Source organism: Peromyscus maniculatus, chromosome 3 (assembly GCF_049852395.1).
Source record: "Peromyscus maniculatus bairdii isolate BWxNUB_F1_BW_parent chromosome 3, HU_Pman_BW_mat_3.1, whole genome shotgun sequence".
Lineage (NCBI taxonomy): Eukaryota > Metazoa > Chordata > Mammalia > Rodentia > Cricetidae > Peromyscus > Peromyscus maniculatus.
In genome coordinates, this window is record NC_134854.1 from 3137383 (window position 1) to 3714098 (window position 576716).

The window sequence follows — 576716 nt, forward strand, 5'->3', positions numbered from 1 at the left end:
TATATGCACAGATGAGAGAGAAGAATTCCACATCAATGTCATAGACCATGTCTTCAACAAGTTCATGGAAGGAAACTTCCCCAAATAAAGTAAAACAAAGCCAAACAGACACAAGAAGCTCATAGAACACCAAATGAACAAGACCAGAAAACAAATTCACCCTAGCATATTACAACTAAAACATTAAATATGAAGAACAAAGAAAGAGTATTGAAAGCTGAAAGAGAAAGTAACACTGTCACATCTAAAAAACCCAAACCTTAGACAAAGAACGACAGGCAGCTAAGGAACGCTGAGAGTGGAGAAATTGTCTTTCCCAGGGAGGAGCCTCCTGATTGGTTATTCACCACCAACTGGTCAGTACTAAAGTTATATACATACAAGTAAAATATAGATAAATCTAAATAAAAAGCTTGAATTTGCTTATCTATCTGTTTACAATAGCAATTAAATAAAGAGAGGCCTTGAATTGAAGAGGAAGCAAGGAGGGCATTGGTAGGGTCTGAGGTAGAAAAGAGAAGGGAGAAAATTATGTAATTATATTTTAATTTAATTGAACAATAAAATTAAACGTAAGTAAATAAATAACTTTCACTTCATCTCTCTCAGAAATCTCTAATGTCCTCAAACTTTTATCTGCATGCCAGACCATGCTAAACTTATTGGAGCATTTAAAACACACTTTGTTGTCATTTTCTTTTTTTTTTTTATTGAAAATAGATTTTTCTCTCATACAATGCATCCTAACCACAGTTTCCTTGCCCTCCACTCCTCCCAGCATCCCCTCCTCCCCCAGATCCACTCCCGCTCCATTTCTTTCACCTTCAAACAACAAAGTCACCTTTGGCAATACTGAATAGCAAGCTCAAGAGAAATGAATAGTCAATAAATGTGTTATGAAACAAATGAATAATCATGTGAGTGATTAAATGAAAATGGTCATTTGGGAAACACAAATTAAATTTGACAATTAGGAATGGAAAAATAATTAGCTTACAGTATAAAAGTGGTTTCTGAAAACATGTAAACATATGTAAGATTGTCATTTGTAAAGTTTATCTTACTATAAAATAAAGATATACAAACTTTATTTAAAAAGTTACAAAATTCACAGTTCTGTAATTGGGCTGACTAGCACACTTCAGAATACTTTAGCATACTTTTTTACATAAGGAGTTTTTAATACTTCCTTGATCGTTTTTTAAACTATGACAAACTACTAATAAAGGCACTCATTTACAGTAATTTGATTTTATTCATTCTTCATTCTCCTGAGACAAAAACTAATATCCAAGTATGGCTGCCTTGTTTGCTACCAGTCTTTCCTAGAAGAATAGACATTTTGCCTTTAAATATCAAAATATAATCTCAATATTAAAATAGAATTACTTTTGTAAAATAGAATCCCATTTTGCATTTGAGTTAGCACAAGACTATAACAAAAAAAAATTTTTGCATTTTGAGTTAGCACAATTTTTTTTGAGTTTTTTGAGTTTTTGCATTTGAGTTTTTTTGAGTTTTTTTGAGTTTTTGCATTTGAGTTAGCACAAGACTATAACAAAAAAAATATTGGGAGCAGATATAACTAAGATATAACTAATATAATATAATATAATATAATATAATATAATATAATATAATATAATATAATATAATATAATATAATATAATATAGCAGATATAACTAATTTCCCTAGGAAATTCAAGGGCCCCTAGAGCAGATGATAGAGTATGTGATTGATGGCTATGAAAAAGAGAAAGCTTTTTCTAGGTAGGAGACAGAACGCTTGGTCTGGTTCTACACGGGTATCTATACAAATACCGTTGGCAGTGCACACTTTAACATTTTCCACGTTTTCAATGTCAGATCTTTCTTTACAATCCATGTTGGTAAAACAGTTGCATTTAAAGTGCTCAGAAAAGTACTTCAGGTCTCCAACCGTGGGGTTGCCAACTACTTCAAAACTCCCATTTTTCAAAAGTTTAATTTCTAAGTTCTTTGGATTCAACTGAATATAGTGATCTGAATTCACATCTTTTCTTGTGCAGATGCCTCGATGACTGCAAAGTGTTTGGCTGCACATTTTGGCTGCTAGGGTGGCGTTGATTATGTACGGATTCAGGGTAGTCCTCATGTATTTATGGAGGGTTGGACAACCTGTCTGTAAAATAATAAGGCAGTCAGTGTAGCAAGGTACAAGTTCCTACGTGAACAGATGTACTATAGTAACCCTTAAAGAATAAGGAGGCATCAGACTGAATAATGATAGGAAATATTCTTTTTCACCCAACAAGCAAGGTTATTCCAACTGTATTTTGACATTTGTAAAGTTTGTAGGACATTTCATGCCGCTGAAGAATTGTTTAGTTGAGGCTTAACCTATCCTAGACTTCATCTTTCCCAGTGATTCATGGATTAATCAAAAGTATGGAATTTTACAACCGTTAGACTATGAGCTTTGAGGTTAACTTGCCTAATAGTAGTATCACCTTCGTTAATAACCATGTCTGCCAAGCTAAGATAGCTCAGATTTGTACATCTGAGTTTGCTATTGGGATCACATAAGGAAAGTTGGTTAATTTGATTATGATTCAGTTTGATCACTTGAAAATTAGGGATGATGTTGCAGTCTGCCTCATAGGCTTATTGTGAAGACAAATGAATGATAAGATGTTTATGGAACCTACCATTTCTTCAGTTAACCCTCAATAAATCATAAATAATTTTAATAAAAGTCACATTTGCCAAATGATTTCAACATAATTAAACAGATTCAAAATTGATGTCTCAAAATAATAAACTATGTTCAACTGTGTATGTTTTAGCTAAGTGATATACAGTTTAAGGTGTACACAATGACAGTTCTTTAACAAACTGTGTAGACAGAGAGAGAAAGAGCAGAAGTAGTCCATTTTAACATTATTGTGCTCTAACACTTGGTCACTGGCCATTAAAAAGCATTGTTGATCAAGATCTGTCATCATCAACAGTTCTACTGGATGAGCCAACTGTGGTAGCAAATTAGCAGGAAAAGCAAAGGACCTTGGCACCTCTGACTCGAGTCTATTTGCTGTTTTCCTTGTGGTGAGACTCTATTTTTGGTTCAATAATGGCCTGGCAAAGATATGTGCCCTTCTGTCCCCAAAGCCTGTGACTGAATGAGTTTACAATGGAGGAGACTGTAATTATGATTAGAAACATGTTCAAAGGGCCAACAAGGGAAGTAGGTAAAATTGAGCCTGGAAAGCCAGCTGCCAGGCAACCTTCCGCTATGGCTCTGTTTCAGTTCCAACTTCCAAGTTCCTGCCTTGAGTTTCTGCCCTGTAATCCCTCATCAATGGACTATGATCAGGACGTATAAGCCAAATATATGCTTTCGCCTATTAAGTTATTTTGATCAGAGTGTTTTGTTGCAATAGAAACCAAACTAAGAGCAACGAACTTAGCAGGTTCATATGAAGCTCTTCTGATATTCCATTGATGTAGAATGTTGTATATTTAGATTTTAAATGTGATTTTGTTTCTTATCATTCTGGTTGTACTTTAATTAGAAAGTAACCATCCAAGATACTTTTTTGTAGACTCATATCTCTGTGTTAGTTGCTTATAAAGTGTCTATATTTTAATTTTTATGTAGTTTTTCCTGAACACTATTATATTCTAAGTGTTTATGGATTATGTCAATATTCCTTAATATTACATTCCCAGTACTAATGATACATTAAAAATTATACCAATTTTAAGGAATATTGAAGTTGTTTGCAGAGAAAAGGATTAGACAAAAGGAAGATTACAAGAATGAGAATGATTTGAGAATCATCTTTCATCTTCTCTGTGGAAAGATTTAAATTAGAAACCTAAGAGATACTGTATAATTAAACCCACACCGGCCAACTTCAAGTTGCCCATCAATAACACTGAATGCAGAGTTGAGAACTGAGCAAGCTACTATTTCACAGTATAAGAGTATGAATAACAGCCATTCTAGAATGTTCCCCCAATGCAGACACAACAGATATACACAATCTCAGGTACTGGGGTGCACATGAAACAAAATAGCTGATGTATTCTAAGCATTAGTTATTTTTGTACTTGATGAAATTTATTTATCCTTCGATTTTTATTAATGACCATGTTTAATAACTGGCTCATGAGGATCCCAAATATTAAAAAAGCGTTTTAAAGTAGGACTGGTCAAACTGGCTTCATCACACCACTGGATCAAATAAAGTAGAGTAGAAGGAAATAGCTTACTTGACACTTTTTGTGAATCAATTTTAACAACTCGGGGAAAGGCCATGAACTGGCTGGTAGGGAAACTAAGAAGATGCTTCATGTGAAAGTATAAGGACCTGGAATTTATTTTCATAACTAACTTCCAAAAGCCAAGTAGAATGTCATTTGATTATATGCCCAGCACTAGAAAGACAGAGACAAGTCAACATTTTAGGCTTTCTGGCCAGTCAATAGAGCTGAACTGCTAAACTCTAGGTTAAGTGAGAGACCTCCCTTAAAAGATAAGGTGGAGAGCAACAGAAGAAGACTCAATATTGCCTCTGTGTCTACATACACAGACACACAGACACAGACACAGACACAGACAGACACACACACACACACACACACACACACACACACACACACACACTTGATACTTGGTATCATCATTTTCTCAGGGAATCTGAGGAAACATGAAAAGTGATTCATGAGAATCCTGAGCAGACACAAGACAAAGGAATGTGATGACGGAAGTAAAGCTCATCATAAACTGGGGAAGGTCACTGAAATATGGAGAGTCTATAGGAGACAATACTAAAACAGTACCCAAAATGGAAAATAGTGACATCGAAGTTGAAGCCTACCCTTGAATAAATCGTATGGTAGATCTTTGCAGGGAATGGTAAAACAATGGACAGCTGAGATCAAAGTGACATTAAAAACAAATGTTAACAGCTGAAGAGTGGCCCTCCCAACCTACTCACTGTGGATGCCTAATTGATTCTTCCTCAGAGGAAGGAATTCTCAATTCTTTTATTTTTAAAGGAGGTAGTATACAGAGATCATAAACAGACCCACCACCAAATTAATATCCTTCACAAAGGTATTTATAATTTTGGAAGAACAACATGTAGTTGGTAGCCATTCCACCTTTGATCTGGAAGTTCCAACCCCCATTGAGGCTTCGGTAACTGTCACACCTACAAGGCAGGGCCGAGAGAGGACCCTGAAGACCCTAGATCCAGATGCACCAGCTCTTTTGGTTCCTGGACCCTGGACACTGGAGGTAGACTGAGCAGAGTTCTCCAGAGAACACCGCCAGACTGTGCTACACCTTTCCCAAACCCTGTAACCAATCCTCTCACTAGTAAGTTACCAAATAAACCTCCCTTTTAACTACATAGAGTGGCCTTAATAATTTTACCAATAACAATAGCAACAATTTGGAATATACCTCAGAAGGTTATGATTTTAAGATAATTTTCTTCAACTCAAAAGATTTTACCAAGACATAGATCCCATTTCCTGACTTGCATTTTCTGTTACTTACATTCTATTGATGATCAAACTAAAGACAATAATATTATATGAGATGGGTTTTTGAAAAGTAAGACTTGAGAGAATCTAGCAAATGAAGCTGTTTCAGTGCTTTTCCATGATATATGGATGTTCTCTAAAAGACAAATGTTATGCTACTCAAAAGCCTGTCTTAGCCTGAGAATACAACATCTGGTCTCTACAAGAGCAGGACAGGACTCCTGGGCAATGAGCTTCTCTGAGAATCTCCATGATGTATTCATCATTTGTATACACACACACACACACACACACACACACACACACACACACACACACCTTCAGCCTCTGCTTAGCCATGTTAAACTCACATACATTGACACACATACACAGATGCACAACATATATGCACAAAACTCTTTTATACAAGAGACTAGTAAAAGTGAGGACAGGACTTGATACGGGCAAATAAATTATAGAGACCTGTTGTCTGACATTAAACACCATGCCAGAAAACTGAAATAGTAGTCCTGGTTTTGATACTTACAAACTATGGAGCCTAGAGAACTTCAGTAAATCTCATCGAACATCTGATTCCTCACTGGAAGACAGGTTCAACATTTTCTACTTCATAACAACAACAAAAAAAAATACAGCATATCTGGATTTGGCAAATACCAGGTATTTACTTATTGCCAAGCATAATGCTATTTTCTTAACACAAAGTCTTGACAAGCATTAAGGATAGAATTATTTTCTCTTTCCTACCGATACCTTACCTGTGCACGTTGTGCTATATACGTAGAATCCCATATTACAATTCCACTGGTCCCCAGTGCAACTGCTTCACCAATTGTATTCACAAGGTCATTCTGACAAAGGTGATGCAAAGAGTTAGCAGGGAGTAATCATTGGAAGCATTTACACAGGACAATGTCACCAAACTAAGCATGCTGACCTAACAATAACACTTTAAATACTTCTACGGTCCTTAAAGCTTCTCATCAGGCATTTCTTTACTATATAAGAATTTATCATTATTTTAATGACTTCTGCTAGCAAAAGACCCAGATCCCTGGAAGAAGAAGGAGGAGGAGGAGGAGGAGGAGGAGGAGGAGGAGGAGGAGGAGGAGAGGAAGAAAAAGAAGAGAAGGAGGAGGAGGAGGAGGAGGAGGAGGAGGAGAAAGAAAGAAAGAAAGAAAGAAAGAAAGAAAGAAAGAAAGAAAGAAAGAAAGAAAGAAAGAAAATATTGTCTACATTTTGCAGTTCTTTCATGGCTGCTAACAGATCATATTAAATTAAACACTAAAAATGTAGTAGTTTTGTCTCCTTTGAAGAGCATAGAACTACTGATGTGTATGTTCCTAAATGATGCATAAAATTGAATTACACTTTGAATAACATTACATTCATGTGACACTATTTCCTGCACAGTAGCACAAAACTGTAATACTTTGATTTACTCACAATAGAAAGGAATTCCCAGACTTGGTTAGTAAAAACAATGCGTGTATACAGAAAGACGGGAAGTGGATTGTTTTCCCCACGTACTTTAGAAGTCCTGATGCCCTCCAATATACGGTAGCGACTGTAGAGTTTTGCATTTGGAGATAATTTCAATTCACTCCTCAGATAGATCGATGGGTAAAGGGCAGTGCTTTCTTTCCATATCCAGCCAAGATCATTATTTCTGTCTATTTCTATACTAGGACATTTTCCATCATAGCCTGGCTCTAAATAATTATTATTATAACAATCAGGAAAAAGATAAAACCCCCATAAGTATCGAGGCTTAAGTCTTTTACCCAGTTTTAATGTCTCTTCCATGAACTTTCTTGCTGCCTTTTCAAATTCCTCTTTGGCTTTCTTGGTGGCTTGTGCAGTGTTCATACCTGGATCTTGGGTCTTTACCAACTGAATAGACTTATTCCTATAAATATCCTTGGGTGTCCAGTTTCGTGCCCAGGTAGGCCTCCATTCTTCCCAGTCAATGATAGCTAAGCCCAATTGGTCTACTGGAATATAATGCTCAATGTCAGTCTTAACTTTGTCCAAATGCTCTTGCAAATTTCCTGCCTGAGGTATTCCTCCAAACACTTCTGCTTGTTTCTTATCTATATATGGATACTTTCCAAGTCGGTTAGCATAAAATATTGTGACAGCCTGCCCTGTGGCAGTTTTTCGGGGACTTCCGATTAAAGGGAAGAGGCTTAAATCTATTGAGTGATTAAATGCTCCAATACAAGCTTCAGTTGGGACATTCCAGATCCAAAGGAAAGTCTCATTTGGCAAAATTGGTGCCGCCCTATAATCCACCACAGTCAAGGAGCATGGAATCAGAAGGAAGATTATTAACACTGACTGGAATGTTCCCCCAGACTCAACAAAGCTCCCCCAATAGAGGTGCTTAAACCTCAACCCTCCCATTGGAGAGAGCAGTTACTGTGTAAACACTTATTTCTTGTTGCACACTTAGGTTTGTCCAGTATTTGATGCAAATGATGAGGAAGAGAGTTACATGTGGTCACCCTGAGAGAAGACAGTAGGGTGGCTGCTTTCTATTGAAGATTGTTCGTCTTGTGTCACGTTTCAGGAATGTTTTACAGCAAGTTCAATCATCCAGAACTGAAAAAAAGACAAATATGGAATTCACTGTTCACTGTAGCAGAGATGAGAGCTTTACCAATTCCTCAAAGTTTTATGCAGAGAACTTAACTCAGTTTCAAAGGATAGAAGGTCTACTATCGTGTTTAAAGCAATAAGATTTTTTTTCTCTTCTGTATGATACAAAATCTGTAACAGTCAACATTAATCTTCTAAAATCACCCCTGATCTGACACAGAACTGACTGTAACTATTTTCTCTTTCATTATGTATATAAAATATTGTATCTAGCAATGCTTTAGCAAAAACCAGTTGAATAAACATAAATTCTTGCTTAAATTCTTAACAAAAAAAAACCACTGTGTAATGATCTACTAAATTTTAAAAATAACCTTTCACAGAATTAAAAAACTTTTCAGATATGAAAGGAATTATTTTTAACTTTGGAAATCATAATAATCAATGCATACACTTAGACTGAGGAAATCTCTTGAAGTCAGCCATAAAAACATATACACCCAAACAACAAAAATGGACCCAGGAAGTTGTATTTATGTGTACAGCATAATAATCAAAGAAAAAGAGGCTACCAAATTGAGAATGACGGGAGACATGGTAGTAGTCGGGTTAGAGTATTTGGGAGAGACTGGAAGGAGAAAAGTGAAGGGGGGAAGTCATGTAATCTTTTAATTAAAAATCTATAAAAATTGGAGATCATGTATTACTAGCCCAATAATGCCAAAGAAATACCTACCAGGAGTCTTGATTTAGGAAATGCAGAGGTGTTTGGGGATAATACAAATAACCAAAGTCTCCTTCAAAGACTGAGAGTCAATTTAAAAAAAATGAAAGAGCAGAAACTACTATTTTTTTCCACATGGAGAGTTATTATAATAGAAAGATGAAGAGAACGATAGGAAAGAAGGAGACAAGGATGAAAGAGCGAGGAGAAACTTCTTTAGCAGAATTTATTTCAATTTGTAGAAATTTAGGAAAACCCATACAGTTGCCCCCTGACACACATATCATTGATTTAGGTTCTCACATCTCCAGGTGGAATAATCTAGATATGTTAGTTGGGAAAATTTAAAAAAAAAAAATTAATGCACTCTGAAGTATCAGATATTTGTGGAAGACATCACCACAAAATAAGGGTGGAACATCTGTATTTACAATTAAATCACCCCTTCATAGTACTCAAGAGATTGCTATGTTACTGTTTTAACCTCAAAAGTGATCATCAGTATTTTGTCAACAGAAAAACAGGACAGTGAATTTTCCCTTTTGCAGGAAGTTTTAGTCAGGCTCTCCATAATGCGAGCATTTTTGGACAAATCTAACTAGAAAGAATACTTCAAACCACAACCTAGATGTCACTTCCGCATCCCATTCATTGTAGGTAAAATTGAGCTAACTGCAATCATGATGACCCAAGAAAGTGACAGACTACTCATAGCACTTTGTCACACCTTGTCAGGGACATACCTGCCACAAATTCAGTCTAACAGTTGTAATGGGTAGTTCAATAATAATAATAATAACTGAAGTAGATTAAGGTGGAACAAGTTAGGATGAAATGGGCTAGAGTAGGAAGCACCAGAGTAGCAGGGCAAACAATAATGGTACTATTATATGGATGCTTTTTATTAGTCATTCTGTGTTGGGAAAACAAGGCTTCTGGCTTTTCCTCTGCCCTTGCACCACATGCAAGAGATACAAGACTTCTGGTTGGTCTCCCACTCTTGCTCTGTGACCTTTAGAGACATGGAGATCTCTCTCTAGGAAGAAAGCAATGAACTCCGAAGGGAACACTAAATGAGTGTCTTCTCATCTAATGTAATGTGACACCAGCTACCTAGAGATAGAGCCCACAGGCTGGCATCTCAGTCACCAGGTGGCCTCCTCCACTTCAGATGACAGTCACAAGATACAGGCAATTTTGATCAACCGGCTATGCAGGAGACTTCTTTTTTTTAATTTTATAATTACTTTAATTTTACATATCAGCCACAGGTTCCCCTGTCCTCCCTCCTCCTGCCCCCTGAGGCAGGAGACTTCTTACAGCCCTCTCCTTGTGTTTAACTTTTAAAGCAACCAGAAATCAAGCAAACAGGTTAAAGTGTTTGTCATAACAGATGCTACAAAAGATAGATGAAGAGGTACAAATGGTCAGATTGGGAGAAGCAGGAAAGAGCTTCACGTTCTTTCCATCCAGGACTCTTGATCTGCAGTCTGGAAGTCCCCCAAACTCTAGGGGTTTTTTTTTATGTTTTTATAGAGATTTCATTGAATAGTCAGGATGCAAGCACTGGTAACTATGTCCAAATGAGATTATACAAAATAGAAATGATCAAATGCTTATAAACTGGCTTTGGGGGGGGGGTAGGAAAGGATTGTCATTCTGGTTGGCCTCTTGTAGAAACTTCTACCTTATGTAGTGTGGAACAGGACACTTATCAAAAGAAGATAGCCTTGTGATTTCTACTTAGGTAAAGGGAAGTCAGAGGACTTACTACCAGTTCAAGACAGAGCCCAAGGACAATTAGAACGCCTATGACTTAGAGCCAGAAGGAAGCTGTTAAGTGGGAGCTAAAGATGAAGTCCAAAATTTATGTTTTATAATGTCACAATTAGGTACACATTTGTATGTGTGCTGAGGTATTCATTTGTGTGTGCTGAGTAAAAGTATAAAATACATATTTATACTGTAGAATCAAACAGATTACTCTGATACACAAAAATTTGAAACATGATACATTTGAATTTGAACCCTAGAAGTCATTTTCTTATTAAGTGACCAAAGGCAAGTTACTTGTTTTCTATAATTTAATCTTTTCAACAACCAAAAGAAAAACCATTATTCAAAGAATTCCATAGTGTAAATATCTGAATCTACTGGACCAAACAAACATTTTAGATAGGACCACCAGACATACAGGGTGGTTCAGTCTCAGTGTTAGCTTACCAAAATTATTAAATTTCACTACTCTTTATGCTTACTTCCTTAATTAATTATAAAATACAGCAATAACTATTCATCTGGGACTGGTGGGATGTTTAGTAGTTAAAAGTATGTGCTACTCCCCCAGAGGACTCAAATTCAGTGTCCAGCTATTACATAAGATAGATCACAGTGGCCTATAACTTGAACTCCAGGGGATTCAATACCCTCCTTTCAGTCTACATAGGCACCCACACTCATATTTGTATATAGATCCAAAAGACGTGCATACACATAATTCAAAAATAAAAATAAATTATATAAAATAACTATTCATAGGTTCATTATGTCAATAAAATAATGTACATAAAACATTCAGCCTAATACCTATACAAGAGTTCAGAATACACTATCCTAAAATACAACGAACTAAAGAATAATAAGCAAAAGCACATGAGAGAAAACTCTCTGGTACACCCCAGAGCAAAACGTCCATCCTGTAGAAGGTAAACTCCCTATTCTAAGGCCACATTTCATAATTGGAGACGGGGAGTGGATGTTAAAATCGGTACTGACGAACTTCAGCAGAGCCCTTACTGTCAACTAATCTCTGGACGTCTCCTGGTCATGTCCCCACACGTTACTTCCTCTAGAAGTTTTCACTGGTCTCATTTGTTTCCTCATAATTATTGTTTGCTTAAAAGGCCTGCTAGGACCTTGGTCACAGGCATTTCTTTGGAGCTTCATGAAGGTTTCCATGTACATGAGAAAAACACTAAATAATGTTTTAACTTTGCTCCTCTTTACATATTTATCAGTTCAATTCATCATGCTCCCCAGACACAGAACTTCAGACACAACATAAGGCTTGTTTCTTTTGCTTTGATCCTAGCAGAATGGGTTGCCATTGTCTGAGATAGAAGACTTACTCCACAGACTGCAGCAGACATTGTGGAGACATTAGAGTCAGCCAAAGGCAAGAGGTTGTTGCTACATCAGCCTCCCAGAGCTCTGCCTGTAGAGGAAGAACAATTAAAGCAACGCTGTCACTGGGGCATGCACACTTGCTGGAGAGGAAATTCACCCATTTGCTCTATCTGGTATGTGACTTTGGAGTCTAGTAATCATATCGGGAAACCTGTGGATTTTTGAGCTCTTCTGATATTCCAATTACAAATGGACATGTAATTGCTATGTGCTTCAAATCATGTTGGGCTAAGGTATGAGAGGTAATTGATTCTGCCCTAACATTCATATTCTGACCAAATCCTTACAACACCCACTAATTGTAACATAACTACATTTCTAGAGGTTACCACCACACCTGAGGGAATCCCCCAAGTCTCAGACTGCCCTGAAGACACTCCACTTGATTTTATAAATGTGCCTTCCGTCCTGGGTAATTCCCACTCTATTCATTGTCTACATGTTTAGTGGATGGACTAAATACACATTCAGATAACCATGCTGACATTATTACAGTGAAATAATTTTAGCAACTGAGAGCATTCATCACTTTGGTATTTTTTATGGATTGAATTTGTTTAAAGGACTCATTTTTACCATGGATAAACCTCTTGCACCAAAAAAATCTGCGGTATTCATATTAATTTTATATCTTATAACAATGTGAATAATCAGGACAAGTAGGAAAGAAAATAGAAATTTTAGGTTTAAGAAACTCAAGAAATTAGACTTAAAAACTGAAATTATTACCTTAGCCCCTATAAAACTATTGACTTTAGTTATGAGGCATAATACTTCTGTGCTAGCTTTTAGCTATATTGACACTATCTGCAAACTTTTCATTCCTGGATTAAGAGGACTTTGCAGGAACTTGGGTGGATAATTTGATGCTGTGACTTATGAAGTTAGTGTGTGAGTGTGTGTGTGTGTGTGTGTGTGTGTGTGTGTGTGTGTGTGTGTGTGTATGACTTATATATAATAACTTTTTACTGGTAGACCTAGCACATATAATAGTGGAAAAAATATAGCCTTCGTTGAATGATAATTCTTTAATCACTTTCAACCAAGAGACAAGTGAATATCAAAAAGATTATGAAAAAAAAAAAAAGCATGCACTGTTACCTTGCTGGAAAGAACCTTATAAACACCTGCCCACCATCTGTATCTCCTACATAACAAAAGAAACTCTTCTTAATTTATGTAAACCATAGCTAACCTAATCTACTCCAGCACTACTAGAACAGGGCAATGGGAAGACCATACCTACAAGTGACCTCACACTTTGGAATTCACAGCAAATTCCAAGGTCCTAGAAGAGATGACATCACAAAGTAGACAGATTCTCCCAAAATCACAAACCAAGATACTTTATTTCCCCGCTATATTCAGTTCTCCCATCCTTTAGGGAAGAAAATTCTTTTTAAATAAAAATTCCCTATTTTCCACTTTTGTTGAAAGCCTGACAGACAATTACCCATCTCAGTCTACTCAGCTTTCGATGTGTTCCACTATGGGTTCACTTTTCAGACATGTGGCTTTCCTAGTAACTTCATTTTTTCCCTAAGTCAAGCATGAAATTGACAAAACTACATCAGTTTCCAAAGCCCATACCCTATTAATTTATCAATTTGATAATAATTTCAGCTACTATGAAAAATATGTGAACTAGCTTTCAGCTCTAAGAAGGGGAACACATGAAAGACTTACTGTAGAATACCAAAAAAAATGAAACAAGATGGCGTAGAGCAACATCCCTCTATTTCTTTCATGAGATCTCTTCATGCCTTGGAAAAAGTCTGTGAAAGCTCAGCGACTATTCCTTGATCAGAGACAGTGTAAACACATTTCTCTCTTTTATTAAATATAGACAATCATGATGCTAGATTTTCCTTAGTTCAATGTTACAATTAAAACCTTGTGATTGGCTTCATAGGGAACTACCCCAACTTCTTGGTAAAAATCTTAAGTACCTCTAACATTGTTAGACCAAAAATCTGGACTGGACCAGAGCAGGGAAGTAACTCAATTTCCCCAGTTTTCTTCTGTGAATCTGTCACTTGTCAGTTCAGTTTACAGAAACAGAACTTTAAAGTAGTAGAGAGAAGTATGGTTTTTTTTTTCTTATATTTGGTACCAAGAAAGCATTTAATAAATCTACATTGTTCCTAATTGTTGTTACCAGCAATATTTCCTTTGTCCCCACTCTTTTTTGCACGCATGAAAAGCAAAGTTTCCTTCAGAATGTTTTAAATTAAGCTATTTATGGTGAACCATAGAAATTTTTTTTTTGATGGGAATGAAACACTTCAAAAAAAGTCATGATGCTTACTTAGCCCAAGTGGTGGTTCTCAGGAACCTGAGAGGAACCTGCATGAAGAAATCTTCGTGTATCAGGATTCAATCAACATAGCAGACTACCTCATCCTCTAAGTGGATTGCTCCCAGTTGGCTACCTCTTAGCATCTATGAGAGAGAGCATGCTAGGACAGCATCAGATTGGAGGTTAGAATTTTGCTGCCTTTTCTCAATCCACCTGAAATGAATTTCTAGCTGGTAAAATGCAACGTATATAAAAGGTTTATATTCTTTTTTTAATAGATTATTGGAATAAGTTTCATTTTAATAAATAATATTAAAAACAAGAGCAAAATAGTACAGATGTAAAATTCATGTATTTTATAGTGGTGGGTCATTTTATATTGATCTAGCTAAACAACCTGTGAGACGATTAATATTGACTTTCGACTTTATAAGGTCTGGGACTATCTGGGAGACAACCCACTGGGAGTGACTGTGAGTGAACTTCATTGTCCCACAATAGTGCAGTTCCTTCAGGACAAAGATAGATTTGTGGATTTCCTTTCTTCCCTATCAGAATATTCATTGGTCTGCATGTATTGCCACTGGGAAAGAGTCCCAGAACATTAACTTATGAATTTTTTTAGTTATTCAAGACAGGACTTTTCTGTGTAGCCCTAGCCATCTTGGAATTCACTCTATAGACAAAGCTAGCCTTAAACTCAGAGATCCTCCTGCCTCTGTCTCCCGAGTACTGGGAATAGAATTAAAGGTATGTACCACCAGTGCCCAGGGTAGCATTAATTTCTAATTAATCTGCTTGTGCCTTTAAGGACATCTAACTACAAAAAGACACCTTTACAGCCTAGGACTGTAGTTCTCATCCTTCTAAATACTGCAACCCTTTAATCCAGTTCTTCATGTTGTAGTGGCCCCCAACCATATTTTGTTGCTACTTCATAACTGTAATTTTGCTGCCACTAAGAATTACAATGCAAATATCTGATATGCAACCCAAAGGGGTTGTGACCCATAGATTGAGAACCACTGACCTGGAGACACAGCTGTGAAATAGCTATCTCTTTGGTTACCTCATGTATAACTCACCAACTAACCTTTTAGGGTGTACCTAACTCTAAAAGGGGTAGATGTATATGCGATGCCAGCCTGATTTTGCCTGCCTGTACACCTACTCTAAGTCCTTTTCCTCAAAAAATCCAGACTCCAAAATCTTTCAGGGAAAGCATCTCATAGTGATTCTCCTGCCTCAGCTTTCTGAGGGCTGAGATTACAACTGTCAACCTTTATACCCAACCTCTTAAAGACAGCCTTTCAGTGCTATGCTTTCATGCTCTACAATGAGAGAGGAGGGTGGGAACAGAGAGGGAGAGAGAGAGACAGAGAGACAGAGAGACAGAGACAGAGAGACAGAGACAGAGAGAGACAAAGAGACAGAGAGACAGAAACAGAGAGACACAGAGAGAGAGGGAGGAGGGAGGGAGGATGGGAGGGAGGGAGGGAGGGAGGGAGGGAGGGAGGGAGGGAGGGAGGGGAGGAGGAAGGGAGGGAGAAAACACTGAAAAAATGCTGTGGGATGGTCTATATGTCAAATCTGTTGCTCTGATTGGTCAATAAATAAAACACTGATTGGCCAGTGGCCAGGCAGGAAGTAGGTGGGACAAGGAGAGAGGAGAATACTAGGAAGCAGAAGGCTGAGGCAGAGACACTGCCAGCTGCCGCCATGACCAGCAGCATGTGAAGACGCCGGTAAGCCACCAGCCACGTGGCAAGGTATAGATTTATGGAAATGGATTAATTTAAGATAAAAGAACAGTTAGCAAGAATCCTGCCACGGCCATACAGTTTGTAAGCAATATAAGTCTCTGTGTTTACTTGGTTGGGTCTGAGCGGCTGTGGGACTGGCGGGTGACAAGGATTTGTCCTGACTGTGGGCAAGGCAGGAAAACTCTAGCTACAAAAAAATGTTATGTCGGGATCTATGGTCTGTGATGATATAACTGTGTGGACTATCTATAGTCAAAATTCCAAATGTGCAACTATAGGTAGAATATTATCATTTTTGATGCCTGGGGGCACAACTGTCAAAAGAACCCCAACTGAGGATATTTACTGGGGAGGAAAGAACAGGGAAATCAATGATAAGAACACTAAGGAAAATAGTGACCACAGTGTAGGTTCCCTTCCATGAATATCAAATCTCAGACAGTACTTCCTTTCAGCCAGAAATCATCAAATCTCTGAAAGAAAATCTTTGTTGGAGGTCCCAGTAGCCAAGCCTTGTTGGGGCTACCATTGAAATCTAGCATTCCAGGAGTCCCAGGGCTTCAACATAAATGTGTATCAAAATAATAATAACACATAGAAGAATAACTAAAAATTAGAGGTGAATTATAGGCTTGCAGGATATTTGCTTATGACCTGTATACAGGAAATTGGTTGAGAGCAAGGAGTAAAGTTGTCATTTAAATTATATAGCATTCCAGTTCCCAAGCCTCATATAACATGAGAAAGATAGTTATTGAAGGGGTAGACATATTCAAAGTAATTTTTGGTCGCTTGTTTTCATTATTGCCCCACTACAAGGTATGGTTTAATCTGTACACATCAAATGATTCAGAACCATGATAAGACTCCCAAATTAAATTTATTGCCTTTACAATAGGGGGTTTGTATATTAGCAAAGTTCTATGACTCCTGGAAATGTCCTGGAACCTCCTGCTTGGGAAAAACAAAAATTAGTTTTGGCAACAATTCACCTGATTAAATGAACACATTTAGTACAGGATAGGTACCCCTATGATCTTAACTAGTGATCAGACAGTTTCAGTGTGAAAGTGCATGGGTGCCTGAAGACCTAAGCTTAGGAAGCAAAGCACTTTCCATGCAAGTGTGAGGACCTGGGTTCCAATCCCTGAACGCATGTAAAGCCAAACATGATAGCATACATTGGCAATCCCAGCATTTCTGGGATAAGTTCAGGATGGAGACAGGAGAATCCCAGAAACCTGTCAGCCAATTAACTTGGTGTACATAGCAACAAACAAGAGTCCTTTGCTACAAAACTGTGAAAAACAGGCAGTGACACCTCAGGTTGTTTTCTGATTTCTATGCACAGGAACACACACACACACACACACACACACACACACACACACACACACACACACACTATAGTTAAAGCCAGCAGAATGGTGTGCTGTAGGTCACAGGAAGATTATTAACTCTTCAAAAATTTTGTTTTGGAAGGGATAATCTCCATCAAGCCTTTAGATAGCTATTTATAAGCAAATGACTTTGCAACCAGGCTTGTCTGGAACTCAAATCAATCCTCCTGACTCTGCCTCTTAATTGCTAGAATTAGAGGCATGGCTCACCACATCTGGCCTGTATATCCATTCCTGATGCCCTATTCCTTGCCCCCCAAAACTATACTCGACTGTAAGGAAGTTGGAAAGTAAAGTGAGAATGTGGACTTCAGTGAATGGATCTCTGGATTTAGTTTATCTGTGGGTTTGTCTGCTCTCTTAAATCTCATCTTATCCCCCATAAAATTTTCTGTAATAGGCTACTGCCACCTTTTTCAGTAGGCAGACAGCCTCTGACAGGGTCAACATCCATACATAATTGGGGTATTGTGGTAGTGAAATAACCTCATTCCTTTCAAATAACAGTGTGTCTGCTATTTTACTCAAGTTCCCTGCAGTAACTGAAGAGTTAGAATGAACACATACGTTTCAAATGGGATCTGTTGAATTGGCTTACATAATATAGGCTATGTAGTTCAACCATGGTTGTGTACACTCTAGGGAAACTGAGAACCTTTAAAAGTCAAGATCCTAGAACTACAATCCTGTAGGTTCCAAGATGTTGCCCCTAGTATTCAGGCATGTCCTCCTAAGGTAACTGCTCATTGCCAATCCATGATTTCCACCCAAATAACACAGAAGAACACAAAGCCAAGTGAGACACTTGAACAGTGTACTTTTTTTTCTTTTGAGGGATGACTACTATATTTCATAGAGTTCAAGAAAACTGTGTTTTAATTGTTTTTTATATTATGTATCTTACAGTGGATGGGTTTCCATGGTTTAGTTGGAGCATTTGTTGCTGATTTCTTTGTGGTGTTTACAATGACGGTGCCTCTTAAATAATGCCAATTAGATTCATAGAAATGTAGTTGGCATTAGTTGCAAATATATGAGTTGCTTTATAGTCACAAATTCATCTTAAATCTTTAAGAAATGACAAGTGAACATGGCTTTGGTCATAAGGAAGAATCATCTGAGAACACATAAGTGCAGCCACACCTCTTCTCTGAACTACAGGGAGAATCAAAATTTCTGTTTCTCATGGAAGCTCCATAGTAACTGAGATGTTTTGGTGATAGATATTTAGACTAAAATGGCTGTAAGTATAGGATTTCCTACATTCTCTGCTCAATGTTGTCACAACAGAGAATAGATTAGATTAGCTCATTATTATATTGCTATAATAATCTGGAAATTCTCTCAATAAGAAGGAAGTCTTATTACTCCACAATGGCATTTTATTTTCCTGCTGTAGGGAAAGATTCCTATGGTAGAAGGTAAAGACAGAAATGAACTGAATAAACAGAAGTGAGATGGTGGCCCAAGTGTGCATATAGGAGCAGACTGAACTGTGAAACATAGATGTCATAGTTACTTACCCCCAAAACTTGTTGGGGGCACAGAGGTCCTTGTACTCACAGAGAAGCACTTGGAGAATCAGAAATGTTAATCATGCAGGAGTGTCTCCTCAATGGAGGAGACAAAATGCAACACCTGCATTCCAACCAGAACGCTGAGAGTGGATTTTGTTAATGATCTGGTGGCCTTTTTGCTCTCTGTGGAGACAGACATCATCCACCTTTTGCTATATAAGCAGACCTCACCCAAACTCCCCAAGATGATTATTCCAGACTCTACCTCCCTAGACCATTACCCATCCTTAGGAGAGATGTCACAAGTACTTTATGGCCTGCTGGCCTTTATACTATCAGTCAGAGACCACACTAGATTCTAGGCCTTTTAGCTTTACAACCCGCCTTCATGGTCACACTTAAAAGAGTCTCTATGTAGTCACACTTTAAGCGTTATTGTACACCTGGAATTGGACTGATGGGACTGATTGTTGCCTGGAAACCTTTTCCCAAATTGTACTGTGTTTTTAAAATGTTGACAATGAACCACCTGGTAATCGAGGTTGACGAATTCAGTCTGCACCGGGCTTTCATTCTCATCTCTTCTTTGTGTGGTTTGCTTCCCTGTCGGACACTTGCAGGAACCCCGTCAACTTGTGCCAAAAATATGGGGCACAGGAACCTTGGAGAAGGTAAGAAAAGTTGTCTTTAAATAGAAATCGGGGGCTAGGGAAACTCAGTCCTCTCACTGAAAAGGGGTCTCGACCTTAGCGTGAGAGAGGGGAACTAAATATGGGCTCTTCTCAGTCTTCTGAGACAAAGAATTGTATACAATTAGTAATGTTTGTTAAGATCTAAAGGACAAAAATATTCAGAGAAACAGCTCTGTAACTTTGTATAAGTAACTAGAAAATTTAATCTCTGGTTCTCTAAACAAAGAACCATAGATGTTGAAAATTGGAAATATGTAGGAGCCGGTGTAAAAGCAGCCTCTGAGGAAGGGGACAAAATCTTATCAATTATTTTGCGATCTGGACATGAGTAATGTACTGCTTAGATCCACTCCAGAAGGACCATAAAGAGGATGATCCTTCAGATAGGCCTTAGCAGGCATCTACTGCTCCCACATTTAAGGAGACTAGGTTAGATATGTTGTCTCCTCTTTCAAACACCCACAATTTATATCCATGTATAACGAATATTCAGTCCCATCAATCTGATTTTAAAAAAAAAATCCAGTCTATGCTGCCTCACTTCCAGAGACTCCTTATGAAACACGAGAAGAATAATGAACAGAAAATGACTGGACTAAGTCCCCTGTCATGTCAGCCTTTACAATGCCTGTGATTCCCAATCCTCAAGACCCAAATGTATGACAACATTGCCATTTACTTTGGAGTTGTTAAAGAATTTCAGGAAATCTGTTGCAGACAATGGCACGCATGCGCCATTTCCTGACATGGTGTGGGGAAATGTAAGCAGAGCTATTGCCACTCCTTGAGACTACAAGCAAATATGAAACGTTTCCTTAGCCCCAGGACAGTACTTGATGTGGAAAGCAAAATATGATGTGATGAAGAGTCGGGGATAAGCCATAGCAAGAATGCCCCTATTAATTCAGGCATGTTTCAGGGAGCAGGAGAACGTAACGACTTTCTAGTAGAAATGAATAGTTCTGCTCAGTACTTTGACCAAGCATGCCTTTGTGCACTGTGAGCCTGGAGAACTGCCAGTCCTCTGATCACTCTAAAACATAAGGTGACTGAGCTTTGGCCTGAGTTTCTTGCATGCATTAAGAAGCAGTACACTAGAAAGTAACTCATGGGAAGATATCCTGAAGCTCACATTTGATGGAATCACCAAAGAGTGTGGAGCTGCCATACCATAGCCCATAAACATGACGACTTTTTCAAATAGGTAAAAGCTACTCAGGATTTGGGCAACACCTCTCATGTTGCAGAGGTCACTGCAGCAGTCATTTTAAAACGTGTTTCAAAAAGGACCTTTGTTGTGGGATATTCTGATTGCACTCTGAGACTCCAGAGACTGACAATAAAGTTTACAACAAATCAGAGGGTGGAGCTAGCTGTTAGCTGACCAAAATTAACCATAGAGGTTTTGGAGGACTGAGGACATATAGAGAGACACAGGAAGTAGTAGGGAGGGGTTTAGAAAGGCTCAGCCCTTTTGGATCAAGGAAGGATAGAGAGAAGAGGTCATGGGTTGCTTCTCCACTACTTCTCTGATCATTCAGGTTCTTACCCCAATATCTGACTCCTGAGTTTTTATTGATTAAAAAAAATTAGATAAATTCTTCACCTGATATCCAATGCAGGGGCCCAAGATCCCAAGGCAGCTGCTTGCTGCCAACTTTGCAGCCCCCAGAGTCACTGCTGGGGTTTGCTTTCCCTCCGGCCCCCCAGGCTCTCCTCTCAAGGCTGCTAGTAAACTGACAAACACCACTGGAAGATCAGCTTTGGACTACAAACTGCTTTGGACAATTTCAAGTTGGTTAACTAAGATGGTACAGCCTCATAGACTACTCCAGCCAGAACTTTGGTTAAGTCATGTACTTTCCCATTACACAGAGACTGGACAACAAATGATATAGCTAGTTCTCCCAGGACTTGACCACTCTCTCAACTTTCTCAGGGTCCCCAAAAGATGCCATCACCCCTAGGCAACAGGAAGTAATTTTAAGGGCACAATGCCCACATTCCCAAGAGGTGGGGTGGGTGGTTTTTGGTCATTCAGTGGGTTTTGGATGTTTGTCATCATTTAGGGAGATTGGTTGCAAATTGTTACTGGTATTGGTAATGGAGGAAACTAAGCAAGGGAGGCTATGTTCAGGGCTCTCATTCTGAAAAGAAAAAGGGGGACACAGAAATGATAAGATAGAAGGGTATATTATTGATGTGTTTTAAACTGAAAAAAGCAACTACTAGTCTTAAGTATTTTACATTGGTATAGATTTTTGTATATTGAGACAAACAAGGTTATTTTTGTTATATTGTATATATGTTTCTACTCTTGTTTTAAGGTATTTTTGTATATTGATACAAATTTAAGGTTATTTTTGTTATATATATATATATAATTTCTACTTTTCTTTAAGGTATTGTACCTAAGCAGTTCATTTAACAATAAAAATATAATGTGAATTTCTAGTCCTTGAAAGTTATTATTACAAACTATTTAGGATAATTAAGAAATACAGGTTTAGTAGTTAATCATCTAACAAATTTGTGGCTATGTTAGGTATGTTTTCAAGGTCAAACAGATATATTTTAGATAGAAATTTTGTCTTCAAACACTTCAAAGATCTACAGGATATGGTATTTAAGATGTTTTAATAATATAAGGCTTATCATAAGAGTGAGACACATCTGCTCCTTGCGGCATCAATCTAAGTCAAAAAAAGATGGTTGGGCATCCAAGAACGTCCATAAGGAGTTTGCTTTCATTTGTGGAAACTTTAGCCACTGGGCAAGAAACTTCTCTTGCCTTGACTGCTGACATTTTGCTAGCCAAATTGGAAGAGTATACACAAAAGAAAGCAACCACCAAACTTTAACATGACAAGATAGGACAGTCATTCAAAATTTCTGCTTCACAGAAAAGTCTTCTAGGCCTGTAGGCCAAAGATGGATGCCCCAACATTGTAGAGGAACCATGGTTAACTGTCCAGGCAGCCAGCCACTTCTGTTATTTCTATTTTGGAAGTTGCTTGCTCTGCACTTCCTGTTTACTCAGGTAATAGTATATACTTCTCAGGTCTGTGATGGTGTTGAAGAATAGATCATTATAGTTACAGTTTTTCCTTGTTACCAAATTCAGAAAAGAAACTCACCGAACAGGTATAAAGTGTATAAGATGGAGAGACATGAAAGCTTCAATTGTTTAACTAAGAAAGTGTTGTGAGATCTAAAGAGATAGTTTTGGATTGGCAACACAAGTTATGATAGAAAGTGAATTAGGTACAAAACTTTGGACTCACCAAGATAGGATATGATAATGGAGTATTTTCTCTGAAATTGCCAAATGCAAATGGACTGGACATTGTGGATGTAATTCTTACCTGATAATTGTTCTTATTATACATAGCTTCACTGTGTTAGAGTTAAAACCCTCCTTTGTTTTGCTTAAACAAAAAGAAGAAAATATTATGGAATATTTTGATTGCGTTCTGACACTCCTGAGACTGTTGATGAAGTTTACTTTGAATCAGAGGGCAGAGCTAGCTACTAGCTGACCAAAATTAACTGTAGAGGTTTTAGAGGACTGAGGACATATAGAGAGACAGATGAAGTAGTAGGGAGGGCTTTAGAAAGAATTTGTACCCTATTGGATCAAGGATGGAGAAAAAGAGGAGATCACTGTTTGCTTCTCCACTTTTCTGCTTCTCTGATTATTCAGGTTCTTATCCCCAACATCTGACTCCTGTGTTTTTATTTATTAAAAAAAATAATTAGAATTAGATAGATGCTTCAGACCTTGCTTTGAATGTGGGAACTGAGGGCATTGGAACAATGAATATAAAATTTCTAATAATCCAGCCCTTCATCTTTGCTGATGATGTAAAAAAGGAAAAACACTGGACTAAAGAATTTAGATCCAAATTTGATAAGGATGGTAAGCCTTTAACTTCCCAAAGGGACAACTCCCAGCCACAGAACAAAATGCAAAATCAACCCAGACAACAAAAAATAAATCAGGTTCAAGAACAATATCCAGTCATTCAAGAGGAACAATAGCATCTAGTACAATGGAATTAAATTTCTTAGCTTTGTGGAAAAAACCATTTTCAGAGGACAGACATTCATTGCTGACCTTCTATGTAGAAAACTATCCCTTTAGAGACATTCTAGATACTGCAACAAATCAATGTTATTTGGCCTCCATACTAGCCAATGTCTACAAACCCACCTTTACAAGGTGTTAGAGGCTGATGGGAATCTTTAAAAAGTAATAAAGTCTTAAATTGGACTGATAAAGTGTAAAAAAAATGCAAGCATAATTGCATGTTACTTAAATCCCCTTGATGGTTAAAAAGAATTTAACCGAAAGGATAATCAATAAAAATTGGATTATTTTGAAGTTTTCACCTAAAAATATTTTTGGTACAGCTTGAAAATCTATTACATCAAACTGTCTACAGAATGTAGTAAAAACTAAGACCTTCCAGCAAGTTCTTTGTCCATGAAACTGTTATGCTTTGATATTGTTCACAGTTTTGTTTCGTGTGCAGTCTTAGCTGAAATTAATTGAGAGACGGGTGAATTAAGGATGGCTTTCCCAGCTTTCCCCTTTCCTCAGTCCTCTGTTAGCTACTTTTATAATCCTTTCATGCTTGCTTGTATCAATTATACTAGCTATAGAGGTGATGAACTCAACCTTGCCCTCTATTATAGCCATTATTTTTTCTTTAAAAATTAGAAGGGAAGAGATGTTGGGGAAACAGAGGTCCTTATACTCACAAAGAAACACCAAGAGGACCAGGAATGTTGTCTCCTGAGTGGAGGAGATACAAATCAAATATCTGAATTCCATCTGGTGGCCTTTTTTCTATCTATGGAGGCAGACATCACCCACCTTTTGCTGTATAAGCAGACCTCACCCAAATTCCCCAAAATGATTATCCCAGACTCTTCCCCCTCTAGACTATTAACCATTCTTAGGGGAGATATCACAAGTACTTAATGGCTGCTATTGGTCAGAGACCACACTAAATTCTAGGCCTTTTAGCTGTACAACCCACCCTTATGGTCACATGTACTTTGTAAAAGGGTTTCTATGTAGTCACACCTTAAGTTTTATTGTACACATGGAATTGGACTGATTAGACCACTTGTTGCCTGGAAATATTTTCTCATATTGTTCTGTGTTTTAAATATGCTGACAATGAATGACCAAGTATTAGACTCCCCAAAGTCTGATCCTAGTTGATGAAGTCAATCTGCACCAACCAGGCTTTAATTATCTTCTTGAGGTTTGCTTCCCCTGTATAACAGCTGCAGGGACCCCCTCAAAACCTCTATAAATTGCTGATCTAAAGCAATTATTTATATAAAAAGAAAATGAAGAGTTGCGAATCAATTTAGTGGGAGAGCATGAAAAAGGAGACAGTCACGGCTCCAAATCCAGTGATTCCATCACTGTTCAGCAGGTAGCCTGGCATCAACACAGAGGGAACAATTTCCTTGCACCTTGAAAGTGAAAACTTTTTAAAGAATTTATATCAATAATGCAGAAACCTTAAGTGTTTTTCTGACTCATTCCCACATGGTAAGTCTGGGTTTTTATTTTCTTTTTATAGAAGTCCAGATTTCTTTCCAGCAAAAATATATTTGACCTTGGGAAGGACATTTGACCTCAAGCATTTCCCTTTCACTCCCTGACAATTATTCAAAAAGATAAAAGTAAAACAAGAAGCAATTTAAGCTGTTTTCTTAATACCATGGCAGAAATCCAAAATCAAATCTTGTAATGGTTTTGGTTTAAGAACTTTTTAAATGTACCTTAAAAACAAATTTACACTACCAGAAAAAAAAGTCAGAGAAATCTTTCATTATAGGATTCAAATATCTGTATAAATAAATTATATATATATATATATATATATATATATATATATATATATATATATATATATGTGATGGAAATGGATCTTTTCCTCAGCTTTTACTGAATTTGCCTAGTGTTGTTATATTTAAACTTGTAACAAGCAGTAGGAAGTACAAGTTGAAAATGGAGCATTTGTGAGCAAGCACAAGGCCTGGTACTTGATTTTCACCATCAAAAAAAGAGGGAAAGATTAAATTAAAAACAGTATACCAATAAAAAGTGTTCTTTAAAAAGTAAGGTGACACTGTAGAGTAGTGGTGCTGTTAGCAGATGATGCTAGTTAAATTATATACTCAGAGAGATGCCTTACTTTTCATCTGAGGGAAATAAATTCTAGGTAGACTATAGTTCTAAACATGAGATGTAAAACAGTGAAGCTAATGAAGATAACCATGGTGTCATCTAGATCACACAAATGGCTATGGTCCAGGCAAAGATTTTTAAGTAGGACAAAACACATGAACACTACAGAGGAAAAAAAGAAAACCTCATTAATGAAACTATATTAAAATTATGAACTTCTGAGACAGGGTAAAAGTGTATACTTACCTTATTATATATGACTCCCTTTGTTCAACCCCTAGAAGCAAAAAATAAAAAAAAAAAACAGAAAGGGAAGAGTGGAAGAATGAAGGAGTTAAGAGGGTATCTGTTCTTCACACAAGACTGCTAAGAAAGAAAAAGCAAGCTTCCAGACTCAGGGGAAATTCTTGATTGGACTAGCACTGTTACAGGTGTTCTTCAACTGGTTCTCTACAAGTCTCTAAATGAACTAGGAATGACTTGTTATGTAAATCAACATTCACATACTAAGTATTATTCAATATTTAAAATGAACCAGCTATTACCAAAACAGTGTAAGTGAAATCTCACAAAAATTATACCGAGGAGAGAAAGCAGACACAAAACAGTACACACGATAATTTTATATAAACACATTTGTAGAGCAGTAAAACTCATGTAGGGAGATAGAGTCAAAGAATAACTAACTTTGATGAGAGACTAGGTCCTCATCAAAATAATCTCAATGTGAAAATGCTTTGCACTGTAGATGTGTGATCTATGTTCTCTGTACATTTATACTTTGTCAATGAGAAAGATAGATATACCCAACAGCAAAAATCATCATCACTGACTGTGATCCAACAGTGCTACATGGTGTGACGATATAAATTAATCATTAAGTTGCAGGTGAATTATTGCCTACCATAACCACACACATTTCAGAGTTCATTTGTTACTATATGTAGTAATTACTTTCCTTGTTACTACCAAAAAGTGCCTGACAAATTCTTAATGAGGGGTTTACTTTGGTTTACAGTTACAGGGAAGTCCACTAGGATGGAGAAGGCATTTGAGACAGCTGAATACACTGCAACCATACTCAAGAAGTAAAGACCGATGAATGCTGGTGCTAAGCCATCTTTCTCCTCTGTGTCTGTGTCTGTCTGTCTCACTGTCTGCCTCTCTCCCTGTGTGTGTGTGTGTGTGTGTGTGTGTGTGTGTGTGTGTGTGTGTGTGTGTGTGTGTGTGTGTCTGTGTGTGTGTGTGTTATGAGATCAGGTTTTGTAATAGTTCTGACTAGCCTGATAGTCATGAGGTAGCCAAGGCTGGCCTCAACATTATTGAAATCTCCCTACTCCAGCTCCTGAATGCTCACTTTACATCATGCCACCCCATTTGGCTACCCATCATACCTTTGATCATAAAGATACCCATGTGCTCTGATTCACCATTGCCCCAACACATCTTGCAGGCAGATCAGGTTGTGGGTCAGATTTTGTGACTGGGTTGGTGTCCAAGTCCTGCCACTGGAACCCTAGCCTGGTTACAGAAGATGGCTGGCTCAGGCTCCATAAGCTCCATTACTAAGAATCCTCACTAGGGTCAACCTCACAGATTCCACAAAGTATCTACTGCAATGTTTCCATACAGTCATCTAAAGGCCCAACTCTACCAGCCATCTTTCCCAGTACTCTCTGCTCCATCCCTACTACCCTTACCTGATACCTCTGTTCCTATCCCCAACAGCCCCCATTCCACCTTCAAACCCACAGAAGCATCTTAATTGGAAGTTTGTGATGATGCCAAAGTGATTGTGATCCCAGATCTCAAACTTGGCATCGACCAGGTTGTCTTCCTGAGCCAATCACAGTGGACCTGGTAGAACCACAGCTGGTTCTCCAGGTGGATGAGTTGGAAAGGTGGTTCTAACTGGGGTTACTTCAGTGCATGGGAGTCTTGCTCTGCTGTCTCTACTATTGGGGCTGCTCCAGTCTATGCTTGAGCTTCCTTCCTTCTTCCTTTTCATTAAACTTGTTTCAACAGAAACTAATCCTTGTGTGTGTGTGTGTGTGTGTGTGTGTGTGTGTGTAATGATACAATTTGTCTGCCTGCAAAATGTGCTGGGACAATGGTGGCACATAACTTGAGAGTAGCTCACCAATGTCTGATTTTACTTTGAGGCCCACTCCACAAGAGGGAGTCCATGCCTGCTGATGGCCATGTCACAGGAGCAGCAAGTGGAAATTGAAGTTCCGGGTGTCAGCCCACCAGGAGGAAAATCCCTGAAAGGTGAATCTCAGTTAGGCAAGGCCCCACAAACACAGACTCCAGAATGTCTTTTGCTTCTGCTGTGCCTTTACATATTTGCTATTGCTATCATTCTCTGGTATCTGGCATGGTGTGAGTGCGTGTGGGAGATCCCCACTTCCTGTAATGTAGTGTACTTATCCCATGGATACATCTTGTTCTACTGGGCATTTTTACCTGTGGATTATTATGAAGATGATTTCTTCCTAAGGTGTTTTGTCTAAGGATAATAATAATGTTATTTTAAATAGAGTTTTGATTATTAGAAATATAAATAAGGAAGTGTCACACAGCTAGACCATGTGAGTTTCTATTGAGGAGTCATATAGACTGTGGCTTAGGTTAAGTAGCCCAGCTAGCTTAAAATCTTTTAATGCTAATGTTGGGAGATGTGTTCACAGGTTTCAGAGTGCATCATAGCTTTGAAAATAAAGTTAGACTAAGATGTTTTTGTTAAGTAGCTTTGAGGGGAAAAACTCAAAAAGACAACCTAAAGTTTTAGAAAGGTACATCGTTAAATGAGGAACTCTTTAAGGTCAGGGAACAAGAACAAAGCAGCCCAATTATCATTAGCTGACCTGCCTTTCTTCCTAGGATTGGTTGATGACCAAAGGTGATGATTCATTCCTTATGCCCACTTCTACCTTCAATCTCCTGATATAAAAAAAAAACTATTGATGAGTGGGTATGCACCCCAAAGATTTAAAATAGAACTGACTGGTTGTTTTTCATGCATAAAAGTTTAGGTTTGTGATTCCTTTAAAATTAATATTTTAAGTAAATGTTTTAATATTTGTTAGGACTCCTAGCTTGGGACTCCTGTAAGTGGGAGCGGGTGGGGTGTATCTCTGACTCTTTTGCCTGCTCTTGCAACTCTTTTCTTCCTATTGAGTTGTCTTGTCAAGCCTCTATGTGAAGGCTTTGACCTTGTCTTATTGTAACTTCTTTTGTCCTGTTTGGCTGTTGTCTCTTGGGGGCCTGCTCTTTTATGGAAAATAAACAGAAGGGGGTGTGGATCTGAAGGAGAGAGGAGGTAGGGGAGAGCTAGGAGGAGAGGGAAGGAGAGGAACTGTGGATGGGATGTATTTCATGAGAGAATCTATTTCCAGTGTTGAAAAAGATTAAGAACCTAATAATTTGGATCATTTGTATTGCTTTTGCAACTCCATCTTACTTCACATTCCGGTAAACCAGTCCATATATCCTGACCATTCCAGTCATTGTCAAATTCTTTCTTTTCAATAACTAACTGATAAAGACATCGTTAAGATTGAAAATAGAATCATGATAGCAGTGGAAGCTACAGCTTCAAGTCGAGTAAATTGGTCATAACTGATCTCAAATTCAAAATCTTGCATTAAGTCCCTAATAGTTTTTATTCAGTCACTATTCAGTGGGCTAATCTGAAGTCTCAGGTACTGTTTGTCACAACATAGATGTAGTTGTAATAAGGAGATCATACCCCTGACGTTGTGGTGCTTATATTAGGAGAGCAGTGTGGAGTAAAAATAGTATGTCATGTCGTTATGTGTGAGTCAAGGAAATGGAGCACACTTAAAGAAGTAGGAGTATCTGCCATGTAAAGTCCCAAATTCACAGTGTGGGTCACGAAAGTTAGTCATTTAGTCATTGCTTTTCACAACACTTGACAGTGTATTTCATGCCTCCTCTTTCTGAAGTTCTTTCTCTTTTGTACAGTAACTACTAACCTCCTAAAGCAATTTGACATAATCTCCTTCAGGAACCTTAGACAACACCAAATTCTTCTTCGCACATCAGAGCACCTTAAATTTGTCACAACATGGAAAATGCACTCTGTTGTCTTGTCAACATGCATTTCTTTCATCTTCAAATACATAGCAAGCTCACTGATAGAAAAAATACACTACTTCATTTAGATTCAGTAAGACTGAATACAAAACACTGAATTACTATTTAAGAAAGAAATTGATAAGACATGAGACGCCATTTCCGCTATCACTTCTGCTATCAGATGAATGCGAACTGCAGAACTGCAGTTGGCAAGGCAACACTTCTCATTAACTGGAAAACAACATTTGGAAGTTAATTCACTAATATCATCCCAGCAGTTCTGAGTGATAACACTCCATAAATACTCTATAAGGTGGGTGAATGATTGGTGAAATAAGTCACCTCAGGTATGCAAATTAAACTTGACAATCAGGAATGAGAAGGAAATTAGAGTACTTTATAAAAGTAAATTCTGAAAATATACTAAATTATATACCAAAACAGAATTATCAGTTTTAAAGTTGAGCTTTCCACAAAACAGTTATAAAAACTTTTCAACATGAAGTAGCTAAAAACCATAGTTGTATAAATGGACAGACTAGCACACTTGAGGCATTCCATTTTAAACAGCAGAAGTTTTCATCTTATTACTTGCTTGATCATTTTTTAAGCAATGACAGACTACTAAGACAACATTAATTTATAGTAATTTTATTTTATTCAGTCTTCATTCTCAAAGAATTTAAATTCAAATGCAGCAGAGCCTTGCTTGTAATCAGTCTTTGGTAGAAGAATAGATACTTTGCCTTTGAAACTCAAAAATAGAATCTTGATTATTAAAATAGAATTACTTTTTCAAAATAGAATCCCATCTTACATTTTCAAATGACTGAGGCCCACTTTTAAAAAGTACAACAAATGCTGTGGGTAGAGAGAACTAAGGAGCACCAATGAGCATCTTCCCCAGAAAAAGAAAAATATCTTCTGGCAGATGAAGCAGTATGTGCATGAGTGCTATCAGAAAGAGAAGGCTTTTGCCAGGTAGGAGGTAGGATGCTAGGTCAACTACTTCGGCCTTTATACAAACATTGTCACCTGTGCACACATTAACATCTTCTATGTCTTCTATTTCAGAGTTTTCCTTACAGTTCATGTTGGTAAAGCAGCTGCATTGAAAATGTTTGTAAAAATACTCCAGGTCTCCAATTGTGGGGTTGCCACGGATTTCATACTTTGAATTGTTCGTTAATTCAATACTTAAATGACTTGGGTTCAAGTGAAGATATACATCTGAACTTTCATTTTTCCTTGAACACGCACCTTTTCCCTCACAAAGTGTTTGGCTGCACATTTTGGCTGCTAGGGTAACGTTGATTATATATGGATTCAGGGTTGTCTTGAGGTAATTATGTAGGATTGGGCAACCTGGCTGTAAAATAATAAGGCAGTCAACATGACAAGGCACAACTTCACGCATGAACAGATGACTATAGTAACTCTTAAAGAAGAAAGAAGCACCAAACCAAACAAGTGGTAAGAAATAACTCTGTTTCACTTTAACAAGCAAGGTTATTCCAACTAATTTTATAATCTGTAAGTTTATCAGGTCATTGAAGAATTGTTTAGATGGGACTTAACTATCCTAGTCTTCATCTTCCCCAATACTTCATGAATTAATCAATAGAATGGGGTATTATAGCTGTTAGATGATGGGCTTTGAAGCTATCTTGCCCGATAGGAGTACCACTTTCATTAATTACCATGTCTGCCAATCTAAGATATTGCAAGCTTTCTAAATCTTAGTTTAATATGTCTCAAGCTTTCTAAATCTTAGTTTAATATCACATCATAAAAATTAAGTATCTTGGTTATGTTTCTGTTTCATCAATTTTAAACTAGGGATGATTTTGGAGCCTTACCTCATGGGCTTATTGTGAAGATAATATGAATGATAAGATATATATGGGACCTACCATTTCTTCCATTAACACTCAAGAAATCACAGAAAAAAAATGTAACAAGAATTCCATTTGTCAGATAAGTTTAAACATCACTAAATATAGTTCCAAAACTGATGGCTCAAATGATACATAGTCGAACATGTGTATAATGACAGTCCTTAGACAAACTGTAGACAAGAATGATAAGGAGCAGAAATGATCCATCTTAACAGTATTGTGTTCTAAAACTTGGATGTTGGCCTTTAAAACATATTGAAGACAGTCTTGTTCTCTCATGATCAACAGTTCTACTGAATGGATTGACTGTGGTAGCACATTGGCAAAAATGCAGGAAATCTTCGAAGCTCTGACTTGAATCTACACTTGATATTTTCCTTGTGTTGAAATTCCTTATTGTGCCAGGAATTGCCTGGCAAAAGTATCTGCCCTCCAGTCCCCAGAGCCTGAGACTATGTAAGTTTACAATAAAGGAGACTGTAGATATGATTGGAAAATTTTGGTTGACAAGGGAAGACAATCTTGAGTTGTTTAAGAGGGCTCAATATAATAAAACAAGATCTTGTAAGTATATAAACATTTCCAACTTTGTTCATAGATAACATAGGCAGAGTCTGTGAGACAAAAGTGTAAGAAAAATTGTATCTGTACAGTAGAGTATGGTGGCACACTCTAGTAATCCCAAGAGAATCCAAAGGATTAAGAGTTCAAGGTTATACTCAGCTACATAGAAATTAATAGCTAACCAGCATATGCTACATGGGAGTCTGAAAACATCCATACAAGTAACATTATATGGCCTAAGTGGATTATATTTAGGGATATATATCTATATACATATAAGTATGTAATAACAATTAATGGAGAAGAGGTCATTAATTTGAAGAAGAGTAGGGAGGGGTATTTGGGAGCATTTGGAGGAAGGACAGGGAAGACAGAGATACAATTATATTGTAATTATAATATAAATAAATAACTAAATAAAATCAATGAGTCACTACTACTAATTCTATAGCAGAAGAAAAGATATATGACCTTGCTACAAACTGCAGAAATATGAAGTAGGAATTCAGCTGACTATGGCCAAAGCTATTACCTAAAAGAGTTGAGAACTCTTCCAGAGGATAAAGCCAAGTGTTAAGGAGTCTTGGTGATATTGGTTTTTGAATATTAGTCATTTCCTGCAATGAATTTCTCATGTGCTATTGTCACTTTCCCATTCCTACAACAGTGTGTTTGATCATTCATTGGGCACAATTTCTCCTATACAATTAAAGTATTTGGATAACATCTCCCTACTGTGCTAACAGCAGTCACACAGCCAGACCCCTAACTTCAGACCTTTCTATAATTATCATCATTAGCAACATCCAGCCAGGCCCATCTCCAGATGTAAGTATTTTATCTGAGATACTTCCTAGACTTTCTAAGTACAGACCACAGATAACATCCAGACTATCAGTTAGAGAACGCCAGGTGGATGTGCTAATTAAGCTTAACTCTCATCTCTTCCAAGGGCCATCTCCAGCTCTAGAACTCTCTTTAAAAATTAACTCAGAACTAGAACTAAAGGGCTTTTACATACCAGGTACATCAAGCTGTGATACAGATTGCCTAGCTACCAAGCAGACTTGCCCCATCCAAGCAGAAAGCAATGGAGCCAGAGAACTGCTGACTGTATGTATATTTAAACTGGACTGGGAAGAGAGGAAGGAAAGAAGAGAAAGAGAACTACAAGAATGAAATGGAAGATGGGGAAGAACAAGATGAGGAAGACCTGTATGAGGAAGAACAAGATGAGGAAGAACTAGATGGAAAAGAAGTAGATGGGAAAGAACTAGATGGGAGAATTAAGATAGAACTTAAGGATAAATGTAGAGAGAAATCAGGCAAGAAAGGAGCTAAGTATGAGAGCAGAAAAGAAGCTGTGTAGGGAGAGAACTGACTCAGAAGAATAAAGTGAATGAACTAAAGAGTTTTGTGTGCGTAGATTTATTTATTATCATCAAAGATTAGATTATCAGCTGATTGTAGATTCTTCCACGGACCCTGGGAAAAGGCTATCAAGGGGCTGGATCCCAACAGTCTTTGATACCTGTTGCCACAAACAGGTACTTGGGGGACTGATAGGAAGCGGGGTTTGGAGCATACCCAGGGAGAAAGGTATCGCTTCACAGAGAGTTGCCCAGTTAAAGGCTCAACTCTTCGGAAGGTACAATTTTTGGAGACCTCCAGAGTATCAACTACAACCAGACCTCTCTCACCAAAGGGTGCTATGGACCCCAGGGAAACTGATACCTCAGTTTGGGGTGGTGAGATAGGACCTTAAAAAGCCCCAAACTTCTAGAAGGTAGAAGTGATGACAAACATGATATGTACTCAGTCATCAATGAATATTAGACACAAAGTGAAGGATAGCCAGGCTACAACCCACAATGCTAGAGAAGCTAGGTAAAGAGGAGGACCCTAAGAGGGACAGGTATGGATCACCCCAGGAAGGGGAAAGCGTTAAGATCTCCTGGGTAAACTGGGAGGAGGAAGTAGAGGACAGGGGATGGGGGTGGGAATATAAGAGTTCAAGATGGCTGAGTTGGAGGAGGAACAGAGAGTGAGAGCAATGAGAGATATCTTGACAGAGGGAGCCATTATGAGGTTAGGGAGAAATATGGTGCTAGGGAAATCCCCAGGAACCCACAAGGATGTCCCCAACTAAGACTCATAGCAATGGTGCGGAAGGTGCTTGAACTAACCTTTCCCTGTACTTAGATTAGTGACTACCCTAATTGTCATCATAGAACCTACATCCAGTGACAGATAAAAGAAGATTCAAAGACCCACAGGCAAGCACTTGGCCAATATCCTGGAGTTCAGTTGAAGAGAGGGAGAAGGGATTATAGGAGCAAGGGGGATCAGGATCATAATAGGAATAACCACATAAACAGCTGGTCCAAGCTAGTGGGAGCTCATGGACTCTGTACTGACAGCTGGGAAGTCTACATGGGAATGCACTAGGCCCTCTGAATGAGGGTGACACTTGTATGACTTGATCTGTTTGTGGGTCCCCTGGCAAGGGGACCAGGACTCATCTGAAGTACATGAACTGCCTTTTTAGAGCCCATTCCCTATGGTGTGATGCCTTACTCAGCCTTGATGCGGTGGGGAGGGGCTTGATCCTGCCCCAACTTGGTATGCCAGACTGTGTTGAATACCCAAGGGATGCCTTACCTCCTGTGAAGAGTGGATGGGGGTGGAATGGGAAGACCAGGGTGGGGGGAGAGCAGGATAAGGAGAGGGAGGGAGAACAGTGGTTGGTATATAAAATGAAAAATAAATAATAAATAATAAAAAAGAATGCACACGTTTAAAAGGAAGGAAGGAAGGAAGGAAGGAAGGAAGGAAGGAAGGAAGGAAGGAAGGAAGGAAGGAAGGAAGGAAGGAAGGAAGGAAAGAAAGGACCCTCAATCAACAACCAGTCAGATGAAGACAGAGACAAGGGTTAGACAAAATTCAGACTAGAGAAATGAGGATGATTTGATAGTCATTTTATTTGTACACTACAGAAAGATTTGAACTGGCAATCTAAGAGATACTGTATAATTATACCTACAATGGCCAACTTCAATTACCAATCAATAAAAATAAACACAGAGTTGGGAGCTGAGCACACTATTGTATAGTATGATCATGTGAAGTGTTCCCCCCATGCAGATACTACAGATATACACAAGCTGAGGCATTAAGATGCACACGAAATGAAACAGCTGGCATATTTTGAGCATTAGTTATTTGGGATTTTAACAAAATTTATCTTATTGTCTTTCTAGTCTTTAGTTTTAATAATGACTGTGTTTTACAACTGGCTCACAAATTCCTGAATATTAAAAAAAATCAAGTTTCATAATGCAGAACTGATAGAGCTGGCTTCTTCACACTGCTGGGTGGATAAAGTGAAGTGATAGGAAATGGCTTACTTGACACTTTTTATGGAAAGTTATAGCAAGTGAAAAAAAAATATCAGGACAATGGGATAGGAGCTGACGTGGGAAATGGCTTAGTCTGTAAAATGCTTTCTGTGCAAACACAATTATCTGAATTTGATCCCCAAACCTTCTTCAAAAAGGCAGGCACAGTGTCATTTGTGTTTAAAGCCCCTCAATGGGGAGGTGGAGACAAGAGAATCCTTAGGGATGGCTGGCCAGACAGTATAGCTAAACTGCTGAATTCCAGATAAGGTAGAGAACAATTAAGGAAGATGAGATCTTGCCTCTGTTTCTATGCATGCGCGCGCACGCGCACACACACACACACACACACACACACACACACACACACACACACACACACACACACACCACTATACTTGCATTTACCATTTTGTCAGTGAACCTGAGGAAATAGAACAGGTGATCCATAACAATACTAATCACAAGTGACACAAAATATTTTTGGTTGTGACCCTAGCCTTTAACGGCTGAGCCAAGGAATAGGAGACCATGGTAAATGAAGACCACATGAGAAAAGGAAGAAACAAAGTGCTAAAGAGGCCCACAGAAATCCACAAAGATGCCCCCACAATAGACTGCTGGCAATGGTCGAGAGACAGCCAGGACTGACCTACTCTGGTGATGGGATGGCCAAACACCCTAATAGTTGTGCCAGAAACCCCATCCAAGGACTGAGAAATCTGGATGCAGACATCTACGGCTAGGTCCCGGGTGCAGCACTGTGAGTCTAATTAGCCAGAAAGAGGAGGGTTTATATGAGCGAGAATTGTTGAAACCAAGGTTGGATAAAGCATAGGGACAAATAGCCAAATGAATGGAAACACATGAACTATGAACCAAAGGCTGAGGGGCCCCCAACTGGATCAGGCCCTCTGAATAGGTGAGACAGTTGATTGGCTTGATCTGTTTGGGAAGCATCTAGGCAGTGGTACCAGGCCCTGGGCTCGTTGCATGAGCTAGCTGTTTGAAACCTGGGACTTACACAGGGACGCTTGGCTCAATATGGGAGGAGCGGACTGGACCTGCCTGGACTGAGTCTATCAGGTCGATCTCAGTCCTCGGGGGTGGCCTTGATCTGGAGGTGGTGGGAATGGGGGAAGGGGAGGGGGGCAGGAAGGGGGAGAACAAGGGAATCTGTGGCTGTTATGTAGAACTGAATAGTATTGTAAAATAAAATAAAATAAAAACAAGTGACACAAAATAAAAGAGGGGTAATAATAACACTAAAAAGACTGTGACTTGGGGGAAGAAGTGGAAATCTACAGAAAAGGGTCTATAGGGAACAATGTCAAGGCCATACCTAAAATGGAAAATAGTGACATTGAAGTCTGTCCCAGAGTGAATCATATGGCAGATCTTTAGGGGGATTGGTAAAACAATGGACAGCTAAAATTAAAATGACAATAAAAACAAATGTGACACTGAAGAGTGACCCTCCCAACCTACTCACTGTGAATGCCTGATTGATTCCTCCTCAGAGGAAAGGTGGAGCTCTCAATTCTTTTAATTTTAAGAAGGTAGTACATAGAAATCATAAATGGACTCATGACCAAATTAATATCCTTGAGAAAGGCATTTAGAATTTTGGAAGAACAACCACAAGAACTTGGAATATACCTTGGAAGATTATAATTTTAAGACAGTTTTCTGTGACTCAAAGATTTTGCAGCAATACATATACCTGTACCTGACTGCATTTTCTGTTAGTCACTTTCTATTGATCAAACTAAAAATAATAAAGTCACACAAAATGGGCAGAGAGGGTCAGAGGACTGTGAAATACATCTATTCTTAATAGTTTTAAATGAAGCATTTTGCTATTCCGTCTAAATGTTAATATCCATGGCATATGCAGCTACATGTTAACAATGTTTACATTCAGATATACATACACACACACACACACTTTTATTCAATAGTATTGGGGAAATGGGAATAAATACTTGATATGTGGAAATAAATAAATCATAGATACCTGTTGTCTGACACAGAACATCATGTCAGAAACTGAAACGGTAGTCCTAGTTTTGTTATTTACAAACCACGGAGTCTAGAGAACTTCAGTGAATTCACTGAATGTCTCATTCCTTACTGGGAGACAAGTACAACATTTTCTACTTCATAATAAAAGATGTAACACAACATGTTTCAGCCAATGCTGAGCATCTACTGCTTGCCAGGCATAGGACTAATTTCCTTAACACCAAGTCTTCAAAAACATTGAGGATAGAACGATTTTCTATTTCCTACCAATTCAACTTACCGCACGTTGTGCTAAACTCATAGCATCCCATACTATAATCCCAGCGGGACCCAGAGCAACAATTTCACCAATTGTATTCACAAGGTCCTCCTGGCAAAGGTAACAGAAAGAATTAGCAAGGAGGGAAACATAGAAGCATTTACATGGGACAACACACCAACAAACTACGCATGCTGAACCAACAATAACACTTTAAACATTTCTATACTCTTTAAATCTTTTTACTGTGGCATTCCTTTACTATTTAAAAAGAGGGTATTGTTGTAATTATTTCTGCTGAAAATATCCATAAAATAAAAATAAAATAGTTAAAATATTGTGTCTATTTTATGATTCACCGTGGCTGCTAACAGGTCGGATGATTACAATAAGCATTAAAAATGTAGTAATTGTAACTCTTTTGGAGAACATAGAATTAGCCCTGTGTATATTCCTATGTGACATATGCAGCTGAATTACATGTCCTTTAAAAACAGCACTAATTTCCAGTAAGCATTATTTGTGAATGCTAGGTCAGAGATGCTGTGCACCATTTGTTTACCTCCAGAAGGTATTCAGTAGTGTTATCAGTAAAAACAACACGAATATAGACAAAAATCGGGACAGGATCCTTTTCATTCCGAACTTTGGACACTCTGATAGATTCCACAACTCGGAAGCGGACATAGAGTGTTGCTTGTCGATTCGACTTCAAGTCTCTCTTCAAATAGACAGATGGATAAAGGCCAGTGCTTTCTCTCCACATCCAGTTAAGATCATCATTTCTTTGCTTTTCCACATCAGGGCATTTCCCATCATAATTTGGGTTTTGAAACTTATTGTTATAACAATCAGGAAACAGATAATAACCCCATAAGTTTTTTGGTCGAACCGATTTCCCCAGTTTTAAAGTCTCTTCCATGAACCTTTTTCCTGCCTCTTCAAATTCCTCTTTGGCTCTCTTGGTGGCATCTGAGATACTAATTCCTGCATTATTTGTCTGGACCAAGTCAATAGACTTATTCCTGTAGATATCCTTGGGTCTCCAGTTTCTCAACCAGGTGGGCCTCCATTCTTCCCAGTCAATGACAGCTAAGCCTAAACTGTCTGTTGGGATGTAATGCTCAATGTCAGTCCTAGCTTTGGCCAGATGATCTTGCAAATTCCCCAGCTGAGGTATTCCTCCATGATGTTCTACCATTTTTGTGTCTATGTGAGGGTAGAGGCCAAGTCGATCAACATAAAACAGTGTAACAGGCTGCCCTGTGGCAGTTTTTCGGGGACTTCCGATTAAAGGGAAGAGGCTCAAATCTATTGAGTGATTAAATGCTCCAATACAAGCTTCAGTTGGGACATTCCAGATCCAAAGGAAAGTCTCATTTGGCAAAATTGGTGCCGCCCTATAATCCACCACAGTCAAGGAGCATGGAATCAGAAGGAAGATTATTAACACTGACTGGAATGTTCCCCCAGACTCAACAAAGCTCCCCCAATAGAGGTGCTTAAACCTCAACCCTCCCATTGGAGAGAGCAGTTACTGTGTAAACACTTATTTCTTGTTGCACACTTAGGTTTGTCCAGTATTTGATGCAAACAATGAGGAAGAGAGTTACATGTGGTCACCCTGAGAGACGACAGTAGGGTGGCTGCTTTCTATTGAAGATTGTTCGTCTTGTGTCACGTTTCAGGAATGTTTTACAGCAAGTTCAATCATCCAGAACTGAAAAAAAGACAAATATGGAATTCACTGTAGCCATAATGAGAGTTTTACCAAGTCCAATTTTATGTATGGAGTTTAAATCAATTTTAAAAGATGGAAGACTTTATTTAAATTATTTAAAGCAATAAGATGTTTTTCTCTGTTTGATAACAAATTCTGTAACAGTCAGCACTTAATCTTCAAAAATCATTTCTGATCCCAAAAAGAACTGAATGCCACTATTTTTCTTATTTTATTCCCAGGTATATAAGATGTTATATCTATGAATACTTTAGAAAAATACCAGTTGCAGGTATATAAATTTGTATGTATTGGTTGTGAAAAACCACTCTGTCATGATCTGCCAAATTTTGAAAACATGTCGCAGAATTTGATTTCTTTTTCATTTTTGTGATTCTTACATGTGTGTGTGTGTATAAATGTGAGAGTGGTATTTCTAACTGAACCTAAGACCTTGCATATGCTAGGCAAACACTGAAATGAGTTATATCTTCAGTAATTCGTTTGTTTGTTGACTTATTGATTGGATCATGTACTAAGTTTCCCTGGATAGCCTGGAACTCATAATCCTTCTGCCTCAGCCTCCCAAATATGTGTGATTATTTGTGTACAACCATCCCTGCTTGCAACTTGGTCTTTCTTCCCACTTTATTTGTATTTTTCCTGTAGAGAACAGTATGAAAGAATGGAAAAGTCACTTTTTTCCACAGGTAGTAATTCAATGTAAGTTTTAGAACTCTGCTAAATCAAATTTTACAGTGATGTCCTCTAACTATTAAAATTAACAAACTATTATATATTGATTGCCTCTAGTCTTGTTAAATAAAAATAAGATAGGAATTCTGGTCTTTAAAGGTTGTTTCAAAAGCAAGACTGTGTTGTCATTCTGACCGTTGACAAACTGAAGTGTAACAGCAATAAAATGGTCTAAGGTCAGAACCAGAGATTAAAAAATGAAGAAAGTTCTGCATTAATTAAATTGTCCCTTAATCTTGTCAACAAGAGATTGCTAACAAATTTGCTGTTGTTTTACCCTCAATGAATATCATTTGTCTCATGTTGATAGACAATAGGACAGTGAAGTAACTTCTTCCACAGGAGTGTTGTTCAATCAGCCCCTGAACCTGAGAACACTTCTGGATGAATCTAACTAGAAGGCCAGTAAGAGCGCAGCTTAAATATTATGAAGGCACAATGAAGACTCATTACATACATGGTGATCTAAGAAAGTGATGGTTAGTCCTACACCTAGCACTGTTTTCAAATTTGAAAGTCACAACTATCAGTCATCCACCCAGCACAAATTCAGTTTCATAGCTGTAATGGACATGTGTAAAAGAAATAATAACTGAAGTCGATTGAAGTAGAGTAAGGATAAGCTAGGGTGGAATGGGGTAGAGTGGGAGGTACCCGAAGGGCAGGGAAAATAATAAGGGTGTAATCACATGGGCACTCTTTATGTTATCCTGTGTCAGGAAAAATATATATGTATCTGTTGCTCTCTCTTCTCATGTATCCAGCACAGAAGATTCCTGTGAGCTTAAAAAGTGTGGAGGTTTCTCTTTATCTATAAATAATGAATTTTACAAAAGACACCAATTAAGTATCCTCAAATCCAGTCTGACACTATCTTCATAGAGATATAGCTCATGGGCTGACAGCTCCTTATGGAATTCCTCTTCCCCACATCAGGAGGCCATCGCAAAGTGATGATTTTTATCAACTGGCTATACACTAAGTTTCCCATGGTCCTCTCTTTGGATTTCATTAATTTCCATAAACACAAAACTCTAGGAAACAGGTTTAGCAGACTGTCATCATAGATTCTGCAAAGGACAAGAGTGGAAAGATGCATCGGGTCAAATGTGAGAGAAGCAGGCCAAAGTTGCACCCTTCCCCAGGTGAAACTCCATCCAGGAATCCTCACGTGAGCTGTAATCTGAGAACACCCAAATTCTGTGCTTTCAGGTTTCCACAGTGACTTTATTGCATAGGCATGACAGAAGGAAGCATTGATAACTGTATAAAATAAGACAAGACAAGATAGGAAAGAGCTAATACCTGTAAACTGGTGTCAAGGCCTGCCACACCCCTTGGTCTCTTTTAGGAACCCCTCCCACCATACTCGGTATGGAACAACACCTTTGGAAAAAGGAGTCCTACATCTCGCTATGAGAGAGAGTGTATGACCCATTCAAAAGCAAAATCTAGAAAAATTAGTTCTTGTACCAGAGGGGAAAAAAAAGAACCAGGAACTAAGGCTGGAAACCACAACTTATGTACAACAATGTCGTAGTTACATCTTGATTTGTTTATGTACCAAGTACAGTGATATAAATCACCTTGATAGACGTATATCAGATTGTATGAACTAGCTTGATATGAGAAATCTTTTGAACCTGAAACATTTAAATTTGAATCTTTAGAGAGGCCACTCTTGGGCTGGAGAGATGGCTGAGAGCTGAAGAGCACTGGCTGCTCTTCCAGACTTCCTGAGTTCAACCCTAGGAACACATGGTGGCTCACAACCATCTGTAATGAGATCTGGTGTCCTCCTCTGGCCTGCAGGGATACATGGAAGCAGACCACTGTATACATAATTAATTAATAAATAAATCTTTTTGTTAAAAAAAGACCAATCTCTAATTAATTGTTATTTATTGTCTTCAGTTTAATCTCTTCAGCAACCAGAAAATAATGCTTACCTATCTGAGTTTTCCTTAACTAATGTCTATAATATCCATAATGCACTAAACAACTGAATTTTCTATACAGGACCAACAGGCATACAGTCTGACTCAGTCTCAAAGTCAGCTTGCCTAGACATATAACTTTGCCTCATTTTAGAGATTTTTCCCCTTTCATTTTTAACTACAAAATGTGGATTACAAAGAACTATATGCATAGGTCCCTTATGATATTATAAGGATGTATATAAAGCTCTTAGGATAATGACTGTGAAGAAATTAGTAATACACCACCATAAAACACAGTGATATGGCATTTTAAGTTAATAAGGATTAATCAAATATATAGGAGAGAAGAGCTTTCTGATCCATCCCAGAGCAAAATACCCATTGTATAGAGGATAGCCTCCTTGTACTAAGAACACATCTCATTACTGGACAATGAGTGGCTGTGAAAATGTCAGTGCTGACAAACTTACTGCACACCCCATACTGTCAACTGGCTTCTACAGATGTCTCCAGGTCATGTCCTCACTCATTACTTCCTCCAGAAGTTCTCACTTAGTCCACATAATTATTCTTTGCTTTAAAAGCCTATTAGGATATTGGTCATAGCTATTTCTTTAGCGCAATAATTCTGAATCCCTTTGGCAAACTTCTATCTCCAAAAGAAATATTTAGATTATGGTTCATAACATTAGCAAACTTACAGTTATGAAACAGCAACAAAAACAATTTTATGATTGGGGGTCACCACAACATAAGGAACTGTATTAAAGGATGACAGCCTTAGGAAGGCTGAGAACCACTGCTCTACGGTTTTGTGGTGGTTTGAAAGAAAAAGGCCCCCAAAACAAGTGGCACTATTAGGAGGTGTGACCTTGTTGGAAGAAGTTCTGTCACCGTGGGGCCTGACTTTGAGGTTTCTTTTCTCAAGCATCCCTCAGTGTGACAGTAAGTCAAATTCCTGTTTCCTCTGAGTCAAAATGTAGGGCTTTCAGTTCCAGCACCACATCTGCCTGCAAGCCATGGTCCTCCCCATCCTGATGATAATGGACTGGAATTCTGAAACTGTAAGAGAACCTCTCTCAAATGTTTTCTTTCTAAGCATTGCCGTGATCATGGTGTCTCTTGACAGCAATAGTAAACCATAGTACAGGTTTCATTACTTGTCCTATGATGTTTCCTGTGTATGTGAAAAAAATATTGAATAATGTTCTTTGCTCCTATTTACCTGTCAGTTCAAATCATCATGATCCCCAAATCAGAACTTCAGGAACAAAATAAGGTTTCTTTCTTTTGCTTTGGTTCTAGCAGAATGGGTTACCATTGCCTGAGATGAAAGGCTTACTCCACAGATGGCAGCAGACATTTTGGAGACATTAGAGCCAACAAAAGGCACGATGCTTTTACTACATCCGCCTCCCAGAGCTCTGCCTGTAGAGTATGGACAATTAGAGCAAAGCTGTCCCTGGAACACGCACACTTGCTGAAGAGGAAACTGCTTTTCTTGCTCTGACTCATCTGTCCTTTTAAAGTCTGACATGCTGATAATAGTATGGAAACCTGTGGATTTTTCAGCTCTTCTGATATTCCAATCACAAATGGACATATAATTGCTGTGGTGTTTCAAACCATGTTAGGCTAAGGTATGAGAGGCAACTGATTCTGCCCTCACATTCACATTCTTTCAACATCCACTAATTGTAACATAACTACATTTCTAGAGGTAACCACCACACCTGAGGGAATCCTCCAAGCCTCACCCTGCCCTGAAGATACTCCACTTGATTTTATAAATCTGCCTTCTGCCCTTGGCAAGTTCCACTCTTTGTTCATTGTCTGCGTGTTTGGTGAACAGACTAAATACAAATTCAAATAACCCTGCTAGCATTATGACAATGAGGTGATTTTAGCAACTGAGAGCATTCCTCAGCTTTGGTATTCTTTATGGATTGAATTTGTCTAAAGAACTCATTTTTTCAATGTGGATAAACCACTTGCTTCAAAAGCGTTTGTGGTATTCACATGATTTTTCTGTCCTATAACAGTATCAATAATTGGAACAAGTAGAACATAACATCTAAATATAAAAATAAGTTTAAATAAAAACTCAATCAACTAATTGGACTTAAATGTTCAAAAGTATTACATTGGTCTTTATAAAACTATACTTCAATTATGAGATGTAAATAAAAACTTTCCAAGTCAGCTTTAGGAAACCTTATAATTAACAGTGTCTCTAAATCTTGAGTTCCTAAGTTAAATGGACTGTAAAATGGATAATTTGATGCTACCAGTTGCAACTTATAATAACTAAGTAATATACTAGGAGCATATCATAAGTTTGAGAAGTATAACCTCCATTGAGTGACAATTCTTTTCATTGCTTTAACCCACACAACAAGTGAATACTGAGTTTGTATAAAAAAAAAGAAAGAAAGAAAAAGGAAAAGAAAAGCATGTACTGTTACCTTGCTGGAAAGAACCTTAGAAGCACCTATTCACCATTTGCTTCTCCATCATAATTTTAAAAACTCTTAATTCACATAAGCCATGGCCAACCAAAACTACACCAGATCTCCTACGGGCTAGCAATGGAAAGACTGTAAGTGACCTCATAGTTGGAATTTCACAGCTAATCCCAAAGTCCTAGAAGCAGATGACATCACAAAGTAGACAGATTCTCCCAAGATCACAGATCAAGATACTTATTTTCGCCCATTTCCTCCTACTTCCAATTTCCCCATTCTTTAGAGGAGGAACTTCTTTTTAAGCAAAAGTTTCTTATTTTTATCCTTTCCTTGGGAGCCTGACTGGTAACTATTTTTTCTCAGTTTTTCAGCTTTCAGACATGTGCACAAAATGGCACAACCCAAGCCCATACTATATTAACTAACCATTCTGATAGTGATTTCAACATGTAGGTAGTATGAACAATTACTTAATTAGCTTTTATCCCTGTCAATGTGAGTATTTGGTAGAACTACTGTTGAGAGGGCTGACTAAAACTGGGTAGCATTTTTGACCAGAGAGTAACTTCCCCCTACCCTTCCTCCTGGTGAAATCTTCATGCCTAGGAAAACGTATAGTAAACCTCTAGTCTGTTCCTTGATCAGAAGATGACATGGTCATTTTTCTCTTTTATTGAATATAAACTTGACTTTTCTTAGGTCATAAAGCAAGACTATATTGCAATTAAAACTTTGTAGTTGGTTTCACAGGCTGTACCTCAAATTCTTGATAAAGTTCTTCTAACACATTTATTACATTTTTTGCCAAATATGCAGATACATCGGGTGACTCATATAACATGAAATAACTTAGCTATTTCCCTGACAAGGCTATCCAATTCTAAAATATTTACATTAGAAAATCAAGACTCTGGAATTGGCCAGAGAAATAGCTCACCTTACCTGTTTTTCTTCGTTTAATCTGTCATGTGTCAATTCAGTTTCTAGATACGGAACCTAAAAAGAATATAGAAGAATATTTATTTTTCCTCTCTTATACCTGATACATAGAAAATGCTCAATAAATTTAAATTGTTTCTGTTGTGAGTAATAGTGTCTCCTGTTCCCAACCTCTTCTATGTATAAGACAGTACCATGAATGAAACTAAAACATCCTTTTCTATATGACAAAGGATATCATCCTTCTGGCAAAGTGGCAGGATACAGAGTACAAAAAGATCTTTACCAATTACACAGCTGACAGAGGATCAGCCATCATCAGAGAAGCTTCTTCTTGCAGAAGATGGGAAGGCCCACAACTGGACTGTAGAAAGTTAGAGGCTTTGGAACACCCTCTCGTAGATGGGATGTCTCCGTCAAAAATTTCTCCCCTCCAGGGTCGGGGAACTATGAGGAAGAGGAAATGGAGCCAGAAGGGATGGATGACCTCAAGAAAACAATGTCCTCCAGATACAAGACTGGTGCACGTATGAATTCACAGACACTTGCAGCATGCACAGGGCCCACACATGTTAAAGACAGACAGGGTCCAGGTACTGAGAAGGGGAAATGGAGATGGGCTTCTGCCCCTAGCTGAGAAGCGATCTCCAATTGGTACTCGAAAAGGAAAATGTAGTTTTCTTCAGTGGAATCTCACTAGGTATATTAAACATACTTCAGGGTAGACCCCATGCCCAACAGTAGATGGCCAACATAAAACAAACTCAGTAGTATTTATGTGGACTTCATTTCCTCAAATTTTTTTGTTTCGGCTTTTTTCCCCCATTTTATTGGTCTTTTGCTTGTATATTTTGGATTCTGTTTTAGCAGGTTTGTTAGTTTTGTTTTGTTTTGTTTTTCCCTTTGTGTGTGGATGTGTGGTTCTTGTTTTTTGTTGCTGTTAGTTGGGAGACTTTTTTTGATTAGGGGGTTGGTTTGGGGGGGTGGTTCTTTCTGTTTTTTAAGGAGAAAGAAAGGGGGTTCGGTGTGTAAGAAAGATCTGAGAGGAACTGGGAAGAGAGAAAAGTATGATCAGAATATATTACATAAAATTTTTTTCTATAAAAATAAATAAGTAAATAAATGAAAATAAATAACAATGAAACAAGTAAGTAAAACTAAAGCTTCCTCAGGAATGTTTTTAAAAGATAACCTTCTTTGTACTTAACCTTCTTCGTACTAGAATTTGCTGCCCGGCAGTGGTGGCACACGCCTTTAATCCCAGCACTAAGGAGGCAGAGGCAGGCGGATCTCTGTCAGTTCAAGGCCAGCCTGGTCTAGAGAGTGAAATCCAGGAAAGGCACCAAAGCTACACAGAGAAACCCTGTCTTGAAAAACCAAAAAAAAAAAAGAAAAAGAAAGAAGGAAGGGAGGGAGGGAGGGAGAGAGAGAGAGAGAGAGAGAGAGAGAGAGAGAGAGAGAGAGAGAGAGAGAGAGAGAGGAGAGAGAAATTTGCTTTGATGGCAATGAACAACTCCAGGAAAGTCACATCACAGGAGAACCAGGTTGATGAAGCTGAGCCCTAGCCATGGTTCTCAGAACCAAACTTTGTGATCTTGAGAGGCAACCTGCATGAAGAAGTCTTCATGAATCAGGACTCTCTCAACACATCGGGCTGGCTTAGCCTTTGCATGGATTACATTCATTTCACTGCTCAACAACTTTGAGAAGGAACATGCTAAGAAAGTACCCCTTCAAGGTTGGGCTTCAAGTTGCCTTGCCTCGACCCAATTGAAATGGCCTTCTGCTCCGTAAAATGTGAGTTATTGAAAAATTTTTCTATTCTTTTTAAATGGATTAGTAGAATAAGTAGATTCAAATAAATGACATTTAAGACAAATAGTAGCAAAGTATTTTTGATGTAGAATCCAGGTATTTTTATAATGTTGGGTGTTTTTTATATTAGCCTAGCCAAACAAGTAGCTTGGTAATTAATAATACTGATGGTCCACATTACAGTATCTAGAGTCACCTAGGAGAGAAATCTCTGGACATGTTTGTAATGGAGTTTCTGGAGTGGGCTAACTGAGATGGAAAGACCCCCCCCATGTGAGTGGCACTGTTGTGTGGGGCAGAGCTGGAGACAGGATGGAGAACTGCCTGAAAAGCAGCTTCAGTCACTGTCTCCTTCCGTAAATCCAGTGTCTCAGGAGCCTCGTTCCTCCTGCCATGCCTTCCCTGCCGTGATGGACTCTACCATCAAACTGCAAACCAAAATGTATCCTTCCTTAAGCTGGACATGTCAGGGGTTTGGTCATAGAAATATTAAAGTAATTAATACATAAAATTGGGCATTGTTGCTCTGATTCATGGAACTTGTTTGTGACAGGAATGTGGAAAATTTTGAGACTTTGATATATATATATATATATATATATATATATATATATATATATATATATATATATATATAAAGCCCTAGTATGTTGTAAACAGAGATTAATAGCCTGTTTCAGTCCGAGCCTGGAAGACTAGCATGGTGAGAAAAAAAATGCAGATTATGGGATTTCAGAAGATAAACAGGACTCATTCGTGGACTTGACTAGATGCCATTCTTAGTAGATCTGGTAAAGACTCTGAGAACATTCTACACATGTCCTGAGAACTTGAGTGAAGCTGAACTCAAATATAACAGATTATTTTGTTTGCCTTTGAAATCTCAAAACAGAGTAATGTTCAGCATGTGCCATAGCTACTGTTTATGTGTTTAATCCATTCTACAGAGAGAAGAGAAAAAAGCGGGCCAGGAGATATGAAAAAAAAAAAAATCTCAGTTGGATAAAAGAAGCCAAGAATTTAAAGTTGCAAACAAAATGAGTATTGAGAAAAGAGCTATAATTTTTTAGGAGATTAATACCATGAAAAGAATCATCTTGCTCTGTTGAAAAAAAAACAGAAAAGATGACCCGAAGACCTCACACTCATTAACGGGTCTATCTTGAAATAATGCGAAGCATTTGAAGAGAAACCACCTAACTTGAAAATGACGCCTAAGGGATTCACTGCTTAAAAGTAACCCACCCAGGGAAACATGTTCCCAGGATCAGTACCAGAGGCTGCTACAATTGCTCTTATCAAGCTGTTGGTAGAACTTGGTTTTACCAGCATGAAAGAGGCAGGAGTAAAGGGCTTGTACCAAAGGTTCTCAAAGACCTCTAAGAATTACAACAACGTTGACCTGAAATGCCATGTAGCTATGTACAGGAAGGCAGTGTCAGAAAGGCCGTGCTAGGTTATCAGAGATTCTAAGACCATGGGCTGTCCACAAAGGAAACATTGGATTAAGCCATGTAGTGAAAGGCTATATATAAAGCAAGAGGCAGAACCAGAGAAATGGACTGCTCAAGCCCTGTGAATCCAGATGATTCCACCATAAGCCCCAAGACAGAATTGTAAGATTTGGTGTTTTCTTACTATGTTTTGGTCCAATATTCCCTTGCCATGACCATATTCCTCCATTTTGGAATGGAAATACTTATTCTGAGTTGTATGTTATAAATATTTAACTTGTTTCTGGAAATAATTGGGCTCATGTTAAGAGATTGCTTGAACCTCAAACAAGCAAACAAACAATAACAAAGTCTTTAAAAGCCGGGCGGTGGTGGCGCACGCCTTTAATCCCAGCACTCGGGAGGCAGAGGCAGGCGGATCTCTGTGAGTTCAAGGCCAGCCTGGGCTACCAAGTGAGTTCCAGGAAAGGCGCAAAGCTACACAGAGAAACCCTGTCTCGAAAAACAAAAAAAAAAAGTCTTTAAAATGCCCAAACTTAATTGTAAATGCAGTTACAGAGTAGCCAGTATTCTGGAAGTTGCATCTAATTAACATTTTATACTTAAAAAATACTTAAGAATGGCAGAAAAAACATTGTGGTTTTTCAGTTATGAATGGCTTATTGCATGCTTTCAATTTTAGCATAAAGATACATTAAAATCCAAATTTATACCCTTACTATTTCATCAAATTATGATCTTTGTTATAATGTTAAATAGTAGATAAATATGGTTGTTCTTTTATTAAAATTTCTTTGAAACTTTGTTAACAAGAAAGCCACTTTATTAAATCTAAAAAATGACAAGCAACATCAGATTTTTAAATCATTTAAGAATTTCCAATAAAATAGGGGTAAAATTAATCATTTTAATTTTCCATATGAGGAATTAGGAACTAAAAATTTATTTGCCTGCCAACCCCAAACTAGAAAATTCAGACGTCAATAAAAATGCAAAACCAAATAATCCAATTTAAAAAAAATGGGATAAAAATGGGATACAGGTCTAAACAGAATTCTTAACAGAGAATCCCAAATGGCAGAGAAATATCTAAAGTAATGTTCAACATCCTTAGCCATCATGGTAATGCAAATCAAAACAACACTGAGATTCCATCTTACACCCGTCAGAATGGCTAAGATCAAAAACAGAAGTGACATCTCATGCTGGAGAGGATGTGGAGCAAGGGGAACACTCCTCCATTGCTGGTAGGAGTGCAAAATTGCACTGGGAAACAATATGGCAGTTTCTTCAGAAAATTGGGAATCAATCTCTCCCAGGACCCAGTTATACCACTCCTGGGCGTGTACCCAAAGGACACTCCGCTATACCACAAGGACACTTGCTCAACTATGTTCACAGCAGCTTTATTCTTAATAGCCTGAAACTGGAAACAACCTAGATGTCCTCAAATGAAGATTGAATAAAGAAAATGTGGTACATTTACACAATGGAGAACAACTCAGCTGTTAAAAACAATGACATCATGAAACTTGTAGGCAAATGGATGGAACTAGAAAAAATCATCCTGAGTGAGGTAATCCAGACCCAGAAAGACAAACATGGTATGTACTTACTAAAAAGTGGATATTTGCTGTGGCTATCACTCTGTATAAATAAAATGCTGATTGGTCAGTAGCCAGGCAGGAAGTATAGGCAGGAAAAGCAAAGAAGAGAATTCTGGGAAGTGGAAGGCTGAGGCAGAGAGACACTACCAGCCACCGTGATGAGAAGCAACATGTTAAGATACCAGTAAGCCACGAGGCAACTTATAGATTAATAGAAATGAGTTAATTTAAGATATAAGAACAGTTAGCAAGAAGCCTGCTGTGGCCATACAGTTTATAAGTAATATAAGTCTCTGTGTGTTTACTTGGTTGGGTGTGAGCAGCTGTGGGAAAAGTGGTTGAGAGAGATTTGTCCTGACAGAGATTTGGCCAGGCAGGAAACTCTAGCTACAGATATTAGCCATAAAATAAAGGATAACCATGCTGCAATCCACAGACCCAAAAAAGCTAAGTAACAAGGAGGACTCAAGGGAGGACACATGAATCTCACTTTGAAGGGGAAATGGAATAGACATGGCCATTGGATGAGCAAGGGATCTGGATGGGGAGAGAGTACTGGAAGAGACAACTGGAATTAGGGAGAGGAGCATGTCTGAGGCAAGCTAGAAACCCAGGGCAATGGAAACCCCCAGCAATCTATGAGGGTGACTCTAGCTAAGATTCCTAGCAAAGGGGGATACAGAGCCTGAACCTGCCATCTCTATAACCCAGGAAAGACTTCCAGTTGAGGGATTGGGACACTAGCCACATAATCTTCAACTTATAATTTGTCTTGCTTACAAGATGTGCTGGGGCAAAGGTAGTGCAGAAATTGTGGGAGTGACCAACCAATGACTAGTCCAGCTTGAGACTCTACCATGAGAGGGAGCTCACCCCTGAGGGCCAGGACCCAGAGGCTGAATAGCTCAGAGACCTGAGATAGAACCAAACAAGACTAGAAACACTCCCCCCAAAAGGCAATGAAATAATTCCTAATGATATTCTGCAATACTCATACATTGATACCTCGTCCAACTGTCATCAGAGAGGTTTCATTCAGCAACTGATGGAAATAGATGCAGAAACCCACAGTCAAACATTAGGCAGAGCTTGGGCAATGCTGCAGAAGAGAGGGAGGAAGAATTATAGGAGCCAGTGGGGTCAAGGACACCACAAGAAAACCCACAGAAACAACAAACCTGGGCTCATTGAGTCTCAGAGACTGAACCAACAAGCAGGGAGCCTGTGTGGAACTGACCTAGGCCCTCTGCACATAGCTTACAGTTGTGGAACTTATTCTTCCTGTGGGACTCCTAACAGTGGGAGCAGGTGGTGTCTCTGACTCTGTTGTCTGCTTTTGGGACCCCTTCCTCCCACCAGGTTGTCTTGTCCAGCCTTAAAAGAAGAGTAGAAGAGATGCCTAGTCTCACTGCAACTTGATATACCAGGGCTGGCTGATATCCATGGGAGACCTGCCCTTTTCTGAAGAGAAACAGAGGAGGAGTGGAAGGGAAGGCAAGGGGGGAAGCTGGGAAGAGAGGAGGGGGTGGGGCACAACAATGGTCCTGATGTAAAAACAAGAAAATAATAAATAAAAAAATGCAACACCAACAAAGGACATTTTATACTGACTAGTTTGTCTTATACAGTTTGTGGATGATAGAAATCTTTCTGTTTGGATGATTAACCATCATACTTTGCTCCTAAAGTTAGCATTACTTGGGGTTAAGGGAAACTAATGATGGTAGTCTAGATGAGAAATAAGAATTTTGTAAGACTCCTGTATAATGCTCTTTCTTTAAAGCATCTGATTGTTTTGAATTTCGAAAACTTCCACCAAGTTACTGACTCAATTCTTAATTTTCACTTTGCCATGTTTTGATCATGCACCTCCGAGAGTCTAGAGGTCTCAATACAAGTAAGTTATATTTCATGCTTCAACTCATCCACTTGTGATGAGCTGAATTCATAGTTGCTAATGTTTTACCTCAATGGGACTGAGGAACCAGAATGAGCCTTTAAATTCCAATGAACACTTGACCTAACTCACAGATAATTTTCATTTATTTTGGAAAGAAGGATTTTTTTCTTTTTTTTTCTTTTTTTTTTTTTTTTGGTCTTCTGATCACTGTGGCTCACAGTGATTGATTGAATATCATACTAACTGTATAATTTTCTTAGATAAATTCAATGAAAAATTAGAATGGCCAAGACATTTGAATGATGTAAAACCCACAAAAATATAGGACAAAGGGCATTAACTTAATGCTGGCCTCACAGAATAATCATGAACTTTTTGAAGTGTCTCTCACATCCTCTCCCCAGTTTTGACAAATATTCATATAATACATTCCAATGCCTCATATAGTAGACACAAGGGTTAGTCATACTCTACTGATGACATTCTGTCTCTTTGTACCTCAGGTCAAGCAAATCTATCTCATCCTTCGGCTTCAAACTTCAGAATCATATCTCCTTCACTAATGAATCCCTAAAAGACTTTGGTCAATGATTCAGGTGAGAAAAGCAATCAGATAAAGATAAAGCAATCAGAGTCAAGCCAGGTAGGTCCTCAAATTATCTGCTCCATTGTAAAGCCAGGCTTGAACCAGGCATGGTGGTACAAACCTGTAATTCCAGTACTCAGGAAGTGGGGGTGGGGTGGGAGGGTGGAGTGTGTGGCTGCAAATCAAAGGCTAGTCTGGTCTACATAGTGACTTCCAAGACAGATAGGGCCACAGGACATGACTATAAAAATTCCCAACAAATGAGCCATCTTGAATGATACATGAGCTGTTTCTGGCTAGCTTCAGGTTTTAGAACAGAAGTTTAAAACTTCAAAGGAGAAGAATCTAGAAAGCACCAAAAGAAAAGGCAGAATGTGAAGGGATGGAGAAGTGGAGAATAGAACCAGGGAACCAAACCAAAATATTTGACCAAAACCAGGCTGTGCCCAAGAAATCTTCATGTCGGATATCCTCAGTGTCTGTGATTCACTGTAACTCTGATGGCCACTGAGGCTCAACAGAATGTATTTACAGAGGGAACAGTGGCTGCTCCCTATCTCAGGTCTCCCCTTTCCATGTTCCTAGTACTAAAAATCTTAAGGAATGATAGAAAAATTGTCATGTGCCTACTTATAGCAGCCAGTAACTCAAATGCCTTACTTTCTCACATAGAAATGATGCTGTGGATTTCCCATAAATCTTTGACAACCAAACCCTATGAGCTGGTCTCTCTAGGTTCTTGGTAATCCATGGCTTCTCAACTTCTGTCTGTTCCTTCTGTGGCCTGGTTTTTACTTCTCTGCTTTAAGTATTCTGATCTACACTGTGGGTTCCCTGCTTGCTTTGATTTTGATTCTCTTATTTCCTCTATATTCTGCCTTAAAAATCACTTTCACCATAATCTGTACAATGAAATTTAGACTCCTGATATCAAAGATAAGGTCTAATATTCATCAGTTTCCAGTTCATTAAATCCTACTTTCTGATTCTGATATTTCTGACTTATTGCAATTACTTTTCAACTGCTCCAATTCCTAATCTATTCTATAGATTTTCTGGCATAAAACTTATACCTTATGTTTTTATATCTAAAATGTTCAGGTTTCTAGATTTTACTTTATATTTTAGTGGGTTTTTTTTAGTATTTGCATCCTTATGGTGACATATATTGAATGAAACCCCAAACCTAAATTTAAGTTACTTTTTTTCATATGTACCTTATAGTCATAGGCTGAAGATAATTATACACAATATTTGTTTTAACTAAATGCATAAGGTCTAGTATATAATTCTCCATTTGCAGTGTCATGCTGCCACTGGGAAAAGGTTCAAAAGAAAGGATTTAGACAAGATATAGAACATTTAGGCAGAAGTTTATTTAGCAAAGTGTCAGTGTACCCCGGAGTCTTGGAGGAGACTGATTTAGGGCAGAGAGTAGCCTCCCATTCGCATTTGTAGAGTGCTAAGAAGTCTCTTACAGTCTCCCTTGCATTAGGATGTTATCTTGAGGTTCCCCACCTTGGTATGACCATTATTTACTACTACATGTGAACCAAGATCAAGACACTTTTGTGAGTTCCCTTTGCCACTTGTCAGGATATTCATTGATAACACATGTAGAGCTGTTGGGAATGTCCTAGAGCCTAGTTTCTGATACAGTGGGAACATTCTAACTGCAGTGTCAAGGATGCCTAACTACAAAGAGGCATTTTACTCACTAGGGTACATAGTTACCTCATACGTAACTCCATAACTAACCCATCAGGATGTATATAGCCATAAAAAGAGCAGATTGACAAACTCCTGCTGGTTGCTGCCTTGCTACATACTCTAACCATTCTTTTCTGAAACTCAATACTCTGAAACAATAACAAGGCAAGATGATGATTTTGTTCAACAAACCAATACTTTCTGCTGAATGAGATGATTTTACCTCCAGAGTCTAAGGTGGGAACAAGGAAATGGGAACAAAATACCTTATACTCTCAGATCACTAATGCCCAGAGGTAAGGAGTAAAAACCTGGGAAACATTGTCTGGTTCCATATAATATTGAAAATAACAAGGTAGTATACTGGCCAAAGGAAATTGATTGATAAATCTTTAATAAGAGTAGATACTATTTGATAGGTCTTATAGTTTAAATGTGGAATGTTCCACTTAGGCTCATGTGTTTGAACACTTGGTCCCCATCAGGTGGCAGTTTGGGGAAGTTTTGTAATGTTTGAAACTGTGACTTCTGTCAAAGTCGGCCACCTAGAGCAGGGTGGGGTCTGAGCTGATACTCGCTCTCAGTTCTGGCTTAAACTCTCTGTTTCCTGACAGATCAAGATGCAAAGCTCTTCCAATTCCAGCTTTCATTGCTATGAATGAAGCTACCCAAGTCTTCCAAGCTTTCCACACAATAGTGGAATCTCTACCCCAAAACTTTACTGAAACAAACCTCCTTACCTTTAAATATATTTTGGAAATTATCTTGTCTCATCAATGAAAAAATATACCCATTTTGTAGCCTGAAAGCAAGAAGAAGCAAGTTTAGTTGAAGTTATGAACAGGGACCAAAACATGCAAAGTCAAAACAGGAGTCGTAGTACTGAGAGGAGGGTCAGCCATGGATATACTCAGTCCCAAAAAATATTTGGGAAAACTGACCCAAATATCAAATCCTTGATCCTCTTACTTTGTGGAACCATCCAGGGAAGTGATACTGGTTTTATTCTTACTCATATTTTCTCCCACCACCCCAGAGGTATTAATGAAGAAGCAGTCATTCTCAGCACTAGATAGGGACCCAGGGTGTCAAGAAATCCAGTACTTACCATGGATCTGTTGAGGCTTCATCAAACATCCAGGTGTCTGCCATCCGAGGGGAGATTGGGGTTTTTTGTTTGTTTCTTTGTTTTTAGATAGAGTCTTACTCTGTAATCTAAACTGCTTTGAAATCCACAGCTCAGGTTTGAGGTGATCCTCCTGCGCCATCCTTCTGAGCACTAGAATTATAGGTAAACACAGCCAGCACAAGGAAAAGTTTGTGATGTTGTGTTTTGGTAGTGGGATCCCTGTAAACCATGCCCCACTTCACACACAATTTTTTTTAAAAAGCTCCAGAAACCTGTGTTAAAGCTATGATCTGGGATTGGGTTGTCTATAGTCAAGATTACAAAACTAGGAACTATTAACACAATCTCTTTTTTGACGTGTAAGTGTCCAACTGAGGAAGGAATTCACATGAGGGACTCTCTGAGAAGTGACCCATTAAGTCCAAAACATAAAACTTTGGAAGGATAGCTCCCATGGTGCATTTGTCTTCCTGAGCCTTGAGGCTTAGACAGACATTTCAGCCTCCTGATAAACATCATCCAGTCCATTCTCCAATATAGACCTTTCAGTTGTAGATCTCTGTACCCTCATAGAAGTGTGGCTAGAGGGAAGACCACTAAACTTTATGAATATTGCAGAGTTCCAGACACACTAAAATTTAAAAGCAAAGGGACCAGAAAAATAATCATCAGTTCATAGATGAGTAAAATTTCTCAGAGATAAAGTCTGGGTATGGGGAAATTTGCATCTGAGACATCAGAGTGTGAACTGTGTTTGGGGAAATGGTTAAGAGAAAGGAGTAGAGATGTCGATTAATTGACATAGTACCACACTCTCCAGGCCTATTTGTTTTGAGAAAGAGAGTTATTAAGGGTGTAGGTTTTGTCACAGCAAAGTCTGGTCATCTGCTTTTTATTATTGCTCTTCCATAAGTTGTGGTTCACTCTGTTGGTGTTGAATGAGTCATAGTCATCATAAGGTTCCCATATTTGATTGGCTTTATTAGACAATGGAGTGTTCTCACATAAACAAGATGGCAGAGATCCCAAGAGTATACCAAGACCTTCTGTAGTGGAAAAAGAAAGGCTGACCTTGGCAGCAACCTACAAAGACTGAACAATACATTCAGTACTGCATAGGGACTATGACATTGACCAGCCATGGGACCTTTGTCTTTCCAAACCCCTGATTATTTAGTTTAACTATGTAAAGTGCATGAGAAGTCTGAATATCATGCATTCATTTCTGCCACGGTTTTGAGGGAAACTGGAAAACCAAAAGACAAATATCGTCTTCTAGATTTGTTTCATGGAGAGCATATTCAATACTTAGGCTGGTCTGTTAAATTTCCAGTTTCATTTATTTTGGGGGGATTAGTTTCCAGGGGACCTGTTGCAGCACAACAGATTAGTAAGCATTATGACCAGGCAGGCTCTCACTGCTGACTCATGAAGCAGACAGGTCAGAAGCACCAAAGTCACAGCAAGCAGACAAAGGCCATGAATGGAGGACACTTAGGTTGTCGTAGAAGATGCCTGGGCCAGGGAACAGAATCATTTCTCTATGGCCTAAAGAGCTGCCTTAGGTCCTCCTTAGGTTCGAAGTTTCTGGAAGACAGGATCTCCTGGAAAGTGAATCCCCCTTTTCTGGTTCCATAGGAGAGGGATAGCCTTGACTTGGGAGTGATGAATCCAGATGGAGAGCTTTGGTATGTTAGTGGCTGTGAGGGGTGAAAGCAACACAGTGAAGGAACTTTCTTTATGGGGATTAATTGTGATCTAGTGGAACTGAGTCAGTAGTATTGCCATGAGTTTGAGGCCAACCTGGGCTACAAAGTGAATTCCAGATTTGACTATACTGTGAAACCACATCTCAAATAGAAGAATTTTCTATGTTAGATACCTTTCATATGTTAGATACCTCAGCCATTTATCGTGGGTATGAAACTTAACAAAGAGAAAAAAATTAGATATGCTTAAGTGATATGCTTCTGACCAGTGGGAAATTATGAAATCTTTTGATGATTCTTGGTGCTTTGGGAGGGATAATTTCTATCAGTTCTGTTAAAAGTTGTAACAATGAAAGGACTCTACAAAACCGTAGACAGAACTCCTGAAGTGGTGGCATGTGCTTACAATCTGAATACTTAGGAGGTGGAGGTGGGAGAATCAGAAATTCACAGCTATTCTCTGTTACAAAGTGAGTTCAAGACAGCCTAGACTATAAGATACCCTCTCTCAAACAAACAAACAAAATAAGAACTCCTCACCCCCAGAAAAAAAAAAACCAACAAACCAAAAGTCATATTTCTTTCAGACAGCACCTGCAGACATCTTTAATGAGTCCGGGGATCCCAGCTCAAGTCCTCATACCTATTAGGCAAGTGTGTTACCCAGTATAGCCACCTACCTCCCAAATCCTGCAAACTTTTTTTAAAGTACAAAGGAGTGTCGAGGACTCCAGCATATGGAGGTTTAACAAAAGTTAAGGCTTTTATCTTGCTCTAAATGAGTACTTTTTCTTGTTTTCTTATTTAGTGTCTTGGTGTGGAGAAGACCTAAGCTCTGTTTTCACTCAAATACAAAATGTCCTTTGAAACTGAAACCACTGTAAAAAATAAACATCCAGATTTCACAGAGAAAACCATAAAATTAGCTAACATTTTGATTTTTACATGTGGAAAGCAAAAAAAAATCTAGTTCTGTGGGTCCTTTTGTTCTATTGTTTTTAATTACATATAAATCTGGGTTTGCTTTTTAGATCAATATCATTAACATATTATTAGATATAAAAGTGTTGCCAGGTGGTGGTGGTGCATGCCTTTAATCCCAGCACTACGGAAGGAGAGGGAGGCAGATCTTTATGAGTTCAAGGCTAGCCTGGGCTACAGAGTGAGTTTGTTCCAGGAAAGGCGCAAAGCTACACAGAGAAAACCTGTCTCAAAGAACAAACAAACAAACAAACAAAGTGTCAGCTATCATACACATGTTTACTTAGGAAAAACATGAAAGTCTTCACTGATGTCATGCCAGCAGACAACATTTAATGCTTTAAAAACCACATTGTGTTGACCAAATTGTCTATTATATAAATGGAAAAAGTAACTACTCAGGGATGGATGGACATAACAAAGGTACCCAGTTTCCCCAGCCTTTAAACACAGTTCTATACTTAATGCCAAATTTATAAATTATTTTGAAAATTAATTGATGATGTAGTCAGTGATAACTTGGATTGAGCTCCCAGAAAAAAAAAAGAAGAAGAAATGACACATTGGAAAATAATCATGCTTTTTAACAGCAGTTTCATTTCCAGCAGAGTTATCATTGTGATAACCAATTTAGGGTTATCCTCACTGAACTTACACACACACACACACACACACACACACACACACACACACACACACACATATATATATATATATATATATATATATATATATATATATATATATATATACTTCTACATAACCTGAACACAAAATTGAATTATTTCTATAAGTGTATGTAAATGAAACCTTGGGTATAACATTGGATTCTAAACTATCTAGAAATAACCAGCCCATCACACACATAATTGACATGAAAACTGCCTTAGTTCTCTTTCATACTTTTCATCTCTAAGGTAAGGAGAATTTTAGACCCTTTTCTACTGTCATACAAGTTAAACCAGTCATGAGACATGTAGGCCACATAACAGAAATGCAAGTCTTAGCTTCTATTTTCCTCCCAGAGAAAGGAATTGCCGGGGACCAGAAAGCCTTTGCAAAAACTCAATGTCTCCATTTAGTCTCGAGAACCTACTGAAAACCAAATCACAATGGTCAGAAGAATGGCCTTACTTTACCCCCTGCCTCCCAATAAAATACCACATGAGACAGAGAATGTACCAGGAACCATAGATTCAAAAGAGAGAAAAGGAAAACAGAGAAGTCAGTCAGATTTTTAGCAATCTAAAATCTTTCCCAGAATTTCCTCTTCAGTCTCATTGCATGCAGAGTTCTGAAGAAACACAGTTAGGACACCAGGGTCAGGTAGAAACAGCAGTGAGAGTATAACTTTGTAATGTCCATCCACTCTCTTCCTCTCTCCCAGTCTCTGCCCTCTATCCGGGAGGAGGCCTGCTGGTTTGCTCCAACACATGCTTTCCACCATGATGCCCTGCCTCATCACACAGGGGCCCAGGAGCAAGAGTCAAGTGATTATCCACTGAAATCTCTGAAACAGTGAGGCAAAATAAATCCTTACTTACTTACACTGCTTCTCAGGTACTTTGTGGAAGCTGTGCAAAATGATTCAAACATAAAAGAATGTGACCAGGTGTTGGTTATAGTTTCCTCTGAGACCAAAACATTCTATCCCACAGTAAATTTCCTTAAGACAGACATTAAACAACTCAAAATAGCCTCAGGAAGTCCCTGAAACTGACCAGGTTCACTAGGTTACTCCCTCCACAGAATAAACGATCAACACTGCTAAGATTCACTTTTGGAGAAGCTAAGCTAAAAAAAGAAAAGAAAGAAAGAAAAAAAAAGACTAGACAAGCAGGAAAAAAGCAGAAACCTATTGATTGTTTGGAAGGGGCTTAGGCCAATTCAACTATATAGAAAGGACACTCTTGTTGTGGAATAATTACTTTAATTAGGCAAAAATGTGTTATATTTGTTTTGCTGCATTTGTTTAACAATGTGAAGATGTGTTGCTGTTTCACCTTGCCTGCCTAAGGCACCTGATTGGTCAAATAAGAAGCTGAATGGTCTATAGCTAGGCAGTAGAGAGATGGGTAGGGCTGGCGGGCATAGAGAATAAGTCTAGGCTCAAAGAGGGAAAGAAAAGAGAGGGAAGAGAACAAGGGAGAAAGAGAAGGAGCCGCCCGGTGCCGGGTAGCCAAGCAGCTGCCAGACAGACAGACACTGAGTAGGACATACAGAATGAAAGAAAGGTTAAAAAAAAAAAAAGCCTTGAGGCAGAACATAGTTGAAGAGAAACAGGTTAATCTAAGTTATAAGAGTTAGTGGGACAAGCATATGATAAGACCAAGCATTCCTAACTAATAGTAAGTCTCTGTGTTATGATTTGGGAGCTGGTTGGTGGACCAAAAGAAAGCCTGGTAAAACTCTCCAACCTGTTGAGCTGCCTGTGGGCTGTGCAGTATGTCCAGATTTTCCAGCTTTTGGGAGCTGGCACCCATGGTAGGGTGAGCTTTGGTGATGCAACTGTCTTTGAGTCATTTCTGCTCCTATAGGTAACCCCTGACCAATATCCTGTAAGTAGTCCCAATAAAACTTATTGGTTCACCAAGATGGACTTGGGTGGTATTTGTACTTTGGTCTGTCCTGTGTTCTCTATCTAGGGTAAGAAGTATTATCTCTCCCCAGGAAAAGTCTGTCACAAAACACCTGAGCTACAGGGAGATATTGTCTCAAAACAGTCAACCAATCACCAGCCAATCAACGAACTTACCAACCAACCAACAAACCAACCTGATGATGCTCCATGTCTCTTGTAAACTTTCTTCATTCTTTTTCATTATCTTACCTTTTTGCTAATCTTCTGCTTCAGCATTCTTTGTGCTAGGATTAGAGATTCATGGTTCAAATTTTCCAATAATATAAATTTGGGAAAAGAGATAAATGAGGTTAAATACTGATTTGTTGCAATATAAAAATTTTACCAATCTGAAAAACGGATGCTTACATTTGGGTTTGGAAAGTTCAAGAGTGTCTCCAATAAAATTTAACCTACAGAAGAGTTCAACAATAATGAAACTATCAATAGCTGAAGATATAGTATTAATGTGATTGTCTTTGCTGGTAATTCTATCAGAAATAAAGGTCACTTATAATATATGTTGTTATATATTAAATAACAAAACCCAGTGATATAAGCAATACAAAGCAAAGACTATGTTAGAACTGTAATGTGTAATTTCATCTCTACAATAAAGATTAAAATGCAAAACTGTTAGTTAACACATAGGCAAAATTGTCAAGGTATAAATATAACACAATTGAGTAAATTCTCACATACACCGAAGGTAGAAAGGTGATAAGTGGAGAAGAGCAGTATGAAATGAATGTTATCACCAATTTGAATTTGTGTTTAGACATGTAAGCCTCATGATAACCACAAAGAAAACATTCTTTATTAAAAACACAAAACAAAAATAGAAATGATTCAAATCTACCAATAGAGCAAACTATCAAATCACACAGGGAGATAGCAGGAGGCAGTGAAAGAAGCGAAGTGTCTCAAACCAACCAGTAAACAGTTTCAACATGGCAACAGTCAGTCCTTACTCACCTGTCAAAACTTTACTTGACTCTAAGTAGATTAAAGTCTCTAATAAAAAAAAATATGGAGTATGTTAGTTTGATTTCTATTGCAATGGTAAAGACTGTGACCAAAAGCAATTTGTAGAGCAAAGGGTTAATTTGTCTATACTTCCATGTTACAGTCCATCATTGAGGGAAGTCAAGTAAGGAACTCAAGGCAGGCAACTAAAGGCAAGAACTAGAGGTTAAGGGGAATACTGCTTATTGGCTTTTTCTCCGTGGCTCACTTAGCTTGCTTTCTTATATAACTCAGGACCACCTGCCCAGGGATGCCGCCTCCCATTGTAGGTTGAATCTTATTATATCAATCATTAATCGAGAAAATGCCCCACTTACTTGCCTACAGGCAAATCTAATGGAGACAAATCCTCAAAAGTTTCCTTTTCCCAGATGACTGTGGCTTCTGTCAAGTTAGCAAAGAATCCTAATCAGTATATATAGAGAGTGACTGGAAGCATCCCTACAAGTTTTTGATCATAAAAACCCCAAAGGATTCCAAAATAATATAAACTCTTGCCAGGCCCTTGGTTATCCTTCACAGTTACATGGTAAGACCCTATTGCTGAAGACACCACACAATTTGGCTAAAGGACAAAGAGAAATCACTCTCAAACTGACCAGGAAATTTCTCCATACTAGCTAGCTTTCATAATGCTAGGAGGTATTATGGAGGCAATCAAATAAAATATATAAATGTCTTACCCAACACAGGCCCGTGCATACTACAGTACCAACTTGTCAGGCAAGATATAACTACTGGCGTAATAGTAGCATGACTATTAGAAGGTCACTAACATCTTTCTGGGTGGATTTAAGACCTACTCCATAAGAGAAAATTTCATGCCTGGTCAAAAGCTCATGGCTGGGGAGATCACAGACTCTAGGATAGAACCTGCTATTATTATTTGCTAATGATCAAGCTGTCAAACTGCCTTCTGAATATTTGTGTTTTTACTCATAGACCTAAGCTATGCTCAGCCTTGATCAGAGAAGCTTCTCTTTGAGGGAGACATCTGTCAATAGACAGAACATAATTGGTTAAGTAATGAGAAAAAGAAACTGAGAGCTCATTCCTAACAAAGATACTATGATGAGGCTCAGAGAACATCCCAGAAGAGGAAGCAGAAAGAATGTAAAAGCTGGAGGAGGGGAAGGAGTATTGTGGGATGCTGACTTCTGAAAATGACATGGCTATAACAAACATGAACTCACAGAAACTGTAGTTACATGCACAAGCCCTACAGGATCTAGCCAGCCAAAACCCTAGCCTAGATGGAGTAGATGATCTCCAAGCCTGACTCCTTACTGTGGAACTATTGACAGTTGACAATGATACAGAAGAGAGAATCATTCTCCTTACTTCCGGGATGTAGCTACCACTTAGAGGTTTCTCATATTCCCATGGATGACCACACACCATGCATATATGGACAGCACTAATTGAATTTGCCAGGTTATTTTATTTATTTATTTATTTATTTATTTATTTATTTATTTATTTATTTTACAAACTGGAAAACATTAAGTTGAGATGGGTGTCCATTAGGAGGGAAATAGATGGACAGGAGAAATATGGAATAGATATTTTTACTGTATACATGTATGAAAATCTCAATAATAGAGAACATTTCTAAAGCAAGAAAACGCATGCACAGAAACCCAGAAAACATGAATAGCTATGTTAGAGAAAACAGACTTTAAGAAAAAAACTATCAAAAAAGATGAAGAACATAATTAGAAATGATAGAGGGATCAATTTATTATGAAGAAATAACAATTGTAAATTTATGCAGACCCAACATCAGGCTAATAAGTATCTTAAACTAATATTAAAGGGTTTGAGAGTTAATAACAATTGTACTACAGTAATATTGCAGAAGGTCTCAGCATACTACTTTTCAAGACAGATCATACAGAAAAAATATTGAGGAAACACTGTACTTAGAACAAGTAAGATACAGTGGGAGTGCACTCCATCCAACAATACATCTAAAGGAGACAGAATACACAATCCTGTCAAGTGTACATGAAATACTTTCCATGTGCTAGGCAGTAGTGATGCAACACCTCTAATCCCAGCAACAGAGGCAGGGGCAGGCAGATCTCTGAGCTTGAGGCCAGTCTAGTCTAGAGAGTGAGTTCCTGGACAGCCAGGGCTACACAGAGAAACCCTGTCTCAACCTCCCCCCAAAAAGAAAAGTAATTCACGGAAAAGAGACGCCAAGAATTGGGGTTGTCAGGGAACACCTGACCATATGGTTAGAAGGCTTTCTGGATTTTAGGAGGAATGTGGAACACGTTGAGGCTATAGGACAGTGAAGTGCTAGAGGTCCGTATACCGTGACTAACTGGACATTGTGGTGGAAACTCAAATTCCAGAATTACAATTTAAAAAAGTGAATGATAATGGCCTAGTTCAAGAGGTTCCAGAGGAAAACAAGGATGGTATCAGGGACTGGGCTAGAGGCAATTTGTGTTATATTATGGCAAAGAATATGGTCGTATCCTGCCCACATCCTAAAAATTTGAGGGAGATTGAAATCAAAGCAATTGGCTAAATTATTTGTTAGAGAGAATTTCAAAACAGTGTAGCATTCAGGCTGTGAAATGGCTATTGTTCCCTCTTCTTAGCCGGGTTTGCAGTGAGAATTCTGAGAAATGGGTGGAACATAAAGGCATAAAAATACTCACTTAAATGGAAAGAGGAAGGTAAGGAAATTGAAAGCTCCAAATAAAGTAGCTGTAAATAGGAGTAGTAACTGTTAGAGATTTGTGTAACCAAATAGGAACATTGTGATTTCCCCTAGGATAATAGAAAAGGCACCCTGAAGGCATAACCATGAGCTACAGGACATAGCAATGAAAATTCATTTGTAAGTAGAATGTCTGAAAAGATTACCTGGGAAAATAGAGACCCCAATGTGGTGATATTTTATTTGTACTGAAATGTTATTTTAATTTTATGTTAATAAATAAAGTTGCCCTGGGGTCAGAGCTATTAGAGCCATAGTAAGAGCGTGGTGGTTAGAAGAGCTAGGTAGATTTCTGTGTGTTCAGGGATACAGCCAGTATTGGAGACATACGCCTTTAAGACTTGGAGGGCGGTACTTACAGGCAGTGATGAGGCAGTCATGTGGTTGGGTTTACAACCAATGAGAAGGCAGAACAGAAAGATTATTTAAACAGGGACACAGGAAGTACCTCCCTCTCTCGGGGAAGCTAGGAGCACTGCAGGAGGTAAGATTTTATCTCTGAGCTCTGACCTCTCGGCTTTCTCTTTTACATTGGCTCTGTGTTTCTTATTTTAATAAGACAATTGGTTACATCTACAACTGGCGCCCAACGTGACAAGAATCCATTAAAAACTGCTTGGGGCCGACTCCCTAGCCGGAACAGCCGGCTCCCTAGGCCCGGCCCAGGTCTGCTTGGGCTCAGGCTGGACTGTGAGCTGCTTGCTTAAAGCCAGTGCTACAAACAGCTCAGGCCTGCCCTGCTAAACAGGGCCCCTGCCTGTAAAGCCAAGCCTTGACTAGGCTCAAGAGGGAACAAGTGGCTGGCTTTAAGCTTTAGCCGGCTACCCCTTCGCTTTCACTTTCACTTTCACTTTCGCTTTTGCTTTCTCTCTTGCTTTCTCTCTGTCTCTCTGTTTCTGTCTCTCTCTCTCTCTCTCTCTCTCTCTCTCTCTCTCTCTCTCTCTCTGGATTCATACCTAGGACACTAGGTGGCTCTTTTGAAATTCGCTCGGATTTCTACTGTTCTACGCAGATTTGGTAAGTCATAAAGGAAACTATTTAAATGACAAATTTTTTCCACATTTAAAAAAAAATGGGTTTTCTGTGTACATTGGAAGAAAATTGGGTTTTTGAAATTTTAGGCAGTCTGACAATGGAACAACTATATGAAAAGATTAGTATTATGGGAATTATGCAGTTTATCACCATGCTTATTCTCATTTTACTATTTAAAAAGATAGTCGATTTAAGTGCCAGGATAACAGCTTTAGAAAAACCTGTTAATTTTAACAGTGAAGTTGGTTCAAGTTTGGATCATAAGGTTACAGAAAGAAAGCCTGTTTTCACACAGTCATCCTTAATTTATCCTGTAACCGTACAGCAGATGCCTGATCAAATGGCTACACAAAATATCTGGGCTCCAATTGAACTGATGGATTTTAAAAGGTTTAAGGAGGCAATAGTATCTTATGGCATGCATTCCCCATATGTAAAGCAAATGTTAAACTCTTGGTCAACATATAATAGGATTATACCACAGGACTGGCGAGACCTTGCACAAGCTGTTCTGGAACCCAGCCAGAGACTTCAATTTCTAACGTGGTTTAAGGAGGAAGCTAGAAACGTAGAAACACAATGGAGGGATAAGGGAATACAAGTTTGTCAGGATCAGCTTATTGGAGAAGGCCAATATGCTTCAATACAAACACAATGTTTATATGATGTTCAAACCGTAATTTTATGTCGAATGGCAGCCTTGAATGCATGGGAGAGAGTTGATGAACCAGGAAAAAAACCTGAGTCATTCACAAAGGTTATGCAAGGCCCAAAAGAATCTTTCACAGATTTTTTAGAAAGACTGGCTTCAGCAGTAAACAGAATGGTCTCAGGATCAGAAGCTAGTAAGGCAATAATTGAAGCTTTGGCATTTGAGAATGTGAATGCAGCATGCAAAAGAATAATCAGGCCGTTAAGGGCAAGATCTGCACCTTTGGAAGATTGGATTAGAGAAACAATTAATGTTGAGGCTGATGAGCATGATGATACGTGGGTAGGAGAAGTAATTTCAAAAGGTTTGAGGAGTGTTAGATGTTTTGGGTGTGGAAAGCAAGGACATTTTAAAAGGGACTGTAAACAGGTCATTCCTAGAAGCAATGTTTCTTCAAGGAACAATGGCAACAGAATGCCCCTTCCTTCTGGAGTATGCAGAAGGTGTGGTAAGGGAAAACACTGGACCAACGAATGTAGATCAACAAAGGACAGACAGGGTAATCCTTTGCCTCAGTTTTCGGGAAACTCCCGGAGGGGCCTCATGCAGGCCCCCATAGCAAAACCAGTTCAAACCTTTCCTGCAGCTGTAGAGGAAATCCCTGCTCTGAGCGATTAAATAACCAAATGACTATTGGAATAAATCATGCTGGTCAGGATGATGAAAAAGAGAGAATAGAAAATTCAGGAGAAAACATAAAGAAAATTTTTTGGCAAACTTCTATTAATGAACAGAGACCAAAATTAACGATAAAAATAAATGGTGTTTTGTTGTCTGGTCTGGTAGACACAGGTGCGGACATTACCATAATTGCACCAGAATTTTGGCATCCAGCTTGGCCTCTTCAAGAGGTAAACGTTCAACTGTTAGGAATTGGGACATTATCTGGAGTGAAACAGAGTGCAAGATGGCTGGAATGTATAGGTCCAGAAGGACAGAGAGGAAAATTAAAACCATATTTGGCAAACATAGCTATGAACCTGTGGGGTCGAGACTTGTTGCAACAATGGAATACTCAGATTAAAATCCCTCCAATCTCAGAAACAAATCATAAACTAGCACATGTTTCTGAGAGAAATATTAGAAGGCATTATTTTGAGTGGTCACCAGCCATCCATATTATACAAGAACAGGGCACAACAACTGATAATCCTCCAAAAATACCAACAGCTCTACCTTTAAAATGGTTAACAGACAAGCCTGTATGGGTTCAGCAATGGCCTTTAACAACAGAGAAACTCCAGGCTTTAGAAGAGCTGGTAGAAGAACAGTTAAATGCTCAGCATATTGAACAGTCAACCAGCCCTTGGAATTCTCCTGTATTTGTTATTAAAAAGAAATCTGGTAAATGGAGAATGGTAACAGACCTTAGAGCAATTAACAAAGTAATTCAGCCGATGGGCTCTCTACAATCTGGAATTCCTTTGCCTACTCTGTTACCAAAAGGATGGCCTCTCATAGTTATTGATTTAAAAGACTGTTTCTTTTCAATACCCTTACAAGAAAAAGACAAAGAAAGATTTGCTTTCACAGTGCCTACTTATAATAATTCTCAACCGGTTAAAAGATTTCAATGGAGGGTCCTCCCACAGGGAATGTTAAATAGCCCAACTCTGTGCCAATATTTTGTACAACAGCCATTGGAAGTGATACGTAAAAAATTTCCTAAATCTATAATTTATCATTATATGGATGATATTTTACTAGCTGACTCAAATGCAGAAACTTTAAAAAGAATGTTTGAAGAAGTAAAGAAAATTTTGCCTTGCTGGGGATTACAAATTGCTCCTGAAAAGATACAAAGAGGAGATTCTATTAATTATTTAGGATATAAAATAGAGCTACAAAAAATTAGACCCCAAAAGGTGCAAATTTGGAGAGATAGACTACAGACTCTTAATGACTTTCAAAGATTATTTGGAGATATTTCTCATCTACGAACTATTATTGGGGTAAAAAATGATGAACTGACTAATTTGTTCAAAACCTTAGAAGGTGACAAGGACTTAAATAGTCCAAGAGAATTATCACCTGAAGCTGAGAAAGAATTGGCCTTGGTAGAAAAGAAAGGGAACGTGGATCGTATTGATCCAAAGCTGGATTGCATTTTGGTTATTTTACCTTCTAGGCATTCCCCTACTGGTATATTAATGCAGAGGGAAGATATTATATTGGAATGGATATTTTTACCAAATAAACCAAATAAAAAATTAAAAACTTATGGGGAAAAAATCTCTGACTTGATTTGGAAAGGAAAATTGAGACTTCGTCAATTAGCAGGAATAGACCCAGCAGAAATTGTCGTACCTTTAACTAAGGAGGACATTGAAAAATTATGGACAAAAAGTGAACCTTGGCAAAGAGCTTGCAGTAATTTTTTGGGAGAAATTAACAGCAAATATCCCAAAAGCAACAGAATTGATTTTATAAAGAGAGCTGATTGGATCTTGTCTCGAATTGTACGGCAAAAACCCATATCTGGAGTTCGTACATTTTATACAGATGCCAATAAACAAGGAAAGGCAGGTTACAAATCAGAAAATTTAAGTAAAGTGGTACAAAGTCCTTATAATTCAGTGCAAAAATCAGAATTGTATGCTATTCTGTTGGTATTAATAGATTTTTCAGAACCTCTCAACATAGTAACTGACTCTCAGTATGCTGAAAGAGTGGTATTACATATTGAGACTGCAGAATTTATCCCTGATGCTTCAGAATTAACTTCACTATTTATTCAATTACAAGATACAATCAGGAAAAGGAGTCATCCTTTATATATAACTCACATCCGATCTCATACTGGTTTGCCAGGCCCTCTAGCACAAGGCAATGATGAGATTGATAAATTATTGATAGGAAATGTGCTGGAGGCCTCAGAATTTCATAAAAAAACATCATGTCAATAGTAAAGGTTTAAAAAAAGATTTTCCCATAACCTGGCAACAAGCCAAAGAAATAGTAAAGAAATGTCCTACTTGTTCCTTCTATAATCAAACACCATTACCAGCAGGATGTAACCCAAAGGGTACTCAGAGGAATGAAATCTGGCAGATGGATGTGTTTCACTTTGCAGAATTTGGAAAATTGAAATATGTACACCACACCATTGATACTTATTCAGGATTTCAATGGGCAACTGCTCTGAGTTCTGAAAAAGCTGATTCTGTAATCACTCATTTGCTAGAAGTTATGGCCATTATGGGTATACCTGCACAAATCAAAACTGACAATGCTCCATCATATGTCTCTGTTAAAATGAAACAGTTTTTTGCTTATTACAATATAAAGCATATTACAGGTATACCACATAATCCTACAGGTCAAGCAGTTATAGAAAGGTCAAACAGAACTCTAAAGGATATGCTAAATAAACAGAAAGGAGTAACAAAAACCCCCAGAAATAGACTGCATAATGCTCTATTAACTTTGAATTTTCTGAATGCCAATGAGAAAGGAACAACAGCTGCAGAGAGACATTGGGTAATAGAAAAAACTACAGAATTAAATCAGCCTATATACTTTAAGGATGTGCTGACCTCAGAATGGAAACCAGGGTATGTATTACGTTGGGGACGAGGTTTTGCTTTTGTTTCTACAGGAGAAGATAAGCTGTGGATACCATCAAAATTGATAAAGGTTCGATTTGAACAAGAAAAACCTCTTAATTAGAGGAGGTGATAGTTCATCAATCAACATGAACATCCAATTTAAACTAACTTGTACCTGTAACACATGTCTTTTCATTTAATCAGATAATAACTTGCCAAAAAGGAACATCCCCAAAATTAGTCTTGGGGGAAGGTTTTTGTTTTTGTCTTTTAGGAGAATGAAGGTTAAGGAATCTGAAGGACACAAGACAAATGAGACAACTGAAGAAAAGGGGCAAATCATCTATCCCAGGAAACAGAGTATATGGGAGTATATGGCATATGGGTATATATTATCTAAAAAATTTTATGTCTTCTTAAATGTTTGTTTCTGCTTTTCTCTAAAGATTTAACACTATTGGTTTTCTAATAGTCCCAGTTCAATTAAAATTTAAAGCTGACTTTGGAGTTGGAGAATGGCTCTCTCCTTCTTTAAACTCAAGCATGTTGTTAAAATGAAAATACAAACTCCCTGTATCATGCCAGAATAAAAGAGCCATTTTCTGCTATGGGACAGGACAAAAGCCAAATTAATTAAGGGACTATTCTATTACTAATCTCAACTCTTTGATTCTATTCTGATTCTTTAAACTTTTCTTAAAGTATAAATTTTATATCAAAATTTACAAGATTGATATATATATATATATACATTTTAAACTTTGTTAAGATATGAATGGTCATATAGAGTACTAACTAATTCTAGAAAAAAGGCTTCAATTAGCTGCATATATATGTCTTTGTGTTTGAGTCTCTTATCAGTTTTCTGCAGGAAATCATGGCCAGGCCTAACATCAACTGAAATCTCCAGGAAGAAGATGGGGCCCCACAACAACAAACACAACAACAACAATTCCACGTGGACAATAATAATATCACTGAACTGACAAACATCATCTATAGATCAGCTTTGAACTACAAGGTGCTCAGAGCAATTTTGAGATGACTAGCTGAGATGATCCAGTCTCAAAGACTACTTGAATAAGGACTTGAGATAAACCCTGAACTTTGGCTTTATACATAGACTGGATAATAAGGAAGGATATAGTTATCTTTCCTAGAATTTGACAATTAACCTAAAAAAAATTTTCTTTCAGGATAAAGATAACTTCGCCCATACCCAGCAGGAAGCAATTTTAAGAATATGACACCCACATTGCCAAAGAAGTGGTGTGGGGCGGGTGGTTTTTTGGTTCTTTTAATGGGTTTTGGGTCTGGGGTAATTTTCATTATTTAGGGGGGTAGGTTACAAGTTGTCAAGGGTTAGGAAAAAGGCTAAGCAAAGGAGATTAGATTTAAGGTTTTTGTTTAAAAAAAAAAGAAAAGAAAAGAAAAAGACAATTACTAGTTTTAAATACTTTACATTATTACCAACTATTAGTATATAAAGAAATGAAAGTTAGTAATTAGACATTACAATAGAAATTGTAGTCATATTAGATATGTTTTAAAAATTGAGCAGATATATTTTAGACAGGTCATCTTCAAACCCTTCAGAAATCTATCGAATATGGCATTTAAAATGTTTTAATAACTTAGAAATTTTTCTTTTTTGAGACATGTCGGCTCATGGCAGTACCAATCTACTTCAGAGAAAATATGGGCATTGAAGAAACTGCATATGGAGTTAATTTTCATTGTGGCAAAAGTTAGCCACTGGACAACAAAGTATCCTCAAATCAACAGGAAAAAATGGACAGACAGAACACGAAACAAAGGACTACCAATTCCTGCCAAAACAAGTGTGGTTATGGCTTTATCAAAAGGCATCTTCTGAGGCCAGGACAATATGGCACCATCCCTGAAGTCGCCTTCACAATCTGGAAAAGGTACAGTGTCCTTTTCTTCAAAGGCAGCTGAACAGGCAGTGGGCCGATGGCTTCTGTTGTGCAATGGAACAGCAACTGAAAGCTCACGCCTCTCAATAGTAGACTGGCATTTAATAGAGGGATGTGGAGAAGGGGATGCTGAGATGAAGCCATATATACACAGCCAAGAAGAATGGACAGCTGAATTCAAAAACCATCAACAATTTCCAGAATTTAAAATCCTGAATCATGACATGACACTAGTGGAATTCAGGTGTTTCTGGTACATGGACTGCTCTCACCCAGTGTGAGGTTGAACTGTTGACCTTGTGTACAACCTACTTCACAAATGAGTCTGTCAGATACGCTAAGCCTATAGGCTGAAGATGATGCCCCAACACTGCAGAGAAACCTCAGGTGACTGTCCAGGCAGCTGGCTGTTTCTGTCGACTCACAAAATTTTTGGAAGTTGCTTTTGTGCACTTCCTGTTTTTATTTTTGTTAGCTAATATTATTTCCTTCTTGGGTCTCTGAGGGAGTTGAAGATTAGTTAGTTATAGTTGAAGATTAATTAGGATAGAAAGTGAATTAGATACATTTTGGACTTACTAAAATAGGGTAGATAAGGGAATTATTTTCTCTGATTTGTCAAATACAAATGGACTAGACATCGTTTAGGTATTTGTTACTTGTATATATTGTATATAGTTATTGTACTTTTGTATATAGTTTTTCTTTTGTTAGTTATAACCTTTTGCCTTTTTTCTTTTTATTAAAATAGAAAAGGGGAAATGTGGTGATATTTTATTTGTACTGAAATGTTATTTTAATTTTATGTTAATAAATAAAGTTGCCCTGGGGTCAGAGCTATTAGAGCCATAGTAAGAGCGTGGTGGTTAGAAGAGCTAGGTAGATTTCTGTGTGTTCAGGGATACAGCCAGTATTGGAGACATACGCCTTTAAGACTTGGAGGGCGGTACTTACAGGCAGTGATGAGGCAGTCATGTGGTTGGGTTTACAACCAATGAGAAGGCAGAACAGAAAGATTATTTAAACAGGGACACAGGAAGTACCTCCCTCTCTCGGGGAAGCTAGGAGCACTGCAGGAGGTAAGATTTTATCTCTGAGCTCTGACCTCTCGGCTTTCTCTTTTACATTGGCTCTGTGTTTCTTATTTTAATAAGACAATTGGTTACATCTACACCCCAAGATGCCCTACTTAAAAATGGCTACACAAAGAAATATTCTCCCATAAGTCACAGTGACAGCACTAGAGCTGTGGTACAATGGATGGGGGATAAATCCTGAGAGGACCACAGACCCTGGCATACCCCATATAGTGCTGATATTGTAGGTGTGTACAATGCAAGGTATATGGAGTCATAGATGCTTCTACTAATATTTCAGAAAGCTTCAGAAGTCCGTGAATATGTAGTAAGGTTACATTCCTTTCATGGAGCTTTGAATGGGTTATGCATACAGCTGTGAAGCAGAGACCTAAATGTTAATGGAGACCAAAAAATAATAGAGATGCTAGGAATGTGAGATATCTACCAAGGAAAGCTGCAGGCATTGGCAGAGCCAACCCGAGAGAGCATGTATATACTGTGGGCAATGAAGATGGAGGAGAGAGGCTGCCCAAACCAGTTGAAGCCTGGATTGTGTTTCCTCAAGTCCAAGTCGGTACACAGGAAGCTACAAGGCTTCATGTTTTCTGGCTTTAGTCAAATCTCTCCTTGCTATGCCCCCCTCTCCTTCATTTGGGAACTGGAATATTTATTTGGTACCATTGGCTATTGGAAGAATATAAGTTTGGGTTTTGTTTGTTTGTTTGTTTAGAGAGGCTCAAAGTTTTTTAAAAAATTACCTTAGGGGGCTGGACAGATGGTTCAACAGTTAATTGCTCTTCCAGAGGACTTGGGTTCAATTTCTAGCACCTATATGAGGGATGACAACTCTGTAACTCCAGGTCCAGAGACTATGATTACCTCTTTTCTCTTTGGGAAGGTTAAACAATCATTTAATTAAGCTTCCTGTCCCATTCATCTTTTTTTTTCTTTTCTTTTTTGGTTTTTCAAGACAGGGTTTCTCTGTGTAGCTTTGTGCCTTTCCTAAGACTGACTCTGTAGTCCAGGCTGTCCTCGAGCTCACAGAGATCCGCCTGCCTCTGCCTCCCAAGTGCTGAGATTAAAGGTGTGCACCACCACCGCCCAGCCTCTCTTTCATCATTTTTATCCCTTTGAAAATATCATAATTTTTATTAGCTTAATAGCTTCCTTTTGTTCCTATAGATGTTCTTTATTATTTGTGTTCTTTTTTATTAACCTTCTAACAGAAAAAATAGACAAACTAGTTAACATAAAAGCAATTAACAGTATAAAAACACTGTAAAATTGAAAGTATTTTTAATTTTTATTTTTTCCTTTGAGACTTGTTTATTAATTTATTTTTATTCATTTTACATACCAACCACAGATCCCCCTCTCATCTCTCCTCCTGCTCCCCCCTTTCCCGCCTTCCCCCTTCTTCATCCCTCCATGCAGCAGGGTAAGTTCTCCCATGGGGGAAAGCTAAGCCTGGTACATTCAGTTGAGGCAGGACCAAGCCCCTTCCCACTTTATCAGAGGTGAACTAGGTGTCAGACCACAGGTAATGGGATCCAGAAAGAAAGCTCATGCACCAGGAATAGATCCTGATCCCACTGCCAGGAGCCCCTTAAATAGACCAAGCTACACAGCTGTCTCCCTTATGCAGAGGACCTAGTCCAGTCCCATGCAAGTTCCACAGCTATTGGTCTAAAGATCCTGAGTTCATTTGAACTTGGTTAAGTTGTCTCTGTAGATTTCCCCAGCATGGTCTTGACCCCCCACCTTGCTCATATAATCCCTCTTCCCTCTCCTCAACTGGACTCCCAGAGCTCAGCCTCTTGCTTGGCTATAAATCTCTGCATCTGCTCCATCAGTTACTGGATAAAGGCTCTATGATGACAGGGTATTCACCAATCTGATTACCAGGGCAGGCCACTTCAGGCACTGTCTTCACTATTGCTAGGAGTCTAATCTGGGTTATCCTTGTGGATTCCTGAGAATTTCCCTACCACCAGGTTTGTCCCTTACCCCATAATGTCTCCCTCTATCAAGATCTTTCACTGCTCTCCCACTCTTCCCTCCCCCAGCTCGGCCATCCTGTTCCCTCTTGTTCTCATCCCCCATGCCCTCCCGTCTAATGCTCCTGCCCCCAGTTTACTCATCAGGATCTCCTTTGTTTCCCCTTCCCAAGATGATCCACACATCCCTCTTAGGGTCCTCCTTGTTTCGTATCTTCTCTGATACTCTGGGTTGTAGTCTAATTATTCTTTGCTTTACATCTAGTATCAACTTATCAGTGAGTAAACACCATATTTGTCTTTCTGAGTCTGGGTTACCTCACTCAGGATGATATGTTCTACTTCCATCCATTTGCCTGCAAATTTCATGATGTCATTGTTTTTCTCTGCTGAGTAGTACTCCATTGTGTATATGTACCACATTTCCTTCACCCATTCTTCAGTTGAGGGGCATCTAGGTTGCTTCCAGGTTCTGGCTATTATAAATAATGCTACTATGAGCATAGTTGAGCAAGTGTCTTTGTGGTATGATTGAGCATTCCTTGGGTATATGCCTAAGGGGTCTTGAGGTAGATTGATTTCCTAATTTCTGAGAAACCACCATACTGATTTCCAAAGTGGCTGTACAAGTTTGTACTCCCACAAACAGTGGAGTGCTGTGAGATGTCTTTCTGTATGCTGTGAATATGTGTTGCTATGATTGGTTAATAAAGAAGCTGCTCTGGCCTATGGTGAGTCAGGTTATAGCCAGGCAGGAAATCCAAAAATAAGACAGGAAGAAGAAAGGCAAATGCAGAAGAGACGCCATCTCACTATCCAGGGAGCAGCATGTAATAGCACACAGGTAAAGTCACAGAACATATGGCAATATGTAGATTAATAGAAATGGGCTGAGCTTAGTTATAAGACCTAGCTTTCAAGAAGCTTGAGCCATAGGCCATGACCATATGGTTTGTAACTAATGTAAGCCTCTGTGTGATTACTTTATAAATGGCTGCATGACCAGGTGGGACTGCAGGGCCAGGCAGGACTGGAGAACCTTTCGACCACAATGGAGGAATATTCTGCTTGTTCCACATCCTCACCAACATAAGCTGTCATCAGTACTTTTTATCTTAGCCATTCTGACAGGTGTAAGATAGTATCTCAGAGTTGTTTTGATTTGCATTTCCTTGATGACTAAAAATGTTGAGCAATTCCTTAAATGTCTTTCAGCCATTTGAGACTCTTCTGTTGAGACTTCTCTGGTTAGATCTGTAGCCCATTTTTTAATTGGATTGTTTAGAATTTTGCTGTCTAGTTTTTTGAGTTCTTTATATATTTTGGAGATCAGCCTTCTGTCAGATGTGGGGTTAGTGAAGGTATTTTCCTATTTTGTAGGCTGTCATTTTGTCTTATTTACTGTATCCTTTGCCTTACAGAAGCTTCTTAGTTTCAGGAGGTACCATTTATTAATTGTTGACCTCAGTGTCTGTGCTACTGGTGTTATATTTAGGAAGTGGTCTCCTGTGCCAAACCTTTCTCAACTACTTCCTACTTTCTCCTCTATCAGGTTCAGAGTAGCTGAATTTTTGTTGAGGTCTTTGATCCACTTGGATTTGTGTTTTGTGCATGGTGATAGATATGGATCTATTTGCAATCTTCTACATGTTGAAATCCAGTTATGCCAGCACCATTTTTTGAAGATGCTTTCTTTTTTCCATTGTACAGTTTTGGCTTCATTGTCAAAAATCAGGTGTTCATAGGTGTGTGGATTAATGTCAGGATCTTCAGTTTGATTCCATTGGTCCCCATGTCAGTTTATATGCCAATACCAAGCTGTTTTTATTACTATAGCTCTATAGTAGAATGTGAAGTCAGGGATGGTCCTGCCTCCAGAAGTTGCTTTATTGAAAAGGATTGTTTTAGATATCCTAGGTTTTCTGTTTTTCCATGTAAAGTTGAGTACTATTCTTTTGAGGTCTGTGAAGAATTTTGTTGGGATTTTGATGGGGATTTCATTGAATCTGTAGATTGCTTTTAATAAGACCACCATTTTTATTATATTGGTTCTACCTATCCATGAACATGAGAGATCTTTCCATTGTCTGATATCTTCTTCAATTTCTTTCTTCAGAGACTTAAAGTTCTTGTCACACAGGTCTTTCACTTGTTCAGTTAGTTACCCCAAGGTATTTTATATTATTTGTGGCTATTGTAAAGGGTGATGTTTCTCTGATTTATTTCTTGGCCTGTTTATCATTTGTGTATGCTGCAAGCCACAGAAAAATGTGATGGAGTTCAGCTACTATCACAAAAGCTAGTACTTGGAAAGGTCAAGGACTTTTCCAAAGGTCAGTTCATGCTTAAGAAGTCTTGGTAATATTTTAGCTTTTGTATATATATTAGCCAACTCCTGGAATGATTTCCTTGTATGTTATATATGCTTCCAAGAACTACCAACAGTGTATTTTATCTGAAATACCTATCAAGCATCCAAGGCCAAATGATCTTCTGAATTAAAGTGTATTAAACTTAGACCCTCCTTTCTTATACAGCCTTAATGGCATTTATACTAACATTATAGACTCCTAACATTTACCTAACCACCTCTAGGAATGTAGTTTGAGCACACAAATTCCCTTTTTCTAATATAACTGATTATAGTTCTTAGTTGACCTCCTCCTTTACAGCTGTCCTTTTGGGTTATAAAAGAAAGCCTGACATCACTGCCTGAGGAAAACTCTTGTCTGCCTTTATGACCCAGTAAGAATTCAAGCCTGGTGACCTTGCTTTAGCTAAAGAAAGCACTGTTATTGCATGGATATATAACTGTAAACCTCAGAGACTTAGGAGGATTTTGACCGGAAAAACTAGAAGAATGAGATGGAAAATGAGGAAGAGCCAGGTGGTGAAGAACAAGATGAGAAAGACCAAGATAGGGCAGAACTAAGATGAGAGAATTAAGATAGAACTTAGGACAGAAGATAAATGTAAAAAGAAATCAAGCAAGAAAGGAGCTAGGCATGAGAACAGAACTGTAGCTGTGTAGATAGAATTTTATCCCAGGGGAATAAAGTAGACGGACTAAGAGCTCGGTGTACTTGGATTCTTTTCCCGAAAATAATTTGTGCCATTTGTAGCTTCTCTTCTCGTCCCCTGGGAAGAGTATTAAGGCTGGACCATAACAATATTCGAGATGTGTATAGGAAGGCAACTGATTGTTTTATTTTTAGTTAATCTTGGATCCTGCCACATTACTGAAGGTGTTTATCAGCTGTAGGCGTTCCCTGATAGAATGTTTGGGGTCACTTATGTAGACTACCATATCATTTCCAAATAGCAAAAGTTTGACTTCTTCCTTTCCAATTTATATCCCCTTAATCTCCTTTTGTTGTCTTATTGCTATAGCTAGAAATTCAAGTACTGTATTGAAAAGATATGGGGAAAGTGGACAGACCTGTCTTGTTCCTGATTTTAGTGGAATTGCTTTGAATTTCTCTCCATTTAATTTGATGTTGCCTATCAGCTTGCTGTAAATTGCCTTTATTATGTTTAGGTATGTTCCTTGTATTCCTGATCTCTCCAGGACTTTTATCAAGAAGCAATGTTAGATTTTGTTAAAGGTTTTTTTCAGCATCTAATGAGATGATCATGTGGGTTTTTTTTTTCTTTCAGTTCGTTTATATAATGGATAACATTGATAAACTTTTGTATGTTGAACCATCCCTGCATCTCTTGGATAAAGCCTACTTGATCATGATGGATGATTTTTTTGATGTGTTCTTGGATTCAGTTTGCCAGTATTTTATTGAGTATTGTGCATCAATATTCATGAGGGAGCTCGGTCTGTAGTTCTCTTTCTTTGTTGCATCCTTGTGTGGTTTGGGTATCACGGTGACTGTAGCCTCATAAAAAGAGTTTGGAAATGTTCCTTCTCTTTCTATTGTGTGAAACAATCTAAGGAGTATTGGTATTAGCTCTTCTTTGAAATTATGGTAGAGTTCTGCACTGAAATCATCTTGCCCTGGGCTTTTTTTGGTTGGGGGCCTTTTAATGAATGCTTCTATTTCCATAGGTGTTATAGATCTATTTAAATTGTTTATCTGGTCTTGATTTAATTTGGGTACATGGTACCTATCCACAAAATTGTCCATTTCTTTTAGATTTTTCAATTTTGTGAAGTACGGGTTTTTGAAGTATGACCTCTGAATTTCCTCTTTGTCAGTTGTTATGTCTCCCATTTTTCATTTCTGATTTTGTTTATTTGGTTATTCTCTGCCTTTTAGTTAGTTTAGATAAGGGTTTGTCTATGTTGTTGATTTTCTCAAAGAACCAGTTCTTTGTTTCGTTGATTCTTTGTACTGTTCTCTTTGTTTCTATTTTATTTATTTCAGCCCTCAATTTGATTATTTCCTGGTGTCTATTCTTCCTGGATGAGTTTGTTTCTTTTTCTTCTATAGCTTTCAGGTGTGCTGCTAAGTCACTAGTGTGAGATTTCTCCAACTTTTTTATGAGGGCATTTTGCACTTTCCTCTTAGCACTGGTTTCATAGTGTCCCATAAGTTTGGGTATGTTGTACACTCATTTTCATTGAATTCTAGGAAGTCTTTAACTTCTTTATTTCTTCCTTGACTGAGTGTTGATTCGGTTGAGCATTGTTCAGTTTCCATGAGTTTATAGGCTTTCTGTAATTTGTGTTGTTGTTGAATTCTAACTTTAAGGCATGGTGGTCCGATAAAATACAGGAGGTTATTCCATTTTTTTTTATCTGTTGAGATTTGCTTTGTGATGGAGTATATGGCCAATTTTACAGAAGGTTCCATGGGGTGATGAGAAGATACATTCTCTTGTGTTTGGATGGAATGTTCTGTAGATGTCTATTAAGTCCATTTGAGTCATAACATCTGTTAGTTCCCTTATTTGTCTGTTAAGTTTCTGTCTGGCAGACCTATCCTTTGGTAAGAGTGGGAAGTTGAAGTCTCCCACTATTAGTATGTGGGGTTTGATGTGCGATTTGAGCCTTAATAATGTTTCTTTGACATATGTGAATGCCCTTATATTTGGGGCATAAATGTTCGGAATTGAGACTTCATCTTGATGGATTTTTCCAGTGAAGAATATTTAATGTACTTCTTGATCTCTTTTGATTAATTTTAGTGTGAAGTCTATTTTGTTAGATATGAGAATAGCTACACCAGCTTGCTTCTTAAGTCTATTTGATTGGAACGACGTTTCCCAGCCCTTTACTCTGAGGTAGTGTCTGTCTTTGAACTTGAGGTGTGTTTCCTGTATGCAGCAGAAGGATAGATTCTGTTTTCATATCCATTCTATTAGCCTTTGTCTTTTTATAGATGAATTGAGTCCATTGGCATTAAGGGATATTAATGACCAGTAATTGCTAATTCCTGTTGTTTTTTGGTGGTTGTGTTGTGTGTTTCCATTCTTTAGGATTACTTGGTGTATAATCATCTATTGCCTATGTTTCATGGGTGCATCTAACTTCATTGGGTTGAATTTTTCCTTTTAGTGCTTTCTGTAGGGCTGGACTTATGGATAGGTATTGTTTAAACCTGGTTTTATCATGGAATATTTTGTTTATTCTGTCTATGGCAATTGAGAGATTTGCTGGGTATAATAGTCTGGGCTGGCATCCATGGTATCTTAGTGCCTGCATAACATCTCTCCAGGACCTTTTGGCTTTCAGAGTCTCCATTGAGAAGTCAGGTGTTATTCTGATGGGTCTACCTTTACATGTTACTTGGTCTTTTTCCTTTGCAGCTCTTAATATTTTTTCTTTATTCTGTATGTTTAGTGGTTTGATGATTATGTAGTGAGGGGACTTCTTTTAGAGGCCCACTCTATTTGGTGTTCTGTAACCTTCTTGTATCTTCATAGGCATTTCCTTCTTTAGGTTGGGAAAGTTTTCTTCTATGATTTTGTTGAATATACTTTCTGTGGCTTTGAATTGGTATTCTTCTTCTTCTATCCTTAATATTCTTAGGTTTGGCTTTTTCATGGCGTCCCAGATTTCCTGGACATTTTGTGTTATGACTTTTTTGGCTTTAGTATTTTCTTTGACTGATGAATCTATTTCCTCTATTGTATCCTCCATGCCAGTGGTTAAGCTTACATCTGTAGTTCCTGTTCATTTACTCAGATTTTCTATTTCTAACATTCTCTTGGTTTGTGTCTTCTTTATTGTTTCTATTTTGCTTTTCAGGTATTGAACTTTTTCCTTCACCTGTTTAATTGCTTTTTCTTGGTTTTCTTGGCTTTCTTTAAGGGATTTACTGATTTCTTCTAATTTTTTGTTTGTCTTTCCCTCTATTTCATTAAGGGAATTTTTCATTTCTTCTTTAGAGGCCTCCATCATCTTCTTAAAGTCATTTTAATGTCATTTTTTCTGCTTCTTCTATGTTATGATGTAGAACCACTAGCTTCTATATCAGATGCCATATTGTTCTTTATGTTGTTGAATGTATTCTTGCACTGGCATCTACCCATCTCTTCCTCCAATTGATGCAAATGGTGTCTGTGTCTCAGGGAGCCACTCTTGGTCCAATCAGAGCTCTTGGTCCAATCAGAGCTGGCAGAATCTGTGACGCAGGAAGCAGCTGTGGTTTTGGAGTATGGGTGGGTTTGAGGGGTAGGTTGGGGCTTGTAGGTCACAGGGTCCATGGGTTGGGGGCGGGCATTGTCAAGCCTGCCTGCAGGTGTCCTATGTGCTGGCCTGCCACTGGGGCTGCAAACTATTTTTTTATTTTTTGAGATTACAATAAAATTATACAATTTCCCCATTCCCCTTTTCTTCATCAAAACTTTCCCAAATATCCCTCCTTGCTCTTTCAAATTCATGGCTTATTTTTTTCATTAATTGTTGTTACATATATAGATACATACAGACATACATACTTCTAGAGACATAATTATAATGTGAAGGGCTAATATATAGAATATGTAAAGAGCTGAAATAACACAGTAACAAGTAAACAACTGGCAAGCAGCAAACTGGCAAGAGGCTTGCACAGATATTTCTAAAGAAAAAATGAAAATCACAGTGCAACATCATTTATTACCTATCATAGAGGGTATTATTAAAGACAAAAGACAAGTATTTGACAAGGATATGGAGAAAACGGAAAACACACTTTTGAAGAGAATGTATATTATTGATTCATTGAAGAAAACTCTATGGTAGTTCCTAAGACACTTAAAATGTGATTGGCATATGATTTAGCAATCCCACTTTCGTTTGCCTAAAGATTAGAAACCTGTTTGTTAAATAGGTATCTGCACTCCTGCTGTACTCATCGAAGCCCCGTTCACAATAGACAAGACATAAAGTCAATCACAATGTCTATCAACAGATATGCATAGAGGGAAAATATGGTGTATATACATAACAGTCTTAAGGAATGCTGTCATTTGTGTTAACATGGGTAGAATTGAAGAAGAGTATGCTAAACAGAATGAGCAAAGACTAAATACCCATGTTCTTAGCTCTACTGGGGACACAAAACAATTTAGTCCATAGAAGCAGGGAGTAGAAACTTGGTTAAAGGCTATGAGAAAGTATTGAAATAGAAAAATATTATATAACAGATACAAAGTCTTAGAACAAATGAGTTTTTATTTTGAAATTAATTTTATAGCGTGGTGAATATGATAGACAAGTGTGTTTTACATTTCAAAATTTTTACATGTAAATTTCAAATGTTCTTATATTATGGAAGTATTTTAGATGATAGATATGTTGATTTAATTGTCTCAGGTTGTCTCATGAATCATAATAATATTCCATAAATATTGATAACTATAAGTTGTTAATTTGTGATATTTTAAGAAGATATAAATTTTTTCTCTCTTAAATATTTTATTAGATTTATTTACTTGTTAATTTCATGTAGGTATGTGTGCTTGACCATTACACAAAGCATATGTGTGAAGATCAGAGGACATCTCATGAGGGTCAGTTTTCTCCTTCTACCATGCGGATTCCTGAAATAGAATTCAGGCTATCATGTATGGTGGCAATCACTTATCCCATGAGTCATCACTTCAACCCCAATCTATCTTGTCTACATTTTACTTTTACACAACATTATGATTATTTTCCCAGAGATTATTACTGTAAATTCATTCTACCCAATTTCATTTAGTTTATTTTTTCATTTGTGTACTTCTTGCCTGTTTTTGCAAACTTACATATATTGAGGAAAGGCACAGGAACAATATTTTGTGGCTTAAATTAGAATCTTAGATCACTAAGTCACTGTCTTTGTAGACTTGACATAATAAATGTCTTAATTCTTTTTTATTTTATTTATTATCTCTTGAAAAATATTTCTAAGGAATTTATATTGATTAAATGATTAATATTTTATGTTTTTGTATTACTACTGTAGACATAAGACTCAAAGAATCACTCTAATATTAAAACCAGAAGACATAATGCCAATAAGTGAAGAAATTTATGGAAGTAAACCATGTAGGCTTTCAGAAAACTAGAAATCCCAATAAGCTTACATGACTTGGAGTTCTCAGAAATTATTTGATTTAAGCAACATTTACTACGTATCTAATATTTCACACTTATCTTCTCTAGGCATATCACATAAAAGATGAGGTGACTAAGACATAACATGTACTGTGGGTACAATATATGAAAACAAAGTAACTGTGATACACTGAAATATGCACATTTGCATATTAAACACAAAACCAATTCAATAAGCCCAAATACACAGGTCTCATGAAAACACAAACAATATGAAAAGTCAAGACAGTATATCTACCCCCAAATGTATCAGTCCTATAGAAATGTTCTCCAATGAGAATTTTCTAGGTAAACCCAGGACACAGATTGTAAAAGAACAAACACAAACTTCATGAAAGAATCCAAGGAGTTTAAAGATGAAGTGTCAATCAGTTAGTGAACTTTATTAGAATTGCAATAAACATTTGCATAATGACCAAATAGACACATGCATACAGCAGAATAAAATGATGAAGACAATCCAGCATTAGAGGATGAACTCAGTTAACAGAAAGAAACATTGAAGAAAACTTAAGCTGAAACAAAGTTGCAAGTGAAAATTCAATAACCCAACCAGAAAATTCAGGAGAAAGCTGCACAAGTAGAATCTATCAAGTAGAAGAAAAAGGAAGTTGGAAGATAAAATAAAGGAATTAGACCACACAAGCAAAGAATATGAAATGTTTTTAAAACAGGCAAAAAGAACACACAGAAACTGTGGAACACAATGTAAAGATCAAATAATTGAATCACAGGCACAGAAAAAGGACATAAATCGGGCCAGGCGGTGGTGGTGCATGCCTTTAATCCCAGCACTCGGAGGGCAGAGGCAGACAGCTCTCTGTGAGTTCGAGGCCAGCCTGGTCTACAGAGCAAGATCCAGGAAAGGTGCAAAGCTACACAGAGAAACCCTGTCTCAAAAAACCAAAAAAAAAAAAAAAAAAAAGGACATAAATCTCAGGCCAATAGCATAGACCAGATCTTTAGCAAAAGCATAGAAGAAAAATTGCCTACATTAAGGAAAGATAAACTAATATACATTCAAGAAACACAAAGCACCAAATAGACAGAACCAGAAAAAAAATGTTCCCCATGGCATATTATAGTCAAAACATGAAATATACATAACAAAAAATGAGTATTGAAAGAAGAAAGAAAAAATACAAGTCACATATAAAAGAAAGTCCATCAGAATAACAGCTGGTTTCCAAGTGGAAATTTTAAAAGCCAGAAGAACCTGGAGCAGTATACTCTAAGTTCTAAAAAGACTATAGATGCTAACCTAGACTATATTGCCTTCAAAAATATCTGCCATAGTTGAAAAAGAAAAAGGAAAAAAAAATTCGATGATACAAATATCTAAAAGGATTCATTTTTACTAAGCCACCCCTGCATGTAGAGAATACTGGAAGCAATGCTTTGTAATGAATAGAGCAATAAGCATAACAAAGAGACTGTAGAAAGAAAATGAATTAAATGTATATACTGAAACACAAAGTATAAGTAAGAAAACAAACACCGTAATTTTTTAAAATGACTGAAATAAATCCATACTTTCCAATAATAACTTCAAATATCAATAGCCTCAATACTCCAGTCCAAAGACACAGACTGTCTCAATGGATTAGAAAACAAAATCTGTCTTTCTGTTATCTACAGGAAACTCATATCCAAAGATAGAAACCATCTTACAATGGAGAGATGGAAAATGCACTCTAATCAAATGAAATCAGGAAGCAAGCAGACATGGCTACCCTAATATCTGAATTAAATAGACTTCAAGAAATTCAGCAGATTACATTAATATTCATGTGTATGTCTACTTGTCATGACAATAATTAAAGAAATTTGTAAAGAAATAGAAAGAGGGCTTGCAGGTGGAGTAAGGGGAATGAACAGTGGAAGTGGGGAGGACACAAAAGGAATTGCTGAGGATCACCATGTACTCTATAATGTATGAAATTCTTTTTTCTTTCATTTTTCTTTATTAAGAAATTTTCTACTCACTCCACATACTATCCACAGATTCCCCCCACCTCCCTCCTTCCAACCCCCAGCCCTCTTTCCCAAGCCACCCCACATCCCCACATCCCCACATTCCCCCAAATCGAGGTCTCCCACGGGGAGTCAGCAGAGCCCAGCACACTGAACCTAGGCAGATCCAAGCCCCTTCCCACTGCACCAAGGCTGTGCAAGGTGTCACACCACAGGCACCAGATTCCCAGAAGCCTACCCATGCACCAGGGACAGATCCAGATCCCCCTGCCTGGGTGCCCCCAAGCAGTTCAAGCCAAACAACCGTCTTCTGTATCCAGAGGGCCTAGTCCAGTCCCATGGGGGCTCCACAGCCACCAGTCCACAGTTCATGGGCTTCCACTAGTGTGGACGGTCATCTCTGCACATCCTCCCATCATGATCTCAATGTCCCTCGCCTGCAGTATCTCTCCTCTCTCTCATCAGTTGGATTCCCAGAGCTCGGCCTGGTGCCTGGCCATGGATCTCAGTATCTGCCTCCATCAGTCACTGGATAAAGGCTCTATGATCACAGTCAGGGTATTCACTAGACTGGTCACCAGAGTAGACTAGACCAGGCACCCTCTGGACTGCTGCCAGCAGACCAAGGTGGGGTCAACCTTGTGGATTCCTGAGAGCCTCCCAGCACCCTGCCTCTTCCTATTCCCATGATGTCCTCATCTATCATGGTATCTTCCTCCCTGCCGTCCCACTCTGCCCCTGTTCCAGCTTGACCCTCCCATTTCCCTATGTTCTCATCCCCCACTCCTCGCCCTCTGCCAACCCCACACACACACACACCCAGTCCACTCATATAGATCTCATCCACTTCTCCTTTGCAGAGTCATCCATGTGTCCTGGATAAAGAAAATATGGCACATATACACAATGGAGTACTACTCAGCAGTAAAAAAAAAAATGATATCATGAAATTTGCAGGCAAATGGATGAAACTAGAAAATATCATCTTGAGTGAGGTAACCCAGACTCAGAAGGACAAAGATAGTATGTACTCACTCATAAGTGGATACTAAATGTGAGGGAAGGGATGGCGAGACTGCAACCCACAACTCCAGAGAGGCTAGCTAACAGGGAAAGACCCTAATTATAAAATTCTTAACGAAACAAATTGTTTTGTACAATTAATGCTAATAAATTTTTAAACAATTTATGTTTCAGTCAACTGGAGAACCATTTATAAACAAACATCTACTTGAGACTTCTGTTTGGATCACAGTTGGGAGGCCCAGATATGTTTTCACTGAGGTGACTCTCCAAGTGATTCCTCTCTATCTCTTAGCAGGAATAATTCAATATTACCCTGTTTTATTCAACAAGGGTTTTTAGAAAATTCAACTGTGAGTATAGTGCGATTCCCAGTGTTGAAGCTCCAGGGTGGAGACAGTATCCACTGTTCAGGAAGTTTCAATGAATAGAGAAATGAAAATATGCCCACAAGGATACAGGGGGAAGGAGCTGATCATGACTCACCACTATCTCGTTCCCTTCCCATGTAGTAAATCACTAATGACAGGTTTGTGTAGCATTTGCTGTGAGAATACACATGAATTATAATCGGAAACTATTTCTATCAGAAAGGACATAGCAGCCAATTGTGCCTGTTGCATAAATGCCATGCCATAAACAGTACATTATAAATTCAGTATTTTGTGGGAGCTGGAGAGATATCAGAGCCATGGTTGTTAAGAGCACTTGTTGCTCTTACAAATGACCTAAGTTTGAGTTCTATCATCTGTATGGTGGACCACAAGCATCTATAACTCCAGTTAATGGGATCTGATGCCATGTTTGGACCCCTGTGGGCACATACATACATGCAAGCAAAACACACATTAAAAAATAAAATCAACAAATCTAACATTTTTTCCCTTTTTCTACAAAGGACAAGGAAGTGATACCTATTAAGTCTTACCAATGATTTAGCATGATCTGAACAAAGATGACACCAGCAGACATGCTGACATGGAAGAGGGAAACTCACTAGGCCTCAGCCCTACACAAAGAACTACAGACAACTTAGGAATGATGAGAACAGGGAAAAATAGTCTTTCTTGGGAAACTGCACACCAACTAGTTATCCAATTCCAATACCAAGTGGTCATCTCTGAAAAAAATACAAGTAACATTATGTAGACTGAGCAGGTTATGTTTATATATTTAGGAATGTGTACGTGTGTGTGCATGCATGTGTGTGTGCGCACATGCGTGCATGCATGTGTGCACGTGTGTGTGTGTGTGTGTGTGTGTAACAATAGTTAAAGAAAAAAAGGTCATGGATTTGAAGAATGGAAAATAACCAATAGCTACTCATACATGCATGTATACATAGACTCACACATATATGTATAGTCATGGTGGAGACAGAAAAACTCAGATTCACTTATTATAATGAATTGGTTCCATTCAGAGGTTGAAACACCCCAAGAGATAGTAAGCAGACTAGACTAGATAGTAAGTAGACCCAGGAGAGCTGATGGTATGATTCCAGTCTGAGTCCAAATCTGAAGGCGGGAGTGCATCAGTGTTCCAGATGTAAGATAGTGCAGAGTCTCCCTTCCTCTACCTTTTGGTTCTAATATTTTAGACTTTCATACACTGGTCCTTTTCAGACCATGGAAGGAGGCCCATCTACATTGCTCTAAGCAATATATTTTCATCTGCTCATTGAACTGTCATTCTCATATAGAAAAACTTTCAAAGACACAATCACAATGTGTAGCCAAATATCTGGGTACTGAATGTCTTGATTAGGCTGTTACAGCAAGGTAATCATGACACTAGGCAGCTTAATGTAGCAGAATAAGTCCTGATGACAAGCTACAGGCTTTTACATTCTTGCCTCAGAATGTAAGAAAAAAAAAATGCCTTAATTCAGACTCTTAAAATTTTATACTAGAAGCAAGCAAGAAATGTTCCTGGAGACTCAAAGAGAATGAAATATCCACTTTAGCTATTTGGTAACATTCTAATTTGTTCACGTTCTTGGTACCAGCGAAGACAAAGGCAGCTATACCATTATGTATTTAATTCGCTGGCACATAAACCATGTAATACTAATATCCACCAATATTCAAATATGTTTTTCTAATTATTAAACCCTTATGCTACACATTTATAATTTTGATACTATAACAGAGCTTCTATTCAAGGCTTAGGATAGTTTTTAATATTCAGGAATTGATGAAATTATACATTATGTATTGTATACATTGTTCCACAGTGGCTTCCCTGACTCTTTTTCCTTGATAGAACTGTCGTTCCAGTGAGGTAAGTGTTTAGGCACTAGTTTCTCAGCTAGGTTTTGAAGCCTGATAAAAGATTTGAGAAGGATTGTTCTCTGTTGATGTTCCCCACTTTGACTAAATGATGTAAAATGTTTTGGTGAACTTCCTTTTTGGACACTAGCAGCCACTGGCTATCAATGTTTTCACGCACTAAACAACAAAGATGAGAAGAGTAACAATAATGACTTCAAAATGTTTATATTCTAATTTATCATGCCTTCTTCACTTATTGTCTTGAAAAAAATAAATTTCCCTCCACAATTTGGTTGCCCTCAATTATAATTGTGTAGGAAATGCAGGGTAAGTGGCTGATTCTTTCTCTTTTTTACCGGGTTTCAGAGTAATAAGTTGGTCCCCTCACATTCTTCAAACGTAGCCAAGAAAGGGGTTTTTGTTTTAATGGTGCTGTGGAATAATCTTTTTTTTTTTTTTTTTTTTTGGTTTTTTAGAGACAGGGTTTCTCTGTGTAGCTTTGTGCCTTTCCTGGGACTCACTTGGTAGTCCAGGCTGGCCTCGAACTCACAGAGATCCACCTGGCTCTGCCTCCCGAGTGCTGGGATTAAAGGCGTGTGCCACCACTGCCCGGCTGGAATAATCTTTTTGTACACTCTGAAGATGTGTCTTTGCCAAGTCGCCTTCTGATTGGTTTGACAAAAAGCTAAATGCCCACTCTCCAGGCAGGAGGTATAGGCAGGAGAGCCAGCCAGCCAGAACTCTGGGAAGAAGGGCGGAGTCGCCAGCAGACAAGAGGGAACACACATGCAAGAAAAGAGGTAAAAGGCCTGAGTCACACGGCAGCGTGTTGATGAATAGAAATGGGTTATTTAAGTTATAAGAGCTGGTTATAAACAAGCCTAAGCTTTTGGCCAAGCTTTCATCATTAATAAGAAATCTCCATGCATTTATTAGGGAACAGGCTGGTGGGACAAAGTAATGCCTACATAATGGCATTATTTTGACTACATGGATGTAAACATGCTCCATTTATTTCAACACATAACTGCTGTTTCTTTAGTGACTAACGTTTTCCATTGTTGGCAGCAGGAGATTCCTTTTTCTTTGCTTTGTGTGTGTGTGTGTGTGTGTGTGTTGTCGTTTATTTTGATTGGTAATGAATTTTAATGGGTGAACCTTTTTTAAGGAATTATTATTAAGAAACTTTGTATTATTTTACAAACCAACCACCGGTCCCCCTCCCCTCCCTCCTCCCACCCCCAGCCTTCCCCCTATCCACCCCACCCACCCCCTGTGCGCCATTCCCACCTCCTCCAAAGTGGTAAGGCCTCCCATGAGAGTCAGCAGAACCTGGTACACTCAGTTGAGGCAGGTCCAAGCCTCTCCCCCTGCACCAAGGCTGTGTAAGGTATCCCATCATAGGCACTGGGCTCCAAAAAGCCCACTCATGCACCAAGAATGGATCCTGATCCCACTGCCAGGGGGCCCCTTAAGCAGATCAAGCCACATAACTGTCTCTTCTATGCAGAGGGCCCAGTCCAGTTAATGGATGGATCTTTAAATTGGTTCCTGACTGCTTCTAATGCTCTTCTGGTGATCATGGATTGTATCCTTGCTTTGTGTTATCAGCCATTTCAGAGTCACATTGTACAGGCCCTATCTTAGATATAGAAACTGATGTTTCTCTAAGATGCCCAAATGGAAGCACTGCTAGTTGATCATTCAGTTGACTTAACAGTTCCTTTTCAATTAAGTTGAAAATGATAATTTCGGGGTGCATGATGACAGAATAGTATTGTAACTGACATTTCTGTAGAAGTTGGCAAAATGATAATAAGTAAATGAACCAATGTCAATATGTCTTGGTATTTTCTGTTGAGATCAGATGAAAAGATAGCTCATTTGAGCTTCAGAAGAAAAGGCTCAAGGCCTCAACACTTCTCTGTCTTAAGTACATTGTGTCACTATTCTGCATCATACATACTTTCCAAAAATATTTATCTTATAGTCACAAGCACTTAGATAGTCAATGAATGGCTCTAAGGGTGCTAAAAATAGCCCAATATATTTTAGTTTCCGGCCTGCCACACTCCAGCTCCTCACAATCTCAGAAGTTCTAATTAGTCAGTGAACCTTGTAAGAATCTTTGACATAGGTATATCTTCTTCCAGACACTTCAGTTCACAGACACATAACAAGTTCCAGGCCAGCCTAACTAACCTAGATGCTAACTCAAAATAAAAGTAAGTGTTAAATCACTTGCTTACTTTCAATCCCTCCCCTGGAAGAGAAAACGATTTTTAAATAATTTGCATAAAGATTATGAAATGATTATGAAAACCACTCACATCATTAATTGAAACACACAGTTTATAAAATATATATATTATGATTACAACAATATAAAAGTCATTTTACAAGATGTATTAGGCAAGACTACACCAAAAGTTACCAATGTGTAGTATAGTGTTTATTGGTGATTTCTTTGGTTATTCTTTTAATTTGGTGAATGTTCTATAATGCTAATCACATTGTCTTTGATGTAAAAGATTAATTTAATTTTTGAATAATCTACTATATAATCATACCTCTCATTCGCGGTATTATGAAAGCTTTGTTTGTTTATATGGTACATTTCAGAATTAAACTTTCACAATGTAATGACCTCTAACAATCAGGGACCCTCAACTGTACTGTTTGTTTGTTTGTTTGTTTGTTTGTTTGTTTTTGCTTTTTGTGAGACTGGGTTTCCCTGTATAGCCCTGGCTGTTCTGGAACTAGCTCTGTAAGACTACACTGGCCTTAAACTCACAAAGATCCTCTGGATTCTGCCTCCCCAGTATTGGGATGAAAGACAAGCACCACCATCAGACAGCTATGAAGTGAAAAGAGTTAAAAGAGGATAAGGCATCAACTTTCATTCCTTCTTTATCAGCATCATATCTTTCTTGAGTCATTATTCCTATTAAATTATCATTATGATAAGAAAATCCTATCCCCTGAGAGCGGCTCTCAAGGTCACACCACAATGCATAAGTAATTATAAGTGGTCCCTGGCTACAGAAGGAAATAGCTTGACTCTTTTATCTTTACCTTTCCTGTTGTTTTAGTCATCACAAGATTATCCTGGACAGCTAAGTGTACTAAGAACCCAAGAGTGCAAAACAGGTTGCTGTATTTAATCCCCAGAATAATTTGCTGAGGTAAAAATTATATTACCAAAATTCAGACCATAAAGGGGAATTTTAAGATTTATAGCACCACATTGGTAGTAAAAATATAATTCAAATCAGGTTCAAAGTGATTCTAAATCCAAATCTACTACTCAAAAGTCATATGGGGAGCAAGGGGATACAAAAATAGCTAATTTTTCTCATGGATTTTTTTTTTTCAACAGCACCTCTTAAGTGTCATTTATGAAATCTCTTTCATTAAAAATTTCATTTTCAAAAGTCACCAGCTGCATTTTATTAACATGGCTTGAGCTTTTGAATCTACTGCACTCTCGGCCTGGACAATCATTTTTCGGTATGAAGACTGGTAGGGTCTGTGAAGGAAGAGGTTGATGATTGAGAGAGACCTTTGTAAAGAGTTGGAAGCGGCTCCCTGAACTCTTCTAAGAAGACACACCAGTCTTCCTTGAGTTCAGCAGGGAAGCAGACACAGCTGAGACTGAGTTGGCACTGCCCTCTGTGAGTTCAGCAGGGAAGCAGACACAGCTGAGGCTGGCTTGGCACTGCCTCTGTGAGTTCAGCAGAGAAGCAGATACAGGTGAGGCTGGGTTGGCACTGCCCTCTGTGAGTTCAACAGGGAAGCAGATACAGGTGAGGCTGGCTTGGCACTGCCTCTGTGAGTTCAGCAGGGAAGCAGACACAGGTGAGGCTGGGGTTGGCACTGCCCTCTGTGAGTTCAGCAGGGAAGCAGACACAGGTGAGGCTGGCTTGGCACTGCCTCTGTGAGTTCAGCAGAGAAGCAGATACAGGTGAGGCTGGGTTGGCACTGCCCTCTGTGAGGTCAGTGGGGAAGCAGATACAGGTGAGGCTGAGTTGGCACAAAAACCCTGAATTTCATCTTCTATGATGACCTACTTGACCAGGTCATGACTGAGGTGACCCTATCTGTTGAACCACGTGACTACTTGTAGTCCATCCTTAAATAAATTTCTATCTAGAAAATGTCATTGAAAATCATAACCTTAATATTCTTTTGTATTCATTATACAATTAGAAAAAGAATAAAATTTGATTTAAATACATTTTAAATATTCAAGTAAGAAAACAGTATACATTATTATTTTCTCCTCCATCTGGTTTTTAACCAAAGTGTAGCAAATAAAGTAATAGGTTCCTATTTATGTTGTGACACATATGTTGACTTATAGTACCTCTCAGAGGAACCCATAAGAGAAAAAAAATATGAAATCCATCTGTTCCCTAACACTCTACTTAAGAGGACACAATTCCCTTTAAACTCAATCATGTCACAGCTGAATGCATTGATAACTGGCTAGAACTAGCAGACACAATGTTATTACTGAGCTAGAGAAAAGGGAAACCCCAGAGCAGCTATCGGCTTCCTTTGTTTCTCTACAATCAGCCCCTTCATAGCCCTGGTAACAGTGACATTGAAAATTCTCTTCCATCACAGCTAGGTCTGCTTCTGATGCTCTTCCCTTCACTATGAATTCCCCATCCTCAGAGGCCTCGATGTGGTAACTTGCAGGGTTCAGATGGAGGTAATGGGGTGCTTCCCATGTCTTCCGTATGCACCTCCCATTATTCTTGCAAAGGTGGTGACTGCACATCTCAGCTGCTCTGGTCACATTGATTATGTAGCTCCCAAAATCAGAATTCACAAAGTGGTTCACTTTTGAACAGTTCTCCTGAAAAGGTATTTAAAAACAAAAACAAAAACAAAGAACCCTGAATCAGATATCTTAGACCCAAAAGACAGTTGTTGAGACTGGGCTAAAACTGGATGGCTTTGTCCTAGTGGGTAAACTCTTGGACTCTACTATAACCCAAAGGTCTCAGATCGGAAATGAGAAAGGCCAGGAGATGTTTCAATAAGGCAAAGTAACTGAACTAACAAGCTGGCCTGAGTCAACATGTAGATTCTTGCCTTTCTTCAATCCATGCATTGTTTTCTTTTCCTCCTGGCTCTCAAGGTAATGAGTAGTGTGAGAAAGAATGACCAAACACAAAGTAGAATCTACGCCAGAGCTGCTGCTATAGGCTGTCTTTTAGGGTGAGTTGTTCTTTCCGGTTGTGTTAAGAAAATCTGAGTCATCAAGTTCAGATTTATTGTAGAGCCTCCCACCTATGGCATTCTGGACTTCTTGGTGACTTATACTTAAACATGACCTGTTGTGGGTTCTATATTCCTACACAGCTAGATACAGGAAAGCTGGTAACACTAGGTCATTTGTGTGTATTTTCTAGAACATGTTCTACATAAATGACACCTCCATTGTGTATACTATTTCCTGATGAATCTCTTCCTCAACAGCCATGAGACAGCAGCTGAAGCTCTGGCTCTCTGAGTAATGCTCATAGATATATGTGATGGCTATTCTTCATTATCAATTTGACTATGTCTGGAATTAACTAAAACTCAAATGACTGGGCACACACCTGTGAGGGATTTTTTTTCTCCATTAAATCATTTGAAGTGGGAAGAACCACTTCTAATCTGGATCCTTGAGGTGGACCACAGTTTCTGCTGGCAGCCTACACGAAGGACATGGAAGAAGGAAGCAAGCTCTCTTTTTGCCTGGATGTGTTATAGTAATACTTTGGGTAGATAAACAAAGGACAACTGGAGATAAATAGTAGATTGCAATTAATGTGGCTTAAGGAAAGCCAGAAGATTTCTTGAAGTGAATGCTATTTCAGCTGGGAGAAATTTTAAAAGATACCTCAATCTTGTTTTAAAGGCTATCAATTTCTAGCTGGCTTCTCTTTAGGGAAAAAAATACTTCCACTAGGGAGATTTAAAAGTTAGCATCTTTTTCTACTTCTCCAGATAGGATACAATATTTCATGTAGTGATTCAATGCAAGGAATCCAACCTCAAAAATCTATAGTGGATAATAACAGTTCTACTACTAACTAGCCTGACTAGCTACTGAGCTGTTTGATTTCCCCTCTTGTCTCTTTGTCTATGAATAGTCATCAGCTGACATGACCAGTAAGTGAGCAGATCCAAAACAAACACACACACAAAAAACCATACCTCTTAGCACATGATACATATCAAACAAATATCGGTGTGATGATTACTGTCTTTTTACAGTGAATATTTTAGGCCTATGTAAGTCCTAAGTACTGATTTTGACTTTTGCCCTAACTCTGGCTTGCTAGGGGAATACTGAGATCTTTGATTAGAGTGATCTCTACAGGAAAGCAGAACAATAGACTGCTGTGGATATCGCTCTATATAAATAAAACACTGATGGCCAGTGACCAGACAGGAAGTACAGGCGGTACAAGGAAAGAGGAGAATTGGGGAAACAGGAAGGAGGAAGAGACACTGCAGCCACCGCCAGGACAAGCAGCATGTAAAGACACCAGTGAGCCACCAGCCACGTGGCAAGGTATAGATTTATAGAAATGGGTTAATTTAAGATAAAAGAACAGTTAGCAAGAAGCCTGCCATGGCCATACAGTTTATAAGTAATATGAGCGTCTGAGTGATTATTTTATACATGGATTGTGGGACTGCAGGGCTTGGTGGAATCTGGAGAGAAGCCCTCCAGCAACAAATGGCATCCAATGGCTCAAGTTTCCACCTTAAACCTGAGAATATTTAATAACCAATTGTCTCATACAGGCAGTTAGACACCACAAAACGCGGGTTTGAACACTGGCGGGTTCCTGGCGTTTGCGTTTGACCAGCAGTATGGTGGAAATGAGGTGTCTGCCAGCAGCCACAGCGCTGTTTCAGTCTTAGAACACTGCAGTTTAAAGCAATAGATTCACAATAAGACTGATTCAGATAAAATCGTTTACAATGTGTGTAAAATATACATAGGCTTGAAAGAGAGAAAAAAAAAGAAAAATTAATATAAAAAAGCCACGTACAGATGAATATTACACAGAGAATCTGGATTGTGTTGTCTTTGGGATTTTTTTTTTTTTTTAAAGATTTATTTATTGATTGATTTTATGTGTATGAGTGCTCTATTGACTTTATTGCCAGAAGAGGGCACCAGATCTCATTGCAGATGGCTGTGAGCCACCATGTGGTTGCTGGGAATTGAACTCAGGACCCCTGGAAGAGCAGCCAGTGCTCTTAACCACTGAGCCATCTCTCCAGGCCCCGTCTTTGGGATTTTTAACTGCAAAAAAACATTTGATAGAAGCCGGGCGGCGGCGGCGGCGGCGGCGGCGGCGGCGGCGGCGGCGGCGGCGCACGCCTTTAATCCCAGCACTTGGGAGGCAGAGGCAGGTGGATCTCTGTGAGTTCAAGGCCAGCCTGGACTACCAAGAGAGTCCCAGGAAAGGTACAAAGCTACACAGAGACACCCTGTTTCGAAAAAAAAAAAAAAAAAAAAAAAAAAAAAAAAAAACATTTGATTGAAAAAGATGTTGAATTAAACCAATATGTATATTTTAAAGGTACCTTGACTTCAAAATTTGGATTTAAGGATATGTTGCTTTGGAAAAGAGGTTCTGCTTTTGTTTCCACAGAAAGCCAGAGGCTATGGATTTGTTCCAGATTAAGATACATCAAGTTTGACCAGCCAAGACCCCCTGAAAGATCTCCGATGACACCATGGCCCAGATGATCCAACATCTAGAACGGTTTCAAGGCAACTGGCTCCCACAATACAGCCTCAAGGACTACCCCATAGGCCTAAAATTTTCTTTGCGTCCCCATAAAATACAGCGCCCCCCTCCAGCAGGAAGTAGTAAGAGATGCTACACCCAAATTCCCAAATATACCAAGCTGGCTTTAGAGGTGGAATTGGCTCACTCCCCATCTAAACCCAGACATATTGCTTAAAAAAAAAAAATGGTTAAGAGATTCTTGTGAACCAATCAGAAGAGCCCTCTGGTGTGAGACAGAAAAAAAACCAATATTTTTATTTAAAACAGGTTGGTTATAAATGCAATCTCTTTCTAAAAAAGAAAAGGGGATATGATATAGATATATAGGATATAGAGATGATAAGAAAAAGGGTAGATTAATGAACCTACTTTTAAAGAACAACTGGTTTAAAATGTTTTACATTGGTATAGATTTTAGTTTATGTTTAAAATGTTTTTTTTGTTTGTTTGTTTTTTGTTTTTTGTTTTTTGTTTTTTTTTTTGGTTTTTTGAGACAGGGTTTCTCTGTGTAGCTTTGCTCCTCTCCTGGAACTCACTTGGTAGTCCAGGCTGGCCTCGAACTCACAGAGATCTGCCTGCCTCTGCCTCCCAAGTGCTGGGATTAAAGGCGTGCGCCACCACTGCCTGGCTTAAAATGTTTTACATTGGTAAAAATTTTAGTTTATTGATACAAACTTAAAAGTTAATTTTGTTATCCTGTATATATATTTCTATTCTTGCTTGAGGTATTATGTTTATGTAACTCATTTAAAATTGTAATGGATAATTAAGAAATAGATTAATAATTAATCATCTATGATAATCATATTTATAGCCATGTTAGGTAAGTCTTCTTGGTATACATAGATATATTTCAGATAGATAGGTAGTCTTCAAACACTTCTAAGACCTACAGAATATGGCATTTAAAATGTTTTAAAAATTTAGACGTTCTGGACAATGAGACATGTCTGCTCCTGGTAGCACTGGATTTACTTCGGAGAGGAGGATGGGCATCAAAGACACTCCATATGGAGTTTATCTTCACCTTGGCAAAGATAGCCATTTAGGCAAGAAACTGTTCTTGCCTGGACTGCTTGATCAACTGGACATGCAAGACCCATGGAAGGATGACCACTAAACTTTGCTTGACAAATGGTCCTTCAGGTTCCTGCTTCAGAGAGAAAACTGCCAGATATTCTACAGGACACTGAAAAAAATGACGGAGAGACTCTAGCCCTGTGAGCTAAAGACAGATGCCCCAACTTTACAAAGGAACATTAGATGACTGTCCAGGCTGTCAGCTGTCTCTGTCTACCCTGCAAGACTCCCAAAAGTTGCTTACATCCTTCTCCCATTTCTCAAGTAATATTATATCCTTCTGAGGTCTTTGATGTGTTTGAAGACTAGATAGTTGTAATTTCCTCAGTTATGATAAAAGATAAGTTAGATATAAAACCTTAAACTCACAAATATAAGATAGATAGGACATCTTCTTTAATATTGTAACTGCAATTCTTGCTCAATAATTGTTTTGTTATATGTAATTTTACCATGTTAAAGTTAAAACCTTCCTTTTTAAAAAAATAAGAAAAGGGGAAGTGCTGTGGATATCGTTCTATATAAATATAACACTCATGGCCAGTGACCAGACAGGAAGTATAGGCAGGACAAGGAAAGAGGAGAATTAGGGAAACAGAAAAAAGGAGGAGAGACACTGCAGCCACCGCCAGGACAAGCAACATGTAAAGACACCAGTAAGCCACCAGCCATGTGGCAAGGCATAGATTTATAGAAATGGGTTAATTTAAGATATAAGAACAGTTAGCAAGAAGCCTGCCACGGCCATACAGTTTATAAGTAATATAAGCATCTGAGTGATTATTTTATACGTGGATTGTGGGACTGTGGGGCTTGGTGGAACCTGGAGAGAAGCCCTCCAGCAACAATAGACCCTGGAGGTACCGACCTACCTCAGATGAAGTTAAATTCATGTCTCCCCAAATGACAATGCCTGCAGCTCCCAATGCAGCACTTTCTCCTATGATACTAATTAGGTCTTGCTAGAGGGAAGAGAACAAAGTTAATTAGTCATTGGAAGACAAATCAGCTCACCAGGAATTAAGATTTCAGACTGAGCCCAAATACTCCCTAGATTATCACCCTCTGCTTTCCTAGAGTGACATAAATGTGAGATAGAGTGATGCTCGCAATCATATTCTCTGATCATATACAACTGTGTGTGTGTGTGTGTGTGTGTGTGTGTGTGTGTGTGTGTGTGTGTGTGTGTGTGTTTAGACAGAGTGTCACTAAGTACCCTTCACTGCTCTGGAACTCTGGAGGTGCCTAGTCTTATTGCAACTTGATCTGCCATGTTTGGTTGATATCCCTGAGAGGCCTGCCCTTTTCTGAAGGGAAACTGAGGGGGAGTGATGAGTGGATTTGCAGGAGAGGGGAGGATGTGGGGAAAGACAAGAAGGAGTGGAGAGGAGAGGAGACTACAGTAGGGATGTAATATATTAGAGAAGAATAAATAAATATATTTTTTAAAGAAAAATATTACATCTTAATAGGCCGGATTGTAGTGATATTTTGTGTATGCTCTAACAAATAAAATTTGCCTGAAGATCAGAGGGCAAAGCCAACCACTAGTTAGCCAGCCCTTGGACTCTCCTGCCTTTGCTCCCAGTACTTGGGAGGCACAAACACCTTTAATCCCAGCACTAGGGAAGTAGAGACAGGAATTAATATGGCTGGGCAGAGAAAGAAATACAAGGCAGGAGGAGAAAAGAACTCAGTCCTTTTTGGCTGAGGAGTTGGTGAGGTGAGAGGTGGCTGTGGCTTTTTCCTTAGTTACTCTAATCTTTCAGCATTTACCCCAATACCTGTCTCTGGGTTTTTATTAAGACCAATTAAAATTTGTGCTACACAGGATATTATTTTTTAAATAATTAGTATATAAATAGCCATCAACAGCTGTTTATTTAAAGTTCACTGGGGACATTTGCTCACAAGCTAGCCATATGTATAAATGCATAAACAGAATCCAAAGATTTTCCTTTTCCTGAGACTTTCAGTTTCCTTCTCTAATCTGCCACGTGCATCTGTGGAGCTTCACCAGCACAGTCTCTCAGGTGGCTTTGTGTCTCCAGGCGCTTTGTCCAGCCTTTATATTTGGCCCCTGAAATAATCTATATTTAATTTCAAAGTTCTGGGGTTTATCTATGTCTCATCTAGCAATGACAAATCCTCAAGGATTTCTCCTAATATGGTTAAAGTAAAGGAAATAGAGGTTTCAGAAGGAAGAATTTGTGTTTTATTATTTAAAGATTATCTTGGTGCCTAAAGATGATTTTGGACCAAGGGAACAGAAAGGGGAAAATAGGAGTTAGGTCTATGGTGCTGGTTTCCTAGCTTATTAAATTATAATGTATTCTTCCTCTATTCAGAACACTAAACACTTACCTTTTACTCCAAGGATAATTTTCATAAGTTAGGTGATAGTAAATGGTGAGTTGGAAGAAAATAGAAGCAAAAAAAATCAAACTTTTTAATTTGGCTCCCTTATCATAATATCAATAACTAGTGAATTACTCTTTGTCTGACACTTCCATAGTCCATCATTCAAATGAACAATTTTACAATGTCCATCTTTAAACAGATTTTATGGATATTTTTCTGGGCATTTTTGAAATGTGAAAAGAGAGTTAAGTTTGAATTGATTTATGCCTCTGGTTCATACCCATTTCTATATTGCAAGACTATAATATCAGACAGCCCACAAAACAAGGGGAGGTTCTCTGGGGTTCAAATGAGATGATGTACATAAAAGGATTTTGAAAACTGTCAACAGTCTGGTGAATGCAAGTGGAAGAGGAATCACCTATGCATGGCCCAGATTGCAAACTGCAGAATGTATAGCTGTTGACTCAAAAGCATAAGTATGAAAAACTCAGACCACTGACTTTGAAACAACCTTGAGACCAGCAAGAAGAGAGTCACACAGTGTGATCAGAAGAAAGTCTCCAAGAGCCTGCTTATGATTAAGGTGGCTTTATCAAAGGAGGAATGGGAAATGGCATTTATATCTTGTATTTATGTCATTGATTTACATTCACTAAATATGGAAGCTACAGGTTTATGTGTTGACAGCCATACTCCCAAGGTTATATTAGTTTCTTTTAAGTATGTCACTCCCTTAGTGTCCTTATGAGAGAGGGTTTATTGAAACAGATTAAAGATATAGCAAGTCTTCAAGCACATTTTGACCAAAGATAAATGGGTGGTAACATTTTTAAAAAAAAAATGTTATTTTTACAATAGTTCACTGTCATCTGGTAGAGTTCAAGGTGATAATTGAATCATAGACAAGCTATGGTCTGGGGACCAGAAAACTAAAGGCACTAAGGAAGCCATCAAGAAGGTGCCTTCAGGAATATACAGGGAGCACCTAAGAGGTGGGACTTCATAGATGGTATCACACGAACAGAGAAGTAAAGGAACAAAGTGGCTGTAGCAAAAATGAGCCTCTGCGTCCCAGTCTAGCCTCTACTTTTGCCCATGATTCTCAAATTCAATCAGTGTTTCAGAAGTTAATAAGTACTTCGGTTGCAGGACAAAGAAAAAGAAACCAATCTGAAATTAACCAGAAAACTTCCTCCATCCATGCTAGCTAGCTTTCGTATGGCACCCATCATAGTACTGAGTAATACTGCTACAATACTTACCACCCTGACCAGATGTGCCTACTGGTACAATAATGTCACAACTGTTAGAGGGGTAATCAACCACTTTGTGCTTAGATTTGTAGCCCACTCAACAAGAGGGAATTCAGGTCTAGCAATGTAAACCAGATCTAAGGCCTGTAACTGGGAAGGTCATAGGCCCTAGACCGATACCTATGACTGCAATTTTACTAAGTGGTCATATTGTCAAACTGCTTTTAATCACGTGTATTTATTATATCCATAAATATGTGCTATTCTTAACTTTGGTCATAGAAGCTTCTTTTTTCAGTGAGCAGTGATTCAAACAAACTCATAATGGTTTAAAGTGCTGAGAATAAGAGTCTATGAGTGATCAGCCTTCATTGGGACATCATATCAACCCTGCACATACTCTACCCTTCTGAGATTCAGGTAACATCAAGGAATTGGGGATAGAAAGAATGCAAGAGCTGGTAGGTGAGAAGAAATGCATTGAAATACTGCCTCCTCCTCTACATGGTGTTTCTATTGCATTCATAAACTCTCAGCAGCTGTGGTGCCTGCTTAAGATCAAGCTAATTAAAATTCTAGTCTGGTTGGGGAGCTCATGTGGTTTCCACTCCTTCCTTAGGAGCTGTTGGTGGTTTTTGGATAGACAGGAAATCATATTTCTTTGAAAGTGTGGCCACTAGTAAGTTGCTCATACTCCATTACATGGCCTCATACCCATGTACAGGCAGGTAGCACTAACTGTACTAAATGTGTTATTCTAAAAATGAGGACTTAAAATGGGAGGTATATGTATGGAAGGGATGATGGGGAGCATTGAGGGGCAAAGTGGAAGGTGGATATAATCAAATTACATTGTATATCTGTAAGGGAGATAAAAGAAGTAAAAGGTAGGATACCTAGAGGAATCTTCCTCCATACTTGATTTTTGGTCCCTAGTGCTTACCAGAATTTATGTTAGAAAGTAGTCTACTAGTGGGAGACATATGGAATAACAGTTGCTAAAGACATACTTTACATGTTGCCAGGGAAACTAATTTTACACACACACACACACACACACACGCACGCACACGCACACGCACACGCACACACACACGCACATGCACACAATTTAAATCTTCAGCCACAGGAACAGCTTTCATTGTTTTTATAGAGCACAACATCACATTATGTCTAGATTGAATTTATATGTTGGTGGTACAGGCCATCCTCCCAGTGGAATGAGATGTTACTGCTTCTGTATTATTTCCCCAAGCTATGACTGCTGCCTGGGATTCTTAGATAGTGGTTAAGGGCAAGGGTTTGATACTTGTTTTAAAATAATAGCTATTCCATGTGTATTTCTGAAGTGATTCAAATTTTCACATACCTTTTCTCATTTGATTTTTTATCATACTTCTGTTAGATCAGTGTGGTAGGTGATAGTGTCCCTGACCCTCTGTTTTTGTGTCAAGAACTGAGACACTGGGTTCTGGAAAAGGTAAGAGATTTGCTACCCATCCTAACTGTATGTGTGCATCCCCTCATAGTCGTTCAGAGTTTGGGTCAAATGAATATCACCTCTTTTTTAATTGTGAGTAGATTTTTTGGTAGATTGAGTGCAGAGGTGTATGTATGCTGATGTTTTTAAACACTCAAAAAGAAGCTGCCCTTTTAGGATGAGATAAGGCCCAAAAACTGGTGCTACCTTCCTGAGAGGAGATAGTAGCATTTCTGAGCTATTGTTATTAAAAAAAAAAGTTACCTACGCCATGTGCAGTGTGCAGAATGTACCAACACACTGAGTTGCCTTTCCAGATGAACATGGTTCCTTATTTTTAAAAATAAATTAATCACAACTGAAGAAAGGAACATTATTAAGCTAAATATACAAATATATATATGAAGTTAAAATATAATTATATATATATATTATGATTTCACTTCCAATGCCAGAGTCGAGATTATTCTGTAAAAATTTAGATAACTTTTCCAAACCTCCCAGAAATGATCTGTTGCCACTCTTGATTCAATATTCACAGCTGATTTTTCTGAGCAGTGTTGTTCTCACCCCACAGTGACGACTTTCACCTTCTGGATAGTAGTGAAGGCATAGCATTTCCCATACCTCCCTCAGATGCACTGTTTCTCCTTCACATAAACATGCAAGATAAAGCCCAGGCCAGTGCGTTTCCTAAGCATCCACCTGAGGATGTCAAGACTCAGAACATCAGAACATCTTTTGTCTTTTAGCACAGTCTAGTCAACCAAAATTTATCACTGAGGACTGAAAAGAAATGCCTCTGTTGAAATATCTCAAACCCTTCACCAAGGTAAGGAAAATGGTAAAATGCTATTGCATCATAAACAGGATGGCTGAAACAAGTTTCAAGTTTTCTTGGTGCAGAAAAATGTATACTTTGGTACCCAAATCTACTCTTTTTCCTGGAAGTTTCTGTTTAAATGACTGGAACTTCTGAAAGTTGGCCCTGTTTAAAGGTTACTCTCCTGGAACAGATGAGATCTCTGGCAACACATGTAACTTGAGTGAAAATAACCAGGTACAAAGACAGTTCTCTCGGAGCTTTAACCTGGCTTGCAAAACCACTCATGGTTACCATGGAATTTACAAGCCCGCACCACACTTCTAGCTTTCCATTAGCAGTGATCAGAGAGGCAACTGGACCTAAGATGACTCCGTTTACAGGTTTACACACTTTTAGCCAGTTTGTGATTGTTTCATACTTTTAAAACTGATTTTAGATGAACTATGATTTTAAACCATTGCAGGCAAGGGCACAGCTTCCTTAGTAAAAGCTGGTATTTTGTATTTAAAAGAAAATAGATTCTCCTCTCTTTGTATTTGAAATTGTGAAGCCAGAAGCAGGAATGTCTTTCATTCTACTTTTACACGTATGAGCGAACAATCCCATTTTGAAATGTACTCTCTAATTTCTTAACCCGCTCACCCACAACAACCAGTCATGGGGAATTCAGTAGCTGCTAGCCTCGTATGTTAGCTCTTTCCCACCTTGCTATGTCTTTTTAAAACAATGTTAACAAACAAGATAACAAAATTTAATTTCCATAAAGGAAGAGTCTAAGTAGACCAGTACTCAAGGAAGAATAAGACACTAGCTTTACACTAACCAGGTATTCTTCAAAGGGATAATTAACAAGGAAATGTTTCTTATAGTGATGTAGTGGAAATCCTCCACTATGGGACAAGTAGAGTCTTACCTTAGAAAGAAAGAGCAAAGGTTCCTCTCTGTATCCCAGCCGAGTGTAGATGAATACAGGCAGAGCATAATCATGTGATGTCATGGTAGAGATCCTCATTGATTCATGTACCCGAAATTGTGAGAAGTGCAAAGTGCGTTCGCTATCTCTTAAGGATTTCTTGATAGAAATAGCAGGATACAAAGCAGTACTACTGTTCCAGAGCCAAGAGAGCTCGTCATTCCTCAGAACTTCCTCTACTGGGCATGACCCAGTATAGTTTGTGTCATAAAAATTATAATTGTGGCAATCAGGATATAAATAATAACCCCAAAGACCCTTGGGTCGGCTCCTGATTCCCAATTTGATAGTTTCCTCCATGAAAGCTTTTGCACTTTTCTCAAAAGTTGCTTTAGCTAAATATTCAATATCAGTAGCTGATATGTTCTCTTTCATATCAGAAATAAGTCTTCTTGACTTTTGTCTGTAGATATCCTTTGAGTCCCAGTTCCGGGCCCACTGTGGGCGCCAATATTCCCAGTCTATTACAGCAAGTCCACTGAAATTTTCACCAGGGATGTAATAATTAATATCCTGGGCAGCCTTTTCCAGGTGTACTTGTAAGCTTGCATTTTGGGGAAGACCCCCATTGATGGGGACTCCTACTGATGTGTACCATGGGTAATATCCCAATTTGTTGACATAAAATATAGTAACATTTTGTTCCCCATCTTTGAGCCGGGGGCTTCCAATCATCTGAAATATTTTCAAATTCAGTGTAAAATTATATTTTATCAAACATAGATCTGTTGGAGCATTCCAAGCAACTATAAAAGGTTTTCTTTGGTAAACTGGAAGTTGGGCAGGTTTTAGAGATGAGATAGACTTCAGGATAAAAAATATGAGCAGCCCTGTTATAAGATGTACTGGCTGAACAACACAGAGTCTTAATTGTCCTTCAAATAACAGTTTCATGATAAGACAGAAACTTACACTACCTCTTCTTTAACGATATCCAAAAGGCCTGTGGAGAGATTTATTTTCCATTAGTGATTACTTCCAAAAGAAGGGATATTATTACTGTTTACTTATATTTTCAAAGCACATTTATTTTAAAGTTATAATGATTCCTGTAAATGATTGAGGTGTAAAATCAAGTGTCATGATCAGGTTTCTACTCAGGGATAAGCAAAAAGTTTCAAGAAGTGTCCAAGGACTATAAAACCTGTATATCCACAATAAAATAAGAATAAGATGTGTGGTTCATGGTGGAAAACCAGGTGTGAAGTAATACTTATAATCACTTTGGAAAGCTTGCCAACATCAAGCATTACACCGGATGCTTTGCTTTATTCTAACAATTATGAAACAGTCTAGAATTAGATTCCCATTTTACAAAAGAGGAAATGGAGACAGACATGAAATACCCTGACTGATGTCACATTACATGAAAGATAAGGCAATTCAAGCAAATACTAGACAAAATGCATGGCAAGTTGGTGGAATGATTAGCCTGGCTGTGAGGCGTATAAGAAGAGAACCGAGATCAGTGGCAAAGAATGCTGCAATGGAGGTGCTCTTGGGCTGACTTGAGAGGGCAAGAGACAGAGAATTGTCACATTGCCCTTTCATTTTCTGGGGGAAAACTACAAAAGATTTACTTTTAGATAACCACAGTGAAGACTGTAATGGTGTAAAAAGTTCTTCCATGCCAGTGAAATGGAGATGCCTTGTGCTTAAGGCATAACACCATTGTATTAAGACATGTAGTAGTCATTTGTTGATTAAGTGCCCAGGAAACAGATCCCTTTCCTCTTCCTCTGCAGTGAATTCTGCATCACATGTCTTGCTGAAATGTGGAGTCCCTGATTCACTACATAAGCCCCAAAGTCCAAATGCTTCCCCAGCTTTCAATGCAACTTTGATGCTTATTTGGACCTTGATAAAACCACTTAGGGGCACCCTACTCTAGCCTTTGAATTGAGATCTTGGGATTCAAAGAGTCTAAAAGGTAATGGTGATTAAGTTCCAGCATCCAGGAGGCAGGGGATGGCTCAGTGGGTAGAGTGTTTGTTGTAGAAGTGGGAGATCCTGAGTCTGGATTCCCAGCACCCCCACAAAAGCATGTGTAGTGGAGGTCACCTGTCACCCCAGCACTGGGGGAATGTGGGCAGGTGGATCCCTAGAGGTCATTAGCCAGCAGCCTAGCTGAATTGATGAATTTAAGGTTCAGAAAGAAACCCTTTCTTAAAAACTAAGATGGCCAGTGCTAAAGGAAGACACTGGGCATTGACCTCTGGTCATGTACAGGCAAGTGCACTGGGTTTGTGGGCCATCTAAGGTCCATGTCTCTGCCATTTTGTGCCAACATTGTTCTTGTGGTGCAGAACTTTTCTGTTCACATACGTTAGGTTTAATTCAAACCAGAAACTGTGATTGGGGCTTTTTCTGTGGAAACGCTGACTTTGGAAATTTTCCTGAAATATGTCATTGTATGTAATTATCATTTTAACCACCAGAGGTCACCAACCAAACCTCACAGTATTTCTCAGGCATAGCATATTGAAGCGAACAAAAATTCTAAGTAACTTATCAAACCATGAAAAAAACATTTAAGAAGTCCTAAGCAAACTGATACATTCAAATAAACTGATACTTTTTTAAAATTAAATATTATTCTTCATTGGATAAATACCTACTCCTCCACAGCCCAAAGATGAATAAGATTACTGCTGACATACAACTGACCTTTGCTTCAGGTTTCCTCAGGACCCCTTTCCCTCACCCCATCTATGCAACTACAGCCCCTGATTCTGGCCTCCTTCTCTTATCCTCTCCTTCTGAAGGTCTTAATCCTTTAAACACATCTCTAATTGGCAGAATTAAGGAAGATTTGACAACATATTAACAGTATGGATGAGTGAGGATTTAACCTCAGCTCATCCCTTCAAGTTTGTTATATGTATCTCTCTGCTTAGGAGCCAGGTTTATTTGGGAACAGACAGGAGAACCATCTGTGAAGACATTTTTGAGGTCTCTAAACAAAAGAAAAGGGAAGTAGTTTTCTTTTAGGATGTCTTCCCCTCATAGAGAAAAGATGTAGCCAAGAAAGTGTCTTAACTAATATACAGTGACTTTGGCTTCACAGTTCAGATCTTGCCCACTGAAAGATAAACACAACAAAGGCAACAGAAAGGTGAGATGTGGTTCCAGGAGCTCCCCAGGGTCTTACCTCTTTGGTTCACTTTTCCAGATAGTGAAGAAGGTGAGTAGATGTCCCTTGGGTGGAGACAGATCTGCCACATACAGACTGGAGTCTGTAAAAAAGCCACTCTTCTCTATTCCTCTCACCAGAACAGTTGTGATAAATTATAATAAAAAACTAAAATGAATAACCCAATACTCAGAAGCACTGAAGCTGTGGAGCTTGACATTAGATATTGGCAATTGCACAGGATAGCAAAGTAAGACAAGCTCATTGTCAAGCCACAATAAAAATGAGACAGGGTAAAGCCCCCGTCAAATCTTGTTCAAGCATGAGGTTGGGATGTGCAATGCACAAACAACAAACACACCCGTTACTAAGGAATAAATGACTACAAGAATGTTCTGTTATTGTAGTTTTTTGTTTATTTGCTTGTTTGCAGTCCCAGGATCCTGTATGTAACCACTCTTCTTTACCCAGGCACCTACTTCCTCTGCCTTCTGATAACTTCCAGCCCAGGGTGTATCACCCCATTTTTAGACTCACTCTCAAGTCACCCAAAGAAAACAGAAATCCTACAGGTTGTTCTCTCTGACATCTGTTTGCCCAGGGCCCCTGCAGGTATGAATACTCTGTCTCTTGCATAAGCAATTAGCCCCCTCATTTCAGTACAAATGTGGTCTGGTGGTCTTCGAAGGTCTTCAATGCACCTATGTTAATGCAGATACACTTAGCATTCATCCCAGAAATATTTTAGTAAGAAAAGTTGAGTGTAAATCTGTAAGCACCAGAGATTATAAAGAAGTTCCTGTGATGGCCTGCCAGAGGGTTGTTTCAAAGAGTAATGAGTAACAACCTCATGGTGTTTTTAACAATTACCACATTTAAAACAAAAAAGAAAAACAACTGAATATTTTGTTCTTTGGTTCTTATGATAAACAATCCCAGAAATTTGTGCATGAAAAACAGCATTCTACCCCTGAGCTACATCTCTCACTCTTGCTTATTTTTTCTTGGTTGGGTTTAAATTTTGTCTTACTGTTTGTTTTGGGGTCTATATGTTTCTCTGTATGCAGGGTGGCCTTCACCTTGGGATCTTCCTGTCACCTGCTCCCAAATGCTAGCATTATATTATGTTTCAATCTGGACTGCAGCTCCGAATGGTTCTTTTTTTCATTCATGCAGCAAGGATGGTGCTCAATAAGAGTAGAGCCCCCTGGAAACACTGAAAAAGAGACACTCTCGGCTCCATGTTAATGCATGACAGAAGACATCTAATGCCCTCATTTATAATCCTCCTTTTTCTTTTTCATGATATTGGGATTTTGTTTTTAAATACCTTTATAAGATATCAAGTGAAATCCACCAAGGTTTACAGAGATAGCCTAGAATTACTAGTCTCTTGGGAATCCAACAAATGTGATTTTACTTCCAAGTTATCCTAGAAAGTTCAGCTCACTGTGATGTTCTATTGAGCATTATAAAATACATAAATATTTATCAAATGAAAGGCAGAGCAGAGTCAGTGGTCCCAAAGCTGTGGACACAATTCTGCAGTAGTAACTACTAGCTTGCTCTCCAGTAACAGTTTATCAGAGCAACAGTCCATAAGAGGCATCCTTTTTCCTAATGAATTGCTTCTCTTTTAAATATGATTGCTCAATGAGCTAGGTTTATGCCTTCCAGGAAAAAAAAGAGATATAGTTAGATATATAGATATGCAGATACAGGTTTCTCAATAGATTTTCTCCCACGATTTTTTAATTAAAAATTTAGCACCAATTGTATTGTGATACAATCTATTATATTACTGTGTCTCTTGAAGGCCCATAATTTATAAGTATGTCCTGAACTTACTATCAATCTATTTCACATTGTGATCACAAAACACCAGTATATCTTCTTCTGAACAAATTTTAGAACTATTGTTCTATAAAATTATTCTTAATTTTATATTGGGTTCTATAAAACTATTTTTCTCAAAAATAAGTTTAACTTTTAAATCTATAAAAATGATTATTTTAATGTCACCTGTCACATTGCTGTTTCCTCTGGGTGGGAACCTCCCCTAACAGAGTGAGGGTAGATACTCACAAGGCTCAAATAATTCACAAGGAACTCATAAAATGTAGAGGGTCCCTCTCCCAGGCTCAGTAATTTTGGCAAGCAGCTGCTGGGGAGGAGACCTTTCCATGTGAAGACACATGAAAGTTGCAGGAAGAACTGGTTATACAGTTTTTGTGTGTAATCACCCATCATGTGAAGACTTAATCTCCACGGTGAAGCTTTCCTGTGTCATCTGAGGCTGGGGTGGGCTGCCTACCCATGTTCTCCTAAACAACCCCTGTCAATTCGTTGGCTAATCAAAGCTAGATTTGGGTGGGAACCTACCTATCTTTGATCTGTTGGTCTCTATTTGGAATCAGTGAGGCGTTGCTATAAATCTCCTCAGGAAAAGTCCATTAACACCAGTAAATGGAAATTTCATGATTTTTCAGTGTGAGAAGTCACATTTCTTTCTGAAACAGAATTGTTTTATGTTTTTCAGAAATGCAATCTAAGAGAGAATGTAATTATGTTTGTATAAAAGTATATGCTTAGTCTTTGTCAGAAAAGTGCCATTTTTCTGTTAGGACTTGAAATTTCTTGCAGCCAAGATCAACAACTTTCTTGGGAGGGCACATAAAGTCTTAAGACCACATTTTGAGTAAAATGTTCCCTCTGTCAACCTGTTTTTGACTAAACTCCTTAAAATAACACTAGGTTGATTTAAATCTTCCCCTTTCTAGTTAAAGTGTTTAAACTCAAAGATAATCTAATGGTCCATGCAATGTTATTCAAGTCTTTTCAGCATCCATAATTATATTTTAAAATACTCACCTTCCCCATAATATGGCCCAAGTTATCACTAGGAATCATGAAATATTTGGAAGGGTAACCAGAAGGAAACTAAGGTAAGGAGCAGAGACTTAAACTTTGGATCCAAGTCTAGAAAAAAATATTTAGACCATATAGTTTTATCTGTGTTGTAGATCTTCTATGTCTGAAGTCAACATACAAGGTTGAACTGGGTGACTAAGCCACATTGTCCTGTGGTAAATATGGTTTGACTACACATTCATGCCTCACAGACATGGCTGAGGACCTAAGACTTACCTGTCTAATGACATTCATCTTTGTTTTAACACACTTTAGCAAGGTAAAAGACAAACAAACAAGAGCAAAGTGAAATGTAAAAGGATTGGCTCAAGCCTGATTTCCATGAAGGAAGAGCGCAGTCCAGGGGAAACAGCCACAAATTACAAATGCACAAGTCTTCTCCTTACAAACACTTTATTCATCATACCACTGCTTGTAAATACCAAGGTTGAAAATAATATCCATCATCAAGAGGAAGACTATAAAAGCCATGTCTTCCCCTTCTACTCAATGGGTTATTAGGATCTGTTACAAAGAATACATTTGCCTCTACAAATTACTATGAACATTACACAGATATTAAAACATTCCTTAAAATATACTTTTGCACTTATTGATACTTATTTTTTAAATTTAAAAAGAAAACAAGAAATTAAGATTATTTCTATTTGTCTAAGACTAGACATGTATTACAAACACGCACATACATATACATTTACTTACATATGTATAATTTGTAGACCGAGGAATATCTCTGAAGACGTTCTTTGATAATAGCTGTATCACTCGTCTCCAGGCAGCAGCACAGTGTAGCTGAGTGAGATTAGTGGACAAGAGGAGGTGAGGTTTCTTTGTGGGGTATGTTGGGACCTTTTTTATATTGTTTTGGTTGCTTTTAAGAATGTTGTATTTAATGAAAACACCCATAAAGCTTTGTGTTTTGAAAATACAGTATGCAAACTAATTCTGATCACAAAGCTATAGTAAACAGGGCTCCTGAACAAGGTCAGACCTCAGGTTGGACATTATTAACTAGTTAACTATTAATGATCTTTTACAAAGTATTAGATTTTTGCCAACCAAACCCCCCCCCCCAAAAAAAAAACAAACCCTTTTCTGGTAATAAGAAAGACTTTTTTATTTTATTGGAGGAAATGTTTTGGACACACAAATATTAATAATAAATATAGATAGATTGGCTGCACATGGTAAAGGAAAGCCAGCAATAGGTTAATAGTAAGTACTCAGCACGTACATGAAGGACAGTGATGAAGAAATTAAATAGGATTAGTATATACCATGTAATACAGTGCATATCAATGTATTATTTATTACAACTAGTAAAGTAGTCTCCTTATAAATATATCAAAATGCTTGCTAGCAGACAGAATTATTTGAAAGAATCCAATATGAAAAGATGTTTTGGAAGTTCTTTCCCATTTTGTGGCTTCATATTAGTTTTGGTGATTTATCCTATAATTTTAAATAAATCAAAAAGTTAGGTTTTCACCTTGAAAACTTCAGATCATTTTTCTTGATTTGCATCCTTACTTCAAATATTCACATACATATTTGAGGCAGGGTCTCTCTATGTGGCCCCTGCTGGCCTGGAACTCATCATGTAGACCAAGCTGGTCTCAAACTCAACAGAGATCCACTTGCCTCTTCTTCCTAAGTACTGAGATTAAAGTCATGTGCCACAACCACCCAGCTCTGTTATAGTTCATCCAATTACCGCTTTAAATGAAGTTTGTCTTCTGACTTTCTTTGTTATTCCTCAAAGATTGTATTCTTTTCTTTTCTATTCTCACACTTTCCTTGCAAATCTTGTCTTAGATCTAAGTACTTTCTTTGAATTTTCTCCAATATCCCTGATGAGTTGATAACACAAAATGAAAACAACCTCAACCCTATTTGCAGAAGCCAGCAAAAAGATTAGAAGTTTATATTCTGAAGTGCATTACCATCATCAACACACTAGACAAAAAAAAAATTCTTATAATTTAAATTCTTTTTTTTAACTGCTTTAATCTTTGTTGGGATATCACAATTCTGTTTCTTTGGGACAGTTACAATTAAAATATTGATACCATCTATATGTCCAGATGTGGTACTGATAATCCATTTTCTCCCTCTGGACTGAAATCTGAGGTCTTAAAAATTGCATTTGTGGACTAGAATTTAAATTCAGGTTCTTTAGCATGAGGTAGTGCTGCCTCTTCTGTGCCCCCCTAAAATCCTGTGCCTCACTCTCTGGTTGACATTTCCTCAGGGACAGCTTTCTTACCCCACACAGTCATCTCACTGAATTAGACAAACTGTGGGCATTGTGCAGCTATGTTCTGACCTCCCATATTTAATTGATGCATGCCTGACCTTGCAATGCCCTTTGACTTTATAACCACCTTTTACCTGATGTATCTCTGTCAGCCTTCAGTAGAGCTGACTGTACGTTATCAGGTTCATTAAAACTACACAATTTGAGCTTTTGGCAGCTAAACAAAGAGCTAATGAAATAATACTTGCATGTGTTTTCCTTCGTTTTTAAGGTTTATACCTTGAGTGATGAGTTATATAGGTATTTCTTTTCTGTCTAAGGCCCTGGGCTTACACTTTCAGCATCTTCTCTGATGCTGCAGTTGAATGTGCCAAATTTTAGCAGCAAATATTTTATGCTATCTTATAACCAGGTGGATTAAACTCTGACAAAATAACAAATCATTAACTAAGTATTATTTTGTGTATACTTTAAAAGATCATTGGATAACTTTAGTCTCCACTTTAGTTGACACTGACACACACAAATTGGCATATGCACATCAATTTAAAAAAGTGAATTTCTGTATTAGTTACAGAAATATAAGCTAATCATAAATGCAAAGGAAATACCATTTCAAACCCATGAGTTTTAATTTTTTACAATAATTTTATTTCCCTGAGATTGTTTGTTAATTGAACTCAGGATAGTTACAAACCTTGCAACTTGAAAACATGTAAATTTAAATTATAATTTCCCCCTTTGTAATGTGAGAGGATCATCTAACACAGTAAAGAAATTGAGAAATGGGGGTTGGACAGATGGCTCAGTGGTTAAGAGCACTGACTACTCTTCCAGAGGACCCTGGTTCAATTCCCAGCACCCACATGGCAGCTCACAACTGTCTCTAACTCCAGTTCCTGGGGACCCAACATCCATGGCAAAACACTAATTAGTACATGAAATAAAAATAAATAATTTAAAAAAAAAAAGAAATTGAGAAATGTACAAATCATAAATTCTGGGTTGCACCAAGATTACAATAAGCGTTTTTGAAATACCTATGGAAAGGCAGAAGGAATTCCAGCCTGGAACAGCAGCCAGTTCTTGAAATATCCAATATATTCTACCAAAGAAATATTGCTTCTTTTGCTGCTGCTGCTGCTGCTGCTGCTGCTGCTGCTGCTGCTGCTGCTGCTGCTGTTTTCAAACACACATAAACGGTAGCTAGTACTACCATGTTTGTCAGCAGGTGTCTCAGTGACAGTTGCTCTCTTTCACGTGCAGCCCAGCTACTGGAGGAGTTAAAAACGCCACGAAACAAACAGGAAAACCTAGTTTCACCCAAAATTCGACATGGTTGGCACAAGAGAGTTCCATGCTCCAGAGAAAAGCACACACAAAAAGGAGTGTTTATGTAAACACATAAAACAGAAAATAAATATATTATCCAAGTGGACATGGGCATATATTGGTTGAAACTTTGTCTTACAAGGTTTCTGTTTTGTTTTGTTCTCTCTTAAGTGATTATTGTTTGGGAAAAAGAAACCTATAGATTACTTATTCATCTGGGAATGAAAGAGTAAGAAACAATACATTTTATTGCCTAAGCTATTCTGTTCAACTAATATTTTCTCAAATTTTCACTTCCTGTTTGAGATGTATAGCCATTATCCAGATGAATTTGGTTCCATTATAACCCAATTGATTGACTTTAGGCTTTTATTTCTCCAATAGATTTAATGAGTTAAGATTTATCTTTCTTGCACCATTTTGTACTTATCCTCTCTTTTCTAGAAAAATATATGTATGTGAGTATGTTTATGTTTACTCTCTTCCTAATTAGTAAGAGATTTTTCTTTCACAAAATGCCTGTTGGTGATCATTTCTACTATCCAGTCACTTTCTGAGTATTTGAATAGAATTATGTTTGAGAAAAACTTTTGTTTTCTTAATCCTTTCCAATGTTACACATTTCCTAAGAACTGTGACATTCGTTGTAAATATCAACCCTCCAGTATTATTGAATGAATTACAAAACATTGTTAAAGATTATAAAAAGTATTTTGTTAAATAAATATACTGTTACTGTAATGGAAATTGCTAGCATGAGGAATTCTTTCCCACTATTAATTTATAAAACCTTAAAGTGTGTAGCTCTCTCATAAAGCCATATTGCAGCTATGTACTAGGCCTGCTTTGTGAGATGCCAATCAAGACACCGAAAGTTAAGTATTAGGTCACGATACATACTACAAAAACTTGCTTTTCAGAGAAACTACTAACATAAAAGAGAGATAAATAAACCTGGACTAAACAAAAAAGTGTGAATAATATTTTCAAATGTAAATATATAATGGATAAAATTACTAAATTTAATTGACAGCTAACAGTGATAAACACAGTTTTAAGAGACTAGATTCCCTAAAGCAGCTCATATTTCAGAAGGCACTTCATTTGAACAATCAAGTTAGGCTAAAAAAGAAATTGGAATATTCAAGTAAATGAAGATTCGTTTTCTTCTTGCTGTTGTAAGAAGACATTACAAAACAATGATCTTTAAATCTTTTCAGACAGAACATAAAGTATAGTTTACCTTCGCTTTTGTTTGCCTGCTGGTCCTTCATTCACCTGCTGCAAAGCAGAGGCTGAGTGGCAAGGATGCCCCACTGGTCTGGAAGCCTGTCATTACAGGGCTGACTCAGTCCTCCAAGGTAAACAGGAGGTGTGCATTAAATCTCTTTATAATCAAAGTGAGTCTCCCTTAGTATAAATGACCATTGCTTTCTTAAAATATCCAATTTGAATTCACTGACTTAAGGAGGAGGAAAGAAAACTGATTGGGATTTCAGTGGGAAACAGCATAGAAAACTGTATAGGTAAGATTTCCAGATTGAAAGATAAAGGGGATTGAAGGTTTTGTGTACTGTGTGTTATTTTACCAAACAGACTGTAATGTACTGGCCTTAATAAAAGAACAATTGAATCTTAGTGGGACGTTAAGTATCATCCTGATAAAATTTATGAATCAACCAGAACTAATGGCTCAGGATGGTGAGCCACTCAAAGATGTGAGTTGAGCACGTCTTTATTTAATATGTCATTCTCTTCATGTGTCATTAGACAAAATAAATATAAAGCTGAAAACAAGAAAGATTGATATGACTCACACACTGAAAACAGATGAACTCAAACAAGGAAATGCAAAAAATAAAATGACAACAAAGAGTGCTATGGAGGCCTCAATTGTTCCTTTCCATAAAAAAGAATTCCATGATTGAAAACAGAAAACTAAAAAAAGTGGATGGAGGGCAATTATCAGAATGATCAGGTGAAATATTGTTTACAGAGCTCAGAACCAGTCAGACTACACTCTCATTCCCAAGGGATGTGGAATGGCAAGTAGGACAGACATCTGACTTCAGGATATTTCAACAGCTCTTCCTAGGTCTACACTTGTGTATTGGACTAAATGCAGAAGCATAGTTTAAATGCAGAAAGGTGGTCTCCATAGCGAGTGCAGAAAGCAAGAGAGACTATTCAGCTCTTGGGGAATTAGACTATTCAGCTCTTGGGGAATTTACTCTTCTCCCATGATAATTCTCTCCTTCCTTTGATAATTATGGGAGTTCCTACCAACCTCTATGTTTTTCACTCACATGTACCAGAAAGAATGCTACTTGTCTACACACCCCTGTTCCTATCACAGAGTCCTTCTTCTGTGCAGCACAAGAATCCTGTTGAGTAAATAACTCAAGCACAGGAGTGAAATTCCTATGATAGATTTTTCAACTATTCAAATCTTTCACAGGTATGATAACCAAGGACTACCAGACACACAATACTGATTAACAGTGTGAAAGAGAAGAAATTAAGGAAGGGAACAACTCATACTAGAGAATGGGAAAGAGAAGATAAAATATGCAACAGTGGCAACATTTAAAATACAGAGTAAAGTGTCAAGTCTCTACTCAGGAGGCAGAAGGATCCTGAGTTCAAGGCCAGCCTGGACATTATAAGGAGATCCTGTGTCAGAAAGCAGTCGAGCAATAACAGAAATATTATATTTTTAGAGATATATAAGGTGCTGTAAAGTCTGATACCAAAATAAGACTACTCTGAGAAAGGAGAAATGGCATGCATCCTCCCAAAGAGCTCTTTGAAATCATTGAGTAACTACTGGTATTACAGAGAAAAGACTTAAAAAAAATCTACAATAAAAAGTAAAAGTTTCATGAAAGCTTAGAACACCAGAGAAAAAGGCAACACAAGACAGCTACAGAAGAGCAGGGATTCAATCCAATAGAAATGTCATAAGTGGGCACAGACTATAAAAGACCAGAGATCACTTGAAAAAAAATCAGAAAGAAAATTCTCCTGGGCCAAAGACAGGAGTCTGTATTTGAAGAGAACTTCAAAAGACATGGTAAAGAATGCCTTTCACATAAAAATAAACACACCACAAATTTGCTAAGAGCCAAAGGGTGTAATTATAACATTCTCTTTGTGAGATGAAAATGCACATTCTTTCTGATTGGAAAGAATGAGTGGTGTGGAATAGTGATGGAGAAAAACATGTGGCTAATCGAAAGGTTTTTGCCTAAATAAAAAGTGTCTAAATAAAAGTTTTCAGTTTTTTTGGTTTTTTTAAACAATGAATGGAAAGTAAAGAATGGTATCCTCAAGTAGACTGCTGCTACTCAGGTGACCCGGGTTAAGATAATCCTCCTACCGGTTCCTAACATAATCTTTATCCTCTTAGAAGATGTAATTTGTGGTACTTTATTAGCATTGGGCTAACAGGACCCTTTTGTTCATTTCTCTTGGAATTATATCTTAAATAGATATGTAAAACATGTATGGGTATTTATGTCTTTGAGTTAAACACAATAATTTCTCATTTCCAGTAGGCAGCTGATTAAGTACATAGTCTGGGAGTACAAATGTATGCAAGCAAGAAGACACCACAAAGCCTGAAAATCCTTTGTAATCTGCATGTGACTTCAGATTTACAAACTACCATTTGAAGAATCTACCATTTTTATAATCTGCATGTGGCTTCAGATTTACACACTTCAATTTGAAGAATCTACCATTTTCATAATCTGCATTTGACTTCACATTTACAAACTACCATTTGAAGAATCTACCATTAGAAATATGATGATTGGGGCTGGTAAGATGGCTCAGCATTGAAGAGTTCTGGGTAAGGTTCCCAGAACTCACATGACACCTCATAAATGTCTGTAACTCTAGTTCTAGGGAACCTGAAACCCTCTTCTTGTCTCTGTAGACACTTCATGAACATGGTGCACATGCATACATACATACATACAAGCAAAACAACTATACACATAAAATAAACATTTTTTTAAAAAAATGAAATGTGCCGTTATTTTTATTTTATAATACTGGTGATATAATAAAATTCAATAATGTTCTTATTTAGAAAATGATAAATGACTATCTGTGGTTACTAGCATTTCTTCTACTGACTGATGATGTTTTCCCTTTTCTTCTACATATGTCAGTCCTTTCATATACCCTAATTATTTCAGGGGCATTTTAAACAGTAAATCCCACCTCTGATGTTTTCATTGGGGGCTGAACAAAATTGGGTATGCCTCTATTATTGGTTATGTGTTTTATTTCCCTTACCTTCAAGATGATGGTAATATTTAATATTTGCCTTTCCTATTTTATTGGAATGAGTTCAGTGTCTGAACCCTGATATAATAATTGTTAAATAGTTTTTTCTTCACTGGAAGACTAGGAAGAGCCATTGCTTCTTGTATGAACACCAGTTGAATACTTATGAAAAACGTTACATGCTTATGCCTTAGTCTTTCACTCCTATAAATATATATTGGTTTTGTGCTACAGAAAACCAACAGGACAGGAAAACTCATGTAATACCCTTTAATCTCACCTTTATATTTCATTGCTTCTTTACCTTTTACTTTTTCCCAGAATACATAATGGAATAACTAATTAATTAACCAAATAAAGTTAGCATGAGAATTTTTTTTATTAAGAAAGAATCTTTATTCATTTTACATACCAATCAAAGATCCCCCTCTTTCCTCCTCCTGCCCCTCCAGCCTCCCCCTCCTAACCCACCTCCCATTCCCTCCTACAAGAAGGTAAGGCCTCCCATGGGTAGGTACATTTAGTAGAGGCAGGTCCAAGCCCTTCCCCCTGCCTCAAGGCTGTGCAAGGTGCCCCATAGCATGAGAATCTTAATGTGACCTTTTATAAAGTTTTACATGTATGCAAGGATATAGTCTACCTAATACTGCAATATTTGGAGCATATCAGTAAGGAAAATACCTCTCCTAGCCTTAAAAAGTAAATAATATTTAGGATACCACAATCTCTGCTGCATTTGTGAAATAAAATTATTTGGATTACAACTAAGTCAACTCAAGTCTCCACAATGAGATTTTCAAATGAATTACTATCCAGTGAAAATTGACAAACTGGGTATAGTATATTTCAAACCAAAAAGTATCAAATGAAAGAATTTCCCTTATAATTTCTACTGTGTAGGAGGCTAATAGTGTTTCTCTTTTGGTATTGATGAGCCAAATCCAAGGTAACTCTGGATAAAGTTAATCCCTATTGCATACATTTAAAGAGTCATGTTCATTCCATAGGTTATCCTAGAGTGGTGGTGGTGGTAGTTGTTTTGTTGCACTGCTCATTATTTAATAACTCACATGCCCAGAAATACAAAAAGTTGTTTCCTCTGGACTTGCTTTTCCTTATTTCAAGAACACTTTCCTCAGACAAATTCTTTTGGATTTTTTTCCTTTTTAGTTTTATTTTCCTTTTTTGAGATAAACTCTCACTGTGTTATCTTGACTGGTTTTTAACTCACTGTGTAAACCAAGCTGGCCTTGAAGTTACAATCTGCTTCTGCCTTCCAGGTGCTCAGATTACATAAGGAAACTGTTATGTCTGGCTCCCTGATAGTATTGACCTGTCTCTTCTGCTGTCTGATCTTCTCACTAGAGAGGCACTATGTGACTATCTTACATAACATTCCTGGTGCACTCTAGTCCGTCCTCATTCCTTAAGCCTGTTTTCTCTTTATTCTGTAGAATACTATCACCATCATAGATGTGTGTCTATTGACTGCTTATTTCTAAGCTCGGCTGTGGGGTGTCTTTCTGTATACTGTGAATATGTGTTGCTCTGATTGTTAGATAAATAAAGCTGTTTGGCCAATGGTGAGGCAGAATTAGGTGAGTTGGGTGGGACATTTGAGCTGGAGAGGGAGGAGAAGAAAAGGAGAATGGGGCAGACCATGCGAGCCGCTGCTGAAGGAACAACAAGATGTCAGCAGACTGATAATGCCATGACCACATGGCAACATATAGATTATAGGAATGGGTTATGTTCAGTTGAAAAAACTAGCAAGTAAGAAGCCTGACCATAGACCATACAGTTGGTAATTAATATAATAAGCCTCTGAGTGATTATTTTATAAGCATCTGCATACCGCAAGTGGGAGAGATTCAACCCTACCCATGGGGCTGGGTGGGACCTTGAGAAACTTCCAGCTGCAAAGCTCCACGAGGACAGGTCTGTTCTTATTGCCTAGCACAAAGTGAACACCCAACAAACAGTTTGCTTGGAATTTAAAACTAAAAATTGTTTATAAATGGGTTGAAATCAGAGAAAAATGGCATTTTCTTCTCTTTAGTATTTTAAGAAAAAATTGACATGAGAGTAGGGAATAAGAAAAAAATTCATCAGAGTCACAGTTAAAGTCATAAGAAAGGCTAATGAATTAAATGCAGCTATAGAAGCCTTGTTCTTCCGACTCGAGAGATTTGGAAAGCGCAATCTGCAGGACTCTCCGTGCCAGCCATAGTAACAATGACACACAAATCCATTCTTCATATTCATTATTGTCTTCTGCTTACTCCTTGCAGAAATGACAAATTTGAAACCCTTTTTTATGACATAATTCTTGTGGCTATCTTCAGGCATATGCAGATAAAAGGAGGATTCAGCTGTCTTTCGAACACATCGTCCATGACTGTTACATAGACTTTGACTGCAGAGGTTGGCTGCAGAGGTTACATTGAGAACATAGGGGCCCAATAGCCCTTGAATAGTTTGTTGCACAGATAAGCAAGCCTCCTGTGGGGGAAAAAATGAGAGATGCTTAAAGAACAGATTGGAGTCCAGAAATAAACTCATACATGCACAATCAACTGATCTTTGACAAGGATGTCAAGAACACACACACAGAAAAGACCAACTTGTTAAAAAATAGTGTTGGGAAGAACTGTCCAAACAAAATTGAGCCACCAGCCATACAACATAGGAAACTTCACACAAAGTGGTTTAAACTTGAACATAAAAAGCCAGTAACTGATAAAACCTTAGCAGAAAACTGTTTTTTCTTCCTGCTTCCTGTCAATTGTGACAGTTCTCTTACATGAGACCAAAAGCATGGGTGACAAAAGCAGAAATAAACGAGAAGTGTCAGACTAAACACTTCTGCACACCCAGAAAAGAAAACAAAACAGTCAAGAGAATGGAAAGGCATCCTACAGAGTAGTGGAAAATACGTGCAAAATTCCTATTACCTACAGTAACTAGCAACATATCTGAAGTCTAAATAACCCAAAGTAGCACACACAGTAACTGAATGGGGAAAAAAATACACAAAGTAGCCAGGTTTGGTGGTATAGGCCTATAACCTCAGCTTCTTGGGGGACTGAGGCAAGAGAATCACAAGTCTGCAGCTTCAGGGACCTACAGAGTTGAGTTCAAGGCCATCCTAGGCAACTTTCCTAGCTCCTATCTGAAAATGCGAGGTACAATGAGAGCTGGAAACACAGCTCACTGGTACAGCCCTTAAATGTGTGAAGCCTTAGATTCCATCCCTAACATAGGAAATATAGATAAAAGAAAAGATCCAGGCATGATAGCACACATCTTTAATCCCAGCACTCTACTGGAAGGCAGAGGCAGGGGGATCTCTGTGAGTTCAATGCCAGACTAGTTATTATAGAAAGTTCTAAGCCAGTTATATAGTGACATTTTTGTCTCAAGAAAAAACAGTTGGCAAAGTCACTTTGTTGTTTGCACAAATAAGTAGAAAAGACTTGAATAAACATCTCTCATTCCCAGAAAAGTGCAAATCAGAGCTACAATGAGACATTACCACACACTTGTAAGGCTGGCAAATGCTAAAACATATGTAGAGATTGCATGTCTTAATGACATTGTTCGGAACCCTTTCACCCTGTTGGTCCAAATAAAAAAAGATACAAGACCTATGGAATACAGTACAGAATTCTTCAAAAAATTAAAAGTAGAGTTATCATATGACTCATACCTATATATGCACATACACAAATATGTGCTCATACACACAGTTATGGACATAGATACAAAAGAGTTTGAATAATGATCTGGAAGTGACATTCATACTTCTGTATTCAATACAGTACTATTCTTTGAAGTCAGGAATTGTAACTAATGCAAATGTCCATCAAGAGATAAATGAGTAATGAATATGTGTTGCATACAATGGAATATAATTAAACCTTAAAAAATAGAAGGAAATTCTGTCATTTAGGACAGTGCTAGTAAATCCAGAAGAAATTGTGCTAAGTAAAATAAGAAATTGAAGAAGAAAAAGTACTGTATGTGTCCATTTATACAGGAAATATCTAAATAGTCAAATCAACACGTTGAAAAGGACACACATGCTAGACAAATAAATACTAAAGATCTGCTGTGTAACCTCATATCTATAATTGATAATGCTGGATTATGCACTTCCAAATTTGTTATAAAATAAATGCCATGTTAGATATTCTAACTACAAAATTTTAAAAATATCAATCAACTATTGTATATGTACAATTTTCCCCCCGAGTATTATAAGCTACCATGAAAATGAAAAATAATTGTAGAGAATCCAATCTTAACAAAATTATTTTCAAATTTTCATAATAACTTGTCAGGTATATACAACAGCATTTTTGACTAAAATATCTGCATTGTGGGTTTAATTACAATACAATTTTTAAATGAAGAAGTAAGACTGAGAGCAGTTACTTAACATGCCACAAATTATGCCCATAGAATATAATAATCAGTTCCGTACTTTAGGCTGCCCAGTTGAAGATTGTGTTTGTCCCCCCTGCTGTTAACCACTGTCTGGTATAGAATTGGATGATCAGCATTGATCCCTACATACAGTCTTTGAACTTTGTTAAAGCAAAGGAAACAAATAATCAGCAGCCAACTGATGTGAGAGAACCTTTTTCAGTAAAAATCACTGTCTAGAATGTAACGGAGAAATCACTACTTACCCTTGAATCAGAATATTCGTATCCTCCCCACAGTATCATTCCTGCTGCTCCCAAGGCAGCACTTTCACCAATTGTATGCACCAAGTCCTCCTACAGAAGAGAAGGGCCAGGAGAAATGTCTATCAAGTCATTTTAGGCACTGCTTAACGACTAAGATTATATTTGTGTTCATAAAGAAAACAGTTATAGAAGAACCAGAAAGGGTGATTTGGCCATTTTAGGTTATCTGATAATAGCCCAGTATTCCAGAAAATACTCTAAACAGTGAGGCTATAAAAGCAAATAGACTCCAGTCCCTAGTCTGAAGTTCTGTAAAATGTTAAGGTAAACATAGAAACAAGTAATGACAATACAGTAAACTAATATCCATATTTATAGCCCCCACACAGTATCTCTAGATTAAAGGAATCATGGCATAGTCTGAGAAGCTTTCTTTGAACAGGTGACATTTTAGATAGGTCTTTGAGAATGAGAATGTTTTCATAAGACACAGTAGAGAGAGTAGAGTTGGTTTCCTGTTCAAAGGGAAGACAAAAGACAGAGGCTCATTCAAATAAGAATGCAGCGACCTAAAGAGCTGTTTCCTATGATAAAGCACACAGGATTTGGAAGAAAAGTAAGAACAAATGGGTCCTTGTACATAAACAGAGCCATGTGCAGAGAAAAATCACCTACTTATGAGTATTAAGATAGTGCTGTTTCTAAAAGCCGTTGGGTGTTGAACAAAAACCTCAGTGCCAGGTGTAGGATACTTTGTTATGTGTTGTCAGGAAGACCCCAGAGGCCTTGTAACATGGACTGTTGCATTTCCCTTTAGTTGCCCTACTCCTTGATGACACCTTAGTGATGAACACACCACATACCTTGATGTAAGATATAGAAAAATAAAACCGAGACAGAACTAGAAGTTCCCTCCTGACTGGCTTGATTTTCTAGTACCCGGAGGTGCTATGCAGGCTGCTAGGGGAGAAAGGGCATTAGTGGTCTCACCCAGCTGTGAATCCTGCAAACTATGGGGCCAACATACCAGAAAAGATGTGGCCACTATTTTTATGAGAATAAGCTACTGATTTGTCTGATTGGGTTTGAGGCCTGCTCCACAGGAGAGAATCCAAACATGTTACCATAAACCTAGTCAATAGCCAACATCTCTCTAATTAGAGTTAAGGTCTGCTCAACAGCTCAACAAGAGGGACACCATGCCTGGTACTGGAAACAAGCTAACTACTCGGTGCTAGTGAAGACAGAGTTAGTGGAGAAGATCACAACCACTAACTTACTAAGCCAGCATAATCTCTAGCAACATTCAATGAACACTTGTCTTTCTACTTATATATAAGTGTAGTATTAACCCCCCATCAAGGGAACTTCTTTTCTCAACAGAGACATGTAGTTGGAAGTTTTCCTGTGCCCTGCCTGGTCCATAGCCACTCAGACCCAAATAAACACACAGAGGCCTATATTAATTACAAAACTGTATGGCCACTAGTTCAGGCTTATTATTAACTAGCTCTTACACTTAGATTAACCCATAATTCTTATCTATGTTTAGCCACGTGGCTCGGTACCTTTTCTCATTTTTGCCTTATCATCTTGCTTCCTTTGTGTCTGGCTGGTGGCTCCTGACTCAGCCTTCCTCTTCCCAGAATTCTTGTCTGCTTATCCCACCTGTATGTTCTGCCTGGCTACTGGCCAATCAGCATTTTATTTATCAACCAATCAGAGCAACACACATTCACAGCATATAGAACGACATTCCACAGCAGAGACCTTTACAGCAACCACACCCAACCAAAAATTAGTTATGGAGCCCAGTCCCAATAAATACATCCACAAAACATTCCTGTACCTAAGGCTGGAAAGATTTTAAGAACCAGAGGATCAAAGAGTTTACTGTGAGCTTGCATCTCCTAGTAATATCAGAAGCTATACCTTCAAGCCTCAAGAACATGACTGTCCAAATGTGGGTTGAACAAGGATGATACCAATAAACATGCCAAACTGGCTGGAGAAAAGCCCATGAGGTCTAAACCCTACACAGAGAACTATAGGCAACTAGGGAAAGCTGGGAATGAGAGAGGTGACCTTTCCCAGGGAAGAGCACACCAATTGGCTGTCAAGTGCCAAACATCAATACTGAAAACATACATACAGGAAGCATTATACAGACTGAACAGGTTATATTTAGGAATATATATGCGTGTGTGTGTGTGTGTGTGTGTGTGTGTGTGTGTGTGTGTGTGTGTAGAGAGAGAGAGAGAGAGAAAGAGAGAGAGAGATTTACATATGTGCAATAAAAAAGGAATTTAAAGTGAATTTGAAGGAGGGTGGAGAGGGTTATATAGTATATGGGAGGGTTTAGAGGGGGAAAGGAAAAGAAAAAATGTTGCAATCAATTTATAATCTCAAAAATAACAATTTAAAAACCCATGATAAGGGAAATTGGGCTGTATGAGGGAACTGAATATTATTGTTTATAGAATGTCAAACTGCCTTCTTAATATTTATGCTTAGGCTCATAGCCAAATGCTACTTAACAGAGAAGCTTTTCTTTTCGATGAAAGTCTCAATGAACACAGAGATTCATGGCTACTCAAGGTTCCAGGAAGTGACAGTTAAGTACTCAGCCTTCAATATAACAGTGTCCTATCCCCTCTAAGGTTCTGGATAGAAATATAGATAAAGGCTGCAAACGTCTGTCTGCAAAGCATGACACAGCCATTTCAGACATGATATCAAAGCAACTGCAGTTGCCGACACTGGGCCAGCACAAGACTGGCCCTGTCGATAGTGGATCATGGATTGGAGGAGCTCCTGGGACCCTACCCTCCTTGCCATCCTATTGGCTACTGGGAGACTCTGGAAGAGTCTATCCTTGTCTTCAGTCATAGTATACACAGTAGTGAATCCACCAGGTACCAATGGATACCTCCAAACACACAGTCACATAGACAGCCATTTTAAAATCAAGATCACAAATCAAAATACAGAGGCATGAACATGGGAGGGTTGTAGAAGGGGAAGGTCTCCGGAGCCAGGAGGACATATGAGAGGGTAGAGGATGAGAGTAGTCAAAATGCATTACATAGTGTATGAAATTGTCAAAGACTAAATCTTACCAATAAAACAAAGTCTTACCCACAAGTACTTATTTCTGGAATGATACAAATTTTCAACTTTAGGAAGATACATTTTTGCAGCCATATAAAGAAAGCATAGGATAGGGATGTTAAGACATTGGAGATCAAAGATAATAACTAGGGAAGTTGGAAATTGTTTTGGGAAAAATTATAAAGACCCAAGAAATGCAATATCAGTCAAAAAAAAAAGAAGAAGAGGGAGCCTATTGGAGAGCTATTTAAATTCAGATATACAATTCCTAATTACCTGTTAGATAACAGAAAAAAGAAACAAGGCACCAAGTGACTTAGTTACCTGTTAGACAACAGGAAAAAAAAAGAAACAAGGCACCAAGTGACTTAGTTACCTGTTAGACAACAGGAAAAAAAAAGAAACAAGGCACCAAGTGACTTTCAGGCTGTGTGACTGGGTAGATTAGATATTGAGGAGGAGATTATGTTCAGGGTTTTGGACCAAAAGCAAAGAAATGAGAAGCAGAATGAGAGGAAAGGTAGGATGAACAACAGAGGAAATGGTCTACATTTTTCCTCCCCTGGGATGTATTAGAAATCCTTTGAAAGGCTGGAGCACTCAAGGACCAGATGGGCAAATTTCCAGACCACAGCCAAGCTTGTAGTGACGTTCCAATCACAAGAATTGAGTATCCCTTATTTGAAATGCTTGGAACCAGAAGTATTTCAAATTTCTGACTTTTTCAGATTTTAGACTATCTGCATATACAGAATAAAACATTGCAGTATGAAATCCAAGTCTAAATACAAAATTCATTTTCATGTTTTATAGAAATCTCATACAAAATCTCATAAAAATAATTTTACTAAAAAATGTTTTTAAGATGGGCCCGGCGGTGGAGACAAGCAGACAGCAGACGCAGGTAGGCCCGCAGCGGCCAACAGGGACATACAGGCCCTGCGGCAGCTGGCAGAGACATACAGGCCCAGTGGCGGCCCGCAGAGGTAGACGGGCCCAGCGGCAGTGACAAGCAGAGGTAGGTAGGCCTGCGGTAGCAGCTGGCAGAGATATACAGGCCCTGCGGCAGCTGGCAGAGACATACAGGCCCTGCAGCAACCCACAGAGGCAGACAGACCCAGCGGCAGCTGACAGGGACATACAGGCCTGGCGGCGGACCGCAGAGGTAGACAAGCCCGGTGACAGAGACAAGCAGACGCAGCTTGGAACAGGGACACCTCTAACCCCAACACCCAGGGAAGAAGCTATCTCCGTGGGACAGAACCAGAACGAGTTCTGAACACTCTGTCTGAGGACAACCCAGGGCCCAGCTGCTGACCCTGTGAAACCCAACAACTTGGAGGTGTTGGTGAGACTACCCTGCTCAGCTGAAACCCATCTGGGAGAGGATTCAGATGCCTACAGTTTGAAGTCTGAAGAAACAAGATCAGCTGAGGAGTTGACAGATGAACAAAACGTGGCCTGGGAACACAGAAGAAGGCGCTGCCCAGCCACCAAACCAGATCACCAGAATCATAAGTATATACTTCTCCGACTGAGATCAGCTACCCCTGAAGAAATAGCCCAATAACACCAATTTAACCAAGATATCCTACTAAACCAAGACTAAAAATTAGAACAAGAGAGGCATTCTCAGACACAGACACCACCTGCACCGCACAGAGGAAGAGATGAGTAGACGCCAGTGCAAAAATACAGGCAACAACGTAAAGACCTATATGGCAACATCAGAATGTAGTGATTCTACACCTGCAAGACCTGAACATACCAAGACAGAAGAAACAGAAGAAATCAACCCTAAAAATGACTTTAAGAAGATGATAGAGGCCCTTAAAGAAGAAATAAAACATTCCCTCAAAGAGGAAATAAAAACTTTCCTTAAAGAGGAAATGAAAAACTCCCTTAAAGAGGAAATAAAAACTTCCCTTAAAGAGGAAATAAAAAACTCCATTAAAGAGGAAATAAAAAACTCCCTTAAAGAAATGGAAGAAAAAAATGAACAAAAAATGGGAAGAAATCAAAGAAAGCCAAGAAAAAGCAATTAAACAGATGAAAGAAACATTCCAAGATCTGAAAAATGAATTTGAGGCAATAAAGAAAACACATGCTGAGGGAATGCTGGAAATAGAAATCCTGACAAAACGAACAGGAACTACAGAAACAAGTATAACCAACCAATTGCAAGAGATGGAACAGAGAATCTCTGACACTGAAGACACAATAGATAAAATAGATTCGTCAGTCAAAGAAAACACTAAAGACAAAAAAGTCATAACACAAAACGTCCAGGAAATTTGGGACACCATGAAAAGACCAAACCTAAGAATAATAGGGATAGAAGAAGGAGAAGAATACCAACTCAAAGGCACAGAAAATATATTCAACAAAATCATAGAAGAAAACTTTCCTAACCTAAAGAAAGAAATACCTATGAAGATACAAAAAGCTTACAGAACACCGAATAGGCTAGATCCAAAAAAAAAAAAAAAAGTCCCCTGGCTACATAATAATCAAACATAATAATCAAAACACTAAACACACAGAACAAAGAAAAAATATTAAGAGCTGCAAAGGAAAAAGACCAAGTAATATATAAAGGCAAACCCATCAGAATAACACCAGACTACTCAATAGAGTCTATGAAAGCTAGAAGATCATGGACAAATCTTATGCAGACACTAAGAGACCATGGATGCCAACCCAGACTATTATACCCAGCAAAACTCTCAATCACCATAGGCGGAGTAAACAAAATATTCCAGGATAAAACCAGATTTAATCAATACCTGTCCATAAACCCAGCCCTACAGAAAGCACTAGAAGGGAAAATCCAACCCAAAGAAGCTAAACACATCCATGAAAAATCAAGCAATAGATAATCCCACACCAACATACACCACAGAAGGACAACACAACATAACCACAAAAAATAACAGGAATTAACAATCACTGGTCATTAATATCCATCAATATCAACGGTCTCAACTCACCTATAAAAAGACACAGGCTAACAGAATGGATAAGAAAACAGGACTCATCCATTTGCTGCATACAAGAAACACACCTTAACTCCAAAGACAGACACTACCTCTGAGTAAAGGGCTGGGAAAAGGCTTTCCAAGCAAATGGACCTAAGAAAAAAGCTGGTGTAGCTATCCTAATATCTACTAAAATAGACTTCAAACTAAAATCAATCAAAAGAGATCAGGATGGACATTACATATTTATCACGGGAAAAATCCACCAAGATGAAGTCTCGATTCTAAACATTTATGCTCCAAATACAAAAGCACCCACATTCATAAAAGAAACACTACTAAAGTTTAAAACGCACATCAAACCCCACACATTAGTAGTGGGAGATTTCAACACACCACTCTCACCAAAAGACAGATCTACCAGACTGAAACTTAACAAAGAAATAAAGGACCTAACAGATGTTATGACTCAAATGGACCTAATAGATATATATCTACAGAACATTCCATCCTAACACAAAAGAATATACCTTCTTCTCAGCACCCCATGGAACCTTCTCACAAATTGACCACATGCTTGGACACCAAACAAATCTCAACAGATACAAAAAAAATTGGAATAACCTCCTGTATCTTATCAGACCACCATGCCTCAACAGACCACCATGCCTCAACAACAACAACAATTATAGAAAACCCACAAACTCATGGAAACTGAATAATGCCCACCTGAAACATCAATGGGTCAAGGAAGAAATAAAGAAAGAAATTAAAGATTTCCTAGAATTCAATGAAAATGAAAGCACAACATACCCAAACTTATGGGACACTATGAAAGCAGTGCTAAGAGGAAAATTCATAGCACTAAATGCACACATAAAGAAGATGGAGCAATCCCATACCAATGAATTAACAGCACAACTGAAAGCTCTAGAAGAAAAAGAAACAAACTCACCCAGGAGAAATAGACGCCAGGAAATAATCAAATTGAGGGCTGAAATCAACGAAATAGAAAACAAGAGAACAATACAAAAAAATCAATGAAACAAAGAGTTGGTTCTTTGAAAAAATCAACAAGATAGACAAACCCCTAGCCAAATTAACCAAAAGGCAAAGAGAGAGCACCCAAATTCACAAAATCAGAAATGAAAAGGGAGACATAACAACAGACAACAAGGAAATCCAGAGAATCGTCAGATCACACTTCAAAAACCTGTACTCCACAAAAATGGAAAACCAGGAAGAAATGGACAATTTTCTGGATAAATACCACATACCAAAATTAAATCAAGACCAGATAAACCATTTAAATAGACCAATAACCCCTAAAGAAATAGAAACAGTCATCAAAAGTCTCCCAACCAAAAAAAGCCCAGGACCAGATGGTTTCAGTGCAGAATTCTACCAGACTTTCAAAGAACTAATACCAATACTCTTCAAAGTGTTCCACACAATAGAAACAGAAGGAACACTACCAAACTCTTTTTATGAGGCTACAATTACCCTGATACCCAAACCACACAAAGATGCAACAAAGAAAGAGAACTACAGACCAATCTCCCTCATGAACATTGATGCAAAAATACTCAACAAAATATTGGCAAACCGAATCCAAGAATACATCAAAACAATCATCCATCACGACCAAGTAGGATTCATCGCAGGGATGCAAGGATGGTTCAACATATGAAAATCAGTCAATGTAATACACCATATAAACAAACTGAAAGAAAAAAAACACCTGATCATCTCCTTAGATGCTGAAAAAGCCTTTGACAAAATCCAACACCCCTTCATGATAAATGTCTTAGAAAGATAAGGAATACAAGGAACATTTCAAAACATAATAAAAGCAATTTATAGCAAGCCAACAGCAAACATCAAATTAAATGGAGAGAAACTCAAAGAGATACCACTAAATTCAGGAACAAGACAAGGCTGTCCACTCTCCCCATATTTATACAATATAGTACTAGAAGTTCTAGCTAGAGCAATAAGACAACAAAAGGAGATCAAAGGGATACAAATTGGCAAGGAAGAAGTCAAACCTTCACTATTTGCAGATGATATGATAGTATACATAGTGACCCCAAAAACTCTACCAGGGAACTCCTACAGCTGATAAACTCCTTCAGTAAAGTGGCAGGATACAAGATCAACTCAAAAAAATCAATAGCCCTCTTATACACAAATGATAAAAGGGCTGAGAAAGAAGTCAGAGAAACATCACCCTTTACAATAGCCACAAATAATATAAAATACCTTGGGATAACACTAACTAAACAAGTGAAGGACCTTTTTGATAAGAACTTTAAATCTCTAAAGAAAGAAATTGAAGAAGATATCAAAAAATGGAAGGATCTCCCATGCTCATGGATAGGTAGGATTAACATAGTAAAATGGCAATCTTACCAAAAGCAATCTACAGATTCAATGCAATCCCCATCAAAATCCCAACACAATTTGTCACAGACTTGGAAAGAAAAATACTCAACTTCATATGAAAAAACAAAAGACCCAGGATAGCTAAAAGAATCCTATACGATAAAGCAACCTTTGGAGATATCACCATCCCTGACCTCAAACTCTACTATAGAGCTATAGTAATAAAAATAGCTTGGTACTGGTATAAAAACCGACATATGGACCAATGGAATCGAATTGAAGACCCTGACATTAATCCATGCACATATGAACACCTGGTTTTTGACAAAGGAGCCAAAACCGTAATGGAAAAAAGAACGTATCTTCAACAAATGGATGTCAATATGTAAAAGATTACAAATAGATCCATACCTGTCACCATGCACAAAACTCAAGTCCAAGTGGATGAAAGACCTGAACATAAATCCAGTTACATTAAACTTAATAGAAAAGAAAGTAAGAAGCACTCTTGAACGCATTGGCACCGGAGACCATTTCCTAAATAAAACACCAACAGCACAACAATTAATAAATGGGACCTCTCGAAACTGAGAAGCTTTTGCAGGACAAAAGACAGAGTCAATAAGACAAAAAGACAGCCAACAAAATGGAAAAAGATCTTCTCCAACCCCACATCTGACAGAGGATTGATCTCCACAGTATATAAAGAACTCAAGAAACTAGACATCAAAATACTGAACAGTCCAATTAAAAAATGAGCTAAAGAGCTAAACAGAGAATTCACAAAACAAGAACTACAAATGGCTGAAAGACATTTAAAGAAATGCTCAACATCCTTAATCATCAGAGAAATGCAAATCAAAACAACTCTGAGATACCACCTTATACCTGTCAGAATGGCTACGATCAAAAACACCAATGACAGTCAATGCTGGAGAGGATGTGGAGCAAAGGGAACACTCCTCCACTGTTGGTGGGAATGTAAACTTGTACAACCACTGTGGAAATCAGTATGGCTGTTTCTCAGAAAATTAGGAATCGAACTACCTCAAGACCCAGCCATCCCACTCTTGGGCATACACCCAAGGAATGCTGATTCATATCATAAAGATACATGCTCAGCTATGTTCATAGCAGCACTATTTGTAATAGCCAGAACCTGGAAGCAACCTAGATGCCCGTCAACGGAAGAATGGATGAAAAAAATGTGGTACATATACACAATGGAGTACTACTCAGCAGAGAAAAACAATGAAAGCATGAAATTTGCAGGCAAATGGATGGAACTAGAAAAAATCATCCTGAGTGAGGTAACCCAAACCCAGAAAGACAGTCATGGTATGTACTCACTCATAAGTGGACTCTAGATATAAAATAAAGAACAATCAGACCACAACCCATAGAACCATGGAGGCGATATATATATATATATCATGGAGGTCCCTAGTACGACTGTGGCTTATAATAAATTTCGGTTTTACTCAACTATTGAAAAAAATAGCCAAATGAATGGAAACACATGAACTATGAACCAAAGGCTGAGGGGCCCCCAGCTGGATCAGGCCCTCTGAATAGGTGAGACAGTTGATTGGCTTGATCAGTTTGGGAGGCAACTAGGCAATGGGACCAAGTCCTGTGCTCATTGCATGAGTTGGCTGTTTGAAACCTGGAGCTTATGCAGGGACACTTGGCTCAGTCTGGGAGGAAGGGACTGGACATGCCTGGACTGAGTCTACCAGGTTGATTGCAGTCCTCGGGGGAGGATTTGCCCTGGAGGAGGTGGGAATGGGGGGTGGGCTAGGGGTAAGGGGAGGAGGTGGGAGGGGGGAGAATAGGGGAACCCGTAGCTGATATGTAGAACTGAATGGTATTGTAAAATTAAAAGAAAAATGTTTTTAATGTGTCTGTGTTTGTAATGTGTCTATGTTTTCACTGTGACCGGTCACCTGAGGTCAGGTGTAGAATGTTCCTCTTGTTGCAGCAAGTCAGTGTGCAAACAATTTCATATTTTAAAGCATTTTAGTTTCAGGAATTTCTGCTTTGGGATGCTTCTGCTAGTCCTTGTGATCTGTAATTTTCTAAGTAATATGAATAAGGCACTCATTCTTCTACTACATAAATGGCACCACATTCCTTAAGCATTAGTCAGCTTTTTGCTGAGGCACTTTTGAAAAAACCAACAAACCAATTGCTTAGAAGCAAACTTAATTTGAAAAGTTACGTTTCTAAGACAATAGGTGAAAACAATCCATATTGTTGCTTGATTTGTGATGCATACACATCAATAGGAAAGCATTAAAATGTATTAATTATTGTTTTAGGACATTGTCTATTTTTTGATGGGTAGAATATGTGGTTTATTGGCTTGTGAAGTAGAGTTCAGAGAGGATAGCCTGTAATTTATATTTAAGGACGAAGAGGAGGAAGATCTGGGGGAATGCTTCAGCACTTTAGAATACATACAGCCTTTGCAGAGGACTGGAGTTCATTTCCCAGCACCTATGCCAGGCAGCCCACAACTGCCTGTAACTTCAGCCCCACGTGCCCCAACACCCTTTTCTGGAATCCTTGAATACCTGCACTCATGTGCAAATACCCACACATACACATATAAAAAAAATTAAATGTAAAAAAAAAAAAAAAGCTTTTTTTAAAAGCAGAAGAGTAGAACACTGGCACAGCCATATCTGAGTGGAATGGCAGAATTCATAGAGCCAGCACAGTGCTTGGCAAAAATCCAGCAGAGCTGAACTGCATGATGGCTGCCATGCCATCCTTGGTTTTCATCTCCACCTGTTGCATACTCGGGGCACTTTTAATATTTGTACATGTAAGATGAATCGCTAAATGGTCTTATTAATAAAACACCCAGAGCCAGATATTGGGGTAAAAACCTGAGAGATCAGAGGAATAGGAAAAGCCACAGCCAACCTCACCTTACAGATGCCTCAGTCTCCAAAGAGACCTACTTCCTGTATACCCACACCTATATGCCTTTCTGTTCTGCCATTTTTTCCTCTCTCCGCCCAGTCACATCAATCACTTCCTGTCTGTTTGTACAGACCTCCAGACCTCTAAAGTTAGTGCTGGGATTAAAGGCATGTGTCACTATGTCTGGCTCAGTTCCCCAGTGTGGCCTTGAACTCACAGAGATCTGGGTGGATCTCTGCCTCCTGAATGCTAGGATAAAAGGCATGTGCTACCATTGCCTGACTTCTGTGTTTAATATAGTAGCTTGGCAGAAATTATGAATCATTTATAGCTTCTCCCAGGAATTCTGCTTCAAAGCTTCCCCAGGACAGTCCTGAACATACTATTCCCTTGCTTCAAGGGAGATAGTCTTATCTTCTTTACACGTTGGAGGCTATGACATGCATAAAGAAGCTAGAGTTCTCTTTATGAGACTATGCGATAGTCTTGAAACATCTGTTCCTGTACTTACTCAGGAACAAAATAATCAAAAGAAAGTAAACTTTAAAAGGTCAACAGATTCAGTGGGCTAGAGGAGCTGGCCACAGATCAGATTGCAAGCCTCTTCCCACTACACTCTCAGGCAATTACATAGCATATACAGCAACACAGTTAGATTAGCTGAAGTTACCTCTGCCCTATATAGAGACTTATACTGAAGGGCAAAGAATGATGTAGAAAGATGATAAAAGTATGAAACATCAGGACCTCCCATTCTTGAAAAGTTAGCACATGCAGAACCACTGTGGTGTCATATGACCAAAGAATAATAGAATGCCAGGATTAGACATATAGGCAAATTCTATAAAGATATAAACATTATCTTATGCCAGAATTTGAATAACAACTGCAGGAACTTCAAGCAGTCACTCATATCCAGTCAAGAGTAGAGGAAGAATGGATGCCTGCATGCTTCTTATTTCTCAGCTCACTGTCTCCTCTTTCATACGGTCCAGGGAACGAATCTAGAAAACACTGCATCCCACTTTGAAGCCTTTCCACATCAAGAAGCAAATTCAAGACATTTCCCCCACAGACATGCCTGCAGGGCAACCCAACCTGAACAAGTCATCAAGAAGCTCTTCCCAGGTGATTTTAAATTGTGTCAAGTTGATAATTGGAACTAATTATCAAAATATCTATTTATATAAACTGCTCAATCCTTTGGCGCTATTAGGCCATATTGTGGACTCTTTTTTTTTTTTTCCCCAAAAAGTTTATTTATTTATTATGTATACAGCATGTATGACTGCAGGCCAGAAGAGGGCACCAGATCTCACTACAGATGGTTGTGAGCCACCATGTGGTTGCTGGGAATGGAACCCAGGACCTCTGGAAGACCAGTCAATGCTCTCAACCTCTGAGCCATCTCTCCAGCCCTATTGTGGACTTTTAAGAAGTATTTAATGGAATCCATGCCATCTTTTCAGTAAACCTAATACAATGAACAGAAAAGTATTGTATAATGAAAAGTTCGAGTGGATAACACCTTGATCCCAAATCTCCATTTTATGTATTTCCAATCAGGAAGTTTCTGTGAGAAATTCTTCTGAGTTCTAAATGAGTTTTTTATCTTCTAAAATTCTAGGTGCATGTCTAATTACCAGTTGTTTGGAATTTCAGAGCTGAGTTATCGCTTTTAATATTAGAATAACATTTTAATGAGAAATAAATAAGGCCCCCCAAAGATTTCTTTCTAGACTACATATATTCTACTAACCTTATATTGTTTTAAATATAACTATATTTTTTTCTTACCTCTGACAGAGCTTCAAGACTCTGCAAATAAAATGGTCTGGAAAAAATAAAAACTGGCAAAACATAGTCCTTTCTAGCAATTTCAGCAATTCTCAGGGCTTCTCTCACTCGAAAATGAACAAATTTCAGTGCATTTAAGTTCGATTTTAATATTTTACTCAAATATATGGAAGGATAAAGTGCTGTGCTTTTTTCCCACAGCCACAGGAGTTGATCATTGCGGAAAATTTCATCATCTGGGCAACTACCTGTGTAGAACTCTGGATTTATCCGGTAATCATAATTGTAGCAGTCTGGGTAGAGATAGACGCCCCATAAACGTTTTGGTCTCATTTCTAAAGCCAGCGTGAGAGTAACGTTCATAAAACTCCTTCCAGCCTTTTCAAATTCCTGTTGGGCGACTGTTCTCACCTTCGCTTCTGACCAGTCAGGATGGTGGTATCGAGTGAACGCTAAGGAGCGGTTTTTATATATCACCCTGTTGGCCCAGTTCCTATCCCATTGGGGCCTCCAGCCTTCCCAGTCAATCACAGCAAGTCCTTCTGATCTCCACCAAGTGACAGCTTCTGCAATGTCACTGGCACTTTTCTTGAGGTGCTCAGAGAGGTTCACATTCTGAGGTATTCCACCATAGAAGGATTTTCCATCTTCAGAGAAATAAGGGTAATGTCCGAGCTCATTTGGATAAAGTATGGAAATCGTGGATCCGCTCTGGGTTTCTAAAGGATTTGGGATGATGTCAAATAATTGAAGTTTTATATCTAAACCAAAATGGTCCTTACAAAACAAAGTAGGAGCAGCCCAGAAAACGTTAAAAGGCTGATCCTTGATCACCGGAGGCATTGCTGGTTTGAGAGCTGCCTGGGTGATCAGAGCAAAGACCATCAGCTCGCCAAGCCGTGCCACCCAGGGACTACACATGGATTGTTGTTTTCAGCATGCTCGAAGCGTACTAAAAGCAAGAACAAATATTTACATGAAGGACTTAAATAATAAATTGAATAAATAAATAAATTGAATATTTTCAAAGATTTACAAGGTTTATGAACACACTTATTCATGGTGTCATCTGAACCAAAGAAGAAATAAGAAATATTGAGAGAAATTTAATGAATAAGGCCTAGGAATTTCATACAGATCCTCATCTACATAAACTCTGTGCTCATTTATGTAAACTTGCTATTTGTTCTGAATTTAATTTCCTATAATTCTGAGTACATGATCCAAACCATTATACACCAACAAGCCTTTTTGGTGTGAGGTCAACTACAAAAGAGCATTTCAATGAACTGTTACATTTTCCTATTAATTGTTAGAAAGGGGACTCTAAGAACATGTCCACTTGGAAACTAACAAATATTGGCAGATATTATGTAGGACAAAAACAAATAATGAACTGTATTAAAAGTACTACCCTATATGGGCTTTGAAATGTACTTACCTCAGGGCTTGTTTGATTGTTTCCAAAACACAGCCAAGTTCCCATCAGAATAGCATAATATGGCACAGAAACTAGAAGCACCAATTAGATGTTGTTGATTGTAGAGTTGACTAACATATTTTCTTAGGCACGTAGATGAACATCTAAAAAACTACTATTTCCTTAAGACCATCATTCTCCTATGAAAGAATGAAGCCATATTCTCAGTAGCTCAATTTCAGTTAAAACTTAGCTTTTTAGTCACACATAGTCAGTTAAGACAAAAACTGCCAAAGAATCTTGCCAGAACATAAAAACTAATAGATGATGCATTCCAGCCAATCAGATCTTACCCTGAAAGCAATATGGCTGAAGCTGTATAGCAAAGTTAGTTATGTAGTGAATATTTAAAAAAAAAAAAAAATAGTGTGCTGGTTAGTCTGAGCTGTCAACTTGACACAATCTAGAATCTCCTGGTAAGAGAGTCTCTAGTGGGGAATTAACTAAATGAAAGTTAGCCATTGGACATGTATATGAGGTTTTATTTTCTTGGTATGTGTGTGTGTGTGTCTAAGAGGACCCAAACCACTGTGGGCTGCATCATTTCATAGTCTGGGCCCTGATCTATCTAAGAGTAAAGAAAACTATCTGAGCATAAAAAAGCAGACATTTGTTTCTCCCTGTTCTTAACTATGGATATGATGTTACTGGCTCTTGCATTTTTGATGTGACTTCCCTGAAATGATGAACTGTAACCTAGAATTGTCTGGCAAATAAATTCTTTCTTATGTTGCATTTGGTCAAGATATTTCATCAACAGCAACATAAATTAAATCATGACATGTATGTATGGATAGATAGATAGATAGATAGATAGATGATAGATAGATAGATAGATGATAGATAGATATCATAGTTTTCTTTGAAGTGGTTAGATTTTTGTCTGTTTTTAAGAGTTTTACATTACTAAGTACATATCTCTTATTTTTGTTATTTAATCTATTGAATGCAGAAAAAAAGATACCAATCAAAATCACAGATAAATTCTGACAAAACAGCACCCAAAGTTTGTAAAGAAACTTGGAAAAAAATCAAGGGCTTTCTATATAGTCACTTCCTAAATCAGGTCAATGGTTTACTCTCAAATATTCTGGATTTTACTGAGAAAATTGACTTTATGTGGACTTTGTATTTTGGTACCAGATGAAACTCTAAGTCACCAAAGTGGTGACTACCCATCACTTTTCCACCTATGGGACCTTAATGTGAACCAGTCTACCCTATAAAGGGGGAAGGGTTTCTTTGGGTCCATCTTTATTGTTCAGGGGAATGTAAATATACACACTCTGCACAAGCAGAATTCTTCATGTTACTTACGTACTATCTGCATGTAATGGGCACATGTGTCTAATAAGCTGTGACAACCTTGAAAATAAACCTCTGTTGATTGTCACAGTGCATAAAACACTTTAGAAATAAAGCAGCAAAAATATAAAAGACATGCCTTCGTGACTGTGGCATATAATAAATTTCAGTTTTACTCAATTATTGAAAAAAAATAGCCAAATGAATGGAAACACATGAACTATGAACCAAAGGCTGAGGGGCCCCCAGCTGGATCAGGCCCTCTGAATAGGTGAGACAGTTGATTGGCTTGATCAGTTTGGGAGGCAACTAGGCAGTGGGACCAAGTCCTGTGCTCATTGCATGAGTTGGCTGTTTGAAACCTGGAACTTATGCAGGGACACTTGGCTCAGTCTGGGACGAAGGGACTTGACCTCCCTGGACTGAGTCTACCAGGTTGATTGCAGTCCTCGGGGGAGGACTTGTCCTGGAAGAGGTGGGAATGGAGGGTAGGCTGGGGGTAAGGGGAGGGGGTGGGAGGGGGAGAATAGGGGAACCCACGGCTGATATGTAGAACTGAATGGTATTGTAAAATTATATATATATATATATAAAAGTTTTACCAAAGGGGGAAAAAAAGACATGCCTTCGTAAAATTCAATTTCAAGCTTCTTTTCTAAGAGATTTTAATCTTGTTTTCTGTGTATATGATATAGTATATACTCTATCTTTGTCACTGAACTGGAGATAATTTATTATTTTAGCACTCTTTTTTCCCCCAGTACATATTTTTCTAACAAACTTCTAGTGTATTAATATACATATATTGAATTTCACAAGGTTTTTTTAATGTAATGGAATCTTTTCAATGATTTTCTTTTAAGTCATTTTTGTTATTCAAAGTATAAAACCCAGTTTGGTTTTTCCCATTTATAACACATGCATGCACTTGAATTTATTGGCATCTGATATGTTTTAGACAGTGTACTGTGTCAAAGAATGCTATGACAAAACCAATACAACCCTACATAGTGCAAAAAAAATTACAGATTCATAGATGTAAAATACAAAATTATAAAACAAAGAGAAAACTATTTATCACTTTAGGCATGGAAATGCCTCTCTATGTACAATATCAAAGACATAATCCATGAAAGAAATCATTGATGAACAGCTTCATTCAAATAATTTTAGTCTGATCTTAAAGAGTCTAAGAAGACAATGATGAGCTGACAGCTTGGTGAATAAAGTACATTTTACATTATGTGTATGAGTGCTTTGACTGTCTGTGTACCTGTGCACCACGTGCATTCCTGTGCCTTTGGAGGTCAGGAGAGGGTTTCAGATCCCCAGGGGCTGGTGTTATAGGTCTACAGGTCATTAAGCTGGAAATCAAACTAGAACCTCTAAGAGGTTTGCTCTTAACCACTGAGTAGTCTACAACACACACACACACACACACACACACACACACACACACACACACACACACAGTTAAGTGTTTATCTTACAAGCATAATAGCCTAAATTCAATCCCTCCCTGCAGAAAGCTCTATTAAGTGGTATACTCTTGTGATTCCAGCCCAAAAGAGGCAGAATCAAACAGATCCCTGAGCCTCTCTAGACAGCCTTGCCTAGTTGCTCTAGGCCAATAAAGATCCCAATTCAAAAAAAATGTGGAAGGCATTTGAGGAACGATATCTGAGGTTGTTGCTTAGCCTCCACTCATTTACAGACATGTATGCACGTGTATGACACATACTCTGGTGGAGATGAGCCATCAGTAAGTAACCTGGAAACTCAGAGTGTTTATTCTGTACAGCACAGATGAGCAGGAGGTGGGTTAGTTAAACTGCAGCCTCAGGTTGGAGTCATCCCTGAGGAGGAAATCGCCGTTAATAGTTTCTAAATACACTGGTTTCAGCTGAAGGTTAACTGTTAGTAAGCTTCTATGCCCAGACTAGGGGAAGGCTTGGCCATTCCTCTAAGCCTAACTCAGGAAAGGCTTGGCCATTCCTCTGAGCCTGAACCAGGCACGGCTTGGCCGTTTCCACTGACGTGGCCATGCTCATGTCAATAATACAAATTCACCAAGGACTTCATCTACTCCTCACACAGAGTAATTATTTTTCCCTCTTGAGCAGTCAGTCTTGTGAATGTCTTCCAGGAAGATATCTTTTATATGCCATTAAACTATAATAAATTACAATATTAGGGTTAAGTTAAAATTCACAACTTTTAACTAATAATGTTTGTGTTGATATAAATGAACACCTCATTTAGTGTATTCCATGCAAAGACAAACTTTTCTCTTGAGGCTTTGTTTTTTCAGTTTGGCTTCCTGCTTCATAACCATAGTCTACATTTCACAGATTCAATAACATTATAGTAGCATGATTCTTCTTATCCCTTTTCCTGTGAACATGTAAAATTGGAAAGGAAAAAATAAAATTATCATTTTTAGACATTATTTCTTATATTAAAAAACTCAAAGTAATCTGAATTATATGAAATAATAGGCTAGTTCAACAAGGCACTGTATGTAAAATTAATGTAGGAAAGTCAGGTGTGTTGGTGGTCACCAACATGATTAGAAAGGAAACACAATTAAACAAAACATTCAAAACGTGCAAGATCCCTATAGGCAACATTCATGAATCTTTATTAAATCTTTATGGAATTCTGACTTCTCTACCCATGTCTTCTATTCTTTTTTCACACCACCCTGCCTTCATTAATTTACAACGTTTTTGTTTTCCAGAGCAGAGAGGGAATGAATACTAGAAAACAAGAAAAGGATTTTATAGGATCCTACTTAGCTGGGTCCATCCCCACTGATGGAAATGAGGGTAGATATCATAAATAACCTGTGAAATTATTGTGCATAAGGCAAAAAAAAAACATACAAAGTCCCTCAAAAGAATTTACAGAGAAAGAGAACATAAAGTTCACTTATAGCCCAAATTTGCAGACAGTGACACTTGGAGTCAACATAATTCAATAAGCATTTGTTGGCAGACTTTGCCTCATTCATGACAGTGTTTAACATGAAAACTATGCAAAAAACATTATCTCATTGAGCTTCAAGGTCTGTCATGTGGGGGGGGGTGTGTATACACACATAGGATGTCTATGTCTGTATATAGAACAGCAACAGTGAGGCAGAGAGCTATGTGCCCTTTGGAAGATACCTGGAAAGATGGAATAAATGCTGATTCTTTTCTTTAAAAACAAAACTATCTGATACATTACAAAATTAAGTAAATAAAGAAATAGAAAAACAAAGTTAATATTAATGGCATTCTCCTCTTTTCTCAAATATATTTTATGTACATCATTATAGGCATTTCTCTATACTTCTCTCTAATCTATGGACATCTGGCTGGGTCATAGTTGAGACTCTTTTGAGGTCCAGATGGTCCGTAGTTCCTTTCTAAAGCACAAGCCCTGACCCAGATGTGTCCTGGTGATTATGGAAAGCTGTAGGCACGAGATAAAACCTCAGAGGAATGTCCTCCTGGGCAAAACAAGGCCACATAGGCAGGAACTGCGGAAGAAAGAACTCTGATAAATGGATAAAAGATGCTGATTGCAGAAATGAGTGGAAGGAAGAGCTCAGAAAAGGGTTCAACAGATACTATTTTTTCAAGTTATGACTGCAATGCTATCTCTAGTAGCTAGCTAAACAATATATAAGCAGCTGTGGGAAAAATAAAAACTCTTTATTCTTGAAATGAACCCAGAGTCTTGTGTCTCAGTCTACCATGACTCTCCTTTCTAGATCTCCATGATGCTCACAGCTGTGCTGATGGCAGCATCTGTTAGATGAAGATGTAGTCCCTGGCAGTGTGAACATCTGGAACTGAGAAATATCACATTTCACAGCTACCTGGAGAGGATTAGAGGGCAAGCATTTAGTATCTATAGTAGGTTAGGAGTCACACTAAGAAAAGCCTGTACAAAAATCTTGATCAAATTCTGATGGTAGGTCATAAAGTAAGAACAGAAGAGAGCATTTGAAAATAAGATTGAAAAGCCATGATCAGATGAAAAACTTCCCTCTCTCTTCCTTAAGATCCTCAATGTAAAACCTGAAGAGGCAACTGGGGCAAAAAGTTTGACTTCCACATCAGTGGTCTCTTAGGACTGGAGTTTGAAACCCTGCCACCAACATTTTCCCTGAATGACGGATGAGTCAGAAAATATACATGTATAACTGTACTCATCAAACACATCGTTACAAAGACAATGTTATCCTAGATGTACAATTTGCTACTCACACTGAGTAGGTAGTAGCATATATTTTGCATGGTTGGAGAAAAAATTGGACTGAGGATAGTTATAAAAATCATCTACATGTCATCTGGAGTAAAATCAGTTCCACGAGAGGTCATGTAAGTTTAAAATGTTACACCATCAAGTGTGGTTTCAAGGATCTGAATTAGCTTCAAGCTGGAAGTGATGCCTAGGGTTTAAAATAGAGCAGAATTTCCAACAGGCTAAAAATTGCAGAGGTATCTCAGATGGAGGGAATGATAAGGAAAGATACAGAGGATGAGAGAAAAGAGAGACAGAGTGTGCAGATGAAAACAGACGTTGATTGGGGGGCTTTATGGAGAGAGAGAGGGATGTAGAGCAGGAAGCCAGGAGCTGTTCTGAAGTAGAATTGAAAGTCCTCTGAGTTGAGTTGATGGTTGACACAAAGAGGGAACTATCTGCGGAGAAGAGATGAGACCAGAAGATGAGAGTGTGAGGTTCACCTAGGTTTGTTCAAAGAAGGAGAAGAAGAAAAGAAACAATGTTCTGAAACTAATTGTGAGGAGAGTGCTGTGTGCCTAAAGATAAATGACATATATTTAAGGAAGTTGTTTTAGTCTGAATAGAAAAGGAATTCCATGGGTTCATATGTTTGACTGTTGACCTCCTAATGATGGCATTATTTGTGAAGTTCTGGAAACTTCAGGAGGTAGGACTTAGCTGCAGGAAGCAGATCACAGGGGGTGGGTTACTAGGGGTGTTGTGTTTATGGCTCCTTCTTTTCCCTATTTCCTCTCCCTCCCTGCTATGGCCTGAACACAGCTCCTCTGCTGCACAATCCTGATATGATGTTACGATCAAGTGCATGGAGCCATGAAACCGCGGGCTGAAAACTCTGCGAGCCTCCTTCCCTTAGGTTGTTCTGTCAAGTTTGCTCACAGTGGTACAAAACCTAACACAGAAGAGAATTGTGTGAATCTGTCCAGGGAAGGCTTCTCTTTCCCTTACCTTCAGTCTCTGTGGTTTCTCCATTTCTCCCTACAGATTCCTTAACTAGAGCAGAGAGAGGATTCTTTTCTCAAAAAGGGATGCTTGTGTGAGGAGACATTTCAACTTCTGGGTACTCAACTGAATTCACCCCTGATGGGCTAAAACACTCCTGTGGTGCTAGATTTAAAGCTGTAGTAACTATGAGTTATATAGAGCTTGGTGTCTTTCATTCCAGAAATACCAGGCAGAACTGTCATGTTCAATTTAAGACAAACAGTAACCCTGACTAATACAGCATGTGCTTGCTTCATCATCAAGACAGATTCTTCGTATTAGGCATGTTGCTGTGCCTTCTGCAATTATTTATTAAGATCTCTTATTTTTAAGCAACTGCAAGTAGGTATTTCTTAATATTTGGTAGTGCTTTTGATATCTTTGGTTTTTTCCTTTAAAATGAAAGTTGGATGGTGTCATACATCAACACAGTGTTGGTTGTGGTTTGAATGTGAGATGCCCCCTACATGTGTTTAACACTTGATAGCCAGCTAGTAGTGTTACGGGGGAGGTTTGGGACCCTTCAAGAGTTGGAGCCTAGCTGGAAGAAGTAGACCTTGGTTTAGCTCCAGCTCTTTTCCCAGCAGGAACACTCTGCTTCCTGGTGTGAGCCAAGTAACAAGCAGCTACCTGGTGCTGCTATTGCCATTGACAGACAGAGCTCCACCCAAAATGCCTTTCTCACCATGATAGGCTTGTACCCTCTCAAACCATAAGCCGAAATAAATCTTTGATCCTTTAAGTAGTTACTGCCAGGTGTTCTTCCGAAAAGATGAGAAATGTAACTATGACAACATTCAAAACTAATACACATCTTCCAGCTACACAATTTTTTAGAGATGTCTTTAAAAGAAGAAAAAAATACAAATGTGTATTTATAATTTTACTAAATTTTTTTTTACCTTAATAAATTTAGCTCAAAATTTATAAAACAAAGTAGTTGGAAACTTGATTTCATCTAATAAAATTATAATTAATGCATGGAAAAAGTCAAGCATTCCATTTAAATTACCTTTATTTAAGGGGAAGAGACTCTGAAATTCTTTGCTATGTAAGAGTGAAGATAAAGTGCTCCTTTTAAAAGAACATTCTAGAGAATGTTGATAAAAGATTGATAGTAGTAGAGGAGGAAATAGTGATGAAATGATACATTTAACTTTAGTTTTCTGAAAGCCAATATGGACACATAAAGTTAGTGTTAGAAAGCAAAGCTATCTTTTTTTTTCTATTTAAAAGGCTTCTTTTTTTATTTTATCTACCAACCACAGTTCCCTCTTACTTACTTATGCTGAAATGTGGTGATATTTTATTTGTGTTTTGATAAATAAAGCTTGCCTGGAGATGGAAAGGGCAAGGGCCAGTAATTTTAAGTAAACAAAGTCAGGCAGCACACTCCCTTAATCTGAGCACTTAGCAGGCAGGGTCTCTGTGTGTTCAAGGTCACACTAGGGAACAGAGCCAAGCGTGGTGACACAAGCCTTTAATCCCAGTACCAATCATAGAGACCTGGAGATCTGTACAGACAGGCAGTGACAAGGAAGTGAGGTAGCTGGGCTAAGAGCCAATGAGAGAGCAGAAAAGCAAGGCATATAAAGGCGTGGGTAGACAGGAAGTGACGCACATTTGGAAAACGCAGAGCTGGTGAGGTAAGGTTGGCTGGTGGTTTTCCCTATTCCCCTGATTTCTCTAAGGCTTTTACCCCTATATTTGGCTCCATGTTTTTATTTAATAAGACCATTTAGAAAGTCTTCTACATACTTCCCTCTTTCCCCATCCCCCACCCCACCCCACTTCCCCTCCACCCCACTCTCCCATCCACATCTCAGAGAGGGTAAGGCTTCCCATGGGGAGTCAGCAAGTCTGGCACATCAAGTTGAGATAGGACCAAGGCCTTCCCCCTGTATCAAAGCTGAGCAAGGTATCCCTCCCTCCATAGGCAATGGGCTCCAAAAAGCCAGTGTTTAGATGTGGATCTCTGCCTCTGCTTCCATCAGTTACTGGATGAAGGTTCTATGATGACAATCAGGGTTGCCATCAATCTGATTACAGGGGAAGGCTAGTTCAGGGACCCTCTCCACTATTACTTGGAGTCTTAGCTGAGTTCATCCTTATGGGTTCCTGAGATTTTTCCCTAGCACCAGGTTTCTCCCTAACCCCATAATGGCTCCCTCTATCAAGGTATCTTTCCAGCCGGGCAGAGGTGGCTGACGCCTTTAGTCCCAGCACAGCACTCAGGAGGCAGAGGCGGGCGGATCTCTGTGAGTTCGAGGCCAGCATGGGCTACAGAGTGAGTTCCGGGAAAGGCTCCAAAGCTACACAAAGAAACCCTGTCTCAAAAAAAAAAAAAAAAAAGTTATCTTTTTCCTTGCTCTCCCTTTCTGTCCCTCTCCCAACTCAATCATCTCCCGAGTTCTATCATGCTCTCTTGCCACCTCCCTTTACCTCCTCCCCCTCCCTCCTCACACTCCCTATTTACTCAGGAGATCTTATCTATTTCCTCTTCCTAGGGGGATCCATGCAAGTCTCTCTTAGGGTCATCCTTGTTACCTGGCTTCTCTGTTGTGGATTGTAGCCTGTTTATCCTTTGCTTATGTATAGTATCCACTTAAGAGTTAGTACATACCATGTTTGTCTTTTTGGGTCTGGGTTGCCTCACTCGAGATGTTTTTTTTCTAGTTCCATTCATTTGCCTGCAAATTTCATGATGTCATTGTTTTTTATAGCTGAATAATATTCCATTGTGTAAATGTACCACATTTTCTTTATCCATTCTGCAGTTGAGGGGCATCTAGGTTGTTTCCAAGTTCTGGCTATTATGAATAATGCTTCTATGAACATAATTAAGCAAAATTTCCTTGTGATATGAATGTGCATTCTTTGGGTATATACCCAAGAGTGGTATGAAAGCAAAGCTATCTTTTTATAGAGTATCAACTTGTAAAAGTGGAGAAATCTTTTCAGATATGTCAAGAATTACACTGGTCACTTTGGCAACAGTTATATTTAAGGATTGTATTGGGGACTATGGGGGTCCAGCCCCTCGATAGTCCCCTCCCAGGGTCTGGGAAGAATCTACAAGCAGATAATAGTTTATCTTTGAAGAGAAGAAATGAATCTATGTACACAAAACTCCTTAGTCCATACACTTTATTATTCTGTGACAGTTCTCTCTCTACAAGCTTATACTCTGCTCTCATTTTTAGCTCCTTTCTTGCCCAATTTCTCTTTACATTTATCTGCTGTCCCCTCCAGGTTCTACCTTAATTCCTTCATCTAGTTCTGCCCCTTCTAGGTTCTCATCCATCTAGTTCTTTCCCATATCAGCTCCTCTCCCATCTCCTTCTCTCTCATCTTGTTCTTCCTCATCTTGTTCTTCCCCACCTGACTCTTCCTCATCTTCCATCTTGTTCCTCCAGTACTCTTTTCTAGCCCTTCAATCTAGTTCTTCCCCATCTCAGTTTGTTCCTCTCAAGTTCTTACCCATCTAGTTCTTCCTTTCTCTTTTCTCTTCTTTGTCCTCCCGTGCCCTGGGAGTCCCGTTATATATGCACTTACAAGCAGTAATCCCTTGGCAGTGCAAAGCCAAGCTTCAAGGGTCAAGTGGAGAGGTGATAAGAATCACATAGAGGGGCAGTAATTGTTAATTATCATTTGCAACCCAAAAGGGAAGTGACTAATGGGGAAATGAATTAACTAAAGGCTAAATTCAGGTAATATCTAAGAAGAGGGATGTTATGTGTTCCACTATAATCTTAAATGTGATTGGTAGAAAATGTTAAGCCTCTATAAGTTGCTAGGTCAATGGGAGAGAATAAAACTGCCTTCTTTTTTCCTGTGGCTCCTATCTGTCCAAGCTGTCTACCATTTTTCTGCAGGTGGGGAAAAGTGTGCTCGATCGCTGGCAACCTGTGTATAACTACATGCCTCTAGTGATAGTTAAAGGGAGATCTGGAACTAGAGGTAAGGTTTGGGAAAGGAGGAAGTTAAACTTAATTGGCACATCTGCCAGGCCTTCTCAAACAGGTAGTCTGGGTGCTTAAGTTTGTTCTTAGAGAGTACAGAGGTATCTCCGATAAGGTACTTTCTTCCATCTGGGGATGGACCTGGCCAGATGCTGCTGCCAATGATGATAATTACAGGGAGGCTTGAACTGGGGTTCGGGCGGAGCATAGCTGTTAGTGCAGAAGGTTATCTGAATATTCCTAGAAGTAAGGAGTTAGAGGTCTATAAAGTTAGTAAGGCTGTAGGAAAGGAGGGTCCGAGCTAAATTGTGTAAAGCTATTACTTAACGTCCACCTGACCTAGACCGTGTCTCCTTGTGGAATTTATCTTAAATCAGGAGAATTGCATGTGGACTGTCATTACTGTTAGTCCTTGAAAGCGGCTAAGGGAGATATCTGGTTCCAGAGGAAGCCTTTCCTGAGGCTGTTCTCCAAATACCTTGAATGTTAGCCCTTCTTAGGGAAAAGACAATTGGAAAAACTATGAAGGCGCACATGATTTTCATAACAGAATACAGCTGATATATAACAAGCCAAGTAACACCAAAAGTTCCTTGGAATTTGGCTTCCTCTAGAGGAATTCTTTGAACCCTCCAGGTAGTGACTTTTCCATAACCAGCTGAGTTCTTATGATACATTCCTGCGGCCCACAGCAGGATTGTATGCTCAGTTTCTTCTGCCAAACTCATTGATCAGTCAAGTCATTCACCTCCCATGGAAAGCAAACACACACACACACACACACACACACACACACACGTTTTTCTGTGATAATATTCTAGATATTTCTTCCTCCCTAAGGTACAAAAAGCAGGGGAGAGAGGACGCTGCCTTTCTAGCTGTGTATGGGGTGAACAGACAGTCATATTTGGTAGGGGCGGGTTCCACCCAACAGCTTAGTGTGATAATTAGCATGTAACTGTTAGTACCAAAACTAACTTAGTTTATTTTAGACAAGGAAAAAACATTGTATGGGCACAATAGTGGAAGTGGAAAGCTTTTGAAATGTTTCTTGAACTTAAAATTCTGTTTATTTCTATTTAGCACACAAAATGGCAGACTACTATGAAGGAAAAAAGATCACAAATTCAAATGTGAAATTAAAGCATTGATTCATCAAACACATGGGATACACTGACTTGTCAGGTGTACTAGTCATGTGTGCAAGTTTTTCTAAAACATTTAGAAGTGAATTATAAATTCTTATACCTTCAGATTTCAATGTAGAACCTTAGTAATCTTCATTAAGCCAAAATATACTTTTTCATCCTTTCTCTTCATAAGAATAAGAATTTCAGGGGCTCTCTGGTTACATCTAATAAATACATTAGTTCTTCTCCAAGGAACATAGAAAATAATCTAAAATGTATTTTCTATGTTAATGACTCTTTTAAAAATATTTTTACTGAAACATAATTATATGCTTTTCCCTTTCCTCCATCCAACCTCTTCTATGCATGTTCTCACTCCCCCTCAAATTGATGGCCTCTTTTTCATCAATTATCGTTGTTACATATAAATACAAATAAATATATAAATAACAAGATCATGACAAGACATGCATTAATTATTTTGTTTTGTTTTCTTTTGTTTGGGGTTTTGTTGTTTTGTTGTCACTGTTTTGAGGCAAGGTCTCTCTATGTAACACTGGCTATTCCCGAAATTCACTATGTAGATCAGACTGGCCTTGAACTTGGAGAGATACACTTGCTTTTACTTCACAAGTGCTGGGATTAAAGGTATGAGCTATGCTAGTTAGCAGCATTCGTGGTTCTTAATACCACCATCACTAGCACTTAACTCCACTTAATTTTAGAAAACAGTGATTTTAAAGTGTTTTAATAAATTTAAATAAATTTCTTCAGGTACCTTGTTAAGAAACCAGAAGTAATTGGGAAATATGAAAAGTATCTAAATGGATCATATTCTTATTGGCCAAAGAGTAACAAGGAATTACTCGTATGTAAAGGAAGATTCATGATACTAGACTTCAAGAGATTCACAATTAGTAGATGGAAGTCACAAAAGGCACTGCCATGTGTAGTGTGAATCTTAAAAGTTCTTATTAATAAAATCAAACCTGAGCCAGGTATTGGGGTGAACATTGGAAGATAAGAGAGACAGAACAAGCCACAGCTAACCTCACCTGGCCAACTTCTCAGCTAATCTTGTTTCCTCAGACAGGAAGCCTCTGTGACCTCATATCCGAATGGCTCTCAGCTGAACTGTGCTCCTCAAAACCTAAAAGCTTAACCAGCCAAATGCTTAACCAGGCCAGATGCCTCTAGTTTCTGGTCCTCATGCCTTACATACCTTTCTGCTTTCTACCATCACTCCCTGGGATTAAAAGGTCACTCCCTGGGATTAAAGGTGTGTGTCACTATGCCTGGCTCTTTCCAATGTGGCCTTGAACTCACAGAGATCCCAGATGGATTTCTGCCTCTGGAATGCTAGGATTAAAGGCGTGAGTGCCACCATTTTCTAGCCTCTGTACCTAGTGGCTGTCTGTTCTATCTATTAGGGTACACATTATTTTGGGGAACACAATACCACCACAGCCGTGTGCTACATTTTATAACAAAATAACATTAGATTTCAAAGAGGTATTTTATTAGCAGGACTTGTCAAACATGCAGAGATTAAGAACTAACTTTATTCTGTGAAGTTATAGTAGATGGCTTACTTATTTGGATTGTTAAGTACTAGAAAAAAAGAGAAACATCTATTTTTATTTGGTAGTGAATTTGTGTCCTAAGAGAACATATTCAGAAAGGAACTCATATTAGTAGTGATGTTGAAGAAAAAGCTGATTTAAAAATCAAGACATTGTTTTGCAGAAATTTATGTTTGAGAACAAAAGGTATGGTGCTAAGATGAATAAATGAAAACTATTAACTATAGTGTTTAAGGTTCTAAATAGTTTTCAAAGTATTGTATTTTTAAAAGATTTATAAAGAAAGTTCTGCTAACAAGAGAAGAGAGTTTAGTATTGGCTGTAAGAGATTTATGAAAATAATTTTTTTATATTTTTCAATTATTTTCAAGAAAAATTAAAGGTAAATGCATCTTTCAGGGAAAAATAATCTCTTTATATAAAGCTGTAAGAAAAAAATAGAAAGAATTTTTTTAAACCAGATTATATGGTGATATTTTATTTGTGCTGAAATGTGAATTTATTCGTATGTTAATAAATAAAGTTACCTGGGAGTCAGAGCTAATAGCAAGCCATAGCAGAAGTCTGGCAGTGGTAGCACATGCCCTTAATCCTGATCACATGACAGGCAGCTCTCTGTCTGTTCAAGGACACCACCAGCATGGAGACACACGCTTTTAATCTCAATACCAACCATAGAGACCTGGAGGTCTTTATAGATAGGCAGTGACAAGGAGGTCATGTGATTGGGTTTACAACCAATGAGAAGGCAGAACAGAAAGTCAATAAAATGACAGATACACAGAAAGTAGGTCTCTTTCTCAAGAGGAAGGAGGGCAGTGGCAGCGAGGGGTAAGAAGGCGGTTTTAGTCTCAGCTCTTAGCTACTGCTCTGACCTCTTGGGCTTTTAACTCTGCATCTGGCTCTGTGTTTCTTATTTAGTAAGACTATTACATCTACAAGATTAGTTACTGTGAAAAATATTATAATGGAGATAAAGATTAAATGGGATGGTCAAGAATGCTTTCCTAAGGTGAGATCTGGATTGAGATCTGAAGGAAGCAGCATTGTAATGATTAGGCGCAGAGGAAGAAAATTCCAGACACACAGAGTAAGAGCAAATGTCCTCATATGTCTGAGAAGTATCAAGAGGACCTGTGGGTGGACAGAAGAGCACTGCAGGGTGGCAGCTAGGGAAATCGTGCTTTGGTAATAAAACTAATGGATTGAAAATCTCTTTTATTCCTGTTTTAGGCATCGATCCCAGAATCCAGAGCCTGTGCTTATGAGCAAGACCTCTACCACTAGCCTATATTCCCAACCCTAGAATTTTATTTTAAGAGCATAAAAAGTCATCAATGAATTTTAAGCAGATGATATATAAGATTTCTTTCATGTTTTCATGAGTTCACATTGGCTTCTTGGTTTAAAAAAAATAGAATGCCTAAAAGACAGGAGACTAAATGAAGAAGTCAAGATGGTTTTTAATGAGTTTGAATGGCAGAGATAGAAAGATGAATACTAAAACATATTTGGTGAGAGGACCGGCAGGATTTCCTGATGCATTAGACATAGAGTTAAAAGAAAGGAGAGATTCAAAGACAGTGAGAAATGGCTACATTGTGCTACCATCTCTCCTGGTTGATGCCCAACAACTTGTAGATCAATCTAAATCACTTAGGAGCAAAACCTGCCCCGGAAAACTAAATTGCCAGGCCTCTTCCTTGCTCATGTTTGACCAGTGACTCTGTCCCAGTTGGTATATTATACCAGCAGGATTGCTTTCTTCCTTCATCTCAAATATTGAGTGAAAGAGTATGAGATTCTCTCTCACCTTTCCATGCTCTCGATTAGTTAAAGAATGTCCACTTCCAGGCAGAAGGAAAAGCCCTAAGAGAGAAAACTGTACAAAAAAAAAAGTCTCCTTTCCATTCTTCTCTTCTTCCTGTAACTCCTATGAGGTCAAAAACACTTGAGAAATTTGCATGAGTTTCACATAACGTCCATCTGAAAAAGATACCTTTATCTGCACTACATCTCGTTGGCTAGAACTTACCCTTTCATACCCCTGTAATTATAAGGGGGCCAGCAAGGTAAAAGAGTAAATGCAATGTTTGATCTGTGTCTATCACTGAACATGATTCACACACCCAGCCACCTGCTGCACCTAATTTCAGCTTTCTTTTGCAAGGTGGCTTTTAAGTTCAAGATAAATATTATCCTAGGATAAAAGCAGCTCTACTGTTTGTGGTTGTAAATGAATATTGCAATATCATTATAAATCTTTGTGAGTTTGAGATCGTTATGAGTATATCTTTAATAAAGAGTTTGTATAGGATGAGAAAACACCTAGACTTTCGCTTCTTAAGAGTAAAGTACAAATAACTAGAAAGGTGAAGTTTTTAAAAAAATCCAAAAATGACTGCAGCTAAGTTTCTCTATGTGTTGATACTGGCTGGCCAACTTCCATTGACAGGTGTCCAATTATAAAATCCCTATTGTACCACAGAGTCTTGGCTAACAGATGTCCTGCAACTTTAAATAGTATTAACAGAAGGTAATTAGAACTCACTGTAAAATGTCCTTTCAAATGTGTCACTGTCTTTGGGAAATGTAAGGAGGTAGCACCATCTGGTGGTATAATTTTAGACATTTGTTAAGATTGGTATTATCATCGATGAAATTTTTTTCCAAATAAGAACTTTCAGAGAACTTGGATTTGAGACTTGAGAGACAAAAACCCTCTTTTCAAGAAATAGGATAAATAGAAGGTTGAGAACTTTTTGACGTGTCACTTCTGAAGGATAACTACTCAAATGAAACCCGGGTTAATTAAAATAGGCTCTGGCAATGGTGTGATGTTTATTCATAATTGCTAATCATTCTCATCAAACAACCAAGTGTCCTCATTTTTAAAAAAGTTTCCTTTCAGGCCAAAGTCCTTAGGTCTTTGTGAATCCGAGTCACTGAGCATCATTAGGAAATGGCCAGCAGGGGGCCCTTCACACCTATGGGATAGTCTGCTGTTGGTTTTGTTGTCGGTTTTTTGTTGGCTTGTTTTGTTTTTATTCGTCAGCAATAGAAATGAGTGGCTGCATATTTTGACAAAGACAATGAAGACAATGTCTCAGAACCTCATTCCTTCAGCAGACATTTTTCTTGAAAGTGTAACCTTGCTTTGAGAAATTAATCTTGGGATATTAGTTGATCATTGTTGAGAAATTAACTTAGAGCAGATATGTTAATTACTTAACTATCAGCCACCCACCCCCTCAGGTGCCCTCCCTCCTTCCTGAAGCAACCATTCTTCAGCTTTCTGTCTTTGTAGATTTTCAAACATTAAAAACCTTGACTGGAAGGTGGTGGTGGTGCACGCCATTAATCCCAGCACTCGGGAGGCAGAGCCAGGCGGATCTCTGTGTGTTCGAGGCCAGGTGGATCTACAGAAAAAAACTTTGCATGAGTAGAAATCCATTTGTATGAATGGAATCACGAATAAAGGGGGTCATCTGTGACTAGAAGTTTTAATTTAACACAGTGTTTTCAGGATCATTCATATTATAGTACGAATGCAAGCTCATTCCTTTTTGTGGTTAATTACTGTTTACTTAGATGTTGTCTTGTCTTATCCCAGGCTGTCCTCATTTCTGATCTGCTTCAGACTACCATATGCCAGAGTTAATAAAGTTTAACCTCATTGTGCCCAGCTCTAAGGACTGACTTTTCACTAGTCAAGCAAGTATGGACTCGAAGTCTTGATATTTAAGACTTAACTGTATCTATGAAAACACCGTGGCAAATAAAACTTATGGCAAGATGAATTGCATATAATTAAATTCCAAAAGTAGTTTACAGAAGAAACACACAGGTACTTTACCCAAATGCACACTGATAAGAAAAGACAGACCTAATAATTAAAACTTTTATTCTGTTCCTAATAATGGTGATAAAGGGCACATAAACTGGGCAGTTGCTGTATGCTATGTGGTTTACCTGGGCAATAATGCGATTTATGTAAAAATTTTCAGCATTTTTTTTCCTGTTGTGCTTTTATCAGTTAAAGAATGAGGTCAAGGTTCCATGGTCCGTATTTCCAGAAAAAGGATTAGAAGGAGTCATTTCAAAGCCATCACCCAATTTAAAAATTAAACTGGATTATATATAAAAAGAGAATAAAAATGAAGTTTGGGGTAAGTGGCCAAACCATGGAGTTGATTCCATGGATGGGAATATAAGGAGAATGTGACTTGGTTATGTAGCAATTTCTTTGGAATTTAAACATTCAATCCTTAAGACTCAAGAAGTAAGCAAAGTTTCAGGGTCCAGGAAGAAAGCAATTTATAAGTCTCAAGAAGTTCCTAAAATTTGCCTGATTCACAGACTTTCTCCTCAAGGTTTCATGAGCAGTACAGGCTGCTTCTGAAGAGTGGAGGCTCCAATCTGTTAAAGTATCTGGAAGTCATACAGGGAGCTCTAGAAATGCAACTTTCACGAATAGTTCTCTAGCTGGTGTGAGCTTTTCAGTGCCTCTTCCTCTGAGTTACCCATGGCCCTGTAAGTAACTCCTTATCCACTCTGTAAGTGACCCCACCAAAATCATTGCTTGCCACAGTAGAATAGTTTGTTTGGTCTGTCTTTAGTTCCCTGTCTGGGGTAAGTTCATATTTTCTCACATCTCTCCCAGAAACTTACACTACACAGCAGGGTTTCTTCAGATACTTAAACTCAGCATTTTAGGGCCATTAAATTCTAGTATGGGAAGGAATGTATGAATAAGGATGAGAATTGGCCATTAATGGTTATGTCCTAAGCATCTCGCAGAAAATAATTGTGAGTAAGCAGTCAACAGAAAAAGATATTTTGAGTGGACATCATGATAACCATCCCATGGAAGCGAACTCCAATATCTAAAACAAAAGCAGAATTCAAGCAGTAATGAGCATTTAAAAGAATAAGCCACCACCCATATTTATAAAAGATGGGTACCAAGGAAGCCAAGGGAAACATCTGTGGATCAAAGTTTATACTCTCCCATTTCTTAAGATGGTATAAGCCTACAGAGTTCATAAACTTCAAAAAAGTTAGCTGCCATTAGTAACTGATGTTGGACTTACCATTGAGATTGATGCATTGTAATTGAAAATGGCTTCCTTTAGAAAATGAAGACACATAAAACCCTTTCATCTTGAATGCCAAGTCGTTCTTCATACCTTTATATACACAGTAACTCAGTCATATCACACATTATCAAAGTTCTATTATCTCCTTTTCACAGAAAATGAAATTAGCCCTTAAAGTTGAGCTACTCTGCATCTGCTTCCATCAGTCACTGGATGAGAGTTCTGTCATGACAGGGTGTTCGGCCATCCGATCACCAGAGTGGGTCAGCTCAGGCACTCTCTTGATCATTGCCAGTGGAGCTCCAGGAGTCCAATTAGCGAGAGAGAGGAGGGATTCTATGAGCAAGAGATATGGAGACCATGATTGGAAAAAGCACAGGGACAAATAGCCAAACTAGTGGAAGAACATGAACTGTGAACCAATGGCGGAGGAACCCCCATGGAACTGGACCAGGCCCTCTGGATAAGTGAGACCGTTGATTAGCTTGAACTGTTTAGGAGGGCCCCAGGCAGTGGAACCGGGACCTGTCCTTTGTGCATGAGCTGGCTTTTTGGAGACTGGGGCCTATGCTGAGACACTTTGCTTAGCCTTGGTCTAGGGAGGAGGGGCCTGGACCTGCCACAACTGAATCTACCAGGCTGGGCTGACTCCCCAGGGGAGACCTTGCCCTGGAGAAGGTGGGAATGGGGAGTGGATGGGGGGGGGGGAGAGGCTAGGGGGATGGGAGGAGGGAGAACAGGGCAATCTGTGGCTAATATGTAAAATTAAATTAATTATAAAATAAAAATATTTTTTTTTAAAGTTGAGCTACTCACTTATGTTCACCTAAGTCATAAGCCTTTCTAAATATGAACAATTTAGGACTTTCTGAGTTGTCAGTATCATGAAAAACAACACATCCACACATCTTGAAAACCAATTCAAAGCCAGGAAGCAGTGGCACACATCTTTAATCACAGTACTCAGGAGGCAGAAGCAGACAGATCTCTGTGAGTTCAAGGCCAGCCTGGTCTACAGAGCAAGTCCAGGGCATCCAGAGATACACAGAGAAATCCTGTCTCAAAAAAAAAAAAAAAACCTAATTCAAAAAGTCTGTTAGATAAGCAGATGGTGACCTAACAAAAACAGAACATATAATAGAATCTATTCTTGAAAATAAACACATTGATATTCAATTATATGTATAATACAATAATGTTTTTCATAAATAAACATCCCTTCAAATTAGTTGGATCTAGTACATGTGTAAACAAATGTATCATGAAGGACGTTACAAGAAATGATTAAATACAATAAATGCTGCGGAGATTTAGGATTCAAGAGTGAAGGTGCAACAGCAAGGTGACTGGGTGACCTATCAGAAGATACCAGTTCTGATTCTGTTTCCACCTGTGCCCCTCCAGCTCCAAACCTTCAAGATCCCCAGTTTCTCTGTGCTTCAAATTACTCACTTAAATACCATTGATAGTCATACATCCCTTTCCTTAACGTTATATATCCATAAGTGCTTATGAAACATAATGAACTGCCTAAATACTTAAAAAATGGCTATTTCCTCCTCCTCTCAGATGCCCTGTTCATAATTCATGACACTTACAAATATATTTATATGTATAAATACGTATATAGTATATATATATATATATATATATGTTTATATATGTGGTTCTGATTTCTAGAGAACTATAATACAACAGTTGTTCTAAAGAAATAATTTAGATTAATAAAAAAATATAGAAAGCTATCAAAGAGACTTCAGGATTATTCTCTATATTTTTTGTTTGTTAATTTTTGAATATTTAAAAAACAGGAAATAATAGAGTATATGTTTTGTAATGACAGCTTCCATTATCTCAGTGAAAAATGCACATTTAAAGCACCTATGTGGGCAATATGATGTTGTTTACCATCGTTGGGGTAAATGATTTTCATGTTGCAGTCTGTTTGTTTAAGGTGTTCCTTAAACCACAATACCTTCCCTCCTAGTCACCCTCTTGTCCAAATAATGCTACAGTACACTCACTGAGGCACAGTTCAATGACCCTTCAAGACTAAAATGGCCAATTCCTCGATCTGAATATTGTCCCTTCCTTTTCTGGGCTATGTTCCTGTAATACTATTCATCACTTCCTGTCTCAAATTTCAATTATAGTTATTGTGTGTTTGTGTTATTCCCATTCATAGAAATAACAATCCCCTGGAGGGTGGTGTTTACTAATAAATCATAATTTTTGCTATAACATGCTACAGCTCTTTGTTGAAGATGTCTAGATAAATATGGGATGAATAAGTAAAGTCCGGTGGTTCATTTAAGTCTCCTGCGTTTTAGCTGTGCTCTTTAGTTGGTGCCCTAACACATCCCATACATAATTTCTATCAGTGTACTGTCATCTTTTATAGATGATGGTCTGTCAGGGAAGACAGAGTAGATCCTGGCAGGAAGAACTCAGTAGCACAGTAGACTTCGTCTATCTAAAAAAATGAGCTTGACTACTGGAATAAAACGATATTTTAAATGAGGGAATTTTATGAGTAGAGGTAGTTTTTGTTGTTGTTGTTGTTGTTTTTAACTACAGGCTTTGAAATGTACACAGGTGACTCCACACTAACCAGGGTACTTCCTAGTTCTCACACAAAATGTTCTTGATATTAATCAGTGATAGAAACTGACTGCTAAAAATGTAACAAAAGCAGAATATGAGATCTGTGTACCCACCAAACATTTAACTTCAATGATATTTCTGTGCCCTGAATGAACAGTGTGTACTTTTCATCTAAATTCAGAATATTTCACAATATGTGACACAAAAAGATTGAACATCTTCTCGGGGTAAAAAGCAGAACCCAGATCTATTTTAGACCTCAGAATTTTGAAGTTGCAATTTAATGTTTGCCTTGAACATCTGGGGGGAAACACATTAAAAAGTTATAAGCGGAGAACAGATGTGTTCTTGAGCCTAGTTCAACTAATTACATATTTTAAGTAACCTAAAAATTCTTATGTTAGAGAAGAAAATAGTAATAATAACTCACTGTTCATTCAGTTCTTTGAGTCATTATGTACTGGTAAATGGGGTGTCGTGTGTTAAGTGTTGAGGACTTATTTATGAAGAAACGCACCTCCCAGCTCAAGATTGTCTGTTGGGAGTGGACACATAAGCCAATACAACTGTTAAGTCATCATCTTGCCCAGTTGCTATTTTGGTTTCTCCTGCCCTGCCGTTCTATCTCTTTTCCTACCTCTTATGTGAAAAGATGCAACCCATTGTCTTTCTGACAACTACTCTCCAGTTCAGCCTATCTGAAGTTTACATACGTCCTCATCTAGGAGTAGAAAGAAGTAATTGAATCAGGTAGGGTCTGACTTGTCCTAGAGGGGGATTTCCTGGGATTGTGAGGGGTGAGTCCTGTTCCCTCTCTGAGGTTTAAGTAGCTGGAGGCCTGGAGGTAGCAGAAAAGAGGAAGAAAGAATAAGGTCAAACAAGTCACGTATGAAAAAGCCATAAGGAAACTTGATATTGTGTAAACTAATTAAATCCAACCCATGGCAAAATGATGGAAAGAAATGTATTAGTTACTCAATCCCAGTTGTGTTGGCTTTCTGATCCCAGAAGGGCCACAGGACTGAGCTGAGTGTCGGAATAAAGTAGCCAAGCTCCAAATAGGTTACATGAGAGTGAGCAGTTGGTATGTAGTAATTAGGAAACTAGAAAAAAAACCTCAAAAGTCCTTCCTCCATGATGGTATAGAATGCGCTGTGTTTCATTAATTAATTTTAGGTAAGTAGACCAAGGGATTCAGAACAAGATGTTTTGATATTTTGAAATAAAAGGATAATAATTTCTATTTCACTATTGCCTAATGCACCAAATTCATAACCCTTATACTTAGACTAGATACAGATCTGTAAATACAGATATACTTGTAATAAATACCAAAGTAGAGGAAGTATTGTGTGATAGAGTTTCTCACAAGAAAAAGTAGCTACCACATTTCCATAGTAAGGTGTATTTAGTCATGTTAGTATTTCCTAATTGGGACATGTCTTAACTAATGCTTGTGTTTAATAATCTATTAATTTTGTTTGGCTAGTATCTTAGAATCAGATAGCTTTATAATTAATTTTATTCCACTCTAGGAGGAAAAAGTAATATCTTAATAGAGCTGTAGGATTTTTAATTATGTGAAAAGTATCATGAACATAGTAAGACACTCAATGTGTGGAGGTGGATATTCATGAAAAAATTATAATGACTACAAGCAACCCTGGACATGGTTGGTAAGCACAATCTGGTATCTCTTTGAATCTAAGTGGTTGTTGAGAATTTAGGGGATATGCAAATCATAATAAAGATTTTAGCAGTTGAGAATGTAGCTAGCTCAGTCGGTAGAATACTTGATCATATCACATTGACCAGGCATATTGGTGCATGCCTGTAACCCACCTCTTTGGAATTAGAGGCAAAAGATCAGGTGTTCAAAGAAATCCTTGGCTACATAGAGATTTCTAGACCAGCTTAGGCTCTGGGCACTATCTAATGCAAAATAAAATGTTAGTAATTAAAGTCTGGCTTAGAAAATGCTGCCTTTTCTGTCTGACTCTTCTTCGTCAAGGTATGGTCAGTTTTGGGGTTGGAGGAATAGTACCACTTAGAAGCCTATTCCAAAATTAAATCTTTAAATTCTAGTATACTTCCCTTGCCTCAGTGTATGATTCCATACCTATGTACCTGTGAGCAGCATGAACTTGACTCAATGGATCTTTTTAAAAAGGATATGAAGTTGGAAGTGAGAAATGTTGGGGTAGGCAGGAGAAGTTAAGAGGGAGAGAAGAAGTATGGGTGGATAGTATCAAGATACAATATATCCATGTGTGGAAATCAAACAAAAAAAATAAAAATTAATCTAAAAAATTTTTTAAAGATGAGTCATGTTCCTATTAAGGACTATTATGGGCCAGTATTTTGGAATCTTGAGATTTGGACTATTTTATAAGTACTTGTATACAAACAGCTCAGAAAAGGTAAGTGATTCTTGCAAAGGACAGTTTTATTTTGTCTTTTTATTTCTACACAAGAATTTGACTCTTTCGGTAACAATGGACTGAAACTCTTCACTTTCTGGAGGAGAGCAGGTCAAACGCTGCGTATATAGACAACATATTTTCAGTATGATCTGTGGTGCAGCACTTTCGTAGGTCAGCATCCAGCACTCCATGCCCTACACTTTTGTCCAGTTCAGAGGTGAAGGATCTACAAGAAGTGAACGGGAAGCAGAGGTTTGGGAAAGAAATGAGACATCAGTGGGGAGCGCTTTATTGCTTCAATGAGATACTTTGGTGCATAATCTCTTGCAGTCATCATCCCCATTTTAAAGACGGAGAAGCTGAGACTGAGGAGTTTATACTCCTCAAGAAGTTAGTGGTCAAACACTAAATAAGCAGAAACTTGAGTGTCATTTCTCCGAATTATAACTTACACATTGCCCTCTATGCCATAAAACAGGCACCATGGCCATCTAATCCCAGTGAGAGGTTTTCAGTATATTCCAAGAAAACAACTCAATTAATATTTAATAGATGGTTATGCCACAACAGCTAAAGCATAGGACAGAGTGAGAGTCAAACACCAACTGGTGTGGACTAGGGAGAACCATGGTTCCTTTCCTGAACTCAGGAAGTCTGCTATAAGTAACGGTCTTCTCATTGCCAATGGAGATCACAGCTCAGTATCTGACTTTATTCTAAAATAGTTACAGTAATAAGGGTGATGGCCACTTAACCCTGCCTTGCCACTGCCGGGTGTCCCACGTCCTGGAAGGTTTCTTGTTTTCCATCGAGTTGGCAACCATCATGAAAACTGGCAAGAGCAAATCAAAGCTCATTACAGAGTTAAGGTAAGCACATTTATTTTAGCAAAATACACCCAACAAAAGCCCTTTGGGATAAGCGTCACTAAATGAAGTTTCTGGAACTCTGTGGGGTTTTGGTTTTGGGTTTTGGTTTTTGTTTTTTTTTTTCCTTGCCACAAAGTAATTCCCCAGTAATCAGTTTTGAGTGCTGACGGGCTTCTTTTCTTGTCGGTTTCCTATTTCTGACCCCTCTCGTTCCCTTCTTTCGCAAAATAGAAATAAATATTCCAAAATAATCCTTTCCAAGGACTCTGTCAGCAGCTGTAAAACCTCTGACCTTCTGGTTTCCCCTGACCTGACCTCTGGTGAGGTCACTGTGAGGCTTGTGGCACAATTTCTAGTAGAGCAGAGCAGCTTCCCAGCTGGTGGGAAGTGTGGGGTTCTAGATGGGCCCCACAGCAAGGGTTTTAAACCCAGCTGTGATGTTGCCGCCAGCTGTGCTCGCTGCACTGGAGCCCTGACTGCCGTGAGGCTTAGGTCACTTTGAACTAGGGCATATGCTATGACAACTTATTTTCGTGAATAAAAATCTTCATAATAAAACTTTCCATAAATAAAAATAAAATTAAAAAACTGTTAAAGATAAACTAGAAAAGCCTTTAAAATACCAGGAAAATTGCTTATTCTACTGATGAAAACCTAAAGGATATTCAAAGCCCAGAATTAAACTTTCATTTAGAAAAATATCATGTTGCTATTATGTATACACACACACACACACACACACACACACACACACACACACACACACACACTCCATAAAGTGACCGAGTACTTCCTGGAGGAAGGTCTTGCTAAAATAGTTTATGAGACTCCTGCTCCTTTTATTGAAAGGGTGTGTCCCAACGCTGTTGCTCAGGGTGGTGAGTCAGCACTTTATTTCTCAGGTGCGGGTTTACCACACCTAAGGAAGTTTCTCTTAAAGGTTTCACTGTCCCTTTGTGTTGTATCACAGTGAACTGACTGGTGTCTTACAGTACGAGTAGTTAAAACCAGAGGTCAGACTTTAGTCTCCTTAAATAATAGTCTTTGTATTTTAATCCCAGTTGTGTCTTTACACTTTCATTTCCCTGACTCCTTAACCTGTTCCCAGCAGCTGAGAACACGCCTTACACACACACTTAACTAGGATTGCTGCTCTGTGTAGTTCTCTTTGCAAAAATGCACACACCCTGGCATTTTAATTTTCTTTAAAGCTTTACTTGCCTAGCATCCCTTTAGGGAAATATTTTACAATGATCCTGGAGATAATTGAGCAATCTCATCTCTGTGCCTTGTTTCTGTATCTTAGAAGGTGAAATGTTATTTTTTTGTTTTATTCTGTGTCTCATCATTGAAAATTTTTGACTTTGTGTAATCACAAAGGTCACAATGTGCTGACTCAAGAGGCAGAGTTTTATTTCTTAGTCTCTGCCTCCTTGGACAGAGCTTTGATGTTCTCCTTAGCCTGAAAGGCCTCTCTTATCATCTGGATTTGGATTACTGCTCATGTGTTTAAAGCTAGGTCAGTATCAAAATGACTAGATCATGAGAGTGCTAATGTCATCAATGGATTAGTCCATTGATTTTATTGATAAATTCATAGCTGACTGGGCTACAGTGAGAAGGTAGGGCCTAGGTGAAGTAGATCACCGAGGTATTACTTTGAGGGGTACAAATTGTTCCAAGCCCACCTCCGTCTCTCTCTCCACTATCCACCATTAGGTAAACCAGCCTTGCTCCATCCTGTGTCCCCATTACGATGTTCTCTTTTACCTTGTTCCCCAAATTAATGGATCCGGGTGACTAAGGCCTGAGACCATAGTAACTGTGAGGCAAGCTTTCCTTCCTTTAAAGCCATTTATCTCAGGTATTTAGTAGTCACCATGATGCAAAGCTGACTGACACTGGCTCTTCACCATGTTGCTGGATTGTAGTTGTCTGGAGCCTCCCCATGGCTAGCCAGGAGCTTCAACTGAAGGGTCCAGGAATATAGAGATGGAAAGTGACAGTCATAAGCTCTAAAGGTTAATTTCTAACAATGGCTGTCTGCTTTACAGCCAGCTCCTCTGTCAACAGCCAGGGGTGAACTTTTACACCACCCCCCCCACTTTGCCCCTTAGAGCCAACAACTGCCTGGACCAAAGTTAACTTTTAATAGTTGTTTCTTCGTGACTTATAGTATGCACCTCATGCCTGATGTTTCTATGTGACTCCTAGCATGCACTCCATTCCTAATGCCTTCCGAACCCTTACTATAAAAAGTGGCTTATAACCCCCCTCCAACTGCCACAGCCTCAGAATCCCGAACCCAGGCTGTGGTCGAAGCTAGCTGATAAGCTTTTGTGCTCTGTGGTGAGTTTTTTATTTTTATTTTTTCTTTGGTTTTTTTTTTTTTTTTTCTGGAATAAAGTTTGCTTCTGGTTTAATAGACTTTGGTAGTCTGTCCCCCATTATTGAGAGACCCCGAACCCAACTCAACCTTCTTGCGTACCCCCAGCCTGTGGGTGTGTTCCATACAACATTAGACTCCTCTTGTTTGTGAGCACATTCCCATTCACCTTCAGGTACAAAGTGGTGGTAAATCTTAGCCCTGTGGTATTCTCTGACTAGTCTACGTCTTCCTCCCAGGCATGTCACCTTCACCCACCTCAGGGTTCTAACTGTACCCTTTTACTTACCTAAGCCTGCATGCTTGTCTTTCCAGAAGCTCTTTCCAGGATCAATTTCTCCAGCACAGAACCCAGAAGCAGACAGTCAGAGGCTTGCACAGATTTGGCCCGTCACTGACCAGATCTGCTGATAGAAGCTGAAACTGGTGATTTCATTACCCCCCCCCCCCCCCCCCCCCCCCCGGGGATTCAAACAGATCCTTTCTTTTGCACTCCTGAGAGGAGCCTGAAGGCAAGGGTCTTCGGATGTCTGTGTTCTCATACCTGAGGGCACAGCTGGGAAAGGCTTCTGTGTCCTCCCAGCACGTGCGCTATCAGTCTGTTCTACGAGTTCGTACTCTCCCACTCTGTAATCTGACAAGATCCAGAACTCCAACCATGAAAACAATCAACCAAAAAATAGGAAAACAACATTACACAGAGTAGTCAAACCGATCCACTTATTAATTCAAAGGCTGAGGATAAAAGTCATCTTTACTTATTTATTTAGTTATTTTACATTATTTATTATAACCCTCAGCTTGGTATATGTCTTAGTTAGGGTTTCTATTTCTATGACAACAAAGCACCAAGATGACCACTGCAACTCATATAAAGGAAGGAATTTAATTGGGGCTAGCTTTCAGTTCAGAGGTTTATTTAGTTCGTTGCAACCACAGCATGAAGCATGGCAGCATGCAGGCAGACACACTGCTGGAGAGGTAGCTGGGAGCTCTACATGCAGATCACCAGGCATCAGAAGAAGAGTAACTCTGGGCTTGACTAGGGCTTCCAAAACCTCAAAGCCAACCCTCAGTGACACACTTCCTCCAACAAGGCCCTGCCTACACCAACAAGGCCACACCTCCTAATACCACCGCTCCCTATGGGTCTATGGGGGCCATTTTCATTCAAACCACATATAAGAGGCAAAATTTGAATTTTTACTGAACTTAAATTGAATCTGAATTTCAGAGATATTCTCAGAGTTTGTGATCATGAATTTAGCGGGTAACTATTTATCTCATTGCCACAGCCTACAAAACATGAGAGAGGCTAATTACAGAAAGTGCATACAAACTCTTCTACACTAGAAAGCCATTAGCTAAAGAATGTTTAAAAAAAAATCTCTGAGTATCCTGCACTGCTTTAAGTGTGTTCTGTGGGATACTAATATTTATTGCATGAAAAGAGGAATTACACCAGGAAACAAGTTTAGGAAACATAGAATTAAACTAAGTTAAGTATGCCTAACACTTCTTTGATGCCGATACTTACACATTTCTAGGATGTGATGGAAGATGATTTGTTTCCCAACATTATTTAACAGTATATTTTCATCTAGGGGCTTCTTGTGAAGGATGTTCATATAATTTATTGCCCATGCTAGCACAAGTTTAAGAGAGAGGGAAAGCTGTTATGAATTATGCTAAAGCGACCGTTTTGGACTGCAACTATGCAAGGGAAACCAGGATGTGAGATAACTTCTGCTCTGACGGGATCTGTTTACTTTGGAATACACTGAGAAAAGCTACACTAAAGTAGTCTTTACAAAACTTATGCTAATCCATATCCAATATTTGTATTTGTGCTGATAATAACAGCAACGGGAGGGTCATAAAACCATCAAACATAATGATGTAATGATGTGCTTAAAAAAAAACTCAAGTGTACTCAACATTTCTATTGCTCTTTTCCTGAAACTGTTTAATTTAAATGATAAGATTATCCTGCTGGAGAGAAGAGCACACAGTGGAAATTCTCATTTAGCAGTTAAGATGATAATTAAAGAACACTGTCTTCTTGCCTGGAAGCCATCTCACTCAGAACATGGAGACAACAAGATCAACAACAGCTTCTTTCTCTTATATTTTGAGAATGGGCCACATGGTAAATGATTCCAACCATAGGATGGTAATAGTTTTCAGGTTTCTATGTGATGTGCAAAAGCTTCAGCGCAGAATCACCACTTAAAAGTAACCCAAGTTCCAAACTAGCCAGTTCCTCGAATCTCAGTGAGAGCCACGATTCAATAGTATGTGTTCAATAGACACCTTAACTTCTTTAAATAATGAGAGTTAATTCTAACAGTAGCTAATTCAGCATCCATGGTGTTGTTATGTCAATTTGAAACAACACAAAAAATTAATGAGCTATTTGAATATTCCTGTTCAGAAATACTTGTGATTCCTGGTGTGTGTTTTACACTTATAAGCACATTGTAGTTCTGGCTGCCTGGCTCATGGCCACTGTATTGAAAGAGAGTTCTAGATTCCTTTAATACTTTCTGCTAGCCGTTCAGATGATTTCATATGTTCTTATACAATAATCCCAAGAAATTTTTCCTTGTTTCTTAAAAAACACAGGTGGAAATAGTAGTGGCTGACATTTCTTATTTTCCAAGTGACAGTCCCCTCCCCTGTTTTATAAAATAGGAATGTAAGGCTTTAAAAAAATTAAACACTTGTCCTGGGCAAGTAACTATGCAACCAGACCAAGGCTGTGCAGTGGGTAAGAGCAAGAACGATGTATCTGGGGTCTTTGCTTCAAATCCTCGGTGGAATTAATTTTTGGCAGCTTTTTTGTTGAATAAAAGCAACTGATTGCATCAATATAACAATACAGTAAACAAGCTAATGTAATGATCTGTCATAAAACTTATCACAAATGAGCTAAATCAATAACTTGCTTCATTAGTTTTGTATTTAATTTGCAAACTTCTATAAGATGTTCCCAAAGGCCAAATCAATAGATAATGAGTATTCATGCTTCAAAAAGTCAGCCAAGATAAATGAGTTTAAACTCTTTAGAAGATGATTGCATAAAATGCAAAACTCTATAATTAATACAGGCTTTAGGTGATTATGACACTTCAGGCAATTAAGATTGACATCACTAAAATACACTTTCTGAGAAAATGTCATAATGATATCTAATACATACTAATTTAAAATTTTAATTTAAAAAAGGCTTGTCTCCTTGGTCCATAGTATTAAACCGTTTAGTGATAAAACTTTAAAAAAAAATTTTACTTTAAAATTGCTCAAATATACTCAAAAGAATGATCACTATCAACCAATACTGTAGCTTCAAAATTAAGAGGAAAATGACATTTCACTTTTTACTGCTATTTACCCCACCATGTTGTTTTAAAGAAAATTTAAGTTCTCTAATTACTAAATATCATATTCACCACCTGCCAAAATGAAAACAATGACCTAATCTATCCAAGTCCATAGTTCTGGTAAAGTCTATGAATGTACTAACCATATTTTTTTGCTTCTATAGTTCCATTTCTGGCTAACGATTTTTGTTAAGTGAGGTACGTCAGCTCAGAACATGGTTTTTGTACTTAAAACTCACCTGAGAAAGGCAGGTGGTGATGTCTATGTGCTGAGTTTTATGGCATGACTGGTACTTCCATCATGGAGTCATGTGCTAAGGTCTGGGCCCCTGTTGCAATGGAAAAATCTCAAACCTATAAATGACAAAAGATTTGTCATTGGTTTAATTAGTGAATCTCACTCAGTCTCAATTCTTCCTCATTGCCACTGTCCCAAGATATTTCCAGGTTGTAAAAATGTCAGTATTAGCCCGGCGGTGGTGGTGCATACCTTTAATCCCAGCACTTGGGAGGCAGAGCCAGGAAGATCTTTATGAGTTCGAGGCCAGCCTAGGCTACCAAGTGAGTTCCAGGAAAGGCGCAAAGCTACACAGAGAAACCCTGTCTTGAAAAACCAAAACCAAAAAAAAAAAAAAAAAAAGTCAGTATTGGCAGGGAGGGGGAGACTGGGAGAAGGGAGGGGAAACTGCAGTCAGGATGTAAAATTAATTAATAATTAATTTAATTTAATTTTTAAAAATCTCTTTTTAAAATGTCAGCGTTGCATTAGACCTTATAAAGAAAGTTCTCAAATTGTTTTTGCAATCCTGGATCTGGAACTCAGGGCCTCATGAATGATAGCTGGTGCTCTACCGCAGAGCTACAGCCACAGCCCAAGACACCTTATTTATAAAGAGGCTCATTGGGTTAGGTTTATGTAGTTTATACCCACTAATGTTTACACACAAATTAATACTAAGGATTTTTTCAATTTTTATTTCATTTTTGAAATAATAATAGCTAGTTTAAATATGGAATCGAAAACCTTACATAAACCAGTTACAAATCAATAAAAATAAACAATATAATTATTGATAAATAGCTTAATTTTTAACAAAAGTGGCTGGCTTTGTCCTCTGATCTTCAGGCAAGCTTTATTTGTTAGAGCATATACAGAATATCACCACACACTTTTTCAAATATCTTTAATGTTTACTTAGTAAAATTTATTTGGAGTATCTACTGCACTTAATCTGCTAGAATATATTGTTTTGGCTTAAAAATGTGAAGCGGTAATTCAAGAAAACAATACAGGCTAAAAGTAGTGAAGCAAACTGAATGAGGAATTAGGTAGACAAAGGTTTTCTCTGTCGTTTGCTGATTAATTACAACAGAAAATGGTACAATTTTATGTGCAAAAGCCCCATGTACTTCACCTTCGCCAAATAGACATCCACAACAAGACACCCAGATATCATGCACTCCTGAGCTCTCCATGCTGAGATCACAGCATGAATTCTGCTCTTCTGTCAAAGGGCTCCTTACCTCCACCTTGTCACTAGGAAACTGACCTCAAAGGATATGTAAAACAGTTCTTCTAGAGGGCTGGAGAGAGAGCTCAGCAGTTAAGAGCACTGACTGATCTTCCAGAGGACCAGGGTTCAATTCCCAGCACCCACATGGTGGCTTACAACTGTCTGTAACTACAGTTCCAGGGGCCCAACACTCTTACACAGGCAAAACCACCAATGCACATAAAAAAAAGAAAGAAAGAAAGAAAGAAAGAAAGAAAGAAAGAAAGAAAGAAAGAAAGAAAGAAAGAAAGAAAGAAAGAAAGAAAGAAAAACAATTGTTCTAGACAGAAACATTAGTATCATGGAGGACAAAAGAAAAGGAAGACAGGAAACAGTTCTAGATTAAAGGAAGGAAAGTGAGACCTGGAAATTAGTTACCATGCAGGCTCCTGAAATAGACTTGGATGGTTAGTGAATTTTGAATATGTATTCTACAACAGATAATTACACTAAGTTAGCACTAAGTTTTGTGAATTTTGTCACTGTATTATAGTTTTATAAGAGAATATTCTTATTCTTAGTAAATGTTGATTTATTTTCAGGCAAAGAAGTATAATATCTATATCTATCTTTCAAATGGTTTACAAAAATATTAATATGAAAATACAATGATAGGAAAAAAGGAGGAGGGGGAGGAAAGGAGGTAAAGTAACGTTTTGTCAAAAGAAATTACCTGGTAATTTTCCTACAAAGTTTACAAGAATTTCTTGCAATTATTACAGTAAGTCTTCAGTAGAAATTTTACTTCAAGCCAGGTGTGGTAGCTCCTATCAGAAATCTTGCTACTTGGGAAGCTGATGCAGGGAGCGTGCCACGTGTAAGTTCCAGGCCAGCCTGGGCTACAAAATGAAAGCCTATAACATATATTTTATATATATATTACATTTGTATTTTAAAGAACCTGAAAATAATAATTGTTCATTTTAGTAATCAGCTAATACTTTTTTCCTTATAGAAGTAAGTAAAAACATTATTGACTAAATCTGTCCAATGCTTTTCTAAAATTTCCCATTTTAAACATGTAAAACAAGGAGATGGAAATATGAGCCCAAGATAGAATGAACATAATTCTGTTATTCATTAGCACTTCTTCTGAACTAAAGTCGCTTCATAACAATGTAAATTTGGCTCACAGTCAAAGCTGAAATCTACCAGGTCCTAACAATCTTTTAAACACCTGGGGAAAAAATGAAAATTAGAAACATAGAACCTTTCATTAAGAAAATTTCAGCATTATCAAATCAGAGTTTTACATTAATGAATTAAAAAATAAAATAAGTGCATACAATTGATACCTACATAATGAGTATTGCTCAGCTTCATCCAATAGAAGTATATAACATAGGCCACATGTATAATTTATAATATTCTAACAGACACATGAAATAAACTAAAGATACATCTGAAGTAATTTATTAATATGTTCTACTTAAACTATTAAAAATATTATTTCAAAATTGAGTAGATAGAGAAATACAGAAACATTGCTATTTTACATGATTTTTGTGCTGTCTTAAAGTTCTGACTTCTATTTTATATTTAGTTCGCATGAAACATGAAACACGTCTCCAGTATTCAAAAAGCACATGTGGCCATTGCCTCTGGTTTTATACACAATAAGCATGTATAATGATGGTAAAAATTCTCCCATGAAATGGCACAATAGAAGTGTATGTCTTAGAAACTGGATCCATATAGCCTTTCACAAATCTCATCCAAATTCCCCATGGTCTCACCATCTTGTGGATACAAATGAGCTTTTGTTAAATAGTAACTGCTAAAATTTAATGAGCTCCTTCATATTTCATCAGAAATATACTTTCTGGGAATTTCTGTTGCAAAATTCCCCCTTACCCCAACTATACTTTCGAAGTTTCCTGTGGATCTTTTTGTGATGAAAACCAATCTTTCTCCCAGCCACGGTTGAAAAGTCCCTTGAAGGTATGCATTATCACTGACGAAAGTTATGCCTCCTGGACATCCTCAGGATCAGAAACGACACCACGTTTCACAGCTCTCCGCGCCATCCCTGTAATGTGTTTTGATCCAAAATGTAGGAAATGCCCCGTTCCCAAACCTCCTCTGCCATCCAGATGTGACCCCAAATGCCTCTCCCAGGGGCTCTGATTTCGTGCAAGATCAGGGAAGAGCTAGCATATCGTCCTCCATCACAATTGTTTCTGAATTTCAGGATCCGGTGGACTCGACCTCTCTGGTTGTAGCCCAAAACAAAGGTCTTCAAGCCACCTGTCCCACAAAAAAGCCGTCTTCCTAGGCATGCCCTGCCACTTTTCACAACAGGCCCAGTGGGCATGGGCTCTGGATCCTACTCGAGAGAAATTTGCTCATTCATGTTCACTGCCACTCTATTCACAATAGCTGCGGAATACCAATGAACAGTTAATGAAAACATGATACATATGCACAGTGGAATTTTACTCGGCTATAGGAAAATAATGAAACTAAAAATTTCAGGACAGATGGATGGAATGGGGGTAATTTTACACTGAGTAAGGTAACCCAGGCACAGAAAAACAAATACCACTCGTTCTCTCATATGAGGGTCCCAGCTTCAAACCTTTAATTCTGTGTGTCAGTTCAGAGCACTGGTAGATGTCAGAAAAGTGGAGAGAGGCCATTGAGAGGGGAATGCTGTAGTGGAGGGCTAATAATAGAAGGTAGATAATAGAAAAATGGAGATTGGTAATACTGGGGCGGGGAGCTTTACGTGAAAGGCAGTTGGGGAATCGGGAGACGAAGGGGTTGCAGGGAGGTAAACCTAGATGAAGGGGCATGAAAAGGCCATGTGGAGCCTACTATCATGTAACCAACGTTAATAATATAATTCATAATACAAAAAATATTTTGAAGGGAAATAGCCTGCATGACTGGATGAAACTGCTTCAAGAAGCTGGAAGTTACTGAACAAAAACCCCGTGCCAAGAGTGGAATACCTCCCTATGGAGACGGCCAGCGGCGTCTGCGGAGCGTGGGTAGCGTGGCAGAGCCGGTGCCATGCCATGGTGAAGCCGTGCCCTGAGTGGGTGTGGCCACCGAGCTGGGGCCCGACCCTGGCCGGCTACTCCTGCTTGTCATGCTCCGGCCTTTGGTACTGGCCCCCAGCTCCGCATCCGGTTCGCCACTTCCCCTTTTCCGGTGAGGCGGTGCTCTAACACCTGTAGTTATTGGTTAGTAAGTCCCCCACAGCAAGACAACCTCTTGCCACTTCTCTTGGTCTCCCATCAGAACTAAATAAGACCTTACAGCTAAAAGTACCTTGGTTGCATGATAGAGAGAAATCAACCTGAACTGAGCGAAAAGCTTCTTCCTACTGGCTAGCTTTCATGTCCCAGAAAATACTAAGCAGGCTGCTGGGGAAGAAAGAGCATCTATGGTCTTACCCAGTTGTGAACCTGTGATCTTCAAGACCAGCCTTGCAGACAAGATGTACAACCGTGACATTAGTGCTAGGAGGAATTGCCAACTTTCTGACGAGATCTGAGGCTGGCTCGTAGGAGAGAATCCATCTATGTTACTAAAAACCTGGTCTAAATCCCATAGCAAGGGAGATCATAGGTGGAACTGAATACTGATGCTTAGCTGTACTGACATAGCATCAAGCTGCCTTCTATGTGTTTATAGTTATACCAACAGAAAAGAAAATCTGCTTTCTGCCTTAATCAGGGCAGCCTTTCTTTCCAGGGAATAGTGAGGAGTGCAAAGGCTCATGGCTGTACAATTGTGCTGAGAAAAAGTGATGATGTTCTGCCCTAAACAAGACATTTGTACTAACTAGTCCCTCTAAGGTTCAAGAAACACTGCAGAAGAAGCATCAGAATGTTAGACCCAGAGGATAGGGAGAAAGGATGTGTAATGGCATCTTCTGGGCATCATAAACCCAGCAGCAGCAGATGCCTGCACTGGATCTGAGCAAGAGTGGGTCTGTTCATAGTCAGGACTAGAAAAAGCAGGGGCTCAGGGGGCCTAGCCCTCCCTGATGATTTCCACGGATAAACTCATTGAGAGAGGGAAGTATTATCTTCAATAGTGTGTCCACTGGTGACCTCACCAGTCTCCAGTGGGTAGTTCCAGTCCAATAGTCACATAAATGTCTCTGGTTAAACAGGATGGGCTGCAAAGGGACTGGTCAGAAGAAGGATGATTGATTGGGATGGGAGGAAGATTTAAAAGCAGGGGAGTGACCAAAATGCATTACGTACCTGTTTAAAATTATCAAATAACAAACTAACTAAATAGGCCGAGTAGGGAATTATTCTCAACTTAAGATAACAAAGAATTCAGAGACACATGGCACTCTACCTTACTTTGGGTAGCAATTTTCTTGAAACATACAAAAATTGAAAACTTCTATATTGATACCTATGAAAATATTTTATGGGCTAATAAGTACTGCATATGCCTGGGGAAATGCTTCCAATTCAATTTCTTCGTTTTTCAAACAGATGTGGTGTCCTGGCCAAACTCAAGCTGCATTCAGTCTGATTGCATACAGCGGCAGACCTTCCAGCTGCTATTCTAGCAGGCTATCGTGACACTAGCTGTTTGCAAAGTTTGCTTATTTGCAGATTGATCTGGAAAAATATTTTTTTAAGGTAAGGGGTTATTTTGGTTTCTCATTTTTATGGAGAGGAAAAAAAAAACACCACAAAACAAAATCCAGAGATTTGAATAAAGGAAGCTAAATCTAAGCCTGTGCCACAGATTGGTTGCACTCAGAATTTTACAGAAAGAGCCTTGCACATTTTGTACTGTTGTAGATGTGGATGAGGAATAAAAACAAAACCATTGGTTACTCTGTATATTTACTTCTAAAATGTAGTAAGAACATTTTCTGGCATTTTAAAGAGATGTATAAGAGCTTCATTTTTGTTTGTCTATTTTTTGGGGGGGGAGGGGGGTTACATTTAGACAGGGATTCCTGTAAGCCAATATGAACTCATTATATGACTAAAGATAACCTTGAACTCCTGGTCATCCTCCCTCTATCTCCCAGATACTGTGATTATAGGTATGCACCACCACACCCAGCTTTATGCCAATGCTTTCTTAAATGAGCTGATGAATTGTTCTATCATTCTGTCATCACATCATTCAGGTGCTTACTTAGCACCTACAGTGTACCAAGAAGGAAGCTAGACTCCAGGGATACATGCTTCCCTGCCCTCAAGTTGCTTATGGAGGGAACCAGAAACCAATAAGAGGCACCCTTTCAAACCTGTCCACTACAGAAGTGCACAAAGAAGAGAACTCTAACCCTGACGAAGCTTCCCGGAAGCAAGGCCACCTAAGAAAAGACATTAGGAAGACAAGCAATGCTGAGGTGAAGAGTCAGATGCAAAGGGCCTCAGAAGTCCCAGAAGGATAAAAACAAAACAAACAGGCAAACAAAAAAACCTGTTCAAAGAACTGAAGAGTTTGTGGGAGGAAGGAGACAGGTGATGGGTGTATGAGACAGATCAGGAAAAGCCTTGAGGAATGTCAAAGAACTGGGCTCCATCATGAAGGGGATGGAAGATACTAACGTATCCGTGACACAATCTGATTGGCATCTCAGAGAGTTCCTCTGACTGCAGAATTGAGTATGATTCAGAGGAACAGGAAAGATCCATTACTTAACAGCAGTATTATTTCAATAACAAAAGCTAGGCACCGGATCCAGATCGTGGTGATAAAAGCTCACTAGGGGAAAAAAAGGCAACTTGAGTAGACCATGGTTACTGAGGTCCAGGCAAGGGCGCACCTGAACATAAAGCAAGAGCAAGGCCTGGCTTTGTGAGGGAGGGTGTCGTTCACCCTCCATTTACTACTGTCAGGTGGACGGGCACATACAATAGGTCGGAAGCAAATGTTTGGTAAATGGATGGATGAATGTGGATCTATTTCCTGAATGCCTGACAACTTTCACTTAAGCATGAGTGTGTAATGGTGTTTGCTCAAAAGTCTCTGCTTCTACCCAGTTGTGTGCTGAATTACTTGAACCCACTGAACTCCAGTATCCATTCTCAATTAGTCATTAGTCACCTTGTCATGATGCACGTTCCTCCTGAGCAGGGTTGCCACATGTCTGTGTCATTACATCCTGCTCACCTCATTCCTCGTGCCTTACCTACATTCTTCCCTCACCCAGAAACCCCTGACTCACTCTGTTTCCTCTCTTCCCAGACTGCCCTGCCTTGGTGCCATCTCTTCTAAAAGGCCTTTTGTGGGTTGCTTTGTTTTGTTTAGTTTCATGTAGGCCAGGCTGGTATTGAACTCACTCTGTAGCCAAGGATAATATTTGTTTATTTAAATATATCTCTATGATGGTGATTTGCAAATGCCAGCCCACAAACTGTTGATGATAAATTTTTCTTTTGCCCATGGTAAAATGAGATCAGTAAGAATGTATTAGGGTTTTTTTAAAAAATAAATAATTGTAAAAAATAAAGGTCTTATTTATGCAGTTCAAACAATTGGTGTTTGTTGTGTAATTGTGTAATTATATGCCTTTATTTAAAAAAAAACACTTGTAGTTGGGCTGTACTGACACACATCTTTAATCACAGCACTTGGGAGGCAGAGGCCAGGAGGATCTCTGTGAGTTTAAGGCCAGCCTGGTCTACTGAGTTGAGCCAGGAGAGCCAGTACTACACAGAGAAACCCTGTCTCAAAACAAACAAAAAAAAAAATCAACTTGTTATGTTGTTGTTTTTAAGACAGAGTCTTACTATGTAGCCTAGTCTGGATCCCCTGCATCAGCCTCTCAATACTGCATACACTATTAGCAAAGTCCTGTCTCTTCAATAACTATGTTATTTAAAGAAATAAAAGCATGCGGTGATGGTGCACACCTTTAATCCCAGCACTTGGGAGGCAGAGCCAGGTGGATCTCTGTTAGTTCGAGGCCAGTCTGGTCTACAGAGTGAGATCCAGGACAGGCACCAAAACTATACAGAGAAACCCTGTGTCAGAAAGACAGACAGACAGACAGAAAGAAAGAAAGAAAGAAAGAAAGAAAGAAAGAAAGAAAGAAAGAAAGAAAGAAAGAAAGAAAGAAAGAAAGAAAGAAAGAAAGAAAGAAAGGAGGGAAGGAGGGAGAGAGAGAGAGAGAGAGAGAGGGAGGGAGGGAGGGAGGGAGGGAGGGAGGAAGGAAGGAAGGAAGGAAGGAAGGAAGGAAGGAAGGAAGGAGGAAAGAAAGAAAGAAAGAAAGAAAGAAAGAAAGAAAGAAAGAAAGAAAGAAAGAAAGAAAGAAAGAAAGAAAGAAAGAAAATCACACTACGCTACATACCATGTTTTGCCTTCTAATGTAAGCATTTGTTTTCAGACTTCTTTCCTATATGCCTTTGAGGTAGCTGTTCTTATGATGAGCTTCTTTGCAAAAGGATTATTTGAAACTGTAGTGCAGTCATATGTCTGCACCTCAGAATGCCTTGTGCTAGATGACCAACTGCAGTGGACACAGTGACCTATCACCCAGCTCTTCTCTCCAGAACTTGTTCCAGATTATTGAAGGATCATTGGCAAACAGTTTTCAGTTGCCAGTACCTTCAGGATTCCTCTGGTCGCAGATAGCCCCTTTGTTCAAGGCTGTGCCCTCTTGGCTGCTGGCATTCATTAATGATTACTGCCATCTTGAGAATGCACTGAAGGACCATTATGTCTCCAGAGAGTCCCCTGGATGGACCAAAACTACTGCTGGATTTGTTTCATTACTCAAGGCCGGCTTTGATCTCCTCCTGCTTCACTCTCCTCTCCTCCACAGTACAGATTTTATGGTCACTCTTCTATGATAGCCTAATCATGAAACTCCATCTCAGACTTGACTTTGTATGGAATACAACCTGCAGTGTGAACTTTTTGAAATTCAAAACCATGTTCTTAATGAACATTATTACACTATATTTTGAACTTGATTCAGTGAGACAGGTTAACAAAGGAACATACCCTTACTTGAACCCATAGTTCTCCTTAAGGGAAATAACAGACTAAATAAACAAAACATAGGTTAAAATTCATTGTGTGTCCTCATTGTGACTCTGTCATAGCAATTCTACTGTGACATTGCTTGATTGTTATGTTGGATTTATACACTGATATATAATTTAAAGTGTCAAAAATAATATGCCATATAATTAGAAAGGCTTGTGAGTCTCAAAAAAAAGCCTCTAGTATATAAAAAGAAAAATTGGAAAGTTCATACAAATCTTAGAATAGAAATGAGGGTACCTTTGTTTGCTTGGTATCATAACCAAAAGGAGCTTAGACCACTATCCCCAGATAACCACCAAAACCACCACTGGGATAAATCAGTTTCTCCTTTGGTTTAGGACTAATGTTTCCTTGTAAAACTCAAATTTCATGGAAAAGTGTCTGCTTGGCTGACTTCGGTCACATACCCGCCTGTTTAAAGATATACTTCTCTTCCTATATAGACATTTCTTACCCAGACTACATGCAACAGAGATGGCAGTTAAAGTGTTCCTAGAAAGATCGGGGTGGTGCGGGTACACACTGATGAATCTGCCTGCCTTCCACAAGTCTGCTGGGCAACATGAGGAAAATACATTCCAAGACTCTTAATAACATCCCAAGACACTTGCTCCCAAGATGAATCGAGGCAGCCTTGTAGCAGCCATTGCCCAGGAGACAAAACAAATGTCTACACAGAGTCATGTATTCTTCCACAGCAGGCAAACCAGTGTTCCTAAAATAGGTTTTATCAGACGGTCAAACAGATAGAAAACAGAGATACTTAAATTTTATCAACTAAGTCCATGAAAAAACATGAGGACACATGCTTAAATTATTGAGGTCAAAATTGTAGTTTCTGATAATGGTAATTTTAATCATAAATCTAACATTTATTTTTGCTGCAATCATGCAATGTTTGTATCATTCATAATTCTATATAGACTCAGGTGACTTTCTGACATAAAATTACTTAACTCTAACTTGCTTGCTGAGTTTATTTATATACATGGTATTAGGAGTACCAGATAAAGTATACAATATCCAATTAAAATCTAATTTTTTTAAAGATTTATTTATTTATTATGTATACAGAAGAGGGTGCCAGATCTCATTACAGATGGTTGTGAGACACCATGTGGGTGCTGGGAATTGAACTCAGGACCTCTGGAAGAGTAGTCAGTGCTCTTAACCTCTGAGCCATCTCTCCAGCCCCTTAAACTTTAATTTTAAATCAATGGAAAATAAATTTTTTAAGTATCTCCCAAACTCAAAAGTGGATGTATTTAATACTAAAGACTATGCTGTTTTCTATCTGAAATTTACATTAGATGTCCTGCTTTCTTGTTCTCAATCTGGCATCCCTGTTTTATGATACATACATGACACTTTTTATGTAGCATTCATTTTCCTGACTGCTGGTAACCACAGCCTATTTTCCTTTTAGAAAGCTATCTACTGCTTTAGAAGTGTGTGTAGTATGGGCAGAACTAACCAAGCTCCCAGGATGCATGCCTTGAGTTTTATCTATGAGAACATTGCAAGTGGCCTGCAACGGTGAACAGGTCAGTAAACAGCATGTGCATGCTATAGACAATGAAAGCCTGAGTTCAGACCCTTACTCTGCAAGTAGAAAAGAGTATTTTCATTGTTTTTGCAAGATTTTATTTTAGTGTGTGTGTGTGTGTGTGTGTGTGTGTGTGTGTGTGTGTGTATGTGTGTGTACAGACCCAGTGAAGCCATAAGATGGCATTGGGTCCTTTAAAGCTATAGTTACTGGATGATGTAACCACAGAACATCAGTGCTGGGAACTGAATTCAGGTCCTATATAAGAGCAGCAAGTGATCTCAACCACTAAGTCATCTCTCCAACCCTCAAAGAGAGTTTTTTTTAGTGTTGATCTTTGTCATCTTGTTCCTTTGTTTTTATGAAATAGATGGGTAATTGTAAATCCTGGAGCTAGTTGGAGTTGTTAGCACATGGGGAGATCCTGCTCATGAATCCAAGCTACATAGAAAAATACTGAAAGTTGGGTATAAGAACCAATAGACTAGGTTCACCTTCTTTTATTTTTAAGCCACACTAGCTGTACTTAGATTTCCCCCAGATACACTCATGAATTTCCTTAAGAAAGATATTTTGAGAGACTAAAAATACATACAATGATATTATTAAAGAGAAAATCAGGGGACTAAGGATATATATAGCTCAATGGTAGAAGTACTTGCCCAATATGCCCAAGATTCTAGGTTCAATACCCAGCCCTCAAAAACAACCAGAACAAAAGGAAATCAGAACCATATCCAGGACAACAATGTAAACCAATCCTGAAAGTTAACATAGCTGACTGTTTTCTAACACATGACATGTTGCATTGATAATATGTGAAATGCATGTGTTAAGTACACATAACAACTTTTTCATGTTGATTTTAAATTACTATAATAAAAAAAATTTCAATGTATCTAGCATACCAAACCCAAGACTTTTTCAAAGGTATTTGTTAGTATAAACAAAAATTTTGCTATACAGCTAACTGTTCTTTCAGGTATATAAAGACAGGCCAAACGTTGCGAATGCATTATAAAAAGCGATCAAATTTTTAAAAGTGCTCACATCATTGTGCATCAGATTTTGCTGTTAGCATCCTGGCAGACAGTAATACGGCAGGCAATAGGGGAGAGACACAATGCTTTATAGCTATTAACAGAAAAGAAATCATCTCAGTGCTGCTGGAAGGCCCACTCACTTTCCGCAACTAAATTTCAAAACAAGTATTTTATTTTGCACTTTTACAGAGAGGGTGTTAACTTATATTACTCTAGAATATCCTCCACAATGGCATTATAAAAAGATAAAAATAACCTGTCTAAAGGTGAATTTAATAGCAATCATCTATTAAAGTCCAGAATGTTTAAATTATACCTTAGTGTGTTTTGGTTCTATAAGAGATGTAAGTTAATGCGGTACAGCCATGCAGCCTTCCCGAGATGTAATTCAATGAAAAAAAAAAAAAAAGGGCAAACAGGCTACCTAGGGAATCCAGGGGAGAGCACTTCAATTGAAAACTTCTGTAAAGGCTTCATCTCTTACTGGGTTTTGAAAGTAGGTAAATAGGGTGTAATTAGGGGTTTTGCTATTTGTGGGTCTTGGAATGCTGGTATTCTATATTGGTAATTGAGGACAGACACATGTGCTTTGGAAATCAAGAGAACAAAAACAACTATTACTGAAGATAAGAAAAAGGCTTTTTTTTTTTTTTTTTTTTTTTTTTTTGTCAGCTCAGAGAGTTCTGTAGCAAGTACAGTCAGTCTTCCCTACTAGGTATAATACAAACATAATGTCCTTTAGAACAGAACATAAATTGTGAGAAAGCTGGGTGCAATTGATCTTTTCAACTAGGGATTATAGGAACCATTGGAAAGAGGGAAAAATAGGGTCTAGTTGTTACAAAAGAATAAGTTATTTGATGGAACCCCAGCAAGAGGCAAGGAAGGGAATGACCAGCAGTTGGCTTTGTATGAAATATGTGGGAAGGAAATTAAAATAGCTTAAGGAAGAACAACGGCAAATAGAACCTAAGCAGCATGAAAGATGACAGGATGTATCAGAGTGAACGCATCTAGAGAACATATGTCCTTGGGATAATGCTTGCCTTATTCAGGAAGCAGGAGCGCATTGTTTGCTATCTTTAGGTAGATAGTAGATTCATTCATAGTCTTGATTTCAATAAGTGTGATGATCAAGGGGAAGGCACGCACTGTTGAGGTTGTGAAATGGTTGAAGAAATGCTGACTGTAGAAAGGTTGATCACAAAAGCAGTTGCTCTGTGATTCCAAGCTTCTGATAAATGAAATATCTAAAAAACATATTTTCTTTTACTAAACAAGCATTTGCCTTTGGTTGTTTTAATTTTGAACGAGTAAGTCATTTCATTAGCAGTCATTATTTCTGAGGAATTTGTGGAAACCAAGAAGGGAATTAAAGGGTAGATATTAGAAAATTAGACCATAGGTCCTTTTCTCCCTACATTTCCCATCAAATCAACATATATCTGGTGCTGTAAAAAGCGATGAATTTTCTTTGGAATGTGCGATTTCCTTTTAAATCCTTGCCTTACAAAAACCTCGGTGGTGGCGCACATCTTTAATCCCAGCACTCAGGAGGCAGAGACAGACAGATCTCTGTGAGTTCAAGTCCCGCCTGGGCTACGGAGTGAGTTCCAGGAAAGGCACAAAGCTACACAGAGAAACCTTGTCTCAAAAAAAAAACAAAAAACCCTCTAATATATACCTGTATATTGTCAGTTTTTCTCCTTATATATACTGACACGACCCCCACTTTCCTACCTACCTCAACTTACTTAGAAAATCAAAAATGTAAACAAATCAGTTCTTAGTTGCCATCTTTTATTATCCACAGAGAAATACTTATTTCTTTCATTGATGCATAAATTAAACCCAAAATTTTCTAGAAATCAATTTATTTTTTCCAAAGAAAATTGGCAACTTTTAAAAACTAAATATACTTTTAATGAAGAGCAATATGTTCAAAACATGTAGATTCTAAGTATTTAATGTACTTTTTAATATGTAGAGTATTGATCTAATTATTTAAATATATGTTCTTTCTGGGCAATGTGGCACTATTATTAAATGTGTATATGCCTTTAAATGCCACTGTCACTTCCAAAAAATTTTATTTGCTTATAAGATTTCTATATATCAGAACAGTCAGTGAAAAGAAGCAAAGATTAAAGAGAAAAGTGGTAGTTCACAAAAGATCCGGGGAAGGAAAGAGAATTATGAGGTCACTTACCTGGATTCAGGGGATAACTTTGACATTTATAGCCAAACGTGTGGGAACAGAAAGAAATCTCAGTCATGATTCAGGTGTTTAGCACTGGAAGACCCAAGATTATTTATCACAAAAGGAACCAAGGTGCCACAGGAATATGAGGTAGTTCTTAGAGCTCTGCAAATCTCTTGTCTGTCTCTGTCTCTCTCTCTCACACACACACATACACATACTCCTCTCTTCTTTAGCATATTTCTTTGGCTATTGCTCAAAATTCATATTGAGAATCTGTGCTAGGCAGAAGTGTCATCTTTAAGAAAAAATATCTATACATTAGATATACTTACAAATATATATGAAAAATGCAAGATAAATTGGGGGCAATATACAGAGACCAAAAACAGGATTCTAGTTAAGTTTTCAACGAGGTTTTATTGGGGTTATAAGAATAAATGAAAAGTAGTATTGGCAAAAAGCAAATAAGTATGTTTGACATGATTTGGTAACTGGTAATTAAAAGACAGGGATGGTGTGAGGGATAGGAGGATGGGGTGTAGCTAGAGTTTTCCTGCCTTGACCACAGTCAGGACAAATCTTTGTCACCCGCCAGTCCCACAGCCACTCAGACCCAACCAAGTAAACACAGAGACTTATATTGCTTAGAAACTGTATGGCCATGGCAGGCTTCTTGCTAACTGTTCTTATAGCTTAAATTAATCCATTTCTATAAATCTATACCTTGCTACGTGGCTCGTGGCTTACCAGCATCTTCACATGCTGCTTGTCATGGCAGACGGCTGGCAATGTCTCTCTTACTCAGCCTTCCTGTTCTCTCAGTTCTCCTCTCTGTTAGTCCCGCCTATACTTCCTGCCTGGCCACTGGCCAATCAGTGTTTTATTTGACCAATCAGAGCAAGTTGACATACAGACCATCCCACAGCAATGGGGCGACTTTAAAGCTTCTAATTGTAAGGCTTGGTGGCATTTGGTGTTCAATAAGATATAGCATACTGGAAAGGGATGATTTGAGATAAAGTGCATTAGTTTATATTTTTATGTGATGCCACTGAGAGGCCTATCAATTTGTGGCTGCTGCTCTAGTCCTCAGGAGAGATATCTGGAAAGAGATTTGGTAATCAAACCATTAATATGGTTACTGATAAGAGAGTGTAGGTTCTGCTGTCAACAGAGCCAGACTTGAATCAGCTCTCTTGTTGACATTGTGCAAGTTATTGGAAAAATGTTACTAATAAAGCCTGTAGAAGGCCATCCATGGAAGGGTAAATTCAGTGAGAATGTACCTAAGGCATTCAATGTAGAGTCAGGTACATAGGGCATGTTCTTCTGTCAAGTATAATTAACAAACTGATCTCTCATGAAATACTGTTTTGGGCCTTCTACATTAAAAGCTAAATAAAAAGCAAGATGATAGAATTCCATGGTTATCAATATTTAAGATGTAAAGTCACAGAGAAGACAAAATGAGTGAACATTTGATTATCAGAAACAGACATCATATTGATAGAAAGTAGAGAGCATGCAAAGAAGAAACTATTGTTTATCAGTGCCACATAACTGAAGTCTTAAACACTTTTAATGATCTTGTAGTCATCATTAGTGCTCTTAGTTAATGGAACATTGGTAGTAGAAATAATATTACATTGCTTAATTAAAGAAAAAATGACAAGGGGATAAATTACTCTTTAGAAATTGTCTATGCATGGAAAAATACAGGTTAATAACTAGCCAAGGTAGTTCATTTATTTATTTAAGTTCCTTAGTTATTTTAAGAAATAGTTTTATTTTAATGTGAGAGATATTTGAACACACTTACACAATACATTTATAAGAAAGAACCAATAGATTTTTTTTAATGATAGAAAGTAAAAGAGGGAAGCCTGAAGCTTTGGATGGAGTAAGATACAGAGAAATCTGGAGTACAGCAAAACAGAAGGTTTGAAGAAACTGAGTGTATCTCCCAGTGAGCATGGAGAAGGCAGACCAGCTGGTTGCTCAAGTTTCTTTTACCCACTTGAAGAATTACAAGGGATCTCAAATAATTATGGAGTTCTATCCTGGTAGTATTCTATTTAAAGCATGATACAGAAGATAAAGTATGCCTAAGAACTAATTGTATTAGTCAGGGTTTTCTAGAGGAACAGAACCTAGAGAATAAAGAGGGGCAAGGAGAAGGGAGGGGTGGATTTATTAGACTGGCTGACAGGCTGTGGTCTATCCAAAATGACTGTCTACCCAACAAAAAGTCCAAGAATACAGTTGTTGTTCAATCCATAATGATGTATATCTCAGCTGGTCTTCAGTACACACCAGAATCCTGAAGAAGTAGGCTTTAATGCCAGTGAAAGAGTGGACTACCCCGTGAGAACAAGCAGGCAAAGAGAGCTAACTTGCTTCTTTCATGTCCTTTATATAGGCTGTCAGTGGAAGGTGTGACTCAGATTAAAGGTGGATCTTCCCAACCTCATAAAATCTGGATTAAAGGTGTGTCTTCCTACCTCAAAAGGATTAAAAGTAAATTTTCCCACTTCGTATGATTTAATTAAGGAAACATCCTTCACAGGTATTCCCAGCCACTTGGGTTTTAGTTAATTCCAGATGTAGTCAAGCTGATGACAAAGAATAGCCATCACACAACTATAAATCAGTCTCCTACTGGAAATAAACAGCAATAATTACATATGCAGTTTACTTGCAAACAACAGAAACTGACCCAAGCTAACTAGGGCAAAGGGGCATTTATCAGAAGGTTATGGTAAGACATGGGTCAGCTCATTTTAGTGCAAAGGTTAGCTCTCCTAGAGCATCTATCATCTTGGCATCATCCTAGTTCATTGCTAAAATAACATCATGCTGAAATGACCTGTAAAGCCGGAAGTGGTAAATATATTAGGTTCTTGATCAGCTAAATGATTTCCTAGGGAATACACTATAAATTGCAATGGGCATAGGACTCAGGTACCTTGTAAACATTTCTGGAGGGCCAGTGTTTTGAGGTGCCTAAAAACACATGCAGCTCTTTTGATAGATATGACAATAGGTTCTGTTATGATTCAACCTGTTTATCCAATGATCACACAACTGCTAATTTAGGAGTGGAGGCAAGAGCAGAATAAGGCCATATGGTCTGTCAGTAGTCCCTTAAGACACGGTAAGTCTATCTGTAGCAGGGGCTTGTCCTAAAACAGGACATTGGGAAGGGGTGACATTCTTCTCATATGCGTCAAATATTATAAAGTGTATGTGTATCAATCCCATCATTGCATAAAGAACTGGGTCAACACATCAAGTCAGTTCTGGTGTCCTGTTAGCTGTTCTCTTCAAACTAACATCAGTGCAAAATCATTTCAGTACGGGAGTGTCTCTGGAAAATGGTCAGTAGTACACACTTGTCTTCTTCACTCTCTTAGAGGAAAAGGGAACCATGGGAGGTGTAATTTAACTGTAATAAAATCCTGGGTGACATTTACTTGCTCATGTGTGTGTATGTGTGTGGGTGAATATGTGCCACAGCGTACAAGTGGAGGTCAAAGGACAACTTGCAGGAATGGATTCTCTCCTTCTGTTAGGTGGGTCCCAGGGATGGAACTCAGGTTGTCAGGCTTGGTGGAAAGTGCCTTTATCCACTGAGCCATCTCGCTGGCCCACAGCCCATAATTTAATTTTTGTTTTTTGTTTTTCAAGACAGGGTTTCTCAGGGTAGTTTTGGAGCCTTTCCTGTAACTCACTCTGTAGCCCAAGCTGGCTTCAAACTCACAGAGATCTGCCTGGCTCTGTCTTCTGAGTGCTGGGATTAAAGGCATGCGCCACCACCACCTGGCTCCATAATTTAATTTTTAAACTCTTTGTGAAAACATTATCTTGGTAAGGATCCTTTTGCTTGTATATGATGGGAAAGCCGACAATAAAGGAGGGAGGATCTGTGTAGGCCGTGGAATATTTGCACAGCATTTCTCCTAACTGGGAGCAGAAAGTGAAAGCAGGTCTTCTGAAGAACGGAAACCTGGAACTACACAGCTTTGGGCGGCTCTCACTTGACTCTCCTCCCTTCTCTGCCTCTTCCTGTAAGTTTATTCCATTGTGCTTTCTGGGTTGAAATTGCTTCCTCATTCATCTTAGTGCACAGAAAATAGTCAGAGCATATTCCCCAAGTTCCCGTGTCCCAGCCCACTGCAATTAGTATCTGGCAAACATAACATATATAGTGCATGTGATTCACAGATCTAGGGAGACAATTCTGATTGCCCAGGTAAGGGTCGAGTGTATACCCTCCTCCGTCAGTATTCTGTGGCTAGGGGAAAGCAACAAAATATAAAGGTGGTTACTACTGTCTGGGATTGTGGACGTGAAATTTACAGAAGAGTAGGTCTCTATTACAGGAAATGCATGAGGAACATCACATATGGAATCTTGTTATCAACACAAGATTGAAAAAGCTAGTAATGAACAGAAACTCTGAAGAGACATAAGGAAATGAATTGGGAGACAGGACACACGCTACTCTCTCTGGATGACATTTGGGTACTGGGAACTCAGAAGGCCAAAATGCAGCCCTCCACTGTTATCTTAGCAATCATTATTGCACCTGTCTTTGACTCTTCCCTGCTGTCGTGGTTTCTCACCTTCCTCAGCTCTGATGTGGATTGTAGACCCTGACCTACACAGTACATTTCCCAGCCTGTCAGTAAGGTGCAATCCAGCTGGGCTAAGCTCCTGGGCTCCAGCAGGATACTGGAGGACCAGACAAAGAAAGAAGCCAGGAAACTTCTCTCTTCTTGCCTGAATGTGTTTCCTCCTGCACGAGTCTACTGCATAAACCACTAAGCATCTACTTCCTACTCAGCAACTCCAGCTCTCCGTCCAGCTTTAGTGATGGAGTGACTTTCTCCTCTTGCTGATCTCTGAGTTTCTTCATGGTCTCCATGTGGCTTCATTCCTATCATCTATGAAAACAAAGTTCTGGATTAAATTCATTCTTTTATACTACATAAAATATTCTGTGACTTCTCGATTGCAACCCAATCAACACATCCTACGTCAAATGACTTTTTCTTTTTTTATATCCATGTTTCTCTAATATTGTGACTAGGGTTTTTGGGACAACACCTTGGCCTCCACAAAGTCCCTCCAAAGCTAGGTTAGGCTGCTTGTCCCCAATATGCCAATTTAAAATGACACGTGACAGTGAAAAGCAGAAAAGTGAGATTTATTCAATGCAGCCACTTTGGGAAGAAAAAAATCCAAGTCTACCTCTGAAGTACTTACAGAAAAGAAAGAATTGAGAGGCTATAATACATGATTGAGCAGTCCTGGCCAAGGTGTGGTCTGGCTGATCTTGTCTCAATTCTGGTTCTACAGGGTGGCCCACCTGTCCTTATCAGTATCATGCCTGGAAGGCAATCAGTCTGGTTCCTTGAAGATGGCCGCTCTTGCTCCAGAGTATGACCTCACCTTTGTAGATAATGACTCTCATTTAAAAGGTGGTCTGTTCTACAAAGTTGTGTTTGTAGAACACAACTCCAAGGTGACCCCAAAGGAAAGCTGAAAGACAACACAGCTCTGTGTTTGCAGTGCAAGTAAAGGGCATAGACAGACACAAAATAAGCACACACGTGCCCGGCTTTCATCCTGCTGTTGGTTACACTGTGAGCCCAAGTACGGAGCCAAGGCTCTTTTAGCAAAAGCAGCTTTTAAGTTCCTTTTTCAAAGTCTCAGACGTTAGAAAGCTAGAACTGACGGCAAGAATGTAAACCTTAATAGAGCAGAAGCCTATAGGGCTTCGAGGCCTTCATAAAAGACTATGCTTTACTAATCACTGGTAGTAAGTGATGTCAAGTTCCAGTAATCACTGAGCTGAGAAAAATCATGATTTGATTTGGTGAAAGGACAATGTCTACTCAAATATTCTTTTTCCTTAAGCACTTGTGTATATCGCCATCCTTGCCCTGCTGAGCGGCAGCTGACAGAACCCCTTCTCGCCACCTTAGGCTTCTAGGTATCACTATGCTATTCAAAGCTCTTGTGGGAATTAGCAACATACAGCTCTTCCTACCACCACCACCTAAGTGCCTGAGCCCAACACTTTGGTGGGCAGAGTTGAGCAAATTTATGTCCCTATAAATTTTTGAAACCATAATTTGGCACATTTTGGATGCAAATAAAGAACAGATTGGGGAAACAACCTTGCAAAGAAACTGCAATGCCAGTTCGATCACCTTGCCTACTTCATCACCTACTTGCTAAAGCTCTGAGTGCTTCCTGCTTATGGCCTGGCTGTTGCAGGCTAGTCTAATGGGAGCCAACACCCAGGCTACTCCTCCTGCATACTGACCTTCTTGCCTCAAGATGATTCTGCTGAGTGATTCATGCCAGAGCTACAAGAATTTATCCAAGCCCATGTCATCTGTGTTGATTTCCCTCCACTATCCACCTTCTTTCATTTCTTTCCTTAGGTTTTTGAAAAACATTTACTCAATAATCATGTGTGCCTGACTACAGAGTCTGCCTCTGAGCCATGGGGTTGAGAACCCTTGGGGGGTGTCGAATGACCTTTACACAGGGGTCGCCTAAGACCATCGAAAAGCACAAATATTTACATTATGGTTCACAACACTAGCAAAATTACAGTTATGAAGTAGCAAGGAAAATAATTTTATGTTTGGGGGTCATTACAACATGAGGAACTATATGAAAGGGTCGCAGCAGCATTAGGAAGGGTGAGAACCACTGCTCTAAGGAATCTTATCCAAGTGTTCAGTGTGATTCCTTTTCAAATCCTAGCAAAGAACAAAGAGAAAGGAAGTGTCAACAAATCAGTTTTGCTTGGCAATCTAGGTTTAAGATTCAGAGGTCTAATCCTAATATCTCAAACCTGTGACTATCAAAGGGCCAACAGCAGATAAAATAGAAGAAAATGAGTGTTCTTTCTTATTTTTTTTGGAAATGAGTTTTCAAACTTGTTCTGCTCTCTGTTCTGGTCTCTGTTCTGGTTCTACGTGTTTATATGTTCAGAGTACAAACGTATATGGCTGAACGGTACAACATCTTTTATGAGGGAGACTCTTAGATTTGATTGCTGAGTGCCAGCCAGCCTTTGTAGCAGGTGCTACTGCTATTTCACTGCAACTTTATGTCCTACAAGAATCTTGTGAAATGAGTTTATCTCCACGGTACAATGAAATTTAGTAATGTGGCCACTAACAGCGCCAATCTTCAACCCAGGTTTGGCTATACTGTCTACATTTGTTACTTTACATTATGCTGCCTTTTAAAGAAATTTTAGAGATCTGTAATCAACAGCTGTCGCTACGCAACAAACCAAAGATATCCACATATGCCTATTCACTTTTCTGTCTTTTCCATTTTTAGACACAGGTAAATGAGGAGTTTGGACTGCATAATTGCTGAGGTCCCTGCCCACTCTAATGCATTGTTTCTAAATAAAGACACTGGGTCAAATGAGTTCTGAACAAGAATAAGGAAACTGCTTCAACATGGTCACTGACTCTGACTAAATCATGTTATATATATTTAATATGTTCAACATGTTATATATATTTAAAACAAACACAAAAAACAATGAATAATGTTACATTCTACTCACAACAAATTGACTCATTCTCACTGATTTAGTGATTGTCAAATGCTATGCATGTAATATGCATGTAAGGAGGAATACAAAAATGTCATCAGGCAGACACAACTGGATAACAGGTATTTGTGTTTGCTACTCTCTCTTACTGCTTTTTCTGCAAAAAAGACCTCCTCAGTCATTCAGCATCTTGGAGCTTCATTTGCTCTCAATTAAATCAATCCCTTTCAAATATCCTTCCTTTCCCTGGGAGAATTTCTGACTTAGGAAACTGTAGATCCCTGATGTTGAGATTAGAATCTCAGGCTCTCTTGAAGATGGGGCACAGGTCTGCACAAAACCTAGAACTCAATATGCATGACACATACTAGACCAACAATTTAATGAAATATTACTTACCAAATACCCATTCATTTCTGCTCTGAACTAACTAAACAGAGGGCATTTAAATTTGGTAGACTGTAATTCTTACTATCTCATGCAACAGTGCAGTCCAGGCATAAAGTAGAGTTTATACATTCATTTTATACAGTCAAAAAAGTATTTGTGTTATATCTCAGAGGAGAAAATGAGTCAGGAGTCAAGGAATACCACAAAGTCACATTGTACAACAAACCTCACACAAGAAATTTATTGGGAAAGACACAGGAGAGTGTCTCCCTCTACTCAGGAGAGAAGCAGCAAAGAATGGAGCCAGAAGCAGGCTTTGTATAGGGTTTCTTAGGAGCAGAGCTTTCCAGGGTATCCTAGGATTCATGGGGTTTTGTGGCCTGATCTTGGGCTTTTTGCTCTGTAGGGTGGGGCTTGGTCACCTGCTAGGGGATGGGTCCGGCCCTAATGGACTTGAGTGTTCTGTGGACAAAGCCTGGCAGTTGGAGGTCCTCAGGGTTGAGTCCTGGCCACTCACACGCCTCAAGGGGCTTACAGTAATAATGAAAGATGTAATATTATTTACATTCTCTCATGCATTACTTTTACCCATTATGTTTCAAATGTTGGTTACTTTCTAAATCCAAAAACCATGGGGTTGGCCATAGAATTTTGAGCTGGAAATGACTCTAGTGATTACTAATTCATTCACTTCACAAATTATTAAATAGAATAATACAAATGGTTCAAGCACATTATTAAGATTGTGGGTCTTGTTACTATATGAGCTTAGAACAATGAGTTCCTGATTACTCTAGCACCTGCTTTACCTGATGTGAATAAAGAAGATATGCGCGGCCTGTAGATTTTAGCCTATCTAAGACTTAAGCCTGACAAGAATCCCAGTGATTCACGAAGACCCACTCCACAGAAGTAATGAGATACAGATATAGCCAGTGTATAGCTATATGCTTTACAAGCTTGGGGGTGGTAAACTCAAATCCTTGGGGTGTCCTCATGCAGGACACCATCAAAATCTCTAGGAGCTTTGTTGTGCAAAGATTAGTGAATCCTATCTGATTCAGTTACTAATTCAGGTCCAGTGTGAGCATGTGAATTTGAATTTCTTGCAAGTTTTCAGGCGATACTAATGGTGCTAGGGCAATCTTATTTCAAAACTACTCATCTATTTCTCCTCAAATCCAAGTTTGTTTGTTTGTTTTATTTACTCATTTCCAATACTTTTGGGATTCTCATTTGCAGCTCCTAATATTAGTGGTGGACTTACAGTGTCTGAACCCAAACATGACAACAGTTGAGACTTCATTGGAACAATGAAACTTAGGTATAGTTTCCAGCTGCAAAAAGGATGAAACAAGGCGGCTTGTACTTCTTAGACCTCAAAGCCCACCCCCAGTGAACTCCTTCCTCCAACAATGCCATACCTATTCCAACAAGGTCATTCCTCCCAATAGTGTCAGTCCCTAAGAGCCTATGGAGCCATGTTCATTCAAACTATCACAGACATCAAGGCTGTTTCCTTTTCCTAGATATTGTGAATAGAAAAGCAATGAACATGAACGAGCAGTTATGAATGTTCACGAGTGATATAGCTGGATAATATGGTACATTTATTTTTAGCATTTTGAGGAATCTCCACATTGATTTCCATAGTGGCTACAGAAGTTTGCACTCCCACTAGCAGTGCGTAGGTCTTCCCCTTTCCTTATATCCATACCAGTATTTATTGTTTTATTTTGTTTTCCTTAGCCATTCTGATCAGGATGAGATTAAATCTCAAAGTAGTTTTAATTTGCCCTGATGGTTAAGGATGTTGAACATTTAAAAAAAAAATGGTTTTCAGACATTTATATTTCATCTTTTGAGAACACTGTTTAATTCTGTGCCTCATTTTAAAAATTGGGTTTTCTCAATGTTTATTTAGTTTTTTTTAAATATATATTCCAGATACTAATCCTCCGTCAGATGTATAGCTGATAGAGTATTTGTTCTCATTCTGTAAGCTGTCTGTTAACTTGAGTGATGGTGTCTTTTGCTTTTAAAGAACGTTTAGTTTCATGAAGTCATTATTAATTGTTGATCTTAATGCCTATGATATTGAGTTCCTATTTTGAAAATACTTTCCTATGCCAATGAATTCAAATATATCCCTTTTTTTCCTTTACTGGAGTCAGATATAAGGTTTTATATCATCTGACGGAGGATTAGTATCAGCCTGAAGACACCAGGTGTTTGACTTATAGAACATGGAGTAATCAAGTTGGTACTGACCCGATTCATCACTACTGGCTAGTTCTCATAGTTCTATGCATGCTAGTGCAGGAGAAAAATAATCATCAAGCATATCCAGGTGTAAATCTTGTGAGCTACCATAATGACTGACCCAGCGAGACCTGTCTATTAGATAGTGTAATCGTGGCATCAAACCATGGGAGTAACCTACCACTCTGATTGGATTTAAAGCCCTCTCAATAAGATGAATCCCATACCTGGCACCTTCGATGGACCAAGAACCTATGGCTACACAGGCAATGGGCACTAAGGGTGAATCTACTACTATTATTTTGCTAAATGGATGTATAATTAAACAACTCCTAATGACTTATCTTTACATTCTTAGATACTTTATCTCTCAAGCCTTATCTGAGTATTTGCAGTAGATGGTTAACTATTGAGACCTGTCAAAGAGCAGGAAATAAGAAATTATAGAATGCGTAGCCATCAACCATCTACTCCTCCCAATGCTCAGTTTTCATTGTGGTAGTGGGGGTGGGAAGAGTTTAAGAGTCGGGCTGATAGATGACTATAAGGAAACAGTATGTTCTAGACAGCAGGGCATCTGCACATATGAACTCACAGTCAATTGAGACAGCATGAGACCAGTGTAAGGTTACATGCCAAATCCCCGCACAGAGATGAGTGTTAGGCATGACATCCCACCCCTAACCATTGAGCTATCGGCAACTGTTAACTTCTGGGAGGAGAATTTCTTTTAAGAGTGTAGCCTCTGGTAAGTTGACTATGCACCAGTAGAAGCCATTCATCCAAGACTATCTGGGCAGCAAAATTTGGTCTTGATGAGTTTAAAAATAATAATTTGAAAGAGGACACAAAGTTGGGTGAGTAGGGAAGGGGAGGTAGATCTGGGAAGAGTTGGGGGAGAGGGTGCATATCAATCAAAACACATTGTATGAAAGTCTCAGAGGAATAATAAAATTCTTAAAAATACAAATGAAGTTTTAAGTTATATGCAGATGAGGTAATATCCTTTACCTAAAGCTATCTATTAGCCAAGCTATGGAGACATACGGCATCTTCAAGTTATCTAAGAACCATTATAATAAAGAACTAATGTCTCCCCTCTCTCGTTTGGAATAATTAAAGTAATAGCTATTGAATATTCATTAGTTAAAGACCAGCAGCTGGAACAGAAGTAAGCAGCATCGTGGGAGCTATAGCATGCTTAGCATTTCAGATCACTTCATGAGTAAAAGTATGTTTTAGGTGTCTGGGGACCAGGCCATATAGTTGCAACAGCTATCACAGGTAATTCATTAACACTGAGTAAGAATTCAATTTCCCACTAAAATCAATGAAGAATGTGAATGGGTTGTAGATAATCTATCAATTCTTTAAAAGTAACTCACTAAGTATGTTGTACTTAAAATGAATTTGAACAGGAGAAAAAATTAGTTTGTCAGCTTATTTTTGATAACAAATAAAACATTCCACATTTAACTGGAGAAAATATGTACTAGAACAGATCCTCTAAAGTTTCCCCACTTACATAATGCTTATACAAAGCTGTGCATAGATATTCTGCAATGTGGACATTTTATACCCATGCCACTTGGAGGCTGCAGTGAAAGAAGCTGCATTCATCTTCTCTGCAGCATCCAGATCTGCTGTTTTGTCTCTATAAATCAGTTCTCCCACAGCTAGGCAACATGTCAGTACCAGCAATTACGGCTACAATGGCTGAATGCCATAGATCCCTGTGTGCTGCTATTACCACATTCTCCCACCGAGAAGGGTGTCAGTACATTTTAAATTATTAACATTAACCAGGGCAGTAGTGTGTTTCAGAGGACTTGTAACAGTACATGCATACTGACATCTGTAAAGAAGAAAAAAGGATAACTGAAGAGCAGAACAAGAAAAATGTGCAAAGTATAGTTATAGTAGCATGGGAGACATCTGAAAATATGCCCTCGCTTCCATACAATATGTTACTCCAAGGTTTTCCGTCAAAATGAAGGGTTCACCTTAAAGGATCATAACAAAGCAAGACAGCAGAAAATAAAGTACTAGGAGAGATTTTAGTTTAGGGAAGGAAAACCACATGAAAGAAGTAAATGCAAGAGTTACTTTTTTATTTGTTCTATTTTTATACATTTTAATATAGCAGATGTATTTTCTATGAAGATTAAAAACCCCTACTCGTTTTAGCCTAGCTAACAAACTTCAGAGCATGCAGTTGAAGGAAAACCAGATGCTTATTTCCTGGACCAAATCCAGTATCTCAAACTGGGAAAAAAGAATGGGAGATAAGAAAACGACTTGCCAGAGCAAACAATAAAAGCTGTCTTGTGCTCTGCAAGAGAGCTATGCTATCAAGAATAAAAGTCAGGACTTGCTGGGCTTTGGAAACAAATATTGCTAATACTTCTTGATCTCCAGATGAATGTAGAAAATAGTACCCTTTGTGTACTGTAAAGAGGAACTTCCCCAATACTCTGTTCACATGGTCAAACAAGTAAGGAGGTCTCATTTCCAAAGAAATATTCATTCGTAAATTTTTGTGCTTTAACTCTATCAAGGTATTGGGAAAGTCCTGAGAGAAAAATAAAGGAGTGGAAATAAGAACTAAAATTGTAATTCTGTGGACAAAGTACTATATTTAAAATTTTGTGAAAGACATAGAGAAATAATTTGGGATTGAGAAAAAAGCATTATAATCATCATAATTTTTAACCTTCAAGTCTAAAGAAGGCAACAGTGAATGAAAGCTGTACTTAGGTAAGACATAAAGATTGACTGAGAAGGAAAAAAAGCAGACAATACAAACAAGAAACACAGGCTAGTAAAAGTGTGTGAAATGACTGGAAATCAATGTCCCTCACAAGTTCTGAGACACATACCTACTGCCATTCACTTACCATTCCATAGTTTTTTTGTTTCCAGTTTTCTCTCACATCTGTTTTCAAAGCAGTTCAGTGGTCTATGAGAACTGGTATTTTTAGTTCAAAAATTGTTCTTTCTAATTTTGTGCACCTTTTTAAATGAAAATAGAATGACATCACTTTCTCCCTTCCCTTCCTCCATCCCTTCTCAGGTATCCTTCCTCCAGCCCCTCCCATACCACCCTCCTACAGACATTCTCAAAATATTTATTCCTTTTTTTCTGACTTCTTTGTTTGTTTGTCGGTGAAGAGGATTGAATCCAGGACCTTGCACACATTAAGCAGGCATTTTCTGGGCTACATCCACGCTTCTTGGATTTTACTAATTAACAGGCCTGTCTAGAATTATAGTATTAACAGTTTTGGTATTTTAGCATAATGGGATAAAACAACCTGTTTGGCAAAACATGTAGAGTGATCACTAAGGAAGAGAGATTATACTCCAAACTCACTGGCATAAATTTGAGAGTCGTGCCAGAGTTTTTGAAGAATCAGGCTTAGATAAGATGAATGTAAAAATATATACTTCAATACTTAATCTTCCACACCAGTGTTTCCCAACCTTCCTAATGCTGTGACCCTATAATACAGTTCCTCATGTGATGACCCCCCATCATAAAATTATTTCGTTGTCACTTCATAACTATAATTATGCTACTGTTATGAATCATAATATCTGATTCCTGTAGGGGCCGGGACCTAGGTTGAGAACCACTGCTCTAATCAAAGAACCATATAACAGATCATAAGCAATGACGGTAAAGGACAGACAGGATTTGAGTAAACCCTGTGTATCAGGCTATCTTACTTTACAGTTTTAAGTAGGTGCAACTCCCAATTTCCACTATATTACCTTTGTGAAAGAGTAATTTCATTTTACAGATGAGGAACCTGAGGTAGAAAAGTAATTCCTGCATGTATTTAAAAGGTCTAACAGGAACTTTAACCTTGAACCAACTGCAGCCTATACAGCCTATACTAAAGTTCTCATGTTTGAAAATGTCAGGGCAGAATCATTTCCCAAGAATTCCTGATGATCTCGGTTGTCACTGTGCTTCCAGTTAAAAAGAGGTGCATTTTTAATAAAAGACGAACTGATATCTTTCTGTGATTCAAAGGTGGCTTGCACTTCTACCAGTGTCTTTTTTACACCTAACTATTTTATAATGTTTTGCCACAATTAAAGGTTAATTTTCCCCTTAAAATTGTAATTTGTTTAATTTGAAATATCTATATATTATATGAGTACTCTTAAGAGTATATGCTCTCATCTGCCTTTGCAGATTTGTTCCTGGTCACCCAATTTCACTATGGGCATTATAGGCAGCCTTAAAACTTTTTATGTTTTCACTTCGTTGGTAATGGTTTACCAATGTATTGAGAGCTATCATACATTTACTAGTTTGTCATAAAATTTTAATATGCAAGTGTTTAATTGAAATTGAATAATTAGCAAACACCGTTAGTACAAATTTTCTGATAAATTGTATCCTTAATGTGAAGAATGGTTAGATGTACATTTTATATAATTCACTGCAATCTGATTTATCATTTCTATATTCCAAATTTTTTAATAAAGTTTTTTTTTTTAGTTTTTTCTTTAAACCATGTTATTTGCTATTAACCTTTAATATTCTGCAACACAGTAACGAAAAATTCTCGGTATTTACTTGTGCTGGGAATATAGTTCAGTTGGCTGAGTACATACCAGGCCTAAGTCCCAGCACCAACAGAACCATGAAATTAACTCTTAAGGATAAAAGAAGCAAGGCATATTCCCGTACATTCCCAAATGCGCATATTCCTCTTGAATAAAAAGACAACAAGATCTTTGGAATTCGAGACAGAGAAAGATGGAGAGGGGTAGTTTCCAATTCACAAGACAAGAAAAAAAAAAAAAGAGTGGCATTCAGGGCTCAGAAAATTCGAGTGCAAATACGACACACACTTATCCCACGAGCTCCGCCAGGCGGGTCGGTGGACGTCTTTGGTAAGTGGGTCCGGTTTTGACACCTATGAAGACGTCCTTCCACATCCCGGCGGCAGAGGTCTGTTCCTCCTCGCCCCCGGTGGCAGGCGGTACCGCGATCGGGGAACCCGAGGCGCCCGACGCCGGCCGACCGTTCCAGCTAACCAAGACGGGACAGGCGGCGGGCTGAGCGTCCCCCTTCGGTGCCCGACAGACACTGACCCCGCGGATCGGACGCCCCGCAAAGCGGAGCGCTGCGGCCAGGAGGAGTCCAGCTCGGGGGGCGGCGGGGGCGGGCAGTGCGCCGGACCCCGCATCGCCGCCGCGGCCTGAGTCTGCGCACGCGCGCGGCGGCCCCCGGGACGAGCCCACCACCAGACCCCATCCCTGCGGAGCCGGGCGCCGGCCTCGCGGCTCCCGGAAGGGGGCGGGGCCTGGCCGGGACACGCCCCGGCGCGCAGCAAGCCAGGGAGGGGGGGTGTCCGGCCGCGCCGAGTTTCCGGCGCGCTCCCCCGCGCCCCGCGTCCCGTGGTCTCGCCCGCCCCCGCTGCCATGTTGGATTGTGCGGCAGCCGCCGCCGCCGCCGCCGGAGGACCGGAGGAGTAGCGAGTTCGGCGCAGCCGCCGGAGTGCGAGGACAGCGGCCATCCGGCCCGGGCCGAGCCGGGCGGCAGCCGGGAGCTTCGCTGTCGGTCCGCGGGCGCCCGCCGTCAGCCCCTTCCCGCGGCCTCCGCGCGCCCGCCGGGGCAGCGGCGGGATGCTGCGCCTGTGACCCCCCGCCCGCGCCCCTGTCACCCCGAGCGGGGACCCAGTGCTCGCCCACCTCCGGAGGACACAGCCCTGGACGCTCCACCCCACCGGCGGCACCATGAGCTCGGGCCAGCAGCCTCCGCGGAGAGTCACCAACGTCGGCTCCCTGCTGCTCACCCCGCAGGAGAACGAGTCGCTCTTCTCCTTCCTCGGCAAGAAATGTGTGGTCAGTGGCCGGGACCCCCGTCGCCACCCCCCGACGTCCCCTGGCGGGTTCGGGCTGCGGGCACTGGGGAGGAGGAGGAGGGAGAGAAGCGGGGCGGGCGCGGCGAGGCTGGGGGTCCCGCTGCGGGCCAGGCCTCCAGCCTCCCGGGGCCCTGGTGCTGCCCTCGCCCTGCTCCCCGGGTGCAGGGCGGCCCTGCCAGGAGCCGCCTCCCGGAGCTGCTGGAGAACAAGGGAGTGTCACCTCTGCAGGCCGGCCCAGAAGTCCAAGTCGGGGTCCGCGCCCTTGCAGCAGGTTCAAACTTTACTCTAGACCACACGGGGATTTTCTTCGTGCATCAGCAGCTTAAATCTCAGCACAGGACCCCAGCACTGGCCCTTGCTTTACTTCCTACTTCTGGGTCTGGGCTGTCTTCCTTAACAATGCTTAGAGGTCTTAGGAGTGAATAGATGGGGAGAGAAGCGCATCGGATTTTCGATCGCCCTTTAGGATTCCGGGAGAGATAAAAGTGGAGTGCAGGTTCATGGACACCGGATCAGAGCGAGGGGCAGGAAGTACTTTGCCTGCTCCCCATTGCAAAGAAACGGGGTTTATTTCTCCAGCCTTTACGCCTAGGCCTAGTTTCTGTTCTCCGCCCCACTGTTTTTTTTTTTTTTTTCCTTTTTTTTTCTCCCCCTTGCATTGGTAAGAAGGGGTGCCGCTCTCCGCAGCCATGCGTAGAGAAGCCGCAATTTCTAGTAGTTCTTGGCCATTGGAGTCAAAAGTGATTCTGAGTTTGGTCCTGTGGGGCCAATCCCAGCCCCAGCTGGCTGATTGGGAGCGAGCAGTTCTGTGGGAAGGGGGAATGCTTGTTGTTGACGGAAGCATTCATCACGTTGGCTGCAGGCGCTTCTGGGTCTGGGAAGGTTCTCCCTGGTGAAGGCCTTATCTTGATCTTACGGAGGTGACTCTTGAGTTGAAAGGGGGATTGTTGAAATGCTGGCTAGTCCCTTGGCTAGCACCCGCCGAGTGTGTGCCCCTGACTCCCAGGAAACACGCGCAGAGAAGTTTCAGCTGAGCAGGACCACTTTATATTTTTCCTTAGCAATGTTAGGTATGTCAAATCACACTACACCTGCTTAAGAAGTTAAGAGTAGACAATTTCTGGAAAGTTACCAGCTTAATTGTTAACTTTATGAGCTTACTCTTTGTATCTACTTTTGGAAACTAAATCATTCCACAGTACTTAAGATGTATTTCTTGTCCTAAAATTTAGACTGTAAAGAACACTACGTCCATAACCCAAGTAGCAAACAATGATTTAAAAAAAAAAAAAACAACAACAAAAAAGATGGGGAGACAACTTGAAAGGTGAACGAAGACCTTCCTTCTATATAGTATTTTAAACAAATGAGAAAATGGAGCCCTTGGCCCCAAGTCACACAGTAATTTAGGAATGTAACTGGAACTGTGTGTCCAGTCCCTTTGTACTTTCCACTACATCATGTTTCGTGAGGGTTTTTTTCCCCCTCTTAATGATTTGGTTATCAAAGTGGTGTTAAAGGAATAACTACTTCATTTTTACATAAAACTAATACCACTAAAATGTAAGTTTCTTAAAGCATTAATTTTTTTGCACGTTTTCAGTTTAGGACAATCTCCAATTTTTTAACGTGAGCTGCCTGCAAACAGGGAAAAGGTCAACTTTTGCTGGTTTCGTTTAGTATTTAGTATAAGTAGCTTACTGTGTTCACATACCAGGCCCATGAACTTCAGGCATGGAGGACATTGCATTTTTGTGCTAGTGTACTCATTGCTCAGAGCTGAACTGTGGTGTTTACCCAGGGTTTCAAGGAAATGACAGATGTGGGAGTATATTTTGATAGACAGAGATAGCATGGCTCTCTGTCTAAGCATAAGTGGGTTGCTGAATCGGTTACAAGTATTCAGTGCTCAATTTCTTTACATATATTATTAATCAACTTTACCTTTTGAATTGCAGTAATTTAAAACCACATTGTTGCCTTCTCTTGTAAGATGAAATTATTGTGAAAATTAACTAAAATTTGGAGACTTTGGTTTAATAGAGAGCAGTGTAAAAACGATGTTTTGGAATAATCTTTGTAGGCCTTGCTCTCTTTTTTTGTTTAAAACAACAGTGAAGTGCATTGTCTCAAATCGAGCAATAAATGTACAGGTCAGATCAAATGTAGTAAGCTGATGAGATACATTCAGAGCTCTATCTGTGAAGTCAAGAAATGAAACTAGTTCTGTGGTGCCAGATTATAAGCAAGTTCTTCATTCCTTGTTTGATCGAACAAACATGTATTGAGTAATTGAATGTTGAGGTTAAAAATCAAGATTGATGCTTCCCTTTGGGGAATTTAGTGTCCGATGAGGGAAACAATATGTAAACTGATGAATAAGTCAGTACTTAAGAATAGATATGCAAGAGTTGCCTGTCACAAGCAGAACTATAGCCTTGTAGTCAGGAAATGTGGATTTAAGCTTAGGATCTCTTTGGACAAGGCCCTTAACCCTGCTGTTCTATATTTGCTTTTCCTACCTGTCAGATTAGAATGCTATCTCATGGAGTGGTTGTGTTGGTTAGGAGTATATAGAAGTATCTGAAAAGCTATTATAAAAGGATGAGAACCCTAGTGGAGAGTACATAAGGAAAAGCTTTATAAAATGGGCAATACCTGAATAAGATTAATGGGTAGTAATTAGGTTGATAAAGGATATGAAAGTACTTGGAAAATTAAGAGAGTTTGTTAGGGAACAAAGGTTTTGCCTGTATTTTCACATTTGTGTATGTGTTGGAATCATGGTAGGAATTATTAGATGTGTGTGGTTAGGTTCAACTTCTTGATAATTACATTTTCTAGGTCTGAGGTAGAGCTTGGTCATTTGTTTTTATTAAGTTTCATGGAAAGGTTCAAATGTGCATTATAGCTTTAGAGTAGAAGTCCATTTCTGATGGCTAATTCTAAACATGTCACGTTGGAAACATTGGACATCACATTGGCGATAATGGGCTTGCTTTTAATGGAGTTTGTATTTTGTGAGTAAAGTTAGAACAGGTTCTTTTAGTACAGCATTTCTTTGTCAAGATGGATTTCATAACTAAGAGGCAGATATAGATGAGGGAGGGAGCACTATGAGTGGGGGGCTACAGACCAGGTTTGACTTGGAGAGTATACTTGGGGTAAGGTGGAGGCAGTGTAGAAATGTGCTGTTGGTAATGAGAGGGGTGACAGGAGATCCCACAGGTGTTTATAGATGCCCCCACAAAATACCAAGGAGGGCTGAATTAAAACAGTTTTGGGAAGAGGATTCAAGTATGATTTAAAAGACTCCCAGAATGGCTAAGTCCCACTTAGATGCAGAAGGTAAAGGGAGGGAATTGCAATAAAGGCAGACATTAAAGGAGAGCAGAAAGGTATGTAGAAATATACATATCTCATTCGCTGGAAACAATTGGTTTTATGGAGGAAGTGAATCTTAGAAATCTATTGTTGTAGTATAGTTTGAATAGTTAAGACTTTATGTAAATTAGAGTTTCGTTTAAAGTTAAATGTAATATGTGAATATGTGTTATAACTTAACATTGGGTTAATAGTCCTGATGATATCATTACCTGGATTATTGTCTCAAATTTTAAAAAGCAAGATTCACTTATTATTTGACAGGGTTTCTCTGTGTCTTGGCTCTCCTGGAACTTGCTCTGTAGATCAGGCTGGTCTTGAACTCACAGAGACCTGCCTCTGCCTCCAGAGTGCTGGGATTAAAGTTGTGCACACTGTGCCCAGCAACATTCACTTATCTCATTGTGAAGTTTTGTTGATTTTCAAGTAGGGTGATAGCTAACTTGTGTAATTCTTGCCATGTGGACTTTAATATGTGTAGTCTCAAATAAGTAGGGAGGGAGTGGGGAAAAAAAAAACCCTGTAGCTAGTTCTGTCCCACCCTGTTTGTTCTAAATGGATTGAGGCTGCTGAGGGTTTGCCATTTTTTTCCTACCATACTCATCCATTTTGGTTTTTTGTTTTGGTTTGGTTCTGTTTTGTCTTGTTTTCACTATTAGTGATTCTTAGATTTTTTTTTATTAATTAGTGGTTTTTTTTTAACCTTCATTTCCTTTACTTCCTCAGCCCTTGTTTTTATTACTCATATTCATTAGTTAAATTGTGTTTCCCCACTTTGTATGCAGTTCTGAGAGATGGACCTAACACCTTGGTACTTTTCTACAATTTTCACATCTATCACAGGTGAATGAATACTTCGTGGTTGAATAATTATAATTACTCATTTGATTCAGCCTAAGGAACCTAGTCAGCATTTCTTAACTGCTTGATCAAGTTGAAAAAAAGTCATACTCTTGGTAGATGTTATCTGAAGTTCAGTCTTTCTTGATTAAGCAAAATAGTTTCATTCCCCTGCTAAGCTAATATAGGTGGTAGGAGTAGCTGTCTAAAGTTGTTTTGTTTAAGCCACACCTTGTATGTAGCAGTTCTTAAATAGATGTAGAGGCAGAGATATATTTAAAAGATATTTTCTAGAAGATGGCCTGAATTAAGGCCATAGTGGTAGAATGAAAGTGGGAAATGCCTTTGACCTTGAGCAGTGAGGAGAGAAAACACTGAAATTCACTGGATTTGTAATATACAACCATGAAAAATGCCCTCCTCTGGTGTAGGAGGAAGGTGAGCACCAAAGTATGATGCAGTGTAGATTACATGAGCAGAGGCGATGGGGAGAATATAGCCTACTTGAAATCTGGTCATTTTTAGTTCTTAGAGTGGGCACATTTCTCAACCCAAGCATCTAGATCTCTAAAAGGGTCTTACTAATGGGTTTTAGAGAATTCCATAGTTACGTAAGTCATCTAAGAATGACTACCACCTATGAAATACTTCAGGAATTTGTAGACGCATATGAAGATTTTTGTTATTGATACTGTTCAATGTTTGTTTATTACATTTCCCATTGATGGCAAGGAGATCTTAGGGTAAAAATTGCTTTGATTTAGGTAAACCAGTTCTAACAATTTTGTTTAAAGTTAGGTATGAAGTCTATAAAGATGAGCTTTTGAATACACCTCTCTGAAGAGTTTCTGAGCCTTTTAAGCCCATCCCCCCATCCACTAGTTCTGCCACTGTTTGGCCAGTTCTCTTCTGTTATGGCACAGTGTTGGGTGTTTTATATAAAATACATCATTGCAAAAGTTATCCTTTATTTAGTGTAAAAACTACTACTTAATGGTTAATACCAACTTACCCCATCTAGAAATAAAATGAAGTTTACTAGAATAATTCAGCAGACTTTGGGGTTGGGGTTTGGTCCTCAGCTCCGGGGGGGGGGGGGGGGGGGAATAGCAGACTTGGCTAGGAACTTCATTATCACTCATCTTAGACTCTGTTGGAAGTGCCCTAAAGAGAGGAATTCCACCTGTAGTGCTGCTGAAACCAGTATTGTAGCCTTTAGAAACAATATGTATGTATTTATTGAGAAAAGGCCTCTCTCTGTCTAGCCTCAAGCTTGCAGTGTTGGTGTGGTTGAACTTTAATTCCTGATCTTTTGCCTCCAGCTCCAGAGTTATGGGATTGCTGATAACTGCCATCACAGCCTCACCTTCAGGGCGTAAAGCATGATTTATTTCAAGTTTATAAAAACTGGGAAGAGTAAGATTCAGATGAAACATATGCTGATAGTATCTCATTTGTTTTATTTCTGTCCATATTCCACATATTTTAAATAAAGGATTTTAATGGAAATATGCTAGCCTTTTCAATTTTAGGTAGGAAAATAATTTTAAAAGAGCAGATAGAGTTAGGCTTTGTTATATTTTGTAGGTCTAGAAGTCACAGCTTTTTTCCCCCACATGTGATAACCTAGTATTATGAATGCAACTCATTTTTACTATAAAGATTCTGAAGGGAACACAACTCAATACATTCTTATTCACCTTTATAAAGTATGCACTGCAATTTGTAAATGCAATTCTTACTAGCTTACTAATAACCTAAAATAGCAACTCTTTAACTGCTATTAGTTATTAATTAGAAGCTGTTTGACATCTTCAACTGTATTCATAAATGCTATATAACAGAAATAAATCTCATGTTTATTTACTGCATCACTGTTAGTCCTCCTAGAAGTCGTAGATGATTCCATCATTTTAATGGTGATAAATGATAGTGAACAAATAAATAGAAAACTCCAACCTCACTTTTAATTTAGTGTTGTGTGTGACACAGTGGTAATTTGCCTAGCATATGGCAGGTTCTGGAATCTTAAGATGGCCAAAAATAGGAAAACTCACTTTAGAAGGTAGAGTCAAGTGAAAGGTAGTTAAGTTTTTATTTTAATTATTATTAACATTTAATTCAGTATCCTAGACTCTAGGGTTATGTTGTAGTATTAATTCATTTAGACTAATTTTTGAGTTGTCATTGAAGATTTACTAAAGGAATCATATCTGTAAAAGAAATGCTTATTGAAGATTTGCTAGATTGAAGCAAAGGGGAAATGAAAAAGAAGTCTAAGAATACATGCTAATGTATTGGGATTATCACAAAGCTATATGTTTAGTAACAGTTTAAAAGTCTTTATTTACAAAGTTAAACATTTATCTTAGGTTTAAAGAAGCTAGAACTATTTAGAAAGTACTTACCAGACCTGTAGTTCCAAATTTAAAAAAAAAAAAAAAGATTAAGTCTTTTACATAGTATTGATTATTGAAGTCTAGAAGGTTCCAGGGTTACTGAGGGACCAGACTGGGCCTTGTTTGGCTTGGCCAGCGTTGGAGAAGGATGGCATATTACTGTTCCAGTTGCTGGGACAGAATGCCTGACAAAGCACCTTGCAGCACAGAAGGTTTATCTTGGCTTAGAGTTTGAGGTTTCAGCCTATCCTAGAAAGGCACGTCAGTCAGAGCAGCTTTAGCTGTGGTAGCCGACCTACCGGTAAGGCAGTAAGGGTGAGGACACGTGTGCACATGCCAGTTCTTGGCTTGCTTTCTCCTTCTGTCATGTTTATTCAGTTGGGGACCCCCAAGCCCTTGGATGTTGCTGCTCATTTAGTATGCTTCTTCCCTATCTGGGTCTGGACATGCCCTCACAGGGATGCCTAGGATGTCTCTCCAAAATCATTCCAAATCCCGTGAAGTTGACAGTGAAGATTAACAATCAGAATGGTTTTTCCAAATGAGTCGAAGGGCTAGGGAGATGCTTAGTTTATCCAAAAAGCGGTGTTTTACATACTGTTCAACTTACCTTTTTTTATGTTAGTGGTATATTTCTTTGTCTATTTATTCTTACTGCATTCTTTTTATTCTTGCATTTAATGCCGTATTACCACATTATATGAAGTTACAGTTATATGTGGTTTATTAGTCTTTATTGATAATACTACAGATGTTATAACAAAATACCACAAACCAGGTAGTTTATAGAACAAATTTATTCTCATTGTTCTGGACCTAAAAATCTGAAATCAAAGTACTAGCAGAGTTTGTTCCTTCTAAGAAACTGAGAATGAATCTATTTCATACCTCTCTTCTAGCTTATAAAGCAGTTACTGTCAATCCTTAAGGTTCCTTGACTCCAGTCTCTGCCTGTACAAATAACATGATATGGTATACTCACTCTGTCTTCTCCTTTATAAGGACACCAGTCATATTGCAGTAGGGGCAGCCCTAATGACCTTATTTTATCTTGGTTATATTTCTAAAGATCCCTCTTCCAAGTAGGATTACTTCACAAGTATGAGGGTTAGGATTTCAAGGTACCTTTCTAGAGGACACAATTCAGCCTAATATCCATAAAAAGAAAGGTTCAGTAATGTAATAAATATTCAAATGTGTTCTTTCCAGTTTTTATATAAAATAAGTTGTAAGGAAGAAAACTAGGACACACACATTAAAAGTCCCATGAGGGTAGATAACTGCCTAACTGCCCTCCAAACAGTTGTTACAAGCTACGTTTTCATCAGCACCGGGTATTTAAAAAATGTCTTACTGATGAAAGAGTCTCATTGTTGTATTTGTAGTTCTTGTGAAAGTGAACAGCTATCTTTTGAGCATGCATATCGTTCTTAGGCCATTCATTTTCTCTTAGTGATTTGGAAGAACTCTTTATGAGTACTGGATAATAGTTCATGTCATAGTATTTTGGAAACTTACTGTTTACCTTTTGTTAGAATTATCTTGATGTTTGTGGTCACTCTATAAATCTTAAATTTTCCTATGGGTATTATCTTCTTATATCTTCCCCCCTGTTTCAAAAGCTTTATTTTCATTTGGTTCAAGGTTTGTGAGTGAGGCACTCCAGGACACTTATAAAGTTGTTTAGTGTCAGGAGAGGTTCAGACATCAGCTGACTGCTAGAGAGTTCAGGAGCCTCTGGTAGGTCTCCAGGACTTCTGGTAGTACTTGAGGTTTGTTTCTCAAACTTCCCCAGAGACAAATGGGGCCTTGCCAATCCTGTCTTATTAATAAGCTTCATCTCCTCATCCAGAAGTGGCTCTTGTGGAAGTCACAAAGATGAGAGATCCTTAGGGCAGAACCCAGGAAAAGAAGGTCCAGAAAGCCTTGGTTCTGGTTATTATTCCCCAGGGCCGTCTCCATGGGCTCTGGTTTTACCCCCACTTAATCTTGAGAAAGCTTCTGTACCTCCTGCACAGCCCAGCTATGGAGCTAGTTTTCCATCTTGTATAAAGTGAGTATGACTGCAAGCCAGGAGAGGGCACCAGATCTCATTACAGATGGCATGTGGTTGCTGGGAACTGAACTCAGGACCTCTGGAAGAGCAGTCAATGCTCTTAACCTCTGAGCCATCTCTCCAGCCCTAGTTTTCCATCTTGTATAGACAATCTTGGAGCCGTCTTTTCTTCTCAGGAGTTTAGGAAGAAGTGACCCATTCATCTAGAACTGTATTGCCTGAAAGAAATTGTTGCCTGGAGAAAGGCAGCTGTAGGGTTCCTGAAAGTTCAAAATAAGCAGTTTACTGTGCTTCCACCTCTGATCATGGGTGATTGACAGTATAGGAGATGATCACAAATAGGTGGTGGTTACCATTTCTGGGGCTGGTGAGAAGGTACTGCTGGAGAGATTTAGAAGGCAGTTGCAAGTTTAAAGGAGGGAGTCTCCAGGAGTGTTTCTGTAGAAACACTGTTGAAATAAGACACAGATCTAGGACCTTGGTGTGAAGTATCTTATTACATCAAGTTTATTAATTAATTAATTGATTAAATATATTTAATAATTTATACTTTTTTGCCTGTTTGAAACAGTCCTTTGAGTTTCCAGGTGTACTTAAAACTAATTTTACATTCTCTTCTGTTTTCTTTAGCCTGCTGCCTGTCTAGTACACAGTTTCAGTGAGTGTAGTTGTACAGTAATGATAGAGCTGGATTAGAGTAAGGCTTTTCTTACCTCAGTGTTTCCTATGACTTTGATTTTGCTTGTACTTAGTACCAAGGAAAACTATGTTCTTTCTACCTATCACCAGAAAATAGTTGTTTTGATTTTTTTTTTTTTTTCTGGAGCTGAGGACCAAACCCAGGGCCTTGCGCTTGCTAGGCAAGTACTCTACCATTGAGCTAACTCCTCAACCCCTGTTTTGATTTATAATAGCATTGGATTTTAGGTTAATTAGAAAGAATTGATACACTGAGGCTTCCTGTTGGTTTCATTTCTTACTGCTGTGACAAAAAGCATTCTTAGGGAAAAAGAATTATTTTAGACCACAGTTTAGATTACAGATCATCCTAGCAGGGAAGTCAAGTCAGCAGATATTTAGAACAGCTAGTCATATTAGATCCATGTCAAGAGCAGAGAGAAATCAATGCATGCACTCTAGCTGCTCAGCTTGCTTCCTCTACTCTACCCTAATTCAGGACCCAAACCCAGAGAATGGTGCCACCTACTTTGAGACAGTCTTCTCATACCAATTAACATAATTAAGACTGTCCCAATAGATATGCCCACAGGGCTAAACCAATCTAGACAGTCCCTCATCTTAGACTCTCTTCTCAAGTGATTGTAGATTGTGCCAAGTTGATAATTAAAACTCTGAATTTCCTTTACAATTTTGTAACTTTCTTATGCACTAGTCATTTTTTTTAAGTACAAGAGTATTGCTCAGATATGCTTGTTTAAATAGTATTTAAATATATCTGTGTGTATACACATACTGCATTGCACAGAGTTCCTGGTTTTTCCCTAGTATGATTAGGTTCCACATTAAGCTCTTCTCAGTGGCTTGAGTCCCATCCTTTTTTGTGAATACCTACATATGTATATGTATGTCCGCATTTTATCTAAAAGGAATCACTAGGAGGTTTTGTGAAGAACAGATATATCTATCTTGTGCTTTTTTTTATTATGGGGTCTTAAATGAATGAAAAATTGGCTAGAGTAACAAATCTAACATGTACCATGGCGATCATCAGATAGACAGCCTGTCTTGATTGTTCTATAACTCGCCTCAACCTTCCATGGATTGTTTTAAAGGGACCCCAGCATCATCTGTCTATCACCCAATCATTCTGGTAAAAGGTTTGTTATTGGGGAAAATTATAAAGGCCACTCCACATAGTTAAAAGGAAGATTTATTTAGTGGATGACTTACAAATGAAAGAATGGATAGGTCGCGGGGGTCTGGGGAAGGCGTATAGCAATCCAGCGGTGTTCTCTGGAGCTCTGCACAATCAATCTCCACCATCCAGGGTCCAGGCGCAGAGAGCGCGCCCCGAGCCAGCGCTTGCCCATCCAGCTCCTAGGTTTCCAGCACCTCCCCTCGCCCCGCCTCGTAGGCGTGACAGTTGCCAGAGTCTCAATGGGGGTTGGAGCTTCCAGATCCAAGCTGGAATGGCTACCCACTACATCTCCCCCTTTTTGTCTAAATAAGAAGGTTCTAAACTAATACAAGACTATATACAAAGGAATGGTTATCAAATATTGTCCAGAAATAATGAGGGATAATGACCTAGATAAGATGTAACTACAACCAATGCAAACAATATCAAGCAAGAAACACATTCTAAAATCCAGAGAAGTATAGAGCATAGGTAAACGGCATGTTATAAAGATCATTCAAAGGTGTCCTATCCTAAAGAACCTGAATCTAATACTTAATATGTTCTATCTAAGATATTATATATACTAAGTTGTAACTATAACTGCTAGTCTTCAATCCCATCAAAGACCTGAGAAGGAACATAATGGTACCTGAGAAATGGTAGACGGATGCAAGCAACTTCGGGAATCTTGCAAGAGTAGACCAAGACAGCTGGCAGCCTGGACAGTCACCTAATGTTTCTCAGCATTGTTGGTGCATTCAAATTGGCTACAGGCCTAGAGTATCTGACAGACCATTTTCAGAAGCAGGATTTCTGAAAGACCATCTTACCCTGTCTTGGCAGAGTACAGTGGTCGCTTTCCTTGTGTCCCGCTTGTCCAGAAAGGACAGCATTGCATTTGTACTGTCAGCCATCAAGGCAAGGGCAGTTCTTTGCCCCGTAGGCCATTTTGTGCCAAAAAGACAAACTTCCAAATGGAAATGTCTTAGAAGCCCAACATTCTCTTGGGATCAATTGGTGCAGCCAGGAGCAATTGTGCCTCACGTCAACAGAATTCTAAGTTATTTAAATGCCATATTCTCTAGGTCTATGAAGTGTTTGAAGATTACCTGTCCATCTGACCTATGTATCTGTAAATCTGGATAACCTAACTAACGTAACTATAGAGATGACAGGCATAGGCGACCATAAATCTATAAATCTTATCTACCGAAATAACCTAAGGACTAAGGCTTCACGTAAATAAGGTAAACAGTCTATAAGCAAATGTATGGTGAAGAACGATGACTTCAAAATTGTGACAATACACAAGATATTTATAACAGAGGTAGGAATATATAGTGCGATATGCAATATGACAATAATCTTAAATATATATCAATATACCAAATATCCTAACAGAAGTAGAACATATATAAAGTATGACAGATATAAATTTACATTTGTATCAATATAAAAATGTTTCAAATAAGAGTAGAAATATATGTACATTATAACAAATATAGTTCTGTATTTGTATCAATATACAAATTATCTTAAACAGGAGTATAAAAATAGTTTACATTTGTATCAACATATAAGAATCTATAACAGTACAAATTACAGTGCAAATTGTCTAAGGTTGCTATTTTACCAAGTTTGTTTACTAGTATATACAATGATTTACCATCATATCTTATACCTATCCGTTCCATTTCTTCCGCCCCCCCCCTTTTTTGTTTTTTACAATACTGAGTTAATATTTTCTTCCACCCCCAACCCTACAACCGTCATCCATAACCCTGAGAATTATGAAACCTAAGGGAGAAGGGGCGTCGTTTTCTTAGAATTGCTTCCTGCCATTTAGGGGGTGATGTTATCTCTGTTGGGTACTGTGAGAAAGCTCAGATAGTTAAATCTCAGTTAGACTAACTGTAGGTTCTGCAGCAAGTTTTAGAGTAATAGGTAAGATTGTCTGAAATTCTGGCAAGAAGTGTAGTATGATGATGATTACCATGGCATCATTCTGGATTGGGTAGAGTTGTTGTTGTTGGGGCCCCATCTTCCTTCTGGTGACTTCTGAGATTGCTATTGGAAAAACTTATTTGTTATCAAAAATGGGAGGTTTGGATTTAAAGAGGACATAGCATGTAAGAAAGGATTCTGAGAAATCAAGAGTAAGCATGGAGAGAATTAGAATTTAGAAGACAATGGTCCCTTTTTATTGGTTTCCTTCTGTCTCACACCAGAGGGCTCTTCTGATATGGGACTGAAGAATCTCTTAAACTTTTCTTTTAGCAATATGCTTGGGTTTAGAGAAGGAGTGAGCCAATTCCATCTCCAAAGCCAGCTTGGCTATAATTGAATTGGAACCACAACTTTTCTAGATTGATAGAGAGAAAGATGTTAGACAGTGAGATTTTACCATGTGTAGATTGGTACCAATAGATTCTTCCTTTCTGCTGTAAACATCCGGATATCCAAGGCCTTATGAGTTTTGGAAGATGGGTATTTCCATTATCCTGGAAAGACAAAAACAGAACCCTACCCCACCCTTTGATTGTTAAATTTTTCTTACAACTTGTAGAGATGTCACATTGGTGGATGATCTTTTACTTCTCTTCATCAAGGGGTTTTTCCTGTTCGAATCGGATTTTTATTAATTTTGTTGGTATCCATAGCTTTTCTTCTCCTGCAGAAACAAAGGCAAAACCCCTTCCCCAACGTAGAACACATCCAGGTTTCCATTCTGAGGTCAGCACATCCTTGAAATAAACTGGTTGGTTTAGCTCAGGAGTTTTGTCTATCGTCCAATGTCTCTCCGCAGCTGTTGTTCTTTTCTCATTAGCATTGAGAAAATTCAAGGTTAATAAAGCACTATGCAGTCTATTTCTAGGAGTCATTGTTACCTGTTGCTGTTTATTTAGCATATCCTTTAAAGTTCGATTGGATCTCTCTATGACTGCTTGGCCTGTGGGATTATGTGGTATACCTGTAACATGCTTTATATTGTAATAAGCAAAGAACTGTCTCATTTTATTGGAGACATATGCTGGGGCATTGTCTGTCTTAATTTGTACAGGTATTCCCATGATGGCCATAACTTCTAATAGGTGTGTAATCACAGAATCAGCCTTTTCAGAACTCATAGGAGTTGCCCATTGAAATCCTGAATAGGTGTCAATGGTATGATGTACATACTTTAATCTTCCAAATTCTGCAAAATGAAACACATCCATCTGCCAAATTTCATTTCTTTGTATACCTTTTGGATTACTCCCTGCAGGTAATGGAGTTTGGTTATAGATGGAACAAGTAGGACATTTTTTCACAATATCCTTAGCCTGTTGCCAAGTGATGGAGAAATCCTTCTTCAAACCTTTGCTATTTACATGGTGTTTCTTATGACATTCTGAAGCTTCTAGCACATTACCTTGCTCCACATCCTCTCCAACATAAACTGTCACCTTTGTTTTTGATCTTAGCCATTCTGACAGGTGTAAAGATGGTATCTCAGAGTCATTTTGATTTGCATTTCACTGATGACTAAGAATGTTGAGCAATTCCTTAAATGTCGACCATTTGAGATTCTTCTGTTGAGAATTCTGTTTAGCTCTGTAGCCTATTTTTAATTGGATTATTTGGTATTTTGATGTCTAGTTTCTTGTGTTCTTTATATATTATGGAGATCAACCCTCTGTCAGATGTGGGTTTGGTGAAGATCTTTTCTGATTTTGTAGGCTGTCATTTTGTCTTACTTACCATGTCCTTTGCCTTACAGAAGCTTCTCAATGGCTTATATTCTTACTTTTAAAAAGTAAGTGTGGGGCAGGAAAGCTGCCTTATCAGTTAAAAGTACTAAATGCTCTTGCAGAAGACTTGAGTTCAATTCCTAGCACCCATATGGCAGCTCATAACTGCCTGTCACTCTAGTGTTAGGGGATCCAGTGCCCTCTTCTGAACTCCTTGAGCTTCTGCAAGTACATGGTATATATACATACGTTAAGGCAAATATACATAAGTATTTTTTTTCAAGTAGGAATTTATTGTCACATACTTTCTCCTAAGAACTGTTGTAGTGGGGTCTCATATACCCCTCACTCTGTAGTGTATCAAACTGACCAGTAGTGCTCAAGGCTGCTTTACCCTGGCTAGTTTTCTACCTGCTAAGCTCTTTGACTGTAATTATGAATAAAACTGCTTCCTGTAATTTTTTTGCCTCAAATATTTTAAAACTTTATTAGGTGTATAAATATTTGCAGTTGTTATGTCTTGGTGAATTGACCCTTTTGTCATTGTAAAGTGACCTCCTTTGTGCCTCATAATATTTTTCTCTAAAATCAGCCTTGTCTGAAATTAATATCACCACTTCAGCTCAGCTTTCTTTAGCATGGGGTTAGAATCGTCTTGCATTTTTCCTTCCTCAGTCTCACTGTCTTTATTCCCGATATGTATTTCTTGCAGGCATGCTAATAGTTGTCCATAATATCTGTGGAAGAGTGGTTTGTTCCACACATACTATCTGTTCTGCTGACTACTTTTCAGATTTTTCTGTTACTAGTTGTATTTTTAAGGGATCTGATAGTGGTGTGCTTTTGTATAGATTGCTTAATGTTTTTGTGCTGGGTGGTGGTGGGTGGTTGTTCCTTGGGTATATGGGCTTACACTGGTTTGCCAACTTTGGAAACTTTTCTGGCTTTGTTTTTAAATGCCACTCTGCCCTCATGGACTGCTTAAAGGTTGTGCTGTACATTACTGCTGTTCTAGTCCTTGTTTTCCTCTCATTTTATGTCTAATGGCTGTCTATGTCTGTCATAAATACTTCATCTGTAGTATCTAACTTGCCATTTCAGCACTGTGTTTTTATAGCTGGAAGCTTAATTTGGTTCTTAGTCCATGTTTCTGTAGCATATAGTCTAATCTTACTGTAGCTTTAATATATGGAATACAATATAATTGTATTTTTTATTGATTGTATCCTAAGGCCAGTTTTTCTTGACTCCGATCTTGTCTTCACTGTGGAACTCTGTTCTTGCTTTTTTTGTGTGTGCTTGGGACTTTTTAGTTAATACCAACTATTCTAAAGTTTAATTAGCCTTAAATTTTTGATAATGTTGCTTTTTAAAATTTTTGTGTAGCTGTGTGTGTATGGAGGCCAGAGGTTACTTTGAGTCTTTCTCAGTCACTTTTTACCTTGTTTTTTACTGAATCGGGCTCATCTGACTGAACCAGGACTCATCATTTCTGCTAGACTGGCATGGTAATGAGCTCTGGGCATCAGCTTTTCTCCACACCCATAGTAGTGTTGCTATGCTGGGTTTCATGTGACCGCAGTATACATTTACACGTTATCAAGGTCCTGCTTCACATAACACTGTATTGCCTCATGGACAGTGGAGAGCCCTTAGAGTTTTTCTATCACCACCATATAAATTTGCTGCTGTCTTAGTTACTGTTCTGTTGCTATTAAGAGACAGTGTGGCCAAAGCAACTTATAAAGAAAGCATTTAATTGGGAGCTTGCTTACAGTTTCAGAGGGTGAATCCATGACCATCATGGTGGAGAGCATGATAGCAGACAGGTAGGCATGGTACTGGAGCAGTAGCTGAGAGCTTACATCTTAGAGACAAGTTGAAGACAGAGAGAGGGAGAGAGACTAAGACTGGCATTGGCCTTTTAAACCTCAAAGCCCCAGTAACATACCTCAAAGGCCATACCTAGTCCTTCCCAAAATAGTTCTGCGAACTGGGGTCCAAGCATTGACATATGAACTTATGGGGACCATTCTCATTTAAATTGCCCCAGCTGCCATTATTTTTACTTACTTAAAAGCTATAATCACAATTCAAAAGCTGTAGTCACTGAATGTTTCTTTTACTAATCAAATTATCTGTTGTTAGGTCAATTAAAAATAAGAAAAATAATACATTACATTACATTAGCATCCTTTGTACATATTTGAATTTCTGTCTGTTTTGGTTCCTTTTCATTTTTTAAAAAATAAAAGTCCACATTATTGAAAATAATTTATAAATAAAAAATATCATGTAGCTATATTAATGTAGCTACTTAAACAAGCTCTTGCCCAGACCCAAAGTCTATACATCTTTCTCAGTGTTGGTTCCTTTTCTTATATCTCTGATCATAAGCGATGTATGTAAAGAAGCATTTGTTTTGGTTTTCTCCCTTAAGGGTATAGTCCATCATTGGAGCAGGAACTCAAGGCTGGTGGTCATGTTCCTTCTCAGTCAGAAAGCAGTGCTACAAATGCTGCTGCTTATCTTTCTTCCTCCTTGTTGTGTCATTGGAGACCCCAGCCCATAGAATGAGGCCTCCCAGTTTAGGGCAGATAGCACCCCAGTTAACCTAATCTAGAAAATAACTCACAGGCACACCTAGATTTATTTTTTTATAAATAGTCCAATTTTTTTTACATTTACTTACTTACTTTGTGTTGGAGGATGGAGAGGGACATGGTGAGTGTGCCACAGTGGATGTGGAGGTCAGAGGGAGTCAGTTTATTCTGTCTTCCATGTAAGTTCCAGGGATGGAATTCAGGTCATCAGGCTTGGCAGCAGGTGCCTTTAACCCATTGAGCCAGTTAGTCAGCCCTTTGTGGAGAAGATTCCAAGTCTCAGCACGTTGACAATCAAAATTAATGATCGCAGTGGTCCTATTTTTTTTTTTTACTCTGAAGAACTTTTAACATTTCTGTAAGTCAGTCTTACTGATAGCACATTCCCTTTATTTGTGTTTGAAAAACTATTTCTCCTTTACCTTTGAAGGACAGTTTGCTGGATACAGAATTCTGGGTTGAGGAAGCTTTTACATTATGAGTACTCCCATTATTCTTACTGTTTGCATGATTTCTGAAGACAGTTCATTGTAATTCTTGTCCTTATCCCACATGAGAGAACATTCTTCAGTATGAACTCTTGAAATTATTTGAAGCACATTTAGGGAACTCTTAACTCTTGAACCTATCTAATAATCATTGTATTTTCCTATTTTTTGAGAAAGATACAGGGGAGTTTGTGAAGCTTTTTTATCTCTTTCATTAATTGTATTGACTATAATTTCATTTGTAGCCCAGATTTATGCTCATAATACATGCCCAGCCAGTGACTATTGAATTTGGCTGTCAGGAATTCACCACTGGAATATGTGGAGATTAGAGTTAGATTCATACATGTACTCAAGTACATCACCAGAGGACTCATGTTAGTGTAACATTTTAAACTGACTTTTGGTATTGTTCCATAAGCTTTCTCAGCCCAACCTGTTCATTTCTAAAAACAAGCTTCTTCACAGAGTGCTAGGAAACAGCTCAAAGTAATCCAGAAAGTTACGTAATACACAGCTGTGAAGTTTTGGAAAGGCTCTGCTAACAGTCAAGTGACTTATTTTAAAAATGACTTCTTTCTCATTAAAAACAGTGCTCAGTATTAAAGATTTACTATGGTGATAGCCATATAGTGTCTGATAGCCACTAGCCATGTGGCTGAGACAGTTGAAAGGTGATTAATTGAGCTGAGATGTTCAGTAAGGTGAAATGTGCTCTGGACTTCAAGACTGAGTACAGAAAGAATGCATCATGCTATATCATTACACTTGATTAATGCTAACATTGTAGGAACTTTGATTTTGTTTAACTAAAGTTTGCTAAAACTCATTTTGCTTACTCTATTTACATAGTGACTACTTAAGCATTTGAAATCTCTTTATCTGTCATTCCTACTAAGCAGTGCACACTTAGGGAGGTTGCAAAGTAAAGTCAAGATCAAAGTAGTAATAACCTGTGAACACTTATGCAGAAATAGTACTTATATTTTTGTTCAGATTTTATTAGTAGATTTTGTTATGCATGAATTACTAATTAATAATTGCCCACACATGCACTTACTCTCAGCTGACACACTCATCCATTCTTTTATGGACATTATTTTATGTCAGTGAGCATGTCACTAACAAAGGTCATAATTAATATGTGGACTTAATGCTTCCTGGGGAAAACATTAACATTCTAACACAAAGTTGTGTTGTAGGGAGGTATGAATGTGTGTTGGGCGAGGGGTAGTGAAAGCTGATTTTGAACCTGTAACTCCCCTGCCTCAGCTTTCCAAGTTGTTGGGATTACTGGCATGTATCTAATGACAGACTTCAATTATTTTACAATGATAATTTCCAAGAAATAGGCCTGTCTACTTAAAGGAAAATAACTTTTAAAATTTGACTTTGCTGGGCGGTGGTGGCGCATGCCTTTAATCCCAGCACTCGGGAGGCAGAGCCAGGCGGATCTCTGTGAGTTCGAGGCCAGCCAGGACTACCAAGTGAGTTCCAGGAAAAGGCGCAAAGCTACACAGAGAAACCCTGTCTTGAAAAACAAAAAAAAACAAAAAACAAAACAAACAAAAAAAAAAATTTGACTTTACATTGCCAAATTGTACTACATGCTAAGTTGTGCCTCTTACAATGACATCATCTCAGTATGTCCTTTATAGTTCTTGATAGTTCCTAAGCCCCATGTAATAGCAAGCAAATATAAGAACCAATATTCTTTTATTTTATCCTGTTGAAATGTTCGGCATTTTAAAACATTTACCAAATGCAGAAATACTTTTTCTGAGTATTCTTAAAGATACCTAATTTTAAAATGAAAATGAACAAATGAGGAAGATATAGCAATATACTTTCAATCAAGTTTGTACATTTTTCTGTTAAGTGAGGAATGATGTGTCTTTCCTAAAAAGAAAATAAAAATAGATTAATATTTATTGTTAAAAGGAACTTCTCTTGAAATTAGTTACTTTGAAGTAGGATGTATCAAACAAAGAAGTGGTCAGTGTTGTGTGATTTGCTTTTACCCCTTTCATATTAAGACACTCATTATTTTAAAAGTTAAACTGTACACGTTGGGTATAGTGGTGCACAGCTTTAATCCCAGCACTCAGGAGGCAGAGGCAGGCAGATCTCTGAGTTGCAGGCCACCCTGGTTTACATAGTAAGTTCCAAGATAGCCAGAACTTCATAGAAAGACCTTGTTTCCAACGAACAAAAGACAAAAAAAAAAAAAAAAAAAAAAAAAAAAAAGGAGGGCCTGGGAAGATGGGCTCAGCTTAAGGGCTGGAATTTAGTTTTGGATACCCATGTAGTTTTTTAACTCTTTGGAGATCCGCCACCCAGCTCCCAAATAAATACACAGAGACTTATTCTTACTTATGAATGCTTGGCCTTGGCTTGGCTTGTTTCTTGCCAGCTTTTCTAACTTAAATCCCATTTCTCTTTAACTATGTTTTGCCTCTGGACCTTTTGCCTTTATTCTATATATCTATCTTTCCTTCTTACTCTGGTGGGCTGGGTTGCTGGCCCCTGGGGTCCTCCTCCTTTTCTAATTCCTTGCTCCTTTCTCGTATTTATTCTCTCTGCCCACCATCTCTGCCTGTTTCTCTCTCCTGCCTACCTATTGGCCAGTCAGCGCTTTATTAGACCAATCAGGTGTCTTAGGCAGGCAAAATAACACAGGTTTACAGAGTTAAACAAATTCAACACAAAAGAATTCAACACATCTTTGCATCATTAAACAAATATTCCACAGCATAAATGAATGTAACACATCTTAAACTAATAGTCTACAGCACCGCACTACTCATATAAAAGCTGGGCTGGCCTATCAGTAATCCCACATGTAAGGGTATGTGTGTGGTGGGAGAGGAGGTGTGTGATAGAAGTGGGGGATAGAAACAGGATCCCCGAGGCAAACTGGCTAGCTAGACTAGCTGAGTCAGTAAGCTCAGGGTGCAGTGGGCGACTGCCTCATTCAATACAATGGGAAAGGATTGAAGAAGTCACTCAGTGTCAACCTCTGGTGTCCATGTGCACACATATGCAAACATGCATACTGCACACGTGCAGAAATTTATTTTAAGGTATTATTTACAAAGGTAAATATTCAGATCTTAAATATTAAGTTTGACAAGTGATATGCTATATATCTTATACTATATATAGATTACCTTCAAAATAAGCTTAAGAGTATCTAATGTCTCAAATAATGTTTCTTTCCAGTTGTTTTCTTTCTCTGTCATTATTACTTTGGCTGCTTAGACCTTTTCATTCAGCGTATTTTAATATTCATCTATGTTACTACCTAGGTTTTCATTCTTTGCTCAGTAGTATTTCATTGATGAATATACTATGATATATGTTTATTCTCATATCTAAATCATTTACAATTTTGAGTTGGGTTGCTTCCAGTGTTTTTGACTGTTACAGAAGGGGTTGCCATAATTGTTACACTCTTCTGTTTATGCACATCTTTTGTTTCCAGTGAATACCTGGAAGAATTGTATTATCAAAGGGCAGATATGAATTTATCTTTATAAAGAACTGTCAGTCATTGGCCCTGCCAGTTTTGACTTTTCAGTGAATTTGAGCTAATTTCTCTTCAACATTTGGTGTGGGCTGTGATTTGGTTGGTGGTAGTGAATGTGGAATGGTCTCAAGTGACTCTTACTTGTACTCCCTTAAGGACTACTGATGTTGAACACTCTGTCATATGGCTGTTGGCCATTTGGGCATTTTGTTCTTTCTTGGTTGGCTTATCTGCTGTGTGTAATGCTTTGTAGCCATTCTTTGTGTGTTTGAACATAAGGCAGAACTTAGAAATGTGCACTTCTACAGTCTTTTAGTTGTCTGTTCATTTTAATATCATAAAGACTAATTTTTTTCTTTTTTAAAAAATTTTTGGGGGCTGGAGAGATGGCTCAGAGGTTAAGAGCACTGGCTGTTTTTCCAGAGGTCCTGAGTTCAATTCCCAGCACCCACATGGTGGCTCACATCTATAATGAGATCTGATGCCTTCTTCTGGCCTTCAGACATACATGCAGGCAGATCACTGCTGTATACATAATGGATAAATAAATTAAAAAAATTTTTTATTTCTAAGAGAAGTTGGCCTATGCTGACCATGATAGTCCCCTCCTAGAAGTTTTGTGATCCTGAGTTTTTCTGTTTAGTCTTATGATTCACGTTTTTCTTTTCACACCGAGTTAAGGAAAAGAATCCTGTGGGGTGACTGTAGGACTTTGTCATTGCAGGTTCAGGTTTGTTCTATTTGCTGAGTCATTCAGTACAGCACAGCTTGTTAAGCTTTCAAACTTCATTGAGTTGTCCTGGAACCTTGTCTCTCATTTAATGGATTTAATTCGCTCCCTTAATTTGTGTTTTACATTTTTTTGTTAGTATATTAATTTGATTATTGCATACTTATCCTAGATCTTAAAATCAGTTATGGTAAGTCAGCTTTTTTTCCCCCTATTTAGATTGTCTTGGCAATTCTAGGTGATTTGGACGTCCATCTAAAATTTAAAATTCATCTCTCAGACTTTTTCACAAGCTAGTGGTTTGATTGGCATGGTGATAATCTACTTATCAGTTGAGAGCAGCTATTATAACATTGCCAAGTTTTCTAGTTTATAAACACAGTAGCTCAGTATTTACTTTGAAAAATTGCTGATTGTTGGTGTAGGTGGTATTTAACTTATCTTGTTTTTGTTCACTAATATGAAGTACTATACAATGTATTGACTGTGTATCCTTTAACCTAGCTAAACTGAATAATTAGTTCTGTGGGCTACCAAGATGGCTTAGTGGTTAAGAGTGCTTGCAGCTCTTGATGAGGACCTGAGTTTGATTCCTAGCAGCAGGGAATCCTAAAATAATTAGTTGTAATAGGTTTGGGTAGGTTTTATATTTTTTAATCCACATAACCATGTCCTCTATGAAGAATTTTACTTTTTTTCTCATCTTTGTGACTTTCATTTATCATTTTTACTGGACTTGTGATAAGAATTCAAGTGGTAGAGCACACACTTTCTCAGTATAAATGGGCAAAACAACGTGTGTCTGATTTCCTCCATCAAGTTAAGGAAGCTCTGTCTTGTCATAAGTAGGTGTTAAATTTTGTCCTATTATTTTCTTGTTGTTACTGAGATGACTATATTATTTTTCTTTGTTCTTTTGTTGTTGTTAATGTGAAGACTTAAAACGTTGAGGCAGCTTGTATTCCTGGATAAGTAAACCCACCCTATGTGGTTATTATTATTACTGTTTTTCTCTTTTGGTACGGAATTGTGGGCTCCATTGTGAATCAGTTTGGCTTTTGGACTCATTCACTTCAGGTGGTATTTCATGCTGTGGCTGAGAAATTTAGTAAACATGTTTTAATTTCCTCTTGTATGGAACCAGTTCCTTCTGAGGCTAAAAATTAAGAAATACAAGTAGTTTCACAGCACTGCTTGATACAAGTATTCCATTCTAAATACTTGTTAATAATTTTATTGGGATTTTGTAGAGAAGTCATAGATATTTTAAAGAAGTAATTTCATTTTCTTTTTTAGAAATAACACAAAGTAAGTTAAAGGCAATGCTTCATAAGTGTAAACAGGACATAAATTTCATGTTCTGCATTTACATGTTCTGTACCTGGGTATGTATCCACAGTGGCAGTACACTTGCCTAACTAGGTTCAGTACCCAGCACCACAGGAAGAAAATAAAAATGACATGTTTTTCATTTAATTTCTTTCCTTCCTTTAAACACATTTTTATCAAATGCAATACCTGTTGTGGTTTTTTTTTTTTCCAACATGAATCTGTGTATTAATAGGTATCGGGCAAGTGGAAATCATGAAGCAGAATAAACTGGAAGTAGAGTGACTCTGAAGGGGCTATTATAATACCTCTGGCAAAAGGAAGTGTAAATTTCAGGACTCACTGATATGGTATACAGCTTAGGGGAGAATTGAAATCTTCTAATCCCCTTTTAGAAAGTAGGATAATAAATATTTTCTGTATTGGTGTCAAAGAGTATGCGGCATTGTGGGCTCCATCATGAGGCAATTTGAATGTCAACTCCCTTTTGTTGTTTACTACACATCTGTTTTAATTTCCTCTTGTATGAAGTTTACTCTTTCTAGGGCTGCTAGTTAAATACAAAATACAAATAAAATTAAGCAGCATAGACAGGATGCAAAAGCATTTTGTTATCATTGGTTTCTTTCAAGAGTTCAGAAGTAAAAGAATGTGTGTACTTTAGGAAGCCTCTAAGAAGTGTAGTGTTAGAAGGTATTTTTTTAAAACAAATAGTGAAACTGACTTTGACTGGCTTAATCAGAAAGGAATTTATTGGTCACCAGAGGATTTCATGGAATCCAAAACAGAGGAACAGTAAATCTTCAGCAACAGCAGAAGGCTGGGATGCTCTGAACAAAACAGCAGGAACCAATGGAACCTTCATCAGTTCCCTACATCACTTCCCACAACCTGTCACTGCTAGAATTAAGTTCCTGGGAGGTGAACTGAGTTGAATGGGAAGAAAATAAGGGAAGAAAGCAAGCCCTTGCCTTTATTCAGTGCCATTCATGATTCTCTTATTTTGTGATTTGCTCTCAGGTTAACGTCACTTTTCTCTGCCCTTCCACTCCGTTTGTTTATATGGAAGTCCAACAAATTAAACATGGTTATACATATGCTACATAGATACCTGTCTGTGACTGTCTTTAAGGGCTTGGATAATAGAGAGTTACAGAGCATAGAATGGCAAGTATAGAATTAGAATACAAAGCCAGTCAGTTTTAACTATGCTGGTTAATCACATTTAAGAGTTGAAAAGACTTGGCCTTCATTGTAGATGGGCCTTTCCCTGTAGAAGACAAAGCTTGCTTGTGACTGGACGCCTCTGTAGCTACATAGCATGGCATTAAGGAATCCTAACTTTTCATTTCTAAGCTTGTGGCTCAAAAGCTATTTAAAATTTTCCTAGATTGCAGTTTGTCAGAAAGATGGTCTTTTCCAAGGCTAATACTATGATGTGACTTAAACAGGTCATTAAGTTTTAGAAAGCTAAAACATCCCCTGATTTAAGAGCAAAAATAGGTATGTAAAAATTAACAAAGTTTCTTTTGTGTTAGTCTGCATTTCCCAGCTGTTCCTCCCCTCTTTAAACACATACACACACAAAAGGACTAGGTAGGCAGCACCTGGAACTAGATGTTTCACCTTTGTGCTTACTTGGGGCAAAGGCAAATGACTTATTTTCTTTCATCTTCTGTACATTTGTTAGCATACTCTTGCCCTTCATTTTACACCTTTCTTTCTTCATAGAACTAACTTTATCATTACTTAAGAAGCACTTCTCTTCTTTCCTTAATTCCTTTAAAGCCACTGTGTAATATCCTGTTGTATAGCTAAACTGGTTTAATGGATTAAGCAAGTATTTTTCTTGTTGATAGAGAAAACTTCCATTGTATCTATAATTTTGGATAGCTTCAAGGTTTAAAGATTTAAATTAGTGTAAGGTTTTTAAATCCCTAATAATTTTGCTAAAAATCTTTCTAAAATATACTCTTGCTTAAATAGACCAAATACTTCATTGAACTCATTTTAACACTTACATGATAAGACTACATTGTCGGGCTGGAGAGATGGCTCAGAGGATAAGAGCACTGACTGCTCTTCCAGAGGTCCTGAGTTCAAATCCCAACAACCACATGGTGGCTCACAACCATCTATAATGAGATCTGGTGTCCTCTTCTGGTGTGCAGACATACATACAAACAGAACACTGTATACATAATAAATAAATAAATCTTTTAAAAAAAGACTACATTGTCTATGTAAGCACTTGGATACTATCCATTTTATGCAATATTTACTTAGTCCAAAGTCCTTTTTTTTTTCTTGTTGGACACAAACTATCTTATCATTGTATTTTTTGACCAACTTGGCTTTTAGGGTTTTTGCTGGACAGTTGTAACTTCTTTTTTTATACCATATACTATATGGTATTTTGCTTCTGTAACATTTCTCATTCCCCCCCCCCCCAGAAGCTTCAGTTTTAGTGTTTTGTAGTTTTGCTGCTGTCCTATAAAAACAAGTACTGTTGGATCGTGATTCCTGTGTTTTCTGAAGTCCAGACATGACTGTAAGGTGGAGGCAAGCTCTTGATTGTGCCCTGTTCCCAGAAGTCACTAGTATGTGTGTCCCTGGTGTGAAAACCCTGACTGGCTTTACCAGTGATCATCAGTTTTACCCCAAATGAAATTAGTTTTGTTTCTGAGCATGTTTATTTCTCCATGGTAGCTTTTTGTCTCATCTGCTTTTGATATTTCCTACCCACTAAAAATTTAGCCTAACTTTAACCCTAACCCTTTCTAACAAACTAGTCCCCTGGAAAAGGTTCAATAAAAGAGAACTTCCCCACTCCCATTGTTCTCGTCCCCTCCCCCCATATCAGATAGGCAGAGGCAAGAAAGTAGAGGCAAAGGCATAGCAGAATTGCCTCAGAGAGGATGGGTGGGAACTACCCTCTTTTAGTTAGGACAGCCCACCAGGCAACTCCTGAATACAGTCTCTGCCATGCAAAAGAGGGCAGACTTGCTAGGTGGACATTTGTTTGGGGGCAGAGACCGGGTAATTGTGTGATAATAACAGGTCATAGTTACTTTTGATTGGCTGCACTCAGTGTATCATTCAGCTGCTCAGAGTTGGTGTGAAGAAGCCTCTGTTCTTCGTTTAGGGACTCTTTCTGGACAAACTCAGACTGAAAAGTTCCTGGTAGGGCCTTGTTCATCCATTGGCAGCTGTTCTCCATTCCTCCAACAGCGTAATCGATTCAGTTTGAGGAAACTAATTGGAGGTGTTTTCTTCAGTAGTTTCTTCGAATCGAGCAGGGGCAACACAGGGCCATCCCTACCTATCATTTGTTAACATTGGCAAGGGCTCTGGGGAACTGTCAAAAGAGAACTATACTTTAAAATGCCTTCTTAGCTGGCTCAGGAAGCTTAAAGGATCTGGCAATTCCCATGATGGGACTTAATAGGCTTGTCAGAGCACCATTTGGAGATGGAACTGTTGAACCTGGTATGATGTCCATTCTGGGCAAGTGCTTGGATGAACAAAATCAGTCTCAGGAGGTCTGGCCAGAAGAAAAAGAGAAACTATAGTACTCTAGCCTGTATAGCAGAGTCTAGAAACTGTACTGGGAGTGGTAGAAGACTAAGAAAGACAGACACCTTTCTGGGTATTATAAGAGATTAAGAAAGACATAAGTAACATAAAGCTGGGATCTGGTGGGCTGTGCATTTGGATGGAGATGTACTAGCTGCTTGGATATGCATTATGTTTACATGAACAGGGAAGCAGGTTAGATAGTCTTTGTGGGGGTTCTCTGTAGGGGAATAGCTTTAAGAGAGCATGGTCACGTAGTCATCTGGACTAGAAAGCTTTGGTTCTATCACATACTGATTTTAGCTAAATTTGTTTGTCAACATCTATACTAGGACCAGGGAAGGCCTTGACATTCCCATCTGAGGCATTGAATCCTTGACATGACAATATTCATGTCGTGAATGCTCATTCAAACTGGGGTACACTCACTTCCCACACTGTAGGGTGTTGTCCTTGTTAGTTTTGTTAACTTGATATAATCCTAGAGTCATCTTAGAGAATAGCATAGATGAGATTGGCCTATGAGCGTGTCTTGATTGTTAATTTGATGGAGGAGGGTCCACTGCTCACTGTGGCTAGTTTCATCTCTAGACAGGTGGTCTTAAGCTGTATGAGAAAGCTAGCATGAGCCTGTGAGCAAGCCCACAAGCAGTGTTCCTCCATGGTTTCTGCTCACAGTCTTGCTGGAGATTCTGCCCTGGCTTCTCTTAGATATGGACTGTACTGTGACCTTGTGTAAGCCAAATAAAGCTTTTCCATGGGTTACTTTTGGTCATGGTGTTTGTCATGAAACTAGAACAGGTATAAAAAAGTGTCTGCCCTGCTGCTCAGTGCACAGTGAGAACAGAGATTGCCAGAGAAAAAGAAGTCAGCCCTTTTGTAGAGGTTAAGAGCAGTAGGGCCACCCTGTTTCAGGCCTTCAGATCACACCAGAGAATTGCCTTGGCCAGAGATCCTGGGTTACTGATTATATAGTTTTTTGTTTTCTGTGCTAAAACACCATGACTAGAAGCCACTTGCAGAAGGAGTTTATTTTGGCTTTTGATTTCAGAGGGACAGGTCCATCCTGGCAGGGAGGCATAGTAGAAAGCAGCAGGCATGGTGGCTGCAACAGGAAGCTGAAAGCTCGAGTCCTTAGCTAGAAGTCTGAAGCAAAGAGCAAACTGAAGTAGGACAAGGCTATATACTCTCAAAGCCCATCAACAGTCCGTCCTTTCTCTAGCAGGGCTGCACCACCTGTACCTGCCCGAACAGTGCTACCGAACTGGGGACTAAGTATTGAAATACCCAAGCCTGTCAAGGACATTCCTCATTTAAATAAACTCCTGTACTAAGGGAGGAGTGCCCTTCCACTGAAAGCCTTTTAAAAGAGAACTGGTCCTAGGGCTATAGAAATTATCTGTGTAACAGAGAAGCTTAGAATATTGCAGTCACCCTGGCCCCTGGCCTTGGGGGGTCACCTCAAATATCTCCAGGTAGAGAAGACAGTTCCTAGAGGTGACCAGATCACTCACCTCCCAGGGTGGTGGCAGGCATGTATAGGAGCAGGTGGCCCCAGGCTTGAGTCAGGAGAAATGTGAGAGCGTTGAGGTTACTGCTCTCCTTACTGGCCACTAATATGGCAGGAAGTAGTCAGCCTTGAGTGGATTTGCTTATTAGACTAGAGCAGAGAAAGATGACTTTTGCATCAGACAAGGGCTGTAGCAGAACTTCCTAATGTCTTATGATTGGAGCTGATGAAATTGTCTTGTTAGACAGGCTTATGTTGGGTATCTTCTCAGTAGGTCAAGTACTAATGCTTTTTGTTTTTAATATGTCTTTTAACCTTTGTATAATTGCATGCCATGTGCCTGTAGGGCCCCCATCATCAAGGAGATGACAATCTGGTAATAAGACCTAAGCAAACAGATTATGTAATAAAGATGATACAGAACAGGAACATAGAGAACAAACCTCTCCCAGGTTAAACAAGGGTATGTGTTTCACATTTGGGAGCACATACTTTTGAGAGGAAGGATCACAACATGGACCTTAATGACTCCTGATACAATTTCTTGTATCTTAAGCTCTGTGAGAATGGGGCTGCAACATAAAATTATTTTTATGATTGGAACCTAATTGTTTCCTTTATCATTTCTTCTATACTCTATACTTACCAGACACATGAAAGTTCATTTTAATAAGGGCCATCAGATTGGTAGAGGATTCATACATAACTCCAGTTAGATGGGGAGTTATTAAAATAGTTGGAGTTGTTGAAGAGGTGACCTAATAAGTAAACTTCTTCAGGGTCCATCTTTATAGAAGTCAGCATGTTATTGTCATTGCGTAGTAAGACGCATGCTGTAAATAGGGAAGGGCTGTGTATCAGCGGTTTTGTTGTTATCTACAGCAACTAGACCTGCCACAGAGCAGAAGCTCTATAGAATGGAAACAAGAATAAAGAATATAATGTCTGTGGGTGGGAATTGCCAAGAAAACAGCCAAGACTCAATAATAAGTTTTCTAACTTCACTGCTAAATAGCAAAGTACTCTTACTGTTGAAAGAGAAAGGTATTTTCCCTTGAGTATTGAGCCTCCAGTACAAATCAAGCATTTAAGCAAATGCAGTGTAATCATTAAAAAGATTCTTACACAAGTAGAATTCTTACACCCATCTGTGGCTCCTGCCTGTCTTTATCTAGTTGATTTTGAAATCACTGGCTGTTTTTCCCTAAATGGGTGAGGTCACTCAGTGTCATTTCAGTAAGAGTGGTTTAGTTTTTTTCTTTAGATACAAAATTTTGTTTTTTCTGATTGCGTCATTTTTGTCTTAAGCCAATTAAGTTTTGTGTCTTAAAGTTTATATAATTTGGAGGGCTCCTCTCATGAAAAAGTATCAAGGTTAAATACAAAATAAGCATTTATTTAGCACAAGAAACAACTAGAACAAATTCAAAATTCAGGGAAAAACCTATTGTATCACTGTTCTTCCTAAATGGAAGTGGACTGTGTGCTTGATAAAATTTATGGTGAAATGATACCTAGCAGTTTGACTCTGGAATTCTGCATAAACCAAATCCTACCAGCAGCAAAGTACCTGTTGTCCCAAAATGTTCCCACAGGGAATGAATGAGAGAAGCAGTAGCACTTATGTGTTGTCAGCCTACTTTCCTTCCGTATTATCAGATTTAAATCCTAGCTGGTAATGCTAACCTTTGGTGGGGTGAGTTGAAACCCTAGGAGACCACCTTCATTCTCTGAAATTTCTAATCCTGGTATGGGGATTTACCATAATCCAACAGACTTCAAGAGGGAGACTCAGGAGACTACAGCAAGCCTTGCCATTTGTAGTAACAGTGCTGTTATTGTGGGTTCAGATAATTCAAAAAAGCTGTGCAGGTGATTTGTAGTTTATGAATTTGCATGTTAGGCTCCTCCTGAGGCTTGAGTAGGTTTGTAACTTTTGAGGGAGTGATCTTGGTCCACTCAACATATTCCTGTCAGTGTGATTTTTTTTTTGTCTATAAAGTGTTTGAGTTTTGTTGTTGTTTGTTTTTTGTTTTTGCTTTGCTTCATTTTGTTTTGTTTTACTTTGAGACAGGGTTTGTCTGTGTAGCCCTGACTGTCCTCGAACTAGCTCTGTAGACCATGGTGACATCAAACACACAGAGATCCACCTGCCACCTTTTACCTCCCAAGTGCTGGGATTAAAGGCATGTGCCACCACGATTGTTTTTTTAATGTTTTTTTAAAAAATGCCTTCTCTCCACAAATCTACTCTGGTAATGATAGGAAAACCTAAAATTTTTTGTCATTTACTGCCAATTTAAAGTATATGTCTGTTATAACTAAAATCGGGGAAAAAACTAGAACTGTTTGTTACAGGTGGCTCTCTAGTGTAAGCAGTCTTGAGTGTCTGTCACCCATTGCCGCAAACAAGCCACCTTACTGCTTTATGACTTCAAACAGTGTAAATTGATTTCTCACCCCTTGGCAAATAAGCTCAGCACTGATGGTATCTAGACTTTGATCCCAGGTCTTTAGAGCAACCCTGCCTTCCAGAAAAACAGATGAGTGTTTAAGCACTTTCCAAACTGGTTTATTTGCTGATGTCCTTTTGGTCAAAGCACATGATACAGACATGAAGGAAGACATGAAGGGAGCTTGACTAGTGAGGCACCAGGGGCCATTGCAAGAACACTGTATCTCCAGCTAAGATTCCCAAACTGTATGGCTGTTTATCTGTCAGAACCGTGGAGTTGAGCTGAGTTGGATGTTATTTCATAGTAAGTCTAGGATCTTCCCTTCCGTGTTCCTTCATACCCAACCCCACACAGTGCCCCAAACTGCCCTAGCGCCTTCCCTGCTTTGTGCCCCTGATCCGTCTCTTTTCATGTTTGGGTACATTAATACTTGAGGAAGCCCTTCTGTGATGTTTAGGTTGTTATCTTTTCCTTGCATTACCACATTTTCCCTCTGTAACAGTTACAGTACTCTTCGACTGTATGCTTCATGAAGACCAAGTCTGTCCTCTTCATTTCTCTTTTCAATTCTGCTTTGAGTCTTGCCTTCACCTACTCTTGTTCCCGAGCCTCATATGGGGTAGATACTTAATAACCATTTGATACATCAGTATTGTTCCACAGTAGTTTCTCCGTAGCTAATATGCAGTGATTGAGTGGTTGGAGGTCACTTTGCCCATGGTGTCTGGTCCCAAGTTAGTGGCTGTTTTCATCTGGCTTCATTTCTTCATTGGGGATTCTGTTTGTTATTTTTATTCATACTGTCCTGCTTTTCCTCTTCCCACCATAGTTTCAGCTTTACTTTTGTTTCTATGTTTTAAATTTCCAGATTCTGTTTTGAGGTTGATGTTGAGCAAAAGTAATATTTATTTTAAAACTTCATTGAGATCACTTCGAAATTATAAAAATTCAACCAAATATTTTGTATTTCTTTACTTTTCTGCTTCTGTACTGCATAGAGCAAAGTTTCATTCTCAATGATGAGTTTATTTCATTTGAAGATGTCAAGCATTGTATCAGTATCAAAATCAAAGCTAATTTTTAATTAAATACTTGTTTGGGAACAGAGTATGGCTAGGCTGTAAATACAGGTTTGCAAAAGTATTTCAGGTGCTATGGGAAATTATATTTTACTGAGTAAGAAATCAGTATGGAAAGTTAGTCTACTTTGGGGTGAGATTTGTGATATAACAATAGTAGTAGGTCCACAAGAAATTTCTGGAGAAACAGAAGGAAGAGCAGGCAGGCAATGATTGGAGCCTGCAAAGCCAACCCTGGAATATGATAGTGCTTTGCTGAAGGGCAGTGGGGAGGGAATCGCCTCACTTCCCTGGGTATGCCTCCTCTCTCATTGCCTCTGACAATGAGAGTTCTGAGTGGGAAGGCATTGCTAAGTTACTCACTGCTGAGCTATCTGGAGTGCTTATAGTGCTTATAGTTCTGGTTCTGTAAACGTCATTGTGGTACAGTTGTCTCCTTCGGCTTAACAGATTCATGGCCTTTATTGGACTGTTAAGAAATGGATTTCTTATTCCAAAGCACTTGTCCCTAGGTTGTTTTTCATTAATATCTTCCGATTGTGAAAGACAAGAGTCATATAGTTGATTAACTTCAATTACTTTAAAGGAATGGAAGGAATGTTTATAAAAATTTAATTAAGCCACTGTCAATCTAATTTTTTTAAAGGATACTTGGTGGTTTATCTTATGTCTAAAATTTATATATTAAATGTTTTGTGTCCAAGCTACTTTTACATATACTGTAGTTATGCTATAATGTGTCCTTTTCAAGCTTTGACAGCTTAAAGTAGAAAATGGAGTTGATAAATTTATACTGATTGCAAACTTTTGGAAATAGTTCTGAAAATTGCTTTATTGTTGGGTTTTCCTTAGTGTCAAACTCTCTGAAAAATTATAGCATAGTTGAGTCTTCATTGCATAAGCAGATGTTTTAAACTTTTGTTATTTTCTTTGTGTTTCCATACACATCCAGATAATGTTCTTCAGTGTTGGTATTGATGCTTCAGTAAAGGGGTTCCGACAGTAGAATTTCAGCATCTATATAGAAGATTCTTTTTTACTTTTCTAAAGCTGTTACTTTTTGGTAGCAGATTAAATAGAGAGATTGTCAAGTGTCTTGGTATCCAGTTTTGTTTTGTTTTCTCCAGAAATATGTCTGGGCAGCACTATATTACAGGGCTGTAATCTCTAAATTTTCACTAGAACACAAATTTTAGTATTTTTTAAAAATTTGGTTTGTTTTTGTTTTTCCCCAAGTGGTATTTTGTGCTCTTTCTTTGTTAAAGTTTTCTTTGCTGAGGGTACAAGTGGTTCTCAACCTTCCTAAAACTGCAACCCTTTTAGTACAGTTCCTCATGTTGTGGTGATCCTCCAACCATAAAATTATTTCATTACTATTTCATAACTGTAATTTTGCTATTGTTATGAACTGTAATGTAAATATCTGATATGCACAATGTGGTATGCAACCCCCAAAGGAAGGGATTGTGACCCTATGGGCTGAGAACTGCTGGTGTAGAGGCAGGTAGCCTCTGGCGTTGTTCACCAGACAACAGTAATTGTGCTACACAGCAATGCAGGCATGTTTCCATTGGGCTAGTGTCTGCTCCTGTTCTTCAGTGTCATCATTTAAACCAGCGTCCCAGAGTATAGACTCTTCATGTTCCTAGGTTATCTTCATAATTTTTAATAATGTTTCTTGTGGAAATCTCCCAATTCCCTCCATGAAGCTTAAGTTTAAAAAAAAGTTTTTAATTAAAAATACAACATTGAACACTGTAACCCAGAATATTTTTATGAACTTTTGGTCCCTAGTAGTATACTGATCTTACATTCCTTATTTTGACATAATTAAAGATTTATTTATATAATAGTTCAAAGGAATTCTTTTGCCAGAGGGCAGTCCCCAGCCATAATTAGATGATATCAAAATACCACACCTCCAAGTCTTAATATAGTCTGCTAGATTTATACAGTGCCACTGTTTTGTTGAATTTAGATACTGTAATTACTTAATCAGATCCTGATTTTGATTATTTAGATTGCATATGTTTAAAATCCCATGACTCATGACAATGGAAGGGGACTGGTTGGAAAGAAGAGCATCATTGGGAGTAGGGAGGGCAAAGAAGGGTCACCGGAGGTAAATATGAAAATACACTATGTGCCTGTATGAAAACATCACAGAGAAACCCATTATTATGTATATTATATGCAGATTAAAACTAAAAAATGCTCATGAAGTAATTTACTTTTATATTTACATTGAAATATAACTGATTCCTTAAATTTCGGTTTAGGAATGGGATTAGTGGTCTAGAAACTAATTGTAACTTTCACATTTGTTAGTACTGTCTTTTTGTGAGTGCCACTTTAAGAGAAATAGCTGCCTTCAAAAAAAAAACTTAATTCAGGATAAGTGAGAATTTGCATTGGTTCACACTCACAGGAAAGATGGCAACAGGTGGCCTGGAATACCTGTCAGCCCAAGGTGTCCCTTGCAGGTGGTGAGATAACTCCTCTTCTGTCAGCTAAGAGCTCCACTGCGTCCGGTTCATGGGAGATTCAGTGGTCAGTCAGATTGGTTTTTATCCTCAGAATAGCTTTTTAATCCCTGTACTACCGATGCAAGTCACTTTAAATCTTTGCTGTGGTTTTACCATTTTTAAAAGAGGAAATATTATCTGTCTTGGTATGCTTTTTATTATTAGTAATCCTGAATCTTGCTTTCAAGCTTGATTTAGTTCCTTTGCTACAAAGGGGCAATTGTTTTATGGAAGTTTGCCATCCCTGATAGGATTGTTCTACTGTTTAAATGTTTGTGTCCTCAAAATGCAGTGTGATTTAAGGAGATATGAGAGTATCTCCTTAAGTCACACATTTCAGCTTTCTCACTTAGCAGTTTTTCTATAAGACACATTATTTATCCTCTTTCATGGTGTGTTTTTTGAGTGTAATGTGAAGATAGAATAGCAGTAATGATTACATTGGGTTAGTATTTTTCAATGCATGTTTCTAGCTATATTTTAAGAATCAATAAATGTTACTTTTTAATAATTATTGGTATTATATTGGTTATGACTTCAAAAAGAAGTTACTAAGATAATGCAATGTTCATTGTGTTCTGTTCCTGGAAGCTAGCTCAGTTGGGTGGTCCTGGCGTGATGCTTTGGGAGGTTGCAGTCAGAGCGTCAGCAGGGCCTGTGAGTCCAGTTGTTTTGAGGTAATGGTTGTCACTTGGTATTTTTGCAGACCATGTCTTCGGCAGTGGTGCAGTTGTATGCAGCCGATCGGAACTGTGTGTGGTCGAAGAAGTGCAGTGGCGTTGCTTGTCTTGTGAAGGACAATCCTCAGAGATCTTATTTTCTAAGAATATTTGACATTAAGGTAAGTTTTGTTTTGATTTCCTTTTAATTTGTAGTTGGCTATCTGCCTTGATTATAATTTAGTCTAGATGTTCTGATTGTCTTCTGTGTGTTTAAATTGATAAACTAGAGGAATGAACTTTATTGGAGATAGTTAAGGATATTGGAACTGAGTGAGAACCCAGATAAGGATATTGTGATCCCCGTCTTGCCTATGACTTTGTTTTCTGTCCTTCAGTTGTCTGCTGTTAGACACAGTCTTGACATAAAAGTGAAAGAACAAATCCTGAAGCCAACAATTCATTAGTTTTACATGACTTTTATTACAGACCTTTACTGTAGTTGGTCTATTTTATTACACTTCTTACTATACTTCAAGTATAATTAAACATTATTGTAAGTATGTTTTGTAAGGGAAAGCTATACCTAGGTTCTGAACACGAGTGAAATGTCTTAGAATATGTACCTCCACTGAGGTAGACTGCAGCAGTGCCCTGAAAGTAGCTTTATGTTTCTTTTTTGTTTTGTTTTGTTTTGTTTTTTAAAGATCTATTTATTTATTATATATACAGAAGAGGGCGCCAGATCTCATTACAGACGGTTGTGAGCCACCATGTGGTTGCTGGGAATTGAACTCAGGACCTCTGGAAGAGCAGTCGATGCTCTTAACCGCTGAGCCATCTCTCCAGCCCCCGCTTTATATTTCTTAACAACACCAAGAAGCACTGTCTGAAAACAGAATGCTATACAAATACACTAAGAAGAAATGCCCACTGTAGTGGTCATAATGTATTTAGAGCAGTTTCTTTCATATTTTTTCTTTCATTTTTGAATAAATTATACTTTATCCACTTATCAAAGTTCACCAAAGAACTTCCAAAATATTTAATCTTCATTCTTCAAGGAGTATTCATTCACAAAGTAGGCCACCATGCCATATCTTAAAGCCCAGTGCACTCCTATACTCCTGTGGGCCTCAATGAGATGTCCACAGTGTTCTTTTTCAGTGATGCACTTCACAGCCCAGGGAAGATGTCTTTGATTATTCTGCATCTGTAAATTGAGGAAAAGAGCAAAAGATATTACTGCAGTGTTTGATAAAGCATAGCCCAAAACTTGGCTAATGGAGCTACACAATGGTCATGGGTGCATCTCACTTGTTTGTGGTGGTATTGGTGATCTAGTGAGCATAGTTATACACTTGGCTATGTGGTGTACTTGGAAATGCTTGCCCTATTGAATGAAACCCCTTATATACAAATTTTACTAAATTGTATGATACTGTATTATCTATGTTATATGTATATGGCATATGTCCCTAAAAATTTTTGTTTCTCGAAACAGTTTCTTTTAATGAGTTGCCTACTTTTAGTCCTAGAGGTATTTTTTAGTAAATTTTAACTTTTCCTCTTTTTCTAGGATGGGAAATTACTGTGGGAACAAGAGCTATACAATAACTTTGTATATAATAGTCCTAGAGGATATTTTCATACCTTTGCTGGAGATGTAAGTCCTATTTTCTTTTTGTCTTGATAATTACTGTACAGGCTGCTGTCTTAGTTACTTTTCTCTTGCTGTGAAGAGACATCATGACCAAGGCAACTTGTAGAGGAAAGAGTTTATTTGGAGCTGACAGTTTCAGAGGTTGAGTCCATGACTATCATGGCAGTGACCCCAGCAGCAGGCAGGCAGACATGGCTCTGGAGCAGTATCTGACCCACAAGCAAGCGACAGAGAGAACAAGCTGGGGATGGCACAAGTCTTTTGAAACCTCAAAGCCCACTCCCAGTATCACAGCCTGTTCAACTAGGCTGCACTTCCTTAGTCCTTCCCAAACAGTTCTACCGACTGGGCACCAAGCACTTAAACCTAGGAGCTTATGGGGCCATTTTTATTCATACCACACAGTTGCCCCTCTTCAATCTACATATTTATAACGCTCAATTGAAATCAAACTCGATGATTTTTTTTCTGAAGACAAAGTATTCAGTTTCTGCCATGTAAGGAGGCTTTTGTAATAGTCTTAAAGCCCTTCTAATAGTTTAGAAGCCCTTCTCTGGGCTTTTTTGCTTAAAAGTTACTTAAATCATGAAGTGATTTTTTTTTTTTTAAACTATCTGAAAGCAAAACTTTCTTCTTTGAAGTGTGCTTCTGTGGGTTGCCATTACTGTTGTTACATAAAGCTAAATTCATGCACTTTGTTCTTTTTGATGGAAATATTCCAGACTTGTCAAGTTGCTCTTAATTTTGCCAATGAAGAAGAAGCAAAAAAGTTCCGAAAAGCAGTTACAGACCTGTTGGGCCGACGACAGCGGAAGTCTGGTAAACATTCCTTGCTCTTCTTTTTCCTTTCTGTACGTAAAATGAGCCAGCAAACGGGTTACCAAACAGATGTGAGTCATTGGCTGTTACTGTATAAACTGTAGAAATCCGTTCATTCATATGCATACCGTCTATGGCTAGTTTTTGTCACAGCACAGTTGAGGTGTTGTGAGAGTCCATGTAATTATCGAAGGCTGAAATATTTACTGTCTAGCCCTCTCTACAACAAAGTTCCATGATACCTCAAAAGAAATATTTTTACTCTAATAACCTTTTTTGCTGATGAAATTCCATGTTCACTGACTCTTAAATTGCATTATTAATGCTATTTTTAAGCAAATTTAAGTACTGTATGTGTGGTGAGCAAATACTTTTAAGATGCTGAAGAACAAATTATTAGAATTGCAGACTAAGTCCACAAATGCTGTACACATTAATTTAATGCATAAGACAACTCTTAACATATATACACCAATCAGGAAGTGACTCAGGGTACTATAGACGCTTTAATTAGCATAGAGCTGTCGTTTGACAGCTGTGTCCAGCCCTGCTGGAGTGAAATAAAGGCTGATTAGAAAAGGAGAGCCTCCCTAAAACCATCCTGTTAAGCATATCAGTCTCAGGGGTCTCACAGGAGTGACAGCTGAGCAGATCGCTTCAAAGTAGCCACTTTGAACTTCTTTGTGTACTTCTAAGGGTATATGTTACCCCAGATTGAAGATAACTGTGTTTCCCAGTAGACAAAGGAAGGCACTGGATCTGAAATAGCAGTAGAAAAGAAAATACTATTTTATGTATTTTTATTGTTCTTTAATGAGTTCTAAGAAGGAGGATACTCATTGGGTATAAGGAGAGAACTCCCCCAAGTTGTTTCCACACATGGTCTCGGTCTCGGTCTCGGTCTCGGTCTCGGTCTCGGTCTCTCTCTCTCTCTCTCTCTCTCTCTCTCTCACACACACACACACACACACACTTAAAAATCCATTGAGATAAAGTAAACTAAGCTGTTGCTTCACTATATATTCTATATATGATGAATAAATGGGATAATCAGGGCCCTGCAATTGTACAGTTAAGAACAGCTTACTTGTCTCTGGTTCAGAAAGTATTTAGTGTTCTGATACTGAAACCTTTAGGCATTATGGCTCAGTGTCTTTTCTCTGTTTGTTTATTTGTTTGTTTTTACACAAACATCCCCTTCGTGTGTGGTGTGCATGTTTGTGTGTGTGTGTGTGTGTGTGTGTGTGTGTGTGTGTGTGTGTGTGTGTGTGTGTATGGCTGCATATTTGTTCCCAGATGTACCTGGTGTGTAGAGGCATGAAAATGGTGTCTTGTGACTTTGGGTGTCTTTTTTGTTTGTTTGTTTTGGTTTTTCAAGACAGGGTTTCTCTGTTTAGTCCTTGCTGACCTGGAACTCACTCTGAAGACCAGGCTGGCCTCGAACTTAGAGATCTGCCTGCTTCTGCCTCCCAAGTGTTAGGATTAAAGGCTTTCTTGATCCTTTCTACTTTAGGAGTCAAGGTCTCTGTCTGAACCCAGAGCTGCTCTGTTCTGACTAGTCTAGCTAACCATTTTAATTCTGGGGTTCCCCTGTCTCTGCCTCCTGAATGTTGGGTTTATAAGCCACACCTGCAAAGCTTTTTTTTATGAATTCTGGAATCCTAACTCCAGACCTCACACTTGCTGGGGAAGCTTGTTATCCAGAGTTCGGTCTCTGTGGGCCTTCGGTGTCATTTTTAGTGAGATTTTATGGTGGTCATCTAGTGTACTTTTGGGAAAACCTTGAGTCGGAACAAATGACATTTTTGAAGTGAAAAAGAATGCAAAGCACTTGTTAAAAATAATTTCTTTGAAGTAGGTAGGTAAGTTCACAATGCCTTTTACCTAGTATAGGATATTCTCCTGCATATAGTGGACTATCTCAACTTTTAGGTAAAATGTTTCAGTTGCACAGAGACCATGACGTTAAGGACATAGCTGAGTTGGTCACTGTTGGCTGGCTCTTCGTGCTAAGTCAAACCCTGTCTCCCTTTTTACCTTAGCCACGTGGGTCTAGCTAGTAACAATAGCTGGTCTGTTTTCTTTCCCTCACTATATACCATTTGTAGCCCTTGATCACATACTCTACGGTTTTTCTTTAGCCTTATTGGTTCCAAGTTTTTGAAGTAGTGATGCAGTGTATAGATTAAATCGTCCTGAGTACTGAGCACAGTTCACTAGGTTATATGTCTTTTTCAGCATGTATTAGGATTTGAACATAGTACTCCACATTGTAGTATGAGTATTCCTATGATACTAAAGTATCCCAAACTCCAGACACACTGTTCTGTTAATATTTTTAGTAAGCGTCTCACGTGAACCTCATATTCTGTCTCTTCAGTCAAACTTTTCTGCCTTTTTTCACTGAAATGACTTCTAACCAAGGATATATTTCTTCAGGAATTGCTCTTAAAACTTACATTTTGAGGCTAGGCGGTGGTGGTGCCTGCCGTTAATCCCAGCACTCGGGAGGCAAGAACAGGCGGATCTCTGTGAATTTGAGGCCAGCCTGGGCTACAGAGTGAGTTCCAGGAAAGGCTCCAAAGCTACACAGAGAAACCCTGTCTCAAACAAACAAAAACACTTACATTTTGAACCTTTTATTTCTCTCAATGTATTTTATATTTTAAGTGGTCACCACTGTGCATACAGAGATTAATATCATTTTGAAAACTAGAGATTGACAACATAGAAATTGCGTTCTTTAAATGATCAAATTGTTACTTCATCTGATCACAAGATGGAATGTTATATCTGTGATTCCCATTGGTAGGATTTTTAATTTGTCCACCAATTGAATTTTATTGATTGAGTTTGTTAATTATTTTACTACATTAGTCATTACTGTTTCTTTCACAATTTCAGACAAGTTTATATTAGAAAAATATGTAGAAATTATATTTGTTTCAAATTCTTTAAACAGCATGTCATGGTGATGCATGCCCGGAACCTCAGCACTTGGGATGCAGATGCCGGGGAATTGTCCATTAAATTGTGGCCAGCCTGACCTACATAGCAATTTCTAGGTCAGCCAATGCTACCTAGCAAGACCCTGCCTCCAACAAACAAACAAAATTGTTAAAAGTGCTTTTTTTGGCGGGGGTGGGGGGTTTGGGGGTGTCGGTGGGTGTCCTCTGTCTTCCCCATTATTTTACAGTTTCGTTTGTATACCTCTCAAATGACCCTTAACTTTAGCAGTCTTTCCCCACATTCCCTCCCACTGCCTCCTCTCCTCTTCAAGAGATCCTCCCAGAAATCATATAAATATGTCTTTCCCAATGAGACCTCTCTGTTCCCTCTAATCCCTTACACTATACCTACCCTGTGTGGTTCTCTGTATGGGTTGTAGCTTAGTTATCATTGATTTAACAGTTAACATCCACATATCACCAGTTTCCCAGTGTTGCTATCCATTTCTTCTTCTGCTATCTTCTCCTACAGTACTGAGACTATACTTTAAATGTAGATTTTTATCATGCCACTTTTCCTACCACCTGAGAGCTTTCTGTCTCGTGCTGAGTAAACTCCAGTTCACACCTTCCGCTGTGGGGCTCACCCTGGTGAATCCATCCCTGACCTGTTTGTTGATTGACGTCTTCTCTGCTCTCTCCAGTCCTGTGTCATGGCATTCCCTCACACTATAATCTTAAGCTTTTGGATAAGTTTTTCTTCTGTTTGGATATCTGCATAATTATCTGATCTTCAGAAAGATTCCTTAGCCATCACCTCAAGAGTAAAAATTTATATGAGTATGTTATCAAGGTTTTACTTTTATTAGGTTTATATATGTCTGTTTTGATGTATTTTATGTGTCTAATAAATGTTCTGATTTTTTTAACAGAAAAAAGACGAGATGCTCCAAATGGTAAGCTTTTGATGATTATTAATGTAAAAAGTTTTCAAATTAAAGGTTAATTATTATAGAAATGTGTACCATGGGTTAATGCTTAATAGTTATGATCAAATACTATAGTTTATTCTTATTTTCAATTATGGAATGATAGGCAAAATGTAGAAATTTACTCTTCCTAATTTGTTTCCTAACATAAAGCAAAATTACAGTGTGAAGGTGGGTATTACTCCATTCTGTACTCCCAAGTTAGTTGTTTAGGAAGTTCATGTGCTTAAGTCTTTCCTAAAGGTATTGCATTTAATTTGGTATATAACATATAATGTTTAATATTTGTCATGTGTTAGGTGACACACTTTGTGTAAGTATGTTTAGTACTAACTATTATGCACATAGCCCTCTAGAGTTTAGTAATGAACTCTTAAATGTGATGAATAATTATTATTCTTTTTTCCTCCTCCTTGTCCTCCTCCTCATGCTCTTCATCCTCTATGTTCTTTTCTCTGGAGAGAGGCTCTCTTACTTTGTTCACATGTGGATGTGAGCCTTAAAAGTAAAATCCTATTGCTCTAAGAACCTTAATTATAAGAGGAGACCTAGCTGCTGATTTTTAAATGCATTCCAAATCTTCCCTTCAGAACTTAGAAAATTATTCAGGGAAATTTGCATAATACCAAGTTCTTAATATAGGATAACCATTCATAATTATTAAGGTTTGTGTCTTTTACACAGATAGATTGCCTTATAATTTTGTCTTTAAATCTATTTTCCAGATGCAAAACATGAACCAAAGATAGATGTTTTAAATTTCATTGTTTAACCTTTTGATTTTTTTAATAGGTAATTTCCTTCGGTATTGTTTACTCTGTACCAAAGTTTAACATAGTTTGCCTTTTGAATGGAAATATTACTTATAATAATTTACAGGAATGCTGTGGGATATAAAAGATAATCAAAATGCTTAGCATAATGGCTAATAAATGTTAATTATCATAAAGATAATGACAATAATAGCAGGTCCAGTTAATTATCATTTCCCACCTGCCATGCATTGTTCAGTAATCTTCTGAAGTGTAGCCCCTTTTTACTACCATGTAATAGATAAAGAATAGGAATATATAAGTCATTTGCTCTGGATCATGGCGCAGTCAAGATTGGGGGCAGACTTCTTCAAGTGACCTGACCCAAGAGTTGCCCTACGTTAAGATGACTTTGAAGGAGAAACCCAGGCCTATAAGAGTAAATAACATCTCAAGATAGGAAGCTGGTATGTGGCAGAGACAAAAGGAACAGCTGAATCAGGGTTCTTTATCTGTGAACCTTTAATGGAGTTTAGAAGGTTTTCCTGATACATGCCAGTATTTTAGTGTTTGGGGTGTTTATTATGTTGTGTTTGGTGAGCATATATTGAGTCTGAGTTGTAAAGGCCTTCTGGGTGTACCATCTAATTTTTGAGAAAATAACTTGAAATATTAAATAATAGATGTATGAATTATATTTAAAATTTTAGAAACATTTATTTTGATATGCATAGCATGTATTTGTGAACAAACACTTGCTATGAATAGATATAATTTTAATACTCCTATTGAGTTGCTCACAATTGTCTTTCTTGAATTGCTTGTAGCAGGAATCTTAAAAGTTCTTAATAATAAAATCAAACCTGAGGCGAGTTATTGGGGTCCATGCTGGTAGATCAGAGAGACAGAACAAGCCACAGCTATCTCACCTCGCCGGATCCTCAGCTGGTCTTGTCTCCTCAGACTGGAGGCCTCTGAGTCCTCATCCGGAATGGGTCTCAGCTGAATTGCTGCTTCAAAGCTTGAATGCTTAACCAGCCACATGCTTAACCAGCCAAATGCCTCTAGTCTCTGGTCCTCACGCCTTATATATCTTTCTGCTTTCTACCACCACTCCCTGGGATTAAAGGCTGGCTTTCTGGGATTAAAGGCGTGTGTCACCATGCTTGGCTATTTCCAGTGTGGCCTTGAACTCACAGAGATCCAGATGGATCTCTGTCTCTGGAATGCGAGGATTAAAGGCGTGTGCTATCACTGCCTAACTAGTGGCTTGGTTTTCTGTTCTCTGACCCCAGATAAGTTTATTAAGGTACACAATATCTTGGAGAACACAATACCACCACAATTGCTGTTAGTTTTGTTTGTTTGTCTAGCTTGGTTTACTGGGTGGGTGGTGGTTTTTACTATTTGGTTTTGTTTTGGTTGTTTGGTTTTGGTGTTTTGGGGGTGGGGGCTGAGGGTGGGGCAAGAGTCTCTGTACAGCCTTGACTTCTTGGAACTCAGTGTGTTGACTTCACAGAAATCCTTCCGCTTCTGCCTTCCAGTGCTGGGAATAAAGGCTACTCTTGCTAATCCTTAGTTTTATACTTTCAGTCTTTTGGTATAATAGTCCTAACTTGTTTTCATTAAATAAATGGGGAATTTTTTTTAATAGTATTGTTAAAGAGGGAAATTATGCATCCACTATTGCCAATATACTTTTCAGTTTATAAAAACATATGTATCTATATATCACATATATAGTAGTGAGTGATAAGATGTATCATGAGAATTTTAATAATTTTTTGGCCTTGTCAGTCCAGCCAGTTTTGCTCTCTCCACTATGGGGAGGGAGAACAGTAGTTTTGATCAGTGATAGCTTGACTGTATTTTGATGTGTCACCACTAGGTGGCAGTGGATGCCTTAACCATGGTTTGCTCTGTCTGCTGGCACTCTCATGTCCTCATATATTAGCTTATCAGGCCTTTTCAAATTGTAACTATTAAAAAGACACTTTATATAGAAGGTACATGTATTCCTAAAATGTAATTTGCTTATCTATCTCAGTAGGCCTCTGTGTCACCTCTTTCTCAGCTATCTTACCTTAGTATGATTCTTTTTCACTGTAATTAAAAGGAAACTTGAGGTCCTTTAGATTTGAATTTGAAATTAAGATTAAAATGAAACCAAATATCTGTTGTTCATAAGAATGCTTAAAACCCTTTTCTTGTGACAGTTGTGTGTTAGGAAGGGGCGGCTTATATCTTCCTGTCTTCTTTACTCGTTTGCTTTTGTTTTCCTGTGTGTTTGTTGTTCATGTAGAACAGTCTGGTCTTAAACTCAAGATATAGCCAGGTTTGGCCTTCCTGCCCTCCTGTTCATTCTTAACATTCTTCAGAAATACATTAGTTGCTCTTTCTAATAAGATATAAACCAGGCTTTCAGAAAACTTGAATGATTCCAGTACAGTTAAGATTTCAACATCATTGAAGAATTGCAGTCAAGTTGATATTAAATGATCATTTGCTGTGTATCAGCCTATAATTCAGAGTTCTCAACCTGTGGGTTGTGATCCCTTTGACAAACCTGTCTACAAATATATTTACATTACAATTCATAACAGTAGCAAAATTATAGTTAAGAAGTAGCAACAAAAATAATTTTATGGTTTGGGTCACTAAAACATGAGGAACTATATTAAAGGGTCACAGCATTAGGAAGTTTGAAAAACACTGCTGTAATTTATTAGGATTTCTATTTGATGTTTTAAAATTCTGTTGGGGATTCCCAAGAAAACTTCCATGGTTAGGGACTTACTCGAACTCATAAGATTGAATATGTAGTTGTTCTTACTGGAAATATCCAGTATAGTGAAGAGATAGCAAGCAAATTGAGCACAGAGAGCTACATGGGATGAATTCTATAGACCTCCTTCTGGAGCCAGAGACAATGGGCTGCATCTTCCAGTAGCGAATTGTGGAAGTGTGTGCAGTGTTGTCTAAAGGAAAGGCTCATTACAAAAGCTCATTTGAGATCCATTACCTAGTGCTTTCACATAGCGTTTTACCACAATTCCAGACCCTTCCTACATGAAGAAAGCAGTAGAAGTATAATTGTTGGCACAAAGTTCGGGCACAGTGAGCCCACCTTCTCAGGGAGTGCTGAAAGCCCTTTCAAAGTTTATGTCCCCACTAGGCAGCTAAGATGCCACCTGTCTGTTTTAATGACTACATTTTTGTTGCTGTGATATATAAAAGGTGTTTAATTTAGGGCTCCTAACTGTCGAGGAAGAGTTAGAGACCATGCCTACCATGGTGGGGAACATGGCAGCAAGTAAGCCAGCATGGTGCTGGAGCAGTAGCTGAGAGCTTACATCGTGATCCAAAAGCAAGAGGCAGAGAGAGCTATCTGAGAATGGCATGGGCTTTTGAAACCTCAAAGCCCTCCTCTAGAGACACACCCCTCCAGGGCCATACCTCCTAATCCAGCTGCAGACACAGAAGCCTGTTGGGGCCCATTTTCATTCAAACCAACACAAATCTCAAGCTTTGTGAGATTTCTTATCTGTAAGCAACAGTGATATTTTGATATATTTTAAAAATTGTTAACGGAATGAATGCCAAGAAACTTGTTTTGAGAGGAAGTTTTGTCAGAATTGTGTGTTTAAAATGGGATGTTGAAAGAACCTGTGTTGACTTTAAGTTTAGGGATGCAAAGACTTTTTAAATTGAATCTGTTGCATTGAGGCTTTTATTTTTTAGAGTATCTTTTATTATATACAAGTTGTGGAATAGATCATTTAGTGTTGCTCTTAAAGATGTTACTGACAGATATCTCTGAAGGTCCCTGGTACTTTTACCATTAGATCTTTGAAGGAGTTCTGAGTGTAGAATTTCTTCCACTGTAATTATTTGAGCTTTGTGCTTCTGATAGACAACCTACATATGTACTAATGGGAGATATTAGTGGACTTGAATCTGGCAGTGTGGGGGAAAGATGTAATAAAATATTTTAAAGTATCTTTTTTATGGATAAAGAAGGTTAGAACAAAGAAGACATGAGTAAGGATGTCATCACTGTCTTTATGATTTTGTGTTGTATGTATCATTTTACCAGAATTACAGTAAAAAAAGAAAAAATCTTGAGGGACTGGGTTAAAGTTTTAGACATTAATGTACTTCATGATAGTTAATGTTGATATAAGTAAGCAGGCATAAGTTAAAAAAATTATGATTATCTTATATAAGATTATTTTCTTAAATTGTATCCCTCTCATACCGTTTTGGCTTTCTTTGTAGGTCCCAATCTACCCATGGCTACAGTTGACATAAAAAATCCAGAAATCACAACAAATAGGTTTTATGGTTCACAAGTCAACAACATCTCCCACACCAAAGAAAAGAAGAAAGGAAAAGCTAAAAAGAAGAGGCTAACCAAGGCAGATATTGGAACACCAAGTAACTTCCAGTAAGACTTCTCTTCTGTCCTCTGAGCACCCAGAAGAGACAGCTCTTGCTATATAGCCTAGAACCTGCACCTCAGCTCCAGAACAGTACCCGAGATGGCTGGTGTGCACTGCTGCACTCAACGTTATCTCCATTCTTTCACACATCCCGTCCTGCTCTTCATGTTTAACTTGTCAGAGAGGTTTGGTTTGAGGGTGTTCTATGTAATACTCACTTCTCCGTTGCTCTGGTAGAATATCCCAACAAAAAGCAAGTTAAGGACAAAGTATTTGTTTTGGTTTACATTTCCAGAGGGGATGTAAGCCATCATGGTGGAGAAGGCATGGCTGCAGGAGTGTAAGAGATGCAGAGAGGGCAGGAAGTGGGGCCAGTCCATAAAACCTGAGTCTGTCACCACTGGGGACAAAGTGTCCAAATACATGAGCCTATGGGGAACACCTCACGTTCAAACTACAACAGGAAGGATATGTATATTCATTGGTGTTTTGTTTGTTTGTTTTTTATTTACACAAAGAGAACAAAAAGATTTATTAGGGAAAGGTGAGAAGGAGCTCCGAAGGATCAGGCAGGCTTCCAGGGAAGAACACCCACATTCATTTCTTTTTAATAGTTGCAGATGTTGTGGTAGTGTTTGTGGTGTTTGTTTCTCAAGACAGTAGTTGGCCTAGAATTCCAAGTGTCCAGGAGTGCGTGTACTATCAAGCCAGGCTTGGTCCATGAATCTAACAGTTTATTTTTCTACCCATCTGAAAAGAAAAGTTAGATGTAATTATTTTTTATTCAACTAATTGTTGAGCATGATTTTTTTTTTAACTTTGATGTATAAATAACATGGAAGACACCTATAGGAATTGTCTAGAAGCAAAAGAAGTTATGTACAAGAGATTTCACGTGTTTTTTTTTTTTTTTTTTTTTTTTTTTGGCTTTTTCGAGACAGGGTTTCTCTGCGTAGCTTTGCGCCTTTCCTGGAACTCACTTGGTAGCCCAGGCTGGCCTCGAACTCACAGAGATCCGCCTGCCTCTGCCTCCCGAGTACTGGGATTAAAGGTGTGCGCCACCACCACCCGACCACGTATTTTTATGCATTATTTCACAAGCCCTTGTATACATTTACTTTTCTAATTTTTTTCTATTTTCTACTTTAGGCACATTGGACATGTTGGATGGGATCCAAATACGGGGTTTGATGTAAGTATGTTTTAAAGCTATATTTCTTATTACTAAAATTAAACAGAAATGTTATGGCTTTTCCTTGGATTTTTATTTACAGGTTTAAGACCTAGTATGTATTAGAATTTGAATGAGCTGCGTTTGTGTGTGCTGCTGAAGTTTGAATCCATAATATTATTCTGTCATAGTTGCTAAGTCCCTTAAGACAAAATTTTTGTATTCCTTGATTATGTGCTAAAGAAGTACATTTTGTGTTTTGAATGCAAAGAGGAAGAGTTATTTTTAAGTAATAATTTCAGTAGTAATTTTAAATAATAATCTATCAACTTACTGAAAAAATAGTATAACCAAAGCCTTAGTGTGCAGTTACAGGCTCACCCAGTTTGTTCCTCCACTGTCATGGTTCTTTGAGTGCTGTTGTCACTCATTGATTAGCACTGTGACAGACAGCACAGAGGTCCTCGCCCTCAAATCTTCAAACTAACTGTGGTGGTAATTCAAGATTAAAGCCAAATCTTGTTTAGGACAGGTTGGAATAGATGAACACAAGATCTAATCTTGAGTGGATTAATACAAATAGGAATAAAATGCCCTCTTTAAGGCATGGAAAAGATGAGAAAATAGAAAATCTCTCGTTCTTATCTTTTCATAAAAGGAAATGTGTTAGCATTTAAGTTACATAACCATTTTATAGTCTGTGAACTTAACTGCAGAAGGACATGGGTAAATTCTAAGTTTTACCGGGTTTGTTTTGGAACAGAATTACCTACTTAGAAGTTATTTTATTTTTTGTAGCTTAATAATTTGGATCCAGAATTGAAGAATCTTTTTGATATGTGTGGGATCTCTGAAGCCCAACTTAAAGACAGAGAAACATCAAAAGTTATTTATGACTTTATTGAAAAGACAGGAGGTGTAGAAGCTGTTAAAAATGAACTCCGAAGGCAAGGTAACTTTTAGTCTATTTTGGCACTTGGCTGGTTTTCTCTTTTGAATTTTCTAAAGTCAATCTTTTATATCGGACAACTGTGCACCCTTCCTTGAACCGAATGTTTAAATTTACGTATGACAAATTTGGTCCAGCATCACTGGCTTTGAGCTAGACATGGTAAGATGGCCTTTAATCCCTGTGCTCTGGCGGCAGAGCAGGCAGATTTCTGAGTTTGTGTCCAGCCCCGTCTACTACATAGATAACTACATAGTGAGACCCTGTCTTTAAAACAAGCAGATTAAAAACTTGACATGATTATTGGTATAAAAAGTCACCTTATAATCTGTAATAAAACATTTTCACGGGGTTGAGAATTTAGCTCAGTGGTACAGCACTTGCCTAGCAAACGCAAGGCCCTGGGTTCAGTGCTCAGCTCCTGGGGAAGGGGGGGGGCATTTTCTGAATATAAACTATGTAAAAACTTTGTATTTTGAAATATAAATACTTTGTTTAGTCCAGAATGTAATTCTTTCTCTTGGTTCCTGTGACCACAGTTTGCAACTTTGTGATGTTGGGTAGTTTAAAGAACTTTGTGTTTTGGTTGCTTCCCAACACTATGACAGTCGGGCATAGAGAGCCTCTGCAGTCACAGTCCCATTTCAGCACCATCTGCAGTTGGAACCCAGCTTCTCCCATTCTGTACTCAAACACCAGTATGGCTGAGCTAGAGCTCCAGCTAATGCTCTTGATTCTGATTGTCCTTTGAAAGTGGGTATTTAACTTAGTTTTGTCTGCTTTTTTACTGCTGACACTCACTTGATCTTTGATTGAATATGTTCCTCAGAGTTTTTAGAGCCAACTGTGGAAGCTAACAACTATGGCTCCCATTGCTGCTGTACAGCCACAGCTAGTTCAACAGAAAGTAGCATTCTGCTCGTTTATCTTACTAGCAAACAAATTACACTTAAAATGCTGGGATTTTAAAGCATACTAAGAATACAGTGTCATTTTAAGTGTGTATGGTCATGATGACTGTTATGTCCAGGTGAAGGAAGGTCTTCAGGGCTGCTCTCTGTCACACCCACTGGTGCTTAGGGCTACTCAGCTCTGTTAGTGTGTAATTACACTCAGCATTATTGGCCGCACTGCTATCCTGTGTCCTTCATGCCTAAAGAAAAGTGGATCATACTTTCTTTAAACTTTATTACAGCTATTTTAAAGACAGACAAGGCCTTTCCTTAATTGAGTTACCCTAAAAACAAAAAGTCACAGGCTTTGAAAATCATACTGGCACCAAAATACCAAGATAAAAGATTTTTATATTTCAAGAACCTTTTTTAGTGTGGAACCTATGTTTTTATGTTAATTTTTTTAAAAAGGGGCTTTGTTTGTATTTTATTTGTAATTATGTGCTTATGTATGGTGGGGGTAGGGGTGGTTATGTGTGTAAGTTTTATCAGTCAGTTGTGAGCTGTTCAACATGGATTAGGAACTAAGCTGAGGTCTTCTGAAGCAGTTCATACTCTTAGCCAATGAGCTCTCCAAACCAGATAGATTTTTTTTTAGTAAAATCAAAAACATAAATTATCTATTTTTTTTCTAATTAACAGACTTTTTCTAGAGAAAACACATTCATAAATTAATATCTAAAGGTATGGAAAACACAGAAGTTAATGTAATTTGTCTTAACCTACTTAATTAAATCTTTTGTCATTTGTTTTATATAATCATGGAATCAGATTTATAAAGGCAAACAAATTTGTGATTTCCATATCTCTGTGTGTAGCTATTGAAGTCCATTAACTTATAGCAATCTGTTCTTTAGGTCCACCACAGTGGAGTGGTATGTATGTAGAACAGTGTTTGAACCACTGCTCTGAGTTTTGCATGGTTTGCTGTGTTGATTTTTGCAGTAGCTAGAGTGCATATGATATGTCCTGCCTTGAAAAAACTAATTTTTTGAGCATTCTTTTTTTTTTTTTTTTTTTTGGTTTTTCAAGACAGGATTTCTCCGTGTAGCTTTGTGCCTTTCCTGGAACTCACTTGGTAGTCCAGGCTGGCCTCGAACTCACAGAGATCTGCCTGCCTCTGCCTCCCGAGTGCTGGGATTAAAGGCGTGCGCCACCACCGCCCGGCTGAGCATTCATTTTTAATAAAAAGAAATATATGTATTTCTGAGTCAGAGCTTAAATATCACCTGTAATCTAGATGATTTCATTGAACTTCGTATTTATTAGGCAATACCTCTTGCCCACAGCACTCTAGTTGTTTTCACTGATACTAATTGTACTAGTTTATAATTGCTTTATATTCTTGTTTTCCGATAACCTGTATAAAATGTGTTTATAATGACAAGGATAAAGGAGGATGGAATAATACTAGTGAGCACAATGTCATATATCCACTTAGAGATTCTACAGTATTCCCATAAATTTAATTATATTAGATAACACCTGTTTGTTATATTTTCATGAGAGAACATGACATCCATTCCTAAATGTTTTATGAATCCTATAATACTATATGCCTTTCATATTTTATGCTTATTCTTATATGATTATAATTATATATAAAAAGTATAATTACTGATATTCTTAATAATATTGATCTTGATTTGAAATAATAATTTTCAAATATATTAGCCTTTTTATATACATTAACACAAGGTTTTTTCCCTATAAGATTTAGTATTCCTGTAGATTAACCAAGGATTTATTTATATTTAATAAGTAATCTATATTTATATATAAAATATAAAAATATCCTTTTTTATAACTTTATCTTTCATGTTTTCCTCTTTTGCTGTTTTAAAAATTGAAACTAGCACTTGTCATTTTCCTTGTGGTGTTTGTGATGACTCCTGCAAGTCCTTCCCACTGGTGATGCTGGGACTGTCCTAACCATGGGTCCTGTGTCTTCCCTCTCCTGTGTTCATTCTTTCACAGTTGTCCTTGCGATGTAGTGTGTTCTTTGTGGTAGAGAGAATACAGACGGTAAAAGCTGAGGATTGGTAATAGATTACTTCCTTTAGAAAATGTAGTGAAGTTTGCTGTCGCTTAAGACAGCAGAAGTCCTGGGGCTGGAGAGAGGCTCAGTGAGCAAGCACTGGCTGCTCATCCAGAGGACCACGTTTGTTCGCAGCGCCCATGTGACAGCTCACAGCTGTAATGCCAGTTCTAGGGACTCTGACACTCTCTTCCGGATTCCACGGCACTCATGGTGTATGACAAACATGTAGGCAGAACACTCATACACGTGAAACTAAGTAAATAAATATTTTTTTAAAAAACAAAAGAAAATAGAAGTGCCAGCAGTGTAAAGGCTCTTTTCCTTTTGTACATTGTAATAAGGCAGATATTTGTAACAGTGCATTGACTAATGTTACTCAGTACCAGGTACACTTTCCATAGCTAAGATCTCTGTATACCCATAAAGTCAGTTTCTGTGATCAGTCTGTAAACGAGTGGGAAATGATATACTGCTTAATGTTACATGTTATATATATTAATGTTACTAATGTTATATGTCATTAGTGAAATCATATCTCCAGAAACACAAGATTTAATCTTTAAAGGATTTACTAATATTCCCCAGTATATTCTTATATTCTTTTGGATTTGTTTTCCAAATGTATCTTATGTCTTCACTTAAGTAAACTAAGAATAGAAATATTAACTACTGGAGTAGTACTAACTTTTAATTAACTGCAGTGTAATTTTGTAGTTTATAAAAAACAGTCTTAGGTTTTTGTTTTGTTTTGTTTGTTTGTTTTTTTATTTTTCGAGACAGGGTTTCTCTGTGTAGCTTTGCGCCTTTCCTGGGACTCACTTGGTAGCCCAGGCTGGCCTCGAACTCACAGAGATCCGCCTGCCTCTACCTCCTGAGTGCTGGGATTAAAGGCGTGCGCCACCACCGCCCGGCCAGTCTTAGTTTTATAGTAATTCAGATCTAAATAAATAATTGAACATTTAACCAAGCAACCACACTCTCTTAATGCCATGTCTAGAACTGCTGAACAGTTCTAGGTAATGTAAAACACGGTATTATAAAGTAGAAGGACATATGTAAATTAGGTAATGAAACTTTACATTTCATTAAAAAGTATAGAAAAGTGCACTATATTGGGGTTTAACCCTGATTAATAAATTATATTTTTCCACACTATAAAATTTGTATCTAAATTGATTTTATACAAAATCTAAATGTATTTAATTCTAAAGGGAAGGTACTCATTATTACTATCAGAATGTAAGATAATTGTTACAAGCAAAGTGTTTAACAGTGTATATTTTCTTAAATTTTTGGTGTTTGTGTGTGCGTGTATGTGTGCGTGCGTGCTTACGCATGCCTGTTTGCACATGTTGGTACCTATAGAGTCCAGAAGAATGTCAGAAGCTCTAAAGCTGGAGGTACAGGCAGTTGTAAGCTGCCTGGTGTGGGTGCTGGGGACTCAGTAGATCCTCTGCAAGAGCAAGCACAGCTTTTCACTCCTGAGCTGTCTCTCCAACCTTGTTTTTTTCTTATGGCTTCAGAACTAGTACTGAGTCCTCATAATTAGATCCTATTGTTGTTTATTGACAACAGGAAGGTAATCTTTAAGCTAAATATTTGTTTCCAAATAAAACGTAGGGTATTACCAGTGCTCAGATATTTGTAAAATATATTGCGAAGTTTTGCTAATTTTGCTCTTTATTTTATACTGGGGTTATGTGTGTTAAAGTAAATTGCTTTATTAATATGTTTATGCTTTCATTTTTTTCTCTGTTCCTATTTCAGCACCACCACCTCCTCCACCCTCAAGGGGTGGACCTCCTCCTCCTCCTCCCCCTCCTCATAGCTCAGGCCCTCCTCCCCCGCCTGCCCGAGGAAGGGGGGCTCCTCCCCCCCCACCTTCCAGAGCTCCCACTGCTGCACCTCCACCTCCACCTCCTTCCAGGCCGGGTGTTGTTGTTCCTCCGCCCCCTCCAAACAGGATGTACCCACCTCCACCACCAGCGCTGCCCTCGTCGGCACCATCGGGCCCACCACCACCTCCACCTCTGTCTATGGCAGGGTCCACAGCACCACCGCCTCCCCCACCACCTCCGCCTCCACCAGGGCCACCACCTCCCCCTGGCCTGCCTTCTGATGGTGACCATCAAGTTCCAGCTCCTTCAGGAAACAAAGCAGCTCTTTTGGATCAAATTAGAGAGGGTGCTCAGCTAAAAAAAGTGGAACAGAATAGTCGGCCTGTGTCCTGCTCAGGAAGGGATGCACTTTTAGACCAGATACGACAGGGCATTCAACTGAAATCTGTAAGTAATGTATCCTTTTTATTTTGACTTTTTTAGTACTGTGGGCTTTTACCATACCTCATTATAAGGTGTCTGTCTTTGATCTTATTCTTTTTATAATTTTTTAAATGTTTGACTGTGTACAGTGAAATGTATATATTTGGGATGTGTACATTCTGAAGCTGTATAGTCCACACTTAATATCAAAATGTGAAGTATCTGTTGCCATAGAAAGCTACCTTATGCTTCCTCCCAACAGTCAGTAATCTGATTGCTATGTGATACCTTTGTATATTCTAAATATCACATAGATGGAATCTTACAATATGTTTGTAATTCTAGACTTTAAATAAAAGATACCTTAAAGATATTACTTAATAAACTGAGGGGAATTAAAAATAGCCCACTTGGAAGCAGTTGTAGTAATCATGGTAAGTTCAAACAAGTAATTTTATGAAAATGAAACCATACTCTTAAACACTGAAGTTTTGCATTTTGAAATTAAAAATAATAAAAAATCAGACTCCACAGAAAATTGAAAGAGGTTCCAACTAGAATTTACAGCAGTGATGGTATATAAATTTGGATTCTCTGTCTTAGAGAAATTGATCATTTCTTCATCTTCTAAAGGTTAAGAAAGCTTCCTTCTTAAACATTGCACTTTAGTTCCAGTAAGCGCTTAACCTTGCTGTATGTGGGGACTAGAGATCAGAACTCAAGTCCTAATGCTTCTCTGGCAAGTACTCGACCCTCTGAGCCATCCCCAGCCCCACCAAGATTCTTTGCTAAGGATTTATAATTGAGTTATGATACTTTTCTTCTCCGAGGTGTCTGATGGCCAAGAGTCCACGCCACCGACACCTGCCCCCACTTCGGGAATTGTGGGCGCCCTGATGGAAGTGATGCAGAAGAGGAGCAAAGCCATTCATTCCTCAGGTGTGCTCACGGGTCAGGATGACGGGAGGGGAGTTTGTTCATTCCTCAGGTGTGTTCACAGGTCAGGACGGGAGGGGAGTGTGTTCATTCCTCAGGTGTGTTCACAGGTCAGGATGACGGGAGGGGAGTGTGTTCATTCCTCAGGTGTGTTCACAGGTCAGGATGACGGGAGGGGAGTGTGTTCATTCCTCAGGTGTGTTCACAGGGTCAGGACGGGAGGGGAGTGTGTTCATTCCTCAGGTGTGTTCACAGGTCAGGACGGGAGGGGAGTGTGTTCATACGATACATGAAACGTCACAATTTCTGTTTATTTTTATGATTTTCTTTGTTACCTTTTTGTCTGATCATTTGTGCAGCTCATTGGTATGAGTTTTTACAGTATATTTAATCAAATTGTGTTCTCAATGACTGGTCTGCCTAAAATTTGATAGATACCAGGACACCACAGCCATACAGCAACTAGAAGAAAAAACTTTGTAAAAAGTGATGAATTCATTTTCTGTACTGGAAGACACTATAAAATTATTGACAAGCAGTCTCTAAATAAGGCATGAGATTTCTTAGTCCCATTTCTATCATATTCTAATAAGAGATACAGTGACAAAGACAGTGTTGTAGTTGTTGTTTTTTTCTTAACTCTGTAGTCTTGGGAGGCCTGTCACCCACCTCCCAAATAGTCATAGGGAGACTTATTCTTTTTTATGACTGCCCAGCCTTAGCCTGGCTTATTTCTAGCCTGCTTTTCATGACTGAAATGATCTCATCTACCTTTTGTCTCTGGCCTTTACCTTTCTCTATTTCTGTCCATCTTTTCTTTCCTTCTTATTTCAGGTCTGGCTAGGTGGCTGGCCCCTGGCACCCTCCTCCCTTCTCATTTTCTTCTTCTCTCTCTCTTCTCTTCCTATCTGTGTTCCAGCCCCGCCTATTTCTCTCTCTTGCCTAGCTATTGGCCGTTCACCTCTTTATTAGACCAGTCAGGTGTTTTAGACAGGCAAAGTAACACAGCTTCACAGAGTTAAACAAATGCAGCAGAAAAGAATGTAGCACATCTTTGCATCACTAAACAAATACTCCACAGACCAAACAAATGTAACACATCTTCAACTAATTTTCCACAACACAGTGTGGTACTGGTACAAAAATGGACACCCAGACCAATAGGACACACTAGAGGAATCCAGACATAAACACACAGTAATGAACAAAAAAGTACACACTGGAAAAAGGACAGTCTGCTAAATAAAGATGCTGGTAAATGGATATATCCACTTGCAGAAGAATAGAGCTAAACTATTTCCATTTGCCCTGTACCAAAAAATCAGTTCAAATTAGATCAAATACCTTAATTTAAAACTTGGAATGCTGGAGAGAGAGGATTGGATTTCTTTTGCTTTTCTCTACCTTCTATTTTCAAACTTTTCAAGTTCTGGTATTAGTATTGAAATGGTTTCTTAAAGGGGGAACAGAGAATATTCTGTGTTTTTATCTAGCCCACATATATAATGTCACATACACATTACTTTCTGGCTCTTTATCATTTTAAACATAAGTATTCAATACCATCTTTCTTTACAGATTTGGCTTTTGTAGGTTTTGTGAGGTGTGGGTGTCATGGAAAATTGATAGAATATGGATGTACACTCATAGAATTAGATGCCATCAAAACCTGAGTACACTTAGAGAATAATGACTGATCGACCTCTGTACAGCACTCCTCTGCTGTTCAGGATCCTATGATATGTAACAGACCAAGACTTAGTTTTTGTGGAGCTTGTGTTCTACTATGAAGACATTAAATTCATAGGCAGTCTAAGAAATTGATTACAAGGATAGGGACATGGAATAGACAGTTACCGATCTGGCGAAGGGTTACACAAGATGGTCAGGAAAACCCTCTTTGAGGAGGTGGTTTCTGAGTGGGATGTAAATGATGAGACAGCCAGAAAGAGGAAAGAGCTACTTCAGATGCTGTAACAAGGAGGAAAAGTTTGGTGAGGGTGAGGGACACAAAGGGAGACGATTGTACTAGAGGCAGAAAGTGGAGGGATGAGGAAGGTGGAAGACTTAAAAGAGGGCAGAAGGGCTGGCCAAGTCATGTGTGATGTTTCAGAGGGAGCTCAGCACATCCAGACAGTAGTAGCCAGCCACAGGAAGCCTCTCGACGAAAGAGCATGACGTTTGAACTTAGAGTTTAAGTATCCCTCCATCTTCTCGGAGGTGATTCTACTGGAGAACAGCAGTAATTGAGGCAAAACCTGACAGTAGGTGTGGACTGTGGTAGAAAGGAGGACACTTGATGGAGGAAGAGGAAAAGGAATGAATAATGACTCGTGCCTGCTCTCCTGACAGAGGATGATGTCATTCAGATGGAGAAAAGCTGACTGTGGGAAGAGAGAAAAATGAAAGTTCCAGGTTTACAAATTCATGTAAAGAATGGGAAAGTAGTTGTGTTCACCACGTGAATCCAAAATCTAGAAAAGCTAACCCAAATTTCATTTGACTCATAGAACCACACAGGTACTAAGGGGCTAAAACCCAAATCTTGGCTCTCCTATTCTCATTTTAGTGCATTAATTTTAAACCATCTCAGTAACTAGATTTTAAAAGTTAAACATTTGTTTCAGGAGTTAGCTAGTTGGTGAAGTCACTGGAGAATTATGTCATTTTATTTATGTATGTTTAACTCTTGATTTTGGGTTTTAGATGAAGATGAAGATGATGATGATGAAGAAGATTTTGAGGATGATGATGAGTGGGAAGACTGATCTATATATTATATATATATTTTTAAGGTGAAATACTAAACACTACTTTCTGTCTATGGATCTGTAAAATTATCATGTAAATGTTCTACCAATTTGCTGTATATTTTTGTTGCCTTGTTTTTGCTTTTTTTTAAATTAATCTGTGCAATACCTCATTTAATCTGTAAAGGTTTGTTATAATCCTAAACAAAGCTACTCCCTGTTACTGTGTGCAAGTTTACAGCAGGATGCTCACATGACTTGTGAATATTTTCATTCCATCAGCAAGGGAGTTTAATTATGTGTGAGACTGACACAAACCTTAATGTAATTTACTTAGAATGCCAGAAGGAGAACACTATTTTCATACCCTACTTTTTCTGTACCTAAATTTTCTTAATAAAATTTAGCATAGCACTACATTCTTTCTCAAGTGATGTAAACTTTAATTTCTTTAGCCCCTTCATTTTGAATATGATGCCACATATGAATGTTGAAGCTGATACATTGCACAATTCTCTAGACATCACTACACTAATGCAGTTTTTCAAATTCTAGCAATATGTTCTGCTTAAAATCACTACAGAGACACTAATGCAGAGAAACAGTAGCACACCTCTTCTGTAGTACTGCTGGTCACCGGTAAACAGTGGCATCTGCAGGCAGGAATCCTGATGAGCCCTCACATACGTGTACTTGACCAAGATTGCTTTTATGTAATGGACATGTGACAGGCTCTTCTCAGCAAAGAATTGAACTCTTTTGGTATCACTCCCCAAAATAGTTTCAGTTAATTATGGAGGTTGTTTTGTGCATCATAAACAATTGTAGTCATGCCCATATTTGACTCAAAGTGTTATCAAAACAATGCTAAAATGGTATGAAGTTATCTTTGTATTTTGCAGAGTGTGTGCATTGTTGTATTCAGAAATACGAATTGTAAATGTCAGATTTTTTGGCAAAAGTATGCACAAATGCTAAACCTCACATATACTGTATGTTTTTACTTAGATAGTTTCTCCAGGTTTTTGTCAAATATCTGATGAAAAGTTACATATTTCTTAAAAGATTGATGGTCCCAATGGCAAATTTCTTAGAACACATACTGATTTGATAGATTTTTTTTAAAAAATAAAACTTTACAGCCTGCACACTTGTTATGCATACTAGATGGTATGATAAAATTAGATTTTCCTTGCCTCTTTACAGTACACTAATCTGCCTAAAGGTGGCCGTTTCATATTTACAATGATAATTATCTTACCTACCTACTTTAAATAAATTTTAGGTAGACGGTTATCTGATTTAAATACAGTCATATTTTTCTCACATTGAGTTGTATGCAGAATGTAGCTTCAAATGTATTCATTATAGTCATAATATCCAACTAAAAATTATACTATCTAGAAGTATACCGACCAAAATCTAGTATTGACATGATCTTGACAGGCTGGACCTGCAAGATATGGCTTGAATTTTAACCAGTTTATCACATAATCTTTAGTGATCATGCATCTAGTTATTGTCAGGAATAATTTAAAAGGTTTAGTTGCTGAAAGCAGTTAAGTGGTACAGTAAGATAGTTAAGTTATTCAAAGAGTGTTACCTTCCTTGCGAGAGTAATTACAGCACATTGGAGAGATTCTCCGTTCTGTGTTTCTTGTAAAACAGTGCTGTCTGCTGCTAGGAGCCTTTTTCTGCTTACTGACTTTTTCATGTGGCTTGAGAGCTGTGAGACTGGGGTGGGTGAGGCTGGACAACCACTACCCGTAAAATTAGGAGTTTGTCAAATCGTGATTATTTTAAATAATAACATCAGGCTTTTATATTCTTTTTCTTTTTGACATAAAAAAACTAAATTCCTAGAAATGTCTTTTGAGATAATGCCAATTCTGATGTCCCATACCTCTTGGCCAGGAAGTTTGGGATTTATCCAACTAACTTGGTATTTGCCCAGGAGCTTGTCTAGAGACTCTCAGTTCTTTGAGTTGTGTATACATGGGGAGTATGTTATTTGCCAAAGATAATTGAGTTTCTTCTTTTTCATACAGAAGAGGGGTTTTGTTTTTGTTTGCTTTTTATTTTTTGTGCTAAGTCTAAATGACAGGAGCTGTGGAATTCAGTCCAGGCATGGAGAATAAATCCACTCTGCCGAGGAAGGTATCAGCTGTACGTCCCAGTCCTCCACCACCATGCACTGTGGGTGGCACTGCTTGTGCATCGTCTGGAAGCCTCGTGGATATATCCAGCTACGTGATTGTCTGGTAGCCTTTGCATTAACAAACTAGCATGAGGCCTTTTATATCTAAACGCTATGTGATAGACAATTTCAGCTAGCCACATATTGTATTATGAAATTCATCAAGATTTTCAATCATTCAATTCCATTTATCAACTGAAATTTTGTTTAGTCTGTGAATTTTTTTTGAAATGTATAGTGAATAGGATGTTGCACTGGTGGCAATTCATCATGGAGCATAATAAAATTAATTTGACCCAAATAGTATAAAATAGTATGCCTTGTTTGTTTATTAAGACATCAGAACAAGAATTTTAATGGTTGAGTCTAGCCAAGAGTGCTCAGCAGTGCTGGGTAAGAGTTGAAGTTTCCAGCACGGCATGCCCTGAGAGGTAGAGGACGCCATGATGAGTGAAAGAATGCTGCAGCCTTTCTGGGAAACCTGACAGCTGCTCAGCATCTTCTGTGGAGCTCCTGTGTGGTACAGTGCTTCTAACAACATTTACAGTGAAATGTCAGGGTTTGGGACTCTTGGAAACCAAAAAGGTTCAAGTTTTCCAGACTGGAATGATACTGGAGTTTACTGGGAGGTTAATAAATACCAAACACAGTAGTTCATGTGGGACATAGTTTTTAATAAACAAACAGTACTAGAGGTCATGTTCATTTATACTGGAAGCTTAGTTTTTGATGAGTGGGATGTTTTGTTCCACTGACCCTGGCCCAAGTGGGAGTCTGAAGATGAAGAGCTGTGCTTGGTATCCAGTGTGTAGGATGCTACAGAATACCTTCCAAGAGCTTTGTTCTGTGGAAACGTTTTTGTTGTACAAATGTGAACACTTGAGAATGTGCAAAAGAATTGTTACAAAGGCAGTATACCTTAGAATTCTCCTGTTCTCTTTATCTAGATGGTTTCTGAAGTAACTGCTTTAGGAATGGGGTTCCTGAAGGGCAAGTTTGTTGATAAGGAATGGTCTGACAAGGAAATCCTCTGCAGAGAAGTTGAGAAGTTTCACATTGCTTGACAACACAGGTTTCTCTCATTATCTCTTGTTGTTTAATCTGTGATTTAAAATAAAAGAAATGGCGCAGGGCTGGAGAGACGGTGGCAAGAGATTAAGAACACTGGCTCTTCCAGAGGCCCCGGGTTCAATTCTCAGCATCCACATGGAGGCTCACAACTGTGACCTCCAGTTCTAAGAGATCTGACATACTCTTCTTGCCTGCTCAGGCACCAGGCAGACATGTGATGCACAGACATACATGCAACAAAACACCATACACATATAAGACTAAATAAAAATAAATTTTTTAAGAAATTTAAATTTGGGAAGCCACTAGAGAAAGATTTGGTAAGCACTTGTTACGGATATGATGGGGCACATACTCTGATTTGTATAGGTGTGTGGCTATAGATGTCACCTTTCTCATCAACACAGGTGTTGATAGAAGCCACCAGCACCTGTGCCCATCTCTGCCCAGAAAAGCTGGAGAAATCAGCCTTTTCCTGGAATATGTGGTAATGTTTTGGCTTGATGGTGGTCACCCCATTGCCCAGAAGTTTAGTCATCACAAGATATTTAGGGGTTGACATGAGGTTGAGCTTTTGATTGTACATCCAAATTATTAAATTATTTTCCTAGTAGACATTGTTTTTACTTGTACTTAAGTATTTTATGAACTCTTATAATAAATTTAACCTAAAAGAAAAATAGTTTTCTTTCTTTTTTTTTTTTTTTTTTAATTTATTATGTATACAGTGTTCTGCCTGCACATAGCCCTGCAGGCCAGGAGAGGGCACCAGATCTCATTACAGATGGTTGTGAGCCACCATGTGGTTGCTGGGGATTGAACTCAGGACTTTTGAAAGAACAAGCAGTGCTCTTAACCTCTGAGCCATCTCTCCAGCCCCAGAAAAATAGTTTTCAAATGTGTCTGACTAATTTTTAATCATCAGAGCACTGTCAAAGACTGGGAGTTCTTCCAAGGACAACGTGGACATTTAAACCCAGTGTCCTAGCTTTCCTGAGAGAAGGGACATTCTCGTTTGATTGCATGCACTTCACGTTTATTAGAAAAGAATCAGAAGGAAAGTATATCTTGTATTTGTCATGTTGAAAGAAACAAGTGGACTGAGGGGATTATTATCATGGAAAGTGTCTACTGGGAAACAGTGCTGATAGTGTAGCAAACGTGTTGTTCTAGACAGCAAGTGTAAATAGTGTCTGAATCACCTCTGGCCTTAAAACACAAAAACAAAAACCTTGTAAGTTTTTAAGCTGGCCTAGAAGTTGTTACTCTTTCTTAGAAGACAGGAGGATTTGTGTTTACAGGCAAGTAGACTTGCTTGTTCCTTTCCCTCCCTCTCTTTTCCCTCCCCTCCCCACTTTGACAGGAAAATTTGTAAGTCCACCCCCCACAACGTTGCCCAGCAAATAGAATTTTAAAATGTATTTGAATCTATAACCTGAAGGGTAACCGGGAAAAATCCAGTAAAATCGTTTGTTTGAGGAAGAATGTAAATGTAAAAGGGACAGCTTTTAAAGTTGTACTATATTATTAGTTAAAGCTTAATTGATATCGGGCCATATAACACTAAAGGTGTTTTATGTTGGTTCTACCCCCAACCAAAAGTTCAAACAACTTCTGAACTTAAGGTTGTGATATAGTTGAACATGAACAGGTATGTATGAGTGTAGTGAGCATAGTCACAGAAGTGCAGCTGCTTCCTAAGCCGTTGGCAAATGAGGGTGCCCTATAATGCGTTAGTGGACTCAGCCTGTCAGTAGATGAAGCCATGTTTGCTTCAGAACGTGCTATGATGCACTGGCGCCTAGGCCTGTTTAGGTAGCTACTGCAGGTTCGGAGCCAGGTAGAGGGTTTAGGACTACGCAGCTCCCACTAGTTCCTTATCCAGTATACCTGATGTGTGCTAGATGAGAAAACAGCCAGTCAGCGTGTGCAAAAAGCAACTCTGCTTCCCTGAGCATTTCCACACTTGGGCACTTTTATCTCCTTATCCAGGACCCCAAACAGCAGAAGAATAGGTTTTGAAGAGAATGACCTATCTTTCTCAAATTTGTTTCTTTTTGTTTCCCAACCATCTAAAACTCTTTGAACCTCACATTATTCCAAGCGAATTAAGAGAAACAAATATATTGTGCACTTAGGTTGTTTTAATTCTGCAAAGCCTACTTTACTAATCATTTATTGCTAAATCATATTTAATGGGTTGGGAAAATTAGAGTATCATGTACATAAAAATGTGCTCATCCTTTCTACTGTGTGGCTAATAGAGCCACTAATATTGGTATATCTTGGTACTTGTAATCTATGGTCTCCACATATTAGCTGCATACATGTTAATAAATGTGAGGTTTTCAACTTATGAAAACTTACGGAATATGCATATTGATTAGATTTTCTACAAAATGGAGTTTACAAATGGTCCTTTCTTTATAAAGCCTTTACAGAGTATTTTTGAAACTTTTCCCCAGAAAAACTCAAATTCACCATTTTTAAGTACTGTTTTTATTTATTCTTTGAGAATCCCATACAGCGTATTTTGATTATATTCATGCCCCTCTACCAACTACCAGATCTCCCCCTACTTTCCTACCAACCCAACTTCATATTCACACACATACCCTTTTGTAGAACCCGTTGAGTCCAGTTTGTGTTGGCCAACAGCTCCTGTGCATGGGACCTGTCCTGATATGCTGGCTAGTTTTTATGTCAACTTGACATAGACTAGGTAGTCATGGGCGAAGTGGGAACCTCAGTTAAGAAAACGCACCCACCAGATTGGCTTGTGGGAAAGCCTATTGGGTATTTTCTTGGTAAGTGATTGCTGTGGTGGGCATCCCACAGAAGGCAGTGTTACCCCTGGGTGGGTGATTCAGGGTCCTATAAGAAAGGCTGAGCAAGCCATGCAAAGCAAGCAAGTTAGTACTCATCTAGCCTCTGCTTCAGTATGGCCTGCCTCCAGTTTGCTGCCTTGAGTTCCTGCTCTGACTTCCATCAGTGATGGACTGTAATCTGATCTGAAGTAAACCCTTTTCTCCCCAAGTTGCTTTTAGTCGTGGTGTTTTCACAGCAATAGAAACCCTAACTAAAAGACAGGTTATCAATGTACCAGATACCATATCACTGAAAACCAGCTTTCCCTCTTACAGCAGCAATAAAATGCCAATAGCTCCTTGGCTAGGGGTAGGACTTTTGTAGTGGTGTGCTTTTGTAGTGCATACTACCATAATCTCTGTGAGTTCATATGTGTATCTGCCCTGTTGTGTCTAGAAAACAGTTTTCCTTAAAGTCATTTACCACCTCTCACTTTGCCCCCTCGTCTGCATAGATCCCTGAGCCTTGTGGGGTGGGGGGTAGACATCCCATTTAGGGCTGACTATTCTATATCATTCTCTACATGTTGGCCAGTTGAGAGTTGCTTTATTAGTTGCCATCTGTTGGAAGAATAAGCTTATCTGATGAGGGTTGATCTATATATGATCTATGTCTTTTTAGTAAGTAGGTTTTCCCCTGGGGCCAGTGACCTATCTAACCGGTTCTTGGCCTCATTGGCAATATCCATGCATGGATTCGGTCTCATGGAGCAGGCCTTAAATATGTTCAAGAAGTGCTTGTTTGTTCCCATAACACCCATGCCACTATTGCACTCGTGAGCACAGTTTGACATGTTGACCAGTTTTGTAAGTCACAGCATTTATAGCTGGGTGAGACTGATGATTCCTTTTCTCCTGTTGCCTGCATAACACATTCCAGCACTATAAACACTACATATAGTCAGTAGGGATGACAGTTTCAGTTACTTGAGTACCAGCTAGGTTTCTCCATTCCCTATGATCCAAGTGCATGGTGTCTTCAGCAATAGGATATTACCATCAAGTTCAGGAGGGTTTCCAGTAGTGCTGGCAGTAGTGTGTCATGTTTGGAGGTCTATGGAACCCCGTTAGTCAGCAAATCAAAAAGAGGTAACCCATCGGTAGTAGGCTTTTGGTTGGGGACAGCATATGGTATCTACTTAGAGTACTGTCCCCCACTTTATAACCTCCATTTAAATTACTTTTACATGTGTGTATATTTGGGGAAGCTTCTCTAGGAGTAGCTTTCCATACGGCTTTCTCAAAAGGCCTTTAGTGGCATGTTATCCTTTCGTATATTTCCTCCTCCACACTACCCTCCCACATTGAATCCTTCCTGTTCCATTCCCCCCTTTCTCCCTTTATAACGTGAACTAGTGAATGAAATAAGAAACAGAGGCATGAAGAAGCATTCTATGTCATATTCTTGTCTTCATAAGTTCCCAGTGTATGAAATATTTTCTGAACCAAAGACTAATGTGCTCGAACACACGTGTTAGTATCCTAATGTCTTACAATAAAGCAAGCTATTAGAAATGATAGTTTTATTATAAATTGAAAGTAAACACCAGGATAAAAATCTCTCATTCCATTCTCTGACCTCTATAATACTGGTTCTCAAACTTCCTAATGTTTTGACCCTTTAATACAGTTCTTCATGTTGTGGTGACCCCCAAAATTATTTTGTTGCTATTTTGTAACTAATTTTCTTATGATTATGAATTGTAACGTAAATACCTTATATGCAGGATATCTAATATGTAACCCTGTGAAAGAGTTGTTGGACTCCTAAGGGGTTGTGAGACACGGGTTGAAAATTGATGCTTTATAAGATCATGGTAATAGACCAATTTCATGTGACTATATATAATGCCAATCCCACTGAGGACTTTTTTTTTTTTTTTTGAGACGGATATCTACATAGTTCTGACTGTCCCTGCAACTTGATATGTAGACTAGACTGCCCATGAACTCACAGAGATCCTCCTGCCTGTACCTCCCAAATGCTGGGATTAAAGGTGTACACCACCATGCCCAGCCTACTGAGGAACTGTTTTTAAAATTGCTTCTGGCTCTTTAGCAGGTTTTAGTAATTTAGCAAATTACAGGTTTGAAGACGTGCTCATGACCAGTTAAGAAAGCAACAATAAGATATTTTGTTAGTGAAGTTAGAACCAGATGATTGGCACTAAATATTAGATATATACTGATAAGTTAGTTTCACATTAACAAACATAATTCTTAGCGTAAATTGCTTTCAGCATCCTTGAAGTGGCATATCATGTTTTCAGCCATAGTAAAAGAAATTTGCAGAAGTTAAATAATATGTTCAAAGCTAAATAGCTAGTCAGTGCAAAGCTGGGTCTTGACTTCCTTAGGACCTTGGCACAGATGATATTAACTGTCAGTAATGATCTGGGCAAGAAATTAAAGTGTTATTTCAGCACCTTTGGATGTAGAAATGGATTAATTTAAGCTATAAGAACAGTTAGCAAGAAGCCTGCCACGGCCATACAGTTTGTATGCAATATAAGTCTCTGTGTTTACTTGGTTGGGTCTGAGCAGCTGTGGGACTGGCGGGTGACAAAGATTTGTCCTGACTGTGGGCAAGGCCGGAAAACTCTAGCAACAAATGGCGCCCAACGTGTTGGCAAGAGTTTCCACCTAAAACCTGAGAAAAGATTCTAAAATGGAGCTAAAAACAGCTTCCTAATTGTCTCTCTCAAATGAGCGGCAGCTGCCGGTTTGAGCTACTGGCGGGTTCCTAGCGTGTGCGCTTGACCTGCAGTATGGCGGGAATGAGGCCTCTGCAAGTGGCACATTAAGCTGCATGGTGGATTTAGCCTTTGCTAGTACAAAACAAAAAAAAGAGGTTTCTGGGCTACACACTGCTTGGATAAAAGCATAGACCCAGGATGGCTCCCAGAGCTGGCGGAAAAGGTACCACCGCCATGTTGGGAAGCTGAAGTGGGCTGAGTCAGCAGCCACAGCGCCGTTTCAGGCTTAAAAGGCTGCAGTTTAAAGCAAAAGGCTCAAGGTAATATAAAAAATAAGCCACATAGAGATGGCTACCACACAGAGAATCTGGATTATGTTCTCTTTGATATTTGTAACTGAAGAAAAACATTTTATTGCAAAAGCTGTTAAGTTATGCCAAAATGTATATTTTAAAGGTACCTTGACTTCAAAATTTGGCTATAAGGATATGTTGCTTTGGAAAAGAGGCTCTGCTTTTGTCTCTACAGAGAGCCAGAGGCTATGGATTTGTTCCAGATTAAGATACATCAGGTTTGACCAGCCAAGACCACCTGAAAGGTCTTCCAAGGTCTCCGATGACACCATGGCCCAGATGATCCAACATCCAGAATCGTTTCAAGGCAACTGGCTCAGACGATACAGTCTCACGGACTACTCCATGATCCTAAAATTTTCTTTGTGTCCCCATAAGATACAGCGCCCGCCCCTCCAGCAGGAAGTAGTAAGAGAAGCTACGCCCAAATTCCCAAATATACCAAGCTGACTTTGGAGATGTGTAAAAGTTAAAACCTTTTAAAAAAAAGAAAGGGGAAGTGCTGTGGGACGGTCTGTATGTCAAATTGCTCTGATTGGTCAATAAATAAAACACTGATTGGCCAGTGGCCAGGCAGGAAGTAGGTGGGACAAGGAGAGAGGAGAATTCTGGGAAGCAGAAGGCTGAGGAGAGAGACACTGCAGCCGCCGCCATGACCAGCAGCATGTAAAGATGCCGGTAAGCCACCAGCCACGTGGCAAGGTATAGATTTATGGAAATGGATTAATTTAAGCTATAAGAACAGTTAGCAAGAAGCCTGCCACGGCCATACAGTTTGTATGCAATATAAGTCTCTGTGTTTACTTGGTTGGGTCTGAGCAGCTGTGGGACTGGCGGGTGACAAAGATTTGTCCTGACTGTGGGCAAGGCCGGAAAACTCTAGCTACATAAGAGCTTTGGGGTTTTCATGCTTCTCCAGGTAGAAAGACCTGAGGGAAATGCCATCATGCTGATTTCAAAACAAAACAAAATGCAGTAGAAACAAAAGTGCGTTATAACCATGCAACCAAAGCAACAGCCTCTAATGGCAAACAAAAGCAAGTTCTGAGATTAGGACGGCCCGGGTTATTAGACTGAATAAAATGTTTACCTTTTGTATTTTTGGGGGGGTTTTGAGACAGGGTTTCCCTGGGTAGCCTTGGCTGTTCTGGAACACTCTGTAGACCAGGCTGGCCTCAAACTCACAGAGATCCATCTGCCTCTGCCTCCCAAGTGCTGCGATTAAAGGCGTGTGCCACCACCACCCACTTTGATGTGATCATCCCTGACCCCATTTATCTCCTCTATCTCAATTAAAACATTTTTCCATGTGAAATACCAGGTTAGGTAACTGTCATGTTTGAATAATCCCACATGCCCAATCATTGATGATGTAAGAATTACATAAGAATTTATTTAGAATTGCCTCAGGATCCTTGTGAATTTAAAGTAAACCCTGACAGTATATATTTATTGCTCAAATTCCTAAATGGTCTTAATAAAAAAAAACCTGGAGCCAGATATTGGGGTAAATGCTGAAAGATCAGAGAGACAAAGGAGCCAGCCACTGCCACATCTCAACAACTCTACAAATCCTCTGACTGTTCGCTTCTGAGTTCTCAGCCAAAAGACCTAAGCCAAAAGACTTCAGCCGAAAAAGCTTCCTCAGACAAAGGCTTCCTCTGTCGAAACGCACCTAGCTCATCCACCCAGCTGTTTCTCTTTTAGAATGTTTCAATCTCCTGCAGCCCAGGATTGATCTTCCTGCTTCCTTCTCTCAAGTGCTGGGATTAAAGGCATGTGCCACCACTGCCTAGCTCTGCTTTCTCTTCTAGACTGAGTCAATATTGTGTAGCCCAGGGTGGCCTTGAACTCACAAGAGATCCAGACAAATCTCTGCTTCAAGTGCTGTGATTAAAGGTGTGTGCTACTACTGCCTGGCCTCTGTTTAATCTAGTGGCTTGTTCTGTCCTCTCAGGTAAATTTCATTAGGATACACAACATATCACCACATATGTTAAGAATTTCTGTACCCATTTCATATTTTTTAGCAGCTAAATGCCACTTTTTACATAGAGATTTGCTTGGGTTTCATCTATTTCTTTCAATCAACAATGACTTAATTTGATTTGGTTTTGTTTTGTTTATTTGGGGGTTTGTAGGGTTCTTTTGGCTTGCTTGCTTGCTTGCTTTTTTCTTTTTTCTTTTTCTTTCTTTTTTTTTTTTTTTTTTTTTTTGAATTGTATTTATTTCAACCAATTTTTACTAAGGACACCCTCTGTAGGAAAATGACTTTAGCATCCCAAATTCTGACAGCTTAAGATTTCAGATAGCCCGGTGGTGGTGCACACCTTTAATTCCAGCACTTGGGAGGCAGAAGCAGGTGAATCTCTGTGAGTTCAAGGTCAGCCTGGTCTACAAAGTACGATCCAGGACAGCTAGGACTATTATAAGGAACCCTGTCTTGAAAAAAAAAAAAAAGATTTCAGTCACATGTTTTGGGTGTCTGAAAAGAATCAACAGGGCTTTTTGGTGGCATCCAGAGAAGAAAGGGTGATAGAGCCTGGATTCTCCTGAGTGATTTTCTGCTGTCTGCTGGTCTCCTGTAGCCTGAACATCTCTCAACTAGAAGTGTGTTGAAAAAGCAGAAGCTGGGGCCTGGATAGGTGGCTCAGAGGTTAAGAGCACTGGCTGATCTTCCAGAGGACCCAGGTTCAATTCCCAGCACCCACATGGCAGCTTATACCTGCCTGTAACCCCAGTTCCAGGGGATTCGACATCCTCAGCTCACAGACATACATGCAGGCAAAACACTAATACACATGAAATAAATATATATTAGAAAAAGAAAAGAAAAAGCAGAAGCTGTAGAAGGCTAAAGCAACTTCTAGGAAGACGTTCACAAATAGGAATAAACAATGTTTTCCCTTGACTTTTCTCTTTTAATGTAATTTATTTTCCAACTCTCCTTCTAGGTTAAGGACTACTTTGGGCTACTAGTTGAGTCTTCTGGTCTTGTTAATATTTTATTGTATTTATATTTTTATTATTATTATTTATTTTGCTTTTTAATCTTGGTAATGGCACTCCAAACCCTATGCTGAATGAGGATTGTTCTGTGATAAACTTACAGAACACAACTGGTGAACTTGTAACCTAAAGTGACTCTAGACCATTTGTTACTGTTTATGTAACAGTGAGTAATGGATCATCAGATTTCATTCAGGAAGAGAAATTTAGTACTCAAGCCAATGACTGCTTACTCTGATGAGAGTAGATTGGAATGCTTTTCAATTGGGAGCCTAATTTTTCAAATTTAAATGTATGACTCCAAAATTTTATGTTGTTAACAAACATTTAACTTGGGGTAATCACCCTCCAGCAATTAGTGTTTCCGTTGTGAACAAAGTTACTTCCAGAACTCAGTGCAGAAGAGCCAGTGTCAAAAGCCTCAGCCCTGGGTGCAAATATGTCAGATGGCCTCAAAAGCCAAGGCCTTAAAGACTGTGATAAGGTACCTCAGGATGGCTTCATTTGAGAACAATTTTCCTTTTCCAGTTGAAAGTGCTTGTCCCTCCCAGCTCTACTAGTGGAGCCTACACAGCTTCCTAGCTATGTCCAGACCACTGCTCTAGACCACACAAGGAAGCAGGGTGGAGTCATTGAGGAGGGCCCTGTGCAGAGAAATGCCCACCTGGCTGCTCCCTAGCGGCAGTCTCTTGAAAACTTAACAGGGAGTCAATCAGCTTTACTCTGCTTGGGACTATGGGATCAATGCTGCATCCTCGTATTTCAGCCGTGATCCTTTTCAACCAGGGTAGCAACTCTGAATACTTTGTAAATTGAACACAGCTAACCTGTTTTCAGCTCATCACAGTGTGCCAAGACTTGACTATGCAACTTTCCTTCTGTACCATTCCAGCCTCCACTGTGAGGAACCCAGCAACTACAAGGAGCTCAAAGCTGTTTGCTCTTGAACAACCCAAACAGGGATGGGTTTTGCTCTGAACGCCATACCTGTTTGTGAATGTTTTCCTGGAAGCAAACTGGGCCTTGCTGGTTCAGTTGGTATGGCTGGCCAGCAAGCCTCCAGGATTTCCCTCTCTCTGTATCTCAGTCACACCAGACTTTTTATGCAGGCTCTGAGTCCAAACCACATTCTTTTTTTTTTTTCAGCTCAAACTCATGTTTTAATGTTAATGAATATATGATTGTTCCATATTTCAAAATAAAAAGAAAATGAATCTGTTTAATAATGACAACAGGAAATGTTTACAATACAGTATAAATAACTATTTTTGGTACAAAAGGTACTCATGAGATCAAAAGATGCAGAAATCATTACAATTAAAATATGACTAAAGAAACCAAAAAGAAGTGAAAGGAAAGAGAAGTTAGAGATAATAAAAATATGAAGCATGAGAAATAGTTTGATAGCAATCATAATAAATAAAATAATTCAATATAAACCTGGACTAGAAAACTTTGTCTATTTTGTTTAATGATCCTCTCATAAACTACTTTGAATCAATATATCAGAATACACATGGAACATGCATATTTGCTTCTGGAAAACAAGGGCATTATGTTGATGAGCAAGTAAGTTTCCAAAGAAAGAGATACACAATTTACAAACTATATCATAAAAGATAAACAGACATGCTGGATGAGAAATGGAGAAACTACAATTATACAACCATAAAATTCATAAACATAAATGTTTAATATGACCAGGCGGTGGTGGCGCACGCCTTTAATCCCAGCACTCAGGAGGCAGAGGCAGGCGAATCTCTGTGAGTTCGAGGCCAGCCTGGTCTACAAAGCAAGTTCCAGGAAAGGCGCAAAGCTACACAGAGAAACCCTGTCTCGAAAAACAACAACAACAAAAAAATGTTTAATATGAAAACAGAATACTACTAAATCTGATCATTTTAACAAAGAAATGAACAAAATTGTAATTAGAATAGATTGTTTAAATGCATCATCTTAAAGGATGGGCACCAGATGCCGCAAATCCTCTGAGCAAAAATGAAAATAGTGAATCAGTAACGGTTTGTGATCAGTCTCAGTGTTATAATCGATCAAGACTGAACTGTAACCCTGCCCTTAAAAGTTTAAGTGGGGAAAATCCACTTAAACACTAACTTTTTATCAAGTTGTTGTTTTACAAAATAACATTAAATCTTGGTTTCTGGACACTTTCTGTACCACTCTCAAGCTGAAGTGTCATCCCACATCATTGAATGTTTGTGGGGTGTTATATTGTTGTTGTTTTAAGCCTGGTAACATCTGTATTTAAAAATCCAAGTTGTCATCCTGTCTGAGAGGTTCTTCTCTCCTTGTCTGTTTCAGGTAAAGGGTCTGTGGTAAAAAACGTGGCTCACCAACGAATGCCATCCAAAGTCTGATTTTGAACAACTTGTCAATTGAAGAAGCGCTTGACCCTCCTGAAAGGGTTGCTGTCCTTGGCATTTCCACAGCTTTGATATGGAGGGTGTTTCTGACTCAGGGATATCCCCAGCACAGAAGAGAGTAGCTCATGCTTGGAACCATTGGGTACATAAGTGCACAGTGTGTGAGGAATGCTATAAGTGCCTGCAGTCCCTGAAAAGCAGGTTCCATCAAGACCAGGTTCTAGCTCCTTGGTTCCTAACTCCAGTGTTTGGAAGTATGGCTGGATATGCGGTAAACACTTGGAAAATATCTGTGGAAACCAAGTACATCGATGGTGGTGCCATTGTTCTAGGTTTCAGAGCAACCCTTAGCCTTTATATCATGTTATTTGGTGATTAATGGAAATGAAAGTTTGCCTTAAGACCCTGATAGAAGGAAGAGACTGTTAACTTTACACACACACATACACACACACACACACACACACACACACACACACACACACAGACTCACTCACGCAAGTTCTCATTCCACACCTGAAAGGCTTATTCAGAAAAGAAAGCCATTAGGAAACCTTTACAAGAACATGCTGATTTACTCTATGTGGTGGTAATCTAATTGTACTGAATTATTATTTTGATTGTATGTTAATAAATAAAGTTGTCTGGGAGTCAGAGCTATTAGAGCCATAGCAAGAGTGTGGCGGTGGTGGCACACGCCTTTAATCCCATAGATATCTGTGTGTTCAGGGTCAGAGCTATTAGAGCCATAGCAAGAGTGTGGCGGTGGTGGCACACGCCTTTAATCCCATAAGATCTCTGTGTGTTCAGGGATACAGTCAGCATTGGAGACATATGCCTTTAAGACCTAGGGGGCTGTACATTCAGACAGTGACGAGGCAGTCATGTGTTTGGGTTTACAACCAATGAGAAGGCAGAACAACATACTTTAAAAAAACAAACCGACAGGAAGTAGGTCTCTTTTCGCGAAGCTGGGACAGCAGGAGGAAGGGTGAGATTTTAGCTCTGAGCTCTGACTTCTCGGCTCTCTCTTTTACATTGTTTCTGTGTTTCTTATTTAATAAGACCGTTGGTTACATCTACAACTCTAGCCTTTGAATCATCTCAATGTAGACATGGCAGGGTGTTCCTACTGCCTCTTCTCACTCCTTGGTAGTAAGTATCTCAGGGCAGGTGGTAAGTCAAGATCTTGCTGACATAGAGTTATTAAACACCCGTGGCCATGGAGCATTGCCTGGGAAGCATAGTGAGACTCGGTGTTTGGGGCACCATTTCAAATCAGGATGAGGTGTATTTTCAGAGACCAATGTGGACGTATAAATCACCACCTAAACACTTCATCTGGTCTTGGGCAGCCTCCCTCAGTGAGCTGACTGCTTTTTATAGAAGATGAACTAATTAGTTTTGACACCAGCCTTGTGGATTTTCAGGCTGTTGAATGATGATTGTCAAATTGGCCTGCCTATTTGCAGCACTGTACCCTGATAGAACATGTTCTCCAGGTACTTTTCACTAATAATTAATGTGCTCACTGGATGCCTAACTCTGTCATACTTGTCTTTAGTCTGAACTTTGTAATATACTATTTTTGTGAGCTGTGAGGGTCCATATCTATATATTTCACTTTTGTGGCATGCCTCATAAGTCATTCTGTATTCTCCCAAGGTTCGCAAAGATCCAGCAAGGCAGGCTTTTGCAGTACAAAGAGGAAACTTACCATCTAATCCCTTGCTTCTGGGAGACTTGGCCTCCACAAGCTAAGCATTTCCTGGTAACACAAATGATAGCAGCTGTTCCCTCCTCCTTTAGGAAGTCCTGTGTGCTCTTACTAATTACGTGGTTTGGCAGGAGCCCTTCCTCCTCTGTATCTTCCCTCTCACTCCTTACCTTAGGTGTACCAGAGCCGGTCTCTGCAAGCAAAGGTCAGGAAAAAGGAAGGCCTGGCTTTCTGTTCTGAGTGTATATGCACAGGAACATAAGCATACACATGCCTTTAACCCTAAATAAGACACGACTTTGCACACTAGTAGAAAGGGTACAAATAGTGAAGACACCACCACCACCACAGGAAACAGCAGTTTTCACTGAGTGTCTGGCAGTGAGGGCCACCAGGAGACTAGCATCTGGGTAAAAGCAGCGAGGAGCAGTAGACAGCGGCCTAGGCTTTGCAGGCAGTGATGCCCAGCTTCCCATTGACCTCAACTCCTCCATTTCTCACTTAGCAGATGGAGATAGTACCTCTTACTGCCGTGAAATATGCATGCAATAACTTAGTTCAGCAAATGACTCTCATCTACTGCCCTGTCATGTGAATCTCAGGTACTGACTAAATTTATAGCCTCTGGAATCTTCTTTGATTCCAGTTATTCTTACTAAGAGAGGAGATGAGCAGAAGAGATGATCCTGAGAATTACTAGAGATCTTTTAATGCAAAACATGATCGTCTTCATTGGAAAGAATTAAAGGATCTGCCCAGGAAGCAAAACATTGACTAGATGGCTCAGCGTACCTGCAGGCCATGAGTGGTACCACAAATCAGAGTTAATACAAAAAGGATCAGGAGACTGGAGGGAAGGAGATCTGGAAAGCATGTTTCTCTTACTTGGATTCAGATGCCTCTGGAATGACTGGAAGAGGTGGGATCGTAGTTTGAACTGTGAACAAACAAGTCTCTGTCCTCAAGTGTAATTTTATGGATGGGATGTTGACATCACTCCTATTTGTGTTGGGCAAGAAAAGGAAGGAAGGGAAGAGAAGGAGAGAGAGACATGGGGAGAAAAGAGGCAGCGGGGGGGGGGGGGGGGGCGGGGGCGGCGGAGGAAAAGATGTAGGGATGGGGGGAAGGAAAGGGAAGGGAGAAATCAAAGGTTAGGAGGAAGAGCAAGGGGAAGGTGGGGGTAAAAAAAGACAAAGCTAGTCCAGGCGAAGAGAGGGAAGAGGGATTCTGTAATCTAGGGGCATCAAGATCATGATGGGGAGACCTACGGAGACAGTTAGTGGGAACGCACAGACTTTAGACAGACAGATGTGGAGTCTCCATGGGACTGGACGAGGCCCTCTGCATATGGTAGACAGTTGTGTAGCTTGGTCTGCTTAAGGGGCCCCTAGCAGTGGGATCGGGATCTATCCCTGATGCATGAACTGACTTCTTGGAGCCCATTACCTATGGTGGGACACCTTGTACTGCCTTGATGCAACAGAGAGGGTCTTGGACCTGCCTCAACCAAATGTACCAGGCTTTGCTGACTCCCCATTGTGACTCCCTTACCTTTTTCAGAGCAGGGGATGAGAGGGTAGGTGGTGGGGAGTGGAAAGAGGGATGAGAGGGGAACCTGTGGTTGGTATGTAAAATGAATAAAAAGACAAAGCTGAGATTCATTGAGCCAGGGATGTCCAAGGAGAGTGCCAAAGGGAGAGCTGAAGTTCCTCTTCAGTGTCCCGGCCAGGATAACTGCATGTTTGCCTTCCATCATTTCCTGAGCACTCATGTCTTCCCTAACTTCCTAACATTCCACTTAGCCTTTGCAGAGTTGTTGATTAATAATGTGATCAGGCTGACTTTTGGCTGTCCATTATGAAAACACAGGAGCCAGTGCTGCCATCTGCTTTGCGTATCAATGAATCCAGGGAAATAGCCACCTGGGAATCGTTCCCCAAACCTGTCGCATACTTCCCAAAGAGCCTCTTTAGAAAGTTCTTTGACTTGATACTCCTGAAAGAGATTTGGCCAGAGTTTCTTGGGCATGAAGAAAGAAGGCATGAACCTTTTGGTGTGAGAACATAATGATTTTAATATTTAGCAATATTACATACATAGCCAGCAGCTGTATTAACTCACAGAAAAATATTAGTTTCTCTTTAAAAAAAAAAAAAAGAAAAAACTTTAATCTAAGGTTATTGGGATTACAAAAATAATAGCACATTTCTCTAAATGATTTGAGTTCAGTCACAGAGACTCCAGAGATGCAAAGAGATCTTCCGAGGCTTCTGCCCATACGAACTTATGACATTAAAAAAAAAAAGTTTATTTTCATATTTACAGATGAAACATGCCAATTGTGTCTTAAAATTCCCTTTGGAATTCCAAAGTGACACTATCTTTGAAGTCGGGGAATATTTCAAATTAAAGAAGGCATTTTGGAAACAGCTTACAATGCACCTCAGGTCACACCACTAAGCACTTCCGGGTCCTCTTCTACAGACCATTCTATCTCAGAGCGTCGGGAACTTCCACCTACAAAAACAGGGGATTGCCTTTCAATGAAGCAACAAGCATGTTAAAGTAAATCCCCATCATCATCACTGCCACCCATAGGGTTTACCTTTAACAGTATTCCCCGAGGGGAATTTGGATGTAGATTGTGATCACCATGTGGCATCCACATTTATAAATTTGGTGGTGAATCACTTGCAGTTTTGTGGTGAAAATTCTGACAAGTGATGAATCTTTTTAGATGCAGATAACTCTTTGTTTTGTTCTTAATTGGGAAAAATCAGAATTTTTGTATGTTGGGGTGTCATAAAATGATCCTGGCTGAGACAACAAGTTGACACGAATGGAAATGTGTTCATTCTCTCACTCAATGTACCCGCTCCTGATGCTGACACTGGGCACACTTGCTCTCACAGGCACGAATATCTAAAAGATCAGTAAGAATGTGGAGAGGTGGGTTTGGTAGCACCCATCCATGGAGGCTGATTCACTGAAGGTCAGATCTGCAGTGACTTACCCTCCGGAGCTGTCTTATGCTGCTCCCCCGAATAGCTTCCATGAGGTTCTCGTGAGCTGATCTCTGTGGGGTAGAGGGTCGCGAGCCGTCTTCCGTTTTCTTCTCCTGCACTGACCTCAGAGAATTCTTTATTTCCTTTAGGATATTGTTGGGCTGTTTCTTAACCTTTTTCCCTTTTTTCTTACGCTGTCCATTTTGTAGGGCCCGCTGGGCACTTTCCTGTTGTTTAATGACTTCTGCGATGTTTCTGGTGATGAGCTTTTTCTCTGGAAGTGGAGGAGGAGGGGGAGGAGGAGGAGGAGGAGGAGGCAGCATATGGGGAGGGGGAGGGGGAGGGGGAGGGGCTACAGGAGATGAGGGTCTGCTTCTCCCAGTGTGGACTTTCTTGGAGACTTTGGGAGATGACCAGGGAGATTGCCTGGGAGATGCATACGGAGAAGAGCCTGGCGTCCCTCTTTGCCAGACTTTGGTCCTGAGGGTTGCTCCTCCATCATACCCCTCCTGCTGTTTTTGCTCCTGCATGCGCTTTTGCCTCTGTTTATCCATATTCCTTGTTAAAATACTCGTCATACTCATTCTTGGTCCTGGGAGCTCAAAATGGTAGCCCAGCCTCAACAGCGTGGTGTTCTCCTTAAGCAGCTTGACAATCTCCATCTCCACCTGGGAGCCCATGATGTGCCTCTGGTTGTGGAAGCGCAGCTCGGTGAGCACCGTGTTGTGCTGCAGGGCTCTCATGATGGCCAGGATCCCCTTGCCTGTGATGAAGTTGGACTCCACGTTGACACTGGTGATGTGTTCATTGACCTTGAGCATTTCTGCAATGGCGATTGCCGCAGCATCATCGGCATGTGTGTTGGCCAGACTGAAGGACTTCACTACCGTGTTCTCCTTGAGAGCATCAGCAAAGCGGGATAGGGTCGGTGTGGTGATGTTCTCGATATTGTTTAGATTGACTTCTGTTGTGTCAGGGTCATTGTTTTTAATCTTTTCCAGAGCATCCTCAATGACAGTGGGATTTCCACAGGGGTGAAGGGCAGCTGGCGACTCTGTGTTCCTCTGTGTTCCTCCACTGTTGCCATTGGTTAAATTTATATTTTCTATTTGACTTTTAAATGTCTTTGGCTTAGCGTTATCCGAATTAACACTATTGTGCTTTACAGTTCCATTAATATGTTTTGTGGCTTCCGTTGTAGTTTCCTCTTCCTCGCTGTCTTCCTCTTCCTCTTCTTCCTCTTCCTCTTGAGACTCCTCTTGTTCCTCCTCCTCCTCTTCTGTACATACCTCCTCAGAGACTTCGCTGTTGCTTTCTGTGAATATTAGTTCTTCCTCGCTCTCTTCCTTGTCTTCTTCTGCAACCTGAGGAGTAAGCGTATTGACACCATTAATGCTTTCACTGGAAGCACACTTAGCAGTTGACAAAGGTAACATAAGTACCACAAAGGTCAGTAGTGAACAGGATTAGCAAGCCTTTGCTTCTGACCTCATCTCTAGTTCAAGTGGCCAAGGTCAACATTTTGTTGCATAACCACTCACAGCTTTTCTGTAAACATTTGTCTTCTACAAAATAGCAGGCATTTATTGGATAAATACATGTGATCATTTTTCTAGTTTGAACACATAAGTCAGAGCTTCAGCTTTGGAAAAATTTTCAACATTTTAGGCCTAGCAAGATGTCTCAACGGATGAAACGTACTCGCAGCATAAGCCCCTGGGTCCTTAGACCTGCATGTGTGCCATAAATAAAATAATATAATAAAATAAGAAAACTTCACTATGTTGGCTTTCATGACTCATTTTGTTTCAGTTTTGCAAATCTATACCTCTGAAATCAGTGCGCTGTCCTTCTCTATTTCTTCACACCAAACAAGTATGACAAAAATAAACAATATGGTAATGAATTCCCTGTCCTTAATTTTCACCAGGCCTGTTGGCACACACCTGTCATCCTGGCTAACTGGGAGCCTGAAGCAAGCAGGTAATGAGTTCAAGGATTGTCTAGGATAGAGAGAGTTCAAAGTCAGCCTAGGCAACTTAGGGAGTCTCTGTCTCAAAGAGAGGGCCCTGGGCTGGGAACATAGCCGAGCAACAGAGTGTTTATTCCCCAAATGTTCAGTCCATTGCAGATGTGACCAAGGCAAGTGCCCCCTGTCCTGTTTGTCTCCATGTAGAGAAGCAGATGCGGTTTGCTCCTCTAGCATTTGTCTGTTGTGTGATGACACCCAGCACAAGAATGTGGAAAGGCCACACTCCCATAGAGCTGCTGAGCAGGGCAGATCAAAACCTGTTCTTTGGAAAAACAACAAACAAAGCCCTGGGTGGAAGCCATGGTAAAACATGTCAGCCTGCAGAAGACTAGGCTCCCTAGATCCCAGCGAGCAGTGTGCATTAGCAGGCAGCAGCAGAAAAGTTCAAAGCAGGTATTTGCCCGGCCTAACGCTTTAAACTTATGTAGCACGCATCCATTGTAAAAGGCTTTCAGGTAAACAAGATTTGACTCTAGCTTTGTCACTTCTGTTCACTAGTCCCTCTGCACAGACGCCCAAGAGACTGCTTTCTCCTCTTCGTGTTATATTTTATTAGCAAAAGCCTTGGAAGTGCTGAAAGTGTCTGTTTTTCCCTTACCCTCGTGAGTCCTCCTTATCTCTTTTGAAGCCAGAGGCCTTGCTTCCCCCCACAGCCTCTGCACTGGAAGCACTTTTTTTTTTTAAACTTCAAGGGGTGTTGCTGTCTGAGGCATGTGCATGTGGATGGAGCTTTGGAAAACACTGTGTTGGTCTCCAGGTTTGTCTGCCCAGTTGCTGTCACAAAATAGCTTCCAGTTAGCTACACTTGTTTGGAGTGGCAGGCACCAAGTGATGGCCTGGGAAAGGGTCAGCCTCTCCTGGGATGACCTGTCCAGTCTCAATTTACTTGGTGTATTAGAAGAAGGGAGGGTGTGTGTGTGTTTGTGTGTGTGTGTGTGTCTGTCGTCTGTCTGTCTGTCTGTCTGTCTGTCAAAGGGTTGTAGGGACAGGAGTTATAACTCAGTGATATAAAATGCCATGCAAAGAAGTGGATCAGTTGACAGAGTTCAGACATTCCCACTGAAGTCCCTTTGCTTTGTGTAAATTCTTCTAAGTGGAGTTCCCATTATCTATCTAAGGGTGCGTACTGTACCTGCCTGTTTTCTGGCCTGTCTCAAAATCCAGAGTTGCTGCCATTTATACAACCATAAAATCTCATCTTTTTTTAGTAAAGTACTTTAGTCTCTCTCTACAAAAGCTGCTCCCCTTCAAAATACAGCTGAAAATCTTGTAAGTTCTCTAGCAATGATGTGAGCTGTCATGTAATATCTAATGAGGCCTCTTCTGGGAGGGCTTCTTTAACATGACACTTCTTCCAATAAGCTACGGCTCACACTTTAACTGCTTGTCCACCATTTTCTCAATAGACAGTTTAAAGTGGGCAGAGACCTCAATCTGTTTTCTCACCTAGCACAGTGCTTTGCATGTTATGGAGGCTCAGTAAACATTTATTTACTGGGTAGATGAACTAAGTTGACATTGGTTATCAGTGTCTCATAGGACCATACCTAGAAGAAGACACTGATACAGTCAGGTGGGCTAAGGTGACCAAGTCTCCCAGCTGTTTGCTCAAGCCTGAGGGCTTTACCAGGATAAAAGAATTTCCTAAAGCAGGCCAGGGCAATCTGAGATTGTTGATCACCCCCAGGAAGGGAGCATATGGGAGAAAAATCCCAGCAAAGGGAAAGGGAAAGGTAGGATGGCCCATAGGCCAATCCCCGCTCCTTTATGGATCAGTCCTACACTGGAGGGGAGTGGTCAATGGTTACCCATGTCTGCTGCTTTGGACTTAGTTCTGGTTCTTTGGTGAACGGGGGTGGGAAGGTGACATAGAGGAAGAGGTGGCAGATGAGGTGGGAGGGACCGAGCAGATGGAATGCAAATGCTGGTGAACGTGGAGAGTAAACAGCAACAAGAAGGAGACAACCAGCCTCTTCTGATTATCTCCACAGCACCATCATCATGTCCATAAGGAAGCAAGAGGCTTGACTTTCAGCTCTGGTCCTAGTTTTCCCTACAAAGAGCTGGGTGACTTTAGACAAATCACTAAACCTTTCTGGGTGTCAAGAAATTGTGTGATTCTTTATAGTCCTAAGGTTAGCACGTATCCTAATCGCCAGATGGAGTTAGACCACAGCTGGTTAGGCCTACCCTGATAGTTTCCCTCCTGAAGAGGCTTAGAAGTTGTGCCTTTTGAAGTACCAGACCATGTTCCTCCTGCTGGGCAGGCACCTACACATCTGAAAAACCGCCTTCCTGCCCAGAGTCTCTAGTTTCAACTGCAACTTGACTGACAAGTTTACCCTCACACAAGTTCCTTCACTTTTCCTGGTCCCAGCTCTCAAGTGATGAAAGGTAAGACGAGATGAGATAATGTGAGAAAAGTCATTGGCCCCTGTGCCTTGGGCCCAGCAACTGCTCAAGTGAGGAGTGCTGCACTGTGGCATGTCCAGGGTGCCTAGAGCTGATGTAGGACACACTTACGTCAACCTAGATGGACAGAAAAAAGGCTGTCTCTCACCAGGTGCTACGCAGACCATTCCTAAACCTTCACAAAGCCAGTGGCCTCACCACCCCCATCCCATCCAGACCCCAGCTCCTCCTCATGGAACCTCTTTGGGCCATCACTGAGACAAGCACCTGCTCCCTTCTCCCCTAAGCTGCTTGGAAGTTTTCCCTGCGGTTGGACTAGATTTACTCCCTCTGTCAGCCGGCTTCTGCTCAGCACCCTTGTGACTACAGAGACAGCTGGCTGGGACTGTGAAGTGGGAGAAAAGTTAACCAGCCCAGAAAGGAATCAAAGTTCGCAAAGAAGACAGCCTCTCTAATTGGTCCGATAAGCCACTGGCAGGACCAGCAAAACCTTTGGCAGCGCGAGGTGGGTGTCAACAACAGCTGACAACAGGCTTTGCCCTTTGGTTCCCTCCGCTGTCATAACATTCTGACATTAAGATGCCTTTGTCCTGTTATTGTTGTGGGTGCCTCTATGTCCTGGCTTCTTAGAGATAGTGGCATTCTCGTTTTGAGGGAAATTCTTCAGCAAGCATAAGAGGATGTCATCTCGTTTCCTCAGACTGTTGACACTCATTTTCATTCCAAACAAACAAACAAAACAAATAAGGAAATTATTAAAGCAAATCCAACTTTTAAGTGATGGTCACGGAAAAACTGACTAGCCCAAATCTTGACTGGCCATAAATGTTCCCTCCTCATCTCTCCCTCTAGTTCCTCACTGCTGCAGCCACAGTGGCCTTGGAAGATCCTGGCTTGGTCCCAGTGGCCCTTCCTATGATGATTGACATGGGCAAAGCCCACACATATCTCCCTGCAAATGTGGTGCACACAGCTATCACCAAGATCACCACAGCCCCTAGATTAATTCTGTGGAAAGCTGGCCACTCTGAGCCAGCGTATTTTGATTATAAGTGATTTCAGTGGAGCACACAGGCTTGTAAATAGTTGTTTGCAGCCTGCTTTCTCCCATGAACTCAGGGTTTCTTTCCTATAATAACATTCTACTGCTATAATGACTTTCCCAGAGGTTAGTTTGAACTTCCCTTCAATGACTCATTGGGAAATTCAAAATGATTCTTCCCTGGGCAGCATACATGGGCTTCCCAGACCCGAGTTCTCCGTCATAAGCATGCTTCCTAGTCTCAGAATCCCTATCAAGTCGGAAGAGTCTCAGAGATGCATCTGTACATGCAGGCTTAACCTGCATCCTTGGCTGGGTTTGTCATTCAGAACTCTATGCTAAAGCATGTGTTTTCTTTGAGGGAAAACTCTAGAACTTGTTGAACTCTCAGTAGGGTTGGAGAAATCTTGATTTACAAAAGAAAGACAAATTGAACTCTCTCAATGGACAAATAGAAAAAGAATCCTGAAGGAATGATTGTCTGTGAAACTCTGACAACTTAAGGACAAAATTGGAGGAGGAACGAGGACTCTTGATGCTCATTCTCATGTTCTTCTCACAGCCTTGAACTTGGGCACTACAAATATAAAACTACTTTTACTGCTGCCATTATTGCTGTCAAAGTACCAGGAAATCAATGTACTTAACTGAAAGAAAATTGTGCCAGAAACACGCTACTCAACATCAGTACCTTAGCGTATTTGACAACCCATTCAAACCAATACTCTGGTTGTGAAGCGTTTTATTCTCCAGGTTCCCAGTTTTAATCAGTAAAACCACTCTCACCAAGACCATTTTGGCCTGGAAAATATTTCAGTAATGAATACAACTGGGCTGTAAGAAAGTTTAAGTGATGAAGACTGAGAAACTACAGAAAGCAGGGGTGTCTGACTTCAGAGTGGGGGTGGGAGTAAGGAGGATGGGCACAGGCAGGGCACAGCCTTCAGAGCCTACCTTTCCACATTCCCCAAGCCGTTCCTTCTCCAAAAGTTTCTGGGACTCCTTTTCCCAATAAGCCATCAGCGCCTCTCTGCTGAAGTTCCCCGTGGGGGTTTTCTCAGTCAGACTCTTCTGCCTCATCCCCACAGGAAGGTTCCGGTCAGGCTCAATGTCCTCCAGCTCCCTCTCAAGCTCCTTAAGCTCCTCGGCCGAGAGGGAGGCCAGAAGTTCATCCTCATCGATGGATTCATATTTACTAAGTCCCCTTCTGTAGCCAAACGTAGACATGGTCCCAGCCTCGTCAGACCCCCCAAGAGCTTGAAGAACCAGGCATTCAAGGCAAGCAGGGGCTGACAGGGAGGCAAGCGTCAGGCTGCTCGGCAGCTGGTGTGAGGAGTGGCCTCAGGAGCCTTTTAAGAGTGGTGATGCAGGGCTGTGACAATGTGGAGAGGGTGAAAGCATGGGCTGTTTTAAGCATCAGACGTCAGCTAGACATTTGAACACAAAGAATGTCACATCAGTGGTGGATGGAGGTCTCGGAACCAGCAGGGATTATTCGCAACAGTGGCCAGAGCCATATTTAGCTGAGCCTGATAGCTGGTGAGGACAGGCGGAGTGTTTCAGATAGGAGGTGACATGGTTCTCCTTACTCTGTGCTCAAACAAACGGGCGATAAAGTTTGTTTTGCAAATGTCTTGCCACAGACACCGCGGTGATGAACGGACTCTTTCATTATGAACTGAGGGTGGAGAAACAACTCCACAATGTCCTTCTAGATACGTATCTAGAAACATTCCTGGGTGGTGTGATGGGGACAGAAGTTATGGTAATACAGAATTGTATTATTTATCGTGCTTTGCAGTATACAAAGCCCTGCCATACAATTCCCTAGTTGTATGTACTTTAGACTAACAGTTTGACCCTCACATTTACAGATTTTGGCAATTTGAGACTGAGAGATTAAGTGAAACTCCTGAAGGCTGACAGCTGGAAGGGCAGAAAGTGTCTTCTCTGCATCACCAAATGGCTGCCTTCTCCTTCCCATGTGTGAGTAGAAACTGGATTATTCTAATTTATTGAAGATTGATACTATGACAGCCCAAAGCTAAACACTCTGTCTACTTTTTATCATTTAATCCAAAAATCATATGAAGAATATTATTATTACCCATATCTAACAAGCAAAGACCCCTGAGAGGTTGAGTAACTAGCTTAGGAAAACAAAGCTAAGAAGTAGAAAGGTCTAGAATTTCAACCCAGTTGGTATCTGGGCTGAAAGTCAGAAAGACATTAATTTTTAACTATACATATGCATTCATTCTTGTGAAGATGTTATATTATCTGTGGAGTTTGTAGAATTTCATACTAATTTTAGAATACAGATATATAAAACTATAGTAAAATGTGTATGTAGAAATACAGATATACCAACACTTGCACAACATAAAATACTTATGCTTTCAACTGAACTGCTGGTGAATATTCGGATTATTTCTAGGCTTGGGCTGTGAATAATCCTGCCAATAACACTTACCTGAAAGTCTTTGAGTACTCATATGGCTTTTACTTCTCTGTAGGAGAAACATGAGGTTGTAGGGTAAACTCACTTTTAGTGAAGTTACAAAACCATTTTCCAAGATGGCTCATGCATTAATTCTCAACAGTGGGGGGAGTTCCAGTTTCCTTACATCACCTGTTATTGTTTGTTTTCCTGGTCACAGCCATTTTAGTGAGGACAAAAGGGTGGCTTTCAGCTTCCTAGTTACTAAAGATGTTGAGTGTAGTTTCACGTGCTCATTGGCCCTTGGTAAAATATTCAAATTTTGTGCTTATTTCTAAATTCAGTTGTCTTTTTACTCAGTTGTGAGCTGTTTATATATTTGAAAAACAAATATTTAATGTGACAAAAGATTTGTATATATTTCCTCTCATTTTTTGCTTTGCCTTTTAGTGTTTTTAGAAGAGTAATTTTTAATGCAGTTCTCCTTGTCATTTTTTTATTCAATCAGTTGTTTCTTGGTGTTTATAGTTACAACATCATTTCCTACTCCCAGAGTGCAAAGATTTACTCCTGTGTTTTTGCTCAAAAGTTCAGATTTGCTTTATAGGTTTAGGCTTATGACACATTTTGATCAAAAGTTTTATGCATGTAGAAAGTAAGATATACATTATAGATATTGATAGATATAGATATCTACTCATCTTAACACTATTGGTCCATAAGACTCTCTGGTAAATTGTTTGACCCCTCTGTGGATTTACTGAGCATCGATGTAAGGATATCTCCTGGGCGGTTCTGGTCTTTTGATATGTGTGTCTCTGCCAAAGCTCCATCAGCTCACTTTCTGTAGCTTTTTGATGCAGTTGAAGTCAGAGAGTGTGAGTTCTCTAACTCCATTCTTTTGCATGAATGATTGAGTTAAATATGTTTTCTTTTAACTCATAGTGTTCTGCCTTCAGAATCAAAGGATACATTCCAGAAATGATATTCAGAGAGAGAATAATGAAATTATAAATGATTAACTGACTTTTTAAAATTACTTTTGTATTTTGAATATAGGGAATATTTGTTCCTATTTCTGAGGTTCAATGTAGCTGTGATTCATTAACACACCGAGTGATGGTCAATTCAGGTAATTAACAGCATTGGGATTTGTTTCATATTTTGAACCAGTAGCATATATTTTTGTGAAGCACATGGTGTTTTTTTTTTAATTAAAAGATGGATTTGAGTTTTGACAGTGCCATTCTTATGAAAGATATTTAAATATGGTAAATGAAATGAATTATTCAGCTCAACAATGACATTTTGCATAAAAATAATCACAAGTATGCAGAAAAAACAACTGCTTTTTTGTTTGTTGATTGTTTTTTGTTTTTTCCAGACAGGGTTTCTCTATGTAGTTTTGGTGTCTGTACTAGAACTCACTCTGTATCCCAGGCCAAAATGGCTTCGAACTCTCACAGAGATCCGCCTGACTCTGCCTCCCGAGTGCTAGGATTAAAGGTATGTGCCACCACCGTCCGGCAAAACAAAAGACAATAAAATGTGTATAGATTGTAACACAAACTCGTTATTAATGACACAGGAGACACATGGCACATTGGTCAGAATATTTGGGAGTAAATAATTATGTAAAATTAGGACAACTGTGTTTTACTCTTTTCCTTTGTGTTTTTGATCTATATGATTCACTTTTGTCTTGAAATTTACTGAATACACATCATATGTTAGACTTAAATTGATATACTTGGATTAGATCAATGAATGAAACCAACCGAGTCCTGTTCTTCACAGAGAACAATATAAACAACAGAATGCAACTAACAGAGGAGCTCAGACTGGTGTGGCTGGAAGTTTTCCTGTGTCCTGCCTGTCCTGCAGCTGTCCCACAAGCTGACACGCAGAGGCTTATATTACTTACAAACTGAATGGCCTGATGGCTCAGGCTTCCTGCTAGCTAGCTCTTCTATCTTAAATTAACCCATTTCTAGTAATCTATGTATCGACACATGTTCCGTGGCTTTACCTGTGTCCCATTACATGTTGTTCCTTGGTCGGCTCCTTGTGTCTCTTCCCTTCTGCCTTTCTTCTTCCTGTCTGTCTGCTTGTATTTCTTGTCTGCCTCTAAGCTACCTTGTCATAGGCTAACACAGCTTTATTTATCAACCAATCAGAGCAACACATATTCACAGCATCCAGAAGGACATCCCACAGCAGACTGGAGGGGAAGCAAGGCTTGCAGAGGGCAATATTTCATTCCAGAAGATTTCTATAATGAGATGGCACTTGAACACATCCGGAAAAGGGCTCTATGCATGCATATTATAACACACATGATGTGTGACCATGAAATAATTGCACAGATATTCTTTAGAATAATAGACTTGGATTTCAAAGGACCTTTGAAATATTCAATCCTCTGTCATTTCTATCTGTATTGCATTTAAACATCATCAATAAAAATAGTCCTTGACAAATGGCTCTCAGCTCTATGGAAAACTCCTCTTTATATTGGACTGAAAATGGTTAGAAAACCACTCCGTTTATGTTTAGTTTCCTCATTGAATGACCCAGAATAAATATAGCCTTGCATGAATTTCTTTTGTCAAGTCTTGAGTGTCCCATAAATGACTCTGAAAGTGACTCCAAAGGGTCAGCCTTAAAATGTCTTACCATGTGACACCATCACTGAAAAACACTTGCCTCTTGATAATACCTACCTCTTAAGAACAATGGCCTCTTAAAACATCTTAGCACAGTTACTGTCAGTCAGTCTGAATGTAGCAATCATAACTCAGTCCCAACCAGACTTCATGATATCTACTCAGAAGTATTTTCTACCAACTTTAAGTCCATTTGTAAAATTCTGCCATGTGACTGAACATCCCTCGCTTTGATTTGTAATGGATAGTATAAATTTTCTTGGAACTTTTTTCTTTTCTTCTTCTTCTTTTTTTTAACATCAAGAAAAAAAAATCCAGCCCAGCAGTGGTGGCTCAAGCTTTTAATCCCAGCACTCAAGAGGCAGAGGCAGGTAGATCTCTGTGAGTTCAAGGCCAGCCTGGTCTACAAAGTGAGTTCCAAGACAGCCAGGGCTACACAGAGAAGCCCTGTCTTGAAAAACAAACAAACAAACAAACAAAAGAAAAAAGAAAAAATCCAGTTGTACAGGTGTTCTGAGAGTCAGCATTTTATATTTTGGAATTTTCACTTGGTGTATTTAGAAACAATGTATTCATTGTATTTAGAAACAATGATAGTATAAGACAACAAAACCTTTTCAAGATTAGTATGTCTTATTTAAAAAAAATCACTGCCTTGGTGAGAATTTTTTGTTGTTGTTGTTCTTGATTTGCTGATTCACTAAGATATATAATGTCTCGTGATACTGTCAATTCCTCGTTAAGGGAAAACTGAGTTTTCTCTTTCAACCTGTTGGGTTTTTTTCCCTTCTAGTTTTTCCCTGGTAATGTTCCTGGCTGCTTGTCCACACAGTCACTCTCTACTTGCTGTGAGATACGACTGTGCTGCGAGCTAGGGCTGCGGACAGGAAAATAGAAACCAATTCAGTCTCTGCCCTCAAGGAGTTGAGACTCCAGGGAGAGAGTAGACAGCTGGCAATAGCAGTGCCCAGAAGCCCAGCCAGGGGCCGGGGGAGGAGCCAGAGCCCTGCACAGAGCAAGATGTGGGCCAAGTCGGAGAAGGCAGGGCGGTGGGAAAAGGTTCCAGGAAGAGAGCAGCCTCCGAGTAAGTGCCCAGGAGGAAGAGAACAAGAGTGAACACTGTTTGACAGAGGAGGGGAGGGAGGAGGCAGAGGTGGAGACTAGGCAGAAACTTTCCTGATTCAAGGAATTGCTAGGAAGGTGGCCACCCACCACATTCTCTACTGACTATCAGTACTGTGCCCCACTGGTGCTGAGGGTTCATACATGTTGAGTGTTAGATACGAAGGCCTCTGTAGGTCAAGCTAAGGAGGTCTTATTATCTACTAGCACTGTGTGTTTATCTCTACCATTACCCTACATAGCTGCCGTGTGTCATATTGCCTGCAAGTCTCTTGTATAGGCAAGTGCCGTGATACCCATAGGGACTCCACGAGACGGGGAGCAGAGGTCATCAGGACCATCAGTAGTACCAGTCTTCCCGGAAGGCCGATATTCTACTTGTTTTGTTTCTTTACCTTTTGAGTTTTATTTGAATATATTATACACATGGTGGAGTTTATTGTGACATTTTCTTTTTTTAGTATGGTTGTGAGCCACCACGTACTGGGAACTGAATCTGGGTCCTTTTCCAGAATCTGTTAGTGCTCTTAACCACTGAGCCAGCTTTCTAGCGCCCATGAAGACAGTTTCGTACATGTACATAGTATGCTTTGGTCATATTTTTGCCTCCCCTGACCACCAGTCCTCCTGTGTTCAATTTTACATTTTAGTGTGGAGTCCTCATATTAAGGTAGTAGCAGTGTTCTCCTAGACACCCATGTGCATAGAACTACCTCAGTACATAGAGGAAACTCCGCTTGTTAAAGACTATTTGGGTGATGGTTTCTGTACTATTGGTGACTGATATTTAGGGGTGTTAAGAGACTGTATTATTGTTTGTCTTTTTACTTTAGGTTCAAATTTTAGGGAATACTTGATAACTTCAGGAATTGTTCATCTTTCAAAACAATTTCTGGTACAGGCATTCCTATCTGAAACTACAAAAGACAGCTCAAGATATGCATTATGTGAATTTAATTTTAAATTATAGTTAATATTTATGTTCTATGACATATAACATCTATTTACTAATTAACACCCATTTCTATAGGCCCCGTGCTTTATGGTACAATAGATCTCATCACTATGAGATTTAGTATATGGTATTTAATTTCAGTAAGCACAAGGGATCCCAAAAGTCCAAGATGGGCACCAATGTGTCACCTTACTCAGTTAAAATCTTTGAGCTAAACGCCGATGCTCTGTGAAAACACCCAGATAATTTCCGAGCATCTCAAACTGCCTAAGATCAGCCTCTTGCGTTCTCTCTTTGCAGCTTCTTCACCGCAAAGGAGGCTCCTCATCCTCAGCCACCACTTGCTAGGGCCCTGGTGTTTCAGCTGCTTCTCTCACAGTGTGGTGGTGTTTAGGCTCCTCTGCTCTAAGGGCCTCTGAATTCCTGCTTTATTTCAGGCTGTTCCCTTTTGCCTCAGCCTAAGTCTACATTGCTTTCATTTCCTTGGCTGGGGATAGCAATGGATTAAAGTCCCTCTTATATTTTGCCTATTGCCCCCACCCCACAGCACAATCAGAATAACCTTTTAAGAACACAGATCTCTCCAGGTCATTTCCTACCTAAAACTCCTGAATGCCTTCCATTGTTCCTCAGACTGAATTTAGCCAGGAGTACTGTTCACCTTTCCTGCTTCATGTGGCTCACCTTCCAGAACCCACACTTGAGCCATGCTGGAGTGAACTTGAACCCCTCTGAGCTGCTCTGCCCATTGCCCACTGCAGTTGCCCCCTCTCCACCTACAAAGCCTTTGCCTCTTGAGCTGCACTGGGGCCCACATGCGCTCAGGTGCCCAGGCCAGGTGGAGCTAAATGTAGTTCACAGACACACTGCTCTTGGGATTGCTTGTTTTGAACAGGTCTTCACAGGGAGAACGCTTTTCCAAAGGCAGGAGGCTGCTTCTCTTGCTGTCTCCAAGGCCCAGCATGGTTATTAAGTGTTCAGGGAGTATTTCAAAAACAGAGCACCCCAAACTTGGAACAGGAGTGATGAGTCATGAAAGTGAAAACAGTTTTGTTTTTTTTAAATGACAGACATCATGACAATGACTGGATCTGAGGTGATTCAGAGTTTTTTGTTTTGTTGTTTATTTTATTCTGAGACTACTCATTTTTTAATTCACGGTTTGTGATCAAATTCAAGTCTTCTTGCCTACAAGGAAAACAAACACTATAACACTGTGCTTGTCACTGTAACCCCACTGTGTGACCCCCAGAACTGCCTTCAGAGAAAGCCTTCCTATTTGAACCTCAATGACCACCTCCCCTAAGTTTCTTTTGCTCCTGGACACCCAAACACTTTCGGGGACCACAGTCCATGCTTTTTGGTCACTGTTCCTTTAGCGTGTGTGAATCAAAAGCTAAGAGCCAGCCCAACTGCCTAGTAAGCAGTTCAGCCTCGGAGTGGTATGTTTGAACATTTCATGAATGCCTTATTTATTAACCTGTTTATTTACTTAGTTATAGCGATTCTGTGAATTGGATCCAGGACCCTGTTCATGTCAAAGAACCACTCTACCACTGAGCTACACCCCCAGCCATATTTTCTTTTGAGATAGGATCTCACTGAATTTTCTAGATTGGTAGTGAACTCACTCTGTAGCCTCAATAGACTGAACTTGTGAGCCTTGTGCATTAGCTCCCTACATACCTGGGAGTTCAGGCAACTTCCACCAGGCAAGACTACCTTTTTGCTTTGTTTTAATTGTCCCTAAGCTGCCTTGGAGACACAGAAAACATGTTATCTTGTCATTTGTAAACACAAGGAAATGTCAAGGATTTTTGCCTACTTTATAATTATTATTAAGTTTTACCTAATCCCTCCTTTTCTAGATGCGAAGTTGCCTCCTGAAATAAGTCTAACAAGTTTCCCACTGACACAGAATGGCTTGCAGTTTCCACATTTCTTAGAGATGCTTTGTAACAAGGCTGAAGTAACTTAACTTCCTTAGGAACTTTGCTTCCGACTTTGCTCAGGCTGTTTGTTGGAGCTTTTCAGAAGACCAGAGAAAGGCTCCCAGGGGAGAAGGTCAGGGAACAGGCAAGCTCTGGACAGACAGAGGGCAAACACATACTCCAGGGATCAGATGAGAACTGGTGATTCCCTTATCAAGCCTGTACTCTCAGACTTGGCAGACAAGCAAATCTCCCAGCTCTGCCAACTTGTGGCAGAGAGTGTGAGTCAAATTTAAAATTATTAGGGCTATTTATAATAACATCTCACAATTGTGTAATAGTTATAGTTTACAAAATGATTTTTATAGCCAGTGTGCCAGGCAGCAGAACATAATATGAGCTCCCTCTATTAATGTTTAGTCTAACACTGTGTGTGAGATAACACTTGATGAATAAATGTGATTTATTCCATTTTATAAAAGATAAAATGGGTTCTGAGATTTAAAAAATATCTTTGCATTCTTCCAGCTAACAAGTGATGGATGATGATATTCTCTAACTCCAAGCTGCTTCTCACACTGGTGTTACTATTTGGCATTTTACAATGTATCAAAAGGAAAGACAGACACAATGAAAACCGAACTTTAGAACCGAGCCTCTAAGGTTGGTCACATATAGCTGATGCTATGTTTATCTGACTCAAACATATGTAAATAATTGTAGTGTATGCAAATGAAAAGATGAACTAACAGTATTTAAACTGTGAGGCTAAAAAATAAAATTTTGAGGGGGAAAAAATCCAAAAATGAGAAAGAAGTAACTGAATTCCTCCAACTGAGCCTTTCATCTCGTACAACAGACCATGCGTGTGAAATTCCACTTTGGAGACAGGAAACAGATTGTACACTCATCAGCTGAAATCCGAATAAACAAAGTTTTGCTTGTGGTGGAGGAGAAGCTTTTTCATCGATCTCCCTAGCAACAGATTTGCTCCTTTGTGGTGTCAGGAAGAAAGTGTGGAGGCTGGGTTATCCACACCATGGACGATCTTTTCCCTCAGATTCAGGACAGTCTCTGCTCAGAAGCCAGTCCAGCTGGGAACCGGCAGCTGAAGTGCGTTGATCCCGCTGTGAAGAGTGGGAGGGCACTGGGGTCAGCCCAAAGGACAGGAATGTGGGGAATGCTTGTGCTCCAGACACTGGGGCCCTTCATCGGCAGTTCTGTCGGGAAAATCCAAAGCACTGTATTTTCAGACTCACAGCTCTAACTGACCTTTCCTTCCAAAGTTCTCCTGACTTCTTGAGATCCAGTCTTCACCGATTCTCCCCCAGACACTCATTCCTGTAATCCTCGTCTTCCTTTGAGTCCTATCTGGAGCTGTTTCTCAAGATTATTATATGATTCTTTGCCAGTTCACACCCTTCACAGGGCAGGAAACCCTCGCCCATAGCTTTTCAATGTATACATGTTTGGATATTAGGGTGTGTTTGGTGGTGGTGGTGGCAGTGGCGGCGGCGGTGGTAGTGGTGCTGTGTGTGTATGTGTGTGTGTGTGTATGTGTGTAAATGTCCTTTTAGAACAAGTATGAACATACCCAAGGCTGGCAAAGCCATTTCTGTTGATCTGGGATTGGGGACCAATGGGATTGGTGAACACAGCAGGCACTTGCTGCCCTTGAGGACTCTCATCTTCTGCTTTTTTTGTTGTTGTTGTTTTGTTTGTTTGTTTGTTTGTTTGTTTGTTTGTTTTTCGAGACAGGGTTTCTCTGTGTAGCTTTGCGCCTTTCCTGGAACTCGCTTTGTAGACCAGGCTGGCCTCGAATTCACAGAGATCCTCCTGCCTCTGCCTCCTGAGTGCTGGGATTAAAGGCGTGTGCAACCACTGCCCGGCTCATTTTCTGCTCTTAATGGTCTTATCAGCACAGAAAAAAAATTAAATTGGGACTCTTAATCCCAGGGTCGTGGGTTCGTGCCCCATGTTGGGTGCCATTTGTTGCTGGAGGGCTTCTCTCCAGGTTCCACCAAGCCCCACAGTCCCACAATCCACGTATAAAATAATCACTCAGACACTTATATTACTTATAAACTGTATGGCCGTGGCAGGCTTCTTGCTAACTGTTCTTATATCTTAAATTAACCCATTTCTATAAATCTATACCTTGTCACGTGGCTGGTGGCTTACCGGCGTCTTCACATGTTGCTTGTCCTGGCAGTGGCTGCAGTGTCTCTCCCTCCTTCTTCTTGTTTCCCCAATTCTCCTCTCTCCTTGTCCCACCTATACTTCCTGTCTGGTCACTGGCCATCAGTGTTTTATTTATATAGAGCGATATCCACAGCAAAATTATGTGCTACCAGTACAAGGACCAAGCACTTTCCTCAGAGCCACAAGATCCCACTGTTTAGACAGGCACCTGGGCGGGTTATAATCACTGTTGTTCCCTGGCAGAGATGGATGTGTTCCACCTGGGCTTTCTTTAAAAGTGACTTTTTAGGTGGCAATTTATGTACTATAAAACTCACCTATTGTAAGTTTAAAGTTCAATGGCTTTTGCTTTTAAAAGGTAAATTAACGAAGTTGTTTCACCATCAACAAAAAACAAGTTCTGAACATTTCTTTTGGTCCCAAAAGATTCTTTATGCCCATCTGTAATTAACCCTCTTCCTAACCCAGACAGCCACTAACATGTTTTCTGTTTGTGTGTATTACCCATGTTTGACTATTATAAATAACTGTAACCATATAGTTTGTGGCCACCTGGCTTTTTCACTTTACCTTATGTTTTGGGACTTCACCCAGTTGGGGACATGTTGACTGCAGATCTTTTCACCACTTGGTGTATATCCTGCTGAAGAACACTGAGCTAGCTGTTCTGTTTGAGCTCTTTTAGTGGCTAGGCTCTTGATTCTTGATGAACCAAACAGCATGCTATAGAAGGAGCTTTGCATTTGGAGCCAAGGTGCTAAGGTACAGTCTTACTTCCGGTGTTTACAACCTTAACTAATTGTATGATCTGTTTCCTTATATGGAGTGGACATAATTAACCTTGTCCTGCTCTGCTTCTAGGGTAGGAATAATAATCAAGTGAGGGGGTACATGAGGAGGACCTTGTGAACTGTGAGCCCCAGGACAAGTGAAGGGTGTTGCACAGACGTGGTCCTTCAGCGGGTAGTAGAATAAGTTGGGTATTTCTCAGGGTTCCTTTCTCATTTGTGGGACAAATGATGGTGCCTTTGAGGTGCTGAAAAACCTATGATCTTCTATGGCCTTTGGGTTCTTACTCTTTCTTAGCAAAGCCTGTTATTTTTAAGTATTTTGATATCATTCACTTTCTAAGAATTTGTTATTTTTCAAACTATTTTTATTAAGATTTTAGAGACAGCACAACATTGCATAGTAAGCCAAGCTTGTCTCTAACTCATGACCCTCCTCACAAGTGCAGGAACTATAGGTAAATGCCACCACGCCTACTGTAAGAGGATTGTTTTCCTTTGAGCAGATATCTGATAATCATAAATTATATATATGTGTAAATCTGCATAAGTGATATTCAGGTTTTATTAGAATATCCTTCAACTCCAAGGCCCCCTTTAGCTTCTCTAGTATCTCCATTGAGGGGTTCCACTGAGGCAAAGCAAAATCTAAGCTAATGTTAGCATCCTCTCATCAAAGGTGTTTAGCAACATTGCTGCATCAAAATAATTTTAAAGTAATTTAGTTATAGATTTTCAGAAGTGTTCAGACATTTAGGAACACAGATTGCCAAACCCTAGATGCCATGTCTACCCACTTAATTTTCAGAGTATAACAAATACTGTGTTTGCAAAAAGAACATAGACTTGGCCTCAAACCGAAAGAATTGGATACTGGCATTCCCCACTCACTCAACTCAATGATAAATGTCCCAATTAATGTTCCCACACTTTCTAACTTAAATAGCATAGGTGACTTCCAGAACACTTTAGCTTGAATCTCCTGGAGAAATCCCAGCAGGGGCAACTTTCAAGGTAAAAGCAATGGCTGTCTTGTTACTGGAATCTGAAGTGCAGAATGAGTGTTCCTATTCAGGCCCTGTGATAGAATTGCTGGTCAGTCCAATGTTAGAACTCAGGCACTCCCAGTGCCCCGATTCAAATTACTAGACTGTCTCCTGACGAAAACAGCAAATCCCCAGACATCCCCAGCACTCCCTAAGGTTATACAACATGGGCTGTTGAGGTCAAATGAGTCTGCTCTTCCTCTTCCTACACCTCTCTTCCCCTAAGAAGGCCCTATCCTTCCTTGGCAATAACTAGGATGACTAGGGCTTCATAAAACCAAGAAAATGTGAGATTTTTATGTGCTAGGCTCAAAAGTTTTGTGCTAAGCTTTCATCCTGTGAATCTTGTCAAAATATTTAGAGATAACAGTGTGATACCACATACAGCTATAACATAGGTTTGCATAATCTCAGATGTCATTATGACAGTGTGTAGTCTTGTTTCTTAAGATGAATGTTTTCATTTCTGCAACTTAAGTCCTAATTCTGGCACTCTGTGATAATGAAAGGACCAAGCAGCTGCCATAGCAGGCTGCTCAGTCTTTTCTCAGAGATCAGGCCTCAATTTCAGTTTCCTGAGACTTGAGCAAGCAGTTTCTGGGAGGGCTATGACATAGTCCTTGCAGTAGCTCCCTTTCTGTATGTACTCTGACTGCTCAAGGTTCAGCCAATTGTTTATTGTCTGGGACCCCATACCAACTTAGAACTACGTGCATGGATCAATGTAAATGTGCAAGGCCAGCCAGCCTCCATGGCAGCTCAAGGACAAAGCCTGGGACTTGTGGAGGTCTGCCCCCAAATGATAACTGTAACCCTCAACTAGTAAATTCAAAGGTTGAAGACCCTCACCCAATCATATGACACCAAGGCTTGTACCACCCTATTTGCTTTTTTTCCCTTTAAAAACCCCTCACCCTGAGAGTTCAGGGCCATCCTCCTTCATCTGGCTAGCTAGCCAGTGTGTTGGACACGGACCAAGCCTGGACTTGCTTATTATCCATAAACCCCTGTGTGTTTTGCATCAGATATCAGCTCTGTGGTGGTCTTGTTCGGGGAGCTTGCGATGTGGTCACAATAATAACAACAGAAATCAGGTTTCTCATGCACCTATTTTATGTATGTATAATGATTGATATGCTTATATCTTGTTCAAAATCAAGTAGCTAATAATATTTAAAGCATGATTCAATCTGGATCACTGTCTGTCTTAATGATAAGATATATTTGCATGCTTCATCTAAGAGTGCTAAAGCAGTCCATATTTTTAAAATGTTTGTTAGTTGACAAAATATATACATATATGTGATATAGAACATGCTGTTTTTAAATGTGTATATATTGTAGAATGGCTAAATTGAGCTAATTTACATGTGTATTTTCTCACATACTGATTTCTTTTTTATGGTGAGAATACCTAGAATCTAAACTACTCTTTTCTTTCTCTTTTTGGGGAAGGATTGGGGGAGGAATTTGTTCTGGTTTATGGTTTGAGGGAATATAGTCCACCATGTTGGGGGAGGTTTGATGGCTGGCAGCATTACATTGGGTCAGCAGCTAGGAAACAGATACAGGTTAGGAAAATGGACCTGGTTATAAAGTCTCAAGATTCCCCCAATATTTCCTCCAGCTAAGCTTCACCTCCTAAAAGGTCTACCACCTTCAAAAAAGCAACACCAGCTGTTCAAATGTGTCTTCAAATATACAAGTGTTTGAGGACATGAGTCTATGAGGTACATCTTATATTCAAATCATAGTATTCTATCCCTGCCTCTTATTGACTATGGCCATCTCATCATACAAAAATGTATTTAGTCAAATTTAGTTTTATAGTTCTGATAGTTTGAAAGTCCAAGGCCTCTTCTAAGATTCAAGGTGATTTCTTAACTATGAACCCATGTTAAAAAAAATCACAAAACATGTCACATACATCCATCAAACAATGGCACAGAGTAAACATTCTCATTCCAAAAGGGAGGAAAGAGACATAACAAGAAAAGATCACACCAAAGGAAGACAGTAACCCAGCAAAGCAAGTACCAGGCATTGCAGCTCCTGGTCCAAGTCATGTGGTATCATCTGGGCACTAATGGGCTTAGGCAGTCCTTCCCCTACAACTAGTTTGTTTGCATCCTATACAGCCTCCTGCAGGCCAGCCCCACGTGGCACTTTCAGCTTTCCTCAGCAGATATCCAAAGTTATGGCATCTCCACTACCCGAGGAACTCAATAGTAGCTTAGGCTATATATATCTACAGCTTTGCACACCACAGCCTACCCAAGAGCTCTTATAGAGAATCTAACCTTGCTACACATTGTCTCATCGCAAAGGGCTTCTGAAGTTTGAAGTAAGCTTATATGGCCCCCTCAGTTTTGCATCTTGCATGCCTGTAAATACAGCACTGCATCAAGTTTGGTGCCAGCTCAAGATATATGTAGGCCTCTTAGATTATAGCTACAGTGGTTAAAATTTGTAACAAGTGCATCTGCTACACTGTCCTTAATTTAGGTCCATATAGCTTTCCTTGTCAAATGTCACATTTTCTCTGTATTTCTGTTCTTTTTGCTCACCATAATCGGGCTAAAAGAGGTGAGTACAAACTATGCCACAGCCTGGATATTATGCTGTCTTACAATTTCTTCTGCCAAAATACTTCGTTACTTTCTAATTTAGCTTCACTCAACATTTTAAGATATGGAGCAGAAACGCAGTCAGGTTCTTTGCCATAATCCATCAATGATCTCTATCCCAGGTTCAGATGTAGTCCTTCATTTTCCTGTGAAAGCTCATGAGCAAATTTGCGTCGTCTGTCTTTTTATTGGCATTGCAGCTTCCAAGCTGTCATTAGGATCAGCACTCTTGAGCATTCTTGGACATGTTTAGCCTGTAGTTTCAAATTTACTCACTTCTCCCACAAACCAGTTCAGAAAGTCTATGACCCACCTCAGCTTTAGCAAAGCAATGATTCCACTACCTGGTACCAATTTTCTGTACTGGTTGTTTTTCTAATCGATGTGACCAAATGCCAAACAAGAAGAAATTTGAGGGATGCAGAATTCATTTGGCTCATATTTGAAGAGATACACCCCATCAAAGTGGAGAAGGCATGGTGGCAGCTTGCTTCATGGAAGACAGTCATGTGGCTGGGACTCCTCTACAGTCCATCACAGTGGGGAAGGCATGGATGGCAGTGGATGACTTCATGGAGGATGAGTGTGTGGGTAGGACAGCTTTTCTTATACCTTGGCAGAACTGTTTTGGTAGTTTTTACATTGCGATGGCTAATCTTTATTGTCATTTTGCCTGAACTTAGAATCAATTAGAAGACACACCTCTGGACACGTCTGTGAGGGCATTTCTAGAGAGGATTAATGTAGCATGGAAGGCCCACCATAAAATTTGTGGTACTACTCCATGGGATAGGGAGCTAGACTCAGTGAACGAGCCAAAAGAAAGCAAGATGAGTACCAAGAAACCGTCAACATTCTGTGTGTCTTCATTTAGCCAGGTGTGAGAAAACAGCCTCATGCCCTTATGGCTGTGCCTCTTCCATCACAATGAATGGGATGCTCTCAAGTCATGAGCCAAAATAAATCCTTCACTCCTTAAGTTGCAGACTTTCAAATATTCCATTATAGAAAGGAGAAAAGTAATACACACAGAGATATACGTTGCATTGTTTTTAATGACATGCACCATGTTGGGTAATAAGCATTTAATAATTATTTGTGTCTAACATATTTGGTATCATTTGATTGAGATATCCCCAACGCCCCCCCCCCTTACCTAACAAATTCTAGTCACTACTGCTTTCTGCTTCTGTTTCACCTCTGCAGGTTCTGCATATAAGTGAGATCATGTGATTTCTGTCTTTCTGACCTGGTTTATTCCACTTAAGGTAATGGCTGTTTAATACAAAGTGAATGTCCTTGTATTATATACATGTACTGGCTAGTTTTTTTTTAAAAAACTTGGCATAAATTAGAGTCACTGAGGAAGAGAAACTCTCAATTGAGAAAATATCTCCATGTGATTAGCCTATAGTTAAGTGTGTCAGTCATTTTCTTGATTATAGATTGTTCTGGATTATAGATCAATTTGAGTGGTGCCACCCCTGGGTTGGTGATCCTGGATGACATAGAATGCAGGCTGAGCAATCCATGGAGAGCAAGCCAGTAAACAGCACTCCTCTATGGCTTCTGCAACAGTCCCTGCCTGACTTCTCTGGGTGATGGGCTCCAAGCTATAAGAAAATGAACCATTTCCTCCTGAAGTTGCTATTGGTTATGATGTTTTATCACAGCAATTAAACCTTAACTAAGACAATATGGCATTGCAGTAGTAAGATATATTAGAATATATATAGGTACAGAAGTGTGACATTAAGTGCTCATATATCATGCACATGTACTGTAGTGTATATGTGTGTATATACATGTGTAATATTAATTTTTTAAGGAATAAGTTGAAGCAGATACCATTTTTATATATCCTAAATAATTTATGATTTGGAAGGTAGGTGCCTACACAAGAGTAATGGGACTTAAAACCTGCATTTAGGAATATCTAGTAAAAGGTACTATTAAAAAGATTAAGTATTTTCTCTGTCTCATGACTCTCTTGTATGTTTCATGCTGTCTGATGCGGATATTGATTTTTTAAAAGCCTGCACTGAAGGGTGTGCTGCACATTTAAATAATTGTTTCCTCGTCTTCTGTGTTGTATTTCTTTTGCATGGATATATGTAATCAGTTAAAATGACTAAACCATATTCTTCAAGAAGAAAAAGGTTTCAATGTGACTGTTGAATACGTTTAACCAGAAATGAAAGTAAGATTTGACTGCAGCCTATAGGAAAAGCAACCCAACATCCACTGACTGAGAGATTATTTCCACTCTTTCCAACCCGGGTTCTCTGAATGACACTAAACAGGAGCTACAGTGACTGAAACAGCCACGAGCAGCTTGGCAGCATGGGGAGATGGCATCCACGCCCCTTCTTGTCGGTGCAGTGGGGACATTGGCACCACTGTAGAATGCCTGGCTTCTTAGCCTGACCGTGGGCAGCAGCTGTTGCCCTCTTCCAGATGAAGTGACACAGGAGGATAGAACAGTCCTAGTTAGATAGGAATTCACCCCTCTTTTCATCTAGCTCTCTCAAAAATAAAAACACTCTTGGAAAGGTCCAAATTGTAATGAGTTTGGATACAGTGTCATTTCCAATTCTTAAGATAAATTTTGTCTTTTCAACAAATCAAGGCAATAACTTTAAAAGCCTTTACCATGTGCATCCAGTTCGTATCTTTATATCCAAGTAGTTCTTGCACTTATTTACCCCAAGTACATTTAATATCTGAAATATCAAACAGCAGGCTTATAACTTCAGTTATTTTTTCCATTTATTTAGAGCAATATTTATAAAAAGAATAAATTTTAAGCACAAGGAAGAAAGAAAACAAGAATTATGAAATCTTGTACATGGAACATCACAGTCCTAAGTAAGTACATTATGGTGTGATTTATATTAAAAATACTCAAGGAAATACAATACATTAAAACCACTACACTAATTATACAGGTTTCTTTCCAGAGTGATTTATCTTTCAAAGATAACTGAAAGTAAATGCAATTCAGAAAAATTACAAACTAGTGGGATATTACTACTAAGAGAATATTCACTCTTAGGATAAAATAAATGTGAAAAAACACACTATTAAAATGTAAGAACAATCAATTTAAATAATTACATTACTAAGCTTACATATCCAAGTCAGAAATTAAAACGTATCATTTCACCATGAAGTCACTGATTATGTCTAGTTCTTGTACAGTGTTCACATTCTAGGGAATGTGTATGGCTCTGAGCACACACTAGGGAACAAAGCAGACATGATCCTGCCCTCAGGGAGCTTCCAGTCTAGGGTGACATAGACAACCACAAAACCACAGGAGCAGCGCTGGGCAGTGGCCTCCATTCCAGAGGAAGCAACAGCTGAGCCAAGATCTGCAGTGTAGGAGTCAGTTGCCCAGTGGGAGAGGGGCAAAGGGTGAAAAAGAGAGCTTCAGGTAGAGGGTGACAGAAACATAAAGGGTTACAGTGGCTCCCGTCCAAGGGATCCAGAGACTTGCGGCCCACAGTGAAGTTTTGCTTGTCAGTGAGGAGATGAGAACAGTATGGTCAGTCTGTCCAAAGCTAATGTCAATCCATTGTAACAACTGAGCTGACCACCATCTTGTTTTCTAGCATTCTAAAGAATAACCCCTTTTAAAAATGAAATGGTGATAATAGATGGCATCCTATTAAAAAAAAAAGAGGACCTCATTTTTTATTAATAAAACGAACTCTGGTCTTATAAAACCATAGAGCCTGGGAGTTGCCATAGAAGACTCTAACAGTGGTACTGCTAAGCGGGGTGGGGAGGTGCAGAGAGGCTAAAGAGGTTGGAGCGAGTTAAAGCATGGAGGCCTTGGGAGAACTCAGGGTTTTTAGCCCACAATCATGGGAGTGATTTTCTGCAAGGGAAAGAGCTGTGTTTAAGTCTCTGGAAGATCATTCTGGAATGCTGTGTGTAGACTCTGGCAGACAGAGGCAGGCCAGCCAGATAAGCAGCACTGTGTAGTCTCAGGAAAAGGAAGAGTACAGTCAAGTGTAGAGTGGAATTTGAGGCACAGAGTAGGAAACGGTGGCTTTACGAGAGAAACTCAGTGGCATTTGGTGAGTTGGCATGCCGGGTGAGAAGAGGGAGGGGTGGGTCAAGACTGATGCCCAGTCTTTTTTATCTGGAAACTGAATTGATTGTGCCACTACTGAACTGCAGAATGTTAAAAGTGTATGGTGAAGGCAGGATTTGAGGACGCGCTGAACCGAAGCTATCTTCATGTATACGTGTCCATTACATCAGTGTCTGTCAGGTCTGAAGCACAGGAGACAAAAAGTTGACCTTCATCTGTAAATGGTAGAGTCCCCAGCAATACGATCACAGCTGGGAAAGCGAATGGAGTTTGCCAGAGAACACAGCATGACAGAAAAGGACAGAGGACATGTCTCTAGAGGGCTGGAGGAAGAGGAACAGCATAGGGAAGCAGAGACACAGAGGCCAGGGAGCAGGGCTGAGAGGGAACACGGAGAGAGAGACCTATGACGAAAACCAAGGAAGGAACAGGAAATGGAGTCAACAGGAAGAGGGAGTGGAAGTTGTTACCAAATTAAGGAAGTTGAGAGGGACTGCGAGCTGAGGAATAGAAAGCACAGGGGAAGCCAGGTTACAGGGTGAGTCTGCAGGTTCACACGGCTTTTCTAGAACAGTGTCTGACAATAGAACAGGTTAGCAGCGGGCAGGTATTTGTGGGGGTTTGAAAAAGTAGTTATTTGCTGTTTAAGCCTAGTTTCTCAATCATTGGCATTCAGTTGATAGGGAGAATTTGAAGACTTGTAACAACTGAAGACAATCAATAGAAATTCAAATACAGGCTATTGCTTGTCTTAGAAACCTAAATAACTTTAGGAGTGTACATGCTCTTTCCATAGGGACGTGGTACAACTACAAAATTCTCTGTGGATTTAAATACACTTAAGAATATAAAATGATTCCAATGACTTCTCTAGGGGAATCACATTTTAAAATACTTTAAGAATCACATTTTAAAATATCATTTAAAAGTTATATTAACTTTAGCTGTTGTCCATAGAGATCATATTCTTTAAATAATAAGTATCTTCGAATCGCTGCTGGGAGAGGAAGTTTCTCCATGGAGGCTGGCTGGCAGAGTCGCTGGAGTCCCATAAGTCTGCGAATTTTTAACCGGCACAGATGCCTTAGTGAGCAAGGATTCTCTAGGAAAAAAAAGGGGAAAACAATCAGAAAATCAAGAAGTTCTACCGACCGGCTTCACACTTATGATGAAGGTTGTTTCAGGGTAACGTGAGCAGTGTTTTTCTGAAAATACACACATTAGTAGCTGATGATTTTGACCTCAATTTACATTTCAATTAACTACTCTAACCCTTTCCTCATGATTTGAGCTCCAAGAGGATGGGAGTTCTCTCTGCATCTGTGTCAGGAGCCAAGTCTGGCTCCTGATGGGTGTCCATCTACAGGATGTTAACAAGTGGATTCGATTTTAAACAGCAAATGGCCACATATTTCTCCTTTTTCAATAACTAAATATTATACAGACATGTTTCTTTACTTCCTCTCTTTTCTACTAGGCTATCTGATGACTAATTATCAGTAAATAATTATCATCACTAGATGATTTCATTAATCATTCACGATTCAGTCTGAGGCTTGATTTCAGTGTCTGCTGTGCTACACACCAGATATTAACATTTACATATCTGATGATGTGCAAATATAATTTTCAATTTCTTACTTTATAGTAGAATTAAACACCGATGTTTTACATGGACAAAAAGAACCAATCAACGGGTAGCATAGTACAAGTACACAAGTAAATGTTGGCCCTAGACTCAGTCAGCTGGGACTAAGATCCTGCCTATGTTACTGTGTGTGACCTTGCACAAGTAGCTTAACCACTTGTATAGTTTAGTATAATTACTATTCTCATGTATGTAAGGTGCATAGCAAAAGTACCTCCTTCATAGGATCGTCTGAGGCTGAATAGTTCACATAAGCAACTAGGAAAATCCTTGATACACTGGACCATAACACTCAATAAATGTTAGGGGAGAGGGGAGATAGCTCAGTAGGTAATATGTTTGCTGTGTGAGCACAGAGACTTGCGTTGTATCCCTGAAAGCAATGGAAAAATTCAGACGTGGCGGTGCATGCTTGTAATCCCAATGCTAGGGAGGCAGAAACAGGTAGACCCCTGAAGCTCACTGGCCGGCCAGCCAGCCTAGTCAGAAAAGCTCAGAGGAATGGCCTCTGATGCTGGCTTCTGGCCTACATATGCTCATACACACCCACTTGCACTTCCACACTCATGTGGGCACACATACACAAACAACAAAAGAAACATTAGGCATTATTCACTTCAGTGATGAAAATGATCCTATTTTTGTTATATTTGATTATAAAATTTCAAATTACATTCTTTCAACATTAAAACAAAGTTAGCCTTGGTGGCAGATGCCTGCAATCTCAGCATTTGGAGGCCAAGGCAGGAAGGTCACAGGTTTGAGGCCAGCCTAGGATATGTATAGAGAGTTTCACACTACAGTGGCATGTAGAGCAAAACCCATCTCAAAAATAAATTAGGACATTTTCTACAAACTTGAGGGAAAATATTATGATCAAAATAGGCACCCTCCCATGTTTTAATAAAATAGCAATTTTATTTTGTTCCTTAACAAGTCAGCTGCCTTTCTATAGCTGAAGGAACCCTGACATCCAGTGGTTTAGCAGGCGCACAGCAAGCAGCCGACAAGCTGGTTGCAGAAATAAACCACTGGAATAGCAGAAAAGCATCCCGACGTCATTCTTACCTGGAGCATCTTTCTAAAATCATCACAACTAGGAATTCACTTGCAATAGAAACACGTGGACCATTAATTCTCGTTTCCTAGCAACATCTGTGCTCCTTATGACAGAAATAACAGTGACCATTTCAGGAAAAGCCAATGTTACCAAGTAAGATAAACAAGGCTCAAATCCTGGCTTTGTTGTTCCCTGGGCCCAAAACTTAGGGAAATTAATTTACACTTTAGTGGTGTTTTCATTTTGAAATAGCCAAATCATTTAAGCTTTTTGGATTTGAAAATTTTAAACATGAGACTACCTACATACGCACACAGCTTCATAAATTGCAAGTATCGAGTAGATGAGTATCTTTGACTACCTCTCAGGTTATGAAATGGAACTTTGTCGGCCATAGAGGATTCTTGTATAGCCTTGACAACCTTCATTCTTCCTTCTCCCACCAACCACCACAATTCTGACTTGTACGGCAATCACCCCTTTGAAGTTTCATCATCTAAGTGATCTGTCCCTATACTAATTATAGGATGGATAAAAACTGTGACCTTCCTACCTTGTCCTCCAAATACTGGGATTACAGGCATATGCCACCAAGGTTAACTTTCTTTTACTATTAAAAGAATGTAATTTGAAAGTTAATAATCAAATATAACAAAAAAGGGGTCACTTTCATCATTGAAGTGAATAACTCCTCGAATTTCTTTTTGTTGTATTTGTGTGTGTATGCCCACATGCGTGTGGAAGTGCAAGCGAACATGTATGAGCATATGTAGGCCAGAAGTCAACATCAGATGTCATTCCTCTGGGATTTTCCTATAGTTGGAGGATTAAAAAGTTATCCAATATCCTCTAAATATCTTTTGATCTTCAAGTTCTTTTTCTATCCATTTCTATCATATCATTTTCATGAAGAGGTTTTGATCATCTATTTTGGTTACCTGTGGCATGTATAATACAAACAGGAAGAAAAAATGGCTTTTTTTTTTTAAAACAAATTTCAAGGTAATTGGTTTTCTATAACCCCTTTGAAATGATCATTTTCAGGTTTTAAGGTTTCATGAATTTAGACGTTTTGGGCATATCTATGTTACTCATTGAAACAACTGTGTTTTTGAAACTTGAATGGTCCTGTGTGGCTACTGAGAGTCTCTTCAAGTTGGCTCATGGACCCTTCTGACCTTGTTAAGATAGTCACTGAGTTTCTTGGCTGCCTGGTGTGAGCAGATGCTCTAGGTTCATTCTTAATCATTTCCTTCCTCAGATCAGGAACTATCATTTATTATTTCTTTTTGCAGGAATTGTCATTTCCACACCAAATTCTGTGTGAGAGGGATGCTCAGAACGACTATGGTCATTGCTAATTGCAAGCTTTTCTAAGGATAAACACACACTCACACTCACATTCACATTCACAACTATACATACACAAATAAACAAATAAATAAAAATTTAAAGTAAAGGAAATATTTGCTTTTACCTATTATTTGGCGGATTTCTGGCCATTCTCTCTGTAGTTCCAGCACAGACTTCAGTTTAGAACACAGAAGGACATAATCCATGTAATCTGTAAGGATACGGACAGTGCTGCCCACCAGGTGCTTCATCCATGGAACTGTAATGAACTCACAGAACTGAGAAAATTGATCCTAGTTAATTTAGTGGTACTTTTAATATATTATACACATGATCAGTATTGCTATGAAAAGTTACTCTTTGTCTTTTTACAGGAAAGAAAATATTCCTGCCTATGATGAACAAAAATGAAAAAGAGCTGCCACGATTATTTCTTTGAACTAATAATACTAAGTGCATATTCATGGTTATCTTGGGACCAGAGTGAACATGGCATGGAAGATCCATTCTTTTTTTCCCTCTAGCCCCAATATCTCACCAATTGGATGCAAGTGAATAATTGCAAATACATTTTAAAATTGTTTGACATTCTGTTTCTAATCCAAGAAAAGAAATAGCCTTGTTTCCTATAGTGATAAGAAGTCAAAAATATGAAGCATATAAATTAAATTTGAATTTTCTTTGCTTGTAACATCCTTAAATGAGTGAAATTTTATGAATTAAATTGTAGATTATATATTTTACTTAGAGCATGGAACAACCTCTGGAATAGATTATATATACATTGGGCTATAAAACAAGACAATACTTTTAATACCAAAGTCATTCCAATGATATTTAATACCACAATGGTATATGTCTAGGAATAAGTAATAGGAAGAAATGTGGAAATTTCATAAATAAATAAAAGTTAAGCAACATACTCTTGATCAATTTTGGGGAGGTCAATAAATAAATCAAAAGGGTTAAAAAATCAAAACCTGAAGATTCTTGAGACAAATATGAGTTAGGATACCAAGCCAAAATGAAGGAGAGGGTGCAACTTACTGGGATATCTTTTATTATACAAGATGTCCATCCTGGCAGTCCCTCCTCCTCTATCTCTGACCACACAAATGAATTTCCAAAGATGTCTCCGTGCATGCAGTCAAAGCACAGCTCCACTTGGTAACCATTATTCAGCAGGAGCCTCAGCATAACCTCATCATTTAGGGCGTACTGGATGGCGCTGGGGAAACGAGTGTCATTCACGTACAAATAACAGTTGACGTTAGCTCCGTAGGAGAGAAGCAGCCGGACTATTTCATGTCTGTTGGCCCTTACCGCCACAAGCAGACAGTTGAGGGGATCTAAGTTGGGGTCTGCACCTGCAGCCAGAAGGACTTCTGTGCAGTGGATATCATTATTAGAGACAGCAAAATAAAGCGCGGTCTTTCTCTCATCGTCGTAGCTCTGGGAAATGTGGTCAGCAAGCAGGGCGTTGACGTCAAAACCATTATCAATGAGCAGTTCGAGGCACTGAGCATTTTGTCCATCTGCTGCTGAGTGAATTGGAGTTAGGCCACTCTTCCGGATTGCATGTTTGGATGTTACTGGGATGAGATATTTCAGAGCACTGCAGCAAAGAAACAACTCCTTAAACACCCCATTGCATAAAGAAAGCCAAATAATTAAATACAACTTTCTCGTCAGATAGGTGAATTCACTTTGTTTATTTTCCATATTTCCTCTATGTAACTCTGTATGTACTTGTTTAGCCTCTGCAAATCGAGATACTCCTGTTTCTGTTATTATTTTAAAGATTTATGTATTTATTTATTTATTATACAGTGTTCTACCTGCATGTACCCCTGCAGGCCAGAAGAGGGCACCAGATCTCATTACAGATGGTTGTGAGCCACCATGTGGTTGCTGGGAATAGAACTCAGGACCTCTGGAAGAGCATTCAGTGCTCTTAACCTCTGAGTCAGATACTATTGTTTAACTTAGATGAGTTTTAATTTAGTTTTCCATTCTAAAAATTCCCAAGGAATATCCTGGATCTTACATGTTTGGTTCTAGGTTTGAGTCCTCAGGATTCTCTCCCCACTTTACAGTTCTGTCACTTAACAATAAAGTTTGTGTAATCAATAGATGTGATTGCAAAAATGCCAAAAAGAGTAAACTCCCCTGATGGCATAGAAACACACTGCATAATCCTGACAACTAGAATCCATGCAGTCTTGGAAAATGACCTTGAACAGCATAAATCCAACCCTTTCATTTAAAGATGAACAATATATAAAGGCTTAAGAGGGAACATGACTTTCCAAGGTCATAAGCTCCACATGAAAGGAAGGGATAGAGTTTTAATCTTTTGATTCTTATTCTTTCTTTTTCATTGATTCCTAAGCCACCTATTAATATTGCCCATCTAAGTCTTGTCTCCTATACAACTCACAAGTGAATTCTTAGTGAAAATAAGAATCTTTAGTTTTCGATCAAACTTGCATCCATCCAGATAAATAACTGTCCCTCGCTCATGTTTCAAAGTACATGTGATGAATACTTGTGAATTTCACACTTCACTAGCCATTTAGACATTTGTGAGAGCCACAAGCAAGGATAACTTGATCTCCTGTGCCTAATTCAGAGCTATCATGTGTGAATTTATGAACGCTGGGAGTAAATCCAGGTAAACTTTAACAACATGTCACTTCGCATCAATTATGCGTCATTGGTCCCTTAACTTTGCCAGTGTGGCCAGCAGATATAATACAACCTAGCTACTTCAAAGTTTTTGAACACATAAGATATTGTTAATTTCTTAAGGTCATTGTCTCTTGGTGGATAGTTTAATATTGTGATTCTAGACTTCTATTACTATGTTGATTATAACATATTTTATGGTTGAAAAGTCCACTCTACGGTTTGTGTGGGAACAGGAGGTCTAAATTTATAATGAATCTTTTCTATCCAATAATACATTTGCCATTTGCCTTTATAGTACTATGTACATCCTGACAATGCTAGGAAATGACTGGAATAAAGCACAGTATTATTACAAATTCTAATCCCCAGTCAATGGCACATTGTTTAGAAACTTTATAGCCATTTGTTGAACCTTTTTTTTTTTTAAACACAGAAAGACATTCTTGCCAGTTGGTGAAGATTTCTCAGTTATAACTTTATTCCTCCTCAAGGAATACTTTTTATTAAAAGAATAGTATAAATTCATTCTGTGAAAATCAAAACTATAGAATGAAAGAAGAAAAGCTATCAAATCCATTCCAAGCATTGAAATACAAAATGTTCGAATATTTCCCTTTGAGGTTTGGGGAGCATCATGCATTGTAAGATTGTATTGTACACACAACTTAAAGTGATCACCTCAATGTCTTACTCACAGATAATGTCCCTCATAGGCAGCTCGGTGTATTGGAAGATGTCCTGCTCTGTTAGGCACGTTGCCGCTTCCTCCATATTCCAGCAAGAGGGAAATGCAGTCAGGGTTTCCACTTCCTGCTGCCTCGAATAACACAGATGCCCCATCATCCGCCAAAGCAAACACATCACCACCTGGTGGTGTAAAGCACGTGGCTTAGATGGCTGAGCAGTGTTAAGTTAGTCTGTTAAAGTCATCTGTTAGCTTCCTTTCTGGTTAAAGCTTAACAATTTTGGTTTTTGTTTGTTTTTTTTAATAGTTTCAATAACAGCTAGGCAACATGTTTCATTTTATTAAACTTTCAGGGATAGGGAGTCACAAAAACATGATTGAAAACAAGTAGGTTGCCATGTTGGATGCACACTTCCAGAAATATGATCATGAGACTTACTTTGATGGTAGCAGGTAGCACTCTTTCAATCCAACAAATGTTTATGAATAGCTATGAGGTGCAAACACTGTATGTGACCCTAAGCTCAATTAGCCTGACTAAAGGAGCTTAAAGAGCAAATGAAGACATAACTAGAGGACAGACAGCATATGACACTGCAGTGACAGCTTTAGTAGGGTCATACTGGAAGGGAAGAAAGCCATCTTTGACTACGGATCTGCTGCTTACTCCATGAACTGGGATAGGGGTTTTAAGTGCCTCTATTTCTTCATCTGTAAACTAGTGTAGCATATTTCTAGAGGTTATGTGATAATTCATTAAGTTACTTTGGGAAGCATAAAAGTGCTAATTTTCACCCATACAAGATCCTTTGGCGATCCTGTAGTTCACTTATAGATGAACTGGGGCCTGGGTGCTTAACTAGACAAGGGTCTCATAAAGAGCAGGTGAAGCTAGGAGCTAGTAGTTGAACTTCTCCATCCCTGGTTGTACAGCTGAAGCATTTTGAGGTCTCAGGGGTAGAGAATGACACCACCTGTTGGAGAGACTTGGGAAAGACTTTATGAGAATGTCTCAGGAGACTGACTTTGAATTTTGTGGACTATTATTCCAACCGAGAGCAAGGATCAGATCTAAATTGAGGCAGAGAGAATACCCACATTCTATTTTCTTGGAGTGGGACACACAGGATTGGAATAGTGAAGTGTAAGCCTGAAAAAACCAATTCTAAATAATGCAGTTGAAGTGGTGTCTTGAGTAGAAGACATCACTGAGGGTGTACTTGAGGGAGAGGAATTAAATTGTAGTATATAGCATGGGTTCTCTGACAGGCAGAATGGAAACCTGAAGAATAGTTAGCAAATGCTCACATGGTCCAGGGAAGAGGGGAAGGACCTGACCAAGATGACAAGACAGATGGCAACATGAAGACCAGAGAAACATTGGTATTTTGGTTTGGGAAAAGAAGTGATAGAAGATTTAGAGGTAGATCAAACCTCTCGGTCCCAGTGGAGGACTGTGACATCAACAAGTGGAAAAAGAGGAGGAATTCAGCAAAGATGACAGCTAAACCCTTCCCACCAAATCTATATGGAAATCAGGCTGTCGGGAAAAGGCATTTAGGACTGGTCACACAGATCTCTACCAGTCACAGTTCACAGGGCTTTGGTGGTGGCTTAGGGGTTTGATGGGGGGCTAGGACTTAACGTCTCATTCATTTAAATTCAAGAGAAAGAGGAGGCCATGAGCAATGAAGAGGAGAGTCCAAGAGCAGGACAGAGTAACACACTTCACATACCTTTGTGGATCAGATGTTCCAACACATCATAGTGGCCATACTCAGCAGCAACTCCTAAAGGTGTGACTCCGAATCCATCTCTCAGGTGGACATTGCCTCCGTGGCTCAGCAGTAGGGCTATAATATCTTTTCGGCCTTGCTTAGCTGCTTCATGCATTGCTGACCATCGCTTGACGCAGGGTTGGTCAAGGCTGGTGTTGTATTTTATCAGTGAAGATACCATGTCATAGGAGCCTTTTTTTATAGCTTGAAATAATGTTTTTAAAAAAACAGGAATATTAACATGAAGTTGCTGTATCAACATGAGTACTTTATACAGAGTTAAGCTAATATCAAAATAAGTATAAGCTATTCCATTTCTTCTATAAAAGGATATTGTATTTCTGATGTGCTTTCTATTTCTCATGCCCAAATTTCTACTTGTGAAGGTTAAGTCTTCAAGACTTAGAGTGAGGTAAGAATTTCATGGCCTTGCTTAGCTGCTTCATGCATTGCTGACCATTGCTTGATACAAGGTTGGTCAAGGCTGGTGTTGTATTTTATCAGTGAAGATACCATGTCATAGGAGCCTTTTTTATAGCTTGGCTGATGGGGAGATCTAAGGTTATTTTATTTTTGCCATCTGAACATACTTCATGAATAGATACAAAGATAGGGAATTAAGTTTAAAAATATCAAAAATGGAGTTACATGTAACAAGGAACATTCCCCCTCTTATCTCTCCTTCCCAAGTTAATGAACCATGAGTAGCAAATTTCTAAGTAGCCCCAAAGCAAAACTGTTAAGCTGACATGGATGATCCATTTTCTTATAAAACTTAAAAGTCCCATTGATGTCTCCATATTGCTAGAAGCAAGTTCAGGGAATTAAGTCAGATGCAATGACTTTTTTATTCCCTTAATTTAAGTATGCACCTTCATTGTAGCATTTAGGTTAACTATCCTCTTACACTTACCTAACTCTCTTACACATTTTAAGCAAGAGATTAATCAGTATCTTTATATCCAGAATGCCCAGCAAAGCATCTGGGTTTAATATGACTTCTCTTTTTCCTGGGTAACCATCATGCGTGAGGATGTGAAACTCATTATTATAGTCTCCAGCCAAGATATAAGTCCACAGATCTCAAGTACCAACCCCAAATTCTTATTCCATCCCTGTGTCCTCCAGAAAATGCAATGCTATCTTGGGTTATAATATACATATGCACCTACACACACACACACACACACACACACACACACACACACACACACACACACACAGTCAGTCTAACCTCTTTCTCTTCAATCAAGAAATTCTTACTTAGCAATTAATAGAGGACATGAACCTGAGAAGCTGACACATGGTAAGTTGTGATTTGCCATCACAGGTGGCAGCTCAGTGTCTCTCACAGAACGTCCTCTTTCCTTCAGTCTTGTTTGACAGTTCTGATGGGGAACCGATATTCCAGTGTTTGTCATCACCTTTATTCCCTCTTCCTCTGTGAGCATCTTGCACACACAACCATCCCTTTCAGTTTGACCCTCCCTGGAGGGCATTCCTTTAGACTTGACACCTTGTCACTGAACATTAGGTTCCTCCTTGTTATCTGTACTCTATATTTGAGAGTTACACTATGTGGCCGTTTTTCATGATGCTCTTTGCAGGACAGCATAATGAAGTTGGTGGACTGGTGAAATAGGGCTGGGAGCATGGAAACATTGGACAAGGGAAGGCATTCAGGCAGCCAGTTACAGCCAGTGTACAGTGGCTTCCAATAAACACTTGATAAATATTTGTTTCAAATTACAAAAATTCTAGAAAAAATAATTTACCAATCAGAAGAGGCGTCTCTCCTTTGTCATTTTTGGTGTTGGGCCAGACCCCTTTTTCTAGCAACGTCTTGACATTTTCCACCAGACCAGCTTTGACTGCCAGAGTCAAGGGTGTTTCTCCATCATAGGTCTTGAATTCCCAGACTGCCTTATAGGAAGCTGAGATGTAAAACCATTTTGGTGAGAAGTTAAACATATCTGCTTATGTGATTTTATGTAAATCAGAATTACCTGATATTATACACATAATATTGAGCAAAGTAATTAATGATAAATGGAAGGATAAGAGAACATATGATAGAAAGATTACCAAAGGGCAGCGAGGATCAGCAGACACACATAGACTGGCTAATCCAGTTGACAACTAGGAAACCAACACCTAGGCTTCAACAAGTTTTCCCTTAAAGTAGGTTACTAATTCTCATTTCTGAATACATTGTAAATCAATTCTCCAAGTCTTTTAAATATGTAAATTGTATATGAGATTGGTTTTTGTCAAATGAAGAATATAAACGAGAAACATATTTGAATGGATGTCTCATTGTGTTGAAGAAGAAATATCATCAATGCTATCCCTATCTGTTAGTCTGGTCATCTATTTCTCTAATTGGCTAGCTAAGTATCAACTATTTTCATCTCTCAAGGCACAAAACTAGGAAGCAACACTGAAGCTTAAAAGTTAAGATATTCTTATGTGTTCTATAAAATGCTGAGATGTGCAAAACACTTAAAACAATGTGTTAATTTATCACAGCAATGTTTACATTATAAAAAGATAAATGTAATATAAAGACAATTATATTATTTATTGTGAAATATAATGTATACAACAATTTATATCCTTTTGGAAGCTAGATGAGGAATAGTTGAATGTGAAATTTTTTAAATTAACTCTTAGAAATCTTTTATTTTTTATTTCTCTATTAATGTGCATGTGTGTGTATATGAGTGTATGCCACATGTGTGCAGGTGCCTGCTCAGGCCAGAAGAAGGTGTTAGATCCCCTAGATCTGGAGTTACAGGTGGTTGTGAGCTGCCTGATGTGGATGCTGGCAACCAAACTTGTGTCATCTGAAAGAGTAACAAGTGCTCCTAACTGCTGTTCTATTTCAATCAACTAATTTATGACCTTTGAAACACTTCTATCAATCACAGGTGGTAACACCACCTTCCTGCCATCCTATACCACATTCTTGGGTGAATGGATGCAAAGGCTGAATGGCACATGCCACAAGTTGTGTTAGTCTTTGGTTCTGCTTTTTTATTTTTGCTTGTTATATTCGTTTGGAACTCCTACAATGAATACATTTTTTCTCTAGTTTTGTACAAAGGTTGTTATGTTTTCTTACCATCCAGAACAGTCTCAAGTATCTGTTGAATGGGTTGAACAACAGCTTCATGCAAAGGGAACCATCCTTTCTCATCAGCTTCATCCAGAGCATATTTATGTTGCACATACTCCTGGAGCTCAAAAATGTGACCTACATGAAATGTATGGACTCATTACACGGGCCCCAACAAGGTGAACTGTTAGTTCCACCTCATCGTAGATCATATGCCCACTCACCTTTCCTTATGGCCTCTACAAGCTTTCTGTTTTGATCACTTAGTGGTACCAGTCTAGCAGAGGAAAAACAAAACAAAAGAATCAAGCCATATTTGTACTAGTAATGTATTTTAAGGATCTGAACAATAAAAGTGAGTTTTAGTAAATATCTGTAATAATCAAAATTTGCAAAAAAAAATCATATAGCTGATTTTCTCCACTTTAAATTTCCCAGGAGTCAGACAGAGAGTATACTAGTGAAGAGAGCAAAATACAATAGAAGGGTAGAAGGGGTCTCTCTAAATAATAGAAATGGAGTAAATGACTGGAGTCAGAGTCAAGGGCTTGGGTGCAGATCTGACTTCATGGCCCTGGGAAAGTCCATTAGCCTTTCTGGATGTTGGTTTATTCATCTGGGTGGGGTAGGAAGATCGCTAAGACTCTTCCAACTTTCAAAACGATGTGCTCAACAAGTGTTACTTGGTTCTTAGTAATTGCTGAGAGAACACTTGGGAGCTTTTGGCCCACATGCATGTTAGAAGTATGTTAGAAGTATTAATCAATTGATGAGCAGGTAGAACAGTTACTGACTATATTCCCAGTCGGTGGCCCAGCAGATGGCAATTCTCTGACACGTGCTTCTTAAATGAAAACAGAACCTTCAGAACAAAGGTATTAGCTCTGTTAAACAGAAACATCTGCTAACATTGTAGGGTTCTGAATGCCGTGTGGGGAGCTCTGAGGTTCTAAATTCTGTTGGAGGTTTCAGTACTATGAAAAAGTTAAACACCAGAAATTTTATGTAACATGCATATTTTTAAAATGTAAAAGGTCTATACAATCTGAAGAGAAACCAGAGTGTTACGTGTTCACTTTAGTTGGAGAACTAGTTAGTTGGTCAAGTGCTTCTTGCATAGGCATAAGGCCCTGAGTTTGGATCCCCAGCACATGCCTGTAATCCCAGCACTGGGGATGTAGATAAGAGGATGCCTGGGGCTTTCCCAGCAAGGCAGTTTAGCTGAATTCCAGGTTCACTGAGCGATCCTCTTTTAAACAGAAAGGCAAGAGAAAACCACTCAGTATTGACCTCTAGCCTCCCTGGAGTTGTGTGTATCTCTGCCCATATCAGAGTAAGATATCTCTCTCTCTCTCTCTCTCTCTCTCTCTCTCTCTCTCTCTCTCTCTCACACACACACACACACACACACACACACAAAGTGCATTGCACACACAGCTCAAAAGCAATAGTTTCATAGAGTAAGTATACTCACAAGCACTACTAAGTTCCAGACTATAAAATTCTAAGCATAAAAATAGAATGTAAAGGTAAGCTATGGTCTGTTTTTTCATTATGTATCATGTATAACAGGTATTTATTTTTGCAGTTTAAGATTCTGTAGTTACAATTTTGTAACATCGATTTCATGAACCTTTTAATGTGTCTACTCACAAAGGTCAGTTGACAAGGTGGCAGGATGTGCCATATACAGACCTTTTTTATTTTATGCTGTTCTTACAAATTTGTTCTAACTCTACGCATTGTCCTTCTTAACTCCACATTAATTTAGAATATAGGCAATTTTCAAACAAATTCAGCTAGGAATTCACCACTTGGAAAATTTCCATTTTCTACATGTGATGCATATTTGTAGATCATATTATTAAAATATGTGCATAATTGACATTTTAAAGTTGTTAGAATTCATACCAGAAAAAGAGTATGTGTATTGTGGGGGGAAGTAAGCATTTTTATAGAGGAGTGAGCTTCAGACAAAATGAATGACATACAGAAATCTGTTGAGAGCAGTTGGTTAAAATACTACCTTTCCAGATGGAATACATCCTGGCTTGCTTCAATGGATTCCTGAATACAAAGCTGAATGTCATAACTTGCAAGATGGTCTTCATTAGGGTCATCATTAATATCCATATCTGCAAGTGATTTTGAAATAGATGACTTCTTATTCTCAACAAGGGTTTCAGAATAATTGGTATAATTAACGTAACAAATGCAAAATGAAAAGCAGAGTATATTTGATTCTCCTTGGTACAACATACAAATAACTAAGAACTTAATCCATGCATATGGAAACTGCATCTTATTAACTTCAGATGTTCTCTTGAGACCTTTAATTACCTGCCCCTTGAATGTCTGTCTTTGAACTTTGACTTTCCAGCACTGTCTACAGAAGGGCTCCTTGTCTTTTATCAAGCTTCTAATGGATACTAACTTAGGCCCATCATTTGACATACACATTGGAACATTAGAACTCAACTGCAGGAGAAGGGGGTCAGTCAGTAGTGATCCTTTCAGACTCTCTACAGTCCTCAGATGTCAGCTCTGCTGCTCTCAGATCACTTGAGATGAGGGTTGTCTTAATGCCAGTTATTGACTAGGGCCGAGTACCCATTAACTCCCCTGATCATTTCTGTCCACTTATCACATGCCACTGCTTTTGACTGGTCTGTCTCCCCTGAGGATAATATGTAAAAATGAAAAAAAAAAAAACAGAAGGCCCACTGGTTTCTTTTTTAAACATCAAATTAAAAGAGTAAAAACCTGTCTTTAATGTTAAATCAGCTCCTTTGGTTATAGGCAGGAAGGTTAGTAAGTATAGAAGCTGAAAACTGTCCTCCAGTGCTATGACTAAGCAATATGAAATTATCATTAGTTGGCAGTATTTCCAAGCCCAGTGCATTCCTTCTGACATTTGACACAGCACTCTGCCTTTTTAAGGGGAGAAACAGAAACAAATTCTGCAAGCAATTTGCAGACACAGTTGACATATACTGTGTCCTCTCAGTTTTCAAGGTCAGATAATCTCGAAAGACGGCTTTAAATGTGCTGACAGTCAAGGTCCCCAACCTCTGGACAGGCTGCACAGAAACTCTGCAACATTGTGAGGATTCTTTTCTTCATTATTCTGTACAGAGCCTTGCCTGGTGGCATCCTCTCTGTGGACCCAGCACTCAGGAGGCTGAGAGAGGAGGATCCGAAAGTTTCAGGCCAGCATAAGCTGCAGTAATGAGACCTTGTCTCAAAATGTCAAATAAAAACAACAACAACAAAAACATTGTTCTGTATAAGTAGCCTTACAACTGTTTTAGAACGGAGGGATAAACAGTGATGCCGAGAGACTGAATGTGAGACTGAGCATACTACCTAACACTGACATAATTGTCTCCTCGTAGGTCCATGTGCATATCTGGACTCTTCTTTGCCAAATAGATACAAATGGTACTATTTCTTTATTTATAAATTAGTCCATTGTCCCGTGTCCATAGACTGTAACTACACAAGATCAGAGAATTAGGGTGCCTCAATGTATATCGAAGCACCTCTGCATGGTCTGGGCTAATAAATGAACGAGGAGTCACTGAGCTCTTCCTTCTTCTTACAACTGACCATTTCTCTCAGGAATGCAGTTTTTCTTCCAAATGAACCAACCAACTGCTGACTCCGAATCTGGCTTCATTTTCCTCTGGTTTGTGTTTTTACATCTGTTTCTTTCTTCACAAGGCTGTCCCAGCTGCTTTTCACCCTGGTCCCCACTGCCTCAAGCCTGGCACAGAAGGCTTCCTCCTCCAGCAGCCCTTGCTGGAATCCTCTGCTTCCTCTCCCGCCCTCTTTCTGTGAATATTTCTTCTTATGTAACACTTCCCAACCATTTGAATTTACATGTATTCCATATCTGCTTTGCAAATTCTTCACATATTTCTGTGTTCTCACTGGACTATTGCTTTCCTGGGCAGGGGTGGGGGAGGACAAACTCATTTCTTTCTCGAAGTGCTGGGGACCCAGGATGTCTCACACACACTACGCAAGCACTGAACCACACCCTAGGCCATGCTTTCTCTTTTATAGAGTTTTCTTCGATATTCCCACCCCTGATTTATCTACTTTCCTAAGTGGCAGATGACTTCTCAGTGGGGACAGGAAAAGTCTTTGACTCATTTCAAACAAGTGTGCACTGAGTTCTTCAGATAACACCATCAGATGACGCAGTTAATCCTTGAGCACTGCTGCCTTTCTTGCTGATGTAACTGGTCAGAGACCGGGTTTGCATGGTTACGACATTAATATGGGATGGATACCTCTCACCTGTTCAAATACCCAGTTTAAGTCTAAGCCTGACTGAAATGTGGGCAACTAGTACATGAAACACTGTATGCTCCTTAGAGGCTGGAGTTAGTCTGTGAAATGGCTTCCCAACATTTTTCAACAGTCTTTTAACTATCATCTTGAAGGCTGTTATCAGCCAGACCCAGCACTCTGGAGGCACAGGCAGGAGGATCTTTGTGAGTTTGAGGCCAGCCTGGTCTATAGAGCAAGTTCTAGGACAGCCAGGGGTACCCAGAGAAACCCTGTCTTGAAAAACCAAAATGGAAAAAGAGAGGGTGGGGGATGTTATGGTATTCTTAGCTATTTTATAGCTAAAATAATAATAACCTGGTGAGATTATGGGAAAACCATGACAGAATGGCTCCGACCTACACGCTGTCTCCAGGAGTACTGGCAGTTTAGGTGAGGGTTAGTTCTATATAGGTGCAGTCAGGTACCAGAGCAGTCATGAAGGGGTGCACTGAGACAGCCTTGAGGTATTAAGACATAATGAGAAAGGCAGGTAGAGAGTGACTGATCAGTATTGAAAATTTAAAATGATGAGGATGACAGATCAATTGGAAATTCTTAAAGAAAGAGCTGCCCAAGGGTATGAAGAAAGGCCAGATAACATTTTGGCATCAAGTGTCTCACTTCTCAGTCTAGTCTGGAGAAATTACTTGACCCTCTTAAGGACAACGTGCCATAGAGCACTTAATAATATTCTGGAGAAGTCCAGCAGTGAGAGCATCTGCTCATCACTAGTAGCTGTCTTAGAAAACGATTGAAGGAACCCCTTCCCCTCGTGTGAGTGTGTGAGTGTGTGAGTGTGAATGTGTGAATGTGTGAGTGTATGAGAGTGTATATGTGTGAGTGTGTATATGAGTATGTGTATGTGAGTGTATGTGTATGTATGTGTGTGTGTGGGTAGGCCAGCAATCAAAGTTGGGTATCTTCCTCTATGGTTCTCACGTAGACCGTCTCACTGAACCTAGAGCTCACATTTTCACACAGACTGGCTGGCCAGTGAGCTCTTAAGATCCAGATGTCTCTTTCCTTCTCAGCACTGAGATTACAGTTGTTCACCACCACGCTTGGTATTTTATAGGGGTGCTGGGGTCTGAATTCAGGTCCCTACACTTGCTCAGCAGGCGCTTAACCTACTGATCAATTTCCCAGCCCCAATATTAAGGAAATTTTACACAAACTGATTTCATTTACAGCACTGGTTAGCCTTACTAAGGGTAGAAATGCATTTAGAGAAAAATTATGGATTCTCTATCTGAAGGGACATGCCAAGTTTGAAAAAGTTAACTTGTGAACACTTTGAAATTCCTTTATGTTTTAGATAGTTAAAAGAAAAACAAAACAGCTCAATTCCAGGTTTCAATGCTAGGTCCCAAATGTTTAGTTAATATTTAAATGATTATTAATTTGTTTTACAGATGGACTGAGTTAAATCCCGAGTTTAGACGTGGAGAAAAGGAAAGTTTGGTGACTATGAAAATTGTAGAACATGCTTGGAAATGATAAGGACGGTGAGATAAATCACAGACTTTGGCTTTGTCTCAAGAACCTTGCATGGGGCTGGAGAGATGATTCAGCGATTAAGAACACTGGCTGCACAGCTGCCTGTAACTCCAGTTCCAGGGGATCCAAACACATAAAATAAAAATAAATAAATTACAAAAAAGAAAAAAAAAAAGAGAACCTTGCAAAGCACTTTGCATGCATGCCTGTTTCCCAGTCCTTATTCTAGTCGTATGTTGTTAGCGATTATGAATCATTGAGAGAATGGAAGCTGAGCCTTATCCGCTTCAACTCTCCCAGCTGATAGCCCTGGGTGGAGGAGAACACGCTCTCCAAGGCCTCAGAAGCTGCAGTCTCTTGTCTTTGACAGAAAACACTTTGATCCTGTTCTTGACAGTCAGCGCTTGGTGACAATAACTTCCAAAAATAAATACTAGCTCCCAAAGGCACATAAATCTTTTCCGTTGGCTCTGTGCGGGGGTGGGGGAGAGGTTGGGGGGTAGGGGTGGGGGGACTTGGGGGTGAGGGGGTTGGGGGTAGGGGTTGGGGGTGGGGGCAGGAAGGATGTTGTGCTGCATAGGGTGGTCTGAGGTTTCCTAAGCTTTTTTCATTTTGTACTTTTTGTTTTGGGGTCTAAACATCACTATCCAAAACAACAACAACAACAAAACTAAAAAAACAAAACCAAAGGATCAGCATTCCAGTTGGCGCCTGACTGAAGTGGTCAGGAGGTTCCGGTGGCATTGCAAGGCACGATGCGATGCGGTAGAGATTACCAGGGCGTGGTGCCTCCCATCCCGTATCTGCACTGATGCCTTGCTGTCAAAGTGGTTGGTAGGTTCGTGACACCCCTCAGAGCACTCCTTGGATTGTGCTCCATCCTGTGTCACGAAATCACTGCTTCTTCCTTTTCCCATAACAAGGATAAACATGATCACATTTTTTTCATGAATTATTTTGTAGACTCATTCCTGATGACGTCCAAGACGGTTGCCCCACCTGCCATGACTCTGTCTTGTGCATAACAAAACAAAACCCCTCCCTATCAGTCAATAACAAGGGTGGTGTGGGAATCAGCTGAGTGGACAGTTGTTTCCACGGTGTAAGAAAAGGCTGTGTCCATAAATATCATACTGCCCTCAGCACCTGTCAGTATCATTCTGTCACATTAGTGAGTCTGTCCTTTAGGGCACATTGTGCTTTCTTCCAGTATCCTTTTTTAAATGCCAGAAGCAGCTGGGCATTGTGGTACAGTCCTCTACTCCTAGGCAGCATATGAGTGGCTGAGAGGCAGGAGGGCCTGAGGTCAGCTGAACTAGCTACATAAGAGAGATCATTTCAAAACAAACACAAACAAATCAAAAAGTGAAATGCCTATGGCACCATGCTGGTCCCCACTGCAGAGCCAGGATTTCTAGAAAGAGTCTCAGGAATGGCATGTGTGGCAAGGTAGCAGAAGGTCACAGTGGGAAGTGAAAACGGACTAAGACAAGGACAGCCCTGAAAGATTAGCGTTTCTTCTCTCTGTATGCAAGCATACCCCATACGCAGACCCTGGGTTGCCAAACGAAGTGCCGGTGTCTGCTGTGTGGAATGCTGAGCCTGGTTCACAGAGGGATTTCTCTTTTACCTTGAAAGTGTTGTGATTCCTGATTGGTGAGCTGGTCTCCCAGCATACCAGAAAGGAACATGGGCATTTATCTTACCAGACAAAAAGTAAGGGTTAAGAAGGAATATTTCCAAGTTCTGGTTTTGTTATGAAAACAGTTATTATATTATATTAAATGATGTTCATTTTTGTTTATCTGCATTATGTCATTTGTATTTATAATTTTTAAAACATAGCCAATTTTTTGGAAATAGAATATTTTTATGACTTTTGATGTTTATTGGTGGTCAAACACACTGTGAAAGGATCAGTATCGGCTCAGGACCCCCAAGACCAAGTTCTCAGCACAAAGGAGATTTATTGCCCCAGAGGGACAGAGGGCAGGGAATAAGAGACAAAGACAGAAGACAGAGAATGAGGGGAAAAAGGACGGGAACAAGAGAGAGGGGACAGAGATATTTGTTCCAGAGGGACAAAGGACTGCCTCTGGATAGAGAGGAGACAGATGTGGTCCATTGGCAAATGGGGTAAAAGGGGAAACCCGTGTTAGGATGAGGTGTTTAATTTTTATTGGGCATGTTAATTATGTAAGCCAAAGGGGGCTTCTGATTGCTGGACTTCAATACTTTGATAGCTGGACTATGGCAGTCAGTCTCAGGAGGAGGAAATGGTCAAATAAGGGACTAGACCTTGGTGACTGGCTTCATGAATATGATCTAATGGTTTTAGCAAGGGAACTGGAGAGAAGGGGAAGGCCTGCCAGAACCATGTTTGCCATTGGGCTGGCTAGAACTCCTTCACTCGGTGTCCCTTAGCACTAAGCAGCAAACCTGATACATGGGTTTAATTGCTGATTTGAGCAACAGAGTTCACTAGCCCTGAAGAGTTTCCCAAGAAAGGTATACCTGTCAGAGTCAGGCTCCACCTCATAGTTATGTGATCCTTGTTTACAACTAATGTAGTATAGCAATTCTTTCTTTATGGCATTTCCTTTTTCTATAAAAGAAAACCTATGAATGGTGGTAAGAACTAGATAGATTCAAATAGTGTCTTTCTTAACGGCACAAGATGTCCTTCTGGCACATTTCTCTCTCTCTCTCTCTCTCTCTCTCTCACACACACACACACACACACACACACACCTTACTCCAGAAAGCAACTATCATTTTCATGTTGCCTCAAAGCTACATAACTTGATATTTTGGAAAAATAAATGAAAAGGCAGATGAGACAATGAATCCTAATGTGGCAGCTGTTACGTGGTGAGAATTGAATAAGAATTGGCTGCATGAATGAATACTTAAACAAACTGATATACATTGCTCTTAAGATGAGATTAGAAGTGGGTTTATCTTGTTTTTCTTTATGTCATACACCCCCCCCCCTTTTTTTTTTGGCAACTTCACTTCTAGTTTTGGGACCGCACCGATTAATATTTTATTTCTGTGTAAATTCTCTATTAATAGGACCTATTAGATCAGCTTTCTTCATCTCCAGTTTCACATTGCAAATGCTGACATTTTCTTCTCCACTATTAATTTCTAAGTCAAATTCTTTTATGACAGAAAGGTAGGAGGAAGTATGCTAGCTTTAGGAAATGACTCAGAATGTAGGAAGGAGCTTTACATTCCTACACACAAGGACTTCCGGAGGAAAACAAGGATACCGGAAAGGGAAGAGCCCTGCACTAAGAACAACTGAACAGCGGATGAGCTCCTGTTACAAGCAAAAGTGATAACAGTTAAAAAAAAACTTTTTTCTCTATAACTCTCCATCTAGACACCTATTTTATAAAAATGATCAGAATGTAGGAAAAGATTTATATGTGAGAATGTTTATCTGAATTTAAACAGGCAAAACCTTTGAAACAACTTAAATGGCCAATAACATTACAATAATAATTGTGTGAGTATGTACACACAATCAATGGAATTCAATATAGTCATCAAAATTAATAGATGAGAAGAATCTTTAGTGTCACACCCAAGAATGATAATCATTTAACCAAATTCAAGCAGATGCTTTTAAGGAAATGAAATTGACTTTTAGTCCCTCAGTTTTACTGAGAAAAAGGGAAACAAGACTTGGCTTTAAAAATGCATATCCTTAGGATGCTGTACTTCTTTTCTACTGTTGTGACAAAACACTAAGACCCAGTTAACTTATAAAAGGAAAGCGGTTTATTTTGGGCTTATGGTTCCAGAGCCATAAGAGTCCATTACCATCGTGGCAGGGGAGTGTGGCAGCAGGCGTTAGACAGGGCAGCAAGAACACTGAGAATTCCTATCTCAAACCGCAAACAGTAAGTCGGGACATACTTGACATGGTGTTAGGTTTTCAATTTTCAAAGCCAGTCCCCAGTGACACACCTCCTCTGGCAAGGCTACACCTCCTAATCCTACCCAAACAATATCACAAAGTCTGGACCAAGTATTCAAATGCCTGAGAATATGGGGAGCATCTGATCAAACCACCACAGGTACATAACTTGAGAATTCAATATACATATGTATTGTGAAACAGTCACCACAATGTAGTAAATTTGAAAATGCCATCATATATAGCTACTTATTTATTTTTGGAACAACCATCATACAAACAGTATGGGAGTTCCACAACAAATTTTAAAATACAGAAAAATGCTCTGGTCTATTTCTAGGAGTTTCAGGAGGAACTGAGGTCCACACTCTCAGGTCCACTGTAGCATTATTCCCAATAACCAAAGGTAGAATCAAGCTAAATATCCAGGCGAATGGATAAAGAAAATATGCTGTATATTTACTGTTGAACGTTATACTGTCCTAAAAAGAAGGGAATGATGTTATTTGCGACAAGTAGGAGGAAGCCGTAGAGCATTATATTACATAAAACAAATAAAACACCAGAGGAAAGATATTGCAGGATATCAAAACATGAAATCCAAAGATGTTGGACTCACAGAAACATAACTGGATGATAATAGTCAGGGGCTTTGAAGTGGGCATTGAGGGAGATGTCTTACAAAGGGCATAGAGTTTCAGTTATGCCAAATGAAGACATTTGAGGATCTATCATATGGCAATAAGTGTACAACTAACAGCCCAACATCCTACACTTGAAATGTGCCAAGGTAGAGCTCAAGTGTTCTTATCATCAACAGTAAAGGGAACCGAGTTGAACGTTTTGGAACCAAAGATTTCAAGCCCTCCTGGGAAGTTGTCTGCCCATACACTGAGAGGAATGATCTACCTGCATTTCAGTAAAGCAGGTGAAGCCCAGTGCATGTATTTCTTGGCTTGGGAAGCAACAGAAATCTGACAGATTAATCCCTTACCTGTCTCACCTAAGCAAAGATGTCATTACCTAAAATGTTGTATCTGTCTGCATGAAGAGAAAATTTTTATGTCTTGATAGTTAGTTAAGAGGTAGCTCCTGAGGGAGATGATCCAATTTTAAATAACGTAAAAAGCACCTTTGGCGTACATAGTTGGGGAAGGTGAGTGCATAAATGAGTTATAATCACAGTACACACCTCTTAAAGAGTATCATGGGTATGCGTGTGAGCCTGTGCTCTGTGCTCTGTGTGTGTGTGTGTGTGTGTGTGTGTGTGTGTGTGTGTGTGTGTGTGTAGGGGTGTGCGTGCCTGTGGAAGCTAGAGTGTTCTTTAGTAGTCTCCTACTTTATTTACTGAGGCAGAGTATCTTTCTGAACCTGGAGGTGAATGCTTTAGCTAGTTTAGCTGGCTAGCTTGCTCTGGGAATACCTTGCTCTGCCTCTAGAAGGCTAGGATAATAGGTGGCCTCCATGGCCACCTTGATCTTACATGGGTGCTGGGAATCTGAACTCTAGTCCTCATGATTGTGTGGCAAGGATTGTACACACTGAGCCATTTCCAAATCTCTTGTTATTTTTATACATATATGCATACACACATATTTACATCTGTCTGTCTGTCTGTCTGTCTGTCTATCTATCTATCTATCTATCTATCTGGGTATATATACATCTTAAAATATTTGTTCCTACACATGGCTCATTTTGCTGGACATAAAAATTCCAGTGCAGTACTCATATCTATTCCAGACTCACTCAAGCAGTACTAAACTGTTGCATAACTTAATATCTTGTGTTAAAACCATGCACAGCTCATTAATTTCCTCTTGCTGGAGGCTGAGCCTCTGCTCCAGTCCTGGCCTGCCCACATCAGCTGCCTGGCAGTCAGTAAACACAGCCTGTCATTATGAGATGGCTGGGCTTCTCTGGAATGAGGAAGTAGGAGCCTATCACAGTTGAGCAATTTTGATTCATCCATGGACAGGTCCTCTAGTATCTTTGATACTTTATTTTCATTCCATTTCCATGGGACCAGCCACATGCAGAGCTGCAAGTCCCCAGGTAGCCCACCAAAAGCCGCATTTCTAACATGCCCAATGCATGTCTAGCTAACTTCAGCTTAAGTACAGTGGCAGGAAGTGTCTTTATCTCCACATGACCCCTCGATGCCTTATCTAGGTTTATGGGTTGGGAGAAGCATCAAACTTCTATGACTACCTTGAAGTTGAAACGCAAGAGACTCTGTTCTTTGCTCTTCAGAACTGTGCTGAGAAACTGGTTCCTCTGGAGCCTTTCAAATATCCTCTTAAAGGCTGTCAGGCCTCCACTGAGCCTTCTCTCTACAAGGCTGCACAGGTTTTCTCACTGTGACATGACTGAACTTCCCTTGCTGTCTCCACAGCTTTTCTGTGAACACACTCACTTACCCATTGCTTTCTAAAAGAGGCTCTGAACTGTAGGCTCTAAGTGCAGCCCAATAGGTGTGCAGAGCAGCACACCATCAAGTGGGCACACTTCACCTCTCTCTTCTTGTACATTACACATCTATTAACTTAGGCCAGGCCGGATAAGCTTGGAGGCTATCGTGTTGCACAATGGATTTGAACCTCTCCTGCCCCAAGTACTACGGGCTATATTCTTCACACCATTTGCTGAGCCATTTTCCACACTGCTCTTGGTTTATCCTCGCTGTCTTTCATCTTGTTAAAGTTTGACCTTTGTTCCCATCTGCTAAGATTGAATGCATCTTTACCGTCCCGACTATTCTTCGACTTGCAGACTTAATAAGCACGTCTCATATGTTCTTGTGCTCCGCCGACAAGGACAAATGTGGAACAGAAGTTAGCACAGAAGAGAGGCCTCCAGCCTGGCATGGGCCTGCTACTTAGCACCCTTGAGAAGAGCTGTTTATCCACTTACAAATCCTCTTAAAGACACCATCATCCAGTACTCATGCCTCTTTTTTGATGATACTCATGTCCAATACTTTGCTGAAAGACAGACGCAGAATATGGACGACATTCCTCTACTGATGGGCAAAGGCACCAAGGCCCAGGAGTTCCCAGCAGTAATCTTCCCAGGGGATTCAGGCTATTCTATCCATCATTCAAAAATACATATTCAATGTTGGCTGTTTTCCAGGCTTAGGGCCCTCCAGGCACCACCCACCCAGACAATACCAACATGGTTAGTGTTTCCTGCTTTTCAATACTGTGTTTTAGGTGCTGGGGAATGGTTCCATCAGAAAAGTGCCTAATGCACACAAGGATGAAAACCTGAGTGAGAATCCCCAGCACCCACATAAACACAAAACCAAACACAAACAAACAAAAAACCCACGGTCACCTATGTCTGTAACCCAAGCACTAGGGAAGTAGAGACAGGTGGACTGCTAGAGCTCATCCTCCAGGTTCTGCTAAAGACCCTGTCTCAAAATATAAGGTGGAGAGAGACAGTGGGAGATACCCAGTGCTGACCTCAGGCCTCCAGAGGTGCACGTACACATGTATACACATACACACATGTGCAGGCACAAATAAAAAAATAATGAACTTGGGCTATCGAAATAGGTTATCGGTAAAGTTGCTCACTGTCAAGTCCAAATGACCTGAGATCAATCCTTGGTTCCACATGTATACACACACACACACACACACACAAACACAAACACACACACACACACACACGTGAATAAATGCAATGGAAACTTATTAAAATAAACAAATAAAACCTTTAGAAAACAATGCATGGTAGACACCCTGCCCATTATCTTTCCTCTCTTTCAGAGCTAGCTCTGAGGCAAACACACAGTAGCTCCTCAGGAAGTATGTATTTGATGAATTTAGTAATCACCATAGTAACTGTCTACTGGAGCCTCCTGTACTGTGTGCATGAATGAACTGAACACTCAGTGTTCACAGCACACTTCTCCAGTTTTAGAGGTGAAACCAAAGTCGAGTTGGTCAGACAGTCTGCGCATGCTTATGTACCAAAGGGGTGCTGGAGACATGGGTCATCTCTAACAGACCACACAGGGTTAGCTGGTTCACTACAGCCGGAGGGATTCATGAAGTGCAGTTCACATTTCATTACCTAAAAACTCATAAGCTTTGGTAAAAGCTTTGTAAAAGAATTTTCTCACAATTTGCAATTTCACAAACTCAAGGTCAAAAACAAATTAGGCACATTTTCATTAACAATTATTAGATATTCTTATAAAAAACCAAGTATAAGACGATGTTTTTAAATGCTCCCACTATGAAGCAGTGATAGGCATTTTATGAAAATAAAACCATTCTCTACATAGACAAGTCCCCAGAAATTCTTCAGCTAAGAACCAATGAGTGTTGGCAGCTCTCCCATTTTAAGGACTGGCAACCTCACCGTTCTCTGGTATCATTTGCAGGAGTGAATTTCCAGATCTACGGAGTTCTGCTGTTTTTTTTCTTTCTTTTCTGTCTTAAAGGATCATTTTCTTCAATATGAACTCAAATGTCTCTTTTTGCAATTAGTGATAAATATAAACCTTCATAGAAATTTATGTTAATGACTCACAAAAGTCATTTCCACCATCTCAGAAACCATGACAACAGATAAGGCCCTTGGGGTTCTAAGTTATTCACATGGGTATTCTTCGTTAGTACATTCCTACTTTATCTGTTTTTCTCATGATATAGTTCTGTAATGAATAATAATTACTGAGTTGACATTGTGTGAATCAATGAATCAATCCCTGTTTTACGCTATAATTAGATAGGTGAGTCCATAGGTGATCAGTCAGATTTCAAAGGACCAGTTTCTACTACACCCTGTGTGTCCATCTGCTCCGAATATTTCCAATGCTGACACTCCATAAGCGAGCTGGCAAGGTACAGATCAAATATTTCATAATCTCACCTTTTGGAATGATCGTCTTGTTATTCTTACCCAGAGCCTTGCCTTCCTAAACCAGAGGAAGTGCCTTGGAGCTAACGTGTTCCTTAGTGTATCTAAAATTAAGTATCCAGTCGGTGTTTAAATTAAGATCTGACCTTGTGCAGCAGAAACACAAGTGTTCCCTGGCACAAGGGAAAAAATTACCCGTGACTTCTGATGACTCTCATCAAAAGAAACACAAGCCCATGGAAGAATAAGACTCACTGTGTTCTGATTGGTTCAAGGAGTTTATAGAAAGCTGCCAACTCAGCGGCAGGGAGGCTTCTTTATTTTTAAATTTTTAAAAATTTATTTTACTACCAACCAGTTTCCCCTCCCTCCTCTCTTCCTGTCCCTTCCCCCACCTCATTTCTACACCCCCCACCCTGCCCAACCCAATCCACTCCTCCAAAAGGTTAAGGCCTCCCATGGGAGTCAACAAAGCATGGCATATCAGGTTGAGGTAGGACCAAGCTCCTTCCCCTGCATCAAGGCTGAGAGAGGCATCCCACCATTGGGAATAGGTTCCAAAAAGCCAGATCATGCACCAGGGACAGGTCTTGGTCCCACTGCTAGGGGCCCCACAAACAGATCAAGCTACACAACTGTCACCCACATGCAGAGGGCCTAGGTCAGTCCCATGCCGGCTCCCTAGGGAGGCTTCTTGATGAAGGAACAAGACATTCCGCCCACATGAGCCAAAGCATACTGTAATATGAATTCAAGAGGTAACTGGTGTTTCAGCAGATCCCCATCCTCTGGGCAAGTTCCAGTGCTCACTACTTTTTCATTCTTCAACTTTTAGACCCAAATAAAACGACATCAGGCAAGATCATCTTATACCAACCAATTTACTGTCTTCACTGTGATTTGCTCTTAGTAACTGCCACTGTGAACCGAAGATACAGAGCTCTCAGCTGCATCCATTCTGATCCAAAATGCACAGGTCAACAGGCAAGAATATGGAATAGTAAAACAAACAAACAAACAAACAAACAAACAAATTGTAGATGTAAAGCAAGCAAAAAAAAAAGTCTTTTAGTTGCCATTTCCTTAAAGGACCACAAAATCAGAAGAAGAAAAAAATTACATCGAATAAAATCTGCCCTCTTACCGGTTTCCTGATGGGAACAACTAACCTGCCTCCTTTTTTTTTTTTTTTTTTTTTGGACAGGTTTATCTTTGTGTTACCCAGGCCCCTGTCAAAATCCACAAAGCCATCTATCTGGCCTCTGCCTGTCCCTCTCACTTCCCCCACGGACACAAGCCTGTCCAAGGATCTCGGGCCTCCTGGCTTCTGGGGCTGAGTGACACTCCCCATTCCTCATCTCACAGCTCCAGGTTGAATTCATTGGTGTTGATCTTCCTGCTCTTTCTATTGTAGGATTCGGGGAGCAGAAGCAGGCTAGGCTTGATTTTTTCCACCTCTTTGTCTTGGGGGTCAGTGAGTAGCCAATCTGCCATTGCTCTTACACTCTAGAAAAACACAAGTATGAAAGGAGAGGCCCTCCTGCCTCCTCGTTAGCTGTGATAAACAAGGCATGCTTCTATCATCTTTGCAGCAAAACTTTGAAAAACAATTCACATTTATATAACTGTTAACTGAACCCTAGAAGAGTAAAGGGTGGGGATTAAAGAGTAATGCACATTTTCTAAATTATTAACCTGATGGAACTTTTCCATAAAAATGTTGTAAAAGGCCCAAGAGATTCTCAATATTTCAGTTCACACAACACTGCTTTAGTGCCCATACTAAAAATTCACATAAATCTTCGGAGTTTAACAGAATTTATGGAAATACATGAGCTCAACATTTTCAAATGTTGTTCAGTGCATTGTTGTGATGTGTTTGCTCTTCAATCATTTTGTGTTGCCACATGTGTAGAATAGTTACCGTCGATTCTTGTTCCAAATCATGTTTAATATAGTGTTTAAAGTGGCTCATAAAAAGGACAAAAATGAGAGACTTTGTGGTTAGATGAATTGACACAAGCTACAGAATAATACACTTACAAATAAATATTGTTTTCCCTCACGGCCTCTGACACATGGGATTTGCTTTCAAGTTTCGAGACATGTAATGGCAGATGCCTGGGAAGGGATCATTTGCTCAAGGTCAGTTGAGGCTAAAGACTAAGACCCTTTCTCAAGGGACAAAAAATGCTGATACTCAATGTACTCACCTGTATTATGGAAACAGTGATAATAATGTGACCATGTTAGCCACCACCTTTATAAGGCCTGTCCCTCAAGTAGTCAACCATCCATACACATACATAATAACACCCTTTGAGTAAAGAGTGATCTAAGCATGGCATTAATAATTACCTTCAAATTACATTTGTCTTGTTTTAAAGTGGCATTTTTTGGGCATTTTCTCCAAGAGGAAATGAAATGAGTCTCAGATTTCAAACAATGTACCTGTGAAACTGTAAAATAGTAAATACATTTTTTTAAAATGTGTCTGTGCTTTGCTTGTGGTGGGGTTGAGTTTCAGGAGAGTGATGACTGAACAGCAAAGGATTATTTAATGGCACCATTCTGATGAAGGTGCATGTAATGGGAATGACACCCAGAGTCACCTCCCTTCTCTCTATATTTAGAAACACATGTCTGTCCTGGTTCAAGATGATAATTATAGCAAAGGACATGGAGAATCTAAGGTTAGAATGGCTGAGATGTACTGGTAGAGACTGCCCTTGGACTCACCCATTTCTATTTAGGGAATAAGGGGGTTTGGGTGGTATTGGATGGGAATTCCAGTGGAATGGTGGAGCATCCCTGTGTTCATGTTTAAGGCACCTGCTGGCCCTGAATGCCTCGCTTTACCCCCAGTACTCTGTGTTCCTAAAAACAAGTGTGAGGTCTGCAGGCTTGTCATCATGAAATGAAATACATCTCTTGCAGTCATTACACATAATCCATGCACTGTCTCTCCGAGCCATTTATCATGCTCCCACTAGACCAGCTCATTTTTATAAAGCTCTATAATAAGTGCACACTAAGCTCTGTCTTGTGAAAAAAAACTGTGAGGGAGTCCTACTCTATGTTATCCAGCATTGTGCTGACAGTAAGCAATCCCCGTCTACCCCGTTCAGAACAAAGCAGAAATGCAAGAAAGGAAGTCGTCCATTTCCAGCTTGCTTCCAAGTGCTTGGATAACGGCTTTGTTTTTCCAGACTGAAAACCAAAGAACTGACACTGAGTTGAATGTTTGAGCACCGAACTCCTCGGGGGGGGGGGGGGGGTGGGGGGGGGTAGGGGGGGACTGACATCATATATCTGTGGAAGAACCCAAACTGCTGACATCATTCTGGTCATTTCACTGACAGGCAGCATCACAAACTCAAATGCAGGAGAGTAAGTTTTAATGGAATTTTTCAAAAAATTGAAAATAAAAATCCATATGATTCAGGATCGGACCACAGTCAAAAGAATGACTCATGGTGGTCAATGCCTTGGGGAACTGTGAGAGGGGCTCCAGGAAAAAAGGCAGAGGGCCTTTACCTCAGGTGAATTTTGTTCCCTGGGTTGTTCTTGGATGTGATTTCATGGCTCCTGGGACAAACATTTACATTACATTCATGAGACATGTTTATTCTTGTTGGATGTCAGAAAGTAGCTGTAGAATCCAATCTGGTCAATGTACCCTGGATCTGGATATGGTCTTCTGCCTTGCTTTCATGCTTTTCCAGATATAATCTATGGTGTGTACCATGCAATTGTGTTTATATTCATCAGTCCTGAGAAAGTTCTGGGAAAGGGCTGCTAATATTTAGCAGCTGTTAATATTTAGTAAGTGCTTATTGATATTTATTTACATGTTTTTCTGAACTCAACCTTCCTTAGATCATTGCTTTTTTTGTTTCATTTGTGTACAAAAGAACAATGAAACCAAAGTAAGGTTGTCTACAGCATTGGACTATAGTCCGACCCATTCTTTCAGGTCCTCAGATCGCAGGTCCAGATCTGCTCAGGTCGGCTGAAAAGTTGACATCCAGCATCCTATTTCTGAGCATATGACCATTGGAATTAAAAGCCAACATCTCAAAGTGATATGTGCCCACTTGTGTTCATTGTAGCATGATTCAAAGTAGCCAAGATATGCAACCAAGCCAAGATATGCAACCAAGCCAAATATCTAGCAGTAGATGTCCAGTAAATATTACAATAGAATGTTATCCAGCCTTACAAAAGAAAGAATCCAGCCATTTGCAGCGAGATGGAGGAACCTAGGAGGACCCGTGAGAAATAACAAGGATACAGACAGACAAACACTGCATGATATCACTTGTATGTGAAAACTAAAGAACAGAACTCACAGAAACAGAGTACAATAGTGTTTTCCAGGGTCAGGCGGGTAGGCCCAAAAAGTATGTAATTTCAGTTATAAATGAGTAAGTTTGAGAGTTCTAATGCATAACATGATAATATGTTATATACTCATAGCTTGTTAAAATAGTAGATTGTAAATGTTTTCATTGTATACAATGGTAATTATCCCAGATGATAGCTATATTAATCATTTTGGTTGTGGTAATAATTATACTTATCTATGTTTATCAAATCACCACATTATATACTTTAAGTTGACACAAATTTCATTTGTCAATGGGACCTTAATACAACTAAAGTTTTTTCTTTTTAAAATTTAATTTTAAAAATACTCATGCAATGTATTTTGACCACATTTTTTTCCTCCTCCATCTCTTCCCAGATCCTACTCACCTCCCTACCCAGACAACTACATATACTTTCCCTCTCAAAACAAACACACATTGCCACCATCACCACAACAACAATAACTACAAAATACTATGGAGTCCACTCTGTACTGGTCAACCACTTTGGAGCATGAGGTCTACCCTAAAGTGTAGTTGACAGACCCATTGAAGACATTGGATTTTTCTCTCTCTCTTCAGCTATCACTTGCAAACAGCTTCTTGGTTAGGGGTGGGACTTTGTGCCATTTCCCATCCTCCATGCTGTTATTTGGCAATTTCATACATCACACAAGGTTTTCTGATCACTCCCCTCACTTTTATCTCCCTCCTATAGATTCCTCTAGCCCCTGGCACCACTACTTCCCCCTTTTCTAGTTTCATGACTTTGAATTTAGTTTTGTGATCTATTTAGTTTGACCAGGGACGTCAGTGTGACCACTGGGTTAGAACTGAAGCCCAGTGAGGTCATCAATCTGGCAATCTTTTAAAAATAAAAAAACAATAATAAGGTTGAAACCCAGGTCAGTCAGTACAAATGTTAATCTAGCTGTGTTATATATTAATTCTTACCTGTAATAAGTTTATACTAGTGATTCCTAAATTGTTTTTTAGGGCAAAGGGGGAAGGAGTTTTCTCTCCTGTGTGAATAAATTTGTTTTCTCAACAGTTAGCAAGGATAAACAGCTGGTTTTTCATAACTACTAGTCTGCAATAGTGAATTTGTAGGAGGAGGGCATACAACTGAAGCGCAGGGTTATTTGATTTCTTTGTTCAGTTAGTTATATCCCCCTGAAGAACTGTAAAGGGAATGCTAACACATTCATTTGCCTGTCTATTCCCTTTACTTGTACCACAGTATTTTAATTATTGCAGCAGCACAGAATGTTGTGACATTTGGGGAGAGCAAGCCTTTATTTTTATTTCAGAATTCTTTATGTCACATGTTGTTTCTTACACATGATTTTCAGAATCACTTCCAGTAATAAAAATAAAATTGCAACTGAAAGTACATCAAGAATAGATTTATCTGGGAAAAATTGACTTGTGCAAAATATTGACTCTTCTCCCCAGGAAAATTATATATCTCAATTTATTTAAATTTTTATTTTGAGTTGATAAAGTTTCAAAGATTCTTAATGAAATAGTGAACAGTCCTTAAACATTTATTCATTAGTATTTTGTAATTTTTATTACTTTGTGAGTAGAATTGTCTTTCTCTAGCCTACTTGAAACCATAGGCTTTGATATATTGGAAGCTAATCTATGTGTGCTAATTTTGACTCAGTTGCTTTTCACAGCTCTTATCTGGTCTAGTGATCTCGGGTTGATTTTCTTAACTTCTCTGTGTGTCTAGTGTCTTAGCATTACGGATGCTGGAAAGTTGGAGGTGTGTGTGTGTGTGTGTGTGTGTGTGTGTGTGTGTACATAAATATATGTTGGGGTGGGGAGGAGGGCAGATTCTACTAAAATTTTTGAACAAGAAATTAGTATGCAACACCAGTATGCCCTCTGACAAGCTCATAAAGTGAGTACTGTAGGGCTAAACCTGGGTGCTCAGAGAAGAAAAAGGGTCTCCACCTCCTAACACCAGCTCCTCAGATCATCAGAACAAAGTGCCTGGGCATGTCTTCCTTGGCTGGAGTCTCCCTTTCACATGAAATGCTTCTTGGGCTTTTGTTGGGCTTACAGTTTGATGAGCTTTGATTTCTCTTTAATTTTAAGATCTAGAATGCTGTTGTTTGGAGATCTATCTTCTAAGCAACCCCTATTTTACAGTTTGGGATTTTGCTAAATATTTCTGTGGTCTTCACCTTGTCTTATCCCTTTTATGAATTATATTTGCAAATCAGAGGCTAATCATTTCTTAAGCAAGATTTCCTGTGGTTTCTTTCACTCTCTCATCATCTCTGGACACCTAAATAAGATGTGACCCCTATGTGTATACAAGGTGTCCATTTATCTACTAAGCATATGTTGATTAATTACCATGTGTGAGACACAAAGATGGTAGCAAGTTCTCATAATTTGATTTGTACAAGTTCAAATCAAAGAACACTAAGGATTGCAGAGATGGCTTAGTCGGTCCAGTGCTTACCATGAAGCATGGAGGACTGAGCTCTGAGCTCCAGCACCTATGCAAAAGTTAGCACAGTGATATATGTCTGCAATCCTGGTGTTGTGGGGGAGGAGGCAGGGTGTGGAGACAGGCAGATTCTTGGATCTTGCTAGTCAGTCAATGAGCTTCAGGATCAGCGAGAAATACTGTCTTAAGAAAATAAGGTAGCAGGGCTGGAGAGATGGCTCAAGAGGTTAAGACCACTGGCTGCTCCTCTAGAGATCCTGAGTTCAGTTCCCAGCAACCACATGGTGACTCACAACCATCTATAATGAGATCTGGTGCCCTCTTCTGGCATGCAGGCATACATACAGGCAGAACACTGTGTGTGTGTTTATATATATATATTAAAGGAAGCTTCTATAAGCTTGCAGGCGGAGCAAGCCAGTAATCATCACCCCTCCATGGCCTCTGCATCACCTCTGGCCTCCAGTTGCCTGCCCTGTGTGAGTACCTGCCCTCACTGCTTTTTATGACCAACTGTTATATGGAACTGTGAGTGAAATAAACCCTTTCCTCCTCAGTTTACCTTTGGTCATGATGTTTCATCAGAACAATAGTAACCCTAACCAAGACAGAATAAATAAGGGAGAAAGTATAAAATTCTTGCTATTTATAAGCATTTCATTGATAAAATTTAGGCATTGAAATATGCCATTTGAAAACACCTGTTTCTCTTTCATCTTATGTATCTATGTGGACATATAGACACAGGCAATCCAGTGAAGAAGGCTATTATGTTCAGTTGAGGTGATCAACTCATTATTAAAGATTTGAAGCTAAATAAAACCAGCTGGGTTTCTCCATGGTCTATGGTTCAAGTATGTTATATCTCAGCAATAGGTTTTTATTGTCAAGTTATGGGAGGCGATCAACATCATTGATAACAAACTGTAATGGTTAATAGTCTATGTGACCTCATTGGGCAACACTCCAAAGGTGGTAACCCATTCGTGGCACTGGGCTGCTGTGGAATAATCCTTTTGTACACTGTGAAGATTTGTTACTATGATTGGTTTAATAAAGAATCAGGGGGCTGGAGAGATGGCTCAGAGGTTAAGAGCACTGATTGCTCTTCCAGAGGTCCTGAGTTCAAGTCCCAGCAACCACATGGTGGCTCACAACCATCCGTAATGAGATCTGGTGCCCTCTTCTGGTGTGCAGGCATATATGCAGGCAAAACATTGTATACATAATAAATAAAAGTTAAAAAAAAAAAAAGCCGAGTGGTGGTGGCCCACATCTTTAATCCCAGCACTCGGGAGGCAGAAGCAGGCAGATCTCTGTGAGTTTGAGGCCAGCCTGGGCTACTGAGTAAGTTCCAGGACAGGCTCCAAAGCTACAGAGAAACCCTGTCTCGAAAAAACAAAAAAACAAACAAACAAAAATTCTGATTGGTCTGATTGGTCAACAGCTGAACAGGATAAACTTAGGTGGGAAAACCAAACTAAGGATGATGGGATGAGGAAGGACAGAGTTAGAGGAGTCACCAGCCAGATGGAGAACTAGTCAGACACACAAAATGGGATAGAGATAAAAGCCATGAGCCTTGGGGCAGCACATAGATTAGTAGAAATGGATTAAGTTGTAAGCACTAGTTAGTAACAAGCCTGAGCTATTGGCCGAGCATTTATAATTTAAAAAAAGGTAGCCATCAATAGAAGAAGACACCCAATATTGACCCTTGTCCACTCCTCAACATACAATTTTTAAAAAGGACATTTAGAAACTTGTCTATCATGTAGTGAATCTTACAAACATTTTAGAAGCCAGAACATCAAGAGTCAGATGAAGATACAAAAAATATACCCTTAGGACTTTTGCTGGGCAGGATTCCTTTCTGTAGCCTGAATCTAGGCATCTGGAAATTCATCTTTTTTTTTTATAATCGTATTATTAAATGGTTATATTCCATCTCTCCTCTACGCAATTATCCATGAGCACAATAGGAAAATGAAAGTGTTATTTCACAAATGGATTATTGATGATATTTTGTTATCAAATTCTAAGTGTTGGGATGTTAGAGAGGTTCTACATAGAGCTATAGACCCATAACCTTCCACTGGTTGAGTTTAAGAATATTGTGCAACATTCACTCTCTGTGAGAGACATGACACATTCACCACAACGAAGAGTGGATGGAAGCCTTGGCGACATAGATATCATGTGGCTATTGAGTTATCAGAAGTAGAAAACAATTTTAAAGGGAATTGAAGTCTGCTATAGTTCACTACAGCTGATGCTGTGCCCACAATACAGCCATCACTATCTAATGGGAGATCATCACATGAGCATAGATTTCTGTTCAGCTTGCTTCCCAATGATCTATTTTGAACTCTTTCAGGATGAAGATAAGTATTATAAATACTGGTCTTTTCATAACAGACATAACCAGGTGGTCTCCTATAGTACTTCAGCACTGTTGCTTTTGGAGTGACTTGTCCTTTAATAACCATAATGTTGGGTAGTATTTAGTGAGTTTTTGTTATAACTAAGCATTATGGTAAGTCCTTTGCTTGGGGCTTCTGTGAAGGTATGCAGCTTGTGCCCTGTACAAAAGACACTTGGGTGAAGGAGCAAAAAGATTAAATTCACTTCCATCACCAGGCCCCTATGTTGCTTCCACCAAGAGAGCAGTTTTAGAATTTCTGACCTGAACAAAACAATTCTTGTCCCCTATGAATGTTTAATCACCACAGCCTTCCTGAAAGGTAGGTGACATGGCCTAACACTGTGACCATTTACCAGGGAGGAAGAAAAAAAATTAAAGGGTTAATTAAACTCTTGCACAGTCATTTAACCAATAAGAGGACCAGCTATGATTTTAACGCAGACAGAGTTAAGCACTATGCTAGATGTTCTCAGACGTGTGAATGTGTTTGGGAACAGACACTTACTTGGCATAATCCCAGCCGTTCTGCTCCTAGCAGAGCCAGGCATGCTGTGCCTTCCCACCCGGAAGAGTGGTTGCCCAAGTGACTGCGGCAGAGGCACACTCAGAGCTGTGCCCATGCCTAGCAAGTTTGATTGTGATGGTTATTTCTCTCAGTGACGCAGCCGCTCACACAGCAGAACTGAGAATGTATCAGGCCCTACGGTAGAGAACCTAGATACATATGTAACATGCCTTAGGGGTTCACCTGTGGCATTAGGTAAACATTTTCCTCTCTTAACAGGCAGGTGTACAAGATCCTGAGCAGGAAGGGAAGATGGGAAAATTTAAGGGGCCCATGGGAAGGACTCCTCACCCTCAGGGATCGTGAAAGTCAGCAATTTTCTACACAGCTCACAAACTCAAAACTGCTGTGAAGATAGACTATATAAAAACAATAATCTCTCTTGAGAAACATCTTGAACAAGACTGTTAAAATGGCAAATGTTTCATTTACAAGATGAAATTCTTTTTTTATTTTTTTTATTATTTTATTTTATTTTACAATACTATTCAGTTCTACATAACAGCCACAGATTCCCTTGTTCTCCCCCTTCCTGCCCCCCTCCCCTGCCCCCCAGCCCATCCCCCATTCCCACCTCCTCCAGAGCAAGGCCTCCCCTGAGGACTGAGATCGACCTGATAGACTCAGTCCAGGCAGGTCCAGTCCCCTCCTCCCAGATTGAGCCAAGCGTCCCTGCATAAGGCCCAGGTTTCAAACAGCCAACTCATGCAATGAGCCCAGGACCTGGTACCACTATTCAGAGGGCCTGATCCAGTTGGGGGCCCCTCAGCCTTTGGTTCATAGTTCATGTGTTTCCATTCGTTTGGCTATTTGTCCCTGTGCTTTATCTAACCTTGGTCTCAACAATTCTCGCTCATATAAACCCTCCTCTTTCTCGATAATTAGACTCCCGGCGCTCAACCCAGGGCCTAGCTGTGGATGTCTGCATCCAGATTCCTCAGTCCTTGGCACAACTATTAGGGTGTTTGGCCATCCCATCAGCAGAGTAGGTCAATCCCGGCTGTCTCTCGACCATTGCCAGCAGTCTTTTGTGGGGGTATCTTTGTGGATTTCTGTGGTCCTCTTTAGCATTTTGTTTCTTCCTTTTCTCGTGTGGTCTTCATTTACCATGGTCTCCTATTCCTTGTTCTCCCTCTCTGTTCTTGATTCAGGTGGGATCTCCTGCTCTCTTTCCCTCGACCCTTGCCCTTCATTGCTCCCACTCATGTCCAGGTTGTTTATGTAGATCTCAGCCATTTCTCCGTCATTGGGTGATCCTCATGTCTTTCTTGGGGTCCTGTTTTCCAGGTAGCCTCCCTGGTGATGTGAGTAGCAGTCCAGTCATCCTTGTTCCACATCTAGTATCCTCCTATGAGTGAGTACATACCATATTTGTCTTTCTGAGTCTGGGTTACCTCACTCAGATTGATTTTTTCTAGATCTATCCATTTGCCTGCAAACCGCATGATGTCATTGTTTTTCTCTGCTGAGTAGTATTCCATTGTGTATATGTGCCACAACTTATTTATCCATTCTTCAGTTGAGGGGCATCTAGGTTGTTTCCAGGTTTTGGCTATTACAAACAATGCTGATATGAACATAGCTGAGCAAGTGCTCTTGTGGTATGATTGAGCATTTCTTGGGTATATGCCCAAGAGTGGTATAGCTGGATCTTAGGGGAGATTGATTCCCAATTTTCTAAGAAAGTGCCATATTGATTTCCAAAGTGGTTGTACAAGCTTGCATTCCCACCAGGAGTGGAGGAGAGTTCCCCTAGTTCTACATCCTCTATGGTCAACAAGGCAAAGCGACAGCCTACAGAATGGGAAAAGATCTTCACCAACCCCACATCTGACAGAGGACTGATATCCAGAATATATAAGGAACTCAAGAAATTAGACATCAAAATGACCAACAGTCCAATTAAGAAATGGGCTATAGAACTAACAGAGAATTCTCAACAGAGGAAACTCAAATGGCTGAAAGACATTTAAGGAATTGCTCAACATCCCTAATCATCAGGGAAATGCAAATCAAAACAACTCTGAGATACCACCTTATGCCTGTCAGAATGGCTAAGATCAAAAACACTGAAGACACTTTATGCTGGAGAGGATGTGGTACAAGATGAAATTCTTTAAGAGAAATAAACAAGCCAGTTCATATTCTTAACCTAATTTTAAGCTTTACCTAATTTTTTTTTTTTTTTTTTTTTGGTTTTTCGAGACAGGGTTTCTCTGCGTAGCTTTGTGCCTTTCCTGGAGCTCACTTGGTAGCCCAGGCTGGCCTCGAACTCAGAGAGATCCGCCTGGCTCTGCCTCCCGAGTGCTGGGATTAAAGGCGTGCGCCACCACCACCCGGCTAAGCTTTACCTAATTTTTAAACCTTATTTAATCTTGATTATTGGGTTTTTTTTTTTGTTTTTTGTTTTTTGTTTTTGAAACAGTTTTTCTGTGTAACAGCCCTGGCTATAGACCAAGCTGGCCTCAAACTCACAGAGATTTGCCCGCCTCTGCCTCCTGAGAACTGCCTCCTGATCAAAGGTGTGCACCACCATGCCTGGCTCTTGATTGTAGGTGTTTAGACAGGTCTACCTCTTGTTTAATGGTAGACAATGATTAAATCTAAATTATGTGCTACCACTTTCTTCAACAAACAGAGAAACTTGTGTCACATTGACTCACCCTGTGTGGCACTTTTTAATGAGAATGGCCCTCATAGGTTCACATACCTAAATATTTGGTCTCAGTTGATGAAACTGTTTGGGAGAGACTCAGAGGCATGGTCATGTTGGAAGAGGTGTGTCACTTGAGGAGGACTTTGAGGTTTCAAAAGCCCATGTCCTTTGGGTTCTCTCTCTCTCTCTCTTTGACTCATACTTATGGATGAGATGCCAGCTACTACTCCAGCTCCATGCCTGCCTGCCTGTTGCCATGTTCTCTGCCATAATGGTCATAGATAGACTTGCTTCTGAAACTGTAAGCCTCAAGCAAATTCTTTCTTCTCGAAGTTGCTTTGGTCATGGTGTCTCTTTACAGCAATAGAAAAGGAACTAAGGCACCCTGAAATTCTTATCTTCAGAGCAAGTCAAGGTACTCACCTCACCCAAGTCCACAAGAAAGGGTTCTCCTCATGCTGCAACTCATTGCCTCAGCCTGGACCTCTTGCTGCTTCTGACGCCCACTCTCAGATCTTGCTCATCTGTCACTTGGGTCACAGGCCGTTCTTGCCACTTCACCGATCCTGTCTCTACAAATCTTTTTGCCCCTTTAAGACTGTCTTAGTCACTGTTCTATGGCTGGGAAGAGAAACTGTGACCAAGGCAACTAGTATAAGACAAAGCATTTAACTGAGGGCTTGCTTACAGTTTCAGAAGTTTAATCTGTTATCATCATGGCGTGGAGCATGGCAGCTCACATGGTACTAGAGCAATAGCTAAGAGATATATCCTGATCCATAGACAGAGAGGCAGAGCAAGACATACTTGGCCTGGTGTGGGTATTTGAAAACCCCAGTGACACACTTCCTCCAACAAGGCCACACCTCCTAATCCTTCTCAAATAGTTTGTATCCCTTTTTATGACTAAACATTCAGATATATGAGTTATGGGGTTCATTCTCATACAAACTACCACAAAGACTCAGCACAAGCCTTCTTCCCCTTTTCCCATGAACTTCTCCTAATCTTTCCAGAACCCATTTCCCACTTCCTTCGTTTTTGTACCATGTTTAACTTGTCTTCAAGAGTAATTCTTTATGTCCTTTTATTATATCAGGTTTTATTGAAGACTGGCAGAGTGTCACTGGGTTTTTCACAGTGTGGACATTTGACAAATATGAATTAACTGAAGGCCAGGGGCTGAACAATGGCAGGAGGAACCTCCAACTTTACCATGTGCTTTATGTGTTTTACTTCAACCAGTATCTAAAAAGGACTTCTATAGTGTAGGAAAAGATAAATTGGAGTCAAGCCAAATTCATAATCAACTTGTTTTAAAATAAGAACCTAGTGAATAATTGATTTGTGTGATTTTTCATAATTAACTGAGTTCCCAGAAGTTAAAGGACTTTATATAGCCTTGTGAATCCCATAGTACCAGGAAGACTTCAAATTTACTCTCAGTTAATTTTTAACTTTCATTCTGGCTACATATCTTCAAAGTTATCAAACAAGAGTCAGGCAGAGATAAAGTAAAGGGGAAAGTAGAAAAACTATTCAGGCATTTCTGAGAGTATTTAGTTTATTTTGCCTAAGAGCAAATTGGTAATGGCAAAGACTTTGGAAACAAACATGTGACCATTATAAGCAAGTATTCAGCAATACAGAGATTTGAAGAGTGCTACTTTAATAACAATCATAATAAAGGAAATATTTATCTAAGATATACCCAATTGAACTTTGAAAGAGCTAAGGGAAAACAAAATGCAAGTCAAGAAAACATTTAAGAGGCTGGCACACTGTATTTTCGTATATCTATATGTTTATATCATGTCTAAATTTTGAAAAAGGACTTCAGAAGGTACAACTGGAGACCCTAAGGAAGGAAGATTTGAAAATAGCAAGCAAGAATTGAGCCATACATCAAGGAAATGTTCCTGAGTAAAAGATTTTAATGTAAACAAAAGACAAGTTACAAATGCCAGGGAAAAGTCCCAGCAGCTGTCAGTGTGGAGATGTGAACAAGTGGATTTTGAAGAAACAAGAAAATACGAAAATTTTTAAAAAATCTAATCATTTATAAGAGGGAACACAACTCCATGTGACATGTCTCCAAAGTTATGGCTTCCAAGTACTCAGACTTGCAACACTTGAGTCTGTTTTTCAACCAATGACAGGAAGACTCCCACAAGGCCTTCTTAGAAAATTGCTAGAGACTGACTTAAATCAAATAATAAAGAGAGAAATAAGTATGAGAGATGGATTTGTGGAGAGCATTGGAGACATTCCACTATAGGACAAATGATTAAACAAACGCAGGGCCTGGGATTGCTAAGTAGATGATGTCCTATGCCCTGCAATTAGAAATGAGTCTATTAATATAGTTTAGAGACAAGGGAGGAGTCAAGTGCTATCGGATGTCGCAGCTGGAGTAGTGAAGGTGAAAGGAAATATCCTGAATGACGTAGCAAATGCTGGAAGTTCAAGCACATTTACATGAAAGCAAATGCTAAGAAACACAAGCTCTTATTAAAGTCAGTAGAAAAGGAGGTGCAGAGGACACAGGAGAAAGGATATAATATATATATATATATATATATATATATATATATATATATTTTTGCCTATCAGGGTACTAATAGGGACTGTACGACATAACTGAAAATCAATGCAGTTATATATTAGGGTTACCCACTAAATTAAAAAAATTCAGTCTTCCTAAATATTTCATGAACTGCAAATAAAAACTGAGTGTATAGGAAAATATTTTTTAAATAATGGGAGTCATATTTATCATAACAAAATGTAAATGAGTCTCATTGACTAAGAAAAAGATTAACACATGCACAATGGATTTTTACCTCTCTCCATGTTTTTTCTCTTTTGTGTCTTAGAAGCCAAGGGCCTAGGAATTAACAGGATCAATACAAATCCAATGAAGAATTAAAGACTGACAGAGAAAAGTAGAAAAAGAAATAAGAATGCATCAAGGAAAACGAGACAGGAACCACTCCCATGTTTTGTGAACTGTTTGCTGCTGGATCAGGAGTGAATTTCTCAAAAATACATTATTGGACATAAAATCCTTTATGCAAAGCACAGGGGATTGAGGGAGAAGTGTAGAACTGTCAGACGGTGGGAGAGACAAGAGCAATGACATTGGTAGGTAGGACAAGACACCATGTGGGAAGTCCTCAGACACGGGCAGGTAGGCATGATGCTACTGGCCATGGGAATCTACAGCTAAGTACACTGAGTAGGACAGTGTCTGGACGTAAGTACAAAGTGAAACTGTCCTTCTGGAGTGTGGGCCACATCCCACATCCCACAAACATCATCTGGGAATTCATACGAAATTCAGATTTAGTTCTTACTCTAGACTTCAAAACTCTACTAAGTATCAGAAACTAGGATTTGCGGGCAGTTTGGGGCAGGTGTTGGTTGAGGTCCAACATTCTCAGTTTTGATAAACCTTTAGATGATGCCGGCACCCTCCAAGGCTAGAAAAGCAATGTTTTAGAAATTATCTGGGTTTGTGAGTTACTCAGAAGCAGTTTTAAAGTGTTGAGAAACTAGAACAGTGTAGCTAGAAGTACTCAGACAAGTTAAAAAAAAGGGGGGGGGGGAGATCTGGTAGCCAATTTTACATAAAAGAAGAGAATGAATACTGAACTAAGAATCGCTGGAAACAGATGTGTTTCCTTTTCCATTAAATTTCAAAATATCACTTCCATTTGTTATCATCGAAGATTTATGAAAGTGATTATCGAATGAAATTAAGTCAAAATACTATGGTTAAGTTTGCAATCCTCTTCCCCTTTACCCACCCCTGCCCAAACAAAGCAATGGCAGTTTTTCTACTGTTTTGTTAAGTCAGTAAGATGTAACCATGCTAAAAATAATTTCGAACTTAGGGGGAGAGGGAGAGGTGAGCTAGCATGCCTGCCAGACTAAATGAGGAGACTGGAAGGCAGTCTCCTATTATATTCAGCTTTCTCTAGTTATATCTCAAAACAGCCCATTAGAGAGGACAAGACTACCCAAAACAGGTAAACCAGGAGGGCGCTTATGGGTCCAGTAATAAGAGCAGCCCCAGCAGCCTTCTGTGAAAGGACAGATTGAGAACCAACAGAAGGGATAACACGTTGTGGGAGAGGAAAACCCCTTCTATACCTAAGAGCTGGCAAGTGTAAGCTTTAAGTATGATTGGCAAGGATTTAACCATATCCCATCATAACTCATTTTCCTTTAACAGAAATAATCAGAGCAATCACTATTTCCTTCATGTTTCTAATTGTCTAATTCACTCACTGAAGTCATTTTCATCAGACTGTACTTCCTTTCTTGTAACTCCCAGGCAACCAGTGGTGTTTGGTCCGCTTTCCTCCCAGAGTTTCCTGGAGTCTCTTCAGCAGCTCCTGACATCCATCACAGCTGTGCTCTTACGATATTATGTAAATTCCACTTCATTTTCTTCCCCCACCTCGTTCTTTGGTGTTGAGCTGTTGTGAGCATTCCTGTCCCACCTCTTGCTCAGCTGGATTTCATTGTAACCATAGACACTTTTCATCAGCCCAGTCTTCTTCTAGGCACTGACAACATACTGACTCCTTTATTCCTTTATTTCCCCAGCCCCTTAAGTCAGTCTCACACATGCTCTATTAAAAATGCACGTGATGTAGCACACTTAAACATCATATAAAGGCCACATGACTGAGGCTTCGTTAAGTTATTTACTGCTACTATCTATGACTGTCTGAATGGCAGGTGGATCTGCTTGAGTTTCTGCTACTTTGGAATAGATTCTTTTCCCTACTATTTACATGATGCTGAGATATTTTAGCCCAGATTTTTTAATGCTTTACTGATTATATTTCAACTCCAACAAATCTTCCAGATTATGTAAAAGAACACACACACACACACAAACACAAACACACACACACACACACACACACACACACACACACACACACACAGCAAACAAACAAAAACCAAACAGCAAAAAATCCTCCGTCATCTGAGGGATGTAAGCTTGTCATTAACTTCTGCCACCACCTGCTGGTCAAAAAGCTGCATGTCTCTTGAGTTAACTGGAAAAGGAAAAGGCTTTGGGAGGCTTCAACTATTTTTGCATTACAAGATTACCTGGTAGGCCAGAAAGGGCGGGTTGTTTAAACATAAAGACTCCAAAGACTATTTCTTAATGCATTATGAGTTATACATTCTGTATTAGGTAATATTTTATATTACAAACAAGGAAGGCCCCAAAGCCATGTTGACTATGAAATTTTAAGGTGTTGTGTGTGTGTGTGTGTGGGGGGGGGAACATATGATGAAAATATTTACTCAGGCTTTGAAACCATGCAGATTAGTATGAAAATTCCACCCTGTACCTCTGCAAAAGCTTTCATAATTTTACAGGATTTGGGAGGTCCTCAAAATTTTCTTCTCCCCAGTTGTTAATGCAGATGCTGTTGTCCACTTCCCTGTCAGCTCCTAAGGCAGGCATCGCACTTTAAATTTATTTCGTTTTTCACCCTCTTTAAATGTTTTGACCAGTCCTACTAGGACACATGACATTTTTTGTTATTATTTGCTTCTTTCTACTGGAATTTTTCCAAAGAAGTAGGCTTTACTAAAGTGAAAGGTGGGGGAGCCCAGTTAGTTAGAGCTGAAGGTTTTGCATTCATCAGAATGTGCCTTGGCTCAATGATGTTGACCGTGAAGCTGCCTGGGGCAACAGGACTTTCTGTCCTCAGTGTTTCTGCTCCGACGGTTCCCTCCGGCTGCAGCATCCTTTAGCTAGTTTTGTGTGACAAGAATTCCTTACTCACCTTCATGTCTCCACACAAATGCTACCTTCTCAGGGAGGCTTCCGTGCTCTCCTAAGTGCATGCTGTGCACTCTTCATTTCCTTTGGAGATGGTCACAGTGTATGAATTTACTTATTAATTTCGATTTTCTTTTTCTGCGTCTACCACAACAAAGCTCGCTGGGCACTGAGACCCAACTCCCTCACTCCCATCAGAGCTCTCCTGTCCCTACACCTTTGTCGCAGAATAAGCAATCAGTACAACAGCTTAGTGAAGGATTAGTTCAGCCTTGGGATCACATTTCAACTCATTTGTGAAGTCCCTTCTCTATATTAGTTATTCTGTCTCCCTCTAGTCTTGTTTCACTTAATTTGTCATTTTATGTTGGATGAGATTAGTCAAACATAAAGTATTAACACTTAGAAAAAAATTATTTTTTTGCCATATTTAAACTTTATTCTTATGCCTACTTTTTATCTTTTTATTTATAAGTTTAATCCCAATATTTAACTTAAATTCAGTCCAGGTTGGAGTATTAGATGTGACCATCTTCACAGTTTCTAGAACTGTCCATAATAGGATTGGAAACCCTGAGAATGGCATAAATAATTGGAAACAAGCTTGTTTCCAGACAAATGGCACAGAGGTAGATGATCTCCAAATGTCTGGGGTTTGGTTGTTATTCGACTTTAATGACTCGCTGAAACACCCCCCCCCACCCCACCCCCGCTTTTCGAGGGGGTCGCGAGCTGTCCAGCTTGGCGTTATTTTCACCTTTGCTAGTTTTCCTAGTATTTCCCTCTGTTGAGCTAGAGGCCTGGATTTCAAGGAGACGTTTTGATCACCCAATTTTGACAAGATCGAGCCTCTCACAAAAATAAAAAGCTTCCATCACCGAGAAGCAGAACTGGAGGCTCCCGCTCTTTTTGGACAGGCTAGAGGGCCCGAAGAGTAAACTCTGTAAGATGCAGGGTCAAAAATTTGGCTCTAGCTCTCCCGGTTCTAATCTCTTTCTAGCAGTTACAGAATTTCCTAACATCCTTTTCCCCCAGGATTGGAATCTTTACTCCTCTGGGTAATACAGTGCACTTCTACTACTTAAGAACCCAGAACATTCTATCCTCTTACAATGTTTGTTAAGACATTTCTAGATCCCGTTCTATATCACAGATGTCATGGGATGTGTCCCTTTATAGCGAATTCTACTGTCCCTAGCTTAGAATACCATTAGCAAGCCTTCATCCACAGGGTGCCCCTCTACAAAGGGTTGGTTCAGAAAACCACATGGAAACGATTAGTTTTGTAGTACCTTAACCAGGATCAGCCAGGTCTGTCTACCCTCGGTGTCTTTAGCAAATACCGCACAGCAGATGCCTGAATCCAAAGTTACAAAGAACACATGCATCCTTTATAAAGCCATGATTCTACATTCTAGAACACACTCAACAACGACAGACATTCTTAGCATCTGGCGGCAGAGGGAACAGAGACTATGACCTCATAAACTCCCACTGGAACAAAGACTATGACTTCATAGCCTTCCATTTATCAGTTTCCTCAAGAGCAAACGGGTGCATCCGATGGTTAATTCCACTTGATAGTTTCCACTTATGAGGACGTATTCACACCTGCGGAGGAGAGCATTTTTCATGATGCTCAGGCCGGCGCTCACCCTCATTTCGGTAAGCTGAGGAAATGCGGTTAAGACATCAATCAAAGGCTAAGCAAAACTAAAGCTCCTGCAGTGACTACATTTGAGGTTTTTCGTAGGGTAGCGTTTTCCCTAACAGCGGGATCAGTCTCTGCTGCGCCCAAACCCTGCCGAGCCTTGTGCATGAGCTGCACACGCGCACATCCCTCCCAGGTGGGCGGGAATAACACTCACCCCGCCTTCGGAACCAAGTCGTTTCCTAGGTGACCCAGCGGCAGCGGCGGCATCGACGCTCGATTGAGCAGGCCTGGGAGGGGTTCCCAGAGGGCCGTGCGCTCCGGGCCCTGGCGCTGTCATGGCGGGTTTGTTGAAGAAGGTGAGCGGGTGGAGGTCACCGCGGTGCCGTGGACGGGGCGGTGGGCAGCCGCGTCCCCCTGCCGCGTGGGTGGAGGCGCTGAGCCGACGGGGCTGCGGAGGGGACGAGCGGGCTCGCGGTTCCGCCGGAGGGGCGGGGGCGGCGGGGACGAGCGGGCTCGCGGTTCCGCCGGAGGGGCGGGGGCGGGGGCGGCGGGGCGGCCTCTCTGCGCGCGGTGACGGTAAATAGCGCGGCTGTGTTTTGTTTCTGAACAGACCACTGGCCTAGTGGGACTGGCTGTGTGCGACACTCCACACGAGGTAAGTACGGTGTGTGTGCGCGTGTGTGTGTGTGTGCGCGCGTGTGCGTGTGTGTGCGTGTGTGAGACCTTGGTCTTGCAAGGTTGTGTGTGTGTGTGTGTGTGCGCGCGCGCGTGCGTGTGTGTGTGTGTGTGCGCGCGCGCGCGCGTGCGTGTGTGTGCGCGTGTGTGCGCGTGTGTGCGCGTGTGTGCGTGTGTGAGACCTTGGTCTTGCAAGGTTGTGTGTGTGTGTGTGTGTGTGTGACCTTGGTCTTGCAAGGTTGTGTGTGTGTGTGTGTGTGTGTGTGTGTGTGAGACCTTGGTCTTGCAAGGTTGTGTGTGTGTGTGTGTGTGTGTGTGTGTGTGACCTTGGTCTTGCAAGGTTGTGTGTGTGTGTGTGTGTGTGTGTGTGTGAGACCTTGGTCTTGCAAGGTTGTGTGTGTGTGTGTGTGTGTGTGTGTGTGTGTGTGAGACCTTGGTCTTGCAAGGTTGTGTGTGCGTGTGTGTCAAGACACTTCTCTTCTTGACCCTTTTCTTGGCGCTTTCGTAGCGTCAGTTGTATGGGCTGTTCTCAGCGACCTCCAGGTCGGCACTTTCCTTTTCCATCCTTTCCCTGCCTTAAACATTTCTGCTTTGGATTTCACACACAGCCTACCCCACCCACCACCCTAACAGTTGCCTCCTTCAGTATCCATTGGGAAAAACCAAAGCCAAACCAACCTCAACAGAAAATCCTGTCATTTCCCCCTCTTCAGCAATTACACCATTTCTCTCCTTCCCTGTATGCATAAACCTCGAGTTATCAATACTTACTATCTGCACCTTCGTTGCCTCTTGAAAATACCTCAGCCAGACCTGGGCAGAACTGTTCTTTTCGGTGTTATCCATGATACCAGTGATGCTACTGTGGGGCGTTTACCCACCACCCCCACAGCTTCCCAGAGTTTTCTTGAGTGCGAGCAGCAGGAAATATTAGATAGAAGGATTTATAGCGGAGAATCTTGTGGAGATAAACAGATAGAAAATAAAGGATAGCCTCGAGAGGGCCTGGAACCTATTCCAACGGGCCCGGACTGTCTCTGGTCCAGGGTTTTTATAGAGACGCCAAGGGGTGGAGCAAAAGACCTCCTCCCCCAGCACAGCCAAGTGCAGACCATCTCAGACACCTGCACTCAGGCCCGTGGTCCTGATCATCCTTCTATTTGGACCTGCTGGGTAAAGCCACGAGGAACCCCAGAACGGGCTCCCACATGCTACATCTAGTCAGTTCACATTTCTCTTAACTGTACCAAGAGTAGCATTGAAAATGCTTTTTATTACGTTTATTTGTGCATGTGCCAGTGTGTGTAGGTCAGAAAACAGCTCTCTGAAGTTGGTTCTCTCCTTTCCAGTGTAGGCCCTGGGAATCTAACTCAGGTCATCAGGCTGCAGGCCAGCACCTTTGAGTCTCCTGACCCAAGAACAGCTTGTTTGACATTTTCGATGCTCTACACTAAGTACTTTGTTTACCGGTGTCAGGGCTTCTCAGTATCCTGGTTTTTGATTTTTGGGGTTTGGTTTTGTTTATTTTTTCCCCCTAATCCTTTGCCCTTTCCAGTTGTTCCTCATTTCCCCACTTTTATACTTTGTTGTGGTATTCATGACCCAGTTCTTAGACAGTTTTTAGTTTGCTGTGATCTCATTGAGTGGAGATTTCAAGCATTACCTATAAACAGTTAATTCTTCTATTTCTGTATCAAGTCCTGACCTCTCCCCTTATAAAGTCATGTATGTATGTATGTTTGTGTACACACACACATATGCTCTCAGTGAGCATCTTCACTTAGATGTCAGGCAGGTCACCCACACTTAACATATCCAGCTAAGATTTCCCATTTGAAGTGATACTGGATTGCTTTCATTATCTCACATCTCACTTGCTACTTCAGTAAATCCTCTGGATTCGACCCTCAGAATATATCCAGATTTTGTATGTGCCTTACCACCTCCTTGGCTAGAACCACTTTTCTGTCACTCTCCTTACTCCTGTGATAATTTCATTACTTTGGTAACTGCTATTCCCGACTTTTTTTTTTTTTCAGCTGATTTGCAAGTGCTAAAATGTATCGTGTCATGCCACTTCTTTCTTTAAAACCTTCTCAATTTTAGGGCCCTTTTAGGGATTCTCCAGATCACTGTGTAACAGACCACAGTCTGCTGCTGTATCTTGTCTGTCCCAGGCTTCACAAAGATAAGATTTTATTATGTGTTCACTGCTAGAACTCTGACTAGTACATGGTATGTAGTCAGTGCATAGTGAATGACTCTCTTGCATTCTTGTGCATTTGTACTTCAGACTTGCTGTGGGGACAGAAGTCTCGGTTTTCTGTTTCTAAAATCTTTCCTCTATGGATTGTATTTCTCTTGGTGGGCCCCAACTCAGAGTTCGAATGTTGTCGTTGATATTAGAATCTTCTACGTTCATATTTATTCCAATAATGAATTGTGCCGAGTTTTTTCTCTAACAGTCTCGTTTGACCTCCTTCATCCTCCTTTAGTTATCAGTACAGCTTAAGCCCTTGTTCTTGTTTAAACGTTTGCAATAGCTCTATTACTGGCCTTGATTTGTTTCTTTCTTTAACTCATGACAGCCAGGTTAATTTTCCTAAAACCTGACTTAACCGCACCTTTTTCTTATGTCTTTTAGTTCCCAACACAAAGAGGCCCAAGTTCTTTCACTTGGTATGTAGAACTACATGCAGTCTAACTCTTCCTCCTACCTTATCTCCTCGGTGTTTCTTTGGCATACTCATTTCTAGTCTGGTGCTACCCAAATAAATGTGAGCACCAAACGTGTAGGCTATCTTAATGTAATTTTAAGTTTTCTAGAAATTACATTAGAAATTTTTTTAATATAAAAAAACTAAAAGTGGTATATGATTGTCATCGCAGCACTTGGGAGACTAAGACAAGAGGATCTTCAGTTTGAGGGTAGCCTGAGCTATACAGTAAGCCGTTGTTTCAATGGGAAAAGAAGGTTTTTGTTTGTTTGTTTGTTTAAAATATTTTTTAAGATTTAATGTAACATCTGATACACTGTCATTTTAGTATAGAATCAATATGAACATTAATCCTGGTCTGCAGCCTCTTTTCCAGTCTGTTCTTCTTACACCATATCTCCGTCTGAGTGAGGTGCATGTCACGTACTCCACAGCTGTAATGGATGAGCAGCTGCTTACTGCACGGCATAGCTGTGAGTTCTATCCACTTCCTTCGTGGTTTTGGTGGTTTTGCCACCTAGTCCTGTGTTCCTTTGCATGTAAATTGCTTCTTCCAACACCTTCGAGTTTTCAACTCCCTTTCTCCCTCTAAGGTGGCTCAGATGCATCCTTTTTTTTATGAACCCCTCTGCTTTCTTCCTTTCTAGGATGCTAATATTGAGATGGAGACACTCTGTGGCTGGTACTGTTCTGATCTTACATCCTATACATTCTCTACATTTTATGATAAGGAATGAGGGCATCTAGATAGAAGCAGCTTGTCCAGGCAACTAGGCAGTGGAGCTCTGTGAATGTAGGTAATCAGTTCTTAGTGTTGTTTAGTACTACCTCTCTGCTCTGTATCTTACCACAGCCTGCCTTAAATGGATTTTGTGTCTTATGGTGTTTATCATGTTCTCCTCTTGTTGTTGTTGTTGTTGTTTTTAACCAGTCTCTTCTATATAGAAAGCATTTGATCCATGTCCAATCTGTCTGTATATCCAAACAGCACATGGTACTTTACATGGCAACACTGGAAAAATCCATTCTTACTGAGAAAAGAAAACCGTTGTTAAGAAGTGTTGATTGCTTGTGATTACGGAAATGCTCAGGTGGAGGTCTGCATGGATCTTGTTTGAGAGGACTGCTCTGGTTTACATCTGTGTTTTGTACATAATATGTACATAATGATGACATAATGATGTCAGAATCTGCTTTCACTGTGCGAAGTGTCCCAGTTTTGATAAAGTAGATAGACACTTTTTTCTTTGCATTGTCCTATGCTGATCATTCTTATTCTCATCTGAATTTCTGTAAGACTAGATGCATTCTTTTTTATCCCAAAAGATGAATAAAAATTTGTTTTTAGTTTATTTGATACTCATGTTTTGATTGCATGTATGTCGGTGTACACTTGTGTGCTGGATACCAGTGAAGAGGGTGTCACATCCCTTAGGACTAGGGTCACAGATGGTTGTAAACTGCTGTGTGGATGCTGGGAATAGAACCCATGTCCTCTAGAAGGGCAGCCAGTGCTCTTAGACACTGAGCCATCTCATCACTGCACCCACCCCAATCTTTTTTTTTTTTTTAAAAAAAAAACTCAAAATTTTAATCAGATTGAAATTTATTAAAATACTGTATACAAATGAATATATGCACTATATTCATAAATTTGAGAGGATAAGATTTTAAAGGATGCCAAAATTAAGAGTTTAAATCAGATCACAACCTTTCAAATTTCTTTAAAAAATTCCATGTACCGAGTTTAGATCCCTAGCAACCACTTAAATGCTGTGTGGGTGTGGCAGCATTCAGAAGACAGAGGAAGGATCCCCTGAGGAAGCTCCAGCTAATCCAGTCCTGTTCATGAGCTCTGGGTTCAATCAGGAGACCCCACCTCAATAAATAAAGTGGAAAGAGATGGAAGTAGATTCCCAGCATCAAAGTGAGTTCTCCACACACTCAGGGTACACCTACACATCCATAAACACCTATATGCTTACACATGCAAACATGCATACAGATGTATGTATACCACATACACATGTTATCCAAAGTCTCCTAATTATAGGTTCCTGTAAGGTCATAAACAAGTTCCATACTTCCTCATTCCAAGAGGAAAGAACAGAGCACAGTTAGAAACCACATCAAAGCAAAACTAAAACCCAACAGTGTAAATAGCTTAGGGTCTGACATCTGGAATGTACTTAGGATCTTCTGGGCGCCAGAGAGCTTGGAGTAGACCCACTCCTCAGGCTCTGCCATCCACAGTACAAACAGCTTGTCTGGGAGGCTCAGGCTGCTCCTTCCAAGTCTGCTGCTGTCCTTGGTGGTCTTGCCATAGTCCTGGCATCTCTGATGTGCTCTGTACCATTTGTAGTACCCATTACCTCAAGATGAGGAATTCTGCCTTAATAAAGATTTGATTTCCAAAGAAGGCCATTAGCTACAAGGTAGTTTTAATTTAGCTTATTACTATGCTTTTGATATATGTGCACACAATTTTTAAATGTATCACAGCTAGGAAGAATTTCCATGTTTGTATTCCACTTTTCCTTAGGTTGTCAAGAGTGAGATTGAGCATAGATATGAATTTTAGTAAAGCACAGTTTATAATTGTGAATCCTCTTTTAGTTTTTCCTGTGAGATACTTAACCTATGTTCTCTATAATCTGGTGGTATTTTAACTTACTGAAATGTGTATGGTTTGTCTTTTCAGAGGCTAACAATATTGTATACAAAGATTCTTGATATTATGAAGCAGTTCCCTAAACATGTAGCCTACAGAAAATACACAGAACAGATCACCATTGAGAAGCTGGATATGGTCAAAGCGGTAAGTAGCTAAGTGAGTTTGTTTGGGTTGGGTTTGTACATCCAGAAAGACATTTCAGGAATATTTTCAGTTGCTTATTTAGCTCTTAATGTGTCCTCTCCTTCCTTCAGTGCTATTCTGCCATCTTTTCTCCTTTGCATTCAGCAAACCCGTATTTTGACTGGTTTCTGTGTGTGAAGCACTGTAGAGGACAGGAATAAAACTGGATCCATGTCCTGAGGTGACATTGCAGGTGTCCTTTGTACCTCTCCTCCTCTTGCTGTGGAAGCATCCATCTTGATTTCCAGTCAGAGTAGAGAAGAACAAAAGCACAAGAGAGTTGTGTCGTGGTGAGGTTACAGAAAGCTGTCAGAGTAATTATTTTAGAAAGTAGTTGTCCTTGGTCATGCAGGCCTGTCATGAAGATCACAAATTCATGTCACCTTGGCCTACAGAGGAAGCTTAGAGCCAGCCTGGGGAACTTTATGAGACTTTGTTTCAAAATAAAAAGCTGGAAGTATGGCTCAGTGTTAGAGCTCTTAGCATGTATGAGCCCTAGGTTCAACGGCTTTGCTGTACAAGAAGAGGGCCACACTTGGTTTTCTTACCTACTCAAAAGCTCCACTGAAGAGTGTTAATACTGGAACTGAATACTTTGTTCCCAGAAATCTGTATGCCACAGTTATAATATGTAGTATTACTTTATTTAGAAATAAATCATCACTGGAAATAATTGAAGTTAAATAAACTCACAAGGCTGGGACCTTGATGCTGTAAGGACTAGGATACATATAGAAATAGACACCAGACAGTCAGGTCTTGCCCCTTGCCCATGAGCCCAGCGAGTGAAGGATGTAGGAGCGCATAGCAAAGTGCCAGCTGTCTGTGACTTCAGGGAGAAACAAACCCTCACTAGACCCAATTATATTGTCACCTTGACTTTGGACATCTGCTCTCTACAACTACAAGAAAAGTCTGGGTTTTTGTGTGCTTAATGGTGCTAGGGATTGAACCTAGGTCCTCACACAAGTAAAGCAAGCATACCGTATGTATCCCAACCCCTTCCTTTTTCTTAGTGTGTTGACACAGGGTTTCACTAAACTGCCAAGGATGGACTTGAACTTAGCTCTGTATATGACTCAGGCATGCCTAGAATTTGCCGTCTTCCTGCCTCAGTACCCAGAATAGGTGAAGTCACACATCTGTATCATGAGGCCCACCGGAAATTTCTAATGTTTGATTCAATCGGTCTATGTATTTTGTTATAGTGGCCAACCAAATGGAGCCTTCCACAGCTTTAAATCACAGTGCTGGGCGGGAGACCGTGAGAGAACTGCCACTTTCCTAGAACATCAAACTGTGGCTGAGTTTTCACCCTCATGGTTACTTCACAGACTTGGTAGAGTTCAAAAACTGTTCATCTGGGCACAAGTGATAACAGCATATGTATTATTAGTTTATCAAAATGCCAGTCAAAGAGACCTCTTTCTTATAGTTAAACAGCATCTGAGTTTTAACTGATCCTTAGCTTGCTAAGTCTGGAAGTAACTTACAAACTCAGTCTTTGAAGGAGGTTAATGGCAGCTTGATTTGTTTGAGGCACATGAACTGATGTCTTTTTCCCTCACAGAATGAGAATGTCCCTGCTTCTCAGAGGTGAACTGTTCCACCGTGCCTTTGGTTCTTCCTCAGTTTTCCCTCTCAGTGACCTTTGTCTGTTTATCCTGTCTGTCCTCTTGTTCCCCTCTTCCACTTTGTCACTGCTTTCAGTACTCTGAGATCCTTGGCTGGTTCCCATCTTACAAGAAAAAATATATCTCAGTATTTGTTTTCCCTTACTGTGTCTTTATATCATTTCCCAGTCAATGTCAGAGTTTGCTGCCGTCACCTCTTCACTTAGGGACCTGAAACCTTTGCTCTGCTATTTCAGCTGCCTCCAAACCAATTATTTAATTGTAGTCCCATCTTACTGACTTTGTGTCTCATATTGCTTATAAAGAATGCATTCTCAGTATGTAAATCTAACATATTTCTCCTCTTGAAAAATCATCCTGTGGTTTTCTGTGTTGTGTGTCTGAAAGGCTGAGCTTCATCATGAGCTGGGTATATGAAGCCCAGCTTTAACTGATGGATTTAGAGGTAGAGTCCTGGTTGCAGGTTGATTTTGGCTTGGTTCGTAAGGTCTGCTGAGATCTAGCTTTTGTTTATCTTAATCCACCCTGTCATTTCCTGTTAGGACTTACACTTTAGCAGCTTCAGGCTGGTTGGCAGTTCTGTTGAGTCCATGCAGCTTTATTTTTGGGGTCACTTTATTTTCTCTCTTGAATGCTCCTTACCTTGTCTATCTGGTTTGAATATGTCTGCTCCAAGATCTAGGTGTTCCTGGGCATGTAGCTCAGGGCCTCACATGTGCAAGGGCCTGGTTCTGCTTTCCCATACCATCAAAAGTACAAAGTTGCTATCATTAACGCTCTTTTCATTTCAATTCATGGGACAAAACCCACCGGGATAATGACTAAACAGTTTAGTCTATTAGAAAAGGGTTTCCTTAGATAGTCTAGGTACCATAGTATCAATTTTCTTAAAGAATAATGTACATAAAAAATATATAGAAATTGTAAGTGTAGGGCTTGATGGATCTTCAGAATTAACACATTCTGATTAATATCATACAAAAAAGTGACCTTCTATGTCACCAAATCATTTACTCCAAGTTACTACCCTCCAATTGATAGCTACTATTTTGATTTTTAATAGATTCATTTTGCCTGTTTCTAAACTCTGTAGGAATGGAATGATTTTCATACACCCATTCATGTCTGTTTTTTCATACTCAATAGTATATTTGAGGGAATCATCTGGGTTGCTACATATAATTATAATTTGTCCTGTACCATTGCCATATAGTATTCTGTTATATCTCAGTACCATAATTGATGGATCGGTTCCATTGGTGGTGGTCATTTAGGTCATTTCTATTGTGGGGCTGTAATTTGTGGTATTTGTGACATTTTTGAATATATAATTTATTTATTATGCATTGTTTGGTATAGACCTAGCAAAGGAGTTTTTTTCTCATAACATTTTATTGTTTAATTCTTTTACTGGTGGTATAGAAAATATTTACAAAAATAAAATATTTGAAAATTTATTTTAGAAAGACTAAATAATGTATCATATGTCTTACTTTTGCTAAGTATGTCAATATTTAATAGTTTTTAATATTAAGACAGAAGTAATCAAATAGTAGAGAATAAAATGGATTTCCAAAAATCAAAATTTTGGTTGAAAAAAATAAGAGCATGGTGAGAGAAAAACTGCTTTTTTTTTTTTTTTTTTTTTTTTTTTTGGCTTTTCAAGACAGGGTTTCTCTGTGTAGCTTTGCGCCTTTCCTGGAACTCACTTGGTAGACCAGGCTGGCCTCGAACTCAGAGATCCTCCTGCCTCTGCCTCCCGAGTGCTGGGACTAAAGGCGTGCGCCACCACCGCCCGGCTTGGAAGAGCTTTTATATGTGGCTTTATAATATGTAGGATATTAAAATATTCAGATATGCTTCTATGTATAATTTTCTTTTTCCTTTCTCCTTAAAACTGTAGGAACCAGATGTTAAAAAATTAGAAAACTTGCTTCAAGGTGGTAAAGTAGAAGAGGTGATTCTTCAGGTAAAGAAACATTGAACATTTAGTGTTTGGGCATCTCGTGCTGGTCTTGACTTCCAGCTGATGGCTAAGTGAGAACGTGGGTGAAGTTTGAAAGCCACTGTTGGTGATGAAGGGTGGGCTTTATGTCTCTAACAGCTTGTGAACACTAACTCCTGCAGATTTCATTCTCAAGAGTCAGAGGTGACCTTTCTTGGTGGTGACTGTGTGGCTCTGAAGCTTGAATTTTGTAATACTTAACCTTTGATGGTAGAATACCTCATGATTTAGAATCCTGATTGTGAAAATCTGAGTTCTAGTAGTTAACTTCCAGGTGTTACTCTGATAATACCTCTTGAATAATCAATCAAATAATCTTATTTTCAAATTTCCTTTTATAATAGGCTGAAAATGAGCTGAGTCTGGCAAGGAAAATGCTGCAGTGGAAGCCATGGGAGCCACTGTTGGAAGAGCCTCCTGCCAACCAGTGGAAGTGGCCGATATGATCACTGTGTCTGATGGTTGATGCGAATGAAATGTGCAATTAAATGCTCTGTTATGCTAAACTGTGTCCGTGTTATGACATCTTAATTATAGAAAAGTAGTGTGTGTGTCCTACTACCGAGACATACTTAGGAGACAACACTGCATGATAACGGGGTCCTGGGAATCCTTTCACACTGGCTTTCTGTTTCTCTTTTCTGAGGTCACACAATGAGCTTACTGTGCCTTTGTCGTTCCTCACCAAATTTCTCCTGTCGTGTTTGAGCATCTTGGACATTTCACCAACAGTGCTACTATAGCTTTGTGTAGTGGAGGGGACTTCATTGGTGTTTGCATAGGAATTGCTGGTAGCTAATGTGTAAATATGATAGTAATAGTCTCTGACTCTTGAACATGAATACCAGTCACTCTTCTCAGTACTTAACTAAATCCCGCCACTCTTGAGAGTGGGATGCTGTAGTTTATCTCTACTGCTGGTAAGAAATCAGAAGCCACCTGAGTGATGTGACCCTGTAAAATAAGATGTGCTGGAGGAACTGAGGTCATGAGGATACTAACCTTTAGGGTGACATAAGCAGCGTGTCTCTAGAACTCATACTCCTGGCAGGCTCAGTTATGTTGCTCTTTACTAATACACTTGGATACAATAATCACCCAGCCTTGGTATGTTCCAAATGTACCAAGATCCTCTTTCCATTACTTGTCTGTCAAAGTACCAGAGCTGAAGCAGTCACTGGAAATTGTGTGCCAAGATCTTTATGTTGGGCGTAGACAATTATAATAGGAGTAGTTGTCTGCAAGATTCTGTGTCTTAATCTACCCTTTGCACTTGTTACCATTCTAATGGCCCACACAACCTTACACTTGTTTTCAGTCCTTCAGTTCTTTACTCATTTTACAAATATCCAGGTTAAGTGTCCTGATTTCACAGATGGTTCTGTTTGTCTGAGACTTTTACCATTGCTGAATGTCTTCTGGACTAGTTTGAATAGTTTTTACAATGGCTTGTTTCAGTTTTCTCAATAGCTTTCCGATAACTCATATTTAAATTCTTACCATATTCCAGGTGCTTCCAAAGAGAAGCCAATCACATTTAGCTGTGCAGACAAGAAACTGATCTTCAAGCTTGGTATCCCCTGCCCTTGCTTTCACATCTGGACTTAATGCCGAATATTTCAGTTACTGGGCAGTCTTTGTTTTTGAGGGAAAATGGCTTCTACCTAACATAACCAAAGACGTATTAAGCTTGGAATGATTGTGAATGGGTGTATAATGATTTGATAAGGATGACCGGTATATTCAAGGACTATCCTGGAAACAGCATATGGTACTCTAGCAGAGTAAGCTCTGGGGGCTGCCACTTACTGGGATGCCACCAAGAGGCATTTTTCATTGTTTCCTTCCAGCCCCATTCTCCCCTCACCTTTCACTCAGATTTGCAGGTTAGAAGAAAAAACTTGTCTTTTGCTTTCTCCCTTTCTTAAGAAAGAGTAGAGTGAGTCTGAGTGTCTTCAAAATGACAAAAGTCAAAATCTGTGGGGCAATTCTCATGTAAAAGCTGGTATCAGCTGCTTTTTCTTGGAGCCTCTGGTTATACAAGTTATGTCCCTATAGAAGCATGTGGTGGGCCATAATGATAAATGCCCAATTGCTGAATATCACAGGTTTTTTTTTTTTTTTTATGTTCAGTAACTTCAGTTTTCCATCAAAACTTGTTTAGTGAGGTCCTAATTTGTACATTCAGATTGATAATGTATTTGAAAGTCTCTTTGGAGGGCGTCAACTAAAACTGGTTAGTGAAATGAAGTAGTGCAAAGAACTGACTTAGCACAGTCTGTGTGTTCACACGTATGTGTGCTTGGGAGCCATATGACAACTTGGGGTGTGTTGTTCCCTAGGTACCGTTCACCTTATTCTTTAAAAAAAAATTATTTTACTGCTTTTTTGGACAGAATATCTCACTGATCTGGAAAGGTTCCCCCAGCATTGGAATTACAAGCATGTGCCATCAACCCTGACTTCTTTTCTGTAAACGTGGCTTCTGGGAGTCAAATTTAAGGTCTCACAAATCAAGCACTCTACAGACTGCTCTTCTCCCAGGTACTTAGTGTGAAGTCCTTGTTTATTCATAGTACAAGGAGACTCGACAAAAGTGCTCCTAAGAGTTCTACCCGGGAGGGACACAGACTAAGCTGATGCTACCAGAACATTCTTCCATGAACGTGGCTGTGAGGAATTGGAACATAGCAAATCACATGAATAAAGACAAAGTATGTTTGGAAAGTGCCATAGAACTCACAAATTGTGTTCGCCACACTGCTAGTTAATTTTCAAAGCAGTCTTTGTAGTTTCACAGTAGCATAATCTATTATTTTGGTGGCATATCTAAATGTAATTGATGATATATTAATTTCTGTTTTTTTATGACTAAATTGTAAGATATATTACTGGATTTCATGATTCTCAGTTTTTGTTTGTTTGTTTGTTTTGGTGTGGATCTTATATGTTCCTTAGAGATAAACATACTACCTTGTTACAGAATGTCCCATTTTACTCTCTTGAGCATGGGTTCATTTTCTTCGGGGTACAACAGGCCCACAAATCTTTTAAGTTTTAAAAATCAATGGAATAGAATGTTTTCCCATAGCTCATTTGTAAATAAAACAAACCTAAGTCGATACAAGGCTGTTTCTGGTTTATATCCCATTTTAATATGAAGAAGCATCTTTGTCACAGAAGTATTGATGTATTTGATTTGGGCCTGAAGATGTATTGCTTAATACTATGTATGTACCACATTCACCTTCCAAAATTCAGTGAAATGTTGAATCTCAGACATAGCTAATGTACTTCAAAAATTTCAGGAAATTTTTGGCCTTCACAAGTTCACAAATGATGCAAATTTAATCCAGAGATGATTTCCAAAACAATTTTCAGGTCCTTAGTGTTGTAAATAATTAGTCTAATATTTTTTCCTACTTAGCCATTTTTATCAACATGCATTTCCATATGGAGTTACTTTGAAATGCTTGATTTCATAAGGCCACTAGATGGCATCTTTGTAAAAGTGGGAGCACATTAAAAGAAAGATTATACATAAATGCCAAGGTGACTGAAGGTAGATGAGGCATTTTGAACAACAAGATCTAAGCAAGTGCATAGATTTAGGATGAAAAGTAAATCAAAAGCTTTGGTATGGCACTGTTTTCATTTTGTAATTAGTACTATTTTTCTATCACCATTTTCATTCAGGGGACATTGACACATAGCCATACACCTTTATGTGTTTGTGAGAGAGAAAGTGAGTGTGTTCTCTTGATGAATTAGTAAGCTATTCAAACTACATAGACCATCTTAAAAAAAAAAGTACGCTCTAAGAAAGCCTGTTGTACAATTTAGCGGTAAGGACATGAACCTTTCTGCTGCCTGCTTTTTGCCCCATTTCTGACCTCTATTCCTAACCATGGTGCTTTAATTACCGCCCCTACCAGGAGGACAAGGGATGATAAACCTTAGTGAAGGGGTGGGAAAGTGAGTGTTAGTGGAGAGATGAATGGAATTGTAGCAACAAGGTATACAGATGAAGACAGTGACTAGTGTGAATGAGGGAGTGGACTGTATAACAAGTTTTTAGTTTTATTCATCTCTTTAAACATCAGAGGATGTTGAACACAGCAGTACATCGTAGGGGTTTAAAATCTGGGCTGGGTTTAATCCTGGCTCTCTCATCAAAACTTTGTGTATTTTCTCAGTAGTACAGCATTGCTAATAGCAGTTCCTCCATAGAATCATTGCACTGACTATTCAAAATACAGATATGGAGCTTCCAGTAGTGCAGCATTGCTAATAGCAGTCCCTCAATAGAATCATCGCACTGACTATTCAAAACACAGATATGGAGCTTAATGACACTACTTACTAAGCGTTAGCTGCTATTATAAGATAACCACATGAAATCTGTGCAGGAACGTATTTGACCTTTTCTCCAAAACTGTGATTTTAAAACTTTAAAGAATTTGATGATAGAAAACCAAACCAAAACAAGAGCTTTGCTTTTCTTGACTTATAAAGAGAGGAGTATTTAATAGTTCTCCTTTTCCTGTTCTCTCTGGCTGCCAGGAAGCTACAGCAAGGGTCGAAATTGGACAAAAGTAGACAGTCACTGTTGTGATCTTGTATTCTTTTATCATCTCTGTCTCTCAGTGTTCATATTTGCATTTTTAAAGAAAATCATCTGTGAGTTTAGACTGTTACAGACTGCCTTTTCAAAAGTGTAAGAGCTCCCGGAGGAGAGAGGTTAACTTGGAATCATCTTAAGGTCTGGTTCCTGGCAGCTAACAATCCTCACTTCTGTCTTCTCCCCTCTTGCTCTCGCTGGCTGACGGATTCCTTTGCAACTGCGCGGGGGCGGTGCCCTGGCGGAGGAAGCTGCCAGTTGCTAGGATACGGCCAGCAACAGAACATCTAAGCAGGAAGAGGAGGCTTCTGAGGACTGGAGAAACCTTTTGGTCTGTATGTAATAGCTGTGTTTCTTGAGCAGGTAAGGGGACACATTTGGCGTCCCTCCTATAGATGACTGCTGCTTCTAAATGGGGGTGACTCTGATTTATGGACCTTACAGGGGTGCCAATTTCGGTTGGGCACCAGGACTCTCTGGTCAGGAGATACTCCTGAACAAAGAACCTTACAAAGCATCACACCTCTTTTTGCCCCTTCTCTAGCTTCTTCCTCACCCTCCCGCTCCCACCCTCGATTATGATATCTTCAATCAACACAGGGTCAGGATGGGCGGAGTACCTCACCCTGCCTCCTGGGTGATGATCATGGTAATGTTAGAGAAGGAGAGGAAGGTGCCTGGATCTGGCCTTCGATGGAGACCGTTTCTAGTCTGCAAGGAATTCAGGGCCTTTGGACTTTCCTCAGCAGGCACACTGCTTCCCTCCACTCCCTTTCTCGCCTCCTAATGAACACTTCAGTAAGCCTTTCTCGTAGAAGGCCGGACAGGCTCGCTGCCTCACTGGTATTCCAGATGCAGCCGGCTTTAAATGGGAAGAAATGAAATCATACATTAGATGGAGAGTTAAGGTCAGCCTTCGTTATGTGTGATATGCTTTGTCAAGAGGTCTGCACCTCCAGTAAACAGCGTGACAGACAAGTCTGTCTTATTCACTGTTCTGTTGCTGCGAAGAGACACCATGACCAAGGCAACTCTTATAAAAGAAAGCATTTAATTGGGGGCTCTCTTACAGTTTCAGAGATTAGTTCATTATCATCATGGTGGGGATCATGGTGGTGTACAGGCGGGTGCTGGAGCAGTAGCTGAGAGCTACATCCTGATCCACAAGCAGGGAGAGAGAGGAGAGAGAGAGAGAGAGAGAGAGAGAGAGAGAGAGAGAGAGAGAGAGAGAGAGAGAGAGAGAGAGAGAGAGAGAGAGTCTGGCATGGGCTTTGGAAACCTCAGAGCTCACCTCCAGTGACAGTTTCTCTAACAAGGCCACACCTTCAAATCCTTCTAATCCAATCAAAGAGTTCTACTCCCTGATGACTAAGCATTCAAATATATGAGTCTATAGGGGCCATTCTTATTCAAATCACCACATGCTCTAACAATGAAAACTTGAATAGCAAACATCTTTCACCTACCCATTTCCTTCCTCTCCACCATTCATCTTCCAGAGCTGTTCAAAGTGTATGTGTTGTGTAGCTGGCATGAGTGCACACTGTTCTGTGTTAACACTGTATATCCCAGAACAGCTTCCTATAGGTATTTCCTGCTCTGCCTTATTTTTCATACATTTGTGTGGATGCATTATAGGTAGTGATGCTACATGTGAGGCAGTGTTTTTCAGCACATCATGAAACTTGGAAACTCATAAGCAAAAAGATTAATAAATTTTACTACCAAAGAATCCAAAACTTCAGTCTAGTAAAAGACAATAAAACATCACAATTGTTAATACAATTATAACATACAACAAAGGGATATTTAAATGAAGACACTTAATATCCCAATACAAAGATGAAGAGGAATATCAAGGAGCAGCGATATCATGTTGAATTTTAAGAAAACCATTTGGTGGAATTTGATGTAGATCTACATGCATTTTGACATTTTCACCTGATTGTAGAAACTTCTTTTTTTAGTGTGATTAAACTTGTAAATAAAGATGATGTACATCTGTTGCAGCCCTGCTTTTTACTTGTATGAAATTGAACACAGTTGAAATGTTCTTCAGTAGAGCAAGAACAGAATGTAATGTGGCTTTCTTAGCTCTGCAATGAAGTTACTACACAATTGTTGAGAAAAATGAGGTAGAAATAAACGTTTAAAAATGTTAAACATAAGCTGGGCAGTGGTGGTGCATGCCTTTAATCCCAGCCCTCAGGAGGCAGAGGCAGGCAGAACTCTGTGAGTTCAAGGCCAGCCTGGTCTACATAGAGGGTTCCAGGACAGCCACGGCTGTTACACAGAGAAATCTGGTTTCTAAAAAAAAAACAAAAAACAAAAATAATAAATAAATAAACATATAAATAAATAAATGAATGTTAAGAACATATTAAGTGAAAAACAAAACTGCATCAATGTTTAAAATATACAGAAAAGTTTATATATTTAATGATATATGGTTCCAATTATAAATTCATCTATGAACAATTTGCATAACACTGAGAAATAAAACTAGAGTATTAACAATAAAAGGTTTCTTTTACTGTTTATTTTATCCTTTTTTGTTCTAGTAGTTTTATTTTTTTCTTTTAAAGATATTGTGGTCTCTTAAAAACTATATTAACTTAATAATAATTTTATAACATTAATTAAAAAACTTGCAAATAAATAAAAACACCACAAACCCAAATTTAATCAGACTCAAAGTCTATACAACTCAATGCACTTTCATACAGTTAGAGTAGGCATTTGAAATGAAAGATGTGGAACTTTACATTCAACTTTACACTTCTAATATCAAGTACATTTTATGTACTTACACTACCAAACCCAAAATAGTCTAGACAAAAATTAGAATTAGAAGACAGTTATCTTTATATCCTCTTTCATAGCTAATGTTATAAAATTATAGTAAAATTTACAGAGTTAAAAATTAATTTTAAAATCTTCCAAATTGTAGCTGGGATGCCATTGGGACCTATGTAGCCTGGAACATCACAGCACTTTCCAGCTCATCCTGTAATGTGCATGCTTGGTCATTTACAAGTAAAACATGCTGCAGTGAGTGTTTATACATATTCATGTATGCAAGTGGAATGTGTTAATAGACATATGGGGAGTGTTAGGAACAGATATTAATTAGCAGCTTATCTTAGCTGAGTGAAGATCAAAACCTTGTCTATGTTCACTCTACTCTATTTTAACTCATTGCCATGTTTTGATTTGCAAATACAGGACAGTCTCTGATTGTGAAGTTACTGTTTAACAACTGGAGTTGATCAATAGCTTATAGTGGGGCATTCCCCAATCTTGGCAGTCCTAAGACCTTTCCTTCTACCATGATTCTATCTGACATGAGGTGGTACAGCCAGAGGTTCCCTTGCCAGTTTGGCACCATGTTGCTTAGACTTTCACTATTCAGGACTGTGAGTTAAAATAACCACTTTTCTTTCCAAAAACATTTATCTCAGGATCCTAGGATAACTATCTCAATGCCTTCTGAAGGGAAACCCTGATGGCCTTCCAATAGGCTTCATCATTTAAATGTTGGTCACCACCTCCTTGAATCATGGAAGGCCAACCTTGCAACACAAGAACCCCTGGAATCACAAGTACAGCTCGTGGTTACTATAACTTTGACTCCAATTACCTTGCAGCATGTCCTACATTTGATAAGATATCTGTTTTGGGGTCAGAGGTCATTGAGGTCTCTGCTTCTTGTGACAGTAGAGCTAATGCAGAGTGTGTTTTTTATCCAGGGTCATTATCTGATCGGTCATTTGAAAAATTTTAAGCCTTTCTATTGCCAAAATCGTTAATACCACATTAGTTTTATATTCTGAAAAAAAAAAATGAGCTCCAAATCAAAAACAGTTAGGTCCTTTCTTAAAGATGTATACTTGAAAGATTTTCCCCTAAATATTCTCAGAGAATATCATATTCCAAATTCTATTTTAAGGTTCTCTGTTTTTAATTTTCAGTAATTTTTAAATTAAAACCCCATTAATGCTTTAACCTGATGCTCATCACTAGTAAGAAAACCTTTAAAAAAAAGAGGATCAGTATTTCAGGTGTCTGAGAGCTTTGTCTGCATATATGTATGTGTACCACATGTGTGAATGGTATTCATGGATGTCAGAAGAAGGCATTAGATCCTCTGGAACTGAAGTTTCAGACCCTGGTGAGCACTCTGTGGTGCTGGGGAACCAAGCCCAGGTCCTCTGCATGATCAGCAAGTGCTGTTCACCACAGAGACTCTTCTCTGTGGAGTAACTTGAACTATTTGTGTTAATTTAGGAAAATGTCTGACACAGAGGAGCATGTTGATCCTGAGAAAAAAGCCGAGTCCACAGCAGAGAGCGAAGGTACTGCTGATGTCATCAGTATCCCTCGTCCTTTAGAAGAAGCAGAAGAGTCAGATATTACTGTAGAGGAGGAATCTGAAATTGAATTCACCACCGAGAGCGAGGAAACAACAGAGGGGCAGAGTGAACGCACCATTTCAACTGCAAAGTCCTATGAAGCCAAACCCAGGGAAGAGATTGTGTCCCCTGAAAATACTGCATATTCTCAGGAAGAACAGACACTTCTGGATTATCCGAGGCCAGAAGATGAGGAGATGACATTGCTGAGTAAAATAAAAGCTTCAAAAGAGACTTTGCAGAAATCAATAAGTGAGGCTTCAGCAACAGGTATTGGTTGTAGGAGACCAGGCATTTTATTTCTTTGTTTCAAAGGGTAATTTTTGTTTAATTTAAAATTCACTTGTGAGGTTTAAAAGTTCAGTTTAAAGTGTGTGTGTGTGTGTGTGTGTGTGTGTGTGTGTGTGTGTGTGTGTGTGTTTCAAATAGAATAGAAATTAAATGCATCTAGGAACCTTGAAAAATGGGAACAGGTTCTGAGTAAATTTATTTATTTTTTGGCTTGGAGATTTGGCATTAATTATTGTACAAAGCTAGCAAGATACAACATGGAAGTGGAATCCAGATCCTCATTTGCATTGGGTATTTCCTTATATATCATGATGTATATACATTTTGTTTGCTTGTCTTTTTCTGGCTGGTACAAACTATATAGACAGCTCAGGAAAACACATATTGGCTTTCATTGTAGGTCCATTTTAATGACATACATAGAACATGTGGCTGTCATGCTGGTGCTGCCAGTGCTGGTAACAGAGCAGTGGGCAGCGGCACAGTGACTGCATCCATGCCGACTGCTCTGATCCTTCTTTGCCAGTGAATTTTGAGGATTTCCACCCATAGCAAAAAGAACATGGGATCTGACTTACCAACAGTAATAGCATCAGCGATGAGGACACAGAGACAGCTCACACAGTCATCCTCACCATCTAAAGAGCTCCTGTAATCTTTTAAGGGCCTCATTCAACTTAAGCCAAACCAGGTTTTATAACTTCAACACAGAAGGGAACTTCAGAACAAGCCAAAAATGGTTCAGAGTTAGAGAATCTATTAAAGATATTACACTACAGGCTTTAAGCATGGAGGTTAGAAGAAAGAGAGGCTCTCAGGGGAAAGTAAACTACACCAGAGAGTGTGGACATGGACTCTTGCCACAGAGTCCTAATTAATTGTCTTACCACTTGCCATATGTACCATTTTTGTGGCTTTCAAGTTATACTTCAAAAGGTTACTAAGAAACATTTATTTCCTTTTCTCTTTCATTTTAAATTACATTATAGGATGGCTTCAGAGATACATTGGGTAGAATTATAGTCTGATAAAGTAGAACCAGGAGCCAGTAGGATTGCATAAAGGGGTTGATTCAGTGTGTGTCTTTTTCTCTATGTACAGGTTTTCTGGTGGGATTCCTAGAGGACTGCAGGCTTGGAGCTGGGGTGGGAGAAAGGCTGTAAGCAGTTTCAATTGTGCTGGAATCCTTGCTTCTCACCCACTGAAAAGCAGTCTGATAGGTCAGGGACTCCTTTTCCTTTTCATGTCCCTATAGTTTCCCTGTCTTTCTATCCTACCTCAACCACAGGTGAAATGTGGCTCTAGAACACAGAGGTGGCAGTTCAAATGATGTGCCTGCACAAGTCACAAATGACAAGGAACAGGCTGGGAAGATAAAGTGAGCCAAACTTGCCAGACAGAACCCAATAGCTCTCAAATTAGTTACTCCATGTGAATTTTTAGTGCCATTTTGGATATTGCAGTAATTCCTGACACTGTAACTTATACCACAAGCATAATGATTAAAAACAAGCAAAAAAAAAAAAAAACCCATGAAGCTCAATTCTAATTGGTCTTAACAATAAAAACCAATCAGATATGAAGGGTGAAAGCTGAAAGATCATAGAAGCAGAACGGTAGTCACTAAAAACTTCTTATCTCTATGGATCTTCAGATTGAATGGGGGAAGATCTTGTCTCTACAAATCCTGAGACTTAATGGGGAGGGAGATCCTGTCTCCACCTCCCTAGTGCTGGGGTAAAGGCATGAGCCTCTCATGTGTTGGGATCAAAGACTTGAGACTCCCAAGTACTGGGATCAAAAGTGTGAGCCTCCCAAATGCTAGGATTAAAGGCATAAACCTCCCAAGTGCTGAGATTAAAGCTATAAACTTCCACCACTCATCTCTGTTTCTTTTTTAGATTGGTTCAATCTCCTGCAGCCTAGGGTGGCCTTGAACTCCTGATCTTCCTGCTTCTACCTCCCAAGAGCTGAGATGTGAGCCACCACTGCCTGGCCTCTATGGCTAACTAGTAGCTGGCTTCACCCTCTGATCTCCAGGGAAGCTTTGTCAGAACACAAACAAAATATCATACATTTTCTCCTTTTTGTCTAAATAAAAAGCAAAGGTTTTAACTAACACAGAAAAACTGTATACAATAAGTACAATAACAATATACAAATATATACAGGCAATAATTACACTAACAATGTCTAATCCATTGGCATTTGACAAATTCAGAGACAATGCTCCATTATCTAAACTATTTTGGTGAGTCCAAAGGGTTGTACCTAATTCACTTTCATTCTTAACTTGCATCAACAACCCAAAACTATCTTTTTATGTTTCTCAATCTTATGCACTTTATACCTCTTTAGTGTGTTTTCTTTCTGAGTCTGGTAACAAGGAAAACTGTAACTATCTGGTCTTCAACTCCATCAGAGACTTGAGTAAACAGGAAGTATAGAGCAAACAGCTTCCAAAAATAAGAAATGACAGAAACAGCTGGCTGCCTGGAGAGTTACCCAAGGTTCTTCTGCAATGTTGGGGTATCCATCATTGACCAGAATATCTGACAGACTTTTCTATGAAGCAGGATTTTTGAAGGATTGTCCCACTTTGTCTTGGCAAAGTTCTGCAGTCACTTTCTTTTCTGTCCTGCCTGTCCAATTTGGATAGCATACTGTCAGCAGTCAAGGCAATGGCAATTTCTTGCTTGGTGGCTAATTTTTGCCACAAAGAAAGTAAACTCCATATGGAGTTTTCTTTAATGCCCATCATCTTCTCTGAAATAGATTGGTGCTGCCAGGAGCAGACATGTCTCATTGTCATTTAGAAAAAACTTACATTATTAAAACATCTTAAATGCCATATTCTGTAGATTTCTGAAGTGTTTGAAGACCACCTGTTTATCTAAAACATATCTCTTTTTGACCTTGAAAGCATACCTAAAATGACTACAAGTTTGATTGTAATAGGTGATTAACTACTAACCTGCATTTCTTTTTATCCTAAATAGCTTGTAATAATAACTTTCAAGGACTAGAAGTTTATATTACATTGTTAGATGAGCTGTATAGGTACAAGAATAGAAACACATGTACAGTATGTTCTAACTAAAATAACCTTAAGTTTATATCAATATATAAAAATCCATATCAGTGTAAAAATATTTAAAAATAGTAGTTGCATTTTTGGTTTAAAAGTAGATTCAATAATCTACCTCTTTATCCTATCATTTTTATAACATATATACAGTATAACAAAAAAATCTCAAATTTGTATCAATATACAAAAATTTGAGCCAATGTAAAATATTTAAAACTAGCAGTTGCTTTTTAAAAGTAGATTCAATAACCTCCCTTTTTAAAAATCCCATTTCTGTATTCCCCTTTTTCTCTTTAGAACAAGACCCCTGAATCTAATCTCCTTTTTTCAGCTTTTTCCTGGCCATTACCAATAACAACTTGTAACCAATCACCCTAAATGATGACAAATATCCATAACCCATCAAACAGCCAAAAACCAACCACCCAACCTTTTGAGAATGTTGGCATCATGTTCTTAAAATTACTTGCTGCTGTCTAGGGGCAATGGCATCTTTAGGGACCCTGAAAAAAATTGGTGTAACCGCCTTTGTCAAGTCCTGTGAAAGCCAGCTGTATCATTTGTTGTCCAGTCTCTGTGTAAGGGGAAAGTACAGGGCTTGTCTCAAGTCCTAACTAGTCTGTGAGGGTGGATCATCTTAGCCAGCCATCTTGAAATTGTTCTGATCAGTTTGTAGTCCAAAGCTGATCTTTAGGTGGTGTTTTTCATCTTAGCAGCATTACCATAATCCCAAGTGGAATCATAGTAGTGAGTTCCCATCATCTTTTTGGAGACTTCAGAAATTGCATTAGGTCAGATTATTTCTTTTTTTGGTAATTTTTTCTGAGTAGTTTTCCTTTTCTTCTTTGGATGCTTATTTGTCTAGAGGTCTTTAAATTCCTTAAGATGGTTGTTTTTATTTTCCTAGAAAGACAAAAACAAAATCCTCCCCAACGCTAACTTTGAGGAGTTTCCCCTTTGGCAAGTTATATCTGATCAAATGAAAAGCATTTGATAGTCTTATAAGTTAGTTTAGATTGAGTGGTCACACTGTTTGATGAACTATCACCTCTTCTAATCAAGAGGACTCTCTTGTTTAAATCTAATCTTTATCAATTTTGACATGGTTTCTCCTGAAATTTTTGTTTTATTTTCTGAAGCTGTTCTATCATCCAGAACAGTATGTTTTTTTGTTTTTTTTTTACTATAGGCATTAATTCCTTTCATTGTTCTGAGAAGGAGTTTCCCCCATGTTGACAGGAAAAGACCAAATTTGACATGGGGGCCTGTGAGAGGCCCCCTAGGTGTTTTCCAATGGCAAAGGGCTATCTTGTCTGGCCCTTGTTGATCTACATTCACTGGTCCAATGTCTGCCTTTGCCATACCTTCTGCATACTCCAGAAGGGAGAGGCCTTTTGTTTGGATTATTCCCAGATAAAACATTGTTTCTAGGAATGTCCTGTCTACAATCCCTTGGTGACCTTGTTTGCTACAGTTAAAACATTTGGTGTTTTGATTTTTCTTCAAGCCTCTGAAAATCACTTCTCATATCTAAGCATCATCATGGTTATGAGATTCAATATCTGTCATTTGGCAGTTTCTGTAAGGTGACTGGATAAATTAAGGTTGGTTGTTTGAAAACCTTGGGCTGTTCCTCTCTAATTTTATAATGTGATGGTGAGTTTGGTTCTCCTTTAAATTCCTCTGTCTGGGTCTGAATATCTCTATGATCCATTTTAATAAGTTTTTCTAAGGCCGGTATCTTGGCACTTATATCAACCAACTTTTTTAGAGATAAACCAAGAATTATCCAACTCACGATAAAGATGATCAAAATGATAATTAACATTATGTCAATCCTGGTTAAATTGATTATCACCTCATTTAATTGTTTTATTTTTAAATGATGCGTTGCATAAGTATACAGAGATCTAACTCCCTCCATCGTAATAGTGTTTCCCATTTTTTAACATGGAAAAAAAAAAAACCCTCTCTCGCTCTCTCTCTGTAACTAATCCCCCCCTTTAAGAATTCACGATTGTCTCATGGAATCTGCAGACGATGGATGGCAGTGAAGTGTGAGGCTGACTGCTGCTGCATGGTAGCAGCAGTCGAAACTGGAGCAGGTGGCAAGGCAATGACCTAGTGTGGCCCCAGTCTGAGGAGGGGGTCCAGTGAAAGCCCACAACACACTGGGAGAGGGAAGAAGTCAAAGAGCCAGCATCTGCACAGGGAAATGTGCAAAAGCAGTTAACGCCAGTGGTGTTTGGAGCCCAGGTGCCTGTGGAGTTTGCTGCAGAGAGGCTGCAACAGAAAAATCCCAAACTCAGAGGCTTGGGGAAAAAAGAAAGGAAAACCTAGCTGGCAGGCAGGCGGTGATTCTGATGGGAGCCCTTGAGTACAGCTCTGGTGTGTGCAGCCACTAGACTTCTTACCTCTGTGCATCCTCAGAATGAAGGGGGGGGGGCGAGATCCTATCTCCATCCATCTTATGTCTCTACCTCCCTAGTGCTGGGATCAAAGGTGTGCAACACCGCTGCCTGGCCCCTATGGTTAACTAGTGGCTAGCTCTGCCCTCTGATCTCTAGGGAAGCTTTATTTGTCAGGACACAAAGTATCACACAACAAACCCATATCCTACTCTCCCCTTCTCTAGATATAGGTTGTTGATCCTTCCTGTATTTGATGATGACCATTTTTCTCTCTTTTTGTTTACAGTAAAATTTGTACTTGTTCCTGTAGCCCAAGAAATCATAATGCCTGTTAGAGTTGATATTCCGTTTAGATATCTCAAGGAGCACTTTGCACGCCTATTACGTATCCCACATTATGTACTGCAAATAACACATGCAGGTAAGTTTGAAGGCTAATAAATCAAGACTGTTCTGGTTTTAACACTTAAATTACCAAAATCTTTGATTTTACAACTATCTTAGTATTTACTATTTCAGCATTACAATGCGGTTACATCACATTAGTTCATTAAAAGCATTTCTATATGCACATGTTTTAGTCTAGATTCTTTGGATATAACTGAACATTCTCAGAATCATGAAGCATTATTCTTGTCTACAAGTCAAGCAAGCAGGGAAGTGCTACATGGGGGTAGTTTTCACACACAGTGGAGATGCTTTCATTGCAATCAACACTCACACTTGAATATTACAGAGGAAGGAACCTGGGTGGCTACAGGACATTTCAGTCAATAAAAATGAAAATTCTTGGGGTAAGTTCCAAAGGGGTGGGGAAACTTGGTGAAATTTTGAGTGAGTGGAGGGGAAATGAACAAAAATGGGAAGAGGAGGAGGAGGAGGAGGAGGAGAAGAAATAGAGCACAAATACAGTTTCTGAATTTTTTATACATTAAAGTAAATTTCACAATGTAAAATTTACTTACATTTTGTGGATATTGTCGAAAGTCTCTGATTAAGTTATTCAGCCTCTGTAGCAATTAGATAAATTCTTTGTAACTGTGGTAGTGTACATAGCTGCCATATTTATACTGGGCACACATATGAACAAATCCTAATGTTTCCATTAAAGTGTGTTTTTTTTTGTATTGACTTATAACAATGTTACAAATAGTTTCCAGAGAATGAATTTAGTTATAAATTAAAATTTAAAAGCCTAGGGTAGTATGATAGCACAGCAGGTCAAAATACTTGATGCCAAGCCTTAAAATCCTAAGGTCTAGCCCTGGGATCAAGTGGTGGAAGGAGAGAACTGACTCTTCATGTTGTCCTCTGACTTCACTCCTGTGCCATGACATGCACACACATACATGCATGCAAACACACACACAATGAATAAGTGAATAAAAATGCAATAAAAGTTTTAAATCATACAAGAGTGAATGAATGCCAAATGTTAAGATGTATTGAAATAACCCATTAAAGGTTGATTGGGCAGACCAAACTGAAGTATAGAGTGATTGATTATCAACAAAAATGATAATGATAATCACAATGGTTGAGTTCTTAGCATGCGTTAATATGTCTACAAAATATTCTGTTTATTTCATTATTTAATTTACACAACAACCCTTTGAGGGAGATATATATTATTAATATTTGGAAAGTAAACTCAGGGAACTCCTATAAAGTCAATGTGCTAATAAGGGGCTGAGTTTGAAATGTATGACACCAAAGAGGGAAGTTTAAATTCCAGTATATTAACTCAAATGTGAAGTTTAAAATTGGAGGCTATAGAGATCTTAGAGATCAGGTCAAGGATAGTGACACTGTCATTGGTGTTTTATAACTGGTCTTTTTATAGTTACCAGTACAACCTCTGGGTAGCAAGTTCATGTCATCACCAAAAAAAAAAAAAAAAAAAAAAAAAAAAAGAAATGTGAGAGTCTATGCTAACCAACCATTCTGCAAAACAGGTGCCTTTTTCCAGCATAAGAACTGTAGCTCAAGCTTGATGGGTCTGTGCCCACTCTAGAAAAGAAGAGAGGAACGAAGAGGGCTCAGGGAATGTGTGTTAGTTTTCTATGACTGCTGTAATGATTAATATAACTGAGAGGAACAAAGTAAACTTCCTTTGTCGTTCTGGAGGGTGGAGGTCCTATGTCATTTTCAGTGGGATCAAGTTCAGGTGTCTGGGGCTGCTCTCTATCTGGGGTATCTAGAAGGAAATCCACTTGCTTGCTATTTCTGCTCCTAGAGTTGCAGGTCCGTCATTCAGTGCTTCCTTGGCCCTTCATCCATCCCCAAAGACACCTACTTCAACAGACTTTGCTTGTGTCACACTGCCTTTTCCCCTGAGTTAAGTCTTTCTTTTCCCTTCTCTAACAAGGGCATATGTGATGCAGGGCACAACTAGATAGTGAGGATTAGCTCCCCATTTCAAGTCCTCAATCAAATCTGCAGTCACTGTTGCTCTGTAGGGTTAGGTCCTAAGGGTCAGGGCATGGGCTACTCTTAGTGCCACTGTACAACCTGTCACAGGTAGATTCACCCAACCAGGAGTCTCCTGATTTGACTAGACCAGCTAGGGAGCAAGACCCAGGATCCTCCTCTCCACTGCTGGGCTTACAGATGTGTATTCTGGGGATCTGAATTCAAGCCCCCATGTTTGTTGCAGCACGTGCATTGACAATTGGGCCATTCTTAGCCCTTTATTGTATTTTTATATCCCATAAACCAGAAAAGTATTAGTTGCTTAACTGAATACAGCAGTGGCAGTGCAGACCAGGAGAGAATGAGTAGAAGTTGAAGCAACATAACAGAAATATGAAGTGATGTATTGTGAAGGTTGTCTCCATCTGACATTCATTGTGTATGACTCTGGTGGAAGAGGAAGGGAATGAATGATTCCTTGGAATACTAATCAATGCTTTTCTGTGCTGGAGAATGGAATGGCTAGTAGGGACATCTGCTTGCTTGTTATTCCAGCTTCTAGAGTGGCAGATCATGCTTCATCCATTTGGACACGGCCTGTTGTTGTCTTTTGTGTAAACATTTAGTACATGGTTCTGCTCATACTATACGATGGTTTTATTTTCAAGTGTCTATAGAGTTTCGTGGTTATTAGATATTTGCATTTCTGAAGGATTGGCTAGTAGCTTTATTTATAATGCTACATTGCTCATAATAAATCCAGTAACTATTCCTATTATGGAGATTTACTTATCATTTTATTTAGACCTATTTATGGGACACAAGGTGATTACATGATGCATCTACACCATGCAGAGTTAATCACATAATTAGCATTTTCATCTCCTTAGACAGAGTCTCACACTGTAATCCAGCCTAGAAGTCACTATATAGCTTTGGTTGTACTTAAACTCTTGGGTTGGTAAACCTTCTTCCTCAGCCTCTCCCTTGCTAGGATTACAGCCATGAGCCACCATGACTGGATTTATCTTTAATTGATATGTATTTACATGCATATTTGAGGTATGGCATGATGCTTCAACAAGATTCAAAACATGAACCAATTAAAGCAAAACAAATAAAATTTCCATCTATCTTCTTATCTATGCAATATATTAAATTGTTTTAACTATGGTTACTGTCTTGTGGACTTTTCTGTACTAACATTATGGCATGAGGTAGATATCACTAATACTGCATCTAGTAATTTACTGACCTGTGTTCCTACAAGTATTTTTTTTTTCTTAGTGATTGATGGGGAAGGATCCATCCCAACACCCTAGGCTGGTGGTCCTGGGTTCTTTTTTTTTTTTTTTTTTTTTTTTTTTTTAAGATTTATTTATTTATTATGTATACAGTGTTCTGTCTGCACATATCCCTGCAGGCCAGAAGAGGGCACCAGATCTCATTATAGATGGTTGTAAACCACCATGTGGGTGCTGGGAATTGAACTCAGGACCTCTGGAAGAACAGTCAGTGCTCTTAACCTCTGAGCCATCTCTCCAGCCCCCCTACAAGTATTTTTGATACTTTCCATTTCCTTTAAAAATGAATGCCTGGTTGATCACTGCATGTAACTGTGACTATAGTTAACAGCATGTATTACATACTTGAAAATGACTAAGACAGTAAAATTTGAGTGTTCTCACTGTAGAAAGTAAGTGTGTGAGGCATTGGGTTTGTTAACTTGATTTGACCATTTTGCAACCTGGGCACATGTTGATGGAAGCATCATTTAGTACAACTTAAACATACACAATTTTCTTAATTTAAAGTTAGGATGAACAGAAACAACCCTTTCTTTGCCATAAAACATCTTTACACTTTCATTTTCTCAGGAATAATTGTTGGGAATAGTGAAAGTCTAATCCAATACGGAGTTAAACCACAAGAAATTGTGCAAGTGGAGATATTTTCCACACATCCCGATCAATATCCAATCAGGAGAGTGGAAGGCCTGAGTGAGGGCTCCCAGATCATAACAGTCACCATACAGACGGGTGAGTCCGTGGACGTCTTTTAGATGGTGTTTCAGAGTGCCCTTGGGTTGAACTTTCCTTCAGTCTTGGTTTTCATCTCCTCAGGCACTGATCGCTATGAGGAGGTAGCTGTTGAGATAGTAAAATCTGACTTCCACAAGCCATTTCTCGGTGGATTTAGACATAAAACAACAGGAGTAGAATATCACAATGCCGGAACACAAACCATACCTAGAAAGATTCCTGAAAAACCCAATCGGTTTTGTAGGGACACCCAGGTAATATTTTTATTGTCCCATTTATGTGTGTGACATTATAGAATCAGCAATTGTCCCCTCAAAATTTTCTAATTTTGCCACAACCAGAACGGCTTTGGGATTGACTTTATTGGGGTGACAGGTAATGAAGAAATGACAGGAAAACGGTGATCCAGTGATGAGTCTTCTGCTCTAATGGAGATTCACCAGCTGCCCAGACACTTGGTGCATTTATGATATACCACTGAATATGAAATCTACTGCAGAAGGCAGAGGTTTGTTTATTACAAACAGCTGAATAAGGAGTCAGCTAATCTCGTAGGGATCTCTTGGGGAGCAGTGTCGGGCTGTAGTCATCTGGGAAGAGGAAGCTGTGGTTGATGTTTACTATGCATACAATCAACATCATTACTTTGACCAAGGGAAGGCCTTCTTATTGCCCTGAGTCTGCCCTGGGGAGGGATTTGTCATTTCTGTGGGTCTGAGGCACTGGGTCCTTGACATGGCTATGCTCATGTCAATAATACATACTCACTCAGGATTTCATCCACTCTGGACATAATTAATTGTATGACAAAAGAAAGATTAATGTAAACATGTAGAAACACACTCTCCACTTGGAGATGTTTATAAGATTTTCTTCACAATGGAAATTATGCAGTAGGTGCTTATTTTTAATGTTTTTATTTTAGACAGTTTTTCAGAGGAAAAAGGTACAACAAACTACAAATACAACATCCACTCAGATGACTAAAATTGGTGTGTATGTATCAAACATGACTGATAAACTGGTCAAACCAGGGAGGTACTTCACAGCAGCAGAGTTCCACGCTCGGAGATTGAAGGCGGTAAGACAGCATTCACTGGGGTTGAACACTGAAAATTAGATGTATACGCCTGTTCTTCTCTGTGCATTTCCCTAAGCTACGGCAGTTTGAGGAAGAGCAACATGGATAGCATTCTATTGCCACCAAGGCCAATCATCCTGAACATCCCTCCATATGAATAACCAGGCTCCATACAAATAACCAGAATTAGAAATGTTGCTAATTCTCCCTGTTCCCCAAGGAATCTCCTAAGGTGTTTCTGTGTAGCCCTTGGCCATTGTTAGACTTCTCAACACTTCTGTCCCTTACTCATAACCTTTATGCCAGTACAGTCAAATGGAGACTTCCCTGACCAATTGAAGTCAAACTCGATATGGCAGTTTGACTTCTCTGATACTTATGGAATCTTTCCATTATTTTAGTGTTTGGATGATTTCTCTCTTTTTTTTTTTTCCACCCATTTTACGTCCAACCTAATTGATCTCTTATAGATAGCTTACAATAGTGTCTGTCATCTATCATCATTTGGATGTGAGTAAAACACACACACGTATGTATATGTGTGTGTATGTATATATGTATATCAGGTCATATATATATCCTATAGCATAATACACTCACACATATATTTATATATAATGGAATATTTATATATTCTGAAGCCAGGGTCTTTTTCTAGCCTAAGCTGACCAAGATCTTGAGAAATGAACATGGAATACAAAACAGTTCAACCTATTAACTCTTTGCCCCTATGGAAACTCTACCAGGGCCATGTCAGTGCCCAGCTATGTCAACCTGATGAGTTTTTCACTTTTTAGATGAAACGAAGGAAAAGACAGAATGACAACAGAACATTGAGAAGCTTGAGTCAAGTTCTCTTGGCATAGTGAGTGCATAATAAGGCTCTATGTAAATGGTTCAGCATCAACTGTGTCATGGACAAGGTTACAGCTTCCCGGGGGAACAAAGTGGATACTGTTGTCAATGTGTCTGTTCTCTGAAGATTAGCATCTCAGTTATAAATCAAGACTGTGTCTCTTTGTCAAAGGGACTTAGATTGTTTAGGCACTCGTGATGTCTTTCATTCTCACTGATCTCCTTTCAAACAGCAAAGTTCCTGATGGTTTATGATTTTAGAGAACAGAGTTTCTCAGTGAGTAAGAGAACAGTAGTTGTTCAAAGAAAGGGATTGCTATGACATCTTAAAGTTGCAGAGAGTCCTCAGAAGAAATAGTTTCTTTTTACTCTGTAGCTGACTTCATTAGCGTTGTTAGCTAGTCCTGGTTTCTTTTTTTAAATTTTATTTTTGAGATTACAATATAATTACATTTCTTCCTTCCTTTTCATCCCTCCAAACCTTCCCATATACCTCTCCTACTTCTCCTCACTCTCCTTCAAATTCATGGTGTCTTTTTTCACTAATTGTTATTGCAACACACACACACACACCATAGATGTATTGCATATAATGCTACTTGTATGTATATTTTCAAGGCTGACCATTTGGCACCTTACAACCAATTGGTGTGCTCTTTCCTGGGGAAGACCACCTCTCCTGCTCCCAGCTTTCCTCAGTTACCTATAGTTATGTAGGCTTGGGGCCTTTTGGACTTGCCCCCAGCTGTATAAACTGTCTACATGACCACTCCATGGTATGGTTATGGGAAATATTTTTATTGTAGAATTAGGGGGGGAAACAACAGAGGCATCTGGAAGAGTTCAGAGCAGAGAGAGACAGTAGTAGTCTGAACATGTCTTGCAGACTGGGCCTGGCCAGGAGCAGAGGAAAGAGAGAGAGAGAGAGCAGGGAAAGTGAGAAAGGAAGACAAAGATAGGACCAAAAGAGCTTATGGCCAAAATAGTGGTGTTATAAGAATGGGTAGCTGTGGGGAGGGAAGCCCATGAGCTGGAGAAATTCAGGGAAGGGAGGCGGTGAAAAGAGCTGAGAAGAGCCAGGGACTCTGAAATATGTAATAGGTACTTGGGACACTGAGGAGCCTGGAGGCCAGTGTGTGCTTTGGTATGCTAATAGGCACCACAGAGAGCCTTTTGTCCCTTTTGCCAATGATAAGGGAAAAGGCTCTTTTAATAGAGGCGAACTGGCTTCACAAATTCCTGAGAAATGCTGGCTTTTGTCTAACCACCAAAATTTGGGGAAATGGAGTTCCTTTTGCATCTGATATCATCCTCTTTGAATGTCCATGGGTGTCATCCTTGTTCAGCTTACATTTGGGCAGTCATGTTGGTGAGACTTTATGGATGTAGTTCTGACACTACGAGGAGACACAATCTCACATCAAGCTCCCTGGTCGTCTGGCTCTTGTGATCTCTGTCCCATTTTCTGCAACATTCCCTAAGCCTTAGGTGAAGGGATGTTTTGTAGATGTAGATGCAGATGTAGCCATTGCGACTGGGCTCAATAACTGTGCATTTTGATGGGTTGTGATTTTCTGTAGTGGTCTCCATTGCAAAGAGAAGTTTCCTTGATGAGGGGTGAAGACTACACGTATCTATTGGTACAAGTATTGAGAGCTGCTGGTAGCAAAAAAAAAAAAAGTGGGGGGAGATATTGAGAGAAGCTGGTAGCAAAAGGCATGGGAGTATACAGCAGGTGACAACTAGTGTTCAAAGGTCAACCTATCAGAACCAAGGGTTCTGGTAGAGTACTAAGCCATCACTCAAGGTATATTGGAGTTATGGCCTTTTGAATGAATTGGCTGTTTCTTGTTGTAAACTGCTTGTGCAATAACAGCTATGATATTTTCCCATTACTGTGCATCTTCACGTAATATATACAGAGTGGGGAATATCAGGATACAGTTGATCTGATTAGGGAAATCGGAAAGGGGGACCGCTTTAGGAGGGCGTGGGAGGTAAACACTGAAGGAGGCTAAGGAGGAATACACAGATACAAGTGGAATGATAGGGGAAGAGAGAAAAGGGGAGGTAATACAGGAGGAGGGAGATGGCTAAAATGACAACATGAATGTCTGAAAAAGCCACAAGGAATCATCTTACTAACCATTTGCCTTTAAAAAAACTATAATTCATATAGCTTTAATCAATTTTTCTCATCTGGACCAATGGTGCTCTCTCTAAGAGCCAAAGACCACTGAACAAATCCCCCCAATAACAAACATGAGAAGCTGCCTTTTGAGTTGTTGGCCAAGGCTGCCCAGGAGATTCTCAAAACATGCAGCCTATTGATGTTGCCCTGGTGTCTCATGTAAGATCGGGAAAGTTTTTATGTTATTTAAAAAGCTTCTTTTGGATCCTTAACAAGTTTAACATGTTCAAAAACACCTCTTACTAAAATATATCCTATTTATTTACTTAGTTTTAATTTCAAAATGTACTTTCTGTGAACTTTAACTCTTTTATGCTGGCATCCTTCCCTTGACTCTAAAGACACTAACCAAATCTAGCAGTCTTCTTTTTGTTGTGTTTCACGTTAGTGAAAAGGTTCAGAAACTCCAGCTTTAGAATCCAGCGAAGGGCCTGCTGCCGTGCTGGACCCATGTTCCGCACCAGCTCAGGGGTGGCACCTGGGAATGCACGCTGGTGGAAATTTCCAGATACCACGAATGCTGTTAGTGTGAGCACTACTCTGTTAACTGTTTTTACAAGTGATTCTCTCCACAAAAGTACAGTGCTCTTGTCGTTCCATGAGGGGCCTTTTATTTTGTTGGCTTTTTCAAAATGGTCAGTTATTCTTTGGTGTATGCTCAAAGGAAATTCTGATGTGGCCAGAGGGATTAAAACAGAGGATAAAAGACTATTTTCTTCCTTGCCCTCTAAGGTTAATTATCCCAGGGGACAATTAATTTCACGATGTCCTGTAACTGTGGGATGTCACCTATTCTCATGTTCAAGGAGGCCATGGAGACTCCATTGGGTAGACTTTGTCTAGTGCAGGTCAACACAGGTGAAGGTCTACAGAGAGAAAAAAAAATTCCTCCATGCTTCTGAATATAATAATGGTCTAACCCAGTGCTTCTCAACCTTCCTAATGCTGGGACCTTTTAATGCAGTTCCTCATGTTGTCGTGACCCCTCAACCATAGATTACTTTGTTGCTCATCCATAACTGTAATTTTGCTACTGTTATGAATCATAATGAAAATATCTGATATGTAACCCAAGAGATTGCAACTCACAGGTTGAGAAACACTGGCTCTATCCTGTTTTTCATTATAAACATGTGCTGTACTCTCTTGCTACATGTTTAGAAAATACAATTTTGTGATAAGTATGTGTTGAATCTTGTAGGCACTCTATAAGCTGGGGCAGTTAGGGTTTTAGCTGCGGTAATGTTTACTGAACCAGTCTTCACCTGAGCACTTTCCATGCCTGCTGCTATTGTACAGAGAACGGTTAGTCACTGAAAGCCAGACAGCAAGGAAATAGCAGTGTGCTCTTTATTATTAGTTGATTTATTTATTTACAGCACGACTGCAGCCTCACCTCCCTCCTCTCTTCCCTCTCCCTCCTCCACCTGCCCTCTGTACCCCCAATCCACCTCTCCTCCTTGTTTGCTCAGAAAAGGGCAGGCCTCCCATGGGCACCAGCAAAGCATGGCAGATCAAGCTGCCAAAAGACCAAGCACCTCCCCCTGTATTCATGCTGGACAAGACAATGCCACATGAGGAATAGGTTGCCAAGAGCCAGCCAAACCACCAGAGACAGCCCTGCTCCCGTTGCCAGGAGTTCCACAAATAGACCAAGCTACACAACTGTCACATATATGAAGAGGGCAGTCCCATGCAGGCTCTCTGGTTGTTGATTCAGACTTTGTGAGTTTGCATGAGTGAGGCTAGCCATTTCTGTGGATTTTCCTCTGATGTCCCTGATCCTCCAGGCTCCTACAATCCCTCCTCCCTCTCCTCAGCAGGACTCCCTGAGCTCAGCCTAGTGTCTGCCTGAATGCGTCTCTGAATCTGCCACCAACAGTCACTGGATGAAGGCTCTCTGCTGACAAACTGGGATAGTCACCAATCACAGGGAGTGGCCAGTTCAGGCTATGCATCTCCTGCTGCCCGGACTCTTAGCTGGGGCCATCATTGTAGACTTGTAGGAGTTTCCCTTGCATCAGGCTTCTACTGACTAAAAAAAAAAAAAAAAAGCCTCACTTTCCAGTCATTTTTCTCAGTACTTTCCCCCTCCACCTACCATGTAATCTGGTCCCTCAAGTTCCTGTGCCCACCCTTCCCAAATCCAACCAGGTGAACTCCTCTATTTCCCCTTCCTTGGGCAATTCATACATCCTCTCCTTGGACCCTCCTTGTTACCTAGCCCCTCTGGGTCTGCGGGTTGTTCCAAGGTTGTTGTTTACTTTACAGTTAATATCCACCTATGAGTGAGTACATACCATGTTCATCTTTCTGGGTCTGGATTACCTCACTCAGGATGATTTTTTTCTAGTTCCATCCATTTGTCTTCAAATTTCTTGATGTCGTTGTTTTAACAGCTGAGCAGTACTCCATTGTATAAAAGTACCACATTTTCTTTATCCATTCCTTGGTTGAGGGGCATCTAGTTTGTTTCCAGGTTCTGGCTATTACAAATCAAGCTGCTATGAACTTAAGCAACTGTCCTTATGGTATGATTAAGAATTCTTTGAGTAATATGCCCAGGAGTGGTATACCTGGGTCTTGAGGTAGATAATTCTCAATTTCATGTGAAGCTGCCATGTTGCTTTCCAAAATGGCTGTACAAGTTTGTACTCTCACTAATAATGGAGAAGTGGTCCCCTTGCTCCACATTGTCTCCAGCATGAACTGTCACTTGTGTTTTTGAAATTATTCTGACAAGTGTAATATGGAATCTCAGGGTCCTTCTGATTTGCATTTCCTTGATAGCTAAGGATAATGAACATTTCTTTAACTGTTTGTCTGCCATTTGACATTCTTCTGTTGAGAATTCTGCTTAGGTCAGTACTCAATTTTTAATTTGGATTATTTGAGGTTTTTTTTTTTTGATGTATAGTTTCTTGAGTTCTTTATATATTTTGGGTTGGTAAAGACATGTTCCTATTCTGTAGGCTGCTGTTTTGTCCTATTAATGGTGTGTTTGGCTTTACAGAAGCATTTCATTTTCATGAGGTCCCATTTATTAGTTTTCAATCTTAGTGTCTATGCTATTGGTGAAAGTTGTCTCCTATGCCAATATATTCAAGGTTATCACTTGATTTCTCTTCTACCAGGTTCAATGTAACTGGATTTATGTTGAGGTCTTTGATCCACTTGGACTTGAGTTTTTTGCAGGGAGATAGATATGGATCTATTTGCATTCTTCTACATGCCTAGATCCAATTACGCCAGCACCGTTTGTTGAAGATGCTTCCCCCCCATTGTATAGTTTTGTTTTTGTTTTTTTTTCTTTTTGTCAAAAATCAAGTGTCCACAGGAGTATGGACTTATGCTTGGATCTTTGATTTGATTTTGTTGATCAATGTCTGTTTTTATGCCAATATTACGCTGTTTTTATTAGATGCTGTTTTGTAGTAGATCTTGAAATCAGGGATGGTGATACCTCTGGCAGTTCTTTTATTGTACAGGATTATTTTAGCTATCCTGGATTTTTGTTTTTTCATATGAAGTTGAGTATTGTTTTTTTAATATCTATAAAGAATTGTGTTGGAATGTTGATAGGGATTGCATTGAATCTATAGATTACTTTTGGTATGATGGCCATTTTTACTGTTAGTCATACCAATTCATGTGTATGGGAGACCTTTCTGTCTTCTGATATCTTCCTCAATTTCTTTCTTCAATGACTTGAAGTTTTTGTCTTACAGGTCTTTCACTTGCTTGGTTAAAGTTACCCCAAGATATTTTATATTGTTTGTGGCTATTGTGAAGGGTGTTGTTTCTCTGATTTCTTTCTCAGCCCTTTTATGATTTGTATATAAGAGAGCTACTGCTTTTTTTTTTTTTGAATTAATCTTGTATCCAGCAACTTCAGTAAAGGTGTTTATCAGCTATATGAGTTTTTTGATAGAGTTTTTGGGGTTGCTTTTGTATACTATCAAGTCATTTATAAAAAGTGATACTTTACTTCTTTTTCAATTCGTATCTCTTTGATCTCCTTTTATTGTCTTATTGCTCTAGCTACAACTTTGAGTACTATATTGAATAGATATGGAGAGAGTGGAAAGCCTTGTCTTGTTCCTGATGTTAGTGGAATTGATTGAGTGTCTCCCTGTTTAATTAGATGTTGGCTGTTGGCTTACTGTATATTGCTTTTATTATATTTAAGTATGTTCTTTGGAACCCTGATCTCTCCAAGACCTTTATCATGAAGAAATGTTGGATTTTGTCAAAGGCTTTTTCAGCATCTAATGAGATGATCATGTGCTTTCTTTTTCTTTCAGTTTGTTTATATGGTAGACTACGTTGACAAATTTTCATATGTTGAACCATCCCTGCATCTCTGGGATGAAGCCAACTCAATCATGGTGGATGATCTTTTTGATATGTTCTTGGAGTGATTTGCCAGTATTTTATTGAAGATTTTTGCGTCAATGTTCATGAGGGAGATTGTTCTGTAATTCTCTTTCTTTGTTGCATCTTTGTGTAGTTTGGGTATCAGGGTAACTGTGGCCTCATAAAATGAATTTGGCAATGTTCCTTCTGTTTCTATTTTGTGGAATAATTTGACGAGTAATTTGGACTAATTTTGAGGAATAATTTGAGGTATTAGCTCTTCTTTGAAAGTCCAGTAGAATTTTAAGCTGAAACCATCTGGCCCTGGGCCATTTTTGGTTGGGAGACTTTTAATGACTGCTTCTGTTTCCTTAGGGATTATAGGTCTGTTTTAATTGTTTATCTGATCTTAGTTTAACTTTGGTATGTGGTAACTATCAAGTAATTTGTTTATTCCTTTTAGATTTTCCAATTTTGTTGAGTACAGGTTTTTGAAGTATGACCTAATAATCACTGTCTGGATTTCCTTAGTGTCTGTTGTTATGTCTCCCTTTTCAGTTTCTGATTTTGTTAATTTGGATATTCTCTCTGTGTCTTTCAGTTAGTTTGGATTAGGGTTTGTCTATCATGTTGATTTTTCTCAAAGAACCAGTTCTTTGTATTGTTATCCTTGCTTGTATTTTATTCATTTAACCTGCAGTTTGATTATTTTCTGCTGTCTGCTCCTCTTGGGTGTGCTTGCTCCTTTTTGTTTTAGAACTTTTCAGTGTTCTGTTAAGTCACTAATGAAACGTCTCCAAATTCTTTATGAAGACACTTAGTGCTGTGAACTTTCCTCTTAGCACTGCTTTCATTACATCCCATAAGTTTGGGTATATTGTGCATTCATTTTCATTAAATTCTAGGAAGTCTTTAATTTCTTTATTTCTTCCTTGAATCAGTGGTAATTCAGTTGAGAGTTGTTCAGTTTCCATGAGTTTGTAGGCTTTCTGTAGTTTGTATTGTTGTTGAACTCCAACTTTAATCCTTGGTGATCTGATAACACACGGGATTGTTTCACTTTTTTTTTTGTATCTGTTAAGATTTACTTTGTGACTGAGTATGTGGTCAGTTTTAGAGAAGGTTCCATGAGATGCTGAGAAGAAGGTATATTCTTTTGTGTTTGGGTGAAATGTTCTAGAGATGCCTGTTAGGTCCATTTGAGTCATAACATCTGTTAGTTCCCTTATTTTTCTGTTAAGTTTCTGTCTGGCAGACCTGACCATTGGTGAGAGTGGGGTGTTGAAGTCTCCCACTGTTAGTGTATGGGGTTTGATGTGTTATTTAAGCTTTAGTAATATTTCCTTTACAAATGTGGGTGCCCTTGTATTAGGAGCCTAGATGTTTAGAACTGAGACATCATCTTGGCGGATTTTTCCTTTGATGAATATGAAATGTCCTTTATCTCTTTTAATTTTGGCTTGAAGTCTATTTTGTTAGATATTAAGATAGCTACAGCAGCTCTTGCTTCTTAGGTATGTTTGATTGGAAAATTTTTTTCCAACCCTTTACCCAGAGGTAATGTCTGTCTTTGATGTTGAGGTGTGTTTCTTGTATGCAGTAGAAGGATGGATCCTGTTTTCATTTCCATTCTGTTAGCCTGTGTCTTTTTATTGGCTAGTTGAATTAATTGATATTGAGAGATATTAATGACTGGTGATTGCTAATTCCTGTTATCTTTGTTGTTGTTGTTTTGTGTGTGTGTGTGTGTGTGTGTGTGTGTGTGTGTGTGTGTGTGTGTATTTCCCTCTTGTGTGGGATTATCTATTGCCTGTGTATTTGTGGATGCAGCTAACTTCTTTGAGATGGAGTTTTCCCTCTAGTATCTTCTGTAGAGCTGAGTTTGTGGACAGGTATTGATTAAATTTGACTTTGTCATGAAATACCTTGTTTTCCACATCTATGGTGATTGAAGGTTTCACTGGGTATAGTAGTCTGGGCTGGCATCCATGGTATCTTAGAGTCTGCAAGAGGTCTGTCCAGGACCGTGTGTCTTTTAGAGTCTCCATTGAGAAGTCAGGTGTAATTTTGATAGGTCTGCCTTTATATGTTACTTGGCCTTTTTCCTTTGCAGATTTTAATATTCTTTCTTTGTTTGTTATGTTTAGTATTTTGATTGTTATGTAGAGAGGGGGCTTTTTTCTGGTCCAGTCTATTTGGTGTTTTATAAGTTTCTTGTACCTTTGTAGGTATGTTCTTCTTCAGGTTGGGAAAATTTCTTTTATGATTTTGTTGAATGTATTTTTTGGGCTTTTGAGCTGGGATTCTTCTCCTTTTTCTATTCCTATTTTTCTCATGTTTAGTCTTTTCATAGTATCCCAGATTTCCTGGATGTTTTGCATTAGGAATTTTTTTGATTTAACATTTTCTTTTTTATGGTAGACATTAATTTTTTTATTAAAATGTAATCAGGAACAAGTTGATATTCTCACCATAAAAATAATTACTTTTATTAACAATGAATCTAAGCTTCCTGAAAAGCTGCATTGGTGATAATACAGGGGTGACACTAATACAGGGGTGACAAGTTGACAGCCAGTCTTCCAAGCTCTGGCTTAATCTAAAGTGTTGAAGACACTCCTTCCCTTGCTTATATTGACAACAGAAGACTCATTTACCCAAATGTAGACAGACTGGTGGATACATGGTACCAAAGAACACACTTTTAACCATTTTCACTTTATTAAAGTTTTGACAATGAAAAATTCATAAAGTATTATTAAATTCTATCTGCTGTACAGTAACTATCTGTTCTCATGTAGTGAACACATGCTGCAGTAATCATTTTAATATTTACAAAATCATTTTTAATATGTACAAATCATTTTAATATGTACAAAAGCAGGATGACCTGGACAAATAGCAAGCTAGTAACCTAAAGAAACATAGTAGTGGGAAAGATTTTAGAAACACCTCCTGAAGTAACCCAGATGGCCCTTTGTCAGACACTCTGAAGAGTTCAGTTAGGGTGCTGTACACCAGACAGAGCTGGGAGACATATCATGTGACTACAGATGTGCCAGAGCCCCAAGTGACAGTGACTTATGAACTATAAGAAGACACAACACATTCTTCAGGAGTGATACGAGGAGAGCCCCCAAGATCCCTCTGCTGAAGGACAGAAAAGCTTTGATGAGACCAGAATCACAAAACAGGCAGAGATCCTTCATGTGACCCATTAAAGGGTTCCTCCACGTGTAAGTTGAACACAACAACCAGCTTGGAGAACCGAGGGTTCCACTGGTCCTTTCCTGCTACTGTACTTGGCTACTTGGAGCATTTGGGTGCAAACGCTTAACTGGTGCTAGTCGGGAGAGGCCCAGGCGGAGGCAATGACTTGGGGACTTGGTGGGTGCTCCTGCCAGTGAGCTGCTGCTGGAGCTTCTGCTTCTGGAGGCGGCTGGTGGGACCCACTTGGGTCTCTTACCTTCAGCTGAAGGGCTGCACATTTTTGCTGGATTCCTAGTGGCCTCAGAAGGAAGACAACTGCCTCGGGTAAGGATGGAAATCCTGACTTGATGGCAGCTGGAGCCTCATCTGACGCCTCATATTTGTGTTTCGATTTCTTTTCTTTTTCCGTTGCAGGTGGAAATGCCCTGCCTTCTTCTTCGTTTCTTTAACTTTTCTCACTGCAAAGTCTTCATCACTTCCTTGGCTCCCATCACAATTAGAATCGTTTCCTGAATCCTCACCAGTTGCACTGTCCAGTTCGGTGTCATCAGCACTGCTGCGGTCGCTGCCTTCCGAGAGAGCGCCCTCCTCCGCTGAGCCTCGGCTTCAGATGTTGTTTTGTTCCCCCTTCAACACTGCCGGGGTCCCCCTCCTCCATGACCTTGTCCAAATCGGAATTATCAATGGTTCCCCTGCAGGTAGAGGCAGGAGGAGACTTCTCCGTTATCTCTGTTTTCCTATCGCTGTGTTCGTCAGGGCTTTTCTCTTGAGGCTTCTGCACTTGGTTGGTGACCGTTGAAAGTTCCTTCAGAGATAAAGCCAGGGCAACTGGAAAACCTGTCATCCAAAAGGCATCCTTTTTTGGGGGCTTTCTCTGGTAGGATCTCTTCTTTTTGGAGATTCTTCAAGTTAGGTTTTGGTTTGTCCTGCTTTAACTCCTTGGAGATGGTTTTGGGCTTTCTGTTTCTAGGCATGGTCGCAGAAATAAAATCACCACCAGAGTCAACACCAGAGTCCTCAACTGTGAGTAACTGACTGGTTTTTTATGTCTGGTAGGGCGCACCATGGCGCCCTTCCTCAGTTTAGAGCTGGAGAGCTGGCGTGGAGGTTTCAATTCCTGCCCCAAACTAGACATCACACTCTACACCCTTGATTTAACGTTTTCTTAGATGGATGAATCTATTTCTTCTATCCTGTCTTCAATGCCTGAGATTCTCTCTTCCATATCTTGTATTCTGTTGGTGATGCTTGCATCTGTAGTTCCTGTTTGCTTACCCAGGTTTTCCATTTCCAGAATTCCGTGTGTGTGTGTGTGTGTGTGTGTGTGTGTGTGTGTGTGTGTGTGTGTGTTTACTTGATTCTATTTCCATTTTCAGGCCTTGAACAGTTTTATTTGTTTCTGTCAACTATTTTTTTTCTTAACATTCTTTAAGAGATTTATTGATTTCCTCCAAATTTTTGATTGTCTTTTCCTCCATTTCTTTAAAGTATTTTTTCATTTCCTCTTTAAGGACCACTATCATTTTCATAAAGTTCTATTTAAGGCTGTTTTCTTGTGCTTTAGCTGCATTGGAATGTTCAGGTCTTCCTGTCATAGGATACCTGGGTTCTGGTAGTGACACATTGCCTTTTCTGTTACTGATTGTGTTCTTAAACTGGTGTTTAGGCATCTGGATTTGGGGTGCTGTCTAGGTGCTGATTCCTGTGTTTGTCTTTGTTGGGTGGGTGTTTTGTTCCTTGGTTTCTGTTTCCTCTCTGGTCTTCTGGACTAAGTGGCCAAGTGTTATGGTGAATGATAAGTCTTCAGGTCCAGTAGGATGTCTCTGCTGGGGTTTTGGGTGCCTTGGGTCCCTTGATCCGGTTTGGCCTCTAGTAAAGCCAAAGTCTTCTTGGGTCTCTAGATGCAGCCTGGCCTCCAGTAAAGCCTGAGTCATCTTCTGTGGTACTTAGGACCAGCCTGGCCCCCAGTAGAGTTTCTGGGGCTGTTCTTTTGAATGGTGTGGACTGTATGTGGGCTTGTGGCATCTGTTCTTCTATTAGGTGTGGACTGCATCTGTGCATATGGAATCTGCTGGAGTTCCAGGGAAGGGTCGCTTGTCAACCACAAGTGTGAGGGCAGTTGTGGCTGGTCTGCGCCTCAGTGACAGAAGTCCACCGAGGTTGGAGGCAGCATCAATCACAGAACCAGTGATGAGCTGGGATGGCATTGGCCTGGGGAAGGGTCTCAGTGAACAGAATCCAGGGAGGGGGACAGTTATGCTGCTAGGCAGGTCACACAGCCATTCTGGTTTGTGTGGCCAGGGTCTGCTTGTGGAAAGTCTTCTAGGGTAGTGGGGAGGGCCCAGCCTGAGGCTGGGGATGATCTGGGAATGCCTGGGCTTGGGAAATGGTCACAGGAGGTAGAATCCAGGTGGAGGTGTAGTTCCACTGGTAGGTGGGTCATTCACCCATTCTGACAGGTGTGTTCTGTGCCTCAGTGGTAGAAGTCCCCTGGGATTGGGGTTGGGGGCCAAGCAGAAGAAGGGCCAGGGACAAGCTGGGATGGCATTGGCATGAGGAAGGTTTGGGGTGTACATATTGAGGAGGAAGTAAGCACATAAAATGGCCTCTTATAGGAATGTATTCCTAGATTTCAAAGCCAAAGTGGCACATATATAAATAATTGTAGATGCAAGGGTCTTATTAAATAAGAAACACAGAGCCCAATGTAGAATTAAAAGTCCAAGAGGTCAGAGCAATAGCTAAGAGCTGAGACTAAAACCGCCTTCTTACCCCTCGCTGCCGCTGCCGTCCTTCCCCTGAGAAAGAGGCCTACTTCCTGTGTATCTGTCATTTTATTGACTTTCTGTTCTGCCTTCTCATTGGCTGCAAACTCAACCACATGACCTCGTTGTCACTGCCTGTCTATACAGACTTCCAGGTCTCTATGGTTGGTATTGAGATTAAAGGTGGGTGTCTCCATGCTGGTGGTGTCCTTGGACAGAGATCTGCCTGTCATGTGATCGGGCTTAAGGGCGTGTGCTACCACAGTCAGACTTCTGCTATGGCTTGCTATTAGCTCTGACCCCCAGGTCAGAGCTTTATTTATTAACATACAAATAAAATCACATTTCAGCACAAATAAAATATCATCATAAATAATGGCACATTATTTATAGTTTTTACATTGTTGTGCATAGTAATGTCTCAGAAAGAATTAAAACCAGATGGCTAGTATTGTTTTGTTGTAGAATTTGAATGGAAACAATCGTTGTTGTCTCTCTTCATGTTCTGATGAACCAGTCAGTGACACTTGGTTTCCTGTTGATTTGAACCCAGGTGATAGTGATACAGACTCGCTACAGGCAATGGCATGCTAAGCGGTATGTAGACAGTTTAAGAGAACAAAAGAGAAAGAGGCTGGATTGGGAAGAAGAGCAAGAGCTCAAGAAGATCAGAGAAAAGGAAGAGTGGATGCAGATGGACTACTACCGAAGGCACAACCCTAAGACAAGCGAGGACTTTGAGCTCCTTTACAATGCTCTAGAACGTAAGTGCTGCAAGAGCTTTGCAGGACAGACAGGCTTGATGAGGAGAAAGAGAGACACCGTTGATGTAGGGACTGCCTTAGGAATTTAGGTTAGGAAACACACACACATTTTAGTATATTGTTGTACCAGTACGTCAGCCACAGAACTGAAAATGCTGCCTCATTGGGTTGTGGGATGCTTTGAGCAGCTTGTGAATTCAGAGTTGAGCTGTTAAATTCTTAAATCCCACATCCTGTCTGATTATGCTCTTTAACAATTCCCCTTTAGCCCCCAAGAACAACAACAACAACAACAATTTTACCTTATATCCTCTATAGGATGTGTGTTACTTATAGGTAAAGGCAAAGATTCCGTTACTTCCAGTGTTAGGGTCAGCATCGCCTACTCAAAGGCTTCTGTGACAGACAGCATTATGGAAGATAGGAAATAAAGAAGGGCCTTCAAGGAGGGGACTGTTGTATCTACTGCCCTGAGAAAAGAGTTCATGGCCTTTTCAAGTAATGATGTACATAAAAATTGCAAACAAGGAAGACAAACCCAAACAGACAAGTCTGATTACTCCAAGCCCTCCTCAGAATATGGGTACTCAAACCAATGTTCTTCACCTATTGATATTCATGGAAATTCAGATTAGAGAAAATCAGCTGTATCACACTGCTATTGTCATATGATGGTCCTCACTGCACCCCATACTTTCCACTGTCATCGGCACCTTGGGTTTAGCATTTATTTTTACCAGTAGAGTGCAAACTCCATGAAGGAATGATTTATTTATAATTGGGCAATGCCTATTTTTCTGTGCTTAGCTTATATGCCTAACAATAACCACTAAAATGAATTAATGAAGGAGGGAAGGAAGAAAGTCAGAAACAGATGACTATAATTGTCCGAAGACAGGAGTCTTTTCTTATACTGCATATCTGAGAGTTCAGAGATTGGGTTCTTGTGAGAATACAGATTTTCTAAAATTTAAAGAAACCCCAATTTCATTGTGTTGAACAGCGTTCTTTAAGCCAAGAGAATGAGTCTTTGACTTCTCCAATTGTTTATAACATTAAGCATTGTTATCTGTTTTTGTGGTTACTCCGTGTGGTATAAAGATCAATTCTTAAATTGGTGGTTCAATAGAGAGCATTGTTAGCCATGTTTCCTGAAAAAATCCTATAATCGTAAAACTAATATTCTGTTATAGCAGGAATCTATGAGAATAATATTTCAAGTCATATATGAAGTAGCCAATAATGTCCCTGTTAATTTCATCGTGATGATGGGCAATTGTGAAAAGCATCAGAAAACAACAAATTTTGCCTTCTCTACTTGACAGTATTAGGTAACAATTGCTCTCTTCTTGTAAACCTCAGTTTCCTCAACTCAGATTCCACACTTTCAGTTACATCTTATTCAGAAAGCTCAGTCAAGTGAAGAACACAAAATATAACATTTATGGAAATATATGTGTGAGTTCCTGTCCTGAAGTGACTAATCTTAACAGTATTTCTATGTCAAAGTAGAACATGTGCTTTATATATGACTGTACAGGAATTGTATGGCAAAAATGAAAACAAATAGACATTTCTTACACAGGAAATGTATTTCAGTTTTTCCATCTTAAAATTATGAATTAAAAGATTTAGAATAATTTAAAAATCCTTTATTTTGAGGGGAGGGACTCACCTGTTTACAGATCAGTGTTTTATGCCACTCTTCTATTTAATTCTATTTTTTTCATTCCTTCTTCCCAAGTGAGCCTTGTAGTTACTGCCCTCTTGTGGCTCAGAGTGACAATTGTGTGACTTGAAGTACAATTCATAAACCAAAAATTGTTTTTGTAAGACGTTCTTTCCATAGTAATAAAAACAGAATGCCACTTATTTCAGAAGATAAACATTACCATCCAAGATACATCAGGCAAGACTGTCTCCAGCTGATACTTAATGTTGTGTCGCTCTTTTTATTACAGTATAATAGTAGGGTAGATTTTCACTAACCAGAATTTCCCTCAACGCCATTAGGGGAAGAATGTTGGTTTGAGTACCCGAATTCTAAGGAGTAATTGGGCTTGTCTTTCTTGTTTTCAATTTTTATGTAAGTAGAATTATTCAGAATTAATTTTTTATGCCTGCCTTTTAAACTTCAACACTATACTGTGAATTCTGTTTGTGTCATCACACATATTTCAGCTTGTTTGGTCTCATTTCTATAGACTATGCCACTGCAGAAAAGGACCACAGTTTTTATATCCATTTTACTGTGGATTTGTACACAGGCTGTCCCTTTGAGGGAAAACGGAAGTGTGCATTTCTCTAGGGTGTTAGATTTGGGAGTGCAGATCCTTGTTGGACAGGTGTGCGGTTTTTCAGCTTTAGTGGCCTGACAGCCAGCCTTTCAGAGAGAAAACCAGTGTGTACCTCTTGAGGAAAATATAAGCTTTAATTACTTCATCATCCAATCTAATCTCAGGCACTCCTGTCTTCATTTTGCTTTTTCTGGAGATGTACAGCCCCATAACCCCAATTCATTTGACTGAGAACCCAAGAGATTAGATATCAGGATATCAGAGTCAGTGTAAGACATTTTGTCCCCCTCATAAAGGCTTTATAAGAAGAACTAAATTGAGAACTTGCTTTGGCCCATGGACCACTCAGTAAGATCAAAGAAATTAAAAAAAGAAGGAAAGTTATGAAGCAGCTAGTAAAAGTGTTTTTTTGTTGTTGTTTTGTTTTTTAAAGTGAGCCATTACTTTGGAGTAGTTTCCAAGAGGATTGTGAGAGTTATTTCAAGGAGTCCTCCCGGTGGTCTTTGAAATAAGTTCCTTTAGTTTGAGGAAGGCAGAGGACTGGTAGTCACCTTTGTGACTACCTTGTCCTGGTAGGTCAGTGTCTGACCACAACCCAGGGTGCTAGAGATCTGGAAGACAACATTGAGGTGTATACCACTCCCAGGATATTTTGAGCAGAAACACACAGTTGTCCATCAAACCGAGTCTACACCGGAGAGAATGAGTAAACAAGGCCAGTTCCTCCATTGTTTGTTCGGCCAGCCAGCTGGGGAAATGAAGGGATTTTGTCAGTAAGATGCTCAAAGTGAACAGCTGGTACCCTTATAAGCAGCTCCCCGGAGTTTAGACATCTCTCTCAGGGCCAGAAGATTTGGAGAATGGGAGGTCAGCTCAAGTACCCTGGGATAGCAAGCATGAATCACCTGTCAGGCCAGAAGAAGAGGGGCCTCTACTCTCTTAAGTAAGAAAAGTAAGAACTTACCTTCTCACTCTGGGTGTTTTCTGTAGTGAATGTTTTTACCTTTGATAAAGTTCAATTTATCCATTTGTTTTTATATAGGTCATATACTTAGTGTTACATCTAAAAATTCTTCAAACATAGGCTCACATAGATTTTTTTCCTATATTTTCTTTTGGAATCTTGTGGGTTTATATTTTACATTTAGATATATAATTCAATTTGAAGAAAATTATATGAGGTATGAAATGTAAGTTGAAGTTAATTTTTAAATGCTTTTGTTTTAAGTATCTGTAGCTAGAGTTTTCCTGCCTTGCCCACAGTCAGGACAAATCTCTGTCACCCGCCAGTCCCACAGCCGCTCAGACCCAACCAAGCAAACACAGAGACTTATATTGCTTACAAACTGTATGGCCGTGGCAGGCCTCCTGTTAACTGTGCTTATAGCTTAAATTAGTCCATTTCCATAAATCTATACCTTGCCACGTGGCTGGTGGCCCACCGGCATCTTCACATGCTGCTGGTCATGGCGGCGGCTGCAGCCAGTCCTTCTGCCTTCCTGTCCTTTTATTTCTCCTCTCTGTTAGTCCCGCCTATCCTTCCTGCCTAGCCACAGCCGATCAGGTTTTATTTATTGATCAATCAGAACAACTTGACATACAGACCATCCCCCAGCACAGCCAAGTGCAGACCATCTCAGACACCTGCACTCAGGCCCATGGTCCTAATCATCCTCTATGCGGACCTGCTGGGTAACGCCACAAAGAACCCAAGAAGGGCTCCCACAGGACATACAGAACATCCCACAGCACTTCCCCTTTTCTTTTTTTTTTTTTTTAAAAAAAGGAAGGTTTTAACTTTTACATATCTTTAAAGCCAGCTTGGTATATTTGGGAATTTGGGCATAGCTTCTCTTACTACTTCCTGCTGGAGGGGGGCGCAGTATCTTATGGGGATACAAAGAAAATTTTAGGTTCATGGAGTAGTCCGTGAGACTGTATCATCTGAGCCAGTTGCCTTGAAACGATTCTGGATGTTGGATCATCTGGGCCATGGTGTCATCGGAGACCTTTCAGGGGGTCTTGGCTGGTCAAATCTGATGTATCTTAATCTGGAACAAATCCATAGCCTCTGGCTTTCTGTAGAGACAAAAACAGAGCCTCTTTTCCAAAGCAACATATCCTTACATCTAAATTTTGAAGTCAAGGTACCTTTAAAATATACATTTTGGCATAACTCAACAGCTTTTGCAATCAAATGTTTTTCTTCAGCTACAAATATCAAAGAGAACATAATCCAGATTCTCTGTGTGATAGCCATCTTTATGTGGCTTATTTTTTATATTACTTTTACTTTCTCTTTAAAGACTTTATTTTTTTTAAACTTTCTATTTCTTTATATAACTGTCTATGTTCCTTTTCCTCTCTCTTCCAAGCCTATGTACATTTTTACACACATTGTAAAGCATTTAAAGTCTTGTTCCATCTGAATCTGTCTTATTGCAAACTTATTGCTTTAAACTGTAGCCTTCTAAGCCTGAAACGGCTCTGTGTCTGCTGGCTCCGCCCCCTTCAATTTCCCAACTTGGCGGTGGTACATCCACCAGCTCTGGGAGCCATCAAGTCTCAGAAATAGTGGGTCTACACTTTTATCCAAGCAGCGTGTAGCCCAGAAACCTCTTTTTTTGTTTTGTACTAGCAAAGGCTAAATCCGCCACGCAGCTTAATGTTCCATTTGCAGAGGCCTCATTCCCGCCATACTGCAGGTCAAGCGCACACACGCCAGGAACCCGCCAGTAACTCAAACTGGCAGCTGCTGCTCATTTGAGAAAGACAATTAAGAAGCTGTTTTTAGTTCCATTTTAGAATCTTTTTTCTCAAGTTTTAGGTGGAAACTCTTGCCCCATGTTGGGTGCCATTTGTAGCTAGAGTTTTCCTGCCTTGCCCACAGTCAGGACAAATCTCTGTCACCCGCCAGTCCCACAGCCGCTCAGACCCAACCAAGCAAACACAGAGACTTATATTGCTTACAAACTGTATGGCCGTGGCAGGCCTCCTGTTAACTGTGCTTATAGCTTAAATTAGTCCATTTCCATAAATCTATACCTTGCCACGTGGCTGGTGGCCCACCGGCATCTTCACATGCTGCTGGTCATGGCGGCGGCTGCAGCCAGTCCTTCTGCCTTCCTGTCCTTTTAAGTATTCAATTGTTGTGTCTCCACTGAAGACACAGCCTCATCTCCACTGAATTGTCCTCATATCTTTCTCAATTCCTTATTCTTTATAGGCTCCTATAACAAGGTACTGTAGGTTGTGTAGTTTATAAACAATGCACATTCAAGGGTGCAATGCCTGCTTAGGCCTGTTTTGTAAGGGCTTCATCTAATTAGTGAGAATTTCACTGCCAGGACCTCATCATTTCCAGGAAACACAAGCTAAGATCATTGCCTTGAGGATAACAGGTCACATGTGAATTTGGGGGCACACACACATGTAGGCCACAGCAATAATCAGTCACGTGACTGTACATGTATCATGTACATGTATCAGTTTCTTGGCTGATTACTCTTCTCTCTCTTTGTCTCTGTCTCTGTCACTCTCTTCCACTAGTGCTGCAATGTGTTGGTTCTGTGTCTTTATAGTTGGTCTTGAAACTGAGTAATACAAGTCTTCCCATTGTTCTTCTGTCTTTTCTGGCTCCTGTCTTTACATTCAGGTTTTTTTTTTTTTTTTTGGTTTTTTCGAGACAGGGTTTCTCTGTGTAGCTTTGCGCCTTTCCTGGAGCTCACTTGGTAGCCCAGGCTGGCCTCGAACTCACAAAGATCCGCCTGCCTCTGCCTCCCGAGTGCTGGGATTAAAGGCGTGCGCCACCACGCCCGGCCACATTCAGGTTTTACAATTAACATTATTCTGTTCAAAAAACTTTTGCTAGAGGCTAGAGAGATGGCTCAGTGGTTAAGAGCATTGGCCTTTTTTTCAGAGGACCTGGGTTCGATTCCCAGCACCCATGTGGCAGTTTACAACTGCCTAAATATTGCCTTCTTCAGCTCTCCCAGGGCTCCAGGCACACAGGTGCTGCAGACATAGAAGCAGGCAAAACACCCATACACAAAATCTTTGGACCAGGTTGTGGTGGCACACGCCTTTAATCCCAGCACCGAGGAGGCAGAGGCAGGCACGTTTCTGTGAGTTCAAGGCCAGTCTGGTTTACAGAGTGAGTTTCAGGACAGCCAGGGATATACAGTGAAACCCTGTCTTAAAACAACAGTATCAACAACAAAAACCTTTGCTGGGAGTTTAAATGGAATTGTGTTTAATCTCTAGATAAATTGGGATAACTGACATCTTAACAATATTGAACCTACGGACATTATATATCTTTCAGTATCTTAACAATATTGAGCCTATGGACATATGTATATCTTTCCATTTGTTTCAATCTTTTTGATTCTTTGATCAGTGTTTTGTTTTTTGACATATAAATCTTTCACATATTTTATTAATTTTTCCCCCTTCTACCCATTTTTTTGGGTATTATTTAAACAGGAGTAAGGATGCAGTTTAGTGGTAGAGTGCTTGCCTGGGTTAAGTTTCCAGCACTGGAAAAGGAAATTTTAAATAAAACCCCAGGTGCTTGTTTCTAGTATATAGGAACACAATTGACCTATATACATCAATTTTCTATTCTCAGACCTCACTAAGCTCGCTTGTTAACTTTGGATTCTTTCTTAGATTTTATATAGACAATTAGGAACTGTGCTCACTGTGACATAAAGGCAGTTATTTCCCTTAGGAAGTAAGACTTTAAAATTTTCCTGTTGAACTAGCTAGGACTTTTGATATGAATAAGAATGACAAAAGAACATTTTATTTTCTAATCCTATAAAGTTGGCTTACCTGTTGTATGTGTGGAAATAAATTTGTTTTAACCTATTTGCTTTTAGCTATTATTATTATTATTTTTACTGAATAGCTTTTTCTCCATTGAATTGCTTTTTCATCTTTATCAGAAATCAGTTAACTGTCTACTTGTGGCTCTGTCTAGAACTATCTAGAACCTTTATCCTGTTCCATTGAATTATTTGTTAAAGTTTATACCAGTATCACACATTTTTGACTACTGTAGTTTCACAAATCTTGAAACAAGGGGCTATGAGTCCTCTGAGTGTTTTGTTTGGTTCAGTTTATTTTTTTTCAAAGTAGGTTTGACTATTTTAAATCATTTGCTTTTTAAAGTAATGTTTAAAACAAGTTTGTAAATTTTTACAAAAGAGTCTGCTAAGAGTTTGACTTTAGTGACAACTCACTTCTTATCCACATCGAATGGACCAGTGTAATGTTAGGGAGAAGACATCCAGTTTTTTTTTTTTTTATATATAATGAGTGTTATTTAATCATAGCTTAGGTGTTTAGTGATGTCCTTTATTTGACTGAAGACATTCCTTATTATGAATAAACATCTGAGAAGTTTTTCTCTCAGGTGGAGGGATGAATGTTGCATTTTGTCACCTGCCTTTTCAGTATTCAAGAATTAGACAGCTTTTTTGTAGTCCATGACACAGAGATTTATATAAATTATTTTTCATTTGTTAAGCCAATCCAGCATTCTTTGATAAACTCCATTTATTTATGATGTATTACCTCAGTGGTTCTCAGCCTTCCTAATGCTGCAGCCCTTTAATACAGTGCCTCATTCTATGGTAACCCCCAACATAATTTTTTTTGTTGTAATTTTGATACTGTTTGAATTGTAATGTAAATATCTGATATACAGTATATCTGATATGCAACCCCTGTGAAAGGATCATTCAACCCCTCAAAGGGGTCATGACTCACAGTTTGAGAACCATTGTATTACCTTTTTTATATTGCCAAAATTTGGTTAGGACTTTTGTATAGATTCCTAAGAGATCTTGGTCTGTAGATTTTATTTTTTCCTTTTTATCCTATTGTTTAGTTTTGATGTCTAGATAATGCTGTACTCTTTTTTCAACTTTGTATAGAATTAGTATTTTGTTCTTAAAATGTTTCTAATTTACCAATAAGGTCACCAAGACCTTGAGTTTTCTTTGTGGGAAAGCTTGAGATTCTAAATGTAATGTCTTTGATAGATATATCTATTTATAATATAATTTTCCTTGTACTTATATTTGTTAGTTTGTATTATTTATGTGACTTGTTTATTCAATGTATAATTATGAACATGTTAACATAAAGATATTAACAGTATTCTATATTATCCTTTTGCTATCTGTAGGATCTGTTATAATATCCCTCCAAACTCCTAATACTGGTAATTCTGTCTTTATTCTTTTATTCCCGATCAATTGGTCTATGGATTCACAATCTCATTACTCTTTTATTGATTTCTCTATCTTTTTTTAAATAATTTTTTTTTATTTAGAGGTCTTCTATTCATTCCACCACAGATTCCCCTGTCCTCCCTCCCCCCACCCTCTATCCTCCCCCCTCCCATCTCCTCCAAGGCAAGGTCTCTCATAGGGAGTCAGCAGAGCCTGGCACGCTCAGCTGAGGCAGGTCCAAGCCCCTCCTCCCTGCACCAAGGCTGTGCAAAGTGTCTCACCATAGGCACTAAACTCCAAAAAGCCGGCTCATGCACCAGGGACAGGTCCCGGAATAGTTCTTTTGTTTTTATTATTGTCTGTTGCTTCTTTTATTATCGTTTCCTCTGCTTTGCTTACTGTTAGTTCAGTTTACTGCTCTTTTTCTCATCACATGGTAAAAGCAAAGATCATTGTTCTGAGATCTGGATTCGGGTACTGCTGCATGAGCTGTTCCCCAACTTTATGATATGTTGAGTTTGATTTTCTTTCTTTTCAAAATACTTTCTGATTACCTTTATAATTTGTCTTTGACAGATTATTTTGAAGTATGTTGTTTAAAGATTTTTTCATAGATCTTTGTTACTGTTTTTTAATTTTGTTATGGAATATACTTCTACATGACTTGAGTCCTTCTAAATTTCTCACAGCTTGTTTTAGTAGTAAAACAGGTCATTTTGGAAAATGTTCTGTTGCTGTACCTGAGAAATGTTTGTGTTCTGTTGTAGCTTGAAGTGATGGTTGGTAAATATCAGTTATGTCAACTTGGTTGAGAGTATTATGAAAATCTGTGTATTTACTAATTTTTCCCTTATGTGTTTATCAAGTGTTAAGAGAGAGGCACTGTGATCCCAAGCTATCATCTTCAGTTTTTCTTTGCAATTCAATTAGGTATTGTTTGATTCAGTTGGAACCTCCCTTGTTAGGTGAAGGAATATTTAGAATTATGTCCTAATACATACCCTAATGATGGAATGAAACCTTTGTCATTATGAGTTTCCTTATTTCTTGTATCATTCTATGATAAACTTGGACCATCACCAATCTATTCTTTTCCCTTCCTCCTTGTCTCCCCGCCGTCTCCCTCCCTCTCTGCTTCCCTTTCTTCCTCCCTCCCTGCTTATCCCTCTCTCTTTCTTCCTGTTTCCTGTTTTCTTCTATTCAGATAAAGCCTCACTTGGTGACCTAAGCGAGCCTAGACCCTGCAAGCCTGCTGCCTCTGCTGAGATTGCAAGTGTATCTCAATGCCCAGCCCCCGCTTCCTTCAGATCACTGCTCGTGTGATGCACCCTTCAGTATTCTGTGACTTTTTGTTCTTTGGGTTTTCATATTCAGGTATATATATATACCTGAATATGAAAATATATATATACCTGAATATATAATATATACCTGAATATATAATATATACCTGAATATATAATATATACCTGAATATATATATATACCTGAATATATATATATACCTGAATATGAATATATATATATATATATATATATATATATATATATATATATATATTTCAAGACGGGGTTTCTCTGTGTAGTTTTGGTGCCTGTCCTGGATCTCACTCTGTAGACCAGACTGGCCTCAAACTCACAGAGATCTGCCTGCCTCTGCCTCCTGAGTGCAGGCATTAAAGGTGTGCGCCACCACCGCCCGGTGGAAATATAATTTATGTTATCCTTAAAAACCTAATGCCTAATGACCTGTGCCCTTTCATTGGAATGTTTAGATAATAATTTACATTTAATGTGCTTATTGAGACAATCAAGTGCAAATACGTGTTTTTTTTTAAAACTATTTGCTCTGTATTTTTCTATTTTAAAAGGTCCATTTAATTTAGATGTTCACCTGTTTACTGTTATGTGTTTAAATCTGTCCACATTTTTCTGCTACTTTTATCCCTTTCTCCTTCTAGCTTCTCACTTTGACAGTTTTGTTTGGTGTGTGTTGTCTTTTTTCAGGTCATTTGGCCTTCCAGTTTATGATGAGAATTTTATAGTATGGATGCCTGTAAACTGCCATGGCAGACATACTACCGTAGCTGCTGAGATTTCTTCCTTAGCGATAACAAGTTCAAATAAGATGTTTCAGAGTGAAGATGGAATATAGATAACAGCCCGAATTTGTCTAAGAATATAAGTTTAGGGGACAAATTAACTTTATTATCTCCAATTAACCATTTTTCGATATATTTTGCCTCAAAATTATTTGTAGTTACTGGCTTCTTCATTGATTGAAATTGCGTTCCCCCCAAATTCTTATGTTGACATTTGAATTCTTTGTACCTCTAGATGATCATATTTGGTAATATGTTTTTTTTTAAAATAGGTAATAAAGAAAAATCAGTAGGCATGTGAGCATGCCTTAACACGGTAAGGACTGGTGTCCCTATACAAACATTTGATTGTACATAGGTGGAGTATTGGGCAGAGCACTAGGGGAAAATGACCATGAGAAGAGAGGTGCAGGAACAAACAACCCAGACAGTGTTTTACTCTTCGATGGGGCCTCCAGAACTGTCAGGAAATGAGATTTTGTTGCTTAATGCAGCAAGCTCTGCAAGTATTCGTCACAGCAGCCCTAGAAAACTAGCACAACATCTCAGTGCTCCTGACTGTTTTCATTGTCATCTCCAGGGACACATATCACACAAAAGGGGAGGACTCCCTCCTGGTTTCTGTACACCACACCCCCTTGAATAGTTCAGATGTCTCTGCCCTGTGACTTTCTACTCCTCTTTGGTGGTTGGGACAATATACTGATGTATTTTATCCCTTAATCCAGATTTGCTATCTTCATCTAACAGAGAGGTTTTTTTTTTTTTGTTTTTGTTTTTAAATTAAAATGAAGATTCATTGGGTTTTGTTTTTAATTAGCTCTGTAGGGTACTTTCTTTTTAAATGTCATAGCAATAAGCTGACAAAAATGTGAAACTTGGGTCTACATGTGTGTTTGAATATACATGCATATTTCCAGATTTCAACAATGCTTAATTATTGATACAGGAGAATAATACACCCCTCTCTGAAATTTCCAGATTAGTTTGGGTAATAACCTCATAGCCTAAACTTACTTTAGGCTCTGGATGTTTCTGATATAAAGCTGGGAAATAAAATAAGCTCATTGATATCAATCAGCTTTTATTTGCTTTTTTGGGAGCAACTTTGTAATCCTGTGAGATAAATATTCTCAGTTATTATTTCTACAAGCAAACAATTTCCCTTTATTCATCAACTGCCTTTTGTTATATGGGGTTTGTCATTTTTCTTATTCTGGTTGGTAAAGCTACTTTTAAATAACACACTCATCAATCATAGATTTCCATAATATAATTTAGCTCTCAAATTTTACAATTTTTGCTGAAGATAATTTAGCTTTTGCATTTCAGAATCCTCTTGATGGATAGATCAAGCTGGACAGTGTTTGAATAATGTATTCCTAATAAAGGACAGAGTGGATTCTAACGAAGAACAGGACTAGCTGATCTGGATGGTTTTAACTTAAAATATGAGAGGACAAAGAAATATCCCGATAAAATTGCAAAACGTAATATTATAAAAGGTAGTGTCTATAAATGGAAGGCCCAAACCCACACTCAGACATTAGATATTCATTTTATAATTCCTAGTGACTATTAATGTAAATCTGAAATAGAAAGCAAACAGTTTCTAACTATATAAGTTCATATAAGTGAAATAATTTTGAAATATTCCTGCAGCCCAGTAAGAAAGTAACTATGCCCATAGCACCACAGTAGGGGAGTACATATGCTTGAATCATGTCTATAGAACAAGACATAGACTCTCATGTCAAGATGCATCTATTCAAACAAAGTCTTAAAACCCAGTGGTGGAAAATGCTGGGCATTGAATGATGGCAAATGGAAAGAGAAACAGAAACTCTGCGGGTTTTTTATTTTATTTTATTTTTTTTTTTTTAGATTTTTTTTCCTTACCACTTATCCAATTAGAGAAAGGCTAGGAAACGTGTTAATCCCTTGAAGAAGAAAGTAAGGCTGTCTCACTTTGTATATCCTAGCATCTTACAGAGCCCCTTTTTCATTATAACATTGGTGAGTGTTTTTAATGATAAAGAAGTGACAGGACATTGGCAGGTGCAATAACCATACAAGAGAGAAGGTTTTTGAGAGAAGTCCCATGTTCAAAAGAAAGGATAGCATGGTTTCCGCTTCTGAGGGAAGAGTGTATTCCACACAACTGGACTGCCTGAGCTTGGGTCCCAGCACCACCACTCCGTAGCTGTGTGTCCTTGGGCGGGTGTCCAGCACTCTTTCCTTTAGTTCCCTTTTCACAAGAGATGGCAGCTCCTGCTTCGTTGGATTGCTGGGAGATTCAGCAGGCTCCTAGTGCCGGGTGCTGATAAACAAACCCATTTGCCCTTTGACCTGCTTTCTGCAATGTAACATGCACCTACGGCAGCTGTGTTCGCATGTGGATGGATGAAACATGATCACATGATTTCTGGTGTCAGCATCCACCATAGTCAGGTCATTAACTGGATCTTTCACGTCAGGAACTGAGTTTTGAGTTCTTCCGTCACGTTTCTTGTAGGAATGATACAAATTCTGCTTTCGTTTTGCTCATCTTGGCTAACTTGCCATTTCAATTTTGGTGTCACTCTGTTTCAAACATGCCTCCCGAGAATATCATGCCCTTGCAATCACACAAAATCCCTCTATATCTGGTGTTGGTGAAGGGTGTTTACTGCTTTCCCAGAGGACTCGAGTTTGGCTCTCAGCACTTACGGTGTTTGTCCCACAACCATCTGTCACTCCAGCTGTAGGGATCTGTCGCCCTCTTCTGGCCTCATTGGACACTTGCGGCATACATGCAAGACAGACAGACAGACATGCACATAAGTAAAAATAATTACTAGAAATCTTCAAAGTTATTTTATTTAAACTACAACATTAATATGTAAATTATTAATATGTAATATAGTTACACGATAATATGTAAGCAAAATTATCTCATATTTTAAACATAGCTTATTACCCATTGCTTTATCCCCTTTCTTTATAGTTTGTTTCAAAAATTCCTTTTCTCTACAAACCAGCACAGTTACCACTGTTTTCAGCTGTGATTTAAAACATTAGACATTCTCTTTAGACATTTCAGAGACTTTCTCAAGGCATGGTAATCAACTGGCTTCAAAGTCTACCCTTTTCTAGCTCCCAATCAAGCAAATTGAGATTTACCACCTTCTTCTATGAGACCCACTTTCTGAGATGACACTGAAGTAGTTTGAGGAAATGGTGTTTGCATATTTTGGGGATGATTTATTTTTAATTTATGTGGTGATACTTTATTTGTGCTCAAATGTGATATTTTATTTGTACGTTAATCAATAAAGTTTGCCTGGAGATCAGAGGTCGGCAAACCATAAACAATAGTCAGGTGGTAGTAGCCCATGCCCTTAATCTGATCATACGGCAGACAGAGTCTCTGTGTGGTCAAGGACACAGCCAAGCGTGGTGACACGAGCCTTTAGTCCCAGTACCAACCATAGAGACCTGGAGGTCTGTATAGACAGGCAGTGATAAGGAAGTCATGTGGCTGGGCTTAGAGCCAATGAGAAGGCAGAACAGGAAGGCAATGAAAGCACAGGTTAAGCAGGAAGAAGCTCTCTCTGTGGAAGCTACTGTGTGGTGATAAGATAAGGCTAGTCATGGCTATTCGCTATTTCTCTGATCTCTTTGGCTATTACCTCTGTATTTGGCTCTGTGTTTCTTATTTACTAAGACTGTTTAGAAATTCATCTACAAATTTATCCACCCAAACAAATCTTCATTATGTTTCCTGGGAGTTCTGCATGCTATTGGCATATCAAATTCTTTTATTTCCATTGCTGCCTTCTATCTCTCTCCCTCTCCCTCCTTTGTATTTTTGTCACTTCAATCAGGAGAGTGTGGGGTGTGTTGTGTGGAAGCCTCTATTTTGACAGAATTTGACAGCACACTTCGAGTGGTGTGTTAGGAAACAGGAAAAGGTTGACCTGGATGTGAGAGGAAATTGTGTCATATAATGTACAATTTAAAAATGGAAGTGTTTATGTCTTGAGAAGGGAAAATGTAAGAGAGACATGAGACACTACCTTCAGCTGCCCAAAGGGATGGCATGTAGCTCAAGAAATTGGTTCTGTGTCAGGCAAATTATTCCTGTCCAAGCGACTGAAAGGAAGATACGTGCTTGGATGTAGGATTGAGCAATTTAATTTCTAAGGTCATTTCCTATCCTATGCTTCTGCCAGTATAAGCTTGACAGTTTTGAAATGTGAAGTGAAAAAGAATTTTCTTCCCCAAATTTGGTTTCCATAAGGATTTAAATAGAACCTTTATTAAAAACATATGTGAGTCTAGAAACTTTGATTTAAGTTTGACATATGACATATAAATTCATATGTGATGATGTAGGTCTATATTTAGACAGAATGGGCTTACTAAGTCATTGCTCTTTGGAGCTTTATGATATGGTCTTAGAATACATTTATGCAACATCATCTTTACTTATAGTGACCAGTGCTTTAAAATACATTAAGGGTTATTATAGCATAATGCAGTTAATCTAAAATTTGTGATACAATGAATGTGATAACTAATGTAAACTACTATTTTGGGTTCTTAGAGAAGCAGACCCTAAGATGGAGTAAGAAGTGATAGAGAAAGGGGGAAAAGAACAGAGAAAATCAAAGAAAGTCTTCAGACTCGTAGAAGCTGAAAGAGTAAATGAATGAGGATAAGTAGTGGAGGACCCAAAACTGTTAAGAACACTTAGTGCTTTTGAATTACGAGTTTTACAAAATTATTTTAGCTTGAGTGTTGGAGAGCTGGCGCCTGAGTTTGATTTCCAGCAATCACAGAAGGTGGCTCACAATCTCACAATCACCTGTAGCTCCAGCTCCAGAAAGATCCGACACCTCTGCCCTCCAAGAGCATCTATACTCATGTGCACACCTCCCCACAGCCATAATTAAAAATTAAAAATATTAATATAATTAGTTAAATTAATATAATTAAAAAATTAAAAAAAAATCTATTTTTAAAAAAGCCATGGATTTTGACAACTCATGAGCCTTTTACGCCCATCCTCTAGTTTGGCGGCAAGAAGAAATTACACAAATTGACCAGTATTCGAGTCAAGCCGAGAGGAAAGCTGCCCTGTGCGAGCTTTTGGAAAAAGAGACACAGATCATTTCTTCCATCGGGAGACATAGATATATTGCCAATATGGAGCGCCAGGAAGCAGCTATACAACGTTTTCTGGATAAGGTTAGTGAACTTATTTAAACACGAGTGTGTCCTGAGTTTAACAATGTGGAATTATGATCCAAAGGAGAGACTGATACCATAAGAACTTTCATAAAGTTTTAACATTTTGATATTTCTTTAAATCCTGTATAGTTACTCTTTTAATGGAGCTGAATACTCAAACTGTACCCTTGAATAGACTAACAGGGAACATGAGATGCCTGATTAAGGGGATTTGCTCATGGGAGAAAAGGTGGGATGGTTATTTGAATTTGGAGAGTTTCACACGCTGATAGTGTACAAAGTAGTAAAACCTCAGAATGTCTGGGTCTGGGGTACCCAGTGGTCACCAGCTAGGAGATTGGCTGGAGACCTATGTTTATGCTTTGGCTCACCACAGCCCTGGTTGACTGGACAGTTCTGTCCAATAGGATATATATATATATATATGTGTGTATATATATATATATGTATATATACACATATATATATTTACTGAAAAGCAAGAAATCATGCAATTAAGGGGAAAACTAAAGTAATTACCTTTTTGTGGTCAAACTGCCTGTTTGATATTGAAAGCCTGTTTCCATAGTAACAAATTTCCTTTTATAAACCTGATCTTTCCAGACAATTAAAAGCTAATCCATCCAGAAGAGGAAAAGGATACAGTTTTCTAAGATACTTGTTTGTTGTGATTCTACTTCTGTGGTTTCTGTTATTTGAGAACATTTTTTCCTTAAAAAAGTCACGTTTTGTATTACTTTAAATGCCCTCCTATCATCTCATTTGCGCACCCGTCTACCTGACTTCAGACTATCATTGGCTTCAATTTTAGTTCTGGTCTCAGACAAGATCCTTAGGAACTTCTAAACCACGTGTCCAATTCCCACCATCTTCTGCCCTTTGGCGATCCCAGGAGTATCCTAACCCTAAGTCACATCACCTCACTGCCTTTTGCCACCCTTACCTCCATGTGAGTCCTGTTCTGTAGAGTTCGTCTAACCTATCTCTTTCTGTGTGTGTCTCATCTACTCACTTGCTCAGCCCTTCTCAGCCTGTGGGTCACCACCCCTTTGGGAGCCAGACAACCCTTTCACAGGGTCACCTTGGACCACTGGAAAATACAGACATTTACATTACAATTCATAACAGTAGCATAATTATAGTTATAAAATGGCAATGAAAATAATTTTATGGTTGAGGGTCACTGCAACATGAGGAACTGTATTAAAGGGTCGCAGCATTAGGGGTGCTGAGAACCACTACTCTAGATAGAAACGTGGATGTTATTATTGACTTCTCCACCTGCCTACCAACCTGCTTTTTGCTGTTGCTTTATTTTTCTTTAATTATTTATGTGTTCATTTCCAGACTTGCTTTCATTGACTGTAGGAAAACGGCTCCGTTCTGCATCTTGATGATGTTGCCTGTGTCAAGTAGACCATGCAGGCAAAGACATGAACTACAGATGTTGGAGTCTGATTGGAATGCTTTTTAATCCACCTTATCCTAGGAGGGTGGGAGGTCATAACAGCTCCTATCTTCTCCCTCCCTGTCTCTTCAGGGAAATCATTATGGGGGGGGGTTGCCTTTCTTGTCTCTTGTATGTTATAATGGATACTCATTTAAGTGAATATGGGTATCCTTCTCACCTGGATTATTTTGTTTTCACATGGGGCCATTATCTCCAGTCTAAATTCTCAGTGCTCTGTTCTATCATCCAACTGACAACTGGGAAGACCTTACCAGGAATACCTAGAGCCTGTCCTTCTGTACTTCTTTGTGGGAGCAATGATTTTATTCACTTCTTGTCTGCATATCCCTTATCTTATTGTTCCCTTACCATCATCGTGTGTGTGTGTGTGTGTGTGTGTGTGTGTGTGTGTGTGTGTGTGTACACACGTGCACGTGTATGCGCACACGCATACACTACATCTAAATGGCTCCAGCCATGCTCAGTTACTTGCATGTCTCCAGAAAGACCATATACTCCTGATGCTTTTGCATCTGACTTGCCTCTGTGTGGTTTCCTTTCCCAGTTTTCTTAGTTGTCAGTTACTTTCTCTTTCAAACAAGCCTGAATGCTCCCCTTATTCAGAGAAGGAAGGAAGGGTTAATACCGTTCTGACTGTGCTCGTTGCTCTCATGAGACTCATTCTCATCTCCGACTTTATATATGATAGTTATTTTTATTGTATCTAATGTCTTAACCCTTTCTAGGTTATGATAGATTTTCGAGATTTTTTTCTTTTGAGACAGGGTCTTACTGCATAGCCTTGGCTGGCCTGCATCTCATTATGTAGACCAGGCTGACCTTAGAGATCCAAGTGCCTCAGCTTGTGGAGTGCTAGGATGAAATGTGTGTGCTGCCACACTCAACTGGCATATTATTATATTCTTAGGGTAAGAGACACCTCTTAGCTCTGTCCTCACACCTTTACACATTCCTCACATAGATTATCAATACATGTTTATGGAGGAAGGCAGTAAACTATGAGCAGAAAATAATGCTCTGAGTTTCATATTCCAAATAAAGAACAAGTCATGTAGACACCATCATTGTTAAAATTCTCAAATATCTTCATTCCAGGAAAGACAATTGTCAGAAACATTAATATCCATAGTTTTGGTGGTTTGGATAAGAATGGACCTCAGAGACTCATATATTTGAAGGCTTAGTCACTAGGGAGTAGAACTCTTTGATAGAATTAGAAAGATTGTGAAATGTGGCCTTGTTGGAGAAAGTGTGTCATGGGGGAGGGGAGTGGGAATTGAGCTTTCAAAAAGCCCATGGTAGGCTCAGTCTCTCTGCTCCTCTGCCTGAGGATCAGGATGTAGCTCTCAGCTACTTTTCCAGCATCATGCCTTCCATGTCTGCTGCTATGCTGCCTACCATGATGATGTTGGACTAACCCTCTGAAACTGTAAACAAGCCCACAATGAAATGTTTGCTTTTTAAAGAGTTGCCTTGGCCATGGTGTCTTTTCACAGCAATAGAGCAATGACTAGGACAGTATTTTTCACCATCATATTTTCAGACTAAATTTATTGTTTGAACAATTTTATCTTGAACCTGCTTTATGACTAGGAACTGTGATTTCACATGCCTTTTAACCTTACTGGAGGTGATGGCATGGACCTGGTGCAGCCTGAATATTTGCAAGAGTTGGAGGCTTCTGGGTACCAATGGACAAGAAAGACAGGTAGCACTCATGCATCCTTATTTGAAATTTGTCTTCTTCAGGACTTTCCCTTTATGTTACTCTGGCTTCTTCCTATTTCCTGCAAGGTAGTCTAAATTCTACCATAAACCCTTATACAATATATCTTCTTGCTTATGTGTTAAATACTTTGCTACCATATCTTTAGGCCCCATATCTAGCATTGCCTCTAAGCAGTTTTTGAAATTATATGTGTGGATCAAATAATATGTGTGGATCAAACAAACTTATTTGTTTTGGTGTTTTTTTTTTTTTTTTTTTTTTTTTTTTTTGGTTTTTCGAGACAGGGTTTCTCTGTGTAGCTTTGCACCTTTTCCTGGAACTCATTTGGTAGCCCAGGCTGGCCTCGAACTCACAGAGATCTGCCTGCCTCTGCCTCCTGAGTGCTGGGATTAAAGGCATGTGCCACCACCGCCCGGCTCATATACTTATATAATCAGTGGGTCAAAGCACAATATGAAATTGCTTGTAGAGTCGATTGATTACCATCATCCTTTCTCATGAAGTAAATATAACATGATAAGATTTTTATATGAATCTCATCCAAAATAAAGATAAAATGGAGAACTATTGTTCAGAAGAATTTTTATGAGGAAGATTTGGTTTTGATTTCTAAATACTTTGTAAAGAGTAGAGTTCAAAGTCTTGAAGGACTCTAAATATAGGAAGTTCTACCCTGTGACGTGGTGGGAAGGCTGAGGAGGTGGAGTTGGATTTTGATTGTTGTCCTGGGAAGTAGACTGAAGAGACAGTGGGAAGGCAGTGAGGGGATTATTTAACCTTATTATTATGTAAATAAAACATTAAAGTGTATGTGTGTGTGTTGTTGTGTGTGTGTGTTGTTGTTGTTGTGTGTGTATGTATGTGTGAAAAGTTGTAAGGGCAGAGAAAAGCAGATAACTGCTTTGTGTCCAGAACCAATCAAGCTGGCGACCTTGATACCACTGTAATCCAAGATCATCTAAAGTATGTTTTTGTATATGAAGCTGTACCAAATATCTAGAAAAGAAGGTAAATGATGCAGACATTAGCAGGAAGTAGTTATACATGGTCTGTTCTTCTCCATGTCTGTCCATTCCTTATGTCCATCCTGCCATTGTCTCTAACATCAAGGAACAGTCAGTATTCATTTCATAAATGCTCAAGCAACTTATATCATATAGGACTTTTTGATTGCTGATAAAACAGTTTATAGTTATCCCAGAAGTCAGTCAAGGTCACAGTTATTTTAGACATTAAAAGTAACCAGCAAGGGGCTGGAGAGATGGCTCAGAGGTTAAGAGCACTGGCTGTTCTTCCAGAGGTCCTGAGTTCAATTCCTAGCAACCACATGGTGGCTCACAACCATCTATAATGGGATCTGGTGCCCTCTTCTGGCCTGCAGGTGTACATGCAGGCAGGACATTGTATACATAATAAATAAATAAAATCTTAAAAAAAAAAAAAAAGTAACCAGCAAGCAGAGTGGCAATGCAGCATTTATCATCAAAAGCTCTATAAAGTAGATATTTAAAGCAAAATTTTACTTTCTTATCACTTAGAAATAACTACGGAGGATAAACATTTATATTTAGTTTCAGTTGAAATTCACTTAGTCCAATGACTGTGGGATCTATTGAAAACAATATTTTATGTTATTCTGAACATACTATTTCTCTGAATAATGAACGACTGGCATAATTTCATTGGTCTAATCAAGAAACTGAACTAAAGGTCCTTACCTTTAAAGGTTCTCATTCTTAGTAAAAAAAAAATTTCACTCTAAAGTTTTTTTTTCAATTTAATTTAATGTTATTTTATTTTATGTACACTAGTATTTTTGCCTGTCTGTGTGTCTGTGTGAAGGTGTCTTAACTCCTGGAGTTTCAGTTACACACAGTTGTGAGCTGCCGTGTGGGTGCTGCGGATTGAACACAGGTCCTATGGAAGAGCAGGCAATGCTCTTCACTGCTGAGCCGTCTCTCCAGCCCCTACTCTAAAGATTTTTAAAAGCATTAATTAATTTGTAACTTACCACTTTGAGCCCTGACTTCTGCAGGTTATCAGACGTTAAGAACTGACAGGTTGACTGAGGTCAAGGAATTCAGGTCGTGACGTCCAAATGGAAGACAACTAGTTGGTTTCCAGTTTTAATGTTTTGGGTGCATTTTACCAAGCTATGTGAAAAGATCATTTGCATTTCTGTAAGAGATGATCCCTAAAGTTGAGGACATTTATTTCCTTGATTCATACATCATTTCTCACAGTCACAGGCCTAAAAAAAAAACTGCAGTTTTTGTAGCTGTGCCATGTGAATGCTTTTTCTCCATGCTCAGGTGGCCCACAGCTAATGGGACAGGAAAATGCATCTACCTCTCTCTGAGCTGTGCATTTAACAGGGGGTCACTGTGGATGAATAAAACCCCTTTGCTGTATAAAAGAAAGGTTGCTCACTACCCAGCGGTTTTGGGGGGCTTAACTTTATGCTTAATTTGTACCCTTGGGGACCTGAGAATTAATTCCCGAGGAAGAAAGGGCCTATTCTCCCGGAGCAGCCATTTCCCTCCGCACAGGGAGGCCTGCTGCTCTCGAGGCTTTTGTCCTCTCCCTTCCTCCCCTTCCTCCTGCTGTTCTTCTGTTGCTCTGTTCCGCAGCCTCTGCTGTCTCATTTGTTGGCAGCTAAGTGGAATTTATTACGCTTCTATTTCTGAAGCAATTTAAGAACATGATTGTTGTACATCTCTTATTATAGCCAAAGCATTCAAAGAAAAAAGGAACTAGGAAAGAGAAATAAGCAAAGTTGACATTTTCCCTCATCAGAGTTAAGAAAAAAAAATACCGTAAGGCTTGAAATCAAAGAAGCTTGTACTTGAAGATGAAATTATCAGTGTTGGCAGAAGGACAGCCAAAGATAAAAACAGCTTTGCTGAACAGATCTTTATATATATGTATATGTATACATATATATAAAGATCTTGTTGGTGCCAGCTCTTGGGAACTGGGACTTACTTCATACACAGGATTCTCTGATTATATCATTCAGTTCTCTTTAATCTGGCTAACTCCTGTTTATTCTCTTGGTTTCATTGTAGGTATGGCTTTTTTCGTAGGAGTCAAGTGCTTTATAGACAGTGTATCCTTGCCTGTTTACCTGCAGCTATCAACCATGCTCATTCTCTACTTTAATTAGTTATTTTCTTACTTTTATATCCCATGAGATCTGAGAGCTTTTGAAATCAGGACAGCACTTTATTACTCAGTATCCAGGGTACTAACTAGTGTAGACACCATAAATATTTGTTGAATGAATGAATAAGCACTAAAAACCCTGTGAAATATACAGAATTACCTGAGAAATTTACTTTTTATAACCTTTTAGGAAAACAAAATTTAAAATCATAAAAACTTATTGAACAATTGAGATCCAATTTCCTTTGCCATGCGTTACTGAAATAGAGACACTATATACGTGTGTGTGTGTGTGTGTGTGTGTGTGTGTGTGTGTGTGTGTTTATAACTGCAAAAGGATTTCCAATGTAAACAGTGCTATGGATTCCAGCATCTGGTACTAGAGAGCATTTCTTGGAAAATGTAAGGCTTGACTTGGGAGTTAAAAGATGAGAAGCATTTGGATCTCCATTTGGAAAAGCCCCAGACCTTGTTGTAGTATCTTGCACTCACCAGAGCCATAAAAAGCCAGCAATTGTGATCAACACTCATTTGCAAGTAGAATTAAATAGTGTAGCAACTGCCAACATACAATAAATTAGATAAAGTAGACATTTCAGAAACATGTTGTTAGAAGGATTATTACAAATGAAATAAATTACCAGCCTGCAGAGTAAAAGATATTGTCCTTACTAATGGTAGAAAAGAAATTATATTTTATAGAGTCATGCTGAGGAAATTAGCATATGAAGATTAAGATATTAGTTAGACTTGAGGATATTATAGATGAAATTTAGCATAAGTATTCTTTAAAACTTTTAAAATGAGCTTTGAAAGAATCATTGTACTTGAGCAAAATACTCAGTGTAAGGCTCTTTCAGGTGTAGAATTGCATTATTTCCAAGAGATAACAATTGAAGTGTCTTTTTTTGTTTGTTTGTTTTGTTTTGTTTTTCGAGACAGGGTTTCTCCTTGTAGCTTTGTGCCTTTCCTGGAACTCACTCTGTGGCCCAGGCTGGCCTCGAACTCACAGAGATCCACCTGCCTCTGCCTCCTGAGTGCTGGGATTAAAGGCGTGCACCACCACCACCTGGCATTAATTAAAGTGTCTTATTATTAACTCATTTTACTTCTGTAACTCTTCAGCCAGCTCAGCTCTAGCCTATCAGCTGTCTAGCTAACATTACCTATTATTCTATTTCTGATGTGACATTATAAACCAGTTATAGTGCTGCGGCTTGCCGTCCCCAGATCAGAACTTCAACTGAGAATCTGAAGTTTCTACTGGAGGTTACTTGCTCTAAGCAACTTTTATTTTGCTATAACTATAAGGATACTGTTGTTTTGAAAACATATCAAATATAATTGTAAGGGATAACTTTGTATTTCTCAATCTAACATGCAAACAATGGAGGTAATTGAAGCTATAACTAAAACCTTCATCGTAAACTGTCATTCTAAGTGCAGTCTAGTTTCACTATGAGTTTCTAATGATTTGCTCCAACACCTAGAGAACTTCTCTTAAACTGAAAATTAAACCACATCTAAGATTTAAATGATTGCAATTATGTCATAAATCAGGATACAAGGACCCCAAAGCAATGACTAATTAGCCTACAAAAACATCCAATATCTGAAAAGCCAGCAATTGTGATCAACACAGGCTTGCTTCTGAAGGAGTATAATCAGGCAAAATGATAGAGCAGCTTTTTATTCTAAAGTACAAGAGAAAACAAATAGCAAATGATTCCCAAGGGATATGTAGCTGAATCCTCTGCTTTTAAACTCTTGGTAGGAGGAAACAGATCAGTGCTAAGCACAGTGGGGCATCCTTAAAAGCCATCCTGGTGGTACATTCAGTAGACAGTTCAGACACCGTGCTGTCTCTGACTTCCTCGCCTGGGAATCCTTAGTTGAATGTTAGGGCAAGTGAACCCAATTCACCCATCCCTCAATTCAGGAGGTACGCTAGGCTGGGGTACTCTATGCCATATTTGTCAATAGAAAGTGAGACATTTTGGCAACACTTGGGTAGTAGTGATCATAGTACTGCTAAAACAGTTGTCCCTCGTGTGTGCAAAAGATTGGTTCCCCGAGCCCGTGGATACCAAAATCCACAGTTACTCCAGTCCTGTATGAAAGGACGCTATATTTGCTTATAATATATGTAAATCTCTGTGTAGTTTAAGGCATCCCCAGATTCCTTTTTTTTTTTTTTTTTTTTTAAGTCCTGGAGACTGAAATTAAGGCTATATGCTTACTGGGTAAGCACTCTACCACTGAGCTACAGCCCCAGTTCCAGAAGATTTTTAACACCTAATATAATGTAAATACTATGTAAATAATTTTTTGTTGTGCTGACTTGTTTAGGGAGCAATGACAAGAAATGAAAAGGTCTACATATGTTCTATATAGAGACTGAATTTTTGTCCAGCTCACTGTCTAGAAAGAAGCTGGTCTTGAGCTCTTGTTCCTCTGGCCTCCACCTCCTGAGTGCTGGGATTGTGACATGTGGCATCATGTTCAGCTGGAAAAAATTCCCAGTATTTTTTGACCTGGGTTAGTTGAATTTGAGGAGGCAGAACACACAGATATAGAGGGTCAACTGTAGAACTGTTTCACTGTGGAAACCTGCTTTGTGAAGAACTTTGAACTTGATACAGACTTATTTTATGTAAGATACTAAGACATAACTCACACAGCCCCTTTCTGAGATATCTGAAGGTCTTCAAATATTGAGGGTTACCAACCATAGCTGCTCTATGAAATTTGTCTTTAATCAGCAAGGCAAACAACCAAGACACATGAATACATAGTCAATATAGAGCTAGGCAGATAATAATAAAACACATGCTAAATATATGCTGTTCTCCCTATGGAGTCAGTGCATAATTTTTAATATAAATATAGCCATTCACCATGCCAAGTAATATAAATCAGTCCCTAACTCTCAATCTTGGAGATATGTTTTCCCTTCTGCAGACTGAACAAATGTCTATTCTCCCACTCTTTAATTATCTTTATAAGGCTACCAGATGTGGCCACCTGTGCTGCAGAGGTATCTTTAAATGCCTTTAAGAGATTTAATTTTTCAATATGTTTATATGCACGAGTCTATGTGTACCATGTGTGAGCAGGGACTTATATGACCTGGCACCTCTGTAATAGCTGTGAGCATGCCTAACCCATGAGCCATCTTTCCAGGAATCATCAGACTTGGATTTATCATCCCCAAGGAATCATCAGACTTGCTTACATGATATGTTCGTTCAGTGGAGTCCAAGAATGTCTTGATCTGTCTTTTTGTCTCCTCCCTGGCAAGGGTGCTAGGAACAGAGCAGGCTCTGTAAGAGCAGTACACACTCTCTTCAGCCCATAGTAAAATGTCTTAATCGAGAGCTCTGTGAGTTTAGACCTCAATGGTAGAGTCCTTACCTAGCATCTAAGAAGCACCAAGTTCAATCTGCAGTTCATCAATGATGAATAAATGGAAAAATAAATAAATATTTTACTTTTCCATGGTCTAGAAAGTCTTCGATTATCTTCCTTGAATTTTAATAATGCCTTTAGTTAGGACTTAAGACAGATTTCTAGTGGATGGGACAAAATTATTATCTTCAGTCTCTAACTATAATTGCAACAATAATGTTATTTTCAAGTGTTCAGCTCCAAAGACCTGGAGAAACCCTGATGGCAAAATCATTGAAATGGACACACAGTTCACTCTAAGAGCCAGAGAGCTGCAAAGCATCTACAAGTGTGTCATGCTGAGAGACCTCTCTCAGGATGAAAGGCTGGACATACTCCTGACGCTCAAGCACACTGTGAAGGTATGTCGACTGTCTCTCTTAGGTTTGTAGTCAAGGTCACCGTCAATAAAAAGATCAGCTGGATACTGGAGTCCACATGTTCTGTTTCTTTAAGTAATTATAAAGTGATTAATACATGCTTGCATATGTGAAATTGTATAAACAACTAAGTTATTTTGGTAAATTTGGCGATAGATATGACTTCTGAATTAATACTTAACTAAACACTCTCAAAGTCTATGTTGATGAAAATCATGCCCAAAGCTGTGGGCCTGACTTGCAGTGTTGCAAAAATTACATACATGTTTTATGATGACATAGTAAAATGTAAATATAGTATATTCAAATGCAAATTCATCTTTATATAGCCATGTAAGTATATGATTTTAAAAATAATAGAAGCCATGTAAGCCATTATTTTAAAAATGGAATTAAAAAACAGCAATTGTTGTCTACATTTGGGACAGTTTTCAATGAGAAGTTGTTCATAGTCATTACAAATTTTATCCATTTTAGTGTGTGTGTGTGTGTGTGTGTGTGTGTGTGTGTGTGTTTGTGCATGTGTGTCACAGTGCACACTAGAGGTCACAAGATAATTTTCAGGACTGGCTTTCTCCTTCCTTCCTCTGAGTTGGACAGATGGAAGTCAGGCCACCAGGGTTGCATTCCAAGTGCTCTTACCCAGGGAGCCATCTAGATGCCCTGCTTTTTGCGATTGTAAAGCCATAACGATATAAGTATGTTTGCCTTTCCCCCCTTACAAATGATTAATTTTCTGCTTTTAAATGAAAATTAGATAGTGGATGTCACGCGTGGGTCAGGTTTCCTCCAGAAATAGACTCCGAGAAGGGTTTGAGTTCAGTTTCCCCGGGCATGCTGGAATACAGAAAGTAGACAGGAAAAATGTTCGTGCTCAGGAGAGGAAAGCCCCAGCAGCATTCGGACACGACAAGTGCGCGCAATCGCGTCAGCTTCACCAGGACTTTGAAGCTGGGGCTGCCCTGAGGATTTGCCCGTGTCAGAGGAAGGGGCAGGGCTGTTCACAGAATTAAGGGTGTGAGTTTGCCCTGGCAAACTAAGGAGGTCTCTGGAAGCAGCACTCACCAATTGACTGAGTTGAGGGGTGTCTTCCCATGACTCACCAGGAGGGGGCGAGTGAGAGCTTCCAGTCTGGCTACAGAACGCTGGCAGCTGCTGCTTGGATCTGCTTACTTGGCGATCAGTTCCTCCGACTTGGATGGATTTTTTTTTTTTCTTCCTGAATGGAATTATAGTAGTGAGGTTAATGAGAAAAGTACAGACCCTCTTGTATTTATAGGCATCAAGGTCACAGCAGAATCCCCCGTTTCCCCTCTGCTATTCATTTTCATGTTTCCTCACCCTGGATTAACACTGACGGGTTCACAACCTTCCTGTCCATGGGGCTTAAAAGCTCTAGACTACAGGGCGATGTGCTCTTCTCTCAAAATCAAAATCAAGTGTTTACCAGGAGATGCCTAGACCTGAGTGCCAAACACGTGAGTCCTTATCCCCAGGGGGCAATAACACCTTCCATGTCTTTTGAAAATCAGAGTCAGTTACCTCTCTAAGGATATGATGGTCACTCCAGATCTCCTGATTTGAGGAGGATTAGTCAGAGCTCACAGGAGTAGTGTATCCTCTACTGGAAGCAATTTTCACTGCGGAATTAGGACCTCTAAACTTGAATTGCCCAAAGTTTAAGGCACAGGAACCAAAATATCTCGGAGGAGTGAGGCTGTCGCTTCCCTGTCCGCGTCCATGCTCCCACCCCCCACCCCACAAGGGCAGTTTCAGCGGCTTCCAGGTTGTCTTCCTGGTTACACAACCTCACAGCTCAAGGTAGTACGAGCAAAGGAGGCCTGCCAACTCCAGCATATTCCATTCCAAGTACATAATCACAGAAGAGATTAATAAACTCTGACTCTCTCTCTCTGATCCTGCTGTATCTCTTTTGTGAGCACGACCTAGGCCAGCAATCCATTTGCTTTTCCCCCCCCATTTACTCCTGATTTACGTGGAAATCCTGGGGCTTTCTCCCCTCCCCAATTGATTAGTTATTTGATTCAGAATGTCCCTGAGAGGACACTTGACACCAGGCCTTTGGGCAAGACTGGATTTTGGGTTAGTATAGTAGTTACTATCTTCAGCCAAGATGGCAGTGCTTCAGAAGTGGGCAATCCGAGGAGAGAGGCGGGGGGGGGGGTGGGGGGTGGGGAGGGGGGGGATGTGAGGGAGGAAGGGGAGAGAGAGAGGGAGAGAGAGAGAGAGAGAGAGAGAGAGAGAGAGAGAGAGAGAGAGAGAGAGAGAATTAGTGAAGAATTGCTATCTGCCACATGCTACAACTAGCAGTGCTTTAGTTGTGTGTGTGTGTGTGTGTGTGTGTGTGTGTGTGTGTGTGTGTGTGTGTGCGCGCGCGCGCGCGCGCGCGCGCGGTGTCTGGGAAGCGCACTCCCTTTGCCCAAAGGGAGGCGGTCCAGTCTCACTAGAACCAGCAGTGCTCTTGCATTGGACAGCTCAGAGTGAAAGCAGTCTTGGGCATAAATCATTGGAATTGCTGGGAAATTACACGAGGGAGTTCAGCTGCAATGTTTGGTTTCTAAGTTGTGTTTTGAGTTCTTGAAGGTAAGTTCTTGGCAGCTTCTTCCTTAATGTGCCATCAGTTGTTTGTGAGTGATCATCTAGATGAATGAATTAAAGTTTGGACGTAAGTGATGGATTGAATAACTGTGTGGTCAGTCAGTTTTGCCATCAATGTGGCCCACAGTTTCAAGCAAGTACATATAGATATCTCAATAAAAATCAGTGTTTCACTAAAAATGGCAAGTGGAAAAATACTGGCTGTACTTAACTCCATCCAGCCAAACACTAATGACAAGCATGAGAATCTTATGATCGTAACTTGTAGGTATCCCATTTAGGTTCTTTATCCCTTAACTACAAAGAGCTCTTCGGTTGAGAAAAATCAGAACCCCAACACACAAGGGTCTTACGACACACTGCGGAGGTAGGTAATTGGCTCACAGGTTTTGTGTATCTCTGCCTTTTGGGAGAGCAGAGGTATGGGCTGCTTTTCTCTGGGCTACCTTTGCAAAGATGCTCGTGTTGTAAACAGCCTTGGTGGAAACCTCCATAGATAGCAAAAGAGAAGCAAAGGCGAGAGACAAGAAATAAGGATGTTTTTAGAGGATCATGGAAAGACCAGATTGGCAAAGAGAGAAAGAGAGGCCACTTGTAGGGAATCCTCCTACCTGCTAAGTAGGACCAGTTCCTAGTCAATTAAAGAGGCCAGAAATGAATTCTAAAGGTGATGCATGTGCCTGAATTTGTTTAAACTAAACTATTTGGATGAAATTTATTTAACAGTATTTTGAAGAAAGATAAAGGTGTAAACATAACTCAAATTCTGACTCTATTGACTTAATACAACCTTAAATAAACTACTTGTATATGTATATGTACATCTGTCTACTCAAATATGTACTAAATGTATAAAGACCAATAAATTTTAAACCTGAGTATACACTGTAATCACTTAGAATTTCAGAGACAGACAGACAGACAGACAGACAGACACACACACACATGAGGAGGGAGGGAAGGGAGTGAGACAGAGAGAGGGGGGAGGGGCAGACAGACACAGAGAGAAACAAAGAGATTGATTATAAGTATGTGACTATATGAGTAAGAATGTCTAGACACCATTTTAGAGAAGCTAAATTAGATCCTTAGATATGAAAGCCATATTAATGAAATTCTGTTCAGATTTCTCCAAGGCCCTTCTAAAATGCTTCTAGGGTGAGACACCACTGCTTTCAACTTACTCATTTCAATTTACTCATTTTACTGAGTATCTAAAAAAAGTATGAAAAAACGTTGTTCTACAATTACTCTGTTTACCCTTGGTCTTCCCTACAGAAACTGTGTACCATCCGGTTTCCTCCGATAGTGAGATGGACTTACCTCTGTGTCACTGCTTATAACTAGAGTCCTAAGCCCTTAACTCTTACCTGAAGTTTTCTTGTTCTAACTACTCAGTTTCAGTACTTTACTAAAAAGTGTTGGATGATAAAATGGACATGTGGAAAATAGATAAATAGTTTAGCAATGTTATCATGGCATTCCAACCTTGCTAACCTATGCATTTCACACCCCTCTGCACCCTTCTGCACCCCTCTGTGCCCATTTCTTTCCTCTTCTTAGACATCCTTTTGTGTCCTTAAAGTAATCACCAATGGGCAACATCTTTGTTGGGCATCTTTTCTTTGTTTTTTCTTAATGATTTTGCTTCCTCTGTACAAGCCTATAAATAATTTGTTTCAATGTTTTTACTTTTTTTTTTAATGCACAGGTAACTTTATTATGGTTTCACAATGTAAAATAAAATTGTTTTTCAGGAAATTGAATATAAATATAAATATAAAATTCAATGTTTTTACTTTTGACCTTTAGTAAAATTACACTGCATGTAACAGTCTGTATGTGGTTCACTTTGCTGACTTCATAGGATTTAAGCATTAAGATTTACAGCTATCATATTGTCTACTCATTTCCATAAATCCATTGTATTGGTAAACTATGATTTATTTATCTATTCAATTTGCTTGTGAATATTTAGTTGTTTCTAACTATTGGGTACTGTAAACAACAGCTTTTTAGATACATTTCTCTAAAACACTTACTTAAAGAATTGCTAGGTTATAAGTTATACATTATCAAGCCAACTATTCAATGCTAATTTGGTCTCCACTTGGCTGTACCAAATTTTACTCCTGTCACCTTTTAAAATGTTTTGGAACATGGATTCTAGTTTGTTTTGGGTGGTAATTTCCAAAATAGTGATTTAAAATAATTATACTGAGTACTTCTGTGTTTTGTGTAGGAACACGAATGTAAACTGACCCAAGAAATCTTAGAGTTGATTGACAGAGAAGTTGACCTCATGATGAGAGGAGTCAAACCTCATAATCTTGAAGGACTCAGAAAAAGAATTACGACACTCTTTTTTCACTATATCAAAACACCTCTGTTTAATCCTGAAGTTGCAAGATACCTTAAGGTACTCTCCTTACTGTATTTATTTTCAAAATCCCAAGATGTAATATTGTTAATCGAAAGATATTCAAAGTTTGCTTCTATGCTTTACTAGAAATCTAAGCAAGACCATCCAGTCAGTGAGACCTCTGGATTTATTAACGTTGATAGACTAAACTTTCCCATTAACCTCTTCTGCATATGAATTTTCAGCCTTGAATTTTTTTCTAAGAGTTGAATTGAATTTCCGGGTGTGGTGTAGTGTTGAAGACACTGTGATCTCTCACACCCCTTTCTTTGGCTCCCACCCACAATGCTGTGTTCTGTTTGCTCCAGCCAACTCCTATTCATTTTCAAACACTAAACTCTAGCTCCTTCTCTCTCTCATGAGGCCTCAGAGAGAGTTGGCCTTTCCACTAAAATCCTTCTTTTGAATCTTGCCTGTCTTCCTTAAGCATGCAAACATAAGTATCAGTGACCAGATCCATGAAAACAGCCTGAAGAACTCCAAGTGGAGCTTGTAGCTGAGTTAAATCATGTCTTCCCACTCCAGTATCATGATGTTTCTGGAGGATATGTATACCTCATTATTTCCTTACAAAGCTTCTTAACACACTTCAGGAAATTGGGAAGTTTCACTAATGAGTCATTGTTGTAGGATTTTTTTTTTAGAATTATCAAAATGTAGACAAAAATTTAGAAAAACAACATGCTTACTGTTCATATTCTATTTAATTAATTAGAAAACAATTTTGCTGTTCAAAAGACTGGAGGAAAAGTTTACCATTGTATTACTTCAGTTCATTTTTAATTTGTCCAAGCTAGCTCCCTTTTGTTTTTATAGATTTGTAGCACTATAGTAAGAGAATTTGATACTCTGTACCATTACATAATTCTATATCATGTAAACAGAGGCAGAGTTTTCTGTTCTGACTGTCTGGTCCCAAATAAACACACAAAAACTTATATTAATTATATGCTTGGCCAATAGCTCAAGCTTAGTACTAACTAGCACTTACATTTTACGTTAACCCATATTCCTTTTGCATGCTCTGCCAAATGGCAGTACCTTGATTAGCATGGCACATTCATTTCCTGCTCCCTCTGCGTTTGGCTGGTAACTCCCTTGACTCCACCCTTCTTCTCCCCATCATTCTCAGTTTGGCTTTCTTGCCTAACTTTATCCTGTTCAGCTATTGGCCAGTCAGCCTGTTTATTAAACCAATCACAGTGACAAATCTTCACAGTGTATGAAAGGATTATTCCACAGCAATACCACTGCTTTTGAATTTTCCTTGATAAAAGTTCACTCAGGTAAGTTTTGGCAATACATAAAGTCATGTAGCTAATAGTACAGTCCAGATAAAACTTACTCCTCATAGACTTCCCTGATATCAGCTCTTAAACAAATTTTGGTAAATGCTGACCTGTGTTGTATTTTGATAGTTTTATTTATTCCAGAATGTCATATAAATGGAATAATTCTATCATGAATCACACGAAGTCTTATGACATGGACTTCATTCCACTCATTACATTTGAGATTCACCCATGCTTTGATGTATCAGTAGTTTGTTGTTACAGTTCAAAAAACTAATATATAGTTAAGAGATGCAGGAGTTTTATTCTTATCCTTTCACAGTTATAGGAAGTCGGAGTTTGTTAGCATAGGGATTTTATGAATAAAGTCACTCTACATACTCGATTATAATTCTGATATAAATTGATTGGTTTGGGGTTAAATACCAGGTGGTGGTGTTCAGCCACATGGTTAAATGTCTTTTTGCCATTAAGAGAGATTATTAAACTTTTTACCTATATGATCAGTACCAGGAAGCACTTCTTGTAATAGAGATTTATTGTAGAATATTATTTTAAGATGTGTTACTTTTGTCTATGTTGCATTTGTTTAATTCTGTGAAGCTGTGTTACTGTGCCTGTCTAAAACACCTGATGGTCTAATAAAGAGCTGAACAGTCAATAGCAAGGCAGGAGAATGGATAGGTGGGGCTGGCAGGCAGAGAGAATAAATAGAAGGAGAAATCTGGGAGGAGAGGAAGAAGTAGCTAGAGAAGGAGGAGGACTCCAGGGATCAGCCACCCAGCTACACAGCAAGCCATGGAGTAAGAAATAAAGCTATACCGGAATAGAAAAGGAAAAGTACAGAGGCAAAAGATGCATGGAATAATTTAAGAAAAGCTGGCAAGAAACATGCCAACCTAAGGTCAAGCTTTTATAATTAAGAATAAGCCTTCATGTAGGATTTATTTGGGAGTTGGGTGGTGGGCCCCCAAAAGAGTATAGAGTAAAAAAACAGTAACAACAGATATTCACAGCTACTTGGCATCCTCATCAGTGCTTGGTGTTAGTAGCTTTTCATTTAGGAAATTCTAACCAGATGTATAGTGGTATCTCATAATAACTAATAATTTTACATCTCTTCTCATATACTCATCTGTCATGCACATGCATTTGGTGAAACTCCTGCATCTACCTTTTACCACCTCCTTGTTTTGATTGGATTATGTATTTTCTGTGTCAAATTTTGAGAATTTGTTATATATTCCCTGCATGAAGTGCAAGGAACAGAGGAAAGGATACCAAACACATCAGTGGCCAGGGAGAAACAGCAACTTGTATACAGTAGGACAAAAATAAGGATGGCAGTAGATTTCTCACTGAAACATTACAGACAAAAAGACAGTCACCCAGCCTTTGCAAAGCTCTTAGGTCAACAGCAAGGAGATCACCGTTACCCCCTGCCTCTTCCACTTGAATCGATTTATTTCCCTTCCTCATCATGCAGGAAACAACTTTCAATATAATATCCAATGAGATCACTGAGTGCAGATAGACATTCTTTGTTCCTAGTAATAGACAAGCCTCCCAAGTTCTGGGATTAAAGGTGTGCGCCACCACCGCCTGCCAGTACTTTGGTTTTCTAAATACTCTGCCATCATCTATCCAGGGGTGGGAGAGTAACACAGATTTTTAATACTTTAGTCAGGAAAATGATTCTTGCTTGGAATTTAAGTCTTATACAGAATAGTCTGTTAAAAGGAAAATAGGACTTTTTAAGTAACCAATTTTAGAATTTAATTCTAAGCAGTCCTCAGTGTTTCTGTTTAGTATGTGGCTTAGATTTTCATCATCTTTTTTTTTTCTCTATTTAGGTCCCTCAAGACCCACTGAAGTTTTACGATAAGATTTATTTTTGCCACAGTTGCCAGTTGTATTTGCCTTCTGTGGAATTTTCTGTGTCACCCACCTCGCATCGTGTGTACCGCTGCCGACACTGTGTGAACCTTGAGAATGAGACTCAAAAACGAGAGTCGTTTTTGAAGTACAAGTGTTTACTTCAGCGGCTCTACTACTCAGAAGCCAATTATGGGGATGACTCTCAGATTGCTTTCCTCATGCAGGTATGACCTGTGGAGGATGCCAATCATGAAATGTACCAGGCAGAGAGGTTGTCTTCTCGGGGCTGTCTTGATATGAAGTTCAACACATTTGAACATGGTTTTGTCTGGGAAACATTACTTAGGATTTCCTAAAGCAGACAGCTATTGCATTCCTGAGTTTCATGCACAGATGTGCTCTTGATATTTAAATTCTATGCTACACTCTTAAAATTCACTGGTAAATCAGACATCATGTCCTAGAAAAGAAGGCAGATGTTTAAGAGGAATGATAGCAAGGATGGTAGAGTATATAGGGGATGTAATACATATATATATATATATATATATATATATATATATATATATATGGCGAGCTATAGGAGACTGGCACTCAGTCAGAGAATGAGATGTCTGATAGCATATTTCATGATTTCATGTGGGTGATGTTGAAAGATGACAAAGTTTGGGCTGTGGCACAAGAGAGGAAAGTCTTTTGAATGATGTTCCCCTTTAAACATTCATTCAACATGATTTAATTGTTTTCCCAATTAATATGATGGTATTTAAACCACTTATTTAGAAGAAAATAACATTACTGTTCAAACTTATTTTGGCATGTAGCTCCAAGATATTAAGTACTTGACAGAGAACATCTGGGCATCCCAGTCCATCCTCAGTGCCTGGGATGATCTCAATGACCTGGTCATGGTCAGGTGGGATAAGAATGTGGAATGGTCTCCCTGGAACTGCATTCTTCTCACCAAGGATGAAGGGGTAGCTCATCTCAAGCTACAAAGTATTGAGCAGGTAAGATGCTGGACTCTGAAATTTTAATTCAGCCAATTGATTATAACAGACATTTTGAATGCCCTCTGATATACCCAAATGACTGTCTGAAGAGTTTCTGTTGAATCAAAAGACCCATATGTGAGGTGGCAATAGAAAAACATGTGGATGGTGTATGCTGCAGGTGTGAAAATTCAAAGAAAGTTAAGGTTTATTGGGGTAAGGATGAGAGACCTGAATATACAAGCATCTAACATCATCTTACTCTCTTCTAACAAGTTCAAGCACATTCATTTCACAGCGAGTTTTGTGAAGGACTTCATTTGACTTATGTCTTTCTATCCCTTTAGTGCCTATAATAATACCTGTTGAAGACCAGGAGTTTAATAAGTATTTGTTGAATAACTCTTGACCAGGGTGTAGGGGCCACAGCTGGTGGAATGTCAACTGGGTGCGTCCACTATGGAAATCAGTATGGAAATCCTCACATCCTAGAAATAGAACTACTATATGTTGTAGTTCTATTTCTACAGAACTACAGAAGCAGCTATGATACTTCTGAATCTAAGTCTGACAGAGACCTGTACACAATTTTTCTATGGCACTATTCACCACAGACAAGATATGGAATTAACATTGGTCCAATAGGCTGATGAATGGATATACATATATTTGTGTTGTGTGTTTTAGTTTTATTCAGAACATAGTGTTAAAGTAAGTCAGACATGAAAAGACAAATAGCACATGTTTTCTTCTACATATGAAATCTAAAGTTTGAAAGTAAAAACCACATAAAAGTAGAAGAGAGACTATTTGTGGGGAGGGCAGGAGGCAGCAGTAGCTAGAGAAGAGGAGAAGAACAGAGATGGTATGAACATTAGTCAAGTATATGATATTCTTGTCTGAAGATGTCATGAGGAAATTTATAATTTTGCATGTTAAGTTAAAAACACAAGGCCCCAAATAAATCTGTATAATGAATAATGCCTATTATCAATATATACATATTATGAAACCCAGAGTTTGTCCTTTGATTTATCAGCAGGAGTCTGCCTAAAAAAGTACCCAACTGTTAAATCAATTTCATTTGCGACTTTGTGATCTACAGCAGTCATACCGACGAGATTCCATCCTCCCATTTGCTTCCACCTAACTCGGAGTGGAGAAAGCACTGCAAAACTTTACTGCTACTTAATTTCAGTGCCTTACAGGATGAAATCTGTAATGCGTTCTGATGAATCAACTCGAGGGGCTCTTGGAGCATTCCCGGAGGGCCCCATTTGCACTCAGCAAGTGCAAACTCAGGACCTGGCCCAATTCTCTCCCCGTTTATTATACTGCGGTACCTTTAACTCGACACACAAGGTGCAGCTAAAGGAGGACAGAGCAGTGACATCCAGTGCAGCCATTGTGAACGGTGCTGTCCCAAGATGCCACTGCTGCTTGTCGTTTGTTTGTTTGTTTTAACAGAAGGTTCAGGGAATTATATAAGGAGAGGAAACTCGTTACAATTTCAGCCTTTTCCAATAATTTTTGAGTTCTAAGAAGCCGGGCTATGAAAAAATTCACTCTAGGGACTGAAAGAAAGGGCAGAAAGAAATTGAAGCTGTGTTAAATGTTATATTTAGTAAACTAAGCTGCTTCATAAATATTTAATCGCTGGAAGCACAGCCAATACTAGCAATATCATTTCATCTAGGACCCTCGATGAAACTGAAATTCATTCCCAAAGCTGATATTCCGGTTCTTCTTCAATTAATCCACACAACTCCTTTGTGTACCTAATCAAATCACCGAAGTCTCAAATTAAATGTTCCATTCAGGAGCATTTCTAATCTCAGGGCACCAGTACTTCTGAATTCTGCAAGTGGAGCAGAGGCTCTCGCTCTAACACCAAGCCTTTCTCTCTCTCTAAGGCCCCCAGTTTGCACTGTCCTGCAAGCGTTACTGTCCATTCCATCTTGAACAGTTCAAGTTTTTGCAGCAAATCAAAGCATTTCCAGAATCCTCTTAAAGATATAGACACCTGTTTTCCCCGAAGCGATAAGAAACAGAGCAAAGAAACAAACACAGCCACAAAACAGCAACCACCACCACCACCATAACAACCTAACACCTAACAACCCCCACCCCGTGTGCTGCCATCACCACCACCACCACCATAACAACCTAACACCATGACAACCCCCACCCCGTGTGCTGCCATCACCACCATAACAACCTAACACCATATCAACCCCCACCCCGTGTGCTGCCATCACCGCCACCACTAAATATAAAGTTATCTCCGTTCCTTGCAGTGAGGCAGAGGAGAAGGACTCTGTTCTGAGAGGGCAGAGTGAGGAGGACTAAGCTCTCTCTCATAGCATGCAAACTGGCTCAAGTCGGGCCAGTGACTCACTGAAAATCATCTACTATGTTTCTTTCCAGTCTTTGTCACTGTCAAGCTGTGCACACGAATACTTACTCTCTTTGCATTATGAAATTTGAGATTGGCTAAAGATGTAGAGTTAGCAAAAAGAGCAGAAGTTGCACTGACCTCACCAAGTAGGATTGGACCCATTTGTTAGTGCTTTAGTGCTCTCATTTTCTCATCTATAGCAAGGAGATGAGGCTGTCTCACCCTAGTGAAGTTTTGGAAATGAATAGGCCACTAAACGATCTCCACTTAGTGTCTGGCCTTGGTTACTTTGGGTAATAACTGTGTCTATGAAAGCACTGTGAGCCAGGCTATTTCTACTGCACACTTTCTTGTTCTCAGGGCTTTCTTTGATTTTCCTGGTTGCCCTTATAAAGGTTCTACAGTGCAGAATGTCTTACTCTCAGAACACAAAATTTAAAGGAGACATAGGCAGCATTGTGATTGGGTGAACAGACATCTGATTGCGAACATTGAATAGAATAGCTGATATTTATTATTTAGCCAGAACTTATTTTGGATGTGCTAAATACTGTGTAAAGTGCCTAGAAGAAAAAACAACAAAGAAATGAAATGAACATAATTTTTCATTGTTTCGGTTGCATTTGGATTCAACTATATTAAGAGAGTGAGCAAATGTGCCATAACTTAATCAAATCAGGGTTTTTCTTATGTAACAAGTAGGCTGGGGTGGCAGTTCCCAGCTAGGATGGTGTCTCCAAAATGTTTTCAGAAACTCAGGTCCTCCAGCCTTTCCCTCAGCTTCCTCTGACTTCTCGCTTTTCCCCTCATGCGTATGGATTCACAGTGAAAGATGGTAACTTCATCAATCTACTGACCAGGTATGGCAAAAGTGTAAAGTTCCTTGATCCGTGAGTCTTTCTGAGACATCACCATAAAATGCTTTCCTGTAAGCTTTGTTCAAATGTATGTATATGTAAGCCTATGCAAGTTTGCCACTTGTTACATGCTACTGGAATAAAACATAGAAACCTGGTACATTCTACTCCACATCAGGTAACTACTATATATTCAGATGGAGGAAAGAAAGAGTATAGAATTAATAACAGTAGGTTGGACTTGAGAGAGAGAGAGAGAGAGTGAGTGAGTGAGTGAGTGAGTGAGAGAGAGAGAGAGACAGACAGAGAGAGAGTCTTGGTAGATTTTACATTAAAGCACCATAAGAACTAAGCTCTAAAAGATGAGACATAGTGAGAAAAAAAATGTATCCTAGGTTGAATAAACTGATACTCAATAAATAATAAAGCCAAGTTACTAAGACATGGTCATGTTTCATCTGGCAATATATACATATATGGATGGATTCCATAGAATTTTATTTTCTTTTATTTTCAGGGGTATGGACGCCTTTTTATTCACAAGATCAAGCACAAGCATATCCTGGCTAAAAATTATTTTTCACAGATTCCAATGCTTGCTTCACTTATGCTTCAAGATGAGGAAGTAGATGATATCAGAAGTAAATACTGCACAGATAAGCCACCTAAAATTATAGAACCCCATGGGACTCGACCTTAGGAGGTTCAGGAATACCAACCTGATGATGAGCATTTTTGTTCTCTACTAAGAGATTAATACAGAGGTCATGTAATATGGGAACCACTTTTATATTTCCATTTGTATTTGTTTTATTCACAGTATTTTAAGCTATATGACTAGAAAAAAATCTGTATACATGAACCATTGTTGGGTGATTAGTATTCAACAGCCAAACAAAACCTTGGCTTAAGTTTCAATGAAAATAGTTCATTTAACATATATTTTATGAGTGTAATTATTCTCTATACATACCTGTATTTTGATATAAGTGTATTTGGAATTTTTTACTTTTATTGTCTATTTTTACCTTTTAATTGCATAATCCAAGAAAAGAAAATGTAACAAACAAAAAATCTGCATTACATGCCATGAAACAAGGCAAACAGTGGAAATGTTATTTATGGAGGAGACTTCCTGTGGGGCAATGTTGAAGTTCTGTAAAAAGTATGAACTTGATCAAATCAACTGTCAGCCTACTTCTCAATAAACTCAACAATAACCTTGGCTCTATATCTGTCTGGAATATGTGATAAGTGCTGATGCATCCAGAGATGGCACACCCCAAATAGCATGATTCAAAAAGAGTTTATTTGCAAAAGGACCTGTTCTAAGACATACATGATGCCTGGAAACAGAAGGAACATTACTGGAGTCCAGGGCCAGATACAGACATACTGAATCTACCCCACAGTCCCCAGGGTACTTGGGAAGGGAGAAGCCAGGGAACCCAGACAGAGTGGAAAGGAGATAAGTAGATCACTGAGAGGATCAACCAACCCAAGATGATCTCAAGAGTCAGAAAATAAACCATCAATTTCACACGTCTGCTTTGTTCCAGTGGCCTTCTCTAATGGGAAAAATCTCAAAAGGAAAGAAACAGAGACTCAGAGTTCACATGGTTTTAGAGTAAAGGACAGGGTAGGTAGTGGGTAACCAGATACGGAGGACTAACTGGAAAACATTGGGGAAGAAAACAACCGAAAGTGGGGATAGAATCAGATAGTGATATTTCACTTACATCACAGAATCATAAAAAACATGTATTTTATTCTAATCTTTTGTAAATTATGTTGTCCTTTCAAGTTTAGCGATTAATAAATTCATTATAAATATTTGTTCCACATAAACATTTGATATTTTAGCACCTATATCTAGCATATCTACAATTTTCCTTACATAGCAGGAACATGGTACTTGTCATTAAGGGACCAAACATTTAGAAGAAAATTCTATAGTACTGTTTCCTTGTTGATTAATAGTCCAGACAGCTTGAGAACTTTCATAGCAAGAACATTCCAGTTAAGACTAGAATAGAACTAGACTGGTCTTTGATATAATGGGAACAATTTATCATGGACACATGCAGGTTTACACAGGAATGGGAATAACCAGATTTTTGCAACATAGTTCAAGAGAATTTGTCATCTCTGAGAAGAGCTGAGAAGGCGGTGAGAGAGAAATAAATAGGATTGAGTGAAGGATTTTATGGGCCCTCTTGACTCAGACAAGAAGAACAGAGAGAAGAAATAGGCGTCCAAAGCCTGATAACTAGAATTTAGGATATTTATTTCCCCTGGTCATTCTGTTTCTTTCTTGGTATGTTGGTAGTGGCTGTGTTTCTCTAAGATCATGGCTTTGATTGGGTCTACCTCCAGCCTGGTGCAACTCTCCAATTTCCTTCCTGCTTTTCCATCTTTCACTTGAAAGTCTGTTTCCATTTTTGTAAGAAACTTTAGGATGTTTTGCTTCTGTTGATTTTCTTAGTGTCCTCCCTTTTCAGACAATTCTTTTATTAAATGCTTCTCAAATCAAACAGTTTGAATATGTGTATTAGTTACTTTTCTGTTGCTGCAATAAAATAATGGATTCAAAGTAAGCTAGGGAAGAAAGAGATATTTTGGTTTCCAGTTCTAGGGGGGTTCAGTTGATCACAGTGGGGACAGCCTGGCAGCAAGAGTCTGAAGCCAGCCTAGTAGTCAAGAAGCTAGATGGTCTCATTTCATTCCCACATAGAAACCAGAGAAAGAAAGTAGGACATGAGGCCAGGCTATAAAACTTCAAAGTGCTCCCAGTGATACCACCTCTAGCAAGGTTCTTCCTCTTAAAGGTCCTGGAACTTTCTCAAACAAAGCCAGCAGCTGGGAACCAAATGTGGAAACATGAGTCTACCGGGGACATTTGTATTCAAACCACAACTGTGTACCAATGTTCTTTCTGGGCACTGACCACAGCAATCATTGAGCCCTATGAGTAGTCTCAAGAAGTTAAACTGAAAATGTAGTCTTAAGCTTGGATTGTTCATGTGTTTGACTTCCTGTCTTGGGAGGAACAGGACAAAGGTAATACACAGCATAGGGTAATGTTAACAATTGTTTAGACTATCACCAGCTGGCATAGTATGAAGTGTGGATGAGGAATAAACAGAGATACAAGAGATGAAGCAATTAGTAACTATGTTAGTTAACTTCCCATCATTGTGACAAAATACTTCAGAAAACACATCATATCAGGAGATATGTATTTGGAATCATGTTTTCAGAAGTGTCATCACATTTGGTTGACACTGTTACTATAGGCCTGTAGAGAGGAGAACATCATGGAGAAGAAAATGCATTATTGATGTTGCTGCTTACCTTAGTCCAGCATGCATGTGTGTGTGTGCATGCATGTGTGTGTGTGTGTGTGTGTGAGAGAGAGAGAGAGAGAGACAGACAGACAGACAGACAGACAGACAGACAGACAGACAGACAACTATTTTCTCCAGCCAGGTCCCACTTCCTAGATTCCTGCTGATAGTGCCATCACAAGGTGACTTCACCAATGGATCACTGCCCTGATTGTTAGAGCACACACAATTCAGTCACTACCCATATGTCTATCAACTGGTTGCAAAGGCATTTCAATTAAACCATATTAGTTACTTTGATGACAAAGACTTGCATAGCATGAGTATCCTTTATGTTAGAGAAGAATCATAGGAAAATGATAACTTGGATGTGTTTAATGGCCAGATTAATGCCTTGTCAAAAATTTAGAAGGCAGCTATGGAGAAATTCCCTATCTTCTGTCTATATAGGAAAGATGTGACTAAAGTTGAAACCTGCAGTGTTACTGTAAAATTTACAAGGCAGTACGTTAATTAAATGAATACATATGTTAGAGCTGATACTAAGATTAGGATCTTGGGTAGGAAAATCAGCGTGTGATCTGTTATGAATTAGCCTGTACACTAGAGGAGTTGCAGAATCATGACATTTTTTTAAAAATCAAGTATGAGAAAAGTATGCATAAGAGTACATTTTATAAGGATTTCATAACTGTAAAATATAAAGATAAATAAAGCTCAACCTATGTTCTTGTCTAGTATTCAGGATTTGATGTGCTGTATTGAGGCTGTGAACATTCCCAGATATATTTAACTGAATCTTATACTAAATATGGCCTCTACCAATGATGATGTGTGAATTGGAATGGCTCTATATGTGTGTCTTAGGGTTTCTATGGCTGTAAAGAGACATCATGACCACCACAGCAATTCACAAAGGACAACATTTAATTGGAGTGGCTTACGTTTTTAGAGGTTTAGTTCATAATCATCATGTTGGGAAGCAAGGCAGCTAGGACTATGGTGGCATGCAGGCAGACAAGGTGTTGGAGCAGAGAGTCCTACATCTTGATCCCAAGGCAACAGGAAGTGAATTGAGATCCTGGGTGTGGCTTGAGCATATGAGACATCAAAGCCCACCCCCACAGTGATACACTTCCTCCAACAAAGCCACCCCTCCTAATAGTGCCACTCCCTGTGAGCATGTGCAGGCCAATTACATTCAAATCACCACAATGTATAAACTTTAGATACTGCCTCAAATGGTTTCTTAAGACAATTTACACTCAAGGTACAGAGGCTGGGAGATGGCAAGCTTGATGTCAGTGTGGGTTATATAACAAGTTCCAATGTAGGTGGGCTTCATAATGAATCCTTGTCAAGAAAAAAGAAAGGAAGAAAGAGGGAAGGGAAGAAAGAGGGAAGGGAAGAAGAGGGGTTTGGTTAGTAGATCTTTAGCATCATAGAAAATCTCTGGGATTGCTGGTCCCTATATTTTTGAGGTGATAATAGGAAGATAATCTGATAATCTAGTTTGATGGGGGATGCTTTATGCTAGAATACAGGGAGTTTAAACTTAATGTAAGAGTCTTAGGAGCTATGAGAAACCTGAAGCATAAAAGTAAAAAAAAAAAGCAAATAAATACAAAGCCAGTATTGATGAAAGTTATATAGAAACTAGAGCCTTGAACTCTTGTGAGAATGCAAAATGGCTCAACTTTTACAAAAAATAATATGAAACATCCTCAGAAACTGGAAGTAGCCAAGTATGGTGGTTCACATCTGCAATTCCAGCAATCAGTCTGAAGCCAAAGGGATTACAATGAGTTTGAGGTCAGCCTGGGCTGCTCAGTGAGTTCCAGCACAGTCTAGACTATAGAGTAAGGCATTTTCTCAGAAATTGAGAGAAGATTGACCCAGTCATCCTATTTCTGGATAATTAGGATCTCAAAGAAATATTGGTTCTTCCCAATTCAGCGAAACACTGTTTACAATAGTTAAAATTAGGGAACAATTTCAGTGGACAATTACTCAGCCTTTAAAAATGTTCTACAATGTCCAACTATATTAATGAAACTCGATGACATTTTGTTAAGTGAAAAAAGTCATTCATAAAAGACAAAAAATATGCAATTCCAACTATATGAGGTATCTAAAATAACTACATTCAAGCAAATTACAGAACTGCTCTTGTCATGGGCTGGAGGAGGGAGTGGAAAACTAAATCTGGTAATCAATGAGAATAGAACTTCATTGATGAAAGATAAGTTATTTCTAGATATCAGCTATACTACATTGACCCTATAATTATCAATGTGATATTATATAGCTAAAATTACATTAAGATCTAATTACCAAAATAAAATGAAAAGAGAGGCCCCAGAGGCAGAGTGATTTGGCTTCATTGAGACTTGTAACAATGACAATGGATTACTTATAAGACTGATAATCAGAGCCACACAAATTAAATGAGTAGCTGTATTGGTTTCCCAGGGATATCATAGTAAATTGACATGTATTTGGCAGCTTAAAACAACAGAAACATTTTTTTTTTTTTTCATTTTAAGAATCCAGAGGTCTAGCCGGGCGGTGGTGGTGCACGCCTTTAATCCCAGCACTCGGGAGGCAGAGCCAGGCGGATCTCTGTGAGTTCGAGGCCAGCCTGGGCTACCAAGTGAGCTCCAGGAAAGGCGCAAAGCTACGCAGAGAAACCCTGTCTCGGAAAAAAAAAAAAAAAATCCAGAGGTCTTAAGGTGTCTGCAGAATTGCATTCTCTCTGGAATCTTATTTCACTTTTGAGTTGTTCAGAATCAAGTTCGGGGATTTGTGGATCTAAGTGAGCTCTCCACACTTCGCTCAGCCTCAGGCCTCCTGTGGAATCCATATGGGACATCAAACTTTACCTCTTGGCACTCTCTGGTGGCTTTCAACACCCCTTGGTTTACTTGCTGTATTTCCTTGATGGCCTTCTTTTTCTGTGTTCAAAGTGCACCCTTCTTTCCACATGTTTATGCCTTATAATGACACTTCTCATTTGATTTGGGGCCTACCTACCTAGTCTAGAAGGATTTCATATCTAAAGATTTATTACTTCTATTTTACATGAATAAATGTTTCTAAGCATGTATGTATGCACAGCACTACGTACCTGGTGTCCGAGGAGGCTAGGGAAAGTCATCAGATCCGTTGAAAATGAAGTTACAGGCTGTAGTGAGCTGCTATGTGGGTTCTGGGAACCGAACCCCAGTCCTCTGCAAGAGCAGCAAATGCTCTTAACTGTTGAGTCCTGATAACCTATCTTGATATCCAACTTGGTTTTACTTATAAAGACCAACCTTATCCAAAATAAGGTTGCATTCATGATGTCTGAGTGCTAAAACATGTAAATATCTTTGTGGGAGCTACCATTCAACCCATTATATTACAGTTTGCTATAGTTCTATTTAATGTATCTGAGCAGAAAATATTTTAGTCCTGAAGGGTCAAATAATGTGTTCAAGATACTAGAGTGGAGAATTACAATCATTCACAACATTCTCGGGTGGAAGCCTCTTCACACACAAATGGAGAGGCATTGGAGGATGTTTACTGTGAATGCTCATCCAGGTCTCCAGCAGTAGCTGTGTTCTTTACCAGGCGGGAATCCTTTGGGAAAATGTAAATGTCCAGAACTGCTGGGGGATTCTTAGAAATAGGCTTTCAAATGACTCTGATCCCTAGATTTGAGGTATTAGGGTCCACTGGTCAGAGTATCAGCCTTTGATAGATAGTTGAAGGCATTGGCTGGCCTAATGCCTTCATTAATGAAATGGTAGACTCATCCTGTTTTCATTTTCCCATTCCTAGAATACAGAGCAGAAATACTTGCAGTTGCTGGCAATATGCCCGTATATATTTTCTCTCTCCTGTGGTGAACATTCCTATTGTTAAAGTAGGAAAGGCCAGTGAAAACCCTAGAGAATACCCCTGCACCTGCTTCTGTAGAAAGAACCGAAACAGCACCACATCCATAGCATAACTGATGCCATCAGTGGCAGGATAGGTGATGATTCTGACTGTATTTCCTTCTACCTATTATTGTGGAATAATTGTACACTGTGTGAAAATGTTTTGCTGTGATTGGTATAATAAAAAGCTGACCAGCCAATAGCTAGGCAGCAGGTATAGGTGGGACTTCTGGGCAGAGAGAATACTCTGGGAAGAAGAAGGTGGAGTCACCAGCCAGAGTGGAGGAAGCAGCATGAGCAGTGCAGAGAGATGAGGTAATGATCCACGCGACAGAATGTAGATTGAAATAAATGGGTTAATTTAAGTTATAGGAGCTAGTGGGACAGCTTAAGCTAAGGCCAAGCTTTCATAATTAATCATAAGTCTCCATGTCATTGTTTGGAAGCTGGCTAGTGGAACAGAGAAAGACTTGATGCAACCTATGCTTTATGTTGATATAAATCCTACTCAGGTCTCAAAGGAAGTTAGAGTATCAAGGGGCATTCAGATTATGGTGCTAACTGTAGTGACACTTACAGATGGGGCGTCTTTATTAAAACAAGTCAGCAGTATCTCCACTACTTGATGTATACCTGCTGATCATGAATGTTTTCAATGTTTAAAATGTATCACAAATATTCAGGCAGAGGTACCAACCAGTTTTTATTACATTATCTCAGGTCTCTTAATTTCCCTGTTTCTTCTGATAATCCAGAGGGATTTTGATTGACTTTATATATTCCACAGAATGCCCTGCTGGTCCATTACATTACATGCTATATTGGCTTTAGTAATCCTGAAACAGCAAGCACCCTTCAAGTCTTAGTAAGATGTCTGGATGCTAGAAAGTGGAAGATAAATATCATGGGAGTTCAGTAGCTCAGTTCACAGGCTGGAGTGATTAAAACTAAGTTTTAGGTAGAAATCATGCAGATGTTTCACAGTGAGATATGGCAGGCAGAGTATAAACTTTTCCTCCAAAGCAAAGGTAAATTGAAAACTACAGCGACCAAATATAAAACAAGATCACTGGGAACCCAATTATTCAGAAATGAAGATTTTTATTTCTACTAGCAGGTAGAGAATTCTGACTGTTGTGGTTGGCTGGGGACAAAGAAAATATGGAACAGTTTGTGGAAAGGGGACATTATAGATATTAGCTAGGCATATGCCACCATACTCAGCTAAGACTGGCATTCAAGCAAGGAAAAGGTGTCGTAGTCACACCAGCTTTCTTACCACTTGGGAGATGTGGCTGAGCAGATGAAATAGTTTTGGCCATAATCTGTAGAAGAGGGAGATGCTGAGCAGAGCTTCTGACAAATTCCAGTAAGGACAATAGGATACAAGAGTGTGGGAGGAAGCCCTGCTTTCTGCTGCCCACAAACATTCTCATTCCTCTGGTCTTCTTTTGGATCATGATAGAAACTGAATACCTAGTCATGATTCACTGAGTGACTGCACTACTCATAATGCCCATAAGAGACTGTATACTGTCAGATTATTTAATCATTACGCTGACTATGCATAGTGTCATTGCATATAATCTAGAAATTGTGTATTGGCAGGTATATGGTAGATAAACAGATAGATGATATCTTAGATGGCATAGATATAGACTCATTGATACTCTGTTAGGTCTGAAAGTTATAGGTAGATTGCAAAAAGCAAGTAGTTCAGAGTCTTATTGCATACTATGCTTTTTTTTTTCTCAGTTTTCATTTGTTTCTCAAATAGTAGCTATGGTTTCCTATAGCCCCTTAATGAAAATGTGAAAATGAACTGCTTTGCAGAAGATTTGCATACTCTGTCAAGAGAAGGTCTGGTTTAGGGTTGGGTCTGCACATCTGCTGGCTATTATCTTCATCTACAAATGAGGTCACCATGGAAGACAGAGACAAAGACTTTAGGAGAATCTTTTCATGAGACAGTGCCAATCTCTATATCTGGTACCTATATTTTTGTGGAATGGAAAGTGATTGTTGGTATAGATCCATAGGGATCTGTGAGACTGATTGACAGTGTACCAACTGGCTACAATTGTAGAAAGAAAACCAGAAAATTTGGGGTAAGGAGTTGAGGAACAGGGGGTAGACATGCCCTATGTAAATGTATTTCAGAGGCCATTACTGCAGAGGAAGGTGTTGTTCACTAAAGCAGTGTTGTTCACTAGTGCTTGTTCTCTGGCCCATTTGCAAAGTCAATCTGCCGGTATAGATGGAACTTGTTCATGGGCTGAACAGAGAAATGTAGTTTTTCTTCACAAAGATTGACTTTGCTCCATTCACAGTTGGGTAGCCGTCTACCCACAACACAGGGCAGTAATAACCCACATGATGATACTGTTTCCCTTGGAAACTAGCATGTAATCTGGTGGCTGATTTTATTAAATCTTTTCCATTAGAGCTTGGATAGAAATTTGTACTCATGAAATATTTAATATGCACTGATTTATCTTACAGCTTACAGTATCTCTGCTCACACAGTAGCCTACAGAAAGCCTTGTTCATTATGATTGTGTCTCATGTTGCATTGCCTTTGACAAAGAGCTCATACTGCAGCGACGGAAGTGAGACCATAGGCTTCTTGCACAGAATTACTAATTTTACTCTGCTTGTGTATCTCAGAAGTATGTGTCTTGACAAGAGGAAGTAAAACAGTCCACTAAAGAGCCAATTTTGCACCACCTAGTTGTCGACACCCCAGAACTGGAATTCTGTCTTACAGGAGGCTGTGGATGACTGAAACCATGGCTCAATACATAGTGCACAATGGGCAAAGCTCTCCACTTCATGTTGTTTTCTAGCCTATCTTCAGAACACAGACCTATGTCTCGGTTACTTTTTCTGTTGCTGTGATAAAAAATACACCGACAAAAGAAAGATAAGATGTCTTAGTTAGGGTTTCTGTTGCTGTGAAGAGACATCATGACCATGGCAACTCTTATAAAGGAAAACAATTAATTGTGGTGGCTAAATATCACTTCAGAGGTTTAGTCCATTATCATCATGGCAACATGGATGCAGACATGGTGCTGGAGCAGGAGCTGAGAGTTAACACATTTTTACTTGCCTGACTCACTGGACATGGTTTGAGCATGTATGAGACCTCAAAGCCTGCCTCCACAGTGGCACACTTCCTCCAACAATATCACGTTACTCCAACAAGGCCATACCTCCCATTCATGCTACTCCCTTTTTGGAGGCCATCATTTTCTTTCAAACCACCACATCAGGGAAAGGGATTTATTTTAGCTCACAGTTTGAACTTCTATTATTGTTGGGAAGCCAAAGTAGCAGGAGCTTAAGGCCTTTGGTCACTTTGTGTCCACTGTCAAGAGGCAGAGGTAAATGCCTGTAGCTCACTTTCAATCTCTCTCTCTCTCTCTCTCTCTCTCTCTCTCTCTCTCTCTCTATCTCTATCTCTATCTCTATCTCTATCTCTATCTCTATCTCTATCTCTTTCTCTCTCCTTTTCCCCTGCCCCCTCTCTCCCTCTCTCAGTCAAGTATCTCAGCCCAGGGAATGGTGCTACTCATAACGTATAGGTCTTCATGTCTCAACTCAATCAAGACAACCCCTATCAGGTGAGCCCAGAGGCCCATCTCCTAATGGAGATGAACCATTATGACTTGGAGTAAGAACCCACGTGAAGAATTTCCATTTCCCAGTCCATCAACCTTGGGACCAGTTGCTCCAGAGAGTATTAATGTTCAGGGAAGAAATTCCTCAACATAACACAACAATATTTCCATTGAATTAGGAATTGGGACTCCAACATAATTCTTTAGAGACCTGGTTAAGTAACTGTTTTCCAAGAGCAGATTATAATTTCCATTTCCCACAGGTTGATACTTTCTAATATCTGATTGAAAAATAACACATTTTCATTTTTTTCTTACTACAGCTTATTTTATTCTCATCATTTTATAAGTCACAGTCTATGGGAAAGCAAAAATGATATCTCACATGATGTGCTACGGTATCCTGTTAGGGCAGCACAATATGTCACTTTACTGGTTCCAAGAGAAGCATATAGGGGAAATAATGCATCAGTATATCATAGGCATACTTAACCATCAGTTTAGACTTTAAAATATTATAGTTTGCACTGTTTCAGTAGTAGATGTTAAAAAAAAGAGTTCAGCCAAGGAAATAGTGTATGAAATGATCTTGGCTTAGAGAAAATTTTGACAATATTTCTTTACCAACTTAATGTTATTCATTGAAGATACAAAAATTAATTGGTTATATTATATGCATATAAGTAAGATACTAAAATATTATCAATTAATGACATTATATGTGGATACTGAAGTTTTAGTCTTAATGACTCAGAAGGAAAAATGCATTTTTGTAGTCAGGAAAGGAAAACACATACTCAACTGTGAGCCAAATCTTTCAGATATGAACAGTTCATGACATTGACAGAATCAACGTCTTCCATGGCATCATGAAGATAGCTGTTTTAGGATGTTTATGAAACAAAGACTGAATTTGAGTTTTCTTACCCCTATGTACAGAGCAGAACTAAAAAAATACAACCCCAACATGCACACAGCAACACTGATTGTTCTAAAATTCCAGAGAGCTGACATGTCTATATGGTATCAAAACAAATCAACAATGTATCAAAGCTCAATTCAGAAATCTTTAGTCATTGGTGACTTGACTGACTTGGTGTGAATCAGAATATGAGGGATGTGGAAACTTTGGACAAGTGCTGCAGTAGAGTCTTGTGCAGTTTCATGTTTCAGGTTCTGCATGAAACAGTTTGTTGGAATTTGGTATTCCATGTCAATATTAGACTTGTGAATTGATTTAGACACAATCCCAACTATTGAGAGGAGACTGGGCTTTAGAGGCTGCTGTTAATAGTCTTGCTATCACCTGGTGGTGGTGGCACATGCCTTTAATCCCAGGCAGAGTCAGGCAGATCTCTGTGAGTTCGAGGCCAGCCTGATCTACAAAGTGAGTTCCAGGACAGCCAGGACTATTACACAGAGGAACCCTGTCTCAAAAAACAAACAAACAAACAAACAAACAAACAAACAAACAAAAAGTAGTCTTTTATCATAGGCATTCTGGGATTGCCTTTTGTTGCTGTTATTTTTTGTTTATTTATTTTTAAAATTTATTCTTCTCTCATATAATACATCCTGACCACAGTCTCCCCTCCTTTCCTTATCCCCCCTCCTCTCCTACCACCCCCCCCACTTCTCCTTTCCCCCAGTTCCACTCATCCTGTTTTCCCTTAGAAAAGAGCAGGTCTCTCAGGGATATAAACTGGACATAGAATAACACAGCATAGTAAGATGAATCCAGCATTCTGGGATTACTGTTCCTCTGCTTCTGCTCATTCTAGTCCTTTGGGTCTGTCAAGGATAGTCCAACTACACTGCACGTATATATTATGTATGTAATATGGAATAGCAATTATGTCTTGACTGTGATGTCTAGTAATATATTAGTCATATGATAAAGAAAACCAGGTAGAAAATTTTATGTAAAAAATTTGCATTCTTTCCATACTTTCTTATCTGTGATGTGAGGTTAGTTATACTTTAGCATCAAGCTTATAAAAAAGTTAGAGATATATGTGTGTGTATATCCATATATATTGAACACGGGCCATGTATTATACATGTTAAATGAATGACTATAAGCTTGTCAGAATAATTTTTATTGTTTTGTTTTGTTTCTGTGTTTTTGTCTTTGTTTGTTTTGAGACAAGGTTTCTCTGTGTAACTGCTCTGGAACACACCCTGTAGACAAGGCTAGCCTCAAACTCTCAGAGATCTGTCCATCTCTGCCTCCTGAGTGTAGGGATTAAAGGCATGAGCCACCACTGCCAGGCATAATTTTAATTGTTTGATATACAGCATGTGTACAATAGACTGAAGTGAAATGTTGGGTTCACCTTCTAGTGGTTGGCGACCTCCTCAGTGATGTGTGTGGTTGCCTACTGCAGACTAATACCATGGCATCCTGGAAATTTCCCCCAAAGAACCTGTGTCCTGCTTTACCTAAGGGTCCTCCCTTGTCCTTTCAAAATATACAAAAACTACTGAAAAGAGACAGTGAGTTTCAAAGAGAAGTGAAGTTTCCAGGTGAACTGGCTACAAGGGAGCTGCCCGTCGTCCACAGCTCAGATAGCTACACAGACTAAAGTAGTTTTCATGAACTCTCTACAGCACTTCCTCAGCAAAAACTTCCTCAGCTTCTCAAGAACTTTATCTGCAAATGGATTGTTGGGTCTCTCCTCCCCCTCAGCTTGGCTCCCTGCTAATGTTTCTGTTTGGCGGCCTCCAGTGGTCTCCCTAACCTGTATTTATCTTTCCCTAATTAGAGGCAGCTGGGCAATTTTTGGAGACAACTCACTAATCTCTTTGCTAATTTGCAAAGCCAGTAATTCTTTCAAACTTCAGGAGACTGATTTCCTTTCAAAACAAAGAACTCTAGTCTTAAACTTTCTTAGACTTTACTATTTTACAAATATTCTGTAACAATGTATATATATTAAAAATATCAATGATCAGAATAAACATTATATACAGTTCCATTTGAGGCTGTGTCTGAGTTGAACAGAATCCACCCATCAGGGCTGCCTCGTTATTGAATGAAACTGTTTACTTACTATTCTGCACCACAAATACCAAGAAGTGCATTTGTAAAATTGAAAAAAAGCCCTTTTCATTTGTCTTAGAATAAAGAATATAGAATTTCTGCCTGCTAAAGAAAATCTCATCCATTTTACATTAACAATACATTTTTTTGCAATTATCTTTTTTTTTTTTTTTTTGACAGGGTTTCTCTGTGTAGCTTTGCGCCTTTCCCGGAACTCGCTTTGGAGACCAGGCTGGCCTTGAACTCACAGAGATCTGCCTGCTTCTGCCTCCCGAGTGCTGGGATTAAAGGTGTGTGCCACCACTGCCCGGCTGCAGTTATCTTTAATGAAGAAAATTCTAGAGATATTAGCAATCTCTCTAATAAATCTGATGTCTGAAATTTGTTTCCGTCTTTTACATTACGTCACTTGACTCATTTAGACCTGCCTTTTGCGTGCGGGGCACATGTGAGTCCGTTTGCTCTCATGGGGTGCCTGTATATGTGTATATAGGTGCATATGCCCATGTTTTTCTGCCTCTAGTGTTGCCTTGAGACAGAGCTCCGACTGAACCTGAAGCTGGCTGCCTGCCTGGGCAAGCTCTTGGGATCTGACTGCCTCCACCCTATAACACCGCTTTAAAGTCACCATCAGCTATGGCGATTTTGTTGTTGTTGTTGTTTCCTGTGTGTGCTGGGGATTGGAACCCAGGCACTGATTATTGCAGAACAAGCACCCTTACCCTCTGAGCCACCTTCCCAGCCCCTTTGATTTGCCTGTCTAACCATCCTTTATATTTTAGTCTTGAGTGATTCTTAGGGAAAAAAAAATTCTTTAAGTAAGCTAAAATGTCAGGCTGATCAGCTTTCTCCAGCAGGAACCTGAGGATGGAGATGGAGAAAGTAGCTCTAATTATCTGACACATCATAAAACCACTTTGTTTAAATAATATTAATGCAGTGTGTATACTACAAGTAATACATGTGAAATCATGTCAACTGAAAGGGAATGAATGCCACTCAAAGATCATTAAATTACGTGAAACAAAGCAGACTTTGTGTGTGTGTGTGTGTACATGTGAGTGTGTGGATTTCTGTGTATATGTGTGTGTAAATGTGTGTATGTGATTGTATGTCTATGAGTGTATAATTGTGTGTATGCTGTGTTCATACAAGTGTATGTGTGTGTATGCATACGTGAGTGTGTGAATCAATGAGAGGAGGAGGAGATCTTAAAGGAAAGAGAAAGGGGTTATGAATATATATGACTTATATGTGACTAGGGCAGACGTGGTAACTCTGGTAGGAAGAAGAGACCAGAAGAGGGGGCAAAGGTGATGGCAGAGGGAGCTAGGATAAAGGAACAACGTGTAGTGACATAAATATGTGAAAATTCCAGGGTGAATGGTATGGTAACTCAAAAATAAAAAATGATTGATTAAACATCTTTAATTGCTTGAGTTGAGTCCTCAGATTCGCTCTGTGCACATTATGGTCCTCAGATTCACATATGAATTAAAGGCATATTTCTGGGAAGGATAATTTGAGGCAGAGTTTTACTCATATGCAATTACATGTGTAATGCATAATTTAATTTTGGCATAAAATGACTTCCTCTGAAATAATTTATACGAATATCATCGACTGGATTTATTAGATTTCAAAACTACTCAAATAAAAATGTTAACTTAGAGTAGATTTATTTTAGAAGTTTAATCAACTATAAATCTAGATGAGAAATGTTTTAAAATCATATCAATATGTTCCAGACCACTGTCATTTCCTTTCTCACTCCCTATTCTCTCCTTTTCTCTGGCTTGTTCTTATATTGCATTGTGGGAGAGGCTAAACATGCCTCAATAAATTTCAGACCTGTTGGAAAGATCAGTTATATCCCTGAGAAGGCAATTCCAGTCAGAAACAAAGCCATAAACTGTGAGAGGTCTGGATTTCTATTTTCTAGTATTCCTCAGGGAAGCAAATGTAGCCCCATCTCACCCACCCTGAGAAGGGCCACTGGTTATCATCTTTGGTGTTAATGATTTTATCTCCATATGTGAGTGTGAACTCTTGGAGATTTGTTATTTGGGAATACTTGTTTTAACTACTGCTTCTGTTTGACATTCTCTCTCTCTCTCTCTCTCTTTCTCCTAACATACAGCTATAATTATATAGGGGGATATATTTTGGTTTTATTTCTCTGGAAAAACCTTGACTGATACAGAGTCTCATACCAAGAATGGGAAATCTATTATAACAAATAGAGGTGTGGACGTGGCTTTGGAACTGGCTGATGGGTAAAGCCTGGAAGGGTTTTGAGATACATAGGCATGAAGGAGCTGTTAGTAGGAATAGGAACAGGGCCACTATCTTAGTGAGTTAAGGAAGTGGGACATTGAACCAACAGTATTATTACTTGTAAGATGAACAGGTTTGCCTTCCTAGGTTTGTTGTAGGGAAGTGTAATGGATATTCTTGGTTGTCAGCTTAACTACATCTGGAATTAACTAAAACCCCAATATGGAGGGCACTTCTGTGAGGGATTTTTGCTTAATTTGAAGTAGGAAGATTTCACTTTTAACCTGAACCTTTGATGTAGGAAGACAGGCCTTTAATCTAGATCATTTGAGCTAGGAAAAACCCACCTCAAATCTGAAACATACCTTCTGCTGGAAGCCTACATAAAGACATGGAAGAATGAAGCTTTTATTCTTTGCCTGCTTGCGCTTGCCTTCTTAGCAAGTTCATTCTGTCATAGGCATTGGAGTCTAACTCTTTGGGACACCAGTGTAGACTGAAGAGAAAGAGAGAGAGAGAGAGAGAGAGAGAGAGAGAGAGAGAGAGAGAGAGAGAGAGAGAGAGAGAGAGAGAGCTGACTAATAGAGGAAGTTTGCCTGAGGAAGTCTGTCCAGGTTCTTAGTCTCATCAGTAATGGAATTTATATATTGTCCCAGCTGGCCAACAAATGTTTTACTTAGAAGAGGAAGCAAATGTATGTACACTGGAGAGCCGTGACAGTGACCTTGAGTTACTGATGACATAGGGATGGGACAGGACCATGGAAAGTAGAGATGAACATGTCATGAGTTATAAAGGTTCATTGAGTAGTATTCTGGTAGAGTTATTTGACTATTTCTTTCTTCAATATAAATTAGGTCTTAAGATTGTATTATTGGTGAAATTATTAAGGCCACTCCACGTAGTTAAAAGGGAGATTTATTTAGTGGGTAACTTACAAATGAAGGGATAGGTAGGTGGTGGGTTCTGGAAAAGACACAGCACAGTCTCTGGAGAACTCTCCTTGGTCTACCTCTAGCGTCCAGGTCCAGGAAACAAGAGAGCACAGCTGTCCCAATCTCGGGTCTGCAGGGCCTTCCCTTGGCCCCACCTTGTAGGCATGATAGTTATGGAAGCCTGAATGGGGGTTGAAACTTCCAGGCCAAAGCTGGAATCGCTACCCACTACATTGTATCAAGGTAATCAAACTCATGGGTTCTGGTAATTGACATCTGGGAGCCATGCCCAGTGAGATCAAACACCACCAATGGAAAGCCATGTATTTGTCATCTCGTGGGAATCTGAGGGACTCCACAACTTTGTGATTTTTGTGGTTGGTAGTGATTTCAAAGATCCAGGGAAATGAAAACTTTCCTTTTTGTTTAGAGAGGAAAAACAGTCTCTTTTAGAACAAGTCAAGGAGAGGATAGTTTGAGTGGGGTGGGGGTGAGTGCCCTCTTCTTTGGCTTCCTTGTGACATTTTACTCACGCCCCTCTGCTGTTTATCTCATTTGGAATGGGAAATGCAGCTCTTGTGCTTTATCCAGGGAACTTGTTCTGCAGCAGATGGAGACCATTACAGAAAACCACAGCCAGTCAAAACGCAGAGAACAAGTGATCGTATCGTATGGTACCCAGTCCTCAGAGCTGGATCTGCAACACAGCTTTGCACGTGAGGCTCAAGGAACATCTCAGGAATGATTCTAGGAGCCAGAGGAACAGGGAATCTACTGTGAGATTGTGTCCCCTGGAACTGTCAGGGAGGCTATGGCCACGAATTCTCAACAAGCTGTGTCTGCTCCAACAGTATCCAAACAAAGACACCAACAATAGACATGTTGTAAACATGTTGTATGTACATGTTGTAATATGTAACATGTCATGTTGAAATACTCTTTTCAAAATTTCAAAGTATAGATTTAACTTAGTTTGAGACAGTTATGGGACAAACCTCAAGGAGGTAGTGGAATGTTCCAGTTGCCTGCCACAAAGTTTACACTTCGGCTGCCCTACCCTTGGGTTGCTCTCAACCAATGGCAAGACTAGTAATGCTGGCCCCAAGCAATACATATGAAGTGCGCTACCCAGACTTTCTCACTGCCGAGTCGCTGTTGGACACTGCTCATTCAGTCTCTTTCTCCTCTTCTTCCACATGTGTCAGAGTTGTGCTGTGGTATACCAGCTGCGCTGACATCGCCCGACCCTTTCTCATTAATCTTCACAGGAGTTTTCCCCCAGTCAGTCTCTTACACATATAGTCTTGTCAGGTGTTCATTGGAGAACACTAACACAAATTTTTGCATATTCCCACTGTCTAATATGATTTTTAAGAATATTTTTAATTTCTCATTTTTTTTGAGATTATATAATCTGCCCCTACTCTTCCTTCCCTCTAAACCTTCCTACATAGTCCTTTCTTTATCTCTTTTAAATTCATGGCCTCTTTTTTCTTAATTAGTTGCTGTAAAATGCATGTTTGTATAACATGGTTTTTAAAAGCCAATCCTCATATTCAACTTAATCAGGCAAATTGGAATTTATATCTTTCAGAAAAGTGCAGCTCACCATTTTACATAAAATTGTTAATAAGATTTTTGCAATGTAGTAAAAACATCTAAGATAAATTTTGGGCTATATTTCATAAGATAATGTAAAAATAGCAAATACAATTTATATGATAAAGGAACTAATGGAAATCAGCACTTCTGTCACCTGTCATAATTCATGTTTTGAGGAGACTATTATTATGAAAATAACACTGATAAATATATATGTTACTATTCATTACCTAACTTTCAATAATGCATTGCATAAGTAATTAAAATAATCATTTATTTACAACACAAAGATCATGATAAAAGGCATGCTCTCTCTCAACTAAATTAGTGCACTTGCATATATCAGGGTGATGTTCAGCTTTAGGGAATAATTAAAAAGAATTATGTATGAAAAGTCAGAAAGAAGTGCATTAACTTCAGAAGATGTTATAATTAACTTCTCTACATATTCAAAGGCAAAAAAGTATGCACTCTAAAATGTTCATTCAGCAGCTACTAGCATTTTTATGTATTGTTACTAGAGCATGGTGGAGAGTAAATATTTTATAAGATGAAATAAGAATGACTATATTTGGAATAATGAGTTTGATACATAAATATTACATATATGATGTTGATATATATTTTACTAGGTAGTTTTTTTCTAATAAGAAGTTAATTGTATTAATGTGTTTTAATTTTATCAAGTTTTTATTTTCATGTTACTTTTGCACCTGCAAGTTTTTGGTGTGATTAGAATGATGAACCTGTATCTCCCTTCTTCACTCTTTGGAGGGTCTCCCCATTCTGGCTAATGAGCTTTCTGAAGATGAATACTGAGGAAAATGGAAGAGAAATACATTACCTTTAAAAGTTTATTTTTAAAATTAATTAATTAAATAATTTTACATTCTGACCACAGTTTCCCCTCCCTCCTCTCCACCCAGTCCTTCCCTTCCACCTCCTCTCTGTGCGCACCCCCATCTACTCCTTCTCTGATTCTGTCCAGAAAAGGGCAGGCCTCCCATGGATATCAACAAAACATGGTGTATCAAGTTGCAGTAAGACTAAGCACCTCCCCTTGTATTAAGGCTGGGCATAGTAACCCAATAAGAGGAATAGGGTCCCAAAAGCCAGCAAAAGAGTAAAAGACAGCCCCTGATAGCACTGTTAGGAGTCCCACAGAAAGACCAAATTACACAACTGTCACACATATGCAGAGTGCCTAGGACAGTCCCATCTATGCATGCTTCCTGGTTGTTAGTATGGTCTCTTTGAGTTCCTATAAGTCCAAGCTAGTTGATTCTGTGGGTTTTCTTGTGATTTTTCTTGACTCCACTGGCTCCTATAATCCTTTCTCCCCCTCTTCAGCAAAATTCACCGAGCTTCTCTGTGGTGGTAATCTAATTGTACTGAAATGTGATTTTGATTGTATGTTAATAAATAAAGTTGCCCGGGGGTCAGAGCTATTAGAGCCATAGCAAGAGCCGGGCAGTGGTGGCGCACGCCTTTAATCCCAGCACTCGGGAGGCAGAGACAGGGTTTCTCTGTGTAGCTTTGCGCCTTTTCCTGGAACTCACTTGGTAGCCCAGGCTGGCCTCGAACTCACAGAGATCCTCCTGCCTCTCCTTCTTTGTTGGCATCTGTATAAAATGTACGAACTCCAGATATGGGTTTTTGCCGTACAATTCGAGGCAAGATCCAATCAGCTCTCTTTATAAGATCAATTCTATTGCTTTTGGGATATTTGCTGTTAATTTCTCCCAAGCTCTTTGCCAAGGTTCACTTTCTGTCCATAATTTTTCAATGTCCTCCTTAGTTAATGGTATGACAATTTCTGCTGGGTCTATGCCTGCTAATTGACGAAGTATCAATTTTCCTTTGTAAATCAAGTCAGAGATTTTTTTCCACATAAGTTTTTAATTTTTTATTTGGTTTATTTGGTAAAAATATCCATTCCAATATAATATCTTCCCTCTGCACTAATATTCCAGTAGGAGAACGCCTAGAAGGCAAAATAACCAAGAGATTGTGGGAATGGCTGACCAATGACTAGTCCAGCCTCAGATCCCTGCCATGAGAGTGTGTTCACCTTGACACTGCCTGGAGGGCCAGGACCCAGAGGTGAGATGGCCCAGAAACCTAGGATAGAATCAAATGACTGGAGGAAAAATATCAATGTAATGATGTCTAAAAGTTTATTTTTAGTATATATATATATATATATATATATATATATATATATATATATATGTTTCTACTTCCCTGAACAATTATTTGCTGATAGCATAAGGGTATTAGGATTGAGCTATGAAGAGAAAAACAATAATCTACAATATATATAATGTTAGACGACTGTAATAAGCTAGAGAAATACCCACTTTTATAATTCTTGGTGCATGTTCACATAAGATAGAGGAAAACAATGTTATTTACAGTGACATGAAACTGCTTTTATTACTCTTCAGAGGGACTTCCCTGATAACAATGTTTCCAATTTACCTTTAGGCAGTTTAAAAATATTTATTTATCTATGCATTGTTTTAATAATGTGGAAGTTGCTACTCTTGGAGAAATGTCCTACTGAGTGATTCCTAATGGCTAAAGTTATCTTAGAATATGGAATGTTACAATAAAAGAAAGAAATAGATTCACTTTATGGTAGGAAAAGATACAAGAGTACTTCAGGAGTATGAGAAATCATTTTAAACCACCAGCTTCCTACGTCTCTCCAAAGTCTCCCTGTTTTCTGATATCTTTTTCATTTTCTTTCTTCAGAGGCTTAAAGTTCTTGTCATACAGGTCTTTCACTTGCTTAGAGTTACCCCAAGGTATTTTATATTATTTGTGGATATTGTGAAGGGTGATGTTTCTCTGATCAATTGTATATAGGAGGGCTACTAATTTTTTTGAGTTAATCTTGTATCCTGCCACATTATTGAAGATGTTTAGTTGTAGGAGTTCCCTGGTAGAATTTTTGGGATCACTTATGTATACTATCATATCATCTGCAAATAGGGAAAGTTTTACTTCTTCCTTTCCAATTTGTATCCCCTTGATGTCCTTTTGTTGTCTTATTGCTCTAGCTGGAACTTCAAGAATAATATTGAATAAATATGAGGAGAGCAGACAGTCTTGTCTTTTTCCTGATTTTAGGGGAATCACTTTGAGTTTTTCTCCATTTAATTTGATCTTGGCTCTTGGCTTGCTGTAAATTGCTTTTATTATGTTTAGGTGTGTACCTTGTATCCCTGATCTCTCTAGGACCTTTATCATGAAGGGGTGTTGGATTTTTCAAAGGCCCTTTCAGCATTTAATGAAATGATCATTAGTTTTTTTTCTTTCAGTTTGTTTATATGGCGTATTAAATTGACAAATTTTCATATGTTCAAAAATGGAAAGTTCTTCCATGCCCATAAATAGGTAGGATTAACATAGTAAAAGTGGCAATCTTACCAAAAGCAATCTACAGATTCAATGCAATCCCCATCAAAATCCCAACACAATTCTTCACAGACCTGGAAAGAACAATACTCAACTTCATTTGGAAAAACAGAAAACCCAGGATAACTAAAAGAATCCTGTACAACAAAGTCACCTCTAGAGGCATCACCATCCCTGACATCAAGCTCTACTATAGAGCTATAGTAATAAAAACAGCTTGGTACTGGCATAATAACCAACATGTGGACCAATAGAATCGAATTGAAGACACTGACATTAACCCACACACCTATAAATACCTGATTTTTGACAAAGAAGCCAAAACGGTACAATGGAAAAAAGAAAGCATCTTCAACAAATGGTGCTGGCATAACTGGATGTCAGCATGTAGAAGATTGAAAACATCCATATCTATCACCATGGACAAAACTCAAGTCCAAGTAGATCTAAGACCTCAATATAAAACAAGTTACACTGAACCTGATAGAAGAGAAAGTAGGAAGTAGTCTTGAATGCATTGATACAGGAGACCACTTCCTAAATATAACACCAGTAGCATAGACACTGAGAGAAACAATTAATAAATGAGACCTCTTGAAACTGAGAAGCTTCTGTAAGGCAAAGTACACAGCAAATAAGACAAAATGACAGCCTACAGAATGAGAAAAAAAATTTCACCAAGCCCACATCTGACAGAAGACTGATCTCCAAAATATATAAAGAACTCAAGAAACTAGACATCAAAATACCAAACAATCCAATTAAAAAGGGGGATATAGAGCTAAACAGAGAATTCTCAAAGGAAGAATTTCAGATGGCTGAAAGACATTTAAGGAACTGCTCAGCATTCTTAGTCATCAAGGAGATGTAAATCAAAACAAATCTGAGATACCATCTTACACCTGTCAGAATGGCTAAGATCAAAAGCACTGCAGACAGCTTATGTTAGAGAGAATGTGGAGCAAGGGGAACACTCCTCCATTGTTGGTGAGACTGCGAACTTGTACAGCCACTTTGGAAATTAGTGTGGTGGTTTCTCAGAAAATTGGGAAACATTCTTCCTCAAGGCCCAGCTATATCACTCTTGGGCATATACCCAAGGAATGCTCACTCATACTACAAGGACACATGCTCAACTACGTTCATAGCAGCATTATTTGCAATAGCCAGAACCCAGAAACAACCTAGATGCCTTTCAACTGAAGAATGGATTAAGAAAATGTGGTGCATATACACAATGGAGTACTACTCAGCAGTAAAAAAATAATGACATCATGAAATTTACAGGCAAATGGATGGAACTAGAAAATATCATCCTGAATGAGGTAACCCAGACTCAGAAGAACAAACATGGTATGTACCCATTTGTAAGTACATGTCCTCTTACAGCCTTGACGCAGGGGAAGGGCTTGGACTTGCCTCTACTGGATGTGCCTCTCCATGCGAGGCCTTGCCTTCTTGTGTGTGGGGGGATTGGGAGAGTGGATTGTGGGGAAGGCCTGGAGGAGCAGGAGGAGGGAAGAGGGGGGATCTTTGATTGGTGTGTAAAATGAATTAAAAATATTTCTTAATAAAAAAAGAACTGCAAAAATAAAAAGTCTCTCTGTGTGCTCCTCCCCCATCTCTGGGCTGTGCATTCCAGGGCAGAAGATTTCCTATTGTCCTTTCTCATGTTTTTGCTGGTCCTTAGTTACTCTTAGGTAAAGAAGAAATTCAAGCTTGTAAGTCCAAAATACAGCCCAAGGAGGTATGGAAAAAAAAAAAAAGAAATGGACAGACAGAAAAAACAAAAGGATACTATTCAAATATCAATTTATTTATTAAGAGAGAAAATAATACCCATAATATACACATGGAATAAAGAAAAGATGACAAGACAACCATAAGAAAATGTACTGGTTTTTTTTTTTTTAGATTTTTGTTAATTTATTTTTATAAATTTTTATTTATTTTACACACCAATCATAGAAACCCCTTTTCCCTCCTACTGCCCCTCCAGCCTTCCCACACTGGAACCCATGCCCCATTGCCCCCTACAAGAAGGTAAGGCCTCCCATGGTGAGTCAGCAGAGCCTGTTACATTCAGTAGAGGCAGGTCCAAGCCCCGCCCTCTGCATCAAGGCTGTGCAAGGTGTCCCACCGTAGGTAATGAACTCCAAAAAGCCATCTCATGCACCAGGGATGTATCCTGATCCTACTGCCAGGGGCCCCTTAAGTAGATCAAACTACACAACTGTCTCCCCTATGCAGAGGGCCTAGTCCAGTACCATGCAGGGTCCACATCTGTTGGTCTAAATGTCATGAGTTCCCACTAGTTTGGTTTGATTGTTTCTGTAGGTTTCCCCATCATGATCTCAGTGCCCCTTGCTGATAGAAGCCCTCTTCCCTCTCTTCAACTGGACTCCTGGAGCTCTGCCTGGTGTTTGGCTGTGGATCTCTACATCTACTTCTATCAGTTACTGGATGAAGGCTCTATGATGACAGTTAGGGTAATCACCAATCTGATTACTGGGGTAGGCAAGTTCAGGTACCCTCTCCACTACTGCTAGTAGTCTAAGCTGGGATCATCCTTGTGGATTCCTGGGAACTTTTCTAGCACCAGTTTTCTCCCTATTCCCATGATGTCTCCCTCTATCATGGTATCTCTTTTATTGCTCTCCCAACTCTGTCCCTGTTCCAGCTCAACCATCCTGTTCCCTATGTTCTTAAAATGCTTGGTTGAGATTACTTTTTATTTTGATGTGAATATTATGATGACTTATAACTTTCTCTTTGAAGTATCCATTGATCTAGTTGTTTCCCAGTAGAGCATCCATTAGAATCACCAAAGAGACTTTAAAAACTATAGAGTCTGACCTCATTTTTAGCTCTACTAACTGCCAGTCTGATTCGGGGTAGAATCCTGGCATATTTGAAGTTACAAGAACAACACTCATTTTGGTGTGTATGAATACCCCTACATAAGTAACTTCAAGGCTCAGAAAACTATAAACCCAGTGTGGAGACATTACAGGAGGTTGACAGGGAAAGGGGGAATCCAGAAATTTCTAGGATTTAACAAATGAATAAATAATGACAGATTAGATTTTCCAAAGCCTATTGAAGAAAAGAACCAAGAAGAGACCCATAGCTTGCAGATCCCCTTCTATCTGTGAGTTTCGAAGGATAGAAATGAGGGGCACTTAAACAGGTGTGTCAGAGGGCTCAGGGACAAGTTGAACAGTAAATAGGTCCCAGAGGTGGAGATGGGGAGGCTGGCAAGGAGGGTTAGGACCTCAGTCAGAAGGCAGAAAGAGAGAGAAGATTGGAAGGCATACTGTGTTGCCAGCACACTATGTCTCCTAAACATTTCTAGAGCTACACCTCCCAGTACATTCTGCCTCTCCTCTCTTCTAACTTTGTTCCAGGAGGAGCAGAGCACCTGGGTCCATCCCTGCTCTCATCCCATCCAAGCTGCTATCCCCAGGGCCTTTCTCTCATCTACGCATTGCTCCTGATAGCACAGCTCTCTCCTCATTATTCACTGTTACCTTTCTCATGTGGTACTTTCCCCTCATTTCTATAGATGCTATCATGATTCATTTTGAACTTTCTTGACATTGGGTAGGACACAGCACAGGATTCTGTTCCCCACCCCCAGTTCAGCTTTATCACCTTAAAGATGCCACAGGGCTGTGCGGCATCTCAAGGGGCAAAATAGGCTGGTGGGACATTTACTGCCTTGTGCCTTCGTTCTTCTGGGAGTACTGAGTCAGAGTCGGCTTCATGGTAAATCTCCCTCTCAGAGGCTGATTGTTCAGAAAGAATATCTAACATGACACGCAGCAAAGTCTTTCCAGCAGAAGTAATTTCTCGAACCTCCATTTGCCTATTCTTCATTCTAGCTATTAGAATTCACAGCGACGACTCTGTGGATGCTGCATCTATGTGGACTGGAGGTAAATTTAGGCCTTAATGGAGGATGTCACTCACAAAGCGAGATAATTTAAGGATGGTCTCTTTGCATTTTCTTCTTAAAACTGAAGCAGGAAGAAAGAAATGTTGCAGTGTAAATTTATGTACCAGTATGGCTTTTGAGAAATATCTTTAGAATCAACATATGGATCACAGAGTGCCTATAATAAACTTGGATAATGGAAGATTTGCTTATTTTTATTTCAGTTTATTTGTGAAGATGAATTTATAAATTTTAATTCCTTAAGGAGCCAAAATTATATTTCCATGGAAGGAGGACATGTGTGATAAAACAAAGCTAGAAGCCAATTTTATTTTATTTTATTTTATTTGCTACCAAGCTTAAAGTTACAGGAGAGTCTCGTTTGACCTTTTGGGAAAACAAAATTAAACGAAGAAACTCTGAACAATGGCTACAATCTGGAGAAATAATTGTTTCACTTTAATTGTCTGTTGTCTCCTAGGTAGGCTGACAATAATAATACAGAGTTAATCTTGGCACATACAGGCACTGAAATAGCTTAGCAAGTGTGGGGAATGTTAAGATTATCTCCAAGTGATGTAGCCAAAACTTATTTTTCTCCCTTTCTTTATATAGCTAAGATTCTTTGTCATCATACCTCTCTCCTTTATGAACATGCTGTAGGCTGCACCCAAGGAATTTTCAATAACTTGTCATTGAATGATGATATCATATTATTCAAATTAATATTACTTGAAACACAACTAGAATAACAGTCATAGTTAGACTCAGCTACAATTAAACAAAAACTTAAATAAAATGAAATACAGTGTCTTCGATAAGGAATACACCTTTTTCATCTAAAGGTTTAGAAATAGTAGATGATTTGAATGGTAGATTGGCTCTAAGACATTGAGGTAGTTTGAAAGAAAATGGCCCCCATAGGCTCACAGGGAGTAGCAGTATTTGGAGGTGTGGCCTTGTTGAAGTAGTTGTGGGGTTGTTGAAGGGAATGTGTTTCTGGGGGTGAACTTTGAGGTCTCAGATGCTCATGTTAGACCTACTGTGGCTCTTTTGCTCTTTGTGCTGCCTGTGGATCCAGATGTAGAACTCAGTTACCCCTCCAGTACCATATCGCCTGCATGCCGTCACACTTCCTACCATGACAACAGTGGACCAAACCACCGAAGCCAGCCACAATTACATGTTTTCCCTTATAAGAGTTGTGGTCATGGTGTCTCTTCATAGCAATAGAAACGCTAACTAAGACAGATGTCCTTTGGAACATGGGTTCTGGACATTGTGACTCTTGCCCCAGTGGCCCACGATAGCATCTAGGAGGCAACAGCCATATCATGTCAAAGATTCAGCTAGGGTGATAGAGGGAGAGAGGAAGAAGGTATAGCTGCTACCTTGTAAGTAATATCTGTTTATGTTGTCAGACATTACTTCTACTTTCTCTCTTGGACTAGAGCTTAGCGACATGGAGAAGCCCAGCTTCAAGGTAACATGGAAAGCACAAACTTCATTGTGAAGGATGGAGTCTCCCACTAAAGTTGGCAGTTTCTCTACCATAGGAGAGGGGACAAAGTCTATTAGATGATAGTTGATACTGTTTGCCATAGGTGATATACAATTTTTCTTGCTTTGTAGTCTAATTTCTGCACTTACTGCTTTCCAAGTGTTTCTGTTCTGCAGAACAACACATAGTAAGGATTAGTGGTAAATGACATCAGATGGGAACTTGGGGGATGATGACTGTTCAGCCTCAGATGGATGGAGCAGTGGCATTCAGTAGAGGGCAGTGTAAAAATTCATACAGCTATATTACCAAGATAGAATTTATTGTATGTTAGTAGAAAACTAACCAAGAGGAGTGGTAGACTGACCTGTGAGAACTTATATCATCTCAACTGCTTAATAATATGGTAAAAAATTAGATTTCCATATAAAACGGCTATGCAGAACAAAGTTCTCAATGTTCCTTTAGGTGGTATCTGAGCATAAACATTTGAAATCTCTCCGCTTAAAGGATTTGTTGCAAATGTCTCCACCTCTCCAACCCCATGATTTTTTTATTCAGTTGCATTTTTATTTATGTGGCTTGGAGTTGCAGTTGGAGACTTTTTGCAGGGTAAGTGCAGTTCTAAACCACATGGGGACTGCACCATTGTGCCAGGCAGATGAAATATCAACAGTGTGTGAGCATTCATCAATGTGAACAAACTCACCATAGGTACCAGGTAACAGTGGAACCAGCTTGAAATTCGGGCAGCAACTGCTATGGATAGCTTGGTAGTGGTGGGGCAAACTTCCAATTTGTCCAGAGTAGCCAAAACAGCATGTGCTTATTTACATTCTTTCAGGTTTAAATGTTGGAAAACAATCCCCTGTAAAATGCCATGTATGCCAAACAAATCCCACATGCTTGTCTTTGGCCTTATTATTTTTTATTTGTATTCTTTTCCATTGTCAACTTTTTAATTAAAATTCTTTTTCATAAATATATTTTGATCATATGCTTTTCCCTCCCCTAGCTTCTCCCAAATCCTTCCTACCTCCCATCCGACCCAACTTCATATTCTCAATGTCTCAACAAAAACAAAGACAAAAACAAAACAAACATGAAAGTCAAAAATAAATCAACCAACAAACAACACACATGATGCATGTATGCACGCACACACACACCCAAACAAAACAAAACCAGATAATACCCTCCCCAACAAAACCCTACAACCCTACCCTTGTGTTGGTCAGCTACTTTTGGGCATGAGGCCTGCCTTGGAGTGTGGTTGATATACTCAGTGTTATGCATGCCATGGGAGAAATTTGATTTTCCCATTTTCAGTAGGCATCAATTGCAAATAGCATTTTCATTAGGGGTAAGAGTTAATGTGCACCTTCCCTTCCCAGTGATAGGAATTTTTCTGGTTTGAATCTGTGAAGGTCTTATGTGTGCTGTCACAGTCTCTGTGAGTTCATATATGTATCAGTGATGTGTTGTGTGTGGGAAATGCTATTTACTTGGAGTTATTCATCACCTCAAGTTCTTAAAACCTTTCTGCCTCTTCCATATAGACCTGTGAGCCTTGAGGTGGGGCTATGATAAAGACATCCCGTAGAGGGGTGAGTGCACCAAAGTTTCTCACTCCAGACATGTTGTCCAGTTGTGACCTCTGTGTTAAATACCATCACTAAAAGAAGAGCTTCTCTGGTGAGGGTTGAGCAGTGCACCTGAGCACCAGAAGAGTGTAGCCACTGGGGGTCACTGGTAGTAAGTTGTTCTGCTGGTAGGCAGGAGCCACAAAAAATGGAGATAGGCTAGAAGGAAAAGCTGAAAGGGTGGCAAGAATGAACAATAGGGACTTCGGGTCTTCACTAAGAGGTTGAGTCTCTAGGGGATGGAGGTATGCTGGGAGGAGGGCTACTATTGATTTTCTTTACCTGTGCCCTCTTAGGTAACCAATGTATACCTCTTAGGTATAGATATTTTTTATTTGTGTGATATTTATATATGCAACTCATTCTTAAAGTTAAAAACAACAAAGCAAAAACCAGTGAAATTTTGTATTTTATTTGCAAATAATTTAATAGTTTCAGTGTTGATTTAAAAAATTGCCACCTTTGGTTTTATTTTATTTTACTTTATTCTTCTCTCACCTATTACATCCTGACTGCTGTTCCTGCCCACCCCCGTCTCTCTCCCCAACCTCTCCTCTCTCCCAGATTCACCCACCTTTTGCCTTCCCTCAGAAAAGAGCAGGCCTCCAAGAGACATCAACCAAACACAGCATAACAAGCTGCAATAAGACTATGTATATGCCATCGCATCAAGGCTGGATAAGGCAACCCAGTAGGAGCAAAAGGGTCTCATAAACAGGTAAAACAGTCAGAGACAGTCCCGCGTAACACTGTTAGGAATCCCACAAGAACACCAAGCTACTCAGCCATAACAAATATGCAGAGGACCTAGGTCTGATCCCTATACTCTCCCATCTCTGAAATCACCCATGAATCTCAAGTTAGTTGATTCTGTGGGCTGTGTTCTCCTGGTGTCCCTGAACCTTCTGGTTCCTCAGACCCTTCCTACCCCTCCTCCCCAGGACTCCATAGCTCTACCTAATGTTTAACTGTGGGACTCTACATTTGCTCTCATCAGTTGCTGGATGAAGTCTCTCTGGTCTCTCTGATGACTATTACCCTAGGCTCTGGTCCCAGAACACCCTGCAGGCAGGACAGACTGTAGGTCAAAGGTTTTGTGACTGGGTTGGTGTCCTAATCCCTCCACTTTAGGCCTTGCTTGGTTACAGAAGGTGACTGGTTCAGGCTCCATGGTCCCCATTACTACAAGTCTTTGCTAGGGTTACTCTTATAGATTCCATAGAGTTTCCATTGCACCAGATTTTCACCTCATCCCCAAATGCTCCCCAATTCCAGCTGTTTCTCCCAGTATTTTACTCTGTCCCTCCCCCGACACTTGATACCCCTGTTCCCAACCACATCCACACTCATTCCACCCAAGAACTCTATTTCTCCTCCCCAGAGAGACTCTTGTGTTCCCCCCAAGCCCTCCTTGTTACTTAGTCTCTCTGGGTCTGTGGATTGTAGCATGATTATTTTTTACTTTATAACTAATATCCACTTATAAGTGAATACATACCATGCTTGTTTTTCTGGGTCTGGGTTACCTCACTCAGAATGATTTTTTTTCTAGTTCCATCCATTTGCCTGTAAACTTCATGATGTCATTGTTTTTAACAGCTGAATAATACTCCATTGTGTAAATGTACCATATTTTCTTTATCCTTTCTTTGGTTCAGGGACATCTAGGTTGTCTCCAGTTTCTGGCTATTATAAATAAGGCTGTTATGAACATAGTTGAGCAAGCGTCCTTGTGGTAGGATGGAGCATCCTTTGGATATATGTCCAGGAGTGGTATAGCTGGGCCTTGAAATAGATTGATTCCAAATTTTGTGAGAAACTGCCCTATTGATTTACAAAGTGGCTGTCCAAGTTTGCACTCCCACCAGCAATGGAACAGTGTCCCCGTTGCTTCATGTCCTCTCCAGCATGAACTATCACTTGTGTTTTTGATCTTAGCCATTCTGACAGGTGTAAGATAGAATCTCAAAGTCTCTTTGATTTGCATTTCCCTGATAGCAAAGGATGTTAAACATCTCTTTAAAGTGTTTCTCAGCCATTTGATATTCCTTTATAAGAAGTTTGTGTTTAGATCTGTACCCCATTTTTAAATTGGATTATTTGGTTTGTTGATGTCTAGTTTCTTGAGTTCTTTATTTGGATATCAGCCCTCTGTCAGATGTGGAGCTGGTAAAAATCTTTTCCCATTCTGTGAGCTGCCATTTTCTCCTATTGACTGTGTCCTTTGCCTTACAGAAGATTTTCACTTTCATGAGGTCCCATTTATTAATTGTCAATCTTAGTGCCTGTTCTGCTCTGGAAGTTGACTCCTGTGCCAATTCGTTTGAGGCTATTCCCTAATTTCTCTTTTATCAGGTTCAGTGTATATGGTTTCACATTAAAATCTTTGATCCACTTGGACTTGAGTTTTGTGCAGGGTGATAGATATGGATTAATTGGCATTTTTATACATTCTAACATTCAAGATGCTTTCTTTTTTTCCACTGTATAATTTTGGCTTCTTTGTAAAAATAAATCAAGGGTCTATAGGTGTACGGACTTCTGTCTGGGTCTTAGATTCAATTCCATTTATCTACCTGTCTGTTTTTATGCCAGTACCATACCATAATTATTACTATAGCTCTATAGTAGATCTTGAGATCAGGAATGATGATACCTACAGAAGTTCTTTCATTGTTCAGGATCATTTTAGCTATCTTGGGTTTTTGTTTTTGATATGAAGTTGAATACTCTTCTCTCAAGCTCTGTAAAGAATTGTGCTGTGATTTTGATGGGGATTATGGTGAATCTGCAGATTGCTTTTGGTAGGACAGCCATTTTTATTATTTTAATCCAACCCATTCATGAGGACAGGAGATCTTTCTGCCTTCTGATATTTTCTTCAAAAATTTGAAGTTTTTGTCATATAGGTCTTTCATTTGCTTGGTTAGAGTTATCCCAAGATATTTTATATTATTTGTGGCTGTTGTGACAGGCATTTTTCTGATTTCTTTCTCAGCCTGTTTGTCAATTGTATATAGGAGAGCTACTGATTTATTTTAGTGAATCATCTATCCAGCCACTTTACTGAAGGTGTTTATCAGCTGTAGGAGTTCTCTGGGAGAACTTTTGGGGTCACTTATGTATACTGTCATAGTATCTGCAAATAAAGATACTTTGACTTCATCTTTCCAATTTATATCCCCTCGATCTCTTTACTTGTCTTATTGCTCTAGTTAGAACTTCAAGTACTATATTGAATAGATATGGAGAGAGTGAATAGCTTTGTCTTGTTCCTGATTTTAGTGGAATTGCTTTGAGTTTCTCTCCATTCAAAATCTGAGTTTCTCTCCATTTGATATTGGCTTTTGGCTTACAATAAATTGCCTTTATATTATGCTTAGGTATGTTCCTTGTATCCCTAATATCTCCATGGCTTCTATAATGAAGGGGTATTAGATTTTGTCAAAGGATTTTTCATCATCTAATGAGATTATCATGTGTTTTTTTTCTTTGTGGTAGATTACATTGACATATTTTCATATGTTGGAACAGCCCTGTGTAGCTGAAGTTTTCCTGTGTCCCGGCCTGCTGGCAGTGGGGACAAATCTCTCCTACTCACATCCCTCAAGTAAACACACAGACTTATATTACTTATAAACTGTATGGCCGTGGCAGGCTTCTTGCTAACTGTTCTTATATCTTAAATTAACCCATTTCTATAAATCTATACCTTGCCACATGGCTCGTGGCTTACCGGTATCTTACATCATGCTTCTCTTCGTGGCGGCTGGCAGCGTCTCCCGACCCAGTCTTCTTCTCCCCAGCATTCTCCTCTCTCTTGTCCCGCCTACACTATACTTCCTGCCTGGCTACTGACTAATCATTGTTTTATTTATCAATCAATCATAACAACATATATTCACAGCATATAGGATATCCCACAGCACTTCCCCTTTTCTGTTTTTTCAAAAAGGAAGATTTTAACTTTAACATAGTAAAATTACATATAACAAAACAGTTATCAATCAAGAATTACAGTTGCAATATCTATTTACAATATCTAGTCTATTTGTATTTGGCAAAATTAAAGAAGATATTCTATCTATCCTATATTTGTGAGTCTAAGGTAGTTAAAACTTCCTTGGCCTGGAGTTTTACTTCTAGTACCTTCTGTAGGGAAGGATTTGTGGATAGATATTGCTTAAATTTGACTTTGTCATGAAATATTTTGTTTTCTCCATTTATAGTGATTGAAAGTTTTGTGGGTATAGTAGTCTGGGCTGGCATCTGTGGTCTCTTAGAGTCTGCAGCAGTCTGTCCAGATGCTTCTGGTTTTTAGAGTATACATTGAGACGTTGGGTATGATTCTAATAGGTAGGTATAGCTTTATACATTACTTGGCTTTTCTCCCTTGCAGCTTTTAATATTCTTTGTTTGTTTTGTAGGTTTAGTGTTTTGATTATTATGTGATAACGGGACTTTCTTTTACGGTCCAAGCTAAGTTTTCTGTACATGTCTTGTACCTTTATAGGAATGTCCTTTTTTGGGTGAGGAAAATTTTATTTATGATTTTGTTAAATATATTTTCTGGGTTTTTGAGCTGGTATTCTCCTTCTATTCCTATGATTCTTAGGTTTGGTCTTTTCATAGTGTCCCAGGTTTCCTGGATGTTTTGTGTTGGGAATTTTTTAGATTTAACATTTTCTTTTACTGACAGATCTGTTTCTTCTACAGGATATTCAATGCCTGAGAGTCTCTTTTCCATCTGTTGTGCACTGCTAGGGATACTTGTGTCTATAGTTTCTGTTTAAGTACCTAGATTTTTCATTTCCAGAACTCCTTCATTTTTTATTTTCTTTATTGCTTCTATTTCCATTTTCAGGTCTTGAACAGTTTCCTTCACCTACCTACCTCCTTGGCTTTCTTGGCATGCTCTAAGAAATTTATTATTGATTTCCTCCATTTTTTTGCTTGTCTTTTCTTTGATTTCTTTAAGGGAATTTTTCATGTCCTCATTAAGGACCTCTATCATCTCTATGAAGTTCGTTTTAAGGTTCTTTTCTTGTGCTTCAGCTGTGTTGGAATATTCAGGTCTTGATGTACTAGGATAGTTGGACTCTGGTGGTAACATATTGCCCTGGCTGTTGTTGAGTGTGTTCTTATACTGGCATTTAGGTTTGGGGGCTTATAGGTCTAGGTGCTGATTTCTGAGTTTGTCTTTGTTGGTTGCGTGTTTTGTTCCTTGGTTTCTTTTTCCTCTTTGGTTTTCTGGTCTTTGTGACCTGGATTTCTGGTGACCAGAGTGAACTGTGATCTAGTAGGAAGTCTCTGTCCAAGTTGGGTTCTGGACTTCTGGTAGCTAACTTGGCCTTGGGTGAAGCATTGCAGCTCTGACAGGTTGGGAATTACTTACAGTGATGAGGAGGGCAGTGAGGATTGAGGGTACTCAGTGAGTGGAGAAGGGCATTGGTGGGCCACCTGTCTGTGGTTGCTGGTCTTCTGATTGGTGTGGCATGCTCCTGGACAGCAGAAGTTCACTGAGCTAGGGCCAGAGGTACAGCAGCAGAAGGGGACAGAATTGGGGCAGGGAAAGTAGTGGGTTGGATCTTTCAGGACTGAATTTCGGGAGTGGGACCGTTCCACAGGCAGGAGGGCTACTGTTTTTCTGACTGGTGTGGCCTGCACCTGAGCAGTGGATAACCATCTTTTAAATAATAGTAACATTTTCTATATGGGAAACACATTAGCTTCCATATTAAATAAAAGGAATCATTTTATTACCAAAATAATTACATGGAGTGTGTGCTGGTGCTAGCTGATTCTACAAGGAAACAGGCTTTAAAAAGGGTGTATTACTTACTAAGCTTACAAAGTTATTTTTTCTTTGAAGTCATGTTCCTCATTATAACATTAAATATAAGTGTCTATAGGACAGAGTTGTATACACACACACACACACACACACACACACACACACACACAGACTCACAGTGCCCAGTTATATTTGTGCATGTTTGTATATTTGTATTTGTATTTATATGTTGTACTTTTTATCTGTCAAACCTGGCAACTGCTCCACAGAACTTGACTTGTCCGATTTATCTGGCCATGGGTAGAGAAATGACGAGAACTTTTACTAGACTTGAATCAGAAAGACTATTCAGATTATTATGTTCTAATATACATTCCCTCCTCCAACACATGCCTTTCATTCCTAAAAGCTGTAGAGCACAGGCAAACAAAGACCAGGCAGGACATGGTGAAATTCATTAACACTGTTTTAATTTCGCTGTCTTCTGTGCTTATCCACATTAATAATTTATGCCACTGTTGTGATTGTGGCAAGACAAGCTGCCTGTCTTATGCTCCAACCAACTGGCAAAGCCTTGCTAGAGCACTAGCAGAAGGAGTACTGTTTCCTGATCTAATGGCCTCAGTTAAGTGTACTAAATTTTAATACATTGATGACATCTAGATGCTGATCGTGTTAAGTAAGCATTCAGGAAAGCCAGCTGCTCAGGTGGGTTCATTCTCAAGGAGGATGTTGCATTTGTGTGCTCCGTTAATGTTTATGTGGAATCTGCATTTTTGTTGGCAAGGTGCCAAGGAAATCAAGCCCAGGTCAAGAATGCAGGGGACTGGAGTGGAAGAGTACGGGCTGATGGGTGGGAGGAATAGTGGAAAATTGCAGGTGGCCATCTGGAAGTTCTCTGGAAAGGAAAATGGCTGTGCCTGCCTTCTCCAATCTCTCACCCAGCCAAGGAACAGCTGTTGCTGCCTCTGCTGGTCATGCACACTTAGATCCCAGCTCTTCTCTCTTCCAGATGATGATCTTACTTGCCATGTCATCATTCTTATTTTTATCTCCCTCCCCTCCTTTCCCACCCCCTGTTTGGAACTGACACCCTGATCACCACACATGTCTCCAGGAGAGTTCCCTGCAGTTACTGTGGGTGACTGTGATTGCAAAGGGGAACTGGCTAGGGGATTTCACAAGTCAGTCATTCAGCCAGAGTTCTGGGATATATTTATCTTTAGCATAATTTATTCTGGCCATGGTATTTAGAAGAAAGCGTATGCCTCCATTTTTTTTCCTTTTAGCTCAAATTTGATTGATCCTATGTCAAATTTCCTCCTTGCAAATCTCATGGACATACCAAAAGTGTTTCTTATTGCACATAAAAGCCAGTCATTTGCCAGAAGGCTAGTTCCAGGCAAAATTCACAATCTTTTCCTTTTGCCTTCATCTTCTATGTTGGAACTTCTGTAATTTCAAACATCAGAGCCTGATATCCTAATATTGCTGTCTCTTTTCCTATAAGGGCTTCTGATTTCACTTTTGTCTTCCTATTCCCCCCTAAACAGGACTGTCATCCCATCTGGGCCTCTGGCAATCTCCGTCTAGTCTGTGGAAAGCCTTTCTGAACAGTGTCTTTGACACTCCTGAGCACCTTCCTCTACTCCTCCATTTCCTTGTTCAGTCACTTATTAGTTTGTTTTGCAAGTAGCTCTTGAATTAGCAGATCGAGTGTGAAATGTCCCATGTGGACTAAAGTGGAGGAAGTCTTGTTCCGATGCCAGGCACCTTCCCAGTGTCCCAGCACAGCTGCTTCGGTGCCAAATGAACACCAGGCTGCCCAGTATGAAGCAGTGAGGACAGCTCCTTCTCAGTCAGTGGAGAGTCTAGGCCCCTAGCTCTGCTTAGCAGTGGTGGCAATTCTCGGGTCCTTGGCAATCTTTTCTTTATCATCCTTTATAATACATCCATTACCAACCCCCCAGACTGAATTGGTTTCTTAGTAATATCTAGAGTAGTTTACAGTTTCCCCATTTCATGCTGACAGATGAGGCATGGAGTAGATCATGTTTCTGGATTGACAAATCTTCACCAAAATCTAGCTTAAAGTCACATTCTTCTATCATTTGTTTCTAAGTTATACAATATGTATACTGTCATTCAAGTTAAACAACATCCTGCTGATTGCAGAGTTGTTAGATGTGTTGAGTTGTAAGCAGGTCCAACAGTAAAAGGAACTATAAACTAAACACTAGTAATGTAAATGAATGGCCTGAATTATGTCCTTACAGCCTATAAAGTAAAAATAAAAATAAAAGGCCTAAAAAATACAGGAGGTAATTGTGACTGTCTTTGCTTCAGAGCTCTCTGGTATCTGGGGATGGAAGTGAAATGTTGTGCAAGTCTTCCTTCTCTCCTTCATGTAGATGTTGGACATCAGTAGACGAGGGACTACTTAACTGGCTTCGTGGCCATGGAGTCTGACTGAGTACAGTTCTGATGACAGAATTATTTGTAGGTGAATAGTAGGTGGATGATCAAAGGTGGGAGTCACAGTGTGTTGAGAAGTGGTTCAACTTCTTGGAGATGCATACATGCTTATTACCTTATTACTGGGAAACAACGAATCAGGAATTAGTGAAGCTAGCATACTTCCCAGCTAACACTGGATATGCAGCTGAGAGGGAGTTTACATATATTAATCCTTGATTCTTCCCACTTGGTATTTCCTTCTTTTTTCTCCTTTTTCTTTCTCCTTTCTTCTTATAATCAATAATCCAAACACATAGTATGTATCTACCAGGAAAGATACATAACAGAAGTTGAGGGATTTAATGTAAATTTAAAAAGTCTATTCACACACCTCATCAAATGGAAACCTCTTAGGAGTAGTTGGGGAGAAGAATTATAACATTCTGCCAATATTTTCAAGTCAAAAGAGACAAGTTAGTATGTCCGATTTCCTTTGCTTTTCTCTTTCTCTGTGCTCTGTCTCTCTCTGTGTCTGTCTGTCTCTGTGTGTATGCATACTGTGCAGTGTGCAAAAAAAAAGCAGTTAATACAGTAACTTTTCTTATAACTTCAGCTAGAGCCAACTTAACAGACACTTGAAGAAATGAACAGGGCTGCAAGATCAGAATGCAGTTTACAGAGTGCTAAAAAGAGGTCTAGCTATGAGGCACAGAATAAGATAATAAGATTCTAGATAAAAGAATGAGAAAGTCAGGTCGATCTATGTTACAGAGATGGTGAGGAAGAGCCAAAGATGAGCTTCAAGCCAGGTGCCTGCACTTATTAAAATAGGGAGGATGTACAGAGCAGCAGCGTTGTAGGAAGGAGGAGCTAGGGTGTCTTAAATGCCTGCGGTTTCAGGAGTTTCTAATGAATTTCAGCAACTCTCTTCACTAATAATGGAAAAATCTGCTACTGAATTGGTTAGCTATGATTTCCTGTGCCATACGCAAACTCATCCATCTTCACTCCCTCTCAGGAGCCCATTGCACAAGCTTTCAAGGAGGCTTCTTACCTGTAAAGGCTTGAAGCAAGGACAATAGACTTCATGAAATTCAGGAAGGCATAATAAAGACGATTTACTTCAAAAGCATCTAGAAGTCTGTAGACATGCCGAGGGATTTTCTCCTACTGTGGGAATTGTCTGTAACTGCTAATTTCCAGGTTTAGCAATTCTAATGCTCACAAATTACAGTTCTGAGTAGGAAGAAGGCAGGAGGCTTGTATTAGAATGGAAAATTTGCTTGCAAGATGAGGGTATTATGAGTAATGATGGAATGAGCATTGGAACATTTAAGCATGAATCTTTTTGAGGTTTGTGTGGAAAATTATTCAAAATACCAACAATCAAACCAATGTCTGCTTTTTGTATCTTTCTGAGGATTATATTCTGTGTAGCCTCAGTTATTGTAGATCTGTGGGAAAGGATGTCTCATTTCTTTCACATTTTTTGGCTAGTTCCAAAGATTGAGATCATGGCAGGATTTCATTTGAATTTCTTATCCCCTGAAAGCTCCTTTAGAACACAGGCCAATAACTGTCTCTAACATGTTTGAATTAATTTGAGGCTTTGTTTAAATCATAGAGAAGTGATTATTAAAACTGAAGACTTATAACCTGCTATAGTAGTACGTTTTTATAATTCTATAACTGGGGAAGCTGAGGCAGAAAGCCTTCAAGTTCAAAACCAACCTACGGTACACAGTTTATCCCAAAACATAATAACAGACAAGAAGATGTAATTTATTTTGAGCAGTACAAAAATTTGTAAAGTATCAATGATAATGTTTCTTAGCTTTAACTGTGAACTTGATTCAACCTAGAGTCATCTGAGAGTTAATTGTCCTGTCAACACATCTATAAGGTATTGTCATGTTAGTTCACATAGCAGGGCCCTGCCTACAGTGGGCAGCACCACACCTACCCGGAGGTCCTGAGTAGCATAAGAGGGGTTGTTGAGTATAAGCCAGAACTAGCCACAATTAGCACAGGGACTAAGATCAACAATTAATAAATTGGACCTCATGAAGAACTTTTGCACAGCAAAGGATATAGTCATCCAGACAGCGACAGCCTACAGACTAGGAAAAAGAATTTTACCAACTGCACATCTGATAGAGGGCCAGTATCTAAAATATATTAAGAACTCAAAAAACTGGGGGAGGGGAAAAAAGAACTCAAAAAACTACATATCAAGAAAACAAATAACCCAATTAAAAATAGGATACAGATCTAACTAGACAATTTTCAAAAAAGGAAACTCAAATTTTCAGAAAGTGAGAAACACTTAAAGAAATGTACAACATCCTTAGTCATCAGGGAAATGCAAATCAAAACTACTTTGAGATTTCATCTTACACCTGTCAGAATGACTAAGATCAAAAACACAAGTTCATGCTAGCTGGGGTGTGGAGTAAGGGAAACACTTATCTATTGCTGGTGGGAGTGCAAACTTGTACAACTACTATGCTTCAAATTTATTAATTGGTAATGGTTTATGAATTATATCATATAGTCAAATTGTTATAAAGATGTGACAGTTGATAAACTTTAATGTTTTATTTTGTTTGCTTGACTAATTTATTTATCAAACCAGTTGTTAGTGAAATCTGGAAACAGATGTAGATTTGTACAATAGATATACATTGTACCTTAGAATTGCGGTTCATGTTTAGCCATTTGCATGTTACCATGGTTTAATGTAAATAATGGATTCAATAGTATATAGTACATGCACATTAGAATTGCTCTTCATGCTTAGATATATGACCTATTTCCCTTTATCCTGGTATAGTATGAATAATGGATTCAGTATTTATTTCTTCTCAGTAATTCAGTTGCTGTATACTTACTAAAACTCATCTTTGCTTTGATTTCAGGTAATGTCCTACCCAGGTACAAGAGTTCATATCTGCTGAGCCATAGCAGCTACTAACTCAATCTGTTTATCTGTAGATACCACTGAGTTCTTCGCAGATATTTTTAACATGTTTTGAGTTCAGTATGCTTATCCTTTTTCCTAATTTTTTGTAAGTTTTTTCCTTTCTTATTTTTTACATTGTGTGTGTGTGTGTGTGTGTGTATGTGTGTGTGTGTGTGTGTGTGTGTATACACTGCACACATAGAAGGCATATGTATAAAAGTCAGAAACAACTGCAATAGTTGGTTCTGTTGGTTCTGTCTTTCTTGCATGTGGGTTCTGGGGATCATCAGACTTGGTGGCAAGCATCCTTCTCAGCTGAGCCATTCCACCAACCCTTTATTTCTCTTTGATGTAAGACTTTCATGTACATGTAAATAAGTCACAAGTGAATTCCAGGCTCAGTGTGAGCCTGTTTATAGTTCAAACATTTCTAAAACTGTTGGTATCACACTCTCTTGAACCATAATAAATTTTTTGTTTTTTATTTATTTATTTATTTATATATTTATTTATTTTTCCTTGTGAGGTTTTCTTTCATGTAGGCAGATTTTCTTTCAGCCTATACTTCCACTGAAGGGCCCTTCTGTAGAGTCTGGATCCTTTCCCTTTCTTTTCATTTTGTAGAAATCCAAGGCCCAAATCAGTGGCTCACACACAGAGCAATGTTAAAATCTCTAACTCTAGGCTCTCATAAATTCTCATTTGGCTGAGTTTAGACGTCAGTGGCCTAAAGTAAAATCCTTCTCCTCATGGAGAAATTACTTTTTATCCTGCCATGTCCTGAAGGAGCAGCCAAGCTGATTTTCAACTGGGGAAATGGTGGCTTCACACAAAAGTGGACTCCAGCCACCAGAAGTGGACTCCAGCCACCAGTCACTAGTAACTGCTTTTCAGAGGTGCTGACTGTGCACTCTTAGGAGGAAGTACTTTTCCTCTGTTTGTGCCTTCTGCAAGACACATTTTCCCAGACCCTGTTATTGCCCTTGCTTGGTTATTACTGTTATCTCTACAAGATGCTGACTTGCGACATACCATGTCTACCTGGAGCTTTGATCAAACCTTCCAATCCTGAGACTTCCTGGTTTTCTGACTGCTTCATTAAACCAAAGCATCCAAGGATAGATTGACCTAAGTCCCATGAAAAATCGCTAGTTTCAGAATAGACTTAACCCTCTAGATTTGTAAGGTTTTATGCTACACAGGTTTTAGATTTCCTCTGACTTTCATTTTCTCATGAATGAGGCTTTGCAGTAAAACAGTATTTTCTTGGGTACTCTGAGTTGATTTGAACTAGGGGGTAATGGAGGCTGTTGCTGCTGCTGCTTCTCCTTTCTCTCCTCCTCCTTCTTGTTCTTCAGTCTTCCCTACTAGGAAGTAGGGAAGCTTTATTTTAGCTACTCTGAGCCATGCCATTATTTCAAAAAGAAAAAAAATAAAGCAACAAAGGAAGTACATTTTGTAAGGTATGATAGACATTTGAAAATGTTCTGGCACGAATACCTTCTCTGTTACTAGAAAATCTGTGTCTGGTCAGCTATGCCAAAGGACATTCAAGGATAAAAATTTTGGCCTTCATCCAAGATGATAGTTATGCAGATGTATTTTGGAAGGAGAAAAAAAGAATCCTTTTTTTTTTTTTTTGAGATGCTGTGCATCTTCAGGGCTTCCTGCCCAGCCATTTATGATCCTATTATGCTGATATTGGTGAGTGGAGAAAGGTAAGTGCCAGATCGGAAGAGAGTTGATCAATACAGACAACCATTCCTTCCGATGATAAATCTATATCTCATAAAGATATCCAGCCCTCTTCCTTGGTGCCTGAACAACATGGTAGGCTCCATGTTTTGAAATAAAAATGATTAAGGTGAAGGGGCTGATGAGAGCTAATTGCACATAAATCGTGGTGGCGTCAGGATAGAGATGCCGGTATGTGCTCATGATGAGTGCTTTGTGCTGTGTGGTGCTGTTCTCTTTTATGTTTAAACACAGATATGGCAGCAGTTGAGGAGTGTCTACTTTAAGAGTTCTGTGTTTCCTCTGTTTTGCAAACTTCCATGCTCCTATGACTCCATCCCAGGGGAACTCTGGGTTAACTGATGAGAACTGATCTTGGCTCTGTTCTGTCTTCTCTTCGCCAATGATATTCTGCTGCTCACTGCTCTACCCATATGTCTCAGCAAATGTTGCAAAAGGATTGATGGGCGATGTGTGTGTGAGATCTTGCCGAAAATGAAAGTCTAAAATACATTGTGAGAAAAGCAACAGTAACCACATTTTGGGCATAAGCAAAGGTGACAGATGTTAGGAGGGGGACTATATTTTTCATGCCTACGGAGCACCCTTTGCTGGGGCCAACATTATGTTCCTTCCTAACACACCATGTGTCAATGACTCCAAATTCCCTTTCTGTGACACAATAACAAAAGCTCTGATCCTCAGGGCTGTGACCGCCCTGGCTGTAACTGCTCTTGCTAAACACTCTGCTCCATTTGAAGTGCTTGCCTTGCTGGTTGGTCTGTACTTCCACAGTCATGCAAAGGCTCTGCTTTGTGCTGTTTCCAGGGTTTTATGCTTACATGCCAAGTTGCTGCTCTCCCATTCTGAGACAGCTGGATCAAGAAAGATCTGTGAGATGTTGGTACTGGCTTGGCCCCAACACAAAACTCTCTACATGGGGTCAATACCCAGCCCAAATACAATACTCTTCAGATTGAGTCAACATTAATTATTGTTGCCTTTCTTTAAGGAAGAGAAGATATGCTAAATTATTTTTAATTTTCACTGATTTTCTTGAATATATTTAAATTCCTCCTGATATTTTTTCCTATCATTTCCCATATACTTTTTTTTTTGTTTTGTTTTGTTTTGTTTTTTTTGAGACAGGGTTTCTCTGTGTAGCTTTGTGCCTTTCCTGGAGCTCACTTGGTAGCCCAGGCTGGCCTCGAACTCACAGAGATCGGCCTGGCTCTGCCTCCCGAGTGCTGGGATTAAGGGCATGCGCCACCACTGCCTGGCTCCCATATACTTTTATTTAAATGAAATTTGACCCATATTGTTTTTAAAAGCTCGTTCTGGTAACATTCATCAAATTTCTCTTTGAAATATGTTCTGGAGAGATCTTCTCACCAGGCAAGGGCTGCTGCCTTTAAAATCTGCTCCCTCTTTTCTTGCTGGCAGAGCAGAAGCTGGGTTTACCAAGAGAGGGGAGTGTTCTCAGGTCTTGCAGAGAAACACAATCAATTGTGATTACAGAACTTACATAATAGAGCCTTCTAGTTACCTGCTCCATTGTGTCTTTAATCCCCTCCAACTCTCTGGTAGTGCAGATCCTGTATCTGTGTTCTCTTACTAGGAGCTAACACTTCCCCGTGTTCCTATAAGACTTCTCAGAGGGGCATTCTGGTTCTTGCCAGGGCATGTGATTCTGTCTCACAGGAACATGCTCCTGTAGTGATACATTGCCTCATGCAGCCTCTGCATTCTGCAACCAGCTCCAAGACTCTAGCTCACTTCCAGGTACCAGAAACTTATCCTTGACGCCATCCCATATATTATAGCTGGTGTCACTTCATAGAAAAATCTAATTGAGGAAGACAGTAGAGAAAAGAGAATGAGAAATTATAATAGAAGGTGGTTTTTGAACAGTCTAAAGCCAGCATGATGCAATGAGAAATGAGGATTGTTTCACAGGTACTGCCTGACCCTGAGAAAAAGGAAGGGGCTTCTGGACCCATCCAGTTAATGACTGGCCATTGTCAGTGAGGCAACTGAGGGCAAGTAAGCTGCAATCGTCAATATCCATGATACTCTTCAAGAGTTCTTTTAACTGTTGGCCAACACACTAAAAGTTTCTAGGGCACATCAACAAAACATATGAGATGGAGTGGCAGAGGTCAGCGCAAGCCAGCCAAATTGTCTGTCAATCATTTGTTTAGTGTTTCTACTGCTAGGCTAAAGATCAGTCAAAAGCACAGTTCCTGGGCTGTCACTAGTATTTCAATCAGAATGCATAATTCATTCCATGTTTACAAGATGCCACTTATACCTCTATTTAAAACTGATTTACAATTTTAGAGTTCTAGTTGTCTCTTATGTAGCTCTAGCTTATTCTGATGCTAAACTATCTGGTAGCAGTCAGTTATTCTCTATAGGACCTTGCAGAGGGAAACATGTATTCTTAAACAGTTTTTAAAAGGTGTTTGGTGACATGCAATATAATTGGCAGGACACATCCTATAGCAATCCTTTTAATTTTTATAAAGAAAAATATCTTTTAGAGAAATCTGAACTTCTATATGTCATTTTTTTTTTTTTTTTTTTTTTTTTTTTGGTTTTTTGAGACAGGGTTTCTCTGTGTAGCTTTGCGCCTTTCCTGGATCTCACTCTGTATACCAGGCTGGCCTCAAACTCAAAAAGATCCGCCTGCCTCTGCCTCCCAAGTGCTGGGATTAAAGGGATGCACCACTACAGCCCGGCAATATGTCATATTTGCATAGTGACTATATGTCAGCAAAAGGCTTCGACAAAAGATGGTTATGTATGTGTAACCTCAGCAAACTTGAAACTGTGTCGTGTTCCTGAGAGGCAACCAATAATTCTACCTTTAGCAAAAGCTGAGGTCATATTCTCAATGACATCCTTAAAGAAGAATTAATTACAGTGATCATGAAGGTCAAGTTTACCTAGGTAAAATCTATAGATGCCTAGAGAGAAATTGAATGTATCTAGGGAATTGTCCACTCTAGAATGGAATCTACCTCCAAATAAGAGAAGAACATTAGGAAACAAGCAAGGAAGAACAATGTTTTTACAACAAAAACATTAAAAAAACTGGAAGAAGTTTTTTCAATCATTAAGAGACAGATGGGATAACAAATGAATCAAAATATTGTCTTGATATAAATCCTTTTTAAAGAGTAAAGAAACACAACACCTTCATTAGTTTTTTCATGATTGATTCATTTTTCAACTTGATTTAAAATTTTCTTCACATAATTTTCCTAGTTCTGCTCTTCAATCTGTTTACCTTTCAGACAAAACCACTGAGGTCCATGGTTAAGTAGGTAACTCACCAAACAATTGGAAGAGTGGCCCTAGCTTCTGGGACTTACACCATACAGAGGAGCCCATTCTTGGACAGCTTTTGTAGGCTCTCTCATCTCCAATAAGACTCAATAAATAGCCACAATTGTCTAATCATGTTTGAGTCTTGAGAGAGTTTGTTTTTTAAGTTAAATCTTAATCTTCATTTTCAAAGAAAAATTAAAGGGAATGCCTGAGTGCAGTATTTCCTGTGCTAAAACCATGTTCTTACTAGGCATTCCAGAAACTGTCACTGAATGGACAAATAAAAGTGCCTTCAGGTGACAGTAACTTTATACATAACTATATTGATAAATACTTTATACTACTATGTGTTGTGTGACTTTATTCTCCAGGCGACACAAAAATATATTTATTCACTGCAGATAAGGAACTGATGAAAGACCAAAGTCAAGAGATTTTAAAAGTCCAACTTGGAGAGCCAATAAGTTAATTGGCATTACTTACAGGAGAATGGATGAGGAATTACTTACAGAAGCAGATGATTAATAATAAGTTAATTGGCATTACTTACAGAATGGATGAGGAATTACTTACAGAAGCAGATGATTTAAAGGTAGCTATGTCACCAAGGGTCCCATTCCAACATGAGAGGGTTCATGAAAGCTGGAAAACTTGAGTTCACTGCACTATATGCAGCAGGTTGGAGAATGTCTCTTTAGGCATGTCAGTTGGTCTGAGTCTCTTTCCTACAGCTCAGCTGGTCTCTGCCTTTCCACGTGGCTTGGATGGTTTTAGCCTCTTATTAGTAGCTTGTCTTGAATGAGAGTATTTCTCAGCAGTTACTGCTGTTTGTATTAAGTGTGGTAGTGTGAAAGAAAATGGCCCCATAGGCTCATAGGGACTGGCACTATTAGGAGGTGTGTTCTTGTTGGAGTAGGTGTGGACTTGTTGGAGGAAGTGTATCACTGGGGGTGGCCTTTGAGGTTTTAAATGCTCAAGTCAGTCCAAAGCCACTCTCTTCCTCCTGCCCAATGATCCAGATATAGAACTCTCACCTACCTTTCCAGAACACCAGCTATTTCTACAATGTCTGCCTGCATACTGCCATGCTTCCTGCTATGATGATAATGAACTAAACCTCTAAACCTGTAAGCCAGTCCCAATGAAATGTTTTCCTTTATAAGAATTGCCATAATAGTGTCTCTTCACAGCAATAAAATCCATACTAATACATTAAGCTTTGGAGGGAGGAGCCTAGTGAATCTACTCAGTTTCAGGCATGTCCAGAAGCTTCTGAGTTGTTTACTTCCTGATTATTAAAGAGCTTCCCTGAAGGGTGGAATGTTTCTCCTCTCTTTAGACCATCTTGCTTATTAAGCAGCTTCCAAAATGGAAGGTTTTAGCTTAGAGGAAATTATACTCAACTCCATGTTATTTAAAATATTCTTCTCTTCCTCCTTCTCATCTTCTTCCTTGTCCTCTTCTTCCTTCTTCTTCATAAATTTTGGGATAGGGCTTCACTCAGTTGCCTAGGCTGATCTAGAATTCACTCTGTAGAAAGGAACTCCTGACAGTCTTTCTGCACCAGCCTCCTGAATGCTGTGGTTACAGACACAGGCCACACCCCCAGCATAAATTTCTAATTTAAATTACTTAAAATGAACAAATATTAGGACATGGAGATTATTATATTTTGGAAGAGATGATTAAATATACATTTTATTTAACTGAACATATTTGAAAAGGTCTTTAAAGCTCATGAATATTTTTTCAATGAAGACTAAATTAGGGCTACCTGTTAATAAGTATCGGGCAAACAAAAAACTGAATCTTTTGCCAACATTCATTGTTTCTCACACTTTGGTCTTCTGTTGAAGGTAGATATATTCAAACCTGCTGTCAATCTTTCAAAGCTCTTTGATTGCTCTCTCTCTAGTGTGGCAAACACTCCACTTGCCCACTTCCCCACTTATATACTAAATTATAGAACTCTAACAAACTTATATGCGCTGTGAGTAGCTGTAGGAAATAAATCATACATAAGTGAGGCAAATTTCCCACGTGTCTCTTTTTCTTGGCGTAGGATTAAATAACAGCATAATCATTTTAATATCACTTTGTCCTCACTTTAACTTTATAAGAAAGACAGCATTGTCTTCCAACTTCTACTGGAAGCTATCTGTGGGTTAACAATTACCCTGTTAATATAAAGTGCAGCAATACAAAACCAAAACCAAAACCAAAACCAAAAACCAATAACAAAAACCAACAACAAAACAAAACAACTGACATTAGCTGAGCAGGCCAGGGGAACAGATAAGTTAACTGAAGACCTTCAAGACTCCCCGCCGTCCTCCAAAGCCGATTCCCCAGTCTCATCCCTAGTTCTGCAAGAGAATACTTGCTGCAGCCTTCCTTCTCTTCCCTCCCCCACCCACATCTCCTGTGGATCCCACAGACCTTCCCCTCTTATCCCCCTCCTCCCACTCATTGCTTTATCCCAGCCCCCAACTCTAGCAGACACCCTCTGCTAACCCTCAGGCCACTCCTGCCAGGTAAGCAGGTAGGCTGACTGTAGATCTTCCCCTCTCCTTCTGTTCCTCCATATCCAATCCCCCAGCCTCATACCCAGCTCTATAGCAGACCTTCTGCAGGTGACCTCTCTTCATCTACCCCCATTCCAAGGAGACTAAATAAGCAGATACTGGTGGAAGACACTGTTCTCCTCCCTCCTGTGATCCTCTTCAGATCCCAAGTCTATCTGCATTCCTAAGTGTTGCTCCCAATACTCAGAAACACATTTATTTGGAACGCCCAGTGACCATGCCTATCAGGTCCATGAAAAACTTTCCTCCATGTGGGAGCCCTCAATAATTCCATCTTGTGGTTTGACTCAAGGTCAGAGAGTCAGAGTTTATGTGACCCTCCAAGGCTGCATGATAGGGTACAAAGGTATGGTTACCAGTGTCTAATACTTCAAGGCCTAATCACAAGATGCTTTGTTGTGAGGTGTGGTTACCAGGTGCTTTGAAGGTCTATACTTGTTGGTACTTTGTACTTTGGTCTTGAAAGAGGGAGGTCTTTTGCCTTTCCCCTTACTAGTGTATAAAAATCCCATTAGAAATAAACTCAAGGCTTCTGGATATTGAGCAAGGGTCCTCCCAAAGCTATCCTGTGTCTCTATCTTTTTTCTTTGTCTACTTCTATATTTCCAATCTAGTTCTCAATTCCTCACTCCCATTTCAAGGAACCCTTTGATAGGTCAGGGCTGAACCCCAACACTGAACCCTGACACCTCCCAGGCAACATACAGCCACCACAGTCTGAAAATCCAGAGAGGAAACAGGAACCAAGGAATAAAACACCTACCCAACAAAACCAAAACCATATATCAGCACCTTGACCTATAATCACCTCAATCCCAGATGCCCAGAAGCCAATATAAAAACAGCTGGGACAGTATGTCTCTACTAGAGCTTAGCAACACCACCACAGCAGGCCCTTAATATTCCAACATAGTCGAAGCCCAAGAAAAAGACCTTAAACAGCTTTTATCTATAAAGATGATAGAGGTCCTTAAAGAGGACATGAATAAATCCCTTAAATAAATTCAGAAAAGCACAAACAGTATAAAGAAATGAATAAAATTATTTAAGACCTGAAAATGGAAATAGAATCAATAGAGAAAGTCCAAAGTGAGGGAATTCTGGAAATAAAAAAGTTTAGGAATTCTAAAAGAAACTACAGAGGCAAGCTTCACCAACAGAATGTAAGATATGGAAGGAAGAACCTCAGGCATTGAAGTCATGATAGGAAAAATACATATATCAGTCAAAGAAAATGTTAAAGCTAAACACCCCTGACACAAAACATCCAGGAAATCTAGGACACCATGAAAATATCAAGGATAATAGGAAGAGAAGAAAGAGAAGAAACCCAGGTCAAAGGACCAGAAAAATTTCAACAAATTTAGAAGAAAAATTTTCTAACCTAGGAAGGAGATGCTTATAAAGGTAAAAGAAGCATAGAGAACATCAGATAGTTTGGACCAGAAAAGAAAGTCTCTTCAACACAAATAATCAAAACACTAAATTTACAGAATAAAGAAAGAATATTAAAGTGACAAGAGAAAAGGACCAAGTAACATATAAAGGCAGACTTTTTATAATTACACCTGAGTTCTTAATGTAGACTCTAAGAGCCAGATGGGCCTGCACAGATGTACTGCAGACTCTAAGAGACCACAGATGCCAGTCCAGACTACTATACTCAGCAAAACTTCTAATCACCATAGATGGACAAAATAAGACATTCCAAATTCAAACAATATTTAGCTACAAATCCAGCCATACAAAAAGAACTAGAAGGAAAACTCCAATCTAAGGAGATTAATTACATCCAAGAAAACATCAGCAAAATCAAAAGAAGGGAAGCACACACACCACCACCATCACTACCACCACCATTACTACCACCACCATCACTACCACCACCACCAACCATCACTACCACTACCACCAATATCAGGAACAACAATTACTGGTCATTGATATCTCCCAATATCAATGATCTTAATTCTCCAATAAAAGGGCACAAACTAACAGAATGAGTGTGAAAACAGGCTCCATCCTTCTGAATCCAAGAAACACACCTCAACATCAAAGACAGATATTACCTCAAGGTAAAGTGTTGGAAAAAGATATTCTAAGCAAATGGACCAAAGAAGCAAGCTGGTGTAGCGATCCTAATACAAAATAGACTTCAAACCAAAATTAATCAAAAGAGATAGAGAAGGATACTTTGCTGTGGGATGTTAATGTATGTCCTGTGGGAGCCCTTCTTGGGTTCCTTGTGGCGTTACCCAGCAGGTTTGCATAGAGGATGATTAGGACCATGGGCCTGAGTGCAGGTGTCTGAGATGGTCTGCACTTGGCTGTACTGGGGGATGGTCTGTATGTCAAGTTGCTCTGATTGGTCAATAAATAAAACCTGATTGGTCGTGGCTAGGCAGGAAGTATAGGCGGGACTAACAGAGAGGAGAAATAAAAGAACAGGAAGGCAGAAGGAGACACTGCCAGCCACTGCCAGGACAAGCAGCATGTGAAGATGCCGGTAAGCCACCAGCCGCGTGGCAAGGTATAGATTTGTAGAAATGCGTTACTTTAAGATATAGGAACAGTTAACAGGAGGCCTGCCACGGCCATACAGTTTGTAAGCAATATAAGTCTCTGTGTTTGCTTGGTTGGGTCTGAGCGGCTGTGGGACTGGCGGGTGACAGAGATTTGTCCTGACTGTGGGCAAGGCAGGAAAACTCTAGCTACAATACTTCATAGACATTAAAGGAAAAATCTACCAAGAGCATATTTAAATTCTTAACATTTATGTCCCAAACACAAGGACAACCAAGTTTGAAAAAGAAACGCTACTATAGCTTAAATCACATTTTGGCCCTCACATACTGATAGTGGGAGACTTTGATGCCCCACTCTCACCAAGAGACAGGTGAGGTAGACAAAAACCAGACAGAATTGCTGAATATTATAAACCAAATGGACCTGACAGATACTTTTTTTCCTTTTTAATTAAGGAATTTTTTATTCATTTTTACGTACCAATCACAGATCCCCCTCCTCCCACCCCTCCAGCCTTCCCACACAACCCACCCCACATTTCCTCCTCCACTAAGATAAGGCCTCCCATGGGGAGTCATCAGAGTCTGGTACGTTCAGTTGAGACAGGTCCAAGCCACTTGTTCTGCATCAAGGCTGTGCAAGGTGTTCCACCAAAGGTAGTGGGCTCCCAAAAAGCCAGCTCATGCACCAGGGATGGATCTTGATTCTACTGCCAGGGAGTCACTTAAGCAGATCAAGCTACACAACTGTCTCTCTCATGCAGAGTGCCTAGTCCAGTCCCAAGGAGGCTCCACAGCTGTTGGACTAAAGTTCATGAGTTCCTACTAGTTTGGTTTGGTTTGGTTGTCTCTGTATGTTTCTCCATCATGATCTTGAAGCTCCTTGCTCATAGAATCCCTCTTCTCTCTCTTTGACTGGACTCCCAGAGCTCAGCCTGGTACTTACTTGCCTGTGCATGTCTGCATCTGCTTCCATTAGTCACTGGATGAAGGCTCTATGATGACAGTTAGGGTATTCACCAATCTGATTACTGGGGTAAGCTAGTTCAGGCACCCCCTCCACTATTGCTAGTGGTTTAAACTGGGGTCATATGTTGTGGATTCCTGGGCACTTCCCTAACACCTCGTTTTTCCCTATCACTATGATGTCTCCCTATATCATGGCTTCTCTTTCCTTGCTCTCCCACCCTGTGCCTGTTCCAGCTCCACCATCCTGTTCTCTTATGTTCTCATCCCCCATTCCCTACCTCACTCGCCCCACATCCACAGTTTACTCATGGAGATCTCATCAATATCCCCTTCCCAGGGCAATCTATGCATCCCTCTTAGGGTCCTCCTTGTTAGCTAGCTTCTATGGAGTTATGGGTTGTAGTCTGGTTATCTTTTGCTTTACATCTAGTATCCACTTATAAGTAAGTACATATCATGTTTGTCCTTCTGAGTCTGGGTTACTTCACTCAGGAAGGTATTTTCTAGTTCCATCCATTTGTCTGCAAATTTCATGATGTCATTGTTTTATACTGCTAAGTAGTACTCCACTGTGTATATGTACCACATTTTCTTTATCCATTCTTCAGTTGAGGGGCATCTAGGTTGTTTCCAGGTTCTGACTATTACAAAGAATGCTGCTATGAACATAGTTGAGCATGTGTCCCTGTAGTATGATTGAACATTCCATGGGTATATGCCCAAGAGTGGTGTAGCTGGGTCTTGAGGAAGATTGATTCCCAACTTTCCTAGAAACCATACTAATTTCCAAAGTAGCTGTACAAGTTTGCACTCCCATCAACAGTGGAGGAGTGTTCCCATTGCTCTACATCCTCTCCAACATCAGCTGTTATCAGTGTTTTTGATCTTAGCCATTCTAACAGGTGTAAGATGGTATCTCAGAGTCGTTTTGATTTGCATTTCCTTGATGACTAAGAATGCTGAGCAATTCCTTGAATGTATTTCAGCCATTTATGATTCTTCTGTTTAGCTCTGTAGCCCACTTTTTAATTGGATTGTTTGGTATTTTGATGTCTAGTTTCTTAAATTCTTTATACATTTTGGAGATCAGCCCTCTGTCAGATGTGGGCTTGGGGAAAATCTTTTCCCACTCTGTAGGCTGTCATTTTGTCTTATTTACTGTGTCCTTTGCCTTACAGAAGCTTCTCAGTTTCAGGAGGTCCCATTTATTAATTGTTGCTCTCAGTGTCTGTGCTACTGGTGTTATATTTAGGAATTGGTCTCCTGTGCCAATGTATTCAAGACTACTTCCTACTTTCTCTTCTATCAGGTTCAGTGTAACTGGTTTTATATTGAGGTCTTTGATTCGCTTGGACTTTGTGCATGTCAATAGATATGGATCTATTTGCAATCTTCTACATGCTGACATCTAGTTATGTCAGCACCATTTGTTGAAGATGCTTTCTTTTTTCCATTGCACAGTTTTGGCTTCTTTTGTCAAAATTCAAGTGTTGGTAGGTGTGTGGGTTAATGTCAAGGTCTTCGATTTGATTCCATTGGTCCACACGTCAGTTTTATGCCAATACCAAGCTGTTTTTATTACTATAGTTCTATAGTAGAGCTTGAGGTCAGGGATTGTGATGCCTCCAGAGGTGGCTATATTGTACAGGATTGTTTTAGCTATCTTGGGTTTTTTGTTTTTCCATATAAAGTTGAATATTGTTCTTTCCAGGTCTGTGACGAATTGTGCTGGTATTTTGATGGGGATTGCATTGAATCTGTAGATTGCTTTTGGTAAGATTGCCATTTTTACTATGTTAACCCTGCCTATCAATGAGCATGGGAAATCTTTTCATTTTCTGATATCTTCTTCAATTTCTTTCTTCAGAAACTTAAAGTTCTTGTCATACAGGTCTTTTTCTTGCTTAGTCAGAGTTATCCCAAGGTATTTTATATTATTTATGGCTATTGTAAAACCTGATGTTTTTCTGATTTCTTTCTCAACCCATTTATCATTTGTATATAGGAGAACTATTATTTTTTAAATTTAATCTTGTATCTTGCCACATTACTGAAGGTGTTTAGTTGTAAGAGTTCCCTGGTAGAATTTTTGGAGTCACTTATGTAGACTATCATATCATCTGCAAATAGGGAAAGTTTGACTTCTTCCTTTCCAATTTATATCCCCTTGATCTCCTTTTGTTGTCTTATTACTGTAGCTAGGACTTTAAGTACTATATTGAATAGCCATGGGGAGTATGGACAGCCTTGTCTTGTTCCTGATTTTAGTGGAATCGCTTTGAGTTTCTTTCCATTCAATTTGATGTTGGCTATCAGCTTGTTGTAAATTGTCTTTATTATGTTTAGGTATGTTTCTTGTATTCCTGATCTCTCCAAGACCTTTATTGTGAAGGTGTGCTAGATTTTGTCAAAGGCTTTTTCAGCATCTAATGAGATGATCATGTGTTTTTTTTTCTTTCAGTTTGTTTATATGATGTATTACATTGACAGATTTTCATCAGCTGAACTATCCTTATGTCTGTGGGATGAAGTGTACTTGGTCATGGTGGATAATTTTTTTGATGTGTTCTTGGATTTGGTTTGCCAGTACTGAGTATTTTTGCATCAATATTCATGAGAGAGATTGTTCTGTAATTCTGTTTCTTTGTTGTATCATTGTGTGGTTTGGGTATCAGGGTAACTGTAGCCTCATAAAAAGAGTTTGATAATGTTCCTTTTATTTCTAGTATGTGGAACAATTTGAAGAGTATTGGTATTAGCTCTTGTTTGAAATCTGGTAGAATTCTGCACTGAAACCATCTGGTCATGGGCTTTTGTTTTTGGTTAGGAGACTTTCAGCGACTCTTTCTATTTCCTTTGGGGTTACAGGTCCATTTAAATTGTTTATCTGTTCTTGATTTACCTTTGGTATGTGATACCTATTCAAAAAATTGTCCATTTCTTTTAGATTTTCCAATTTTGTTGAATACAGGTTTTTGAAGTATGACCTCATGATTCTCTGGATTTCCTTATTGTCTGTTGTTATGTCTCCCTTTTCATTTCTGATTTTGTTAATTTGGATGCTCTATCTCTGCCTATTGGTTAGTTTGGATAAGGGCTTGTCTATCTTGTTGATTTTCTCAAAAAAGCAACTCTTTGTTTCATTGATTCTTTGTATTGTTCTCTTTGTTTCTATTTTATTGATTTCAGCTGTCAATTTGATTTATTTCTTGGCATCTATTCCTCCTGGGTGAGTTTGCTTCTTTTTATTCTAGAGATTTTAGGTGTGCTATTGAGTCACTAGTGTGAGATTTCTCCAACTTCTTTATGTGAGCATTTAGTGCTATGAATTTTCCTCTTAGCAAGACTTTCATAGTGTCCCATAAGTTTGGCTATGTTGTACATTCATTTTCATTTAATTCTAGGGAGGCTTTAATTTCTTTCTTTATTTCTTCCTTGACCCATTGGTGATCCAGTTGAGCATTCTTCAGTTTCCACGAGACTGTAGGCTTTCTGTAAATTTTGTTGTTGTTGAAATCTAACTTTAAGCCATGGTGGTCCAATAAAATACAGGAGGTTATTCTAATTTTTTTGTATCTGTTGAGATTTGCTTTGTGACTGAGTATGTGGTTAATTTTAGAGAAGGTTCCCTGGGGTATATTCTTTTTTTGTTAGGGTAGAATGTTCTGTAGATATCTATTAAGTCCATTTGAGTCATAACTTCTGTTAGATCCCTTATTTCTCTGTGTAACAGATACATTTTACCCAAACACAAAAGAATGCACTTTCTTCTCACATGTCTGGGGACTTTCTCCAAAACTGACCTATACCAGGACACAAAACAGCGCTCAACAGATACAAGTAAATTGAAGTAACTCTCTGCTTCCTATTAGACCACCATGGATTAAAGCTGGATTTCAATAACAACAGAAAAAACAGAAGTCTTCAAACTCATGGAAACTGAACAGCTCTATACTGAATGAAAAGTGGGTCAAGACAGAAAAAAATAAGAATAAGAAGTGGATGACAGGAAATAATCAAACTCAGGGCTGAAATCAATAAAATAGAAGCAAAGAGCACAATACAAAGAATCAATGAAACAAAGAGTTGATTCTTTGAGAAAATTAACTAAAAGGCAGAGAGAGAGAGAATCTGCAAATTAACAAAATCGGAAATGAAAAGGGGGATGTAACAACAAACATAGAGGAAATCCAGAGAACCATAAGGATATGCTTTCAAGACCTGTACTCTACCAAATTGGAAAATCTAAAAGAAATGGATAATTTTCTCAATAGATACTACCACTAAATTTATATCAAGACCAGATAAACAATTTAAACAGATCTATAACCACTGAGGAGATAGAAACCGTCATTAAAAGCCCCCCCCCCCAAAAAAAAGCCCAGGGCCAGATGATTTTAGTGCAGAATTCTACCAGACTTTCAAAGAAGAGTTAACACCAATAATCCTCAAATTATTCCACAAAACAGAAACAGAAGAAACATTACCCAATTCACTTTATGAGGCCATAGTCACCCTGATACCCAAACCACATAAATACCCAACAAAGAAAGAGACTTACAGACCAATTTCCTTATGAACGTTGATGCAAAAATACCCAATAAAGTATTTGCAAACCAAATCCAAGAACACATCAAAAAGATCATGCAACATGATCAAGTTGACTTCATCCCAGAGATGCAGATAGGTTCAATATATGAAAATCAATAAATATAATCCACCATATAAACAAACTGAAAGAATATAAACACATGATCATCTTATTAGAAACAGAAAAGGCCAAAATCCAATACCCCTTCATGACAAAAGTCCTTGAGAGATTAGGGATACAAGGGACATACCTAAACAATAAGGCAGTTTATAGCAATCCCATAGCTTACATCAATTTAAATGGAGAGAAACTCAAAGCAATTCCACTAAAATCAGAAACAAGACAATGGTTGTCCACTTTCTCCATACCTATTTAATTTAGTACTTGAAGTCTTAAATAGAACCATGAGACAACTGAAGGAGATTAAGGGGATACAATTTGGAAAGGAAGAAGTCAAAGTATCTTTATTTGCAGATGGTATGATAATATACACAGGTGACCCTAAAATTTCCACTGGGGAACTCCTGCAGCTTATAAATACTTTAGTCAAAGTAGTTGAATACAAAATTAACTCATAAAAATCAGTTGCTTTCCTTTATACAAATGACAAAATAAGGAAGAAATCAGTGAAACATTTTTCACAATGCCTCAAATAATATAAAATACCTTGAGGTAACTCTAAACAAGTTAATGAAAGACTTGTATGATAAAACCCTGAAATCTCTGAAAAAAATTGAAAAAGTTATCAGATGATGGAAAGATCTCCCATGCTCATTGATTAGTGTGCTTAACATAGTAAAAATGGCCATCCTACCAAAAGCAAGCTCCAGATTCAACGCAATCCTCATAAAAAATTCCAACACAATTCTTTATAGATCTGGAATGGATAATTCTCAGTTTCATCTGAAAAAAAAAAAAGGACAGCTAAAACGATTTTTGAACAATAACAGAACTGCTGAAGGTCTTACCATTCTTGATTTCAAATAGTACTTCAAAGCTATAGTAATAAAAGCAACATGATATTGGCATAAAAAACAGACATGTTGATCAATGGAATCAGATTAAAGACTCAGACATAACATTCACACACATGATTTTTCATAAAGAAGCCAGAAACACACATTGGAAAAAAGATAGCATCTTTAACAAATAGTGCTGGTCAAGGATGGCTGCATGTACAATAATGTAAAAAATATACCCATGCTTATTATCCTGCAGAAAACTCAACTCCAAATGGATCAAAGAACTCAACATAGAAACAGATACACTGGACCTGATAGAAGAGAAAGTGGGAAATAGCCTTGAACTTACTGGCTTAGGAGAAGATTTTCTGAACAGACCACCATTATCAGAGACACTCTAACCAACAATAAATAAATGGGATCTCATGAAACTGAGAAGCTTCTTCGAGGCAAAGGACAATGTCATTTGGACAAAGTGGCAGCCTATATAACGGGAAAAGATTTTTACCAACTCCACATCTGATAGAGGACTAATATCCAAAATACATAAGGAACTCAAGAAACTAAATATCAAAAAAACCAAATAATCTGATTTAAAATGTGATATAGATCTAAATAGATAATTCTCAATAGAGGAAACTCAAATGGATGAAAAATACTTTAAGAAATGTTCATCAGGGAAATACAAATAAAAACTACTTTGAGATTTCATCTAACACCTGTCAGAATAGCTAGGATCAATAATACAAGTGATAGCTCATGTTGGTGAGGATGTGTTTGAATTTATGTCTGTGTGAATTTATGTGTCAAAAACACTCATCCATTGCTGGTGCGAGTGCAAACTTATATAGCCACTATGGAAATCAGTGTGGGTGTTCCTCAGAAAGATGGGAATTGATCTACCTCAAGAACCAGATATACCACTGCTGGGCATATACCCAAAGGATGCTTCATCCTACCACAATTACACTCAGTCAACCTTGTCCATTGTGGTCTTATTTGTAACAGCCAGAAATTGGAAGCAACCTAGATGTCACTCAACAGAAGAATGGATAAAGGATGGGGCTGGAGAGATGGCTCAGCAGTTAAGAGCATTGGCTGCTCTTCCAGAAGACTCAGATTCAATTCTCACCATCCACATGGCAGGTCACAACTGTCTGTAACTCCTGTCCCAGGGCTTCTGACATCTTGACACATACACACATGCAGATAAAACATCAATGATCATAGAATTAAAAAAAAAATGGATAAAGAAAATGTGCTACATTTACAGAATGGAGTATTACTCAGCTAATGACATCATGAGACTTACAGGCAAATGGAAGGAAATAGAAAAAATCATCCAGAGTGACATAATCCAGACCCAGAAATATAAATAAGATATGTATTCACTTATATGTGAATATTAGCCATTAAATAAAGGATACCCAAACCACAAACAGTAGAGCCAGAGAGGTTAGGCCCAGATGAAGGTGCTAGTGGGGACCCATGGATCTCCCTGGGAGGGGAAAATAGAACAGATTTTATGGGTGGACTGGGACTGGGAGGATCAGGTGGAGAGGTGTGGGGTCTCTTTTTCTTCATAGTCTATTGGCCACCAGACCGCGAGGACAAAAAGAGCAGAGGTGGCTAGCAGGGCTCTGTCTGGCCTGTGAGCATGACAGAAAGAGCCTTCCAGGAGACGATTTCAGTGTCACAGCTCCACTTTATTCCAGAGTAAGGGAGATATATAGAGTAGGAACAGCAGCTAGAGCATCACCTAGTCTGCATTTGGCAGCACAGTGCTACCATAAAGCTCCTAGCACAATGTCTAATTACCATATGTAGCAGCATGGGAGAACTATGTCAAAGGTCACACCTCAGATAAGTCAGACATCCAGACTCAGGGGAAATCTCCAAATAAGGTCAGACCGAGAGCAGGAAGCCCCTGTGATAGGGAAGGGAGTCCTCCATCTTTACCTGAGCTTGGAGAGAGCTGTCTTTATATGGTAGACAACCTTTAACTAGCAGGGCCTCCCAACAGAGAGGAGGATGGAGATAGGGTTCAGGGAGAGAATGCAGGGAGAGACAGCTAGAATTGAGGGGTATTTGAGAGATGTTATGGAGACCTAATGCAGCGGAAACTTCATAATTATATGAGGACAATCTTAATGAAGTCTCCAAATAATGAGGGAGATAGAGTCCCAACTGACCATTTCTTATCACCACATGGAGCTTCCAGTACCAGGACTGGGTTACATATAATTTAGTTGTTGGCTAAAAGGGTTCCATGAAAATCCCCAAACTACCCAGGCTGTTGCCAAGGCAAGAGTTAGGTTTCCACAAACTAACAGCAATGTTCCACTGCTGAAGACAACACCCATACAACTCATCGAACATGGTGAGGTCAAGCTGGTGCCTATATAGCCCTACATTCTAGTATCTTTGGTATGGGAACATACTCTGCAGGCTACCAAAAGAGAAATGTAAACACCAACCCAGCCACAAAACTGTTGATCTACAATCTGTCCTGCCTGAAAAATATGCTAGGGCATTGGTGGCACAAAGCTTGTGGGAGTAACCTACCAATGTCTCATTTGACTTAAGGTCCACTCAATGAGATGGGACCCAAACCTGGCACTGCTTGGGTGATCAAAAATCAGAGACTAGATAGCCCAGAGACCTAGGGTAAAACCAAATACTACTGGTCTAAAAAAACAAAAACAAACAAACAAAAAGGAACAATAAAATGACTCCTAATGCTATACTCTCAAGTCAGTGCCTTATTTAACTATCATCAGAGAAGTTTTCTCCTGTGAAGATGGGAACAAATGCAGAAACCCACAGCCAGACAATTGGTAGAGAGAGAGAGTCCTTGAAACACACAGTTCTAAATAAGATTTCACCACCAAATCCCTCCCATCAGGGCTCAGGGAACCCTGCAGAAGAGGAGCAAGAAAGAATATAAGAGCCAGAGGGGATGGAGGACACCAGGAGACTAAGACCCGCTGAATCAACTAAGCTAGGCTCATATGAATTCACAGAGACTGAAGCAGTAAACACAAGACCTACACTCCTGTACACTAGGTCCTCTGCATATACAGTATAGTTTCTGGATTAGTATTTTTATGGGACTTCTGACTGTATGAATGAGCAAATCTGTTTCTTGTGCCTTGTCTTAAGAATTATTTCCTTCTGTTGATTTGACTTGTCAAACCTTGTTGTGATAATTTTTGTTTTATCTTATATTTTATTTTGTTATGTTTTGTTGTTGTCCCTTATGAGCATGTTCTTTCCTAATGAGAGACAGAAAGAGAATGGATCCAGACTTAATGTGAGTTAGGGAGAAACTTGAAGGAGTAGAGGGAAGGGAAACTGTAATCAGGATATATTGTGTAAGAAAAGAATCTATTTTTAATAAAAGGGGATAAAACTTCAACCTTCTTGATATCTTGGCAAATGGGATATTAGTCCCTCATTTTATAGATAGAAAAAATGGGATTTTTATAAGTTTATAACAGCTGTCTTTTTAAATATGTAGAACCTAGATTTAAATTGCACGTGCATGCATGTGTGTGTGCGTGTGTGTGTGTGTGTGTGTGTGTGTGTGTGTGTGTGTGTGTGTGTGTAAAATAGATCAGGGGTTGCTGCTTTGCTCTGAAGCCATTAACACCTAGCTGATGAGCTTAGGAATTTTTGACAGTTCCTCCTACTTCTACTTCTGAGTGTCAGAACAACATTCTCTAGATCTTTCCTTTGGCTCCTTAGAGAAGATCCCTTATGTGGCCTGAGGTTAACACACATATCTTCTGCCATGTTGTTCCTAATAAAAAGCATTTTAGCTGATGATTCTACAACCTTTCAGAAGCACATATGATAGGATAGGTCAGCTTTCAAGTTCTCAGCAGCAATTCCTTTCCCCAACTCTCACAGGAAATCATCGAGTTATAAACCACTGGATGGCCAATTTTGAACTCAAATATCAGGCAAATGTACTGATCCTTTCCCTAGAAGACTCCCTTCTCCTCTATTCTCAATGCAGGTCTAGGGTAGCACATCTTTTACATCAGGAAGGCCAGAAAAGAATCAGCCCTTTCCAAAAGAGAAAGGAAGGACATTCCATGGAAGTAACACAGATAAGGAGTGAGTTATAGTACAAAGGGCAGTTCCAGAGATTACTTCCCACCTCAGGAGGGCAGACACAGTGCAACACCAGACTATACTGTAATGTAGCAATCTCCAACCCCAACTTCAAATACCTTTTTTTGAAAAAAGCACCGCCTACTCCTACTAAAAGCTTAGTGACTTTAGTTGTCTTATTTAAGCAATGCTTTGCTCCTGTCAGGTCCCAGAATTCACTGGTCCTATAATCTGTTTGCTATCCTGCATAGTCTTGTTGGCTATGCTTTTCTGTTGTCTCAGCTTAAATCTCAGCTCAGCCGTATATTATTTCTTAGGATATGCTCAAAAATTCCCTGTGATTTTTTTAACTTCACCACATTGGTCCTCTATGAGAAGAAAATACGAGAAAATTTATCTGTGCCACTACAGCTGTGCAATGATTGGTTTTAGGGTTTTCTTGATTTTGTTTATTAAGGTGGGAAGACACATCCACCGTGGGTGGCATCATTCTCTGTGCAGTCAGTCCTGGATTGTGTCAGAATGGAGAAAGTGAGTGGAGTAGTACCATGCCTGTGTTAATTCATTCCTTTTTGTTTTTGACTGTGGCTGTGATATGACTAGCTGCTTCAAGATCCTGGTACTTTGACTTTTCCACATGATGGAATATAAGCTATTTTTATCAGGATAGTTCATCACAGAAATAGGAAATAAAATTAATACAATGAAATTAACACAATTAAGGAAGTATAATAAATTTGTAAGTAGTGTGACTATACTTATGAAAATAATTATAGCCAATATTCCACAAAATCTGAGAAAAACACCTACTAGATGACTTTATGCCCTTTTACTACCTGATTAAAAAGAGCACAGTATTGAAATTATCAACTATCACTGTGTTGAGACCAATCTGTGGTCTTAGATTCAACAGCATTTCCTTTATGAAACTGAATGCTCTTGTGTTTGGAACATATATGTTTAAGATTGTAATATCTTGCTAGTGGATTTTTTCTTTGATGAGTTTGAAGTGTCCTTTCTTATCTTTTCTGACTAGTTTTGGTTTGAAGTCTATTTTGTCCAGTATTAGAATAGCTATGCTTGCCTATGTTTTTTTTTCTCAGTTCTATTAACAGATCTACCACACTCTAGTAAAAGGTTCCAAGAAAATGTGGGCAGTGAAATTAGGCTCAGTGGGGTTTAAAAAAGGACACAAGTTGTGCAGGGAAGGAGGGGTAGATCTGGAAAGATTTGGAGGAGAAGGATAGATATGATAAAACACATTGTATGAAATTCTTAAAGAACTAATAAAAATATTTGAGATTTCTCTTTTAGGAAAAGGTAAGAGGATTTCATAGTAGTGCTGTGATTCAAACGCCATAAGAAGGCTCTGATGAAATGTAGGCACCTTTGCATTAGATCATTCAGCCTCCAGAACTATGGGACAATGTCCAAAAAACATAGTTCAAATGCAAATCTGCTCATTATAAATTGTGTTTTGATAATAATACAGACTAAAACAGAAAATTGGTTCCAGAGTAGCAGAGGATAACAAAGCATATGTATGTATAAGTGGCTGGCTTTAGAATCCAGGAGTGGGCAGAGGCTGGGGCAATCTGTAAAGGAAACCCCCCCATTTGCATAAAAGAACCATTACAAATAGTTTCAATGATGGCTGAGGAGAGGTACACAAAAAGCTTAAAACTTCTTATAGATACTTAAATGACCATTATCAGAATTCGCAGGAACATTGTAATAAAGATCATTATGAGGAGGGTTTGAGAAGAAATGAGAAACAAAGTATAAGAAATTAAATAATGGTAATATTTTGTAAAATTTGTCAAAGAACTTGCCTGAATTTGGCTCAAATTCTACAGTGCTGTGGAAGAGAGAAATTGGGAGTAATAAACTAAGATGTATTGTAGGATAACTATCCAGTAACAAAGCATTCTGGGTGCTGCACATTTTTCTTGAATTGCACATAGTCAAATGAGAGAATAAGAAGAGACTTAATTTGAAAAAAAGGGGCAAGAACAATACCATATGCCCCTCTGTCATGAGTTTTCATCAAAATAAGACATGCAAGAAAAAAAATTAAAAAAGAAGGGACTTTAAGATGAAACCTGCAGCTTTAGTGAAGCAGAATACAAACATTTGAAAAACTTGAAGCCTCACCAGTTAAAAAATAAGTAAATATTGAAGGGTGTAGCCAAGTGACCATTTGATAAAAGGCTTGATGTGCATACAAGGAAGCCCATGGCCCAAATGACACACAAGACACTTAGGAGCTCTTTGATGCTGTTCTTCCCATCATGGGTCAAGAGCTCTGGGAGAACAGAATGGCTTTAGGGGTTGAACTGGGGGCTCCACCCATGACTGCATCCAGACTCAGCTCCCTTTGCTTTAGGAAATCATTTCTTGGCTGTCACAGGGAAGGGTCCCAGATGCTGTTTGAACTACTTCCGTAGAGGAGGCAAGTGGTTAGATTAGACAGTCTGTATGCAAGTGTACTGTTTTTAGAGTCATGATGGCCTTCATCTGGATTTGGCAGGCAGCTGAGGACAGCCCCATGAAATTAAACAGGGAAGGGTCCACTGCACATAATCCTCACTAGAGTAATACCTGGCAGAGCCACAGGGGTAGAGTCCCAACTAACATGCCAGAACGGTAGATCTACCATCGTATAACACCACCCAAAGGGAGCGGCATGCATGAGATTTTAACCCCTGAGAGCAGCTGTGTTGGCTGTATCTAGCAGAATCATTTGAAGGCCAGTCTTTGTACCCTGCATCTGATCTGCATCCTATGTGAAGGTCATTCTGGAGAGTCATTCTGGAGTGTTACTTAAGATCTGATGTTACTCCCTCACTTAGGACCAGTTGCTCCTCTTTTGCTGACTTGTGCATTTGAAATGACAATGTCTGTCATGTGCCTTTCAAACAATGGTAGTTAGGAAGTAGATGACCTGTTTTGATTTCACAGCCTCAGAGCAGGAGAATTTTCTCAGGATAGTCAGCGTTTGAGTCTTAACCTTTCTCATTAGAGGGAATGTTGGACCCTGAATGTTGGTGCTGATACTGGAATAAAGTTGTGGGTGCTATTGGGATAGAGTGAACACATTTTGTATAAAAGAGTGACCTGAGTTTGTTGGACTAGGGATGAAATACTACGGCTGAGTGCTTGGCTTCTGCCTGACTTCTATTGTGATAGTCCAATTCTCTCCCTGCTCACTACTTTCCTTTTGTTCCTTTGCCTCCCCAACCTCTAGGGCTGTGATCCAACAGATTTCAGCTTGTTACCAAATGCCCAGGCTTGGTAATTCTAACATAACTACCCAAAACATTAAGACAAACAGGCTCAGAAACTGTCAGGACTCGGTTTCTCTTTTACCACCCTCTGGCCACTCTTGCTTGGCCCTTCTGTCCGTTGTCCTCCTTCACTGATGCCGGTTCACTCCCAAGAATGGCCTCATTTTCCTGGAGGGTTGTTGTTTTTTCTCTTTAAGCATGGAGTGGCTCTTGTCACCAGTTTTGACTAATCCAACTCATCTGAGCTGCAGATCATTCGATATGTGAAGCTTTCCTTGAGCTGCTTCCCCTCCTCACCCCTTCCCTAACCCAGGGGTCATTCCACGGGGCTCCCACACCACCTGTGTTCTCCCTCATATTCCAGTCTAATTGCCTCAAATGTGCTTTTCCTCAGCCATTTCAAGGGCGAGATGCTGCATTTCATTCATTTCTAAATTGATTTTTTTTGTTATCTGTGTGCCTGGTAAAATGCTTGGTGCTCAGAGTATGTTTATGTAGTGTCCTTGGAATAAATAAATTCAAAGATAAATGAAAATATGGAGTCTTTTGCTAAAAGTTATTTTCTCCTCTTTTGAGCTAAAGAGGGTGGGATTATGAAGTACACCTTAATCCACATTTTAAGACATTTTAGCCTTTATCTTTTTAGATGTGGAAAGAGTAAAAGGTCTGTATAGGTACAAGACACCACAAGACCAAGTTCTCACCACAAAGGAGATTTACTTGCCCCAAAGGGACAGTGGGCAGGGAATAAGAGGCAGAGACAGGAGATACAGGACAAGGGAGAAGGGGAAAGGAATAAGGGAGAGGGGAATGAGGGAGAGGAGGGAAGAGATATCTACCCCAGAGGGGAACAGATGTGGCCCATAGGCAAATGGCAGTTTATAAAGATAAAAGGGGAAACCCCATGTTAGGATTGAGAGGACCGAGCAGACACCATAACAGACTACTCTGTTCTCTCAGAGATCAGGCTTCAATTTCAGTTTCCTGAGACTGAACAAGCAGTTTCTGAAAGAGCCACAAACAAAGAACAATTAACCACTGGTGCCCCTGATCACAGGGACAAGGGAGCTGGGACACACCAAGCCTGGGCCACTGAACTAGCCTCACAGTCAGTGTCTACTAGGCCAGCCAGTCTCCACAGCCACTCAAGGACAAAGCCTGACTTTTGCAGGCCTGTCCAAAAATGGAAAACTGTAGCCATGACCAGCCCCTGACTAGTCCTAGCCAATTAGAACACACTAATATGATTGCTTAAGCCAATCATATCCAAAATGACCTAACTGCTCTAAGATTTCCCCTTAGCTGTGCTTAAAAGGAGCCCACACGTCCCTCTCGGGGGTCATCGCCATTTTGCCTTTGTGTGGGATGATTGGTCCCAGTATACTGGAATCTTTCACAATATAATAAATGCTCTTTCTGATTGCATGGTGGTTTTTATGGGACTTAGGGAGCCTAACAAGGATGAGGTGTTTAACTTTGATTGGACAGGTTAATTGGGGTAGCCAAGAGAGAGTTTTTGATTGCTGTGCTTCAATACTTCCGTAGCTCGACCTTGGTTGTCAGCCTCAGGAGGAGGAAATGGCCAAACAAGGGAACAGACTTTGGTGGCTAGCTTTAGGTACGTAATCTAATGGTTTTCAGCAAGAAAGAGGAAATGGGAGAAGAGCAAGACCAGGTAGAACCATGTTTGTCATGCTTGAGCCTGCTAGAGCCCCTTCAAGGAAATTGAATTACTATTTTTAAAGGAGTCGGGATTTCATAAAGTTTGAGCTTCTTAAAGTCCCCTTTTACAGTTTTTCAACATGTTTTAAGGTAGCACAAGAAGTAATGCTTTCTACATAGTTCCGCACTGTTCTTTTCTTGTTCTTCCTCTCTTTCTACCCTTCATTTCTCTGCCCCACTTCAGCTGGTTGTTGTGCGACAAAACTCTTCCCAGAGAAATGCAACACACACCTAGTCACTAACCCAGTGGTTCTCAGTCTGTGGGTTGCGACCCGAAAACCACCAGAGAACACAGATACTGACATCACGATTCACAGGTACAAAGCAGCAGTGAAAATAAATTTATGGCTGGGGGTCATCAAAACATGAGGAACTGTATTAAAGAGTCGCAGCATTAGGAAGGTTGAGAACCACAGTCCCCAGATTGGGAGACCATAACAGACCACAGTACAGACACAAAGTTCGGTTTGGTGAACCAGTGGGTTTATTGGGGTTACTTACAGAGTATGGGTGAGGGGTTACTTACAGGAACAGAAATGACTCAAAGATGGCTGCATCACCTAAGCCCACCCCAGCGTAGGAGACAACTCCCAGAAGCTAGGAACCTGGAGTAGACTGCACAAGCAGCTCAACGTGCAGTGTCCCTTCCACGCCACTCACTTGATCTAAACCTCTTCCAGGGAGCTGGCAGGGGCGAGGGGTGGGGTGTTGTATTTTTCCCAGGCATCTGGTCCCGGTGTCAATTTTTTTCCCCCTGTCTTTCTTTGTCTGAGAGTCTTTGCAGTTTAGTTTGTTTACTCTGGCAGCGAGGGAGGGACTTAGTGAATGGCATCAGTTTCAGGGACTTTCTGATTGAGTTGTTTACCTTCCTACTTAAGGAACTTCCCTTCTGAATGGAATGTTGCGATTTAGGAGGAAACTGTTATACAACACTGGTCTTTCCCAAATCTAGTGATTTACATTAAGAATTCCACACGTGCCCTCACCATATACTAAAACCTATTCTTCTTCTTATTATGCATATTACTTGCACAATTTAACAAGTTCTGCGGCGATGTTGTGGTAGATGCAGACATCGCATTGATCATGTCCATGTTCCTTTTTACCTTTGCGCCCATTCTAGCACTCTTCCTAGTATCTACTAATTCCTCCTCTTCAGGTTGATTATTTAAGATGTTTTAAAAATTCCACACATAAGAAAGAGCACAAGGTATTTGTCTTTCTATGTCTGGCTTATTTTATCTAACAATGATCTCTGGTTCTTTTCATTTTGCTACAACATTTCATCCTGCTTTGTGGCTAAATAATACTCCCTTCATCTGTTACTGGTACCTGAATCAACCTACAGTGCACTGACAAATACAAGCAGGTAGGTATGACGTCTGTGTTCTGACTTCATTTCCTTTAGGAATATGCCAAGCAATAGTTGGATCACACGGTTGTACTATTTTCAGTTGATTGAAGAATCTCCACACCATAAGTGTTTTTTGACTACATCTATGACAGCATTTGTTAGTTTTTGCTTTTCTGGTAACTATATAAACAATTTTCACATATTTATTGGGTATTTGTATTTCTTCTTTTGAAAATTGTCCATGTATATCATTTGCTCATTTTTATTGTATTGCTTGGTTTTTGAGTTATTTACATATTCCAAGTAGTAACTCTTCAGATATTAACTTTTCAGTTCATGCCAGTTTGAAAATTTGATTTAAACTAATTTTTTTAATTTTTGCTTTTGTTTCTTGTGCTTTTAGAGTATTATCGAGGAAATTGTTACCTGTGCCAATGCCGTGAAGAACCTGATTTTCTCTTGTGGCTTCAGCTATTATCCATTCTGAGTTCATTTTTGTATAGAGTGATAGACAAGGGTGAGGTTTCAATATTCTGCATGTGTATATTCAGTTTCCCAGAACCATTTTAACACTAAACTATTTAAGCCTGAGTTAGAGATGAAAGTAGGCATTGTAAACCAATATTTCCGAGTCAGAAAACACAAACATGGCACTACCCAAGGAGTCTAAGAATTCTAAAGAAAAGTATATTTTTTTCAGTTTTGTCTTCCAGGGAGAGGGGCAGAATCAAAAGACTACCAAGGAGCTCTGAAATCTCCATGGTTTTAGGGAAGAATTGTTGAAGAGGATTGCAATTTCCTGGTTCAGAGATGTTTTCCATCAGACCACTCCAGAACAAATGCATCTGTGTACCTCGAGGACTGAGAATCACCATGGTGATGGTCTGCAATAAGCATCTCCCGAGTTCTTAAAATTCTAGTACAGTAATCATTAACACGAATCATGTCTTTTTTCATCTATCATTGCTGAGCATGACAATATTTTCATGATAGAAAATCTGATACCTTTGTTAATTTTTTCTTTTGCAGAGATTTTAACCAAATGTGAACAATTTGTTTTCCATGCTCAGTCTATTCTCTTGTTTTTATCTTATAAGTATTTAAAATAATTGCAGGTATATATGTGCACATGTGGTCTTAATAAATGGAATCCTATATCCATAATCTACAACAACATTAAATTCAAACTACAGTCAATAAGGAGACACATATAAAGAGGAACATTTTACTACAATTTATTTTGATTTTGGTTGTCTTCTGTCAATAGAAACTACTTTAAAAGTTGTTTGAGTCTATTGATTTTTTTTAGAGCATACATGGAATATACATAACCTTGAAATGCAATTACTTATGAAATTTGCAGAAATCATGGTAAAATTGGGGAAGAAAATCTCTTTAAAAATGTAATTAGTTTGAATAAAGTTTATTTTTTTAAAACAAATTGATATTGTGACGTTTGTTACTTAGTCTCTTAGCAAATACATTTGACACAGATTCGTTTTAAGTGCAAAGGTAATTCAAACACAGGCATTGCTTTTCAGTGAGTCACGGTGAACAGAATCAGACCCTGGGAAACAATTGAGACAAAGTACAGTTAAAGCTATAAGCCGGCAGGTGCAAGGAACTCTGGGAGACAGATATTAACACACACATTGCACAGGAGGCATGTGATGGCCACAAAAATGTGGTGTCATTTTAAGAAAGCATGAAAACTTTTCAGATCGGTATAGGTAAGAACATTACAGACTAAGGAAAGACGAGCAAAGTGCTGTGTGTGCGCATGTGTGTGTGTGTGTGTGTGTGTGTGTGTGTGTGTGTGTGTGTGCCTGTGTGTGTATGTGTGCACACACACGCGTGCGCGCGCTGTGTGTGTGTGTGCCTGTGCGTGTGCGTGCGTGCGCGTGCGTGCATATGTGTGTGTGTGCGTGTGCGTGCCTGTGCGTGCCTGTATGTAATTAGGTCTGGTTTGGTGGCAACAATGTGGCTAGGGTACATGATTTAAGTGGTACAGGCAAGAAAGGAGACTGCAAGGAAAAATACGTTGGAGCCAAACTGAGAAGACATAGCACATTTGTACAGGAACTTGGCTAGTAGAAGGTTTTAGAAAATATTTGGACCAGAGTGTCCTGAATAGTTCTCTTTAAGTTATTGTACTTACTATTTATAGAATCCTCATAACTAGAATCACCTAGGATTTTATCTCAACAATCCTATGAAGAGATGCTGAAGTATGAGAAGATGGTGAATGCATATGCCCCTTGGGAAGCAGAATGCATAAGATTGGATAATATTTAAAAAATTGAAATGTTTGGTTGGAGAAAGAAGCCTGATGCTTTCAAATTTGGAGACCCCATGGAAAGCAACGCCACTGATCATTGTTCCTGGGAGATCATAGAGCTGCTTTTCACAGCTTCTCCACTGAGTCCCCTGTCTGGCTATGTTCAGCAGTTCAAAGCTTAAACAAATCTCCAAATGCTTTTTACCTCACTAATACCAAAATGAGTTTTGGAGTAATGACTCTTACTGCCTCTGAATGTCATGATTGTCATTTGTTTGTTCTCTGTATTGAGCAGAGGTTTGCTAGTCAGAAAACTCAGGTACAGTGGTTATGGAAAATTGCTTGTGTTTTGTTTGCTATCCCCATGGTGAAAGGGCATCCATTTTATTGGGACTCTAATTTAAGAGACCAAAAGAAAGAACAATGTGATTCTATAATGGGAAGAAGTCAGATCTCTGAGTCCTTTGAACGTCTTTGTTCTGAGGTGTTTTCATTGATCTCAGTTAAAATGAGCCAAGTTCTGGACAGACAAAAAATGGCCCCACAAGCTGTTGTATTGTAGGCTTGGTCTCCAGCAGGTGGTGATATTCAGAGGTGATTGGATCATAAAGGTACAAACTTCATCAGACTTACTCCATTGTTACATTCATAGCTGAAATGGCTACTTGGAGGTGGGGCTGGGCAAAGCAGTCAACAGGGAAATGCTTTGGGGGTATGTCTTGTCCTCACTACCTCTGTGTTCTCTCTCCTTGCCTCTCCTCCTTCCTTTTCCCCTCTCTTCCTCTTTCTCTTTTTTCCTTATTGTCTGCTGCGAGGTGAAGAGCTTTGTCTTTTATGCACTTTGCCATGGTGTGTGTCAACCAGAACCAATGTAACCAGCAAGCTATGAACTGAAAACTCTGAAGCCATGATGTCAACTGTTGCTGATCTATACAGATCTGTCTGAGACACCTGGGATTTGAGGACCTTAAAGAACGGGGTGGGTTATAGTCTAATGCTTCAGACAACTTTGTTTCAGCTTCAATGTACTTTTATACATGAATGTAACAAAGAAAGCAATGATCCGAGGAAGGTTGTTTGAGTTCAGAAAAACATGTAAATAAATACCAGTAAACACATAAATATGAACAGAGCAGCCCTTTCCCAGAACATTCTCAGGAGAGACCAATTTAAACACAATTGCTTGGCACATACTGTAGATTATATCTAAGAAGCATGAAAGCAAGGCAGAGGACCATATGCAGATTCAGGGTCCACTGAGGACAGCACTCAGCACATTCTTTCACCAGATTGGGTTCTATAGCTATGTTCTAACAGCCAACAAGAATAAACAAGTCTTATGAATTGAATGTAAATGCTTGTTGCAGGAAACACAAAATCACATTCAAGAACAATCCAGGGAACAAAATGCCCCTGAGGTAAGAGGCCCCTTGCCGCTCTTCCTGGAGCCTCTCTCACAGTTCCCCATGACACTGTTCACCATGCGTCATTCTTTTGACTGTGTCCCAACATCATGAGACAACATATATTTTCTCTTTTAAGTTGATTTCTCTTAGGTATTTTGTTAGTGATGAAAACTGACCACAACAAAGAGATTGATTCTGGTAGATCTTTCTAGTTGCAAAGACACAGCCGAATACTGCCAAGAAATTCTGAAGTATCTTCAGTTTTATCATTACCAGGTCAGCCAGCCTTTCTTCTGCCTTCTCCTAAATAATCGTTACATCAATATGGAGGTTTGGTTTTCTGCAAAAGTTGTTAAAGACAGAATGCCCTTTAATCTGTACAGAGTGAAGATTATTAGCCAGTGTTAACAATTACTTCTGCAGTTAAACATGGAGGGGTTTTACTACGGTACAATCTTTGATTTACAGCTACACACACACACACACACACACACACACACACACACACACACACATATATATATATATATACGTATATGTACCAGGCTCGTTGAAATTTTCTTTCTGACCAAAGGCTTCAAGCTAGAGCGAAGCGGTGGTGGCGCATGCCTTTAATCTCAGCACTCGGGAGGCAGAGGCAGGCGGATCTCTGTGAGTTCAAGGCCAGCCTGGGCTACAGAGTGAGTTCCAGGAAGGGCTCCAAAGCTACACAGAGAAACCCTGTCTCAAAAAAATAAAAAATAAAAAAACAAAACGAACAAACAAACAAAAAAAAAAACAAAGGCCTCAAGCTGATGTTGTTAGGCACATTAGTTGCTCTTCTCATTGCTGTGACAGTCACCTGACAACACAACTTACGGGAGGAAGTGTCTATTGTGGTTCATAGTTTGAGAATAAAGTCCATCATGCCAACAGGAATGTGAGGTGCCCAGTGATACCATTACATCTTCAGTTAGAGTGCAGAAAGAGATGAATGCTCGTGCTCAGTTTACTTCCTCTGTATTATTTAGTTTGGAATGCCAGCCCACAGGGTGATGCCATCCACATTTAAGATGAGCCCCTTCTTAATTAACCCAGTAAGGAACACATTCATAGAGTCACCTACAAATGTACTTCCATGGCGATCCTAAATCCAGTTAAGTTGAAAATGATCGTCCATTGTATTAGATGTTCTCCGGAATCACATGACCAGTCGAGAGGAGAGAGCTTCTAGGTATTTGGTCAAGCTGGCAAATATAGGAGCTAACTTTTGCTCAAGACCTAAAGAACAAGAAGAGGCAAGCCAGAGGCACAGGGTAACATGCTTGTGTCTTCATGCTCTTTACTTTGTCCAGCTGTTTTATGGATTCACTGCTCTGTTTTCCAGCCCTCTTAACATACACTCATCCAATTCTCAAAACTGCTCGTTGCCTCACTAGTCCTTGGCATGCATGTAGCATTTTTTCTTTGTTTTACTTTGTTTTTATTTTTTAATTAGGAAACTTTTTATTAATTTTACATACCAATCACAGATCTCCGTCTTCCCTTCTCCCACCCCTCCAGCCTTCCCACCACAATGCATCCCCCATTCCCTCCTACAAGAAGGTAAGGCCTCCCGTGAGGAGTCAGCAGAGCCTGGTACATTTAGTTGAGACAGGTTCAAGCCCCTCTGCCTGCTTCAAGGCTGTGTGAGGTGTCCCACCATAGGCAATGGGCTCCAAAAAGCCAGCTCATGAACCAGGGGTGTATCCTGATCCTACTGCCAGGGGGCCCCTTAAGCAGATCAAGCTGCACAACTGTCTTGTTTATGCAGAGGGCCTAGTCCAGTCCCATGGAGGCTCCACAGGTGTTGTCTGAATTTCATGAGTTCCCAGAGGCAACCAAACCAAACTACTGAGAACGCATGTAGCATTTGGATATAATTTTCTAGTGATCTGACTAAAAAGATTGTTTCTAAAACTCAGTTATATTAATATCAGTTCTTCTGGTGAATTTGCCAGTATCTTGGTTGATTAGATTCAACTATAATACAATAGAAAGTGTGTATTGCTATATTGTGTACAACATACAATGCCTAGTATGGGGGAGGGACCCTAGAGCTAAAGACAACAGGGAAGTGTTTTTCATGATAATTTAGCCTTTGCAACAAAGTTTCCATCAAAACAGAACTGGAACATAACTCAGAAATATTTCGTACAAGGGAAACCTATATGCTATGTCCTAAATTTTTTGCTACCAAATTTAAGTGTATTGAAATCCTAACTGCTATCTGATGCCACTAGAGATGGGAGGGACCTTTGGGAAATAATTAAATTTACATGAGTTCTTGAGTGTAGGTTCTTGGGAAGAAAGAAAGAGATCTGAGAATACCTTCTTCTCCCCTCCCTCCCCCTCCCTCTCCCCTCTTCTACTTTCTTCTTTGATCCTACCTCTCTTCTCCCTAGCCTCCCTCTCCCACCCCCCAGGTGAATAGGCAACAAAAAGGCAGCTGTCTGCAAGGAAGGAAGAAACCGTGCACTAGATCCCACAAAATCAATGCCTTGATTGTGCATTTCTTGCCTCTAAAAAGGCTATGAGAAAAAAAAAAAACCCAAAAGAGTATTTCTGTTGTGATGAATGAGAAGGGAGGGAAAGGAAGAACAGGGAGGGGTGGAGTATGGTTTGTGGAGAGACAACAGTAGCCTTCTAATGGAGTCTTGACAAAAGGAGGAATAATTGCAGAATCCCGAGAAATGTGATAAAAACATGAAGGCCAGATACAATTAGAAACAGAAGAAATCTGAAACCTAACCACTGTATAGTTTATTTATATGAAAAGCAGTAAGATCAAACATTCTTACCTCCCTCAGAGCAGCTTTGAATTTTGATTGCTATTTATAAAAGGATCATTTTTCAGCTCATGATGAATAACTGGAAATACTGCTATGACCAACATTGTTCCCTTGTCCACCCTGGACATCTGGGAAACCAGAGTTCTTAGTAGCTAAGAGCTTACCTGGGCTCTCAGCTCTAGATTTAAGCCACATTGAGCTACTGACCTAATTAGGTGCCAGAAAAGTTAAGGATGTTTTTTGCATGCTGTTTTTCCCAACTTCAAAATGGAGATGTCATAATGCTGGATAAAAATCTTGACGTTGTGCTCAGTGCCTTGAGAGCATCCAGTGTCAACCACAATGCCACATTTCTATTTCAGAGCATCATTTAGGAGTTTTCAGAGTAAATGTTTAATTTCTCCAAGTTTTTAAAAGGAAAACTGCATGGAAGCAACCTAGTTTTAAATCTTCTCTCTACTGCTTAATAAAGGATGGCCAACGCAGTATGACAATTCTTTACAGTTTGTTTAGTGACATTTAAAAATTATTCTTTCCATGAATACATTTCTTCATAAAATTTAAAGTGTTTTCTCCAAAAGTTCAAAAACCCTTGCATAAAGAGGAGGCATTAAAAGTAAATTGAAATTTATTTCGAAATTACCAACACTTCACTGTCATATATTTTTCTTTTACTAGCTGTTTTCATAAAAGTAGTTTGGCTAATTATAATGTCTCTGCAGATACATTCATTTTTAAAAGTCATGATATACTATTAACTTTTAGTGTTTTATTGCCTGTCACACTAAATTCTTTACTTTGGGAATAATTAAATGAGCAAATTGCTAGTTTGTTTGTAGTTCATTATGGGAACATTAGTCTTCATTTTGCAAAGGGCACACACCAAGGAATGAGTAGGATATGCCTGTGTAGCCAGTTTGAATGCAGATTTCCATCATGTTCTTATTTCTCACATGGTAGTGGAATGTGTCTCTGTCACCACCCTGAATATAGAATTCCAGTACTTTCTTGTGTTACTCACATATGACAGTGGTATAATCCCCTAATTAGCCTGAATGCAGAATTATAGTACATTTATGTGTCATTGACTTATTATTATTATTATTATTATTATTATTATTATTTACTTTTTTGTAGGTTAGGAGACTATTCTGATTAATGATTGGAACTATACAGTTCATGCAGGAAATCCAAGAGATTTCCTTATGACAGCATGTATAATTTTTTTTGTTTGTTTGTTTGGTTTTGTTTTTCGAGAAAGAGTTTCTCTGTAGTTTTGGTGCCTGTCCTGGATCTTGCTCTGTAGACCAGGCTGGCCTCGAACTCACATAGATTTGCCTGGCTCTGCCTCCTGAGTGCTGGGAATAAAGGTGTGCGCCACCACTGCTGAACCAGCAAGTACAATTTTAAGCACTTACTTCTCATTATGCCATATTTTAGTGGATTTGAAAATAATTTTAGAGTTGAATTGTAAAAATTATTTTTCACTAGCAAATGCAAAATTTGTATTTGAAATTCTGTCTGAATTGAACTTCTGTGTTATTTATTATGTTACATAACATACACTATTAAAAGGATCTATTGAATCTTTCCCAAAGGGGTATCATCCCAAATATTCATGAGTTCACTGCAATTTGTATAGACTTAATTCTACAAAAGCTTGGATCTAATCTTAAAACTTGCCTTAAGGAGAAGTAGTCTTCCTTTTTGGGTAAATAAATAAGGCTGATTGAAAGGCAAAAAAAAAGTTAATTCTGAAAGTTCAAATACTTACTGTGACTTAATATAATATAGGGAAATGTTATATAGTTGAATCCTTGAAATAATGTAATGAATCACACACTCTGAGAACTATCTACTAAGAAAAACTGATACTGGCTCAAAAACCTTTGATTCAAGGTCACTGACTCACTTAATGAAAGGACCCAGAATCAAAGTTTTTCCTGGTTTGGTTTATGTTTAAACATTTAGTGAGGCTCTCTTGAATTTGTTGGAGGACGAGAAGATTGGTGAGACACTTGGTACTTTGTCCATTGTTGTCTTGGCAAGGACACTAATCTGGCCACTAATATGTCAGATGCCAATCTACTTGTGAGCAGACACAAGGCCTCATACCACCTTACTGAGTCTCTGGCTCAGTCTTCCTCACTCATGTCAACAATTCCTCCAGACCACTCATGTAGCATGAATGCAGACATCTGAATGAATGTCTCTCATGCTTGTTGGAATTGTAGATTAAAATTCTATTGGCTTCAGTGGCTGAGATAATAGCTCTTATCTAAAAATAGGAGGATCATTTCATTACTGGAGCTTTAGCTGTGTAAGTGTGATGAGAATAGAACAGATGAATACATCAAGAAGTGGAGTAGAGTTCAACTGTAAGAGAGATCCAAATATCACCTTAAACCAGTCTCAAACTTTACCCTACTTTCCATATTCTAAACTGCTGTGGGATGGTCTGTATGACAAATTGCTCTGATTGGTCAATAAATAAAACACTGATTGGCCAGTGGCTAGGCAGGAAATATAGGCAGGACTAATAGAGAGGAGAATTAAGGGAACAGGAAGGCAAAAGGAGTCACTGCCAGCTGCCACCATGACAAACAGCATGTGAAGATGCCGGTAAGCCATGAGCCACATGGCAAGGTATAGATTTATAGAAATGGATTAATTTAAGCTATAAGCACAGTTAGCAAGAAGCCTGCCACGGCCATACAGTTTGTAACCAATATAAGTCTCTGTGTTTACTTGGTTGGGTCTGAGCAGCTGTGGGACTGGCGGGTGACAAAGATTTGTCCTGACTGTGGGCAAGGCAGGAAAACTCTAGTTACACTAAACCAGCATGAGTGTCTGTACACATACATTTGGACATCTGCATATAAAGATATGTTGTGTATGATCTGCTGAGTTTTTTCCTGTTACTTGACCACCCTCCCCAAACCCCTGTTAATAAACTCACGAACAAGGTAGCATTATTTTCCTGTTCAGTACAGGAAACTAAAGCTTAGGTACCAAGGTGAATGGCTAGCAAGTAATGAAGTCCTAATGGCCTTACCCATTTGCTCCAGACCTGGGTTCTGAAAGGCAGAGCAAACACTGTATAATGAGACTGTGGCGGCTGTGCAAACGGCAACCCTTCCACTCTGCTCTGTTGCTTGGGGCAAAGGGAAAGATACACTAATGTTGGAAGATTTCCTGTGTCCTCCCCGGCCTGTGGTCGGGACGGATCTCTCCCATTCGCATCCCCCAAGTAAACACACAGAGACTTATATTAATTATAACTGCTTGGCCATTAGCTCAGACTTATTGCTGACTAGCTCTTGTATTTAAATTAACCCACAACTCTTATCTATGTTTAGCCATGTGGCTTGGTACCTTTTCTCAGTTCTGCCTTGTCATCTTGCTTCCTCTGTGTCTGGCTGGTGACTCCTGACTCAGCCTTCCTCTTCCCAGAATTCTCTTAGTCTGCTTGCCCTGCCTATACTTCCTGCCTGGCTCCTGGCCAATCAGCATTTTATTAAACCAGTGTACAACAGCGTTTTGCCACAGCAATATACCTTAAACTTCCCACTCATTTTAGTCTCTTTTGGCATTTTAGCATCTATGTATTTGTTCTTGTTCTAAGGCCCTTAAAGGAAGGCAGCATTGGGAAAGAGATAATTCATATTAGTAGAGATAATATATCACAAGTCTGGCTTTTATGGGACAATGCGACATTGGTTCCTATTCTTTCCTACAATGAAGAGAAAAGAAGAGAACATTTGTTTAAAAAGGAAAGTTTCTTAAAGCCAGTGGGAAATGAATGTATTTTAAAAAAGGTTAAAAATCTTCTTTGACATTTTCTGGTATGTTGATATTTTCTGTGGTGTTTGGCTGTCAGTAAGACCTTTTCTGTTTTGCCTCATTTTTATTTGACTTAATATTATGCCCTTTGTTTTAGAATATTTTTCCCATTTTCTAGGAGTATGCATTTCCAAGAAATATTGAAATACCTTTATTGTTTCAAGGTTAAAATACAGTTGTCAAAATGATTTATGCAGCTCTTTTTTGTTTAAAAACCGTATTAGATATATATGTATTCCAGGATATAAATTTATTTCTGTGTTTTAAAGGAACTTAAGTATTTAACTTCTGAAAAATAAAATAGTTTGAAGATCAATGAAGCCGTGTTCATGTACTTTGTTTTAGCTATTTTTATTGAACTGCGTTTTCATAGGAATAACAGATAATTCAGGCCTGCAGTCTTTTTGGTGAAAAGAAATGTCAATATAATATTTTACAAAGGAGCACAGGTACAAGCTTTCTAGCTCATTCTCCAAGGCTCCTCTCCACATTCCCGCATTAGTAGTTATAAGGATCCAATTGTGTGGTTACCTTCCTGACTGTGTAACCTTCTTGGTCTAAGGTCAAAGAACTACAAGCATTATGGAGACCTTTCTCTGTGGCATTCTGCATTTATGAAAGAGAATGTATCTTGTGTGATTATCCCTTTTTTGAGATTATAATATAATTACATCATTTTCTCTTTCCTTCTTTTCCTTCCATATGCTCCTATATACCCTTTCTTGCTTTCTTTCAAATTCATGGCCTTTTTTCCCCCATTGATAGTTGTTACATACGTGTGTGTGTATTTGTCTCAACTTTTTTTTTTTTTTTACTTTCCCAGGGCCTTTAGAACACAGTGCTGCAAACAAGGTGGACTCAAGACATAAATATATTCTCATTCTCTCCTGAAGTTCATCACCAACATCTACTGATTTAGTTTCTTGTCCATCCTCTCCACTTGCCCCTGGTATTTTCCAGTTAACCCTCAGTGTCCCTTGGATCACTGAGATCTCTGCCTCCATATTGATAGGTTTCTCTTCTGAATCTGTATTTGCTCAAATTTCTCTCTTCCAAGAGCAGTGGTGATTACATTATAGCCCACTCTCACTCAGTGTGACTTTACAGTGCATAGCTATCTCCTCTGGATTTCCTGGAGGAGGAAGAGAAGCCTCTATGAATTAGGAAGCTCATGAAAATTTTAATATTCCTGAGGCTCCTCCCCAAGTTTATAGAAAGAGAGTCAGTTGTTGGAGAGAGGAGATGTTCCTGTAGAGCTGCCTGTAAGTGGGGCTGAGAGTTCCAGACTGCACCTTTTGTGAGTCATCACTCATGGGTTGGGCTATTTGGTGATGCAGCTTTCTTTGAGAAACACATGCTCCTATAGATGACCCCAATAAATTTAATGGGTCACCAAACCAGACTTGAGTGAAATAATTTCTTTCATCTTTTTGTTAATATTAATGCCCTTTATCATGTGAATAGATGCTGTTTGCTCATGTATCCCCAAGAAGAGTCATACAATATCTCACTTTAATTTTGTCACCCCTGTAAAGACCTCATTCCCAGAGGCTGGGGTGTGCTGTCTGGTTTTATGTAAAATTGAAATAAGCTAGAGTCATTTGGAAAAGGAAACTCAATTGAGAAAATGTCTCCAGCAGATCAGCCTGTGGACATCAGCCTGTATTGCATTTTTTTGGCTGATGACTGATGTGGGAGGGTATAGTCCATTGTGGGATGTGCCATCCCTGGGATGGTGGTCCTGAGTTCTATAAGAAAGTGGGCTGAGCAAGCCACCACGAACAAGCTGATAAGCAGCATCCCTCCATGGCCTTTGTTTCAGTTCCCAACTCCAGGTTCCTTCCCTGTGAGTCCAGGATCCTGCCTTTCATCATTTAATGTCCTGATTTCCTTCAGTGATGGACTGTACCAGGAAGTGTAAGTGAAATACACCCCTTCTTTCCCAAGATGCTCTTAATCATGGTGTTTCATCATGGCAATAGAGACCTAACAAAGACATGGGGATAGGATATTAACAAGTCTTCTGGGATAACATAATTCACTTTATACTCATACTCAATATGACTAGAAGAAAAGTCCTACAGAGTTAATGATGGAGTGAGAAGTCAATGAGGTCTACTATAGCATCAGTTTCATAATCAAGCATCTTAAAGGACTATTAAAACATTTTATTTTATCTAGAATATTGACTTGAAATGGTTCAGCAGCAGATCGGCACACAACAATTTCATATATCATATTATGATCTCTTATTATAGATGTTTATATAGTGTTTAAAAGCTGGTGTTTTAGAGGTATGGGTAGATGTTAAGAGAATAAGTCAGGATGTATGTGTGGCCAGAGGAAGGATTCTGAACTCATACATTTATTCCAGTCCCCATGTTTACTTAAGGAAACTGAGGAGGGTCCCTAAGGGCATGGAGAGAAAACTAGAAAGGAAATTGAGATTTGGCACTAAGAGTACAGGGCAGCTTCACTCTTGGGCAGGGTCAGGCACAATGTGGTATCTTCAGACCCGAGGTAGCTGGAGACTGTGGAGGTCTGCATATTAAGACTTATCCTTTGGAAACACAAAAAATAGAACAGGGTAGGAGGACTCCGTTGAGTTCAATGTTATGACAATAAAGCAGAAATTAGTCTATACCCTTTAAACAATCCACTGAGAAAGGAGAACAATGGTACTCAATGAGGACCCGCCACAGCATGATCAGACCCTGCAGAACTTTTTGACAAACTATCATTTGCCTGATGAAGAAACATGAGTTATAATTTACCTTTTCTGTATATGGGGTCATGCCCTTGTATATTAGAATCTAAGGATAACTTTCTGGGTGCTTGATGGAGAGATTGCCTTACCTGTATTGCGGGAAGATTGAGCTAAGGAAAGTGTTTATTCAAATGAAATAGATTGAATCTCCAGTACTAAGGATAAATCAGATTGCTCTGTGAGACCTGTAAAATTTTATGTAATATTTCACATAATTTTTTATGTGCATGTTTTTTTTGAGATTAAAGTTCACAATTTTCAACTGACAGAAAGGATAAAAATATGTAATTTATAAGAGTATATGATGTGCAGTCCCATGAAGGCTCCACAGATGTTGGTCTAAAGTTCATCACTTCCCACTAGTTTGGTTTGGTTGTAGGTTTCTCCATCATGATCTCGATGCCCTTGCTTGTAGAATCCCTCTTCTCTCTCTTCAACTAGACTCCTGGAGCTAGGCCCTCTACCTAAGGGAAACAATTGTGTAGCTTGATCTGCTTAAGGGGACCCTGGAAGTAGGATCAGGATCTATCCCTGGTGCATGAGCTGGCTTTTTAGAGTCTACTACCTATGGTGGGACACCCTGCACAGCCTTGATGCAGGGGGAGGGGAGGGGCTTGGATCTACTCCTACTGAATGTACCAGGTTCTGCTGACTCCCCATGGGAGGCCTTACCTTGTTGGAGGAAGGAATGGGGGGTGGGATGGAGGAGAAAGCTGGAGGGGTGGGAGGAGGGAGGAAAGGGGAATCTGTGATTGGTATGTAAAATGAATAAAACATTTCTTAACTAAAAAAAGAGTATATAATGTGACTCCTGTTGACTCCTACTTTTTTGACTTTGATATCTTTCTAATCTTGGAGTTACATGAATGCTATAGAGTTTATTTCACAAAAGTCTCCACGTAGACTTTTCTTCCACCTGGAATTTCAATTCTTTCTGGATTTTTCAACTCCATGGGCTTCTCAGACCTTATACCTTAAAGTACTTCTCTTTTGCATTCTTCACTTAAAGTAGATTACCTCCTTTCTGAATATTCTCTTACTCTCAGCTCTATAGGCTTCCTTATCAACATCTGTACTTAAATTACCCTGTACCAAAATTTATTCTGTCTGCCAAAGGTAGCCTGTCTGTTTTACTTCCTTCCAAACTCCAAGTGGCTATTATAGTGCCCAGGAAATACATTGGAGTACAGAATTCCATAGATAAATACTTTCTAAGGTGCACTAGACATACAGAATCATATCCTAGAGACACATTTCCTGATAATCAAAATTTTAATTACATTGGCAATTGTTTGTGTTAATGAAATCAGTGACTGTGCCAATAATTAGAGCTCAATTTCTCTTTCAAAAGAAGTGGAGTTTCCTAAAGTTCTCTTTTTTTTTAAAAAAAAAAAGTAGGAAATAAACCCAGGTATTAGCAATCAGAAATGAAAACTCTAAACTAAAATTAAATTTTGGGAAATTCCTTTCAAAATTCAACATTCAAAAAAGTATACAAACTATTTTTTGATACCTATGTTCCAGCTCCTTGGCACATATAGTCACAGTGTACTGTGTGAGTCCTTATAGCTTATGATCTCAGGCTATATGCATGTTGACCTCCAGAATAGTCATTCACAAAAACATTAAGAGAGAGAGCCCATGTTGTTTCATTGACAGGTTTCAATGGCTGAGCCCTTCTGCATCCATTTTCCTGAAAGAGAGATCTATATCTGCTAACAGCCAATGCTTTCCAATGCTGACTTTCAAGACTGTCACACCTCTGCATTCAGACAGGCTAGGTACCACCCATCTTTGTTCTTACCCGAGTTCAGGCTTTTGCTTTAGCACCTCTTGAATGCCGTCCATGAATGATTTGAACATTCATCCAAGGAAATTCCTAAGCTTAGAGTGTGGGCACTGACATGGAAAGTTTAGCTTTCCACTAATTATTTTCATTTCACATAAAATATATTGTAAATGCATCAGAAAGAAGTATGTTGAAGCCTGATTACCCAAGGACTATTTCATGGGAAGGTTGTTTTCCAGTTTCTTGCTCTAAGGAATGTTCTGATTTTTCAGTGAAATGAAGCCTAAACTAATTGTGTAATTTGCTTAAATTATAGACCTACCTGTGGATTTCTGAGTTCAAGAAAATATTTTTGAAGCAAAATTTACATTGATTTATTTTTCCTGACTTGATTCTCTATAGATAATATAAAAAATTACATTAAAAAATTAAAATAGTATTTTTCACTGACAAAAGCATTGCAAAACAAGTATTTAAAATATTAAATATGCAGAGAAACAAACCAAAATGAAAAACAAATGCTCTAGTCAAACTATATGTGACATCTCTTTAGTGAAATAGCTTACCAATTTGAATTCTTTCTTTTCTTCCCTTTATTTTTTGATTGACACATACTTACATTGTATAATTGATGTCAGGGTTTTGTTGTTGTTGCTAAAAGTTTTACCTCAGCCTCATCAGATGGAAGACTGAGCCAAAAACATTTAGGGAAGATTCATATTCAAACCACCACACATATTTGTTGTATGTTTGGTGAGAACAATTAAAATCTACTATCTTAGCAAAAATTCCAAACATAAAACAGGCTGTTAGCAACTATATTCACCCTGAGATACAATTGATCTCTTGAAATAATTCCTGTCTGAAACGTTGTGTACTTTGACCAGTTTTCCTCATTTCCTCCACCCCTAGCTTCTAGTGGTGACTGTTTTACTCTGTTGCTTTTACTGGAATTGTTCTTTAGAATGAATTCCAAGTGTTGCAAATTTTAAGTATATTATGCTTGAACCTATATATGGATATTTAATTGTTATGCATAAATCAAATTTAATGTTCCTTAGTCAGAAAACTATTACATTCAATAATGTTATGGTTGTTTTTGTCCACTTGATACAAACCTAGACTTTTGGCATCCTCTTCTGTGAGCCTTAAGTACAGGAGTTGTGTTGTAAATGTGTCTGGGTCCCCCATGATCAGTTGTTCTCTGTGTTTTGACCAATATCTGGGAGGAATCTCAGTTGAGGAATTATTGCCATCAGATTGGCCTATAGGCAAATTAGGGGGCGGGTCATTTTCTTCTTAATGATTAGTGTGGGAGGCCCAAGACCACTATGGCTGGTACCACCCTTGGACAGGTGTTCTTGGCATGTTTAAAAACGCAAATGCAGCAAGCCAGGGGGAGCCACCTAGTAAACGGTGGGTGTTCTCTATGGTTCCTGCTTCAGTTCCTGCTTCCAGTTCCTGCTTTGACCTTCATGATGGACTGTGATCAGAACGTATTAGTCAAATAAACCCTTTTATCCTCAGAGTAGCTTTTGGTCAGTGTTTTATCACAGCAATAGAAACCTAAAACAAATAATAAAGCCAAATAAACTGAAAAAAAATTGGAAATGAGAAATTACTCCGAAAACACCTTACCCATGGATGAAAAACCTAACTCAGTCATTTAGATCATGTGAGCATAATTGCAGAAGTGGTTGAATGCCACGATGGCCAAGTCTTTTAGACTCGTTCACTACTAATATCCTATTCTGAGAGCAGAATCTGTAATAATATAAAACAACCATTTGTTAAATATTAGTTGAATGAATCACTCAAATAAATAAATGTGAGACAGCTAAGATTTGCATGCAATTTCCAGCTCTTTTTGGCAGTTAACAATAAATAACCAAAACTCATTTATCTTTTGTAGAAATTTGTCTCTAGTTTCCAAATAAAGAAATAAAATGAAATGGCTGCCTTCACATCTTTCCTTCTTCCATGCTGCGATTTCCTGTGAGCTAAGTTAATCCTGGGTTGTTGAGAAAACTCAAATTCTACAAAGTTCAAATTTTACCTTCTGCCTGTCCAGTCTCCCCACCCTCATTTCTCATTCCCAGTAAACAAACAAACAAACAAACAAACAAATAATGTCTAACAAAATGGGAAAAGAAGCCATTCCTCAGTCTCATGAACCATAATGTTATATTTCCTGTTACTTCAACTCTGACATTATATTGAGTTGTGCATTTAAATTAAGTTACAAAAATTTTTTGTCCTTACTAATAATAGATTGCATTATTGTCTGAGTTCTCCAGTACCCTGAATTAACACCACATATTGACACCTCACAAAAAAGATAGGGCATCCCAAATCTTGACTTTAGGCTTGGTCATTTCACTTCCTTTGCTAGTGGGTTGTCATCTGTAAGTGTGACCTGAGTCAGACCTCGAGATGTGTTTACACACTTCAGCTGCCCTTGTTGAAGGTTGGCCTTCTGCATTCTTGGACTCCAAAGGAAGAATAAACACCTGTGTAGATGTTATACTGGAGGACACGTTAGGAGACGAGGAAGCTGCCTGACAGAGCTGTGCACACCAGGACTTAATCTAGATCACCCAAATGTCAGCCAACCGGCACACAAGGAAGGAACAGTCATGTATTAATGGTTTTCTACTCAGGCTTCATGTTGTTGCCACAGCAGTCATGGATATGTCTTCCTCCTTTCAGAATCAGTCAACCTGCCATACAGGTTTCCACTCTTAGTGTTGAGAATTACCTGCAGCTCTTCATTTATCTTATCATCATCATTATTAACAATCGTAACAATTAAACCCTAATCCTGCTTTATGTCCCTCATCACTTTCCTGTTTGGACTCAGGCTGTCTAGTGCTGATTTAAAATGAGCCTGTATAATTTCTGATGAACGTCTGTCACGGGCATGTCTTGGTTCTTATACCTGATGTCTCTGGACCCATTTGAAGGCTGGACTTCTTCTACAGTGTGTGTGTACACACAAGGGTTGGGGGTCAGAAAAATTTAGGTTTGGATTACAGCTCTGACATTTATTTCACGTGTGTGTGTGTGTGTGTGTGTGTGTGTGTGTGTGTAAAAATACCTATATGTGCATAAATACGTACATACAATCAACTGATCTATTTAGTGTTGCTTATATGTATATGATTTAAAGGCTGACCACTTGGTATTCAATAACTAATTAGGGGTCTCTCCCCAGGAAGACAAGGTTTCTCTTTTTCAGCATATTTTAGTTACCTGTAGTTCTTAGTGTAGGGGTGGTGCCTGATGAGATGTCTCCCTTCCATATTAGCCTGTCTATTGGTGATGTCGTTGTTTAGGGCTTGCTTAGGTAGCCATAGTGTGGTGTTATGAGTGTTGCTTCCCTGCCATTTCTGGAAGACACACTTTCACAGCAGACTTCCTAGTTCCTTGGCTCTTAGAATCTTTTGGCACCCTCTTCTGTGAGCCTTAAGTACAGGAGTTGTGTTGTAAATGTATTCACTGTGTCTGGGTCCCCCATGATCAGTTGTTCTTTGTGTTTTGACCAATTGTGGCTTTCTGTGATGGTCTCCATGGCTGCAAAGAGAAACTTCCTTGATGAAAGCTGCACTTGTCTGTAACTAATGAGGAAGAGCATTTAGAATGTAGTTAGGGATTATTCTGGTTTAGTAAAATAGTAGTAGTAGTAGGTTCCCTTCTAAGATCTATGACTTCACCAGTAATGGGTTGTTGGCTAGGTTGATAGCACCAGGCATAATGCCCTCCTGTTTTTGTTTTTGTCTTTTAGGAGAATGAAGGCTAAGGAATCTGAAGAACACTGGACAAATGAGGCAATTGAAGAAAAAGGACAAATCATCTGTCCCAGGAAAAAGAGTAAAATGGCCTATTGGTATATCATCTACAAAATTTTCATACTTATTAAATGTTTGTTTCTGCTCTTCTCTAAAGAAGTGACATAACTTCCTTTAATATATTCATATATATATATATATTATATTGAGGTATGTATGAACTAATATGATCCCCTAAGGCTTTTTCAAACATCTTTAGTATTATTTATCCCTTCTCTGTCCCTCTTGAATACCTTCTTAACTTAATCTTAACTTTTGAAAGCTGTGATGAGCATGTGCCACTGTTCCAGCAACAATAATAGAATTTACTGAGTGCTTAGCCTCTCCAGACTTACTTGCTATTATTTTGTCCTCTGCTTGAATGACTTCATTTAAACCTCATAACTAAACCACGAGGAAGCTGCAGCTCTCTTCTCCATTTTAATGACAGCGAAATACAGTTTAAGGGGCATTGTGTAACTAAGTTACACTCTAAGATCTAATAAATAAAGGATCCAATATTGAAATTCATGTACTTGATTTTAGATCCTATATCCTTACACATTGAATAAACCAAAGTCACACAGTACCAATATAGAATAAATAGAAGAGCAGCTTAGTTCAGCTCCGGAGATGTCCAACATCATTTTTAGAATTAGCTATCACATGGGAATTGTCATCTCCATGAAATAAATGGAGGCAGTGTTTGTTTTCTGAGAGAAGGTGAGCTGGGCATTCTAATTTTCGGTTAAGCAACAGAACATTCTTCTTTCTTGTTAAAACTATCGAAGTTTAGCCCATCCCAGAGAAAGCATTCTTGGCATGTCTTGGGGAAAGGTTTTTGTTTTTGTCTTTTAGGAGAATGAAGGCTAAGGAATCTGAAGAACACTGGACAAATGAGGCAATTGAAGAAGAAGGACAAATCATCTGTCCCAGGAAAAAGAGTAAAATGGCCTATTGGTATATCATCTACAAAATTTTCATACGTCTTCCTAAATGTTTGTTTCTGCTCTTCTCTAAAGAAATTTAATACTATTTAACACTATTGGTCTTTTTGTAGTCCCAGTTAAATTAAAATTTACAGCTGACTTTGGAGTTGGAGAATGACTCTCTCCTTCTTTAAACTCAAATATGTTGTTAAAAGGAAAATGCAAACTCCCCGTATCATGCCAGAAGAAAGAGCCATCTTCTGATATGGGACAGGAGAAAAACCAAATTAATTAAGGGACTATTCTATTACTACTAATCTCAATTCTTTGATTCTATTCTGATTCTTTAAACTTTTCTTAAAGTATGAATTTTATATCACATTTACATGATTAATATATATATACATATACATATAATGTATACATATACATATATATATACATTTTAAACTTTGTTAAGATATTAATGGTCATATAGAGTACTAACTAATTCTAGAAAAAAGGCTTCAATTAGCTGCCTATACATGTCTTTGTGTTCAAGTCTCTTATCAGTTTTCTACAGGAAATCATGGCCAGGTCTAACATCAACTGAAGTCTCCAGGAAGAAGATGGGGTCCCACAACAACAACAATTCCACGTGGACAATAATAATATCAATAAGCTGACAAACGTCATCTACAGATCAGCTTTGGACTACAAAGTGCTCAGAGCAATGTTGAGAGGGATAGCTGAGATGATCCAGTTTCAAAGACTACTTGAATAAGGACTTGAGATAAACCCTGAACTTTGGCATTATACACAGACTGGATAATAATGAAGGATATAGTTACCTTTCCTAGAATTTGATGATTAACCCCAAATTTTTCTTTTCAGAATAAAGATACCTTTGCCCATACCCAACAGGAAGCAATTTTAAGAATATGATGCCCACATTCCCAAAGAAGTGGTGTGGGGTGGGTGGTTTTTTTGGTCTTTTAATGGGTTTTGGGTCTGGGATAATTTTCATTGTTTAGGAGGGTTGGTTACAAGTTGTTGTTAAGGGTTAGAAAGAGGGCTAGGCAAAGGAGATTAGATTTAAGGTGCTTGTTTTTAAAAAAAAGAAAGAAAAAGAAAAAGAAAAAAGAGAATATAGATATGAGGTAGATAATTGACTCTACTGTGAGAAAAAAGATGAAGACATAATAGAATAAATGGGTAGATCACTGAATCTACTCTAAAAAGAAAAAGGGGAAGATATAAAAATGACAAAAAGGAAGATTACTTAATCTATTATGAAAAGAAAAAAGAGAGAATATGAATATGATAAGATAAAAAGGTCAATTTTTGAAACTACTTTTAAAAAGGAACTACTTGTTTTAAATAGGATAAGTAATGGAATGTTTTTGTTTGAGTTTATCAAATGTTACTGGACTGGACATTGTTAATATATATATAATGGGGTTTTTATCTGAATCTGTCAAATGTTAATGGACTAGACATTGTTAATGTAATTCTTGACTGTATATATTGTATATACTTATTGGATATAGGATTTCTTGTATTAGTTATAAGCTTTTTTAATTTTAGACAAAAAAAGGGGAAATGTGGTGGTATTGTGTTCCACAAAATATTGTGCACACTAATAAACTTATCTGGGGTCAGAGAACAGAACAGCCACAATATTAAACATAGAGGATAGGCAGTGGTAGCACACACCTTTAATCCTAGCATTCCAGAGGCAGAAATCCCTTTGGAATCTCTGTGAGTTCAAGGCCACATTGGAAACAATCAGGCATGGTGACACACGCCTTTAATCCCAGAAAGTGAGCCTTTATTCCCAGGGAGTGATGGTAGAAAGTAGAAAGATATATAAGGCGTGAAGACCAGAAACTAGAAGCATTTGGTTGATTAAGCTTTTAGGCTTTTGAGCAACAGTTCAGCTGAGACCCATTCTGGATGAGGACTCAGAGGCTTCCAGTCTGAGGAAACAGGATCAGCTGAGGAACTGGCAAGGTGAGGTAGTTGTGGCTTGTTCCACTTCTCTGATCTTCCAGTATTTACCCCAATAACTGGACTCAGGTTTGATTTAATTAATAAGACCTTTTAAGATTCCCACTACAGAATGTAATGTGAAGAAAGTAAATGCTTTTTATACTGGCATTTATACTGACAAAGATTATTTACTGTTACTTTTCTATGTCTCATGGACAATTTATAGAAGGATGTCTCTAAAAGAGTATTTTTGAAGTAAAAGTGTTTCATGAAAGTGGTTGATAATGAAAGTATGTAATAAATTGTTTGTGACAGGTGCATTTAACTTTTCTTTCTAACCTCCTGCCCCTGACTGTGTTCACACAACAAATTTCCTGAATAAATACTTAGTTTGGAGGCTATTCTGCAAAGTAGAGGTCCTGATGTACTTGGTAACTATAGTTACAGTGGTCTCTTCTTATTCATGGAATGTAAAATAATACATCATCATCTCAGAAGTCATTTTTGAAAGCTTTAGTGAGATAAACACTCATTTTTCTAGGCAGTATTTCTATTGTTCACTGTTGGTCATAATTTCCTCCTCTTAATGACACAAGTGATATGTAGCTACACAGTAGATACAAGGCATGAATACTAATGTCTTACAAGTTGGAGAGAATAAATACATTAATTAAAAATATTCTCTTGAAAGATGTTTTTCTTCACTTCATTAAAATAAAACAACTAATTTATTTAATTAATAATTACTTGAAAAGCCACTTGCAGATAATGATTATATTAAATTTTAATTTAATAACCTATACAAACTTGGCAAAATAAGAAGTATTGAACTGATTCCCAAAACACTCTTCAAAACTGAAGCGTTTCTGTCAATGCAGAGAACAGCTGTAACAAACAGAAAAGATGGACTTTTAGTTCAGTGGCTTGGTGTGCTGGCTAGGTTTATGTCGACTTGACACAAGCTAGAGTAATTTTAGGAAATTTCAATTGAGAAAATGCCCCCAACAGATTGGCCTGTGGTACATTTTCTTGATTGATGATTGATATGGGTTCAGCTCACTGTGGGCAGTGCTACCTCTGGGCTGGTGGTCCTGGTGCTGTAAGGAAGCAAGCTGAGGAAGCCATAAGGAGCAAGGCATGGGAAGAAAGCCAGGACACAGAACTCCCCACCTGGCTTCCTTATCAGTTCCTGCCTCCAGGTTCCTGTCTTCACTTGCTTTGAGGATGGACCATCATGATGCGGTAAGATGAAATAAACTCCTCCCCAAGTTGTGTTTGATTATGGTGTTTTATCACAGCAATAGAAACTAAGACACTTGTTAAGATCAATCACACCGTCCCCATACTGCTGTCTTTTATGGGAAGGGGACCCTTTCAGTGGTTTAGAAAGAAAGAGATTAATAAACCTGTTTTCCTAGTTCTTACTTGTGAGAAAGCTTTATGAGATGATGAAAAATTTTAATTATACTTCAGGTCATATCTTCAGTAATATAAGAAACATGTTTTTAAATGTGCCTCACAGTATGCTTTGTCAGTCTCTATTTTGTCCTAGGTGCATCTTTTCTTCTCAGTAAACACAAGATGTAATTATGACAAGTGGGATTCTTCTCCAGCTTGTTCTGTGTTCATCTGGGTCTGTGGAACGAGCTTGAGCTGGGAGCCAGTTCGTGGGGGTTGTTGATACCTACTGCATACTGTTGTGAGCATTGTAGACACTGTGAGAACACACTTGCCAAGACGCATGGAATAATCACCATCAAACGTGACATCTGAAGTGACTTTAAGAATACTTTTTGTTCAGTTATACATCTCTTAGGAATAGATGTCTTAATGAATGCTGTGCTTTCTCATGGTTTTTGTGTGTGTTTCCAATGCAAAACATACAACAAATACTTGGATTTAACAGTATTTTGGAAAAAAATAAGTTTTAGATCATTTAAAATATCATTCACTAAAATTTTTCCCCCTTTTTAGAAAAGAGTAATTGCCATCCTTGGCAAATAATGAACATTCTGAGTAAATGTATTTGATTTTATTTCCCTAAACAGGTAAACATTAAACTCTTACAAAGTGGAACTGACTTTGAAACTCTCAGATAAGGCCAGACTCATGAGTCTCAGCTGTGAAGCCCCAAGCCTCCTGTCTTAGTTCTGTTTCTGTTGCTGTGACAAAATACCTTGACAAAAGAAACTGAAGGAAGCATCTATTTGGGCGAACAGCTCTGGAGCCAGTCTGTTATGGGGACGTCCTCGCGGCCGGAGCTTGATGCGTTTGGTCATGTCAAATCAGCAGAGAACATTGGATGTTACTGTTCACTCAACTTTCTTCTGTTTATGGATTCTAGAACCTAATTAAGATAAACTCTCATTAGCATTCCCAGAGGCTAATCTAGTCTAAGTAATCCAGATGTGCCCAGATGTTAATCTAGGCTAAATAATCCAGATGTGCCCAGAGACTTGTCTCCTAGCTGATGATGGAGTGTGGCAGGTTGATAACTTTTTAAGTAGTGAAGGCTTTAAAATTCACATTTATTTATTTATTTGTTCATTGTAGTGGGTAGCCATTCCAGCTTGGTTCTGGAAGTTCCAACCCCCATTGAGACTCTGGCAACTGTCAAGCCTACGAGGCGAGGCGGGGCGAGGGGAGGCGCCTGGGGACCCGAGAGCTGGATGGGCCAGCGCTCGCTCTGGGCGCTCTCTCGGTGCCAGAACGCTGACGCTGACCGGTGCAGATTGACTGTGCAGAGCTCCGGAGAACACCACTGGACTGCATTACACCTTCCCCAGACCCTGCGACCTACCCATTACTTAATTTGTGAGTTACGCCATTTAATAAATATACTTTTAACTACGTGGAGTGGCCAAAGTAATTTCTCCAATATCTGGCGCTCACGTGGGGCAAACTCCAAAGGCCTGGGCGGCTCCCGCCGTCTCCTCCCTAGCTGGCGGGTACCTAAACCCGCCTGCAAAGTTCCATATAACCAGGGAACACCTACACGGTTCCATTCCCGAAAAAGGGAGCAGCTAGTCTGATCTCAATTCCCTAGCCTAGCCCCAGACCAGCGAAAGAGGCAGGAGAGTGCTAGCTCCGATTTCCACCATCTCCCTCCGACTCCAGCCAAGATCGCCAGCAGGCCCTGTTTCGGAGCTGTACCAACGCCACCTGCTGGCTGAAAAGTGCTACTACACGAAAGGTAAGCATATTGTTTCAAGTAAAGGTACTTGATAATTTTACACCTTAAAATTGACTAACAAATTTTGAGTAATTCGTGTAATATGGCCGACAACATTACCTCACAAGAGTTTAAAAACCTTTTTGCCTGTATGATGAATGACATCTTCCTGGAAATATACGACATTCCTAAGGCATATCTGGGCTATACCATTTTGGTATTCATCATAATAATTCACACAGTGTTCAAACACTGGTTTAAGAACAAAGATGAGTCATTATTGGGACTGATACAAGCTTTAAAAGACAGCAATGAAGGCTTACAGAAAAAGATTCTCTCTCTGGAATCTGCTTTCAAAGATAGCAATGAAGGCTTAGAGAAAAAGATTCTCTCTCTGGAATCTGCTTTCAAAGATAGCAATGAAGGCTTAGAGAAAAAGATTCTCTCTCTGGAATCTGCTTTCAAAGATAGCAATGAAGGCTTAGAGAAAAAGATTCTCTCTCTGGAATCTGCTTTCAAAGATAGCAATGAAGGCTTAGAGAAAAAGATTCTTTCTCTAGAATCTGCTAATCAGGATTTACAAAACAGGCTTGTACCCAAAATTGATTTTATTGATAATAAATATGAATATTTAATGGATAGAACACTAACTCTCCAGAGTGAAGTTGTGGCTACTCAGACAGTATATAAGGAAGAAAGATTATCGTTAATTGATAGGATAAGGTCCATGGAATCATGTGTTTCTGAGGAACATAAAAACTTCTATGATTCCATGAGAAATATGGAGTCCCTTGCAAGAGAGGAGGTTCACTCCCTAGAACAGACCCTAGGTGCTCGTTTGCAAGCCCTAGAAGAAACTCTCAGTAAACATGACAAGGGAACTAATAAGCAGAAGGTCAAGACCATAGAGGTTGTAACATCTCCAAATGGCTCTCATACAATGGCTTATCCTGTTATTGTCCATGAGAAGCCAGCAGATGACACACACCCCGAGCCATATATGACATATTCATTACAACCAATTTCAACAAGGGACTTTAAAAATATAAAGGAAGCAGTAGTTACGTATGGGATACAATCCACATATGTAAAACAGATGTTAAATTCGTGGTCTACCTCACATAGAATCATTCCAGATGACTGGCATCAGTTAATTTCAGCTGTTCTAGAATATAGTCAGCAGTTACAGTGGAAAAGCTGGTTGAGAGAAGAGGCAAAAAATTTAGAACAACAAGGTAAAATCAGAGGTTTTGTGATCTCCCAAGATCAAATACTTGGTGAGGGATGTTTCGCTGACAGGAATGTACAAGCCACTTATGATGAGCATACAATATCCCTATGCCGTACAGCAGCTCTAAATGCTTGGGAAAAAATTCCAGAACCTGGAAAACCAACTGAGGTATACACAAAGATATTTCAGGGACCGCATGAACCCTTCACTGATTTTTTACAAAGACTGAACAGAGCTATAACAAGAGTTGTGTCAGACAAAGAATTAAGAAAAGTATTAACTGAGTCCTTGGCGTTTGACAATGCTAATGCAGAATGCAGAAGAATACTTACACCATTAAAGATCAGATCAGCTCCTTTGGAAGAATGGATTCAATATACTAATGGTTTTCAGTCTCTTAACTACAGTAATGAGGCTTGGATAGGAGAGACAAATCCCAGAGGTGAAAGAAGGCCCCGTGTTACCAAATGTTTTAAGTGTGGTACACCAGCTCATATAAGTAAAAACTGTACATGGGGTACTCCTAGAAGCAATACTCCTTCTAGGAATAGCCTAAACAGGAGACCCCAACCACCTCCTGGATTATGTAGAAGATGTGGCAAAGGCCGACATTGGACCAGTGAGTGCAGATCAAAAATAGATATACAAGGCAACCCTTTACTGGCGGGAAACGCCTCAGGGGGCCTCTTGCAGGCCCCCAAACCAAACGTAGTACGAACATTCCCTGCCACTGTGGAAGAAATTCCTCTCCAGGACAACTGAATAAACCAATGCCTAATGTAAAAACCGATACTGCAATGGATGATAAAACAGCTTTGATAGCTGGATCACAGTTTACAAAGAACACTATAAAACAAATATTTTGGCAGACTTCCATAAATGAACAAAGACCAAAGCTTAGAATTCGAATTAATGGCCTGGTTCTGGAGGGCCTGGTAGACACAGGTGCAGATGTGACTATAATTACACCACAATCATGGCATCCGAATTGGCCTCTTCAAGAGGTAGATGTCCAACTGTTAGGGATTGGCACCCTATCTCAGATAAAACAGAGTTCGAGATGGGTTGAATGCATAGGGCCAGAAGGACAGAGAGGAAGGTTGAAGCCTTATGTAGCAAATGTAGCAGTAAATCTTTGGGGCCGAGATCTGTTACAACAGTGGAATACCCAGATTAAAATTCCTACACTTTCAGAAAAGGAATACAGACCAATGCATGTTTCTAGGAATAATATCATAACATGCTATAAAAATCAGTCACCAACCATTCAGGCTGTTCACAAACAGAGCACGACTGTTGATGAACTCTCAGAAGTACCAACTGCCTTACCTTTAAAATGGCTAACTAATAAACCTGTCTGGGTTGGACAATGGCCTTTGACAAAAGAGAAGCTACAAGCTTTAGAACAGCTGGTTCAAGAGCAGTTAAATGCTCAACACATTGAAGAATCTACCAGTCCTTGGAATTCTCCTGTATTTGTTATTAAAAAAAAATCTGGTAATTGGAGAATGCTGACAGATCTGAGAGCTATTAATAAAGTAATTCAGCCAATGGGCTCCCTACAGACTGGGATGCCCTTGCCCTCTATGCTACCAAAAGAATGGCCTATAATAGTTATTGACTTAAAAGACTGTTTCTTTACCATACCCTTACAGGAAAATGATAGAGAAAAATTTGCCTTCACAGTACCTAATTATAATAATTCTCAGCCAGTCAAGAGATATCAATGGAAGGTACTCCCACAGGGAATGTTAAACAGCCCTACTTTGTGTCAATACTTTGTGCAGAAACCATTAGAGATAATTCGTGTAAAGTTTCCACAATCCATAATTTATCACTATATGGATGATATCCTATTAGCTGATCCAAAGTTAGATACATTGGAAAGCATGTTTGAAGAAGTAAAAAAAGTTTTGCCTCGCTGGGGACTGCAAATTGCTCCTGAAAAAATACAAAGAGGAGATTCTATTAATTACTTAGGATATAAGATAGAGCTACAAAAAATTAGACCCCAAAAGGTACAACTAAGAAGAGATAGATTGAAGACTCTTAATGATTTTCAAAAGTTATTAGGAAGCATTTCCAACTTACTGGGTATCATGGGAATACCCAAAGATGGACTACAAAATTTGGCTAATACTCTAGAAGGGGACAAAGAATTAAATAGTCCAAGAGAATTATCAGCCGAAGCTGAGAAGGAATTGGCTCTAGTAGAAAAGACAATTCGAGAAGCACATGTGGATCGTGTGGATCCAGAACTTAAATGCATTCTTGTCATATTCCCCTCCAGACATTCCCCAACAGGTATTTTGATGCAGAGGGAAGATATTATATTGGAATGGATATTCCTACCACGTAAACCAAATAAGAAATTAAAGACTTATATAGAAAAGATCTCTGATTTGATTCAAAAGGGTAAATTAAGACTTCGGCAGTTGACAGGAATGGACCCAGCAGAAATTGTAGTACCATTAACTAATGAGGAAATTTCATCACTATGGAAAGATAATGAATACTGGCAGAGAGCCTGCAGTAACTTTTTGGGAGAGATTAACAACCACTATCCCAAAAGCAAGAGAATAGAATTCATAAAGAAGACTGAATGGGTCCTTCCTCACATTGTACGACAAAAGCCAATTTCTGGAGTCCTCACATTCTATACTGATGCAAATAAATCAGGGAAAGCAGGATATAAATCAGGAGACTTAAGTAAAGTGGTGCAAAGTCCATATAGCTCTGTACAAAAGGCAGAACTGTATGCCATTCTTATGGTACTGATGGACTTCACAGAACCCCTCAATATAGTCACTGACTCTCAATATGCAGAGAGAGTTGTTTTACATATTGAAACTGCTGAATTTATTCCTGATAATACAGAATTAACTTCATTATTCATACAATTGCAGGAAATCATCAGAAAAAGGGAACATCATATATATATATATATATATATATATATATATATATATATATATATATATATATATATATATATATAACACATATCAGATCCCATACAGGTCTGCCAGGACCTTTAGCACAAGGTAATGATGAGATTGATCAGTTACTAATAGGTAATGTGCTAGAAGCTTCATAATATCATAAGAAACACCATATAAATAGCAAAAGTTTGAAGAAGGATTTCTCCATCACTTGGCAACAGGCTAGGGATATTGTGAAAAAATGTCCTACTTGTTCCATCTATAACCAAACTCCATTACCTGCAGGGAGTAATCCAAAAGGTATACAAAGAAATGAAATTTGGCAGATGGATGTGTTTCATTTTGCAGAATTTGGAAGATTAAAGTATGTACATCATACCATTGACACCTATTCAGGATTTCAATGGGCAACTCCTATGAGTTCTGAAAAGGCTGATTCTGTGATTACACACCTATTAGAAGTTATGGCCATCATGGGAATACCTGTACAAATTAAGACAGACAATGCCCCAGCATATGTCTCCAATAAAATGAGACAGTTCTTTGCTTATTATAATATAAAACATGTTACAGGTATACCACACAATCCCACAGGCCAAGCAGTCATAGAGAGATCCAATCGAACTTTAAAGGATATGCTAAATAAACAGCAACAGGTAACAATGACTCCTAGAAATAGACTGCATAGTGCTTTATTAACCTTGAATTTTCTCAATGCTAATGAGAAAGGAACAACAGCTGCGGAGAGACATTGGACAACAGACAAAACTCCTGAGCTAAACCAACCAGTTTATTTTAAGGATGTGCTGACCTCAGAATGGAAACCTGGATATGTTCTACGTTGGGGAAGGGGTTTTGCCTTTGTTTCTGCAGGAGAAGAAAAGCTATGGATACCAACAAAATTAATAAAAATTCGATTCGAACAGGAAAAACCCCTTGATGAAGAGAAGTAAAAGATCATCCACCAATGTGACATCTCTACAAGTTGTAAGAAAAATTTAACAATCAAAGGGTGGGGTAGGGTTCTGTTTTTGTCTTTCCAGGATAATGGAAATACCCATCTTCCAAAACTCATAAGGCCTTGGATATCCGGATGTTTACAGCAGAAAGGAAGAATCTATTGGTACCAATCTACACATGGTAAAATCTCACTGTCTAACATCTTTCTCTCTATCAATCTAGAAAAGTTGTGGTTCCAATTCAATTATAGCCAAGCTGGCTTTGGAGATGGAATTGGCTCACTCCTTCTCTAAACCCAAGCATATTGCTAAAAGAAAAGTTTAAGAGATTCTTCAGTCCCATATCAGAAGAGCCCTCTGGTATGAGACAGAAGGAAACCAATAAAAAGGGACCATTGTCTTCTAAATTCTAATTCTCTCCATGCTTACTCTTGATTTCTCAGAATCCTTTCTTACATGCTATGTCCTCTTTAAATCCAAACCTCCCATTTTTGATAACAAATAAGTTTTTCCAATAGCAATCTCAGAAGTCACCAGAAGGAAGATGGGGCCCCAACAACAACAACTCTACCCAATCCAGAATGATGCCATGGTAATCATCATCATACTACACTTCTTGCCAGAATTTCAGACAATCTTACCTATTACTCTAAAACTTGCTGCAGAACCTACAGATAGTCTAACTGAGATTTAACTATCTGAGCTTTCTCACAGTACCCAACAGAGATAACATCACCCCCTAAACGGCAGGAAGCAATTCTAAGAAAATGACGTCCCTTCTCCCTTAGGTTTCATAATTCTCAGGGTTATGGATGACGGTTATAGGGTTGGGGGTGGAAGAAAATATTAACTCAGGATTGTAAAAAAAAAAAGGGGGTGGGGTGGGGGGAGAAGAAATGGAACAGATAGGTATATGATATGATGGTAAATCATTGTATATACTAGTAAACAAACTTAGTAAAATAGCAACCTTAAATAATTTGCACTGTAATTTGTACTGTTATAGATTCTTATATGTTGATACAAATGTAAACTATTTTTATACTTCTGTTTAAGATAATTTGTATATTGATACAAATACAGAACTATATTTGTTATAATGTACATATATTTCTACTCTTATTTGAAACATTTTTATATTGATACAAATGTAAATTTATATCTGTCATACTTTATATATGCTCTACTTCTGTTTAGGATATTCGGTATATTGATATATATTTAATATTATTGTCATATTGCATATCGCACTATATATTCCTACCTCTGTTATAAATATCTTGTGTATTGTCACAATTTTGAAGTCATCGTTCTTCACCATACATTTGCTTATAGACTGTTTACCTTATTTATGTGAAGCCTTAGTCCTTAGGTTATTTCAATAGATAAGATTTATAGATTTATAGTCGCCTATGCCTGTCATCTCTATAGTTACGTTAGTTAGGTTATCCAGATTTACAGATACATAGGTCAGATGGGCAGGTAATCTTCAAACACTTCATAGACCTGGAGAATATGGCATTTAAATAACTTAGAATTCTGTTGACGTGAGACACAATTGCTCCTGGCTGCACCAATCGATCCCGAGAGAATGTTGGGCTTCTAAGACATTTCCATTTGGAAGTTTGTCCTTTGGCACAAAATGGCCTACTGGGCAAAGATCTGCCCTTGCCTTGATGGCTGACAGTACAAATGCAATGCTCTCCTTTCTGGACAAGCGGGACACAAGGAAAGCGACCACTGTACTCTGCCAAGACAGGGTAAGATGGTCTTTCAGAAATCCTGCTTCTGAAAATGGTCTGTCAGATACTCTAGGCCTGTAGCCAATTTGAATGCACCAACAATGCTGAGAAACATTAGGTGACTGTCCAGGCTGCCAGCTGTCTTGGTCTACTCTTGCAAGATTCCCGAAAGTTGCTTGCATCCATCTACCATTTCTCAGGGACCATTATGTTCCTTCTCAGGTCTTTGATGGGATTGAAGACTAGCAGTTATAGTTACAACTTAGTATATATAATATCTTAGATAGAACATATTAAGTATTAGGTTCAGGTTCTTTAGGATAGGACACCTTTGAATGATCTTTATAACATGCTGTTTACCTATGCTCTATACTTCTCTGGATTTTAGTATGTGTTTCTTGCTTGATATTGTTTGCATTGGTTGTAGTTACATCTTATCTAGGTCATTATCTCTCATTATTTCTGGACAATATTTGATAACCATTCCTTTGTATATAGTCTTGTATTAGTTTAGAACCTTCTTATTTAGACAAAAAGGGGGAGATGTAGTGGGTAGCCATTCCAGCTTGGTTCTGGAAGTTCCAACCCCCATTGAGACTCTGGCAACTGTCACGCCTACGAGGCGGGGCGAGGGGAGGCGCCTGGGGACCCGAGAGCTGGATGGGCCAGCGCTCGCTCTGGGCGCTCTCTCGGTGCCGGAACACTGACGCTGACCGGTGCAGATTGACTGTGCAGAGCTCCGGAGAACACCGCTGGACTGCATTACACCTTCCCCAGACCCTGCGACCTACCCATTACTTAATTTGTGAGTTACGCCATTTAATAAATATCCTTTTAACTACGTGGAGTGGCCAAAATAATTTCTCCAATAGTTCATTTGCTTATTTATTTATTTATTGTTGGGGGTGGTGCATACATGTCAGTACCCTTATGGAGGTCAGCAGACAACGTGGGGAGAGGGTTGGTTCTCTCCTATTATGTGGGTGCCAGGATTAAACTCAGGCTATCAGTCATGGCTGAGGCTTTACCTGCTTGTCATCTCTCTATCCCTGATAATTAATGTCAGCTATCATAGTTTTTTTTATAAAAATATTTCACAACAATTCTTCTCATAGCTTTTGTAATTTTATTAGTGAGTTTAAAAAGATGAAACTATAGTAGCCATACATTTTACAAATAAATCAATAAATATTTTAAATATAAATGATAAAAGGAAAGTGATTTATAATAAATATCTATGTCAGTATGTCAATGATCAAGCTGTGTTAAAAAAGAAAACATGTAAGTAATGCAGGCTGATCATCTTTCATCTGAAACCTGAAATACTCCAAAATCTGAAGTGCATTGGATGCTGATGAGACAGAACTGGAACATGTGAAGCCTGACCTTATAGGATGGATCCCAGTCACAAAGTGTGTGTACTGTAAGTGTTGCATACAAATTATCCTCAGCCTATGTACACAAGTGTCCATGAGACAAAATTGAGTTTCATGTTCAGACTTGGGTCTCACAGTAAGAGTACAGCCCATTATGCATCAGAAGATTTCCCAAAGCTGAAAATTTTAAATTGGAAAGTGTCAGGTCCTAAGAAACCCAGGACAAATGGCTAACTGGTGGTGCTTATTAGCGTAGCAAAGCACATGCTGGCCTCTGGCTCTCTCAGTACCTGTGGCTCCTCTCAGCACTTCTCACTCCACCACTCACTACCTTAAACCTCTCTAGCCCAGGGGCTGGGCTTTGCTTCCCCCAGCTTCTTTCCTGTGTAACCCTGCCATTTCCGCCACACCCTCTCTTGGTCTCTCTCCTCTTCCCTCTCTCTCTTCTCCTCTCACCCTCTCCTTCCCCTTAGTTCAGTCTGGACCCTTCCAGATGGCTCTGGCTGTACTTTCCCTTATATCCACAATAAAAAGTTTTTCTCTTCAACCACATCTTGGAGTGGTCATGTCCTCATTTCATTCAGAAAGAATCCTGGTCCCAAGCATTTCTGATAAGGGGTATTCAAAGAGAATAAATGTGCTTACATAGAATCATCACAGATAGAATAGCAACAAATATAAATGGACATACATTTTGTTGTAGTGATTTAGCTACCATAGAGAAAGAATTCTGTTTAAAAGCCATTCATGTGAAGTAATGAATAAAACTCTATTAGGATCTCAAATAAACCAAGCAAAATCATTCTCTTAATTTGCCTGGTAGCATCCTTATAAAATCTGACATGAATAAAATTATATAAACTATGTTTCAAGTGTTTTATCATCAGGAAATTAGTTCTGGGGTTAACTACATACGAAATTTCCACAAGTATTAACGTTGGCTACAACTTGCAAGAGTAGCATGGGATGTAGACAGATTTTTAGTTTGCACAGTCCTAGTTTGCATTCAGTAAATTTCAATACTACCTTTTTATCTGACGGGAATTTTTTCCATAGCATTTCAGAACATCCTATGGCTCAGAGCCACTGGCTCAAACAAACACTAGTGGACTCAGTAGCTGTGATGGAGCCTGAAGTCTGCCTGTTCCATCATACATTTCCTGTACTCTTAAATGCTTTTAGTACTTACTTTTTAAATTGTTTTTATTTTGCATTCCAACCATAGTTTCCCCTCTCTCCTCTCCTCCCTTCCCCTCCTGCCACCTCCCTTCTACCCCATCACTCCTCCTCCCTCTCTGCTCAGAGAGGGTAAGGTCGGTCTCCCTTGGGAATCCACAAGGCATGGTATATCAAGCTTGGTCCTGAGGCAGGACCAAGCTCTTCCCCCCTGCATCAAGGCTGAACAAGCCTCCACAAAAGACCAAGCTACACAACCGTCACCCAGATGCAGAGGGCCTCGGTCTGTCCTATACTGGCAATAATCCTTAGTCTCTGTGATCCCCAAGGGTGAGACAACTTCATGAATTGGGCACATTTGTAGAATTTAAGGAATTAACATTTTTTATGTGGGATACTATACCTCCTTATGAAGGTATATCCAGACGGATTGTTGCAGTTAGAAGTTAAGCTGGAGGATTTTGATCCTGTCCAACAAGGTGAATAAATGGGGGAACTGGATGGCAAATCCAAAACAGAGATAAAATCCAGGTGACAAACAGATCATTCCATTCATATAATCAGAGAGAGAGAGAGAGAGAGAGAGAGAGAGAGAGAGAGAGAGAAAGAGAGAGAAAGAGAGAGAAAGAGAGAGAGAGAGAGAAGAAGAAACAAGACAGAGATAAAATCAGGTACAGACAAGGCTGGCAAGGTGGCTTAGGGGGTGAAGGCTGTTGCCAAGACTAACAGCTTCTCAGTCTCTGTGACCCACAGGGTGGAAGAAGACAACCACGCTGAAAGTTGTCCTCTGACTTCTACACACATCTTGTGAGACTCATGCACCGCCCCCCCAAATATCAAGGTGAAAAAAAAATTAAAAAGAGATACAGAGGGGGAAAGACCCATGTAGAGAAAGTAAAAATACTTTGTCCTTGTTACCCCATCCCCACCCCACACTTTATGTGATGGAGAAGGAGAAGAGAGTTGCAATGTGACATTTTGGTTGCATCAAGCATCACTGTTTTCTCCTTCCTATCTGTGACTACAGTTCCATTTTAACATAGATTCCCCCATGGACTTGTGGAAAATCTCCATCTCATTTAGCACCTAGTCACCAGAGGCTGTTTACACTCTCCCAGGTGCCCAGTACCAAGCCTCTGGAAGACACTAACAGATTATTCTGAGCTCTACCTCTTTGCTTCAGCCCAAGGCAGTAACCTTCAAGCAAGGCAGCCCACAATCTGGGGTCACTGTGGGGCTTGTATTCTTCCTATCTTAGGAATGGAAAAATGGACCTTGGTAGTGAATGGTGGAGGTGTGGTGTGGTGGGTTTTCTTGCTCCTGGAGATTTTTAAGTCCTTCAGGGAATTGTTGGTTCTAGGCGCTGTAAATTCTCTGATCTTAAATATGAGTGCCCAGTGCAATGGGCCCAGAAGGTGCCTGAGTAGTCAATTCCTGGAGAACAGATTCCCATGTGGCTGCTGACACCATCCTATTTACATGTTTCTATCAGAACAACACTTCAGCATTGTAAGGACTATCGGTGAGCTCTGAGTAACATTTCTTCATGTTAATTAAATCTCAGTAATTAGTTTGTGAACAAATTGACTTAATTAGATGCAATTTATAGGCTTGTGTTTTGCCATCTTAGGGATCAAAACATGTGAAAAATTTCATAAAATACCATGAATCAATTCATCCCTATCAGTGCTACATAATCCTTAAAGTCAACCTTGTATTAGACACATAAAAGTAAGCAGAGATTAGGATATGAGTCCTGAATTCTAGACTAAGAAAATTTAATGTCTTCCCAGTCATCATCAGGGATAAAATAAGAAAATGTGGGTGAATTATCATTCTTTCTAGAGCCTAGAGTGAATGAAGTATTAGCCGTAGCGTGTGAGTAGGTTAGAAATTCCAGTCAGCTGGAATTAAGGATTGAATTGTAAACAAAAACACTTGGAATTATCTTTCCTAGAATAAGATCTTATTTACAATAAAAAAATTCCTTCATGAGCTTATCTTGATCTGGGATAGGTTAGTGTATATACAAATTTGAAACCTTGAATACAATCCAGTCAACTGTTTCGACCTTTCTGCCGTTCTTACAACAACCTCTAGAGGTCAGGATTGAGTCACTGTGCATAGCTAAGCTTCCGGGTTCACTACCTAGGAATACCATCAACAATGAGAATTTTGGTTCTCCATATGGTGACATTCATAAGATGTAAGGATTTTTTTTCTCCATAAGATTTAATCCTGATAACAAGCTGATAGGCAACAATAATTCACTGCTATTAGACATTAAATTTTTTTTTTTTTTTTTCGAGACAGGGTTTCTCTGTGTAGCTTTGCGCCTTTTCCTGGAGCTCACTTGGTAGCCCAGGCTGGCCTCGAACTCACAGAGATCCGCCTGCCTCTGCCTCCCGAGTGCTGGGATTAAAGGCGTGAGCCACCACCGCCCGGCTAGACATTAAATTTATGTGTTATTTATATACGTTGTCCATATAGATTCCTTTTAAAATGAAGAAATTGAGGATATAAAGTCATTTAAACACTTACCTAGACTTTGATATATGCAAGAATTTATAAAATAATGTGCCTGAAGATTTAAAATACTTCAACTTTAAAAAAATAGAGTTATTTTAAATTTCTGAATGTTCCTAAAATTTAAGGTTGCAATCACTCTCTTAATTCAAAAGCATTTGAAAACTCTCCAAATAATACTGAAATAATTTGGAACAAGACAGAATAATTTCCCATTATTATTGCACTTTAGTGGTTTATCAGCTGCAGTTCAGAGGATGGCAGGCAGCCAAAAGGCCTTCCCAAAGTTTCTCTGGAGCACTACAGTCCAGGGTTCAGGGACTGTGGTGGCCTTCGCCCAGGAACTCGGCAGAAAGCTCATCCAAAAGACTCCACACACATTTCTGGAGCCAGCGAATTCCTGTTACTTGCTTATTTTCTCTTTTGTTCCTCATTTTATTTATTTAATTTTTATTTGTTTATTTTCAACAATGCTTCCAGATATCTCTGAAAGGCAATGAAAATGTTTTTAATACTGATGTGAATTAAAATACTGTCTTTAGTGACATGGTCTTGAGCTGCCACCACATATGATCATTAAGGAAGAGTGTCCCCTGGTAATTCCAGGTGTGCCCAGACACCTGCTATTCCTTCGAGTCCCTTCCTCCATTCCTTTCTTGACAGGCAAACCCCATTCCACTATCACCCTCCCCACAAAGCCCCCACAGCAGTCCCTGCTGGATTCTCTCATGGAGCCTTGTGTCTATTACATTGTCATTCACTCAGTGTCACGTTTGTGAACTTCTTCCCTGTTCCTAAAATTTCCAATTACAACCACGGAGGAGGAAGAGGATTTTCAGACCCAAAAGACACGGGTACCAACCAGTCAGAAAGGAGCTGGCTCTCGAGGGCACTGCTGTAACGGGGATGAGAGTCCTTCACCTCACCAGGTCGTTCAGGGAAGGCCGCCTCTGCCCCTGCACCGTGCATTCACAGCGTCTGGAGATGCCAAGGTGGTGTACAGTTCACCAACAAATATTTTGTGAATGAATGAATGTGATACCAGGAAATTACTCCTTTATTCCTGAGGAGATATTCAAACCCTTGGTCACTTCAGGACTACTTGACGCCATTTTGCCTCAGTCATTAGTTTACCCTCGCACAGAAGTGTTGTTCTTTAAAATAAGTGATTTTACAGATACCCTTCACGGAACCTGTGCGTTGAGTTGTCCCAGAAAACAAATTGCCCTTAGCCATCTGCTTGCACTCCCATGCTCCTACTTTTTTCTTTTTTTTAATGAATGGAATGGGTTAATCACGTTGGTTTTGTAGAGGCAGAGTGTAATAAACAAACTCATTTCCCAAATAAAATTAGAATCTATGATACCATTTAAAAGATAACCTTGACTTCATTTATTCTAAAGGTATCAGAAGACATATTTTGAAGACTGCTATTCAATTCTCTTTGCACACATAGAGGAGTCATTCTTTGTTAAATGTCTACTTGTTGTGGAAAAGATTCTTTGGGTAAGATTAGGACTATTTAAAAATGAAAAAATACGTATTCAAATTTGTCTCGAGATAGCAATTCTCCGGAAACATTTCTTTAATCTAAACAAACAAAAAACCAACCAACCAAAAAACAACAAAACAAAACAACAACAACAACAACAACAACAAAAAACCAACCCTAAAAGTAAAGAAAGGGTCCTTGTCAGCTTGGTTCCAGCTCTTTCCTGAGGGAGATTTCTTTATCTTGTCAGTTGGGATGGCTTAGTGCATTCCCACAATGTTTCCTAGTTGTTGGAATTTGTTGCTCAACAGTACAGTGATACCTTTCCCTCTACCCCCAAAAACTAGATGCATGAACCCACAAACAAGAGGGGAACTCAATGCATTCACTTTTAGAGAAGTTGGAGAGAATAATGACAATCTGAGGACAACAGCAGCTGATTTGAGGCCAATTATACCTATTCAAAACAGTTGCTTAACTGTGATTAATAAAGTACTTCTAAGAGATGAATCCGTGAGTATGAATGGAAAGAGTTTCATCGCTCTGTGAAAATTAGAGCGAAGGAGGGTGGGGCTATAGAAAACTCTTGACAGACAGTCGTGAAGTTCCAGATTACTCCAAGGAGACAAGGATAGAAGGTGTTAAATTAATTTGAATTTGGGAAAAGGAGCCCTTCCCTAAGGACTGTTGCCTGGCTTAGCATGTACAGCAACTGCAAGCGCTTTAATGCAGATAAGCACTTTTGCAGCAAACAGCTGCATCTCTACCGATTACAGCTAGTGAGCTCTTTTAACTTACAGGCAGCCAACTGACCCGAGTAAGGCAAGACTGAACAGTAACCAATTAAGCTCACCTCCTGTCTTGGTCTCATTTCCATTTTCTAACAGTAAAGACTGCCTCCCCACGTTGCTGCCTAGAGTTCTTTGAACTCTTCTGGGTGAGAGGGCAGCCTGACTCTAGAACTGCCAATCAAAGCTAAGTCAGACCTGGAAACTCACTGTGTTGTCATTTTGTTTTTTGACCAAGGTAGATCCTGGAGCTTCTGACAAGGCCTTTTCTCCTCAGAAATATTAAGCAAATGGCTTAGCTAACCATTAAAACATCATCTGGCTTAAAATTCCTTCAATTTTTAAATAGATGAGAGGCCATGGGTTTTAGGAGTTATGTGTAAAGAGGTTACAAATTAAGCATGTTCTATCTACCGGGAAAGAATCTGGCTTTGTGCCCCAAGTATAACCCCTGTTTGTGTTGTGGAAGCTCATGTCTCTTTTGTTATTCCAGACTCTGGAGTTTTTGGAGGTACTTTCTTCCTTACTGATTGATGTATGTGTGCTCTCTTCTCCAGAATGCTGCCTAGCACATTGATTCAAGTTAAGTGGACTACAAACTTACTCTCTTAGAACGTCTATGTAAATCTGTGAGTTATCTATCCTTTCTAACGTGAATCCAAGAGAGCATAAGTTAATTCTAAATATGCATGTGGGAGAGACAGAAGTCAACATGTTTAATTTTGAAAATTAACATGCTGAAGTAACTGGGAAGTGTCTAGAAGTAGGGGAGAGAGCCCCCCAAAGGCAGAGAGGTGAGGGACAAGGGAGGCTTGGGCTTGAGAAGGAGGAAGAGGAGAGAGATGGAGGGAACGAAAGAGAGCTAGAGGGAGAGAGACACAGAGAGAGAGGCAGGGAGGGAAACAGAGAGAATTAGAGGGAGAGGGGGAAAGAGAGGGAGGGAGAGAGAAAGAGAGACGGAGAGAGAGAACATTTTGGAATCTGAATCTCAAAGAGATCAGCACATCTTTTCTTTTACACATTCAAAAAATCTAATTTTCTCAGTTTGTCCAAATATTAAAGATTTTATAGTTAAGAATTGTTGATTTCTAACAAAGATAGCAAAGAAGTGAATCAGAAGTCCATGTTGTCAAGTAAATCATGTACAGCACAGGAAACTGTTTTTACAAAGACAAATCAATATTGCAAGGCCACTTGATGAGTCAGAATTGGAGAGTATTATAGTTTGGATGTGAAGTGCCCTCCCAAAAGGCTCACATTTTAAAGATGTGGTACGAGTTCAGAAGTCATCTATGGAAATGTCTGGCTTCCTAAGTCTCTGAACAATGATTTAGACAGACAACGAGACCACTTATTAAAGAGAGAAACACATCCAGGATGGAAATGGGCCAGAACTGGCGCCAAGTTTATGTTCAAAGCCTGGAAATCATGCTATCATGCCCCCCCCCACCCCTTTGGATTTTTGAGACAGGGTTTCTCTGTGTAGTTTTGGTGCCTGTCCTGGATCTCCCTCTGTAGACCAGGCTGGCCTTGAACTCTTAGAGATCCGCCTGGCTCTGTCTCCAGAGTGCTGGGATTAAAGTCAGGTGTGCAACACCACCAGCCCGTTTTGAGCATTGTTTCCACTAAGCATGGCCTCCTCCCCCTTGGGAATGCAAGGACTTTTCTTCCACATTCTCTGTCTGTCACAAAGAGCTCTGGATAGGGGAATTGTTTTGAATCTTTCTACCAACTAACTTCTTTCATATACTAATCTTGGTAACTCTTTCCATGTTCTGTTCTGTTCTCCATTCACAAAAAGTTTTCTCTTTAGCTGTTGAATCCAATTATCAAAAGGTCAAAATTATTTTGAGGCCTCTAATCTAACAAGTGGATCAATACATTGATTGATTTACAATTTCATGACAGTTTTGTTATGGTGGGCCTAGTTGAGGGAAGAAAATCAACAAGGTGTGCCCTGAGACTTCTTTGTCTCTCCATGCTTCCTGTCTGCTGTGAGGTGAGCAGCTGGGCTCTGCTATGTGCCTTCACACAGTCTGATAACAATGAAGTCAAGTCCCCGGGACCTGATACCAAGAGTAAAAATTAATCTTTCCTCCATTTAAGTGGGTTCTGGACTCACTTTGGCAGCTTACAGACTGAATGATTTCTCTCAGGGTTTTGTCACAGGGAAGACAGTATTATCACTGTCTCCACTCTAGGCTTTTATTTCTAATTAGCAAGTCCCTGAGACAGGGATGGAGACACTTTGGAGAATGTTTTTGTTTTGTTTTTTTCGAAACAGGATTTCTCTGTGTAGCTTTGCGCCTTTCCTGGAACTCACTTTGGAGACCAGGCTGGCCTCAAACTCACAGAGATCCACCTGCCTCTGTCTCCCGAGTGCTGGGATTAAAGGCGCCCAGCAGAGAATTTTTATTACTGAATTTTTACATTTATAATGACTCATCAGTCCCTATAAACTTTCCTGTGCTACTCTATTTTCTCTTTAAAGATGCTGTGTTTTCCAATATCATTGTTTTCTCTATTAAGTACACACCAATAAGTTTTACTTATTTTAGAATACATCAGAAGTTGTTTGTTTAGATCTAGGAAAGGCAATTGTATCAGGAAACTACTTACAAACCGTTCTTAAACAATCTGTGAATCCACTCATGTTTGTTGACTATAACTGGCTTTTGTCTCTTACTAGTGTTTATAATTTCAAAGCTTATAATTACTTTGATCTGGAGCCCTTGTATGAGTTCATGGAGATAAACTGAGGTTGGATATACAGACAAATTGCTTAACAGATACACAATGCCTTAAACATTTCCTCAGAATTTTAGGAGGATGTAGGTCACTAGGGACATACTCTCAAAGTGTATACATTGTCCTCAACCATTTCTTGCCTCTTTCCACTCTTTGCTTCCTGGATGTCATGAGGTAAACCACCTTCTCTATCTTTTTTCCCCACGGAACTTCTGTTTTGCCACAGGTCTGAAAACAATGGCCAACAATAGAATGAAGCCCTGAGACTGAATCCAGATAAGCTTTCTTTATTTAAAAATGTTTCTCTAGGTATTTTGTCATAGTTTCAAGAGTCTTACTAACACAGCCAGCAATTGAAAAATGCAGTGAATGTTTGAAGAGGAAGCCAAGGTTAGTTCCTTTTAAAGTAGGAAGACTAAGTTACAGGCAGTGTGCTGCTGTTTGTTATTTACTTTAAAATGTTTAAAAAAGGTCAAGTTAGTTGCTTGGTTGAAAACATTAATTATTAATTATGTTCATCATATTTTAAGATAAAATAAAACATTTCCTCCATCACTTAGGTTTAGGAACCGTTGCTGTATGGTACAGTCTGAATGATAGCAAGTACAATAAGCAATCTTTTGGAAATTAATTGTGTGATTTTAAAAAGTAACATTGGTTTAGCCTAACATGGATGTCTAATACTGCCTTCAATAGTAATTCCCTGTAAGGTTAATATACATATATTTTTTAATCTGAAAGAGTATAGTTTTAAGTTTGATTTTTTTCCAAGTGAGAGCAGAGTGCTAAGAAGGGGAAAATTGGACTGATAAGTTTTGAGAGGAAGAGAACCAAAGATGTTGAGCATAAGTTGTTGTGCATATTCAAGGTAGGTCTCGGCACCTGGTGACCTTAGACAGGAAATGGGACATAAGGAGTAAAAGTAAGGGATCAGGACAGGGAATGGAGCCATTGATATGCCCACATAGACACAGGCATCTTTACATTTTTGTGAAACTGACTCCTATTTTTGTAGTTTAATGTATAGGACCTCTGACAGTGCTATTGTCCAAACTGTCTCTCCCTACTCTACCCTACAGTTGCCTGGAATTCTCATTGTATTTTATTTTGATTATTTGCTTTTTTTTTTTCATTAGCCTAAAAGACCCTTTTCATCAGCTCTCATCAGCCTAGAAGAGCATTCTATTTCCTTGAGTCTCTACAGAGCACGAATCATAGTGATGTGGATGTATGCTAGGCAAGCTTGAAATGTAAAAGACAAGGGCTGCCTTCATTTCTAGATGTTAAGGCCTCAGCTCTTGAAGGAATATCTGAGGGGACCGCAGGATGAGAAAAGAAAAGTTTTGGTGGAGGTTAAGTAAAAATGAGCGACCGTTAGGGAACTCTGAGCCATACTTGTTTGCTCTTGATTTTCTTATTAACGGAGGGCTAATTGTAAAGGTGTTTTGTTGATCAGATGCCATGGGAAGTTCTTTTGTTGTTTTTCAGGAGACAGCTGTGTGGGAGAAACGGGGGCTTTAGAAGCAGAAAACGTAGAATTGATTCCCAGTACTGTAATTAACCAGCTGTGGGACTCGGTTCATGAAGCAACCTCTCAGCTTCACTTCCTGACCCACACAATGGATAAAACAGAAATCTGTCTTGGCCTCTTAGAACCCAATTTCCTCTCTAGCTACCTACTAATTATGTCTAGTCAAGTTCATGCCAGTGTCCACCTGTTTTTTAACACCTCACATCTCCACCATGCCAACCCCACCTGATCATGAGGGTCAAGGACCAGAATAGTAGGGGAAAGAAAGCCTATTGTTACATCCTGATTTTTCTTTCAAACAACATGATTATAAACACAGATCTAGCCCTTAAACAAGTTTCAGATTAGTGTAGTGTGGCTTAAAATCCTATTCTCTGTCCTTCAATAGTAATTATCCAGTTCCCTGGGACATTTTGAGGTCAGCTAACACTCACCTAAGCACAGCTTTAATGGTTACAATATGTAGACTTGTAATAGGGTAGGTTTGTAAGTGTTCCAGTCCTTAACTTTTCTGATTATGCAAGATTACAAAAGAGGTAGATTTTCTTGGCTACAGGATAAAAAGCAGAGCAGAGACATGGATTATTACTTTTTGGTAGTTTAGTTCCTCTGTGTTGTGTATTATTGCTTTTTGCGGCTTTTGTATTGTTTCTATTGTTTTAAATGATCTTTTAATATTTTATTTGGTGTGATATATTAAAAAGCCACAATCAACTATTTAAATGTGAGAAACTGAAAAAGAATAGATTCAAAAATTAGGCGCTAAAGAGATGGCTCAGGGTTAAGAGCACTTTCCTTCCTTCCAGAGAACCTGAGTTCAGTTCTGAGCATGCACACAATCAGCTTCCATAATTTTAGCTTTAGGGGATACCCTTTCCTGACCTCCATGGGAACCCATTTTCTCTCTCTCTCTCTCTCTCTCTCTCTCTCTCTCTCTCTCTCTCTCTCTCTCTCTCACACACACACACACACACACACACACACACAATTAATTTATTTTAAAAATCTTTTTTCTTTCTTTTCTAAACTCAGTAAAATATGTTCTCAACTTTCAAAAATGTATTTCCATGGTAATACTCCTGATTCCATGTTGTAGGGTGAATAACTTTCCTCCTATCTAAATTAAATTTGTAAGAGCAGGGTCCTGAGTACATTTGTCAAGTGCTCAATTTGGCGATAACCATGTTAACGAGTAATGTTTGTTATTAATTGCATCAATGAAAACATCATAATATTAGAACTCTGTTTTGAACATGATGGAATAGGAGGTTTGAGGGATGAATATTCCCAATCAACTAATGGGCCATTCTTTAGGAAAAAAATTGCTAAAATATCATTCTAATAGCCTGTTTGCATCCTAACCCACAGTCAAATCAAACCATCTCTAGCCGAAAAAAAAAATCATTTCCTCAAAATTAAATCCAATGAACTTGTCTCTGCAGAAGGTCAAGTAATATATTCTCATGAAAGAAAATGGTTTCCCATTTAATGCATCAGTTATTAAAAGGGTGTCTATTTTTCTGTTTGGGTTCTGTATTTATTTTCACTGCATATTCAAGTAATTGTCTTGCTAAGATGCAAATGATATGCCGACTACACATGGCTGGAATGGCTGTGGTGATGAGAGGGCCAGGCAGACCTATCAGCTACATTATTAGGTCCAAACGATGGGAAATCACCGAGCTTCTGGAATTTTCCTTTGATTTGTATTTTTGTGACTCACAGGAACAAAATTTAAAATATGGTCTCTTCTTTTCTTTTTAGAAGATATTTCAGGATTTTAAATAACGTTAGCTTTTGGCACCTTCATTTAAGTGAACCAACTCATATTTTTAAAGCATTTTTGGAGGGAGAGGAAGAAAACAATGAAACAAACCAACAAACAAAATACCGCAGAGTGCTAGACCTTCTCTGTCCTAGTGACAAATGGAGTGATTGGCCACTGAACGCATCACCTGATGTGGCTAGACACTATGTGTTGCATGACATTAATTCACACCATCTTCTATTCATACTTGTGGAAACAAAGGCTTGTCTCTCTATTGACTTCTCCAAAATTATTAGCTGATAGTGGTAAACCATGTATCTTACTGATTTCTCATTTCATAGTCATTTCTAGCCAAAGGCGTGTGATGTTTAATTTTTAATTTAATTTCTGTGTCCTAAAGAAAAGAGCCGGCAGCTTATTTGCTGCAGAAACATTTCATCTGGGCTGGTTGGAATGATTCTTTTCTTCTTGTTTCTCCTGTTTTGACCCTTAGGTAATGAGTTTTCTCTAAACATAAGGGAAACTATAGATGATTGGGTATGATTAAATAGGATCAAGGGCACTATTTCTCTCTGTCTCTGTCTCTGTCTCTGTCTCTCTCTCTCACACACACAAACATGGGAGGGAAGAGAGAGAGAAAAGAAAGAAGGTAAGGAAAGGGATAGAGAGGAAGAAGAGGTTTACTTCAGGTTACAGCTTTCAGGTTATGCTCCATCACTGAGGGAAGTCAGGGCAGGAACCTGGAGGTAGGAGCTGAAGCAGAAACCGCGGAGGAGTACTGCTTATTGGCTTGCTTGTCTTGGCTTACTCAGTCTACTACGTTGTTTTTACCATCCAGGCCTAGGAGTGGCAACACCCACAGTGGGCTGGACCCTCCAACATCTATCATTAACAAAGACAATACCTCAAAAATTTGCCTACAGGCACATTTTATGGAGGCATTGTCTCAATTAAGAGTCCCTCTTTTCAGATATGTTTAGGGTTGAGTCAGGTTGTTAAAAATTAACCAGTACTATGGTATTCTGTGCATATTTAATTAATTAATTAATAAGATGTTGGGTCTGGGGAGATGGCTCAGTTGGCAAACGTGTTTACTGTACAAATATGAGAATCTGAGTTTAAATCTCCCAGTGCCCAAATAAAAAATCTAGGTGTGGCTACATATTCTTGTAGCCTCATAATTGTGGGAATAGCAGAGGTAAGAGGATATTAGGGCTTTATGAGCACCAGACTAGCTCCAGGTTCACTGAAAAACCCTATCTCAAAGGAATAATAGTGTTATACTACATACATCCAGCACACCCACACAAACACATGTACACGAACACTGAAAGTGTTAATAACATATTTACACATAAAATAGGCATTCCCTTAGTAGAGTTCCCTCCACTTTTTTTTTTAGGGAAAGAAAGGGTTTATTTTAGCTAGTATATTACAGTCATCTTTCATTGAGGAACAATTTAGATGTAGGGAAAATAATTGGGAAGAATAAGTGTAGATAGGTAATATAAAAGTGAATGGTAGAGAACTAAAGAGATTTTAAAGATCTATGGACTCCGATATACAAATGGTTTTCTTATTGCCACGGTCAAATAGACCCCTAGCTTTTTTTTTTAAAAAAAAATATGTTTTTATTTTATAATTAACTTGATTTCACATATCAGCCATGGATTCCCCCCATTCTCCCTCCTCCCACTCCCAGCTCCTCCAATCTATCCCCCATTCCCACCTCCTCCAAGGCAAGGTCTCCCCTAGGGAGTTAGCCCAGCCTGGTAGACTCAGCAGAGGCTGGTCCAGTCCTCTCCTCCCTACACCAAGGCTGAGCAAAGTTTCCCAGCATAGGCCCCAGGCTCCAAAAAGCCAGCCCATGCACTAAGGACAGGTCCCGGCTCCACTGCCTGGGGGCCTCTTCCCTTTTAATTTTGTTGTGGTTAAATTGTTTAAAAAATTTGGATATATTAAAAACATACAATGTTATGACTTCACAAGCATATAAATTGTAAAATAATTACTATAACCAAGTTTATTGACATGTCAACTTTTATATTAATCCATATACAGGTGCTAAGAACATTTATAATCTGTTATTTTAGAAGTATTTGAGTAAACAGTTGATTACTATTAACTCCATGGATGGACTTATACTCTCACTTCCCTTTAGTGAAATGGAGGGTCTTTAAGGCCACAGAAGTTCAGATACCACATCCTTAAGTCTATTCATTGCTATAATACTTGCATACATCTTTCATTGTAGTAATTCGTATCTTAGTATTACCAACTGTCCAGTAAGTTTATTGAGATCATATGTTTATAATCCATATATGCTGCTGTGAGGAACAGCTTTCAGCAGCTCCGGAGTTGGGGGGAACCACAGGGTGGGTAGACTAATCACTCAATTGACTTTTTATCTCAAGGAATAAAACTTAATTCTCTGAGGCTGGTGAAAAAGGGAAAACACACACACACACACACACACACACACACACACACACACACACACACACCTTCAGGATCTCTGTCTCATCTCTATCTTTATTTTTCCTTTACAGCTTATATATCCCAACAAAATCTTTCAAGCAATATAAAAATTATAATGTGTTACATTTTATTTTTCAAGTGAATGACTATAATGAATGCAGATGAAAGCAACATGTTTCTCATTTCCCTTACACGATTAAACATTTTACGTATTACAGGTGAAAAACAAATCATTCCCAAGAGCATTCATATCCAAGCAACTTGTTATAGATTAACAGTATGTAAGCAAGCAAGGTATTTTTCTCAGCCAGTTCTTTTAATGGCAGGCTGCATTTAGCTGTTACAAAGAAAGGATCAATCGTTTTATTATTTATCTCAAAATGTAATCTTACAAAAACTCTTTAAAAATCACAAATCTAAATTTTTATATATAAAAAACAATCAGTCAGCTCTACTTAAATCCTCACAGTGCACACCCATTCATCAACAGTTTTTTTATGTCAGGAAGCTGAGGTTAGAAATGGGTACAAGTAGTTAATTATCACTGTTGATCATCAACCCATCCTAGCAAGAAAGGTAGATCAGCCAGCAATAGCCAGGCTGCCATTGCTTTTGTTCCCTCAATGAGTTCCTTACTCAACTATTAAAAGTGTGTCTTTCTAAACTTTAAATTGTTCCCCAAGATTTTCTACCTCAAAGCCATCAACAAAAACATCTTAATCTAACCTTGTCACTATTTAAAGCTCTGTTTCAGTTATGATGTACACCGAAAACCATGAACACATCTCCTAACATTAAGATTAAAAGAACTTGAGCTAGCCTAGCTTCTGGGATACAACTGTTTTTCTTAACCATTAACTAAGTCACAATCTATATGGCTCCTCAAGAGAAACTCATAAGTCCTAGCTGTGTGATACATCCTTGGTCCTATTTTCTATCCTCTGTAGCCCTTGCTTTATCAGGGACAGGAGCAACACTATATCCTGCCTTTACCTATATTAATTCTCTCACTTAACTAACCTCTAGCAATAATTCCTTACCATATTTGTTAAAAACCCTCAATCATCAAAATTCTATTTAAAATAACACTATTATTATATACAATCATTGCTTCAGTTAAACAGTATAGCTTAAGAGGAAATCATCTTCATAATAATCCATAGGTAAAAATGCCCAGTACAATGGGCTATTTCCATGAGATAATCACACTACATTAAAGGCAGTGGGGATCTCCCCACACCCATTCATACCAAGCTAGATACCAGAGAAAAATGGCAGTGGCAAACATGTAAACAAAGTCACAGCAAGCCAGGCAGGCAGTGGTGGTGCACGCCTTTAATCCCAGCACTCGGGAGGCAGAGGCAGGTGGATCTCTGTGAGTTTGAGGCCAGCCTGGTCTCCAAAGTGAGTTCCAGGAAAGGTGCAAAAGCTACACAGAAAAACCCTGTTTTGAAAAACAAACAAAAGAAAGAAAGAAAGAAAGAAAGAAAGAAAGGAAGGAAGGAAGGAAGGAAGGAAGGAAGGAAGGAAGGAAGAAAGAAAGAAAGAAAGAAAGAAAGAAAGAAAGAAAGAAAGAAAGAAAGAAAGAAAGAAAGAAAGTCACAGCAGTAGTAAGAGACATTCTGGAGCCAAAGCCCTCAGGTACTTGCCTATCCAGGATTCACCCATCACTCCTTTGCTTCCTGGTGGGTCTATCTCCCAAAGCTCAATTGCCACCTGCAGCTCCTCTGACATGGGCATGGGCTCATATAGATCTAGTATAGACCTTGACAGATTGTGTTTTATATTTGTTGCATGTAAGAATGTGCAGAAAGAGAAGTAGAGAAAAGCAAGAATTCACAGAACACAAACACTGCTCCCCCCTTATGAGATTAATTCAAAGCATAATTAATCACTTATCTCTTAGAACCTACCTATGGAGAGAACATGAGTCACCACTTGTATATCACAGGACACTCTATAGACTCTGTAACAGCTCCTCTGTAACCTCTCCATTGTTCTGTCTGCTCTATTTTTCTTCTCTCAGATCTTCCCTTTCTTCTCTGCAGAGTAACTTTGCTCAACTCCAGGCTTTCATCACTGCTGACTCTTCCTTCAGCAAGAATGGACATATTCAGTGCCATAATCTACGCTTGTTAAAAGGTAATGGGGGCGAACTATAGTTTATCATGAAATAAAAATGTATTCATTCATTATCTATTATAATTTCCCCTAGCATACCAGTAGGATGGAAAGAATGTATGAAAACGGTCTCATCCAAGGACCTGAAAGAACTATAACATATATGAGAGCACACTAGAGATGATAAAATGAAGCAAAAATGGAGAAGTAAGAAATAAGTACATCTGGTAAAGCCAGTACTTTTATGAATAAATATGAGAGAGACTTGTCAGAAAGCAGCAGGTTGATTTAGCACTTAGGGGCCCCCATATTGCAGAATTTGAATGAAACAGAGAGCTGAAACAAAATGCTTGGTTAGAAGTTGCACTGAGAGGCAACTAGACCTGGGGATCATTTCTCCATTACCTGTATCCAAACAAAACTAAGCAATAGGAAATTTACTTTCTGAAGAGCAAATCCCTGATTACAAAGGATTATAACTGAGTGGAGATTCTGCAATAAGACAATGATAACATAGTGATACAGATGATGTAGGAAACTTGTAGGCCCACCCTATTGATCACTGCTTCGTCTAATGATCAACTGTCTGTCACAGTGACAAAATACCTCCCAGAAATCACCTTAAAGAAGAGAAGATGGATTCAGCTTACAGTTTCAATCAATGGTTACTTAGCTCCATTGCTCTGGGCTTGTACTGTAGTAGCAAGTTATACTGAATAAGAAATTGTAGAGTAGAACTCTAAACTTCATGGCAGATGGGAAACTGAAAATGGAGGAAGAGGCTCTGGGAACACAATTTACCTTTCAAAGTCATGTCTCCAGTAAACTACTTCCTCCAAATATGCCTATATATTAAGAACTTTCTCAACTATGAACTTATCAGTACATTAGTCCACTGATAAAGTTAATTCCCTCATGATTCAATTACCTCTCAGTAGCATTTCCTTGTGGGGACCAAGAATTTAAGACATGACCCATTGATAACCTTTTATATTCAAACCTTAATAGCTTGAAGTAATCTTTAGTCAAACATATGACTTTCTCATTTCCTGGAAAGTGATTAGAAGACTCTTCCTATAGAAACTGAAGCATTCTGACGAAAAGACCCATTCATCATCAATGGTTCACAATACTTTTGGAGGAGCTGTTTATATCATCTGAATAAATAAAGAAGAGGCAGCTAGTCATGCTGTTTGTGGTGGTCAATCTTCATTCTCAACTTGACTGGGTTTGGAATTGCATAGGAGATACACCTTTGGGTATGTGACATTCTAGCAAAGAATGGAATTTGTAAAGTGCTTAAATCAGTACTTAATATAACCTTCTTAATACTGAGACCCTTTAACTCAGTTCCTCGTATTGTGATGGCTCCCAACCATGAAATTATTTTCATTACTGCTTTGTAATTGTAATTTTGCTACTGTTATAAATTGTAATATAAATATATTATATGCGGGATCTCTGATATGCAACCCTTGTGAGGATTGTAACCCACAGGTCAAGAACTGCTGCCTTAAGTAAATAGAGAAGGTACATCCTGAATATAGGCAATACCAACCCATGGGCTGGGACTGTGAAATGAATTAAAAGTGAGGACAAAGCCTATGGAAAACCAGCATTTATCTCTTCCTGCTTTCTGACTGTTGACACAGTGTGGTGATATTGTGTCCCCAATATATTGTGCACCCTAATAAACTTATCTGGGGTTAGAGAACAGAACAGACACTAGACAGACATAGAGGCCAGAAAATGGTGGCACACACACACCTTTAATCCTATCACTTGGGAGGCAGAGATCCATCTGGATTTCTGTGCGTTCAAAGCCACACTGGAAACTGCCAGGCATGGTGACACTCACCTTTAATCCCAGGAAGTGATGGTAGGAGGCATTTAGGCTTTTAATCTTTTAGCAGCAGCTCAGCTGAGATCTATTCAGATGAGGACACAGAGGCTTCTAGTTTGAGGAAACAAGATCAGCTGAGGAATTGGCAAGGTGAGGTTGGCTGTGGCTTGTTCTGTCTCTTTGATCTCTAAGGCTTTCACCCCTATATTTGTCCCCATGTTTTTTATTTAGAAATTCGTCTACAATACAGTGAGACAAATTATCTCACATTTCTGCCATTGTGTTTTACACTGTGATGGTCTTCACCCTTATACCATGAGCTAAAGTAAGTTGTTCCTGAAGTTGTGTCTTGTCAGGTTTTTGGTCACAGCAAAAAGAAAAGTAATTCATAAAGAAAATTGGTACAGGAAGCGGAGTCATTCCTGAGACTGCCTCACCAGTTGGGTTCTAGAGTTGGGATTGGTTTGGGGGAAGGAATTTGTAAGAGTTTGGGGCTGTGGTTAAAGAATCCCTTTTGTGTTAAAGGAAGGGCTTAATGGTCTGTCCTGGTACAAATGTGGAAGATCACAGTAGGAGTTGGTTGTCAGCCCACCTTGTAGGAAAAACTGGAGCAGTGATGGGTCAGTGATGAACAAGACCACACCTGGACCAGGACTGCTTAATTATCTGTATCTCTTGTCTTCTATTTAAACACTATCCTTATGTTAAGACTCTGAAGATGGACCTAATTATAGTCTCTGGATCTTTGTCCTTTTTTCCACTGTAGTTACATTGAATCAATCTTCTTTTCCTACTGTTTTCTATTAGTTTTTAATTGGCTAAGGATAGACTGATGGTGGTACCCAATTTATTGGGATTGTCAGAGTCCAGACTAAGACCCCCTAATAACTCTGGTAATGATCTGATATTGGTTTTCCTTGTCTCTAACTCATGGAAAATAAATTCTGTTGTTTCTAACACATCCAGTTTATTGCATTTTGTTATAGAAGACTAAGAGAATCATTTAGAATTCAAATAGAGAGTAACCTTTCCAGACTAAAGGAAGAAGATAGAAAATTAGGATGGATGATTTAGGAAAAAAAGGTCTAATAGTCTGATATGCTTGAAGGTAGTGGCCAAGTCAACTATGACATTGTCTTAGCATGACTAAACCTTTGATGGTTTCCCTCTGACTATAGACTTCTCAGCTCCCCTTCCTTAGATCATACATTTTAGAAAGCTTGCTGCTGTAGGTTCTTTCTCTGTCTCTTTTGAAATGTAAATCTTCTAGAGTATTACAACCCAAAAATGTCTTCTCAAAAGGAGCTATCCCTTTCAAATGTACCCATCAAGAAAGGTTAAAGTTCCTCTCTCCCAGTCTCTGAGTAAGAGAAGGAGCCTGGCCTTTAAGTACCATTGGCAAACACAGATGATTTAACTGCATGGACCAATCTTCCTATCTTCCTCTACCATTCTTGTGTTAGTTAGGGTTTTCATTGCTGTGAAGAGACATCATGACCATGGCAACTCTTATAAAAGAAAAAATCTAATTGAAGGGGGTTGCATACAGTTTCAGAGATTCAGTGCATTATCATCATGGCAGGGAACATGGCAGTATGCAGGCAGGCATGGTGCTAGAGCTAAGAGCACTGCATCTTACAGGCAACAGGAAGTCAACTGACTGTCACACTGAGGGAAGCTTGAGAACAGAGACTTCAAAGTCCACTCCACAGTGACACACTTCCTCCAACAAGGCCACAGCCCCTAACAGGGCCATTTCCTGTGGCAGCCATTTTCTTTCAGACTACCACACTTGTCTGACAGCATCAGTTGATTGACTGATTCCAGGGCTTAAAATCTCCACTGTTTTTGCATTAGAGGAGGAGATCCCCACTGTTAAAATAATTTGTTGAATTTCTTCTTTGCCTTTCTTACTTCTGTGCAACTTTTCTTTGACAGCTTGAAAAAAAGCATAGCGAGGCATAAATCACTCTGTTGGAAAGTTTGGGAAGAATTAATGACAGTGGAACAGAAAACCAAAGGAAAAATTAACTCTTAAATTGAGTGTCTTATGATCCTACCTGGTATGGTTTCATTATAAAATGTACCCTACAGTTTCATTTGGTAAGTGCCTGATCCTTACCTGGTGATGTTATTTGGGAAGTTTGGAAACACAGTAAGTGGGGAATATCTGAAGAAGCAGAACACTGGGAGGCATATCCTTGAAGGGGTGTCCTGCCCAAACCTCTCTTCTTTGTAATATCCATCACATGCTGAACCGCCACAAAGTTCTCTGTTGCCATGAAGCCAGATCAAGGATGGTAAGAGCTTAGACCAAAATATCTGAGGCTGTGAGTCAAATGAAAAAATTCTCTATTTGCACTTATCTCTCTGACACATTCTTCACATCAACAAAAAGCTAAGACAGTCCCGTCTGCTACTCCTAAGGACCTTTTCTCCAGGAAACTGCACTCCTCTCTGATCCACAGAGTGCTTTTGTGCTCATTTATTTCTCATACAGTATTTTGCTCTCTAGCAATGGTGATGTTTAAATTTTCCCACCATAGCCTGCAATAAGCCCAAGCTTTCTAGTTTCTTTATAGTCCTGATTGGAACAGTGACTTAAACGTAAATTGTACTTCATGACCTATACCATGTCCTTAAGTGGCCATCCTTATGAAAACCATGCAATGTTAGGCTGATGCTGAACTTACATCAACAGAGATAAAAACATAAATCTAGTCAAATTTTGCAGTATTTTTTGTTGTTGTTGCTTTTGTGATTAAATAATCATGACCAGAAATAACCCAAAGAAGAAAGCATTTATTTTGGCTTAAGTTTCCATAAGGAGAATCCATAATGGCAAGGGAAAAAATGAAAGCAAGTGGCTGGACCAAAAGTGTGAGCGATCACATATTCCACCTCTAGGGGAAAGCAAAAGAGAGTGAACTGAAGTGGGACAGGGCTGTAAACTCTCAAAGTCCTCCCCAAGAATTGTACTTCTTATAGCAAGCCTCCACAATCTCAAAGTTCCATAATCTCTCCAAAGGGTGTAGCCATGTGGGGACCAAGGGTTCAAATATACTATGAGAGACATTTCTCATTTAAACCATTACAGCTGTCTCAATCTCTCTAAGGGTCTGTAATTGTCTAATTTTCAAGTGAGGTTGAGGGACTGGAGAGATGGCTTAGCAGTTAAGAGCACTTGCTGCTCTTGCAGAGGATCTGGTTTGGTTCCCAGCATCCATGTGGCTCACAACTGTAAATACCTCCAGTTCCAGAGGGCCCAATACCCTCTTTTGGCTTCTGTAGATGCCAGGGAAGGATGGGGTGCATATATATGTATATATGTATGTATGTATATACACACACACATATATATATATATGTATATATATGTATATATATGTAGCAAAACACTCAGACACATAAAAATTAAATAAACATTAACAAATTAATAGTTTGAAAAATAAATCAAGCATGAGTCTGGCATAACTCACAGAGAAGTTATAAAGACTGGCAGACAGATCACATATGTGTCTATCAGTTACTTTCCTCATTATTGTGATGAAGTAGATGACTAAGGCAACTCCATGTGTAGAGGGTTTGTTTTACTTCTGAGTCTGAAGGTCCAGTCCGTCATGGCAGGGGAAGGTATGGTGGTTGGAGCATCTTCAGTTCTGATGCTAGTCATGTGAGATGGGTGGTCACAATGTGTCCAAAGTCAAGAAGTAGAGAGATGAATGCTGGAGCTAGGTTAACTCCCTTCACTTTTTATTTTTATTCTGTCAAATTAGCCAGGCTCTGGGAAGTTATGATCCACATTCACTAAAACCTCCCTGGAAACACTTTCAGAGACATGCCTAGAAGTATGTTTTACAGATGATTCCAAATTCAATTCAGATGACAATAAAATTTCACAGTCACAAAGTGTTTTGCCAAATATATAATATATGCTCAACAAACCCAAAACAATCACTCTGTTGCTTTATAAGAGAAGAATAAAGTTAAGAGCCAGCCGAAGAAAAGTTCAGAGAAACCCTGTCACAAACCCTCAACAAAAGAAAGAAAAGTTGCTATATTATAATTCAGGGACTTAAAATACTGTTGTTTGGTCTCAAAAAGCAATTCTTATACACTAGTTTATACTATCTCTCTATTATGTACTTTTTATACAGTTTTAGACCGTATTAATTCACAATGATAGTTTCAATATTTAAGATGCAATAGGAATGTTTTCAAAGTGAGTGTGGTCTAGAATATGTTGGAAAGAAAGATGAGACATGTTAAGAGGATGTAATACTTTCTAAGGGTTTGGGGCCAAGGGTTAAGCATTATTATTAGATAATCTCACTGTAGAAGAATGTTGACTTCATGATAGATCTTTGCTGTAAGCACTACTTAAGCTTTTTCTTTCTTTTTTAAATTACTGAATCTGTCAGCTATGGGCAGTTTGGTTGCTTGACTGACAGCTTTCAGAAAACTTCTCTATGTCTGGCAGGAATTAGAATCCAACAATTATTCCATGTTGGGCCCGATTGGGAGCTACTTTTCATACATCAAGCAGCTCTGAAGTCCAGTGGAGCTGTAAATAGCACTGCTGTCACTCCCGGAGATGAACAGAGGACAGCAATAAGCTATCAGTCGCCCTGCTCTTCTTATGGAAACCAAAGGAACTTCTGACAAAGCTGCATTTCTTCAGATTCAGATATAGCTGTCATCATGGAGGTTATAGCTGTTTAAACATCTTAGGCAATCTCTCCAGACTCTGAAAAGACATTGGTTCCAGTCACAAGAGTCTGTTGCAACTTAACTTGAGGCATGTCAAGTTCAGATGCTCTAACTTAAAACCATTCCTGGTGATTCCATCCATATCTTCCAGATGTCTACCTAAGCTGTCCCCAGTTTGTCTAGAGGAGTACCTCTTCTTCTCTCGGGCAAACAGGCCTAGCATGCTTACACAGGACTATGTAAAGGGTTTATGCTCGTCAGATAGGAGCCTGTGTACAAACCTGACCAGCTATTTAAGCAACTGTCCTCTTATTCCCAGAGTAGTCTAAACAACCAACTTCCCATGCTTCTGCTCTACATTCCTCCTATCTTCCGGGCAGCCTAGACCCCTGTAAAGCTTTTTTTTTGAAGTTTTTCACCTGAAGTCTTTATTGTGAGTCAAATTGGCCAAGCTGGTGACACAATGGTCAAATAACTCCAGAGGAGACCAGCCTCTAGGTGTACCCAGAATCAGCAGCCAGAAGACGGCTGAAGAGTTCTGCAGTGTGTCCAGGAAAAAGGAAAGGGCTGCATTCCAACAGACAGAAGAAGGGGTTTTGTTTTTCCCCACACAACATGTTTATTGATTCTCTGGGAGTTTCACATCATACACCCTATCACAATCCTTTCCCAGTCCGTCCATTTCTACCCCCCCACCTTGGGAATTTCCTTAAAAAAAAAAAGATAAAAAGTAAACAGTTTTTAAAAAAGGAAAAAAGTGTCCATTTTGCATTTTCTATATACTTGTCAGAGCATGGTCCAACTCTGAGTGGCCTGCCCCTAAGTAGAACTGAGCCCTTCCCCTCCCACTCCTCCACCAGAAGCCGTCCATTGTGGAGTGCTGCCCTTCAGCATCTCCTCCACACTTGTCAAGAGTTCTCTTCGGTGGCTTCCTGTCTATGCTGTTACACTTGTTTTGATTTGTGGTGTGTGTGTGTGTGTGTGTGTGTGTGTGTGTGTGTGTGTCTGTCTGTGTGTCTGTGTGTGTATGTGTATTTGTTTGTGTATAATAAAAATATAAATATAAAAAATATTTGGTTGTATGGAGAGTTTTGAGAAGTTAAGAGATAGCAGAGAGCTAAAGTTAAAGATGGTGAAGAAATAGAGAAGAGCTGAGGTTCCTAAAAGGCTCTGAGTCCCAGCCCCAAAAAAGTTCTAGGAAGCAGCCCAGAGTAACTAGCTTCAGTTTTATGGAGGGGTAGGGGAGATAATATTAAGATTAAGGGTCATGACACTTGGTCAGCACCCTATTTCTATCTGAGTTGAACAAAGGAACCTTCAGCATATTGGTAACAGCAGACTGGGTATCAGCAGCATTGGGGAATGGGTGGGATAAGAAGAGATCCTGAGACAGCTGAGTGGAAGATGAGGTCATCAGAGAGGCTGATGAGGAACTATGGAGGCATCAGAAATGCTGGAGACCATGCAGCTGCAGGTAAACTGCTCATGGTGCTGCTCAGATCTGGCTTCCTTTTGTACTGTTACTGAAACAATATTTGAATCACCAGTGTAAATATTCTCAAATGTAAAGATCACTTGGTTGGGGAGGGTTAACCTTTAGGACTGAATATTCTAAGCATTAATTTAATTCTCCCACAGGGAAAAGGGGGAGTGGAGTTCTATAGATGCCTTTGGAAAACAGAAGTGCTGGGGACTGAACAGAATGTGAGTGGATGTTTCTGTGAGAACAGTCCAGACCTGGAAACAGAGCCGTCTCTGTGGCAGCTCTGCCCGAGCCCTGCTGTTGTTTCCATGTTTTGATGTCTTTGTTCAAACCATATGGTGCAGGAACAGCACATATTTGTAAATAAACAGACAAGAGTCTAGAGTCCTTCTGTGTCCATGACTTGTTTTCATCTCAGATTTATCACTGTTTTGGAAGAGAAGATGGGCTTGAATTTAGGAAACTTGGCACCTTTGAAGAATCTGTAAGACAATTCTTCACTGTTTGCCTGTTGGTGCACAGTACCACTGGAAATCAAGGTAATGAGCACCTGACAGCTATTGTTACTTTGCTTTGTGATGTTTTGTTTTTAGTAGCTGAAGGAAACGTTATAGCAATTGTGGTTTGTGATTCTTTCATTCTGTTTAGTTCCTCCTTTTAGAAGAAATTTCCAATAACGTTTTAATTTCTCCCTCCCTCTCTTCCTTCCTCCCTGCTTTCATTTGTATTGGTGGTTTGTGGGGATATAATGAGGTACCATCATGACTGGCGAAGGGCCCAAGGAGAGCTGGATTTTGCCTTCTGCCTTCTCAGGCACTGCTAGCTCAAAGTAAAGTCATCTCCTTCTCCTCTTCCTCCTCCTTGGGCTTTCATCTCCTGAATGATTTGAGATAATTTATGCCTTCATATCCTTGTTGTTGATCCTCCCTCCAAAGTCAGAGCTAGGAGGATCTTTGGGAGCTTCTGGTCCAGCTCTTGTCTACTCCTCAGGTGAAGAAGCTGAGGTAGAAAGAAGTGCACCACTTGTTCAATGTGAGAGGTTGTAGAGAGATGGGACATTGTATACTTAATAGAATATTTTATTCACCATGTATGTTACCAAAAGAGTTGTTCATGTCCCTGTGAGAGACTGAGAGCAGCAGCTCGCATTCTTCCATCTGTCAAGTTCATAGATATCGGAAAACTGTTACTCTTACACCTTTTATATTCTCTTAACATCAACCTTTCCATTCTGTTATCTTATTTCCCAAATGCCAACTGACTAATTTAACCAGTAATTAATAATCAATATGCTGATGGGAGAAGATGGAAGACTCAAACAGAAAAAGACTCCTCATCACCTTATTATTGACAGAATTTCAGAGCTGGTAGCTGTTGTAGAATACTTGTGTACACTGTGTGAAGATGTGTCACTGTGATTTACTTAATAAAGAGCTGAATGGCCAATAGCTAGGCAGGAGAGAATAGGAAGGTTTTCCAAGTAAAGAGAGAATGCTGAGAAGAAAGGTGGAGATGCCAGGAAGATGTGAAGCAAGTCAGACAAACAGTATAGAGGACAGGTAACTGAGCCATGTGGTAGAAGGCAGATTAATAGAAGCAGGTTAATTTGAGTTATAAGAGCTAGTTTAGAAAAAGCTGAAGCTAAGGCCAAGCTTTCATAATTAATAGTAAGTCTCTGTGTAGTTATTAGGGGCTTGTGATGCAAAGATAGTCCAACAAGAAAGATTATTACATATGATGCCCCACATTGGGCACCATTTGTAGTAAGCTTTTTGGTCAGCAGCTAGCTTACAAATAACAACACAGAAAGATTATGGAAGCTTGGCCTTTAGCTTAGGCTTGTCGCAACTAGCTCTTATAACTCAAACTAACCTTCTATTAATCTACCTTTTATCATGTGGCTCAGTTAACTCTCCTCTGTAATGTATGTCTAATTTGTTTCACGCCTTCCTGACATCTCCACTTTTCTTCTTTCCAGCATTTTCTCTTTACCCAGAAATCCTGCCTATTCTTTCCTGCCTAGATATTGCCCATTCAGCTCTTTATTAAACCAATCACTGCAGCACATCTTTGCTGTGGGATGTTCTGTATGTTAAATGTATTGCTCTGATTAGTTAATAAATAAAACACTGATTGGTCAGTAGCCAGGCAAAAAGTATAGGCGGGCAAGGAAAGAGGAGAATTCTGGGAAGTGGAAGGCTGAGTCAGAGAGATGCTGCCAGCCACCATGATGAGAAGCAGATGTTAAGATACCGGTAAGCCACGAGCCACATGGCAATTTATGGATTAATAGAAATGGGTTAATTTAAGATATAAGAATAGAAGCCGGGCGGTGGTGGCACACGCCTTTAATCCCAGCACTCGGGAGGCAGAGCCAGGCGGATCTCTGTGAGTTCGAGGCCAGCCTGGACTACCAAGTGAGTTCCAGGAAAGGCGCAAAGCTACACAGAAAAACCCTGTCTCGAAAAACCTAAAAAAAAAAAAAAAAAAAAAAGATATAAGAATAGTTAGCAAGCAGCCTGCCACAGCCATACAGTTTGTAAATAATATAAGGATCTGTGTGTTTATTTTATAAGTGGGCTGTAGGACTGCCAGGGATTGGTGGGACCCGGAGAGAAAACACCAGCTACCCATCTTCACACAGTGTACACAAATATTCTTCAACATTTCCCTTTTTTGTCTAAATAAAAAGGAAAGGTTTTAACTCCAACATAGTAAAACTATATATAGTAAGAACAATTATCAGGTAAGATTATATTCACAATGTTTGGTCCATTTGTATTTGGCATATTTGGAGAAAATACTCTAATATCTATCCTATCTTGATGAATCCCAAAGTTTTATACCTAAACCATTTTTTTCCTCAATTTTAAAAGCTTTTAATTGTTTTTTTTTGCTCCTTTTTTGATTATATATTTTTAAATTTATTTTTAAAAAGTTTTTTCCATAGTGTAGTGGTTTGTAGACAAATTTCTAAACAGTCTTATTAAATAAGAAACACAGAGCAAATACAGAGGTGAAAACTGTAGAGATCAGAGAAACAGGGATAGCCACCAGCTCACCTTAGCTCACCACACTGCTGTAGTTTCCCAGGAGAGCCAGCTTCTTCCTGACTAACCTGTACCTTTATTGCCTTGCTCTTCTGCCTTCTCATTGGCTATTAGCTCAGCCACCTCACTTCCTCATCACTGCCTGTCTGTATAGACCTCCAGATTTCTTCTTAATAACAAATACAGGAGAATTCCAAGGGCTGGTTGATTCTTCAATATGCTATGCATTTTACTGCTCTTCTACCAGCTCTTGTAAAGCCTGGAGTTTCTCTGTTGTTAAAGGACATTGCTGAACCCACACAGGCTTGTCTGTTAACCATTTTAAAGGTGGTGTCTTTGAATGATCACCAGTTGTTGTGCCCTGTTCTTGTACAATCTGGATGCCTGGTGACCACTCATTAGAACAATACCTTTTAATATTTCTCTCAGAAACATGTGTTAGTTTATTATTTGTTTCTGAGGTTGGAGAGATGTTAATCTGAGTATTCACTCACTCTTACATACTTTACATCTCTTTTCGTGAGTTTCTATTCTGAATTTGGTAATAAGGAAAGCTGTAACTATTAGCCTTCAGCTCATCAAAGATCTGAGAAGGATGTAATACTGTTTGGGTGAACAGGAAGTGCAGAGCAAATAACTTCTAAAACTATAGAAATGACAGAAACAGCTGGCTGCCTGGACAGTCACCCAAGGTTCCTCTGCAACATTGGGGCATCCATCTTCAGGCTACAGGCCTATAATATCTGACAGACTTTTCTGTGAAGTAGGAATTTTGAAGGACTCTCCCACCTTGTCTTGGCAAAGGCTGATAGTTGCTTTCTTTTGTGTCCTGCTTGTCCAATTTGGATAGCATTCTATCATCAGTTGAGGCAAGGGCAGTTTCTTTGCCCAGTGACTAACTTTGCCACAATGAAAGCAAATTTCCTATGGAGTTTCTGCAATGTCTATAATTCTTTTTTGCAATAAATTGGTGTTGCCAGAAGCAGACATATCTTACTGTCATGAAAAGCTTTAGGTATTAAAATGCCTTAAATGCCATATTCTGTAGATCTCTGAAGTGTTTGAAGACCAGAATATAAAATATATCTAAAATAGATATATGTTTGACCTTGAAAACATACCTAAAATGACTATAAGTTTGATTATTATAGATGATTAATTACTAACCTGTATTTCTTAATTATCCTAAATAGTTTGTAATAATAATTTTCAAGGACTGGACATTTACATTATATTGTTAAATGAACTGCCTAGGCACAATACCTTAAACAAGAGTAGAAACACATATACAGTATAACAAAAATAACCTTAATTTGTATCAATATAGAAAAATCCATACCAATGTAAAACATTTGAGATTAATAGTTACCTTTTAGTTTAAAGGAGATTCAATAATCTACCCTTTTATCCTAAAATCCCTGTCTTCCCCTTGTTCTTTTCAGAAAGAGATCTTTGAGTCTAACCTCGCTTGCTTAGTTTCCTCCCTTAGCCTGACCAATAACAATTTGCAACCAACTCCCCCTAAATGGTAACAAAAATTCATAACCCACTGAATGACCAAAAACCACCCACCTCACCTCTTGGGAATGTGGGCATTGTGTTCTTAAAATTATTTCCTGCTCTCTGGGGGCAATGGCATCTTTAGGGGACCCTGAGAAAACAGATGTAATCTGTCCCACAAGCAATTCCCAAATACCTAGCAGCTGCTTCCCAAATAATTGATTCAGAGGCTTAATATTACTTATAAATGCTCAGCCAGTAGCTTAGGCTTATTACTAACTAGCTCTTACACTTAAATTAATCCATAATTCTTATCTATATTTAGCCACATGGCTTAGTACCTTTTCTCAGTATTACATTTTCATCTTACTTTCTCTCTGTCTGGCTGACTCCTTGACTCTACCCTTCCTCTTCCCAGAATTCTCCCAGTCTGACTTTCCTACCTAACTTCCTGCCCAGCTACTAGCCTGTCAGCTTTATATTAACCACTGAGAGTAATATATATTCATAGTGTAGAATTGAGATAATGGTCAAGTTCTGGGAAAACTAGTTGTTGTCCAGTCTTGGTGTGATGGGAAAGTACAGGGCTTATCTGAAGTCCTAGCCTAGCTAAGATGGCTGGACCATCTTAGCTAACTGCTTTGAAGTTCTCATTAGCAGTTTGTAATCCAAAGCTGACCTTTGGGTTGTGTTTGTTAGGTTTAGTGGCATTACCATAATCCAGGTGGAATCATCATTGTGGGGCCCCACTATCTTCTTAGAGACCTCAAAGTTCACTGCCAGGAATGGTCATGGGTCACTGTAGAAAATTTAAACATTTAAAATGTCATATGTAGCAGATCTCAAAGAGGATAAATGACCACAATTTGTTAAGTACATCTGGGGTACATAAACTTAATTCCAAGTTATCTGCTTCAGACTCAAGCCTGAAACCATATACAGAAAGCTAGATGGAGCCTATTTCTAGAATTAATTAGTGATTTATATGACTACTAATATCATGACAGAAAGTTTATGTATATGCATATATATAATATAAATTTTGAGACATTAATACCTTAAGAAAAGTTTTACAGAGTCAAAATAAAACCAAAGGATTATGAGATTAGTGGCAATAGAATATTCCCTTAAGTTTGGTTTTTTTTCTGTTCCATATCAGGTGGCTCTTCTGACATGAGACAGAGGTTTTGGATCCTCCTTTAACAAGCATGCTTGGGTTTAGAGAAGAAGAGAGCCACACTCCAACTCCAAAGGCAGCTTTAATTTTTAATTGAATTGAGACTACAAAAAGATCATTTGCCTTATATGTCTGTAGATAATAACAGAAACCAACATTTGGGAAGATTTATGAAATTTTACCCTGTTGGAAATGCGTTTTACTATTAGGCCAATTACTCTTTTTCTTTGGACATTTTCTCTGGATGATTCGTACTTTTTCTTCAGATGTCTCATTTGTCCAGTAGTATCTGGATTTCTTAGTTGGATCCTTTTATTCTCATGGAAAGACAAAAACAAAACCCTGCCCCAAGTCTAACTTTGGGGAGTTCCTTTTTTGGCAGCTTATATCTGATCAAATGAAAGGCATTTGTTAGTCTTATACATTAGTTTAGATTGAATAGCCATGCTATTTGATGAACTGTTGCTGTTCCTAATCAAGAGACTTATTTTCAAAAAAAAAAAAAAAAGCTTTTTGGAATGTTGCCCAGGAAACTGTGTCTTATCATGAGATACCCCTTAAAGATCTCAGGATTTCTTGAGCTGGTCTGGGTCCTTTTTGGACTACCCTTGTAGATGTAACCAACCGTCTTATTAAATAAGAAACACAGAAACAATGTAAAAGAGAAAGCCGAGAGGTCAGAGCTCAGAGCTAAAATCTCACCCTTCCTCCTGCTGTCCCAGCTTCCCGAAAGAGAGCTACTTCCTGTGTGTAAATCGATTTTCCAGTCATTCTGCCTTCTCATTGGTTGTAAACCCAAACATGTGACTGCCTCGTCACTGTCTGAATGTACAGCCCCCTAGGTCTTAAAGGCATATGTCTCCAATGCTGGCTGTATCCCTGAACACACAGATCTATGGGATTAAAGGCGTGTGCCACCACCGCCACACTCTGTCTATGGCTCTAATAGCTCTGACCCCCGGGCAACTTTATTTATTAACATACAATCAAAATCACATTTCAGTACAATTAGAATACCACCACATACCCTGGTCTAATTTCATATCCACTGATAAGATAAAAGGCCTTGGCAAAAAACCTTTTAGCTTGCAGTTCAAGGTTATGCCCCACTATTATAAGGAAGTCAAGGCTGTAGGAACTTGAAGCAGCTTATCATATCACATCTAGTCAAGATCAAAGAAGAATGAATGCATGCTCACTTGATCTCTGCTCTCATCTACAGTTCAGAACTCCCTGACTAGAGAACCCAGACCATGGGCTATGTAGTTCCAAATCAATTAACTGAATTAGGACAATCCCCTCCACATATACAACCACAGATCAACATAGTGTAGACAGTCAGTGAGATTCTCTTCCCAGGTAATTCTAGGATGTGTCAAATTGACAATTAGAGTTAATCACATTGTTGCTACTTCTTCATTCGCAGTAGATGTCAGCCATGAATGTTTGAATAAATGAGCAGCTTTGTCTCTGAGAATTCAGAATTGAAGTGTGATTTTTTTCACACAGGTTTCTAACTCTCTGGGAAGAGTCCCACTATGATGTCCCTCCTTCCCACAAGGATTTGGTTTGCATTTATTCATCTGTAAGTAATCAAGAATGCTCAGGTATTTGCTGAGGTAGACTCAAAGGTGAATAACCTCCAGATTCTTCCTGAAAGAGTTCAACAGTTTACAGTTCACAGCCTAATTAGGAGCAATGACAGCTACATGCATGAGCAAGTACAATGCCTTAGGAAAAATACTTTCCTGTGAAACTCTGAGGCTGGGTTAGCACAGTGCTTTGGCACATGGACTTTGGGACAAGGAAATCCAGGGTTCAAATCTCAGGTAAGTCCATTACTAGTTATTTGAGAACAATCAGTTACAAACTCAGAAATGATTTAATTTTTCCACTTATAAAATAGATAAAATAGTATGTATTTTAGTTATAAAGTTTAAATTATTAAACATATATAAAGCCATAATAAGCATTAGGCACTCAATATGCTGTACACACAATATAAATTTATGTTTAAACTTGTTTTTAATTTAATTCTGTGCACGACTTTGGCAATGCTAACATTTATAAAGTAACATATGTAGTGTTAAGGGCTTGAGTGTTAAAGGCTTGGGATTCTTCTGAGGAAAATAATACCTTCACATCTCTTATCAGTGTAGACAACACATGCAAGAGTCAAGTCAAAAACTATACATTCTGTGTGAGCACATGGGTCCTGATTTTCCTCACACAACTTTACTTCTGCATGCTTTCAATCCACTTCTCTCCTTTAAAATAATTCTTTGACCTAGGAAGTTTAGAAAACGAATTTTAGTAAGTTCTAATGTTTAACGAGTATGTCCAGAAGTACATTTTCACAGAAAGAGATAATTAACTAGCTTTCATTTTCACATGACTGTCTTGTGACAAGTGGAATCTCTGAAAACAAACAAACAACAACCTCCCCCGCCAAGAAACCACCAAATAACAAACTCATATGCAGGTTAAACTATTATGTACTTAGCTATATTTCTTTTTGAGCAGCATTCCTCTCAGTCAAAACCAAAACTGTTATGACTAGTACAATGTCTTCCTAATGTCTGTTCCTGACTTTGCTTGAATATGCATTAGCAAAATGGGTTTGTCAGAACCTGCTTCTAAGGGGAGTTCAGCCTTCCCCAGGTACATAAGATCCAAAAAGATGTATTTAACCAGCTCAAAGGTTAAACATATAAATTGTCAGTTCATATCTTATGATGGGAGAACATCGTGGGGGCCAGAGGGGTCAAGGACATCAAGTGAGCACAGCCCACAGAATCAACTCACTGGGCCCATAGGGGCTCACAGAGACTGGCCTTAGTCTGACCTAGGTCCTCTGTATATGTTATGATTGCGTAGCTTGGCATTTTATGGGACTTCTAACAGTGGGAGTTGGGGGTGTCTCTGAGTCTTTTGCCTGCTCTTCAGACCCTTTTCTTCCTACTGTGTTGCTGCATACAGCCTTGATGTGAGGGTTTGTGCCTAGTGTTAGTGTAACTTGATGTGCTGTGTTTGGTTGCTATCCCTGGGAGACCTGCTCTTCTCTGAAGGGAAAGGAGGAGGAGTGGATCTGAGGGAGAGGAGAGTTAGAGGGGAGAACTGGGAGGAGTAGAGGGAGGGGAAACTGTGTTCAGGATGTAATGTATGAGAGAAGAATAAATGAAAAAATAAAATTGAATTAGAATTATAAAGAGAAATAATGAGAGTAGTACAACACCTTTAAAAATACTTGATGTTTAACGGGCTATATTCTAGCAAAACAAAAGTATGCCCTTCACATCAATAAAATATTATCAAGTTGTGGGGATCAAATAAGATAGATGTCACATTTTGAGAGGGTGAAAGGGCAAGCAAGAGAACAGAACTCAGATAGGTGACATAGTTCTCTGTTTGTGGGTGCTCATTTCTATAGTGGAGACAAGAGAAGAGACAGCCTTTGATCTCTGTGTGTTAAACAATAGATGAGAAGTCACTGTCACAGAATAGGTACCCACAAAACACTGCCTTTCATTCTTGTATCACATTAAGACTCTAATTGATGAAAAGATATATATATATATATCTGACTTGTATTTTTCAGTTAGCATTTTCTTCCTATCAATGATGGATTGTTTATTAGAAGTCACAAAATGACAAAGACAATCCTTCATTTAAAAACTTCCTAAAATTTCAATTTTTTAATCCAATATCCCTCAATTATTTTCAATCAAAATTTCAAAATGGATTCAGATAAAGATAGTAGAAAGCAGGCCATGCACCCCTAGAGGAAACCCACTATGATTATTCTGCTAACTGAAGGTAATATAAAATCAACTCCTAATGACTTATTGTTAAACCCATCAGTTAGTGTGCCTCTTAGCTCTCATCAGAAAAGCTTCCTTTGCAGAAGATAGTGCTGAGCACAGAGACCCACAACTGGCCAACGTGCAGAGAATAAGAGACTGTAAAGTTCTCAACCCTAAATAGGACATCTATATTGCACCCCTCCTTCCAAGGCTCAAGGATCATTGTAGAAGAGGGAACAAAAAGATTATAAAAGCCAGATATGATGGATCATCACAACAAAACAGTGTTTTACGGACACAACAGAATAGTGGCACATATAACTCACAGTGGTTTTGATAGCATGCATAAGACTTACACAAGCTCAAAACAGACCAAATGCTTGCATGGAGAGGGGAGGTGGGTATGAAGTCTGATTCCTACCTAAGGAACACTTAGTAATTGCTCCTCAAGGAGAGTTGGTTTTCTTTAATTATGTAGCTTTTGGTAGCTTAACCAAACTCCAGTGAATGGTTACATTCCCAAGAGTATATGGGCAGCACAGAGTGGATTCAATGGGTTAAAAAAAATTGAAGACACAAATTGGGGTATATAGAGAAGTGGGGGATAGATTTGAGAGGACTTGGGGAAAAGAAGTGACTATTATAAAAATACGACATATGAAAGTCTCAAAGAATTAATAAAAACATGTTTTTTAAAAAATGGCAGAAAGTGATGTCTTTTATGAGAAAACTATCAATCATTTTTTCTTTCTAAATGAATAATACTTTATATCAACACTCTGAAAACATAGAGGACAAGCCTGTGAGTTTTGTCATTGTCATTTAGATGGGCTTCCAAGGAAGCAGTATTAATGCCAGTGACAATGGGAAGAAGAGAAAGGGGGAGATCTGGGAGCAAAGTGTCCTCACATACATCTTACACTGTCAGAGCAGAAACAGTTGCTTTCAGAAATGTATCCACGGAAGGAGGATGAAGAGGAAAAGTATGAAAAGGAAGAGCAACCTTACAAGGAGAAGGGAGTAAGGATTCTGACCTCCTGTTACTTAAGGATGTGATCTCTCGGATTTCTGTGAGTCCATTATCAACAGTGGTCCCAACAATGGTTCCATGTGGGTAGGAAGTTAAATATTACCTTGCTAGAGCTGCAGTGTAGCACTACTCAGATATCTTCGATGATTTATCCCAGCTTTGCTAACATAACTTGGCATGTGAGAAACTACTCTCTCAGCAGCTGTAAATTTTCTAAAAGCTTTGTTTCATTTTGGGGAGAAAATGAAGTGTCCATTCCAACAGCAATAAGAAAGAATAAATCCCGTTATAAGTATACATTACTTGCTGTGAGCTTATGATACAGTTTTATGTAGCCTGTTTCTCCTTTTCCTGTGAGCTGATACTGAATTGCTGTGGTGGGATATTAAGAGGAGGGTTGGAGCTACCGAAAGAAGGGCAAAAAGGATCACACATCACAGATAATTCACTCTCTTAAGTTAATCCATATTTGTGTGCCATGGCTAATGTTCATTGATGCTCAGCAAATGGTTAGACTGCATCTGTATTGACAATTCTATTCTCAAGCTAATGGTTTATAAGGGTGGTTAGCTTTGTCCTTCGACTCGTGGAGGCCCAGGGCAAAGTTTTATTTCCAAACATGTACTTCCTGCTTACTTCACGATTATCATTCTGGATATATCCAGAGCCAGCAGCAGTAGTTTTAAATGGCTGTTTGAAGTGCATATAAATGATGTGGCCTTATTTACGACTGAAGCCTTTGCTAAAATGATGTTTTCTACTGCTGCTTACATTTCTCATCTCTGTCTGGTAAGCAATAGTAGGAGAATTTTGCTCTAATACCTGGCATTATGAGTTTTCATACTGCATCTCTTTTATTTATTCTTTATTTTTCTTTCACATACTTTAATGTGGATTCCTGAAGATTATTTCCCCCTGTTCTTGTTGCCAATGATACAGGGAACCACAAAGGTTATTTTATGTTAAAATATTTTTCACTGCACTAGAAACGAAAATATTTTGTGAGTAAGGCGTTTTCCATGAGTAAATATATTATTTACTTGTTTTATTGTAACAAAACATACTGATGAAAGCAAGCTAAGGAAGGAAAGGGTTTATTTTGGCTTACAGGTTCTGGGTAAAGTTCATCATTTAATCATGATGGGAAGTTACAGTAGGAGTTGGTTTAAGCAGCTGGTGGTCACGAAGCAGAGGGAAGTAGTGTGTTTCTTAAATTGTGCACCTCCTTGGCATGGAGACTCCATTTTCTTGTTCTAATGCAAAACAGAACAAAAAGCAACAATACAAATACAAAAACATATATTTATAGTATGCTTCACAGTAATGAAAATTGGTTGTAGATTAAATAACTTCCAATGCAGCTATTGGTTGGAATACTGAATGACCATAAAAGAGTTTGAGGTATTTCCATGCTTATTGTCATACAGTATATTCTGATCATGATCTCCCCTCTTCAGCTCCTCCCAGATCCTTCCCACCTCTCCACCCACCCAATTCCATGACCTTTCTTTCTCTATGTCTAGTTAACTTATGACACATGATATTCATAGTTACTGAAAGATCTACAAATGAAGGCTGGAAAGGGAGCTAGGCCAGTAATCTCAGCTACTAGATAGACTAAAGCAGGAGAATACAAATTTAAAGTCTGATACACTGTAACTTCAAGGCCAACATGGGGAAATTAGTGGCCTAGTGATCATGTCTTCAAAGAAAATGAACAAAGAGAGCTAGGGCTATAACTCCATGGTAGAGCATTTTCCTATCCTGAGTAAGGCTCTTGGTTGAATCTTCAGCTTCTTTTGAGAGAAAAAGAAAGTATCGCCGGGCGGTGGTGGCGCACGCCTTTAATCCCAGCACTCGGGAGGCAGAGCCAGGCGGATCTCTGTGAGTTCGAGGCCAGCCTGGGCTACCAAGTGAGCTCCAGGAAAGGCGCAAAGCTACACAGAGAAACCCTGTCTCAAAAAACCAAAAAAAAAAAAAAAAAAAAAAAAAAAAAAAAAAAAAAAAAAAAAAAAAAAAAAAAGAAAGTATCAAGTTATATTATAATTTGTAGTTTTGGTATAATGTCTCTTTCTTGGTTTTGATTTAAGTCCTGAGAGTCATTTCTCCTCCCTGTTCTATACAGGAAACACAGGGCTTTGTTGAAATTCTTATCACTAAGATTCAGGACTGTCTGATGCCAACAGGGCTGCCTGTGGCTGTAACATAGGGGTGGAAGTGTGTAGATAGTTAACTTCAGGACAAAACCTTTCAGGTCTGAGAATAGCACACATGCATGTATTGTTCCATCACCATCAAAGCTCAAAGTTTGTTCATCTAGTAATTTGTAGCTTCTTTTTTAAGTCATTAGAAAGGTTTTTAAACTACCCCTTTTTACTCAGGACTCATTTTCCTACTGGTTCTTACATGTGAAAAGCCAAACATTTTCTATTTTAGAAGTTTGTTTCTGGAGCAAGTACATAGAGCTCCTTTTCCAACTCCAGTTTGAAACATTTTTTTTTCCCAAAAAGATTTTTTTTCTTTTTAGAAGAATTTTGTCTGCTAGACTAAACTGTTTATCAGGCAAGCAAAAGAACAAGGAAATTGCTCCCATTAAGTTTCAGAAGAATCAAAGTTCTAGTAAGCCTCTGAAGTTTAGCTTAAAACTGTACATAGTAGCCTTTTCTACTCAAATACATGGAGCCTCCAAAGCAGAAATACTGTGTAAATACATATGAGCAAGTGGATTTATGGTTCAGAATTTAAGTGCTATTGTGTTTTGGAGAGCCATGGTATGAATTTATGTTTAGATGTTATTGTGAGCTACTGATAAAGTTTGGAGTATGTGCAGCAAATTTTCTTTTAATATATGCTTAAGTAGGTTCCTTCAGGCAAATACATTTATACATATACATACATACATACATATACATATATTTACACACATGTGTTGGTAGGCTTTCCTTATTAATTTTTTCTATCATATATATATTACATATAAAATATCTTAAATAATATAGACAGGTGTAGCTTCTTAGATTAGCTTCTGTATCACCAGCTAACCTGTCAACATCGCCTATAAGATGGCTACCATTTTAGCATGAAGTTGCCTACATCTATACTGAGATACACTTATGGGCTGTGCTGTCAAAACACTCATGTAAACACTTATCACTTTAGAATATATCTTTGAGCTTTCTGACTGGTTAATCACAAAGGTATCATTCCAGTTATTCACCAAAAATCTTCAAAGGTTTTATACAGGGTTATCAAATACTTAGAACTAAAGGAACTAAAATGAAAAGAATAATTATTGGATGCATCAGAGAAATTTTATACCACAGAATGGCAATAATAGGAAATCACATTAATTTGTTCCTAGTGTTAAGAATGAATGATAAAAAGTTATAGAATTTGGTTAGAAATAAAAGTAGTGAATTATTTGTTTACCCCTGATATTGTCTCATGTTTTATTGATAGTAAAACACAATCAACATTTTGCTTAAAAGTAGTGTTTAATTTTATTTTTCTTAGTATGATTCTTTGTTTTGACCAAGAAGGAAAAAAAAAAGTCTTCAGAGTTAAGAAGAAAAAGGAACTAGAGTTAGATTGTCACTCTCAGTCATAAATAGGAGAGAGTGTATGGATCAGACACTGTCAACCAGAGCCCGTTACTACTTGAGAGAATATTAGCTGACAGAAAGCAAGCTAATACAACTGATGGAAGAGAGGATTGAGAGAGCCACAGGCTGTCTTTGGATCTTCCTGCAACTCCTGGCTATGTATACGAGAGTTTCTTCCACTGAGGACTCACAACTATCCTCCACCCCACTCCTGATCTTTTATAGTTCTTTCTTCCAGTACTCCATGATCTCCTTGGAACTCTCCAACATATAATCTGCTAAATGGTTGTGAACTAACATCAGAAAATGTCTAAGCATCAAGTATATGCAGGGTACTAAGTGCATGAAAAGTTCCATAAAACCTGGGCTTCCTCCCAAGTATCACGTGAAATGACCAAGCATTCCCAGTCATTTCTCCAATAGAAGGGAGTTCTGTATACACTGAACAGGTAACATTAGGTGAGCTTTTTTAGAGAAAGGACTTGAGATAGCACTTGAATCACACCATACAGAATACAGATGCCAATTTTATGTAGTATCTTTGTGAATCTGAATTTAAAAATCAAGGAGATAATTAATGCTTATTTCTGTACCATGCAGTGCATGGAAAATAACAATACTTGGGCAGTAATAGGTGTCACACATCAAAAATACTTTGTATCCCTCAATTTGATCCTTATCTTCTTTAGTTGATGCTTTTACACAGAAATACTTCTTTTCCATTCTGTTTAAGAACAGTATGCCCTCAAATACATAAGTTGTTTATCCTGATTTCTAAGAATAGCAACACTTCCACCCACACCTAACTGAAAGGTAATTTAAAGGCTATTAGGTATACTTTAGAATCTCAAGGTAGCAATAAACACTTTCATTTTCAGTTTGGTCGCAACTGGGAGATAAAATGTATATGCATAAATCATTTGAGGAAACTTGCCTTTTTATTATTTAAATAGAATCTTAAAAATTTGGAATTTGACAATTGTAGACATTAACTTAGGTTATTTTCCTTAAACTAACTCCATAAATATATTGAAAATAATAGCTCTTCCGATGAAGAACATTATTCTGTCCATTAGATATAGCAATAAGGACCTGCGGTCATTACCAAAGGCAACCACAAGCACCCCCTTTTTTAACTGCAGTGTCTAGTCTAATGAAATTTATTCAATGCCAGAATGGTGAAGAGTCCTACCAGATAGGAATCTCTGCTCTTTCATTCTTTTGACTTGAAGATCATTATTCTAGTAAGCCTCTTGGTAAAACTTGTACAAAAAACAAACAAACAAAAAACATGAGAGCAATAAAGTTACTCTTTAGAAACTAATTACTTGAACTTTGATAACTTTCATCATTTTCTAAGAGGAAATAAAGTGAATGTGAATTTGCTTGCCTTCTTAAGGTCTTGTTAATTTAAATAACAAGTGCAGATCTTCATGAATGAAGCCCTTAGGATATTTCAGTTCTGTATCATACTATTGTCATCTGCTGTTTATTTAAAAGTAACAAGAAAAAAAATATAAATTTCAGCTACTTGGGTTTTGTTTTTACTTACTTCATTTTAATTTTTCTTGTTTTAGATTCGGGCTTAATTTAGTACCTACAGTGAATATTGTAGTTTGCTGTTGAGACTTCTCATCCAAGAATGAGGCATGGAAATTATTTGATGACTTTCAGCCTAGTCCTTCCCCAGGAAACACCTTGAGCCAAGAGAGTCATCTTGTCTACAGCCACACCCTTCTGGTGTCAACAGGTTATCCAGGTAGGGGCAAAACCATCTAATCCCATTGTTCAAGAAAGGGGCAGCTTTCAACTTCAAAGTACTTTCTCACAACTCTCTTAATTTAACTCTTCCCTCTGCCCAAATCTATTACCTATACCCTCCCAAAAATTTTTCTAATAAGATTTTTATTTCTGAGACAGGGTTTCTCTGTGTAGCTTTGCGCCTTTCCTGGAACTCACTTTGTAGATCAGGCTGGCCTCGAACTCACAGAGATCCGCCTGCCTCTGCCCCCTGAGTGCTGGAATTAAAGGAATGCGCCACCACCGCCTGGCCTTAACAAGATTTTTGTATGCAAATATTTACTTCTTGGGAAGCATTAATGGATAAGTTTGATAACCAGTCACCTTTGACTCCTTAGATGAGCATTTCGAGGAAAAAATATATGTTACAGGGCAGAATGATCACAAAAATCTTTTTTTTTCAATGAGAACATGTAGCATGTATATATATATTACTTTCCCACACTATCCTGCTGAGCAGACACTGCTCCCTTAGATCTTTGTTTATTCCCCTGAGAAGAATGCTAGAAATGCTTCCACCTGCCCAAGGAATGCTTCAGGCAAAATATTTCCTTTCTCCGGCTTGGCACATTCAAGGACATTGCACAAACAGCCTTCATATGGCAATGAGACCTTCTGCCCCCTGAGTACATCTGGTGAATGTGATGAGAATGACTTCATCTGCTTATCATTGCTTCCCTGTCCCTGCTCTGAACTCTGAGCTATCTTGTAATAAAAGCTTCAGAGAAGTCCAGTGAAAGTTCTTAATCTGTGTCATTTAGAGTTCCCTGGTAAAGGTTCTTGATCTGTATCACCTAGCATCCCGTTTCTGCTGAATCTGGAATTTGACTTTAATTCCTTGGCACAGGTCACTGGCTGGTCACAATAAGAACATTATAGATAGATAATGCAAAGCCTCCCATGAACTGATGGATGTACCACAGGCAAGAGTTTTGAAAGGATGGGAAGTAGGTGCTTACTGATCATCAAAGATGCACAGACTTATTTGTCACCTCTGTGGAGACTGACTTGCATATTCTTTCCCAGTTGCATGGGTTGGGTGTTTTTCCAAGATTGTGGAAGAACAACTACTTACAAAAGTTCAGCTGTTAAAAATCAGTAGAAACACATGTCTTTCTTCACTGAGAGTGTCAGGGTCCACAAACCAAGATGAATGACTAATTTGTAAATGATGATGATGTCCATAATTCATGCAGCAAAGGAGGCATCAGAGCAACCATAATGATCCTAAAAGACTGCCCATAAGAAGGAAGTACAAGTTGGTGGCATCATAAGGAAGCGTGTAGGGATACGTCATGTCAACAAGTGGTAAAAGAAAATACCACAGAAGAAACAAAACGGGAACCACAAGCCACAAAAAGATGGAGTCTATTCTGCATTTCTTTCTCCATGGCCTGTGTTTTAGTGAGCTGGCTCAGTTTGAAAATGACCACTGTGACTTACAGCTATAGCGGACTACTTTGTAGCACACTGACAATTCCTCCAAGAAAAACTAAAACTACAGAAAGTTCATTACAATTACACAGTCTTTGTTTGAGGACATCAGATAGATGCAGAGTGGGAAATACTTGAGGACCAGGCTGATGAAAAGAAGGAAAAGAAAATGAATGAGTGTTATCGCCCAGCACTTTTCCCCCCTTAAAGCATTTGTCAGCATCCAGACATTTAATATTCTTACTAGGAGTTGTCTGTTTTAGGAGGCGTGGCTCAGAAAAATACTATTTGAGATGACCAGGGAGGAGAGATCTAATGATGAATCCAGGATCTCAGTTGCGATTCCTCATGGCCTGTCCCTTAGAGGAAAACTAGACACACATTTGCTCACAGAGAAAGCCTCAGGTTCAAACCAGCTCAATATTAATTTCACAGAATTTTTGTGATTCTAACTGCTTATCAAAAGCAAAATTTCTAGAGGTAGGTGGCATACACCTTTAATCCCAGTACTCAGGAGGCAGAGGTGGATCTCTGTGAGTTCGACGCCAGCTTGGTCCACAGAGTGAGTTTCAGGACAGTCAGGACTGTTTCACAGAGAAACTGTCTAAAAATAAATAAAGAAATAAATAAAGAAATAAATAAAGAAAGAAAGAAATAAAATAAAGAAATAAATGAATATTTTTTAAAAAAGCAAAATTGCTCTAGAATTCTTCAATTACAAACTTGTTGGACCACAGGAAACAAGGGCAGAAAAAATTATAAGAAGAGAAAAAATGCTAAAAGTGTTTTTAGACATCCCAGGTACTGGATTTATTATGTACTCACCTTCCATATGTGATTTTGTGCATTCCTGGATTCCTTGTGTCTTAGGGGACTATGTGTTTCATTGAAGATAAAAGCTCAGTTATTTTGTAACCCAAGGTATGAGTTATGGATGAAGAGAACTATTGCCACCTCCTTTAGTCATTTGATAAATCTTTTTTTAATCATAAATTGTTCTATTTTTTTTTTTTTTTTTTTTTTTTAAGATTTATTTATTTATTATGTATACAGTGTTCTGCTTGCATATATCCCTTCAGGCCAGAAGAGGGTGCCAGATCTCACTACAGGTGGTTGTGAGCCACCTTGTGGTTGCTGGGAATTGAACTCATGACTTCTAGAAGAACAGCCAGTGCTCTTAACCTCTGAGCCATCTCTCCAGCCCCAAATTGTTCTATTTTTTAAACCTTAATTTCTATTTATTCATTGACAACGTGACTATTTCGAAACATGACATCAATAGGCTCTGTCCTTGGACCTCAGACTTCTGTAACCACGGGTTTTGACCATGTTTACAGCACAGGCAGGAATTCTCTCCTGTAGAGTACACCTTACCCCCACACATAACCATGCCCCTACCACACTAGTAGGACATTTTGCCTGGCCGGTTGATATTGTAGCAGGCAGGGTCCAGCACTAGACAGTAGTGCTCTGAAGAAAATAACTATTTGCATAATACAGAAAGGCTGTCAGACTAAGTAAGAGATTTGCATATAATAGCCACTCTCTAAGACTTCCTGTATTTCACACCATCCTCTTGTTTTAGAACACACAAAATGTTAAAACATACGATGTACTTTCATCACCAGTCCCAAGGTCACCAGGTCAGGGCAGAGGTACCAGGAATACAGATGACCTAGTTGGTCATGCTTAGATGACTTCCTCGGCTTTGCTCAAGGAAGGTGTGCATTTGAAAAGATGGTCAACATGGGGATCTTGCTTTGCTTTTAGAGAAAGGAGTCCAGACATTAAAAAGTATTTCTAGGTCTAGTAAAAGAAGACAAGAGCTTTTTTTTTTTTTTTTTTTTTGGTAAGTTACAGTGTCAAAAAGCATAAGAAAGTAAGAGGGAAAATAAGAAATTCAGTTTGAAGAATGAATGGTTGTGCCCAACAGAGCCATTGTTCTGTCAGTGTTGGCATTATAAATCCTCATCCTTGGGTGTTTATAAAATCCAGTTAGACCTGAACAAAATACACTAGAATCTAGCAGCAAGCAATTTCAAAAAAAAATTGAATAATGTACCTCAATCACTTTTAACTGTAGGCTTTGCAAATTGCTCTGCCATCAAACCACCCTGAATGTGCCCAACTTTGTTTGACCTGAGATGGAAGCTGATTTCTTTCAGACACATTTTGGTTTATAAAAGTATGGTTAAAACACTCTTTAAAGGAACTTTAATTTAGATAAGTGTAGAAATTAAGCTTCATCACAGCTTACAGAGGGTATTATCTTCAGAATAGATCTACTACTGGGTACTGCTTGAATTAAGCACTTTGAGTAAATACTTTATTTACTACATCAGATTTCACTTAGAGTGATGCTCTGCATTTAAAAACCTTCACTGAAAGTAAAGCCTTAGATAAGGATTGACAGATGATGAGAATGAAGTATGACAGCCCTCAATGTGGCCACAGTTGCCTGTGCAGTATACTTGCTCAGGAACTATGAACAGAATCAATTTACCCTGCCTTGATCCAGCATTGCTGCATAAATGTTTCAGTGGGCTATTGATCTTTGTCTGAGAGACAAGATTAGGAAAAAGCATGGGAAAGTCAATTGAATAGGTACTCGAGGATAGTAAAAGAAAGAACTAGAAAGATAACGTGAGGGAAGAGAAATGGTGAAGGTAGAGGTGACCCAGAGCAGATGGACATCATGACCGCCACCTTGCTTGGGATTTTTCTTTAAAGGTTTTGTGGAGGTTACATTATGTGGGCATAATTGATTAAATCATTGGTCACTTATGATTAAATGAATCTCCAGCCACTGTCTCCTAAGACTGGGAAGGGAATATTATGTTCCTGTAATTTTAATCAAGAACATTATTTAACTGTTATAATATTTATAGCAGTTCATTTGTTTAGCAGATAATCTCAACACCGAATACAAACCAGGAACTTTTCTAAGTGCTAAGGATATGTCAGTGAAATAAATATGAAAATTCCTTTCCATGAATGTATGTGTTCATCTGTGGATGAATTATTGAGCAAAATATGATATAT

The 576716-nt window shown here is 39.1% G+C and overlaps 9 protein-coding genes, 4 long non-coding RNA genes and 1 pseudogene across 29 annotated transcripts; 5 read left to right on the top strand and 9 right to left on the bottom strand.

The window, feature by feature from the left end:
• Positions 1 to 1695: 1695 nt before the first annotated feature.
• LOC102921183 (hyaluronidase PH-20-like) lies at positions 1696 to 26390 on the bottom strand. 2 transcript variants are annotated; one of them, XM_076566135.1, is made up of 4 exons: positions 26179 to 26390; positions 6983 to 8140; positions 6295 to 6387; positions 1696 to 2162 (listed from the first exon to the last, which is right to left on the bottom strand). In XM_076566135.1, exons 2-4 carry the CDS (start codon positions 7940 to 7942, stop codon positions 1713 to 1715), a joined length of 1503 nt encoding a protein of 500 aa, XP_076422250.1. In that variant the 5' UTR covers positions 7943 to 8140; positions 26179 to 26390; the 3' UTR covers positions 1696 to 1712. The 2 variants fall into 2 exon arrangements, with proteins under 2 accessions (XP_076422250.1, XP_042128777.2); XM_042272843.2 differs by lacking the exon at positions 26179 to 26390 and adding an exon at positions 13149 to 13893.
• Positions 26391 to 30670: 4280 nt separating this feature from the next.
• Positions 30671 to 45230, bottom strand: LOC102920866 (hyaluronidase PH-20-like). Of its 2 annotated transcripts, none has more exons than XM_006988406.4 (4): positions 45059 to 45230; positions 38740 to 39897; positions 38199 to 38288; positions 30671 to 31402 (listed from the first exon to the last, which is right to left on the bottom strand). In XM_006988406.4, exons 2-4 carry the CDS (start codon positions 39697 to 39699, stop codon positions 30911 to 30913), a joined length of 1542 nt encoding a protein of 513 aa, XP_006988468.1. In that variant the 5' UTR covers positions 39700 to 39897; positions 45059 to 45230; the 3' UTR covers positions 30671 to 30910. The 2 variants fall into 2 exon arrangements, with proteins under 2 accessions (XP_006988468.1, XP_076422251.1); XM_076566136.1 differs by lacking the exon at positions 45059 to 45230 and adding an exon at positions 40931 to 41018.
• Positions 45231 to 91994: 46764 nt separating this feature from the next.
• Positions 91995 to 112082, bottom strand: Hyal4 (hyaluronidase 4). Of its 7 annotated transcripts, XM_076566139.1 has the most exons (7): positions 111942 to 112079; positions 111180 to 111287; positions 110691 to 110818; positions 108327 to 108476; positions 105116 to 106118; positions 99152 to 99241; positions 91995 to 94249 (listed from the first exon to the last, which is right to left on the bottom strand). In XM_076566139.1, the coding sequence occupies exons 5-7, from the start codon at positions 106067 to 106069 to the stop codon at positions 93848 to 93850; spliced, it is 1446 nt and encodes a 481-aa protein (XP_076422254.1). In that variant the 5' UTR covers positions 106070 to 106118; positions 108327 to 108476; positions 110691 to 110818; positions 111180 to 111287; positions 111942 to 112079; the 3' UTR covers positions 91995 to 93847. The 7 variants fall into 7 exon arrangements, with proteins under 7 accessions (XP_076422254.1, XP_006988462.1, XP_076422253.1 ...); XM_006988400.3 differs by lacking the exon at positions 111180 to 111287 and having other exon boundaries at positions 108327 to 108432; positions 111942 to 112081; XM_076566138.1 differs by lacking the exon at positions 111180 to 111287 and having other exon boundaries at positions 108327 to 108438; positions 111942 to 112081.
• A 9024-nt stretch (positions 112083 to 121106) lies between these two features.
• LOC102920571 (hyaluronidase-4-like) lies at positions 121107 to 138740 on the bottom strand. Its single transcript, XM_006988405.4, has 4 exons — positions 138462 to 138740; positions 137021 to 137972; positions 123819 to 123908; positions 121107 to 121626 (listed from the first exon to the last, which is right to left on the bottom strand). Exons 2-4 carry the CDS (start codon positions 137939 to 137941, stop codon positions 121180 to 121182), a joined length of 1458 nt encoding a protein of 485 aa, XP_006988467.1. The 5' UTR covers positions 137942 to 137972; positions 138462 to 138740; the 3' UTR covers positions 121107 to 121179.
• Positions 138741 to 161888: 23148 nt separating this feature from the next.
• On the bottom strand, positions 161889 to 170736 carry LOC107402635 (uncharacterized). The gene is made up of 3 exons (XR_013049660.1): positions 165686 to 170736; positions 165431 to 165545; positions 161889 to 164724 (listed from the first exon to the last, which is right to left on the bottom strand). It is a non-coding gene; the product is annotated as an uncharacterized LOC107402635 (long non-coding RNA).
• Positions 170737 to 173075: 2339 nt separating this feature from the next.
• LOC143272260 (uncharacterized) lies at positions 173076 to 187854 on the top strand. 2 transcript variants are annotated; one of them, XR_013049662.1, is made up of 5 exons: positions 173076 to 173233; positions 174541 to 174690; positions 179493 to 179610; positions 185278 to 185375; positions 187493 to 187854. It is a non-coding gene; the product is annotated as an uncharacterized LOC143272260 (long non-coding RNA). The 2 variants fall into 2 exon arrangements; XR_013049661.1 differs by having other exon boundaries at positions 185278 to 187854.
• A 10729-nt stretch (positions 187855 to 198583) lies between these two features.
• On the top strand, positions 198584 to 258926 carry Wasl (WASP like actin nucleation promoting factor). 2 transcript variants are annotated; one of them, XM_006988399.4, is made up of 11 exons: positions 198584 to 198969; positions 233792 to 233926; positions 235324 to 235410; positions 236130 to 236226; positions 240107 to 240130; positions 245194 to 245362; positions 246507 to 246549; positions 247327 to 247480; positions 252239 to 252756; positions 253563 to 253671; positions 256375 to 258926. In XM_006988399.4, the coding sequence occupies exons 1-11, from the start codon at positions 198862 to 198864 to the stop codon at positions 256434 to 256436; spliced, it is 1506 nt and encodes a 501-aa protein (XP_006988461.1). In that variant the 5' UTR covers positions 198584 to 198861; the 3' UTR covers positions 256437 to 258926. The 2 variants fall into 2 exon arrangements, with proteins under 2 accessions (XP_006988461.1, XP_042128774.1); XM_042272840.2 differs by lacking the exon at positions 198584 to 198969 and adding an exon at positions 229387 to 229784.
• A 15834-nt stretch (positions 258927 to 274760) lies between these two features.
• Lmod2 (leiomodin 2) lies at positions 274761 to 282592 on the bottom strand. The gene is made up of 3 exons (XM_006988398.4): positions 282158 to 282592; positions 275726 to 277081; positions 274761 to 275229 (listed from the first exon to the last, which is right to left on the bottom strand). The coding sequence occupies exons 1-3, from the start codon at positions 282428 to 282430 to the stop codon at positions 275203 to 275205; spliced, it is 1656 nt and encodes a 551-aa protein (XP_006988460.2). The 5' UTR covers positions 282431 to 282592; the 3' UTR covers positions 274761 to 275202.
• Positions 282593 to 282755: 163 nt separating this feature from the next.
• LOC107402634 (uncharacterized) lies at positions 282756 to 306312 on the top strand. 3 transcript variants are annotated; one of them, XR_013049663.1, is made up of 6 exons: positions 282756 to 282968; positions 283078 to 283189; positions 297385 to 297571; positions 298187 to 298248; positions 299758 to 299848; positions 305518 to 306312. It is a non-coding gene; the product is annotated as an uncharacterized LOC107402634 (long non-coding RNA). The 3 variants fall into 3 exon arrangements; XR_006070186.2 differs by having other exon boundaries at positions 297388 to 297571; XR_001579826.3 differs by lacking the exon at positions 297385 to 297571.
• Asb15 (ankyrin repeat and SOCS box containing 15) lies at positions 301999 to 348351 on the bottom strand. 4 transcript variants are annotated; one of them, XM_076566148.1, is made up of 10 exons: positions 348223 to 348351; positions 315442 to 315550; positions 313640 to 313692; positions 313422 to 313553; positions 312073 to 312231; positions 310256 to 310501; positions 308530 to 308701; positions 306191 to 306758; positions 305268 to 305421; positions 301999 to 302184 (listed from the first exon to the last, which is right to left on the bottom strand). In XM_076566148.1, the coding sequence occupies exons 2-10, from the start codon at positions 315546 to 315548 to the stop codon at positions 302012 to 302014; spliced, it is 1764 nt and encodes a 587-aa protein (XP_076422263.1). In that variant the 5' UTR covers positions 315549 to 315550; positions 348223 to 348351; the 3' UTR covers positions 301999 to 302011. The 4 variants fall into 4 exon arrangements, with proteins under 4 accessions (XP_076422263.1, XP_076422261.1, XP_076422262.1 ...); XM_076566146.1 differs by lacking the exon at positions 348223 to 348351 and adding an exon at positions 347647 to 348033; XM_076566147.1 differs by lacking the exon at positions 348223 to 348351 and adding an exon at positions 328069 to 328233.
• Positions 348269 to 358402, top strand: Ndufa5 (NADH:ubiquinone oxidoreductase subunit A5). Its single transcript, XM_076566149.1, has 5 exons — positions 348269 to 348364; positions 348619 to 348663; positions 354102 to 354218; positions 357795 to 357860; positions 358241 to 358402. Exons 1-5 carry the CDS (start codon positions 348344 to 348346, stop codon positions 358340 to 358342), a joined length of 351 nt encoding a protein of 116 aa, XP_076422264.1. The 5' UTR covers positions 348269 to 348343; the 3' UTR covers positions 358343 to 358402.
• Positions 358403 to 361861: 3459 nt separating this feature from the next.
• Positions 361862 to 432146, top strand: Iqub (IQ motif and ubiquitin domain containing). Of its 2 annotated transcripts, none has more exons than XM_006988396.4 (13): positions 361862 to 362880; positions 366805 to 367199; positions 373006 to 373140; positions 377009 to 377170; positions 377255 to 377427; positions 378099 to 378254; positions 392185 to 392395; positions 408093 to 408268; positions 418275 to 418445; positions 423325 to 423501; positions 426650 to 426898; positions 427499 to 427684; positions 431439 to 432146. In XM_006988396.4, exons 2-13 carry the CDS (start codon positions 366809 to 366811, stop codon positions 431619 to 431621), a joined length of 2370 nt encoding a protein of 789 aa, XP_006988458.1. In that variant the 5' UTR covers positions 361862 to 362880; positions 366805 to 366808; the 3' UTR covers positions 431622 to 432146. The 2 variants fall into 2 exon arrangements, with proteins under 2 accessions (XP_006988458.1, XP_076422259.1); XM_076566144.1 differs by lacking the exon at positions 361862 to 362880 and adding an exon at positions 363151 to 363425.
• LOC102916865 (RAD51-associated protein 1 pseudogene) lies at positions 388584 to 389932 on the bottom strand (annotated as a pseudogene).
• Positions 432147 to 562662: 130516 nt separating the features above from the next.
• Positions 562663 to 574872, bottom strand: LOC121828267 (uncharacterized). The gene is made up of 3 exons (XR_006070749.2): positions 574500 to 574872; positions 567947 to 568091; positions 562663 to 564292 (listed from the first exon to the last, which is right to left on the bottom strand). It is a non-coding gene; the product is annotated as an uncharacterized LOC121828267 (long non-coding RNA).
• Between the last annotated feature and the right edge of the window lie 1844 nt (positions 574873 to 576716).

Bases quoted from the DNA above. Each gene is read 5' to 3' on its own strand.
- LOC102920571 (XM_006988405.4), bottom strand. From the start codon at position 137,941: ATGTGTAGTCCCTGGGTGGCACGGCTTGGCGAGCTGATGGTCTTTGCT. The intron at 123,909-137,020 runs GTAAGAAAAAAA...TCTCTTCTGTAG, and splicing joins GTCTTGAAGCTCTGTCAGAG to GAGGACTTGGTGCATACAAT. The intron at 121,627-123,818 runs GTAAGTAGTGAT...TTTCCCCCACAG, and splicing joins ACGAATATTCTGATTCAAGG to GAGGCTTGCTTATCTGTGCA.
- Wasl (XM_006988399.4), top strand. From the start codon at position 198,862: ATGAGCTCGGGCCAGCAGCCTCCGCGGAGAGTCACCAACGTCGGCTCC. The intron at 236,227-240,106 runs GTAAACATTCCT...TTTTTTTAACAG, and splicing joins CCGACGACAGCGGAAGTCTG to AAAAAAGACGAGATGCTCCA. The intron at 247,481-252,238 runs GTAACTTTTAGT...TTCCTATTTCAG, and splicing joins AAATGAACTCCGAAGGCAAG to CACCACCACCTCCTCCACCC.
- Ndufa5 (XM_076566149.1), top strand. From the start codon at position 348,344: ATGGCGGGTTTGTTGAAGAAG. The intron at 348,664-354,101 runs GTAAGTACGGTG...TTGTCTTTTCAG, and splicing joins TGTGCGACACTCCACACGAG to AGGCTAACAATATTGTATAC. The intron at 357,861-358,240 runs GTAAAGAAACAT...CTTTTATAATAG, and splicing joins TAGAAGAGGTGATTCTTCAG to GCTGAAAATGAGCTGAGTCT.
- LOC102920866 (XM_006988406.4), bottom strand. From the start codon at position 39,699: ATGGGAGGGTTGAGGTTTAAGCACCTCTATTGGGGGAGCTTTGTTGAG. The intron at 38,289-38,739 runs GTAAACAAATGG...TACCTTTGCCAG, and splicing joins CTACTGAATACCTTCTGGAG to GAGGACCTTGTGAATACAAT. The intron at 31,403-38,198 runs GTAAGTTGAATT...ATTATTTTACAG, and splicing joins TGAGTTTAGCACAACGTGCG to CCAGGTTGCCCAATCCTACA.
- Asb15 (XM_076566148.1), bottom strand. From the start codon at position 315,548: ATGGATATTAATGATGACCCTAATGAAGACCATCTTGCAAGTTATGAC. The intron at 313,693-315,441 runs GTAGTATTTTAA...TTCCTCTGCTAG, and splicing joins GATGTATTCCATCTGGAAAG to ACTGGTACCACTAAGTGATC. The intron at 306,759-308,529 runs GTGAGTAAGACA...TCTTTGCTGCAG, and splicing joins GCCTATGAGGGACATTATCT to TGCTCTGAAATATCTCATCC.
- LOC102921183 (XM_076566135.1), bottom strand. From the start codon at position 7,942: ATGGGAGGGTTGAGGTTTAAGCACCTCTATTGGGGGAGCTTTGTTGAG. The intron at 6,388-6,982 runs GTGAGTAAATCA...CACCTTTGTCAG, and splicing joins TCTGGGAATTCCTTTCTATT to AATGACCTTGTGAATACAAT. The intron at 2,163-6,294 runs GTAAGGTATCGG...ATTATTTTACAG, and splicing joins ATATAGCACAACGTGCACAG to ACAGGTTGTCCAACCCTCCA.
- Lmod2 (XM_006988398.4), bottom strand. From the start codon at position 282,430: ATGTCTACGTTTGGCTACAGAAGGGGACTTAGTAAATATGAATCCATC. The intron at 277,082-282,157 runs GTAGGCTCTGAA...CTTACTCCTCAG, and splicing joins GGCTTGGGGAATGTGGAAAG to GTTGCAGAAGAAGACAAGGA. The intron at 275,230-275,725 runs GTAAGTCACTGC...CTGTTTTTGTAG, and splicing joins GCATAAGACAGCTCCGGAGG to GTGGAAGTTCCCGACGCTCT.
- Iqub (XM_006988396.4), top strand. From the start codon at position 366,809: ATGTCTGACACAGAGGAGCATGTTGATCCTGAGAAAAAAGCCGAGTCC. The intron at 367,200-373,005 runs GTATTGGTTGTA...TTTTGTTTACAG, and splicing joins AAGTGAGGCTTCAGCAACAG to TAAAATTTGTACTTGTTCCT. The intron at 418,446-423,324 runs GTATGTCGACTG...TGTTTTGTGTAG, and splicing joins CGCTCAAGCACACTGTGAAG to GAACACGAATGTAAACTGAC.
- Hyal4 (XM_076566140.1), bottom strand. From the start codon at position 106,069: ATGAAACTGTTATTTGAAGGACAATTAAGACTCTGTGTTGTTCAGCCA. The intron at 99,242-105,115 runs GTAAGACTCTAC...TCTTCCCTCTAG, and splicing joins CTTTGCTCTTTCTTTCTAAG to CAAGACCTAATTAGTATCAT. The intron at 94,250-99,151 runs GTAGGTCGGTAC...ATACCTTTTCAG, and splicing joins TGAATTTAACTTCATCTGAG to GAGAACTGTTCAAAAGTGAA.